Below are 567,086 nucleotides of genomic sequence, written 5' to 3' on the forward strand. Positions count from 1 at the left end.
GCATACAAGGAGGCAAAGGGGAAGAGGCTACTGTGCAAATCCTTTTCCTACAGACAGCAGTGCCTTGCCACAATTTGCCTAAGTGCAGGGAAACCCGGATTGTCTCCAGCTCTGGATTTAGCCACCTAGCCAGAAATTGCTGTCTCTTTGTACTTCCCATCAGCAATAATAAATATAATAGGAAGTGCTCCAGAGTTTCTAGGATCACGTCCTTTGTTTCTTTTATTTTTGAAGTGGGAAGCATAGGGCATCCTGTCCATATAGTGCTGAAGGAGTCTGGAGAACACCCCCCTGAATGTTCAGAGGGACAGTTTGTGGCTCTGGGTTTGCCCCATGAATGTCACCTCACAGGAGCTTTTCCAGGGTTTCTTCTGCTCCTCCAGTAACACAGGCTTCTGGCAGAGACCATCGCTGTGGGAACCGGCTCCAGTGCTGGGAGCAAGCGAGTCACGGAGCCCTGTGGTGGTGTTGCTTCATCCCTTCGACGCACTGCTCTGCTCCAGCTCGGTGCCACGTACGTGCAGCGAACAAGCTGGCCTTACATGGCGCTGTAATAATTCCCCGGCTGCCACGGTCAAAATTACAGCGTCTGAAGTATTCCTTCCAGATACTCATCAAAACGCGAGCGTGTTCTTGCCACCAGCAGCGAGTCTGAGTCACGGCCTCTGTGCGGCCGAGGAAGAGTCCGTCGGCACTGTGACCAGGGAGAGCTGGGTGCAGGCCGCGCGGCACCAGGCCTGTGGGGTCATGGCTTGTGGGGCAGGGGACAGGCAGCCCCCGGTGCTGCTGCTGGCCGGCCTGAGCCTGGCCTTGCTGCCTCGTGGCCATGCACAAGCCCAGCACCATGCCAGTGGGGAGGGAGAAGGAGGGGAACACCGGGTGAACCAAGGCAGCGCCTGCCTCACGAGGGAGCATGTGGATGGGGGGAGTAAAAAGGAGAGAAAACGAGCTGCAGAGTGTGGAAACCCTGCAGGTTTAATGTGCCCTTGCACTGGAAGCAGCGCAGGGCAGGAGCTTGTTTACCCATAAATCCACTGAGACCAATCTGCATTTAAGTGCCTCGGCCCCCTGGGATGCTTTGGTAGAAGCAGCAGCAGTCCTTCCGGGGCTTCTTTCTGCTCTCCAGACAAAGCATGCTGCTCGTCGTCCCTCAGTCCCTCCACTATGCTGCCATCCTTAATGTCACCTTCCCCACTTCTCCCTGACCTATTTTTGCTGTTACGAGAGTTCAGTTGATTAATAATGGCACATTTGGGGACAAAATGGGAGTAATGTCTCAGTCTTGGACTCTTGCTCATATATTACTGTATGTCATGGATGTTGAATACTCGAATTAGGTGTTCTTCCCTTTTCCACCACCTTCTCTTTCTCTTCAGGTTTTAAGCTTTGTGGATTAGAAAATGCCATCAGACTATGGGGATTGCCAGAAACTAATAATAATTAAAATTCTTTGCTATAAAAAGCGGTGCACGCAGTTTGAGCTGAAAGCATTAGAACACTTTCCAAGAATTCCAGCATATTAAATTCTGCTGTGACATTTGACTTACAGCATGTTAATTTTTTTTTTCTGCTTCAGTGCAGTGTAATGACAGCCAGTTCCAGTTTTGTAAATAAGTTCCCACACAAATTCTTCATGACAGCATGTGTGGGAGTTTGCATAATCAAGAAGGAATGTTTCCTTCTTCTCCGTGCTTCTGTACGAACCTGTCTCCATCATGACGAAGACGTAAGCCAGTGTCTCTGTAAAGCCAAGTGCCTGCCTCCCCGAGCTGCTGCTTCGGCATTCAATTACCTGTGCGAGCGTTCAGAAGTGCTGTATTCCTCGCTGGCCTCACTGACAGGCAGATTGAAAACATGAAAAGGAAACCCTTTTGTAACATTGAACAGCATAACCCGGTTGCAGCAGTTAGGGCGGGCTGGCTCTGGGTGCTTTGGTGGCAACGCAGCCTCGGGACCGGCGGAGCTGCTTCCCCAGGGGTGCCCCCGCGGGCACGCTGACGTGAGCACGGCGCGGCCGCCTGCATCGCAGGCTCCTCAGCACCAAACCTGCACGCCAGCTCCACACGCCTTGTGTGCCCGGTGCTCTGCAGGCAACATGCACATCGCTGGGCTGGACTTCTCAGCTTATCCCTCATGTGCAGGACCAGAAGTCTTTCCCTCGTGTAACGGGAAAGAGAGTGGAAAACGAAGACAGAAGGGTCATTCTCAGCAATTAGACACCGCCTTGCTCTAGTAACAAAGTAATTGCCTATTATACAAGTGAATTCAGATCAATGCTAGCAGTATTTTCAGTGCCTTGACCACACCACAGAAAGACACACGTTGTTTTCTGTGGGCATGGTCTCCATAATTCTGCCACATTTTAGATGATCATATCTAATGGCAGTTGTGCCAGTCTCATGTGCTAACTAACACATCAGCATTTGTTCTGCATTCCTACTTTTGGGGGATGCATACAGGCTCTGTGTATAAAATTAACAGGGAGATATGCTAATGTTTCTTTTGTATTGTCTGTTCAGCTTTGAATACTGTGTAGCACACTGTAAGGTGCCGTGGCATATCACTTACTTATAAATGACTTATGTGCTTCTGATATTACAGTAGGACTCATGTGGAAAGTGCCATGGCCATCTGCAGAGTGGCAATCTGGAAACAGTGTAATACCGTATGCAGCATCCACTCATTCCACATGGCAGTGAAATCAGTCTGAAGAACGGCACTGTTTGGCTCAAGCTGAGCACTCTCCAAAGATGAGGGCTATAAAATGATTCAGGCTGACGATACAAATAGATCGTAATAGTGCCTCCTGTGTAAGTCTGAAAGTGGCTGTGCAGTACCAGGAAAGTGTTTTATACCAGCTCTTCAAGATGCAGAAACATTAGAAGTACCAGTGTTATTCTGAGGGAAATGACAGGGTAGCGATGAGCAGAGCAGGGCTTACAATGGCCTGGGCAGCAGCTGGATTTCTCCTAAGTTGTAGCACCCTCATCTTCGCACACTGGATGTGCAAAAGGCAGTGGGAGCCTGGCCCTCACCGTGCAGCCCCGTCCTGCTCCGCCACGCCAGCCGGTCCCTCCCGCGTGCTTCCAGTGGCTTGAGCCCTGTGCAGCTTCAGCTGAGAGCTGTATTTTTCCCTGCAAGAGGCCAGGAGGGAATTCCCGTTGATGCTTGATGCTCAGAGGCGCGTGGTTTGCAGCTTCCCTTGTGGAAGTCCACTGAGGAGCTGCCCAAGCACGGCTGTAGCATTCTGCTGATGTACACGAGGAGCTGCGTGACCCTGGGCACAGGCAGAGGTCAGGCAATACAAACAGGACTCAGAGCCATTTTCACCATTCCCTGGGCTGCACCTTCCATCAGAAATGAAGTGCAGTGTCTGCCCAAGGAAATACAGGTAGAAAAAAGTATAATTTTAGTTATTCAGGGTCACCTGGGGAGTTAGGAACTGAGATAGAAGGACAGCTTTGAAATTCTTTGATGCTACTCCTGTGCTCAGTGAACAAATCTCACTGATCCTTCCACAGAGCTGGTGTTAGACTCTCATTATTACTGCAGTGCACGACTGACCAGCTGCTGCCTCCTACCTTTATTTCCAGCTGATAACTCCTTTAAAAGACAAAGAAAAATGAGTTAAATAGCATCCTGCCAGTTCTGCAGTTTCAGATAATGGCCACGGTTACCATACCACTGCAGACTGGGGAGAGAGATGTTGCCAGCAGAAGGAGGCTTGGCTCAGGAGGGTGTGAGGGAAGCCGTGCAGGTGTGGGACAGTCTTGTAAGTCCGAGACTCGTAACTCGTTTTGGTGAGGACCTCACTGTGGGTGAGGTACTAGCAGCTATGGAAAAAGTGATAGAATCCATTCCTCTGAACAAGCATGGGGACTCCTGGTCTAGAATAGGATTTATTTTTGTATTGAGGACTTCCCAAAATATCTTTGTTTTGCTCTGGGATTGTTGCCAATAATATGTTTTTCTGACATTTTGTAAGTATACCTGCATCCTTAGATAACATTATTTTTATTGCTGCTTAAAGCTATTTACAAAAAGAAGCAGAAAGAACGAGGTATAACTCTAACAATGTAAGTGCAGAAGTTTCCTAGCAAGACAAAAGGAAAATGACAGAGATGGTGAAAGAAGAACTGGATTTGAAATGCAGCACAAATTACTGCCTTGCAACATTCGTTCCAGCATGTGAGTTTGCTACAGTGGAGAAGAGAAATATGACTGAAATGCTAATCTTCAGATCAGGTGAAGAGGAGTTTACAGGCATCGTGTCAAGGTAGGAAGTGATTCAGTAGGTTAAAGGCAGCCACAGAGTTAGATATTGCCAAAGCAGCACAAATGAGATCCTATCTGGGGATCAGGAGAAACATCAGAGAGAACAGGAATGAAAAAGTAGATCGAGCACATGAGGAGAGATGTCTAAAACTGAAGTTGCAAAATAAAGGCTGTCAATGAAACATTATCAAGACATGTTTACAATTCTATTTGGAGATATATAAGAAAATTGTGAATGTAGCAAAGAAATGTTTACTGTAAAAAACAAACAAACAAACAACAAACACAAACAAACAGCATTTATATAACATATCCATCACAAGACCTTGAAGTGGTTTACAAAGGTTCTCTTATATCTTATTTTCACTTTTTAGGTGATGAAACTGAGTAAATTAAGGGACTTCAGCAGTTACACAGAAAGCCAGTAGCACAGCCACACTGCAGATTGAGAGCCACTAGACGCAGCAGTCTACATGTGGAGATGCCAGGGTATACTCTTTGCCACAAGGTAGCTGGTTGTCTCACAGCGGGCATTTCTGTGTGACTAAACCACAACTACGTTGAGCTGCTGTATTATTGTCCCTGCGTTACCTGAGTTCAAAGCACGACAAAACTGTTTCCAAGCACTGGAAACCAATGTCAAATTTTTTATCAAGACAGCTTGCTGTTCCTCTTTGTATTTTGTCTGCATTTCACAGCATATTATAAGTGGCATGTCAGTAAAAAATAGATTCAGTCTTGCCAGTAACAGAAAGCAAAGAAGGAAGCAGCAGCAGTTGGCTCCCAGCAATTTTCTCTTGGGAACAAGTCTGAACTGAGGCAGCTTTAGGGCTCTTCAGTTAAATTAGAGTTTTCCTTCAGTTCTCTGCATGATGGGGTTGTTCTTTTAAGGACACCACCATCTTACAGACATTAAACAGTTCGGAGTAGATACCAGTCCACATGCCACAAAGAGAAAATACCTCTCGGTACCCTATGAAAGAAAGCAGAAGCACTCCATGAAACACTTGAGAAAACTGTCTCTGGCTGATAAGTTTTTATCGTTAAGGCACAGAAATCTTGGGGGATGTGGCCAAGGGCCATGGGTATCGTACAAGGAACAAAAGCTGCTTGTTGTGGCCGTCCTCGTTCCCGGGATCATAAGGCAGAGCTGGAATGTTGCTTTGCTTGTCAATCTGAACTGCCCACTCCCTCACAGCTCTGTACGGGCTGAGTCTTAGACATTGCTTACATTTTGGTTTCAGTCGGTGGAGGCTTTTTCCATGAAGCTCGTCTGTGTCACTGGGTTGTTGTAAATTCTCTGCCACTTTACTACTGTAGTGGATTCAGTTTGGTCTGTGAATTCAGTTTGTGTAGACAAAAGTAGACCTGGATTCCAGTCCCCAAAACAACTGTTTCCCCTCACTTTAGCACCAGCTTTTTGTTGATTCTCCTGTATCTCACAGTCATTATCTCTCTGATAGGTGCAGTGGCTTCTTTGCATGGTTTAGCAGTGCTTCCTGCGGGTGGCTTGCCAGAACTGGGGAGTGGTGCTGGCTCTCCTGGCTGAACTGGGTGAGAGGATGAACAGACACTCAAGGAAATTATTCTTTAGCATCAGGATTTATTGCCTTCCAGTAGTTCTCAATCCTACAATCCTTGTGCTAAAATCTCAAACGTATATTCAGAGGAGACCAACAGCAGGATGTTGTGGACTTATTTTGCAAGGCTCCATTGCGGAGTGGCCACAGCAAAAGGAAGCAAAAGTGGTTGAATCACAGCATAACCATGCAGTGTGGACTCAGCGATCATGTGTGGGTTGCTTCGCTCACCCACCAAGAGCTCGAAGTGTGGACAGGCTTCAGGAAGAAACCAAAAAGTGCACAAGCGTTTGTGCAAACAGAGAGTCCTTTTTTCTATAACTATCAAAGCAGTTGTCTCCTTGTCTGCCTGGTCATGAGGACGGCAGTACTTTCACTGTTTTGCTCAAAGCTGTAAGCAACCTTCAGTGATGTGGATAGTCTGAAAATATGCCAGACTTATGTAGTGGCCCTTAAGGAAAATTACTCACTGGAGCCATTTATATGAGCTTATATATGCAAGGAAAAAGGAAAAAAGAAAAAAAAAAAAAAAAAAGATGCTTATCTCTAGCAGTATAGATCTTAACTCCATAAAACCAAAAATAGTTGAAGTGTCTATGCTTGGGTATTGCGTGATGCTTTGAGGAAACGAGGTATTGATCATAGTTTGCTGCAAAATGTAGAGAATTTGGGAGTAAAGAAGGTGTGTCTTAGTTGTTCAGTTGCTAGCTTCTCCCTTTTGGTTCCTGTCTCCAGCAGTTTTTTTACTCAGTTTTGCATGCAAATTCTTTTGTTTTCACGTTAATTAGCTTTTAAAGACAGGAGAAATGCTCAGATAGGTGTGTGCAAGGCTGACCTGTTTTTAGAACTTGTACAGTAGCTCGTGGAGAAGGGAATCAGGAAAAAACCTCTAAAAGCACACTGTTTGCCAAATGGCAGTAATGCCTCCTGTCAGACAGGGGAAGGGGGAAAAAAGGCAGAACAAAGCTCGCTGTGGTTATATAAGAAGCTGGAAAAAGTGACCTCCACCAGAGGTGGAAAGTACTTCAGAAAGCTAGCTGGGGAGTTTGGAAATGTGCAGAACCTGAAATTATATTGGGTTGCAAAAAACAAGCTGATACAGAGGTGAAAAGCCTAGGAAATCCTAATTTTTACCGGGAAGAAGCAGCAGTGTTCGGATCGGGGCATAATTCAGGTCAGAAGGGACAGGAGAGCTCCAGCCTCCTGCCCAGGGCTGGCTCGCCGATGAGGCCAGACCAGGTTGTTCAGCCAGTCTCATCTTCAGAACCTCCCAGGACAGGGATTACACGGCTGTAACGCTGAAGGAGAATCGGAGGTGATAATACGAAGAAATGAAACATCAGTCGGGGCTTTGCAGACAGGCCCAGGCTGTACCGAGCACGCACACAGCGGGTGCCGGGGAGCAGCGGGGGTAAGGAGCACACCCTCTGCACTCCCGTGGAGGGGATCCGCGGTGACAAGGCTTACAGACACTCTGCCAGGAGAGAAAAAACAAAGGGAAAATGGTGGCACCTGGCCGTACAGCTTGCCGGAGCTTTTAAGAATGAGCCCCAGTATTGAGGTTAATTTTGTCTTTTTCAACTGCAGCTCTACAGCAGTGGTGTGTGTTTGTGTAGCACCAGTTAATTTCTAAAGCACTTTAAAAGCTTCTTAAAGGTATTAATTAGGCCATGTAGCCTCCTTTTGATGTTTTACTGATGTTCACAGAAGTGAAGCGATTAACCCCGGGTCGGAGAGCGTGCCTGTGGCAGCCGGCTGGTAATAGCCGGGCATTGGGGCTGCTTGGGTCTCGGCAGCCCCCCGAGGAACAGGCCACAATGCTAAAGTCATGCACGAGAATTCTCTGTGCAAAACCTGTATTTCCTTCTAAAAAGGCCCCAGAAAATGCTTGGAAAATGAATTTTGAGAAGCAGTATGCCTCATGCAGTGCATTTGAGGCTTTTTTTTTTCCCATCAGATATATAACACAATAAAGAAGAAGAGCCGAGTAAATGTTCTCCATATTCAGAAACCCACAAACTAGGAAAGAGAAGAGAAAAACGAGAAGTTGCAGAGCTGAAGGGATGTGAGGCTGGCTAGTGCAGTCCAGAATTTAACATCTGTATCCTGCCACTGCTAAACATGGGTGTAGTCAGTTGTTTGCTCTCTCATTGCAAAGTGGAGCTTAATAAACATCCCTGACAATAGAAGCAGGTATGATTTAATCACAGCTGTTACCACAGACAGGACTGTGCCAGTTATGTTTGCATTGCATTTATATTTACAGAAACAAGTTTGTTCAGAAGAAAATTATCTGTCTGCGAATCTACGCTTACATCAAAGTGTGTCTATTAAATACTTCTTCCATATAGCAGGGAATGGAAATGGAAAGATTTTATCACGAACTACATCCAATACTTGTTTAAAATATTGAAATGAATGTTAAAAATAGAAAAATCTGTCAATTATTGGAGCATCTTATGATTAAATGTTTCCACAATCAGTACTGACTTCCCTAGGGAGGAGGGGGCAGAGGACACCTCGCACACCAGCTATCACATTGCTTTTGAAGGTTACTACAATATTTGCCTGGCCCATTCCGTGCTCTGCTATGCAGTCAGAAACAGATTTCTGTGTTTTCAAGAGCTGTTCAAGCATAATTAGAGGCTCAAGATGAGTTGAAATCTCAGCTGGTGACCCAGCAATTTGTTTTTGTGCTGCAAGTCATTCAAGATTTATATGTGCATAACTTTGTGCCGGGGTAAGGGGATATCCTCAGTTCAAGTACTCTGTTATCCCCCTATTTTTAATCAAGATATAATGCAGTCACTGGCCAGCTGTGTGTCGTCTTCTGCCCCTTAACATGTCCGAATTTTTGTGGCTGCTGTATGTACTTTGTCCCTCTGAGGCAAAGACTGCCGTATAGCCCTAATAACGTTATATAATGGCGTGTTTATTTCATTCGCAATACATCCCAGCAACAGGGCTGTTGCTAAAAATATGAGAAATACAGAGTGTCGGGCTCTCCTGGAGCCCAGTGAATGTTTCTGGGGTAGGAGCAGCGCCCAGGGCCGAGGGCTGTGTGGGTGCAGATGGAGCGCAGCAGGTCCGAGCGGGTGCCTGGGGAAGGTGCCTCCAGAGGCAGCGCGCTGATTCACTGCGTCCTTTACCCGGCTCTTACGGGAGGGTTTTGACAGAGTCCTCTGGCAGAGGTGGAGGCTTCCTTCCTCCCCAGCCAGCTTCGGGATGTGGCTGAGCAGCAGCAGCATCCCCTCTGCCCCGCAGCCGCCCCCTCTGCTGCTCAGCAGGCATGCGGTGAGGGGGCACCGCCTGCGGCTGGCTGCACCCACTGAATCCACACTGAAATTGCTCCCAAACAGCCTCACATGCATGACTTTTAAAGGCATCTCTGTTTCCATATATTCAAAGAGCCTTTTAAAGGTGGAGTGCCTATGTTGGCTGAATTAATTTCAGTCTCAAATACAAGAATCATCTCTCTAAAAACGGGGAAGAGGCTGATGCCGTGGAATACTGCTTTTCATTCTGTCTAAATGATAATGTGAATTGTGATAAAGCAGGCAGTTCCCAGGTGCTCCTTACTTTGAGACAGCTCCTTCCCACCACACCAGCCCGTACTGGTAGACCACTGACCTTCTTTGCTGTTGACATGACCGGTTTGGGATGGAGAGCTGGAGGGGGGTGATGCAAACTCCTCAGCCAACTTAGCTTGAGAGGTCACCGCAATTAGGTTTGCAGTGACGTGGGGGCAGGATTTAAGTATCTTTAAGTTACACAATTCAATCCATGCTGATCACTTAGAAACAAAACACTCATTTTTAAATGAATTATGATACATAATGAAATTTTTGTTTGGAAGTTTAATTCAAATAACAACATTCACGTGCTCAGCACCCAACCTGAGTCACAATATTAAATCACGCTCTGATAAGATCTCAGTACCTGTGTAGTAGCCTTGTCGAGTGCTAACACAGTGACATGCTCTGAAGCTGCATTCATCTTATTGCTCTTCTGCCTCCCTAGCAGGTTATGCAAGATGGGGCTTGTGCTGCTGGAGGGAGGCAACACTGGTCACACCCTTGTCTCTGGGCCTTTCGTGACCATGCATGGGTAAAGCTGACCCTGCATATATATGAACAAAGATTTTGCACAGCTCAGAATTTTCTGTTGTTTTTAATATACTGAGGGCAAGAACTGCTGCATTATCCCATGCCTTTGCAAATATAATGAGCATCATATGTGATTAGTAATCCTCGCTGAACATGTTTACGTAGGTAGAGATCATTTCACTGATTTTCCCAAATGATGTAAACATTCAGTGATTACCCCTCCAGATAATTTCTGTGCCAAGACCAAGGAGTGGGTGAACAGCAGATGATGCAGATGCAGCGCAGGCCAGGGCACAGGGAGGGGAGGCTTCACGTGAGCTGCGGCAACTTCTCTGCTCCCTGGCCTTCACAGGGAACACGGCTGCCTCCTCCGCTCTGCCGTGAAGATCACTGCCAACCTCAGCTGCTGCCTCCAGACTACAGAGCTTTTAAAGAGAAATGACTAATTATCTTCATAATCAATTTGTCAGCACCATTAAGGCCTGTGAGAGTGCTGGCACAGTTACAGAATTGGAAAGAGAAATATGAATACTGGAAGACAAGTGTCCAGTGTTAAATAAAGGTGCTTTCTTCTAGTAAAATGTTTTGAGATGTTTTCTCTGGTTACGTAGGGGCTAGGTTTGCTCTGGTTTTGCATGCTCTTGGCATATATTGTTAAGAAAACAAAGAGATGCCCAGCTGTCCAAATAGAGTACAGCTATCCTGATATGAAACCTTAGAAGTATTTGTCCAGTAGTCCATGTCTGAATGGCCCTAGCACAAGAATCCGATGTTCTGAGCATTGCCAGCATGGCACATCGTTGGGAAATAGTCGTAGGGCTTGCTCCAGCCTCCAGGTGTGTAACTGGGCCTTCAGGAGGAAAAAGAGAAGTGTTTGAAGGGCTGCCCCTTCTACTGAGAAGCTTTTGAAAAGCTTGGGAAAAAAGTCCAAATGAAGTATCTGTGTAAGACCTTTGTCAAAACACGTGTTACGTTTCTCATAAGAAGCCATATAAATCACATCTGTGTGAGCACCTTGCTGCCAGTTACACATTTAGTCATCTTAAAGCAAAGAAGTACCAGAGTTACGTGACTCACAAAGACTCTGACACTGAGCAAAACTGTCTTCTCTGCAATTTGAGAAGCCTTTCAGAAGGACTTGCTAGCTAAGGAGTGAGATTTATAGGCAGAAGCTGTATCTTTATAACACCAAACAGGCGAGCTTTCAGGCACTCGTGAAAGGCAAAGGCATCGAGGGACCAAAACCAGCCACGGACTGGACTTCACAGGGAAGCTTTCTTTATTGCTTGTCCTTGCTTTACCTGCTCTGAGAACAAGAAGCATTTTGTTCCCATGGCTCTTGCTTTAGCACCTTTCACAAGGATTAAAATCTCACACGTTTAAAAAAAGATATGGCAGTCACAGGTTTTCAGCTCGCGCACTGGATGGAGCTGACAGATGTGTAAAGAAAAGGTTTAGCTAATGAAATGGATATAATGGGCCCTTGTCGGGGAAGGCGGTGCTACCTAATAACCTCAAAATGTTAGACATGAGAAATGCTCACCCAGATGTGGTAAATAGTGTCTGCCCTTGCCCAGCGCAAGCACAGGGAGCTTGAACAGTTAGCTGTGCAGTGTAAATAGTTTTGCTTTGAATCTTTCTGGGCTCTCTGTATACATTTAGCTAGATTAAAGCGTTGCTCTGATTAGAGCCTCTTGGCATCCCCGTGATGGAGGTTGTGGCATCTGGTCTTACACAACAAAGAAGGTTTCTCTGGTAATGCAACGGAACCAGGAAAAATTCTGGCTGCTGATTTCTTAGATTTAAAGTTGGAGGTATAGATACACCCTTAGCTACATACATTTGTCTACTGAAATGCGAATATTTTCTGAGTGAGCGAGCACACGGCCAGCTCTAGCCAGCTGAGATCAGAGCTGAGCCCCTACCTGGAGACAGGTGCCACCTCGGAGATTCTCTGAAGAGCTCCTGGCCTGGCAAACGTAAATCAATTTACAAATCTGTGTGCAGCGTGAATGCCTGGAGAGCTGGAAAAGCCAGCCAAAAAATGTCCCCATTCCCGCCTCTGGGCTACAAGAATAATTTTTAGCCAGTACCATTTTTGTTACTCCCCTCCACAGTTAGCTTGATGCAGCTATCAAGGAGGTGAACATAGGTGCAAGAGCAGAAAGGGGTGGTCAAGTAACATCAGAAAAATGTGCGGCCTCTGTCACAGCAGTGTGTGTTGCCTGAGGATCTCACGTGCTGTGACATACCAAAGCCCAAAAGTCAACCTGTGACGTTTTTCTTTCCTGACAACAGCAGGTCAGGAAATAATGCAATATCCTCCCATACTAAGCACTTTCTACTCTATTATTCTCTCTTGTATATTGCCACCTTGAAACAATTATATAAAATGAAAACATTTTAACTTCTTTTAAAAACTCGTTGTGAGTTTTATTTGTATAATTTAAAAGATTAATATTAACCACAGTCTAACAGTTACAGATGAACCGTTCCACCAGGGCGTACTGCAAAACCACATGTCCCTGTGAGCTGGGTCTTGCTATCGATTACAGGCACAGCTAAAAGCAGAGTGTGCAATATCACAGATAAGCAGATTTCTCCCTAGTTGCTGCATGCTGGAAGTGACTGAAGAGGACTTGTAACTCGTAAGATGAGAAGTGTGTGATGCTCAACAAATTTGTCTTAAATAAGACTGTTTCTGGTGGAGGGTGAGTTATTGAAACACGGAGTTAAAATTCGTAAAACTGTGTTCTGCCATAGTCTAATATTTGACGAGTTAATTTATCGGGTTTAATATATTTTTGAATGATAATGGCTTTGAGTGGGAGCCCCGGCAAAACCATCGCAGACACTTGTGACAGCACTGTGCAATGCAGTCATCCAGAAATACACTGTTAGGAGAGCTGCCCAGGGTACGAGTAGGATTACCTGAGTTTCTTTCACTAACACAAACAGCAGTCTTTTTAAAGTGTTCTTTTAACTGGTTTTACCATCGGGAAGTAGAAACAAAAACAAATAGCAAGGTGGAACGGGTACATAGCTCTGTGGGCGTGACCATCTGAAGCTTAATCACCTTACTTACCTCCTCTAAACCTTACCAAAGTCACTCCTGTAAAGCAGGTGCTACTAGGACAGAGCTACCAACTGAGGTAAAGATTACGCTGGAATTACTGGTGTAATCTGGTGTTCCTGCTTTTAAGAACACCGTTAGTGCCTGGACTCGATGGAGTTGTGCATGTGACTTTTAGAATAGATGGAGCCTTGTGCCAGCTGTAACGAGAAAAGTTAGAGGACAGCAAGAGAGAAGGGAGTTGAAAGCCGAGTGGCAATAACAGGTGATTATAGCTTCTAAAGTTCCACAATTTAAGTTTCTACATTTCTGCAGGTACACAGTAAAGTATTTACACGAAGACCTAAGAAGCAAACGAGATCAAGTTTTTGTGGTATTTGTAAAATTAGCTGGCAGTATAAAAAATTTCAGTGCTAGGTTTTCATGTTGAATGTAGCAGTTTTCAGCCCATGGTTTCCTGTTCTGCATGCATGCCCTCTCATTAACCAAAATGAGTCACGATGCTTTCCTGCGGTACTCACTGCAACCAAGATATTTGCGTTCAAGAAACTGGAGAAGTGAAGTGAACTCAGCTTTCAAAGCTCTCTGGGTTGGAAAGCCACACCTTGCCAAAACCCACATAGTCAGCTTCATCAGTCCCGATAGGTGGGGATTTCTTGCTGGGTTTCCAAGATCAGCCTTATCACCTCGTGTTGTGTGCAAGGGTTCCTGGAAAATTCTGGGACAGAGAGGAGCTTGCCAGCAAGTTCATTAAATCAATCACATTTATTAAGCTATCCCTGGCCTGCCTTTCCAAAATGCTTACAGTTTGTAAGTGACAAAGGTCTGTGTTTTGGTGTGTGTTACTTCTTTGCTTTTACTCATCAAAGACACCTGTGCAGTTAATCTTTGGTACATGTTGCTCTCTGTCTGAGTCACGTTATCATGCTCTCTGAAAGCAAAGTATGAAAAATAAAAATTCTGAATCAATGGAGCATGGATGGCATTGTCCCTGGTGTGTTTATCTGAAGGAAACCACATCAGTAGCAAATTTATGACTGCTTAAGTTTTGCAGCTGTCTTCGATTATTTTTACTGTCCCCTCTCAACCAAATAAAGCTGGAGAAAGCAGAGCAGTACAGATTAAGTATATCTGACATTTTGACATCCAGTGGCTACTTATAGTGAGGCATTTCATAAAATCGGCCTCGATCAGCTGCCGTGCATTTAAAATACACAGTCCCATTCACAAAGTGTCTGTCAGAGATGGGACGTAGAATAGTTTTACATAACATTTCTATAATAAATTAGCTCTGCTGTCATGAACCGAGATTAAAACTTACTGATAGCACTTTTTTATGTTCCCAGATTTTGTCACTACACATAATAATATGGATGACAGAGATTCTCGAAGACCTGGCCAAAACCAAGGAGACAGAAAATCTTTTTATAAGGATATCCTAAAATAACAACCAAAGAGTGTTGCCTAAGTTCTCTTCAGCTCTACAGTAATAAATTCTTTTAATATTTTAACGCTGAAAATAATCTTGCTTAGCCCCTGCAACCTACTTTTAATTCCATTTGTACACTTGCCATTTGCATAAAAACTTAAATGATGGTCTCACTGATCAGAAAAACCTTGCAATGTGTTAAACCTCATAGACTTTTAAGGTGATAAATAGGAAATGGCAATGAGTTTAGAACATCAGGAGTTTAAGACTGGCTGACTGGCAAGACAGGTTGGGTTTATTCCCGTTCAGGGCTTATTCAGCCTTTGGTGTGTACTTGAGGTGAATACTTTCATCCATTAATGAGAGAGCAATTAAAGATGGTTGGGATTTTGTCCTTGTCTAACAGTTCTACTATGTGAGAGGCAATGAGGTGTTGGAAGACTCTGCTCACTGTAATACTGGGCAGTTATCTGCAGTGTTTTTAGAAGAGGGATATGCAGCGGTACGCAGCCTTTTAATGAGGAAGAAGATGTAGGAAGCAAGCTTTAACTGCATGGAAGTGGGAGGAAGATCAGAGTCGTTACTAGGCATCATGACTGCATTATTTTTCCCTAGGTACTTGATTTGGCAAGACACTAAAAAACTGTAATTTTAAGCACATGAATTTCCCGGTGGTTTCTTGAAACCACTTTCTTATTTCTTGAGTTGGAAAAAAGGTACTTTCTTCTTTTGTAGTTTTTACCGTGAATTCTGATTTTCTCTGCCCCTTTTATCTTCATTCCTGAAATGCTGAAACCAAGTGGCAATTACAGAGAACATCCAGTGTCAACTGCTTGGCATCACTGATATCACATAGGCATATATATAGCTAATTTTCCCAAGACTACCTCAGATGGCAGCAAAAATATCTGAAAGCTTTGAAAGATCTCTGAATTGTTCTCTTTCTGAGCCACACGCACCACAAAAACCACAGGAAGTTGTCTCGGTGGTGGCTGTGGTTCTGCAGTTTCCTTCTTCCCCATCTTCAAGTGATCAAAACATTTCTTAAAAAGTTAAATCAACATAAAGTAGAGAATAGACTTCCTGTTCTTGCAGTGTGACAGACACACATGCCATAAAACAGAAATAAGGATTCACACATCTGATTGTCCTTCTGTGGCCTTTGAACCAATTTGGGGCTTGAAGAACACCGATCACATAGTGATTTTATTTTGAGGTTTCCTGCCAGGAAAATATTATCGTACTTCTTTTAGATATCTCTCAGTGGCAGTTATTTGAAAGATATGTAAAGTACTGCTCTTCTGCTGTTGAGTTTTCAGACAGTTTTCTCTCTGAGGACACGGATGTCTGTTTAGGTCCTGTTTTCAGGACCTAAAAGGGCAGTCACAGGAATATGATTTACAGTTCTGATCCTCCGTCTGTCTTCTCTAACAGATGGGACTCGGTATATATCTGTATCTGACAGAATGTACTCTCTCTATATTGGGCATGTATATTCATAAACACTGATATGTGTGTGTATATATATGTATCCCTATGTATTGACACAAATGTATATATGGATAGGTATTTGCTGTTCTTAGTTTTTTTCAGGGGATTCATGAATGTATTAGAACCCCAACATTCTTCAAAATACTTAAATTTCTCATTTCAGAGGTGAATTTTGTAATACTTTATTAAGAACTTTTAAAGGAAGGTAAATAGGAGAATCATTCGAGGCTTATTTTATTTCATATATTCAGGCTATTTGACTGACATTTGTCCAACGTGTGATTTGGCATTTTCAGTACTGTGATGGTAGCTTTGCCTGTGAGTAATCGGTTAATGAAGAGATGAAAAAGTTCTCCAGAAGAAGAATTTGAAATGGCAGCAGTGTGTTCCTGAACAAGAAAACACTTTGAAGTAGTTTGTATCTCTTTGGCCAGCACCAAGGGTGTACATTTTACTAAAGCTAAGAGAGAAAGACGGTGCTTCTAGCTCCTGGGGCTGATACCAGCAGTGGAGGCAGAATCTCACACATCTATTCAAAGGAAGGAGGAGGCAGGAGGGGAGAGAGGGAGGGTAGGAAATGAAAGAAGAAAGAAAAGGAAAACAGAGACTGAGAGAAAGGAAGGAAGGAAGGAAGAAAAGAAATTCCATGAGTCTCTGTGGGCCAGAGGAGTTGTGTCCTCTCCCAGGCTGGCAAGAGGTCATCTGTGATCATCTTGAATCTGCTGCAAGGTGTTTTGAGCCCCTAGCTAGCAGCCCTTCCTTGTCTAACAGTCTGCGTCCTTGTCAAATCCAGTGTGTGGATCTGTGGCCTTTCGTCAACCAGTGTTCCGTAAGATGATACAAAAACTGCACCTCCCTTTTTGGTGGAGCCTTCATTGCTTTGTATTTTTTCCTTCATCTTTTTCTGTCTCCCCAGTCTTTCTCCCAGAACTCGCAGAAGTATTTTCTTTCCTGTGGCCCCTCTCATTTCAGCATCCACCTCCACCTCCCTGTGTTTGCACTCCCTGTGGTCCTCTTTCATTCCCTGGCCTCACACCTCCTCGGTTTCAGGTCTTTGATCTGTGCTTTCCTCTTGCCCAGACGGCAGCGTTGCCCCCGTCCATGCTCAAGATGGAAGGGAGGGATTAGGAGCCTGCTCGTTCTCAGGTCACTCTCCCCTCATGTCCTCGATGAGTTTCTTTTCGTGTCTCGACACCTTGAAATCTTCCCCCTCCTTCCTGTTGTGATCTCAGCCTTTTCCTTCCTGCCTCCTCTGACAATTACGCATGTGATGTGGTAATAAAAAATGTCACATTCCTCCTTCAGTGTGTGTAGATAGATTTAAGAAAAATCCGAGGCTTAGTTACTTCTTGCAATGACCAAATAATAATAATAATAATAATAAAAAAAGAGCAATGGAGTTTTTGTGTCAGGGTCAGCTGAGGAGCTTTGGCAGAAGGCAGTGCTACAGCAGAGGAGAATTCCCCTGGGGACCGGTGTGTCCGGAGCAATGTGTGGCCGCTGGGCTCTGGGGACAAGGCAGGGTGCTGGGGCACTGCAGGAGCATTCGGGTGCCACAGGGCCGGGATGGTGCTGCCCAAACTGGTGTGCACTGGGGCGCTGAGGCCATGCTGGCGTGTGCCTGGGAGAGGGCTGGCACGGCCCTGGCTCCCAGGGAGAGGGAAGGCCACAGTGGCCTTTGCTGCTCGGTGCCGCGTCCTCCTTGCTGCAGCTGAGGAGGTGGCCTTCCTTCCCCCTCGGTTTCGGGCTGCTGCCTTGGGAATAAGCTTCAGCTATTTCCTGGAATAGGAATTTGTTTATTTTCAAAGGAGAACAAACATAAAACTCATACAGAAGCCTCGGGTAGGGCGTTCCTTTGCGAAGCAGTGATTGGGATCACCACATTGTTGCCTCCTTAGGAACTCGGCTGCGCGCGAAGGCAGCGTGGAGGGAGCCCTGCAGCAGCTGGGGGCACCTACAGAGTAAAGCTGCAGATCCGAGGCCCTGACACCGGGCTCCACAGCCACCAGTGTCCCGCAGCGGCCGGGCAGCGTGCGGTGCTGCAGCTCGGGGGGGTTTCTCCTCACGCCCTGCCCGGCACCGCGCCTGCTGCTGCTCCTGCTCCTGCTGCCGGGCCGGGCTGAGGGGCCGGGGCCGCGGGGACACCCCGGGCACCCTCAGCCGAGCCCCAGCAGCCGGGCGCTTTGCTCAAACTTGAGGCTCCTTCCTCCTCCTCCTCCTCCTCCTCCTGCTGCTCCTCCTGCTGCTCCTCCTGCTGCTGCCCCTTTCCCCGCCCCTTCCCTCGCCGCCCGCCTCTCCCCTCCTCTTCCTCCTCCTCCTCCTCCCTGTTCCCGGCCGTGGGATGTTTATCCGGGCAGCCGTGTGAGGCGGCGGCGAGTTTCTCTCCCCCGCTCTGGGCACTGGCGGGCGCAGCACTCGGCTCCGGGGGGGGAGAGAGAAGGACACAAAATGTCCGCCAGGGCCGCGGCCGCTTCCACCAAGGTGAGGGGCTGCGCCGGGGGGCTCCAGCCCGAGAGGGGCCCGGGCCGGGCCGGGGGCGGCGGGGAGCGGCGGCGGAGCGCTCGGGGCCGTGCGGGCGAGGCCGTGCCCCTGCCCTTTTGTCTGGGGCCGCCACGAGGGGGGGAGCGGGGAGGACCGGGCCGGGCTCTGCCGGTGAGGGGAGGCGAAGGGCGGCTCTCCGCGGCCAGCCGAAGGCGCAGGTGCAGGCTGCGGGTGTGCGCCCTGCCTGCCCTGCCCTGCCCTGCCCTGCCCTGCCTGCACCGCCCCCGGGACGCCCAACAGGTCCTGGCCGTGGGACGGGAGGGCTGCTCGGGGCCCGGCTGGGGTTGATCGTGGAGCTGGTTCCCGGCGAGCACACCGGCTGCAGAGCGCTGCCTGGGCTGTCCCTGCGTGCTGGCGGGCAGGTATCGGCGCTTAGAGAAGCGATTCGCTTCATATAGTGCTTCAAACTGGTGATATCGCGTAGCTACGGAGAAAACATACTACTTCTTACCCCGTTTAAATGCGTTTTTATTAATAACGAACACAAAAATGAAGATGTGCCGCTCCCTGCTAGAATGATCCTTTAGCGTTGGAATCCTACCGCGCGAGGCATTGTGAGGAGTCGCGGCGGCCTGAAGCTTGCAGGTGGTTGTCCTGTGTGCGATGGGGGAGCGGGGGTCCCACCTGTGGGACAAAACATCCTCCGGAAACCTAGCTGCCTGCTGAGCTCCTGGAGAAAGGCACGCGTGCCTGCGCTGCCTTACAAAAGAAAAAAACTAAAGACCAAAGTATTATCTATTTTCATTTTAATCTTATACTGGTGTAAAATTGGAAGTTGCGTCTTCCCAGAGCAGCTGCCCGAAACTTCTTCCAGGTCTTCGTCATGTTAAATTGGCCCTGTGAGCATGTGTGCATGTATACAATAACAGCCCAAGTAATTATGCTGAAAGATATGTTAATTTAAGAATGCTGCAAAACACAGCCTCCCTCTGGTTTAACTCTACACTGGTGTATTTTCAGACTCGATAAAAATCATGTCTTTGAAGTAGCATTTCTTTCAGAAAAACATCAGGTTTATAAGTTCTCTGTTTTTGACTTAAGCTCATACAATCGGTAATAACTTTCTGTTGAAATTATTTCCCTTCTTTTTCATCTTAATTTGTCAAACAACACTTTCCAAGACTCTCATACATACAGTTCACATTAATTTCCTTGCCATAATGCCAGTGGATGGGCAGTGTACTTTCTTCTTCAGCTATTAATTCCTGGCTGCTCTTTGTATGGTTTTAATAAGGGCAGATAAGGGGGCAGGGGTGGATTATAAATATTTCAGAAATACTAGAATATTGCAGGACTTCGGTGTTCAAGTTTCAGGTCTTGTTTCCTTCACACACCTCTTCAGACGTGGTGTCCAGTTTCTCATTTTGGTGGGTGTAGCGCATTAAAACCAAGCGTGTGGGTGTTTATCTCATAATAGGAGTTTTACTTAACATACTTGTTAGCTTCTGAGGCGTTGTGTCTGTGTCTGTCTTGGCACACTTGACCAGAAGAGAACTCAATTTTTTTCTTAGCTTAGTAATTCCTCATTTGTACATGCGGGTATCTTGGCTGGTATTACTGTGTTATGCCCTATTATTAACAGTGTTTCTGCTGCCTTCTGCTCCCTCTGTTTTGGTTACTTGACTTTTTCCCAGCTATGCCCTAAAAGAATGTGTTTTTATTAAGGTTTTAAATATTTGCTGGAGCTGTTGGTAGTATACAATAGAAAATGGTGAGCAAAAGGAAATCGTGCTCGCAGTCTAATCTAGCGGTGGCTGTGACTGCAAAATGTAGGGGGCCTAATCTGCTCTGATGCCTTTTTGAACAATACTAATGGATGCCGTGGGGACGGCTGTGTCAGGGCATTAGTAACGAGATAGAAAGCTTTCCACCTTTAAGCTGAGGGCTCGAACGCTGTCTGTGCTGTTGTTTAAAAAGGAGGAAAAATGTTTCTTAGTAGTAAATATGGGGAAAGGGCTTCTTGAGTCGTTGACTTCTTTTAATGCTGAACCTCGGTTTGACTTCCTTTTAGTTTTTAAATATTCTTTCACAGAGAATGTTTCCAATTCTTTCACTTCACTCTGTTAATTCTTGGATTTTGTTTGCCCTAGATGTATCTCCAGCTAGCTATTACCTGCTGCTTTGGTGAGAAGTTGGTCGCATTAACAGCCCAAGGCTCGCAGACTGCGAGGACTCTGGTTCCTCTGCTGTAGGGAATTGCCTGTGGTTCCTGGAAATGCTGCTCAGTGGTCTACCCCAAATCCTGACTGGAGATTGCAGTGATTCTTTCCTTTGTGGAGAATATATGGGCGGGCTTGTAAAGTGTGACTTAATGAAGTGCTGCTACCTGTGAAGTAGCTAGGTTTTGGAACAGTATTTTGTTTTTACCCATTTGAGTTTGTATGAACACTTGAATGTTAGATCAGTACTCGGGAGTTGAGTGAGATTCAGTGTAACAATAAAGAAAGAAATTTAGAAAATCCAAACCCATGTGGAGAACTAACACCAAGTAGTAGAAATAAGCTGAGTTGTTTAATCACGGGGACTTATCTTCTACTTTAAGAAAACTCCTGCAAATTAACTGCATTTAGTTGTGATGCTGTTTCTTTAAGTTGTATTTGGACCTGAGAAAATATTTCCTGAAAATAGTATGTTAAAAAAAAAAAAAAAGATTATTCAGGTAATGCATTACATTAACTGATGCAGTATATAAAGACTATAGGCAACTTCAGTTATCAGGTGGAGCTGAGGTGCTTTTTTCAGTGTGATGTTTGTCCTGATGAGAGAAGAGCTGCAAGCTCCATGCTCTGTACGTCGTTATGAAGTATGTTTTGGAGCTGGCTTCTAGTCTAACATGCAGGACGCTGATTAATGTAAACAGATTGAAATCTGACTGTGCCTGGGAGCTGGTTTTACTTTTTATAGGGTGGAAAATCAGTAAACCCTTATCAGCGACCAGCTAACTAATCTTTGTTTCAAGGAAAACATCTGGCCAGTGGGTTGTACTTCATAGGTACTTGAGGGCACACACTGTACTGCTACTCGCATACTATGGGAATGGGTTTGGGGCCTACGTCTGGAAAAAAAAAAAAAAAGGCTCAAAACAAGGCACTTTGCTTTGAATTGGTGCTAGGAGTTGTGAGTGGCCTTTAAGGCTGAGTATGTCCACGTGGATACTAAAACATAACCATCATGATTGAAACTTTTTGATATGAGGACTCGTTGAAATGCGTGATAAGAAGTCCTTAGCTCAGGTATTCAACTGAAAACAGAATTATAATTAATGGTGAGCTATTCTAGCTTTGATCGGTGCTAAATACTTTGTTCTTATTACTTGAAAGATAATATGTAAGTAGCAACTATTTCAGTTAAAAGCACTCATCCAGAAGAGTTTCTTCCAAAGTGGGTGATGTTGAGACCAAGGGCCCAAATGTTTTGTGCATTTTGCTACAGGCCGTGCCAACAAGCTTGCTGGATGGAATAGGATCCTCTCTTTGGTTTTGTTCCCCCATCCCGTAGATCTAAGAGGCAAAGTGATGCCTGGCAGAGGGAGGAAAGCTGGTTACGTGAGGGCTGCAAAGCCATACGTGTCTCCATGTGAAATTAGTCTCAGCTTTTGGTTTGTTAACAATTTCTAAATGTTTGAGTTAATGGGTAGGATTTGAATTCATAGCTTGTTTATAAGTTTATAGGATGCTTGAAGTTATGTAATCTGTACAGCAAACTACCCTCTGGTTAAGAAAGACATCAGTCATTTATATCCCTTGAATTTTTCCTGGTCGTAGTATAAATGCAGCAGAAATTCATATAGAACTGTGTTCAATGTTTTCTCAGGCAAATAATGTTACTAATGACTTCTTCAGTGAATGTACCAATTAACAAACAGCCACAGGGAAGCCTCAAAATGAATCCCATGCTTCTGTGCTGTGTATGTATGATGAGTCCAAAAAGTCTTGAAATGAAAACATTATCTTCTTCTGTTTTAGGGGCAGATTTTTCAGATACGCGCTTCACATTCAAAACTAGGAGGGGTGTTTTTGTTACGAGGAGCTGTGTTGTACTCAAGGAAGGGCCTGAGCAAGCAGAGGAGAACATTCATTTGAATGCTGGAAGGTCTGGTGTGGGTCCTGCAGATCCTGCAGAGCAGCAAGCACTGCCAGGGTCACAAGGGTGCTGACTTGTCCTGGGACACTGAAGTCTGCCTCTCTTGTCCATGGATTTTCCTGCTGTGGTGGATCTAGGTAAATCCGAAGCCACAGGCCCTGTGGTCTGGTGGAGCTCTGTAGCTGGATGGGCTGATGCAGGGGTGGGAACTGCCCCCGTGTGCCCAGGACTGGGTGCTTTCCTCACGTCTGCTCTCCCTGGTTCAGCAGCATCCTCCGTAAGTCTTCAGAGCTGTTTCTAGCCCTTGCACGTGGAGACTTATTTAGGTTATGTGTATTTAGGAATATTAAACACTTTGTGGGTGCTAAAAATTTAAATCTTGCCTTTGCATTAAAAAAAAAAAAAAAGTATTGATATTCTCAAGGGTATTTAGTAATCTCTAACAGGATTCTTGTTTCCTAATCCGTTGTAAACAGATGTTCTAGCCTTTTGTGGTGGAGGAGGATAGCCTAAATTCAATAACGTGATAGCAGTAGGGAGCACTGATAGATGGAGAAGTTCCTGTAATTGAGCAAACTGTTGAGTTACCATTCTGGCCTGGATAACTCGCTGTGGGGTGTTGTTATGGCTAGTTTCACGCAGCCGAGGAAGCAATACCAGAACTGGGTGCTGTCCCTCCCACCCGCACATACACCAAGCACCGACCTGCTAAAAATAGCCAGCAGGCAGAAGTAGGCAGCTTCTTTGATTTGCAGTCCCGAGCCTTTTTCCAGTAAGCACTGCAGGGAAGAACAATCTCCTGTCTTCCTCCCCTCCGCCTTTTACATTAAGGGTTTCCTTAGAAAATATTTTCTTCCACCCCTCCTAAACCAGTCAGTAATTAGTTCTCAGCGCACGATCCCGTGGGATTGCACAGCCTGTTTCTTGCCGGGTTTGAATGGGGTCCAGTAACCGTGCCTTCCCCTCTGCCCCACTGGGTCAGCAGTCGCTTAACAAATAGCTCTATTTCTTTACTCGCACTGAGTAGAAATTGTTCTGTGCCGCTGCGGAGAGGATATGATTGTCCAAATTGCATTTAAAAACACGTCAGGCTTTAGATTAATTTTCCATGTGAATATTTCATAATGGGATCATCATACGTGCACTGGGAGATAGTGGCGCACAGTGGGAACTAGTATGAAATTACTCTATTTTAAATTAATATTTGATTTGTTCTTTCAGCAGGCTTTTTTTTTATGGACTATCTATAGAACAGGACATGCAGTAGATGAGCTCCCTGTGGCAAAATTCAAGTAAATTGCTAGTGTTTATCGGATACGTATTTGTGCAGAAACTGAAGTTAACTGCAAGTAGCAACCTTAAGAAACTATTAGTACGACAGCATCAATGCAGATGAGATTGCATACACTCTTCAGGTGTAAAGAAGAGTCTTCAGTTTAATGTATGAGTTGGTTATGCACCGGTATGATAGTTGGTGTACAAGCTCACATATGTCATATTAAGCAGTGTTTCTTTTTGTACTTCAGTGTTGTAAGCTTTCCCCGTCACACATGTGAATCTGATGTGTTTTCTTCTGAATGGCTGCGCAGTCTGAGAGAATGTATTGTCTTCAGAACACGTGGGCTGGGCTTTAGCTTGGATTTGCCCTCACCATCATGTGCGTCCAGCTTTCTTTTGAGTAGTCTTCAAGCTGGGGCATTGCTAGCACTTCCTTGCTCCCTTTGTAGGTGATGGTTTTGGTTGGTCAGTTGGAATGGCTACAGAAGCTCTTCTCTAACTCTCCTGTTTGTTAATAGCAGAAAAAAAGGGGTCAGGGAAGCACTGCAGCGCTTTGGAGGGTATGGTTGAGCTTTTGGACGTAACTCTTTAGGGATAGCTTGTCTGGCTGAAGGACCATGCTGTGCCAGTTCCTGCCAGCCCTGTTCCTTACCCTCCTGTGCAGTGGAACACTGTTGCTGCAGCATTCATGACTTGGGTGTACTTGTTATGGAGCTGGATACAATGAAAATTGTGAAGAAGAATTGACTTGTAGGTGAAGAAACAATGTTGAATTTCACGTATAGTTATTAAAGGGAAGTAATAACATTAAATTATAACTAGAGGCAGTAACATAATGAAACAGATTGTGAAATCTGAACAGTGATGTCAGGTTTTCATTACATACGCTATGAACAGTGGCAACACAACTATGCAACAGGGTTGACCTGCCATTCATACGGTACAGTAAAATGATTTAAAAGACGATTTTAGGTCTTAAAGGATGGAAGACTTAGATGGGTTTTTATTCTTATTGAAAACATAATTATTGGCTTCAATCACACGAAGCTGTCTCCAACAGAATGCAGCAACTTAAATTACTGTGACTGCAGAACTCCAGGGGAACTCCGGGCCTCTAGAAGTAACTTTAAAGGTGTTACTTGGCCACCTGTGATCAAACAATTGTCCAGTTGTAGCTAATATGGGATCAGAATAGTACCTGGAGCTAAGTATGCCAGGTATTGTTCATCCCAACAAATTCCAACGCTTGTTATAAATCTGTAATTCCTGTTCATTTTAGATGGCTGGCTTACCCGAAATTAAGTCTGGGAGAAGGCTAGAGCACGTTAACCCTGTCAGTGTAGGGTGTTTGCTTAAAAACTGGACCTTGCTTGATCCTGCCTTGTTCCTATATGTTATTTGGAACAACTTTCTTTTGCATATGAATATCCCTGCATAAAGTGGTTTTCCAGAATAGCGTTAGGTGGAAAAGCCTGTAAATCTGGACTCCTTGAAATAGTATTTCTAGTGGATATTAAGGCCTTAAAGCGAAGCTTGAAGGCATGGCTTTTGGACAAAAGAACTTTGTTTCCTTCAAAATTGAAATTAAGTTGTGGAAAGTGATTGGCCATCACGCACAGGATAAACCCCTCTGTTAATAACACAGCTATGCGGGAATAGAAATTCCTGGACGGTAATCTCATATGAGAGAACTAAATTGACTTCTTTTTTTTATGTATGCCCCCTATGGATAATGTGGACTGCATTAATGCTCCCAAAATGGAGAGTATTTAGCTAAAGAAAATGAGAGAGGTCTGCAGTTTATAAACAGCCCCGTAATGGCTTGAACCAAGAGTTTGTTTCATCTGAGGTGGGCACCGTGCTGTAGATGCACTCTGTAGAGCATCGGCGTATTTTTCCCGTGGTCGTGCATGGAGTTGATTGTAATCACATTGTTGGTAGTTAGAGGGTGAATGTCCCCCGCAGCTGCCAAGGAAACAGCTGAGTTTTAAATCAGTAAACATTGTTTGAATACCCCGTCAGTATGCAACTCTGAAAGATTTAGTCTGTCATACTCATATTACAGCTATCGGCCCTCAAATTTTACATTTCTCACATGCAGTGTTACTGGTGAGACTGGAAAAATAAGGATCATTTATCTGGAAGGTTGTAAGTAGTCTACAAAATGTCACGTTGGGGGCAGTTCGGAGGCTTTCTGACCATACGCCATGAGCTTTATCGGAGTTTTTTGTTTACACTGTAGTCAGCAGCAGGTCTGCAAATCTTCTCTAAAGACAGCGTCAGCCAGCACGGTGTTACCTTCTGAGCTCCTTGGCAAGGGAGCCGTACGTATCATTTCAGAGCCCCTCTCCTCAGGTCCATCCGATAAAATCTCCTGGCAGAATATTGCCTTTGCCACTTGTTCTTTCTTAGACATCTGAAACAGAAAGTGCTTGCAGCAGCGTGTGCTGCTTCGTGGCAGAGCCAAGAACGGCTGTGGCAGGTGAAGTTGGTCTTCACAAGCGAGGAGGATTCAGAAAGCAGTAGCCAGCACGTCCCTAGCTGCTGTAGTACTGTCGTGTCCTCTAAGAATTAGGAGGGGGAAGGTGGAAAAGGCAGGTCTCTGCAGTGCCTCATGTTGCTAGAATTCCAGTATCTTCCAAATGAGAAGTTGGCATCTCGTTTCTCAAGTGAACTTTAACCAGAGAGAAGTGAGTAATGTGCCAGAGATGTCTGGTTATATCTTAATTGCACTTGCTTACTTTTTTTTTTTTTTTGGGGGGGGGGTGGGGTGGGTTGTGCAAGTTTCTATTGGTAAGCCAAGTGAAAGAACTATGATAAGAGCGGAAGGAACTGTAGGAAGACTACAGTCAGGGAGAGACGTAAGTTAGGGAAGAAAGAGTCAAAGGCACGCAGACAGGAAGCTTTTCATCCTTAGTCACTCCTCTTTCTTGCCTCTACCCTCCCCAGCAAAGAAATGAAAACCTTAGCACAAATGCTAAGGTGTCTGGACATCCCAAGTAATTACAGTGAAACCTTATGTTGGATGACTAAGCCTTACTCACAGAATTGTCTCATCAAGACTGACTGAATAGCTGCATTTAAAGCTTGCTATTAAAAAAAAAAAAAAAAAGATGATAGTATCACACACAGGCTCTGAAAGAACCATAGTAAGAACTTCAATGTGTTGCTGAAATCGCGGCAGTATTATATCACGGATCTGTCATGCTAGCTCATATGCTTATTACTGCTTTCTGTAAGAGAGCTGAAGGCAACTGATGAGGAGAAAAAAATAAAATACTACAGACTCCTTTAAATGTTAAAAGCAAACAAAGGACGGTTTGAAGGACACTGGGATTCTACACAGAATTCTAGGTAAGGCTTTCCAGAGCAAGTAGGAAGTATTTCAGAGCCTCCTCTAGACACTTTTAAGTATGTGAAGTTTGGATGAGAAATAATCCCTGCCTGTAGTGCTTTGTGTGAACTTGACTGTAGCACACGACAGTAAATAAAATACTCCTGAAATGCGTCTAGCACTCATCCTGTCCTGAACTGCATTTGCAATTAGCAGAAGTCATCAGGCACTGATAGGGATGTTCCTCTTCAGTCAGAATATTCACCTGAATGTATTCCCGAGTACCTGGGAAAGGGCAGCACCGTGAGTGTAGTGATAATTTGGTAAACTACTTGCTCGTAAATGTGTATCTATTTTTCTGTAAGCTTTGTGTAGGTAGCCAACAAAGCAAGCATAACCTCCAAGTCCTTCATCGTGGTGGTTTAACTGTTAGTTTAGATAGGACCTGAATTGCACACGAGGCAAACCAAAGAGCTCACTTCTGTGAGAACACCGCTGTTTGCAGGGGCAGGAGGCGCTATCCTAATGCCCACAGCTGTGCCAAGTCTGACAGTGTGAGTGACTTCAAAAGTTAGTCACAGTTTCTGTGGAACAGAAACCTCTTCTGGTCAGAGGCATGCTCTGGCTTAAGGGAAGTCCTGCTGTGTTTTTCTGCCCCCTGGCTGGAAGAGGCAGGAAGGGGGTGGTGGTTCAGAAGCACTTGCTTTCTCAGGGTGCCTTGCTCCTCCAGAGGAGATGGGATGCCACCCCTGCAGGTTGGAGGTGCAACCAGACCCTCTGTGAACAACGGCAGTATTTGTAATGAAATGTTGCAAATAGGAGTTTTCTTTGCCTGTGTTTGTCAGCTTCATCAAATATCTTTTTCCTGCTCTCCTTTTACTAGGGAGGAACAGAGGGGGGACATTGTATGCTGAGAAGAGCTGCAAATAGGATTGAAAATTAATGTAAGGCCTGATAATTCCCTTTTCCTTCTCTTCTTGCCAGGTTAATTCCTCACACACATGTGCACGCGTGTCCCAGTTTCTCTCCTGGTATGCTGTTCCCAGGACCCTGTTCCATTCTGCGTCCTGGGTGTTTTTTATTTAAATTCACCATCTGAAATACAAGGTGATGTAATACGTGCCTTGTTCCAAACGAAGCCTTGTAATTCTCGTCTGATGGCTGGCTGTCAGAAGGGATTGCGAGGTGAAAATTGACATAGACGCAAGCGTGCGCTTGGATCTTTAAAGAAATCTCTTTGCCTTTGAGGGTATGTAAGTCTGAATGATTCATCTGAAATACGCCAATGCTAACTTGAAGGTTTTCTTAGTCGCTGCATTGTCTGCAGTGTGTAAATGCCTCTTTATCTCGGGAAGATGTGTAAACAATAGTAAGAAGGCAGGCGCTGGCAGCTGCTGAGGTCATTGTCCCCCGCAATGACCACTGGCCTGCCTCTTCTGCTTATTTTCCCCCACTGCTACGGGGACACCAAAATAGTTGGATCGTAGCTCATGTTAGGGCTATCTTTGTGACTGTATGCTTCGTGCTGTTGCCAGCACCGTGGGGTTGCTTTAAATGCAGGCAGAAAGGAGATGGCTCATAAACGTGAATGGCTTCTGCAGCGTGCGTTTTGTTAGGCTGAACGAAGTGCTTCAACCAGCTCCTCTGCAGATCAAACATACCTCAAATAGCTGGTAACAATAAAAATACTTGAAATGAGAGGAAGCAGTCAGAAATGCTGTGTTGTTGTATTTTTTTCCCCCCTTTTTTACGACTGAATTAACTAGGAACTTTTACGGCAGTCTTTACATCTGTCACTGTTATTCCCTCCCTAACTCACTGTGCATGAAGAGCACGGGGTCTCGTAGTGCAGAGTAGCAGAAATAGATGTGCAGGGGTGAAGTAAGCAGGCATGGGACGGGAGAACTAAACCAGGTGGCGAGCTGCGCTGGCAGATAGCTGCTGTGTGAGCCGGGGGTCGGGTGGGTGTGCTTCGTGCCGCGCTGCATGGCGTGGCAGGAGAGAGATGCCTGGAGCAAACGTTGCACTGAAATAGTTCCAGTCTTACTGAGCCCTGATTAGGCTGTCATCTAATTTAGTTTTGATCTTGTGAGGTAGATAGGCTGAGGGAGTCTTCTTTTTTTTTTTTTTTTTTGGTTCTGTCCCGGGAAGATCTGTGAGTAAAGCTGGTGACCGGCTTGCTTTACCGCAAGTCAATTGTTCAGGGTCTTCATAGCTGGCTGTAAGCATTTATCTTCTTTCTTACAGAAAAATACTGCTTTTCAAATGGAAGTAGGAATTCAGAATGAAATTGGGTTTTGCTTTTAATTTCTGGGACAGGACTTTTTAATTTATTCATGAAATTTTCAATACAGAAACAAGCTAAATCTAATTTTCTGTTTAAAAAAAAAAGTTTGCAACACTTGTGTAAAAATAAATAAGTAAATAAATCTCAGACAACATAGCTGTACTTGAAAATAGTGTGGGCTGTTAGAAAGTTTGTGAGTAGCTTCAGTTTCTTTGTGGTGGAAGAGGAGATGTGTCCATGTGTTCAAGTTCCATTATTTCTGACTTGTGCGTTACTCCGTGTTTCCTGGCTATCCTGAAAATCCAAGCATTAGTGTGCAGCTGACCAAAACATAATACCGAAAATCTGTCTTTGCTGTCCTAGCCCTTGAAGCAATGTAATTATGTTGCTTCCAAGCGATAAGCCAAGGCAATTTAGAGAGGGCTGGAATGCCTGCACACCCTGACCTTTCAGGGCACTCGCAGCGCTCCTATTATGCAGAGGCTGCCGTGGCGCTGCTCTGATGTGCTGGCCTGTCACATGCTGACTAACTTGCAGAAAGCTTTGATGCAGCTGTTTTAAAAATGCTTTTGCTGACTGATAGGCACTTAGGCTGCTGCCTGTGAACAAAGCTGGCTCTCATTCCATGCTTTTAGCCCCCCTTCCCTATAACAACACTTCTCTCCCGCTGACTCCACACACCGTTCTTATCTCGGCCAATTGTTGACTTGTCTCCGTTTAAATTGTTTTCTTGTTAATTTTCACTTCAAAAAACTTCAAAAACAGTCGTGTGAGAGGCAGGGTTGGTGTGTATGGTTTATTTAGTGCTGCTGCAAACAAGCAGCCTTAGAGGTGATGTGGTGGCTTGAAAGTACGCGTGGATTAGGGGAGGGGGGAGAGTGTGTGTGTGACTGGGCAAAAGGGGGAGGGAAAGGCGTAAAAAAACAATGGTCCTTTATTTGTGATAGCCAATGCAGAAGAAAATAGTTCTCAGAAATGTAGCATGTGTCATGTTGAGGCCTGAGATCTGGTGTCTTGTTTGGAAGGGCACAAGGAAGGGAAGAAGCTGAGAAGCGGAGGCTGTCTGCTGTGCACGATGCTTAAGGACCATCATACGTGGTAACTGTAATGCCAGCAGCTTCTGCAGCGTTAGAAGCAGGACTTGAACAGGAATAGGAAATTTTTCAGTTTAATCTCTTTGTTTAGTTATATTAATAATTGCTATATGGGATAGTGCCTGAGTTGCACTTCCAGGAAGCGGAAAAATGATGGCAGCATGCTGAACTGCTCAGTTCCAGCAGCCTGGCTAGAACGTGACACGGACAGACTGCGTTCTGAGGACACTGTGATCGAACTGAAAGTGAGGGTGCCGGATGTTTGCATGAGTTGCAAGTCTCATCCAAGCCAGCCTGTACAGTCAGAAGCATCATAGCTCGTTACCAGCGACAGCCCAAGGTGACCAATGCACAGTTTAACCTTTGACTCCACAGAAAGTATTGATACTGAGCCTTTTCTGCTGAGAAATGGCAAGCCTAGTCAGACCTCACTGATTCTGTAGATATGTATAGTGTGAAGTTTCAAGTCATTTTAAGGCTTGAACTTCTGTGCAGCATGGCATCGTTCTCCGCCTGGAGAGGTGGTGGTGGCTGCAGGCGTTCCCCTGTGTATTCCCTCATGTTCACTGCCCTCCCAGTAACTTGGAGGTATGGACAAACAGTGCTTAGCAGCCCTTGAAGCAGTAGTGTAGGTCCAGGAATAAGCAGCTGGTGTGTTTAAATCTGCTTTTGCTATTTAGCTCAGTAGCATACGGTGACAGCACACTTACCTTCGGTGCTGTAATGCATTGTACCTGCTACAGCACATCTCCAGAGGACAGAGCAGGGAATGGACTTAGAGCAGGAAATGAACACTGTAATTCTGTAGTATTTTCTAGTTTTCTGGGGAAAAGACTGTTTGTAATCGTTAGTAGAACAAGAAAGCTTGTTCCTTGTGTGTACTCAAATGGCTTCGTTGTTACTCTCATCTCCTATAAAGGAAATACGGGAAACACTGACTTTGTTCAATGTTTGTTAACATGGTTCATCTTAAATGGCATAGTGAGGCAAAAAAAGACGCATTAGTACATCTGTTGATAACGTTACCATATCTTTAGAGGATTAAATTTCTAAAGGAATGACTCTGAAGGTAAAGTGATAAAAATTTAGGGAAAAGATGCAGCTAAATCAATGGACTAGTAGAAGCAGTACAGTTGAAAGTGTTGTCACTGCATGTAATTTTTTTCTGGAAATTAACACAACTTCCATGACTATGCAGGTACGAATATTGAATCAGTTGTGCTTTGAAAATGCTTTTTCTGTTCAATTCTGATTTTATTCTAATGGAGGAAAGACTGCACTACAACTATTTTTTTGGAAGTATTGCTGCCTTTCTCATGCCTTCATTCTGAATAATCCTGTCACTGCTCTTTATCCTTACCTCTTCAGACTTCAGGATTTATTTTTTTTATTTATTTATTTATTTTTTTTTTTTAAGATTTTTTCTAGTTTAAATAGCTTCTCTGGAGTTGAGTGTTTAGAAATAGTTTGGAGTAAGCATGTGTCTATATTGTCTCAAACTGAATATGCAGGAAGGGTTTTGGTTATATCAGCTGTCAGCAGCACCAGAGATTCCTGCAGCAGGGTCAGGTCTCTCCCGATGGTGGTTCTTGCTGTATGCAAGGGCTCTCCATAGGAATACCCGTGCTGTCTGTCTGAAGGCATGAAACGTTTCTACACTGAAATGAAATACACATTCATTTGGGAGAGGAGTCTTAGGGAAATCTGCGTTTCTGCTTCTGTTGCAGTCAGGTTGGCAGCGTGTAATTTTGTAGTTCTTAGGACAAATGGAAAGAGATTGTATTACTGCTGAGCTGCAGCCTGGGAAGGGAGGGGAGATTCGATTACAGATGGGCTTAGGAAGATCCTAAGTAGCCTTTGTGGTGTTGTTAAATTTGTTAATAGTTAGATAACTGCTGGCCAAAGCATTTAAAATGCAGGCTGTCTTTACTCACTCTGTTTAATTACAAAAGGATACTAGAAGAGAGAAGCAGCTGCTGGACTGGAAGAATAAGGAACAGCAATATTTATTGCTTTGGACAGATCCCCATTTGCTCTGGACTGCTTTTCTTGTGTTTTTCTTTCCTTTTCACAAAGCAATCCAGTGTGTTGTGGGCAGGATGTGATTCTGGGAATTCACTTTTGTTTGTTTTGCTTATTTAATTTTTGGATGCTTCGATGCATAGTGGTACCTATTTCCATCAGTGGCAGTGAGGTCTTGTAAATGATTGTCTATCCTGGTAGCTCTAATTGGTGGGCCTCTGCCCTGAACAGTTCACATGCTAAATGTCTGCAAAATAGTGTAATTAGATTAAATGTAATTGTTTTCTTAGCTTGCATTTTAACCTAGGTGTTTATCTTATTTCAATATCACATCAGAGCATGCTTTCACCTTTTTTGCACTGTAAATACTTCATCTTAAAATACTTCGAATAACTTGGTGGTTTTTATCTTGAAGAGTGTCTTTTTTTTTTTTTTTTTTTTAATGGGAGAGATTTTTGCTTCCTGCTGAAACAAGCGGTTGGCAGAGATGATGGAGTAGCTTGCTGCAGCTAAAAGGGAGATGTGACAAGTTGGTCTTCCTCACCCCCATCCTTGGCTGACCTCTAAAAACTCTACTTCATGTCACTGCTTTGAGTTTAAAAAGGTTTTCTATGCTCTTCATTGCTGTTTATTTCCCTTGTCAGTTTACTAAGATGAACCAGCTGACTGAGGGGTCAGGCAGCAGAATGAGTGCTAAAAAGGGTATGAAATAGCATATGTACAAGTGTTGCCTCTTCCAGAGTGCTGACTGCTGAGACAATAGAGCTGTTATGCCAAATCATATCTGAGTGAAAGCCTTACTGAGGCTTCAGCCTACACGCCACAGCTTTTTGACTCCTAATTTCCCTTCCCAGTTGAGGCTCTTGGCCAGCCTTGCTGATGAAAGGAGCGGGCTCACCCTGGCCTCGCACACCAGTGATGTAGTTTGAGACCATCCACTTCTCTGGGGATTGTTTTGTAGGAAATTTTCATCAGCTGAAGGATATGTGGCATCAGCTCTGAAATGGAAACTTAAAGTCTTTCCGTGTATCTGAATTTTAACCTCATCTATTTCAGAATGACAGCATGTTACCTGTGTTGGTGTAGGTGCATTACCCAGTGGCAGGAGGCGACAGGCATTTTGCCTTGGCTTCAACACCAAGAATCTCTTCACAAGAGGGAGACAGTTGCTCACAGCTTGTTTGTGGACTATTCTCAGTAGTAAGGTTTGTTCAGAAGGCAGGTAATAAATAATATTTACCTTGTGTTGTGTTGTCCCACTTGGTTTTTACCACCTGCAGTCCTGCCTGATGCAATGTGTTGGCTGGAGGGCTGGCACTCCATCGGTGGTGTTCTTCGGTAATATTGTTCTGGGTCGTGATTGCGCCAAGGAATGCAGGGTGGGGCCTCAGTTCAACTTCTGTTTTCTAAATGGCTTAACTAGATAAGGAATGTGGGGTAATGGGTATTTTTTAAGGTCACTTCTGTTTGAGTACTTTAAGAAAAAAGTTTTTATAGTAGTATCTGTGGGGTGGTTCTACAGTGGTTGATATGTTTCCAGTACCTAGTAGGTACAAACATTTTTTTCTTCCCCATGTTGCAGTTGGCCTTGTGCGCTGAACCTGATGCTTGTCTGGTGATGTGGTGATCCCGTTCATCTCAGTAACTCATCAGAAGGCCATTCACTCATTTTTGGGGTTTTGGGGAGCTGAATTGTTTCCTGGAAAGTTCTGAGAAACACAGGACATCTTGTGATGCTGCTGAACTGTTAGGGCAGCTAACTCCCATTCTGTACAATCCCCAGAGTGGTTACTCATGTCTGAAGACCAATTTTGTCAGTCAATTCCTCTTCTTAGTGGTTTGGTTTTGTTTTTCTAACCTGAGTGCAGTTCTGAAGCCTTGAGTAAGGACTATAGAGGTGTTGATCTGCTGACTAATAAGGAGTTGCTAGACTGAAACGGGTATTTCTCAAAGCAGCTGTTTCTTTCCTGAGCTGTTTCTTTACTGATTTCCAGTCCCATCTTCAGATTTCTGTGAGGACTCCCATCACAGTTTGCAGAGGACAAAGAAGTTACAGAGTAGAACTTCATAAAATTTCCCTTCCGGTTTCTGTGTTCTGATTTACCTTGTGTTATGGGAGACACACAAACAGGGCGTTTACCTTGTTTAACAAAGTTATTGCAAACTCCTACTGAAATCTGTCTTCAAGTGTGCAGCTGATTTTGTACGGCAAGGATAGCTTTATCAGTGTTTAAAAACTCTGGAATAAAAGCCTCAGTGTTATAAATAGGATGTGCATTTTCCCTGGCCAATTGTGTAAAAACCAAATAATAAATCAAGCTTGGATATGGGACAGAAAAGAACTACTCCAGTGAAAAGGAACTAGACAACTATATAATTACTCAAACGTTTGGATTTTCAGGTTTTCTTTAGGTTGTCTTTGGAAGTTGAAGGTAACAGCTTCTCCTGTACCCAAATTGGACTATGGTTCGCTTTCCAAATTAGGAAATCACCAAGATAGAGCAGTTCCCCCCCCCCCCCCCCCCCCCCCCCCCCAAGTTTAACCTTTCTTAAGTTCCTTTATCTTAGTAAAAGCCAGCTGTAATAGTGCTGCCTGGGCACATGAGCAGTCTCTGCTGTAGAAATGCTCTTCATGGATAAGAAGCCTTGGGACTTTCTGCAAAGTCATCAACTCCTCAAATTGTTTCAAAAGCCCTTAGCATTTCTTCTGCAAACCATGGCCCTCTGATAGCGTTTTCCATTGGACTGACTCATCAGACAGACTTGTCTGCTGCACTGAAGCTGAACTTCTGAGGTTTCGTACTCATTTAGTAAAGATGTTCCTTTATTTTTTAAATATAGCTGATTGTGCAGGTTTGTAGGTGAATCAGTTGTTTCCTTCTGAGTCTGTTTCTTGTGGTCATGTAACTTGATAGCTTTTGGGGCAACAGTTGAGTGAACAGTGGCTATAGCCTAGGATAAACAGGTAATTGGCCAAAATTACGCAGACATCTCAGTTGTTAAGCGAGAGCTTATCCAGTTTCTTCTCCAGCTGGTTGGATAAATAGCTAGAATGTCACTCGTGCTTTTTCACTTCAAAAAATGTGCTGAGTAAACTAAATGGACATCTGCCCATTAAGCACAGATGGGAAATGCTTGCCAAGAGGTGGGTTTGATGGGTAGCATGTCTGAGTAGTTCTGTGTAGGCGTCTGTTTTCAAAGAATTGAGATGTATTGTATTACTGAGTTGTATTTGGGTTGAGAGCTTCACAGGGTGAGAATGAAACGATCTCTTCAAACCTGTACGGATAAAGCTTCTGTGAACTGTACCAGCAGGTGTCATAGATAGTCTCTCAGTACCATTTTAAGACAATAATAGTGTAAGTACTATCAGTAGTTTAGAAGTAATGACAAGTCTCCAAAAATGTGTTCATGTGCTATATGACCTGCCAACAGAAAGCTCTCAGTGTTACGTACAGTGCCGATAGGTCTATTTTCCTTGTCAAAAATTCTTGGTGGGTGTCAGACTGCTGCCAATATATTTGCTGGGATTTATTTGCATTTCTTTAATCTTCAGTAATTTTGGTGGCTTTCTGGGTGTTTGTAGGGCGTGCAAACTCTTCTTCCACTTCTCACTTTGAAAATGTGTCTACAAAGGCAACCAAAGCTTATTTAATTATGAGCAGTACTTTCGGTTATGTTGAATGTTTTTTTTTTTTTTTTTTTTGTTTTGTTTTTTTTTTTTTTTTTGGACCGGTAGTGACTTATGCTAAATAGTTTATTTCAGCACAGGTTAAAAGAACATGTTACCATAAACCTATTTTGGAGAGGGGAACAAACCCACGACCCCCCTAAATGTGTTATGAAACACATGCAAAGCGAGGCTGCTGAAAAGCAAAAATGCCCTGTGAGCCAGCCAGCTGTACTGCTCCACCAGCCTCAGCTTGGTTGGTTCGGGCTGACATCCGAGTGCAAACTGTAGGTACTACAGGTGTGTGTGTGTGTGTGTGTTCTGGTGGTCGTGGCTTTCTTACATGAAAAACTACAATTCTGTCTTGGAGAAGGTAGGTACCTGGTTCTGGTAGTAGAAGGAAAAAGCAAGTCTTGGCCATGTGGTTGTATTATATCCTAAAAGTAAAGGATGTGTAAATAAATCTCAAGTCCTGTTTCTGAAAATGGCTTTGAAGGCATCACAACGATCGCATTTAATGATACTGCTGCAATGATGTGTGCTATGTAGGCATGTGGAATTACCTGTTGCTTGAGATAATGACACTGAGCTGCTCTGTGCCTGATGCTCTGCCACAGCCTTCCCTCCGCTTTGCAGGAAGAAGTTAAACCCTGCAGGAACTTGCCACTCGCAAGAAGCGCTGCGGTCCCATTGGTCTCGGTGTTTAAGCACGTTAAGTGTATGTGTCAACCTGCAGTGTTGATATGATACTGCTTTTGTTGGCTTTGGCCTTCTGAGAGTAAATATTGCTCAGGAACACTGACAGCTGAGCTGACGGGGCACTCAGGCTGGAGGCTGGAGAAGGAAGTGGTTCCAGAGCTCTCGGGAAGTGAAGGATGAAATAGGTGGTGATCAACATAATGTGCTGGTTAAGGGCTGACATACACAGAGCAAGGAAAACTAAACAACTTGCTGTGCTGTCGTACACAGTTTCCTAAAATATTTCAAGTAGTTTACATGTGAAGAAAAATGGAAACAGTGTGGTCTGTATTTGCTCCTGGAAACTCAATGTTTGCTTACTTTCTGACATCTGTTTCTTCCAAAATCATCTCTATGTAGCTAAATGATGACCCTGATTTACTTGCGGTGTAGTTGCAGTATGTAAAGCAGAGGTGGAATGGAAACAGAGCTGCAAAGCGTACTTCTTCTGTCTCATCTCTTAACAACTTACAGTTCTTCTAATAAAGAAGTCACATAGCAATCCTAAAATTATACTGCTGGTTTATTGAGACTCAGAAAAGACCACATGTCACAAAAATGACCTTCTGGATCCTTGACTTGTAGATACCAAAAGCCACGTGTGATTACTTTACTGTGAACCGATTGGAGTTAACGTGCAATGACGTGTGAACAAATGTATTCAGAGGAGAAAAATGCAGCGATGTGGGATTGCTGTTTTCTGTCTTCTGTGCTTGATTGCAAACTTTGTCACTCTTCAGTGACTTTGTACTTTTTTGACAATTAAAGCCCTAACTTACTTGAAAACATGAGGTTTAATAAGGTAGAAGATGAGGGTAACTTCAACTTCAAGCTAAACTTCAATTAAACTTGCACTACTTATTTCCCCTGGTCTATAACCTTTGTCACTTGCTTAGAACTGCATTCAGAATGTACCAGTTGAGCAGAGCTGCTTTCTGTGCCACGAAGAGGAAGGGGTGCTGGCACACCAAGGGGTGAGCTGAAGGCTGTGTCAACTCCCTTCTGCTCTGGTTTGCAAACCCCCATGTCATGCTGTTACAGTTTTGACCCTTGTAGTTTTGAAGTATAGTCACAGCTCAAAAAGGGAGAGTTCTGTCCCATGTGATACTTACCAAGTCCGAAGCCCATAATTTTTAAATTTGGTTCCTGGTAGTTAAAGAGGCAATTCTGGTAGAAGCGGAATGAATGTTTTAAAACAGCCCCCGTCATTTCCGCCTGCAGAGTTCGCTCGCCTGTTTGGGAATGTGCATTCCAGGCTGCTGATGGATGGGCACCATGCTGCTTGGAGCAGGAACGTCATCCTGCACCCTCGATATGCTCTTGGTCTTAATGTGCAGTGTGGAAGTTGCGGAAAAAGCAGCTACACTGCTGCGTGTTCAGAGCTGCTGGGGAGGAGGGGGCAGCTTGTTCCACCTTGGGATTTAGATCCGCACTGACAGGGGCTTTGTGACCGCTTCGAAGGTTACCTTTTGGTTTCTGGGGCTTTTAAGCATCTGAGGCTTAAAGCAAGTGAGACTTTTTTTTTTTTTTTAAGGTAGTTAAGTGATGGATTGTGATCTTTAGTTACTTCTGCTTTTTGTTGTTACTTTAAGTGCTAAATTTTGGAAACAGAAGACCACAGAGAAAAGGCCTTGGAGTCATCTGAAAAACAGTCATTTTTAGTAGTTGCTTACTCTGCAAGTTTAGAAAGTTTTGTGAGTTTGACAGAAAATGCTGTCTGGCAAATGAGCTACAGTGGTCAGAAGGCCTGAAAGGCCACCAAATGGCACTGGAGGAGATGTTTCTGAAGCAAGCCCTTCTGCTGTCTGGGCGGGCAGTCAGCGTGCTGCAAGGCTTCTCCCTTCCCCTGCTTTGATGTGCAAATAAGAAGGAAAAGGTCCTGGCTGTAAGTCCGTGGGGTGGGATTGGAAAAAGCATGGTGGTTATGTACATCCAAATATTTTCAGAGTTTAATTGGAAGCCTGTGTAAAGCCTCTGGCCCACAAATTACTCTGTCATTTTGTTCTAGAAGCTGTAGCCAATGTCTCTTCTACCCTGGCTTCGGGAAGGGAAGAGAAGGGGATGGGTTGGTGTCTTCTGAGGCAGCGAGTGCAGAACAGCTGTAGTGGTTCTTCAGCCTGGCATTCGTGGCACTTCGCAGGGATCTGGAGTGGGAGTAGGGCTGCAGTCCCCAACAAGGAGAAAATCCAAACCTCCCAAACCCAGGAAGCTGCTGCTGACAAAGGGTTTGCTTTTTTTTAGCTGAAGTTTAATATATGGCAATTCGCATCCAACTTGTTTTTTTTTGGTGAGATCTGCAAATTGGAAAAGGTTGTGAACCAGTGGTGTAGAGAAAGGCAAGGCTGGGACGGCTGCCAGTAGAAAATCAAAGAGGAGGATTATAATCAGGGCAGCTGTTTGCACTGGGCGGTATCTCAGGCCTGCTTTTATTGCCTCTTGTCCCCTCCTCGCTCCTCAGAGGAATGGGATTCATTGCTGCTGTTTGTTGCCACCACAACTTATCTCCTCAGTAAGGTGTTCCTGGCTCGGTTTGGGTGACAGGGTGACACTGCTGCCTCTGCACGTCAGCACGAGGGAGGGGAGAGGAAACTGCAAATGTCTTCCTGATTCTTCCTTTCTTGCTGATTTTTGTAGAGCTGGTGGTATTTATCTTCAGCTTGTTGGTAGCACTGGGTCCTGAAGAGAAGGAAGCAGATCATTTAAAAAAAAAAAAAAAAAAAAAACAACGAAAGAAGAAGGTGGAAAATTTGTATTTTTTCCATAAAAACATGCTCGTAAAATTCTCATTTCAGAAACCAAACCAAGGTTGTTACCAAAGAAACGCTTGTATTTTTCAAACCTGAAGATAGTCAGGGTGAAGTTGAAAAACAAACAAAAAATAAACACCCCAAATAAACACACTATAACTGGTTGTAAAGAAATGGTGTGTTTTCTGCTACCTTCAGAGTGAGTTTCATGCTCCCCGTGAAGCAGGCAGTGTTACGATGCTGCCTGTGGGTGTGTGTCCGGCTGTGCTCACAGCCAGTGAAGAGCCCACCCGTTAGGACTTCATCTTGCTTGTCTTAGCTCCTCTGCCTGCCTGCTCCTGCTGCTTCTCAGGAAAGCCACCGCCAGCCCCTGATCCATCCCTGGTGCAGTTCAGAGCCCACCCTGAGGATGCCATAAACTGAGGTGGTGCTGCTCCTGATCCCTCTGTTGGCAGGCAGCAGCCTGCAGGTGCTGGTTTTGCAATTATGTGGGTTTGGAAAAGAAAGTTTTCTTTAAGTACTCTGCTTGCTGTGCCTTGTGTCTGCAAAAGTGTTGGGCACCAGCTCGGTTGTTTCACAGTTAGTGGGATAATAACCTGTCCTTGCCCTTCCCAGACCCCATTCACCCCTTTCCCGGAGTCATTTGAAACTGAACTTTGACAATTACTTCTGTTTTTCTCTCTCAGGAGCAGCTAACTTGAATCAATTTGATATGCGTGCGCTGAACAAAAGGGTGCGAGGACTGGGGACAGATAAGCACTTAAGCTGTAGCCGTAAGCTGCTTGGGAGGCTGGAGCTCAGCTGTTGGGCCGCAGGCTACCCGAGGCGATGCAATGGCTCGCTGCTGACCGGAGAAGGACTCGCTTCTCCAGTGCTGTATTGTTCAGTTCCAGTACTGGTACCATTGACTAAGGTTGCCTTGTTTTTGTTGGTTTTTTTTTTTGGCTTTATACATCTATAACTTAAAACCCTAGGTGGCTTTGAGTTTAGATCACTGCTATATTGTTTGGTTTGTAATCAGATGGAAGGACAATTGTGGCATGTTATTTTTTCAATTATTTAGTTAATAGTTAACGTGTTTCCTGAAAAACCACCTTTGCAAAGCTAGCAGGTTGGTGATGTCTGTGGGGAGCGAGACGGAGTGACAGGTGCTGTGACTAGGTTGTCAAACACTACCTCGTGTCTGCTTAAGCAAGATATCTCTTATTCTTTTTCAAGTAACTTATTTTGGAAAGCCAGGTAAATGGGTACTCATTTCGTAATGAAGCAATGCAAAACCGTGCATTTTAGTAGGATGGGAATAGTTTTCTTTCATGAAGAAAAATATGTTCTGCACTTGGCGTGCTTGCCTGCTCAGCAAGTTGAGGGATGTTTGGCTTGCCCGTAGCCAGGTCAGCCTTCCAGGCCTGTTACCACCACTGGTGACCAACGCTGGTGACCTGTTGGGTACCTCATCCACCCGTCCCAGTCCCGTGCCTCCCTCTGGCAAATGGGGCATTGAAATGCTGCTCCAATTCTCATTCCTCTTCTCTCGCTGACTTGTCATGTATTGAGTTTTTCTTCCTCTCAGATCACAAGCACCTGACTTTAGGGGAGGGAAATATGGCTGTTGTGCTCCCTGTTTTGCATTTTTAAACCAAACTGTTTCATGCTATTGTCTCCTACTCCAAACAATTCATATTTTCTAACCAAATTAGGGTTGTGATATTGAATGGTATTCACCTTCTTCTCTATTCTTGACTCCTGTATTTCTGTATCCTTGGCTCTTAACTTAATCTCCTTTGAACGAGTAAAGTTAATGTAAGCTTAGAGTTGTAATGTGTGCTGCAGATGCCTTAGCAGCCCTGTGACTGCTAAAATTGTCTCTTCTGAACTGACTGTTACCCAAACTTGGGGGGTGGAGGGGGTGGTGACAAAGCCATCTGTGTGCTCTTGGTCGTCGAGAGAAGGGAAGGATGCTTGGTGCAAAACTTCTTGGTGATAGTGGTAGGTGAGAATCAGAGGAAGAAATTTTGAACCTATTTAAAAACAAATCCTGAGTGACACATTTCTTCATAATGAGAATGAGGGGAAAAAAGCTAGAACATGCTGGAGTTCTGCAGCTCCTGAAGTACTTGTCAGCTGCTTCTACCATGCAAAAGGCAGCGTGTGTTTGTTGGATCCTTGCATTTCAAATCCCAGCTTCAGAGGAATTGGGCAAGTGAACCATAGCTTTTCTTGCTCGTAGTAGTTTCGGCCTTTAAAAAAAAAAAAAAAAAAAAAATCTACATGTAAGTTAATGTGTTTTGTTGTCAAATTGGAACATGGTAGGGCATCTGTAACTTGAACCATCATGCACATCTCTGAGATGTGCATTTGGTTTGAGTGATGCAGTGAGAGCAGCCCCCCTGTGCCTCAGTGCATCCCACTGCTTCTCCAGAGGCTGTCATTCGGCAGACCTGCTGAGCCTACCACCTCGAGCTGATGTTTGCCAGGTGCTTGGTAACCACATGCAGCTTTTCTGGATTAAAAGCAAGGTAAGGGATGTTCTTGCTTCAAGCGAGGTGCTCGAACACTTCGTCTGCTGCTCTGATCTCTAACTACATGATGGTAATTTTCAGTGTCCGTATCTTATATTTGTGAGTGCTTGGGCTTTTAATTTTTAATTAAAAAGTAATGTTGAGTTACATAAATCTGACTTAGGTTTCTTATATAAAACTAACGCAGTATGATTGAGTTTTCTGTGATAATGATACTGTGTTCTCCTCCTCCCCCATCAGAGAAAACAACCTGGAAGAAGTCCAGCTAATGTTCTTAACTGAGTGAGAAAACAGTAACATCGAGCTCAGTGTGAGATCAGGGACGGAGGCTGTGTCTGCAGTTGGGTGGTGGGATTTGGTTTCAGGAATGCAGTAGAAACATGAGGTTGGAAGGGACTCGAGAGGTCAGCTAGCACCACCATCCGCTCAAAGCAGTTCTCCTTAGGTGTGCCTGGGAGAAGGATCACAGAGCAGTGAGGTAGGAAGGGACCTCTGGAGATGATCCAGTCCAACGCCCGGTTCAAGGCACTGCCATCTACAGCAGGCCGCCCAGGGCCTTGTCCAGAAGTCTTGAACCTCCTAGGACAGAGACGCCACAACTTCTCTGGGCATGCTGTTCCAGCATTTGATCACCCATGTACACACATACAGAAACATCACAGGGGGAGTGGAGGGGAGGAATGTTTTTGAGAATGGAAACTAGTAATAGTATGTGCTGCTTTTAAGCACTGGTGCTGAAAAGTCCTTTTCAAGCTGCAACATGAGATTTAAAGAATTAAAACATCAGATGGAGTTTCTCAAGGATCTTGTTTTTGAAGTGATTTGAAAAAAGTCATGTCGGAGCTGAGGTTTATCTTTAAAGAGAAGATAAATGCTTTCAATGGTATATTAAAACTATACCCTCTTTTTTGAGTCTTTGTGTCCTAATAATAGTGTTCTAGATCAGCATAATGGAGAAATTATTTTGAGAAGGAAAAAAAGGTAAGCTGTGTAGGAGTTGTTTGTGCTTACCTGTGGTATCATTAATTTTTCTGGAAAAGAAAGCCAAGTGGTAAGCTGTATTTCTTCATAACTTTTCTGTTCTGTTGTGATTTTGGTTCCATTTTGCTAGTGTACTGGCCTGGAATCATGATCCATGAAATGCTGCTTGCCAGCACTTTGGAGTTCGTGATCCTACACGATTTCATTGCCAGCTGGAAAGCAAAATGGAAAGAAGCAAAACAGACGAGGGTTCCAAACTCTAAAGTAATTTTCCCACGCTTTAGAGATGGTGAAACTAGTAAGCTTTGCTTAGTTGCTGGCTGATACCCTTACCAGGTTGTTGGCGTGGTGTTCTGGTATTCTTCAGCATCTGAAGTAACTTGACCTAAGATCGCTGAGATGCATCTTCACCTGGGTCTTTGTGTTCTGGTTTGTTTTGCCTCATTACAGAATTCCTGAATGTCAGCCTTCTTGCTCTACAGGAATAACAGCATTCAGCAGGCCTGTATCAGAAGCACTTCTACAAATACCGAGACAGAACTGGATCTCTAATCTAGTCTTGATTTATTTTTTTTAATTTTTTTTTTCAACGACATATTTCCCTCTAGTTTCTGTGTATTTTACTTGCTTAGGGATTTCTTAGAAGTGTGAAGAGTTTTGGAAGGAGGGTCTGCTGATTTATGTGTTGCACCCATGAGCAGTAACAACAAGAACTGAGCAGAGAGCTGTATTTGGGTGAGGTTTGGGCCTGAGCACCCATTATGAAAAATGAAGTCATGCTAAAAAAAGAACTTGAATGTTGCATAGGATGAGTTAAATATTGAGCTGTGGTTTTGGTTCAGAGAGGAATTTGCTTATAGCCAGAGCAAGAATTACTTAGAAAAAAATGATCAGGAAAACTAGCAGAAGTGATGGGTTATAGAAAATGAAATACCTACACATTTATTTAAAAAAAAAAAAAAAAAAAAAAAAAAAACAAAAAAAAAACAAAAAAAAAACACTTATTAAGAAATACTAGAGCAGGAAGCCATGGAAATTGTATTTATTAAGGTAATATTCTGTGGGGTGGGAAGTTGTTGTGGAAGTACAGGATGAATTGAGCAGAATGGTGAAACAGCCTAGCTATTACTTAAAAAACAAAAAATGCATCCTAGTTTTTCCTTGTCAAGGTTGTTCTTCGTTACATAAAAGATGCGTTTTTCCTGTTGTCTAGATAGTAGGCAGATGCTGTTGTAGTAAAGACATTATTAACAGGAGCTTTTTCCAATATCACTATCAACAATCCTTAAGTTCAGTTGAAGTGGATATTCTGAATTCTGGAAATACCAACGTGAAGATCAATTTTTAGGCTGGTAGGTTGTGCTGTATAGACTGCACCTTTTCACGAGGTATCCCGCTGAGTAAATATAGCAGTGCTTGGGAGGAGCAACTCTTGCTTACAGCTTGGGATCCATACAAGATAAGAAAAATGCTATTAAAATAAAGGATATCCATGCTATGAAATGCTTTACCTTTTGGGTGTAGTATTTGTTTGAGAGAATAAGGCTGGTATTTCTGTTCCCAAAATAAATGATCAATTGTCACTTCTGTGCATGTATGCTCAAGCAGAAAGTGAGAGTGAGGACTGGGTTCTCAGCCTCAGCAATCAGTGAGAATTTTTTGCTCATGCACATCGTGCAAGGAAATGCCCTAGTGGGTGATTTTTCTTCCACTGAACATTGTCGTGTAGAAGATAATCCAGTAGCAACAAGGGTGGTGTTTGGCCCTGAGCTGCGCTGTCTGATCTCCCTCGTAAACTAGTCTGTCTCAAAAATACATTTGGGGAAAGAGTTTTTGCTCCCTCCAAAGAGTGCTTGAGTGAAGAAGCAGGAGTAGAGCCAGCTTGCCAAGTGTGGTGCGGAGATAGCAAACAGCAAGTGTCAGCAGTGTGGGGCTCGCTGTGCTTACCCTGCCTCTGAGTCCCCACCTCTGCCTCTACCTGCTCCAGTTGCTGGCTTCCAGGATCTGAAATAGCTCGGGTATCTCGAAAGTAGTCTGTGGGTATCTTGAAGGTAGTCTGTGGAGTAGCTGTGGTGAGCTGTGAATCGTCTGTACAAAGACTCTACGAGAAAGCTTGGACTGCCACTATTGAAATCAGATGCTAGGATTCTATTTTATTTGCAATAACAGCAGGGAAAGAGTGGTGGTGGCAGGGGGAAACAAGTATTTTTAATCAGCAAAAGCCTTTATGGTGTCTGTGTATGACAATTGGAGAGAATCTGTTGAAATTTGAGGTGGTTGCAGTTTAACTGGGAGAGGACAAAGGTGAGTGTTTGTGGAAGCCCTGCTGGTTGGCGCTGCAGGCAGTGCGCTGCTCCAAGCTGGTGCTCAGCTGCTGTGCTGGGGGGAAATGACCTCTCCATTCCCTGCATAACACTGGCTGAGGAAGATTCAGTGTTTTTTTCCTATGAACTTCCTCAGGAAGCTGTTTGTTTTGTTTTGGATATTGACTTTGGGCATAGATAGTTTTATTTTTTTAAGCAGAAGATGAATACAGTCCGTGGGACACCCAAACAAACCTGCAGAAGTTGTTAAAACAGATCCCAGTGCTGGTTGTGAAACCAGAATTAAAAGGACTGTAAGAAGTGTGATCAAGATGCAGTGATTCTGCTTCTAACCTGTACAATTCTGAAGTTCAGCAGCGTCCTATTGCAGAAGTAGACTTCCCTAAGAATAACTCGGAGAACTAATTTTAGAAGCCAATGGAAATACAATGAGGTAGATAAGATGGAAGAATTTCTTCTGTTTTGACTGCATTTATATCAAAACATATGAACTGTGCAGCTACAGCTAAGAGGAAACTTTTTCTTTTCGAAACAGGCATCAGAATTTTTAATGAAATCTTAACTTCTTTGACACAACTCGAGCTCTTTTGTAGAGCTCGACTGACTAAATGATCTTTTTTTCCTATTGTCTGATACAGCCCTTCACCAGTTTGTTCGTTCTTTCTTTGTCAAGCATCTCAAATAATAACAGGCTTAAACATTTTTCTTGTGACTTTATTTTTGTCTGGGACAATGAGGAATGCTTTTAGAAGTCATCATTTTATTGGAAGTAAGGGATATCCAAAAAGTACATGATGCCGCGAGCTTGGAGTGACAATAGTCCTCGTGTCAAAAGTTGATTGGAAGTGAGGAAGTAATTGCTTAAAAATTAGCTGTGTAAAGAATAACAAATGAAGGTTTGCAAAAGCAGTTCAGTTAAAACAGGAGGTATTTCTCCAGTAAGCTCCCTTCAGCTTGCAAAGCAACGCTCAGAAACGATTCCGGCTTGGATTGCAGGAATACCTAGGAGTTGGGTTTCAGCCTAGCAGTCCTCTAGGTGCCGAAGGCTGGAGAAGGAAGTGTGAGACTGGAAGGAACTTCATTTCGGGCACCTCGCACTATTTTAGGCATGAGATACTAGGTTCTGTAGCTGTGATTTGGATCTTTCCAAACAGAAACTTGAACTGTCTTCTCAAGCCTGCGGGCAGCCCGAGTGCTGCCGCTGATCGCAGCCTTCCCAACTGCAGGAGATGTGAAGCGAGCCCTGCTGGTGGGAAACACGGGAGTGCTGCACACACTGCCACTCAGCAGGGCTCTCCGGTGAGGCTGGGAAGAATATCTTGATGCATAAGAACAGAATTAATCCTTTGGGGGAACTCAGTCCTCAGTGTGTGTTCGTGTACCCAGAAATACGCATGAAAAAAGAAGTTGTGGGAGATGAGGCATATTAAAAAAAAAAAAAGGCAAATAAAAACACCAGCATTTGAGAAGCAGCAAGGAAATGTGAGTGGGGGAATACTTTAAGTGCCTTCTGAAGCAGATCGTAAAGGGAGCTTTCTGAAAAGATATTTACGTTGATATACTCGTACCTCAGGGAAATATCAGAAACTTGAACAAGATTTTGTACTTACAGGATTCTGAGGAAATTGTAATCGTAATTGCAAATGTTTTATTTGCATATTGATGAGCCACAAGTTCATGTATAATTTTATTTCTTAAAAACAATCAAAACCAGATCCAGTTGCCATCTACAGAACTGGGAATGCTACTAATTGGCTGTATAAAGGTGCTCAAAATGAGCTTAAGGAAACATTTTAATAAAGCGTGAGTATAACCCAGTGTTACCACAAGTCGTAATACCATCCTTCTTTGTATTACTCATATTCTTAATACATGTAGAGAACCATAGGCAATGTATAATATCAGGAGTGCTCGAATTTAGCATGCTGCCAGTTGTCCTCTTGCATTTCAGAGATACTTCATGATTTCTGTTAGGTTGCCCAGCCCTATACTGTAGCATCTTATTCTCATGTCCTTAGTTTCTGGGGTGTTAGGCAGTAAGTAGGCTGTTTCCAGCCGAGTCTCCTCAGTTACCCCAAATCAGTGGTGGTAACACTGTCATGGGTACCAGGTTTGGCACCAGCAGGCAGCAGGGCTGGCAACACCCCTTAATTACAAGCTGTGTTTGCTATTTCTACAGATTTGGGAATGACTTAAGTCCTTGCAAGATTCCTGAAATTCCTCTGCTCCTTGAAGAGCAGAGCGCTACGTGGCTCTTGTTTAAGAGCAGCTTTACAACAGGGAGCTGGGCTGATGGGGAGCAGCGAGAGCCAGTCCTTCTGCCTCGCTTGGTAGGGCACGTACCTTGCTGGGGCTTCGTCACGCGCCTCCGTCCTCTGCGAGCAGAGGCAATTCCTTACAGATGGGAAACGGACTCACAGAAGCAGTTTGTGTTAAAGCCAACATCTCACCTCGGGCTGCCTTTGAACTGCTTTAACTGTTCTTGATTGGACTGTTTGGGCATGCAGAAAGAATGAGAATAAGACACCACTTGGTTTGCTATCTGACTAATGCATATTTGATGTTTCTGAGCCGTGTGAATTTGAAATGAATGTAACTGCAAAATCTGGGGGAGGCAGTAGCAGGAGATGAGAAGAGGTCGTGTGAGTGAGAAAATGGAGAACAAAGAAGGGAAGTGGAAAGACTGAACTTAGAGAAGAGAACAGCCTGCTGACTGCACTGCCGCTTCTCCTATTTGGCGAGCGACCGCTTGTAGGAAGGCTGCTGGGCTCGGGTGTGTGGTAGGCAGTGGGCTTGGGGGCTGCGTCGTCTTGCTGTGAGGTACGAAGTCTCTCTGTTCTCAGAAGCACGTTGTGTACGCCACTTCCCTTTTTTCTTACTCGTCGTTTTGCAGTTTCTCATCGCGTACCCTTTGATGCTGGGATCCCAGCTCTCCCCCCCCGCCCCAGCAGCGCTCAGCGGGTTCAGCTGGGGCTTGCCAGGCTGGGCTGTGCCCAGAGCCAGCTGTGGGTGCCGCTGGGACGCCCGTGCCAGGTAGCTGAAGCTGAGGAAGTGCCTGCCAGGGCTGGGACAGATGGGAGAGATGGACTTGCCTGGTTAATTCCTCTAAGCATTGGAACAACCTGGTGCAGGTAGAGCTGAGGCTGCCTATTTCCATTAAATTTCATATTGCAACTTTTGCAGTCCTTTACTGGACTCCTTTTTCACCTCCTTCTGAATAGGAGTTACTTAGCTTGCAGAGGTAATTCTTCATTTGTTGAGGAGATGTTCAGCCTCAGAAACTCTTGCCAAAGCTAAGACAGAATGAGAGCATCAGAAATGGGGGAAGAAAAGCGGTATTCATTAACAGTTTAGCAAGCAGAACATTCTGTTTTGTTTCAAGGATAGCACCGCGTGTGTAAATTGTTACTGTTTTAAAATCGATCAGATCTGTTTTTAAAATGCTTAGCTGGAAAGTAAGAGTCTGCTTTGGGGCTAGAGCTGAGGGAATTTCTAATGCAAAGGGGCAATGCAATACTGGATGGGGGGAGCGAGGGCAACTGGTGGAATGAAGTGTCTGCCAGTTCAGTTGCGCCAACGCTTACAGGACAAGCAAACCCTGAAAGAGAAATTAGCTGTCAGGTAACACATCCTAACCTGAGAAATCAGAGCACAACATGTGGAGAGAGAAACTGCAGCTTTTTGGGGTCATGAGAATAATGCTGTTCGTAAACCTAGCTGCAAGTTCAGATGTTACAAAATTGGACCAAGTTTGAAAACAGGCTTGTTTCTAACTCTTTTCAGAGATGCTTTTCTTTAGTGGACTGCTTGCTTGCAAGAGGGAGGTAAAACACTGCACTCCTCCTGGCAAGGCAGAAAATGTAGCAACAGGCTAGCAGGAGGCTTCATACTGTTTGCTGTGTGCTTCCTGCTGCCTTTTTACCTGTTTTTAAGCCTTTGGCTCTTCCTTTTTTTTTTTTTTTTTTTTTTCTCTCTCCCGATCTCCCCCTTTCGAAATGTCCGTTTCTTGTGCTGTGTTAAATTGTGCCAGTGTCTGTTCTTTTAAGCAGACATGTAGGCATGTAAATATTGTCATACTGTTACTGTTTAACCTTGTTCCCTTTCTGGGACCCTTTTTATTTCTGCAATTCCACCGTGTTCACCAAAGGAACTAGCGTACGCTGAACTGCAGTCTGTTAAGTGACCTGTATGCATAATACAGTAGCACAGGTACTCTGTCTAGGCACTCATGAGTTGGTGGCAACCTGCATGTAATTAGGATGAGCAAAAGGCAGAATGCTCAGAAAATGAAAACATCAACACGTTGGATCGTAGTTGGAAAACCGAAAGTGGGTGTTGGAGCAGCTTAATTTACTGTGCCCTTAATGTACAACCTAGAGCGCCAACATCATGAGCTTGTCCTTCCCTTTAAACTTCTGAAATGTTGAAGTTAAGAAATATGTACTTATTAGAAATCTATTACCTATTTTAAATCCTCGTTCCCCAGTCCCCTGGAACAAGCACCACAAGTTCAGCTGTGATGTCTAAAGGCAGGAAATACCTAGTGAATGAGCCAGCCAGCCCTACTTTTCTGTTACTATGCAGTATGAATATTAATGTTAATTTTGAGTGTAAGTTTTTATTTGTGGTACTATACAGTTATTACAGCTATTGACAGTGAAATCTGATCTGTGGTTGTTCTTTTTCTCTCCTTAGAGCACAACAATGGAAGAAACAGCTATATGGGAACAACACACAGTGACTCTTCACAGGGTAAGCTAATACAATTAGTCGTGTGTGCCTAACTCAGGATGCTGGTAAGCTTTGAAAACAATAAGAAAAAGCCAGATGTCAGGAAGTAAAAGAAAAGGAAACCGTCGTATTCCTCTGTTTAAATTTAGAAGTGTTGTAAAAGCTCTATTTGATAGTAGCTCTCTTCATCTGTTTGTTGGGCTTCTAAGACAAGCCTGCCTACAAATAACTAAACAAGAAACCAAGCTTGAGATTACTTCTGTGCGTAACTGAAAGTGGTTAGAAACCAAGTGTCCATGCATTAGAAGGTGTACTGTAACTGTAGTTAAGTTTTTAAAACTAATTGCGAAGGCTTAAAATAGTGCAGTTGAATATAACTAAATGTCTTCAAAAGTGCCTAAATTGCTTGTAACTTCATAAAATCAGTGGCTGAAAATAGTGTCTGGGTGCACTTTGGCACCTTACACAAGATAACGTGTACTGGGAATCAGTGAATACAGGCAACTTTTACATTCAGACTAACTCTTCTTATCTGAGTTGCTCTTAGGTACATCAGGAAGTGGTTTAATTTATCATGAAGCTGTACAAGAGAAGAGATAAATATGTAAAAATGAAAATACGTAGTAATACTTTTCTAGGCTACTCTTCAAGTTTACAGTAATTAGTAGGCCAACAAGTTCTTGAACAATAGGTATTCTTTTTATAAGTAATTGCCCTTTTTTATTTTTTTTTGGAAACTGTGCAGTCATCCCTGGAAACTTTTTATATATATTTTTTTAAACTTACAGATTTAATTGTTACTGTTTTTATTTAAAAGGAGAAAAAAAATGGTAGCAATACAAGGCTTGATGGTAGTCTTAATGATAGCTCAGTTTCTCCAGAAAGGGTTATTATTCTGGTTAAACTAAGCATTAATTGAAGTGAAACCTGAAATTGAGTTCAGTCAGCATGCAAAAGAAAAATAAAACACTGCGATAACTTAACTTGAATGAATTTTGAAACAATAGGTTGGACGTAGAAATCACATCCTTGGTTTCACTTACAGTAAACAAAGTCAGAAAGTCAGAAGTTCTGGTACAGAAATTAAAGCGTGGTTTGATTATAATTCTCATTGATATATTATGTGGCAGTCTCTTGCCAACTGTGCTTAACTGTTTTGTTAACTGAGTACTTCTCATGTAGATGTTGAAGGCTGGTGGCAGCTATTGTTAATAACTTTGGTAGCAGGAATGTAACCAATTAAACAAACAAAAAACAAACAACAACAAAAAAAAACAACACATTTTCTACTTGCCAAATACCAAAACTTTTGTGCTACTGTTAAACAAATAGCAGTTTAATTTCTTTTCAACACTGTGAAGAAGCTTTTCAGGAGAGTGCACATTTGTTTGTGAGGTTTTAGATTTTGCTTTTTATTTGTCATTCTTGTAGTGTTGGGTTATTAAGTAACCTAATTAAGTAATTAAGGCAGGTTGTTAAGTAACCTGATTAAGTAAATCAGGTTACTTCTGTGTACCTGTATGGAGAGAAATACATCCAGATTTTAGTTATCCTCAAAGATAGCTGGAAGTTAAAAAGTTGGAACGGACTCAAAGCACCACTGCCGGGCTGGGGGGTATTTCTCAGTGTGAGTTCATCTCTTCCCATGTGAGCTACAGACCTGCTAGAGACCACCCGTTGTCTGCTATGTAAAACAATTTGAAGAGCTGAACCCGCTTTAGTGCGGGATACTGACAAGTCTTTTTTGGCTTAGCTGAGGGCAGTGAGCTGGCTGTGACTAATGGAAGGACTGACACTTAACCTGTACCGAACGTGTACAGGGTGGGTGCAAGTTGGGCTTCACAGCATTAATTAGCTTCCAGTGGTTTGGGGCTTTTTTTTTTTTGTATGCCCACAGAGCTCCTTACTTTTTTGTACGTTTGGTCAGTATTTACCTTAGAACTGAAGGTAGACAAGTTGTTTGAAAAATCTGGTTGAGAATAAAGTCTTGGGAAGCTCCCTTAGAAGAGCCAGCACCACCTAGTTGGTACCAGTGTAATGGCAAGCACATCTTGGGGGTCCTTTATCTGTGCCACAAGGAAGCTACTGCACTACGATGCGCTGTGCCATTTCGGTTTGCTTTTTTTAGTGGTATCTGGTCAGAATTAGTTAACAAACATCAGTGGTCCTTACTCATTGTAGTTACCAGCTTTAAAAATAGAAGGCAAGTACAAGTATTTTAAGTAATACATGTGTGAGTCCAAGATGCATAAAACATTCTTGACTTCCTTTGTTCTTGTTTTCTGAGAGCAGTTTCTGTGCTGTTGGTAATTCCAGCACTGACAGTTTTATTTTGCTGAAAGCCTGTGGTGTTTTCCAAGATAACTCCATTGCTCCTGTGCATGGTGCAATTGGATTCCTTCAGTTCTTTGTTCTCTGCAAGGCTAGACAAAACTGTAAAAGCAAAAAGAGGTTTTGATAGTAATCATCACATTTTAGGAAAATAGTTACCATTTTGTGTATACCTTTTTAAATACATCTAAAGAAAATAAAAAGTGTATTAGCAAGTACTGTGTGAGGTGTTCCTACCATGTGTCCTCCATTGATTAGCTGTTCTGATACCTCAGACACTGATATATTACCTTCTAAAAATGCTTCTGCTTTTTTTCTTTCACAGGGCGCAGTTGCTGTATGTAATGTCTCCTTATAAAGCAATTAATAGCAGTTAGGAAGCCTCATGCACCTTGAAAGGATGCATGTTTTGGTTTTTGATGGTGCTTTTTTTTGATCCGGTAGTGGTCCTTTAAAAAGATGATATAACGCTGTGGAGTGTTTGGAGGATAAAGAGAAGGATTGTTTTATGTAGGGAGTTCCTCTTGAAGAATGCAGCTTCACTCACTTCTTCCTGTAGGGTTTCTTTCTTTGACCTTTACGTTCCAGAGATGATATTGCAAATTAGGGACAGAGTATACTGAGTCCCAGTAGTTGCAGTATGTATGTGTCAGTTCAGGCACTTTGTGTTTCTTCTTTTTTTTTTTTTTTTTTTTTTTTTTTTTTTCAGATGTGAGACTTTTTTTTTTTTTTTTTGGATCCAAGTGCTTCAGGTATCTTACAGAACCCGTAACGGAGCATATACGGGATCTTACTGCTGTGATTTAACATACTGCTGCAATTCACCAACTACTGTTGATAAAAGTTGTTATATCCAATTCTGGGGGGATGGGGAAGAGGCTTGAACTTCTAGCCACCTTTTTTTGTTCCCTTTCTCTACTATACTTCTAACTTCTGGGCCTTTTACGTAGCTCTTAAAATACTGAGCCAGCCTCAAATCCAGTTAAAGCTTACCAGATAGCTCCAGTTTATCTTTTACCGAGAGTTTTTCTATTTTTATAAGGTGAACTGTAAGTGATTTGAAGGAGGAACCATGCACTTTGTGTTGTAAGTGGGATTTTTTTCATCCTTGGAACTTATGTTCTCAGTGTTTAAATACTAGATGTGTTTTTTAAACCTTGTAAAATAGGAATCATGTGTACATTGCTTCCTGCTGTTCCCATGCTGTTAAACTGATCAGGAGTAAAACTAAGATACCTGTCTGTATCTTAGATACTGTGGTGATCATCTTATTATTTCCATCTACTAAATCAAGAGATTTCTAAGAGCTAGGCTGTCTTACAGCTCTGAGGGCAGGTAAGTTTGTCGTGTACCTCTGGGTTGATGGTAGGCAGCAGGATACTACGAGAAGTAGTAGGCAGAAGTTCACTGTAAGCTTCCTTATTTGAGCTTATAGATTTTCAAAAAGATTCAGGGTTTGATTTGAACTTTCAAACTTGGGTTATTTCTTAAGACTTAAATTTCAGTTGTTCAAAAGTCTTTTACAGAGTGGTCTTCCTGAGTACTGCCTGCATATGAGACTGCATCCTTTCAGGGCTTCTTGAAGAGAAGAACTTGATGTTATTTAAATAGGAAACCAGTTGTCTTGTGTGTTTATGATTTAGGAAAAGAGGACATTTAAATGAAGTTGGACCTAAATGTCATCTTTATCTCTCTTTTTCTTGCCCCTTCCCACCCAAGTATAGTGCTAATTGAATTTTCTACAGTAACAGGAGGGTGAAAGATTAAATGGTGGTGTGAGAAAGGGGAGAAGTTTTTTTTTTTTGCATGTTTTCGTAGGCTGTTCTATATGTTGTTCTCTTGGGATGATTTGAAAACAAAAACCCTTCAGTCTGGTCATAAGGGGTCATTCTAATCCTTTAGACTGTCCTCCTGCATGGCACAGGTTTGCACTTCGTAATTCTTGAATCTCAGCCATGATTTCTGGTTGATCTGGCTGGAATGTATTTGAAAAGATGTTCAGTCTTCCTTGAAAGAATTAAAATGAATGTGGAAGAAAGCTGTAAAGTATGTGCCCCCCCCCCGCACACTTTTGAGACCAACCTTATTTTATTCGTACCTGGCCACAGTGTTTGCTAACTGTTGAATTCCCTTTCTAAACAGTGCATCTCCAAATCCTTGTTTTTATATTGTATGGTTCTATTCACTGCTTGTAGGCTCAATCTGGACCATGTTTTTCTGACCTCTCTTCTGGGGGGAAATGGGGAACCTTTTTTTTCTTTTTGAGCAGAAATTATTGCATGTAAATCTGGACATTATACATAGATGGGTTACAGCCAGATGCAGACTGCTGTATTGCTTCCACTGTCATGGTAGGGTTATAAAACTCACTGTCAAAACTGGGTCATGTTTGTTGAAAATTCTGGAGAAGTCAAAAGGGATAAGTTTTCCATTATGGGGTGCATGCTGGTGTGGAATGGACAGGAGAAATTGGCTGAAACCCATTCAGTGACTTGATACTCTGCACAGCACGGAATTTCAAAATAAATTCTTGAGCAGGTTATGGCATTTAAATGGAAATACCATTCTGATAATGTTTGTTTCCTGGGCAATGATGGGAGAGCGAGACAGTTTGCAGATCAATTACATTGAGAGAGTTTTTCTTACTCTCGCTGCTTTCAGGCAGCAATGCAAGCATCACTGTTATATCTTGAAATGCTTAACAGGAATATGATTTCATAGGCACTGACCTTACTGTAGTGGCAGATCACCTTAGAGGGAAAATACTGAAGCAAATTACTTAATGTGCTGAAAAGATTCTGATATATTTAGTGGTACAAGTGATGTTGGTATTTTTCTTAATACAACCGCAGGTACAGTTCCTATTGTGTGCTGTGATCCTGTCAGTTTGAGCTGAGTGAGGTCAAACTGAGGAAGTGCCATAATGTGAAACCTCAAAGAAAGTGTTGCAGGAAGTGGCAAAGCAGCTTTGAATCTGTCTCAACACAGTGGTATGGTGTGTTGGGCTTGCTGAAGATTAAGGTGTTAGTGATGACCACCTGGGGCCCAAGCCATAAAAATGTGGTTGGGATCAATTAATATTCGGTAGTCCAAAACTTTTCTCTGCCTTCTAGAAGTGAATTTTTACTTCAAAAACAAACAAAAAAACCCAACAACAACAACAAAAATCTAACAAAAAAAACTTGTTTCTTTATGGATTGAATGGCATTGCATGGTTTGTTATTCCTTCCTTCTTCCAAAAAGTCCTATTCATTCCATAGGAGATCTGTGTGTTTGACACAGTAACATGAATTGTAACTGTATAAATAACAGAAAACACATTTATTTCTCTTGTTAAATTATAGGCCCCTGGATTTGGGTTTGGTATTGCAATATCTGGAGGAAGAGATAATCCTCATTTTCAGAGTGGTGAGACATCGATAGTTATTTCTGATGTGCTGAAAGGAGGCCCAGCAGAAGGACTGCTACAGTAAGTGCCAAACTACACCCGCATTCTAACTTGGGGCACGCATCTTTGTCAGAGGTAGCTTAACCTCTCAATTGTTTTGCTCTTAAGATATCTATAAGTGTTTGTATAGTAGGTTTATAATGTATGTAATTTTTTTCAGGTATGCTCTGTCCCCAGTATTTTTCACTGCATGTTGTAATTTTTTTTCTTTTCAGAGAAAATGACCGTGTTGCAATGGTTAATGGCGTTTCAATGGATAATGTTGAGCATGCATTTGCTGTTCAGCAACTGAGGAAAAGTGGGAAGAATGCCAAAATTGTAAGTGAATGTTTTGACCTAAGTGTCCTTAAGTTCAGAAGCTATAGACCAAGAGTGAAATAGTACACAGTCTGCTATGAAATACATGCATGATGCAAGGTACTTAAGTAATACCTACCAAAATAGCTGAGTGGAGTGGTGTTTCAGGTTTAAGTGGTGATTTGGCCCGTGGGTGACCCAAAATAATATTATAATATAAATGATCATATTTGGGTAGCATGGCAATAGACTTCTTTTCTTTACGGTAAAGTTATTCTCAGGCTGCCAAATATTCAATTTTCAGCTTTGCTTAATCTTTCTCTGCTTTCTTGAGTGCCCTTTTATCAGGTTTTTCCCTGGCTACTGTATGCTGAAGGTCTTTACCTCCTATTCAGACAAACATAGTTCTTATACTAAGCAAACAGTGTGCCAAAGTAAAGTATAATTACCTTAATTCCTGTAATTTTGTAGGCTTATTCAAAGTGCCAGGCTGGCTTTTGAACTTTGCTAAACAGAACAGATCATCACTAGATGGTAGCAATCTGTCTTTCCATAGAAGTTTTGAGAGTAGTTTTTATGTTACAGAAATAGTAGAATACAAAAATCACAATGCTTAACTTCTGAATTTAGCAAAACAGGGTTTTAGGGCTTGTAGAAAAGCTTTTGTGATGATGGATTTCAAGTGCTCTTGTATGCTTCAATAGTGTTGCAAAAATTGTGCCGTGTTTTGCATTTGTAGGTTTAGCAATTATTTAAACCTTAGACAAAAGACTGTGTGGTGAGCTGTGCAGGGCTTCTGGTACCTAAATGTTTTCTGTGATGTTCAGCTGGTGTCTACTTTGGTGGTAGAAATAGTTTTTCTTTTTTTTTTTTTCATTTATGCAATTTATAATAGAACTTCTTGTATATTTGCTAGGTGTTACAGAATTAAACTTTCTAGACAGAGTCAGGTTTTATTTTGGAAATGGCCATCTACATTAGTGCAAACTGACTTGGAACTTTCATCAGGAATGTTTTCCTCTCCCTGTGGCTTATGTAAACATGGCTTTGGAAGGTTGGCAGGCTTCAAAGTTACGGAGAGTTGCTGTCAATAGCACACTGAGAATACAATAGTTATTTAAAAAACAAGTTTTTAGCAGTACCAGTGACTGGTTTGTGGGTTTTAGCAAAGAGAGAGGGGATTCAAATACGCAACTCCGTGAAAACAGAATATTGTGCTGTGCTGCAAAGGCTGTAGTTCTTACAGTTTTGTCCTCTTTGTGCAGAAGGAAAACGACTAATATGCTTCAGCAGAAGGCTAAAACTACCCTGTTTTAAAAAAGTGCGATGGGTTCTGGTAATCTGTATTGATGAGGTTCCTCTATTTTTTGTATAGAAGTTCATAACAAGAAGGCAGGAGTTCAGATCCTTCACAAGTACATCTATTTTCTTTTGAGCCTTTGAATTAGTTTGGCCTCTGACATTTGGTAACAACATTAGAATTACACAACATGGAATCTGTTACATGTGAACAAGGCAAATTCTGTAAATCAGTCTTGAGATTTTATTCTGGACTTGTTATGCAGTTCCAAAATTACTCTCCAAGAAAAGAAATCTGGTGCTACGATTTTTTTTTCCATTTTTTGTCTCCTAAAAGACAGTATATGGGCTGGGGATTCTATTGTTTATTTAGACCAGAATATGTCTGCATAATCCTGGATACAGAACAATGAAATATCTTACTTGGAACTCATTGGTAATCATCTTCCATTGTGGGATTCTGTTACTTTTTTGTTAGGCAGCAACAGGTTCTCAAGAGATCTTGTTAGAGAGAGTGTACCTAGGCTTATCCCTTTGTAGTGATAATCTCGCCTGACGTGTTTGTTTTTCCCCTTCGATGATAATTAAGTAGACTTAATTAGTAATCACGGAATGGTCTAGGTTGGAAGAGACCTCAAGATCATCGAGTCCAATGTATGTCTGTAGATTTCATCTGTATATGTAGAATCATAAAATATTCCAAGTTGCAAGGAACCCACAAGGATCATCGAGTTGAATGCTGGACTCCACACAGGACCACCAAAAAATCCCAGCATGTGTATGAGAGTGCTGTCCAAATGCTTCTTGAACTCCAGCAGGCTCAGTGCTGTGACCACGGCCTTGGGGAGCCTGTTCAGTGCCTGAACGTCCCCACAGTGAAGAACCTTTTCCTGACTCCCAACCTGAAACTCCCTTTACCCAACTCTGTTCTGTTGATTGATTCTCTACACATCAACTGTCTTGTGGCTATAACTAGGCATTTTGTAACCAGCAGACCTCACATTCACAGGATAGTTGAAATCTATACTTTATAGATGCAGAAGGAGAAGTCTGGAAAATGTCTTTTTTTTTTTTTTTTAACTGTTACATGTATTTGTTAAAGGCTAGCTACACATCCCACGCTTTGTGGGATGTCATGACTATCACTTTGAATCTTTTAGTCTTGTATAACTTTCCCCTTGTGTAAAGGATTCCCGTTGTCATGAGCTTACAGTGATCAGACTTGGGATGAGTGAGAATTTAGGTTTTCCACCAGTCCCAAGGGGTTGGCAGTCCAGGAACTGAATATTTCTTCCCAGATGTATCCTAATATAGCTTGCAAGAGTAAGTTTATTTTAATAAACAAGAATGCGTTTACAAAGTTCCTGATGACATACTAGGAGTGTTTTTTCTACCTCATATTAGTTTAAACACAGCTAGCTACTTTAGGATAAATGGATACCTGTGTGTCTAAGTGGAGGGTTTATGTGGAGATGGGTGGAAGCTAGAAGCGATAAAGGCTTTCAGGCTCCTGAGGAACAAACTTGCATCATGTATTTAATTGCTGTTGTGAAAGAGAAACTAACTTAGTTTTGGCATTAATTTTCATGTTGGCTTATGAATTTGTTCCACAGCTACTGATTATCACTTGAGGAAAGTCATGGCCCATCTTTATTGCTGAAAGGTTTTCTCTTTTTAAAACAAAAGATCAACAATAAAACCCATTAAAAAAAAAAAAAAACCACAAAAACACATTAAAAACAAAAGAAACAAAATGACAACAGCAACAAAAAAGCACACCTTGATGTTAAGACTCAATTTATACACAGTCAATATTAAAATTACTTCATTGTTTCTGAATTACACAGTTGATCGTGGCTAGCTTGCATTTTGTAAGCAACTTGCATTCTACAGTTGCAGAATAAAGAAGAATGATTCTTTTATGTTTTGATCCTGGAGAAATTACTGCACTACTTTAGGAAAAAAGCTGCAAAGTACAAAATTCATCTGAATTTCTCTTATCTTATAAAACTGTATTTTGATGTGGAGTGCAGTGTGGTGATTTTGCAATGTAAGGGTAGGATTATAAAGTTTATATTTAGTCACTTCCGTTTGAATGAATGCATCAAGTCAAACACCATTGGGTTTAATGTTTGTATAATATAACAAATGGAAAAATAGGATTTTCCTGAAATGTATTTCTCTCCCCCCACCCTCATTTTTTTCCTTTTTTTGGGGGGGTGTGTGTGTAAAAATAAAAAGTTTGAGTTGGCATTTTTATTGTACTGATTAAAAGACTGAACAGAGGAGTGTCTTTGGGTTAAGGACAAAGCTGATGGGGGGGAAAAAAGGGCATGAGTACAAAAACTTTAAACCCAAGGTTTTAGGGTTTAAAAAGTCATTTAGGAAAATGACTTAATGCAGAGCTGCATGCTTCTGCTTACTCACTGTACTACTGATACCCACACCTGCAGTTGCCTGAGGTACAGGACACAGGGAGCTCGGAGTGCAGGCTGTAGCCTAACCACAGCTGCGAGTCCCTTAGTCTTGTGTCCTGTCCTGTCCCATGCCGCCCACGCCCCAACTTCTGTAATGAGCTCTGCAGGTAGTTTATTGTTCTCTGTAGGACTTGATTCCTTTAAGTACCTTGCACCATTCACGGAGCGTTTTTGCGCTTGCAGAATTTTGGCTTGTATGTGTACATGTATATGGCTACATATATACAGGTACATATGTGTATGTACATGTGACTTGTGTATGTACTTGTGACATACATATGATATACGATGTGATATAAAACCCATTAGTATGCACTTAAATGTGGTAATGTAGAATTAGGAGGCGCAAGAGACATGCTTCAATGCAGCCAGGGGCTGATACCGATGTTTGGTTGTAGACTATCCGAAGGATGAAGAAAATTCAGATTCCAGTAGCTCGACAGGAACCTGAACCAGTGTCTGAAAATGATGACGATAGCTATGATGAAGAGATACGTGATCCAAGAAGCAGCCGTGGTGGTCCCAGTTCCAACAGAAGGCACGAGAAGAGCTGGGTAAGAGACCGAAGCGCAAGCAGAGAGAGAAGCTTATCACCGAGATCTGACAGAAGATCAGTTACTTCCAGTCAGCCTGCAAAACCTACCAAAGTAACACTGGTGAAATCAAGGAAGAATGAAGGTAACTTCTCCAGAATTCTCTTGTTAAGACCTTTGCTGTTTTTTTTTTTTTTTTTAAAGGCCAAATGCATCAGTCAGTGCGGTGGTAAGGGCTTCATGGACTTGATGAACAGTGCTGTTACAGTTTGCTTGCCAGTTTTACAAGTAGCTAGCTGAAAACTTGAAAACAGCTGTTGTGTTTCTAGTGATATTTTTCATATTCCAAAATATGTGCTTAGTAAAGGGTAAAGTATTACATAGTATAAACAAATCGTAATTGTGCATCTGACTTCTGTTAGTGACTTTGTACATTCTATGTATTTTAGCTGAGTCTTCCGTGTCCTCCTAGTTTGAAAGAGGAAAAACTGTATGTAGCATATAAATTGAACTATTAAGCAACATCTATTATTATAGGCAGAGTCAAAAGAAGAATTGATATAATGGTAAATATATAGAGAAATTCTACATAGTCCTTCATGTGCCAGGTTCACTCTTCTGTTGCTGTTCATAGTTCAAATCTTCTGTAAAGCAGTATTGCAAATCTTCAGATACATCTTCCTTTTCTTTACTGTAACTTAATCAGTATTCTTTTCTTTTTTCTTTAATTATATGAAGAGTATGGTCTACGGTTGGCAAGCCACATATTTGTGAAAGAAATATCACAGGATAGCCTTGCAGCAAGAGATGGCAATATTCAAGAAGGAGATGTTGTACTGAAGGTATGGTAAATTGAACACACCACCACAAAGAGATATTTAATTAATGTAATTGTTCATAGAATCAACCGTCACTTCATAGCATAATTATTGTTAGTAGATGATGTGTAACGATGAAGTTACTTTGAGGATCAATAAATCTAAGTATAAATCCTCTTGTATAAGAGAAATTATAAAGCGATTTTTTGTCTTAAGTATTTTTCCACAAGTCTTACTTGAACAATTAGTGCTTATGTAACCAAAGAAACCTTTTGTAAATGTATAATTAAAAATAAATAATTGTTTGGGATGGTTCAAGGCTTTGTACCTAGGTGCTTGGTTATACAGTATAATGTTGTGGACTGATGCTGTTGAGCAATGCTAAAACTTGCTTTCAGATGAATGTGATTTTTGTAATAATACATACAGCCAGTGTTTTGTATCTCAAAATTTGTTAATAAGGTTTTGCCACAAATGCTGGTACAGAAAAATGTGCCATTCTTACTCTACTGTGATGCTAGTTGTAAAAAGCATAACTTTTTTTTTTTTTAAAAAAAGAGCTTCATATTAGTGGTAGATGTTTTATCTTTGAAATTTGAAAATAATTTTCTGTGTTATGTTCTTACAGTTTGGATGAGATGTAGTTTTCCATTGTATAGCATTCAATGTAAACTATGGCATTTTGGAGAAATCTCTAAGTATTTCTAAATATCATCACACAGAAAAACACCATCCTTACTGGAGACTCAGTGTTTTTCAGTAAGTTTCTGTGCTTTTCTTACTGTTCCAGATAAATGGCACAGTGACAGAAAATATGTCCTTAGCAGATGCAAAAACACTAATAGAAAGGTCCAAAGGCAAGTTGAAGATGGTTGTTCAGCGAGATGAACGAGCCACGCTGTTGAACGTCCCTGATCTTTCTGACAGTATTCATTCTGCTAATGCTTCAGAAAGAGACGGTGAGTATAAACATTATTTCCAAAGGCAGAGAATCCCTTGTGTTTTGACAATGTGAAATACTTAAGTGGGATGAGAGGAGGGTGGGGAGGATGACAGAGTAGGATTGTCATGTGAGTAAATTCTTTTGAATGTGTTTGAAATCTGTACCTTAAATGTGGAGAAAAAGATAGAGTTCCTTTTCTTGCAGTTGTTTTTGCAGGAGTATTATTTAGTTGTTTTTGAAATAATAAACATAGATTTTAGCATCTTCATAAAAATCTTTGCAAAAGCTTATTTCCATTTAAGCAGGTCATGCCACCATTTTAATTACAATCATTTCATGAAAAAACAACTTTTATTTAACAGACATTTCAGAAATTCAGTCGCTGGCATCAGATCATTCCAACCGATCACATGACAGGCCCCGCCGCAGTCGTTCACGATCTCCTGACCAGAGGTCAGAGCCTTCAGACCATTCCAGACATTCTCCACAGCAGCCCAGCAACGGCAGGTGATGGCAGCATTGTATTATTTTTAAATCAACTATTTAAAGTGAGATTTAAGTTTGTAGGAGTGCTTGGATTTATACAGTGACAAATGTGATGCAGAATTATGGTAGTAGTGACATGGATTTCTTTTTCTCAAGAGATGCAGCTGATCATGATCCAAATGCCCTGAGAATTCAGGGGAAATAGATCCTTGTGTTTACCTTCTTTTTAAAAAAAAAAAAAAAAAAGTGATTTTGTTCTTACAACATGGTTATATGTGTGGCCATGCAAGTCTAATATTAATAGATGTTACTGAGGCATATGCAGTTAGATCTTGATTCATGTAGAAATTAACTATAACAATCTTACTTGAGTTAACTAGTAGCACAGTCCTATTGATTGTCCAACCTGGGTAAAATTGGAAATCTGAGTTGTTTAGGTATAAGCTTTTTATTTTACTTACTACATTTATTTAAAAATTACTTTCTTTCAAAATGCATTTAACTCCTGCAAAATAAGGTGTGTTGCTCAGCAGATGTAGTTTTAGTAATGTACTTCTTAAAATTTGAGTTGATACTGAGACATTGATGTGATAACTAGGAAGTAGGTAAGTCTAATTTTAAATGACTCATTTCTGAATTCATGTTTTGTATGGTTTAGAATATTCTGCCATGTGGAAACGTAGTCTTTGAAAAACAAATATGTCCTTTTTTGCATTTGGGCAATTTGATTTTGGAAGTGGACACTAGATAGCAACAGAATTCAAAAAGTGTCTTGATTTTAAATCGAACAAATCTTTCAATAGTAAGAGAACTTCATCTTGAGCACATATAGATGACGGAGCAAAAACCACTAGAACTGATCTGTTGCAAATCTCAAATTCACAGCCTGTATTTGAAGACTTGAAAATGCTACCAAAAATTCTGAAAACCAAATTGCAGCCAGCTGTTCCATAAAACAACGACACCTAATTACTGTTTATTTGTAATCTTTTGTGTGCCCAAGGGGGAAAACAGCACATATACCTTGCCTTCTGCATGGATATAACCTTAAAGTAGGAGACACCTTGAAAAGCTTGATAGTGAAGGTGATGACGCCCTGTCAGATGTGAAGCCTGTGTTCCTTAACATGCGTTTAAAATGCAGTGCGAAAATGGATGCAGAAAAATCCATCAAAACTGAAACTGACTTATCCTGCTCTTAGTGCTTTCCTGTCCTATTACAGTGGCTTAGGTAGATGGTCACTTCCTCCCTACAGACTGTGCTGTCAGAAGAATTAAATCCTTCCTGAAAAGGAACTTTGAAGTTATCTGAACTCGGAATGCATCTGTTATCTGCTTTATGAACAGGAGCTACCCTGGCATGGACTGCCTTCCTGTCGGACATGGCCCTTTCGAGATCAGAAAATCTGTTGGGCCATGAGCCACGTAAAGAACCCGTGAAATGCAGCTTCTTTTTGTAGGAATTTGTGCAAGTTCAGATTTGCTGCAAAAGTAGATTGTTTGCAACATTGCTTCATTGCTTAAAATATAATGGAAAACTTTGGGGAAGAGAGCTTGAGAATAAGCTGAGGAAGAAAAGTTATCAAACCTAACTTAAGGAGGACATGAAAAATTATTGAAGATAGTAACTTATTTAGATATCTATGCTCTGTTACACTTAAGTGTATGTTGATGAGGATAAATTCATAGGAATCTTCTCAGTCTTCTCATACAAGCTGAACTGCAGACTGACATTTTCAGTGACCAGTAGAGTACACATCTAAACAGTACATTTGCCAATATATTTGTTTCAGGTTTTGTGTTTCGGTGTCTGGTAGGGTCTTGAATGTTGTCAGTTTTTCAGTATTTCATACTGGTAGGTACACTGGTGTGCCTGCAGTTTTCCTGTGTATAGAAGTTCCGTAACAATGGCTACTTGAACATCCTGTCCAAGCATTAGGCAGCATTTGTAGTTTCCTTTAGTCTAGGGGAAGCTCAGTGATGTCTCTTTTGAACAGTCTTTCTAAAACTCAGATTCTAGGACATGTTCCAATTGTACTTTTGTAATCTTCCGTAAGCAGAAAACATAAATTACCCATTGTCAAGTCCTAAAAAGAAACCAGAGATCCATAAGGACCCAGTAGATTCTTATGTAAAGGAAATGGATAGCATGTGAACTCATTCAAAACTCAGCTCTTTACTGATGTTCTTTTAGTCAGTCTGTATGCAGACTTACATTAAATCATCCGTCAAAATCAGGATGGACTCTTAATGGGTATAATAACTTTTTCTAGTCTCAACAGGGATGTGAAGATTTCTCTGCCCATGGATGAGAAGCTAGCTTTAGATTTGTATCTGAGGTAGCTTTGGATTGAGGTAGCTCACTTGTTAGTTGTTCCTCTATGTTGAAGGGACTTAATCTGCAAATGTTTGTAGCTATAGAGACTTAGAGAATTTTAGCCACCTGATACCAAGTTGGGTACTACATAAAATCTATAGTATAAATATCTCCTGGCTTTCAAAAGGAAGTCTGAGCTTATGTCTTAACAGTGAACTACAGTTTTGGAAGATAAGTGCAACTTGAAAGATATTATTAAGAAAACTGTTTAGTTAGAGGAAAATGTATCTTAAGGATAGAATTTCACAGAACTCAAGGTAACTTTTAACAGTACAGTGTATTAAGAACTGTACTTAAAAAGCCGGAGTCGGGGGTGTCTGTGCATACTAAGCTGGAGGATGTACCTTAAGGCAAGTATCATACATATTCTGTCTTACCTAAGTGGTCTTACTGTTGGAAGTAAGATGGTTGAACTTTTGGTGTGACGTCCTGAAAAGTGGTATTTACAGCCAGGTGCTGCCAAGCCTGCCGAATAGCATCTCCCTGCTGCCCTCCACCAGCTGAAAGAAGTCCCGCTAAGGGACCTGTCATTGCTGTGCTGCCTTCCTCACCTGGGTACTAGAATAGCAAAAATGCTTCCTGATCTGATTGATGCTTCAGCCTCAGCAAGAAAGACGTGGCAGCTTAAAGAAATACCTGTAGATATTGTCATTATTGCGAGAAGGATGAGGCTGACTTCCATAATACAGCTGTCAACTTTTATGTTGTGCAAGAAGTTTGTTACATTTTTGTTTAAAAAAAAAAAGTGGAAAAACTGGACTTTAGGACAAAAATCAACCCTATTTTAAATATACTTAGCAATGTGCCTCTCCTGTTTCTTACTGTCTTCTCATGAATACACTGTTTGAGACATGCTAAAACCAGACACTTGGACAAAACCTGCAGTCATTTTTCCAAGATTTTTCTGTGCAAGCAAACATTCTTACTGTGTGTTGCAAACAGTCTTCTTTTGTTTTGAAGCAGTAACCAAAATTGATTACACTAATTTGTAGCTGTGACTGCATTTTGTGACTGAAGGTTATTTAAAAATATTGCTGTTAGACATGCTTTTAAAAAAAAAAAAAATAATTAAAAGGGGATGGGGGTGTAGCGTAGAGGGGGCCATGGCACAGCACAGATGTTCAGCAGTACTGTTAGAACACATAAACATTTAACAACACCTTACACTCATGGGAAGCACAGCTGTTGGTTTTGGACAAGTTTCCATCACGTAGAAACAGTGACAGCATCCCCCGTATCATTCCCCTGTATCATCTTGCAAACCGATGCAGTACTTACTGGACAACTTAAGGAAAGCAAAGAGAAATTCAACTCCTGTGCTGTTCGGACTTTTCCATTTTGATTTATCACAGCTGTCTTTCTACCACCTTTTTCCCACTTAAACTTTGATCTTACACTGAGCAGAGCTGACCTTTTGCAAGCACTTGAATTGGTAGACTGTATTTGCCAGTAGCAGATGAGATGTAACACAGTCTGAGAGCATCGTGCTTCTAGTACGTGAATGAGCTCAGGTATTGACCTGACTATCTGGTGCTGTACTCTGTCTGTATTGGAGTTACTGTTCTTGAGAGCTTTTCTTCCATATTTATGGTATTTTATATGCAATTACAAAAGCTGAATAAAATTAAAGTGTTATTGGACTATGTGGACATGAAATATAAAATGAACTATGCCTTCCTATAGTAACTCCAGTATTTTTTTTGTCTTATTTTTATATTACTGTTTTGGAATCCTTCTATTAAATGTTAGGAGATGCTGAAAAACAGTTAAAGAGCGCCCATAGGGAAACTTAACTGTAATATCTCATTCACAAACATTGATTACTCAGAAATCTTTGGGAGAGATGAGGGGAATTAGTTGTAGCTTATTACTATTGGACTTCTTGTTTATACATGTAAGACACTTAGGCATTTAAACAAATAAATGTTAGTGTCTGTTTTCAATAAGCCAGGAACTCTTCTCAGAGGCATGAGGAATTCAGTCTTACCTTAATCTCACACTGAAAATAAAACACTGCTTTTAGCTTACACATTTAATTTTATGTGCAAATGAATGCATGCTGGAAATCTGAAAAAGAGTACCAAAATCTTTTACAGGTGAAGTTAGGGAACAGAAAATAAAAAACAAACAAACAACAACTTATTTTTGTTTCGTTTTGCCTAGGTCTAATATTCTAACCAAAAGGGGTTACCATCAGTTTTCTTTATTGTAGAAGTGCCAAAAGGGTTTATCTGAAAAATAATAATAAAAACAATAATGAAGAGGTTATTGAATATTAGGCCACTCTCCTTGTGTTTACAAACTCTTTATAAGGAGCTGGTTCTTTACAGTGTAAAGATGTCTTTTGTCTTCCCAGATTAATGTGGGATTGCAGGTTTTTTTTTTTTCTTTTTAGCTGCCTTTTAAAACAAAAGGGAAGAAGTAGTGGAAGGTCTTAATATATCTTAATATATCTTAATATATCTATCTTCTTGGTGAATAGCCAAGATTGGTTTCTGTGATGTTTCAGACTCCATGTTTGTACATGAAAGCACATTGTGCTTGTATTTAGATCTTTACTTCTGCTCTTTTCTTTCAAGCAAGGTTTCGATGGCTAGGTTTGCTTTTTTTCCTCAAGTCATATTTAACTGTTAAAGTACTGGTTCTGCTTAAATAGTCCGGAGTCCTTGTAATGGACTTTTTTGGATACATTTGTACTTCGTGGAGGCTGATACTCATCACTGCCCAGTAGCACCATCTAGCTGTTAGTATTGATAGACTTTACTCTCCAACACCTTCCCCATCTCTCCTTGATGAGAGAGAAATTTGTATCTACTGCCCTGAGGTATCGGTGTCTTCATAAAATATACCTCTTCTTTCCACTTCCTGACAATCAAGTATAATATTAGCTAACCAGTTGTGGTTTGCTTGTCTTATTCCTCTCAGATGTTTCTTATAGCCTTGCTTATTAGTGAACTTTCACAAACTTGATAGATATTTTGAGAGTCTCATGACTTCATGTGTGTGTAGAGAATACATGTTTGGGCTGTTCCCTTTGGCTTGCTGATTTAACTTTTGTTTTTCCAGCTGCTTTTTGATGTTCTGTTCTAACCGAATCAAATTATTTCTCTTTCAACAGGTAGTGTAACTGCTAACATTTCAACATACAGCATATATTCTGTTCAGTTCTCTTATGGTACAGCTGGTAGCAAAGTAACCTCTATATAATAAAAATACTTGATCTGATGAGTTAAATGAATAAGAAATGAGTTCTTAGAGCTTTAGACATTCCCTTCGTGTAAAGAATAAGAGACTTTTCTCATTTGTCAAATATTCCTTCTGGTTATGTGTTATGCTTTAAGCATATGTGGAAATGCGTAAGAGACCAGTTGTCTTCTTTCTAAAACAAGGATGGCTGAGAAGCATTTCTCTTCGGCTTTCAGGTGCAATAGATATGTAGTAGCTGTGGGTTGAGGGCCTCATCTTCTCTGAAGGATGAGAAGTCAGAGGTGTGTTTGTGTTCTACCTTTCATCTGTGCAAAGCTGTACCAAGAGCCTCACAGGCAGGCACTTGTGTTCTAGGACAGCTGCCACACAAAGGACCAGAGAGTAGTGTGATCATAGCAAAGCCTCAAGTCTGAAAATCTGTGACCTCTACAGGGAGGGGTGAAGGATCATAACTGCTCTTCTCTCCTTCTTTCTTTTGTTTCTCGTTTTATTGTGGGATTTACAGGCCACATGTACGACATACTTGCTTGAAGCAGGGTGCAGTGAAGACAGCACTCCATTTTACGATGTCCTTCCTCTTTTGAAATAGCTCTATCTAGAGAGCAATTGTCGTAAAGTTAGGGACAAAATGCTTAAGTTTTCGACTGGTAAAAATATCAACACTGTAATAACCTAGGAGAGCGATATGTAATCAATTATTCCTTATCTGCCAAATACGAACTTCTGAGTGAGAAAGATTTGTTCTTTAGTCTTAGAAGCTTTAGGTTGTAGAAATAATTCTACATGCAGAGTGTAATCTTTTTTTTCTAATATAGTCTTCGAAGCCGAGAAGATGAAAGAACAACTAAACCAGGAGCCATCTCTACGCCTGTGAAGAATGCAGATGATATTTCTAAAACTATGGAAGAGGTGGCAGGCGAAAGAACTGAAAAGCAAACACCACCACTTCCAGGTAAAAATGTGAAACATAATTATGCATATTGCTGAGAATAAATGATCAGTGGAGACTGCATCCCACTGCATAGTTGTGGAATGATTTCTGAAATCTTAGAAGTTCTATCTATCTTTATTGCTGAATACGGATGGTCTTCGTAATCATAAGCCTATTTATATTTCAGGGTTTCTGTCCTGAAAATCTAAGCCGATGCATCTGCCCATTATACAGTGGTCAAACTTCACTGGTTAGAGCTTTGACTGTGTGTGTTAGGTATAAAGAGTTTTTTGTCCTCTTCTTTAGAGCAAGGCTATAATAGATCTCTTCTGAGAGTCAAGCTGTAGGCTGGATCTTACAAGTTACTGGTAGCAGAGTAAATTTAAATGAAGATTTAGTTAAGCCATTTTAGAATGACCATTCTCAAATGAAACTTGCACTCTGAAATATGTTTTCACTGTGGCACTTAATAACGACAGTCATGGGCCAAGAGTTATTTTTAAAAGTGCAGTACAACTAACAGAAACAACAAAATCCCATTCCTTTTTTGACAGTGGAGGAGTAAACTCAATGACAGTGGGTAAAAGCCAGTTAGTGTTAAAAAGAAAAACCATACCATGATATGGTGATTGGACATTGTTCTGAGCACAAAGACTTGGAAGGTTGTTTTTTTGTTTTGTTTTTTTTTTTCCTATGGTTTACAGAATGGGGCCATTCATTGAAACTGTAAGTGGAGAAAGATGAGCTGTGTAGACAGTTTAGAAGGAGCTGCTCTGGAAAGGCTGTATAGAATGAGAAAAAGCACATTCAAGCTTGAAAGCATTTGAAGACTTAAGGGATGAGCAATGAGACTGCTGCATGTAGTATTCGGAATTGAAGTAGTTATGATGTTGATAGGCTCTGAAAGGCCTTGAAAATGAGAACAGTAGGTTTCCTAATGCAGCAGCCATTATGAAAAAAATTGCCATAGGAAGTTAACCTCCTGTAAGAATGTTATGCAAAGATGCAAGTGAAGTAAGTCTTAATTTGCCAAGGTAGGAAAAGGTTATGATTGGATTCAAAAGATAAATTCTGTATTTCGATAATGTATTGAAAATTAATAATTGGCATGATACAAAACCAGACAGGATAGGAGCCTCTGAAGATGTTTTTCAATCCAATGTAATATACAAATAATTGGTTGGAGGCACTGGCACACAATTAGTAAGTACTCTGGTGGTTTGTTGTTGTGTAGTAGGCATAAAGAAGTGCTCTGTTCCTGAGTGAGTGGGAATAAGCACGTGGAGAAAAATCATGTATGAGAGGAGATGTCTTTAAAAAAAAAAAAAAAAAAGTCATAGGCCAGTACATCAAGATAATATTTAAATTTGCAGATGAAATTAACTTGTTATAATACATGGTGTGAAATAAAATGGTGTAATAAAGCACATAATCCTTTAATAGTCTCCAAGAAAGCTCTAGGGAAATTAGGAGGCTCTTTCAAAGACTGTAATGAAAATGTTAGAAAAGTAGTTGGCAGATTCTGTGACTGTTTTTTGGACTAAAGGCAAGAAGTCTGTCATGGTTGGTTGAGTCAAGAAGGGTAGAAGGAGAACATTTTTTTTTAGAGGCATCATCAAAGTCTTGGGTTAGGAACAGGTAATTAAAAACTTAAAGGTAAAGTGCTATGCTATGGTATGCTATATGGTAAAGGCCAAAATCACATTAGAAAGAGCATATTACCAAATTGTCTGAAGTTTCCTATTTCAAACTGGTCTATTGGTAGTTAGAGTAAGCAGAAAGGAACATTGACTTAGTCTGAAGCCAGTGTAAATTGAAATGAGCTTCTTTAAAGTGTGTTGAGATAATGCTTTAAATGTAAATTCTTGTAACAAGAGCAACCGTATACCCATAATAGACACTAAGGGTGTTCACCACTGGGGGAAAGACTGCAGTGGCAGTTTGCTCCCAGTGACTGGAGCAGAGTCATAGTAAGTACTTACCTTTAAGGAGAGCCAATAAAAAGTGCAGTCTGCCAGCCTGAAGGTGTGGAGCAGTAGTCCTAGTGTTTATGGTGTTTTGGCTTAAAAAATCCAAGTAACTTTATAAGGGAGGAAAGTTTTATGTTAGGCATATGCAGGTAGGAAAGAGCAGGGTTGAAAGTGGTCTTGAGAGCGCATAAATTCTCTTAGTTCTTGCAGTTTTATGATACTTCAAATATTCCAAGTGTAAAGAAAATTTGTGGATTTTTACTGAAGCAGTAATTAGGCCAGTAATTGCCCCATTTTGCATGGCAGGGAAAGAGTGTCCTTGTTGTTTTAAGTTTCCAATATTTAATTTTTTATTATGAAGTGGATTGGTGGTTAGACTTAAAACTACTGAAGATGTGATCAAGCTCTTAATTAAGTTAGGCTTTATTTTCTCATCTTTAAATGACTAAATGGATGTTTGTCTTCTATATTTTAATAGAACCAAAGCCAGTGTATGCACAAGGAGGTCAGCCAGATGTGGATTTACCAGTCAGTCCGTCTGATGGTCCTTTACCTAATTCAACCCATGAAGATGGAATGCTCCGGTAATGTAACTATAAATTCTTTTTGAATCTGATTACCTGGTCTTGTGCAAATCAAGCTTTCTCCCAAGGTAACGAGTAACATAAGTTAGGAATAATTCATAACATAAATGGTCTAATGGGAAGTCATCACATTGTCCTGAAGCTTTTGTTCAAAAAGGAGTAGGATGAAAAATTTAGGTTTATTCCTGAGCCTTGTTAGCACTCACATTGTGTAATAAAACAATTTTAAGTTTGTTAATTTCGTGCAGGAATGAGCAGTTAGAGTTGTCAACTGTGCAAAGTGTTTGCATCGTTTCTCCCTGGGCCCATCCCTCCCGCCTTATCCCCATGTCTGGAGAGAGGAGAGATACTCTAGTAGATACTCTAGTAAATTCTTTTCTTTTTAAATAACTGGAGAGCAATTAATAAAGAATACTACAGAAATGTGCTAAGTCTTGATGTGCCAGTGACTCTACTCCAGCTGGATCTACTTTATGATCATTTGTGTACATGAGAGTAGATTCTAGTTTAGGTAGTCTCAAACGTTCGTCTTGCTCTCTAAAGAGCAAAAACAGATCTTTGTGCCAGTATGCTTCTTTCAAAGGAGGAACGTTTTGGGAAAAGTGTCGAAATACCTCACCTGAAGCACTATCAGCATAAGACCAAACCTCACTAAACAATTAAATACTGTGAGTTTTGTTACTTTCAAGTGCTGCTAGTGAGTCTGTTGTATAATGCTGCAATTGATAACCAGTTAACGGTATGCATAGCTTAATATCCTCTAATTGAAGTAACAGGCAAACTATTTGCATGTCTTCATTCTCAGTTTACCAGAATATCTTATAGTATACCTCTAACTGGAATGTATTCTAAATCTCTAGGCCAAGCATGAAACTGGTAAAATTCAGAAAAGGAGATAGTGTGGGCTTGCGACTAGCTGGTGGCAATGATGTTGGCATATTTGTAGCTGGTGTTCTGGAAGACAGCCCTGCAGCGAAAGAAGGACTAGAGGAAGGAGACCAGATTCTCAGGGTATGTCAAAAATAATAACATTTATAAATAAATATTCTGTTAACACTGAAGTAGGTTTTTGTTCTGTAACGTCAAATAGATTGCCTCTGCAGTTCATACAGTATTTTTGTTCATACTTATTAGATGAGCTAGCAATAAAATCTACTGTTATTGTACTGTTGCTAGGAAGGTTTATGTTTTATATCTAGTTTCTTAGACTAAATTCAGTTCAAAGAAAATTCGTTTAACTACTCTTTCACTAGATTCTCACACAGGGTTCTGTATATTATAGTTGATGTTACTGATGTTTCCAGATGCTCCATAACATTGATCTAAAGTAGTCAAAATGAGTAGCTACCTATATTCCAGTTATACATTTTCCAATAAGCAAGGAGTATTATTTAGAGGTACAAGAGGCTTCTTGAGATGCATGCACTTGTTGTGTGTACATTAAACTGAATAAACAACCATTGCAATACATTTATGCAAATTTCTAGTTCTATATTTACATGCCTACTATAACGTTTGTGAAATCAAACTGATTACTTCATTGATGCTAGGTAAACAACGTAGACTTCACAAATATCATCAGAGAGGAAGCTGTCCTTTTTTTGCTTGATCTCCCTAAAGGCGAAGAAGTAACCATTTTGGCACAGAAGAAAAAAGATGGTAAGTACTTGTATATCAGAAAAATGTAGTAGGCTGCTTGGAACTAGATGAAAAATGCAGCTAACATTGAGTAGTTAGAGGCTAGGGAGAGACAAAAAAATTATTTCACAAAAGCATTGGTGTTAAATGTTTGGAGGAACTGGATAGTCTGTTATAGTTATACTGTTAAAAATGAGTACTTAAAAACTTCTTCCATAGTAAGATTCCTTCCTTCCAAGGAACTGAATTATGCTTATACTAGCAAATTTCTGACAGCAAAAGCTGACTTGAAACCATTAGTTTGCTATTAATAGTTATGCTGTAGGAAACCACTGGAATTTGTTTAACACTATTTTTGTTTTTATTTTCTAAGTTTATCGTCGCATTGTGGAATCTGATGTAGGGGATTCTTTCTATATCAGAACTCATTTTGAATATGAAAAAGAATCTCCTTATGGACTAAGTTTCAACAAAGGTGAAGTGTTCCGGGTGGTGGACACTCTGTACAATGGCAAACTGGGTTCATGGCTGGCAATTCGAATTGGAAAGAATCATAAGGAAGTTGAAAGAGGTATCATACCTAATAAAAACAGGTACGATCTTAATGTATTGGTGTTGCTGTTTGAAAACTAAAATTTTAAATTTTGCATCTGTGTAACTTGCATTGCCTGCAGGACACTAGTCTATACAACTTGTTCAGTTTTAGGAGAAAGTCACTGTTAAAACAATTAGAAGTTAACTATCTGTTCTGTGTGCTTGATTTTCACTTTGGCATGCCCCCCCAAAAACAAACAAACAAACAAAAAACTCCTAGCTTGAAACTTCCTTTTCAATACTGGAGACAAAGGTTGATAAAGCTTTTAAAAATGTGACATCAGCCTGAGTAATTCTAGCTTATACTTTCTAATACCAGAAATGAAGAAAACTTCATTTAGCAGGTGGTAGTGTTTTTGTAAGCATAAGCTTGCTAGATAAGTGTTATTTCAGAAGCTCTCTTTTTTGGTAACTCATTGGGATTTGTTGTCATCTTAGAGCTGAGCAGCTAGCTAGTGTACAGTACACGCTTCCAAAGACAGCAGGAGGAGATCGAGCGGATTTCTGGAGGTTCCGAGGTTTGCGTAGCTCAAAAAGAAATCTCCGAAAAAGCAGAGAAGATCTTTCTGCTCAACCTGTTCAGACAAAGTTTCCTGCCTATGAGAGAGTTGTTCTTCGGGAAGGTATGGCTTTAGTCTTAGATACTTCTGTTGCAGGCTAACAGGATTGTGGAGTTTGCTTTGTATTAATCCATGTAATTCAGAGTATCTTGCATTTGTTGTAAGCAATCAACTTAACTTGTTTTCTCCTTTACCTTGTATTCTAGCTGGGTTTCTCAGACCAGTGACCATTTTTGGTCCAATAGCTGATGTTGCACGGGAGAAACTAGCTAGAGAAGAACCAGATATTTTTCAAATTGCAAGTAAGTGTGAGATCGAGTTTTTATGCAGCTATGAAATTGCCAATGTTCTTTTGCTACTTTGTTCCTACACTATTACTTCAGTTACTACTGTGTTTAATGAAATGTTAACAATATTAAGTAACAGATAAAATGTAAGCTTTTTCACTGGTTAATTGATGATAATTCTCTGTAGGCAGAAGTAACATTAGTTCCATTCATAGCCTTCCAAAATTTAAATTGAATTCAGTATTTTATATCTAAGTACTTTTGCAAAGGTATAGTGATTTTTGTGGCCAAATTAGTGGATAGCTTTCTCCTATGTTTTGAAGAGGAGCATCTTCAGCCTGAATTGATAATGAGTGATGAAATAGTTTGCTTTATCTTGTGTGTGAATGTAGAGTGTGCTGTAAACTTACAACCCATTTTTAATGTGTCCTCTCTACCAGAAAGTGAACCAAGAGACGCTGGTACAGACCAACGTAGTTCTGGCATTATTCGTCTTCACACTATAAAACAGATAATTGATAGAGTAAGTCATCTATTGTCACTGTACTTCTAACACAGGAGGAAAAAACGGTATCAATAAGTAAGCTGATGCTTAAAATGTTTAGGTATAACTAGTAAGTGTTTTTTCCTTAAAAATAACTCTCATCTTTCTATTGGTTACTTTAAAAAAAAAAAAAAAAAAAAAAAAAACCTTCCCCATAATAACTGCAGTCTGGAAGTACTTTCAGGCTTTATTCTAGGGATTGTTGTTCCCTCTTTACTATGTCTGTTTTAAGATCTGTTTGTGCTTGCGGCCACAGTGTGACATTGCATCTAGAAACTGGTACTTTATTTATGGAGCAGTTTGTTGCTGTTGTCCCCCTATCTCCAGTTTACAAACTAATAATTTTGACTTCTGTGCAAGAACTATGGAAAAGGATCTTTCAATCCTTTTATCCTCCTTAATTATTCTTCTTAAAATCCTGAGAACTTCTGATATGAGTTTATAATATGAGGCTGTGCTCCTCACCTATTCATTTCTGACTTAAAAACAAACTGCAAACTGTTCTGATGCCCAAGTAGAAAAAGCTAAAAGGTGTTTTAGCAGCAAACTGGGGGGTACTATGTGCTGTGTATCTGAGATGATTCTTGCAGTGGATGAAAACTGTCCTCATTCTTGCATTCAGAGAGGATTTTTTTGGAAGGAAAAGTGGAGCTGTGTAATGAGTCCAAAACATGTTTGACTATTCCCTTTTATCCTGTTACTAGAAGATTAACTGTTTTTTAGTTTAGTGCCTTTTTGTAGTATCAGAGGGCCGTTTTTTTTTTTTATATAATTTTTAATAGAGAGGTAAATATTGAAAAGCTTATTGTTATGCAGTTAGTTCTACATTTAAAACATGTATGCCCTTGTAGCATAGTGTTTGAGTTGAACTGGTGTCTGTTACTCAAACAGAAAAGGACTTAAATCGATACTTTGAAATGATGAATTCTGCAAAGCTAATGAAAAGCAAGTTGTTAGAATACGTTTAAAATAAAAAATGAGTTTTCTTAGTATATAAGTGCTTCACTTTGTCTCTGCCTTGTTTATCATAACAGGACAAACATGCTTTATTAGATGTCACTCCTAATGCAGTGGACCGTCTGAATTACGCGCAGTGGTATCCTATTGTAGTGTTCCTGAACCCTGATTCTAAGCAGGGTGTGAAGACCATGAGAATGAGGCTGTGCCCAGAATCACGAAAAAGTGCCAGAAAGCTTTATGAAAGAGCTCACAAACTACGCAAAAATAACCACCACCTCTTTACAAGTAAGTAATTCAAGAAAAATACTGATTAATGCATCATAACTGAGGAAGGGAGAGGATAAGAGTCATTTTTTTCCAGACTTGAATAGTACTTTTCCTGTTTGAGAAGCTGCTATAACTTAATTGCTACCTACTCTTGTTGGTTCTGAATATTTCTTCTTGTAGTTAAGCCACTCCACCTTTGAAAATTACAATAGAAAATGATCGATCAACTTACCAAAGCACTGCCACCACAATTACTAGTGGGCACTAGTTGTGCTAGATGCATTTCATTTCTGGTATTTCTTTGTTTTCCCTCTGTGCTTCCTTCTTTTTCCTCCATGTGCTTTTCCTCTTGTTCCTTTTCTTTTAGAGGAGGACACAGAAGCATATCTTAGCCTGTTTTACATTGGTGCATTCCGGGCTTTCTTTTCCTTCCTTGGCAATCTCTCTTGCTCTTAGTGTGACCAAATACCTACTGGTTGCTTGCCTTATTTTTTGACCCCAGTTCATGCAGACTTGCTTATGGCCCCGAGGTTGGAAGGGGTGATGCTGACAGAATAAATGCCCTCCTGCAAATATAGTCCAGCATTTGTTGAATTGTTCAGGTTCCCCTCATTCAATTTCTGGTAGTTCATTAGTGTGTGAATTGTTAGTGCACCCGATTGCACAAATGAAAAGAGATCTGAAACATCAAAATCATGTTTCAAAAATATTTGGTTGCTTTGCAAGGTCAGTTATAAACAAAGATCTTAATAAATAGGAGAATAATGTAATTTTCTTCTCCGACTAAACTGAAGCCTCACTTTATTCTAAATTACTGTTAACTCAGTCTTTGAGTCTTTGCAGTGTGAAAAAATGTCCCAAGCTACTTTAGCCCTTAGGATTGCTTTGAATACCAACATTTACATTGCTACTTAAATCTCACAGTTGATAGTGATTTTTAATACTGGTAGTACAGTTTCTTTTCAAAACTCTACAAAAATCAAATGTCAAACTAACTTGCTCTACTTCTAGCTACTATTAACTTGAATTCAATGAATGAAGGATGGTATGGAGCTCTGAAGGAAGCAATTCAGCAACAACAGAACCAACTGGTATGGGTTTCAGAAGGCAAGGTAAGAAATAATAGTACTGTCATTTTGGGGGAGGAATGACAAAGCTATCAGTTTCGTAGTCTTTTTGTTCTGTTGCTGGTATTGGAGATATGGGCATCTATCTGTGGAATTAAATTTTTCCTTTTTTCCTCATGATTTTAATAATTATTTGAAGATCTAAAATAGTTCCATGGCTGTGTAATCAGTTAAAAACTGGTTTGTCGTCTTATTAGTGAAGTTTTGTTAATGAGGGCTATAATCCTTGTGCATGTAGTGGAGTAGTAAAACATTTGGCTGTTGATGCTTTACTGAAGGATATATTATTGCTTTGAAACTTTTGTGGGGATAGGATGTTTTTTCATGTAAATTTCAGGGTATTCTGCTACATCAGTACTACGTGCTGGGATTGTCCATTGATGAATTGGTGGTTTTTAATATAAAGCAAGCACCATCTTTGTGTTCTTTCTCTTAATCTTGAGAACACACATATAAAATCAGAAAGTTAGAATTCTGTTTCCCATTCAAAGTCCAGTTGCCTTTTCAAGCTATTATGCATGTTAGATCCATTCTCTTGAGGAACTAATATCAAAAGGAATGCCAGTTTCAAGTAAGAAAATAATGAGTCTGTTACTGTTACAATGTTCTTAATATTTGAACTATTTTTCTGCAAACAGAACTAGTTCTGCCTTCTTGTATCTACCTCCAAGTTAGTGATTCCAGCACGACAACTCTTCATAGTTTTTTTTGTCTTTGTCAAACACTGATTTCCATGGATACTAGGTGCTATCCCCTCCCTTGAATTGATAGGCTTCTGACCCTTTAGTAAACTGATTTGAAGAACTAGACTGCAGAAAAGGCTTTTACATGTAAGGTTAACATTTCCAGTGATTGAACCCTGTTTTTTTCCTCCCCTGTGATATTCAGAATTGTTGAAATCTAACCTGCTGCTGGATTTTGAGTATTACTAACATTTTATAATACCTGACTTTATGTTGTGGATCAGAACAAGATAGGTGTATTCCATTTGTTTATTTCTTAATTTTTCACCAAAAAAATCTCTTAGCCTTTTATCTTGCAATTTAAAGCTTAATGTGAAACGCATTTCAATAAACATGTGCTCTGTAATTTTGTTGTGATGCAGGCAGATGGTGCTACAAGTGATGACCTTGATTTACACGATGACCGCCTTTCTTACCTCTCAGCTCCTGGTAGTGAATATTCCATGTACAGTACAGACAGTAGACATACATCTGACTATGAAGACACAGATACAGAAGGTGGTGCTTATACAGACCAAGAACTGGATGAAACTCTGAATGATGAGGTCGGGACTCCTCCTGAATCTGCTATTACGCGTTCTTCTGAACCTGTTAGAGAGGATTCTTCTGGAATGCATCATGAAAGTCAAAATTACCCTAGTTATGCATCTCAAGCTCAGCCTCAGCCAAATCTCAGAATAGATTCTTCAGGATTTAAAACAACTGCTTCTCAACCGGTAAGAAAGTGATTTTATATGCTGACCACTGTACATTTACTTCAAGTAGTTTTCTTGTTCAAGCAAACTTGCTATCTTTATAGTCTCCTTACCAGTGTTAACTGCATACAAGAATCTGTCAACAACAGTGTGTTGCAATGAATTGGACAATCATCTTGCACTACGTGTGTTAGTGATTCCCTTTGACAGGAAGGGGAATCAAGTACCATTCTACTTTGTTTTAATGTTTTGCTTTTTTAATGTTCAGCATAATGAATGCCTGGAAGTGGTAGTGCATGATACTTTCAGTACACTTCATTCTACATGTAGCTGAGTTGATCAAAGCATCAAGTTAAATTACTTTCATATAAATCAAAAAAGTCATACAGTGATTCGATAGCAGTATATTTAAAATATTTTAAACACTTCACAGAAAGCAGAAGCCTCACCTGCAGTCCCTTACCTTTCCCCGTCGCCTGAATCAAACCCTGCAACCTCATCAACTTCTGCAGTAAATGCTAATGTAAACCTAACTAATGTCAGACTGGAGGAGCCTACTGCTGCTCCTTACAACTCTTACCAACCACAAGCGGGCCCCTTAAGAACATCAAGTACTGAGGGAGCTCATGTAGTGCTAAGCGATCAAGAACCATCATCCTTATCGCCGCATATAGATCCAGCAAAGGTACCTGTGCCACATTGTTGCGCTGATTTCCTGCTATACATCAAGCTAGCACATGATTTTTTTTCTGTTTTGCCATTATTTAGAGAGTTCCTTCTTTTTTTTTTTTTTTAACTCTAGGAGATTATGCAGGTTACAAAACAGTGCATCTAAATTTCTAAGCATCATCTAATGTTTTGTGTGCATGGCTTCAAACTATACACTTTCCACTTCTCAAAAGATGACCTTTTAAATTAGGGATGCATTCTGTATTTTGATTTTATTTCACATGCAACTGTTTCAGCTTGTCAATGCTCTGCTTTTTGTTAATGAGGACTTGATGAAAAATTTCCCTAAAATAATAGTACTTTTTGAAATACTCGATCATGAGACAAACCTGTTATATTAGGTGACTTTAAATACCTCTACAGCAATGCTTGAATTAACTTTAACACATAAATCAGTTTACTTCTTGAATATCCCTGTCCTGACCTCCCCTATGCAAAAAAGAGGGGGGGAATGACAAAAGAGCAAAATGCAACAACAAAACACAGATATGTGAGAGATTATTCTCTTTTGGCTTCCCATTTTAGTCTACACATATGCTTTTCCTCAAGGATAGGGCTGGAAAGGATCTCTTGAATCAAAGCTTCCTGTGATTGCTGACAACTGCATCAAATTGTTCAACTTCTAAGCAAAATTAAAGCCAATATTTAAAATGAGTTTTAAAATAATCGGTTTAAAATTTCACGCTTTCAATAAAGTTTGGCTCCGTTTACTCTTATTTTTAAATGAAAAATTTGTTTCTCTACTTAACAGGTATACCGAAAGGATCCATATATTAACGAAGAAGCATCCAGACAAAGCTATGTCTTAAAACAGCCAGCAATTAGTCACCCAGTACAGAGACAGGAAAGAGACCCAAATCTGATGTATGAATCCCAGACTCAGTATGCAGAAAAACAGCCAAGTAGGGAGTACGAACAGTCATATAGGTATGATTCTACAAACTATGTAGATCAGTTTTCTCGTGGTTATGACCCTCGACTACATTATGATGATCGCGTGCCTCCCTATGAGGAGCACTGGGCATATTATGATGAAAAACAGCCCTACAATCAACCAAGAACAGCTTACGATAACCAGCCTCCTAGGGATCTTGATTCTAGACAAAACACAGAAGAGAGCACAGAACGCGGTTATTACCCAGCACAACCCCGTTTTGAGGAACCCCCTCAGATGACGTATGATGGCAGACCTCGCTACGAGCATGCACCCAAAAACTTCAGCTTACCGCAGGTGCGATACGAAGATCAACATACTGTTGGATATGACACGCATGGTAGATATAAACAAGAAGCCCAGCCATACCAGTCAGCCATATCTCGATCTCCTGAACCGAAGCAGTACTTTGATCCACATGTGAGGGGCTATGAACAAGGTCCTCCTCAAGCTTATAATGCCAAGGCAGGACAATTTGAGCCTTCTCATAGCACTTCAGGTGTTCCTCTTCCTCCTCCCCCTTCATCGCAAACCAAACCAGAAGTTTTGCCTTCTAACAGTAAACCACTGCCTACACCGCCATCTCTAGCGGAGGAGGAGGAAGATCCAGCCATGAAACCACAGTCTGTGCGAAGTAGGGTTAAGATATTTGAAAGAAGAAGATCACCATCTCTAGAAAAAATGAAGGACCCCAGTGATACATCAGCTGTCAAGGTAAGTTATATATGTTTTGGCATGTGTTTATTTTCTAATTCCTGCTTTTTACTAATGAGACTGTATTGCAAGTAATAAAATACTGTCTTGGAAAGAAAACTTCATTGCTTGTGGAACAGCAACGTAACTGAAGTTTGTTTTAAAAGCAGAAGCTGAAAATTAAAGAGGATCTTGCCATGCTGAAGATTTCCCCATTAGTTTTTGTTAGTCTTTGATTCTGATTTAACGTGTGGAAAATTTTAAGAGCATTGTTAGTTTTCTTACTCAGAGGTTCTTCATCTTTCAGATCATAGAATCTAAGAAAATATGCTGTGCTTCTCTTTACAGCCTCCAGAACTAGCACCGAAGCCTACACTCACAACCATGAGTGGTCCAAAACCAACTTCTCAAAGCCATTATGAACATGACAAAACAACTTACAGGTAGATGCACAACTGATAATTAAAGAGTTTTCAATACAAGTTTGGAGTCTTCAGACAACACAACTTAATGGTTCAAACTGTAAACTGCAGAGTGGAGAGCTGGACTGTGTCAGTCTAGTTTCTGTGTCAATAGTAACTCAGGGCATAAAGTCAGTTGACATGGACATGATTCCTGAGAAGAGGGAGAAGTAAAGCGTAAGGGAAAAGGTAGGATAAAAGATAAGGACTTTCTTTATGCTACATCACAGCTATCATATTTCAAGACAGTACAGGTAAAATTGCATGCAATACCTTTTTAAAGATTTATGTCCTGATTTATTTCTGGTTGGGTTACAAAACAGAATTTTGATTCACATACTTGTGCTTGTTCAGCTGTGTGAGGCAAACTGTGTATTCTTCCTCATTAGGGCCCCAGAACCACAGAGACCTCAAGTGAAGCCACCTGAAGATATTGTGCGTTCAAATCATTATGATCCTGAAGAAGATGAAGAGTATTACCGAAAGCAGCTCTCGTACTTCGATCGGAGGAGTTTTGAAAATAAGCCATCTGCACAGGTTCCTGCCAGCCATCATTCTGAGACCACCAAACCAATACATTCACAAAATCAGCTGAATTTCTCCAATTATTCTAAGTAAGTTTGGGGGGTTTATTTCCTTTTTAATTTGAAAGGGGAAAAGGGAGGCATATAGGACTAAAACTGAAATTCTGCTGCTAATAGAATTCCAGGGGTTTGTGGTACCTAATAGAAACTTTGTATTTGCAAAGTCAGTTTCTCTCTTTAGATGTAGCTTTAGTATGAAAACATAACTTTTCTTGGTAAATGAAGTGAATCATTTAGTTTTTGAGATCTTCAAAGAGTTACTTCTCTTTTAACAGCCTGCAAAGTATTTCTTTAGTGTAACTAATAGTGAGTGCTCAAATGTCTTTCAAAGCAGAGGTTAGTTTGTTCCAGTTTTGCATGCATTTTTTTCTGCAGACAGGCTTCTACACACGAGCAGTGTTTGACATTAGGAAACTGAGCCTTTTGGGAACATTGTTGGAGCCAGAATTTAATCTGTTGATGGAAACATCTGCTTCCTGTATTGTTCTGTTTCCTTGACTTGGAACATTTTGATACAAAAATTGTGTGAAAGCTCATAGTTCAGATTTAGCTCAGGTAGAGGACTGGTTGCCTTGCATAAGCTGAATACTTTGTACAGTTTCTCAAACTTTCATAATTGAGTTCAGTTCAAACCATAATACTATGTTTGTAGCTGTTCATGTGGAAAGCTATCATGGCTTGCTGCATGAAGGCTGGAAGTCAGTTGTGTTTTTTTTTTTTTTTTTAAGGCTTTGGTTGCACTTCTACTTGAAATTTTATACTATTCAGATCAAGCAGAAAGTCTGGCAAGCTAAATGTAGATGAGATCTTTGGAGTAAAATAATAAGCTAGCTTGCTCAACTTTTATACTGTGACTGTATGTTCAAGCTGTCTTGTGTGTATTCAATACACTGTGTTTCAATGCTTGTCTTAAAGGATTTGAGCTAGGAATCCTATTCCTGTTTCTGTAAGATGGTCTGTTATCTACAGTATCTTTCATATTCTCAGTTCACAGAGAAAAATCTTTCAAAGAGCTTGATAGGTTTTAAAGGAGTTCGCAGTTCTTTCTAATCAGGAAGTCTCCACATGGAAACTTTCTTATTTAACCTTTTTTTATGCTCAGTAATGAATGTATGTAGTAATCTGTAACCAGTTTTGATTCTTAGTTGAGGATGTTATTTATTCTTTTTCATTTGTCCTGAGTCTCCTGACAGGAAGATTAGAGCCTATTTGACTCGCTATTTAGACATCATAGGAAGGGGCCTGAAAAAAAGAATCTTGGCTGGCCTCAGTGTATTGCTGTAGTGTTCAAACTTGTTCCCACTTACCAAATGTTACCCCATAGAAGGTCCATTTGGATCGGTAAGCACCAGAGTGTGTTAGCTTATAGCAAGTAATTGTGAAGATGGTAGAATTCCTCAATCTGAATCTGCAAGTTGTCCTTACTCTCTGCATTGTTGTCAAACGCAATGGAGAATGTGAGCAATAAATGCAGCGACGGAGTTGTTTGCTGCAGAACAGCTAAGAGCTGGGAGGGATTGTTCCATACTTCTGCCTACCACTTCTGACTATCGTGACATCTTTATTCTTTGCTCACTTCTGGGGTTGTTGTGAGTTATACTTGAACTTTAGGACTTGTACTTACAGAAAGGTGACATCTAAATGGCACAGAGAAATAAAATAGTACTGTTTTTAAGTTTGATACAGTTGCGTATGTTGGTACAAAAATATGTAAATTTCTTCCTTAATGGAAGAATGTAATCCTTAATGGAAATGGACAGGCACGGGAAAGAAAATTTATCAAGGGTAGTCTACTGCAAACAGACAAAAGATGAAAATATTAATGGAAGTAAGTGGAAATAAACTTAAAAGACCACAGCTTGACAGAACTGTTTCCAGAAGCATGCTGTAGTGTGCGTGTTGAGAAACAAAATAACTGACTTGAGAAAGAGTTCATATTTAGGACTATCCTCTTTACCCAACTTCCATTTTATACCCTGTTACTTCCTTGTTCTTTTTTTTCTTTCCTCCTAGTGAATTTCTATAGTGATTGCTATTCTGTGAGTGAACTTGATTAAAAATAAACTTGGGACTAAATTCAAATGGTTCAGCAGAAACTGCTGATTACGCCATTGCTTATTCCTATATAGGCCATATAACATATAATCTATATGATGCATTGTGGGTACTGAGGACAGATACTATATTTTTTCAGTTAAAAATATTGTTAAACATTAAGTTATGAAAATTGGTTACTGTTCAGTAAAGAAGTAATGATTCTAATTAAAAGTGATAATTTTGTTGATAAATAAATAGAGTAGGAAATGGCTTCAGAAATAGCACAACTTCAATTACAAGAACTTCATTTATACACTCAAAAGCTACAAGAGTTTTATTGTAGATGTGTTTTGTTACATACAGATTCTTAACAATGCTGTTGAAGTTGTGGCTAGCCCCTAGTCAAGGAGCGTGCAACAGAAGAACATGCTTTGTGTTGTATCAAGCTCTTGTGGTTGAGTTTGTGTTATCACTGTCTCTTATGCTCTCGCCATCAAAATGTACAGCCATATGCTGCCTGCTGCCTTCTTTTTTTTTTTTCATTTCCTTGGGAAGCTGGCAAGCAGCTCCAAAAGGTGTGGAGAGTGACTTCTGGCTTTTGCGGGTTTTATTCATGTCTTTCTGCAGGTTAATATTCCTCTCTGAGAAGCAGTCATTGCAGGTGGGCAGTTTTCAGGGAAGGCAGCTACTACCCACCTGGAATGAAGACAGCAGTGAACAGCTATAACTTCTGTTACTGGATAAATTGCTTTATATAAAAATCTATGTGAAAAGGAGTTTCTAAAGCAGATTTAAATTGTGCTGTTACTTTTCCAACATTGATTTTTAAAGACTTGCTCATACCAATGCTGTTCAGTTTACTGAGCATCACATTCACGTGGTCTTGAAGCAGACTTTGAAAAGTTGCTCAGCCCTCTTCTTAGTTTCATAACATTCTCCTCTGAAGTATTAAGACTGTGACTATTGAGAATTGTTGCCTGTTAAGTTTTTATGGGTGTACAGAAAGTGAAGGGATGATGGAAAGCTGTCCTAATGTAAAATGGATTTTACATAAAAGCAAGTTAAATGCTAAAAATGGAGCAAAGGACAGCTTATCGTTCTCTTCTCTGTCTCTCCAAGTGTGCTTAAACACTGTTACGATGTTTCTTCAGGAATTGTTAAACATGATCAGAAGCACTTTAGGGTGTGGTCTTTGCTATTTGAGCCAATAGAGCTATTTAAATACTTGCTATGAGTGTACCCTCAGAACATAATCTGTAATATACAGAAAGTGGCTAGTTTGGTATGTTGAGACACAAGAGGTGGCCCATAAACAAAGTGGCCCATAAACAAGAGATTGTTAGCATTTTAGATTTGTTTTGCTCACTTCTTCAATACATCAAATAACAGTTTGTTTGTATGGATCTGAACAAATAGCTTAGTGTGATCTCATTCTTATTTTCAGCATCTGTCATTGTGAGGCACTCAGTGCCTAATGCACTGACAATCTCACATTAAATATAGTAGGCGATGATTGTACGTATGCATATGGTAAAAGTATTATCAGAAACATCACTGTTAAAAATATTTTCATTGTTGAAAGAACCTTGTCGTATGAGAACTGCTAGGACTTAACATTAAAAAGTGTGAAGAAATAATGTGCTTAAGATAGAATGACCGTTTTTCTTTCATTCTTCTATTGCTGTTTGCTTTGCCATCACCTAGATTTCTTGGCTCTTACACTAGCTATGACTACTTGAAAAGGAACATCAAGTGGTAAGACTGTTGTTGATGTGAGGATGTTTTCAGGTGTCCTCTCACTGTTACATTTCATCACAGGCATTATGTGCACTTAAAATTTCAACACATGATTTCTGAAAGTTAGTGCAATGTACTGAAGTCCAAAATTAAAAGTCTTTGTGAAATCTTTCATTTCATGAAAGAAACTCTTTTGGAACCATACTTCTAGTATGAGCAAGAAATATTTTGAAAATAAGATTTTTAAAGTTATCTACATTATGCACATAAAGCTAGTGAAGCTTAAGCTGACTGCATTTCTAATTAAGATGGCATTGTTCAAATACTAGGTGTATTTAGAAAAGTTATACTAGAACCCATCCTTTTTCTGGCTAATTATGCTTTTCAAAAACAATTCACCAACCCCCCCAAAAAAGTTGATTTATATTGTTTTGAAAATAGAAAACACTTTTAAAAATTGAAAATAACCCTAAACAAATCTGAAAAGTGAAGATCTGTAGGTAATCATGCAAATACACCTGAAATGTCATCTGCCTTTCGTTTGCCATGGTTTGTGTTACTAATCTTAAAATTCAATGTTGTCTTGAAATCTCTTGTGCTTATCAATGGATGTTTCTATACTTGAGACAAGATAAGAAGTGTTTTAATGTTTATAGGAAGAGATGGAAATGAGGTGATCATAGAAGAAAACTGTAGCAGAAGCTCAGAGCCCTGAGGAAACTGAACCATCAAATGTTTCTTTCCTTTATTTCATCAGGGGGAAGACAACTGATGCAGAATCAATGGATAGATCTGTTGGTGAAAAGCGCTATGAGCCAGTCCCTCAAGTCACAACTCCTCCTCCTGCTCCTTCAGTACAGTACACACAACCTCAGTCAATTAACAGTCCTGTCCTGTCTCTCCCAGCCCATCACAAGCCTGCCCTTTCTGAAGGTGAGCAATTAGAAGGCTAACTTGCCTAACGTATAAGTATCATTTCTCAGGTGCTTGTGTGGATGCTTCAGTATGTCCACACTGGTAGCTATGTTTCCATTTAACTTATATTTGGAATAATTATTTCTGGAAATAACTTACTACTATATTGAAGTTGAATTTTATTGAATGATTTGAGGATCTTGTCTGAAACACTAACTTCTAGGTGTCATTAGTAACTATAACTCTCTCTTCCATACTAAGTGGTCTCAGCAAAAATGAAATAAAGTTTTCAGTACTTAAAGATGTCTTTCTCAGTGCTTTTGGATGAGAATTCTTTAGTCATGAATGTTCCCTTTTTGCATCCTTAAGAGGAATGCCCAGTCCAGTTGAATTTTGCAGTTCCGTGTGAGTGCACAATAGTTTTTTAATAATGGTTTTCTCTTTTTTCATAGTATAAATCAGTCTAACTGTTTTATTAAATACTATCCCATTTTATCTACCATGTATCTCTTTAGTGCCATGTAAGATGATTTGCTGGAATGTATGAAATGGGATAGAAGATCTAAGAACTGAACCTACACATACGTATTTTAGATAATAAATCAGGAATAGAATAAATGGTCTCCCTAGGTCTAGTGTATGTGACAAGAAATTCTTGATCATTTTTGACAAGTTCTGGTGTTTTTATTTTTATTGCAGTTAACTCTGTCTCTGACCCTCCTCCACCTCAGAATAAGCCAGCCATTTTCAGATCCTCTAGAGAGGACACTGTGCAGTCCACTTTCTATCCTCAGAAAAGCTTCCCTGATAAAGGCCCTGTTAATGGAACTGAACAGATTCAGAAAACAGTCACTCCTTCTTACAACCGCTTCACAACAAAACCTTACACTAGTGCTGCAAGGCCCTTTGAGCGTAAGTTTGAAAGTCCTAAGTTCAACCATAATCTCTTGCCAAATGAAGCTCAACATAAACCAGAGTTGCCATCCAAGTCTCCAAATTCTCCTCAACCAGTTTTGAAAGCACACAGCTCATCGCAGCCTCCTGAATTTGACAGTGGAATGGATACCTTCACTGTACAGGTCGACAAGCCTAAATATCAACCAAATAATGTTAATGCTGTGCCTAAAGCCATTCCTGTAAGGTAAGCTTCTTGGTTTTTGTTTCCACTAGTATGTCTATACAACTTAATATGTGAAACCATACAGCTTATTTTTTCTTGTGCTTTCCAATGCTTTCAACTTCTGTTGATGTGAGTCCATAAACCAAGATAGGTGGAAGATTGAAACTATGATTCTAAAATCATGTAATCGAAGAACATTTGCAAAGATATTTAACGTATGTCCAATGTTTGTGTCATTTTGCATCCTATCACTAAAAAATATGATTTCTTTCCCAATTCCCATAATATAATTATAAATCCTCTGGTAGATAATAATGACTTGTCTTTCTAATTTGTTTCTAGAAGACAGTTAATTCCTAAGGGTAGCTGTTGCACCAACTTGTATTTTCTCAGTGTGCTTAGAGAAAAAGTTCTTGGTACACTTGTATACAAGATATTTCAAAAGTAATTATAAAAAGAAACCATCAGTTCAGCAGTTTCATCATGGTTCTCTATACGTTAAGACCAAATATTAACTGCTTTAAAAGCACCTAGCATTTTCCTAACACATTTGTGCTTTAAGAATTATGTCAACAGTAAATTATAGTACTCTAACTGCAAACTCTTGCTGAGTTCTTAGATGAATAATCTTTTCCAAAGTTTTATTATCCTGATTTCTAAATAATAATGAATAAATCACACTTCATCTTATTTGCTGTTTAAGTAACTCAGAAATGTAGTAGAAGAACAAATCATATTTGCTCATAAACACTTGAGGAATGTTTTTAATGCTGTGCAGTTGCAGACTGCAGAAATACTGGCTTCCTTGATTAGAATACTTTTGCAGGCTGAAATCTGTTCAGACTAGCTATTGGATAAGATAATATTCTGTATCTCTAGTTATATCCTGACAACCTGGAAAAATCTGTGTACTTTTAAGGGCTTTGTTTTCCAAGTATGTCTTGCAGCTGTTAAGTTTCTACTTCCTTAAAGCTGAAAGAAGGCTCAATGGGGCTTGAATAAGCGTTATTACTTGTTATGTTAGTAAAGTCATAATAGAATTTGGGGAGGAAAAAGATCTTTGGATGTATAATACCTTTGTTTTTACTAAGCTGAACTCTGTAGCAGGGGACAAGCTGTTTCAGTGTAATCCCAGAGGTGAGCGTTTGCAAACATAAGATTCAAGTGATCCAAACTTTTGCTCTAACTACTTTCTGGACACTTCCAGTGTTCTATACTTCATTTTTTGTTTTATTTTTGTGAAAATGTCCTCTTCTCTTGGCAGAAGTTGAACTACTTGGATCTTAGGCATTGTACACAATTGAGTATGGGACACAGTTACTCTTCTGAAATCAATACTAGCATACTACTACTAGGATATGCACTAATAAAATTAGTCGGAGGGAAGTGTGCCACTGACTTGCAGGAAGAAATACTGATAAAACTGCTAGGCTTCATCTCTGTTTTATAATTCAGCCCTTCAGCACTAGACGATGAGGAGGAAGAAGATGGACACACTGTTGTAGCCACAGCAAGAGGTGTATTTAACAGCAATGGTGGTGTATTGAGCTCCATAGAGACTGGAGTTAGTATTATTATACCACAAGGAGCCATTCCAGAGGGAATAGAGCAAGAAATATATTTCAAAGTCTGCAGAGACAACAGTATACTTCCACCTTTGGACAAAGAGAAAGGTAAGAACAGTCACTGCAAGTTGTTCTGTTACTTAATATTAATTATTTTGTGACAACAGCAAAATAGAATATGAAAATATGTTCATATACTCGAAGGCATTTAATGTATTTCTACATGTAGGTACAGAATATACACCTCAGAAACGGGAATTAGAAGGAAAAAAAATATTCTGCTTGATATTGGAAGTTGGAAGCAAGATAGAGGCCCTAAATTGTAACTGGAGAATATTTAATTTATTTCAACACCCGAAAATATTCAGCAGTTCAAAATATTTTTTAAAATTTGTATAAAGAAAAAACAGCTTCATGTTTTAAAAAAAAAATAATCTTGATTTTTCATATAAATCACAGTATATTCCTGACTGCCTTAATAATGGAAGTTGAGTAGTATGTCGTATTTGAGTGATTAATTTTCCTGTAGTCTTTTGTTCACGCCAATACTTAAATATGTATGAAATTCTGCCCTGCCAGATTAATTTATTAATTTGAGTAAAGTAGTAAAGGGTTTAACTTCATAAATGTACAAATGAAGTATTATTTGCAATAAATATGCAGTTACTTCATAATTCAAACATAAGATTATTTGGCTGAGGAATATGTTATGTTTTGTTTGGAATTTTAAACTAAAAATAGGCCTACATGTTTTGATGTTCTGCCTTTTGACTCTTAGGATAAGGGGTCATAAGCTTTTCAGCTGCAGGAGGCTTCTTCCAGCTCAGTGTGCCATAAATCCATACGAGTAGGAAGAACATCATGAGCCATTACAGAACAAGCAGCTAGAACAAGGTTGCTTACGGATTTGAGGATTTGTTTCTTCTGATGTAGATCTTGAGGTTGTCATATGTATCATGGAAAAGTCACTTCAGTGCCCTGAAAGGGACAACAAGGAACAACTTCGGGAAGTGTTGTTCTTTACTAACAGGTCAAAATGATGGTATTTCTCTGTAAAATTGAGTAGCTCTACAATGTAATTACGTAGTAGTCTGAACTTATTTTGAGAAGAATGGTAAGCAGTTTTTTTTCTCTTAACTGTAGGTGAAACACTTCTTAGCCCCTTGGTAATGTGTGGGCCTCATGGACTAAAATTCCTGAAGCCAGTGGAGCTGCGCCTGCCACATTGTGCGTCTATGACCCCTGATGGTTGGTCTTTTGCTCTAAAATCCTCCGACTCCTCGTCGGGTATGCTGTCCTCCCTCTGTCCTTTTGGGGCTTTTGGGTGCTATCGTATAATTTAAGTTAATTTGGCTAAAGGTGATGCTGTATAATATAAAGGACTTGATCATTGTATTTGTGTCAAACTCTCCCATTTCACTTTCATTACAGATGTCTTTCTTACATTTACTCATGGTGCAAATTCATTGCTAAAACCATGTTTGACAGCAGAAAAACAGAGTAATATCTTTAGTCTCCTAAATATAATCGTATTTTTCTATTCTGTCTTCTTTCTTGAGGACTGCTACAGCTGAATACACTTGAAATGATATCGCACTAAAATTGAGAGGAAATGATTATGTACCTCTGATTGGCCTTTGTAACATAACTGGTGTTTGTCTGTTGCTTAATTAACCATATAGGTCTCTGGCAAATCTTAATCTGCATGCTCATAAATCATGACTTAATGCTTGTTAACTGTTTCCATGTGTGCAAGTTGATGCTAACAATTGGGTCATTTAAGAAAACTGTAGTGTTTCAGTAAAAGCATTTACAATTCATTCTAACGTAGCTGGATTTTACACAAGACTTTTCTTGCTTGCTTCTGCCTATTTTTCCTCTACCGCCTTTTATCCAGAAGTTTCTGGTGGATAGTAAAAGTTGCAACTAGGTTGCAATTTTATTTACCTGTTCATTTTACCTCACTGTGGCTTTCTGGGAACAGAGAGAAAATGCATTGGCTGAAATTGTCATTTAGAAGCCTGTGCTCGAATTCCGGGCAAATTTCAAGCAATTTCATGAAATGGCTATGAGGTTACAAAGACTTAAAAACAAAACTGAACCAAAAAAGTTTGCACATTTGCGTGGGGGAAAAAAGTCTTAAGGTTTTATTCAGCTACCTTCAAAACTTATGGTGGAGGACATGAACCATTACTATGTACATATGATCTAAGTAACGACTGAACAATGTACTTCTGTATACAGCATTTAAGCCACCATGTATGCATATCTTCTGTCACTAATGTATCTATCACTGTCAACACCAAAGCACTGATGCTTTGAAAGATTAAAGCATCAATCTCCTTGACGGGGATTCAGTAACCTAGAGGTATTAATGGCAATAATTTTTAGTTTTTATAAGATAATATATGCATGTGTTGCATGCATCTATTTAACAATGTGTACACGGCTGCGTTAATACACGGATGCATAAATGTTAGGGTCCCTAAAGATATGACACTGATGTACAAAACTGACAAGATTTTTTGTAACTAATAGCACCTGTTCATGAACTTACTTGAAGTGAAGGGAGAGGACTCAAATGATCTAAACAATAACTGAAGTTACTGAGACATTTTTCTCCCTTTCTAAAGTGGGGTGGGGTGTGTGAGTGTGTGCACATCTGAGTGTGAGAGCAAGAGCGTGTATATTTAAATGTGAACACTTTCTGTATTGTAAATATAACACCACATTCTGTTAATCGGAAATGGGATGTATATCATAACATTGCTCTTTTGAGACAAACTTTAAAATTAGGCAATTCTGTCTTATGATATGTAAGTAGACCATACTGTGTCTTAAATAAATAATTGTTTTCTCTCTTTTTAAGTAGTTGCTTATGGGACTCTGATTTTTCAGGTGGCTTTATAGTAACAGTTTATAGAACTCTGGGGGTTTTTCCTCTCTTCAGTCGTCTGTTCTGCCTCATCTTTTCTGAATGTATCCATGTTCTGTCCTAAAAATGACATTCATTTGCACTTACTAACATCCTTTCTGCTACACTGAAGCCTCATATACTGATGTTTTACAGTTAAACCCCTTCAAATGCTTGAATGATTCTGGAATTAAAATAGAAAGCCTTTATGGTCACACCGACTATAACGTATTAGAACAAAATACTGAAGGGTAACTTTTTCAAAGCAGTTCTATGTAATTATGGGAAAAACATTGTCAGCAGCTAGAGGTTGCAGTGACTACAGTCTCATCCTCACTATATATTTCAGAGGAAAGGCTGGAAAAGAGGACTCCTACAGTCCTGTTCTACCTTTCTACTAATGCAATGCATCTTGTGAGTTTTGAGACTGAGTGGAACTTCCTGCATCTATAAAATGAAAAATCCTCCAGCATTAATAAGCTTCTTAACTGAAATAAGCAGTTTTGGCTGGCTGCAGTAAACCTGTTTGTATTCTGACTACACAGGCCGCTTGTACTTCTTGTCTGTACATCAGATGTTGCCATCACTCAGTGCATTGTGTACTTCATGTTGTTTTCATGAGTTCAAGAAAGTTATGTGGTATTTACATCAGTCTCATTTAATGCAGAGGTCTGTGGTGTATACAGTCTATGTGGCTGGGTTCTCCAACTTGTTGCACGTTTTTCTAGAGAGGTCTTTGAATGCCATTTATCTAGAAGGCTTAACAGAGAACTTGAGTGCATTTTTCTTTATTCTACCATAGTGGCACGATGATACTTTTTCTGTAGGAGTTGCATTTAGTAGTAGCTTTAGGTGGTTAAAGGGAAAAAAAAAATCTCCAGTTGAAGGAGACAGTTGAGTATGCAGTTAGGAATGTAACCTTTGTCTGGTGAGGTTGCAGCTGATGACTCGCACTTGCAAAAGAATATTACACAGCACCTTTGACCATGAGTGGAGAAGTTCTGTTGTAAAAGTATATATCAGCAATTTAGAATGCTTTTTAGAACGTCAGTATTTCAGGCTTTTAAACTGCTATACTGGCTGTAGCTGCAAAATAATTTCTATTCTGTCTTCAATAATTTTCCTACTAGAAAATAAAACTACCAGTGTGTCAGTGCTTAGTTACAACCTAACTTCTACTTCAACTCATTTGTAATCAAAATTATTCCAAGGAACTTCAAATGCATCCTGATCATGGTAGCTTTTAAAATTGTCCAATTTTTCTTGGCCATTCAGGAGAGAATCAGTGCGTGTTTGGTTAACTGTTAATGCTTCTGAAAGGGAGAGCTCTATGGTGGTGCTGCAGAGTAAAATGTCTTGTTCTAAGCAGATGCTGTGACTGACACTCAGGAAATGTTAAATACATCTGATCTATCCTGTATTGTATGCAAATGAGTTTAAAATAAAATAGTCATGTACCAGCTGTAAGTTGAAGGGGAAAAAAAGACATGTTGATTCAGAACTCCTATCCAAAAGCTTGGTTGTTTCAAGATGTGCACTGTTTGACAGCAGATACTAAACACCAGCATTGTGTTTTCCTCCCACAGGTGACCCCAAAACCTGGCAGAACAAGTCTCTTCCTGGGGATCCAAACTATCTTGTTGGAGCAAACTGTGTCTCAGTCCTAATTGACCACTTCTAAATATTAAGTTAGCTGACTGAGTAAATAATGTGAAACTGAGATGGACCTTACATATAAACTGAACCACTCTATCAAGTATTAACTGTTCTATAAGTGATAATGGATCTTAGTATTTAAGCATCTTGCTTTAACTAACAATGGTTTAGCAAGTACACTCTTTGAACCATGGTCACAATACATGCCACAAGCAGGGAGTGTACAGTGGGAACAAGGTAGGGTTCTTGCAGGTTCTGTATGCTTTGGTTTGTTGGTTGTTATTTTGTTTATTCTTTTTGCTTTTGTTCTAAAGGACACTACTAGTATTTCATAGTTTAAAAACTTAAAGTACCAATGGGACTATATGCAGAGGAACTGAATTTGGTTTGTTCTCCACTTGCAAAACCACAGAATTTGGCCTGCAGTTTTAGTACTGTGTGTTTTGTAATCCACAAGACTACATTTTGGTCTCTAGTTTTTAAATGACTTTCCATGTACGTGTCCAGCGAAATGGCAGTCAACTTTGGTAGCACAGTTTAAATGTTTCTCTCTGAGAGGCCAATACAAACACATCTATCTACCTATTGTATGCGAAAACATTGTCATAAGAATGGGGGAGGGGGAAAAGCATGTGGGTGACTATGGTTCAGTTGCCTCTGTGGATCTGTAAATTAACCACATTATTACAAACCTATTAACCAGCAGGGATGCCTTACCCTCATGTTTTTAATAGTCTTAGCTCTCATAGTTCTCTGTATTTAGTTTGTATGGCTTTTGTGCTTACCTAGATAATATATCATGAGAGACTGGGGAAAGAGAGGAACAAAAAAAAATTGTGAATTTGGTTTAGAGAATGAGTACTGTTTGTTCATCAGTCAGAAGAGAGCCAGAAGAAAATGATGGTATGTTTTCTGCTATGCATTTGAAAAATTTATAGATGTTATAGACGGCTTGTATATAATGCGTGCATACCACTTTTGTTCTTGGTTTGTAAATTAACTTTTATAAGCTTTACCTTTTTATATATATAAATATATATAAAAACAAACAAAGTTTCTTAAGGATATCTTTGTATTCTCATACCTTTTGAGCCTTGAACTTTGACATCTGCAGCAATAAAGCAGCATTTCTACAATATACAAACAAGGACATTTTTTAAAAATGCACAAAGTTGTTACCTTTTTAAGTGCTGCATTTAAAGAATATAAGTCGGAATTCTCTACTTTGATTAAATTCTTGAAAAGTATCCCTACTGTAATTTGTCGTAAGGATGCTGTACTATGTGCCCTGAAATGTATTTTTTTACTAATAGACAATTTATTACGGCACATTGGCACTACTACTGTTTAGATAATATACCACTGCATTCTGTTAATGAGTTATTAGCTATTCAGGTGTGGCTGATTTTTTTCTCTGCAGTTATTAAAATTACACATTTCTAAATATACAGAATAAAACTGTTTTTAAAATAATAAAGGAGATTCTAGTACCTTATTGTTTCTGAAATGCATTTATGTGAACACAACAAAATGAGTTTTCATTTCCAGCATAAGTGGCTAGCTGGATTCTGCCATATGTTCATATGTGAAGTTGTTGTACTCTACAGAAGGGCTCCTGAAATGATGAACTCCAGAGCGGATCTGGATTGTGTTTGCCAGTGTGGATCCATTGGAAATACTCGACATGAGGAGGAGTGGTGGATTGGTCCCTGGAGTCACTGTGTTGGTGCTCGTTTAGTTACTACACCCGTTCTTCCAAATGGTTTGGTAGTGTTCTAGTATGTCCATTTACACGGTCTAGCTGTAAAATATTAGAGATACTCCTACAGAATCCCATGATGAGTCCTATTTGAAGCACTCAGTGACAATGTAGTAAGCTAATCCTGTTCTATAAGACAAAGTAAATTCTCAATGTGATTTCAAATAATGCTGAGAAACAGTGCATAACTGTTTGTTCTCTACTTCTACTGACGAGGTAGTGAGTTTTGTGTCTCAGGCATGACTTATCCAAGAAGAGGCATTCACTGCTGCTACTACTACTGATAGCTTCTATCTCAACTTTTCAGAACAGAGAAAAAACTTGAATTGCACAGAACCTATCCATGTTAGGATAGCATATTTCATTTGTCTTAATATGTAGTGGTATCATTTATTGAAACCACAGAAAGAAAGTTTCCAAAATGGCATGCAAAGGATCTTGGAGGAAATTCTGATGCTAAACTTTCAGTGTTCTTTTCCAGTTCAGAGCTTAATAAAAAAAGTATGTGAAACACTACAAAAGGAGTCAGCCAGAGGATGTTAGGAACACTGAAGTTATGCTGTATGGACTGTTAACAATGGTGAAACTTGGTTCTTCAACATCATGAGTCTAGCATGCTCTGAGGTATAACCATCCTGAGTAGCTTTTACTGTAATTATTGAGATAATCTTTCTGTTCTCTTGAAAGTGTAGGTCCATGTCTGTCTACTGAAATGAAGGAAAAAAATGGTGACAGGCTTTGCTCTGCTGTCCTTTTGTAAATAGAGTAAGTTTGCTGTTCTAAAACATGGCAATTCTCTACTGCTAAGCATCTTCTCAATTGAATTGTTATTGTCTTTCCTACTTAGTGATAGATGAGTAGGAACATTTATGTAAGTGGCTAATGTAAACCACATACACGTTTTCCTTGACTTTAAAAGCTAATACTTTGAGGTTAAAGCATGGCCATTATAAATCCATTTCCTAAAGCACTTGGTTTTAATATACTGATTTTTTTTTTTTGAAATCTTGCAAGAGAGATGACATTCTTTACCTGTTTTACATAGGCTAGGCTGTGCAGGAGTAAGTTCATGTGGGACATTTACAATTTATTGTTCTTTATATACTATTTAACATGAACTTAACTGTCTCCTGACTCTTCCTACATGTCTCAGCTATGTACCAAGAAGCTTCAGCCCTGAGGATTGTATAGAAGCTTTAAATACTGTCAATCTGAAATCGTGTCATCAGTGAAGAAGTGAGCACAACACAGGTGCTCTATGGATACGGTGCCACTGTTTTTATCTCTGGCTTAGGTTCTTGATTTAAAAAATAAAAAGTGTGTGTGTATATATGGGAAAGTAATAATGAGAATTTGTCTATACATAAACAGTTGTAATTGTCCTTTTTCTTTTCCTGCCACCATGGATTAGATGAAGCATATCAGCAAGGGCTAGGGTCTGGCTGGAGATTCTCTGCTGTAATGTAACCTGGACCAGATGAGAGAACGCAAAGCCGTGCAGGTTTGGAGAATAAAAGATGCTAAGCACATCCAAAAGAAATGCTTTCTTAGTATCTAAGTCATTAGATACTTCTGTGACTATTTTAGAAGTCCCAGGGAGAGCTGGTGTTATGGTAAGTACAAGGTTCTCTGGTAACTAGCTCAATCCTTTGGCAAGGTCAGGTGAATGTGTAAAAATGATTTTTTCATCATATTCAAATGAATGGTTCATTATGACCCCGTGAGCAGCAAGTATTGGAGAACAAATACATGTAGTATTACTGAAAGCACATGAAGCTGAGCGCACACATGCAAATATTTTTCCCAAACTTTTCTATTAGTTTGAATGCTGCAGACTACTTAACTCTATGGCAAACGGTTCGTGTTCCAGTGACACTGAAGAATCCTATCACAGAATCTGTCCTGAAACTCAGCTTTGACGAAGATTAAAATGTTTGGTTTGGTGGAAAGCAATGGTGCTGTTCTATTTTAAGCTTGGAACACTTGCAGATCATTTCAAATCCCTGTGAAACGGAGTTTTAGCACATACAGCTGTTCATCAGTGACTAAGTAACTGTTCTTCCTGTGTAAAATGCAGAGAAGAGGTCCAAAACAGAATCTGAGTATCTACAAGCACAATTGTCATATTTTGTTACTGAAGAAGTGATAAAGGAAACTAAAAGTGAGGAAAAAAACTTTTCGCCCTAGAGCAGCATGTTTGCATGCTGCATGTTTGCATGTTTGCATGCTGCATGCTGCATGTTTGCATGCTGCTCTAGGGCGAGAATGGGGCTGCGTTAACTTGGGGAAGAAGGCAGGAAGTACAGCTTATGCTTAGAGTGACCAATGAATAAAAAAATGTAAAGGTAAGTTGGTTAAAAACAAACGTAAAGGTAACTTTGTCAGTTAGTTTTGAAATTGCTGTAATTAACCCTGTGGCCATGTTTTTAAAGTTTCCTTCTGAAGCTTACTGTGCAGCAGGAACTGCCTGTTGGTCCTCATCTCTGGCAGTGGCAAGATGAGAGTAGCAGAGTGAACACCAGGGCAAAACCTCACACTGTTCCCTCAGCCCTGAGGGGCATGGCAGGTAGCTGGCCCTGTTGCTGATGGCTGACAAGAGTCTATCAAAATTTAGGGTTTGTGTACTATAATCGGACTTCACCAGGTGATCCATGCTGTGCACCTTCTGGAAGTGGTAAAAGGTGTGAGGAAATAGGTGCTTTGCTTGTGGTTTGTGTATGTGTGTATGACCTGTTGTGTTTTTTTTTTCTTTTTGCTTTGTGGCTTACTGTCTGCAAAGGACTTGGAAGGCAGTAATACTTTAAAGCCTCCAGTAGTTTAACTGATTTCTTGGTTATAAATGCCGATGTTTGATACCACTCTAACTGGGAGTGTCATATGCTGTGCTGTTTGCAGCAGCTTGTGCTGCTTCCTGTGCTTCCCCCACACTTCTGACCTGAAGTCCTGAATGTCTGTTCCAAGCACATCTCTGGGTGGGAAGGGGAAGTGCCAGTTCCTGTAGCTGACATCCCTCCAACTTCGTCTCTCTTGGAAGGGAGCAAATGTGAAATGGACAAGTGAAATAAAAGAAATTCATAGTGGGGAGAGCCTCAGGTTTCACAGTTCCTGCAAACCATGAATGCTACAGCAGTTCTCTGTGTTCAGGAGTCTGTTGCTTTTTTCAGTGTCAAAAATTTGTTAAGCATTGTTGCTACTTGGAAGCTAATATAAGGATGTGATAGCGGGCTTAAGGTCCAATGGTAAGGAAAGGTCGGGGAGGGGGATGTTGGGCAGATACGCAAACCAGGAGCATTGCTCTAGCTTTACTCAACTTACTTGGATAGACTTGCATAAATCCTGAAAATAACTTCTCTCCGATATGGTTAAACACCATATAACTCTGTTGTATATAATGTATGTGCTACAGCAAATACTTCTAACTAAAAACGTGCAAGGCTGTAATTGTTATCCTAATGCCAGTAAGTGCCATGTTTTAAGGGACTTTTCTACTGACAATAATAGAAATTACAGAACTACTAGACAACTGACCAAGTGGATTCCTAAGGAAATAAACTGTAATCTGTTAGTCGTTACAGGCGCTATCTCTTTTAGGGACTGGGTGCATGTTAAATGTTTGTTTTTTAAAAAATATTTGAAGGGAAAACCTGTTTAAATATTCAGCTGCTGTAGTTCTGCAGCATGCTGTGACACATGGCCATTTCTGAACAAAAGTTGCTGAGCACAGTCGGTATGGTAAGTGAAAATGTTACATACAGATAAAAATCTGTGAAGATGTGACTGCAGGTTTAAACTGCATTGGTTTTCTTACATCTTTCTAAATTTTATTTAAAAGTAAGCTGTTCCTTCCCAGAGAAATTGTCTTTCTTCTACCCTTTCCTTTTTTTTTTTTTTTTTTTTTTTTTTTTTAAACTTAGGGGCTTAGGGTTTTAGGGGGAAAGATCTCAGAGAGAAGCAGGTTCTGGAATTTAACAAAAATGAGATCTGGCATTCAGCTTACTGGGTGGTGTTATATCTTGGCTTTGGATTACCAATGGTGTTAATTAATCAAACCTCTAGCACGCACTTAAAAACTAAGTCTACGTGCATTTAGAAGGCTTACCAAACTTGAATCATTTTGATGAGGTAGTCTTGCCAGAGTGGAAACCTGGCATTGGAAATTGTTCTTTGCAGAAAGAAGAGATCAAGGAACTTTTCTGCTAGAAGGAGCATTTATAGTACAGAGCTTGATAGAGGACTGATACGGACCATGTAACAGTGAATCTGGATGCAGTGATTTCCCTCCTAATTACATTTACTTCTGCCCTTACTGACAAATATTCCAAGTTCTTCACATGAGAGAATAAAAAGGTAAGGTAGATTTAACCCAATTAGCAATAAAGTAATTTACCTATTTGAATACTGAAGTAGCATGTTGGATAAGAAGTACATCAGGGAAGTCAGGTTACTCATCAGGAGATTAAAATTTAGGTTTGCACTGTGTCTAACTTGTCTTGTCTAACAGCTGTGGAAGGGCAAGATGTCTGTAGATGCAAACCTTACTATGTGGTATTTCTTACTAGATGGTATTTAAGCCCATGGAATTAGCTACCTACTTGATAACCTGCTGCCCCTGACTGGAGAACAGTCACAGCCTGTGCCAGAAGAAAGAGATGGAGCCCTTTCCATGAACAGAGCTGGCAGTCCCACTGATGCTGCCAGTGTTAGCACTACTTGTTTTAAATTTCCCCGAGCAACACATTGAAGTTTAAATTATAGTGCTTCAGATGGTTGATGAGAACATGGGAGTGCTGAGTGGGTTTATGTGTCTTTTTAGAATTTTTATACACAGCTTTCAGTTTCAAAAAATACTTTAATTTTCTTGGTTATGGGTGTCTTGGAAAGGTAATTCGGAGACACATTGTTGTAGTAATATCTACCCAGCTACATGTATGTCAGTCTCCTCAAAATAAGGAAGCTTAGTTGCTCTCTAGTCTGGTCTCCTCAGTCCTACATCCGTAAGTGGTACTCTGCAAGTAAATAAGCCTATGTTTATTATTTCTTCTAGACTGCTGAAAGCAACAGATTTCTGTCTTTACAGCTTCTAAATTTAACTCCCATTGCTTAATGAGTGAGGATAGCATGGAGCTCTGACCCATGACAGTCACAGCTGCCTGGATTTAAACCATGCCAGTAAGTGGGGAGAATTTTTTTTCTCACAGTGTAAGCTGAAATACATCATATAACAGAAACCGAGGGTTTTCCAAGAGGCTAAAAATATAGCAACTTCTGCTGCAGTGTTCTATTTAAAAACAAACAACAACCCCAATACAACTCTGATTCTGTGTTTTTTGACCGATTTCTGTACAAGATGTAAAATCTTCTAGTCCCCAGAGAATCTAGGGGAGAGTAGCATCAATCTTTGAACAAGGAATTCAGACTTTGCCTCTGAAACATGAGAATAGGTGACAAGCAAGCACCAAGGTATGACTTCACACTTGATTACATTTAAAAAAAAAAAAAAAAAAAAAAAAAAAAAAGAATAATGAGCACTTAACTGTAACTTCAGACATGTTTTCTGTTCCTCCTTTGTTTTGACTGGATACTTACTGGACGCTTACCAGTTCTGAAGGAATTAATTGGTACTCACTTTCCAGGCATAATCCTCAGATTTTGTAAGATGTAAAATGCTAAGCAACTAGCTCTAACTTCTTTCACATAAAAATAACGTACCATGTATATGATGCAAAAATACCTGCATAGTATTGTGTTTATCAAAATGGGACAGAAATGGGAAAAGCAGAGCAATTCTTCTCATGAAACTTTCCACTTCTAGTGGATTTTTGTAAAAATAAATAAATAAATTAGGAATAGCTTTACCACAGGGTTTTGACACTTGTTTATCAAATCATAGAAATCTGTGTGTAATTGGACTACTACTGGTAAAATAGAAAAATGAAGATAATCACCTCCTTCAGAACTAAAACAAGCAAACCTCTGCAACAGATGTTCTTACTATGAAAGAAAGACCATGTAATTAATCTTTTGATTAAAATGAGTAATTCAGATAGCCAAGTTCTGCTTTAGATTCCCTTTATGTTGTCAGGCAAAGAAAAGACTTCCCCTGCACTGCAATGGGAGCTCTCCGGCAGAAACCCTCTGCAGTGTGTACGTAACGCAGTCAGTTGACTTCTGCCAGCCTCTTGGGAATCCTTTTGATTGATGAGGCTTGCTACTGGTGGTAGGGATTTTGTTCCTGCAGCGGTCTGTGAGCTTGTGCATATGAAATTCCGTGTGGCCGCTAGAGGGTGAGTCTCCCCTTGCAAACAGCAGGCTGCTCCAGGGCGGGGAAGCTGCCAGGAAAGGCAGTGTTCGTACTGAGTTCCCAAGGACGCTCTTTAAGCGTTGTGTTCCTTCCTTTTCCATTCGTTCTCCAGGATTTTTCACATCAGACTGGAACAGCGTTGAATCAATATTCTAACTTAGCAACAGCCAGTGCGTTGTGTAGATAGTTTCTTCAAACGTGCCTGGCTGTCACAAGGTGAGTGGTCCCAAATGTTTGTGCTCTGAACCTCAGGAGCCTGGTGTAGGGCTGGGTCTCAGGCCTGCTGTCAAGCCCTGACCAAGGGAGCCTGGAACTTGGCTGCACAGCCCGCGGCCTGGTGCTGCTCTGGGTGTGCTGGTGCCGTACGCACACTGTACATGTGCACGTCCACCTGCGTGTGCACCACACCGCAAGTCCCTGGAGAGCCCTGTTCCTAAAGCGAGTGTCTGCAGGGAAGTAGTGCTTTGCACAGACCTACACATCAATTCATCCTTCAGGGCGCTGAGCTCTAAATCGCTGCTTTTGTGTTTGCATAATGAGGTAAATACAGAACTTGAAATGTCTTCACGGTGAGTTAAAGCTCATGTCACAGTGCCTAAGCAAGAAACACAATTTTATAAAAGATAGCTAGAAGGAAGATCTTGATAGTATCTACTTCCATGTCAAAAAGCTTAACTTGGTCTTTGTGCACTAACAGAGAGCCCGGAGCAGCTTGGAAAACTGGAGCCTAGGTTGTCCCTGTTCACCCTAGTGGCAAAGAAGAATTGCACAGGTAGCTGTGGGCCTTTATCGTGTTTCTTCCATAAAGGGAGTTGCTCTGATTTTCTGAGACTTGCCTCCTCTTTCAGAATGCAGCAGTTGCTTAGAGTCAATTTGCTTGAAGACTGCTTCTGTGGTTACCAACCAGATGTTCCTAGCTAGTCAGCTATGAAAGCAAAGGAAAACACGGTCAAATAGGATTGTCAAGTTCACTGTGGTGGAATTGGCCTTCTGCCATCTCACTCAGCTTTTGCACAGTGTTTTCTTCCTTTGTCATTTATCCAGGACTGTGCATTTTCCTTGTGGATGGATAAACTGAATAGGGAAATGCCTGAAGCATGCTTAAATATAATTTGCCCAAAAAGAGATTATGAACTTGCATAGACTTCTGTAGTCTGCAGCTAACTCAGTTTTCGTGCTCTCTTTCCATGAGCTGTTATCTCTTCATTAGAAAATGGGAAATGAGCCTTAGGAAAAAATTCAGTCTATTAGAGTAACTTTCTAAAGATCAGGCAATACCTAACTGTACTGTTAGGTTTTGACCATATCACAGATGATGTATTTTCAGAACAATTTGACAGAACAATATTGCAGAACAATATGACAATAGAACTCTGTAATCCAAAAGGGGTAATGTGGAACAACTTCTAAAACAGAAGTGTTTGTTCTGCAAAACTTCCCCTTTGGTTAGGCTGGGGGGAAGACCTTGAGCTTTGTGCATCAGAATTTGTTCACGAATTCATTTTGCTTTGCAGAAATAATGTGCTTTATAAAGAAGTGCTGTAGAAGGTCCTCGCTGTAGCACTATGATCAGGTAGCATTTTCAGAGGAATAGTTGGAATGTGCTGGAGCATCACTTATAAATACCCTTTTTCAGAGTGTATTGGGTAATTGCTTATGAATAGAAAGTTAAGAAAAAAAAATATTTTTAAAGGGCTTCAGCATTTGGACTCTAACATTTTAATTGATCATTGTTAAGCTCTTTTTAACTATTTTTTTAAATTGCCTTTAATGTGTTGGTGTATAAGTAAAACACATCTACTAAAAACAGAAATTAGATCTTGAATGTTTCACAAATACCTTCATGTAGCCACATAAGTGCTGAAAAAATCTATACCTAATTTTATAAAACTTGATAATGACCTTTTTTTTGAAGATTTAAAGTTCTAATTCCTGTCTTAATCCAGGAAGATCAGATTTAAATTACATTATCTTTAGTAACAAATGTTCTGCCCAAATGTACTAACCTTGAGTGACAGGATCAAGTAATATTTCTTGCAGCAATCACAGCTTGCATGAGAATCATCTCTCCTCCTGTTAAGTGAAAAATTAGCATCCCCCAAAATGTTTCTTCTCTTGACTAGAACAAACTGATGCTTTTTGAAGCATGTAGTTAGGCAGTGAAATTCAGGAGATTAAGGGATCCATCTGTGCATCATTATATTCTTAGCTCCAGTTTTCTTAGCTATCTTTGTGAATGCTAAGTTCTAAAAATAATTTGAGAAGGATTATAAGGTTCTGGTGCAATGTTATGTAAGGATACATATAACTATGGAAAATATTTTCTTACAGTTTGTGCAGAACTCTAGAATTGTATTCCCCTATTTGTATATGGGTGTATATGGGTGTTGTGTTAGCTAAGTAGTTTTGTCCATATGTTAACTTCACACTAAGAACAGTCATCTTGTGGCCAATGAGCAAGTAGAAAAAAGAGATCCAAAAGAAAGCATCTTAATTCTCTTTTTCATTCTGAAGGCCCCAATAAATATATGCAAGGTCTGTTTTCCCATAGATCGCTTTAAATGTAAGTAGGATCATGTACCATAAGTAGAAGAAAACAGTTCGGCAGTGAAGTGATTTGTTTTTGAGAACTTCTAAGTATTATTAAAAAAAAAAAAAAAAAAAAGCATTTGTACTTTGTTATATAATTACTATTAAAAAAAAAAAAAGTGAGGAATTTAAATACTGATCCAGTACCTGTGGATGCTCACCTTGTAGATAATGACAACTAGTTTGGGGGTAACTGAGTAATGTCGTGACTGAGCATCTTTATGAATCAAAACCAGAGCATTTTTTCTCAAAATTGGTTTGTCTTGGTTAGTGTGGGCTGTACGTATGTAACATTTTAGGGAGAATTCAACAGAAACAAGATTGAAGAAGAATTGAGACTTAATTAAGGGTTTTTCACTGTAGTACTTTTTAAGGTTCAGCACGTGAACAAAAAAAAAAAGTGTTTTTAGCTTTCAGGATATTGCAATCTGTACTTTTTTTTTTTTTTTAAAAAGAAAAAAGAGAAACTTAGGATGTCCCTAGCAGGGATGTTATTCCCACTCTCACAAAAGCAAAAACGAACAGACTAAATGATGCTAATGCAGCCTCTTTGTACATTGGTCTCTAGAGGAGAAACTTTTGTCACTTGTAGAGTTAAGATTCACCTCACCTTTTCAGTTTCTTTGTGTGGGATCATAATTGTGGACTGTTTGGCTTCAAGTGATGACTGAAGCTGGATTTTATTGGCAGCTCTTCAAGAAAGTTTTTGTTCTGATTTGGTAAATGAATTGCATTTTCATGTTAATTGTTGCTGCAGCACTTAGGAGAGAAGCTGTTTACCACATTAGAGCTAATACATGTCAGCGACATTTGTATCTAGCTATCATAGACTCATTAGGCCATTTAACTTGCAACTCCTTTCTAATACATAACAGGCTGCCTACTGTTTGACTTGAGTAATTGCGAAGGTGTTCCTCTGCTGAAGCAGGAAGGGCTGCAGCGAGCAATCTGAAAGGTGTATGTACATGTGCAGATTCTTACTCCAATCATTGTGCATTTATGTGGAATTTACACCACTCTTTAACATGATGTGCTAGGAGTCATAAACTTCAGTAAAGGAAGGCAGAATCGGGCTTTGGATTTTTTTTTCTGAGGACGAGAGTGATCATAGGAGGGCCTTGTTATGAACATAATCCAGAAACTAGGATGCAATAAAGAGCAAATACAGTACTGAGCAGAAGTAAATAGTGAAGTCAACATAATAGTTAACTCAAAATAGTGCCCTACCAGCTGGACAAAGAAAAAAAAAAAAAAAAAATCATTTGTGGTTTCTGTATCTGTCTCAGGTTTCTAATAGGAGCCCAAAGCCTACAGCTGACACCAAAGACCACATTAAGAGAACACAACCTACTGTGGACTTGGAGTATATACATTAGGAACAGGTGAAGCAGGAGCCATGTCACCTGCAGTTAAGAACTTTTCATTTGTTAAATCTACCTTTAATTTGCCATTGTGGTCATTGAAATTTGGAGTGCTTTAAATACAGACTGCTTGGAAATATCTAGAATGAGCTGCACTAACTTCCTACAGTATCAGGCAGACTGCATTATTTTGTATCATTTTAAAATGACCTCTGATCTCAGCTCAGAGCCCCCTTAGTCTTTTCAAGCAGTCGTGTGAAATAGCTGTGTAGTTCAGACAGCATGGCAACATCTGTGCTTTTGTTGGCCTCCACTGACTTTGGGATCACTTGCTTCGTCTTGCTAGCCTTGTTAGAAAGAGATTTTCTGACCTTGTTGCACATGGGGAAGCAGAATCTACTGCTGCCCCTGTCACCAGAGGAGCTAAAAACAATGACAGTGAAGACATCAGACCTTAAAATGCCAGACTTCGCTGAAAAGATATATTGATTAATAGCTAGTTCTGGGTAAATGGGAGACCCTGCCAGCCTTTTTTCCTTTTTTTTTTTTTTTTTTTTATTGTAGTTTCTGTATAAACTAAGCAATTCTAAAATCCCTTGTTAGAGCTGTGTATGTCAAGAGCTATGTAATCAGTAGTTATGCCTGGGTAGAGGTTGTATATGAGAGCAGTGACAGATGATTAGAAATAAATCATTGTCTGTGGATCCATGCAACTGGTGAAGCATTCACGTGGAGCTGTGGGCAGTGTCAGGCTGAGAACTGCACCCAGCAGTGGCTGTGCATGGCCTCACCTCACAGCAGTTCTCCAGTGCTCTGCCACCCTGGTCTGCCAGGTCCTGCACTCGGCATTGTCTGCTGCTGGCTGCCCAGTTCTGTGGGAATGAGAAAGTTAGGTTTAAAACTGAAGCAGTTTTCTGAATAGGCACTTCTAGTGGTTTCTAGACCATCAAATCAAGAGGGGTTTGTGTTGTTTGAGTCTTACCCACCTTGCACATCCGTCCTTCCGTTGGCAATGATAAAGATAGCAATTCAGCAACTTGCACGATATGGACTTCTGTTTTCTGAAGTGCCTCTTCATAGGAATGTCAGCAATTCATTCTCAAAAAGATCGTATACTTCATTAGCAAATGTTAAAACTGAAAAATGGATTAAACCATCAAGGGAGTCTAATATCCGGTAGTCTGCATAGAATCCATTAGCACTGCAGACCTGTCACCTCCATGCACTCTGTCTCCAAAGGGTAGATAGAGAAACCAACCTCAATCAAAACAGAAAATCTGCTGTGGTATGTTTACAATAATGACTAATTTAGTTTTATGTCCCTTGTTAGAAAGATTATCTCTTCCCTTTCCTCTGGAGAAGGAGATCAAAAGCCTGCTTTCCTTCTTGGAAGTCTTCCCATCTGTGAAGAAGAGTTCAGGAGAGGTCCTGAACTTGGGTTGAAAAGAACTGGAATGGCTGTGCTGTACTGCAATAAGATTACTCTCTCTCATGCTGTCCAAGAGGATTTGTTAAAACAGCTTATGTGTTTTGGTGAACTCTAGCTTCTGTATACCACAGCGGGGCCCAGTAGTGCGTAATACTGCTTACCAGTCATAAAAGTTTGTTGTGAAACAGAGGATCAAGTCCTATTTTTTTCAGATTAAGAGCTTATTTTTATTTAGATTGGATAGAAAGAACAATAAAAAAACATCATGTAGTATGTGAAATCTTTTCATACTACTGACACTTAGATTCATATCTTTAATCTCCCTATTAAAAGGGACTTAATTAAATAAAATGCTATGTGATTTATTGAAATAGCCCATAATAGCTCAATGTAGCTTCCTCTTGAAATTCCAAAACCTCATTGTGCTAATGCAAAGTCCATCATTATGCCACCTGTTTGTGATCTTCAAGGACTATTAAGCCTATTTATCATTCAGCTGGTAAGGAACAGAGAAGAAAGAATGACATTAGAATAATTTTCACAGAGGAAAATGGTACTGAATTGCCTAAATCAGGGTTAGTAATCCTTTTCAATTAAAGAGGCAGCAATTGACCTTAGATCTTCAAAAAACGTTTGTAGGTGAGACAACTGTATTGGCTAAATTTTTCTTTTTTTCTAATTCAGCAGTAAGTGTTCTGTTCCTTTCTTTCTAATATGTAGCAGAAAAAGATAGGCTTCTCCTTCTACAGAAGAGGTTGTACAAAACCAGCTGCTGCTCAGAATGAAGATAACTAATGTCCTAAAATTCTCTTGTCCCGGGCTGGTTGCCTTGCTTATCTGGAAAAATGTTGGCATTCAGAGGAAGATTTTTTTAAAATAGTACTAAATTCAGAGATTGTCTCTTCAGGACAATTTGGACTTGAACACTTTTTAGTCTGAATTTCTATTTAAAAATTACTTCAGATGAAGTTCATTTTGCCTTGCTGAGAACTTGTGGCTGAGTGTTCGTTAGCTTTCCATGTATATAACGAAGCCTGCACCAAAAGAGTGGGCTGCTACCTCGGGAACTGTCAGCAGAGTTAGAAAGGAATTGAGATGTTTGGGTATGCTGTAAAAGTTTTTGGTCCTTGTATGCAAATCACCAGTTTCTGCAGAGGTTTAAGGGTAGTGGCTGCTGCTCAGCTCTTGATGCAGATGACAGTGTGGCTGGCTTACTGTGATACAGAGTTCCTATGGCTCTGCAGGCAGTCATCTGTTGGGGACCTGGTGTGAAGTCATAGAGTCATAGCAGCTCGAACGTGCTAACCATGCACCTTAACTCAGTGCTGGTAGTCAAAGGCACTGGGGCTCCTTTAGGCCAACTGATGAAAATTATAGTTTCTTGGCCCAAATGTTTGAGCTGTTGGATTGGGATGAGAAACTTGAGCCCTACTGACATAACCAGAAACCTGTTGGATTTGAGTTGTCTGTTGGGAGAAGTTCCTCGAGCTAAATGGTGTGCTTACAGAAGGGGGAGGAAGACAGTTACCCATCTCAGGAAGATGAAGCCAGAACCAAGCTTTTGAAACACAATTTGCTTCAACTATCCCACTGAGGAAAATGATCTTCCGTAATGTTCTTCTGTAGTTTCAGAAAGGAAATGGTTTTGCAACAGGGATATGAAATGAGGGAAAATAAGAACTAAAATACCTTGTCAAATAGATTCAACTTTTTTTGGGGAAAAAAAAAAAAAAAAAAACACCAACAACTTGCATAATATTAAAAGAAATACGTGGTTAGAAAAACAAAAACTAAAAATATGCTTGAAAACTGAATAAAATATTTAAATCAAGGAAGGGGTAGTAGAAAAATACTTGCATGAGACAATTTTTTTTATCTGACATAATTGTACATCAGTGTGCATGTAGTAGGGGTAGTGTTTTCTGTTGCTTTTAAAAGTGACGTGCTTTTGAATGCTTTTCTTTTGTCTTTTTTATCTTGTTTGTTCTTCCTTGTTAAGGACAGTTCCTTATGCTACTGACCTTATCAGATTTTTATTATGGAAGGAAGAAGGCCAAGTAATTTTGCCTCTTTTGCTACACCTTCCAAAATTATCACATGTGGGAGTACGGAAAGGAATGGGAGTGAAAATATTAGAGAGAGGAGGAAGAATAGGACTGTTGAAGCATTGGGTTTTCCTGTCATAACTAAATACATCCAAAATTAGAATTTCTCAGAGCCCTGACTGTTACATTTGTGTGTCTTGAAATAGATCAGAAGTAAGGCTCAGATGAGAGGTAAGTCTCCTGTGAAGGTATATGGAAACATGTCTATGAACTGTCTAAAATAAAAATCCTTGGAATGGAGTTTTATCGTTTGCACTGGTGGAACAACCATGGCACTGCTGTTAGCTGTGCTGTAGCCTGAATATCTGCTGTATCAAAAAGCACACTGCCTGCTGCTTTTCTCCTTGTGCATTCCTGTTGTAATTCTGTGCTTTGCTTAGCTATCTCAGCTTGAATGGCAGTTGAAAGAACGGAGTTGCTTGAACTTCATTTAGGCATTTCAGGAAGAAAAGTGGTTAACAAGCATTTCTAGCAGTACTACTTTCACTTGGATTCTTTTTGTCATATTTGCAGTGTACCTTCTGCTCTTGTTTGCCAGGCAAAGCTTGCCATGCACAGTTGATGGCGTGATGGCAAGGTGAAGTGCTTTTTAAACTGAAATGGTAGAAAACTTGTTCAGTCACAATTCGCCAATTCGTAAGCTCTAGCATTTTTAAGAACAAATTGGAAACGTTCCTATATTTTGCTCAAAACCATGATCTCTAATGGGTTTCTATCAAAAAAATATTTTTTGTGCTGGGTTCTTTGAGAGCTGCCCTCACAGATATCCTTCCCTCTGCAGTCTGATAATCATAGGGAATAGACTATGAGGGTTACCCATGTCCTGAATTACATACATACCTATTTTGGATAAATTTTGCAACTCCAGTGTAGATTTGAATTTAATTTAGATATTTCTCCTCCAGGATAGCATCTGTGCTTTGTAAGCCATTTCACCAAAGTCCATGCTACATGCTAATTTTATACTTATTTATTGAAAATTGACTGATAATATAAATATAAAAAATAATTATCTCTATATATTCACACATACAGTTATAACAGAAAACAAAACAGCTGGTAATACAATGAAGATAAACTGAATAACAGAATGATATAAAATCTCATTAAAAAATGATGTATTGCTCCAATAGCTTTATTTGGGAGAAGAAATGGAAGACTAATGCTCCTGTAGTTTCACAGATAATGTTGGAAAGAATTATTTAATAATCTCGGTGGGTTTATTTCTGTTGTCTTATGTGAACAATATAATATGCTGTTTTATCAGCTTCTATCTCTACATCCGAAGCAAAAAGTTCCTTATTCTTAATTGCAGCAGAATGCTTACAGTAAACACTGCTTTAAAAATTAAAGGCAGGACCCATGTTGATGTTTCCATGTGTATTGTCTAGTATTTATAGCAGAGAATGGTTACATCTGAATGCTGTCTACCCCACATCGCTGGACATCAAAACAAACCCACTTCATTTAGTGCTGGCATACCCACCCTTCCCCAATATTCTCTAAAGGCTCAAGGAAGTACGTTGTTATTACATGGGATTTAATTTTCATAAATTACCCAAATATTCATTTCTTTTGCTTGAAATTGTTAATTAACCCCAGTACTGCCTATGTTGTTTGAGTAGATTGCTGTTGTCAGGACAGATAACATAACCCTTTCTTGTGAAGAGTGCCTAACACATGCTTGTCGAAGGCAGTAATTAGGTAGACCCGAATAGTCAGAAGGCTGATGTGCTAAGGCTAATGAACTAGTCGCTAACGATGCATGATTGTGCCCAAATGGATTAGAAAAAGCTCACCTGTGTGAGCAATTTGTGTTGTCTCATAGTAACAATTATTACTTAAGCAGTGACTTTTCTAGAACATTAGTGACTTCACAATATCTTCATCTCATATCCAGTCATTTTTATTTTTTTTTTTAGGTTTCTTTATATTAAAAGCTATTCATATAAGGGTAGACTGAATTTTTGCTGAATTTTTAAAATGGTCTCCAAAAAGCCACAAAAATGCAGTCCTGACAGGATAAGCTGTACAACGATGTATACAAGGACCACCTTTCTCACCTAGAAAATGATGGTCATAATTTATTTTCTGAGAATGCATAACTGGATTCACAACGAAATGACATTGCACTGCAGAAGAAAAATTTTTCTGACCTTTTTCATCATGCTCTAAAATCTACCTTGCACAAATAAAAGATTGCTGAGGTTCCAGGAGTATTGTTACACTGCTGCTGATGTTCCACACTTATCGCAGGTGTGTTCTTATCTGTGAAAACAGAACAGAATTTGGTCTTTGATCATAGGTAAGTTGTCTTGAATAACTCTGCCACTGGCAAGTATGCCTCACCTTCATTGCTGTCATTCCATTCCATGTCCTGGAATAAAAGTTCTGTCCATCTCATTTAAACTAATGCAACACCTTATGGAGCTCCTTATTTTATAGTAGCTATAACTTATTTGAGATTATGTTCTGACTTTGAGTAAGCCTGTAGCATTACTTAGAGAATCTATTTAAAAGGCACCTTACCCACAAATAGCAAATGCACTATTTTTGAATAGTTCACTATTTTATTACTGTTATCTGCATGGCCAACAGACATCTACGTGCTGCCTTCTTTCTGACTTTGGTTACCTTTGTTCCTTCACTGTAAGAGATTTTTTGTCCCTGCAAGACATAGATCTATATAAAAGAACAAACATATGAACAAAAAGCCCACATGCAGAAGCCAGAGAAAAATGCTAACAAGTCTGCACCGATGTGTGCAGCCTTCAGCCCCCAGGACAGCTCAAAGAGCTACTGCACCACAAGCTGCTCAGGCAGTAGTCTGAGGGGTAGCAGGGAGTATTAGTGGTCCTTAACTGTAAATGAAATCTTCCAAAATGAGGGAAAAATAGGCTTTTAGTGAACAAAAACGCCTCTACTAAACTTGTGTGTTTTTTTTTTTTTCTCCCCTCAAGAGTTTGTCCCAACAGCTGTTTGCTTAAGGGACTCCCCACAGAATTCTGCATTTCCCCGATGCAGCATGCCTTCCTACCCAGGGAGTCAGAGCACTCAAAGCTGAAACAGGAATCAACCCCAGCCTCCTATTTTCTGTAATGGAACATCCTGAAATTGCTCTTGGTATCTCAGTTTCCTTTCAGTTAAATCAGTATAATGCTAACGATGTATAGAGAGCCTTACCAGCTTTAGGCAGGGGAAAACTTGGCCCTCTCTGATGGTGCCAGCAGGAGGAATGCTGATTGCTGCAGGGTGAAACAGAGGGCACTGAGCAATCTGACAAACCGTAAAAAGGCCCTTTGGGAAGAAATGCTGGAAAAGGCAGATTATTTAAAAAAAAAAAAAAAAAAAGAAAAAAAAAGAATTGCACTAAAACACAGGGTGAGGGGCAATCCTAGCTGTACTCAAGTTGACCTTGTTAATTTTGCTAGTTCTTAGAGGGGGAAAAAAAAGCACAAAGCCCTAATGAAATTTCTCACAGATATCTTGGTATGATGGGCAGCAAGACAATCTGCTCAATTATTTTCAGCAGTTAAGATAACTCTGCTTTTTAAAAGCTCGTCATAGCAACTAATACTCTGTTAGGGTAACTGCTTTTTCCACACACCTCTCTGTTTAATGTTTTCATATTATTGTTTTTATTATAAACCCTCCAGGGAATTTCTCTCTGCCAAACCACTTTATAGCCTTGGCTTACAGTCTGTCTATACAGTTCTTGCCAGATTTCTGTGTGCTATTCTCTGACAACCATCACAACTCAGGAAAGATATGTAAGTTGCTATTTTGTATTTATAACAAATTCTTCCATTTTGATTCTTGAGATAAAGAAATAAATGGAAAGCAGAGGCTGATGATCAGATTAGAGTTCTCTGGCATATTAGGTAAGTCTTAGCACTGCCAAAACTTGAGAGAGACTTCAACTCCACCTGCTGTCCCTGCACACCCCAGGCCACTGTGGGTAGGGATGTTGCCAGCGGTGTTCGCAAGGCAGCGATGGCCAAGCACGCTGCTTGTCATGCTACAATGCTTCTTGTGCCAATTTTCCCCCTTGCAGCCACACAGCAGTGAGCTGATTTTGGAAAGATAACACTTTTTAGAGTACTACATTAAAATCACTTTTTTTAATGACCCTTATGCTATCGTGTGTAAGCAGAGAACTATTGAGAATTATTTAAGTCTTTCAGAAGAAACTCTGGATTGAAAGTGCCATGGTTTGGCTGGGATAGTTCATTTAGTTAATTTTCTTCCTAGTATCTGGTATGGTGCTGTGTTTTGGATTCAGGATGAGAATAGTGCTGATAACACAGCGTTTCGGTCACTGAGCAGCGCTTGCACAGAGCCAAGGCCTGTCCTGCTCCTGGTGCTGCCTGGCCAGCGAGGGGCCTGGGGCGCCCAGTGGCCAGGAGGGGACAGCCCCAGGACAGCCTGCCAATGTGAAGTAGCGAAGGAATTCTGTGTTTTGCTTTGCACTTGCACGTTTTTGCTTGACTGAATAAGCTGTCTTTATCTCAATCCACAAGTTGTTGCAGTTTCACCTTCCCAGTTCTCTCCCCCACCTCACCTGGGGAGAGTGAGGGAGCAGCTGCATGGTGCTGAGCTGCCTGCCAGGGTGAAACACAGCAGAAAGTTGGCTTAAAGGATTAGTTTTCTTCTGAGGAAACAGCATTCTAGAAACTTTACTAAGTGCAGTCACCACGCAGTCCCGTGATCTTGTTTGCACCTTCCAATATAAAAACATGAATTCTGATGAGTCATAAAAAGGTCTGTACTGGGTATAGTTGGAAGAGAATGATATAATTGTGCTAAAGCAGTTGGTACCTTTCCTGATGTCAGAACAATACAATATTCTGAACAGAGAAAGAAGAGATTTCCTTGACTGTATCTCAAATGTGACAGGTAATTTTTTAATCCTTGTCGAAGTGCAGACTGTGTAACCCTGGAGTTCTGGAAAGAATGGCTGAAGTACTGTCTTTGCCTCTTTATCCAGCTGTTAAATTTAACTAATCGATTACTGAAGCACTTCTCTTGCAACCACTTTTCTTCTAACCTGGCATAGAAATTGTTTGACTGAAAGTGGGAGAAGTATTGCTTCAGGCTCTCATCCAGCAGGGAGGTGCTTATAAAATATCACCCTTAGATGAGGAGTAGATAGAACTACAAAGAAAGCTAAAGAAATGTGTTTTCTTACTTCCAACGTAGGAAACCTAATTCTCTAGGGCACTCTAAAAATAGCTTTCAGTAATGTTATTTTGCTCTAATTCCTCCTAAAGCTATAGACATTAATCATAAATTTATGCCATCTAAAATGAGAAGGGCTTTTATTTCAGTCTCATCAATGAGACCCTATATTGAATATTAGTGGTGTGAGACATCTTGTCCATTGTTTGATCTTATATGGGTGCTTTCACACAGCATGTATTTTGATCTCTAATTCTGCATTATATGTTTGTTGTGTAGGTAGTATTAGGTTGCAAGTCAGTATTTCTTGAAGTTCTTATAAATGTGCTATGAATGTGTGAAAGATTATTCTTCCAGAGTATAAGGTATTACAGGGGGGGAAAAAAAAAATGCTGCTGCATCAACTACTTAGTTTCTTGGGTCAAGTGAAAGCTTATTAAATGTACTTAAATGAGCCTGGGCTAATAAGCACTTAGAACTAGATATTTCAGCCTCTGCCTCAGATTTTTTTTTTTTTTTTTATCAGCCTTTGAACTTCTTGTCAGCCACCTCTCTGTTCCCTGAGAAGGTCACCAGACAAAAAATAAGCTGTAGCTACCTTTCAACTGTTTTCATTTTATTAAAATAACCTTAATACTGGCACAGAATACATGCAACAAGCTCAGATGCATCTAAATGGAGAAAACTGTGTAGTGTCTATGACAGATAAGATGTCTGTATAAAACATCACTTGCCGTGCAATTTAATTCCTCTGTGCATATTAATGCCCAAAGAATTCAGAAATGTCCTGGATAGCTATAGTCTTCCATGCTGTGATGGTAGCTAGGGTTTATGCTAACTGTTGCTTCCCCTGCCTTTTGTCCTAAACTCTGACATGCATAAAACCCAAAGCCAGAGTACACGAGAAGATGATGCTTTTCTTCAAGTTTTCTTATTTGTAGGTTCAGATAGAAAAATTCATCCAATTATAGACTGTGAGACCACCTAATAGTTGTATGGGTTAGATTAAATTGGTGTAAAATGGTTGTTTTATGCCAGTGCAGCCTCCAATGCTGAATATGTTCGATTAAAAAATGTAGGCTGATTACCAATTTATGTAATTGTTCTTCAATTTAATCAAGACTTAAGGGTGCTGACTGTAATGAATATGAAAATGGTGTGTTTATTGCCACAGCAGAGCTGTTCATCTGTTAGATCAGAAGCAAAACTATCAAATAAGACAAGTAAATATTGAAGACATGATCAAATGTGAGTTTATTTAAAAAAAAAAAAAAAAAAAAGTAAATGGAAGCCAAGTACTACTTATCTGGGTTTCTGGACAACTAGTTTTATTACGTAACTCCCTGGAGCAAGAATGTTCTTCACAACATTTGTATGACCTGTAAAGATCCTGTAGTTTAAAAGAGCAAAGATGTATTTGGGGGGGAAGCTTTTTCACGTGTTTGGCCCGAAATACATCCTGTATTTCAGCAGTGGTTGCAACAAATTTGTGCTATAATATTGCACGATGCTCAAATGGGTGTTGGGCCCTGTTAGGTCTGCTACCACATAAACAAATGGCAGCAAGAGAGTCTTTCTTTCTCAAATCCTCTGCTTAGAAATGGGCATGACAAAGAAAGTTATGTTAGCCTAATTAAACTCTGAGTGCTATGCAGGTAGAGATTTGCAGACATCAATGTCATTTTCCTCACTTTTATTCTGAAAAGCCTAATATAGGGCATTTTTTTTTATTCTGAAAACCTAATATAGAACATTTATTTAGAGTTATTTAGAGAAGGACAGAGGTATTTAACATTACAGAAATGAGGAGGATTGTGGGAGCTATGAAAGAGGAAAGGCATGAAAGACAAGTATGCAAGGCTGGATAGAAGTACATCGCTGCTGGTGGAAAATAGTAGACTGGGCAGGAGTGTACAAAGTAAAATAGTATGATTTCAGTATGCACAGGATCCTGGTTGCAGTCTAGAACTGGGTTCTTTATCTGGGCCAAGGGGGAGAAGTGGTAGGGTCTTGAGTATCAGCATAAGGTTACTTTTCCTCTGGGCAGTTCAGTGCCCAAAGGAGAGGGGGACAAGTTCGAAAAACCCATTTAACAACTGCAGCTATGGTGTGGCCCTGTTAGATAGGGATGGGTGGGTAATGCTGTCAAGCAAGTTTCCCTGCTTTAGAAATGAAATCTGAAGCCCTGTTTTATGAAGGAAGACTTCTTGTGGCAAATAGATTTGAGATAGCATTAAAGAAAATGCGTACGCTGTAGTCTAACCTGTAGAGCATTGCCAAGGTCAGTGAGTGACTTGCTGTGTAATTGCCAGCTGCAGAAGTTTAAAGTTGCCTGAGGGCTGATCTGACTTACACATGCAAGTTTTCTACAAATGGGGCAAAACTATGTGACTTTTCTGAGTTTTTTTCTTTTTACACTTAATTTTTATAAATAAGTATTCAGCTTAAGCCTTCCACATATGGCAAAAACTGCTATCATGCATGTGTATGATCATATACTGTCAGTCACTGCTTAAAGCATTAAACTATGGCTTCCAATTAATTTGTTTCATATACATACAGAAAGCCAATTGTGCCTTCTGTTTTTCAGCTAAATTTCAAAAAGAGGAATCTTAAATGATCCAACATCTTCAAAGTTTAAATTACATGATCTAGCTTCATGCTTGTAGTGGAAAGAACAAAATTATGTTTCAAATAACTTCGGATAAATTAAGTGGCCTGAGAGCTTCTAAATTTTACAGTAGAGAAGAAGATAGAGCAACATATAGAGAAGGAGGGAGCAAAATTTAACCTTGTAGATGTCTAAATATACATATGTATATGTACGTATTAGTTTTTTTAAACAAGCAATGCTGTCAATGCTTTCAATGCTGTAAATTGAAGCTCTTTATACCTAGGAAGCTTGCATTTTTTCTGAGTAAGACCTGTTACTGTTCATGATTTTAGATGCGTTAAAACAAAATAGCTGCAATATTGAACCTTTCTTTGCATTGGAAGTTTAAAAACTAAATTGTAAATCAAGTAGATGTATTTTTACAGGTCTTCAGAAACACGTCAGGTAGTTTATGTATGGAAGAATACTTTTAGCTGCGAGCATGCTGAAGCAGACAATATATCCTAAGGTATGATCAGAAATACTTATGTGAGTTCTTTTGGTTTTGCTTTTCATTATTTTTTTTCCCCATTTCAAGTGTCTCCAGTTACATATGATGCTCTACGTGAAATCCTCACCTGATTTTAAAGGGTTAACAAAACGAGGTGAGGCTCTTGACCTCAAAGCACAGCATGTTTAACTACAGGGAAAGCTGTGAGTAACTTCATGGGGCAAGGTGTACCTAAAGCAAAACTGGATTCAGTACTACAGTGAACTGGACAAGCGTTTTGGAATTTTATGTGTACATGTGCAAACAAAGACTTCCTCTTTGGAGAAAGATCGTATTTTCACCACAAAAATATAAGGGTAGAAAGTACATATTTGTACATGTGTATATATTCTTGGTGTTGTTGAGTACTTCTGGCATATCCCACACATCTGTAAACATTGTTTCAATGAGTTGAAGTCAATTTTACTTGAAAGTTGATGGACGGTGTTGAGTGGATTTAAAGAAATTAGCTCTGGCTCTCATTTTACCCATTGACTCAGTTTTATTTGTTGCTTTGGAGTAGACAGGAGTTTTTGTTTTATTGAAAGGAGTGAGAATACTTTGGATAACATATAAAGAATGCCTGGTAAATGGATTTAAATTTACTTAGGTACAATTTTTTTTTTTGATTTTTGAAACATTGCTGTAATTTACTTGCAGGATACATATGGCACAATTTCTGTCTGTTTCTTTGCAAGTCAACTGGAGTTGACTGAAACTGTACAACGGAAATCACAAATCCAATAAAGGGAAAAGAGGAAGAAATTTGACAGTTTATAGGAAAAGAGTAAAAAAAAGTAATATCCTGTTAGAGACTGTTTTAATAAATCTCAATACCAACTTCATATGAAATGATGTCCCATATGAATTATCATTTCATGTAAGAAAAAATATTTTAGTAATGCTTAACTTCAGCTCACGTGGGTTTCTAGGCTGGAAAGAACATTTTATGCTGAACAGCCTTTTTAATTAATTCAAGTGTCTATACTTGAAAAAGCTGTGTTTATCTAGTATGTATTTTAACTAATTGGTATGAGCAGCTCTCCTGTCTTTAATGTATTTAGATCACATACCCCATCCCTCTGAATAACTGGCATGTCTCAGCCATCTAACGCTAATTTCCAGTTCTCCAAGAAAGAACCTTTTGCCCTGTGTTTAAAACTTTACTCACCTACAGATGACAAGTAGAATGACTGCTTTTAAAAAGTTACTTCACTGAAAATGAATCTATGAAACTACGTAAGCATTTAAATTGGTATTTAACTTTTTGTACCATACTTAGAGGTTGATTGGTAAACTGCATGTCAGAATTACTGCTTTGTTTTTTGCTAGATCCCATTAAAAAATAATTGCAGTGGAACCAATAAATCTACTGTTCTATCAGCAGAAAACCCTGTGTAAGAGAAAAAATCAATACAGACAAGACTTGGATTTTTTCTTATATTTTGATAACTTTTACTTGATAGCAGGTGGAAATGTTGTATTTTTCCCTTTATCTTTTTAGTAATGTGTACACATCAAAGAAGAATAGGTGGATGTCCCAGATTGGTTTCTGATTCCATGTCCTTTACCATAAAATCTAGAATCTCATTAAGAGACTCAAGGGAGGGATTGATTTTTTTTTTTTTTCTTTCTAACAACTCCAGATCTCTTACCTGTAAATCCTTTAAATGACTTTCTTAGTAGCTTCATTTCTTCAACCAAAATGAGAATTCCTCCAAGGTTTGAGTTATGTTTATCACAGAAAACCAAGAGATCTTGATTTCCGTTAAATCACAAGTCTAGCTTTCAGTTTTTGTTCAGTTAAGGAAATAAAATCCTAATTGCAAATGCTTAAAATTATTCTTCAGTTAAGCCACTAAAACCCGATTGTATTTTAATGAAATTTTGTTTAAAATGATCATGTTACATTTTGTTTTGGACTTTTACCTACTTAAGTTGTACAGAAGAATATAATTTCTTAGATTCTGGACTTGCCTAATAATTTTAAAATACAGTATGAAGTAGCTAATTCTACATTAATGCTTTTCTCTTTTTCTCTGGGCAACTTGGGATCAGTGAGAAATCTGGACACTATTGCCCACTATATACATGCAGAAGTGTTGCACATCTTAAAGTTTAACAAACGAAAAGTGTTATGGTTTAAGTACCAAACAAATTAATGTCCAAAGCCTTTCATGTAATGTTGCAAATATATTTTTCCGTTTTCATTCTTTTAGACCAAACTCTTGATTAGGAGATACTCTGCTAACTTTTGCTGATGTTTGAACAGCAAATAGCAGATATTTCTTTCTATGTAATGTCCTTTTTTTGGCAAAGAAATTACATTTTGTGCCATGCCTGGGAAAGAAACGTCTCATTTAAAATTGAGTTCTGGTTCATGTCCTGGAGGGGAAAAAAAAAAGCTATTTCAGACCCACGACACATACCCAATTTCAACTTTCAAGCAGTCATAAAGTGCAAGGCAATTATCTTGATTTCAGTGGTGTCTTTAGCACTCCAGGACATTCATCAGGGCAGCCAATCACATGGAGGAAGTGATTCCAAAGTAGGTATTTCTGAAAAAGCGACAGATTATTTTCAGATTAAAGCATGGAAATTGGCTTTTCTTTTCATCTATAAAGCTTTACTGATCAAAAACCCTTTGGCTTACATATGGAAGTAAATCCTATGGTTTGATATACACGTATATTATGTTGTTAAAGGTTAGTATTTTTGTAAAACCAACTAACCTGTGTTTATCCTTTGTAAAAACACAAGAAAACGGAACACTAAGAAGTAAAGTAACGGCAGTTACTTAGCTTTGTCTCCTTCACATCTGCTGTCTGGGTAGGGTAACAAGCCAATACGTGGGTATTGGATGGTATAAAAAATAGCTGAAAAGTTCAGGGATCCCTAAGTAACTCCAAGTCCTTAGACAAGTGAGAGCGTATTTCCTGTGTGCTGTGTACAATCACTTCACCACCAAAAGTTCTGCATCTGTTCTGAGTGGAGATGTGATGGTCATCTTTGTGTGACCTCTTAGAAACAGACATTGGGTATAGGTTTGTTACAGGGCTCTTGATGAGTGCTAGGTAGATGCTGTTAATACATACTTTAAAATATATATATATATGCACCTAAATAGTGTTTCAAGTGGAAAATGGGGATTCAATGAAAATCTACTGATCTCTGCAGTATTCTCTGCATGCTTTTATTCATAACACTTCTACCCACTGAAAGTGTACTTGGTGAACTCATCATTTCATTCACTTCCACAGAAAAATGATGTAAAAGATGGGACTGGTAATGACATTGTACATATGACTTGCAAAGTGAAAACTTGTCTATGAAAACACAATGGACACTTTTATTAGAATGAAGGGGGAGGAGTGAGAATGATTTGTTTTTAATAGAGGTTCATTGCTTAGCTACTAGTCTGTCAGAGAGAGATTTGAAGAAAAATGTTTCTGATTCATCAGGAAGGAAAATAACAGCAGAGACAACAGTGCCACTGCAAGGATTAAAGAGTCTACAGTCCCAAGCCTATTATCCTTTCCAATACTGGTGGGTGCTTTCATGTACTGTCTCATTGTCTTCAACACACTTCAGTATCTGCTAATGTTTTGTTTTGTTTTGTTTTGTTTTTAATTTAATTTTCAAATAAGATGGTAAGAAAGCAGGTTATTTTCTGCAAGATCCTGATTACCACAGAATGTTGTATATAGATAAGGCAGTCTTTATCACTGGCTTTCTTGCCCTTCTTTCTCCCTGCCCAGTACAACTTTTTGGAGGATAAACATAAAGTTGTATTGCTATGTACGAGGAAATGCAATTTTTTTTTTAAAATACTGGAATACCAGGTTCCGTTACATTTAAAATTGAATGCTGTTATATGCTTACAAATTCGCTTGCGAGAATATGCTGCTTTTCAGTCCTGCAGATGATGAAGACTTCTTACATAGGTTCTTCTATCCATAAATCTAATTCCAGTACTTGTGTAAAACCTGAACATTTTCTTCTACAAATGGCTCCTTGTAATCTGAGATAAAGTATGTTGGAATGTCTTACAAGTGATTTTCAAAACAAGTCCATGTGTAGACATGGAAAAGGATAATTCATTTTAAGATGCTCGCCAAGAAATTATGGTGTACTTTGTTCACCATAATCTAGGACTTCATCCTAGATGTTGTAGTCTTTATTTGATTGAACAAGTGTAGACCAAGGAGGAAGAATTATTACTGATGGCGTTGTTAGGACCCAACTTCTGAATGGCCCTGAAATTATTTGCTAGATGCTAGAATAACAAAAACACTCTTCTTTAAACTCAAAAATCTCAAGACTCCTTACAAAGCTTGTCTGTAGAAGGAGGAATCTTTTTTTTTTTTTTTTTTTTCTTATTGTGTGTGTCTATATAAAGTATATGTTGTATTTTTCAGCAATGGTACCACCTCATGTGACCAATTTCTGCTGCATCTTTAGGATATGCGCTGTGTGGGACAACTTGGGTCCTTAGTGCTTATTAAGTCCTTAAAGCTATATATACAGAGCGAGAGGAGCTGTTTAACATATCATGTGAATATGCAAATATCTGAGAACAGCTATGTGTAAGTGATAGTAGCGGGGCCCCCTTGACAGACTTCCATCATCTACGCCCTGTATGACACCATGTTAAGGTCCCTTATTATGTACGTTAATTGGTAAGCAAAGCTTATTAGAACTATGAATTTATTCTTTTTACTGGTTTCCATTTCTGTCATACTTGAAAATACCATATACTTAAAGGACTTCAAATAACAATCGCAGAGACAAAGATGCATGAAATTCACTAGCATTCAAAGTGAAACAGAATAAATACAAACTTAAATCCATGAACCTAGTCATAGTACAAGGCTTGAACCTGGCTGGGACAAGCGAAGACTGACAGTAATGAGACAAATCATAGAAATAGGATAATTATCATGCTGGCCCCTGAGTTTTGATGTTTTTTATTCAACTAATAATATTTGTTAGGTAGTGCCCTTGTGCGTGCCTTCAGAAAATGATCTTTTTAATTAAAAAAAAAAAAAAAGTATAGTGTTTAAATGTAAACATTGCTACCGCAAATCTTTTATTATTTATCTATAGTTCTGAAAGGAAGTTTAGTACTGAATCCCACTTTAAGTTATAATTGATGATTCTATAATCAAGGATGCAGAAATGAAAACTTCTACGAAAGTATCAAAAAAAAAAATCTTCGGCAAAATAATACCACTGAAATGTGGGGACAATAACGAACACTTTCCACTCTACTCTTAAATCATTTGGAAACAAATCCAGTAACTGAGAGCCTGCAGAGAAACCAAATATGTGTATCCAGAGCTAACTCACACCTTCGACAATATCAGTTTACACCTGAATGTTCAGAAAACCTCAGGTGAACAAGATGTGAAGCTAGCATAAAGAACTTCGATATTTTAAGCTCCTGTGGACTTCCTCCTGGAAACCAAAATAGCTGTAGTTGTCTGATAGCTTTAGTTTGCCATATTGGAAGCAATATACAGTGATTACCTATGTTTACCCACAGGTGTAGTTCACAGACACTAGATGAGCAGTAGACTTGCAATAGCAGATCCTCCTCTGGTGCCATCACAAATGTGGAGTCTTGTGAATGCCAGTTCAAGTCCTTGGAGGTTGAAGTAAATTGCTTTATACTTAATGCATACAACATCATCAGCACAGGGAGTTAGTGAGATGTAAATTCACACCCCAGTGTAATGTGTCCTAATTTCCCCAAACCCTGGAGCCATTTTACTCCTGAATGAGAGCACCCACATAGAGGTTTAAATGCATTTATTCGTTATAAGCTTCTAATTGTCCTTCTGTTGAAATAGCCTTAAGCATTTTTTGGCTGGTTGGGGGAATGATGACTGTACAGGTTCAGTTTAGTTCTGGGGTTTGGTTTGGTTTTGCTAGCCCCTTTCACTTTGGCAGCATATTACAACACAGTCTTCTTCTACTTTGAAATGTGTATTTTGAAATAGCGTTTCCAACGTTGGACAGAAAACAGGTCTAATTGCGTACTGTTTTTTTAATTAGTGTGAGTTGGTACACACCAAAATGCAGGGTGATCTATCAATGTTCATCTTTTTGTCTATTTTATCTGTTCCACCTGAGCATTCAGGTGTGATGTAGTACTCCCACCTGAGAGTCTGCAGCCCAGTCAGGCATACTGATGGGCAGAAATGTTTGTATGTTTGATTGTTTGCTTCCAACCAGCTCCCATTCTGCTCGTGCCCTGACTGAGAAACTAAGACTTTCTATGCTAACTCTTCTTTTGATTGCATAAGTAGTATTAATTCAGTACTATTCTGTGGTAGAATAAGAAGTTGTAACAAAACACCTGTCTTCCATGTGGAGTTTCGTCAGGTGCTTTTAGGATGTGATTAAAATGATTCTTACACACGTGCTGGAGCAGTGTTCTACCCCCATTGGGGATGTTAGCAGTATCATCTGCTCTACCTGCTGGTTTTGTGGCACAGGGAGTGATTTAACTTGAAAGCAGCAAGCTTTGTTTTTCTCATAGAGTAAAATACAGGAATGTTATGATAAAACAGGGGACATAACCTTTGGAGCTGTTGTCAAAGTGTGCTTCCCCGCTGCCTCTTCAAGAAACAAGGTACTTCACGCAATGAACATTTATTGAAAGACAAGAGCAAGGACATCATGAACAGACATGCAAGTCTTATTTAGATGTGGTGTTTGCAGTTTTTTTTGTCTGAGTACCCCAGTATTACAGGTGTGCAGGGTGGGGATCCTCATTGCTGAACAGAACAATGCTGCTCCTGTCCGCATTTTACTACCTGGGGTAGTACAATTAGCCCCCTGTGTAGGGGTATGGGGGTGGCGGTCTTTTTTTTTGTTTATTTTCAGGGCCAGGCCTCGCTCTGCGCTGCCCCCCGACCCGCTGCCCGCCTGTGCCGCTGCTGAGGCGCGGGGAGTGGCCGGGGGGGCCCGGGCAGGGCCGGGCCGTTCCCCGTGCCCGCTGCCCGCCCCGCTGCGGGCTGAGGCTCCGGTGCCCGCTGCCGCCTCGGAGCAGCGGCCGCGCCGCTTCGCCCCCCGCCCGGCTCTGCCTCTCGCCGCCGAGTACCGGGGGCCCGGGCCTCGCCCGCCGCCTGCCGCCGCCATTGGCCGCCGGCAGCCCTCCCCCCGCTGCCCGGCCTCGCCTCCCTTCCCCTCCCTCCCCGGGCGGAGCGGGACGGAGCGCGGGGCTCGGGCTCCCCCTCCCCGGCGGCTGCGGGCGGCGGCGGCGGAGGAGGAGGAGGAGAGGAGGAGGAGGAGACGGCGGCGGCCGCCCCTCTCCGGCCGGGCCGGGCAGGGCAGGGCAGGGCCGTGCCCGCGGGGGTCTCCCCGCTGCCCGGGGCAGCTCCTCCTCCATGAGCCGCGGCTGCCGGGCGGGGGGCGGCGGGAGGCGGCGCCGGGCGGCCTCGCCGTGAGGGGCCCCCCGGAGGATGCCGGTGCCGGTGCCGGTGCCGGCGGGGCCCCCCGGCGGGGCGCGCTCGCTGAGCCCCGCGGCGCTGTCCCGGAGCCTGTCCCGCCTGCGGCAGCACCGCGCCCGCTCGCGGGCCATGCTGGCCCTGGGGGTCACGCAGATGGCGCTCGGCTGCCTCATCGTGGCCGTCAGCTTCGCCGCCCTGGCGCTCACCACCTCGGCCCGCGTCCGCCACTCCTGCCCCTTCTGGGCCGGCTTCTCGGTGAGTCGCGGGTCCCCGCATCGCCCCGGGGGGCGCGGGGAAGTTGCTGCCGCAAAGGGGTGGCGAGGACAGGGGGCGGCTGGCGAGGGGCAGGTGAGCGGCCCCGGGAGCTGCCGGGGAAGGGTCACCTCACGGGACGCAACCAAAGCGCTTAATTGGCCTCGAGGATCTCTCCGCAGTTCTTCCAACAGGCTGGAGTGCTTTCGGCTTCTCGAGCGCTCGTTAGAAACCCCAAGTGTCAGATAAGTGATTTGGGTTATGCGCTTCGGAGTGTGTGGCAGAAATGGTGCGACTTCAGAAATACCTGCCTAGTACCTTCACACGCAGCGCGTTACTTGTTTTTTTTTCCAGGTGTTTCAAAACAGAAGAGTAGTTCTGGATTAATTGTGTAGATATTTTTCTCGGTTTTTCTATGATCTTCGGTAATTTTGAGAAGAAACCCCAGTTCTTACTAGTAGCCTTGATATCATAGTAACCACATTCTTCTGAGTGGGGATTTCTGCGAGCAGCTGTTTGTCACGGTGAGGTGTGAATTAAGGATCCGATTCCTACATATTAATGTGCTAATAAAACAGCAGAGCCGGGGTAGATCTGGTTTCTTATCTCGACAGACCCAGCCGGAGTGTACACAACTGATGGTGTGCTCCCGCAAGCACAGCTTGTTCGAGAGTAGTTTATTTTCCCTTGATTGTGTAATGTTTGTGAGAAGAGACTTTTGGGGGCTATCAGTATGCTGTGAGGTACGCCGTCCTCATCTTGCAATTTTGGATACCTTCTGCTTTTCTCTTTGCTATATAAACCATGGAGAAGTACGTTTCCCAATTTGATGTTATGATTGTTATTTGCTCAGCAAAAATAATAGAGAAGAAAGCCATGATTCATGGATGCGTGTGGTGGGGATTGGTGGAAGGCACAAAAAGTAAGGGGACATAGTGGAAGACTGCTGGAAAGCCATATTTCCTTAATTGGAAACTTACCATTTTTATGTACAATTCTGCCTTAGAGATCAAATTATCAGATAAGAGAGAAGAGCAATACTTTTCTTCTAACCGCTTTTTTTCTCTGAGTCCCAAGAGATAAGGTAATAACACAGTTGTTTTAAAATATGGTGTGCCCCAAAGAACTTTTGGAGGCTTATTCCTTTACACAGCATTTTCTAAAATCCTTCCGAGGTATTTAGTGAGTTCAACAAAAAATTAACTATGGTAATGCTTACAAATGAAGAATATCACTGGGGAAGAGTGAAGGCATTAAGGTACCCTCTGGAAAATATAGCCAAAGAAATAACTAAGGATGAGGTAGGTAACTTGAGAGAGCAGTAAATACTAATGTAAGAGTCCTTTTCCTGTCTGCCTGTTGTCAGGCATAAATGTTCACTCCTTTCAAACTGCTTCCATTTTTCCCATTAGAAACAAATAATTGAGTTGTTTGATGGTCAAGTAGCAATCTTAAACTCTTTCTGGAGGTGTGTGTGACACGCTGTTGGTTTTACTCATTAGAAATGTACGTCCTGCTGTTGGGTAGGCAACATGGGCTAGATAAATGCCTGTGTTGGGCTCTCATGGACGTGCCTTCATAATAGTCTGAAAAACTGCAAGGTGTTCTCTGTAGGTTATTAATCATTATTAATTTGTCTGGGTGTTCTTGATTTGTATATCACAACGATAAGATATGATGGGGAAAAAAAAGATTTAATGACACTGTTAAAACCTGTTGCTAGGTGCCTGTTAAACCTGTGGTGTTGGCATATGAGAGGAGATGATGAGCACTGTTAATCACAAGGAATACGAAACTTGGGGTACGTTCGGTGTACGTTCTCTGGAGTTCATGGAGGCAGGGCTTTGAAAAAGTATGTTTCTGGATGAAAATGTTGTTCCATATCCAAATGGAAACGGTAGCACATTGGACAGCTGAAAAGAGAAACAATTAACAAGAAGGCAAGGGTTTCCTTCACTGTTCTTTGAACTATTCACAGTGAAATGGCTACTGGGAACCTCCCGGGGACTCTTGGGCCAGGACAAACCTTGAGATTTCTCATATTCAGTGCACTGGAAAACAGCAGATCCACAGAAGCCAGCAATATTTGTTTCAGGAGGCAAATCAGCTTTTGTTGCTTCTGAGTATGTTGTGTAGCCACTTGGAACACTTAGAGTTTACTGTGAAAGTTTGGAAGAGATAAGTAGCTTAGCTGAAGTGGGAATTTTCAAGGTCAATTATCCAGTCATTTGTACCTGCTGAACTTAGTGCACCTCTATTTTAGTTGTATGTTGCAAGTTATTGAAGTTGTGAATTATCATGCTTAATTGGCTGTTCTTTCTCAATTCATTTTTCTGCTTGCTCCTGTGCCTTTTGGAATCAAAGGACAAAAGAGATAATAGGGCTCCGTAAAGGATGAGCTGTCTGAAAATAGGGATAATGATTTCAGTAGTGTATTTATATAAAAATAAAGTGGAGAATTCTATTTGCAACTCCCTCTCTTTCCCTCTCCCAAAACTTCATTTTTTCTAACTTAACTCTGTGTAAATATGGTGTACTTCTTAAACAAAAAGCCCTAAAGTTGTTGGAGTTGCTATACAGTGCATCAAAGGGTTAAACTAGTTGCTGTGTGTGAGTGGCGTTTGCGTATAGAAATAAAGTTAATCATGTTTCTTTAGATCGTGTGATGATTTTGAGTTTAAAAAAAATGTGATATATTGCAGAATAAATTGTGGTAAATTATAAACACTGCTCTGAATTACTGGAACATCACTTTTGACGAGATGTTCTTAGATGGACTTATTTAAAAAAATAGAATATTTTAACAAATTCAGGGTTGATTTTTATTGTATCTAGAGAAAAATTAGAAACTTTTTTATTTTAAGTGCTTCCAGGCACGTGTATTTTTTTTTTTTATTTTTTTTGCTTGGAGGAGGTAAACAGAACGGTAACTTTTGGAGTTCTGATTTTTGACAACACTTTGATTTAAGCACATAGTTGAAGCTATAGCTACAAGCCTGAACTTAATGTCTAATTTATAAAATAAAAATATACAAGTTTGCTTTCGGTTTTAAGTATGAACTTCCATCCTTTCTAATGCCATCACCATGTGTAACACAGTAAGCAAGCAGTATCCTCATTGTACCATTCTGTTAATCCTGCCACCTATCAAGAGTCTGTCTCAACAAAACGATATTAACGTGAGGATATAATTTGTTTACAAGATTGGTTTTGCTACTGTTTACAGCAGAAAGGAGTGTTGCTTAGTCTGAGGATTTCAGGATTTGTTGTTGGGTGAGGTAAAAAACAGGTACTTTTACATTGAATGTGTTTTATCCAGAGATGCTGAGGGATGATGAACATGTAGCTTCAACGTCACATTCACTCTTCACAAAAGAAACTTGTTTTTATTTATCTGTATTCATTATTTTCACATTTTTAAAAAAAGATTATTGTACTTGGCCTCCAATAAAAAGACTACCTTTTAGTTAAAAGAAAAATCAAAATTAAACATATTATTTTAGCATTGATGGTATACAGCCAATGGTCAGAGTAACTTTATCAGTGATAAACACAAATACTTATGTCCACATTATGCATTGCACTGATTGTTGTTCTAGCATAAAAGTTAAATTGAATGTTACAGCAGTGAAAGCATTTGTTGGTCAACTACTAAAGTAGGAGGTTTTCAGATTCTGACTCTGTAAACAACCATCCAGAACATTCTAGGACACACTCTAAACTAGCGCTTTGAACATCTGGGCAGCATGCTGGCTGCTTTGTTATTCTGAAAATAACGCTGGAAGAAAGTGGTTTTATTGTATACCAAAAGTAGTGGCGGTTCAAACTAACTTAATCTCCTCATCTTTCTAGGGGCTGATTCCAATACCTTCTGGAAATTTGTGAAAAATGAGATTGTAAAATGAAATGCAGCTATATAGCTAGGTGAGGAGCATTTATGGGATGTGAGGGGTGAAGGAAGCAAAGACACTTCTCAGGTGATCCTGACTGCCAAGCTACTGCCTTAACTCTGCATTTTTCCCCATGGTGAAAGGCCACTTAAATATTCTGTGGGAAGCTTCAATTTTGGTGTTTGTTATCGAAAACCCAAAATATATTTAGTGAACTCCTAATGAAAATATGGGATCCCCACATGAAAAGTAGCTGTTTCCACTTGTTTGCTTTTACAGAAGCACTGGCAGCTGAGAACGTATTTAGTTTCTGAAAGGTTGTATCTTGTAAATCATAAGAATCAGGAATACGCATTGGTCAGCTTCTCTCTTAACCCAAATGGATGCCTCTGTACTCCTTTCTGCCTTCACAATTACTTTCTGAAAGAGCAATATTAACTCAAAGTGTGTTAGATTCGATTTTTTTTTTTTGTTGTTTTTACAATCATTTTTAATAGATACTCTTTCATGTGAAATATATTTTAATTACAAGTCAAGAACAAAAGGGGGCGTCAAAGAAGAGTATTTCTCAGAGTTGTAGCCACAAATATTTGGTTGTAAAGGATGCTTGAAAAAAGTTGTTTTGGGGATTGCATGGTTATTTAAAAGCGTCTGAATGGCATACATTATTTTCGTGCTTTAAATAACATTTTAAAAGTAGAACAAGCTAGAAAGCACAATAAAAACAAAGAAATGCCTATAAAAAAAACAAGCTCATGCCCATGAGTCCACATTATCACTGTGTGCATGTAGGAGTTCTCTTAGATCTGTATCACGTGGTGTCTCTGACACGTCAATGACACTGCTACCACAGAGCCTGCTGCATGGTACCTGGAGAGAGGAGTGGGGACTGGGGGAGAGGCCAGATGGGATGGCTGGTGCGCTTCCTTTCCCAGATAACATTGTGCAGGTTGGTTCAAGTGTTGACATCTTTTCCATGTTGCTTCTTAAGCAGGAAGGTTGCAAGTGTACCAGGAATGGCTGTCCTTTCAGAAGGACGTTAGTAATGTTGCTGTGGGAGGTAGGATTAAGATTAATGTACAGGCTGAAGTCCTTCATATGCCCAGTCCTTCATGTTTGTTTTGGCAGAAGAGAATTTAGCCTTTTAGAAGAGTAGCTGAAAGCCATACCTCTTGCCTTATTTCAATTTCTATAACGGGGATTAATCTGGGCCTATAGGAAGTTGTTTAAAAATTAATTTGTTTTTTTACATTTTTTCCACCTTCCTCATGAAATCAGGTAAGTCATGGATTTGAAATGAAGCTTCACCATCAGACAGTATTTTGGGTTCCCGTGAAATATTATTACAGTATGCAGTAACTAGCAATGATATTAAAATTATTAGCGTCTATTTCTGAAGTTCATGCTAATTCAGTAAATATGTTCTTGGCTACCTAAGTAGTATAGATAGTCAGTGCAGCTTTTCCTTTGAGCTCTTAAAGAGCTCACTGTGATCTGACAGACTAACTTCTGTTAGTATGTAATAATTGTCCTTTGAATGGAGAGGAACCTTTACTGTAAAGGCAGTAGTGACAGTACAAATGATAAAAGTTTATACAGATGATAAGTAAAATCAACATCAAAATGCCATTTCGATGTCTGACTGTGTTCTCATGTTCCCTAACCTACATTGTGTGCTTATTTTCCTTCACCTAACTTACTGTGAAGAAAATGTCTGAAAGCCTAAATATCGATCCAGCTATTAGGAAAAGAAATCCCCAGTGACGATGCCTGTCAGCTCTAGATGAGGACTGTCTACAGTGTTCCAGCATATCCTTCATTTGTTTGTGAATGTAAGGTAATTGGAACAAGAGAGCAAAGCCGTTCTCTACCATTGAACCATAGAAGCAGTACATCTTTGCTTATGGAACTAGTATTCAGCACTCGATGCACTGTACGTGTCCTTCCACTTGACAGTTCCCTCTCATGTCCTGACAATTTAAAAGCTTCCCTTACAGAATGAATTGTTTGAGGTTAACTTGACATTTTCTCTGGATCAGCTGTTTTGGTTCCAAAAGTACACAAGTAATTATCTTGAATTGTCTGGTTAATTAACCAATTTTGAAAATCAAAGATAAGTAGTAATGGGCAAAAGAGGAGTCAGACTGAGAAAGACGGTTACTTTTTAATCTCTAATGTTCCTGTAAGAAATGATATTCTTATTTTGGGGGTGGTGGGGGTGGTTATTTTTTTGGTGTTCTGGCAATTTCTTCCCTTCATCCACAACTGTTATGATTTACATAACACCCATGAAAATAGACAGGTCTGTGAAGAATGGAGTTTTCCCATCTAAAAATGTCTACATCTGGTTGAATCTAGAGGCCCTGGAAAATAGGAATTACTTGGATTTTTTTGTTCATAGTTACGAAATGTATGAGAGACCCTAAACAATGTATTTCTTTGTACCCACTATACTGTAATCAGAAAAAAGAATCTGATGCCAAATTGAATACTGTACTAAAATGCAGTAATTGGTTATAGTCTGAATTCTAAAAAAAATTAGCCCATTTAGGCCACTTTTTTGAGAACTTGGGCTCTAGCCCATTACTGCATTTCAGTAAAAATTTGAGATTTTTTTTTTTTTTTTTTTAAATTTGAGACAAATTTTTAAGTTACATTTCCATAATTTAGGGACGTCTGGGAATACTTCTGGTATCTTGCTTCAACATGTTAACGGTACAACATTAAAGAATTTAAACCAAAGAATGCCTCCTTTGCCTGTACTGTCAGTGCTTCAGAATTAAGTCTTTCAGACAAAAGTATTTTGGGCTGTTGTTGATGTAATCCTTCTCCAGAGTTTTAAGAAGGTAGATTGGACCAATAGTAAAGAGCATGTTTTTTTGCAGAAGGATTCTGGGTGGAATGGTGTAGAAACACTGAAACTTTTTAAATCATTTGGCCAGTAAGTTAACTCTTAAGCAAGCAGTCAGCTGACGAAAGCAGTCAGAAATACCAGCAGCATCTAACAAAGTCACCAGGTGCAGTAAGCGTGAGTTCTTACCTGTTAGAAAGCAGATGTTCAACCACGCATCTTGTTTCCCTTGTGTGATTTAAGAGCAACAAGACACCGGTTCTGTGTTTTAAGAGTTATATCGGCTCCTACTTTATAGGCAATCCTACAAAAAATGGAAGCAGATGGATGTGAAGTTCTGACTGCCATCACGCATGCCAAAGAAAGTGCTAAAGGTGAATAAGATGTGAAAGTCTAATAGTGAAAAAATATGATGCTCTGTGAAGTGTTCTGCTTCCAGGAAGCAGAGAATTCAACAGTCACTGTAATTATATTTGTTAAATGCCCACGAGGAGCCTGCAGCTTAACAATAATGCACAATGATTAATATAATCAGTAGGCTCATGTGGAAATAAGAGGTTTGGTGGTATAAATACATAAAATGATGCTTTGTATGAAGTTTTTTTTTTTTTTTTTTTTTTTTTCCTGGAGATCAGCCTGAAGAAGACGGATAGTGAATTTCTAATTTCACCAATGTAGCTTTGAAAAAAGAATGCCAAGATTTTCTAATTAAACTACCAAGAAATAGGCTGAAACAGAAAAGGTAGGCTTGCACACTAGAAAAGAGGGAGGGTCTCCATCAGAAAAAGATACCTGATGCAGCTGTTTTAGAAAGTGGATCTCTCAGAAGCAGTCATCAACTTCTTGTTAATTTCAGTGCCAAACCATCCAATGTATTTTTAGTATTAAAATGAGCATATTTGGTGTCTGTTAAAGGATGCTTCTATCAGTTATCTGGAAGAAATATTTGTTTCCCCCAGCTGCTATTTGAAATGCCTCAGGAATGGGAAGATGAGAATCCGTACCTTCTCAGACAGGATCACACCTCCTTAGTCCCAAAAGTACTTGCTGAAGAAATGTGCTCCTTCTGTAACCTGTTCCTTCTGCATTTCAACATCTGAGAAGTGGTGATCTGTTGTTTTACAAAGCCATAAATAGGCTGTACCGTTGGATAACAAGGTTGTACAGATGTGCTGAGGGAGCTGTAATAATCATCATAGTCATGAGTTCTTCACTTTCTTTGTCTGATACAGAAAAACTTTTTCTAGTCTAACCTCTCAGTATATTTTAAGAATAACTAAGATGTTACAGAGACAGTGAATTTATTTATTTCAGTTATAAAGTAAAGCTTAGGGAAAGTATTAACAGATAATGCAAGGAATATTCTCATTCAAACCTAGGATTATAATCATAGCATTAGTAGATGTATAGTTTTGCTGTTTATAATCCTGTGGGGAATTGTAAGTTATATAGAAGTAACCTTCTGAAATTTAAAAATCATTTCTGCACAGTCATTTATTTATTGGAGGTTACTAATACTACGTAAGCTGATCTTTTAAGAGTGGACTACTCATTCTATTTTTCTCTACAAATTGGAGGTTTAATTTTCAGGGAAAAGGGTTAGAGGGAATTCTTTTTCTTCATTATGGAAGAATATCCCATTTTTTGGCTTTCTCGTCGATGATTGTAGCAGTCCCCAGTGCCTGTGTTGAGAAGCCAGGAGCAGTTCATTGCTGCTTCTCTCAAGTTGCCTGAGCTTCTAGCTCTTGTCCTGTGCATATGCCTTTTGAAGTCATCCTTGGTATCTTTGCCTGTGGTTGTTGACTTCTTGATCTGTTATGTTACTCTTCCTCAGATTAGCATCACATCTGTTCTGACCAGTTTGGGCAGGTACTTTTTTTTTTTTTATTATTATTTGTTGTTGTTGATAGTCTGTTCCAGTTGTTAACTATCCCTGTTTTGAAAACCATTTACTTATTTCCTGAAGCATTCCTTTGTACCATTAAACCCCATTATTTCTTCTTCTGTTCTCAGTGGACATTGGAATATGCTTTATTATTTCACAACAACTGCCTGTATACTTGAAGGCAGCTACTGAGTGTCCCTTCTGTCGGTAAATTAAACACCTGCAGTCTTTTTATCATTATATGTGGATCTCTGATCCTTTCCATTGCTCTTCTTTTCATCATTTAGCTCCTTCATTGAAAATGTTGATCAAAGAAAAATCTCTGTAGAATTTAACATGATAATTCTTAACCATTGCTTGCTATCAAATAGTCAAATATGTTTCATGCATAGTTTTCTACCAGTTGTATTCTGAACACAAAGAAAAACAACCCCCCAAAGCATTAACCTTGTGATTGATCTTAACAAGGATTCTAGCTTAGTTATATGAGAACGGCAAGAAACGTTAGTCATGAAGTTCATTCTGCCAATGAGTGTTGACAAGAGGAATGGGATTCTTTAGATATCAGAATTGGCTTTTACCAGTAGCTTTGTCTCCTTATGCATCAGCAGAGATAAAAGGCTGATGTGCAAGTGGCACACTTTTCTGAGGGCATAGAGGTGATGTCCTAAATAAAAATGAAATTAAGCCAGTGAAAAAGCAGCATAGAGAAGACGCTTGCAATAACCAAATTTTTTTGGCTCTCTTTTCTCCAAGTTTTAACCAACTTGTTTGTTCAAGAGTATACTGGTGCTATGTGGGCTAGCGAGGTTACTTTTTAAAGTGTAAGTGCAGGCTCACATTTGGAAGCTACAAATCACAAGTGTTGTCAGTGATGAAAGGACTGCTAATATAATATCATACAAACTGCCAGAAGCACGTAAGAGAATTTTTAAACAGCGATTGCATACTAAATAACATTATTCGCATGGGCTGTGGCTTTAACTGTCCAAAAAATAGACAAACAAATTTGCTGATAGATTTTTTCCAGTTGCTAGCCTCAACTAGCCCACAGAAGCAGAATCTCGTTGTTTTTATCAAAGTTTTCGTTTGATAAAAATCTAAATTAATGCATCAAGGATGGGGAAAAAGTACATGTAGATAGCATTAAACATCTTATTGACATTATAATTACGTTACACCAAACCCAAACAAATGTAAATTAACAGCATAAATGGAAGTAATATGGACTCTAAAAGAACAGGAAAAGCTAGTTTCTTCATGATGTGTATGTTGTTTGGTCATGGACACAAGCTGTATTACCCTTCATAGCTGCAGATGGTGAAATCTGAGATTTACTGGTATAAAAGGCATGTTGAGTGTGTTTTTCTTCCTTTTTATTTTTTTTTTTTTCCTCCTGTCTTCAGACCACTGGCCTGTGCGAATTAACCTGATGGTGTATAACTGTCTGGGCAGCAGCAGTAGCTTAGCAACACCAGCTAGTGCTGATGCCAAAGAACAGGCTTGGCTTTCATCGTTTTTAAATGCCAGCTGGTCCTTCAATAGTCTTTCTATATTTAGAGATTCATTGATAGGCACATTTTGACTTCTAGGCCTACGTTGGGTTTTACCTGCAAATTAGCTGGTAAAGAAACTGGAGAGACCAGAACCCTTTAACAGTAGGCATCGATGTAAGACAGGATTTAGGGAAGGGGTGTTATAAGCATAAATCCCTAAGTGAATCCTTGTGGTACTTGGAGATAGGGAGTACAGAGAAACCTTCCTTGTGACGTATTCACTGTAATGCGCAAGCAGAACTGCTTACAGGTACTAAAGGAGCAGTAAATTGCATTCTGAAAATGGCAAGGTTTTCTAAGCAAAATTTCTTAGTAATAGTGTCTGAAAAATCTGTGTATGTGTTCTTGAAATAAACAATTTTGAAAGGAAATTTAATATTACAAATACAGATACACATTCTGTACATGTAAGTAAAACATCAAGAATTGAATACATTTTTATGACAGAAAGCATAAAGTTGTAGAAATGTAGACCTGGAATGCATTTTAACAGCTCATGTGTTCTGTCTTTACTGTGAGATCCATCTATAACTCCGGCATCCCTCACGAGTGCAGTTGAGGTATTCCTAAATTTTTGGAATAAAGCAAACTTTGTATACTGTTAATGAAGTGCTGAAAGAGCTTACCTATATCTGTGCTAATAGCAATCTCATATGCTCCCTCTATATATCCTAGTTTAGATCTTTGCTGCAAGTTAAGCCTGATTTTTTGACTCAACCTTGGTGGACACAAAGCAAGCAATTTTTTTTTTTTTTTTATAACCTACAAGAAAACTTCCAGTAGCCTTTAACCTGATGTAAACAAAACTATGTCTGTCTAATGTTACTTGTAAATCATACTTTCTAGGTGTTATGCCACCTTTGGACTGGAACCTGGATTTCCTCTATAGTAGCTGGGCATATTTAATACAATCTGATGCCCAAGCTTGGGAGAGTTTTTCTGCTGAGGCTTCAGAATGATCAAGGGGCTGGAGCCCCTCCGCTCTGCAGACAGGCTGAGGGAGCTGGGGTCATTCAGCCCGGAGAAGAGAAGGCTCCAGCTAGACCTTATAGTGGCCTTCAGTGCCTAAAGGGGGCTGCGGGAAAGCTGGGGAGGGGCCCTGTGTCGGGGGGTGTAGTGGTAGGACAAAGAGTAGCAGCTTTAAACTAAAAGAGGGGAGATTTAGATTACGTATTAGGAAGAAATTCTTTACTCTGAGGTGCTTCTCAGCAGCACCTGGTTGCTCTGGTCCTGTTGGCCCACACTAGTTGTCAGTGTAAACACTGTTCTTACGAGTGTTGTGTTTTATCAAGCTGTACTATACTGATCTCACATAGGTTTGCTTTTTTTTTTTTTTTTTTTTTTTTTTTTTTTTTTTTTTTTTAAACCCTTAGCTGGTAGGTAGTCATTTGGATGTTGTTTGTGCCACTTCTTTGTGTTCTGTGAATTCCCGTGGGCCCTGCTTCGAATGACTCACCTCCGTATTCTTGCTGTTTTCTGATTCACATTCCTACCCTGGGTCTGTTAATTGTATTAAATATCTGGTCAAACCTGTCATATATGGAAAAAGCCAAGATGTTTTTAATATTAAAAAAAAAAAAAAAGGCTAGTGAGCTTTCATGGAAGGAACTTCCCTGTTACCTAATGGACTAGTATTTTCTCTTTGTGATGCTGGAACAAACCTTTCATGTCCCTTTTTAGTTTTAGCCAGCTTTGTATTTCTGGCTCAGTCTGTACGTGAGCCTCTTGCAGCCCTCTAGGAGTTGTGCTGTCTGCAGCTCATTAGAGCTGCCCTCAGCAAAATGTGGAACAGCTGTCATTGGAAGGGCTTCTGGTAACAGGTAGGTGGGACGCTTCGTGGCTGCAGACTTGCTAGTTGTGAACACTTGTATGTGTCTTCTGGTTCTGTTTTTTTGTTGCTGTTCCTGTGAGTAATTACTATACCTGTGCCTGGAGAAAAGGACTCTCTCTCTCTCTCCTGTTTGTATAATACTTCTAAACAACTTCATGAATTTGAAGCTGGAACTGTGCAACTCAACTTGTATGTGACTTAACCTGTAGCAGAAAATGACTTTATTTAATATTTTTCTAGTCAAAAGCCCTTTGTTTTGATGTTAAAGGTATTTGGTGTGCAGTAGAGAATAAACTACAGGCTTTTGCTAAAGGATAAGCAGTATTACAAATGTGTGTATACATACATGTATATATTTGCATACACACGTATAGTTTGTGATTTTCGGGATACAGAAAAACGCAGGTTGAAATTTCAGAATAGGAGAATTAATTGTGATCTCCTTTCACTGTTCAATCTTATTTTCTTCATCTGCTTGAAAAAGTACTAGACTTAGGAGGAAATTGCAACTAAAGTCAAAATTTGAAAAGTTGGTGGTTTGTCCTTTTGGAAGGTGGAGGTGGGCTTGGTTGCTTAAAAACTGGCAAACCATAACAGTGTACAACAAGACAGTTCACTTGCCTCTCTGAAGGATGACTCAATGCATGGGAGAAAAAAAAAATGCACGTTTTTAGTTTTCAAATATTGACACTGAATTCTAATAAAGCACTAGATGTGATGTCCTGTACAGACTGACTCATTAAAATGCTTGGTATGAAGGCTTAGCTATAGCTCAGGCTGTAACAGCTCTTTACTGTTAAAAGTATAAGAGTACTTCCTACACACCACAAAGTAAGGATTGGTGATCAGTTAGAAAAAAAATGGGTATTGAGAGGCTGCAAATTTGGGGAACATTAAATCATGAAAGTGACTTTCTTCTGTGTAGGGAGAGCTGAAAGTATTAAAGAGTGACAGTGACATTGAAAGAGCAAATCCTAGAGGTTTTTCACAATTATTTGTACTTGAAATGCATGCGGCTTAGGTCTCAAGGATGTCTATATGGAGGCTGCTGTTGCCAGTGAAATGACAGAACAGTGCAATAATGTTGGTAGGGAACCTATCTATCTATAAGAGAACATCTTTGTTAAAAGGAAGAGTTGTAGCAGGGCGTTGGTAGCTTTTTAGATGGATGCTTTTTAACTATTTGATTTGAGGAATAAAGCTTCCCTCGCTGACGGACTCTTGGAGATCATGAGGTAGAAAAAGACTGGGTTTATTTGGCTTACCCAAGGTGTAAATCAAGTAACTGAGCTTTTCAGTCCCGGCTCAAGTCATTCTGTTACTGCCTACAGAGCTGGTGGATAGATGAAAAAAATATTTAAGAATATTGCAAGCTGCTTTTCCTTTGAGTATCTGCCAGCCTGGATTGGTACATTTTGTCCTCCTGGTTGAAAACTGCTAGGTAGGAAGTTAACTACCAAGTTCAAAATCTTGTGCATGTCAAAATAGCAGTGCGGCAGGTTGTAGGGTGTAGAAGCTGTACAATGCATGTGGTAGCTGCGGTGTCACAGTTCTTTATCACAAAGATTGATTTTCTGAGTATTTATAATCTTTCGGGAAGCAAGACTAACTTAAGCAGAGAGGAAAGCAACTCTGATATGGGAACACAAAATTAAGTGAGGATGGATTTCTTGTGCACAGGCAGTACCAGATACTGGCTTTTAACTGTCTCTGTCATTTTTCAGCAAGACATTTTAAAGCAATTAACTTTTTATATGAGTTTACGATCAGTGGGATAACAAGAAATCATGGATCCTGGAGCACAGTGCATCGCATACTGAAACATGTGGGCCTGATTTGGCACCATGTGCCACCAGAGTAATTTTTTTTTGTTGGAAGGTGTTGCTTTTTAAAACATATCTCTGGTGCCTGTGCCCTGCTGAAACTGGTGTGGCACCTTGTGAGTGGGCTCAGTGTTTTTTTTTTGACAGATGGAGTTGAATATTGTCATGCCAAAAAAAAAAAAAAAAAAAAAGAAAGAAAAGAATAGTTTGTAAATCCAGCCTAGGGGTAGCAAATCACAGAAACGAAGGCTTCTGTTCCTTTCATTAAGTTAATATTTTGCTACTGTCACTCAGGGATTGTTTTAATATGCCATCAGTAATGTTATGTTTTGAGCTTTTTGAAATGCTTTACAAACACCATGTTATTCATCTGGTGCTGGACTGTAAAGACTTTACAATGGAATTTAGCAGCAATTTGTCAGGTCCTTGGAATACCACATGAAGCAATTGAGATCAGGAGTAAAATACCAAGTCTGTTTAAAACAGTCAAGTGACACCAAAGTCCTTTACAGGAGCTTGGTTAGTGGCCTATCAACTAGACTTAGTCTGTGACACCTAAGTTTTACAGCTGTTTGCTGTTTTACTTTTGATTTAGATGTAAACTGACAGCAGTGTTCTGAAGACATAATCCCGTTTCTGTGGAGTTCTGCCAGTGATTCCGTGGGAAACACCATGCAGTAAGAACACAGCTTGCTCCATAGAATGTTCTGAGCAGCATTTCCCAATGCAATCTCTTCGGTCTGCAAAGACTGGGAAGGTCTCAGATCACGAAGCTCAAAAGCAGAGGCTGACTGTAGAAGTAACGTGTTTGCTGTAAGGCAGTTAATTGGTCTTTACGAGGTAACTTGTGGAGAGGAAATAAAACTCGTTCTAATTTTCAGTCTTTTATCTGCTCAATAATTGGTTTCTGAAAACAAAGCTTTCATCTTGTGAGTTATCTGAAAAGCAAAAAGAACTTCGGAGTGTTTGTTAATCTGCGTGCATTGATAGGAGTGATGTTGCCTCAGCGCATCTTGTAGGAAATACTTCTGAGTCAATCAGCGCAACCTCATTTTTTATGTAATGAGACATGATTTTCATTTCCTGAGGAAGCAAGGATGTAAGAATGTCTTTCTGAGTTGATTTCAGCATAAATACTATTGTGTATCAGCTCCTCTGCTGGGTGGCTCAGCTAAATACAGGAACAGAAACATTTCCTTTATAAGGCAGCAGCCTGCGTTGTGCTTCCCAAGTCGGACTGAGAGGCCTGCTGTTGCTGTGTGTCCACGTCACTTCTTCACATCTTTGTTCACTGTTCTTGTTAGCTTGGTGAACTTATTTAGAAAAAGAAAAAAAAAATCTTCTCCTGCACTTAAAATTTCTTTAGATTCTGTCCCAAGATGATCAAATTCTTTGTAGTGCAATGTGTAATCTGCATCCTAACAGAAAACATAACAGGATTCTGACATTACAGGAGAGACCACCCCTGAAAGATTTGTTTTAAATCAGTAACTGTACTACTCACTGTTCTCTTTGTGTGTGTATCCTTTCAGAAGGAAAAAAAAATAATAGTAACTTTTAAAAATATTATGGGTAAGTTAAAAACTGCAGCTACCTTAGTCTGTTGGTTACACAGCGGATTCCTGCAAGCAGTCTCTGGCTTTGCACGGTCACCCTGAGTTCTCCCAGGTGGAAGCAGGGAGGACGCGAGTGCCTGCAAATAATGGGAGTATTGCTGATTATCTTAGCTGAAATTTAAATATCCTGTGATTGTAATTATAATTCATTGTTTGATTGAGGATTGAGCTACTCCTTCGTTTTTATATTTTGGTACTTCTACAATATCTAATTTTCTATGTTGAAAGTAAGATTTTCAAAACAGAAGTCACCATATTAAAAATTGAAATGAAAAATATAGCAAAAGGTCAGAATTGAGTGTTTTCATATGGTGTTCTGGAGAATTGTGACACAAAAATATATATTGTCGTATAGTTAGATCAATATGTTAAAAAAAGTATGTTATTTTTGCCTGTATTTTTCAGCTAAGTTTGTAAGGTAGACAGAAAATATTTGAGGCATAGCCAAGCAGGCATAGCCTCTTTTTGACAGAGAAAATAGTAGCTGTAGTTTGTGCACTGTCCTGCTTCTGAACCTTACATGCATTTATTTTGCTTTATGAACTGATTTGTTGATAGTATCTGAGGAGGAAATTGATTATTTTTACGGTCAGTGTTTGGGTGTTGCAAGAAGAGGGTGAGAGGCTGTTGGGCATGGAGGAAAACAACTGCAGACGTTTCTGCATAGCACGCCAGTGCTGCCTATGTTTGTACACACATAGGTGTGTAGCTGGTATTACAAGTCAATGTTAATGATAGCAATTTTTACCTTAAAATGTGGAGTAGGCTTTAGTGTTTTAACAGTTGAAAAAGAACACTGAATGCAATGAAAGTAGTAGTTACGGCTTGGACGTGGTGTGTACCGTGTAAACAGCAAAACTCATGTTGTGAGAATTAAAAGCTCGAGGGATCTGAGTACTAAGCTGCAGTAAGGGACACATTTATAAGTAAAAGGGAAGGTTGCTGCAGGGGTAGAGGTATTTTAGGAGTTGTGCTGGGCTCTCAAGGCACTTGAAGCCTGAAGGTGATTATTCTGGGGTCAGAGGGATCTCTTGAGTATGGTGTGGTTCAGGCAGCAAGTATGGAAAGGTTAATGTTTGCTTTTTGACTTAACATTTGAGATGTTCTCTTTCATTTCTTGTCAGTGTCCTTTTCAGCACAAAACACGTTAAAAACCATACCTTGAAGAAGTAGTTATAAGAATTTGTATGGTTGCTGATTAATAATGCTATTTTTAATAGTAATATAAGATATTTTTGGAGAATGAATGGGGTACTTGAGCCTGTGGCATGTTTGAAGGATTCTTATTTTATTTATTTTTTTTTAACAAACTGTCCTAAGAAACTTGGAAGACAAAGCTATTTAACAGTTCCTTCCCTCAGCCAAATGAGAATAAAACATTTTATGTATGAAGCGAGATCGTACAACATCAAGCTTTCCATCTAAATAAATTTTGAAATTGTTCTAGTTGTTGGGTACTTGCAGAATGTCTTGCAGATGCTGAAGTATCAGTACGAGACCCACCAGCTCCCGATGTAGTACTCTGAGCCTACCATGCCCCTGACAGCGGGGGCAAGGACATTGTGGAGTGGCCCAAGAGATATCTTTGAAGCTGTTGTAGGTAGGAGGGGGAGGAAGAGGCAAGGTAGTCAGTCCCCTGGGATCTTTCTTAGGGTGGGGGACAAACAGCGATGATCTCCATCTCCTGACCTCACTGTCCCTGATACCCGGAGCCTGCAGGTATCCAAAGCATCAGGATTTTCTGTCCCTCAGTCAGCCTCTTCTGATGTTCTAGCTCTCAGAGAACTCCTTTTCCAGTAGCGTCTTCTAACTCCAGTTACCTACAGCCCTACTTATTCAACTTCTGCCCCTCCTCTCAGTTTGACTTAAATCTCTTGCACCTCCTTCCTCTTTGCCCAAACCAAGAGGATCGTACTTCTAAACTCTCTTCTGCCTCAGACCACTAAACTGCTCTGCTGCTCTTCTCCCCAGTTTTTCCTGTTGCTTTCTCTGACTGTTGACAGCCTGCTGGGGTGAAGCCTTCTCATTGGGAATGGCAGCTGGCTACCTCTGCCCTCCCACCTGGCTTCTTGTTGTTGTTGTTTTTTTCTTTTTTTTTTTTTTCTTTTTTAATATATATATTGATTTTTCTTCTGGTAGAAGTAAACCAAAGGGACTCAAGAGACACACTCCATTTAGCAAAAAGCCTGCTTATTGGAACTTTGCCAGAAAGCGCCACGTAGCTGGGGAAAGCAAGAGGATTAGTAATTCGAGAAAAGTCATAACTGCTGTGGCTGATGATTATTTTTTGACATTTGCTTTTTATGTTTGAAATAAAATCAAGTTAGCAAATTAAACTGCAGCCTATGAAGCTATATGTTAATTGTTCTGGCTGCCTGAAAGTTACATGCTGGTACCTGTGGTGAGAAGAGTGATTTGGCATATGACTGAGCAGAAGGAGCTGTTCTGCTGCATTACTAATGTATTAGCAATGAATGAATCAGAAAATTGTGAAGTTCTATTTCTGAGCTGAAATTTTGTCCCCAGTGACAGCGCTCTAAAATTTAAGTTTAAGATGAGGAAGCTATGTTAACGTTCTTCAGGTGACTGTAGATAAAGTTTGTAGGATTTCTTGAAAAACAGAAAACCTTGGACTGGATCAAGATGATGTTCCACAGCCTGCTGATGCCATCTGCATTCCTGAAATCCAGGACTTTAAAAGCCAGCTTGTAATGGGCATCCAGGACTGAGGGGGGCAGAACACAAACTGTTGTCAGTGGTTTCAGAACTATTTGCACAGTTTGAGGGGAATGTTGGAAATGAGTAGTTTTGGATTTTACTCTGTGAGGGACAGTATTCTCTAGGTCTTACAAACACGACATCACACGTTCCAATTAAAAGACACTATGCTGTAAGTCAAGCTTGGATTTATTTTATTGGTGTCTCGGTGTTGTTCACAAATTGTGTTGAATTTTACTTATCCTTATAACAAATTACTCTGCCTTCTTTTAAACTTTAGGAATGAAAGGCTCCGCTTAATAATTACAGCTTTGATTTGTACAGAATTACTGTTCAGGGAAAGATTCCTGTGGTTCTGAGCAACACCTCCTCATGTGAACAGACTCTCCATGTCTGTTAAAATAATATGTGCTCATGAAAATATAAATTTCCATAGAGATGTGAGCTCTAATATGCAACTAAATAATATAGTTGCAAGTTAATGGTTTGGTTTCCTGAGCATTAAATAAATGACAGGGAAGCAAACGTAAAGACCAGGTATGAGAAGAGGTATGAGTTTACGTGAAACATGAACAACATATTTAGTTTAACTTCTGTGAAAGATTAAGAATAAGAGTAGGATATGCTTTAGAACTTCTCTGACTTTGTCATTATGTATTTGTTTTGGATTATTTAGTGAAAATAGTGAACACGATAGTATTTTGAAAATACCTGGCATTTATATTTTTTCCATATTAGCAGTTGATTAACAGTTGATCCCTGTCCCCCTGTCCCCCCCCCCTTGCCACTCCGATGTTTTTCCTGCTTTCCTGCTCTTTCCATAGCTGTGTAGCTCATGAAATAAGTGTTTTTCTTGTTTTCCTCCTTACTATTTGAACTGGCTTCAAAGCTAAATCTTTCCTCAGAGTTTTGCCTGATTAGGGAATAGACATTCTGGTTTAGAAGAACTCTGCATATAGTTTAGTGTCTTCTGCAGTAAGAAATGGATTTTGCCCGTTTCAAACTATTTCACTTCAGAAATTAACAGTGTTAAGGATGTGGTGGTATTGATGGTTTTTCTGTTTTACAGTGGGCCATTCAGAAAACTTGAGATATGGAAAATATAGTCTCATAGTGTACTTCTGATTTCTGGTATGTGTTGTTATGAACCTTTCAAAGGGGAGGTTAGCTCCTAGTGTCTCATGAGTTTCTGTGTTGCTAATATAATTGGTGAACCAATGACCCTTAGAATATGCAGTAGACACCCTAGCTTGCAGCTTACAGCATTTCATTATAATTAAGGAAATGCTTAAGTAGCTTTAGGAAACTGCCCTTCTTCTTATCTGGCTATATTAACAATACTTGAAGTATTATTACTAGCAATAACATTGAAACAAAGTTCAAATACAGTATGTGCTTCCAGTTATTGTGTACTGAGTATTGACTACTGGTAGTTTACATTGGTTTTCCCAAGATGTATATCTGAACTGTTCAGATTCGCCCTTAAAATTAAAACTATAGTCATCCAGAATGAAAAATTAGGGGACTCACTAAAATTGAGGTAACACATATGTTAGTATTCCTTCTACAGTCTAGCTGAATTTTGACATTTCCAGTATTTATTTTAAATAAATTTTATTTCCAGAATATGCTTTTTTATAATCTAGCAAGTAAAGCAAAACAAATGAATTTGTTAGAACTCAGCTAATCTGATATTGAGATGCGTGCAACCTTGAAAGTTTACTGCCAAATTAAGTTGTGTTTTTCAACAGGCTCTTTTGAATTATTTGGCTCAGACTTAAGGTGTACTGTAAAACAGAAATGATTCATATACGTCAGCTTGCAGCTTTGATGTACCATGGTTTAAGAGAGAACCACAATTTGAACATTATTTGCTTTAGTAAATATGTGTTGGGTAGGAAAATAGTGCTTTGTGCATTTAATGTGTATGATTCAGAATGATTAAGCTTGTCTGTTGCTTTCCAAACTCTTAAGCCTAGGCGGCAGATTCTGAACCAGGTTGCATGTCACCAAGGTCTTCAGTCAATCACACAATCTTTGACAATTTGAATAGGATTTGATACCAAAATGACTAGTAAAGTTTTCGTGATTTGCTGCAAACAAGAAATACAGCTTTTCTGGAAGGTGGAGTAGGCACATTTTGAAGTTGCTTAATGTTGAAGACAGTGAAGTAAGTCAGCTTTGCAGTATTTGCACCAAAAGAAAACCAACACACCTGGATGGGACAGTTTCTGATTTTTTTTTCCTTTTCTATTTTTAATAGTTAAGATGTTGCTTTTACTTTTAATGATCTTTTAAAAATTGGGTCACAATGTTTAATGACATTTCTTTTAAAGTCTGTGCAATTCTGCAAGTCGAGATTAATGAGCCATTCTTAACTCAACTGCAGAACTGGATACTTAGGACAACTGTATGTGCCAGGCTCATAGGTTTTCTACCTTTACCACTGTTGCCCCAATGATTTTCATGCCCCATTTCCGAGTCACTGTCTACTGCAGAGCTCCTTGTTTAAGCAGTTAGGTACTTTTACTCGTGTATTTGGGGATAACAAACAAACAAAAACACACCACTGCTGATTGATGATGCTGTATGCTTCCTGTCCTGATACCTGCTTTGTTTTGCTACTGTTACTGATTTCCGTGTCCCTTAAGATAGGAAATATGATTAGAAGTCTGGTGGATCAGAGGGAGGAGACAGGAGAGTGCTGCCTCTCTCTTCTTGCATTGAACACAAGGAACAATCTTGCTTCTTCTCCAGCAGTCTTACCGTGTTCCAGGTGTAAGGAACCTATAAAATGATCAATAATATTATAATATTCAGCAGTACTATTTTTAATAAAGCTGTCTTGGAATTTGTAGAATAAGTTGTTTTTGAGGTGTTGCAGTAAAACAGAGTGAAAAGATAAAATATGTTTCTCTTTTTCTCACGTGTTGTTCGGTTCACCTCAGATTTGACTGAAAACAAAAAGGGGAGGCGGAAGAAAATCGCTTCTAGAATAGACATGTAAATAAATAATAATAATAAAAAAAGCAACCTAGAGTAAAAATGGTTTCATAATGGAAAAAGACAGAACTATTTCTGGTCTCAGTGGCCCTGTTCTGTATATTATATGCCACTGTGTGACGTATAATTAATAATTTGCATGAAAAGAGAGCAACTGGAACAAATTGTGAAGTGTCGGTAGTCCTTTCAGCTCCAGATTTGTGAGGAGTGTTTGTCCCCATACCGTTGGGTTTTACGTAATTGATGTTAATGCTCTTGAACTTGTTATGCCACGCTGTGATGCACAGCTCTGACAGGCTGGGCTGGGGAGAGCTCCTGCAGATGGGTTGCTGCCTCCAGGGCCTTCCCAGCCCTTGCTGGGGGCATTCGTGCCAGGGGCTGGCAGGCAGGCCCTCACTGACGGAGAGTGGCTGGTGGTTCTTGGCCAGGATGGGGGACAGGAGTTGTGACCCTGCCTGCAGAGCTGGCCGTCAGTAAGATTTGCTTAATCTGTGTCAAAAAAGTTGTTCCTGTCCCACCGAGCTGTACACGGTAAAGCAAAGAGGAGTCCTGAAATATGAACTCATTTGATTTTGTAAGAGAGGAGTGTGTCAAAGCTCAATGAATACATTTCATGCCCAACAAAGTTATTTCTTGCACTGCATTGCTGACATCCGTGGTTGAATTACAAGTGTTTCTGGGGTGTACAATGATGCAACTACTCTTGAGACATTAACAGCCATGCAGGGCTCAAGTAACTTGTATAAAGTATTACTAGTCAATGTAACAGTTTGATTGCGTCTACAGATGAGGTGAAAAGAAGCATTACACAGTAGGATGTGAATATAATTTTACACTGCAGGTCATTAGAAAAAAAAATGTTGAGAAAAGTGTCACTGCAATAACTCTCTTGTTTTTCACAAGAAAGTGAAGTGTGTTAAGCCCTTAAGCCGCAAGGTGCACCTTTCAAAGAGAGAATACCAGTTTGATAGAGTATGGGAGCTCTTATGCTTTTAAGGTAAATTCTTAGGTGACTGGTCTTTTTTTCTGGTGGGTGCTTCTTAGGGACTGTCTTTTCCTCCCATTTTACTTCAATAACCGGGATCTGTGTCTGATCATGTAGGTTTGAATTAGACTAGGGCAGCCACAGAGCTGCCAGGTTCCTGAGTCCAAAATAGTGCAACGCTTCTATGTGTGTGCCTAGAACCACTGAAGTTTATCCTGCAGTTTTCAGTACTCTGGAAAACAACGAGTGGCTCAGTTTAGTAGAGCTAAATAAGGTTTCTGTCATTCTTAGCAATTATTTGCATTGTGGAAAGGTACTGAAAACCCATTTGAACATGAGTGAGGGTTCTTCTGATATCAGCTTTTTTTTTTTTCCAGTCTTTATGGAGGGATATTGGGATACAGATTAAGAACAGTTCTAGATAACTATTGTTGGGATCACGAATTAATCTATAAAGGTATCCTTTTTTTTTTTTTTTTTTTTTTTTTTGAAGCTGTTTCAGAAATACAGCAGAGCTTGTTTATTATTACATAGTAAAAGCAGATTGACATTTGGTGTTAGGTACTCAAAGCACTTTAAAAGTTATTACAAGTTCATTAAATTTTGCAGCATTACAGTGCCTTAGCAGAGAACCATCTTAATTTGCAGAGAGCCTGAAGCATGGGAAGGTGAGGTGACCTAGTTCAGTGACAAAGGTTTTTGCTTTTCAGAAAGGGAAAGCCTACTAATTGGGGAAAAAATAAGTCCTTTACATCTTTTCTTTTGTATTTTCTCCCTTTGATACTGTCTTGTCTTTTCTTCATGTCGTTAGACCATCCAGTAGTTTAAGTGATGCCTTTAGTTATTAATTGTCTCACTGCTTTAACCCTATGTAGAAGGGTATATAGCATTATAGTATGTGATACTGGTTTTGCCAGTGCAAAGTCACAACAAAGTTTCATGCTGTGTGTTGTTGCAGAGAATCTCTGCTGTCTGAGAACACTTTCACAGAGAGCAGAAAGAAAATTGTGAAGAAAGTGGGATGAGAAGATACAGGCAAAAGTTCCTGTGAATGCTGAAATTCAAAAATGGCTGAGAATACATTTTTTCTACCTTGGGAAACAAAAATAGTGTCATTCTAGAAGATTTTTTGTTTGTTTGTTTTGTTTTGTTTTTGTTTTTTTTTTTTTTTAACTAGAATTTATTGAGAGTTGCTAAAACTAAAAAGGTTCTTCCCATTCTCCCCTCCCCCTGACCGACATTAGTAGTGACTGAATACTGGGTATCATTGTCTTCTGTTCCCAACAGCCCTGTGATATTTTTAATTTTCAGTTTCTGCTGCTTCTTTAAGGAGTAATTCATGAAACAGAAGCTGTGATTAATTGAAGGTATCTATACCATCTTCGAGGTCAAATTGAATTTCAATTACAATTCCCTGTTTCTGTGTATCCCAGCTCTCCTTAAAAAAATCTCTCTCCAAAATCTTTTTGGCAAAAATGTATTTTGTGTGGTCATTGACACACTGTTCTTGTTACCTGGGGTTATCTTGCAGCAATGACTGACAAATACAGCGTTTGCTCAGCTGGCTCAGGGTAGCAGGGCTCTCAGCCCCAACAGGTGCTGTCCATCCTCAGCAGCAGCTCAACCACCTGCAAGTGGTGCTAGTGGCCGGGCAATGGAAGGAGCTTTGAGAGTAGCTGTGCACTGTTGAGGTGTGTTATATTTCTTAATGGTCTACCAGCACTCAGTCAGGTGCTTCATCAATCCTGACCTCTCCCAGGTCTAGTGTGTTGACACAATCTTACTTGTGTTGTGGTTATTTGTTCAGCACAGCTGTCTTACATTCAGACCAATTTAACACTTGCCAGCTCTGCAAAATGTGTTTACCTAAGACTTCCCACAGATGCCCAAGTATGCACACGCACCAGCGTGCTGTGTTGAGGCTCATTTGTTGGAGTTGCCAGTAGCCTCGTTTTTGTACTCTTTTAAAGATAAGAGCTGGAGGAGTTATTTTTTCTAAACTTGATTTACAGATTGTTCAACAGTTGTTACATTTCATTATGTCTGCACTGAGATAATTTCCCTGTGACCTAGTCATTATGCTGCCTAAATAAAGATGAGGTTTACAGGAAAAATCTCTCTCAATCTCAAGTACATTGCACAAGCTACTAGTTTTGTCTCACAGGTGTTAGCAAGTTCCTGTTTCAGCTGGGATCTCTGCTCTCCTTTCTACAGTTTTCTTTTTACTCAGAACTATAAAAGTAGTTATATATAACTTGGCATAAATTAAGTGACAACTTTTTGATGAGATGATGAAATTCATTTTAGTCAAGTGTACCTAAATGTACAGTGTCCTCAATCTGCAGTGGTCTTGTGTGCTTCTCCTCTGTATTGACACTTATGTTAACGCATGCACTGGATTTTACTCTAAAATTAAACTCCAAACAGAAAGCTACGTAGCCAGAGAAACATCTAGGTGATGTATTTTATATGTTTGACATTCTTCTTAATCTATTTCCGTGTTCAGAATTTGCTCCCACTTCTGAATTCTTCTATTTGTAGATTTGATTCTGGTTTATTTATTTATTCATTTATTTGGTGCAGTCGTATTTTCCTTAGAGGTATTAGTCAGGTTCTTTGTTTTGGTGTTTGTCTTCATTATGAAAAGAATATTGTTGTTGTGGATGAGTTCTCATTCAACCTTGCTGCTGTTATTTGTGTTCCCTAGAGAAAAAGACTTGTGAAAGATTCATTCTGTTGAGAATACCAAGTAACCCTAATAACAGTCTAACAAAAGATTGCTTTTTCCATTCTTAGAGGTTGCATAAAATACATAAAAGCCTTATTTTTCTTAATGTGATAGCTGGGATATGTTTTTTTTTTTGTTTGTTTGTTTTTTTTTTTTTTTTTTTTCGCAAATGTTTTTAAGACAATTTCCAGCAGGTGTGATTTACAAGTGATAATGTTTCTTGAATATATTGATGACTTGCAAGTTGACCTAATTTTCTTGTAATGTTACATTGAAATCTCAGATGTCTTAGGGACTTTTTGTAGTTGGATATTATGATTAAGAAATTTCTGATTCAAATGTAATGATATTGCTAGTTCTTACTGAAAATGAGAATGAAATACTGAGATTCTTGGGACGAGCTGGGGAATTAGGACTCCAGCTGATGTGGATTTGAGGGATACTAGAGATCAATATTTCTAAATTGTTGGATTCTCTTAAAGGATTCCCTTTGCTTTTTTAAGGAAGTCTTCTCAAAATTATTGAACAAATACTAATCAATATCCATTATGGAATATCAAATTAATATACAAAAGGGAATTGTAATAAAATGTTCTATGGCGTAATGGTTTTGGCATCTTTTCCTTTAGATAGAATGGTACAGTTATAACTACATCTGTTACTCGTTGATACTTGTGTAATCTGAACTTCTATACATTAAAGCTTATTCATCTTTGACTTATTATTTTTCTTTTGATGTGTGAATAAATTGAAGGAAATTATCTAAAGTAGAGGAAACTATCCTTTTGTTTAATGAATTGTTATCCCTTATCCCTTTGTGAGATAACATTTTTAAAGTTTTATTCACACTGAAGACATCACTGAAGTTTTCCTTCTATATTCTTGAAGCGATAAAGGCACTGACATAAAACAGAAACCTCATTTGTTTGTGTATTTGTGTAGAGTTATTTGCAACTTCAAATCAATTCATGCTTCACTTAGTTCAAGAGGGAAATGTTTATGGTTTTATTTCATAGCAGCATAAGAGAGAAGGCAGTTAAGGAATGATTGCAAGGAAAATGGAAAGACGAACATTGTTCTGTACATCCTGGGCACGCTCGTTTTATTCCATCCTTGGTGGCAGTGCAGCAAGGTCTTTTCAAATTGAAAGCTAGACTGAAAGCACGGAACATTTATTCATACTAGTAGTTCTCACAGAAGTCTGTCAGATAAAACACTCTTGAATTTGGTCTTGGGAAAAGTTAAGATGAGCTTTCCCTAAAGAAAAACTCAGTTCTTACCTTTGGCTAGATTTTAATTGAATTATGAAGTTAAACAAACTGATATCCGAAGTGAGTTGTTGCGGTTATCCATTACCCAAGTAAATAATCTTGTTTTTTTATTTACAGATTTAGAAAGACTTTCTAAAAGTAGTATTATACTGTCGCCATTAGTGGCAAAATATCATTAGTGAGCATTCAAACTTACTTTGTCATCAAGAAATGATGTTCTTTAAATTTAGCAAAACACTAATGTAGCATAATTACCAGTGTTAAAGAAGCTATGTCAACTGGCAGAATGTATTGGAACATTTGAAAGTAATATTGGCAGTGATAATGTCTTCTGATGGTCTTTATAAGCACAGTGACATGAAAAAGGTCAATATTCAACTGTTTTCCTGACTGTGAATCTGTCAATTTGTATTTTGTAATAGCGTGTACAACTTTGAAGTAAAAAATACATAAAAATAAGTATTAGTAGCTATTTTTCTGCTGTTCTACTATGTTGTTTCACAACAGATTTCTTAAGAGTATGTGAGTTTTATAGATACTGAATTCTGTAGTCTTTTTGTAGACTTTAAAAAAAATCTTTTTGGATACTAAATTGTTTCATTGTTTGTCCTCTTAAAAATTGGGAAGATCAGTGAAATCCATTCAGCGCCTACCTGAATTAGATTTAAAAATGAAGTGTGTAGGTATAGACTCCATCACAGCTGGTATAGAAGTATGCCCACACGAATACAGCATAGCCTTTGTTGTCAGTTGGACTTCCAAATTTCATGTATGTCTTCACTTCTAGGTTTTGCCGGTAGCCATAATGCCCAGCTCACTGTAACCTTCCCTTCAAGTAACAAAAGCCCGTGTAGGTTTTTCATTTCTGTGTGGAATGCTGTTAAATGTACCTTGCAGTCAAGTATTTGAGCAGCACCGCGACTGCTTCTCTGCCATCCAGTTCCTGTGGGTTCTTTCATCTGATGTCCGGTATGTTTTCATGTCTACTTCCCAGAGCCACTGTTGTGTCCCAGCAGGTGAAAACACCTGGGGCTGCAGGGAACCTGACACGTGGACGTGCATGTCCCTGCAGATGGGTTGTAGGCATGGACCGGTGTTAGATTTTGCTAGAGCACGTGAGAGAGAGGGAAAGTATTAACTCTAGATTTCAAATCTAATTTGTGTGTGTGTTATCTTAGGTGTATAAAGCCTGTTTTGAGCTGGAATCTGTTGGCCACCTATGTATGAAAACGCTTACTGCAATGTAAGCTGGGAAAGTGATTGGAAATCTGCATTCTGCCTAGTAAGCTTGGACTGTTTGCTTTGTCTTTTTGTCTATGAGAATTAGTAGTGGTTTAGATGCTTTTTCGCCATGTCTTATTTTCCAAAATCTAGGAGTGGAAGAGAAATAGAATAGACTCGAAAACACTGTAGTCTCTGTTCGTGTGGCTTTTATGTTTTTCAATACCATTTTGATTTTCTGACTACCGTGTTTATCACTGTAGTATTTTCTCTCTCTAGTCTTGTCCTTCCTACCAGCTTGCTTGATACTTGCATTGATTTTCTCTTTATTTTATTTTTTGAACTAACAGATAAAACCCCCAATCTTTCTGCTAATTTTGTGTTTAGATGATTGCCACAGTTCTACTTTTGCCCTGTTGTATTTTCTGAAATACAATATAGGGTGTAATGTGTGTTACAAATTATCTTGCAGAGAATCTTTTCCTAGTTAAGATATCATTATCTGATATACCCCCTATCTGAGTTCTCCTTGAAACGCTACACACAGGTCATGTTCCTAAAAATCAATAGCAATAACTTGGGAGCCTTAGTACCCCAGTGCTTCATTAACAGCACCTGGGGTACTAAGGCTGACACTCTTCACATTAGCTATCAGCAAGGAGATTGAGATTAGCCCAGCACCTAAATTTCATTTACTGGTTCAACAGCAAGTTTCAGTGTGGTCCTCAGTCTGTTTGATACTGCTGCAAAATGCGGTTTTATCTGTTCTGTGCTATTGATACTTCCTGACTTTGTCAGGCCGTTGTTGTCAGTGCTTTCCTGTCACCTTTATCACCGCGTACAACGAAAAGCTGCTGCCCAGAGCAGCATGTGAAGAGGTCTGTCTCTGGTGACATTCTGCAGCTTAGAAGTAGAATGATCACTTCTCAGGTGGTAACATAGCTAATCCACGTAGTTAGTGTGGATAGTTCATGTTTCCTCTGTGGTGTTGGAAGATGCTTTTATAGACAGATGTTACATGCCAAGTCACCACCCTGTCTCCTGGAATGCCATCCCGTTACATTTCAGTTTTGGAGAGCTGATTTTTCAAAAGCACCTGCTTTAGGAGGAGTATAAATGCCCAAGTTACTCTGAAGTGTACGTTAAGGTTCTCTGAGTCTTGTTGAAAATCCAGGGATTTTATGTTCATGCCTTGGCTGATTCTTTTTGGATGCTGTGTGTGTACAATCTGATAGTGCTAAAATGTTTGCACAGAGGTGGTAGTCAGCCTGTATTGTTTTCATTGTAGCCTGTCTTAATGAATAAAAATATTTCAAGACAACTGAAGTAGGGACATATTTCTTTTTTGAAAGTTGGTGCATGACTCTTCTGTTGAGTCTGTGGTCAGCCAGGCTGCAGTAACACAAGCGTCGTGAGTGTGGGAATCATACTGGAATGGTAATTTCAAAGCTGCTTTGTAATTTATTTTTGCAGGGAATCAGAGGCAGATAGAACAAACTGAACAGGCTCTGCCAGTCCTTGTAATATCATTGAGTTCAGTGTACTGCATACTCATTCTTTTGTTTACTACTTGTCCTGTGAAATTTGTTAGAATGAAGGCATTGGGTAGTGTGCGATGAAGTTGGAAGATGGTCACATTTTACCTTAATCCATTTAATGTTCTATGAAGTTACTGTAATTTCTCAGGAGATAATAAGAAGGTGGTTTAAAATATGTCACTGAGTGCTCAAGAGAGTAAAACAAGTTGCGTTGCTAGAACAGGGAACTGAAAAAAAATTGTAATGGAGGCATCTTAATCTAGGCCTGACTTAAATCAGTTCTCTGAATCACTAGCATGGTGGTACAGGTGCTGCTTCACCAAGATATGTGAGGGTCGGGGAGGGGACAGCATTGTAGGAGCTCTTGATTTCATTGTGATTATGGTGCATACACAGTAAGAATTTTCTTTCCTCAGAACTGATTGCCCTTCTGAGTAAGATGCACAAGAATTCATTTGCATTGCTTAAATAATCTGAATTCAAGTGGGTTTTATGTTTTATTTTTATTTCGGCGAGAATGTAATGCTAATCAGCCTAATGTCCATGCTACGTGACTGGCTGTACTGTGTGAAATTCATTTAAACTGCAGTTTTTGGTCACAGTGGTAGATCCACCACTAAAGGCCATGCAAAATGCTAGTTTATCTGTAATCCTTATTAAGAAAGCATGCTTACTGTTGTAATATGACTCGCTTTTTCTGGGTTTTTGCTTCCTCCATCAGTGGCAATACAGATGTAACTTGTATAGCATAGCTTTTATTTGCACATTAATAATGCAGTAAGGAACTGCAGTTTCTGCGGGTCTGAGTTTTCTTCCAGTGTAGAATGATTCCCGAACTCCTGGGAACAAACACTCAGAAGGAAATGTTTGAGTCTAGAGGTAATGTAAAAATGCATGATTACTTGTTTAAGACTACAGGATGTTTTCCCTCTTAATCTTAGCATTATATTTAATAGAAGTCCTGCCCCTAGAGTCAGGTTCGAATAAACATTTGGACTCCCAGGACTTAATTTTTCAGTGGAGAAAGAGCTTCATAAAGTAAGCAAGAGGGAGTTGTGGCTGAACGGACGCTTGCAGCATAAATCTCAATAGTCAGTTTGCCAGGGTGTCAAAACCAACGTACTTTGAGGAGAGTGGTGCCATGCAGGTGGCTGTGCAAAGCTGTGAAAAGTTGAGCAGGCTTAGCATTTGCATCTAGTTTTGAGTTATTTTAGACTAATTTTTTTTCTAAACCAGGGATGCGCTTGAGAACCTTCTCATTGAGTTGTCTTTTGGAAGGCTGTGAAGCATAAAATAGCATAAGCTTCTGGGTGATTAAATAATGCTAGAGGGCAGACCACGATCTGGTGAATGGGACTGCATGAGGTGAGGTCTCTTCTGAAGCTTGGTGTTTAATCCCTGCTTTATTTCCAAAATCAAGGTAGAAAAGGAGTTTGAACTTGATCTGGCTTGGCTTCATTGCCACTGCTGTGCGAGAAGAATTTCAGTCCCTAATGATGCAGAGCCCAAGTCTTTTGACATTCTTTATGATTAATCACAAATTGCTGCTCAATTGAGTGTGGTGCTAGGCATCAGTAATCCATCTGAATCTGTTACAGAATTAAAGTATCTGTTATTTTAGTATCTCTGTTGTATTTTTGGGATTCTCCCTTGCTCCACTCTCTTCCCCCCCCCCCACACACACACACATGTAAAATGGCTCTGGGTTTTGATTTTAGAAGTAGGGGTGTGCTTTGTTCAGTGCTTCGACTAGTATTGCCCAAGTAATCCATTTAATGATAATCACTGGAAGAGTGTATTGCATGCTGCCGAAACGTAGGCTTCTTAGATGTCAGCCAGCAACACATATCAGAGCTGGACCTTGATTAGAGGGTTTATAGCTTGTTGCCAGTGGTTTTCTAACTCTTGCTTAACGTTTGGGTTGAGTTTGGGGGCCACGTCGTGTCAGATTTCACCAGTAACCAACAAAACTTCTGCCAAGTAGTTCTGGAGTTTTGAGCTCCAAGTCGCTGTCAGCACGCCACCAAACAGCACAGTGCAGAAACAGCTCCTCTCTGTCAGCGAGATCTCTCCAGTGATGTCTCCTCTGTGGCCTGGGTGGCTTTCATTACAAAATGGAGTGTCACCAAAAGCTCGCTTTTCTTGCGGTTGCCCTGTAGCTCTTCACTGGTGCTTTGTGTGCGCTGTTGGAGCGTTAGACTGTTTGCTGCTTCCAAGTCCATTGTTGCTTCTTTCTGAGAAAATTTGAAATAGCTTTTCAAAAAAAAAACAACACAGTCACAAGGATTGTCACACAGTACACATCCTGTGCTTTGTATCCAGCATGTCAGAATCATGGATTTTACATCTTAAACAGTTACTTTAAATTATAATTAAGAATAGAGTAGTATAGAGCATTAGTTCTAAATGCATTACATTCTTCCCCAGTCTGCCTGCCTGTCAGCATGTTTTTGTGCACCATTTGCCACTGACGGGCTGTGTCTGTGTGTCCGGAGGAGCTGCGGTATGTCCTGCTGCCTGGCCTAGGCCTAGGGGGTGACTACACTGTAAGTTTCTGCTGGCAGGTGCACCTGAAGTCCTGTTCTGTGGCATCCGGGATGGGGAGAACTAGGTGCTGAAGTGTGTCCTGACCCTGTCTGAGGAGAAAGCTGGTTGAAATAGGGTCTGGTTTGGGAGCAGGTTCAATGTAATTTCAATAGAAACTTTGTTTGCAGTGCCTTCAGAAAAAAATAAAAGGAGAGGTTCTGTGGGTAGATGTTTGAGCTAAAGCACTGAGTCTAGTGTTTATTTTGCTGTACTGCTTCATAAGAGATGAGGGCTTCAAATGACACAAAACCTTTAGCTGATTTTTTCTGATAATTTCTAGAATGAGTTATGCTGTCACCGGTGCAGGTCTCTGAATTAAACTGTCACCAGTGCAGTCTCTGTTCAATCTGGCAGAAGCTTTTTGTGGTCTTTACCTCAGCATTGCTGTGCCAAGTCTGCAGCGTGAATTCACCCCACACCTTGGCGCATTACAGTAACAGGGTGGGAGGTGTACAGAAAAAAAGGGGAAGCCTGAACTACTGACCAGTTGCACTCAACCAGTTTAAATGTGAATGTCTCATTTCAAGAACAGCTAAGTTTGCCCCTTCTTCTTCAGTAGATTTGGAAGAAACAATCGAGTTATCTGTGCAATTGTGCCTGAGAATGTATGTATCACTCCCTTAGAGATAAGGCTTTTATTAATAAATCTCTTAGTTAAAGGTTATCAATAAAGATTGTGGTTTGCATGTATATGCGTGTAGATTATAAACGTGTCAATGGGTTTGCATATCAGAAATACAGAGGTCGTTACAATGCTGCAAAGGAGGGCATCTCGATGGAATATGCTGAGTACGTTGTGTTTCTGGTTCCTGCCCACATATTTGTATATGTGCATATACAGAGGAGGGAGGAATAAAAAGTAGAAGAGGAAAATGAGGAACTGTTTTCAGTGAGGCCTCTTTGAAGAGGACAATGAAATAAACCTTCAGGTTGGGGTCGGTGTGTTTCAGGAGACACTTGTGTGGAGTGCCAGACAGAGGAGGGGCTCGGCAGCTGCCGAGTGGTTTGAGGTGGGACCAGATGGCAAGAAGAGTTAGGGTTTGAGCTTGAGATGAGGGCAGGGTTACTCCATTTCCAAAAACTACTCTAGAAAGCAAGAGGTAAATAAATAACACACTTTCTCACAAATATTTTCCTGCTATGGGAGTGTGTGTTTGTAGCAGGAATATGCAACACTGGTGTTGGTTGAGATCTGCAGTTAGTTGATTTCCTGCCCCTGTGAAATTTGCTGTAGCTTTTGTAAAATGCATGAAGTTCAGTTTGGAGCAGAGAGGCGACCTTACTGCACTTAGATCCAGAGAAAAAAATAATTAAAAAAACCACAAAAATAATATATATAGTAGCACTTTGTTTTTTTTAATGGAACAGAGATCTTCTCAAGGTGAGAGATGAGTTGACTGGTGGTTCTTGCTAGCTGTTCAGTTTGTGTAATTAGCCTGTAGTAGCTTGGTAATATTGGAAAAAAAAAAAAAAAAAAAAAAAAAGAAAAAGATTTTTAGCTGGCTTCAGGGAAAGTATGCACATTTGTATCTTTAAATCCTCCCATGTTGCAATTGATTCTCTGTTACTTTGCCAGGGAAGAAGACGTAAATGTGTCGTTGCTGGCTGCCATATAAAGCATTTATTTGCCTTTCTGTATTTTGTTTAACAGCTTAACCTTGAAGCGCATGTTATGAGTTTTTGATACTCAAAAAGACTTCCTATTGTTAATATATAATATCATTAAGTAGCAATTAAAATTCTTCCTTTTAAAACAGAAACTTTAAATCCAAATGAGAGGAAACGTTAGACTTCAGATATTACTGTTAATTTGCAAGGTGAGTATAAATTAACTTGATTATATTTTCTAGAATTGCAATATCCTTTGAGACAAATAACTGGAAAATTTACCAGGTAGTCATATAATGTCAGAGACATGGAATCTGTCTTTACAACCCTTGGGATGTCAAGGTGTTTGGAAGGCATCTATCCATCATGATAATAAACGTGTGCTTGTACTAATGCATCCATTCATTCTCTCTTGTTGTTTTGTTTGTTTCTGGTTGGTTGTTTTAGTTGATGTGGTACCTTTTTGTGGTAATGTGGTCATTAGCAGTGTCATGGGTATGGATGCCTTGGAAAGGTGATAGCTGCTGTAGTGTATACAGTTTTCATTGAGAATGTGACACGTGTGTAGGCTTGGGATGGAGATGGTGTGTATCCATTATGACCATTTAATATTTGCTCTGTCCTTTTCTATCTCTAATTTGAGTCTATGCATCCTTAACTTGTTGTTGTTATCCCTGGAAGCTTGGACCTGTGGCTAATCACGCTTATTAGAGCGCAAGGCTTATTCCTTTTTGATTAACCTTTCTCTGTGCACCCTTGTGGCAATGTAGTTAGGAATATAGGTCCACATGATGTACAGAACCAGAGCGCTGGAGATTGCTGTGTACTAGAGATATGCAGAAGCACTTTTGTCTGTGTTTGGCAGCTTTTCGGGGTTTGAGGCGAAGAAAATACTGTTATTCTTGATGTTTAGATTGCTTTACAATGCACCGCAGGTTTCATCCCTTGAGGAATTGTGTCAGTAATTGAAAGAGCCATCGTCTCATTTCACTTATCTAAAGCAATCTCAGTCTTCATTTTTATAATTATTGGAAGAGCCCAGCAGCAAAAATGTGATTAGTGATTTCCTAATGCTACGAGAAAACAACGTTTCTAGAATAATATTCTGTATTGAGTCAATGATACAAGTCAAGATTGGTGTGAAAACAGATTAGGAAAATGTCTAAAGAAATTTATCACAATATTTTTCTTCGACACAACAACATAGTGGATGTCATAGCTGTGTTTGGTAACTGAGACCTAAAATGAAAAATCAGGAAGTGAAGCCCTCATAGCTGGGTAATACTGTTGCCCGTATAATGGAAAAAAACACAGAATCTTTTGTTACTGGAGTGGAGTTCACATTCTCAGATCCTGAAGAAATTTAACTACAATGCAATTACAAGGAATTTAAAACCTACCAGTATATTTAGAAAGTATATTCAATAAGTTTTTTTTGAGGGTTTTATTTTCATAGAAATCATTGTAATTTATTGTATGGACTGCACAAAAAGGTCAAGAAAATATTGTACAATACATATATACAGTTACTGGACAAACTGTTTTTAATTTCACTGGTTTCTTTGGTTCACTGCGTTTTAATTAAACTTTGGCTTGCTACCTCAGTAAAAACCCCCCTTCTTCAAAGGATCGATAAGCCATACAAAGTTAATTTGAGCTATGGTAGGGAGTGTATAGACATGTTTCTTCATTTTTGTTGTTCCTAACTAGATTATTTATAAAACAATTAGTTGTTTTCTCTTTCATTTTGAACATCACGATGTGTACAGTGACTGGGTATGCAGTAGTGTTGGTGGTGCTGTTACTCAAAGGTAGCAGTGCTCTTTGATTCCTTCACGGTCTGTTCTAGAGGAAAGAGATCGTTCAAGGTCTGTGGGGATCCTCATTTTAATTTTAATGAAGTGTCCAGAACTGATATCGTCTCAAAAGCTTGTAATGCACTCGTTTGCAGTATCTCAATGGATCTTATCCTGAGTTCAAGCTTTTCAGCTGTGAAATGGCGTTTATTGAAATAAGACTTCAGTCCTCTGTTTATTTCAACTTTGTCCATAAAAGACATAATTAACTTGAAAACATAAAAGGTTGATTGCAAACTGCTTAGTTTCCTTTCTTTTAAATATTCTTATGCCAGTTGTTGTCTGTCATACTCATTGTTTACTTTATAGGACATAAAATAATGTCACAGTGTGTTCAGCGGATGTTTAATAAAAATCAGATTAGAATTAAGACTGTATTGTGAGTCATTGAGATATCAGCTCTGTACTTAATATCTTATCTAAATCCTTGTCCATAGCTTTGTAATACAGCTTGCATCTTGTAGTGAAGTTGAGCATAACAGATCTGAACCACTTAGAAGAGTAATAAATATGGAACACATCATTTTGTTCATAAATGGAAAAAAAAAATACTGCAGAATGTATCTGCGTGCTGCCAGACCTTGTTTTTCTCTGTACGCAGAAGGAAAAAATATCTTTCTGGATAAATCCTTATGCTACAGAAACATTCAGAGTGCATACTGCAGTTTTATGATCATTGTTTGTCAGTCCCATAAATAAACTACAGATGTGAAGCATGCAGATTTAATGTGGGTATAGAATATATTTCCCGGGAAAACAAAAATGAAAGGTTAAAGCCCACCCTGTAACTTAAAGTGAGAACAAAATTGCATGCTCTTAATGCATTCAGGTAGCTGAGTAAACATATAGGTAATCTTACTGTCCTGTTCATGTGGGCTACCAAGGAATTGTGTTTCTCACTCCCGTTTCCACAGTAATTAGAATTAGATTGGTTTTAGGCTTGGAGTGGGGAAATGGGACTAAGCTAGGAAGCAGTGTTTGTTAGTCTGGAACATATTGAGTCTTTTTAGAAATTAGCTCAAATCTGCGCTCAAGTTGTTGCTTTTTTGGTTGTTCTTGTTTTACTTCTAGTTATCTTGCAGTGCACGGATCTTTTGCTTGTGGGTAGGCTGTCTGGTGGTACTTGTGCTCTTTGTGTTCATTGTACTGTAGTCCTTAAACCAGAGCCATGCCTGGATTTTGGTGAATAACTGCATGTGGAAGAGTGAGTTCACATAACTGCACATGAATAGCTACACTGGCTGTTAAAAAAAAAAAAAAATCTTTAGCCTATGACTGATATTTTTTCCCATGTTTTTCATATGTGGTAGCGTGGTGTGATTTTTATCAGCACCTACCATTTAGGATGATTTTTTTTGAAAGTCCTTTCCAAAATCACACTGCTCTTCTTTCATGTGTTCTGCAGTTTTGCATGTGTGTGTGTGCGTATAGAAACATGTAGAATTGTTTTCTTCTGATACTTGTTAATACATTTCCGCTGCCCTCATCCCAAGAATCTCTTTCACCCTCTTTGTTTTTTCCAGGAATTGAAGTTGAAAGTAATGTTTTTGGTAGATTATTTTAGTACGAAAATCCCCTTTTAGCTAATTCCCATGCTGTCACTTTTTTCCCCCTTGTAGCTTGTATTTCACTAACCATAATTTTCCAGTAATAGATTGCAGGAGCTGCAATGAATATTATTATTATAAGATTTTGTACTCTTGACAGTAATGTGTCACACTTCCGAAGGCTCTGGGTATGCGATATTTGTGACATTACTCACACAACATTTAATACTTGCAACTTGTTAAGCAGTTGTCTACCAATTACCAGGGTTATTGTGGTTTTATAGAAATGTCATCCTTGAAGATATTTCAGTTGTTGATTCTCTCTCTCTGAGGTGCACTTAGACCAATATATATTTGGGGATATCAAGACTTTTTAATTATTCAAGTACAATTGAACTTCACTCTTCTAGGAACGTTTGAGATAGCAAAATTAAACCTCACAGTAATCTGTGCCTGTGGAGGAGAGCTCTGGGAGGTGTGTCAGGGGCTGCAAACACTTCTGAAGAGAACCAGTTGCTGTAGTGCTTTGCAGGCAGAAAGCACTGAATGATACTAATATTGGAAGAGCTCGTATTTGCCTCCTTAGGGACAGGCAGTGAATTAGGCAGGCTTACTGCAATGCCCCCTCCGCTTGGCAGCCTTGTACACCTGGCTGCTTGTGCTATGCCTGGTTCTGCCTGGCCCACCTTGATGGGTGTTTGTGTAATGTCTTGTTAACAAATTCTAGTGATGGGATTTCTGTAATTATCCCTTCTGCCAAGGTTGAAATGTCTTGAGAATTAGAAAATTCTTGGTGTCCGGCCTAAATCTTCATTAGCACAAATGTAAATCAGTTGAATTTCTTGTTCAGCATTTAATGAACTTGAAGAATAGTTGGCCATCATCCTCTTTTTAACCATCTTGTACATTTTTTTAAAACTGCCATTTTGTTCCATCTCAGTCTTCCCTCTCATGAAACCAACTTGCTTCAACCTCTTCTCATAGGCATATTTTAAAAAAGATATCTACAGAATTGAGGGTGTTTGTAAAACGATAAAAAAATGACAGTTTAAAGTATAGGTATTTATTTTGCATAAAACATCCCTGTCAAAACTATATTTTATCCTTAATACCTCCTAAGCAAGGCTTCTCATTTTCCAGAGAAAATACATAGAAAATAGAAAAATTTGAGCATGTATTAGAAAAATGTTAGAAGATGATACAGAGGCCTACACCAACATATAATGTTTGTTCTTTGCCCCACTTACAATACAGCACATTAAATACAATAACAAAATGTAAACATACCCTTGGATTTGCTGAAGAATTTTTGTACTGGCATTTGATGTCCTGAGTGTCTTAGGAGAAAAAGAGAAGATGAAATCTGAACTTCAGAAAGCATTAAGTCCTGAAATTGTGAAGAGAGGTGACTTAGGGTTTCTGCACTGCACCTGAAATCCTCTTATTACGATCAGGTAAAGATGACTGACAGCTGTATACATTTGTCCTCATTTGTAGAAGTATTCCCTTCTTTGGCACCCAATTTGTTACCTTTTCTGTTACTGTTCTGCATACCAGCTTGACAAATCTGTTTCTATGAAATGTGTGTGGGGGGAAAAAATCCTTTCTTAAGAAAGCATGACAAGTACTATTTTTGCAGCCCAGTATTTTAATCTAGATTGAGATGAAAATTGAAGACTCTTTTAGTAAGAGCATACATTAAAACATGAGAGTTTCAAACTGGGTATACAGGGAAAGAAATCCCCATGTGGACAGTGATGGTGTATCAGTAGGTCCTGGAGTAGATGTGCAGACAGCGTTGGGCCTGTAGGCTATCTACGTGCATTCACATGTAGGTTCACAAAACATACATTTCTTTTTAAAGGATGTGCATATACATCTATAAACATATCACCTATAAGAACTAAATTTATCTAAATTTTGCTGGTACTTCTATGATCATAAGTCTTACATTTACTGGGAATCATATTCGTACATATTCTCATCATATTCTCTTCTGTTCTCTGTTCAGTGTAACCAAAGCTGTTAGAATCCTATCATCATTTAGATTGGAAAAGACCCTTAAGATCATCAAGTTGGACCATCAGCCTAATGCTACCAAGTCACCGAACTGTGTCCCTAAGCACCACATCCGCACATCTCTTAATTTACCTTGATGGTAGTTACCATCAAGGATGGTAACTACCACTTCCCAGCCTGTTCCATGCCTAACCACCACCCTTCCCATGAAGAAATTCTTCCTGATAGCCAACCTAAACCTCCCCTGGTGCATCTTAAGGCCACGTCTTCACATTTTAACACTTGTCACATGAGAAAAGAGACGGGCACCCTCTTTGCTGTAGCCTCCTTTCAAGTAGTTGTAGCGTGATGATGCCTCCTCTCAGCCTCCTGTTCTCCAGACCAAGCAGCCCCAGTTGCCTTGCCTGCTCCACAGAAGCCGTGCTTTTCAGTCCCTCACATTCAGAGGTGAGCAACAATGCTGTGTTCCAGCAACTCAGTATCTTTCATGTAGTGAGGGGCTAAAACTGAATGTAGTACTCGAGGTGCATTATGCAGTATAAAATCATGTTAATTTTCCATATTGCATTCCTCAAAATAGTTGTCTGGCCTTTTATTTTAAAAGATTTATTAAATCTGTTCACAAATTTATGTGTGGATATTTATATCGTTATAATTGGATTGCCCCCAATTTTTCCTTTATGCCCAATGTAATGCCACATGCAATTTTGGCCTAATGTTTTGAGAATACCACTCTGTTTGAGTAAAGCTTTTTATCAGCACTTTGAACTGAGAAAAATCACACCAAAAAGTCTGGTGTTTCAGTATGCTCTTCATCTGTTGCATTTTCTCTGTCCCTTAACTGGGACCCTAGTCCCTTTGAAACTCAGTTAAGCCCTGCTTATTTAGTTATGCCCTAATTTACTTTGGTTTATTGCTCCATTGTCTGTTCTAAGTCACTTGGAAGCACTTATATTTGCTCATGGTATGAGGTCATCTATTATTCTGCAAAATTAAGTTATTGATATTGCTTTATCAATAATACCTAGCTTGTTAGACAAGAGTTTCCATTTTATTTTTGATTGCAGGTATTAGTAGAGCTCATTACACAGTTGGGATTGGCTTTTCCTCCCCTCCTTGCAGGAATAATCAATATTTTCACTAGCACAGTTAACCCCTCTAAATAACATGTTATATTATTTCACCTTTTTCTTTTCTTAAAAATAGTTTATTTCAGTATGCTTGAATTGACATGTTATATGTTGACATGTTATATGCTTTAACTGGGAGGAAATACACTGCTATGCTGTTGATTCTGTTCATTCAGGTAACGTAGGAGCTAAGGATAACCACAATTTGCATTATTTGCTGTGTTTAGTATCTTAGAAGAAGGAGTTTGGTGCAATTAATGGGAACAGTATGTATGCTTATTTTATTGGTAACTGAATCCATTGACTGGAGAATTTGTTCACTGTTTACAAACTTGAACAAGTGAGGAACTCTTAAATTTGCAGAACAGGAGCAGATGACTCGACATATGGTGTATAATCCTCAACAAGAAACTAGAAATAAGAATAGGCAATAGAACTTTGAGTTTTCTGTAGCTAATGTGCTCTGTATTTGAAAAGCATTGCAAGATCTCAAGTTGTGCTGAGAAAAAAGAATTTGTTTTACTAAACAAATTAATACTGAAACATTAGGAATTTTACAGTTCCAGGAATTTATTTTACCTAGATAGTCTTTCATTGTATTCAGTGTGGTTTTAATTTAATTCATGTTCGTATAAATATACACTTTTTGTAGTTTGGAAAAGTTGCTTAAAGGGAGGACACTGGAAAATACAAAACCATTTTGGAGATGAAGCCTTGGAAAGCTGATGGTGTAAGCGATATCAAGAGACTGCATCATCTGATCTGCACCATACTCAAAATCAGCACTCTGAATTTCTAGAGGCTTGAGTTCAGACAATTGAAAATGCTGGAAAAGACATTATCGGGGGCTTTTTTGTTTGTTTGTATTAAATCCTTTGTTTGCAATCCCTGTACCAGAAAGTAATTTCACCTTCTGTTTTTGTCCTGCCTCAGTGTGTGCATATTAAAATAAATGCATCTTCTCCATGCATGAGCACAGCTTGCATTAATGATAATGGAGTTTTTATATGCGTGTTGAAAGGCATTCATACCTAATGTAATATTGTATTCCTAATGCTGCAGAAGTCAGCACTGATGTATTCTGTTTATTTTTGCTCTCTGAATCAACACCACTGTTATAGTTGAACAGAATTCCTGCAGCTGTACATACCTGCTCAGGAAGCTGACAAATCTGGTTTTGAAAACGTTTTTAGTAGCTTTGTTTTATTTGATTAATAAATCATTGGGCATTTTCATTATAGTTAAGCAGATAGAAGTTAGGCCCGAGATTATATGCAGGCTATCAAATCAAGTCACATTGCATAGGTTTAATAGGCAAGTTGTTAAAAAATCATCATAACTCCAATTCAGTTTTTGTTTAAGAAAGAAAAAAAAACCTCTTCAGAATATACATGTGATGTAGTGATTTTTAGAAAACATTAGAAGAGATATATACAGCTCAGCCTTTCAATCTATGTTTAGGAAATGCCATTGTTTTAGATACTTGCATAAAAACAGCTTACCTTGTGCTGTGCTTCATGGCCCTTAATCTGGTGAAATGAAGAACTTGTTACACAAGCTGTTTTCGCTGATGGAAGCACCGGATACTGTGAGTGACTACTGTAAGTTTCTTGGGTCTGCGAATTACACACAACTTAAAATAACTCAAATAACTTTTGTAGATAAAGTAAATAAAGCCAGACTAGTTTTATCCAATACTGACATTTGTATTTATAAAAAGTGAAAAATGAAGAGAAAACAATGTTGTGTGTTTTTTTTTTTTTTTTAAATTCTTGGTCCTCTGCGCACCGTGAGAAATCATCTTTAGACTTCTGTTTTAAGAGTCACTTGGTATATTCTAACAGAAGTGGATGTATAATGTTCTCAGTTTGCTTTTTGTTAATTATACAGTTGTGTAGACAGTGGCTTAAAGTGTTAAAGGTGCTTGCTGCTGTGGATAACTACATGTCAAGGCAAAACAAGCTTTTGGGTAACCACAGTGATACTGGGGACTAATAGGATTTAGAAAATTACCATGTGGTTTATGTGAACTCTTGTAATGACAATATTCGTGACACAGACGAAGGATAGTGTTTTAGTGTCTACCATCAGTGAATATTAAGAATTTACCAACGTACTACTGCACTTGACCTTTTTCGTGGTTACCAGTAGGGTGAGTGCCAAGGAGGTTTTTTCTAACAGAAACATATGTAACTCTCATTTTGCAAGGCACCCATAAAGGTCAAAAACAGCTGTAGTTCAGCTGAACAAAAAGGATCAGCTCCCTTGCTTCTTCATTGATGCACAATGCCACAGGTATGTTGGGCAGGAGAGAGAGAGAGTTGTACCTCGCAGAAGGGAGGCTGCACAGCAAACGAAAGAAAGGATTTGCTGGTCATAAGTAGTACACTAAAGCACTTCGACTCTCAGCACGACTTGATGACTGAGAAGTACTGGCTTATACATGAGTATTTTATTTATCAATACATACACTGTTCTGGAAGGCAATTTTTTTGTTTTTCTTAAGGGATTTTCTTTAATAACCTCACAATTTCAGCCATCCCTTTTTATTTAATTGAGAGCGTGTTGCTGTCTAGCCTCAAGTAAAGCTAGCTAACCCTGTCATTTTACCTTCTTGAGTGCAGTTTCACGTTACATGATTATCAGCCCAGAGACAGTTATCATACAACAATAATAAGCTAACACAGCTGTGTGAGCAAATTTAATTAACTGAAAAAAAAAAAAGGAACTCTGCTTTTTCCTGCCTTGGCCAACATCTGAAGCATGTAGCTGGTATGGAAGTTACATGCTCTAGGAAATACTGTAGAATAAATACAAGCTGCCTCAATTTCTCTCTAGGGATTATCTGCAGTCGTTAGGATTCGATATCCTGATTTTGGAACCACTGTTATTGTGGTTTTGTGACTTCTCACGTGTTGCATTTGTACTTAGTTTTTAGTCCAACACTGTAGTTTTACTATGAAACCTTATCTGAGGTTTTTATATGGCATAGGTGCTAAAGAAAATAACAAAGGTTGCATCTCCCAACATGTCTTCCCGAATATTTTCAGCTGCAGCAGCTGTGGATTTTATCAGGTAGCATGAAATAAGTTGCAGTATGAATGTCTACAGCCCAGGCAGGTAGTGTGAAATATGTTGCAGTATGAACATCTACAGACCGTGCAGAGTGAGCGCTTCACCCGGGTGCTGTACCACCTGGCTCTCCATGCTCCACCAGCTCTTGCTTCCGCACTCGCTCCAAGCACCAGTAGGCAGCCTGTTTCCAGCCTGGTCACCAGCACCACGTGCATTGCTTCTCTAGACGCTAGATACAGATGCAGTTTTGAATCATTAAATGAATACATAATGTATTGTTTTCTCTGCATGTTATTTACATTCTGGCTTATTATTTTTTTTGATTAAATGTGCTAATGAAGAGACTCCCTCTGCTACCTATTTTCTCCTCCGGAGTCAGTATTCCTCACCCCATCGCTCCAGTTTCTGTGTTTTATGCTCTTGACATTTAACAGTCTTTGAAGTTTATGGTGTCCGAGCTGTAACTTAGGTATTATTTTTGAGTACCTGAGATAAGCTTGGGTTACTCATGGTATGAATTTTAGCTTGCTTTTGACTTGTAGTGGAGGGATATATTTTTACTTAGAAACTAAGGAAAGCTCATGTGGAATAAGTAGGTCTTGAAAAAAAAAAATCAAAAAACTGGGGGTGGTATATCTGTATGTTAAATATATGTTTTAAATGAATGTTTGTGGGTGGGTTTTGTTTGTCATTTTTGTTTGTTTTCTGCAAAAATAAGGTGAAGTACTGTTGTTGTGTAGGAAAAAAACCAACAATCTTTTGATTTAGCAGGGTACCCTGGCTGATTTTACCAAAAGGTTTGGAATTATTTACATCAAAAAGGCATTTAAAGTGATTTTTAAATTATACCTTCCTGAAGGTGCCTGTGTGTGATACAGAGAGGGACGGGGTTTTCACTAGTAATACTAGAAATAATTTTAAGGCATTTCTTAAGCTTTGTTAGGGCTCTGCTTAGGAACTGTCAATCACTTGAATGATTCTGATAGCATTTTGGGGGGCATACTTCTGTCAGAACAGGAGGCTTTGTGAAAAATTGCACAAAATATTTTAAATCAGTGTCAAGTAAACAATGTCAATCGATCTGCCACTTGTAAGTAAACTGCTGCACTATTCCTAAGGAATGATCAAATACTAATGAAATTAGCAGTTGCCCCATCTTGACTCCCCTTCTTGTGTGCTTCTCTGACCTAATTTTCAATGATGCTAAGACACCACAAGAAAGTTTACCCTAAACATTTTTTCTCTGTTAGTACTGATGACATTTGGGACTTGGGAGAACATGTCTGAAGACCTATTGCAATCTGAACAGAACTAATTGGATCTGTTGGATGGATTAAAATTTGTTTTAAAAACAGATTAACGGTACTTCTGTTTAATTAATCTTCAGAATAAAATGAAAACAGTATCTGTTTTAGCGGTGTATTACCAGAGTGACAGAAACAAACATTATAACTGAACTTAATACTCATTATTGCTATTAGAATTGTCTACTATTTTTTAAATATGCTGGTATAAAACCAAGGCTGGGGTGACTCTGCTTTCTTTGTTTCAGGTGCTGTTGTCAGGACTGATTGGTGTTGTTTCATGGAAGAGGCCCCTTTCTCTTGTGGTGAGTGCCTGTGTGGCTTTAATCAGTCCTGTTGTACAGACTGTATATAAGTGACTAAAGGGTTCTGTAGAAGTAACTCCTAGTGGTTTTGTCTATAGGTAGACCTCTGCTTATTGACTTTGTAGTTTTAAATGCTGATATTGTCTCCCATTGGAAATGTTACATATTGACTTGAGTAAGTTTTTAAAGCTTTTAAAGTTTTTAAAGGTACTATGGACCTTGTGGCTTTCCATTATATTACTGGTTAATGATCAATTCCAACCTGGTAAACTAGATTGAATTCCTATATGCTACCGCAGTTTGTGTATGTGCTAGTGTAAAGTAACATTACATATGCTTACAAAACATTATAACTGAAGAAAAGAAGGTTTCAAAATATTATTGGTTTTGAAATGTTTCCACTTAGTTGGTAGATCATATTTGTTAATGACAACCTTTATTTCATCTTGTAAAGATAACACATGGAGTCAGCTGTTCTCATGTGCAGCATTGAGTTTGAATAGGGATGTATCTAAACTGTACAGAATGGTACTAATTTTGCATGTGTGATTTAGGAAATAATTGAACAAAGCCTCAGTGTTGTTGCATTTGAGAAATATTTAGTGGTCTTTCCTTGATCTGAAGCAGACAACAGTCTGAGCGGAGTAATTAATTATGTTTCAATTTGTCCAGTAGACTTCTCAAGTATAGATGCTTTCTTAGAGAAAGCAAAATGATATATGTGTAGCCTGCCCCTTAAGGGGATGTAGAGATTAATTTGGGAAAATAATTTTATTTGCTAAGAGTGAGTAAAACAAGATCTTGGGTGTACTTGATTCTAGAAGAAAAAACAGTGCTAAAAATCCAAAATACATCTGTGATAATTAGATACACATTGCATACTTGATGACTTTTTATGTATTTCTAATACACGTTACAGAAACTGGAACACTTGGAGCAAATAAAAGGTGGTACTGTTTTGGTTAATTTTCAGCAGGAATAGTATATGTTCTGTTTATAATTAATACTGCTATTAATAGACCTGTAATTGATTGCCACTTAGACTGTTTCACATGCTTATAAGGTCTTATAATCAAACATTGATTAAAATGCACCAAATGATTTGATATAGTTGAGTACTAACTCATAAGTTAACGAATTTAATTTAAAGGTCTCATTAAGAGACCTTCCCTGTTATTAAATAAATAAATAAAATTTGGTGCTTCCTCATTATATGTTTAGGCATTTAAAATACTAAAGTTGAAATACATGAAAACTTTCTTTTTTCACTGTATGTGTATCATTTGAGTGCCATGAGCAGCATGATATGTGAATGTGATTGTACTGAGGTAACTGGGTGTGCATTTATGATGTAGAGATTATGCATGTGCTGTGCTGAATCTGTGGACTTGTGTGATATAATCAGACTTCATGAGGGTTTCTCTGTAGAAGACTTTCTATCCCAAAACTAAGGGTTAGCACTTCTTTTCGTGTACTCTTATGTCTGTTACTGCATGAATTTTCCTGTGTGTCAATGCATGAATTCACTTTGTAGCTGTCACTCTCACAAGCACTTCTCTATATAAGCCTTATTTCAGGGGTAATATTATTGCATTACTGTAATGTCTAGTTTAATGTCTAAGTAATGGCTAGTTTGGCTGATAAGCTACATGGATGTAGAACATGATTGAAAACTACTTTTAACATGTAATGTGCTTAATTCATGCAGAAATAAACTTTTAAAAACTTGCAGTATACATTTATAAATGGAAAAACGTTCAGTGTGATTTGGGTGCAATTTAGGTTTATAAAACAGATTTTCATTCAACACACAGAAAAGTAGTACTTCGTATTTAGAGCACGGATTCCATTTTCCCTTACTACAGTCTAAGACTGCAATTGAAAGAGAAGAAGGAACTTGTAATATTTTAGCAAGTTTTTTTTTTTTTTTTTAGTTCCCCGCTGTCAGTTCCTACTCATTCAAGTATGCAGAATTCTTTTTGAGTTAATTCTCAAGTCATGTTATCTATATGTTGTTTTTCATCTGAGGTGTTGAGAGGAATACTTCTTGAAATGGTTTGTAGCTGAACATAAACTTTGTTCTTTTCCATTTTATTCTTCTTATTCAAACATGTATGCTATAGTGGCATGATTTGTGTTCCTATCAATAAATCTTTATTGTTATTGTTCCTCTGAAAAAGTGTTTTATTTTGGCGATGCTTCTGAATATTTTGTTATTTTGTAATGCCAGAGTATATAATGAGAAAAACCTGCGAAAGGTTGATGTAATAGACATTCAAGCATTTGAATCCATAATTTATTAAGAAGTTCATTATAAATCTACTTTAGGGACTCAATAAATTCAGGGTGATGACTTACCCATGTAAATGCCTATTAGATATAAGGGTCGTGCCTTTCTTTTTATTAATTGCTCGAAGAGAGGCACTTCATAACCCCTCTCTTATGGTTGCCCACATGAAGATCATACTTAAAGTGTAAATAGTGAAATATGTAAAATATTGAAGACAGAGAAGTTTAGAACAGTTCTATTTTAATTGTGAAATAGTTTGAAAAACACATTATTTATATTTATTTTATTTGAAGTCACAAAGGTGATGATTTGACAATAATAAAAATGGTCTAATATATTTTACCAACAAAAACCTTTTTAAAGTTTTATTTTTCTGACAAAAACTTTTTAAACAGCAGAGATGTTAGAGCACTGCCCAAAGCAGGAGGAAGTAAAAGAACATGAATGTAAACACAGTTCCATGTTTGTGTTTAACAAAAGGCAGACATAGCCCTTCAAAGTTGTACCGTTTTCATGTTGGAGTATATCCTTAGAGCACCGCCAAATTATGGGCAACAGCAGAAGCAGATTAATATTTGAGTATAGCACTTCTGGTAATGGCATTCTGTTAGTAATGTAAATAGTAATGTGCTTGCACCAACTTCAGGGATGATTTACCAGTGCCGTTATGTATCCTAATATTTATGAACAGTAGAAAAATGTTGTGCCTTTGAGGTTGTGTTACATAAACTATCTAGATGATATTTTTCTTCTACCTGCACTTAGTCTTGGAGAACTGCAGTATTCATTATGTGTAGAATACAGATATGTACTGTGCCTTCTTAGCCATTTTTACAATTCTCTATCTTTTAGAAAGTGATAGCATATGGTTTAGCGATTTAAATAGAAGAACTAATGAATCATAAATGTTGATGAATGTGTGTATTTGAATAAAGATAACGATCATACTGCAGATGATGATGTGAAATCTTAAATTTCTGAAAAAAAGTATTGTTGCTTAGTAGATATGCTGAAAACTTCAGTATGATTTGAATTAATAGATACTCGTGAAATATGCTATATTTTTCAGTAATTTATTGATGTATTTTTTAAAAAATGAAAATAATAGTGAATGTAGAAGTGCTTAGTCTTTCCCAATTTTTCTAGACAGAGTATTGGTCTGTGTTTCTCCTTGTACTTAACTGACATGCCGAAAATTACACTGCAGAGAATTCTTTTTAACCAATTATGTGCATGGAGGGGGAAAAAAAAAAAGCGTATTACAAATTACTAGCTGCTGTTCTTTGTCTGCAAAACAATTTTCAGCTGCATTATGTATTCTGCTGTGAGATTCGTGTAGTCACTTAATAATGAAAAGTAATTTGTGCTTCGTATATGCATGCTAATGGAGCTTCAATTAATCTATTAGCACAAAGTAATATTAGATTCAAATCAATGTTATTAAAGTGGTGAGATGACTGTGTTAATAAGGATGTATTAGCATTGGCAGGTAAATATTGCCTTTGAAAAAATGTGCATAAGCAATATAGCAACATGTTTCAAAAAGGAAAAGAATACATGCATTTTTCCTTAAAAATCTGGACAGTGTGTCCAGATCAATGAGTTAACCCCTTTGAACATGACAAGCAACGTGCATTAAAAATGGTTTAAAATTTACCGCAATCTGTGAATATTTTTCTTTCTTTTTGGTACACTAGTAGAATTTTGTCTGAGCATACCATTACTCTTTAATAGTTACTATTATGCTGTTTCCAAATACGAGAAACTTATGAGTGTCAATTACAGTTAGCAAGAGGAAGAAACAGTGACTACAAGGCAATATACCGTTTCATTTAGTGGTGTTGATCTCATGAGTCTGGTTACTTAGTTATTTCAGTTGCTACAGTATTATTGGAGGAGTACATGACATACAGATTCAGATTTTTAAATTTCTTGATAGATTGTTTACTGTTGGAGTGTAATGAGTGCAAATTGATTACATGATGACATTGGAACCACATCTTGCTTATAATTTTTTTCATCAAATTTTGGAGTATTCAAATCTCTTAAAGGATTTCACTGAGTAAAAATTCTTCAAACATCTACTGATGTTTGATGTTTACTGCATCTTCTTCCGTTTCTTATTTGAGAAGCACAGGTTTTGTGTGTTGGCTCTGATAAGTGGTGGTAGTGATTTGACTTTTGCCCTCTGGCACAACAGACTTGTGAGAGACTCGTGAGAAGGGTATGGCCTCTGCTGTCCTTGAAAATAATTTTTTATAGATATGTACATTTCAATTCCCATATTGGATTTCATTTAAGGTTTTCCATGAACCAAAGTTCTGGACCTGGAGATCTATTGAAGAAATGGTGATTAACTTAGTATCTCATACTACAACTAAGAAAAGTGAATAGTGAATATAAATGTTTTCTTGGGCATCTTTTTATTTTTTTAATCCACTGTCAACATCTGCTTAGACAGATATCAGGGAGATGTTTAGGATGAAGTTTGGTGCGAAGTATAAATAATGCATGGAAGACAGTTGCAGAAGAAAGGGCTATTTAAAAATGAAGGAATATAAAGCTAGACTGTGGAGAATTCCTATTTATAAATTATAGCCAAACAAAAAAGTCTGTCATCTAGTAAAATTATCGCTTGTTAAATTCATTTGGCATGCCAATCTAAACTGCACTGCAGTGCTGTGTAGACACTGAACTATATTTATGTATCAGATCTCCAAGAGAAGCCATTCATTTTTCAGCGGTTATCGATTCTTCTTTAATCATTTAATTACTGATCTTTTCCTTTAGTGTCAATAAAAATGTTTTTAGGAATTCTATAGAGCTCTGATAAGACAGGTTTTCACCACTGTTGTCTTCTGCTTCTCTTTCCATAGCAATGGATTTAGCTTTATTTTTGATTAATATTTGAAAATGTAGATAAGACTGCTTCTGTGATTCGCTTGTGCAAAGTCATATGCTTTTGCTGTTTATTTAGTTTTTGACATTTTAATGCGCGATTTCACAGTTACTTGTGGAATTATCTTACAAGGCTTGCTTTAGGCCAGCTGAACATACACATGGATGGCGGGAATCATTTCTCATTCTGTAACTTGATCAGCTTTTCTATTTCACTGAATTGTCTATAAAAATACAAAAATGGATACGTCAGTTTTCAAAGTGATATAAAGTAGTAAAGACTCTTTGTTTTTTACTGGTCTTCTATATAGATTGGAAGTAAATACCAATTCACATAGGTTTCCTATTTATTTTCAGATATTTCTTTGGAGAAAAAAAGAGGACCAAATACTGAAAAGATGTTTCATTTGCTCTATATTTAGGATAAAAAAAAAAAATACTGCTTTTTAGGATAAAAAAAATAATCTTGCTTTGTCTGACTAATAAAAACAAAGAAAAATAAATTATTTGTTCCTACTAGGCAGTAGATGAAATAATTGTTGCAAATCTTGTTATCACTAATTCCCATGTAATAAATGTCAAAGCAGTTGCTGAGAATGTCTGTCATACAGTAATAAGCAGTTATATATCCTTTGTATTTTAGAAGCAGGCAGGTCTATGTCTAATCTTCTCTTGTGTTGCTATTTTCTAGTGTATTTTCAGCACTGAATTGAGTGTTCAAACTGAAAACCTAAATTTATATTTCATGTTCTATATCAATTTAATTGAAAATTCTATTTACATATCCTTGTGTTCATCCAAAAATATTTCCATTATCAAAGTTGAATGAATCCATGTTTTTGTCATCATATCTCCCTTTTTTTGCCATAAGAGATTTTGTCCATTTGCCTGATTTTATTTCTTCAGTATATTTAAATCAAATTTGCATACAGAATTATACATACATACTTCTGACAGTAGAAATGCATATTGAGGTTGAAACGTAAAAACAGGAAAAATAAAGGTTGAAATGTAGAAGTGTAAAAGCAGGTTATTTAAAAAACGAGGTTGGCTAAGACATATGTCAGTGCTTTGTGGATTCTTTAGTTACCTAAATCATTGCTGTTTTGTTAGTTTTTTAGTGCTTGATCTTCCTCTGGTGAAACAACCTGTTCCCTGGCAGTGAAGTTCCATCCATATATTCCTTGCAATTGATCTGTCTTTATTATCCAGAAGGAATCTCTCTCATAGGGCGTTCTGTCAGTCCTTCTCCGGACTGTAGTTTGAGAAACTTGTGCCTTAGCCAGCCAAATACTTGGATTCTTATTCAGATATCTTCTCAACAACCATTTCATTTCAAACCTTATTTCTGCCTTTTGAACTTTTAAATTAGGTAAATAAGGGAAAAACTACCTGCTAATTTGCAAGCATAGTGCTTAAAGGTGTCAGGATTATTTTTTTTTAAACTACTTTTGCATTGCTTATATGTGTTCAAAATTAATTTTGGTACCAGGTACCTACTTTCATATATAGTTGACATTTGAAACATGACTTACTGACTTAGGACTGTTTGATTCCTGTTGGACTGTGGAAAGTTGTTTTCATGTATCTGTGATTTTTCTACTTGACTTCAGAAACCTGAAATAGAGCACTGTCAATTCTGATGCTTGAGGAAGGAAAATGTGATCCCAGACTCTGTGCTGGAGAGGAAAAAGGGGTCCGTTATCTGAAGGAAGGAAGGGACCTCCTGATATGCTGAGGCAGAATAAAAAATATAAAAATAAAAATGGTTATTTAAAAAGGCAAAACAAAACTCCTGAACTAGGAATCATGATCAGATCTGACTGGATTTTTTTGATTTATTTATTTTTTTTTCTCAAGAAGAGACTTGGTTTTGGCAGCTGGAATAATAATAAATAGATGATCTCTGTAGTGAAGAGACTATTTTTAGCATAAATGGATCAGGACTGTGGGAGAAAAAACAAGTAAACATAAATGCGCACACGTGGGAGAGTTGCAGAGCCTAAAGGCATCTATCACCTTGTATGCCATTGTTGCCATTGACAGCTTGTGTAATGTTGAAATGGAGAATATCACCCTGCTTATCCCTTGATCACTCTCTGCAATATAATTTTGGCATGTATATTCTTCAGGTTTGTTAGGATGTTTATTAGGAGCCATGCTATTAGACAAATGCTCGTCTTTGAGACTGAGGTATTAGTTTAAAGGTTAACAAGACTTTGTGTAAAAACATTACGCCTTAAGTTACAGAGTTTTGAGAAGTTCCGATACACTGGGATAGGGTTGAATACTGACTATTGCTTGCTTATAAGTATCAGTTTCTTATGTCTGTTTCTTTATTCCTGTGGGTTTAGACAAGAGGAGATGTAGTCTTTGTATATTCACTCACTATAAATCCCTTTTATTTTAAGTTTTCTTTGGCAGTCTTGAGAACTGCTAACAAGATTCTGCAAGAACAACATAGAAAGTGGATCAGCATCTTCAGACACGTTTTCCTGCGGAGGTCATGTACCTTTTATCCTAGATGTCTAAACTCATACAAATGTTAAGTGAAGTATTGTAATTAGTGCTTAGAGGGGATTATCTGACAGTGTTGTAACCTTCACCTAGTGAAAACTAAAAATTGTGCTCTGAAAGCAACTTTTTCATGTTTGACTCCCTCCCTCCACCTGTCACTGGAAAACCATTATAACTTTTAGAGCCATAAAGTGAACCTTATGAAGGCATTGTAATGATTGATGACTATTGAAGTTAAATACTATGAAATCTCTAAGAAAAACCTGTTCTCCAGTTCATGTGTGCAACAATTGTATGCTTTCCTAGAAGTACTAGTTTTTTCAAGTTAAAATTTGTGCAGCTCTTGCAACTTCTAATAGCTCTTCAACCTCATGTCTTTGAATTAGTGGCACACTGTTTTTGTCTCTCTATTAGTAAGTTTTTTTTTTGTTGTTTCCTCTTGGAAGGTTCAAGGCATCAGATTTTAATAGGCACTTCTCAGCAAGTAGATTTCAAAGGTATTTGTAAAAGATGCTAGATGTGTGTAATTTTAGATATGCGCATGCCCCTCCATGTGCCACAGTAACACTCATCAACCTCATCAACACTCATCAACTTCATCAACCACACTTGCAAGATCCAACTTTAACATTGCTATTGGCAATCAGTCTGTGGAAATTGCTAACATAGCGTTTTATTTCCTGTGCATTAACACAATACATAAATGGTGTTTTCCCTAAAACTTTAAGAATATTAATAGTACTGTTGGGCTTAATTTTATTCTTAAGTTAAAGTGCTAAATCTTCTGTATGCAATTTTGGGCTGTACCATGGCCTTGCTGTTTCCATGCAGGGATCAAAAATTGGGAGATTCTTCCTGGGAGATGTGTTCTTTGTGTGTCCCTAGTTCATGAACAGCTTTGCTAGGCTGCAAATCAGTGCTTCTTGGAGAACGGAGGAAGGGAGGAACACAGTCATCAAAGTTTGCAATTGGTGTGTGTATAAAGTGGCTACATTAATGTCCCAAATTGCTTTTTGCACGTAGATTAGCATGAATATTTAGATCTTTAACAGTGTTGTCTTACCCCTTGCTGGTTTTTTGTTTGTGTTGTCCCTCCCTCCACCCCAAGCCTGGAAATTTCTCCTTCTCTACTAGATGGAGATAACTGAGAGGATAATTGTGGCCTGGGAGAGAAAGAAACAAAAATTTAGATGAAAACAGAGGAAGTGAATCAAAGATGCCTTTATAAAGGGGAGGAGAAAAGGTGTCACAGTGAAGCATCTATTTAGACTGCTCATTCTGTGTCCCCTTTCACTGCTTCCCACTTCATACAGCTCCTCCTTGCGTGTGTCTGTCTGTCTGGGTCTGTGTCACACCTGTTCGATGGGGGCTGTTGGTGGGCCCAGCTGCCACCAGCTGTCACCCCTGTCAGAATCTGGGCTCTGTTGAGCATCCATCTGCTAATTAGCTACCCCCGGTGGTAAAACTTTGAAAGACCCCTAACAGCTTTGCCTGGAGAGCAGACAAAGCCTGCTGGGGCATAACACTTGACTGTTCTAAACAAGCACATCTTAATTACCCTTAAGCAGGCCCTTCTGCTCCCATTGCGTCATGCTGCCATGGCAGCAGTTAATGCTAGCACAGCGCCATGCGAGCGGGGACTGTCACAGCTCCAGAATCATTGCTGCTGCTTAAACGAAGGGTACGGTATGGGTGTTACATTTGCCTCTCTTCAGTCCATCAGTAATTCCCCTGTTCTCACAAGCTTTCTAAATATATCTGCTAATGATTCTTCCATCTCATTTGCTCCTTCTTTTAGAAATACAGGCTGCATCCCATCTGGTCCTGGAGCTTTGGCAGCCTCTGCACATTTTAATTCCTTCAACTCTTTCTTGGCATGAATCTTATTTCCTTCAGTATTTCTTCTTCCTCCTTGGGAAATTAATCTCTGCTTCTGACATCTGCCTCACTTCCTTTGTAAGCACGGAAGGAACTATATTATTATTATTACTACTATTATTATTATTAGGATGTCTCTTATCTGTCTTTCAGTAAAGTTCTCAGTTCAGTCACTATAAGTTTGCAGCCTCCTTTAATGTTTGCTTTTTGTTTATAAATTAGAAATGTCACAATATTTACCTTTGCTTCTTAAGTAAGTTTCCTTCCAGTAATTTTTCCACATTTTAGATATATTACTTCCTTTCCTGTTCTTAATTTTACTGCACGTAGCTTCTCACCGTGCAGTCATAAGGAAAGAATTAACTACTCTGAAACCCTAAAAGTCCATTATAACTGAGTCTTTTAGGCACGACTATGATTAAATGCATTTCAGAAGATGAATAAGAAGTGCTTGTTTTAGCCATATCAACACAAGAAAATGTGGGTTATTTCATAGACTAGATACAGGTGTGGAAATGTTAACAGGCTAAAAAATGAGTACTGGAAAGCTGGTTAAGGGAAAAAGCAGTAGTCTTTATTTTGATCCCTTTTCAGGTGATGTGTTCGGCCATCAGCCCAGCATGTTCATTAATAGTGTTGTCATATTTGTTCTTACAGAGCAGTGGAATTGAAAAAATCTGTCTGTTGACATATTTATGTTTCCATTTCAGTTGAAGATGAATTGGGAGAATGCATTAGCTGGCATTTTTAATGAAAATTCAGCCCATTGGAGTAGTTCAGTGGCTTTATTCTGTTTGCGGAGACCCGTAGTTTAGAGCACTGCAGCACAGTGACCACAGCATATACATGGTTTTGAGTATACTTCTACATGCAGAGGTAAATGTATCAGGTTACTGCTTGCCCCCATCTCCCTCTCTCCTCCCCCCCAACTTGTTTTGCCATATGATTTCCAAAATAAAAAGCTCTAATATCTACTACTACAATTAAATAGATGTATATAAAGGTAAGCTGTATACTCATTTTGCATTTTTTCTGTAATCTGTATAGTTTTATCAGCGTTTTTATATATCTAGGGTTTTGCTTTTTAATAAATGAGTGACAGCTATCAGGAGTCAGTAGGAAAATGTTCTTGTAGTACTGGAAATGTTCATGTAGTACTGGAAAAGCTGGATATACAGGAAAGGTGTAATAGCCTCTCCTCCTCCTTCTGTTGTTCTCCCTACCCTGATCAATTTCTACGTAGATGTGGACAGAATGGAGGAGCAGAAACTTTCTCATGTAGAGAGGTGGAGAAATAAATATCTGTAAATATGTGTATTTCTATGTACACATACACAGACGCTCCCATAGAGATACACAAGCATGTCTGGAGCACGTGATACTGTCGGGACGGTGAGGGAGGGGAGAGGAAGACTGAATTGTTGTTAATAGGGCCCAGTGAGCAACTGCGGAGCACCGCTGCCGGTACAAACAGTTGTCCTGTAATCACTGCTGGAGCTGCTTCTCTCCATTAGGGCCTGGAGAGCTGAGGATGTTGCTTAGAGCTTACTTTGGCAAGGTGAGAAAAACCCCTGTGTTGAGCAGGGCCTGCCTTGGGTCTGGAGAACAGAAGCAGTCTTTGCCAGAGAGAAGTGAGAAATGATCCTGTACCCACTGCAAGCCAGGTGGGAAAGGGAGCCAGGGAGGGAGAGCCAGCAATGCGGTGCTGCTCCGCAGTTCTTCTGTGTGCAAATTGTCTGGCTGAACAGCCCTTCTGTCCTGGGCAGCAGCGATGAATTGGACTGTTCTCCACAACTGGTGAATGGAAATAGGTTGGCCGTGTCGTGCTCCACAGGCATTCGCCAAGGCTGTTCACAATAACGCTTCAGGCTTGTTCCTGCTCTGGCCAGGGAGAGGGTGGGCAATGGTTTGAATGAAATTTTTGGGCCAGTTTGAATGGACTGCTTGAGTAAGAATCACAGCAGCATTTTCTTCCATCAGTTTATGCAACAGTAATGTAAAAAATTCAATTTGTGATACTAACCTAGGAACAGAAAACTAATTTGATGTTTGTTTCATCCATGCATATAAAGGCAAAACTAGTGTTGCTCATCCTCTAATTTGGATAAATGGAATAAAGAAATGTTTCTATGGTATCACTGGAGCTGTTTAGCTGGGCAGCATGGAAGGTATTTGTGAAACTGTAGAGTTACAACAAGGTTTCTTGTTTTCCATTTGAAGCACAGCAGTTAGAATTAATTACTTGTGGAGATTGGTAATCAAAACCATTTTACACTTATTCTTTCATTCTTGGGGCATTTAAATAAAGACTGATTTTTAAGGACTGTTTATCAGGATAGTTTTAGTGCTGGAAAGCAGTAAGAGAACAAAATAGGAAGCAGGAAGTGGAAAAAAAAACAACACACAACAAAACACATGAAAATATTCATGTGTTGAAATATATACATGAAAAAGTACCTGTTTATTTTTTTTCAGAATCATGCAGTATTTTAATACTAAAGTAGTGTTGGAAGCAAATACCTATTTGCGTTTTAATTCAGAAGTTTTTATCTGGTGTACTAGTGTATGTTCTTTTTGGCATATGCTTAAACTAATAGTCAGATCTTGTAATGTTGAATAGTCACATGTACACGACAGATGACCAATATACTTCTGCAGATTTTGATTAAATATTTTATTAATTAATGAGACATTTTCAGACATAAATAGTCATTTCTCAGGGAAATACTTGGCATAATTTTGAACACGTACTCCTTTCTTCCTTTCCTCCTTCCCTAGTCCCTCTTTTATTCTAACTCCCATATTCTTTCCCTGAAATTTTCATTTATTCCTTCTTTGGAAGTCGTCTTATTGGGAAGAGAATGAAGTCATGCATTTAAAATATGAAGTAGCTGAGCAACATCTATAGATAAAATCTCAGACAAATACAGAATTCTTACTGAAGGCACTATGTGCATTTTCCAATTAGAATCGGTTTGGATTGCTACTTGACAGGTTTTAGGGTGTGTTTAGTTTGTGGGTTGGAATTAGATGCCTAGATCCTGGAGGCGTTATGCTCCTGTGCTAAGTCAGAAGTTGGTGGGTTGTCCCAAATGCCGCCTTTTTGATTACAGGTTCTTCCTTGGGTACGCTAGTTGACTTCTGAGTCTCCTTAAAACACAGATGGCAGTAAAAAAAAAAAAAAAAAAAAAGATTCTGGGATTTGGGACAGATTTTGCCCCCTTCCTTGTGTGCTGTAAAAAATTTTGGGGCTTTTGGGGCAGAGCTACAACCAAAACTGATAACACGGCCTCAGTGCAGCATTAGCAAGTGTGGCCTTACTGCACCAAAGTTAGTATAAAGCTGACAAACCCCGTGAGCGTATCAGTGGGCAGTGGTTCCTGTGGTGTTCAGTGCAGTGCCTTTGGGTTCTTGATCTAAATTTGGGTGGAAAATGGTAGTGTTGTGCCACAGAACACCCCCCCACCTCATCCCACGCCCCACCCCCAAATAAATAAATAAATAAATAAAAACACCACAAAGGACTCAGAAAAATAGTTGGAAGAGAATAAGGCAATATGAATATTAAATCTATTTTGATATCCTCACTTTTTCAAAGACATTAGTTTGCAAGACTCTCGAGTTGGTTGAACCTTGGTCCACGTCACTGAGCAGTAGGTTCCTTCCAGAATAAACCACAGGTTTTGCCTCCAAGGTTGCATCTTTTATAAACGCAGAGAATTGCTGCACTGATGTAGTGGGGTCATCTACTGAATCCTTCATACTATATAGACAAATACATGGGAAAACATCTGCACTTAGAGAGGGCACCAAGACTGTGAGGCTTGTTTTGTGCCTGAATAATGGTAGAGTGAACTTTGCAGTCTAGCTTCTTGTCTTGAAAATAGGCTTCTCAGCCAGAAACTAGTGTCTGTGGTTATTTGTCTGTATGAGTTCTTATGGCAGTTCATTACATTGTAATAGTAAAGCTGCTTAAGAGATACTTATTATCATTAAAAGCCTTTAAAGCTGAAAGTTTAGTTTAAGATTAAAATGTTGCTTTGTACATTAGAAAAAAACTCAAGTGCATATCTACCAAGTTTTGGAGTGAGTCTTTTATAATAATGAAGAAAGGACAAGAGCATGTCCTTGAAATTCTATTTAACGTTGTTTTCTGTATATGTACTTCAGGTTTTTTCTTGCTCGGGTGTCTTAGCCTCTTAAAATGAAAGAAATACAATTCAGAAGAAAAGTGAATATGTAAAATGCTTTGACAGTACTCAACGCCCCCAGTCCTGATACAAATTTAATCACATTTATTGCTGTGGAAACATTGTTTCTTTATACATTTGTTTTATTATATATGTATTTAATATATACTTGGCAATTTTAACAAATTAGATTTTTTTTTTTGATCATTTGAGATTTGTTTCAAATAGATCCCTGTGAAAACTTTGTAATCTGCATGGAGAGTTTACACCACAAAGGACTGGGATTTAAGAATTTAAGTCATGAGATGTTCCTGAAGGTTTTGCCACTGAATAGCACAATTCCCTGGAAGGAACAGATACGAGGTATAAATGCAAACTGCTAAATTGTCTCAATTTCTTTTCTCTGATGCCTCAGAAAACATTCATTCTTTTTATCGCCCGTGTGTGGATATGAGGTGCTCCGAGGTGCTCCTATGCATATCAAGCTTTTTAATTTACTGCAAATCTGGAATACCTATCTGTAGAGCTCAGATTGGTGCTGTGATTTTATTTGTTGATTATGAGGGGGAGAGAGCCAAGCTATTTAAGGTTACTCTGATAAATAACGTGCTGATTGTTATCTGGCATCCAGAGTCTTCCCTTCAAATACTCTAAGGCTTTTAAGATGCATGTTTGTTTGTTTGTTTACGAAATCTGAAGTCCTTCTATAAATGCCTGTTCTTTTAGCCCTTGAACTGAATTTTCAGCTTATGTAACTTTGTTTGTTTGATGAAATCCTGTGAGGCTTCTTTGAAAAATTACATGGCAGTACCAAACTGCTATCCATAAATACTACACAGCTAGTATTTGCTCATGAATGAGGTGTCTGATAAAAAACAAGAGTTGGCTTTTTGTCTTAAGCTGTCATCCCAAGCCAAAATAAAAAGGCCAGCAGTGGAAAAACAGTAAGTAAAGTAGAAAGTTGGACTATATGTGTTAGGGAATGAAAGACTAAAATTTTCTTTATGTGCATTATATAATTTCCATTTATATTACTTTACTGGATTAGGAATATTCTTGCTGGCAAATCTTAACAGGTAAGAAAAAGACGAAGATGAATCTTGAGTGATTACACCTAATTGAATTGAGTTATCTGTGGAAGTTTGAGGGGTACCTTGAACTATTATGCTCTGGTCCTGGGAAGTACCTAGCATATCGGTGAGCATTTGTTCATGTCTTGTTGTCCTGAAAGATTCCTAAATCCTTCAGTTGACCAAAGGAGGAGTCAGGTGTTTGAAGAAAATATGTAATAGTCAAGTTTTACTACCATGTAATAGAACATAGACTGATACTAGAACAGAAGGATTTTAAGTACTGTGTTCTTGATAAAAAAAAAACAGAGAAAATATGCTCTGAAGTACCCGAAGTACTTGTTCAGGCATTTCACAATTTAAGCCTCACTGAAGTTAATAGGGAAACTCATATCTGCAGCTGGCTTTAACCAGTGGCTGTGGCAGAAGGATGTTAGCCCTCATTACTGGAAAATCCTGATCACAGATCACCTATTTCAGGGCACAAGAACTTTGATCAAACAAACGTTTCATTGTTGGGGCTTATGGTCTACTAAAAGGCTCTGTGTACCAGTGCATGCACGAAGTGTGGCAGTGAGGACTTGGAGACATAAGGAACATTTCCTTTTTGTCTCCCGCATGTTAGGCTGATACAAAAATACCTAAGAAGAAAGTTGAAAGAAGTCTCTGCTCCTCAGTTGGCTCACTCAACAAAATGTCTTGGAGTCTGGTACTTACCCAGAGGTTTGTATGAAGAAAAGGGAACCTTTAGTATGCAGCCTCACCTTTATTTCCTTACCTCCACCTTTCTGTTCATCTTTAAAATTATCCTCCATCCTTCCCAATAATCCCCAGTTCTATTTTCTCATGCCACCCAGTCTTGTTTACTACCTTCACTTGCTGCTGTCTTAAAACATGGGTCCACCTCTCATTCATCCCTTAATCTCCTCTTGCCTTATGGCAGGAGCTTATATTTAACTTTTTTTTTTTTTTTTTTTTAAATGATTTGGTAACTTTCTGAAATCTCTCTTCTTCTCAGCCTTACTTCTTTCCCCATGCTGGAATGCATCTTTGTCAAAGGCACTTTGTGGCAACATTCCCCTTTTTCTCTGTACACTCCTAGCATACATCGCACTGTTACCCTTGTGTCTTCATCTCTTCTTTTTCAAGCACTGTGTTTCTTGTTTTAGGAGACGTCTTTGGGGCAGTAGTGCCCACTGGTCCCCATACTTCTTTTGAGCTCTGCTTGGTAAATTCCTCTGCCAGGAAGCTAAGAAAAAAGAATGTGCTTATTATACTAGCGTTTTCATGTAATGTGCTTTGTCAGGCAATTTGATCAATTCTGGAAGATCATAATGTTTAGGGATTTGAATGGATATAATTTAAGTACTTTGAATGGAAATAGCTTTATCTTCACAAAAATTTGTACCAAAGGAAGTGACTGAATTAAAAAAGCAAATTTAGACAATTATCATTTTCTTAGTTTTGGAAGCTGTTGTTGTAGGAAGTTCTTGAAGGTTTGCGTTGTAAGTGCTGATTAAAATTTTAACCTGTTGCCTATCATAGTGAACTCAAGCAATAACTACTGAGAAGGCTTACTTATGATGAGGCTTAAAATTTCCCAGGTAAAACAATTTTCCTTGACCTCTTCATTTTTTGTAGATTGGCCTGTAATTCTGAAGCCTATAGAGAGATCTGAGGTTTTTGTGAATTATGTTCTATATGTTTTGCTTTTTGATGTATAGTGATATTGGGGATATTCTTATTGCAAAGTAATACGTATTTTACTATTTCATCCCAGATCTGTCTAGTCTTTCCCTTACAGAAATTTATCTAAGTGGTAGGCAGTTAAGGAATAGCATCTCTAGCTAGCTGTTAGCTTCTGAGCTTAACAGGAGTAGGTTTTTGTCACTCCCCTGAAATACCACGTGGCACAGGTAGTGTTCTGGAAATGAAAATGTTCTTGTATAGATTGCCTCAAAATTGTGAAGGATACTTCAAAGAAAGCGGGTTTAAAAATAAAACAATTGTAACTCAAAACACACACCAATGGTATAGAAAGACGATCAGAAATGAAAACATTACTAAGTAATAGCTATTAATATTTTGGGGTAGACATGCAAAATATCTGTGTGTCTGACCTTTCCAACCTGCCTCTTTCTAATTATGCTGCTGTCAGGAGGGGCTGCTTGCATAGCCTTCTGATGCCCGTCCTTGTCAGCAAGACAGCGTGAGCTTTTATTTCTTCAGGGTATTCTGCTACAGATGTTATGGAAGGTTAATTTACACGGTGCAGCATTTCTCTGGGACTTACATTTGTTCTGGAGGTGAATTGCTGCAGCAATGTGACACTTGCAAAAGTAATGTACTGTATATGTGGAGGAACCCATTAATGCAGTTGCTATGGAAGCAGAAATTCACTCATGTAGATTTTCTGTAAAATTACTAGAGTACTAACACATTCTTTTTAATCTATTAATTTCAGATTACAGATCTAGCTGGCTCTTTCATTTAAATACATATTGTTTTCTTATATACAAAACTAATTTAGAAAAAAATCTTTTACTAACCTAACCATGTTCTGACATTGTCATGGAAATTTTTTGAGAAAATAGTATCCTATTAGGTAATTTTAATGCATGATATTTTTTCTTCCTCAGTGAATATGTTGAAAGGAGAATTAAACTTAGATATCTCTGAAATAGTTTTTAAGTTTTAATTCTGGCTGATATGGTCAAAATTCTATTCAAGAAGCAGTTCTGTTTGAAGTGGTTTTGATCACAGTGGAATAAACACTGCTTTTTCTGGCTGACTGTAGAGCTGCAGGAGTCAGTTTTGAAGAATTTCAAATTTACAGCTATTTTGAGTGGCATTAAAATAGGTTAGTGCTGTTCACTTTCTTCTGCTTTCAAAATATTATTTTAAGTTAGATTTCGTGTGTACAGATATTTTTATTTAGAGAGGCACTGGTGTATAGATGTAATTACATAATGTATATGTTATAGTTTGTTATTTTATATTTACATGATCTTAGGTATTTGTATCTTCACTGGAAGCCCCTAAATTTAGGAGAATTTGTAGCAAGATAGAAATCTTAAAGAGAATTTGAAGAAACCAGTTTTATCACGTACGTGTCAGTGGGGAGGGCAAAGGGACGTGTTTGTCACTTGTTGAACAGACAGGCACAATCAAGCACCTTATAGGCTCCAGGTTTTTAGCAAACACAAAATCTGTCCATTTCAGGAATCTTTGGTGCATAGGTCTTGAAAGCAAAAAGTAACGCTTTTAGTATGAATTCGCATAAAGCAGCATTACTGACGTTGCCTGATGCGTGTTCATCCACCCCCATGGCCAGTGGGATGTCCAAGCAGTGTGGATAAGGCTTCTGCTTGCAAAGTATCCTGTCACAGTGCTGCTGTAAAATGCTGTTACTTTTTGATTTGTTAGAAGTTTCTCAGCAGTTGCTGCAGTCAGCACCTTGGCAAGGAATGGACACGTGGAAGAAAATCCCCCAAATCCACACGTTAACTCCTATTGCTGCTCACTGAGGTGGGGAAGGTGCGAGAACAAGAGAGGAGTAGACTGTTGTGGGGCTATGAAAAGGTTGTGACAGAGGCCAAAAAGTGTTTTAGATAGCGGCTGAGGGCACTGGGCCTGCTCAGCCTGGAGAAGAGGAGGCTGAGAGGGGACCTCATCACAGTCTACAGCTTCCTCGTGAGGGGGAGTGGAGAGGCAGGTGACCTGTTCTCTGTTATCACCAGTGACAGGACCCACGGAAATGGTGTTAAGCTGAGGCAGGGGAGGTTTAGGCTGGCCATCAGGAAGAGGTTCTTCACCGAGAGGGTGGTCGCACACTGGAACAGGCACCCAGGGACGTAGTCACTGCACCAAACCTGTCTGAATTTAAGAAGTGATTGGACTTTGCACTTAGGCACATGGACTAAACTTTCGGACAGACCTGTGCGGTGCCTGGAGTTGGACTTGATGATCCTCATGGGTCCCTTCCAACTCGGAAGATTCTCTGATTCTATAACAAAAATGAATTACTAAAGATATACACGCAAGTGTTTGTTGCAGTCCTGGAAATGATAGGGAGGCGAAATAACCAGCAGAGCAACAGTTAGAATTATTCATTTGAACTAAGTTTTCATTTTCAAATACAGCTGGAGGTTATCCAGTGCTTCATTCTCCATACACAGCTCAAGTACGTGAGCTGGAAGATTCTGGGTAGTAGCGTTGGTTTTATGCAGTAGAGGAAAAATGTCTTGGTTCCCAAGCTTCCTAGAATTATACTCCATTCCTGCTAGCACACTTCAGAAAGGTGTGGATGTTAAAAATGTTATTTAGAATCAGAACAGCAAATAATAACTTTGACCAATTTCCATTTAATTAATATTTGTGAGCTGATAGTACTAGAGCTTTATTACTAATTCAGGAACAAGTGTTGAACTTGTCAAAAAATATGTATTTATATATATATATATATATATATATATATAAAAATAAACTGAAAGTTGTAAGTTGGTACTGCTGTAATTACAGCATCACAGAAGTAACAAACACATAGTGTTATATGTAGAATATTAGCACATTTTTGGATCCCAGGGTTCTTGAAGAGTTTGGGAAGCAAATACCAAATCCCTATGTTTGTTATTGTCATTTACTACACTGCGACACAAGAGGAAACTAAGCTACATGTTCTGGTGTGTAAGCAGCTTCTGTTCCTCATGGTGCAAATACTGCTGGAAACGCACAGTGCCCCTTTCTGCCACGGACTGTGCTCTTGTCAACAGCTTTCAGGTGATTATTTTGAAGATGAATGCACTGGCTCTTGGTTGAACCTGAATGCCACTCTAGCAATAAGTAAAACTGAGTAGAAGAGAGGCAGACTTTTTTTTTTTTTTTTTTTTTTTTTTTGGAAAGACGGTAGCAGTTGTTATAACCTCAAATAGCATAGTTTTTTGATCTAATCATATACGTTATTTTCTTTCCACAAAAAATAAAACTGTAGAAAAATATAGAAATGATACTGGCAGGCAACTAGTAATAAATTAATTAAACTAAAAGTCTACATGGATGAAAAGAAGTCAACAGAACCTTAACATGGTCGATTCAAATAGTGTATTCTGAATTTAATTTTCAAGTCTTCATCTGAAGTATTTAGCTTTGAAATTACAAACAGTTGCATATCGTTTAATGTTTATAACATGGTTTCAGCTTTCTCTTAAAAAGTCAAATGGCCTCATTAGACCCAGTCAAATGAGTTTTATCTGGAGGAAAGTAATTTGATTTAGTAATGACTGGAATTGAATGGTTATATATGTTTCAGGATAAAGCAATATAATTTATGGTTCTTAACATAAAAGCATTAAATCTTTACCATGATGCTGTGCTGCAGAGCAGGGCATATTTCTGCCTGTTATATGGACTGTTGCTTTAGAGCTATAGAGAATGTTTTTGTTCAAACCTTTATTTTAATTTGGGCAAAGGACATGGAATGCTCAATTAAACAGATCTGAAATGCCAACACTTTTTCATTATCAGTCTCTTCTTGGCAAGTGTTGAGAAATAATTTTGAAAATGATATAATTGAATCATGAAACAAAAGAATCTATTATGAAGGAAATAATGGAAAGCTCAATTTTGCTTCTCCCTGTGCACTTGCAAACCATTAGACAACAGCATCAGTGTGATTGCCATTTCTGTGCAGTAAGTTTTCAACATGGTTTCATTTTAGAATGATGTCGCTTATGTATTTAATTACTTAAATTGTAATTAAATCAAGCTTGAGTTTTATCTTCTGACATTCTTGTGCTGTATACCTCACAGCTGAATAAATTGTAAGGCCAGAAGGGATCAGTAAAATTGTATGATATGACCTTTTAAAATAGCAGCCCAAAGAACCTCGATCATGAACAGCAAGACTACTTTCAAAGTCATGGCAGGTAGTTGAAAATATTTCCAGAAATGCCATCTGGTGTTGCCTTTGCGATGGACATTCCACCACGCTGATATAGCACATAATATTCTGATAGTTAAGGAGTCTTATTAAAAATCAAGACTTCAATCTGAATTTGCCTAATTCTGGCTTCCCGCCATCATTAACTGACTGCCCTTTCTACTTAATTTGAGATGCACTCTGATTTTGCTCATGGCAGGACCAATAAGCCTTTACAGACAGGTTTTCTTGGAAAATAAACTCTAGTTCCATTATAGAAGGTAACTATTAGAGAAGGAAGGATTAAAGGTTTTTTATATGCTTCTCAGAATCTGAAGGTATCTTTATGGGGAGTCCCTGCTAGTTTGCTTGCCTCAGTGATTTTCCAAGGGGCAGCGTGCCGCTCCCTTCCTCTGCCACATCCCCAGTATGGGTCCTTCCATGCTCCGCGCCCTGGCTTCTGCTGCTTGCTCCACACCAAGACTCTCCTGCCCATGTCTTGCAGCCTCAGGAATCCTCCCTGCCGTGAGTAAGCCCAGTTGCTTCTTTGGAGGAAGCTCATCTGTCCCTCCTTCCAGGCTCCATGTAGGTGCAGTTTCTTAATGCACATAGGCGCTTCTTTGTGTCCATTGCACCGTGGAGAACGGAAGAGACACTGCCCATCACAGTCTTTTTCAGTCTTTGGATTCTGTGAACCAAGAGATGGTTTTAAATACAATTTTTATCTTAAAGATCTAATTATAATAATATAATAACAAAATTCAACTACTAGTACTTGATTTAATGTGAAGTAATCCCCTACTGAAACTCCATGTTGGTAGGTTTTTGAGATTTTGCTAAGCCTTCAGAGGGACCATTCGCAGACAGTACATAGACCATTATCTGTTACTCAGTGTAACATACCTTAAAAATACATGATACTTATTGTTAGGGGAATGATTATTTAGGTAAATAGGCAAGAACGAATGTTAGTCTGAAATAAGGTAAGGTATGAACTTGCAGTGCTTCAGCTACTTAAAGATTTCCCATGGGCATACTATATAAGACATAAGTTATTTATCCCTCAGTGAAATGTGATGAGCTGCTTGTCTGCATTGCAAAGAGAAAGGATGCATGGCTATTGTGGGAAGTCAGAAATCTTCCTACTAAGTTCAGCTGATCTGACTGATCCAACGGGTAACTTGTATCTACATGTATACCCCCCTCAGATAATTTTGCATTAACTCAGTAATGGCAGTTAGTGATATCGTGGCTTTGTAATGCTTGGTGCTCATCAGTTTTCATTTTAACTTCTGGTTGTGTCTCATGTCTCTATCAGGATGGAAGCTATAAATTCTGTAGAATAAACAAAATTTAATGTTGCTTCATGTAGCCCACATATGTCAAAGCTTTGTGAGCAAAGTACCCTGCTGCAAGTTGTTAATCTCCATACACAATATCTTACAGAGACAAGCACTTTTGCCTCCGGCTGTTGTAGCTGCTTCACAAATCATATATGTGTGTATTAAATATATATATATATATATTTAAACCACATTATTTGTAAATATATTTACTGGGGTTGAAAAAGTCTATTTTATCTAATGTAAAAATACAGTGTTCCAAAAAATTCTTGCTTTCTGCAGAATATTTCAAAATATGTACAAAAATGTTCACTCAAGAAAGACTTTATTAATTTTCAGAAAAATCAGGACAGGAATTAACAGGACAAAGTTTATAGGCACAGTATTCCAGGTATGGAGGATATGCAGGTTTGCAAAAGCAAGCCTCATATGCCAATTCATTTTTTTTTTTTTTTCCCTTGAGTTAGACTACACAGCAGTGTCGAGTAATGTTTCATCATCAAATTCACATTCTCTAAGCATATCTTGACTATCAAGCCACTGAAAACCATGATTGGAAGAAGTGGTTGAAATGCCAGCAATTAAAACAAAATCCTGTTCTACTTCTCCAAAATGGAAGTGAGAATGATATAAAAGCTCATTTTGCAAATAAGGTTTTATCTGATACAACATTTATGTTTGGAGGACTTCAATTACATTGCAGAGAAAGGTTTCTTCTCTGTATTATTAAGTCATTCTTCAAACCACATGTAATGTAAGCTGTTCCTTTTTCCTGTGCTCCTGTGATTAACAAAAATATTTATCCATATAGAGTAGTTCTTTTGCTTTACATGTTTACATATTTTTTTTTTTGCATATAGTCGCCATAAAGGTATGTGTAGCCCCAAAAAAGAAGTGAAGGTGGAATTATCAGGTTCTGAAATTGGAGGAATATTACCTATCTGGTATATTTGCTTTTGGCTAAAGTTCTCAGTGAGTCAACTTTCACAGAGTTACAACTGATGTGAGGCTGTGTCATATTTTGACAGTTGAAAGTGAAAGTGCAAACTACTTCTGCAAAAATGGCTCATTCTGGAATGGCTTATTCACCCCCAAATTTTTTCTTCATCCGCTCTAAGGAAAATGTTGCATACATGCTTCAGTCTACAAAAGAAAAGGATATTTGCCCATAAAAAAGCAGTGCAGTAAGATTCAACAGATGGTTAAAAGAAACTTGAAGCTCACCAAGGTCAAGTTCACCAGGATGGACCCAGAGAAAACTGAAGGAGTTCTTGACGCATGTATTCGGGTACATAAGTTCTTGCTTCACACATTTTGTAAACAGTTAATATGATGAGCTTCATGACAGTATTATGAAGTTACACAGTCTGAAAGTTCTCACTTCACATCTGTGGAAAAGGCATTCAGTTGAAGTATCTTGCCTGAGGCCAAACAGCTCAGTGGCAGAGGCGGAGTTAAGAGAGATGATTACTACCCTGTGAAATCTGGTGTCACTTCCTTCCAATGTTATTTTGTACAGGACTGCTGCTTTATCAAAAATATATGTAGCAGATATCCTGTGCATGACTTATTGCTATTGGGGGAAATGTGCTGACGAGTATGACTTAAACAGTGAATTGTGATAAATGTTGGATGATGGCGAGAAGTTTTCAAGTCCTCTGCTCATAATCACCTTTGCCTGTGTTTATTGATCAATTAGTTCATTATTGTTGTACTTTGATTAAGGGATGTAAAATAATGTAGCATGAAACTAAATATCACTTAAACATCTTGCATATGATACAGTGAGGCAGTCAGAATGTGGACTTTGTGATAGATGAGAAACCTTCTGTTGGACTGCAGGTGCCCTGAGCTCACAGGGATACATGAGGAAATGGCTCAAAGCAGGCAGGCATGTAAAAACATCCTATGCTGACTCTTACCAGTCAGGAAGAGGGTGTGAATAGTTTTCTCCAACTACCAAGTTTGGTACTTGCCTTTCAGTAATACACACAAAATGCTAGGTGTTATTAGGAAAGAAATTCAGAACAAGCCATAATATCTTGTTATATATGTCACAGCTTAAATCCATATATTGAGTGCCAAGTGCAGTTCCAATTACCTCATTGAAAAAGCATAAGAGAAAGCTGACAGGAATAGTGATAGGTATGATGACTCTTTGTCTTGAATAAGACAGATCCAATTTTACAGACGACATTACTGGCCTTGAAAAGGTCAACAGGGAATAATTGTTCATAACTTTTCTTGGCACAAAGTGGCACCAAATGAAATGGCACATTTAGAACAAAGAAAGTGTATTTTGGGGCAGCACATAATTAAGTTGTGGAACCTATTGTAAGGAAGCTTTTTTAACCATTTTCGTATCTAAATGTCATGCCTACAGTTTTAAAGCATCACTTTGTGCATTGGTTATCAGGAAAACATTACTCTTTACCTTCATGGGAATTAGCCCATATCTCAGAAGAACGCAGACACCAGTGTATATGGAGGTTACATACAACTCCAGGCTGTCAGGCAATGTATTGTTTTTAAAATGTTCTTTCTGTCATATTCATACATGCGTTTCACAGAGTAAGTAAAGAGAAGTATGCCCATCTTATGCATCCATGGAGGTTTTTGGTATTACATTATGAAGTTCACTTCCATTGTTGAAATGCATGAGTCATTTCTGAAAAAGTCAAGACACCAGGAATATAATTGTTTGCATTTTTATCTATAAAATGTTAATGCAGTGCAAATTCCTAAGTTGCACTTTATATCTTTCTGTGAGGCATTTGTCCATTTTACCAAATTGTGTAACTTTTTCAGTATTGGTGCTGGAAATTTTTCTGTATATTATTACTTGGATAACAGAATCAGCACCTCGTATTTCAAGACAGCGGCTGATTTTTCATTATTCACATTTTTTCATTCAACTTTTGGAATGCTTCAGTAGTTAATAAAGCCTCTGGAGATCTGTTCTGAATCAGAGTTGTATCATCTTTTATAAAGTTGTATCATGATTAAATAAACTTGCAGCGTGTAAGACATTTCTTCAAATGTCATATATAAGCTTTTCCATCTCATCGGCTGACATACATTCTCGCTAATTATGCAAAGAATAAGAATTTAAAGCAACATCCTACTTGTAACATGTTTAGAATATTGTTGACAGAGAATGCCCTGAGTATTCAATACCGTTGTAAAGCATAATATAATCTTAAGCGCTTGGTTTTTGCATTATGATTGACAACCATTTTGAAGCCAATTTAAGCTATGCGTTAGTGTCACAGTTGTGTTAGTTTGGGGGAAATACAACTGTCTTTCAGATTAATTTATCATGTTTTGTTGTTCAAACTAACAAATGTAAATAGTTGTCACAAACTCTGGCACTCCTGTTCCCAGTGAGGCGGTCTGGGAGGAAGTTGAACCTACTGATCCTAGTCAGTAATGTAAAATAGAAGGCAGAATGCAGACAGTGAGAGGAGAAATGTTCTAATGGCACATGCAGTTTGTAAAATAATTGTGTAAATAAAGACATTTCCATTGTTAAATTAACATGCATTCTTAAACTTGTGTTCTATTCAGAACGTTGAGAGCATTACAGAAAATTCTGCTGCAATGTGACTGGAAAGGGATGTTGGCAAAAGTTGTTTCCTAATTTTTAGTATAATCCAGTGAATAAATTTTCAGAATTGCACTTTATATAATTTTTAATCAGTTATCAAAAATAGTGTTTAGAAACATGAAAAAAGAATGAGTGATCAGAATAGGAAAAAGAAGTGATAACCATGCTGTTTTTTGAACTTTTTCAGTGTACTTGGGCTCTCTTAGTCTTAATGATTTCCATGTTATTTATTTGTAGTTGGTGATGCCTGTACAGATTTTACTAACAATAGGACTTAAAATAACTTCCGTTATAGTGGAAAGATAATATGACCTGTTAATGTTAGGGGTTAAATATGTTTTATTCTTTCAGTATGGAAGTTATTGTGGTCTTAACACATTGTAGGTTATCCCTTGAAAAGGCACAGTAGGAACTGAATTTTCGTTCTGTGCAGACATGTACAGTGGAGTATTTAATTAAATGTGCACATTAGAACTGCAGTGCTTAAAAGCTCATTCTTGATACACTGGGTATATTTGTATTTTAAGCAGTTTTCAGAAACATATGATACAATTAAAGCCAATAAAGCCAATTTCTGGAATAATTAAGTGGGATAATTCCATGCCAAATTTTAAATTGTTTTCTTTAGCTAATGCCTATCTTAGAGTATCCCTTACAGTGTTTAGTGAAATACTTTTCATCAGGTTGGTAATGCAGAAACAATTAAGGCTTATCAGAGTACCTGTGGTAATTAAACCTTTTCTTCTTCTGATTGGGCTCATCCTATCTAGTAATCCTAGTTGTTTACTGAGAAGGGAGTGTTAAAAGTGAATTTACAGAGAAATGCATATATTTATTATAGTTTAATTGATACGTTTTCCAAGTTCATACATAAGTTTGCCAAGTTTAAAGAAAAAAAGTGGGTGGAGAGGAGGGGAAGAAGAAGGCAGACTGACATGGTCTGTCATACCCAGGCTGCTGAAGAAAGGTGGAAGGGACAGTGCTGTCTGTATTCAGTGTTCAAGGTGACATTTTTATAGGCTTTAATTTGTGAAGACAGATTTGTATTTTCAGGATTTGAAAAAGTACTAAAATGCATTTTCTCTTCTTCCCAATCATGAGGTGTACTCTATGTTATTAGTTTATTTATGTGGTGTTAATAGAGGCAACTTGTTAAAGGAGTTTTGGTTTGATTTAATATTGGTTTTGTTGCAGGTGCATTAGAACTCCCTATGTCTTGTGTGGTTTTTTTCTTTTTGATTTATTGAAACATTATAAAGATCAATCAAATGAATTTTGTGTAATTTTGTTATGTAATTTTTTTAGATAAGAAGGAAGGTTTAATGAATCTGGAAAGAATTCTGTTACAAAATTCTCTCTTTTTTGTTTATTCACCAAGTTGCTACATGGGTAATACTGAAGCTCATGTGAATATTGTCATAGCAATTCCCTTATCAGTGAAGTCCCAAATTAAATAGTAGCCTGTTAGGATAGCATGATTAGGTCTATTCTGTAGTATTTCAGTCACTTCTCCCACAGTTCTTCTGAGTAACATTTGATAAGGTATTTAATCCAATTATTTTTCCTTAAACATTGAGCTGTATTTTTTTCATTTTTACAGCAGTGGAGGATAATAGCTACAATATATCTATATATGTCAGCAGAAACTGAATAAATTTAGTCTAATAAAGTTCAAATCAATCCCAGTTATTTCACGTTTTTGTTTAACTTCAGAAAATTTAAGTGTGGAAATTAGACGCGTGAATTTTAATTTAATGAAAAATGCATATCTGACTTCATCTCAAGCGTTGCGTAACATAGTGTTGACTTTCCATCATAATTCATGACAACTGTTCCTTCAAGGGGTTGCAGGTATTTTTGTCTTTACTGCTGTACTTGTGCTAATATCAGAAAAGAATGATTCATGATAAAAACATCGAGCACACTGTACTTCTTGATGTCTGTTAAGGTTGTAATTGATATTTTTATGCCTCCTTTTCTCTCTCGTTGCTCCCAGTGTGGCTGTGAACTTCACCTTAAAAGCTGTGATAATAGCATGTCAGGTCAGGAGTGTCCTCTTCTGTCAGTCCAAAGCTTTGCTGCTGTTTGAGAACCTTTGAGAAAGAGTATCAGAAATACTTAAATAGCTTTCAATAGGCTCTTTGTCCTCTAGAGCAGGCAAGATAGTTGCAAAAGCCTTGCACAGGATGTCAAAATTTTCTAACTGTATGGCCAGCCCAGCTTTTGTAATGCCTAGTCCGGGATATTGAGAAGCGAGGCATGAAACTGCAAACCAGCGAAGACTGGTGCGAGAGAGAGCTCCGGGGTTTGGTATGTGACCATTTCATCAATGGCTCTAATCTGGTCATGGTCTAATGCGACTTCTGTACATAATGGGAGACTTGCAGTGAAGAGCAGAAAGGAGAAGAGCTTGTTGCGTGGTTTTGGCTCAGTTCTGGATCCTCCTCTCATCTTTGCATGCGACAAGAGGACGAGGTCACGTCGGAAATGCCAGTAGGGTTTTCATTGTTAATGAATGCTGATATGGAGAAAATACTCTAGGAAAACCTGATGCAGGTTATAAACCTTATTATATCAGCTGTGATGCTTGGAAGAATACACAGCTGGCAACAAAAACTGGTAACATGACTTCTGTCCTTCAAACAGTAATGTAGAGATTAAAGTCTTTTGGGGGGGAATTATACACAGTCCTGATGACTTTATCTGGAATTTATATGTGTAGTAAAAGGACTGGATTTCATCAGTCTTAGTCTCACACCATGTATTTTTCATTTTCCTATGATCCTACCCAAGTCAATCAATATAAAGTTAGAGGATGTTCACCTTTTGTTACTTTGCTGGTTGATAAAATGCAAAAGCTTTATCTGAACTGCACGTCTCAGAGCAAAGGTATCTGAAGTTTTCTTTTCTTACTTTCTCTCTCTCTTTTTCTTTTTTTTTTTTCTTTCTTTTTTTTTTTTTTTTAATTACAGAAGTGTCCATTTTCACACCTGGCCACTGTTCCCTGAAAGGCAGTCAGGACTTATTCAAAGATGTCAATTTTCAGGAACTTGTGTATAGTTTATAAGAGGAATATGATGTAATCAATAATGTGTTTTTGTTTGTTTGTTTGTTTGTTTTCCAGGAGAACTTGTAGTATGAGGCTAGCATCTGAAATACTGGCAACATAAAAAATAATATTAAAAAAAATATATATATATATCCTGCTTTTATTAAAAGTTCCATGAACTGTTCAAAGCAATTTATAGTTGGCCTAGACCAAGTACCCTGTGTATATAAATAAATAAGCTGAATAGTCAGAAAACAGATTTTAGGGGAATACTTCTGGGAGACACAAGTATGTATTTATTTCAAAAGCACATTAATTGCAGTTAAAAGCTTATCACAAGGATCTAGAAGTTTGCCATTAATAGTTTGCTGTTATTACCTCTTTTCTTCTATTTTACTACCAAATAGCAGAGAAGATTAGTAGCATAGGTGAAACAAAGCCTATATATTTTTATTTTGCCAAAATGTTCTTGGTGCCTAATAGCCTTGCAGTACCAGTTGATCAGTATTATCAGAAACTAAAGCCTTTGAGTTAAGTCCAGATTTACGGTACTCTAAATGATAGCTGTTTGCTTTCAATCTAAAAGATGATTAAATATTAGGAATACTTATATTAAGGGAACTTACTAAGTTATTTTGCTATTCATGTATGTGTCATAGCAGGGCACATAGTAATAACAAGTACTTATTCATTATTAAGAGCTATTTTCTGTGACCTAGATTAGCTTTACCTGTTGCTCAGATATAAATGATCAAGTATCTAATTGAAGGTTCTAGCCTACTTTCATATTTACTTCCTGTGGTTACCATTGTGTGACCAAGCATAAGAAGAAAAAAATCAGAATGGAAATCAAAAATCAAGATACTTTTTAAGGAAAGTCTAGATAAAATGGTACTTTATCCTTGAGATATGCTGTAAAACTGTAAAAATCAACCTGAACAGAAAAATCAATATGAATGCATATAGTACAGAAAACAGAGAATCCACAGAATTGTACATCAGCAGACAAAGGAGAGAAGTCAGTTTTAAACTAGTTTTTTAATTACTATGTTGAGAATACCGCCTTTTACTAAACTTGAGATGTACAAAGCTCTGTATTAATGATGCATTCTTTTTGTTTAATTTTGAAAAATGAGCACTGGTAGTACTTTCGTATTTGGGTTAAAGAGAAAGAACATAGTTCTTGCAGTGAAAATCATTTAGAAAGCTGAATTTCTGTTAGGGTAACAGCCTCTAAAACAGGAGAACTGAGATGAGTAAAGAATTGTTCTTGGTGTGTTTGTAAGCTAAATGTTTTTACAACTGTCGCTCTATCATGGATATTATTTTCTTGCCTGTAGTAGCAAAAGTGAATAAAACTAATGGGTTACAATGATTAAAAGTACAAAAAATATAAAATAAGATGATATTTAAATTTTGAGTCTTCAAGGTATTCACTACTGCAAATTTTATGTTACTAATGCGGGATGAATGTTTCTCTGTGTATGTCACAGTGTATATGCAGAGACGGATGTTATCTAGTTGCCCATTATTATATGGTGGCAATATGTATTGTATTCTAAAAGCTTTGTCTTTGACACTGATTTGCCACAGATTCTTTTTCATGCACATAGTATAAGAGTACTCGATTGTAAAAATAAGATGAAGTGCTTGAAGTAAATCTTGTTTTCATTCAAAATATGCAGTGAAGATATAACTTCATCAACCCTTAAGAGCATTAATTGTGAATTATCCTGTTAAGTAGGACTTAAGTTGCTGAAGAGGGAAATGATTTGAGTTTTGTGTTCTTCACTTGAAAAACACTGAAAAAAATCCAACCGTTTTGGGTCAAAGACTGCCAAAGGTAGCACATGCATTTGTTGGATACTAACATCTTGTGAGAACAGATCAGAACGCTTGTAAAACTATGGATATGTGCACAGAGAAAAACAAAATCAAACCACAAAACTCCTAACAGATTTATTTTTGCTAATTTCAGATAACTCAATAGGAGTCTAAGTGTTATATGGCAATGTGAGCACTGAATATTTAAGAAGGCCCCGTACTGAGTACATTTGTTCTTGTCCTCTTCCTGTTTATGCCTTTCAATTTCCCTACATATTGAGTTCCCCACATACTGAGGTTTATGTCTGCTCATACTGGGCTAGCATTTTTTATGTTTAAAGCAATAAAATGATAGTTAAGCTCGTGCAATCAAGTTAATGATTGTTTTCACATATCTTGAAAAGAGGGGGAAGGAGTCATTAACGCAATGGGTAGTTGATATGGTAGATGTTGTTTAAATTGTAGTTGTTTAAAAAACAAGTACTTACATATTGAGAATCTTACTTTTTTTTCCAGTTTGCACAAACTCATGATTTATGATATTCACGGATCCTTTTCCCCTTTAAGATATTCATTTTCTCATCAAAAAGGAATTAAATTGGTTTAAGACTACTTTTGATTATAACAATATTTTTTGCAAACCATGTTAATTAATAAAAATAAATCTTCATGATATGTGACAAATGTGGGAGATAAATGGATTATTTTGAAGTGGCTGAAGGAAAATAAGTGATAGTCAAATCTACTTTTGCTATTGGTGTTTCTTTTTGTATGAGAATCAGGATGTTTTAAGATTAAGTAATATTCTACTTTCTTCTTCAGATTATATAAAATCCATGTAATCATCCATGTAATTGTATGCCAGGATGGAAGTTCTTGAACGTATAAATAATTATTTTTTTTTCTGCTTCCCTCCTGCAGTTGAATAATCAATAGGCTTTTTTGTTTGTTTGTTTTCGTTTCGTTTTATTTTTTCCAGATAACCTTTTTCATGCTGCTGTCTGCAGTGTGCGTAATGCTGAACTTGGCTGGTTCCATTCTCTCGTGTCAGAACGCTCAGCTGGTAAAGTCCCTGGAAGGATGTCAGTTGGTGAGTAATAAACAAAAAAAATAATAATAAAAAAAATAATAATAAAAAAACTGCTAAAAAAGGGCAATAGATTTTTTCATTTGTTTGCATTTTATACATATATTGCTTCAATTTCCAAACAGTATGTGTTTCACAGAGCCATGTATAGCCCTTGATAAATCGTGTTGGGAAAAGTTTGAGAATTAAAGTGCTGGCATATTTACAATATCGTGTCACCTCAAAGACTTGCTTCTTAGTATTATGTTGGAAACAGACTAGGTGAAACACAGACCACATCAAAGCAGCAAAGTGCAGTGATTACCATTTGATGTTAGCAGTGTCAGGATTTCATCCAGTGTCTACTTCGACAGCCAATGTATTTCATAGAAGTGCTGATAGTAATTTTTTAGTATGCATACATTTTTTTAGGCCAACCTAAAGCAATTCTTTTATAATTTCTAAAGCAAATGTATGTTAAATAAAATACAGAATAAAAACAAAAATTTACAATGATACGGCATGCTCTGAATTGTTAAAAAGGTATAGTATACCTAAGTTCTTTATGTTTGTCTTTTAGGAGGAGCATGCATATATGTTGAACTCTAAAATAGTTTCAGATTTCAACTCACAAACAAATCTATAGAACTAAACTCCTGCTGGAAATCTCTAATTTAAAGTAAATAGTAAAACAATGATTACTTTCTTTGTCATAAATTGGGAAACAAATGGTATTAAGTTGTAAGAATGACAAATGAGCTCAAGAATGTTTATGGACATGCATCAGTGCTCTTTTTAGTGTAATCTAGCTGACAGTAGACCAATCGCATTATCTAAACTGCATGAGTCCGCATTCACAGAATTCATTAAGTATTAGTGATATGTGAGCATTTGCCTGTATTGGCCGTGTCCTTTGGGCACGCCCCAAAAAGTTGATTTGAATGATAAAGAGAAAAGTAATTTTCACCTCTAATATCTCCACAAAATGCTTTTGTACCTCTTTTTTTTTTTTCTTCAGCCATTGTTTTCCCCTTTCTTTCTGTCTAACACAATCCTTCAGGCATCCATTTGAACACAATGTATTTAATAAAAGTAAGTAAAAAAAAAAATATATATATATATATATATACACAATTTCAGCAAATACTTAGAAAGGCATGTGAAAAAGGCAGAACAGGAAGTCATTTGGGTGTAACCTGTCACACGCTTACATCTTGTTTAGTCAGTGTTTAAGCCTGTGTTTCGTGTTCCTGTCACCCATCCTTTTTTCAAAATGTCTGCAACTCCATAAAGGAGTGAAGCTTTCTATGGTGTTTGTGATTTCCAGCTGTGCTTAGGGTAAAGGCATTGCAGAACCAGATGGGTGCAGCCATATATATATGTGTGTGTGTGTGTGTGTGTGTGTATTTATATAAAAGTAACCTTTTTTTTTTGGCTGAAGGGGTCCATCTGAACTTGTGTAGAATCTTTCAACTCCAAGCCGACATGGGTTTGACAGATGTCCAGTAAGTTGTGTGAATAGACTTCAAAGAGCAAATCCCATACTAGATGGAGAGGAATGCACATATCAAGGAGAGTGCTGTTTGTGCTGTTGTGGCTTAGTGCATGCAGGCAAGGGTCCTGCTCCTTCTATACATGTATGTGTACTTTTCTAGTTCTTTTAGGCAGCTGTCTACAAGCAGGGCTAGGTATGACTCTGACTCTCTCGGACTGCTGGTTGGTCCAGCTGTGGCAGCACACTGACCATGCACACCAGCTAACAAGTTAAATGCACAAGTCTTCAAAACAAAGCAGGTTGGAATGTATTCAATGGCGTTCAGTGATAAGGTGCTGTTTGGTGATGATTCCAAGCCTATCACCATTTAATTTCTAAATTATATTTTAATTATAGCACTTCAGAAGTATTCAAGTACAGGTGAGTGTTTGGGGAAAAGGAGCAAAATGCTGTGATAATTACTTCCTTTATTATGAAAAATTGATTAGTCCTCTGTGTTGAATTTGGATGTTGTTACTTTTATTGCTAATTCCTGAAGAACAGGATTCTTCTGCTCATTGCAGTTTGTTTCTTGAAGAGGCTTCCAGTGACAGAGTCGTTTTCCATCCAAGCATTTAAGGGGCATACACTTAACCATAGGACAGCTACCATTCAGATCAATGTGAGAGTTCATTGTACATAAAGAGAATGCATGAAGTATTTGTTTATTATCAGCTTGAAGGAGATGCTGTTGCACTATTTCATTTCTTTAGTGCAAGATTTTTTTCTAGGGCATACATATCAAAACTTTACCCTCTTGCCTGACGTGTTTTAATTCAAGATACAGCACAGGAGATCTGAGATGATGGAGAGAGAGAGAATTACATGCTATTTTTTGAGATGAATAGGCATTTGCAACGTGTAGTATGTGTCAACATCCTTTATGGAATAAAATTGGGTTAATGAGAATCAACAAAGCGGCATTGCAAGGACAGAAAATTGAAATAAGTTCTGCTTAATTAGCACATTTGTAAACAAAAGAAGGCAGTAGCTCCAGCCAGTGGGTAAATGCTCACAACTGAGGGGGAAAAAAAAAAAAAAAAAAAAGAGTAAATAGCAAGTCTTTAGTCTTTTAAATGTTCTCTTTAGTACTCTCTGTTCTGCTTGTGAACCCTGTGTCTCTGACTGAAATCTGGTCAGGATCATAGCCTCTATATGAAACTTGCTGCTGTAGAAGTAAGCAGTGACTGAGCTGTGCAAACAGCTGAATTCTCGGATCATTGATAGAAACAAAAATGACTAAATTTATTTCAGATACAGTTGTTTTTCTTTTTTTTCAGCCTTTTTGAAAGAATTGTGTTCTAGTTATATGCGATGATTTCCACTTTGAAATTTAATACTATTTCAAAACATTCTAGATTCAGTGGTTTTCATTATTTGATCTGAATTTTCAAGTAGCCTTGGGATTTTCTACTGTGTGTTTTCCTGTCTCTTCCCTCATTTATTTTGCCTTCCCTTGTCCTGTGCTAATAGGCAGTCAGGGAAAGGAGTGGTATCAAACAAGTGCTTTCAGTGGGCAAGCAGAGAGACAGTTCGAAAGTGGAAGCAGGCTTTGCCTTTGGGTAGGGATTCTGGGATTAAGAGGTGTAGTGGGTGGGCACATAAGGACTTCATCAGAAGGCCCCACATGTACCCTTGTGGCAGAATTCAAGGGAAACCTTTGTTTCTTTCTCCAGGCTAATGGAATATTATCACTCAAGCAAGCATTTTGCAAATAGTCCTTTGCATTTTTTCCAAAGCTGGTGCACTCAGCTACTAAATTAAAAATGGAATGGTTACTTTTTGTTTGTACTTCCGTCAGCTTTTCATTCCTGCTATAGATTTTCCTCTGGACTGGTGGAATGCTGAGCTAGCAAAATAAGATAAAACAAATGTTCAAACTGCACATTTCAAAGTTGAGAACATGATGAAATGCTAACTAGCTTTGCACTGTATGGTCTAGTTGCTGATGAGGGCAGCTAATTTCACTGTGACTGTTCATCATATCTCAGTTGTTTCAATATAGAGAGTTTCTTCTGCCCATGCCTTACTTAGATTTTCCTTAGCAAAAGTCGTATTTCAGTCAGTTTGTGGACTTGCACGTGAATTGTATCACAGTGTTGAAATGTTCATATGTAAGAAATTCTGGTGTTCTCTTCTTAAAGACCACCCACAGGGAGAGAGACGCTAATGAACACCACTGCTTTATGATTAAAGGCAGAATTTGACTTAGAATTTGGTAATATTTTGTGTTGAGCATGTGTAGTTATTAACGTTTGTCACTCAAAAAGGAAAAATACCATTTTTAGCAGCTTGTCCTAAGCTTGTATTTCATGTTAATTCCTGCACTGTGTGACTGAGTGTACATTACCATAACTCTGAATCCTGTGGCTGCCTTCTAGGATACAAATCTAGAGTGACGCAGCTCTTTGAGAGAAAATTCAACTTTTGTAGACATGTTTTTCTGAGGTGAAGTTAATGTCCTTTGTAAAATGTACCAGACAGAAATCTGTGAATGGATTTCCAAGCACAGTACGCTACAAAAGTCAAATTCAGAATCATTACCCTAAAAGAGAACCAACGAGGAAGTAACAAAACAATAAAATAAATTTCGTCCTTGTCCGGAAAATGTACTGGGAAGTACTGCAGTTTCAGTGCATGAGACAAATAGTTGCTCTTCTTTCTGTGTGAACTTTAATGTTTCTGTCAAACCCATTGATGCTGATTTTTTTCAAAAGGAATTTTTGTCACATTTTGGGGAATGTGTGGATAGCTTTAAAAATGTGATAATACAATCTCCTGTATCAAGGTGTTTAAATTCAGAAGCATTTCACATGTGGAGTAGTTGTATGAAGGAAAAGGAATGAGAGAAGTGTCTTGTTTTGCTGTAAACATTGGGGATTTGTTGTAGGTTCCATAATGCATAGTTTTGTGTGAAGATGAAAAATGTGCTCACAGTATGTTAGCATTTTGAACATAAAATCTGTGAATTTAGTATTTGTGATCTTTATCCCGCAGCTCAGCAACATTCAACACTGCAGGACAAAAAAATACATGTAGCTTCGATGTCTTGTTACAAAAACCTAACGACTTTTTGACCCATGATTAGCTGTAAAAACTACAGTGAAAACCTCAAGCTGCTGCTGTAAGTCAGTGGAAGCAGGATGTGTACAGAGCAGTTACACACTCAAGCTGTTCATTAAAGTGTGTATGAGAAACAACATTTCTGTCCTACAAAATTCTCTTTCAAATATTTATCTCTAAAAATTATGTTCAGTGTGATAGGGTATAGCAGTTTGTATATTTTAATTTATGATCTACAGTGGCACAAGAGAATTTTGCTGGTTTTATTTCTTAGTCTTTATTTGTCTTTATTTGGTGCACCTGCCATATTGTAAGTCACTTAGTCATTTAAAAAAATAAATGTTCTAGTTTGAATCAAACTTAGTTTTGCTTATGATTCAGAAAAGTAGTAATAGTGCCTATCTTTTTATGGAGATGTTGCTTATAATGTATTTTTCAGTTATACATGCTGAAATTGGCTTGTGGTTCTAGAAACATAGACAGGAAGGCTCCTTTTCCCCTGAATTATGTTTAATTGGAATAAATGGAGAACGGAAAAACAAAGGAAGCACAACTCGATACAAGATGAATGGCATAGGCCAGTTCCAGAACTGACGTTTCTTTGTATTTCATTTTGTGCTGTAGCTATGTTCAAATCTGTGCATATTTAAAAATAGTTCTTAAAAACCCATCAAAATATATACTCGTGGTTGTGGGTTTTTCATTCTTAGGCACCTATCAGATTTTTCTCCTGATATTTCCCTAACTCTCGCTTTTCTCCCTTAATGGATCCTTCTTCTCTTTGCATAAGCTGCTACAAAGATCAAAAGTTTGTTATAAATGGCTAAGTCCCAAATAGGGTTACAATCAAAGTTTACAATTTATTAAGCGAATAGAGGTAAGCAAACAGCGCTGGGTGTGCCAGGAGTCTCTGCTCCACCAAGACGCACACCAGTTACATCAAGCAGCTGATTTTTATGCTCCTAGGCTAATATATATATTCATTACTACTTCTAAAAAAAACCACAGGGTTATTATAATTAGTTTTCGGAATCCAAACCCTCCTACTGGAGCATGCGTATCAGTCTCCAGTGGTCCCTCTGGGGGTGTCTGGGGGTCTCTCGTGCTGAAGGCTCATAGTCTTCCTCTCTGTTGTCCTTCTCCTTTGTCCAACTTGGCTGTATGTTGGAGACTTGTGCAGCATCCCCTGCAAGCTTTGTCTTTTAGTCATTCTTCAGCTTTCCCCTTCTCCTTAATCTCCTGGCCAGATGTCAGAGACTTGCATAGTGTCCCATGCAACAGTCATAATAGTTAGCAGTTATTCTGAAACCCCCCCCCCAGATATCAGAGACTTCAAGGAAAAGCCTACAAATACATTTCCCTTCAAGCTCTCTATTGACACGAATTGCAAAAACATTCCTTTGCAAGATACAAGAACTATATACATTAACCACTCTGGTTTTCTTAGACTTGTGGTTATACAAGGGTATGTAAGACAGAAGGTCACATTCATCATACCCTGTGGCCCTAGCATTGTTCCATACTGACACGAATCAGATGAACACATTTCACAAGTTTCTTCCCATAATCATACCAGCATGGCTTTCTTGCAGTTAACTGTAGTGTTTTCAACTTTGAACTCTTATATTGTGTTTTGAATTTTTGTCATGCTGTTCTTATGACACCATCCTGAGTGTCATGAGTGCATGTGCACTCAGAATTTCTTTGTTAAAACACCTTTAATACGTAGACAGAATTTGATGAATTGATACATGAAAAAGGTCTTGTCTATGCACATTTTTTTTACGATATTGTGGTATAGGGGATTTTCTGTCCACACGCTCACCAGTATGTTACCTTAATACGTCTGAAGTTCTCTACGTTGCTGGAGGATCCTTTATTTTTTCTGATCCTCTTCAATGTAAAAATCAGATTTTAATGTTTTTGGTCACTTTTGAAGTAGCTGTACTGATTTTTGGCAAGATTAAATAAACTTAAAAGACAATTCCTGTACGTTGGCAGCTCAGGCTGATGTTTGAAATTTTGCATATGGTTTGGATGAGGGTGTACTGTGCAACTGTCCCAGGCATGAAAGTACACAAAATACACAGATTACTGACGTTATGCTTGCTAACACAGGTAAGTATTGGGAAGTGGAACACAAGCATATGTAGGATAACTGGTGGGGGCTGTGTACATGGGGTGGAGTGAATGGTGCTTTATTCTTGATTTCTGCCAGCTCAAAAAAAAAAAACAAAAGAAAAAAAAAAAGATTTAAACACAGCAAAGAGAGGGGCAAGAACACAGGTTTGGAGGCACTGCCGGTAGTTGCTAATGTAATTGTGTCTGAGGCTAGCAAACAGCAGCCCTGCAGCTGGAAGAGGGAATCCCAACTCTCCTCACTGTATTGATGTAGTGCTATTGTTTGTGCCTCTATGGGTTTCTGAACCCACACACTGGATGGGATTGGAGGACTAGCTTGGACTAAGAATAAGCCACTCCCTCACAAAAAAGAAAAGTTCTGACAATGTTTAGATCACAGGGTAGCTGTATGAATTCCTGGTCCTGCCTACACAAGTGTGAACGCAGGAGTAGGGCAGGGATGAGCAGTCTGGAGCAAGAGGGCTCAAGACTGCTTTCAGCTGCTGCAGTGCTTTAAGCACAAATGTGATGGCATCCTGAGCCTTCAGTACTGCTCCCCATTACAGGACGAAAGTTAGCAAAGATGTCGCATCAAACATACTTGAAGGAAAAGGTGTGCAGTAGGACAAATTGTTAAAAGCTCTCCAAAATGTATGTGTATTGAAAGAGGATTTTGTTTTGCAGTCTGGTTGAAATCAAAGTATTTTGACTAAGCTATATTTTTCAAGAAGACTTCCTGATGTTTTGCAAGAGCTTTCATGTAAACAATAACCTTAACTCTGTTTAAGAATTGAATTAAAGGGAGAGTTACCAGGCAGCATAAAGTTACAGAATCTTTCAGAGTCAATTGAGAATTTCTCAGAGATAAGGGATTTTAACCAAGCAGCTATTTCTGGTTTTAGCCTTTTTTTTAAAGTGATGCCAGTTCATTACATGAATTAAAAGTAGACCTGGGATCTGAATTTCACATCAGAAATATCAAATAGATTTCATCTTAAGCCAGTGACTATCTTTCCTTGAACAGAGACAGTGTGGATCAGAGCAATAAATGTTGTAGCAGTAGGTGGCTTTGTCTGAAGTTCCTTTTCCTTGTTATAAAAACTTTTTTAGTAGCTGAAGACCATATTGATTTGCTGTGTATCTGGTGCTGATGGAGCAGGTATGCTGCAGCATTCTGACTGCTCACTTTGATGCAGCTCTAAATTAAAGGTGCAAGTTTCAAACTTCCGTTGTAGCAATTATCTAACAGTTGGCACCATTTCTAACAGTCCCCAAGGGGTTCAAGAGCAAGACCTCCCCAGTGGCATTTCACATTTTGTATTTTCCATTGATTTGAGGAGCTGAGGTTGTCTGATTATAAACCGTAGTTGGGTTTTACTCTTGTCTTTTGATTTTTAAAAAGAGAGTATTAAGAACTGTCAGGAATTGAAGAGGAAAAAAAAAAAAAGCTGCCTGAAATTTTTAAAGCCGATTTCTGAATTAAATTATATGCTGATTGGAAATGAACAGCACAACTTTTATGAAAGTACTCAAACTATATTTTCTTCTGCATTTGTTTTACAAAGTGTGTGTTTCAGGGTGTGACCAGTCAGTGTGAGTTGCCATAGAGAAATATTTCTAGTGCTGTTTTCCAATATGTGGGGAATGGTCTAATTTATATACTCAGATTTTTTAAAATCCTTTTTAACAATTATACTGGCTGGAAGGCAGTCAGGACTCTCAGGACTTGAAGCCAACTTTCTGCTCTGAATGTGGCTTCATTACTGTATGTGGCAAGCATTAAGTCACCTGCATCTCATCTGGTAAAGCTTGCTCATTTGTAATGGACTCTGTTCTTCCAGCTGCTGTGCTGGTTATCAAAACAGAGAGTACTAAATAAGTCTGATAGGGATGGCAATAAAAAATAAATGTTTAAGTAGGTAGCTATTAAGAGTACCCGAACAATTTTAATATTCTTCAAGTTCTTGAGCAGCAAGAAAAACTTGTGTAGAGATGATTCTATGTACAAGTCTATATGAGGTACAGGGAAAGCTTATATTTGATTTTCTTTGTTCAGAAAATTGACAACACCATAAAAAATGACCTGAATTAAGAACAATAAATATATATTTTCATTAGGATTTTTTTGCAGTATTTGTGTCTGGAAATTTTAAAATGCGTTTGCCTTGCAAGAGAGTAAGTAGTACGGTGGTTCAGATCTCTTAGTACCCAGCTATTGTGCTTCCATCTTTATTTGGAGGAATACAGGAGTGATTCAAATGACTGAATGCTACTTTGAATCTATTCTTTACATGGAGAGCCATGGAAATTTCTCATGGGTGTCATTCTTACTACTGATTATTGGATTATGGAAACCTGGGATCTGCCAAACTCATAGGTCAAGGGACTCCCGTGTGATATGAATTCCTTTTCTTGGTACTAACCTAGACTGAATTGCGACTAATGACCTGGAGAAGTAAGGTATGTCCCACTATCAGTCCTTCAAATAAGCTGCAAAAATGGGAATGGAGAAAGCATAGAAATGCTGAATTGAGAAAATTAAGGTGATGGCAGTTCATGATAGCAGGCTAGGTGAAAACATTTATGAAGTTAAATTTTGGCTTAAAACTCTTTGTTGGAAGGAAGCAGAAAAGTAGATGCTGTTCTTTCTTTGTCTTTTATTTTTTTTTTTAGTGTAGAAATCAGAATCAGTTTAAAAGTTCATATTTAGCAGAATGGAATTTCTTTAAAATCATAGAATTTTAAAGTTTATATATATTCTTTAAGAATGATCGGGTTCTGTATTCTTAAAAAGGTCTGCTCTAATGAAAGTCTATAAAGAGCAAAATGTCTAGTGCTTTTTAAAATGTAAAGTCTTTGAAAGCTTATTGCATTCAAAACAAAAATTAGGAAAATAGACAGCAAACCTTTACCAAAGTTAAAGTACATGAGCTTAGATATTACTGCTTATTTTCTCCACTATTTCTTAATGCTGTTTTCTCACTTCTCAAGTGTATGTCATGTTTCCTAGGGTAATTATTTCTGTATGTATGTGTAAGTATGTGTTATGTGTGTGACTGTGATCATGTCATGTGCTTTTCTGACTTTGTTTTTGCTTGTTTTTGTCTTTCCCCATCGGGTATGATTTTATGTTTATTCAGTTGAGTTACTCTGCTTTCAACTGCCTCTTTAAAGCAATGCCTCATTTTGACTCTTGAAAAAGATAACACTCACTCTTGCTCAGTATACTCTTTGTATTTTACCTGTTCTTATAGCTTCTATTAGCCAAGGGAAGACATTCTCTTTCAGAGACTATCATAAACTCATAAGCTAAGGAATAGCAATTGGTATTTACCAGTTATTATTGTCACAAAAAGTGTAAATGTAATTGTTTTTTGTTTACTTATGCTTGCTATATTTTTTTTTCCTCCCCAGATTAAATTTGACAGTGATGGCGTCTGTGTTTGCTGTGAAATGCAGCATCAAACATCAGGTTGTAGCAACCTTGGAGAAACACTGAAACTGAACCCTCTACAGGAATGTAATGTTGTGAGGTTGACCCTAAAGGTGCGTTGTGAGAAGAATTAACCGTATATTTTAATTTTAAATAATAAGTATATAGGAAGACAAAAATGGGTGGTAAAAGGGGTAGCGGGTGGTGTTCTTGGTGTTTGCTCTTAGGTGAAAAAAAATATCGAACTTCACCCAACAGAATGTAGTACTTCTGTGTTTTGTGGTTTACATTGTATGTTACACTGTCAGTATCTGTATTTGTATACATGATGATTTTGTTAGAGCTTACTTAAGAAACAGAGGCTATGATTGGTTATGATTGATATTAGGAGGTACAGGGACAGTTATCTTTTTTGTTACTGTTCAAGAAAGCTAAAATCTTCTAGCTGGAAGAGAATGGTAAGTGTTCATTTGAGATGATGCTGGAAACATGCTTATATACTGCTGTGTAATGTTGTTAGTAATTTAAATCTGATAATGTTTTGTGTTAAAACTATCCAGTTTAAGAATGGACTGGAAATAATAGTAATATTTTGTGATTCAATTATATCACAATGTAATTGCATACATATTTCTTCATGCATTGTCACCAAACAAGCAAGACATGGTGTTACATTGGTTTGGAAAACAGTAAGTAATCTATGAAAGAAGTGGTCAGAGAAAAGAACCCTAAACCAAGGTACAGATGTTGATTCATTTTAGGTGTATTTTTAATGATCAACAGATCTAAGTCAGCATATATGGCTCTCAATTTCAGATGATAAATTTTAATGAAGTTAGTAGAATACAATGGAAAAAAGTGGTGAAACTCAGCATAATAAGGAGCTTAGGGGTTTAGACTATAGAATGAGGCCTGAAAATTCAAAGTTATATTGATATTAGAAGATATATTTTAGTTCAGGACAGGTATAAGTCCTGCAAAAGATGTTATAATAAGCAGCTAAATATTCTTCAGCTATATTAAGAAAAAGAGACAAGAAAAAGATCTAGCAAGTAGTAAGGATCAGGTAGGAGTTAAAAATAAATTGGTATGGCACCAAAAGTCAGTAAGAACTCTGCCTCAGGTTTTAATGAGGATGACAGGAGGGCAAAAGCCATTTGGGTAGCAGGATCTAGTAATTGACAAAGAAGCAAAAACTTAGTGTTGCTGGTCAAAGAATAATAATAATTTACTACCATTTGGAATGCTAAATGCGGGACTATATTCAGTGATGCAGTTATAAAGAAAAGTGAAAGGTAGTACCTTCACTTTTACAAGAAAGATGATCAGTCTTCACATTTTTGCAACCGTTAAACATTAAACTTATCTTACAGAAAAAGCTCACTTGTTGATCCTATAAAAACAAAAATTGATAGAGCATATGTTTACTAGCTGTAAATATATCTGCAGAGGCAACTTTAACAATAGAGAAAACAACTGTTTATCTTAGAGGACGTTGTCAGTATATGAAGTGGGTAGAAATTACATATACTGGAAATCAGGGTGAAGTTTCTAAAAGGAATGAATTTATAAAAAGGAACTGGTGACATCTGCTTGCACTAGCAGAAGGACTGAATTAAAACCAGGAGTTCCTATGAGTATAATCTTAGTGCAGCATTAATTATGTTCAGAATTTTTCAGTTAAGAGGATAATTATGACAATAACTTCTCTCATAATGTTTCGTAAATATTTTTCAGTTTTAATTCTACATTTGTTTTCTCTTTGGATTTGAGAGCTCTGTATTCCTGGCGAATCTAAGAACAACATCCTACTATGCACACAAGGAGGAAAAAAAAAAAGAAAAGAAAAACCAACAGCAAATTCAATAGAAAACTGACAATGATAATGCTTGCTTAATTTAATTGCTATTAATGACTACTGTGTGATTTTGAGAGAATGCATTTTTGAACAAACAGGTCAATTGTGGTTGTTATTTGGGGTGCTGGGGAAGAGAAAGGGTAGAATACCAGAATTAAGAGTATACACCTCTATGTATAATGCTATGTAAGTTTTATTCTCTTTCTCTATATTAAATCTGGGGGATACCTCATTTCCACAAAGTAATCTCTGCCTTTTTTTTTTTTTTTTTTTTGGTGCTAGCAATTATAGGAGCTCCATTGTGAACAGAACAGTTGCACACATACTGGCTGTCTGATCTTGTTCTCTGTTAGTCTCTCTAGACTTTTTTGAATGTTTCTCTATCATCCTATATATCTGTTATCTGTGCAAACTGGCTTTTATTCAAGTAAAACCAGAAAAAATGCAGGAGAGTAAATCTGTAGATAGACACATGTGCATGCCTGCATGTGAGCAAGTGCATGCTGACCTAGTTATAAAACTGGTAGCATCTCTGGATTACATTGCTGATGGTACCTCAGGCAAAGTCCTAAATCTGTTTCAAGATTAAACAGGTACGAATGAGATCTTTTTTATTATTATTATTAACAGTGTTACCACTGAATAGGATAAAATGCTGGCATGTTAGTCTATATTGACCATCTGTTGGTTTGTAAGCAGAATTTTGGGGAATTGAGTTTTTCTTATAACAATAATTACATGGTATTATCCTATTGAATATTATTTTACCAAAGAACAATCACATAATTCTGAATTTTAGATAAGAATGAGCTATAACTAGGTGCAAGCTTTCAGTATGAGACTGAATTTTCCTGCAAGCCTTCGTCTGTGGAAATGATTCCTTCCTTTTAAACTGAAAATATCTTGGATTTACTAAAAGCATGCAAGCAACAAAGCTGATCTTCTTAAGCTTTTGCTTTGAGAGGATGAAGGTAGACATAGAAGATGGAATCATTGTAATGTATTATTACTGCGTGATATTTGCACGTAAGAGCAGAATGTTATGCTGCTTTGGTGTTGTAATTATTTAGTAGGGTATTTTTAATTATTTTTAACAGCTTACACAACCCAGAATACATGTAGTCGTATATGCTAAATTATGATTCGATATAAATATTTACTTCCTATTTTACTTAAGTACATCTGTAGCATGGGGTTTTGACTATGCAGGCTAGGGAAAAGCTGTTTCCACCTCTATTTTCAGCACAAATATCTCTTTCAGAACTGCTGAAATTCAAGTACAGTATAAATACTAAAAGTCTTTTTAAGGGTACTGATTGCATTCATTAGCATCGTTATTAGGGATTTATCTAACTTAGGGTTCTTGCAGTTTTCCATGTGAATGTTTCATCGTCTTTGAATCCAAATTTATTTTTACTGCGTTTTCTGCTGACCAAGCCTAACCATATGTTTAATTTTTGCCATTCAGAAAAGCATGCTTTCACTTTCATGACAGAGGAGAATGGCTCCTAAAATATTCTTTCAAGTTAGGAGAACAGGCTTATCCTCTTTGATGCTCCTCTGATTCCCGTTGTGACAAAATGCAAGCTATTTAATTTTGCTGAACCGAACCAAAATGACTTCGCTAAAAGACTTTCTAATCTATTTGAAATTGGGTAAAGCTCAGTGGAGAATAAATAATTTCCTCTAAGATAAGATTTTTTTAAATGCTGGAGTTGTTTCAAGTTATTTAACAGGTAAATGAAAATACTCAGTATGCTCAGGGTGTGGTAATAATAATAGTAGGTATAAAAATCTATTAAAAATATAGCAATTCAGTGTTCACTTCGTATGTTGAATAGTGGAGCAACAAGTATTCACTAGTCATATATAACAATTGTGTAACAGTCTACTCCTATTTTTCCATCTTCATGCATATTTCTGTTCCTAGCTTAGAAAATGAGTGAATATGTTGTGAACTTCCCTCCCAGCTGAAAAGCTGCCTTTTTTGAATGGCTGAAATCTGTTTATTGTTTACTTGTTTGATTAATTTATGGAACCTTAGCTTTTCAGTAGTATCTCCCTAATAAACCACCAGTACTGCCTTTAACGTAGATACCTGCGTTGATGAAGGTTATACAAACTCCTTGCCAAGCAGCACAGACATTTTTGAGTTTATTTTTAAGCAGCTGTGCACTGTTTTCTAAAAATATAGTAAATACTTTAGACTCAAGTAGTAACAATTGGTAACAATATGGTACTTTAATACCATAAATTGATTTTGTGAAGCATTGGCCATTTCTTCATTTATAGTTTAACGTGCACGTGAATGATTTTCATTCATGGTTCTGAACTCATTCTTTGTAAATGAAGACTGTCTTCCTAGTCTTAGAGCAGCTATTTTTCCTAGTGTTTTTCAAACATATCCAGCTAGAACAACTGAAGTTATGATTTCAGTTAGAAGAATTGTTGTCCTCGAATTTACAAATAAGAGAGGTACATACAGACTAATTTCATGGGTGAAGAAGCTTTCCTGCTCATTATCTCTTTCCAGGTTATAGTGGTAGAAGAAATGAAGCACCATAATTGAAGTCAATGAAGGAGAAAAGAAATCATCTTCAAAGAATTATAGAAGTAAAGCTGGTTTTAGCCTTTGATCAGTGTAGGTGTTAAGATCCATGTGTTCAGGACTACTGATTACAAAGGGTACTTCTTACACATTGGCAAGCTGTTTTTACTCCTTGTATCGTTTATTGACAAAACTCTCAAAAATTCATGGGACTGAAGAGCCTCCAAAACTATGAACCTTTTCTTTTCACAGGAAAATGATCTTTTGGGCCAGCAAAATGGGAGTGTTTTGTAAAGTTCAATAGAAAGTTGCCAGTTCAATACTGCTGTACAGGTCAGAACACTTAACCAGTACTGGCCTTGTACTATACAACTTATTTTTTGTAATGTGGGCATGATTAACTCAGTTCACAAAGAATAATACTATTTTCAATGTTGTAAATAAGCATGGAGAAAAAGAAGTAAGTGGGTACAAAAAGCTGTTCTTTGTTTCCTTCTACAGCTAGATAGATTTAAATACAGGTTCTTAATTATCTATAAGCAGCACAGCTGGATAACTTCCCATATAATATTTGACAGAAAGAACAAGTACTTCGTGGTAATAGTGCTTCGTCCGTGTGATACATTTGCATTTTGAATGTTAAATTCCCTGGCTTGGTATTCATGCACATAATTGAAAGTACTGTTCATTGCTCTGATATGATGAAGAGGCAAGGGATTGATAAAATATTTACCCAAGTCTGCAGTCGAGTCAAGGTGTGAAGACATCCAGAGGTTCTTGTTTGAGTTTACTTGATATTTATTCTGTATTTAATGGGTAGATAAGGGGAATTATGGAGGTTCTGCAATAGTTTGTTAAAAGGAGATGGATTAAGCAAGGCAGTTGGTTATTTTCCCAAATAACAATTAAATTATGCTTAAGTATGTAACTATATTGGGTTTATGCTATAGTCCTTTGGTGTGATCAGCATCGCTTGGCTTCATGACAGGCCCCTAAAAACAGTGATTTGTCCTAGGTAGTTGCATATAAAAAGGAAGTTTCAATGAAACTTTGTCTCTTATGACTTGCTGTATTATGCATTTGATGAATAAAGTGTACACAGCCAAGGTGCAATGCTTCATTCAAAAGGTTAGTGTATCTTACTGCTTTTTTATTGCTATGAGTTTGGAGATATTGTATGTATGGAAGCAAAGTTATTTGAAATCTAACTTACTGACCAGAATTGTATGCAGATTGCTGTCAGTAAAGTGGTATTTCCCTTCCAAGCCTAAAAAATTGCATTGATGTTTTGTTCTTAATATTGAAGACATGTATTATTAAACGTATTACAGCCTGATTGCAGCTGTGATTGATTAAAATGATTTCTCTACATCTGGTTCTGGAAGGCAACCAGTAGTTAGTAGAGAGAAATTCAGTTATAACTTTATTTTCTAAGATATTCACCCTTCACAGTTGGAGCAAAATTGGTTGCATTTCAGTTTTACTTTGTATTTGTTGTGGTAGAAGGTACAAATTACATTTTAAAGGGAAACATTTCAGCTGTTTCAACAATATACTTGCTGTGAGTGTTCTTTGATTATCAATGACTCAGTTCCCCCACCTCTCCCATCAGTAATATGGGGCTCATGTCATTGCTATTTTTTTTCCTTTTGGATGCTATCTCAAGCAAGAGATTTTCTTTGCTTCTGTTGGGTAATTGTGTGTGTTAACAGCTGTTCTAAATTGCTTTGTTAAATGATTGTTTCTACAGTTGAGTTATCAAAATGATAAATCAATCACTATTTTTTCCCTGTTCCAGTTTAATATTATCTGACTGACTTATCATCCAGCAGTTAAATAGAAAACAAAGAAAATGAGTTCTTAGGGCAAACTGCTTTTTCAGTGTGTTACTGAATATTCTTTTTTGTATGATATTCTCACTGAATTATGTCCTGAAATTATATTTTTGGACTAGAACATATTAAAAAATGTTTAAAATCAAAGTTCAGATCTAAAAATATACTCAGGTAGTGGAATATAACTCCTAGTCTGATGTATTCCATAGGCTTTATGCAAAGTCTAAGATTTAGAGAACTTGCATTTTTATGTAGCAATTTCTCTGAAAAATAGTAGACTTGAAAATGTAGGTTTTCTTCCTACAGTAAAAAAAAGGCAATAGATACATGTATCTTCTGGCACTGCTGCATGTAGTTTGCTTTTTTTTATTTATTTTTTGTGTTTTTTTTTTTTCTTTTTTTTAGTTTATCTGAATCATTAGCTACTGTTGCATCTTCATTTTGGTAAAATTTGAGAGACAATCACTTTTGCCAGTGTCTCTTCCTTTGCCTTTGGTCACTCACAAATCACAAAAAATCCCTGCCATTTTCTTATCTTAGCAGTCACTTGCAAACTGGTGATGGAAAGAGAAAAAGGTAAAGATGTGGCAGTAAAGACTGAAGATTTTGTGTGCCTAGAGGTGGTTAAAGGGAAGAGGAAGAGGTTTAACAGTGTAAGGCACTGAAGTTTCATAGCTGTTTTTTGTGTGGTCTGATCTCACTGATTCTCTCTTATGGAGACCACTTAGGAATCCTTAGTGCACAGATATAACTGAAAGGATTTCAGTAAACTTCTCTGAGTCTGCCTTGGTTCAGAATGCTTTTTGTATTTGGTCATTCAATCTGTAGAATATAAAGCCTTCTCCCATGTTGATCACAGTAGGAGATTACTAACTCTAAAAGGACTCGTACTTTAAAAATTACAGAACTTTTTCTGTGTTTGCTTCTTATTGTAGTCTGGTTTTTGCCCTGTCATATTACTAGCAAAGCTGTGATATTGGATTCTTTTCTGTTGTATCAACTGAAGTATGTATGACCCTGTGGATATCAACTACACCAAAATGCTATGCATCAACATTCAAATCAGTTCCCTCCTTATTTCATTTTTTGATAGAGATGTTTTTAAGAGGAATCATCTGCTTCCTAGGCATTCAGTAATGAGAAATGTGTGTAAATTTTTTACAATAAATGACAGTAAGGTATTGCTTTATTGTATTTGTTGCTGTTGTTCTGTTTGGGTGTTTTGTTTCCTCTTGAACTGCCTTTGGGATACTAGAATATTGTGTCAGAACAATCAGCAATTGCTTTCTGAGATTACGTTCATAAACGTTGCTGCTTGCTGTTGTTGCAAAGCAGTCTGTGACTAATCAAAGTGTCAGAACTTTAACACTTTTTCTAGTTTGTTTTGGTTTTTTGGATAGTATAATTTCTGTGAACAAGAGTACTTGTACTTGTCTCCCACTGAAGGGAAGTAGCTTTCTCTACTTTGTAATCCACAGTGGGAGAAAATTTAGGTGTACTCTGTATGATTAAGGAGAGAAAACATACTCGGTGAAATGTAGCTACCAATGCGAGTTCTTTTCTTAAATGCCTAAAGATACCTGTAAGTAGGCATATAATGTCTAACAAATCATGTATGTGAGTGACTGCTGATGCCATTTTTAGCTCAGACCTTGGCAGCATCAGTGTGAAAATAGGTTGTTCCTTTCCCTTCCAGCAGTGAACGTGAGATAACGTGACCCATATGTTGGACTGAGATAACAGAAAACTCACCTGCTTTTTTAGATGCCAAATGAAGCCTAGTAGGCCTTGACACAAGATTGCAATATATTGTATTTATTTTCAGTGTTAATGCCTATAAAAATTTGTCCTAATGGCTAAATTCCATGTTGGGCCTGGACAAAAGGAGTTGTGTGCAACCTTTTGGGGTGAATATGGTGGGTATCTGTTTTGGATGCCTGACAGTTCATTAGCTCTCTTTTCAAAAGATAAAAGCAAATTTACTAGAGATGATTATATAGACTGCAAAAGAAAAAGCATTTTTTAAAGTTGACTTTGAGTGTATTTTCTCCAAACTTAAGAGTTTTTGAAGGTTTATGAGATAGCAACGTTGTTATTTTCTGCATTTCTTGGTGGGGCAATGTAGTCACTAACGTAGTCTGTAAATTACACTTAATTGCAAAGATTATAGCTTAGGCAGCTTACATTCATCAGCTAACATCTAAAAGCAATTGCATTGAAGAAAACTAAACATGTTTTGAATGCTCAAATAGCATGTAAAATGTCCAAAAAAAAGGCATCAAGGATCCCTTTCCAGGGCCATGATTAAGGATTTTAAAAGAATGACACTGCAAAATATTAAGCTGTCATTTTGTTTGTTATGGTGTGATTGGATTTTGCATAACTGTTGGCAGCGCTCGAGGGGACGCAGCAGTACAAACTGTGGCTTCTTCTGCCTGCTCAGATACTCAGGGCTTCCAGCTAGAAAGAACCTTAGGATCTTTCATTTGCCACTCACAGAGCCTGTCACCTGAGTCATTGTACCTATCCATAATTCTGGAAACGTGCAAAGAATGAAAGACACATATTGTAGAGAGACGTATTCTATTTGTATAGCCAGCAATGCCTGCTTGTGTACCTGGAAGCACTAGAAGACCTAACTTCTCACTGCTTTTGATGCACGTAGGCTTTTCTTGTAGCTAAACTGCTTGGTGGGTGTAAATATTCATTGGTGGCAGGGGGAAAACAATGCTGATGTTATTAAAAGTTTGGAACAGAATAACTTTCTTACAGCCAGTTTAGAAAATTCAGCTTTTCTGCAAACTACTAGCAATATATTCCACAAGCTCGTCCAATTTAACATGTGCACATAACCCCAAAGGGGAGGTATTTCAGCTTAATTAGAATTAATGCGTGCATACAAGAGGGAGGACGGGAGGAATCTCTCTTCCGTTTCTGTTCAGCCTTCCCAAACGTAAATACTTCTATGATACATAGCTACATATTAGACCTGGTGGAGAGCTCCAGTTTTGGTTTCTTGCCAAAACGAAATGAAATATATGTGCAATGACAAAATGGCATTTTTGGCTGAAATACTTCTGCTAGCTCTATAAATAGACCTAACTATTTTCACATTGGAGGAATGTTCAAGTTCATCTCAAGCAAAGGTTTGAAAGATTTGCTTCTTTTTGGCATGTAAGATAGAACCAAAACAGGCTATTCTATACTCATATTATGGTATTAGCGTTAATTAGCATTTGGTTTTAACTAGATAGTTTTTAGCTATTGTGCTGAAGAAAACGCAGCAGAAGAAAAGAGCATGCACACAGAATTAGCTTTTCAAAGCCAGTTGATTATATATATAAAAGAATCTGCCAGATCAGTTTGTAGCACCTTAGTTGGTGATAAATAGGTTTGTTTAACTCACTTTTTAGGCCTATAGTGCTCTTACAGTGATTTTTTTGTCCTCTATTGATGTCCTTGAGCTTTTCTCTAACATTTTGTGGAATTCTGTAGTTAAACCATGTTTATTCCGAGAAGTGCTTCAAACAAAATTTCTGCCTTTTGTTTGAGGTAGCACTTAGAGTCACAGAAGGGTTTGGGTTGGAAGTGGCCTTAAAGACCACCCAGATCCAATCCCCTGCTATGGGCAGGGACACCTCCCACCAGCCCAGGCTGCCCAAAGCCTCATCCAGCCTGGCCTTGGGCACTGCCAGGGATGAGACAACTTCCCTGGACAGCCTGTGCCAGGGCCTCACCACCCTCTGAGCGAAGAATTTCTTCACTTCATGATAATTTGTCCAAATTATTTGTTAATTATGGTCTTTTTTCTTTCGTTTATATCCTTTATTTCTCCAAATATCTCAATGATTCCTCCACATTTTAAAGGTTCAGCCTGTTCTCTTCAGTAACAGCGTATTTCATAAGAATCCTACTAATGGAAGACAAGAAGCCAGTCAGCACATAACACCATTTAACCTAAACAACACACCTCCTTTTCTTGGGCAGACACTGCTTCTCAGTTCACTTAGGTGAGAAAGCTATACCCAATACTCCTTACAATTTTGGCTTGTCAGAATCTGTTTAATAAAAGATGCTTCAGTGAATTTAACAGCTACTCAAGTTTGCTGCCATTGTGCATATCTGAAAACGATGTTGTGTTATGTTTCCCATCTGAGAAACATTGACAGTGAGACAACGTTGTGTTCTCTGATCAGTGTAGGTATTGCAGAAATCAACCAAAGATCTGTCACTAAATCTCCTGGTTCTTGTACTGGACGTAGATTTCCTCCTCGAGACAGCTATAAAGGTAGCCGTCTGTGGCAAGTGCTGTGGAGAACGAGGTTAGTCCCTGTTGTGGTTACTGCCTTTTCAGAGACGTTTCCTAAAGGACATCTTAATTGTCATCGTGTTCCAGCTGGAATCTGCATAAGCACCAACACTGTCTTTCTGGGTAGCATGTTTGGCCATAGGGGGTTTTAGATTTTGAAAGGCTATCACTTGCCCACTCGCTATTACAGGGCACTAAATGAGTGTGCTATGGGTTACCTAATTACCTGTTCAGCAGGACACAGTGAAGAAATTTCCTGAAGATGGTAAATAGCCTGATGCTGAATAATGTCTGTTTGGGGGTTGGATTGGGTTTGAGGGTGCAGTGAAAGTGTTACTTGTTGGGGTTGGGGTTGAATCCTTTCTGAATTAAAACATAAAAAAAAATTTTGAAAAAAAAAATCAAATGAAGTAGTAGTCTTGATTTAAGAAATGCCTAGTGATAGTGAGGATACCACAGGCATTGCTGTGTTACTGCTTTCACTGTTAAAAATTTGAATCTTTTCTGAATTTGTTTAGCTTTGCTGTCTTGATACATTTTTGGCTGATGTCTTCTCTTTTTAGAACTTCATGAAATACATAAAAGTTTCGCATTGCTACATTTGAAACATTCTTGTTGCATCTTTACTGACCAGAAAGATTGCAGTGGGAACAGTGCTCTAGCTGTTGTCTACTTGACCTGGAAAAGGAGTTCGTGGGAAGAGGGCCGTTGTTTCAGTGGGCAGTAACCCCTGCCCTACATTACAAATACAATGCTGAAAGGCAGGCTGAATTCAGCTACCCATGGCAAGGGACAAATCTCAAACCACAGCAGAGTTGTGATCAATGGGAGTGTTCAGTCTGGGACAGTACTGCAGCCCAGGGTACTTGCAGACTCAACTTACTTTGTCTGTTGTTTCACAGTAGTTAGCAATGCATAAAAATTAAAACAGTTAGTCTGATGCTGTCTGGAAAGATTTTTCCAGAAGAACTGGCAGAGAAGGATAAAATAAGTAAACAGAAAATGAAAAGCATCATTTGGCTTTGCTCTTCGAGTTAGAGTGAGGGAGGAAGGAATTTTTGGGGAAAAAAAAAAATAAAACTCTCCCTGTATTCATGTAGTGTTAAATGGGTTTGATGTATTCCCTGTTTTTATAAATGACTATAAATGCAGTGTTACTGATTCCTACTATTATAGTTGCTGTTTGATATTTCAGTTGAACTTTCACTAACCACCAATACACAACTGTTTTGTGGTTTAAAGAGCTTAACATTCTTTAAAAAGTAACTGCCTCTCTTTAGATGGGAAATAGTCCAGTGTTTGTCTTCTGTTACAGGAGTGGAGGAGTACTAGTAGGTGACCTCACACCGTTTTGGTGCTAGCCACTTGATAATTTTCCACAGAAACAGTTTTCAGATTAGCTAGACTAATATCTAATATTAATGCTTTGTGTATATTGCTTGACGCAGCAGGTATGTTAGGTGGTAAGTTAGATTTAATAACAGTAATAACAAAATAGAAGTGAAGTAAAATACCAAAATATTCACCTTAAAAGCCCCACTCCTGTGTGTTTTTGAAGTTTCAGGCTTTTATAGTTTCTCTCATCTGGTGCTTTTCAGTTTATCTTGCAGTCTGTGCTCTTCTGTAATTATGAAGTAATTGTACGGGTTCTTTTTTTTTTGTTTGCTGTTTTATTCCTTTCCATGTCTATAATGAGCTTAACTTAGCATGGATTTAGCATGGAGCTAGCATAGCGTCTTTCAAAAATCTTAAACTCGGATAAGTATAAGTAAGAATGAGGTTTGCTCTGTAGCATTTCTCCAATAAAAATAGTTTTGTCTTTGTGGTTTTGCTTCTGTCCTTACGCAGGAGCAGGACAAAGAGGATAGTAGTTTTACAGGGAAGGATCTGGAGCTCTGTGGACAGAAGATAAGTCAGTAATTTACCGTTGCAAAACCCGTCAGTTATCACCACAGAATGCGTAAGGACAAGTATAGTTTATAAAGCACAGGAGATAATCCTGATGCTTGGAGTCAACATCTGCAAGGCCTCAGTAGTGCCCCAATTTAGGATTCTGAATTTGAGGAAAAATGTGGAGGAGCTTCAAGGTGAACCAGAGGAAATTAAAGAAAATAATCAGAGGCCTAGAAAATTGGTCTTGGTCAAGGATTTCAAAAAGTTGGGTTAATGTTCTGCAATAAAGGAGGAAAGACTTCAAGGGTGATGACTGAGTCTAAAAATGTAAAACACTGCGGTAACGGACTCTTCTCAAAAGCTGTGGAAGAAGAAGAGCAGTGGTTGTTTGCTGTGGGCTGGACATAAGGAAAACATTTTGATGGTAATTGCAGATGGTTAAACATTGGAATCGCGGATGGAGCTGTGGGATCTTTAGGAACAGATGAAAGAAATGTCTGTCCTGAGTGACAGAGGCTTAGTTGAGTCTGTCCTGAGGTACAGGAGTAGTATGATGGCCTTAGGGACACTTTATATCAAAGTTGTAAATTAGGATCCAGACTGTATTATTGAGCGTAGATGGTATCAAGTTATACCTCTGGATTAGCTAAAACCTTTGGTTCTAAAGGCCTGTAATTTGCTACTTAGATCCTTTAGAAGGCCTTTTATGCAGACAGCATTTTTACTCATGGTATATTAACAATTTGGGGGTTGTTTCTCATCTGTTCTCAGTGAAATACTTTTAATGGCTATTCTGAATACTTACATTGTTGTCATGCGTACTGCAGGTAGGCAGTTGCTGTAGGAAGACTGTAGTGATTTTGAAACATTACCAGCCTGATGGATTAATTGCTGTTCCTTCTCTTTACTTGTAAAGAAAATAAAAATCCAGTCAAGAAATGGATGCGCTTTTTTTATTATAACTTTTTTGTTTTTAATTATACCTATAATTAAAATGTTTCTCTCATTCTACTTAGTAAATAGAAATATTTGTTCTGTTTGAAAATGTATTAAAAACAAAGCCAATGTGGCAGTGCGCACTTCCTTCATCAGCACAAGGTGAAACACACAGATGCAGTCAGTGCTTTTCTCTCATACCTAAAAATGTGTATGTTTCTTTCTAATGTTTCAGATGCACAGAATATCTGATATAGGATAAATTTCTAGATTTTGTGCTACATTTTCCACTGATTTTTTTTTTAAACACATAACACTAATTGGTAGATTTCAAATATTGAAAGCAATGAAATTTCTTTGTGTGTTTTTGTTTTGTTTTGCTTTGCTTTTAACCAGAAGTGTGTTGCTTAGTATTTTGCTAGTGAGAGCTGTAGCTTGGGGTCTACTATGGAAGCAGCAATTAGTCTTTTCACAAAGTAGCTGGAAAACTTGAAGTATTAATATTTATGACAAAATTCCTAATACCATATGTAGTTTGATAGATGGGGAAGGGAAGATCGCAGAGTCATTTGTGTTGGAAAAGACCCGTGGGGTCAAGTACACAGCCATAATACCACTACCAAGTCCACCACTAAACCATGTCCCTAAAGATGTTTGTCTTGGATTTAAGATGTTTGTCTCTGGGTTGTTTGCTGCTGGTTTAAAAGACAGTATTACATGCTGAATGAGTTCTACACAGTTAATTGAGACCATATGAAATTGATAGCAAGTGACAGTGTTTATTATCAAATTGCTAAAAATATTTCCTGTCCTTTGTGTCCCTGAGATAAGAGATGATATTCTGATGCATGTCTTTTCACAGGATCTGTTGTTCAGTGTATGCGCTCTCAATATCATCTCCACCATTGTCTGTGCTTTGGCAACAGCGATGTGTTGCATGCAGATGGTTTCTTCTGATCTTCTGCAAATGGTGAGTATGTTTCAGTGACAACACAGGATGTTGTCCAACATAACATATTTTCCTAATTTATGTATGCTCATTTGTACCTACTCCTTGCTTGTAAACTTAGGCCTATTCGTGTGTCTTTGTGTAGTGTTAGAACGTGTGTACATGGGTGTGTGTTTTATCTGTCTACATCTGTATAAATACAGCATACAGATGTATGCAACATGAATAGCTGCTGCATTAGAGGTGTTTACATATTATTTTAGAGAGTTATATTCAGGATTTTGCAATTGGGAGTAAATTAACTTTGTTACCAGGGTTATAAACAAGGTTCAGTTTATATGTGCACAGTCCATTTTCTGTCATTGCGTGTATATTATCTTCAGTTTGCACACTATCCAGAGCAGTTACTTAGCTTTGAGATACTACTTTTCTAGTATGAGAACTATGTAGTGTGAGAACTACAAGTTCAAAAGTGGAGCTTTTCACAGCACTGTGCCAATGATAATATTTTCCATAAGGAAAACATGTTTGGCTCCAGAGCAGCACTTGTGTTTAACTTAGTTAAAATATATCCTCAGTCTGTGACATGAAGGAATTACTTCATGTGTTGTAATACAAGTCAGGCAAAATAAAATAATGTTACATAAATGCATCTTTTCTTGTAGCACTCTGCGTTCATATTGTGCACACTTGTAGCCACTTACAGATGTAGTGGATGTCAAACAGCATTGACAAAATTAATCATTTCAGCTCAGGACACATTGCACTTCAAATCTTAAGGGATTTTTATCCATTGTAGTTATTCTTTCTTTTCATGCACTCCCCAACCCCCATGATATTTGCTGCAGGACTTCCCTGAATAAAGATCTTGCTCACAAAATAACTTTGCAGTGATGACAGGGAGACAGACTGATCACCACACCTGCAAAGTTCTGTCTGTCTAATGTAACAAGGGTTGCAGTGATCCGGGAGTGTAATCGCGTGTTCAGAGAACCTTAACCTAGACTTTATTTTGTGTTAAGAAGAAGAAGGATGTACAGATGACAATGAACAAAGAATGATACTAAAGTACATCAGACAGGCATGCACAAGATGTAGTAACCTCAACAGGAATACATTAAAACCACACATTTTTTCTCTGCACCACTTCTTTCTTCACTTCTTCCATAGAAGTGTTTCTTTACGATGTGCCCATGCTACCAGTAAATCAATTTCTTTTTACTTCCCATGCTTTGTGCTTCTGGCTTTCTGTCCTCTTGCTTCTTTCTGTTCCCCCAGCCTTTCAGCTCTCTTGATAAAATTTTTCTTTCCTCTCCATAGAAGAAGGGAAATACATATTTCTTTATGCTCAGCCCCAGCCTCTTGTTTATCTTTAAGTTTTTCCCTTTCTTTTTTTCAAGTTGTTGAGTCGGATTCCAACCAGGCCTAAATGAGCGTAACTTCCCTGGGGCTACACTGACTTAGACCAACTGATCTTTGACCTGAAGATTTCTTTTTTCTACCGTTATTTTCAGTCTGTTGTCCCATAATGTTTAGTTCCCTTTTGCTACACCCAGAAATCTGATTTTCTTCCTTTTTTCTTGCTTGTGAATCCTCGATGCATATTTTTTCTTTTACTTTCCACCAGGGTATCCATCTTCTCTTAGCTGGGTTCTGTCCCGCTGGAAGTTTAAGACTGCAGCACTGAGATACCATCCCTTTCAGAAGACATGGTTTTGTTTCTTATATTCTTTCTTTTACTCTATTCTTACTGTATTCAAGAGCTTCATTAGCTCTCTTTTAGGAAGAGGAGCTATAAAAATACAATTTCTACCCAACAACAGCATTATTAAGTATGGAAAATCCTTCTCAGACATCATTAGGTTACACAGCCTTTAAACTTTCTGTCATTAGGTTGTCACTCTCTGTGGCTCATGTGCTGTGTTAGTGTTCATCTCAGAAATTAACCAGTTAGAATGGTGAATTTCTGCAAGTTACTCAATCCTGAAATAATGTCTAGTTTTTCTCTGGTACAAGGCTATTCTGTGTGCTTCAGGTATTTTATTTCCTAGCAACATTCAGCTGGTATGTAATACAGTTTCACAAAAATCTGCAGCAGTGTTTCATGAGTATCTGCCTTCTTGTATAACTTTTGCGTGCAATGAGTATCTGATTCACACACACACAAAAAAAAAAAACAACTGGCAGTATTTTATTGGAAAATGCTACCTTTTGACGTGCTGATCAATTAGTAAAAATGTCCTGAAAGCTATAAACAAAAGCTATCCAATAGTACACACAGGTTAAATTTTCCAGTGAAGGGTTTTGTTTGAAATAATTCCGTGGAACAAATACTTGCTTTGAAGTGTCAAGGGAAAAAATACTAGTTCTTGTGTGAACCAAGCATTTGCTTCCTTGGGCCCAGGTTTGAAATATACCAGGTTTTGAATGATCAGCCCTAGAGGCTGTACCTAGAGGTGTTAGACTCACAGGAATTAAGCAGCATGAGCAGAAAATAATCGTTAACAATCCTTAAAAGGACTGCTTCATTTCAGTCTTTTTTTTTCCCCTGAACTTTCTCAACCACGTGAACTACCACATATATCCTAACCTGCTTTAATTACTTTGAAGATAAAGTTTAAGCCTCAAGTGAGGGATCAAAGAAATAGAGAGAATGAATATAGAAAGTCAAATGCCTTGGCAAAAATAATTATACCCTATGATACATTATAACCTTTAATAACTGTACTTGATTCGTTTTCTATAAGCTGTCAGTATTGCCCATCTTTTTCTTTGTATTTGTTCTAATACAAAGATATCTGCCATTTTTGGTCGATGTTCTTTTAAATGTTATTAAACTCATGCTTACATTGACCTAATATATGCAATAATTCATAGATTTATGCCAATCCTACTCTTCTTCTACCCAGAAACTATCACTAACAGAAAAAAGCGCTTCAGTACATGTTTTATAATGGCACCAATAATATTTAAGCTTTATAGGTCCTTAATTTAACAAGTAAGAACACTTCCTTTCTAAACTCCATTTTCTTAACGCACAGTTTTTGTTACCTGTTCTCATTTTGAGCAGCATTCAAGAAGTTTAGGGTGTAAATTATCCTTTTGTTAAAATAGATATGCAGGCATTGACTGAAGTAAGATTCAGTGGGACCTGGATTATTTGCTGCTGGTACTGTATTGATGATTATTTAGTGCTTTGTTGACTCAGTTTTCAAAGTTGTCTGTCTTCCGGAGTAGAAAAAGGGAACTGACCTCTGCCAAATTATCATAAAATTTAAGAGATACTTCTGTTTTTTGAATATAATTTGTTTCTGTGCCTGATGACTTTTTTTTTAAGACACATTTTGTAAGAAATCTATTATTACGTTTTTTTTTGTTTCAGTGGAGAAAAGCTATATAGTATTTCAATTAAGTGATAGTTTTGCTTAATATCATAATAACCATGCAAGGCACTGGATATATAGCCTGCTACAACTCAGCTATTTCTTTTATATGACTTTATTTTCTTTAATGTAACAAAATCTAAAATCTAACCATAGCATATTTTATTGGTTATTTGCCAATTTTAACACTAGATTTACTACTTTACATATGAAGTAGAAGGAACACATTAGAAAAATGTAACTGCTCCCATTTTCAAGAGATGTGAAGAACCGTGCAAATTCACGTGGTACGACTCTTGCTTACCTAAATCAATATGTTTTATCTGAAACCTAACCTGAGGACCTAGTCTAAGAATCAGATAAGAACAGGATTTGCAGTCATGTATATGAGTAGGTGTCCTAAACAGAAGTTGAATCTCTGATCCAGTTGATCCAAGGACAGATGGATATAAGTGTGCTTTTCTGTTTTTATCCTCTGTTCACTGTGGTGTGTAACTTCTGTTGCTGTGTCTGAATTTCATAAAAGTTCTCTTTCATCTGATTTGCTCATGATCCGCATGTATTACTAATTGTCACCACAGTAAATGAGAAAGCATTCTACTTGGCCATCCTGAAAAGTGAGCACTGGGGCTCAAGCAGCCAGCATCCATTTCGGTTCTTGTAGGACATGTCCGAGAAGCGTACTGCCATTAAAATGTGTGAGCCAGTTTGGGAGGTGGCAAACAGAATGCCAGCAGAAATGTATCTAAATGCTGGCAGTGTTTAACAGGCAGAGGTACGTGTATTCACCTCTTACATGGGAGACCTCAAGTATATCTCTGAAATTTGATGTGTTGCCACTTGGAAATTATTCATGGACACGTGAATAAAGACTCACTAAAAAGTCCATCTGCTGAGTGAATACTAAATACCAAAATGCCTGTGAATGACACTGAGCAGACTGTGGAACTTTTAGTTTAATTACAAGACTGAAGATGACAGCACTTTTGGATATCAGCAGTGTGATTCCAGATTCTTTGGATACTGGTATAAATGAGACTGTTGTTTAGGGCTTGAATCTCTTCATTATCTTCTGATTCTGTTATTGTCACACTCCATACTAATACATCGGTGGTGTTTGAAGTTTCGGAACCCCCACAGCTCCCCCTCAGGCTCTTCATGTCAATATAACTTGGCAGGTGTTCTTTGTTCAGAACACTCAACTGCTGGTCTCTTATCGCTTCATAATATATCAGTTATGATTTCTTAAAAATAAGTGACATTGTATAACTAATAAGGGAATGATAATGCCAGGAAGAGGAATTATAGAGCAGGCAGCTTTAGTGAAAGTCTCTTTTTGCAGGTCTGGTAATAGTATGTTTTCTCAATCATGTGTCTCCTGGAAGTATTGCAAACTACTTTTACTGCTTTACATTTTAGTTTCCTTTAGTTTTTACTTATGAATTCAAAAAAGTAGAAATGTTGAAAGTGTTGTCAGAAACCAAGCTGAAATTTGCTGTGCATCAGAAACCAAAATAAATCTCTAAGTACTTACTAGTCACCAGTAATAAAAAGAAATATAACAACTTCTTTCAGCAACTGCTTCTCTTTGTTAGTGAGTTCTATAGAATTTGTTTTCATGAATAAAATTTTGCTGAATTTTTCACAAGTAGCATTTCATGTGAGTTTGAGAAAGGGAACGATGTCTTTCATTTGAAGTGTTGAAATCTAAATTCTGGTGGTAAGATCTTATCCTGTAAGCAGCAAGATCTTACCCTGGAAGAAAAAAAAAAAGATGAAAAGAGAAAAGGATAAGAAAATAAGTTTACTTGGTCTTGTTTGTTTGGCTTTTGTTTGTTCTTATTTTAATACATGCAATTCAGTTTCTGGAATATTTCAGGTGTAGCATACATGTATAGCACAGGACTAGGTGAACCATTGTGGGTTTGAGCTTTTATTACAGGACACAAAATCTTAATTTCCTAGGTTGTTCCTTCTTTGAGTTAACTAATTCAAGAAGTACTAATTCAAAATTTTCACCCCACTTTACCCTTTCTCACAGGTGCAAATTTCATTTGTTATGTGTTTTGCTACTTGGGACAGTTTAAGACTGCACTCTATTTCAGGGCTTCCCAGAGCTGTTCTTTCTGCATACACACTCCTCCAGCAGATAATGTGAATCACATCAAATTATGTCAGTGTTCTGAAATGTGAAAAAACATTCCTTAATAACCAAGCTGTCACTTCCAGGATATTTCATTTGTTGCTTTAAGGCAGTTTCAGTTTGTGTCTTGTCAGATGAATGGCAACTGCAAAAATTCACAGTACTCTCTCCAGAAGGAGAAATTGCTTCAGCTAGGTAAAGAAATACAAAAAATTGTGCCCAGTGTGACCAAGTTAAAGCCCGAGGTACACCTACTCCATTCTTTCTTCCACTCCAAAAATGTTTATTCATTACTTATCCTATAAGTACAGGTAGTGATAGCATTCAGTGTGTTCTGATGTTGTCACCACCACCACTAACTGTTCATCATGCTATATGATATCTAAAACAATCTGTTATTTTTTAAAGGAAACAAGGTAATGACAGCTCATGCTGTGCTACAGCACATGCAAGCTCAAGCTGTAACTTACTGTTTCCATCAGTCATAATGATAATTCAGTGTGTCATTAATAACTTAAGCTGTATGCAATACTGAAATGAATACAGAAGAATAATTTATAAATCATTTGCATTCTGTTCAATGTAATTTCTGCAGTGCAGTCACACTACATGGGCAGTCAACCTGTACTTAGTGATCAGAGAAAAAGCTCCCACCAATTTGGATGTAAGACACTGCTTTGCTTTTCTTAGAGAGGTCTGTACCTCTCTACATATCTATATTGCTATATATCACTATATGGAAAGAGAATAAGGTTAGATAGTAACTCAGGATGTTGAAAAACTTCTAAAAGAAGGACTTATAAACAAAACTTTCATGTAATTTCAGGATATTAAGAGTAAAATATAAGTAATTAGACAAGTCAAGCGATAAATGTTCTGAGGGGAGATGAAACAGCAGTAAAGCTAATGTCAAACAGCTCTTTTTCATTTCTTAGATTTTTTATTTTATTCTGATTCTGTACATCCTCTCACACTTGTTTATTTTTTCTATTTTTCTTTGGTGTTGATCAATATGTATATACTTGTAGCATGGTATACATCTAGCAAGTATATTCAATATGTATGGTGTATATCAATATGTACTAGCATTGCTAACATTACACCGAGCTCTCAAGTTGCTGCCCTTTCTTTTTCTTTTCAAGGATGTTTAAAGCTTTTTCTCTTCTAAGCATTAGCTCTTTAATTCATTGGATTTGTTGCAATTTATACTCTATTATAATGCTTTGCTACTTAAAACCTTCTTGTGCAACAGAAGGTAGTTCCATTCATACTGGTTAGATTGTAAATCTATCATGAGTATCAATTGAATTTATTTCTGAAATAAAACAATGAATTTTCTTGGCTGGGTTTTGAATGTGTGACAACTGAAAGAACAATAGGATAGATAAATTATCTCAACTCTAAATATTCTTTTTCTGTACTTGTTTGTAATTGAAATAATCTTTTCCAGTTTAATGTGAGGGTTGTAGCAATGTGTCAGCTTTAAATTTACATTACTCTTTTTAGGGGTTTTGGTTTTTAGAAAAATACATTACTAGCTTCTGGTGTGAGTTACTATTTCTTAAATAAAATTTCATTCGGTCATTAGTTTTTCCGGTAGTTATACCTATGTTAGTGATAGCAGAAGTTTTTCATCTAAGAAACTGGAATTTAATAAGGAATGGGGATACAAAGTGGTCTACTGAGATTCTTCGTATTTAAGCAGGATAGATCATCTCTATTGCTGTATTCTATTCATTGAAAAAGTAAAATTTTTGTTGGCTCAAATTTCTATTATAGCATAAGAAAATCAGTGTAGCAAGTATATTCAAACTATATAGATTTCAGAATATGTGCAGACAACTTGTGTGTGTTAGCACTGTGGAGTAGCATTGGCCTTTATGTGAAGCTCAAAGCTTTCTGACATCTGTCTTCTGAAGGAAACTAATCAGTTGGAATTCTTCAATTGTGTTTGCTCTCTATGGTGAATCTTTTTGCATTGATAGCTAAAAATGAGACAATCTCTGTCTATTTTGAAATACTTTTGTTCCAAGACAGGAGAGAGACCACCTAGAATCCAGATTCAGTGGTAGCTATGGTGATATCAAAGCCAGAATTCTGCTGTTTATGCTGCACTTGTCCTGCTGATTATTTGAAACTGCACAATGCTGTTGGCAAAGCTAGCACAGTATCTGACATGTTGAACTAACACATGTATTGTTTTGTAAATGAGAGGTTTTTTTAATAAGCCTATCTTTAGTTCCATCACACAGGACATTTGGACACTTAACTGTTTCTTCTGGTCCCCTATTCATAGCTGGTAGGCAGAGCAATTACTAAAAACCATGTGTAGTTTGCGCTGTAGTTTAGGAACATTTATTAAGTATGGTGGCAGATATTCACTGTAAATCACTACCATTTCCTTTCACATAAATTTCACATAAATTTCCTTTTTAAAATAAAATCTCTTATAAATGAGGAAGAAAACAATGTGCAAGAAAAAAAATAGAAGTCCAAACATTTTTCCTGGTTTATATCTCAAATAAATTAATCTCAGAACAATTCAGAACATTTTAAATATATATGTTGCTATATGTATACATATATATAAAAGTTACTCTAAATAATAATTCTATTGTATTGTTGTGGGTTTTTTTAGTTAATATTTCTATTATATCACTCAATACCTCAAGTAAAGCAGCTCAGTATGAGAACAAGATCTTGCTAGCATTGTCTAACCTTTTATCTTGGTGTATCATGCTGAAAAAGTAATATTAATTTTAAAAAAACTTCTAGCAGAAACTTCAATTTAATTGAGAGTTGATCTTAAATTACTAAATACTTATTACTTTAATTATATCAAAACCTAAAGTTCTTTTTTTGTTTTGTTTTCCCCACAAACCTCACTTAGCAGTGTTGTGAAGCCCATTGGATGGTGCTTTTAGAAATATCATGCACTGCAGATAACATATGTTCATGGAAACATCCTGAGTGTAAATACAGTGAGATAACTATTCCCCTTGCTCCCACCAAAAATAAAGAAAAAACACACTGGGAACCTTAGGAAAACTTACAACAGTCTTAGAAAATGTACCGTTCCCTATTCCAGATTCTATGGGTAGAATAAGAATATGCAATATTTAAGAATATTTAAAATAGAGAGTCAGTACTTCAGGAAAGCTGTATTGCCACAGACCAGGCTCTGTGGGGCTCCAGAGCTAATGGCTTGTGGTGGTTATAGAAACAGCAACTGGAAACAATGGAGTAGAACATTTTGAATGTGTTTTCCTTTTCCTTACCTTCTATTGCAATTTCCCTTTGAGCTCAGGGACAGACTGTAAGTCTGTCTTGATCCTTCTGTTCTTGCAGATGTCTACCTTTCTCTCCAGGAAACACTGACTCCACAGTTTTAAAAAAGGAGAAAAGCAACCTATCCAGGAGGAGGACAACAGTTAATTGAAGACAAGTATTCTTACAAAGAGCTTTTGTTATAGATAACATGCCAATATTTAATTATATGCTTTTTTTTTTTTTTATCCTATCCCCAGGAATTGGCAAGTTTTTAGAAATGTCAGAGAGAGACTGAAATGAGGATAATGAGTACTGGAGTCTCCAAAGGAATATTTCCAAGTTACACTGTAAATGTATTAAATGTGATATGGAAGGCAGAGTTAATTACATGCAGGTATGGGAAGTAGTCTCGATAAGAAGGATGCCCTACAGCCCTAGTGGCATGCTCATGTGTGGCAGTTACTGTTTTAGAGATGTCATGGTTGCTGAGCAGTAAATTGCTGTTGTTAGCATGGAGTCAGCAGTGCTGATCAGCTGCAGAGGACACAGAATAGAGGATGTCTTTGTTTTGGTTTGGTGGGGATGAACCATACCTGAAATACAGATGAGGAGTTGTTAGTGTTACAGGTCTGGGGTAGAAGGACTTACCACGTTGTATTACATCAGGTAACTCCTTCTTTAGAGAATTAAATTTACAGTTCTGTCTGCTGCTTTGTCAGTTCAGTAATGATAGTTCTGTTGGCTTTTACCTGAATATACTCAAAATATTCTAAATGTAGATAGTAAATGACAACCATTCTGGTCACTTCAGTGGCCATCTTATAGAACTATGAGTGGAGAGATGGAAATTTGGTCTGATGATGAAAAAAGAGAGTGCATTTAATAGACTTATTTCTTACCTAGCTAGTGGTGTTTGTTTCACCTCAAAGAACTAAAAACTGTGAAGAATAATCTTTCCATGAAGCACTGCCTTCTTCACTTGGAAATGACAGCATATGTCTTGCTGCAGGCTATCAGCTTGCTGGAAGGTGACTGACATTCAGTCCCATGTCACTGGCTGTGGGGAGTTCTCCTTACCATGGCATATGTACCCCTGAACATAAATGAATTTTCAAAAAACTTTTACTTCTGGTCTGCTGGAAGTGATGAGTTCCTAACGTTTGTGTTTCTGATTATTTTCTTGATAACAACTTGCTACTAGTGCCAGAGCTAACTTCTGTGTTGCATTCAGGTTCTGAAATGGGTACAAAAATGCAGCATTGTACAATTTCTGGGTTTACGCTGCCACAGCAGGATAGCATGTTTTTGTCTTCCCTCATAACTGCAAACCAAGTAACAAATGAAGTTGTCCTCAGTATGAAATGAGGGCTGTTGGAATGAGAGAGCCTTCTCTATCAAAGTTAGGCATGTCCAATTCAACATACACGTTTCTACATGCAGTGTGTGGACTGTGCTGCTTTCTATGTCTAATACGTATCAGACGTATTGCATACACAAAAGCAAGGCCATCTTTAGTCCAAGGATGGGAAAAAACCTGCATGTATGTAATATTTTGACTGCCAAACTTCAAACATAACATGAACTATTTCCTAAAAGAACAGCATGAATTCTAGATCTGTGTTTCACTGTCTGTTGGATTTCTGAAAGTTCCCAGCAGCTGCAGGTGGTCAAGAGAAATGGCCGAGCATTTGGGATTTCCAGAGACAGGGTTACCAAGTTATGCCTAGTAAATGTATTCACAGTAGCTATTGATAACCGTAAAGTGATGCACAGTTTTTAACAGTGTTGACTATTTCCTGTATTTAACAGTGGTGCTGTTTGCCGTTTGTCCTTGTCTGTGACAATTTTCTATTCATTGCTTCTGCAGTCATCACTGGTTTAACCCCAAAAACCTGTCTAGGAGACACGCTGAGTTGTTTCTTAGTGTGAGCTATAGTTTTTTGAAATGACACTTGAATGTAGCTTGACCTTGTCTGTACTTGTGACCAAGCAGGTCATACCAATTTTTGGTTTCACAGTTCTTATTGCTATTCAATTGCCATCAACTATTTTGAGACTGCTTACTCACTAACAACTGCTTTGTAATACAAAGGAAAGTGTGTTTCCTTGCAAGTGTTTGTCAGTGTCCCTCCACCTAGTCCAGCTCTGTCTGCTGCTTGCGTTTTCTTGCTGTTCCTTTTTCTAGTTGTCTCCCTTGGAAACTTCGCTTTGCATCTTTGCTGGGTTCCTGCCAGCCTTCAACATTTGAGACTGTCTCTTCAAGATTTTTAAAATACATTTTATTGTGGGAAGAATAAACTTTTGCAGGCTGGTAGAAAAGAGGAGATAGGGAAGTATGGAGTAACGTATCATTTAATTCCTGCTTAATAGCTTTCCCGCTGTTTTCTCAAGGATGTCTGTTCTTTCTGATAATCCCTTATATTTGCAGTTGTTCTATTTTCTGCTAGTCTCCCTCTTACAGCCTCTTTCAATTTAATTTCTGTGCCTTCCATCAGGATGATATCACGCAGGTAAACTGTCATTTATAAACACCCCTTTAAATATGTGTTTCTTTCATGTCCATTTTGCTACTCATTTTCAGCATCGGTCACACAGTTCATTGCCATGACTTGTATTCACAGTGAAGCTTCTTGAAAGGGATGCAAATGATTCTGCTGTTAAGCTGAGCTGCATCTATACATTAGGTCTGTTCCTTCTTGAATCACAGCCTACTCTCTCCTGTGCAAAACCTTTCCCTTCTGTTGCTTACATCCCACAAAATATATGCTGATGCTTCATTCACTGTAGATTTGCTCTGTTAATTGCCTTGTTCTGAAAAGCGTTAAGACTGTTGCCCATTATATATGTCCGAATGAAACAAGCTCTGGGAAACCTGAGAACTGGAGAGGGCGAGCTACCTCTTCTCTGGTGGAGGAAACCAACTGCTGGGTTCTCTGGCAGTGTGTCTAAATAGCCTGGAGGAACGTAAAGTTGTAAAAGAGAAGTGCTCAGTGTCAAGGGCATAAAGATGACCCAAATCATCACCTCTTCTAGGGAAAAGAGAATTGTCCAGAGTCTGTTGGAATCAACTAGGGTACAAAATGTGAGCTGAGTGCACAGATATGCTTCCATTATGATATTTTTTTTCTACAGATTAAGTCTGGTTTAATTTCTGGAAGAGACTTTTTTTTTTTTTTTTTTTTTTACCACTGGCACTAGATTGATATTTCATCTTTACCTTTAGTTGCTTTCTGTTTTTCTAAAAGATTCTGCAATGTGTTTGGGAAGATAATGGACTGATGATCGTATGTATCTCTTCAGGCAAAGGCTTGCTGTTTAGCAGTTAACAGTAGTTAATGCAATGCAATCACAGAATCATCTAGGTTGGAAGAGACCTCCAAGATCACCTAGTCCAACCTCTGACCTAACACTAACAAGTCCTCCGCTAAACCATATCAATAAACTCTAAATCTCAATGTCTATAGGTGTTGTATTCTCTAAGAGAAACCTGTAGAAATGCCTCATTGTACTCAGGGTAACAGCATCAGACATTGTATGTAATGAGGATTAAACCTCTTATTCCTGTACCATTAGTAGACGTGAAAAAACGTCTGAAAGTCATTGGTTATAGGACATAAAATAAAGTACTCTGAAGTGAAGGTTCTTTATTTAATAATTGTGAAAATATCTCTAGAGATACAGCTAGTAAGCAACTACTGGTTCATTTCCCAAACAGCTGAAATCAGTCCTCCCTGGCCCTACATTGTGTTGCTTCAAAAGTGAAAGTTTAATACAACATATGTAGCGTATTGGGTAGAATTAAGATGTAACTCAACCTTCTAAATACCAAAGACCAACAACACTTGCTCAGTGATCTGAAGTCAGAATAACTGTGCCAAGGCACATTTTTCTGCAACAGTGAAAAATATAAAACTGACAAGGAAAATGAAAGCCAGTTACTTTCTATTTACTGGACCTCCCAAGTATAAATGTTTTCATGTTTTTAATTGCTTTTTCAGTCTTTATCATGTTTTTTAAAAATAGTAATGATATAACAAGACAATAGCACACACATCTCCCCTTATTCCAGTGTAAAAGAGAAACATACCTTCAGTAAATTTTCTTAGCTCACTTGTTTTAAATGGCAAGAGCTAAAGAGCAGCTTACCTAAATCCAAAAAAGTGGTGTGCCAGCAGAAGCTTGCTGAAGAAGGAAGAAATCAGTCCTTTTGGATTGTCTGTTGATTCCCTTTCTTTTGTGGGATCTATATAAAGCGAGGCCGAGGCATCTGGATTCCCTGTGAGCTGCAGAATGTCCGTATTTAACCCTGAAGCAGTTTAAGCCCTTGTTTAGAAGGCTTTTTACCTGACACCAAAAGTATCAGAATGGCTTCTTGATATCACTGCTGTGCTAGAAGTTGAATAGGTTCTTGACACAAATATTGGCAGTGCTTTGCAGAATTATTATTTTTTATTATTTATTGTGGTTATTTTCTTTTTGGTTGTGAGATGTTATGGAATAAATATCTATCTTACATTCATACCAGTATTTAAAACCTTTATACAATGTATACATGTGTTCTATCTGTATCACCAAATGATAAATGTTTATTAAGAATAATTTTAAATGGTGCTTTTTTTGTTGTTGCTTAAGTGAAAAATACAGTATCCTTAGTCAAAATGTAATAACTATATGGCAACTGATTTCTAGTTTGTTTTATTTGGGGGTTGTTTAGTTTTGTTTTAAGCACAAGACATTTCAAATTGGAATCAAAAACATGCAAGTATTTTGTTATTTTAGTTATCGTATCTATTGTTACTCAATTATTAAAGTGCGGGTGATTATGTAGTGCTGTAATAAAATTGTATTGTGAGATAGAATTATTTCTTGAAATGCTGTTTATTTTGAAATGCCTGTTCTCCGCCCTAAGGGTAAGTGCTTTGAGGCACAGATCCCTCTGCCTTCAGTAAAACATTGTTTTATATTTTAGCAATTTAATTCTCACTCCTTGCTGATCTCACGTATTCTTATGCTTCCAGAAGTTTCTCTTCCGTTTCCGTATGGGTATTCATAAAATCATGTATTGATCAGAGTTGCTAAAACTGACCTTTGTTACCATTCATGTTATCGGTGATAGTTTTGTTTCTACCATCTGAAAGAATTTGACCTATTCATTTTCAGTTTCTGCCACAGCGGCCACATTCTGCCAATCCGGACTGCATGACTCCGCACGGGACTATCCTGCATCAAACCTTGGATTTCGATGAGTTCATACCACCAATACCACCTCCACCCTACTACCCCCCAGAGTACACCTGCACACCTGTGGTAGAGGCACAGAGGTGATTCTTCTTCCCTGTTGTTAGTTACTGCATTGCTCTGAGCTACAGACCGTGAAACTCAAAGAATACGAAGCGAAGTAATGTCTTCTGCTTACGTTAGGTGCTTCTTTTCCAGGGAGATTACATATCTATTCTGCACACTTGTTAGGACTCATGCAGAAATATTTATGTTAAAGCACTGTTGTGATAGAGAAGTGATTGAACTTAACTAAAGGCAAGGATAACAGTACCTGAACTTAAAGCAGAACTGAGCGTATAGATAATCCTTTTATGGTTAACATTGTGCACTTGAAGTTGAATGTGAGATTTAATTTTCTAAGGGAATGATTGGTGTGTATGTGCATTGTTGTGGAGTAGTGAAGGACATGAGTGATTGAAATGGGCTAGTACAGATGGCTGGTATCCAAAATGAAATGCATTTTTTTAAAGCTGTACTATGAATGAGGGATTCATTTTGGCGCTCTGCATTTCCTGAATGAATTTCTTTGTAGTGTATTTGCTTTTGATGCAAAGCAAGCTCTACATCACTGTGGCATAGATAATAGTCTGCCAAATAAATCTAATTTGATTTCCTAAGAGTTAATTTGCCTTGTTTGTGTTTTTAAGTAGAGGACTCCATTTGGACTTTCCTCATTCCCCGTTCAGTGCTTTATATGAAGTCACCATTAACAGCCCAGGAATATTGTATCCAACTGAGCTGCCCCCTCCTTATGAGGCAGTGATTGGAGAGACACCTGCTAGTCAGGTAAGGAAAGCCAAAGGAAATTCTTTACATAGTCTCCAAATGTTCATTATATGAAACACTTTCAGATTATTTTAATGATCTAAAATAATTTGGGAGTTAATTGTACTTTGAGTCAGAGGAACCTTCAAGCCCTGAAGGAGTTGTTTTTTTTCAGTAATTAATATATATATATATATTTTTTTTTTAAGACAAAAGTAATATAAATTATACATTGTTGGGGGGGGGGAGGAGGGGTAGATTGATCATATCTGTGATAAGATATTTTTATGTAGTACTAAATAAGGTTTAGAAGGTCTGTTTATTGTTAAGCATAAAATCAATTTGAGTGCTTTTGTAATTGGGATTATGCTTTGCGTGTACATCAGTATCCAACAGCATAACAGCACCTAGAATATCACAAAAATATAATTTAACAAGACATAATTTAAAGTAGCAAAGTCATGCTCTTTCAAGGAGACCATGAGCTTTAATTTATAGATGTATTAATTAACTGCTAAACTTTGGTATCTGGGGTCAGTGTCAGTACCTTGCATGTCCATCTCAGACAGGTGGGTTCCAGAAGCATTTCTCAGATAGCAAAAAGGAGTGGTGATTTTAAATTACTAAGTGGTGATAATTGCATAGCAAGTTTCCATCTGCCTGATAGCTGCTGATTAGGAGAAGTTACAGGAGCAAAATAAGAACAGGTGCTCCATATCAGAAGTGAAGTATATAGGCAGTGCTAACTAAAGCCTACACAGCAACTTTGTATGTTGCTTTTCATGGCAAAAGCCCTAGCCTATTTTTTGCAGTCAGTGTCACAATCAGTCTGTAAATGGAGGAATCGAGACAAAGTCCAAGACAGTTTTAGGTCTTTAATAGGGAACAAATGGAATCCTAAATTCTTATGTGGTGCAGACGTTCCCATTTAATAAACATCAAGCCACAGGACAGTGTGAACTGAAGCCCTCACTTTGCAATGGAAATCACGGCAGAGCTTTAGCTACAGAAGTGCTTTTGGGAACCATTATGTGACAGTAATTATTAATCTCTTACTGAGCATCAAGCAATAGATTGTGTTTGGTTTTAGATGGATTGAGCTCCTTAGAGTTTTATTAAATTGTATCAAATTAGACTCGGTATTCATGCATTTCATACACAACAAATGTCAGTGCTAATTTAACTGGTTGCATCTAAACAAAAATTGCTGTTGTCATCTGTACTGATTAGGAATTCTGGTTTTATGACCATGGAAAAAAAAGTTTTCCACACTATTTTCCATGGGAGTTATTGACTAGGGTGTAGAAAAGAACAGGCATATCTGGGTGAATTATACCAGTGACTACTTTGTTTTACTGACTTGTAGTCTGTTCAGACTTGTTAAAGCATGTTTTTTCTTACCTTTTTCTATTGATAACTTGGTGACTGTTTGCCAGCCTTTATGTTGAAGAATGTACAAGTCAGTAAGGTTTGTTACACGAGGCAGTGCAGAAAGCTGTGTAAACCCGCATGCCAACTGTTACACGACTGATCTAACTAAATCTTGTCACTGTTATCTCCTACAATTAAAACCATAATTCTCCTTCCTTTCCCCCCACCCCAGGCAAGAAGATTAATCAATTACAAATGCATATAAAGTATATTCAGAAATTATTTTAGATTTACTAGATTGAAGCTCAGATGGCTCTTCTTCAGTAGTGGAGACTTGCCAAAACCTCAACCTTGCACGTAACTGGTTTTATAGGCACTAGACCATTTTATAGGTACTAGACGATGCTACTACATCTGCCAGGTGACTGGGAGAACGTACAAGGCCAATAAACACTTCAGCACAAGTATTCAGCAGATGTTCTTTTGTCATGGTTAAGAATTTGTGAAACGACATAGATTTTAGTAGAACCCTTAGTGTTTAGTGCACAAATAGCAAACACCTTTTAAAACATTATTTCTTCAGAAGTCTAGTTAGAGAAAATAATTATTTTCTGATCCAACTTTCTCCAGCAACAAAAAGCACTCAAGGACACTTCCTGCTTTGGACAAAACTTTACATCCTTTTTACATGCTTATATTTGCTTCCATAAAGTTGTTCTTGCATTACCTATTTGAAAATAAAACTACAATTTCCATTTGCAAAAGTAAACTTTTTGCAGTTTGGTAGTAGGTGTTCAGGTTAGAAAATATGTATCTCCTAGCTGATGAAGGCTATTATTTCAGCATAAGCAGTAGAATACTTCTAAAATGCTGATGTAGTGAATAAAACGTACTAAAGACATGAATGTGTTGTGCTAGATTGAAGCAGAAGAGTAAGCACTTCCACAGTGAGTTCCCAAGAGTCATCTGCAACTTACAGTGACATCACTGATCTTTTTCTTACCACAGATATGACAGTTTTCTTCAAAGAAAAAAAAATCTCTTTTTCAAGCATATTTCTAAAATTATGACTGCTTTTGCCTTTTGTTTGGTTTCCAATCCCCTTTTAATGTATTGCTGAGTTAAAATGTTTCTGGTTCTTTTTTATTTTGGGGGTTATATTCCCAAACCCTTAGGCTTAGAATCACTTCTTAAAATTGTGTCTGAAAAATATTTTTTGATCACTTGGTTAGAGTAAGCTACGGATAGATATGTTTTAGAAATGAGTAGGTGCAGTAAGCTATATGTATATATGCATGCATTAATCTACACTGGCATATGCATTGAAAGCTCTTTTCTTAATAAGTTCAGAGTAATAGTGTTACATTCAATTTTTTAGAAGGCCAGATATAAATTAATCTCTTGACAAAAAGGTTTTCAAAGAGGTGAATGATGGTTATTTCTAAAGTCTGTCACCAACTGTAATGAGCTTTTACTAGTTAATTGTGGCCCTACAGGAGCATATTTGATTCTTTCTACTAAGGATAGTATCCATCTTATTCCCTTTGACCTGTCTTTCTATATTTTTCACATGTATTCTTATGAGCTGTTTATTGGAGCCTTTTTATTAAATATACATACAGTAATCATAATCCCAAAGAACTGCTGAAAATTTAATGAGACTGGCAAAAAGGTTCGACACAAAGTCTATTAAAATCAGTAGAAAGAAAAATTTCCAAATTTCAGCTGTTTATGTATGAAGTCTTTCCAGTGGGACTGATTTTGTATTTTGTTGTTACGATTTTCAAAAGTGGAGGGAAGTTACCCACTTTGATCTACTCTTTCAGAAAAAAGTCACTAGTGTTATCTCCCTTCAGCAATCTCTGACAGGGTGAAGAACACCCTGCCCCTCAGTCGGGCAGTGCTCTTATAGGGCTTAGAAATACAGCAGGTATTAACATCTAGGCAAATACACAGAGGAAAATACGGTTCTTATGATTGTTTTTGTGGTTATTTTTTGTTCTCCATCCTTTTTAGGATGATATAATGTGAAACATAATACGAAAAATATAGAGTATTGGAAGAGACTGTTTTTAATAAGTTTGAAGCACTGCAGACATGCAGGTTTTGTAATGTGGCCATGCAGCCCCAGCTGCTATGTATTCAAGATGAATTTAGCTTGTAGATTCTAGAAAAACAAACTAAGAAATGCTTTAAGCACGTTGCTTTGCACTGCATTTTTCCCAACCCAAAAACATTGTAAAATATTACAATTAGGTTTCAGACTGAATAGCAGCAGATAGTTATTTCATGTTGCCAGCTCTGTATTGTTCAGATCATCAGTGCTATGCTTTGTTTTGGTAAACTGCTGACTAATGTACTGTTTCATTAAACAATTTTCATTTAGGTCACTGGTACTGATCAGCAAGTATCTGAATCAAGCTTGGGTGAGAGGAACATGACCCCGGGCTTCAGCACACAAGGTGATTGATCATAGTGTTATTGCCATCTACTTGGCTGAGATATTTTTGTGTAGGATTTTTGAGCGGGCTTTTACTTCTTTTTTTTGCCTTTGCTAATGTAGAAAGAAGGATTTGCTTCCAAATTGTTCATGGCAAGAACCTTTTTGCAGCCATAAAAGATGTGGCTGGAAGCACAGAGGAATTGAGAAGGGAGTTCTGTTTAACAAAGCATGCTCTGTAGCTCCCCTGGAAGCGTACTCATTGTGATTAAAGCCCTTTGAGGCAGCTACGACAACTGTCATTTCTCTTTGAAGAGTTCTGCGTATAGCAGGCAGTTTGTTTCTCATTGTCAGCAAACATGAGCGCCTGTATGATAGTGCACGTGTCCCCTCTGCATGTTGTAGTTACCCTGCATGGCTTCCAGCAGCCCAGACAAGAAATGTGCTTCCTGAAGCACAGATGTGAATGAGAGTAGCATACGAGTAAAAGCTCAGAGCATGTTATTTTAAGTTAAAAAGTTACTAACAGAGGCCTCCTTAACGTGTCTGTTGCTGTGGAGGGCCCTTTTAAACTCAGTGGCTTCAGCTATGTGGATTGAGTGATGCTGGGTAGTTTGCATTAAATAATTACTGTAGTAAAGCTTCCAATAAATACTTTTCATATAATTTCATATAATGAACAGACTGGTAGGTGTTCTCAGTTAGTACACTTATAGGCAGAGAGGAGCAGCCTAGCAAGGAGAATCTGATCTTAAACACAGTGTCTGTTCTGCATGTAATTGAAGGACTTTAGTTTTCAGAGCCATCAGCTGTCACCTTTAACTACTGCTAAATATTCAAACAAGCAAGCTGATGTTTGACTACTGCAGTGGAGTATGATAACTGAAGGTGACTGGCCTTTAATTTCTGCTATTAACAAGGACTAATGCACAGCTAGGTACTAAAATTCAAAAGTACGTTTGGACTTCACATCTGTCAAACCCCTTCTCCTGCTTTGTATAGTACTCGGGGGGAAAAAAAGTGCCCATGGAAGAATAGCACAGTATGAAGCTGTAAGTACTGTGTAAGGCCCTTGAGTGGTGGAAATACAGTGTAAGGCCCTTGAGGTTGAAAATGGTACAAACAGCCCCAGTCTAGCTATCAGTTAAATCCAACCAAACCAGAGTTAAGACAGTGAAGATCTCTGCTCTGAAGACAGGCATAAACTTGATACTTTAATTTATCCAGTTATCCAGATAACTTCATAGGTGTTTCGAAGCCTCAGTTAAAAGAGTATGTTGAAAAGAATCGTCTCATTAGGTAAAAAACGTTTGGGGACCCATCACATATATAAATGGTCCAGTAAACTACTGCAGTTTGAGCAGTGCATGTTAAGCATTTTTAACATAGTGTAGCTGCACAGATGTATTTCCAGAAGTGATTATAATGACCTTTTTGGCAATCTTGTAATTGTGTTGTAAGTATTACAAATCTATTGCCTAGGAACCCCAAAAGAAAATAGTTGGCTTGATCTATTTTATGTAAGGAAAAAATGTCTTTCATAAAATCTAATTTCATGAATACTTGTTTTTCATGTTGATAGTTAATTTCTGCCTATTGTGAAAAGCTTTCTGCTTCCTAGACACCAAAATTTGGGGGTGCTTATGAGCATTCCCTTATTCACTGCAAGATCCTATTTTTCTGTTTCTGTGAACACAAAAGTTAAAATAAATTTGTCTCATCAGTATGGTTAGTGACAGCTGTTATGCAGAAGAGGGTATCAGAGGATGCTGAGCTGAATAGAATAATGTGATTTATATTTGTAAGTATTTTGATTTCGGATGTAGGGCCTTCTCAGGAATTTCAGTCAGATCTGGGAAAAATGTTGCTTATATTACTGGAGACTGGGAGGTGATGTGATCTAGTTCAATTTCCTTAATTTCTGTCACAAATTTGGGAATAATGCAGAGCCAAATACTTATTTTCATACACAGAGTCACTTCCATCCATAACGTCTGTATGAACACGTGGCAGAGGAGGTGTTAACGATGTCAGTTTGTAGTACAGAGGGCTTCCAAGATGATGTGGCCCTGCACAGAATGTTTAGCTTGTATCTGAAACGTGAGTGTCTGATTTCTTAGGTTGTGTGCCAGAGATGTGATGTGAAGAGTTCTCATTTGTATAGATCTTAAATATATGTTTGAAGGAAGTTATGCCTGGCTAGAAAGCTCATACTTACAGTAGTGATAGGTTTGGAAGCAATCAGAGCCTTGTTTTTCCAGCATTTCTGTAAAGCATTACTTTGCCTACCACCACATGCAATCTCTCACTGTTAACCAGAGAAACCAGCAGTGGCAGATCTGCTGCTAGCCAAATGTAGTTTCAGATGGGACTTTGGCTTCAGTGCTCAAAAATGTTTATTAGCTGATGGAAGTGGTTGACAACACAAATTACCTTTGCTGAAAGACACTAAAAACAAGTAAATTATGTTACTGCTTTGGCATTCTGTCACCTGAAAGGTTTGGAATAATTATTGATCTACGTGACAATTCCCAAATGTAAATTAGGATATTGAAGTTGGTGGTGCAAGAAGTCTTCCTTTTTCTCTGGGTCTCTTGTTTTGCAGTTTCTGGTGAGAGTACCTCGCTGATGGTCTCTGAGGCTGCCGATGTCCCAGACCACAGCTGCTCCTCCGAAGATCTTTGTTCGCTGGAAGTTCAGGGGTCTCTCCGTTCGGCAGATTTTTCTCCCTGCTGTACGAGCCGCAAAGGGGCTACAGGCCAGAGCTGCAGCAGTCTGGATTACAGCATCCGCTGCAGGTCCCACAGAACTTGCTCAGAGGGTTTTCCTGATGAGGATGACAGTTTGCACAGCAGAGCATCTACAGACAAGTCACAAGGACAGGAAAATGAGAACTGTGCTCACGGCAGATCCTCAGACTGTTCCTCAGTGAATTTCAGCCCCTCAGAAAGAGAATTGCAGAGTTCTGCTCAAGAAAGCAATGTCACAGCACATTTGAAAGAAAAGAAGATCTGCTGTATGGTCTCTAGCCAGCCCGCTGTCCCTTCCCAGACTGCTCCCTGTTTTGGACCTCCAAATACTGCATCATATGTGAGCAGCCCCGAGAGTACTGTCCAGCAGCACCATGGGACAAAATGCCGAAATTCAAATATAGTCCGATCATTGAGCGATCCTGTGTCGTGTTCGTCTTATGCAGAAGGTAGGTGTAGTGTAACGAGGATGACGGAGCTTGGACCTAATGAGTGATGTTGGTTTAATGCATTTGGTGCTGCTGTACATCGTGAAACTTTTCAGTGAGGGTTGACTGACATGTGAAGACTTAATTCCGTGCACATCTTCTAGATCTATTTTTTTTTTAAGTGAAAGTGGTAAAAATGACAGTGAAATTAATTTTGGATTTTCTGAATTGTACCAGCCTTTCTGCGCTGATCAAAAAACCATCCCCTGAGTAGATGCTTCCACTCCTCTTTTACTGTTATATTGAGAAACTGAACTACAAGGTTGAACAATAGCTGGGTTCTATGTGGGAAATGATTAATTGAGCTGTCATGCTTATAATACAGCAGGTTGTGTTTCCTGAAGGTGACACTGACATTGACAGGACTGGTTCATTTCAGAGGCAGTCACAATGTAACTGTATTGGACTGTACCGTGACAAGTTTTAAAGAAAAAATAAATGAAAGATGAGGCACATGACAAGTTGATGAATGAAAAGGAAAGCTTTTGACTGCTGAGGATTAAGCATCTTCTGCTATGGATCTCCTTTTAGACAAGTTGGGAAGAAGAGAGGAGTTGTTAGCTGAACCCTGTATCTTCATAAAAATCAGCTTATTGGTGGAAAATAAATGTTTGCTTTAGAAGGGAGTGGCTTGGTCAAATAACAGCAGGAATGTAGATCTGTCTGAAGCATTTGAAAAGTACAGGTTTTACAAAAGGATGTAAACTGGAGAGATTCAAAGGGGTGACTGGGAGTAGTGGTTTGAAAATAAAGATGAAAGCTTTGGGAGTTGTCAGATGATGCTGATACATATGCATTCACTGGGCTTTCTAAGGCTTCTAGAGAAAAAATCCTGACTACATCAGAACAAAAGTAGACGAAATGCTGAAATGACTGGTTTCATTTAGGAAGATGAAGTGTTGGTTCTATTATATTTTTGGCATCATTATTCTGTTCCTATGAATTTCAGAGACCTCATACCTAGTTCAGTAATTGAATGTCTTGTACCTTTAGAAATCTGGCTTCAGCATGCTGTCGAGGAAATGTGAATCTTTAATCTAGAAGTCTGCACTTTTTTAATGAAATTTCCTCGGCTAGGATATGTAGGTGCTATGAAGCTGCTGTGCAGACAGTAAGTAGGAATTTCTGAATCCTTTACACTGTGCCAAACATGAGAAGAACAGCCCTTTCTCTTCTGGATTGCATTGTGTGAGTTTTCCATATTGAGCTCCATATGCTCTCTGAGTAGTGTTTGACAGAGATATTAATGTAGGCAGCCGTATCTATGTGCTCTAGCTGACTGCTGGGACATCTGCCCTAACAGATGCTCTGCCATCATTCTTAACATGTCCTAAATACATCCATCATCTTTTCTGGAGGAGTGGCATATTTAATTTATTATCGCTATAGGAATTATTCTAATTTCCAAGTTCCCTAGTTGAGAACAGGGGTTAAACATGACTGAGATTTAACTGGTCTTAGCAAAGATTGTAATAATGAATAATGAAGCAGAGATAGTTCTAGAGATACTGGTCACACATGGCAGAGCGGGAGCATGAGATGGGGTAACTCCGAGGGAATGTCTTGGTGCTGGCCTAGTTCTCTGGTATGCTGTGTACAGAAGACTCTTTAAAACCGAATGTTCAAGAGAAGCACTTGAGTTTAGATCTGCACATTTCTTTCATTTATATTTTTGGCAAACTAGAATTTGCAAAATTTTACTCTGTGAAGGTTTTCACTACTTCATTTCACGCACCTTCCTCGCTCTACTTGTTGATGACCTTTATTTGGAAATCAGAAGTGGCACAATTCTGCTAACGTGTACAGGCTGCTTGTAGCAGCCCTTAAGCACACTTGTCCTAAGCTGTGACACACAGCTGAAGTTCTTTATACTCAGCTCACTTAAAGAAGCATTTGATCTAGGTTTGTCATAACTGACTGCTGGTCTAACTGCATCTCATTGAGACTAATAAGTCATGTAAGAGACACGCTATAGATTTGGGGGATTTGAGGATTGGGGGAGCTTCAGGCATTTTCACGAATGGGAAAATGTAATGGTCAGGTCAGTAAGTGGGGTTTAGCTTTGCCCTAGGATCCCGTCTTTTTGCTTTAAAAAAAATAACTCACGGGCTGATTAACCTGCCCACAGAAGTCAATGGTAACAGATTTAGAAGTGCAACCTTAAAGTTAACTGTGTAGGGCTTTTTTTATTTTTCAAATTGGCCTTGAATGTTACTGTGATTGCACTGCACCTAGTTTGGAGCATAAATTATTTGGCACAGGGTTGTTGCATGAGTGCAATAGGGTTGTAACAACTGGGTAGGCTTTTAGACTGATAACACGAGTCACGTGCTTCAAGCACGTCTTGTCAAGATGGACTCAGTAATTCCCCCATTTATCATTTAATGCTGAAAGTGAGTTTATTTGTTTTAAAGTATCTGTCATTTCTAGTATAGAAACTAGATAAAAGTTTGGTGTAATAGCTGTCTTTATAATCACTGTGTAGTCCCTGATTTTAAGTCTCCAATTCCCTGATTTAAGTCTCATGCATTCACATAAAATCTCTATAAAAAAATTTTACCACTTTAAAAAAAAAGGGAGGATTGGGGGGGTGAACCTTACAAATGAGAGGTTTGCACGTTTTCCTGTCTTTTCTCCATAAAGTTTATCATAGCAAAGGAGGACAGAATCAACTTTGAGCACTGATCTTTGTTTCAGTAAACTTGATCTATACCAAAATGCAGAGATTATGACCACGTGGCTCTGTCAGCTGCGTGTCCTGGGATACTCCAGGGTGATTATGGTAGTGTCTGTGCTCCATGTAATTCAGAGTAGTGTCCAGTATTGTAGTTTTGTCTCTGGCACAGGTTTGTTAAGCAGGGTAATAAAGGATGGGAAGATGGAACTTCTCGAGTGTCTCCTCTCATTAAGCATGCTGTGATTCATGTGTTGCAGTGTGTCAGCTCCATGAGGAAAATTCAAGACAGGACAGTGGCTGTCTCTTTGCTTACTTTTCTGTGCAGCATCTTATGTTTGTTTGACTTCATTTCATTATTTTCATTACAAACTTTCCCTAAAGATATGAAAGAAAACCTCTACTAATCTACCAAGAAGTTTAAAATAGTTTTCAGTTCTGAAAACAGGCACAAACACACCCAGCAGAATGGAAGGGCTTATTCCATCTTGCCTGTCAGAAGCTTGAGATCAAAAACAGTGCAGTGTTAATTACAGCACAGTGTGATCTTGTGATCATGAATGCTTGTGCTGGCATCCCAGAAACACTGTCATTAGAAGACAGCTACATCCAGAGCTGTTTGCTGAAGCTCTGGAAACATTTGTTATTAATTGTATCACCAGTAACCTTAATGGTCACCTACCCAGGATGTTTCTGAATATAGTAGTTTCTCTTTGTGAATGGACATCTTGCAAGTAGTATTGCAGCTGAGTAGATTCGTTCTGTAAAGGAGATGATAAAAGATCCAAACGATCCAAATGTATTTTTCCTTGCTCTCAGCACAGGATAACAGGGCTTGATTGTGCTGTTTCTGTCTGTCTGTCTTTGGTTCAAGGTGATCATTGTTCCTGGACTCCTCCTGCATATAGACGGCATCAAGATGCAGGATTATCTCCAGCAACATTAGAAACAGGTGAGGATCTGTTTTCTAAAGCAGGATTGTGTAGATTTCATTATTTTGGTTTAAAAATTAAAATAAGCTCCTGATAGAGAAATATGAGTAAGAAAGTTTGGAGTAAAAATTGCTCAGTAACAGCACAAATGCATGATGTACAATTCCAACAGAACCGTACTTACATGTGTTCACCGAGCACACCTCTTGCCAGACTCCTGGTTCTTGTACTAAATATAGTGGATTGGGTTTCTTTGTCTCACAGCATACTGTGAAGAGCAAAAACGGATTCTCTACACATGCAAGCATGAGGCGTGGAGGCAGAACTTTCTCATTCTGTTATGTTGCTTTATTTATTTATTTATTTTGGACACCGCCTTTGATCACAAATCACAAATGCTGCTATTGAAGACTCTTAGTTTAGCATTTTTGCTTTCTCTGTATTTCTCACCAATCTCTCATATGTGATTCCCCACTTATCATTTTTGGGGCCTACCTAGAAGCAAGGGGAACTTTATCCTTAAAGCCAAACGAGCTAAAACATTCCAAGTTACATATGTAACAACGAGTAGCTGGCATTTCCCCTTACCAGTAACGTTCACTGAAATCGCTGAAAGTAAAGGTAACAAAAACGCCTGATTTATGAAGCACTTTAATTATTCCCACACTCTCCCTAAATACAGCCCTTCTTGGTCATGAGAATGAATTGTACCTTGACCTTTGGTTAAAAGGTTTCCTCGATGACATGTTTTTGTTATCTCTGGAGAAAACAGACAATTTATGACAAAATCTTTTGTGAAGATACTTGACTTGCCTTGTTGTGTGTGTTTTGTTTTGTTTTGTGGTTTTTATTTGTTGTTCTGGTTTGTGTAAAACATTTACTTTAAAGATATTCTTCCCCCCCCCTTCTTTTAGTTCCTGTTTCTGATTCTCATATGGCTGCCTCTGCTTGTCAGCATTCTTTGAGCAGTTTCCTACCAACTGGAAAACAGAGGGATACAAGGAAAATTGATTTCCACTTAAAGCCAAAGGCTTTGCGAACAGCCTCAAAAGAGCGACCACGCTCTTTAGTGGACCTTAAGGCATATAAAGACACCAAAATTTTAGTTGCCAAATTTTTGGAACATTCAAACTGTAATCTCCCTCCAGAAGTACGTCATGTAGTGAACAGTATACGATCAGTAATAAAATCTGATGAAAGACACATGGAAGAAGCCATCTTCAGTGCCAATATTATAGACCAGGTATGTCACTCATGTTCTAAAGATTTGCTCAACTTTGATGAGACATGTGCCTTATGAAAATGTTTTTATAGTTTTGAATAGTTCAGAGAATTATTACAAATGATATCTTGTGGTAACATGGCTTTAGTAGGAAATAATTTGTATTTATCAAGCAGTAATGCATTTTACACTGAGGCAATTATACATGCATTTTAAATTCTTCAGCTGAAGCCAGTACTGGTAAAATCCTAAAAGAGATCTGTAGGGAACTGAGTTTACACATTGGTAGTCAGCGATATCTCTTATTTCCAAAGGCTTTTTAAACCTGAGGTGTAGTATTCCCTACATAAATTTGTGGTGATACATGGAGATAGCATGGATTCAAGAACTGACTTGGATCTGTTGATCTGTTGTGTCCTTTTTTATTATTTTTTTTTAAGGCAGATGTATTTGTACAGCATTAGCTGCTAGCTGAAAAGAAAGAGGAGATAAACAAGCAGGGCCACAATCTATCAAAATAGAACACCGCAGTTACCCTTACTTCTCCTGACAAGAAGAATGACAGTGACCCTTGCTATTTTTAAGAAAAATAATTGACACTTCATGGTTTTGAGAGAGAATAAAACAAATGCAAGGCTTGGTAGGAATCATATAAATATTAAAACAAACAAACAAAAAACTAGTAGTGGTAGCAACACTTATAATCTAATGCATGTTTAATAATATGTCTATTGATTTCATTAATTTTTTTTCCAGGAAGGAAGGTGATGAATCACCTCTTGCTAGTATTGTTGCCAGAATGAAAGCTATAAAAGTGAAGTTCCTTTTACACTGTCAGATGCAAAAAGCAGAATGGTCTTAGCACTGACTAACCATGTTCAGGTTGATGGTAGACCTTCCAGAGCTGGACAGATGATCAAGGATGCATGTTTGGGGCTGTTTCTCCATTATGAGTTAGTATTTGTGGCATTAGTCTGATGATCCCTAAGTGACGGAAATTTGCTAAGTATTAAAACAAGATACAGTAATGCTTAAATTGCAGGGTGTTTATTTTTATTGTGAGATAGTTTGATGTAGCAGGAAATGTACAGCATTTAAAAAAGCTTGTTGCAAGATTGTTTTTTGCTAACTATGAAGTAGAACAAAGCAGCATCGCTGTATCAGTTAACCTTACAGTCAGGTCATTATGCAAGCAGTACTACTATAACATACTTAATAGAGAGTCAGTGTGGAATTAACTTTTAACATTTTTATTGCTTTACCGGATTTGCAGGTCATTAAATCTGCAAGGTTAGAAAGCTGAAAACAATTTATTTAAACTAAAAAAACAGTTTATCCCAAAACAAAGCAGTATGAAAGAATTTGAGTGTTTATGTAACTCATTAAACTAGAAACCAGTGGCTGAATATTTACCCTGTTCAGGTTTCTTTGATCCAAGGGGACATAGATTTTTCACAATAAAGCAAAAATTCTAGTAAAGATATATTTTCAGCCAGAAAACGTTATTTATCAGTACAAGTCCAGGCTATCCCAGCAATCTACTCAGGAAGTTACAGCATTTTGGTGAAATGGTTGTGCAATTCAGATCTGTGAAGCAGTTGGATACTTCTGTTAACAACAACATGCTTGTTTATCAGGCTTGCAAGGTTCTTTTTTCTTCTTACACGGATCTTTTATAAGGCAGAACTGCCACCTTTTCCACTGGTCCTTTTCATTCATATATAAACAAATACCTGCTCGCCCCTTTGCTGATATGATACTACAGTAGTGGTGCGAGGCCTGACGCCTTTCAAGCCTGCCTTTGCTTGCCAGTAGGCCGTACTCAGCTGTGAGCAGCTGTAAAAACGCAAGTGGGCTAGGCTCTGGGTGGCTGCATGAAGGCACAGCTCCTTTGTGGGAGTTCCATCACTAGGTAGCTTGAAGGATGTAATATTCAGAAGCTGAACCTTTTAAATGAAATAAATTTTCACTGTTTTCCCCCATTTTTTCCCTTCTCCATTTCTGCCCTTTTGATGAACAGGTTATTACAAGTTCCCAGCAGAGTGCGAATACCTCCAGAAAGCGGCTCCAAGATCTTCATCTTCAGAGTTGTGGTGCTCTGAGCTCTCCAGTTGCCTTCTTACACAGGTCCCATATCACTCGCAGGTTAGAGCGGGACAGGCCTCACAGTTTAATTGGAGTTTCCCGGGAAACCATCCTTTGATAATATTCACAGGTATGTGATTCCAGCAGAGAGAATTAAGGAAGAAACCAGGACTGGGAGAAATACAAGTAGTGGATGGCTTAAAATGGAAAAAGTATCTTCCTTTGGAATTCTACTTTTTTCCAACAGCAGGAAGAGAACACCTGATTTTCTGAATGTAAATTTCAGCCCTGCATTTTGAAAAATTTTAACTGATTTATTAGTAAACTCGTAACAAATGTTTTCTCAACCAGAAATGCATATATTCCACTGTACTTAGAGAAATGCTGTTGATGATGTCTAGCATTTCTTGAAAACCATTTCAAAACCACCATAGACTGGCTGTACAACTTAAAAGTTGTATTTATTTAATGTACCTCAAAGTGTTTTAACTATGATCAGTGTTTTAATAAAAAGTATTTCTGGACTTTGGTTTTTCAACAACTGATTTGGATAGAAATGTAAAGGTGATTCATATGCACATACAGTGCTGCTTCTAATTCATTTTTCCAGCGTCTTTCATGCCAGGCTAACTGATCTGCTGTATTTAAATTCTTATTATTCTGCCCTCTCCCTGCCCATCCCGCCCCACCCTCAAGATGTTGCCTTTTTATATTATACTAAAGGTTGCAGTGTGAATTGTTTTTACTTTGTTCTGAATGCTCCAGAGTTTTAGTTGGAGCAGTATGTGCTATTGAAAACTGATGTTTTAAGTACTCTGTGAATTGTGTCCAGAAGGTGCATTAGGGAAGAAGTCTCTGAAATTCTGCATTTCCAAAAAGAGTTTATAAACTTACAAATGCCAAGTGATAGGAAACTAGGTGAATTTTTATCTAGCAGAGCCATAAACTTTTTTTTTTAAAAAAAGGAATTGTTATTCCAATTAGTAGTCTGGATAATTGTATTACTAAAACATTTCTTAGTGGCTCTGCTGCATTTTTGAATAATTTAAAATTATCTTTTTTTTTTAAAAAAAAGTATCCTTGATGCTAATTTGATTAGCAGCATAAACACAGGTCTACCAGCAATGTCTTCCAGTGCAAGCTTCATCTTGGCTCTCTCAGAGGAAATTGGAAAAGGCCTTAAAGAAAAGGTTCTCATAAAGAACCTACCACATGCTGACGTTTCAGGGTTTAATTTTTTTTGCAGCAGTGCTTGTCAGTAGTGTTACAGTTTCCATTTGAGGTTTAATCATATACTGGGTTCATTTGTGTCATTCTGAGCTGGGCAGACATCCTGTGAAAAGGTCACAAATGAATGTAGCTGAAGATGGGTAGTTTAAGTTTTACAGAATAATCCATTTTAATGTATTTTAAGTATAGCATGATTCTCTACTGATGTGAAGTTACAGTGACATCCAGTGGCAACCAGGTATGCTATCTGAAAACATCTACTCTAAAGATGATAATACTGATACATGAACTTTTAATTCAAGAGATGAATTCCCTTAAAAAAAAAAAAAAAAAATCTGTGACCTTTGCAACTGCACTTAGTTGAAGAATTAAATGATATTCTAGTTGTTTTTTTTTGTTTTGTTTTGTTTTTTTTACTATGTAAACTTACACAACAAAGAAAATAAGCAAGCTTTATTTATTATTTCAGATTTATTAGTGATATTAGGTTAATTCTTTCCTAAGGTCAGTTGCATGCAACACACTACTCCTTGAAGTACAGTCATCTAAAGCTCTTTAGTTACTGCATGGTAAGGCTTCTTAAGTCACAGTGTATTTTCTTCAAGGCTTTGCCCCTCCCCCCCCCCAAAAAAAAACCTAGACAAAAAGTTACACCAATTAACATTTATGTCATAAGGAATACAACTTTACTACTTTTTTTTTTAATCTACACACAATCTAATACTGCTGATGGTGCTAGGTTATTTGTCAAAACAATTCACATTCAAAACACATTGCCTCAGGAATAAGAATGCTTTATAAAAAACAGAAAACAGGTAAGCATGGCTTTCCCGTTTAGAGCTAATATAAACAAAAAAGTAATATGCAAAAGTTAAAAAAAACAAAACAGCCCAACACATACATTACACAAAACTGTGCAATAAGTTATCCATGAAATCACTCTGTTAAATCATAAAAATCACAAGCATTAAAAATAAATATGTATCTAAATAAATATTTTGATTTTTATCTTGTGGCAATTATTCTTTATTTAGCATATGAAACACTTGTTACATATTTATGTTCACACCTTGCCAAACAGGTTACACTTGTCATAACAATACCAAGTACTACAGTGGTTTTCTTTACATTAGAATCTAAAAGTTTTAACTGCACACGTTCCTTTCCACTGAAATACCATCTATTCGGCACCAGTTTTAAAATCACACCATGCCATCCAGAGTGGACCGCTTTATGGGACTGGGATTTTTTTTAGCTCAAGGCAGCCGCAGCTTTGTCTAATTGCTTGTCTTTGCCATTTTCTGCAGTCTCATTCGTCAAGTTTTCACATTCACCATGTTATCAAACAGGACAGACATACATACATCACTCCACATAAAGGTTACAAATAAATATGTTTTAAGTTTTATGAGAAAAGAGTTTAGAAGATGTTGCAAAATACTTAAATGTTTTACAAAGATTTTGTGTCGGTGATTATTGTCTTTGACCATCCTTCTCATTACTTTTTGCCAAAGAAATCAAAAGGAAGGAGAAAAGGCAGACACCTGTCTGTTCCTTGTGTCAGAGTCCTCAGGTCAGCTTCAAAGCCTTTCATTCATACAAAATACAAAGTTCTCTTCAGCTATGAGGGCTTCAGCTCTGATGGAATCATTTATTTATGTTGCTGCGAGAGAGTCACAAGCTAGATGTATAGGGGTGTCTCTTGCCCAGTTAGAAGCCTGAACATGGCAGCTGGCATAGTCTTCATATGAATCTGTTGATTGATTGACACAGAAATTAACAGAACTGCTAACTTATTAAAGTAATTCGTAAGTCCCAACCTGTCTCTCCCACTGGTTCCTAGAGATGTGAATGCTACCAATGTTTCTAGTTAAAAGTTCTCTGGTTCCGCTGAGCTGTTCTGTTGAATTTTTTTTTCCAATGACAATTGCCAGGAAGTAACATTACACAGCTGAAAAGATAATTAAACTGTCCACTGTTATACTCTACTCTGATTACTGCCATTTCTAATGAAGTAGCACAAACCTTGTTGAAAACTGGTTCTGCTGTTCTGATATTAACTGAACCTGGATTTTCTTCTACTTTCCTCCCCTGTGGGAGGGTAATGTTTTCTCCTTGTTGATGAACATTTGAACACACAACTTGATCTTTATCACCCAACACTTAAACGTCAGCTAAGGGTTTGGTGACACAGGTTCTCTCATGGCTAGCATATTTAAGTTCTTTTTGCAGAGAGTATTGTGATGAGCATCAGAGGGATCTTACAGACTAATGGGATTAATAGGACATCAGGTACTGGGAGTTGTGTCAGAAACTTAGTAACAGCTGTAAGTACCTATAGACCCTCACCAGACACATGCTGCCTTGATACCTTGGTTTCTTCATGCTGCAAAAAACAAGTTGCATGATGTCCTCATGTGTTTAGTGAAACGTGCAACAAACAGGTATCACAAAGGCATGTAGGTTCTGTTGAAACCTATACAGCTTTGTTCCTGCCAACATGCATGTATTCTGTATTCTTTTTCAAGTATCATTTTCCACAGGAAAACAAGTTACCTCTGATTTATGGCAAAGGAGCCTAGTGGAAGATCTGGCCAGGGTTGTGTATGATCCTACCACTAAAGTCAGTAGGGATTTTGATAAACTAGAGGATCTTGTTCATCCATCGCTGATTTCTCCAAAAGTGCTGGAGAGAGATGTCTTAAATTATTTCCAAGGTAAGTTGGAAATGCTCCATAGAAGTGAAAGAATTAAAATACATATAAATTTTAATCTCAGGTCTTTGAATATTAATTTATTTTTATGGCAGTTGCTGTAGTTGTTAGCTAAGAGACATTTTCATAGCTAATGTGCTTAAGTGATTTCTTCCCTTAACTGACTCGTTTAATTCAAACAGTAGGCTGAGGTTCAGAATCATGCCATGAACTTTTGAGAACAGGTGTAAAAACATACTAAATGTATATATAATTGTTCAAAAATGTTTTGTTAATTGTTATTAGTGCTCAACTCCATTTTACTGAGGTGTTGGTATTCATAGTATGTTGTCTTTTTCTTCCCAACTGAAATATTCAACAGTTTTAAATCTTTGATAAGTATTTAATAGTTTCCTTACCTCTCCCACTGAATTAGACAGTGCTTGTACTATCTTCTCATGAGCAGTTGCAACAACACTTTGTCCATTGATCTCAATAATACGATGACCTACCCTTACCCCTCCCCTCTCAGCTATTCCACCTCGCATCAAGCTGCAAATCTGCCAAGAGAAAGTCAAGGTTATTAAAGTTTAGAAATGTCAGAATGTAGCAGCTACTAGGATTTAATGCATAGTACTGAGAGGTGATACCATGGTGGCTCTGGAAGATAGTACTGGAAGGTAGTAAGCAGAACTGTGAGGTTTTAATGGTTTGTTGTTTTTCAACATTTCTGGAAATTACAATTTTTAATTTCTTTCTTATGACTTGGTAACATGCGATTACCTAGTACAGTGATGCAGCCATGCACAAATGGAGTTGTGGGAAGAGTTAAGTTTTTACATAGTGTTGGGATACGAGAAGAAAGTGATTTAAGTATTTCTGGCTGTTCCATCTGAACTCTTTCTGCAAACTAACACATTGTTCTTTCTGAATAATGGCAAGTAAAGAAATTACTTACTAGAGGAAAAATTCATCTATAACAGCAAATTTTTCATGTATGTGGAAAAAAATGACATAAAGCTTAATCCATAATCCTTAATTCTGCAGAAACACTAGTTTGCTCTGATGGAAAGGATGATGCCATACAGACATGCTGCACTGAACGGCAGTGAGCTGACAGCAGGGTCTCAAGTGTTAACATTCTAATTCTTTTTCAGGCTGTCCTCAGCAAGCTAATTGAATAGTGTAGTGTGGCAGCTTGTTTGCTGTACCTCTGCAGGTTGGAAGAGGGAACTCTGCTCTCCAGAACCACTGCCTTTCTCCACATTATATAGTGCTGCTGACTAGAGAGAGCTTAGGACGAATAAGTCAGATCAGGCTGCTTTTTCAACTGGCAGCCACAGGTAGCAGTAGCGAAATAACAACAGGTTTTGACTTTTATGTTCCGCTACAATAGAGGAATAATTCTACAAAAATTGCATTTATCAGGCATAGTCCTAGCAGACACTGGTATTTAAAATTTTCGAGGTTAAAACATGCATGGTGTATAGAAGGAAGAAAGCTCAATGCAGCACGGAGACCTTCATTAAAAAATTGTCTTCTCAGCAACCTCTGTCCTACAACAGGACCTCCGACAGACAAGACAGATGTGTATCGGATAGAAATTATTGCTGAATTGTGCTGCATGAGCTTAAGTCTTTCAAAATACAGCAGATAATGTATAGTCTGAACCTCTGAGCAGAGCTTAGCACTGCTGAGATTTATGTTTTGTTTACTGAGGAAAACCTGTTCTTGGAGGAAAAAAATGACTGCTAGAGGAATATCACGCGATGATGGCTGCTTCTGCAGTAACTGCCATTGGTTATAATCATATGCCAAGAATTGCTGAGATCTGATAGTTTGCTCAAAGCTAAATATAAGTATGATAAGATGTGGCTCATGTCCCAGTGAGTTTATAATCTAATTCTGTAACTAACATAGTATGTGGGGAGATGGCCAAGCTAGAATACAATGAAGGTGAAAACAATGTGGATAAGCACGTTATGTCTGCGGCTGAGCAATATCTTCCTGTATTACACCAGCAGTTTCCTTGAAGGTCCTCTTCACAATTAACAGTGCTAGGAAAAATGAAATTCTTTCTTAGTCAAAGGTCATGCTGTCTGATACAGGGAGGGAATAAATAAATAAATAAATAAATATATTTGAATTAAAAGTAAACAAGACCACACAATCTTCTTTAGCCTTCAGAAAACAAAGTTTATCCTGCAGTAAGACTTCTCTTCCAGCACCTACTCTAAAATACGTGATTGAGTTCTACCTACTGTGGTTCATAAACCATTCTTCGGATGGAATGTAAGGGTTAGAGGAACCGACAGGAGTCTTCACAGAACTACAGCTTGATTTTCAGTTTATTGCTTTGCCGGCAGTTTACCTTTTAATCGTACAGGTAACAAGACAAGCTGTGTTATGTAGATCTTCACCGGACTCCTTACACGAAATTTCTACTGTAACTATTTAACTCACTGTGAAAGTTTGCTCCTTGATGTTGGGGATTGTCATACAATACAGTCAGTCATCTGACAGGACGAAAGCGGACTGTGCCAAAAGAAATGCTATAAATACACTTTTCACAGTATAAAATAAAATACGGAGACCATACAACCAGATGAAATAAAAGCTTTCAGAGCAAATGGAAATGTTACCTTTAACCCCACTGGCATAAAGGAAAAGATAATGGCTTGTGAATTCACCCAGAGTACTTTTTGTTCAGCTGCACTCAAAGCACTTTTAATACTATCAGTAAATTTAGTCTTTTTAACAGCCTCAGATATAGGAAGCGGTCTCTTATCCTCATTCAAGAATGTGATCCCTCTGCAGGGAAGGGATTCAGCTTCCTTTTTGTAAGTGCTAACTATTTTAATGAGGTAAAAAGAGAAACAGATGTAGATCACAAGTGGCTCTGCTTAGCTTCACAGATCATGTTAAGCTAGATACAGTGCAGATGTAAAGAAATATACTGTACTTACAGCACAGACTCATGTGACTCCTGTATTTGCAAGTGACTGACTGAAAGCAGCCTTATGACTTCTGTCTCCAGCTCCTGGAGATGAGACAGACTAGGCTGGCAAGTTTAAGATGAGCATTACCACGAAGTATGAGTGGTAGATGAGATTCTTCTTAGCCAGGATTGTTTAGCTTGCTATTACACTTGTTGAATTCTGGCATCAGCTAGGTGATTATTAAATAAAGCATGACTGATCTGGATCTTGTGTAAGCAAGAGCCTGTGCTCTATTTACTGTGTAAACAGAAAGCAAAAAAAAAAAAAAAAAAAAAAGTAAACCACACTAGGTGAATCCATTCAGCTGTTAGATATTCTGCAGTGTTGTATACAAGCTGCAGTGAATCACCTGTGAAACTTCAGTAGCTTCAATCAGTTTTAATGCAGCTGCCCACTTTATATCGGAACCTTAAGTATAGATCAGTACAAGGCAAATTAACTGTTTATTCTGAGTCAATACCTAAATACAACCTATTTAACCAGGTTTATCCTCGTCTCACTCCTATGCTACTCTATTTAAGCCTTTTTTTTTTTCCCCAGACAGTTTAAACAAATGTAAACAAAGGCAAGGAAGACAGAATAAGCTAACTATCTGTTCTGTTAAATTCTACCTAGTTTTACTGTATTTTTAGATAGAATTTTGTTGGGTTAGGGATGGAAGGAAGTGTTTTGAGCAGTCAGATCTTGACTGAGACGTGGTAGATTACCGGCAGTAAAAACACAACTGACGGTACACGTCTTTCATAATCCAGAAAACAAGAAAATGATGTGATATGAAAGGATAATTTGCATTTAAGTAACCAATTTTAAAGGAAATTTGGTTTAATAATTCTCATAAGATGACTGATAGGTTGCCTTGCATTCACCTCCCCATCATACAACACTTCTACTGCTTGTTTCATATACATACACAATACTTTACTTTTTTGTTAATGCTTTAGACTTGAAATTTCAATTCCCTTTTATGAATGTGCAATGAAGCTAAGAAGCAACTTTCAAGAGCCACATAGAAAACCCGTGTTATTACTGCAAGAGAAATTTTGCAAACGTAACAGTGGTTTATGCAGTTGTGTTGTCCCCTAACTAAAACTTCCCAAAGTTGGCTCCGCGAGCGCTCCCCGAAACACAACTTCAGGCTTTGCATTAATTAGACTATACAGAACACACAAACCAAAGCAGTCATCTGCTCTGCTGTCTCTGCATCTTCCTGATAACCTATGAAGACAAAACCCAGCTCAAATGGGCTATTCACAAATACAATAGCCGTACACCCTGCACAGATGAGATAGGCAGGGTGAAAAGGAACCACCACAGAACTGTTATCAGAAGAGGAACAGAAATAAGTACCAGATGCATGCATAATGAGGTAATACCATAACAAAAGGAGGCATTTAATTATACCCTATCTGGCAAGCTATTTATTTCTTCACTGTGCTAATGCTGAGCCAAAAAAGAATAAGGATATTATTTCCCATCAACATTTATAACAATTGCCAGCAGTTAGAAAACTGCTTTTTAAAAGTTTGGTGTCAAACTACTGAAGAGATATACTTTGCAGTCGTATTTTAAAATGTTAAGTGAAGTACAGGAAATTGTATCTGAGGAAGGAATTAAAGGACCAAAAACTTGTCTACATAGTAGCCTAACACAAGGTGTTTAATCTCTCCTTCTTGTTCATTGGCTTTTATATTCAAACAGACTCTTCATAAATGGAATGTATTACAAGGCTTTCTTTGTTTTCTGTGAAGGATTTTTATGCTGAATTTGGTAGAACTTTACATTGGATGTCACCTAAATGTTGCTAATGTAACCACGATGAACTGTGACCATCTGCAGTGGTGAATGTGACAAATGCCCTGTACTTGGAGAGAACACACCAGGAAAGGAAACGGCCACGGGCAGCAGAAATAACTAAACAGAGGCTCCAGGTACATGGCAGATGATTAGCTGGGGCAAGATGACTTGATTGTCTCGCAGACTGGTACTATTACCTCTGCCCACCTGAGGATGTGCAATACGCTTCTTTCAATCCACTTTGGCCTGATTGTTTCTCGCAGCCCTGATCCCAACCCCTGGTAATGCTGTGCTCCCAAAATAGCAGATAAACTGACCATAATATTATTGCTCGTTGTTCCTTAAATATGTTTTCTCTTTGCATCATAGCACCAGCTGTATATACTAGGTTCCTAAAGGGTAGCAATTAGGAAATAAATCTGCCTCTCACACTGTTATATGTGGTTCTCAGCATTGTTTGTGATGTCCTGTAAAGCCAGATCCCATCCTAATCATCCTTTTTATCCCAACACTTGGGATTTGCTAACACTGAGTGCGCTACCAGCAATAACCCACTAAACATACACATAGGTGAAAATGGAATTAAGGAAAGGCAAAGGACAGAAGTACCACACACTTTTGATTTTAGTTTTTTTGTTTGTTTGTTTTGTTTTGTTTTGTTTTTACAGACCTCTGTCTACTCAAGTGTCAAAGCATTAATCCCAAACATGACAAATGCTTTAAGCCTGTGCTTCTGAAGGATATCAGCCTGGGGGAGGTATCACTTCAGAGTGCTTCCAGCTGGACAAAGGCATGTAGCAGTGTTCTTCATACCAATCCCTGCTGTGGCCACACCATGATATATGATCTTAGGTAGGAACAATTAAAACAGGTACAATAATTACTTAGAGATAGCTACCATAGCTATCTAGTAAGATAGAATCAAGATAGAATTCAAGAGAATCCAGGAAGGAGCCACTTGTTTCCCAAAGTGCAGCAAGACATAAAAGATAGCCTTTAGAGATCCATGCTGCTCCTACATGGGTGGCAAACAGAAAGCTGGCAAATTCAATGGATGGGTTTGCCAGAACAGGGGACTAGAGTCCACAGTCCTTTGTACTGTGGTTTTCTGTGCAGGTAGCCTGATTATTTTCTTTTGTAGACTGGAGGAAGAGGAGATGATGATGGTCCTGCACTACAGGCAGTCCTTAATGCTAATATCGGCTCTCAGTAAGGCCAGGTGGCTACTGAGCTAGTGGTGTCCTGGAAGTCTGATTTGGAAAGGTACCAGAGAATGGCTTGTGAAGGAAGAACTACGAGAGAAGGCTTCTGAGCCGCACTAGGTGAGTGTTACCTGTCACATTCATCCTGTTATTTGCTGCTGTTACAGGGAAACAGCCACATGCAGAGAAGAGATACCTAGGCCACAATCCTCTTTTTTAGCTTGTCACAATTTCATTTCCTTGCTTGCTTTTTAGGATGCTTCCTACCATCATGTGATCCAAATAAATTCTGCGTACCAGAAGAACAATTAAAGTCTTAGCAAGGGAGAAAAAAAGTAATAGGATCAGAGCTAAGTTATAATTGCAAAACTCTATTTCTGCATGACTGCTTTCCTTGCAAATCTGGCATGCTAATGAGAGAGTTACACATGTACAAACTGATCCAGGTATTGCACCAAGCTATCTGGACTACAAATTTTGTAACTGTTATGTAGGAGAATTCCTCAAGAACAGCAGCACTTGTTTTTCTGACGTTATCCATTTCCAATACATTACTCAAACACTTGATTCTAAGGTTTTGATTAATTAAAGGATCAGAGTACAAACACTAAGGTCTTAGAATGTGGATGTATATCAATGTGAGCTGAACTCCCAGATAATTAAATGAAAGCACAGAATAAAATAACAATATTAAGGGTCTGTATAGAAGCTCCAGGTAGAGATGAATGGCTGTAAAGGCAGTAGCTGCTAGAGACAGTTGGCAGACACTGACATATCCAACCTCCAGAAGCTAACAAATGAAGAATTTGTCAGCAAACAGGTTTATGCCTGTATATTTATGCTGTATACATCTTCTTGATGTATGGATGTAACATAAAGGTCTACTACAGCAGGCCCAGCAAGTGTTTGCAAGCTTATACTTTAACCAGGAAGAATAAGTTCTCAAAATGCACAGACAAATACATGCAACGATTTTTTTTTTTTTTTAGTATTTCAGTGTTTCTTACTCAGAAAAATAAAATCAGTGAACACAGAAACTTACAATTCCATTCTGTACGCTGAAGCCCAGCTGGTATTTTAAGTCTGGCCGTTTTATGAGGACAGTAGTGACAGGAGGACAACTGACAATGTTCAGTTTGACTTGCGTCTGATTCTTGAGACCCTGTAAAATATCCCAAAAGTTAGTATTTCTGGAAAAGATCATAATTTTTTCTTTTATTAGTGTTTTCCTAATTATAAGAGTGTAACGAGAGTGTTCCCAGAATGTATCTGGGAAACAAGAGCTAGAATTAATAGAAATCTGTTGTTAACTTTGAGATACATGTCTCTATTTCATTAACCGTACTGTATTTACTAAGCTATTTGGCCCAACAAAACATATCAAAACCTTAGCTTTAATTACTATAAAATCTTTCAATTAAAGAATGACTAAAATTGACTAATGCCTGCCCTTTACCAGCCTCTGGCTAATTAATGTCCTGCTGCTGATCTTGACGCGTCTGAATAGATACTTGATTTAGCCTCAGCAATTAAAGATAATGCATTCTGAGATTCAGTCGGGTCTGGGAAATCTTCACACACTCACTTGAACTGTCCTGCAGTCTACCAGCTCCCCATTCAGCCTCCCATCAATTCATCTCCATGGAGCCCAAGAGAAGCATAGTAAACATTTTTTTCAAGACCAAGTTGGATGAGGCCTTGGGCAACCTGATCTAGTGGGTGACATCCCTGCCCATGGCAGGGTGGATGGAACTAGATGATTGTGAAGGTTCCTGCCAACCCAAGCCATTCTATGATTGATTTTAATCCTCAGATTTTAATTTGGAGTCTTTGGGGAAGCCTGAAACTTTGAAGATAGTTAAGTAACTTATGCTGGGAAGGTATTTCAGACCTGGCCTTGTTTGCTGGTCCAGTAACAGGGCTGTAGCCAAGTTTTCCAGTCTTAATTTTCTGTACATTAGTACCCCCAAATCTCTCTTTCTAAGTCTACTTCTTATTAGTCACGGTTTACTTATTTTTCATAGCAATATGAAAAATCATATCTGCTGGACATCTACAGGGTTGCTTGCTAGAATATCACATCTCTAATGGCTTACAGTCCACAACATATAGTTGTAAGTTTGGGGTACCTTTATAATCCCTTGGCATGTTGCTAGAGGTAGACCAACTAAACTGGTCCCATTAATAGACATAATTTGGTCTCCAATGCTTAGTTTTCCTGAACGGGCAGCAGGGCCTCCATTCATCATGTTAGCCAGGATAACAGTGGGTAGAATGGATCCCCATCCAGATTCCACAATCACTACTCCAAGAATTTCTCCCTTGTGTTTTTCTAGCTGGAGCTGCAATTAAAAGAGAAGGGGAAAAAAAAAAACTTTTTGCTTTGATTCATCTAAATTTGAGCATCAGCATCTCATTTGTTCCTGACTAACACTTAAAATTAAAAAACAAAAACAACAACAACAATAACATAATTGAATCACTTTGAAATGTTAAATATTTTTTGTCCTGATTTTTAGTTAAACCAATATTTGTCCAATTGAATTTTACTTTGTTTGCTACAAGAGGAATATTTTGTCATGTTTATATGTTTACGTGAATGCACTTTACTGATAGCTAGTGATTGCAGTCATATTAAAGTACACATCAAATCCTAACTTTTCTATCTGCAAGTATGGATTAAAAATGCTCTCTTCCCAAGAAACATATTCTGTATGAGAATCTGTAATGTTAGAAAAAATGAGTATAATTAGAAAAGTTTTGACTGAAGGAGTAAGCAAAATGCAATTCATCTTAAAGTAAAATTGCTTTAGGACCCAGCATGGAAACACTCTGACTTTGGAACACGGGCCAAATCCCCGTAGCAGTGTAAGACAACAGCAGAATCTGGGCACAGCTGCAGCTACCATGTTCTGGTTTAGAATGCTCAGTATTACAGTGCCTTATGTATGAAATGTGAAATATATGGCTATTTCATACGTGTTAAGACTTACACTTAGGTAATTTAGGGGTACTTAAAATAAATTCTTGCCTTTTCACACATTGTAAGTGTGAAACTCCATTTCAAAGGGCATTTTTGCTGGTGTTCTACTAGGGGAAGAGAAATTAGCCTGCTCAGTGCCTCAGCATCCTGGACACATGGTTCTTGTATCTTTTAAGCAAGAAATCACTTACAGAGGGCATGAAAATGGATTGCCATCTCTCTTTCTGTATCAACACATTTTTTAAAAAATAAAAATGCCTTACACTGTGTACTGCAACTAGCGTAAGCAGAGCATATTTATCTCAGATGTAAATGAACTTTATTACTGGTTGGATGAAAGGAAGCAGAAGGAACCTGGGAAAAAAAATCTAAAAGCTCACAAAGCTGATTTTAGTAGCAGAGTACTGATGAAACAATGCATCTTGAGATGTCAAACCATCCTTAAAATTTCAAAAGATATTTCTATGAGAACTACTTTCCTCTGAAAGAGATGGATCAATTTGAAAATGAAAATTTCCAAACTAGTTTACCTCTTTGCAGTTTTCTGAATTGGAGAAGTGTATGAGGTCATCATTGTACATCTCTTGGGTATTGATGATGTCACTGTATTCTTTTTGACTGAGATCCTCTGGGTTAATTCCATTTGCTCTTAAAAATTCTTGGTAAGCCACGCTGAAAGCCTGACCTATTGACTGAGCTATCAGCTGTGCCTATAATGTAGAACAAAACACACCTGAGAGAAAGGTCTGATACAGTTTACACCTGAAACCATAAGAAACAGAGAGACTGGATTTGAAGACAAAGTCAAAATAAAATACTCTCTATATTTGCTATGTTAGTATGTACATAAAGTCACTTTATGGTCAGTTGTACAGAAAATATCCCTTTTATCCAAAATCAAATGCGAACTCCATTTAAAAAAAAGTGCTGATTTCCTTTCATCAGTACATTGCAGTAGCAAGCAGCCATATGTTATTTATGTACTTGTTCCAACGAACACTGGAGAGTACTGGCTTTGTACCAACACGGAAGAGCCTACAGAAGAGACTGTCACAGGCTGTGCTTCTGACCACCGTGTATTTGCAAGTGATAAGAGCTGCTGCTAAGTGTGCACATGCTTTCACAGACATGTACGCGTGAATGATTTTGGTTGCAGTGTCCCCTGATGCTTCTCCACCTTGGTTTTATATGACTGCAAACGATGTTTTAATAAAAGCATCTCCTCTCCCGTTACTGCCATGATACCTGTCTCACGTTGCCAGCAAACCAGTAATAGCCCTTCTTTAGAGACTGGACATCTACAATAGCTACTCCCATTACCGCCTTTTGATGGGCAATGTTAGGGGTGATTTCAAGACCACAGCCAGAGACGTAACTATATCTTTCTCACATTGAGTACAACTCTTCAAATCCCCTGTGTCTTTATTGATTTTTGGAGTGTTTATCTGGGCATGCACTTCACGACAGTATGTAATGTGAGATGACTTAACGTTACAGTGGGCTATACGGTATGTATAATCAATCTAACATTGTAGTTACCAGTAATTAGATGTGTCAGAAATACATATGCATTAGAAAGAAATCGACAGAAATTGATGGCAACTAATTACTTTGCACATTCACCATGCTGCAGTAGTCAACTAAAATAAGAAACTATTGAACTGTCATAAAATTTACTTTCTTGTTCCACTAGATGGCACTGGAACACAGAAAAACAGAGAAAGGTAAGTAAAGAATTTATAGATACCTATTTTTTCACCTGATTTATTTTTTTTTTCCTACTCTGAGCCTACTGTAGCTCACAGGAGAATGCCAAGCTGGGTTTTGTGTATATCTGATTTTCAGGAACTGTGTTTTGTCATCAGGGAATACGAGTAACTCATAAAGACCTGAAAAGGAGTTAATTGCATCTTACAACATAACTCCCTAAAAATACTAGTAATCAAAACTATAAAACTATTCTGGGAATGCAACACAATTTCTTAGACAGTAGGTCCATCCTAAGCACATTATGAATGCACAGTTTTTTTTCTGGACAGCATTGTAAATGCATTGTAAAAAGTCTTTTCACAATCTATTGATCAGATACAGTGTTTTCTGTGATACTGAAAGGTGGCTTTCTTACTTTGGTTGTGCTTAAATACGTAAAAGCACCAATTCGCATGACTGGAAAAATATTTAGAAAATCAGGGATATAAGTAGCCTAGCCAATCACATACCATTTCTTCATATTTTAAAACAACATCTCAACTCTTGTCAAACTAGAATAATTAATCAATACCAAGCTGTTTGTAGTAGTACCAAAGCCATCAAGAACACTTGTCTCATTGCATTTTTAGTTTATCACCAGTACTTACTGATTTCTGTTTCCTAACTCCAATGCTACTGTAGTGCTTTCTCTGTAGTTTGTCCTGTCCTTTGCTTTTCTCTCCATTTTACATTCTCAAAACCAACTTGCCTAGATGTCCTATTCTGTTACTGCTTGTAATAGCCAGTTCTCAGATCTTAATTTCATCTGTATCTCCAAGTTCTTATATATGGTTTTTTAAAACCTTCAGCATTATGTACAGTTTAGAGATAATATAATTAAGTTGCTTGAAAAAGTCACCCTAGCAAATCAGTGGCAGAGCTGAGAAATAGGGCTGAAAACAATCTCAATTTAGTGCTCTAACCTTCAGACAACGCCTTTTCTCCTTCATAGGCTTAAATGCTTTAAAATAAAGGTTGCTTTCACTCACAAACTATGCAACCTGGGAGTTACACTTGAACTAAAGAACCGGATCCTTTTTTTTTTTTTTTTTTTTTTTTTTTTACTGGTATGACAGAAATTGTATTTAAACCTGTTCCTATACAACAGTGGTCAGAAACAGTTCTGCCTATTACTCATACCTGTATTTCAACTGTCAAGTTAGAAACACAACAAACTTTCTCTCTTCTGTTTTACTAGCTGGGTATTATTTTCCATAGATGTTGAAGTCCTCAGGTCTGCTGCTTTAGACACAAATATCTTCTATTTAGCTACAAAACCAAACCTGAACAGACAATAGCAGCAAAGCAAGGTTATCTTCCTCTGCCACAAGAGATAAGAATATAGCATGACAGCAATTTTCACAAGGCTGAAACAGGCATGTACAGAATTCTTCTGTAACCACTACTTCTGCAGTCATATTTTAAGATTGGTTGTACGTACATTCATCTAATTTTCACTTGCATCAGAAATGTGGTCACTCACTTTTTTTTTTTTTAATGGAATTTTACCAAAAAGTATTTTATGGCTACTATACAACTGAATCTCAGAGTATGTTATGGCACAAAATGGCTTAAATTGTGCTTTCTGTTGTACAGGTGTTCTGAAAGAATAGTGAGAGGAGTTCCTGCATATTCTACCCTTTTACTGAAGAATTGCTAAACCCTTCTGGTCATGAACTTTTTTTTTTTTTAATAAATACAGAGAACTAAGCTCTCTTAGCTTTATTGCATTTATGCAAAACATTCTAATTCATAATTTTGTTTGGGATGAAAAAATAAAGAGAACAGATAAAATAAACAGCTGATGTGTTCTTAAACTTTAAGGGATCCAATTGCATCTTTGAGAAGGAGTACATCAACTGACCACAGGTAAGTACGCCGTAAGGGAGTTATGACTGGGTAGAGGGCGACCTTGTACCATGACTGTTCGTAGATGTTCTCATCAATTTGGCTTCAGTTTGAAAGAGGACCAGAATGGTTCTACTCCCTTGCCACCCATCTTGGAGTCTTACATGTATCATTATGTGCCAATCTGCTGGACTAGGGGAATCCAGTCCAGGATGATCAAATTCATAAATTGATTTCAGCAATGGATGGCCGTGGAACTTCAGACAACTCCATATAACTAAGTACTAAGGCATTTGGAACAGTATTGCTGAAAGAAAAGACATGATTCAAAGATCGTTTGTTAAGACAAAGTACGTGTTTTTGGACTGAAGAGATGTGACTTTACAGAGTCAGAAAACACATGAATATGGACAGTGTTTCCACAGATTATCTGCAGCTTTAGTCAGAAAAATAAAAAAAGACAAAAATTCATTCAAGAAATTAGATGTAACTTCAGCGATTCTATTCTCTAAGTGACATATGTTGTTTAAAAAACAATTAACTCCATTTACTTACATCCTCTGATTCAAAGACATGGCATATCATTTTGTACTGCTTCTTTCCTTCCTGGGCACCAGGTGTTGTTTCAATACAGTCTTGAGAAGCTGATCTCGGCATGCGGCGCCGTGCCATTAAAACCACGATGTTACCAATATCAGCAATATATGAGATTGTGCGCAGCGCGTGATCCATCATGGTCTCCTACACAAAGCAAAGAGAAATAAGGACGTTCTTCATGTCTGCTATTACTCTACAAATGATGCGTCTTCTCTCTCTTTGATGAGCTATTGCTGGTGAATGACAAAAACAACACATTTTCTATGGGCCAATATCTGACATTCCCTACACAGTCCACGGGCATGAACTGTGATTGAAGTCACGGTTCATGAAATTGACTTCGGTGGAAGTGTTACCTGCGCAGGTACGACATGGTTGTAAGATCTTAAGCAGTAAGATTTATACTAACAATTTCACGCTGCTGGAAAATTACATTTCACTTGTGTTGGTTCTGCTACATGAAGCAGATGCATTTCACAATGACAGACCTAGGTTCAGCAGTCAGCAGTATAAGAGATAATGTAATTTCCTGATTCTCTTTTTGTGATGTCCTACAATAGCAATAACATATAAGATAACGTTTTCTCATATACAGGAAAAGTACACTTTCTTTGTGAATCCTTACAAACTCAGTATTTTACCTTCTCTTTAAGTAGAATTTTAAAGTCTATCTACATATCTCAGATCAGTTCGGATGGATTTGGTCTACTATCTGGGCTCATAGTCAAAATTTTCCTCCAGCCAATGTGCCTAGGTTGCCAATTCAATTATGCTGGGAGAACTCATCTCAGAAGAACCTTTGCTTGAGATTGGTTACAAGTGGAAACCTGTCCAAGCTTCACCCGGTACATTTCTTATGTGAATACCTCAACACTACTAGATATGAAATATCTTGAAATTTCCTACCTCCGCCTCATATCCCTGAATCCTGCATCCCTTTAATTACTTTAGCTTTTTTAACTCTTAGTTTACCTTCTGCTATTAGCAGAAAAATCCTAGCCTACTATTTTCTATGCACCACGGTTTCTATGTACCATTAAGTATGAACTTGTAGTAAGTTTGATTTATTCATACACAATGCTGAGTTCAGAAATAATAAAAGTGGCTTAACAGCTAGTGGTCTCATTTTAATTAAAAGGCTTCTAGATGTGAGATAATATTAATGAAACAATGTATGTGACTGCTACAGGATAATTTGAAAGGATTTTAATATATTTAATACTGCAAAGATTAAAAAAAAAAGGATACACTTATTTGCACTAATGTTTAGCTAATTATTTATACCTTTATACAAGTCTTATTCAGGATAATGTATAAGCAACCTGATTTCCCTCTTTTTTTTTTTCTTTTTTGGATTGTTTGTTTTATATAAAAAGCCACAAATTCTTAAATTCTTGGAAGGTTGTGTTGCTACGCACAGAATACATTCCATAATGTGAAGGACCTTTTATGTTTAAAATGAGAGCTTTAGGAAAGCTCATGCAACCAAGTAATCTGATTGACTGTACTTCTTTAAGTCCCTTGAAAATGTAGCTATTACTACATACAAGTCTCTGTGAAATTAAGGTGGAAGAGAAATTCTTAAGGTAATTTAACTTATGTTAGTGCTGCTTCTTTGGCAGATATTTAGACAAATTAGACAAAGTATTAGGAAAAGCCTCACAGCTATAAAGTTGCATAGAAACCATAAAATGGTATTTTAAGTCAGTGATGACGTACGTTTTTTTCCTTGAGGTGAAATTCGAGGACTTAGGTTGTCCTGCACTGTGTGACCATGCTGTTCCTCCTCACTGCCTGCTGCCCACATACCACCATCTCGCTTGAGGTGCCTGTTCTCTGTACTTACAGAGGTAGCTTTTGCTCCTCCTCCATTTCAAACAAAGCCAGACTCTCCGCCATCAAGTCAGCAGAATGCCTGTGTCCTTTGCAGTGATGAGTGATGTTCACATTCCTATTCGTGTGACGAAGAGGAGGCTACAGCAGGCTCACAAGATATAATTTCAATAGTAGGCCACTAGGCTAATTAATTACACTTTCAGATGTGGTTGGTGTGCTGTACTGGGCCCAGTTTGTTGCTGTTGGTTGCATATCCTTGTTTCAAAGCAAAAATGATCCAAATCCTATTCTTACGGAGCATTTCAAACCTAAGCTTTATGTATTTCTTAAACTGAATGCTGTCTACTTTAAAACCTTACACTAAGTATGTATTTTAAGGTCATGTTTTTTATTGAAATAAATATCAAGAATCTGATTTCTATGTTACCGTTTGAGTTTGGTGCCTCCACACCATTCTTTGTTAGGTTAGTTTTCTATAATTTCTTTACATATTTTGTTACTGTACTGATGAACTGTTTTCTTTAAGAAACAAAGTGCACTATTCGAAAATTCCTTCTTGCTGGGGTCATTGGTCAGTTTGGAGTCTTTTCCAGCCTTTTATTTATTGTTCAAACTGGAAACAACCAAAGCCATAATAGTTTTATTGGTCACACCCACTGAGGAAGTTTGTCCTCCAATGAACAGCTAAAACATGCACCAAATTTTACATGAATTGGATTTTAAAAGTACTTATTGAATCAATTTGTTTTGCTTTACTTTGCGATCTTTGCTACTTTTATGTCAGTGTATTGTTTTCCAAGTATTTTGTTGTCCAAAATATCTTTGGTTCTTGGCTAAGACTGACGTTGTCTCTTCTGCTTTTGGCAGCTGCTTGGATATATGTGCAGATATTTCTAATATGAAGAAACAGAAAAAATCACTACAGGCTCATTATTTTTTTGTGGGTTTTTGCATGTTTTTTTTTGTTCCTTTAGTGTGCAGACCAATTGCCTGCAGGCTTCTACTTTCCTTTTTTCAAGAAGGCTTTTTTTTTCTTTTCCTTTTTTATTTGCTATTGACTCACAATGTGTTTCTGAATATCCCACTGAGCTGCATGAGGTCAGTTTTTACTTAGCTCAATCACATTAGATGGCTTAGGTACCCTCTTTGCTTTGTCAGTAGTGGCAGGGTTTCTCTTGATATCTGATCTTCCATTAAAAACCTTAATGGGAAATGAGATAATGCACTATTTTCATCATTTATGTAAACATCATCATCATTTATATAAACAGCTAGGTTTTAGTTTGCCATTAGTTGAACAAATCCCTCAGGTCTAACTGAAGAAGTGTCAAGCTGATGAGTAATTAACAATTTCAGTACAATTTAACTTGACAGAGGAAAATACCAATAGTTTCTTAGAACCACCTGTCTCACTGAAGAGAATCTCTACCCATAAAATGATTTCTTCTCAGTCTTGAAACAAAATGTTCTGTACTTATACCGACAACGTGGGAAGAGATGATTGGGGGGGTCTCTAAGGTTTGCAGGGGCTCATTAGGATTTATAGCACTTCTCTCAGTATGGAAAAATGCTTGATAATGGACATCGCTCAGCAGGATCTTGGGAGCTCTGCAGAGATAATTGCTTTTCAGCAGTCTGCACTAGTCTGCACTAGTCTGCAGTGTTCCGGAAGGCTGTAATCATACATGCAGTGTTCACAAGAGTGCATGAGCCTGGGAAAATGAATGCATTTCATCTCACCTACCAAGAAAGTCTTTCTGTCTTTATCATACAGAAGTTACTCAAAGGTTTTCTTTTAGTTTTCCCCTTGTACAGGTGAAAGCAGTAATTCCCCCATTCCCTCATGTATTTTTGTTGTCTAATGCAATCACACTTAGGAATAAGACAAATAATATATTGTGACTGTAAATGCGTATTGGTCTTAACTTCTTCCTTTCGATCCACATTCCATTCCAATCTATTTTCAATTGCCTTTATCTCATTTTCACTTTTTTTTTTTTTAACTTTCCCATGAATACTATCTTTGCCCACCTGCTTCTCTATTCTTTCCCTCATCCCTAGTCTAGTTCCAGTTGTTCCATCCTTGCCATATTTATATTTGTCCTTAGAAATTTGTCCTCTCTGTGTCTTTCTCAAAGCCTCCGTTCTGTTTTCTCCTGCCCCCTCTTCCCTTCCTCAGAATCTCCCTTCCTTTCCATGGAACTCTCCTAGAATCCCTTCTTGTTGTCCTTCTTGAAGATCAAAAGACACTTGAGGAAGGAAAGCCGAAGCGTTCTTAGCTTTCAAAGTTAAACCAGCTTGTGCTAGTGTGAGTCAATTTATGAAGTCAGAAAATTTTATGGAACTAATAATCTAGCTGGGACTCAGTGCATACACAGTGGTCACCTCCATGGCTTTTTCTCTGCTAGCTTTCCCAGTTGCTTTTGTGCATGTAAAGCCATGGCAGTCAGGGAAGAAATGTTCTTGTACAAATGCAGGATTGCTTCTACCATGTATACTAAGTAAGTGGTGGTCACCTTGGGCTGAATATATTCAGTAACTAAATGCACAAGCAACTAGAACGTGGCAGGAGTGCCATTTTCAAGTGTTGCTGATGGCAACAAGCACCAGAGATGACTTTGTTTTGACGTGGCAATACGCCTTACTGGTGCTACTCATCATTCTCAACCCTGCTGCATGTCATGTCTTAACTGGGAATTTTACATTTTAAATCAGCTGCTACCTCATGTGAGCTATGCAGTACTACAGATGGATCAAAACATAGATGGCACACTGCAGATACGGGTTTTATATAATTGATAAAGCCATGAAATAACAGATTGCCTCTGCCAGCTGCCACACCAGCTGAAATAGACCTATGGTAATTACACCAGTCAAGAAACTTCTCTAGCTCTGAAAAATATTACCAAGCCAAAAAAGCAAAGCATGCCAACAGCAGCGCTAAAAAGTCAGGGGAATAAGTTTCTTAGAGCCCTCTGAAAGACATGCTGTATAAAAAAAATAAGGAAAAAAAAAAAACCAACAAACTCTAGACAGCTTGTAATTATAGTAATCAGTATTGTTTTTATCTCGTTGAACAGATCGTACTGCGCCTCATGATGTATAGCATCTTATAGCACTAGAAATCTCAGGGTAATCAGGAGAATAAGATAATAGTTACTTTGAAAAGTGTTTATGGACTGCCTCAAAGGACTTTCTTTTTTAATTTTTAAAAGGATCAGCATTCAGTTGAAATGCTGAAGTATTTAAAGAAGGGAAAATATGAATTGCAGTAAGAATAACCCTTACTTAACATAGAGAATTTATTTCCTGCCGTACCTTCCAACTATCAACTGTAGCCATTAATTTAGCAATAATTGTCTTTAATCATCTTTACACTGATAATTATTAGAATACTATTTTACACAAATGCATAAAGTATTCATAAGCTTTGATAATATCCTCTAGGATGATGCATGTTTACCCTGAGGTCAAAAGAATGGCTGGCGCCAAACAAGTAGTGGTATTGGTCATTACAGATGAAATGCAGTGCTCGGACTGATTACAGGTGGCAGATTGTAAATGCTGCTGCCCATGTTAGATGGGTTATTCTACTCTGCATCTGGCACCATCCCTTGGGAATTCTAATAGCACGTTGAAGACATCTGCTTACGATGAAAGAATAATAAATCTACTGAAGAAATTATCATCTACCCGCTACCCACACAATAACAGATGATAGCTCTATCTTATATTTCATGAAGAATTTGTTGCCTCATAGTTTACCGTGCAGGAAAAACAAATAATACAGTAATCGAAAACAACTCAAAATCCTAAATGCAGAATACTACTTTTGCCTTTACTGATGTATTTCGTATTGTTTTAGATCTCTTCTTCAGTTAGCCACAGTATTTCTGACCTCTGATCTTATATATCAAGCTACAAGTTCAATAACCATTTTCTATTTCCATCTTCTAAGTTGTTCATTGAAATATTGAAAACTACTGCATTAAAGAAAGATGCTTATGAGTCTCCCTCTGCTCTTTATATTGTCAACTGTATGGCAACACATCAGAACTAAGTACGCACAAAAAATTTTGGCCACCTTTTATCTAAATCATATAATCTACAAAATGTTATATGAGACTACTTAAAAGCCTTACTTAAAAGTCAGTAGGTGATGTCTTCTGTTTCTCTACCATGGACAAATCTATTCACTTGTCACAAAAGAAAATTACTGATTTGACACAATTTACTTCTGACAAATCTGCACTGACTCTTGCTTGTCTCCACTCACAAACTGCTTACAAATGGTTTGTTTTGATATATTTCTAACAGCTAAAACTCCATAATCCTTGGTGTGTTCTGCTACTATTAAAATAAATAAATATTACCTCCGTAAGTTTGGGAAAAATATCACTGAAAGGATGTCATAGAAGTGCTCCAACTGTTTTCCCAAATAGTACAAGATGGAATTTCTTGTACTATTGGCTTATGAGAGATGGGTCCCTTTAATAAGGATATATCTAATTAACTTTCTAACCACTGTCTAAATGGGTCTTTCTGTATTGTAACTGGAAGACTTGCTATTGCCAGCTGTTGTTAGCTATGTACAGTGGAGACTTTTAGTGAAAACTGAAGAAAAAATGTTAGTAAACATTTCCTTTTATAAGAAGGAAATCTCATACAAGAATGAAAATTAACATGTATTTAAGCATGACTGTAGTATAAGAGATCATTTGAGTTAATTATACTTAATATTGGAATATATGTATAAAGTGTATGTTAATAATTTAAAATTCCATGAGAAAAAAAAAACTATCCTTCTTATGAAGATCACCTATTATTAAATATGTATGTAATTCCTAAAAGATGAAGCTGATTACTGCTGCAGTCTTCAGATGCTGTGTTAATATGAATAATTAATAATTTAGCTTAGGCAAAGAAGATAGTAGTTCAGGTGTAATTTATGAAAAAGTTGTAGGTTATATCTTAAAAATGACAAGATATGAATGTCTTAATCAAAGCAGCAAATGACTTCTCAAATTTGGGTGCTGGAACTTACAGAGAGAAAGGGTACTTGCATTCAGAATGAACCTCAAATCTTTTCCTCAATTGAATTATAGATATAAATAATCAAATCAATAATTATATGAATTATCAAGACATTTTCTAACACATCAGACAAGCAAAATCGGTGTCATTATCACTACACTGGCAAATGGCAAGTGTTACAACATTTTGAAGATTCAAGAGTGCTCTTTCTGAATATTCTCACCTTGGCGAATTTATCCAAATGTAATGGTTTCCCATGGGAGTTTGTATAGGAGCACAGTCTAACAGAAGAGAACTCCGAAACAATCAACATTGTTTTTGAAGAGTTTTAATCATAACTTACCTGTGTGTCTGCATTTAAAACTTTGATTCTCTGTGTGGAGATGAACAGGTCCACTTCGGTCAAGGCCTGGGAGTCTCCCTCCGAAGTCTAGAAGATACATGCTTTGTTACAAGGGCAATTTTAATTCTCTCTTTTAGGATGATAAATTCTCTGATTCAAGCATAATGTGATGTGAGGCAATTGCGTTGTTAAACCATTACAAAGACAACTATTGAAAGGTGTTTCCAAATACATGCAAAAAAACGCATTTATTGCATAGAAAGAGTGAAGCACGCTCCTGTTTTGTGGGTGAGAGTGAGTTTTCAGAGCCCGTGGGAGTGACTGCCCAGGTACTAAAATTCTCTTTTTATAGCTTGAACAGGAAAAAGAGTATGGCTGCTTCTTCCCCACTGTTGCTGATGCATATTAGCTCTTGAGGCACTGGAGCTGAGAAAGCAGGGAAACTAAGAAAGTGACTTATATCAGCTGCCTAGCCCTTGCTGTCTTCAGTTAGCTCACCAGCAAAAGTTTGTGTTGGCACTCAATACTGTGGTGGGTTTATTTCCTGGTTTTTGTTTGTTTGATTGTTTGTTGTTTTTAGTTTTGTTTGTTTGTTTTACAGAAAATAGAAGTATTGAGAGCTGAACTAATATGTCTTATTGTGCAGAAAGACATTGGGTGGATGGCCAGAGACCTCAACTTCTGAGCACTGCTTACTAGGTTCCATGTGTCCTCAGAAATTAACGTCACAGCAAGAGGGGCTGCAATATAATGCTGCGTGTTTTCTAAGTGCGAGGCCTGGTTTTGCCCAGGTGAGAAAACAGGAGAGAGAGTGGCAAAGCAGCTTCTGCCTCTCACTAGAGCATCATCCAAGAACTCATCTAATACTTGGAGTCCCAGCAGGAACCTGTTTATTCCTCCAGGCCACTTGTCCACAGTGCACCGTTTTAACTGGTATTAGCAGCACCCATGTTAGCAGCCTCAGGATAAAAAGGCTACAGACGCTGTTACCTTATGCTAAAGGCAGGCACTAGTCTCTAAGTTACACCTGTGGTTCTTTGATGTGACAGCAAGGAAGAATGATGTATTTGCTGCTATTTTCTGTAGCTCAAATGTCTTATTTAATCCATATTACTTTTATTTTAATTAACGCTAGTTCAGCAGAATACAAAGCAGCACATACTTTGGCAGAGATTACTTGTGGTGTTTTTTATCCACAGCCATCATAAAGAACAAGATCAATTTAAGTGACATTTTTGTTAAATGTAGTTAGTGAACTAATGTATATTTTTAATTGGGTGAAATGTCTCCTCAATTGTTCCAGCTACTACTTGGTAAATGTATATTATTTGGTTTTAGATATCTAAAATAATTTAATAACTATACGTAAGTTCCAGGCATAGGAATGAATCTAACTGCTTTGCTTAATAAGCATTACAATTTTAAAAATCTCCTGGAAAACACTGACTTCATTATCTCTACTAAACAAGTCAGAGATATTACAGAAGAAGAGCAGCAGCAGACAGGCACTCTAGCAAGTGAACAATGAAGAAAATGAGTTAATTTTATTCCATCCAGTGTTCTACTACTAAACAAAGAAGAAACCAAAATGACAACTTGATGAGGACCCATAATGAAAGACACAATGCTCCGTGGGGAACAAGTACAACAAAAATGTAAGTAAACATTAGCATTCAAGAAAAACAGTCTACACACCGCTTTTTTCTTGATTTTAGCCGCCTTTTGCATCCTCTGAAGAGTAGCATAAAAAAAGAATGCAGACAGATGTACACACAAAGAAAGAGAAAAGACAGTGTGTGAAGTCAGGGAAACCTTTTGACTATGAATCCAGATTAAAAATTAAAAATCTGGGGGCAGTGGGAGAAGGATGTGTGAGAGAGAGTTCTTATTGGAGCATAATTGGATTTAATGGCATTATGCATGTTGTTGATTGATTACAAAAAAATACCAAAGAGTGTTGTCTGTTATCAGCTGCTCATAACATTTATCCTGCTAAAAATACAACAGTCTAAAATGACAGTACATGCACTATTTTAAACTCAAGTTTTTCTATTAATGTTCTGGCCATATTAGTCATATGTCTATATGTAATTGTTGAAGAAAACATAATTCAAACTCCCTTCAATGGCTATCTAAAGTAATCAAGTATCCCTGACAGATTAGGATTGTTATTAATAAAAAAACCCTGTTTTTAGAAGGTTGATTGCAATCAGAAATAGCTTATTGCTTGAGGCATCACAAAAGACTAAACAGAAATTTAAATGTTTGGAAATTTAAAATAATTCAATACATGGAGAGTAATTTTCACATTTTGTAATAAAAGGATTAATGACACAAAAGGAAAAACAGTCAAATACCTCGTGCTTTGTTATTGGAATATTTCTTAATTATGATCTGCAATTTGTCTTTAATTCTTCATACAGCTTTCAAACAACTTTGAATAGACTTTGGAATAATTTATATTTTGCTCCTTGGAGATGCTGTAACCGGAAACTAATGGTATTTATAGTACTAGATCTATACTCACATAAGGGCACTTCAGAATAGGTTTGAAGCCACAGATCCTGTACTGTTCAGAGACCAGCTGTCAAAGGACCAGAGTATTCTATAAAGCACAAAAATCCCCTACCTTAACACGGCTCACCGCCTCTTGGGCCTGCATCATCCTTATGTTTTTGGAAGGGTTGCGCTCAGACAGCAGCTGTGTAGAGCCCAGGTAATTGGCCGCAAAGATGATTCCATCAATGAGGTCTTCAGGTTCACAAGGTCCTGGAACTGACATGACATGTTTGCAGTTATTGCCTCTCAGAAGAGGGTAGAGAGAAGATAAATTGAACAAAGAACATTAAGGCTTGAGCAACCATTGTAACACCTTTTCTAACAGGAAACAAGAAATCCAGGAAAGTAAACATTGTATTCCCTATAATTATCTCCCTCATCCCCCCAGTATGAACTGAATATAAAGTACTGCATGGTGTTTTGATTGTGAAGTTCTAGAAGAAAAATCATGGGAAGACTTGCTGTGCTGCATGGATAAACACATTGAAATTATTTATGAGTTTCCTGAATGCTCATGGTTTCTTTGTCATAACTGTCTTAATATTTACAATTGTTACAGTGCATAAGCTAAACATGCTCAAATAGATGCATGTTTTCCACATTTTTCGAGACGTCTGAAGAAATACACAGTAGCCAGACAGTGCCTCTGGCAAAAGGACTGATGTGCAGTGGGCACAAAGGTATACTTTGCTTCAGCAAAGATCCAGCAAGAATTCTAGTAATGGGCTGAGTCTTCATTAGAATCAGAACAGAATTCTGTGGAATTTAAAATTCCCAACATATTGGGAAGGAATTAAAAAAATATGACAATCTCCACTGAAAGTGTGAAAAACCTTAACAGAGTCCTTGAGAATCTACTAATTAAATAAGTCACTGGAACTCTTCATGAAGGCCAGTCTTTAAATACCTCAATAAATAAATAGATGAATATTTTTTTAAAACAATCCTTGTTCCTGTATTGCTAATTCATTGAATGAAATAATAAAATAAAATTCCACAAGAACTCCATTTACTACATATCTGGTCCTATTTATTTGTGTCTTTGCACCATTTCGCTTTTCAGTAGATGGATGATATATTTTATATAGTATTGCTTTTCAAAACATCATTCACTTTTTTTTTTCAGGCCTAAAACATAGTTTCATAAATCTGTACCACTTTCAGCATGCAACAAAACACTGATATTGCATCACATTGATACCTTGTTTCAAGGATAGAAAAGATGGAAATTAATTAAGGTGTGAATTTGATGTCGGTTAACAAAACTTCATTAGATACCTGCATAAACACTCTTATTCAAAGGTGAAGTGGCCTTAATTTGGTTTACCTTCATTCACTTCAGGCTAAGTAAATCAGGCTATATTGAATCAAGATTGCTTTAACTCTGAAATACGCTTAGCACGTAATGTTTAAATCAGTTTAACTAACTTCCTTTCCTAGAAGTTAGTTTTGATTAGTTTTCTTGAAATATTTTGTGTGTGAAGACAAAACTGGAATGCTTCCAACAAATTCCAATACAGGCATTACTGTAACAAGCAAAGGCCCAAATTCTATCAGGTTGCAGAACTTGTCGACAAAAAATGTAAAAATTATGCTGGTTATTTAAAATCTATCAGTCCCTTAATCTACTTCTTTACCATCCCAGAAGCTCTGGGTGAATTTGGGAAAGCTTGTGTTCTCTCCAATTGTTTTCAAGATTGTAGAATTTGCCCATTTCTGGTTACATCTGTTCTTTGTCCATCTGTGAGCAACACATTTTTGTCTTGATTACCAGGTAATTGGTAGACTATGTCAGAGGCCTGTCAAAGCTGAGTTTAGAGGTCTGTGTGTATGTATGTATGTTCAGAGCATGAAACAACAGTGCTCACGGTTCCTTGCGGGACTGTGAAATTAATGTGCGTTAATTTCCCAAAAGAAACAACAACTCATGTCTCGGCAGTTCAGTGACAGTAATAGTGTTTCTTACTGATTTGAAAAGTCTTGAAAATGTAAAAATCCTAGGGTTTTAACCAGTTTTATTATCCAAGTTTTATTTATTTTGATTCTTTAAGGATTTCTCTCTTTTTGTTGGATATGGTCTCCTCATCTCTTCAGAGCCTTAGATTGTGCTTTTTGCAGAATTAATATGCTAGCAACAAATTCTGCAACATCACGTATATGATAACAGCATGTATAAAATGCTTATAGCAATAGCTAGTATAAAAAAAAAAAAAGAAGAAAAAAAAGAATCATGCTGGGCAGAAAACATTTCCAACATACATTTCCCATCATGAGGGCAATGGAAGCGACTGTCAGATAGGATAAGACATCTGCTAGGAGGATGTAAGGAATGGTATTGAAAATTGCCAAGGTCAACCTGGGTTACCTGCGTGTTTTCTTTCCTTGTCTGTGACTGGTTTAAAGATTATAAAAATGGAGCTTTGGCAGAGGTCCCAACTCATCAAACCACTTAAGCATGCCCTTGACTGTAAGTGTGTGTAAGGTGTACTGATGAGCAAGGGAAGAAGAAAGAAATATATCTGAAAGTTGAAGATCAGTTTGGCATGAACAAGCTGGAACTTCATGTTGGGTATTGATACTTAAAAATTGGATAACTTTTTTTTTTTTTCCTGAAAAAAAAATAACCGTAAGTTTCTGCATCTTATCAGTGTACTAAAAACTACTCCATTTTCTGCTGAGTTATTAATGCAATGAGTATATTAAACTTTTCATTAAACCAAAACAGACTCTAAAGATTTTTAAATGAACACCTTTTGTATTCATAAAATAATAAGAGGAACACTCATTCAATAATGCAGCATAACTGAGTTTAATAACCTCTTAGGAACACTCTTTTTTTTACTAGTACCACATGGAAACCAATTCATGATTCAGAGAGTATTTAGGGATTGTGCTTAGAGCACTGAAGCCACTCCAACTGCCTGCTGAGAAGCGTTGTACTCCCTGAAGTCACTCTGACCTTAGGGTGCATGGCAGTGCAGCAGAATGACTTTCCCTAAGGAATAAGTGGCCATAGGGCATATATCACCTTGCAGAATGCCTCCCTGTAAATTCCATATTTTGGCTGATTCCTCAATTTCATCATGGTTGTGACTGAGCAAGACAAATGATAGTTATGGTGACAGGACAAATACACAGCAGAAAAAAAGAACCACTGGATTACCACTAAAAGCATACAGTGGCACAACTACAATAGCAAAGAGACACTTCTGTTATTTTTTTTGGTGACAGCTAGTTTGTTTTTATGCCCATACTTCATATGGAAAAACATGATATATGCATAGGGATATAGACATAGCTACTGCAGGTAAGGAGTCATGCTGAAAGTTAAGTGTCTGAACGGCTGAATGGTGGCCAGAATGTGGTTGTGGCATCCTCACCAAAGTTCAGGAAAGGGCAGGGAGCATTAGCTGGCAGAATCTTTTCTTGTGTGCAGTGGGGTCCTATTCTTTAGGGGACTCTACATACAAATTAATAAAAAAAAAAAAGTGTGTTGTTGTTTGGTTGGTTGGTTTTGATTCAGAAAGCATACATTGACCTATCAAAAGCTCCTAGTGAGCTACATCTTTATTCTTGTTAGACAATGCCATATAATACCTTCAATAGAAAAAGGCCTAATAGATAGCGTATCCTCTCATACTGTGCTACTTAAGAAAAAAACAAACAAACAAACAAACACAGAGAAAGCAGAATGACTGAACAACTAAAAAAAAAAAAAAATCCTGTTATCTAAAGGTATACTGACCCCTTTCCAACAGAGTAGTAGTGAGCTGATCGGTTAAAAAATAAAAAGGCATAACCTTTTTATCCCAATCAAATATAAACTGTGCCGTTGTAGCTGCAAGCACTGTGACGGATAAATTTTCTATTTTTTCCTTTCTTTAAAAGCTCCGCTCATGCTGCCCTCTTGTTATAGGTGTCCACCACACAATCAGTAGATGCTTATAACAGAGGATCAGCTTCCTTTCTTGTCTCCTCTGCCTTTAGGGAATGCATTTAATTTACCTTTACTTAGGGCCTGTTAGCCAGTGCATGCCAAGGACAGTGCTACCTGTAGTTTCTGTCAGATGCGAATTGTGTAAAAGGGGCAATCTCTGAACTTCCCATTTGCTTTAGCTCATCAAGGAAACGACTAAAACCAGAAGGTGCTCATCAAGGTGATGAGATCAGGGAATAGGGGAAAAATGTGTTGAATGTTCTAATATTAGTCTAAATCACAGTAAGTTTTCCTTGAGTTTGGAATGGCATAAGAAGTCAAGTTTTTAACCTTCATTTATTATGATTCACATTGCAGGGAAATGTGTGTGTCTAAGATCTAAGAAGTCAGAACCTTAGAAGCTTCCTGTTGCCTTTGCTTACATTCTGGTATACACACTTTCTCTGTAGAAAGAGCTGTGTGTATTTTTCCTGTACAAAAACTCTTCAATCTCCCCTGCACTACTATTATTTATTTTCTGTTTGGAGAAAAATGTCAGTTTATTAAAGCAAGAAGGTGGACAGATAAAATGGGATTGTGCTGAACATTATCATTCCTTGACTGACAGACAATTGAAGAAAGGCATGAAATTGTTGTTCTGCTAAGCAGAAGAAAGTATGTGCCTTGTTTTCTTCATCTGGGATTACCATTTTTTTCTCAGCTCAGGAGATCCCCTCTGTTTGTTCCCTACAGCTGAGATTTCCAGAGTGCAATACAGGCATCAGTGCACAGTGATACAGGAGCAGCTCTGAACACTTGCATGTCTCCTTGCTCTGTACAAGGCAATGAAGAACAGGGTCCTCTACCTCCATAAATCTCTACCCTGCTGAGGCCTACTGTTTCCACCTTTTTACCTCCTTCCAGGTTTGTAGCTATCTCCATCCTCACCTCCTTTTTATCATCATAAATCCAGGCTCCCACTCCCACAGTTAGGGATAACAATGTTAAATACTTCCACATATAGTGTACTCTGAACAGAAATAGGCTTTAGTTGCTTATTTATTAAACTTGGAGTTGCTTTCTCTTTTGGTTTGACTTTTTTTAGAATTTTCATCTTTAAAATAAATTAAAGCATTTGCTTCCTTTTCATATTACCTTAATTCTGGATGATATAAAACTTACCATCAACAAAACTTGGAAATGAAGACACTTTCTTTGTCTGTTGAGAAATGAAAGCAATATGTGGTATAAATGTGACTAAGTCATTTTCACAAACTGAAGTCAATTCACATCATAAATAGTTAAAATAAATAAATTGTTAAAATGAATAAATTGTTAAAATAAATAAATAAATTTTCTGTGCATAACTTCTGCATAGCCATTATTTATCACAGTGAAACACATTACATCACAGTAAGTTACCCAACCTAACAGTTACATAGTGCTGGTTACCTGGAATCTCCTTCACAACACACAAAACAAATAAGGGATGTGTGTGAAGAAAATGAAAATGAGCCAGCAAATCAGTTGCCAAATGAGCAATAGAAACGACACAGATTACCACCAGATCACATTGCCTATTAATGATATCCCAAATTTACAACTGGAATATCTAACAGCATTTAGAAAGCAAGATTCTTGGTCTGTGAATAGAAAGAACTGTCCCTGATTGCGCTGCACCTCATCTCATGCTGCTGTCTGTACTCTCAATACACAGATCGAGTCCTTCCATTTGCTTGCCTTATGCCAGCCTCCTCAGGCATTGCTGTTCCCTGGAAAGGGGCTGATTTCTCCATTATAGCAAAAGGCTTCAGAAATGTGCCTCCTCATTAACGGAACAGGCTACAGGCTAAATTTGTTGTATGTTTGTGAGATAACAGACTTCTGCTTTTAAGTCTGAATTCCATTTCATTGTGTCTAGCCTCGAGCATAACCTCCTTCTGCATTCTTAGATGTCGTCTGTGCTCCAGTCTCCAGTGACAAGAGCAGGTCTGCCTATCACTGCGTCTTTTTCACAGCTGACTGAGCAGGGACACATCTTACCACAGAGGGCATTCAAAAAGCTGTGAATCATTTGAGCTCTCGGCACTGAATGAGGTGCTTGATATTAGGGATTATTTAAAGAGAACTGTGAAAATTAAGCAGTCCTTTGGTTTCAAAGACTGACGTTTTGGAGAGAAAGAAAACAAGTAGAAGCCAATTTCTTTTTCATGCTGCTTTTGCTCTCCAATAATCCAAAAATAGAATTTCTGAAATGTTCTCCATCTTCTTTATGTCATCAGAAAATTTTAGGCTTGAGTACACGCTGTGGACAGTTACACAGAATGAATATGGCAGCGACTGATTCATGGCTATGGTTCACAGACTATTCAGAATACACAGTCAAGGAATTTATCATCAGTTCAGGAAAAGGACCAGGCTCTAGAAACAGACTCTAGATACGTGTGCATGAGAGGGAGAAAGCTGACAATTCAATCCCTGCTGTTCCTCATGGTAGCCTGAGGACAGGAAGATAGGTGGCAGAATGGCCTAAGGCACCTACCTCGGGCGTATTATTATTATCAGCTGGGCCGTTGAGGTCAGAACGCTGTTGTTTCCTTGGCTGCTCTAAACCATTGCACATCTGTGAGAGAAGAGAGAAAGGGTTTCAAAGCCTTTTGCCTTCTGAAAAGCTTGAAAATGAAGAGATTTCAGTGGAAGTGAATGATGCAAGGATAGTCAGAAAAATTTTCACCAGAAATGCTATTACAACTGAATAAATTCAAAAAAATGTATATTCAGATTTCAACCAAAAGTTTTGTTGGGGAAAGATTACATTCAGAAAAAAAATAATAAAATCCATAAAGCTTTAACATATGAAACTGTATTTAGCATTTTCTCTATTATTTTATGAAAAGCAGTCATTTGTCATGAAGCTGTTCTGTGTAGTTATTTATATGCAATCCATTTTCATTATTGATACTGAGGTACCATAACATGATACAGTAGTTGAAATTTCCTATTTAAATGTAACAAATATGAGATTCCCATTAAAATGTTAGGCTCTTTAATTATAATAAAAGATCTAGTTGGATGTAAATAATGCATTTCAATTATCATTAAGCAGCAGTGACACTACTGATTTAAATTAAGTCAATGATTTTATTTCAATGTAAATATTTCATGCAAAATTAAACTAAATACTGAAGTGTTCAAGTTGTTTACAAAGCAAAGTCAGAATTTTAAAACGTGTTTATGCGCAGTACTGGACAAAATTTCACCTTTAGAAATCTTGAAAGCCAAGCAGATTTGTGCACACGTTCTTTTATGGTTTAGGACGTCATTTTCCTTTTTTCTCAGTTTCCCCATTATGTATTAGAGTGCCTGAATACCACTGTCGCTGTAAAGCTCCACATATAAAAATCTGTATCAACAATTATGTAAATGGAAAACACTGAGCCAGAATTATTTCAAAGGATCAGCATGAAAGTTACCCATGAACATAATTCCTTGTCTTCTGACTTTCAAATGTAATATGTAGCTGTAGATCAAAGAAAGTCTGCGTGTTCATCTCTAGGCAAATTATTCCCTATGAGCTATGTTTAGTCAGCTGAAAAAATGGTGCTACTGAAGCTGGCATATTAGAGCTCTTAGTTCAGTAATGCTAGTGCTCAGGTAAGACAATATACACGAGGCAAAAATCCACCCAAACAGTAAGCACAATTTTAGGAAAAAGAATAATACCTGAGACAGACTGAGAATACCTGAGCACCAAGATGTGGGGAACAGGGCTACTGCCCTGTCTAGAGACCTGTAGTAGCTAGGAAACTCATTGTATCCCTGCGTGTGTGTAAATGCTGTTATGTTTGAGACAAGACAAATCTAATTATATTTCATGGCTAAAATAATATGAAGCAATATGTGTTGCTGCGCAGTGGAATGCATTAATGAATACAGGTAAACAAATACCCAAAGGGCTTTCATAATGAAAAGTGTAATAATCACACATTATTCCCTAAAATACTAGGATTAGATCAAGTATGCTTTAAGCAGGGAACATGACATGGCCATAATGAAGATACATTAAACTGCAAAGAGAGTGACAGCAAATAAATTAGCTCCAGTATGTACAACAGAATTTTAATACTTTTAAAGCTCTGTCAGTTCTGATTACCACACACTTGACTGAACTGACAGTGCACCTGCAGATCAAGAAAGAATTGGTTGGCTGGTTTAGCAACATACCATGGAGGCTGTAAAACAACATTATTGAAACATGTCTGTCACAAATCTTAAATGGAGAAGGACTTATTCAGCTCTGGGAAACATAATAACAATTACGCTCTTTGATGATAGTTGCAAACATAGTTCCATATAATCTTAATGTGAAATAGCAAGAAATACAAGGATGACATTTCATTTTTGAATTCCAATTTTAAAGCTTTTAGGAATATAAATAAGCCCTTCTTGTTGACTGTTTCCCAGCCACATACGCAGCGTACATGCTGTCACTGTATGTTAGCCGGGTTCCAAAGAAAAGGCTGTGCAGAATCCACGATGATTCGGGATCCATCACATCACCTCTACACAAAACATAATCAATGTTTCTTACTATTTGGTGTTTGTATATGAAGGCCATCTATTTTTCTCACTGTTTCTTCTATGTGCTTAGGAACCCCAGACTAATTAGGCAGAATCTCAGGTACGAACAATTTGTCTGTTCCTTTTATGCACATCTGTGCACCCAGCACATTCTGTCTGCAGCTCATCTATGAGTACTTTGTTCTCTAAAAGTGTTCTGGTGGGGGGGGTGTCACTGCGAGCATTTCCTCAAAACAAAGCTGAGTGTCCTACCACAGCCTTGAGACCCTCTCAGCGTTGGATTGTTGGGCTCTCTGTGTCCCTGCATCAGTGGCATGAAACACCGCGCAATCAGTACTGGGAGCCTGTCTGAGACTTTCTGTGCTCAACATATTCCTTCAAATATGTGAGCTGTTATGATGAGCCTTTACAAACCGAGGGCTAAGATTTTCATTCTAAGGAAATGTTTGCTTACATGGTATTCCAAAAGGAAAAAAAATGACAGGGAGCAGGGCTTCCCTTTCTCTCCGTAAGAGGCACAGTGTTTGATGACTTGTATGTCAAAGGAGAGAGCAACGCAGGGTAGGCATGTTTGTATCTCCCATACGCAGGTACAAAGCATGCAGTCTTTGTACAGAAGGAGCTGCTTCTAGGCCAAGGATGAAGGAATCTTGGAGCTTCTTTAAGGAATCCTTTTTAGAAAGCATCAGTTCTGGTATTTACTGTGGGCTGGAAGCTGTTTCATGCTCCCAGGAGATCTGACCACTGTCAGATAAATTACCATAATCGATACTTGCTTTGTTTAGGTTTCTTACAGAATTGCCAGTTAATGTTACAATAGCTTGAAAAGCACATTTGAGGGAAATAGTTGTAAGGTTTTATAAAGACTTATCCCCTGATTTACAGCTTAGAATAGGACCTAAAGCTAAACTAGAAATCCAGGATCTACTGCCCCCTAACACATAGGTAACGTCATGTTAAGAGTCTTATCCTACAAGTGGACAGATTCTGCAAAGCAAAGATTTGGGATTCTTTTATGTAGGCAGGTGCTTTAAATAAACATCCCAGTTTGTCTTCAACACAGTTTGAGATTCTGAGTGTGAAGATGATTATTTTCGGTACCAGAACGTCGGCATATGCAGACATCGTGTTGAGAGAGCTATAGCAGAGAATTCTTCGGGAATTCAGCCTATGTTTTAAACATTTCTGCACACAAAACAATCTAAAAATGAAAGCATGTTGTACTGGATGTCCATGGCCAGGTTTTGGTAGTGGGGCTGCAGGCGTGGCCTCTGTGGCATGAGGTCTGGGCTGCCCCATGGTAGCTTCCCAGTGACCCACGGCAGGACACAGCTGAGCCGCGCAGCCAAGACAGGGGCACCTCTGTGAAAAGGTGTTTAAGAAAGCAGCTGGGTGGGCACTATGCAGGTGGCCAAGGTCAATCCATCACAGGACACTCCAGGAGTCTGTCCCAGGAACCACCCTTCACCTCCTGCTGTTCAATGACAAAATCCCTCAAATGTGAGCCCGTGCATTTTGCAGACAGATGACCAGTCTCCTGGTCATGGCAGTCTGTTTTAGTCTAGAAAGTCATGCATTTTTAGCTGGATGTAATGGTTTACTTCAGAGCTAATAAATATCCCACCTCCACTGTACAACTTGTTTAGCACCACGTGCAGCTTTAGACTTATCTCACCTAACTTTTCTGCTGGTAGTGTTCAAATCATTTGAGTACTGGATGATTTTACACCATGCAACATCCTGTGTTTTCATACACATATACACAGTGATACTGTACTGTAAACATGAAAGCATACTCTTCGATGGGAGGACACTCACTACCAATATAAGTAAGGTGCTTCTTTCTATTTGGCATTTGTAGAAAAGGACCTCTATGAATTTGCCCTATACAGAGTTGCTTTGCTTGTGGAAATAAATATACATGGTATCTTCACTCTCAAACCCTCAAAATGTAACACTACATGCTATCCTTGAACAAGATCTGTTCCAAAAAAATGGTGAGATACTGTTTTTCCCCTTTCATTGTCAGTAACCACCACACAGAGCCTGAACAGGAGATGCCCAAGCCCTACCAAGACATTAATGGTGTAGTGTTCTTAACAGCGATGCCTGGGGGGCAAGTACCAAACCAGTGTCCAGCATTATGTGACAGAACACGAGGCAGCCAAAAATGCCATCTTTAGGCTAAGAGGAAAACCAGACTCCACTTATTGGAGGTCACAAAAGCACACGGTGCAGAAACCAGCCTGCAGTTGGCTCCTGGCTGATGGCTGGGCTGGGCCTGGGCCTCCCTCGTCAGCCACCTGCAGGGCCCCTCCTGCCGGCTGGGCCCTTTAGGGGTGGCTCTCCCACAGGGCAGCCTCCCTTGGCTCTGGGGATGGTGGAGGGGTTGTGGGGCTGGCTCTGAGCACCCCAGCTGCTTACTGCACCACACGCTGTTTGGGTGTTCAGTGAGAAGCTCACCTCAGCGACATGGCCTGCCTCGGAGCTGCAACCTGGGACCCCGAAGGCTGTGGTGGTGCTCAGTGCTGATGAAGCACCTGCCTGCTGGAGGACTTGCTCTGCTGGAAACCACCAGGTTTGTCTCTCTTTGCTAACTTATTTAGAGGAATAAGTTGTCTGAGAGAGGAGCAAAAGATAACTTTTTAAAAAACTGATCAAACTTTTGGTAAAGAGCTGATAAGCAAGCACACAGTGTGGCACAGAGGTAAAGCTTTATTACTGTGTTGTAACCCTCTGAGTAATTAGGCTTGGGAGATGTCAGCCAATCTCTTCCCTAGCAATGCTGGTTAAACACTGCATCAAGTGATGTGTGCAGAAACTGATCTACCTGCTTATGGGTGTTGAAACTCATCCTGGAGACTTATTTGCTTCTCAGAAAATAAATGTGTTGTGGTAGGTTCCAGTGGGTGCCTTGTTTGTTATGGTGTCTATTGCATGAGCAAACCAACAGATCTAACGAAGGTTTTCATCTGATTTGTTGTCTCTCTGGAACAAAGGTGAAGCAGATGGATATTATTATGTATGTCACTTAAAGACAAGATTTCAGCTTCTAACTTCAACTTCATGACTCCTGGCGTTGGTTCCTGAAGACAATTTATCATTGGGTTGTGTTTTCTCCTGAAGCTTAAATGCTACTGTGTCTATAGAAACTCACCAGCATGCAACTAAAATCTCCTTTTGAATTAGGGAGGGCTAACCTAGTCATAAGTCTATCATGGTGCTACTATTCCTATGAAACTACCTGACTGAAGTGAATTCACTTAGTAGATGCTGCTGTTTAGTGGGAATGGCTTACTACACCTTTACTGAGCTGCTATTTTAGTTAACACAGCATCAGAAATGCATAGTTACTGGTAGGTGCAATTTGACCCAGTGTGATACTGCCACAAAGATTGAATCTGAATGAGACTGTTCTTGGCTATCTGAAGGATTTCTGGTTTGGATCACAGGGGGAAAAAGGTTATGAGCATTTGTTAGGTTCTCAAATGTTTGCTTGTTAACTGAAAGTAAAGAATGAGAAATCAAAAGCAATAGAATTCACATGTCACAGGCTGCTTAGCTAAAAAGTGGACTTCCCTTTAGGGCACTCATTAAAGGTGATAATAGCGAATTCCTGTTTCTGCAAAAGGGTGTAAGTGAAAGTATGGTGTTGGTGCTGTTGGTTTATTGTCTTTTACGTTGAGGGAATTAGATGTGTTTGATTATTGTAGGAGAGAGTAAGCCTACTTAGGAGTCTGCAGTTTGGAAATGAAGAATGAAAGGCTCCAACATGTTCAAGTGTTGGAGTCCCACAGTCACCTTCAGTTCCTACTCATCAGAAGTAGCTGTCAGGCCATGCTAATGGCAGTATTTATAAGTGTGACTGTAGCTGGCATGAACAGAGTAAAATCTGCCACATATGAGGCTCTAATAAGGTTAATTATTTGAGTTCCATTAGTGCAAGAGACATCTTCCATCAGGATTATCTGCTGCTGCCTAGTGTTTTGCTAACCTCCGTCTTGACTACTTCTACCATTCTTTAAGAATGCTGAGTGTATGGAGGCAGTATTAAAGGGAAGCTGAAGTGCATTTAGTGTTAGTAAAATAGCAGGCAATGCCATTGTTCTGTACAGACGTCTTACAGCTGCAGTAGATCCAACTACTGTCTGGGAGCAGAGGATGGGCCTGGGTGACTGCCCCATGCCACAGTATGTTCTGGGAAGGAAGATGGCCAGGACAACTTACAGTGAAATGATCTGGCGATGAGCTTCTCATGGTTCAAGCTTTGGTTTAGGCCAGGTTCTTGTATTTTGCATTTCACAAGCACTCATCTGTTATCAGAGACTACCCATGTTCCCCCAAGTAAACCTGTTCCTGTTGATTATTGGTGTGCCAAAACAACAATATTCTACTTAAATTTGAAGCTCCGCAAATAAAATAGTATTCAAAACAGGTGGGGGAAAAAAACCTTCCAAGTTCACAGCAACTAAACTACTTTTGCCCAGAAACAGTGCATCAGTTTAAGGCTTCAGGTCATGCTGCATACTGTGAAAACTTCAGGTCATGCTGCATCCTAGGATCGGTTGAATGAGCCACTTATTTCCTTTCCCTTCTTCCCCCACCAAAGATGTACCTAAGTCAATTAAGTAATGTTTTTTCTCGTAAAGACTCACTTCAGGAGAAATCTGTGTCAGTAGGATGCCTGACTATACTTCCTGTGTTAGAAATAAAGCACAAAATGAAATTATAATCAAAAAGAACCTTTGAGTGTCAGGTACATTAACAATTGGGTCAGTCTGAGGTGACTAAGATGTCAAATGTTGAGGGGAAGGGGGAACTTCCTGGCTTGAGCAAGTAAAGTTTGTGGTTAGTCAGACAAATGCTTAAAATACTTAGTTTCAAGGTCATAACTGTGAACATTGAAAACCTGCAAGAAACAGAAGTTGTACTAAGCAGTAAGAGCAAAAATACACTTAATGTATCCTGGGTTTCCCCTCTGGATTCTCTAGTGCAGATCCTCTTCTGCACTTTCTTGGAAGTATTTACAAACAAAGGCTTATACTTACAAGCTCATATATCCCCAAAGTTTTCATATAGTAAATAGGACGCATACAGTAAATAAAATGCTTAGAAACTTTGTTTTTCAAGTCTCTAGATTGGTGGCTCTTCTTTGGAATTCCCCTGGTGATTAGCTGCTGAAAAAAGCAAGCTTACCTACTAGAACCTTTAAAATAGCATTTTTCAACTGGTTATTGAGCATTTGATATGCAAGACTATTAGCACTTATCCTGGACTATGAATTAATAACTATATATTCCTTGAAGGTATGCTGTAAAAACAAAACAAACAAACAAAAAAATCCTTTTCCAGTAACATTAACTGATACAGAACTGAACCTAACCTAAAATTGTATACACCAGTATTACCTGCTGAGAGAATATACCAGGAAAGCAAAAGACAGGAGCAGAAACTTTAAAGCTAAGGGCACTGCAATATGTGCATAAAAGCACAAAATGCATATTTCTTTTTGCTTATTGATTATATATGCTCTAACATTCATGTAGCATTTTGGTTTAAATCAATAGCATCCAAATCTACACTTGGAGGGTTGGGGCACTAGTGTTCCAAGAACAGTACATAGGCTTCTGTGTCATCCCCCTTGCTATTATATTTTGTGATACACGCTTATAAGAACGTATGCATTTGAATAAGGCAAGGAAACCAAGGTCTTCTAGGCAGGCAAATTCTCTGCTAACAAGATCGGCATGCAAATCTACTGACAATGGCTTTGAGGCTTTCTCCTTTTACTCTGTATGAACTTTAATGATTGTAATTAAGATCATTACTATATTGCTTTCACAAATGAGACCTTCATCTAAAAAGTACACTAAATACATCCATCCCTTACACGTTTTATAGTAAATATTAAAAGAATTGAATTCCCCAGAAGAAAAACAGAAAAGCCACTGTACTTAAAATTCTGTGAGGTCTGGTACCTGTGCTAAAGGTCCAGCAAATCCTCGTGGTAAGGACATCTAATGAACTATTAAGTACAAAATTCATATTGGAAGAAAAGGGTTCTGTACTTTAATGGCCTCACAACTACCCAGACTTTTAGTTAAAGCTGAGGATGAGCAACCTGCAGCAGTTGAACAGAACACAGTAAAGTAGAACAAGGCCAGTCTTATGACAAACAAATTCAAGTAATACTTGCTAAGGATTACCTTACTTTTAAATCTTTGCTTTATAGTCCTGAGGACATGGGAAGTCCCCTTGCTTTTTCCATTCACGAGTCTCTGTATGTCCTTAAGAAATGCTGCTTCCTGCCTTCATGACTTGCAGGCCTACATGTCCCTGTCACCAGTGAGGACAGCAGCTGTGAGCTGTCTCCTTTAGTGCAAATTAAAAGGAGGTGTGGTCACTCAGTTTGCCTATCCCTTCATGCTGAGCTAAATGGATACCCGTACTGCCATCTCTCTGCATGAGAAACTTTCCTCTTTCTTGTATCTGAAGAAAAGTGAAATATTGTGTATTGCTTAATGCCCTATCCATTAGACAATAGTTTTGTGGTTTCTACGAAGACTGATTGTGGAAATCCAATGGCTACGTGCCAGTGTCTACCAATTGCAACAGCACTTTCTCCTTTATTAAAAAGGATTAAGGCATTGGCCCACGACTGACTGGAAATAACACTTAGACCTCAGACAGGCAGCTCAGTAATACTTGGGTCGCTTTGTTTATTTTCACAGCCGTGGCAGTTGTATCAATATGCTGCTGCTGTAAAACCACCAGTTGTTGAAGACTGACGAGAATAATAAAAGTACAATGCAATTCAGCTCAACCTCTGCAAAGTAATCTCTGAAAGCATGCAAAAAGATGTTGAAATGAAAGCCTGTTTTGAATTCTGTTTTGAACTGGCAATTATTGCAGATGAAAAAAAAAAAAAAGTATTCCTATGCAACCACATAGAAGAATTCACTACCTAAGTCCCTTACTCAGGAATAGCTCTTCTTACAAACCGGCAGCTTACAAGCAGCAATGGTCCCTGTGGCAGCTACTGGTGTGCTGTGTCAGAAAGCTGCTTCACTAATCCCAAAAAGGCTAACTGGACTTCTCTGTTCATAGTCAATGAATAGGAACAACTCAAGCAAATCAAGATCATCAACCCTTAATCAAGCAAGCTAGCACTTTAATGATGGCAGTAAGCCACTGAGTATATTAAGTTAGGCAGTTTGGTTCTAATTATACTTTGAAAATAGAACACAGAAGGGAATACTTAAAACTTGCTGTAGATATGGGAAATCTGTGAAAATACCCCCCCTTAAGGTTTTTTGTTCATTATAATAAAGGCTGACCTGTTTCATCAGCAGATATTTAGACATTTGATTTCCTTTTTCTGTTTGTCAGATGAACTGACATATTTTAATGTCTGTTTTTATGGAATATTCTAAGATAAACTGTTTCATTAACCATGAGGCACTGACAATACTATGATTTTTCTATAGTGATAACTTCATTGAAGCAGAAGCATTAAATTTATACCTCTGAAGCTTAATGAAGTCTTTTAATTAAAGATAAGGCAAAATAACCCACTTATCTTAATACATATTTAGATGACAGACTTGTAATGTTTTACCTCTCTTAGGCAGATTTCTGTTCAGTATAGAAAATAGTATTCATCTGCATTTAGCTTCAGAATAAGTGGACTTTGCTTACGTGTAGTCAGAGAGGTGAAAAGTCAAAGCTTCAAGCTTTTTCAAGCAGAATTTTGTCTTTCTATAAAGAAGTATCTTCTATTTTTGTTTTTTAAAAGAAAGAAAACCTCACACCTCTGCTCTATAAAAGCTTGAGCTCCATTCCCAAATTTGTTTTCTGAGACTCAACAGTAGAACAAGAAAAGAGCATGCATGGTTTAATCAACATCTCTACACCATTGTGTTAAAACTGCTTAACAGCATTTTCAGTACAAGAAAAGTTTCTTGTCAAGGTATTGCCAAAAACACAGCAACGTGTAAGCATTTCTTGCAGTTGGTTTTAATATATGCAGCACCTACTGTTGGTTTGTTCTATTGAAAACAAAAGAAATTAAGGCCAATTGGTCACTAAGGTAGTGGAAGAGGAGCCCTTAACGGGGGGTGGAATCTCAACTATTTCAGTGCTGACCCTCAGTTTTAAGGGCACATCCAGTATGTCACTACAGAATTACAAAACAGCATCAATAAAGAATTTTGTCCTGTGGATCTAGAATACCTTGTTTTACGTAGTTCTCTATTTCTGTGTAAAACCTCTTTTCCAGTTCTTTGCCTCAATTGACTACACTAAGCAAATGTTTCTAAGCATGCAAAGTAGTTACGTAGTTTGAATGCAATGCAGAGTAAGAAGTAAAGCATACTGTTCTCTAGTTCTGTTTGGAATAGATAACTGACAGAACAGGTGCATAACGCCTCTGCCAATCTGGATGAAAAGAGAACCTCATACCTGCTCTTGTGGCCACTTCGGTCTGTCCTCTGGGGTTCTTGACTTGGCTTTAAAACCTCTAGGCACATCTCCACTGTGCTTAGAGGCAGATGGGATATTCAGTGATTTTGGCCTCCCCTCATGCCTGTTAGCACTGTGAACAGCTTCTCCCTTTGAACAAGTCTCTTTATAGTCATGTGCCATGTTTTCAGTCCCAGTGTGCTCTGGACTCATTTCTGTTGTACTGTTAATGCTGCTCATGCTCATACTCATTTTGATTTCTGCTACAATCTGGTCAATGTCCTCTTCCTGCTCTTCTAGCTCTGCATCCTCTTTCCTAGAATGGTATGGTGATATACCCTGTGAGTTTCCATTAGCCTCTGCTGGGTAATAGTCCGGATAGCCACCTTCACTTTGACAGTACTGTATGTTCTCTTCTTGGTCTTGTATCTCCAAAGATGATGCTTCATCCTCCAAAACCTGGATGCCATTGTCTTGACCTTCCTGCCACTCTTGCCTGTCTGTCACCTCAGTTTCATCTTGGTGCTGAATTTTACCTTCAGACCACTCTTCTACAGCTTCCTGACATTCATCTGTTTCAACAGTGTGTTCCTCATGTGGAACATATTCTTCTCCATTGCAGTCCATTCCTTCCAGGTAACTGTCATCCTCCGGACAGTATCTAATGTAGTATGTAATCCCCTCTTCTTCCTCTGGCAAGCCTTCATCATAGTCCTCCTCCTCAGAGGTGTTATTCACATAGTCAGAGCTGGAGTCACCATCTCCGCTATGATCATTGCACTCATGTTCCACAGGTGTAGGACTACCTTGTCGGACAGTTGCTAGTTCTGCCTCCTTTGCTGCATAATCTTCAATAGGAAGATCACTTTCCTCGCTTTCAGGCTCCCTGTTGTGAGATGAAGTAGGGCAAGCTCTCACTCTGTGATCCAGCATGCTGGCTGCAGTGCTTTGACGCTTCCTGTTTGCCATAGCCAACTCCTTATATGACAATCATTTCTATGCGATTACTGTAGGGAAGATGGAAAAACATGTTCAGGAAAAGGTCACCAGCAGAGATCAGTGATAATGGGAAACAGCAAGTCATGGATTAAAATGGTAAGAAGGATGTATTTGTAGATACTTATACCAGATTCACATACACCTAACTACTAAAATGCTCATGTTATAGAACTGTGAAATCCAAGTAATAACTTGCACACTGACAGAAACAGATAATGAGAAGGTTCTGCACTTATTCTAAACATATTCTAGTGTACGGTCTCTTTTGTCCATTTGACAGAAAATTAATCTTAAACCTTGAAATTAGTTTTCCATATTTATTTTTTTTGCCAGTAAGGGGTCACACTTTGATCACTATACAGTAAACAGTAGCCACTTTCAATTTTCAGCTCAGGCATGTCTTTAACATGTACTGACAAAATACACTTAGCATCTGACCCTCTCTTACCAAAACTACAGGAAGACAATGCCATAAGCGACAGCCCAATTAATAGACATTCAAGTATAATATGCTCCTATTATATTATTAAAAATGAATCATTCACTGGTTTATCAGCTCTAATTAGCTGGATGTCATTAAGTATCTCCCATTGTTAAACCAAATATAGGTTTTCAAACAATTTAACTTGTACTCTGGAAAAAAAGACATTTACAATAAAAGCTCAATTGTTGACACTAAACACTTGTTGCATTAAATTACACATTTTTTGTCTAAATAGTGGTTTCCAAATAGTTCAGTCTTTTCTGATACAGTTCACATAATCTAAAGAGAATAGTCAATTCTATGCAAGCTTGACAACTGTAATCTGCTGTGTTTGACTTGGATGTGGGAAACATTTTCAGTATGTTTTTTCTATGTTTTATTGCTGTGTACTTACCAGTGTGACCTATAGACACTTAACCAGGATTATCTGAACTCACAAACATGCTTGACATATACCACACAACAACAGCAGTTTTTCGATATGCATACAACAAATGCATGTCAGCCAACCACATGATAACTTTAATCATAGGCCTTAGGTGCACAGCAATAAAAATGGCAAAGAAAGATGGGCTGTGTAGAGATGAATTTCCTAGGCATTACAAAGTTGTCAAAAACAGTTTGTCACCATGACCTCAAACCTCATAGATACCCCTGCAGAATTTCAGATACCACAAGGAACACCCCAAACCTTGGTTTCCGACAAGTCTAGGAAGCTGATGCATCTGTGGCTGAGTGGCATGTGGCAAATCTGAGATGTCCCTAAAAGAGGGAATCTGGATGAGAGGCATCCAGGTCCCAGGAGAAGATGGGGTGTGTGTATAGCAGAAGGGAAGCTGGTAGAGTACATGGTATATCAGAAGGGAAGCTTTAAATGAAAAACAAATCAGAAAAGGGGAGGTAGAACTTGATTACTTGAGCCTTTTCACTATTAAAAGAGCTAGTGGACTTCTAAGGCTTTCTCAGTATGATCTGTATACCCACAATTACCCCTCTAAACTCACTATCAGTTCTTTCTTAGGAGTCAATAATAAACAACTCAGAAGTAGAACACCAGGTCATCTGTCCACTAGTGTTGCTTCTGATTTAGTAATTCTAACTACTGCAAACTAAGGAAGCTTCTATACTGTGACTGCAGGATAAAGAAAACTCCCCTTACTTTGGATTGAAGCAGCAATCGACCCACAACACTGCAGAGCTCTCTACAGGCTGCGAAAAAGCAGCCCACAGGCAAGAAAATCTCCCTGGGCATTGCTCGAGCAGTTTCAGGACTTGATACTTAAGTGGTATCACTGCAGTGATATCATCTTACAAATTCTAGGAACTAAATGTTCACAAGTGTTACTTACCTGCAAGGAAAGCTGCATGCTATCAGTTGTACACCAGTACACATCACAGGAAGCCGTTTGTGCTCAGAGCCAAAAGCCAGCTGTTAGACAGGGCATGAGGCTGGAAAGGGAGCGATGGATGAGTGGCAGCTACAGCGGCTGTGGGAAATGACCAGGTTAGGGGCTCAGAGGGCTGGAAGAAAATGTTTTTCTGGACAGAGCTAATGACTGCAGCTGCAGCTCTCCCCCAGCAGCAGCATGCGGAAGTGCAACATAGGTGCTAGGGGAGGGAGTATGGAAACTTCAAATAATGGCATGCTGGATATATTTTAGGGCACAGATGGTAACAAGAAATAGAGAAAGGAATTCCCCTCAAGTGTCTTCAGCACTGTCCGATCAGCCACAGGAATCTGGCTGTGCAGTTAATTCAGTCTGTCTAAGGCCATGGCTGAAAGCAGTGCTCTACCCCAGTATGCTGAAATTGAGGCACCTGTTCCCAATTAAGGTAAAGTGAAGTCTGATCTCCCTCAGTAAGAGGCAAGGTTGACCTTAGTGGCATAGAAACTGAACTTACAAGGCTATCTGTGTGCAACAATTACAGTCCTAGTTGGCCTCTTTACCTTTGCCACCTTCCAAGCCAGGCACGCTACATTTAAGAAACTGAGTACTGACCACATTTAAAAATAAAAACAATCTATTTTTCTGTGCTTCTGACTTGCTGACAATGTGCACTGATCATAGCATCCTAACCTACAAGAAATGTAGCTTCCACAGCTGTACTGATGCATCTGAGCTAGTAAACAGTTCTCATACCCAAAACTGTGTGAGGATTGCTCTTGGAGAGATCTGCTCTCTGGGCAAGGTGCTCCATGTGTATTTTGTCAAGGGGACAGCTGTACTTTAACTCAAATATTAGAACAGCCAAAGTAGTCTACTTTTCTACCACTGTTTCAAAATACCTCTCAGACCTCTCAGGCTTCCTAGAAAAATACTTCAATATTACATTAGGTTTAGCATAACCTGAATCCTTTAACATCTAACACTGCCCTAGGCTTTCTCTATGTTGCCTCATGTCACACACTCCTAGGTCCTGAGGGCCCCAGGTCGGAACAATATTCTCCCCTACAGGCTGAGCTGTTAGTCTATCTGCGGATGACAGCTAACTGAACTCAGTGCAAATAAAGGAATATGGATTTCTTGTGAAAAAATACTAGGTACCAAACTTTTACCAAGCATTCTGCTCTTCAGTCTGGAGTGCAGAAGCCTTTTGAATCCCCCTACTGCAGACGTTCATACTTCTAATTTTCTACAGAAGCCTATGGTGTGAGAAGGTTATGTAGTATTATGTAATATTCACTTATCAGATACCAAGATTGTTCTTCTCACAGGAGAAAATACTGGATTTCTATCTATTTCAATGCCTTCTGAAGTTGAAAAGATAGGAGTCATGGTAGTTTGCTGGACCCAGAGGAACTTCAGGATTAGAGGCTTCAGCTGAGTCAGCGGGTCACTTGCTCTGCGTGGTGTAGGATTCCCTCCTTGATAGTGGAGTTAGGTCAAATCTCTGTACCATTCAAAGTACAGTTTTCAACTTTTGATAAACAGTGTCACTAAGTACAAGGAGGACAGTTCTATATCCTTTACTCCCCTCATAATTCAGCCTTTTTTTTATCTTGAAGGTAGAATCAAATGCTTTCTGTTGCATAGTACAACACTATATGCTTCATCAGTGTTAAGTCTATTAAATGGCTAAGTTACATAGGGATCTCAAATGTTTTGCTCTTGATATTTTTTTCCTCTTAGTTTCATCCTCTCAGCTCCAAATGTTGAGAGGAAAAAGGAAACCAACCTCCAGAAAACACATGCTGTATTTTTACATGAGTATGCATAGGGGAACCACTCTCCTGCTCCTAGAAGCAGGGCTGCTGCTTTACAGCTGGAATTGATTCTAATCAGTGCCCAGTGCAGTCATTAGCTTTCTCATGGATTTCTTGCACCTAATCCCTGACAGCTGCAGAGGGGGGTTATGGAACTGTTAGCACTTCTACATCTCTTCACCTGTGTAGAAAGATACCTTCACTACTCCTCCTATGGAGAGAGACCAATTAAATGAGCATTAAAAATGGGAAATGGTACACAACTGTAAACACAGCGATAAGCAAAATACCCAGTACAACAGTCCTGGCTGTGTTTAAAGAGCTGCTTTACATATGTACTTGATTCACAAGAAGAACGGTGTTCTCAGAAGTAAAACAAGCTCTCTGACAGTTCTGCCTTTAACATACGTAGGGATCTGCGGGGGTTGTGTGGTTTGGCAGGGTTTGGTAGCTGCTTGTATCAACAAATATTGTACTAATGCAGGCTTCTCTACAGCTAAATTTCTTCAGCTCTGCTTCGGCAACCTAGAAGTGAATGGAGGAGTTTTACTGGCCTTACTCTGATAACCTTGCTTCATTTCGCAAGGCCTCCTTCCTGAGCTTCCTTCTTCTTGGGTTCCTTTCTTTACCTACTCCTCAGTGTTTCTCCCATGCTTCTTCAAATACCTGTATCCTTCCTCAGTCATCTTTGACAAAATTCTCATTCAAGTTTTGGTTCCTTGGAACTGTTCAATACCTCTTTTCCCTACCCATCCAGTACAATTGAGTTGCTATTAATTTCAGCTGCAAGTAGACCATAAGCATTGCAACACGCTTTACCATCAGACTGAATTGCAGCACCTGGTCTAGCAGCTTGCTTCTCTACAGCTGAGCAGTGTTTTCAAACTGTGGACTGAAGCTATTCCATATATGTTCTGTATGCCCATAATTAAAAAAATGCTGCTGGGAAACTGATCCTTTTACATATACAAATATGACTTCACATGCTTACAGTTGCTATACTTAGGAAATTATTCAGTTCAATTTTAACTTGGACAATGGTATTGTTCAATAGAACTATATTAGAAAAAAAAAACAACAGTATTTTTCAATAGAACTATATTAGAAAATTCCTTATTCCAGGGCTTTATCCTAATTATACAATTCTATTTTCAAAAAGCGGATAAGTTTAAGCAGGAAAAAAGTCTAAGTTCAACTTCTTCAAAACAATTTTAGTATCATGCTAATAGTGTTTCTCAGTAGACTTTCATTATGGAATACTTAATAGACTCCCATCAGCTAAGTAAGCCGAGATGAATTGTGACTGATCCTAGACTGGGAACCAGAATTTTTAATGAGCGGAACAGAACATGAGCCTGCCATGATTTTGTCAGATTCTGCAGTCATTTGATTTCCCCAAGGCCAAATGACATTAACTTCATGCTCACTTTTTAGTCAACCTGACTATAGACCATGAGAAGTCATGCAGAGCTACAGAACCCAAGTGCAGGATAACCTGCCAACTGTTCTAAGAGCAGGTATAAATAGGATTCTTATTTCCATGGGAACCATGGTCCTCCTGTGCAACTCTGAGGAGACTGAGCATGTAGATAGACACTCATCTCCGAAGGGGCACTATGCCTCCAATGAAAGAAATGTACAGGGGCATATAGTGAGCCTGTGTGCAAGGCTGGTCTTATAGCAGTGTATATGGAAGCAGTTAGAACATGTCCTACAATCAGAACTACCAAGTTGTAACTGAATTAGGGCTCTCTTGTGCCATTCTTCATCCTGAGTGGCATCTCAATTTTAAGAAAATTGCAATGTCTTTCTCTGAGCAAAGCTGGCATAGCCTGATACTAATTATTTTCTTGCGTCCTGTGAAATTCCACTCAAAATTCTCCTGTTTTAATTTGACTGTTTCTTTTCCAGGAATGCCTTTTAAAAAATATTGTCAGTGTAAAAATATATATATCTTACAAAATCAACACTAGCTTTTAGTTTCATAGTTTTCCATTGTTTTTTTTTTCTTAGCCTCTTCTGTCAAGACTGTTTCCCATTCCCCTGCTAGGCAGGTGCTGGGGCTCACTCAAGTCTGAAGCGAAGTACCCTACACCTTCCACATACACTAGCCAGAAACTCACCAAGCACATCCCTTCCTGAAGAGAAGAGCTGACCTCTGCTCCCGAGTGCCTTATCTCACACAATATCCACCCCTCTTTCTGGCACTGACAGCCTCTTCTAGCTGTCAGCCAATGCAGTTTGGGAACTTGACTGCAGAGGCTGGGTGCCAGCGTGGAGAGCGCTTGGGATTCAGGCAGCAAAGGCCAGGTGTTCAGTTGTACACCTTCCCTGGCCTTCTGCAAGGACCAAAAAAAAAGGCAAGTCACAAATTAAAAAAAAAAAAAAAAAAAAAAAATCATAAAAAATCAGCAATAGGTTAAGATCCAAATTCCCAATTTTCATTTTAGCCTTAACTTGTCACCCACACAGTGTGCATACACTCAAAGTCTTTAATTTTGTGATGACGCTAACTTCAACCACCTGCCTTCTGCTTTGTGCGAAACACAGCTGGGATAGGCCAGGAGGAAAAACAGCTAGAGGCAACTAAAAATTTGGTGCTACTGGTGTTTCAGAGCTTCAATTTATCATCTATATATTATTTTGACATGCTTACCCTAGTAGAAACAGAAACCAGCGAGAAACATTTGCAGAGGAAGCACAGACAAAATGATTTTTTAAGAAAAAGTGTGGAGGGGGATGAGCAGCATCTGAAAGTAGATGACATTAAAATAGGAAATATGACTGGCCAGTTATTCTCAAGAGCAGTTGCTAGGGTCTTTGTGTGGAGCTAATGCAAAAAATAAATAACACACAGCCCATTTCTTATAATTCACTGGCTAGGCTCAACTATGGTGGAGGTGAACCTCAGATAGTCACAAAAGGTGTAATTTGGGGGGGGGAGGAACACCGAACAGGAAAACAAGGAAGAAAATTATATACCCATTATTTCTTGTCATTGTGCTCATCTTATTCATGTCTCTCTACCATCAGCTGTTAAATTAATGTTCAGAGATAACAAATGAATATTTATATATATTGTTTCAGCTGCAAACTGAGAGATTCTGGCTGAAGCTGCAGCAGCTGCAGTTTATTAGGTATCTCAGCAGTCTGAGACTTACAAAGTGCACATCCTTCTGCCCACAGGCAGCAATGATAAAAAGGAGGAAGCAGTCCTGAGTTACTATCTTGCTAATAACAAAAATAAGTTCATCTGCCAGTAAATTGCATTTTGAGTAGAATATGAAATGAGCATGCATATCCTGGAGAAATAAGTAGCAGATATTGACCAGTCATCTAAAGCATGCCGCCTCCTCACCCCAAAACCCAGGAGAAAGAGTAGGCAATTTGCAACAGAATGTCTTTTTGCTCCTATTAAAATAAAACTGATCCTCCAGTACAATTGAAGTGTTTCGTAGCCTCACATGAAAGTGAAATCTTTACAATTAGTTTTCTATAGGTCAGAAAGCCCTGCAAAACACTGACCCTTTCATGCTATTCACCAGATGCTATAAGTAGTTTCAGACATGAATTTATAATTCCTATTTTTAAGTATTGTGCATTCTGAACTGTGTTCTTGCTTTCCTCTTCATGTTATATATATATATATATATATATATTATTTGCTCTCTTCGGTTTAATCTAATAAGCATTTAAAATGAGTTAATTACCTTGTAAATTGCATTCTAGAAGTTCTCTATAATTAGAACCTACCAACAGAAATTAAAAGAATAGAGACAAAGCTATGCTAAAGTCAGTGCAAAATCCTATGGCATTGCAAAAATGTGATATAGACTTATATGCTGGAATGTATATTCCAATGAAATGTAGTTTTCATAATTAAGATTAGCTATTTTTTGCTGAGGCAATAAAAATATGCTTTAACAAATTTATCATTTATTGTTGATGTTGCTTAATCGTTCTTCAGGGTTTGAGTCCACAGCTTAACAAAGATGAATACTGAGCCTATAGTGTCAAATCAGTGTAGCTGCTTGAGTAAAGACTCTTTAAGATCAGAATCAGTTTTGTAGTGTTATGACTGCTATACAAAACCAAACAAAAAATAAAACATCATTGTCAGATCTTAAAAGCTGGTACAAGAACAGAAGCGAAGAGTTCTTAATCAAAAGAAAGGTGATAAGCTTCCAAAACTACAGCTAGGAGATTGTACACACTCTTTGCCCTGCTCCAAGAACCCCACTTTTACAAAATGATAAAGTATTCCTTGTTTTAGCTGTACAGAAAGGCTCCAGTGAGGCTTCAACTTAAATTGATTTCAAAGTAGATATACATTTTAGTATCTTCCTGTGATTATCATAAGGCACAAACAGGTAGCTTTAGTCATTCAAAAATGTATTGCAAAGTGTAGTCTGTGAGAGCACATAAGAGTATAATCATACTCCAAAGAGTATAAAAGGATTTATTATATGGCCATTTATTCAGCACACTTCGGTGCTTAAGTCTATTTTGAAAATAAAATGCAGGAAATCCTTTAAGGAGTTTACTGGATTCATACTAGTTTCCAGGTGGAAATACAGTCAAGAACAGATCCCGCTGAGTACTATTTGCAGTATAAATACAGAACAGATTTTACAGATTTTGAAATCGCACAGAGTTCTTCCTACTGATGAAACCTCTAAAAATCTTGCTGAAAGCCATTAGCACCCTCGCCATCCAATTAGCGTAAGAGGATTAGGTTCCATTTTTCTCCTGTTAGCACAATATTGTCTCTTTCAAACGCAAATACTTGAGCTGCTGGCAGATTTAGTAAATAAAAAAAATCCACTGAAATAATACAGAAGTAGACTATTGTGTTAATCCTTTTCAAGATAAAATATTCTGCCTTTGTTAAGCAGAATCAGCAAGGTTAAATTGTAAGACATTCTACAAATTTTAGATTTAATGAGAATAGTAAATAATGGAGATAATCAGATTTTGTTAGCAGTGACTTATGTCATGAGATTTTACATTTGCAAGCTTTGAAAAAATATCTGTAGCCTGCAGCTGGTTATGTTCCAGGCACACTGCTCCATAGCAGATGATCACTTCATTTGAAAAGCAAGATTAGATTTTTTTTTCCTCTGTCCAAGGCATATATTGCACATCAGTAAAATTCTCTTCAATTTGTAAAACTGGTTAGAAGATAAATACTCTGTCAATCACTTTAGTAGATACTTGAGATAGCTTGAAACCTTTATACCACCAGCTTTCCCATCAAATGCCAGCAGAAAAATTGTCTATGAAGGTTTCATGAAAATAAGAGCTTTCCTCTTAAATAAGGATTTTGAATCTAAAATTATTTAGAGGCTCTGAGTAATACTGCCATATAGCTCAGTAGGTTCTCACAGTCACTGAAAACAGAGCACCAACCATAATGATGTATCTCTAGAATTAGAGATAAGCAGTGGCCTGACACACACAATCCTGTGCTAGATGTTATACGAGCACATGAATGAGGTGTGTTTTAACCTAAGACCATAGCTTAAATGGATAGAGACAAACGAATTATTCTTGCCTTCTGTCGTCAGCTCCCCATTCCCTATAGCTACAGGGACTAGGAATGTGCTGTATAAAGGGAAAACAAATAAGACGTCAATATCTGTACTTGAATTTATTTCCACTAAGGCACAGCAGGTCCAGCAGCCCCCTTTAAGGCTGGGATATTAAATACCACACTCATACTTGCAAGCAGGCCCAAGAAGCAGCATGTGCGCTGGGCCTCAGTGTGTCTGGCAGAAGCAAGTCTTGTATCTGTGTGAACTGCACAGTTTATGCAGATGCCTATTTTGTCTTTTGCAGAGCAATGTACTTAGTCATTTCACTTTGAGAATGGGAGTTCACCAACTAAGACCCACAACCTTAGAGCATGGAGCTGCCTGTCCAATTTCACGAACGCACACCTACTGCTCTCTCAAGATCCAAGCTGAAGCACACGAGGTGGTCCTTTTGTAGCTTGATTCCCAAATAAGCATCATAGCCACAACACATCATTCTATTAGATTACAAGCAATTAACAGGGAAATGCATAATTAAATATAAGTTCTGAATGTGAAGACCTGATCTAACCTTGTTGGAGCCTGACACTCAGTGACAAGACCTACCTTGAAAAGTCTGTTAGGCAAAGCAGAATAAACTTCTTTTACCGTGGAAGTCTGACTTCTTTGTAAGACTAATTTAAAATTTCTTTAAAAATGAAGAATTAGATGGCAATCCTGTCTGTCCCCCTGGAAAATGACATACTAAGAAAAAAGTACTTTTAAAATGATAACAAAAAATTGAGTTCCAAATTCCTGTCAACAGGGAGACTGTTCTGAGGAACAGTCATTAGATATAACGCTGCCTTAGATATTATGTCCTTATCTCCTGTAAGTATCTGCTGTTGGCTGCTGGGGAGACAGAATGCTGGGCCTGGCACAGCTGCTCTTGCATTACCAAAGTCAAACTCTGCCTTCGACTGGTTGTAACAAATTCACAAATTATTGCTAGGACTATTAAAAAAGAAATATTGATCAAAACAAATGTATATAAATAATTGATAGATTATTGAATTCAAGTTAGCATGCATCAGTTTTCCAAACTTTTAGGTCAAGATTGGTTCTTTTCATCGACGCTACAGAGAATCTGATCTCTAATCTGCAGAGAGCCACAATTTAAATGAAATGACTTTGTCCAGAGAAGACAGGTAATTATCACTTGAAACATTAATTAAAATTCAGAAATGTTGAATACAAAAACCATCAATCCTATTATTAGGACACACCAGACAAAGTCACTGTACAAAATCGCTTCATGTATCAGCAGGTCAAATTAGTTTTGGGGGGGAAACTATTAATTGGAGACAAAATGATTAACCTGCGGCACTTCTGAGCAAGAAAAGTGCTCCACAAAATTCTTGCATCTCTGAAGAGATGTAATACTGTTTACAGCCAAGCTGCTGAAAGCAATCTTTCTGAAATGCAAGTGTTTTACTTTTCAAAGCAGATAAGAAGTGTTTTCTACAACATCATAATACCTTATGAGGACCAGATTGAATGTGGTGTAACACCTCAATTGCAGAGTACTGGGAAATTTGGTTATCAAGCATTAAGGCACTACAAAAGTTAACATCAGCTCTAGCAATTCTTTGCTATTGCTCAGAAAAGCACTAGACAGATGAGATACTGATTCAGGATTTCATGTTGTCTTTCATAAAGAGTGTTTCCTTAGCATGCCTTCTCTCCAATGAACATTCTACCAAGGAAAAATAAATAAAACTAAAATGCTTCTCAGAGAGAAGTCCTGCATCTACTGCCACAGTTACAGGCAAACCATCTTTTTCTTATAAACCGTAACTAAATAACTTTAAAACAATCAGGCTGAATTCTTTATTAAAAACAAACCTTTCAACAATTTCATGGCTGTGCCCTTTGCTAGCTTTCAGGAACCCAACTTCATGTCTGCATTAATCTCACCAGGGTGTAAGAGTACTTAGAAACCTTTGAAGACATTTTTTGAGAAAAGCCAAAGACTACATAGCTGCTAATGGCAAGCTAATAGGAATCTTACATCTTAAAACACTCAACTGCATGCATGAAGACTGCAGTCTTAAAAAGAAAATAAAAAATAAAATAAAATTAGGTGCTTGCATTAAATCTGTTCTAGATGTTCAGATGATTTCAGTCTCCAGTCTCCTTCACCAAGAGCCTTTCAAAAGCACTGCGCTTCCTTCCTAGCAATAGATGACACATGAATCTAAACAACCTCAGTGCAATTTTCTCCCTGTTCATTTTCTGAATTTGACTTTGAAAAGGGAAGCACATGTTTGTTCCACACTGTAATGATACAGTACAAATTGCAGTGTCTAAAATTTATTTTTACTACCATACTTTTAAACTTCTCCCTCCTTTCCTTCATTCCATTCCTGTCATTAGCAAATTCACTACTGAGCCATACAAGTGGTTCTATGTAAAAAGTAACAGAACTCCAAGTGTTTGATACACCATACTGGGCTGGTAATCTGTGCCATGGACTTGATGGTTTCACATTTCACAGATTTTCATTTCCACACCTTGTTCTATCACATCTTCTTTTGTGCTTCTGCTTCTTATTCCTTTAACAGTTGCCTGAAATGCTAGTTATGGTGGTGTTTCAAAATAAAATTCTCCAAAATAAAAACCATCTTTTTTCACATGATTAAGCTGAGCATGCTGTTCAAACAGGCCTCAAGCCAATCATTTAACATTTGGAAACACAGGGATAATGAAATTTGTTAGCTCAAAGTAAATCAGAGCTGTTGCACATCTTGAGTATCTTGTGCCTGGTGCTTAGTGTAGAGATCAAAGCCAATCATCTATAATGCGTCTATACATTCAGGGGATGTTTTCCTATGGATAAAATTTTCTCCTGACTCACTTGGAAAATGTGTTTGCCACCGAAGATAAATGGAGTAAAGTACAAAATGTGTTTGGGGTAGGCTGACTGATGAAAAGAGATGGGAATTACTGAAAAGAATGTTACAACTCAGTTTCCATAAGCGCTGTGTTTATTTTTTATCATGTTACTTAGATGGATTTCCATTTAAAATATTAAATTTATCTACAGTCACTATAACTGCTACCCTTTAAGAATATTGTAACCAGAAGATTAGCAAAAATTGTTTCTCCAGTGTGTATAGCTTCTTTACAGCTTTGGGTCTGTTCAATTTAATTATTTCCAAAGAATATCCAATTTCTGCTTGGCTTTTCATACAGTTAAGAGATTATCACTGGAAAAGATCTGTATGTTCAAAACACAAAGTTGGCAGAGAGAAATAAGAATCACCTCAATTACTTTAAGCTGCCTTTAATGCCTTTAATTAACTATCAAGCTTCTTTCCTTTTAATGTTCCCAAGTATCTTCCAAACGTACCCTATTTTTTTTCTGCCTGCTGTCTCTGGTGATCTCGCTCAGAATGGCGGTGCTGCTTAGCCACAAAGACTTGCCTTAGATGCTGCTGAAGATCAGAATTTCACTACCTAAATGAGACACATGGAAATGCTCAGAGCATGTACACCTGAATGAATTCACACATCCATCTAAAGAAGCCATAACCAAAAATAAATAAAAATGCAATCTGAAATGTGTTCAGGATATTCAGTTGAAATTCCAGTTTAATATCTTAGCCACAGAAGCAGATTTCTATGTACACAGACCTTGATGAGGATTGATAGCATATCCATAAGCACGTACTACTACTGTGACCTTCCTCACCAGCACTGAAAGGACTGGTGAGAAAACTAACTGCCCATTTGTTTCCCAATCTATATTTATCCAAATCCTATTTTAATAGTCATGGTGCCTGTGCGTGTATGTGTGTGATGCAATAAGCTGGAGACACCCAGGGTAGTTTAAGCGTAGCTCAAGCATAAGCTTTCTGCTGTGGCAGTTCACGCCCACGGCACAAGGAGTGCAAGCTCTGCTAAGCCACTTCTGCACCTCCTGGCTTTGGTTATCTGTAAGGCAGAGTTAGAAAATTGTCAGGAATTAATGTGCATGAATAGTGAATTGATTAGTTGTCCGTATATGACATTTTAATCTGTTTGTAGCCTAATTGAAAGAACAGCCCAGAATACTTTTAAGAATCAGCTGTCCTAAACAATTCATCTAAGAAGCTCATCATAAATGGTCAATACTCAAAACCAAAACAATAACAACAAAAATACACACAGAAAACCTTGTTATTTCATTTAATTAAATTTTAGAGGGCAAGTGCACATTGGCCAGGGGGAGTAAATTAAACTTCATAAATAGACAGTAGCACCTAGCTATCAGGTCACTTAACCCAGCTTGTGTAACCATTCCAGTAACAAGGAAGTTCTTATGGAGTCTTTTTCCCCCATCTGTCAAGCAATGTGGAACCTGTAGGGGTTGGGGCTTTTGCTTCTGGTAAGGGCCATGAGGATGGGACAGCACACTGCCACATCAACTATTCCGACCCTAACTGATGCACCTGTTGGTCTCCAACTAACAGCTAATACTGTTATTAAGTTATTGTTAAAATAATATAAAACTACCTGTATAATGAAGTAGCCAGTACTTTGAGACAGTATCTAAAATATAGTATCACCTAACAAAGAGGACCTATGCTTTGCCTGCGAGCTATACATTTCAAACGAGTCCTGATTATTTTGCTTCCAAACCCTCCCTGGATATTGACGTGCATTTTTAAAAGCATTTCCAGCATCTTAAATGGGGAGGATAATGTACTGTGCCTCTGCATTAACTCAGCTTTAATATTTAGTTAGGTTGTCATTAATAATTTATTTTACTGATGCAAACATGCAAATAAAAATGCTTTTAATTTGAATGCCATCTACAAATCAACTGAAATAGAACTTTCCTTCAGTGTTAAGAGATAAAAGCATTCTTAATATCCTGTAATTATTTCATACATTTCCATAGCAAAGACATTTCATTAGCCTCTTTTTTTAAGTTCATGCAGAATATATGTATAACAATCCTTAAAAGCTTTGTTATTGCTTACAGCTAGTGAGGGTTTTAATTGAGTCTTACTGCTGTAATACGAACCAGGAGGCAACAGGGACAATCAGGACAAGAGGCACTTTACCAATCAATGTTTGGTTCTGACATTCTTCCTGGCCAATTTTAATTAGCTTTAGTCATGGTCCTTGGTGTTGCACAGGTCAAAGGGAGACAGAGGTACTTCTGAGAGTAGCCCCTTATTTTCTATTATTTATAATTCTTGTTATTTTCAAGGGCTACTTGAAAACACGTGCAAGAAGAAAAGAATTGGAAGTCTCTTCCAATTGCAGGAGGCAGGAGAGAGGGCTTGCTTTCCTTCAGCTCGTGAACTTGCAGCTGTAAGGCTAGTTAGTACCACCTACAGAAAAATGCATGCTGATAATCAGGAACTTGTTAAATGAGAATCTTTTTATAAAAACTGTAAAGCTATTCTTTTTTTCAATTTTTTGCAGTCATCTGTAAATTTCATGTAGTTCTGAGGAAATCCTCTTTTGAGGAGAGAACATTTACTGCACTTACAGGCTGCCATGGTATCACTTTAAAAGTTTATAGTCACAAATGGTGCTAAGTGTACACTGAATGCCTTCTATTTTTTTCCACATCAAAAGAATTTTTTCATGCTGACACAGCAAAGCTGAACATGCTACAGTAATCAATGCTGAACATAAGCAAGGCAGGCTTAAAATGACTGCAGATATGCTGTTAGTAACAGCATGTCTTTTTAGGTGGTATTTGAGAACATATCATTGACTCCAGAGAATCCATATAAAAATACACCAAGGAAAAAATCTGCCACTGCTAGTTATTTCTTTGCTAATATTTTGCATCAGACACCTACAATATTATGAGCTGAGGCTGGGAACAAAAGCACGCAAGGTAAATTAGGTTATCTTTGAACAAGTCAGTTTAATACTATCAGGCTAGCAAATTGACCTGGTAATACAGCACACTGAAAGCTTGCTTGAATTAAAATGGCCACTAGAAAAAAAGGAGAGTCTGTAACAAAAAAAAAAAAAAAAAAAAAAAAAAAAAAGACTATTACCTAGTGTCTGCAAGAGACTTACGGAAATCTGGATCACTGAGAATGAAAAGTTGAAAATTAAAGCTAGTCCAAGAATTGTCCCATTGTAGTGGAGACTTTATTCATACTTAATTAAAACTGGATTTGACTGGGGACAGTGCATGTTTAAATACAGAAATAAAGCTTCTACACTGCAGGTCTCATTTCTACAGTTTTGTACTTGGCAGTATAAATGCACGAGATTACTTTAGAAAAGTGCTTTACTTAGAGAATACAAGACTTTCCACCCCTTGTTTCTCAAAGTTTATATGTATTTTATTGCAGCAATACTGGAACACTTTTGCACATGAACGCATAGTTTCTATACCAAAACCAAGCCTGTGCACTTGCATTTAATCTTTAAATTTCCCATTCTACATCTGTCTACTAAACTCCTTTTTTCTGTTTAACATGGCTGTATAGATTTTAATGCACTTATTACCTTGTGACTCAAGGAAAAAATACAGTAATCATTCTTCCTGTGAAACAAGGAGATTCAAAATTACGATGTAAAAAGAAATTGAATATTACATAGGAACAGTTAGGAAAGAAAAGTAATTTCTACTGCTTAATTTTTAATTTTCATTTAAATCCTCTGTCCTTGGTTAAAATGAAAAAATCTAATAGCATAGAAAAAGGAAAACTGATGGTAATCGATAGTCTTGGTCTCTGTGGCCAGGTGGTTCTGCCTGCATCCATACGAAAAAATACGTAATGTTTTCTAATTACATGCATTAGCTAGCCTTTTAAATTTTGGATGACAGAAGCAAAAAATATTTCATAGAATGTCTGAAGAGCACACTGAACATTTTTTTCCTAAGGTATAGTTTCATATAAACCTGAAAATTACCCCAAAATTATATACCAAAACATGGGAGTGGTTGCTTTCTACAGATTTAAGAGTAACATACACTTCCACCTCCAAAGTACTGGCTGTCAGTGGTCCTCCCCAAAAAAGTTTGTGTGTAAAATTCTGGGGAGAGAAAGAAAGAGCTGTGTGTGTTGGTTCAGCTAAGCATTTACTGCAGTCTTACTTCAACCTCTGTTGATACTAGGGAATGTTATTCCATCGCCTTCGACTGCCACTGGATTCCTCCTAAGTCATACCTCTTTCTGTCCAATGTACTCAGATGCATAGGAGTCGTTTTGGATAGTTTGTTGAATGCTTGTAGTAAAATAGACATAGCCTATACATGTGTCCATGAAATTGAAAGACTATCCTTTTCTCACTTTTTAGATAGTGGGCAACTATTCATTGTCAACAGCTACGTAATATAAAGCTTCACCTTCAGGACAGTTCAGGATTCAGCTGAAAGAAAAAACACGTTCAATGAGCTGAAAGACTATTTTTCTGCAATATAAAAAGCCTTTAAGGGTGGAAAGTAGAATTCAAGAATGAAAATCCTTCTGGATTTAACTAGGTTAGGATGTCATGTCAGACTATGTAGGACCAAATTCTAGCCATTTCAGAAATGCAAGCATATTAAGTTTATTTCAGATCAAAATTATTCTTAAGGAAATCTCCTGACGTTTTCTGTCAAGCTGATGTTTTCACAGGCTTTTTGTGCATTTTATTTGTGCCTTTGTGTGTAAAGAACTATTTTTCCTCGGGTTAGAATGACAATTCATTTTTGTTCCCTTTCTGTTCTCATAGGACTGAGTCCTTTATCCTGGCATCATCTTGCTCCTTTCATTTAAAGAATTCCCTAGGATGCTGGCAATGCCTTTCATTACTCCTGATCTCTTCTCGGCGCTTCATAATCTATATCTTTTGATTATTTTGTTGTACAGACTTCATGTGGTTACAGAAAATTATTCTGTGGCTGCTAATATGGGGTCTAGATGCTAGAGTATAAAAAAAAATGCCTGTATCTGATTTGTTGCAAAGGAATCGAGTTACTGAGAAGGGGTGGTCTTCCCCCCTCCATTCAGGAACATAAACAGTATTCCAGCAGAAAAATTCAGATCCTTCTTCCTTAGATTTCATAGCTCTGATAAGCTTCTTTCTATTCTTACTCTTCAGCATCAGTAAGTCATGTAATTATTATTTTCTCTAATTTTTCCATTTTCCATATGCTGTTACTATAGATTTTTTTTATGATAGCTGCACTCCTTTACCACAAATCTTAACACTGAGCAGTCCTCTTTTTTCTGATGGACTCTTTATCATACAACTGCCACACATACCGCTTTCAAGGTCAAGCAAGCATTGGGGCTAAATTGCTAAAGCAAAACCAATCATGCTCTATCAAGACTAAAAGGGAAGATTTATTTTTCTATTCTATTTTCCTTAAGTGCAGAACTGGCACAATCTGCAACACCGAATGTCAGATGGTGTGTAATCCCATACCAGTTAGCATAGTGCTAACACTTCATCTCGTGTCAAACAGTTCCAGTAAGCAGAGCCCAGCAGCAGAGATCTCTGGTTCAGGGAGAACCTGCTCCCGTATCATGCACTCAGTGCATCTACGAGATGAAATTCTAAGCTAGGATCAATCGTTTTCAAAATCATTTGCTTCTCTCGCAATCACTAATAAACTTTACTTGCAGGGATTTTGTTGCTGGTGTTTTAGATGGTCTTTGACATGATCATGTGAGCATTACAAATTGCTCTATTTTCTCTGCTAAATAGATGCTCTCCTTCCCCTTCCCCAGCGGGGATCATCTGTGTGCTTTGGAGTGGGGTGGGAGTGGCTGCATCACAGCACCACTGAAAGCAGCTGCTGCAACAGGCACTGCACACACACACAGCATCTGCACAGACACAGGGAACAAAAGGCAAGAAGAGGAAAGGTCTTTTCCAAAATTTTCTCAATCTTCAGCAAGTCGTTACATCACTTGGTGTCTCTTCTCTGTTCTTCTCTAAAGTCGTGTATAAAATAAGAAACAAATCAGGGTCTAGATCTTAAGCCATCACCACCTTTATTCCTCCACTGCAAGGCTTGTATGCGGTCACTTTCTATTTACTGAAGTATTTGAGAGTACTTCACACAAATTTTTAAGTAACTTTTAATTTGTTCTTGTATTTAATTTTATACTTTCCCTGAAGTGATGAAGCTCTATGTAAATAGAGCACACGTTCACTACAAGATTAGAAGCAAAATATCTAGTAGATACTTCTGTGCATTAAGAGAAAATATATTTTAAGAAGCTATGAAATTATTCAAACATTTTCTTTACCCTGTGACCAAAATGAGTAATCAATTCTTAAATGATTTTTTTAAAACATTGAGCACTTCAGTAATTGTGCTTAATTTTAACTTTGACAACCATGTGAAAAATGAGACAAATGTACATAAAATATACATTTGTTTGGGATTTATAGGGAATAAAAATATATGCCTCCAAGAGGCTAGACAAAAGGTTTTCATTCTCCCACTTTTTTCTTTAAAAATCCATTTTACATTAAAGCCTCTCCCACTGAAACATTGTTACTGAAAAATGCTTTATACCAAGAAGCTTGATTTCAGATGTGAGCAGCTTGCTCTGAATTGCGTAGGCAGTCTGAGAACACTGCAGAAGCGTTAGTGTAGAAGTAACATATAAGTGCATGAATAATATCTTACTGATGTAACTGTGAAATATGTTCTTTTGGCATTTATAATTAGGGGCAGAACAGATGGTGAAAGCTTAATATGTCCATTAAAATAAATTATGCTGCCAGTGTTTTTTAGTCTATAAAAACTTTGATTGGGTTGGCTATTTCAGGTTGATTTTTTGGTTCTCCTTGAAGTAGCTCCTGTGCATATGCTGGAGGTATCTTGTAGTGCAACTGCAGTAGGAAAAAAAGGAGCGTGAAGGTTAGCAATGGGGAATTCTGTCCAAGGCTGACAGCACTTTCAAAAGGGAGAAGTCCAATTTGTCTCCTCCCTCCCCAGCGATCTTTTTCTTCACCAAAGGAAAGCCTAGTTGTATTCCCCTTACTCTTACACTTTCAGTGTGTCAAAGCCTCAGTACCAACGTGTGTTTCTTTGTTTCCTTCTTAAATGATCAGCAAAACCAAATGTCTGTTACATGTACTGCTGAATTGCATCTCCGAAGTACAGCGTGTAGATGTTATGATTCATGCAGGCATTAACTGTTTGTAGGAAGAACTATTGTTACTGTTGTTTGTAGCTTTTTGTCACAGACCAAAAGACAAGACAGGCATTTTATTTTTACTGCACTCACACAAGCAGTTAATCAGCTGGCTCAATAGCTAGGAGTGCCCCATTGCTTCCCGTCGAGCTTCTCCTCAGGACACACTCATAGGAGTCCTGCTCTTTTGAAGAGAGGCATGGCATTCCCTGCGTCTCTCCGCAGGATAACAACTGCCAGCAGAGTACGTAGCGCTGATGGTTGCCTGCGAGGAAGCTTCGTGGCTTGGTTTATGCAGACATGCAATTGCTGAGATTTGCAATTGACAGGCAAACATGGTGATAGAGCCTGAGCAGAGAAAGGGAAATAGCACAACTATTTGGGTGGTGTGCATCAATTGGATTATAATTCAAACTCTGGTTATGGGAACTGATGGCAGAAGTGTTCCACCTCCATCAATGAAGTTCCAGTGGAAAAATACTGACAGTGTGGGAAGGTGTGATGTGATGCTCAGGTGTCTGCGACAGGCTATTTACCGAGACAGGGAGTTGGGGCTGCATTCAAAGCTTCCCAGAGCCTATGGACTTCTATCAGATGTACTCCCTAGACTGAGCTAATAGCTGTAACTGCGTCCTATTGCTGATAAATTGATAAATTTAATTCATGCTGCCCAGGAACATCAGAGACTTCAGATGTCCTCAGCTACCCATACAAACTGTATTAAAACTCTTAGTTCCAGAGCATTAAAGAAAAGCATCTGAAATCTAAAAACTAAAAGAGAATCTCCTGTTCGTTATGTACTTTTCTTTAAACATGCTGTATTGGAGAAAAATTTAGTCTGACTTCAATCAAATGTCTTGGCAAGTACTTGTAAGACATGAAATACACATTTATTGGTTAAAAACATTAAAATAAATACAGTATTTTCTGTATTGTTTAGAGTATTGTAGTATTTTACATTCTGACATAAATAATCAAAATAATTTTAGATTATGCAGTGGCAAGTGGCTTAGTCTACATCCAGAGACAACATACTCAGAGGATTTTTAGGATATGAGAGAAATTATTCTGCAAAGAAATCAGAAGGGACTGAAAATGACTTTGAAACATGAGCCAGTCTGTAGCCTGGTTCAAGGCAACTGGGAAGGCAGCTTAATCGCCGAGCTCAGCGCTCCCCTGAGCAGTGGGATCCGCAGATGGTGAAGCTGCAGCGCATCCCCTTCTATTGCACCTGTACTGAACGGGGGAGGAAGAGCTAGTGAGAGGAAAGAGATGTTGCCTCTATGTTTGACCTGTTCTTCATCTCCGGAAGAACATTTTAGAGAAGAAATGATAGTCCCAGAATAGGATGCACTTCTTAAAATAGAGCAAGAATGTGAAAGTCACAAATGTGCATAGCTTCACTGGAGGACATTTCACTGTTTCTTGGCCTGGCCCCAACCCTGTCACATTACTGAAAAATATCTAAATATCTGCAGTTCTCCTTTAAATGTGTAATATAAACAGGAATCATTTTGGGGATTTAGAGGAGATTTGGTACACTTCAAATTCATGAATGAAGTCAGGTGTCAACTGGCATTTGTGTCTCCTGAAAATCTTCCTTCAGTCTTTGCCATCCGTACCCTTTTTCCACTGCCTGGAGACCTGCTGCTGCTCTTATCTCTTTGCATGCCTGTGCTGTGTCTGATAAAGTGTTCTGCTGTGTGAAATGCAGATTAGCTCACTGCCTGTATTAATAGCCATCAGTGGCAACTACAGCCTAAAATAATCTTTCCCAGGAGAATCAACTAGGGAAAATAATTCTATACACGTCACATTAGCATCCTCCATTAAATAGAAGATATACTGAAATATAGACTATTGCTTCCTACATTAAATTATTACAAATTCAAAAATGACATAGGATAGCCAGATATACGTTCAAAAGGAACAAAATAAACACTCCTGAATAAAAGGAACAGAAAAAAAAATCTAGTGTTACATTTCCACAGCCACTGTGCCAACAGAAGTGTAGGAATTAATAACTGAAGTTGGAATAAAGTCCTCCAAAGCAGCTGTTTGGTTGCTATGAGCTACAACGCTTTTCTGCATCATACAGTTTGTGCCATACAAGAAGTAGTGCCATCACAGAAGAACGCACTCTTCAGAGGTTTCTCTATCTGGAAAAAAAATAACTAAGAAAAACTAAAATCTTTCAATTTTTATTTATTTTTTTTTTTACATCTCTTAGTTAAGGCTAATTACAATTTCCATATAAAGTCACTTCTTCAGTAGGGGGACAATGGGTAAATAGGCATAACTTTTGCTAGCAGGTGGCAAACTTAAATTTAACCTACTGCCAATTCTGGGAGACCCAGATAGGAAAACGAGGGCACAGAATCTGTAAGAGGTCAAGAAGAGGGGATGTAGGTAGTCCATTTGCTCTGCACAGCCACAGACTAAGAGTCTGTACGTCTTCTAGAGTTATTTCAGAGTTAAAATAGTTTAGCAATTAAGAGTTCTGTCTTAGATGCCAAAGAGAAAGAGGCTCATTTTGTCTCTATCCCCGACTTCCTTAACACTCTTGAGCAAGTCTTGGTTTGTAGCCATTAACATCCTTTTTATATATATATACAGAGGTAGAGCTTCACTTTTCACAAAAAGGGCAAGCAACTTTACACAAATCACATCAAGTTGTGCAGGAAGCTGGATCTTGATAAAATTTACTATCTCTTTGATAGGCCCATTATTTTTTATATGACTTGCTGGAAAACTGTAGCAGAGAAGTCAAGGCAGAAGAACCACACATTTAACACCCTTTAAAGACGAAGTTGATCTGTGGGAAGCCAGAATTGTGTCTCTGCTGTATCTTACCCTAGAGTTAAAAATGCCTTCGGGTCCTGAGTACCCATCTAGGATCATGCACAGATGAAGATACTTCTCCAAATTGCTCCTTCTGTGGAAGGTTCTGCACAAATAAATCTGAATTGTAATCCTAAACTGAACACAGGAAGAACTTAATAGCTAGAGACCACAGCGCTCCTGTTGCTTTTGCTTTGGTTTTAGGCTGCATCATTACACTATGCAAACATTTCTGGTCACTATCAAAACACTTCACTGCAAAGATGGTATAATTCACAGCAGTTTGGTATCCCCAGGAAGCCATAGCAGCTGGGAAACCATTACTTCCCTTAACTAGGGAAAAACATGACCTCGCAAAGCAAGCCAATTAGTACACGTATATTTTCATCTCAGCATGTTTAATAAAGCAGCATCTATTAAACCAAATATACCTCCTCTTCCCCATCAATCTATTAACAAAAGACTGTCCCTAACTACTTCTGTTATAGTAATTATGCTTTAGATGAAAGCAACAAGAGATACTTTAGGAGAGGCACAAGTGAATGAACTTATAACTATCCAAACAGGATTTGAATCCTTCAGAATAGCTATAGTGATGTTCAATATGGTTTTCCACATCTGGTAATTTCAATAAAAGTATGTGTATTTTAATAAATACATGAAGGTGAAACATTATCTTCATTAAAAAGCTGAAATTTTGAAGTAGGTAAAAATGATAAATGAAAAATAAACAGGTATTTTGAAGCAAGTAATTTTTTTTTCTTCTATGTCTCAAGAAATGATGAAGTACACTACACCTTAATCTACTATTGATTTGCTAGGTGAAGCAAAACCTGGTTCAGGAAATCTGATGCTTTCTGAACTGCATGCTTCTAGGAATGCACGAACTGCAGGACTCTTAGAATCCTACAGTATCTGAGAAGTGGAATATTAGCGTATTTATGTCATCATCCTTATTTTCTATTGCGTTAACTTGTCTATTTCAAAGACATCAGTGAAGAATGAATGGCAACGTTTGAAGGCTTATAAAACAGCTTCTAAACTTAAAAGACTTCTTTAAGAGGACTTGCAGTTATGTGCAGATAGGTGGCAGGGGATGTCCTCAGAATGTGGCACTTGACAAATGAGAATAAAAGGAAGATAGGAAAGGGAGCAGAGACTGGCAAAGCAAAAGGAAAATGCTGTGAAAGGATCAGCAGCCAGACAAAGGATAGTGACAGATACTGATGAGAAAACCCACCCATGCAGCATAGACAAGAATGTCACCGTTAAGGAACACGCTGTTGAAACTAATGACAGGAGGCCTAGGAGATGAATTTTACAGTGTGTCAGGTGATCTAAGACTATGCCAAAGTATTCTTCTGTTCTCATCCTGAGGCTTACACTTGCAAAGCCCAGAGGTAAGATCACTCTAAGTTGTCCTAAATTATCATTTATACGCTGCAGTATCTTTAGAACACCTGCCCACTAGCTGTTCAGTGGAGTAAAGCCATGACACACTGCGCATTTCCAAGACTAAAAATTAACATCTATGCCAGATTTTTGACTAATCTCCCTCTGGGATGTCAGCGCTGTATTTGGGGCTGGCAGGCGCAAGCTGTTGAAGTGGTAACTCCAAACACACAGAGGCAGTGGTGGTTCTGGTGTGCAGCACTGCTGCACAAGTCCTGCAGGCATAGTTAAAGTGATAGAAAACTATAAAAATGCCACAGTACAGAAATTATACTGGATCTTGGAGACCAGCTATAATGCTCTGTGCTCTTATCTCGTAATCAGACATTAGGGGTCCGACAGTAGCATCAGGCTCATGCTTTGCCATTAGACCACAGCCCTGTTCACATGGGGCATGCTGCACAGAGCTGTAGTGTCTGTCCAACGTGTGTAGCCCATGTGTCAATTCACTTATGGGCCAGAGTTTCTTAGACCTTATGATGGGAGATTAATAGGCAGGAAGATACAGGCTATATAAGCAGAAATGTAACAAAAGCACAGTAAACACAACTTGGATTGACCTAGAACAAACTAGGAATCTGGTAAAGCATTTTTATCCTAGACAGTTCAAGGACAGCAATATTACTATTTTGTATTGTTAGCTTTTCCAGCATCTATTACTTACATTATTGTTACAACTACTCAGCACAGTTATATAGGATTTCCTGTCTACTGCTTACTGTTGCCCGTTTTCATTCCCAGCAGGTTACCATCTGATCTTCCCTACTCTAAGAAATTGATTTCTTTCCACAAAACAAAACGTGAAGGTCTCCTTTGACTCAGAGCATTTGGATCACAAGAGTGGCCATTGCTCTGGCTGTGTAAAGCAACCTTGAGACTGCTGCTTCATGTCTGCATAGAGAGGAAACGTTATTTAAAGTTTTCTACAGGAGAAAACTTAATTAGGCAGATGGAGTTGGGAACAAATCAGTCATCTTTCAGGCTCATAGACCTGGAATGATCAATTGCTACAGAAATTCCTATTTCTAGATATAATAAGGGAAACTTGGTTTCTTTGTTTTTGAAGTGCCAAATTCTGCAATACATACTCGTAAAGAGCTTCTACTTGATGGGATGCTTTAGAAAGCTTCAGGCCAATCTGCAGGAGCGGAAACTAAAGGCATCCCAGTGGCTGCTTCCTCCATTCTTAGCCAGTTCTGATCATACCACTTATTCTGGATTCTCTCTGAGAAGTGTCTCCTCTGTGAGAAAAACAACTCGTATTGATCATCATGTTGAGTGACATTAGTTGGTTAATCATCGGAATATGTTAAGGAGGAAAATGTTCACAATTTGCATGTGGAAAAATTGAGTCATAGAGGATCTCCTTTCAGAAGCTGTTGGAAATCTTGGTCTGTAGCTCCCTGTCTGACCCTGCTTTATTGTATTTTCTTAAACAGATTTTTTTATACCCATATTATATACCCAATATATATTCCTAATTTATTTCAATGGAACATATTGAGCCGAAACATAAGACCAAAACACCTCAAAATATACTGACAGCCACCTATTATCCAGGGAAAATAGCCACAAAAACATCTTAATACACCGTTGTTAGCAATTAACAGTCTGATATGATCTTTCTTGCGTCTGAAAGAACGTAAATAAAGTTTGACATGAACAGATAAAATGCTTGATGGTCAAAAAGGAATGTCAGAATCTTTCTCCTGAATTGAAAGAATTCCACTGAATTAAGTGTTTCTTAGTTTGTAAAAATTTTAGATTACATGCTATCTGCTTAGTACCTCTTGCCTACTGCAAGGTGAGAAAACCACCCAAAATCGGAAGCATCCATGAGTTAAAATAAAGAAAACATCTTTCTGTATTAACAGCTATACCAGTTATGGTTTTACAATTCCTAGTATAATGTGACTCAATCTGCTTTTGGCCCTCATGTGATAAACATGTATCCAAAAATCTGGCATCTGTCCATTTTAATGAAAGTAAGGTTTCATAGATGGTCATTTAAAAACAAAAAACTTGTTATCTCCTTTAAACCACAATGGTAAAAAGAACATGAGCCCATTTCATAGCAGTTGACAGAGAATTCAGACCACATCTGCTGCAGGGGTTTCCTACTAGTAAGACACAACCAGTCCAGACTTACCAGCAGCCTACACGCTACGAGTGAGAACCCCACATACAGTGCAGGGAGTGACCTGGCTGGACGCAATTCTCCTCTACTTGACAAGCATGCTTTAACAAACAGACCTAAGGAATCAAAGCAATGACAGCAAAATCATAGTAGGGAAGAAAATGTGCACATTAGGATGAGCCAGTGTTGTACACAAGGGAGAGAGGGTGCATGAGGAAATCAAGATGTAGTTTGTTGGTTTTTTTGTTTGTTTTGTTTTTAAAACAGGGTTTGTAGAATTAGCCTTTGATTCTCAGGGGTCTGTTGTCTATGCATTTGCCTTAGGGCACCACTATTTCTATATGCTTATCAAATCCTGTACCTGCAAGATTTTAAAAGTTTTAGTATTATATTATGGTCATTCTTAAACAGTGTTTTCTCATTCTTCAGCTGTGTTTTCAGACCTTGACTGAAACTCATCCAAACAGCTGAGCCCAAAATCTACTCAGGAACAGGAGAAATCAAAGCACACAGTAATTTCCTTCAAATGTCTCCTCGGCTTCACAGGAACTCTAACATTCCAAAAAACTACAACCAGCAGCACGTTCTTTACAATACGTATAGGAAGTGTCCTTAAAATATTTCTATTGCATTGCTTTTTTCCACATGCATAACTTTGTTTTAAGCTATGTTGGTAATGTGCATTGAACCATGCCTGGAGGCTTTCTAGTAAGATGATCCTCCATAGCATTATTGCAGAGGTGAAAGAAATCCTGATTCATCTATTGGTTCAGGGGCCTAAAGTCCTCCCTGGAGTGTCACAAAAGGAACGTGATGTGCCAAGAGCAGGGTTTTGCTTTTGGATCACTGATTGAGCTGATGGATGTGAAAACTCATGCAGCTAGCTAGTAAGCTACTGGCTACACTTCTAAGGAGTGAATAAATTATTCTAAGCTTAGTAGTAATTTATGCTTACAAAATGAGTAAGGGTACCATCTGTTCAAGAACAGCAGTATAAAGTTCTCTGATGCTAAATTGCTCACTTCTGACATAGCCGTATCACTGGTGAATGCTCCACAGACCGAAATGACGTGGAAGCAGAAATGCACCTTTCAGAACAAGGGCAGGAAATCACCTAGGCCTATAGGCAAGGTAACGTCATGAATACTTTTGGAGTAATATGTGGGGGGAAATTTGAACTCTTAATGGGGAAAGAAACGAGAAGGAAAAATTTTACCGGCATCATTTGGGAGTTTTAAATTTCAAATCACCTCACCTCTTCTCCAGAACAAACTTAAACCTAGAAAAAGTAAGGTGTCTCACACCAGGAAACACAGGCACTCTCTGTTCTCAACTTCTTTCTTTTCCATGTTTCTAATAAAAGACACGACTAACTTCTGAGGACTGAAGTTCTCCTTCATCTCTCCAGAGACCATATAGTCAGACCTTCAAAGTCATTTTAAATAGGGTACAGAAATGGACATAACATGTATACTGATGCTCAAAATTCACAACAGAATCCAACTTTACACATTATATATATATTTTATATCTTATCCATTGTATTATCTAAAAAGAATTCATTTGTGCCTCCTTCTAGAGAAACTGTGATCATGCCCTATACTCCATAAACATTTTAAACTAATTCTTATTGGAGAAGATAAAACTTAAGTTTAAACTACGTTTTATCCTACTGGACAAAGGAAATTATTAGTATAATACTTGAGAAGAATGAGCTGAAGTAGATTTGGTAAAGAGCTATCTCATATTTATTTCTCTCCTTCCTCCTGTGAAGGGTAGGAGAACTACATCTTCTTCTTCCTTGTGCTGGCAGTTCACTGAGTCAGAGGAAATTAATTGAGTCTATTATGTTTTACTATTCATACTACAAAGTACTTAGACATAATATTTGCAGTGGTTGGTCAAACACAGAACAGTAAGATTTTCCATATTCTAAGAAATGCATGATTCAGCTACAAAGGAAATCCCATAAAACAGAATACAAAGACAGCGATACCGGGTCAATGGCAGTAAGCACTAGCACTTCAGTTGCTTGCTTTTTGGGTTTTTTTTGGTGGTGTTTTTTTGTTGTTTGTTTGTTTTTTTTTTTTTTGGTAGGTGGATAGTACAGCAAAATAAAGTTTCAATAATTAACTTGCAGGATATAAATAAGTCTTTCCAAGTGTTCCATAGCACCATCTCCTAGATGCAAAAGCCAGCATTGGAACAGGCACAAAATGTTTATTAAAAAGTAAATGTGTTAATGAAGTCCCATCTCTTCAGTTGGCTGATGAACCGAAAATAAGGACTTTAAAAGTTTTCACTTGAACAGCCAGATATTTTTAATCATTAGTAGTAGTAGCATTATAATGGAAAAGGAAGCAGTGCTGACAAGAGAGAAGGCAATGTAGTCACATCAGGAAGTGTAAGGAAATGATCTTTGTAGTGGTGGTACTGATTATACACAAGAAAAAAAATTGCATTCACCAAGGTCAGAGGAAATGTTATGGAAATCAGACATGACTTAATTAGAATTTGTAAAAGAAGTTTATGTACATGGATGTGATACTGAAAGAATATGCTACATTTAAGAAGGCACATAAAAAGAGAGATGTTATCTGCAGGCTGGAATAATAAGTGAAAAAGCATTGTCTACAGTGATTAAGGAAGGAAGCAACAGGAGTATGAGGAAAAATACAAAGACTGTTTTATAGATGTGTAAAAAGGATATTTGTGTTTTAGGAATATTAAGAGAACAACTAACAATTAGAGCAGAAGACAGTAAGCCTGGAATAGAAGTATTAATTCTCTGTCTAGAGCATGTAACTGAACTTGTGTTTGAGATTTACTGATGCTAAAGGCGTGGAGAAAAATAATAAAGAACATTGGACAGAGTTGTACAGAGTTCTACAGGAAAAGAAAGATTCCTTAGGACAACATCTTGAAGAAAAAAAAAAAACAAACACATTTAGGGAACAGAAATGGACAGAGCCATTAAAGAGTGACAGGAGAAGGAAAAATTTCAAGAAGAAAAACATGCTGGAAATGTCAAAGGTAGTCGAGAACAGAGCAATGGTTTTGATCTTTGACTACCAGAATGAGAAGTCTTAAAACAGAAAGCAGCTCTGCAGCAGTGCCACATGGGGAGTGCGGCTTGGTCTCAGAGATGAGAGGAACAGTGGGCTGGGGGGGATATTTCTACCTCCTTAAGTTTTTATATACATCTTCAACGTGTACAATGTGATGCTGTGCTATCATCTAATTTCTTCCACAAAGTATGTATTAGCATTTTCCTATCCACACAAGTATTAAAAGAAATTTTTTAAAAAATCACTTTGTTAAATGAACAGGCACGCAGTCATTTTAAGTTACTGTGATCTCTGCTTAATACATTGCATTTCTCAGTAGAGCATCCGTTCTCAGATAAGAGAAGAGGTCACCTTGATGTGTGTGTTAGAGTTTGAATAAGGATCAAAATGACCTATAAAAAGTTTTTTTACCCACTAGGGTAATGACAGCTGAACTTCCATCTTACCAATTCATTCAGATCAAAACCTTAATGGTAACGCTATGCATGATCTCATATCTTTCTCAGTTAAATCCATGTGCTCATTCCAGTATATACATAATTAAATGCATTAAGATTATGTAAAATAATATATATATGTATGAGGCATAGAAAGTATATATTATATACTGCTAAATATCCTCATCACTCTAACAAAAATATAACTGTGAAACAAAATATAAACTGATGTTAAGTGGTTTGGCAGATTAAATTAGGTATATTTATCTGAAATGCTACTTTTAACCTGAATTTTCCATGCATACTTCCCTTTTTTAGATAGCAGATGAGTATTCTGTATTAAGAATTATGTTTTATGTTTTTTTTTTCCTTTTTTTTTTTTCCTACAGGATGTAGACCAGACTCTTGAAGATTATCTCTGTAAAAGAATAGTTGAAGCAGTGCAGTTCAGAACACAGATGATGTCTCTGCAGAAGCTGGATAAGATTATGAAGAAACTTCACCTACAGTAAGTGATATATTTAATATTCCACATGCTTTTTGAATATTCAACTACATAATACCAGATCAATTGTTTAATAGCATCATTGCATAGGGTTCTCAGAAACTCAGTTTGCCAAGCTACTTTTGCGCCTCCTGTGCTGCAGAGGTACTGGTGGGATAGAGGTGCAGGAACACTTTGGCACTTTTAGATGAAGATGAGATGGAAATTCTTATCAGGGATAAGAAAACCTCTCCTGCAGTTTTGCAGCTCTTGAACTGTTCATCTCTGTAGGGTTTTATCCTCACTAGTCTTGCAAATAGATAGCTCTCAAAAAACTAGTGAAGCTAGACTATAGAGATGTTAAAAGGACATCTACGTGTATGTAAAAAGAATTGCTACTTCTGTCTTTTATCACACATTACGGTTAAAGATAACTTGAGAAATTAATTCTTAACTTTCTATAATGAAGCTACCTAAAATTATTGCAACAGGAAGTAGTCATTAAAAGTAAAGTTCTCTTCTGTATTTCAGTATGCCTGGCTTTTCCATCCGCAACTTTTGCACCATTGCTCTTCTTAAACAGTTGCTGCAGTCATGCAAGTATGAGATTTTAAGCAGAAACAGTAAGTCTCGTGAAATTTTAGAGGAAGGGGTTTGTTTTTAGACTCAGTTTCTGGTGGTTTTCAAAACTAAAATGCCTTTGAAGTTAATACTCTAATTGAAAGCTATGCAATCTTACATAACTAAGTCACTAAATTTCTATTCACATATTAAAAGTCTGGGAAACAAAGTTACAGCTCAGATGGTACATTTCCTAGAAACTGTACCCAAGATATTAATGCTTCCTACCAAAGCCATTTAAATAGGCCTCTGAGGTCAATCCCATTTAATTGATCTTGCTGTAATAACTTGGTTCTGTAGCATTCTAAACACATTCTCTCTACTTACTGGGATGCGTTTCTTGTGAAATACAATTATACAATCTGCCATTTATACTGCATTGTGCGTTGTTATATTACTGCGTTGTCTTATTATACTGTCCTTGAGATCTCCAATTAGAGATCAGTTAATTTTCTCCAGTCCTTTACACAGTAGGGCTTACAAGTACTGTAAAACTTGGCTGCGATAAGTAAGATTCAACCTTTGGGATCAGTGCCAAAAGGTGGCAGCGAGCTGATGTACCACTGCACCATACTGCAGCAATTTTCTACGTCTAACCCACAGAACCATGTATGCACTCTGAATGAATAAATAGCATCCCAACTTAGCATTTACAGAAATGCTGCTAGGTTTCCTAGCAAAGCTGACCTGATGGACCCCATGGATTTCAGTTAAACAAAGCTCTAGCAATTATGTTTTGTTAAAAGGTCAAGGAGGGAATAACTTTAACTTTCCAGAATGGGAAAGATCGGTGCTGTACCCTACTGCCATGGCAGAGCAGATCTGTTCATCATCATGTTGAGGCACAAAGTTAGAAAGGAATCACCAAAACAGAGGATTAATGCTTCTGCTTGAGAGGGCAAACAGAGGCTACTATGCCAAGATATTGCACAAAGGACATAATTCTCCAAAAGGCTCAGAACAACTATGCCTAGTGAATAAACAGTAAGATTGAGTTTGTAAGATTTTTTTTTCAAAAAATAATCTTTCTTCAGAGCTTTCTACAGCTGTTCTGAATAACCTAGAACTCGTACAACAAATAAATAACTCAAGTTGAGCTTGAGTAATAAATGGAGTCTGTTATTACAAGTAATGTGGGGAGCAGAAGGGTACAGGGAGCCAAATCGTCTCTGGGTTATGCAATAGAAAGAAGAGACAGACATTTTACCTCTGATCAGCTCCTCCATCTGAGTGAAACATAGATCAGGACAAAAACGTATACTTTTAACATCGTCTGAATTACACAAGTCCTGAAGCAATTCCAGGCCCTTCCCAAATAAATAAACATCTGTTTTTCTATTTTAATTCATTGTAAAATATTTAAATGTTTGCATGAGGATCTTGCCTGTTTTGGGGCAGTATGCAGACTTTACTCCCAAGAATTGCCAAGAGAACTAACTAAAATTTCTCCTGAAGGTATTATTCCTGGTGCTACAGAAATTACATTGATCATGTAAGGTGCTAAGTACCTTAAGTAAGCATCAAGTATTTAATAATGTCCATGATAAACGCAAACTTGTACTCTTTTTAACATAATATACTAACACATTCTACTCATATTTTGGGGTGAAAAAATGCACAAAATGTAATGTGAAGACAGCCTTTATTTCTCTGTCCATTTACAGAATTTTAAATGTTTCCATCAAATTCCCAAACAGATTATATATTGCAGATAAATTACTCTCCCTTAAAATGTTCTGTATCTTTGGCACCGGCTAAGGCTTCCCTTAGCAATTCTTTATGAACCACTACACCTACATGTTAGTATATTACCTGTCTGTGTACATATAAACTAAAATCCAAATTATTTTTTCGTTCAGTTTATGTAAAAAGAGAAGTGAAACAGTAACAGTTTATTAACTTTTTCTTGACGTACAAGGTACATTTTATACCACCTTAAATTCTAAATCCTATTAAATTCTTAAATTCTAAAGTTTTTTTCTTAAAGAAAAAGATCACGACCTCTAATTATCACCTTAGAAGTGTGTTCAGTTCCTGTATGTAAAACCAGACAGACTTTGTTCTGTTACTTATACTTGGGACACGAACAGACTTCTTCATGCTTGTGCCAGCAGGAAGAACTTTTTTTAATTTCTGAAAAAAGTGTCTGCAGAAATTCAGAGTGCCAGGCTGGCTTAATTTATATGTTAATATATGATGATTTCATTTAAGTACTGCACTCTGAGGTCCCAGGTGTTAAATAAAACAGAACATCAAAATTTTGGTTCTGCAAAATTACTTTTCCTTTTTTTAAAAAATAAAAATAAAATAAAATAAAAAAAAAACACAGAAAAAGTAACAAAACATTTCAGATAATAGGTGAAAATGAGGATGATAGTTACCCACTCCAGTATCTGTACAGTGTCGTGAAGATGAAGAACCCCTAGTATTTTCATCACCATATGCTTTCATCCATTTCATTAGCTGCAGCATGGAGAACAAAATCAATAGACTCTACAGTATCTAAGGGTTTAGGACTTCAGCAAAGAAAACATTAAATTCGGAAAAGTCAAGTAAGACCCCCTACAAAAAAAAAATTAAAAAAACTGCAGATACGTGACAATTCCTAAGAACAGTTTATCCTTATTCCACCGCTGGCCCTGGGTGATTAGACCTAACTTTCTCCAAGTTATTAGTGAAATTACTAGACTTCATTTGAATTTATACTAAGTATATGGCTCATTCGTGAAGTTCCCAATTGCAGGTTTTTCTTAATTTCACTGATTTTTTTTAAGATACGTTCCAGCAGGGACTCTGTCATAAAACATGTATCGCCAAGCAAGGGGCACGTAGGAACAAAGGAAACAAAAGTTAACTCAGAATACTGACACTGACTGCATCTACCAGCATACACGCTGGTGACGATAACCTACATTCTTCTTGTTAGGAAAAGCACTGTACAATTTGGCTTACATCCACTCTGAATACTAAAGTAACGCACATTTTAACTGTAAACAAATCCTGATCGATCTATTAAGCTCTCTGATTTCTACACTTGGATATTTAAGTTACACTACAGGAAAACACATCTAGGAGAAAAGTGCACTTCCTCATTAAACTGCTATTTCCCAATACACTCGTCATTTAGAAAGCGCCTGGAAACTGTCAAGAATGTCCTGCTTTTATAGTGACAGCTATATTCTCTTGAAGAAGATCCATAAAAATATCACCAGCATAAAAACACTTAAGAGTACATACTTTGCAGTAATCTAGTCTCACTTGAACATGTCTAATCTTATAATGACAAAACTTTAATTTCAGACCAACATAATTGAAACTTTAAGTATATTTCAAATTCTTTAGGAATCCCATTTAGCTAGCTAGTAACACTTACTACAGTTTACAGCCTGCTTCATTGCCACTTTTCAAGATGCCACAGTATCTTTCTTATGCTATCATGGACTCCACTTCCCTGTAGTCTAGTATACAGTTTGGTCTGCACCAGAGACCACCAGTTCTATTTTTCCTAGGGCAATTTGTACAATCTACCCATTACCATTGGTTTTATAACAACTAGGTTTCCTGAAAAACATACACAGACACAATTATATATAAAAGGATACTTAAAGCCAATACATAATTGAACTTAAATGAAATTTTAAAATAATTAGCCTGTTTATTACTTTCCAGAAATCAATTATTTCATAAATAGTGCTAGAGGCATGGATTTGAATTTTAGTTGAAAAGGACAGATGTGAAATAACACAGAAGGACCTTAGAAATGAACTGAATTAAGAAAAAAAACTCCTCTATGTCATGTGAGAGTCAGTAAGTAAATACGTGCCTATATACCTTATGTGAAGGAAAATATATTAAACTATAAGAAATCAAATACATGTAATTCTCTTCTATCAGTTCTAAGTAGCATATCATCAGTTGCTTTGTAGCCTATTACAATTATTATGAAATGTCTCAAAATCCACTTAAAAATGTTCCTATTTGCCTCTACTCCAAATTACTGTAGTCATTGCAGATTTTATGCAGCTAGGCAAAGATAATTCAGTTTTGATCAGTTTGACGCCAAACCATAATGACACAAGCTATCTATTCTTACTTATTTTTATTTCCCTTTTCTGCTCTAACTGCAGCCCCAAAACATCACCGTAATCTATGAAGCAGCAACCATTTCACAGGTCTGCACGGAAGGACTAGAGCATCTTATTAAAAATAAATGTTAGTGCTTCAGCAATGAAAAAGCCCAATCCTGCAAATCCCTAACTGTATGAATAGTGTCACCTTTACAATACAACCAGTAAAACTGAAGGCTCTAAAATTGCTCAAGGGGTTGAGGATTAGCTACCTATCTACGGCCTAAAGTTTTAAACCCAGTGTTTTCTAATCTAGAAAGATTATCTTTGCATTCCAAACCACAATTATGGCAACTATTTAAAAAAATAAATAAATAAACCAGCCGCTGCTCTGCATAAATAATGCCTACATGTCACTGGCTACAGACAATAAATGAAACACTGGCAAAAATCCACTACATTATACCCCAAACTGCTCCTGTTTACACTTGATGCAGCATAAAAATAAGTGTTGATGTCTTATCACTGTTGTGCAGGTCTGCAAATCTGCATCGCACTTGATTATACTGCACAACAAATGGGAATGCTCTTTCCAGTTCTTGGCCAGCGTGATTTAGTACAACTGTACTATTGCAAAACTGCAGCATATCTTGTTTGCTCAGGACGAGACAGATCTAACAGATTTTTTCCTGTACTTTTTCACCTTTAAGCTCAAGTGAATTTAAGCCCTTTCCTGAAATTTGTTTATCACTGATGTGATGCAGAGGAATTAGCTGATTATCTCAGTAAAGGCACTTTTTAGCATGACTGCTATTTTTTGCAACTGTGAGGAGTGCTGAGGTTTGGGTAGTTAGGAAACAGGCTTACAGCAACTGACTAGAGAGTCAAAAAGGGAGCATATGGGTAAGAAATGAAGCATATCAGGAATGAGCAAAACAGATAGCTATATATCTCTAAAACATACTTCAAACAGATCAACTAAGAAATGAACACTTTGGAATTAGGAAACAAGGGTGACTAATGAGAAAATTATAGGACACACTACATGATAAATACAAGGCAATAAGCAGCAGTACAGAGCATCGATGTGCAAACCACATGAAAAGGATATATTCCAGCAGGCACAGCAGTACACGTTGCAGGCACCTAACACCTCTCTTACTGTGAAATCAAAGTGTGCACTGAGGCAATTCATAATTAGCAGTGTCTTCTAAATGAAAATGCAGTAAATGAATGAGTCACAGGAGTGGGAAGAGAACTATGGTCACTCGTGTCCACTTTCAAAGGCTAAGGACAACCAAATGTTCCCATTCAAAGCAGTAGGAGCCGTTTCTTTAGGGTAAAGGGAGAGGCAAAACCACATTGGAGATTTCACAACCCTCTTCTGGCTTCTCTGAAATAATGAGAGGGCTCCTTGCACTTGGAGCCAGCACCCACAGTAGCATTTTAGCCCTTCCTACAAGGAGCAGGCCCAGGGCCTCTCCCTTTTCCAAGTACCGCTCACCCAGACAGGGTTTCATGTCAGTGTTCCTAAACCACCTGTGCTGTACCGTTTATTGTCACCGTCCTTGACAGCACTTCTCCCACAGCTGGCAGACTACAAGAAGAGTCTTGCCTAAAGATGGTGGCAGTGAAATTGGATTACAGGACTGGGTGAAAAGCTGTCAGATTTTTCTGCTGTTTTCTAGCCACAGCGTCTGACAGACAGAGGTTTTTAGAAATCATTACTGGCCCTGCCCCTGCCTCCTCCTGAAGCTAGCAGCCAGCCCCAGCCAGCTCTGTCCTTAACACAACTGCATGTCTTTGCTGCAGAGATAAATGAAGGATGACACGTTTCACGTCAGGCTATATCTGGTCCTGTGACACTGCACAAGAATTCATTAGGAAGACTGAACATGAGAATTCATTAGAAAGCCTGAAAAGTAAACACTTTTCTTCTTAAATAATTATTGTTTTAATATAAAATCCGAAGCCCCCACGCTCATAACCCAGAGCAGGCATGATTTCCCCAACTCAAATAACTGGAGCTATACCTGGAGTGCAGCTGGTTTGAGCCCAGATGAAGAGCATCCCTCTTCCATGCATCCACATAAGCAGAAGGTATCTGCTTGTTCACTTTAGCCATGTATCCTTCAGAGGACATATTGTTGTGTTTGTCTGGATATCATTTGATAAATATCTATCAGATGATTATCAAAATTCATGTATATCTCCTTACGGTATTTGATTGAAGTTTCTTCCCAGGTAGCAAGTCCTAATTATTCTTCGGATGATCATGGGATGCGGTTTCTTAGAACAGTCACTGATAGAAATCATGGTAGTATTCCAGACGTACTTGTTGGTTGCAGTTACTGGGCTGTGCTTCCTCTCCTTTTTTATGAAGAACAAATAGAAGTTTGTTCTGTTTTAAATCAGAGAGAGTTGGAAGCAGCATAATAAGATATGACAGGTTACAGCATAAGTCAACTCTTGAGAATTCCTTTATTTCCCAAGCCAAACTTGAAGATACCACAAATTTAAATCCTCTGTGCCAGTCATAAAATTTTAATTAGCTAAACTAAAATTACTGGCACTGTTTACCACTTCTTATGTATTTCTTAAACTGCTAGATTTGCCATCACTAAAATAGCTTGCAGATTGCAAAAGGCTGTCACCAGTACATTAATACCGCCACTTCAGCATACACGTGAGCATTCTATAAAGCCTGATTATAATTAATCAGTAATCTAGTCTCTTGTTTCTGGCTGCCAAATGATAAATTAACAACTAGCTACAATCATGGATGGAATATTAATTTATACAATGCCCTGGGGTACTTCTGTATGTCGTACAAGATGCCTCACGAACGGATCTGATTCAAAGCTTTAGTAGAACTACGAAACAAAACAAGCCAGATCTAGTCGGGATCAGCTGCAGCTATATTAAAACCAGATACCCACATCAGCAATTTTAGGAAGCAGCACTGAGATACATAAGAACTTAAATTTAGACATCTTGTGGAAGAATGAATTCCTCTTTTAAATGCACAAAAATAAGCTTGTATGTGTGTGTGTAGAGGTGGTATGATCTGGAGGCTTGTGAAAACCATTTTGACTTTGAAGGTTGAATTATGCTCTCTGAGCATGCCACTGTATGTGTGTTGTGTAATAGGGATATTTGCCAGTTCTGGAAGGGAAGTTACTTTTTTCTAGTTGCTCTGCAGTACCTACTGAAGCATCTCACTACTCAAGTGAGGACAGCAGATGGATACAGAGGTTCTGCCTCCAGCCTTGCCTGTTTCTCTATTCCATATATGCTGCAGGCTTCATCTTGCAGCATCTCTCAGCTTTCTAGTGCGTGAAAACAACCTTTGCACAGGTGCAGAAATGATATTCAACTGTCCTCCTCTTCCACAGTTTTCTTTCTCATTTCTCTGCATTTTTCTGGCTTTTGAATGTCAGACAAGACAGAGAAAGTATTATTTTTTAATATAGGAGGAAGCTTCATAAAATATTAATAACCTCGTGGCACTTGGCAGTAGCAAAATATGCTTAAGATGCATTATATTGCAAAATTACAGTATAACAGAATACATATTTCTGATTCAGTAGCACTGAAAGCATAATAAAGCTTGGAAGGGGAAATTCTGTCCTTTATCAGTTTTTCATAGTACAAAGAAAGCTGGATACAACATGAGCTCTTGGTTAGACCATAGGGAACTGCAGCCTCTTTACAAAATGCTAGTCTGTATTTTGGTAGCTCACAGCATCCCAGCACAGAATGATCGAGGCATCTGGCCATTTGACTACAAGCTGATAGAGTTTTGAGCCTATCAACAGTCCAGAATGGCTTTCACAGCACTAGAAATACAGCATAGGAGAATGTTTGCCAAGAATAATAGGATGAAAACCACTGAGAAAGAAATGGGGTTATTTTCAAATTTCTAAAAGGGTATTACTAATTATTGTAAAGCTTTCTCTCACAGGAATTCTTAGAACGCTTTCTTATTCTGAAATCAATCACTGCAGCATACATAAAATAATTTCAAGCTTTAATTATAAAAGAATAGGCAATCTACTTTGAAAACAGCATAAAGATGCAGCTAACTCAGACATTTCAAGCAAGACTCACATTTTAATTTCACCTTCTGTTCTTGCACTTTAATGTTTTAAGCATCCTGCTTTACGAGAAGGGTATCGCCTATTGCATGCCAAGTCTGAGAGCTCCTGTTCTCCTCGGACCTGCCGCTTCTGTCTGTGGCACACTCGGGTACGGCAGAGCTGAGCAGATGAGAAGCCAGCGATGACTGGGGACAGGGGCCAGCAGCTACCAGCACTGCCTGCTGGACCTAGACAACTGAGCAATCTTGCCCAGAAGGGAAGGGGCAGAATCATCTGACAGCTTACACCTCGACTACTATGCAGAATAAAGTACTTGCATATTGCAATGTACTGTACAGAGCTGCTTCAGAAATACAAATAGCTTCTTTGTACAGGGTGTGTGACCTCATAAGCTACTGCAAACCATTGACAGTCACTTAGGTATCATGAGGCGTTGACGAAAAACCCAGTCACACCTGTATTGACAATGCCTGCCAAGGCCTGGGGTCTCATCAGGCACACAGTGCGCAAGTCTGGCTTCTTCATTACAAGTGGCAAGGTTTTTGGAAGGAAGCATTGGATATCTGCTTCAGAGCTCCAGCTGATGTCCCTCAGGAAGGCTGATCCCCGAATTTATCAGCAGAGGGCACAAAAAAGCAGCACTCTTCTTCAAATGTGCATAAAGGGAAGGGGCAGCTCCCCACCTCGCTCCTCAACAGCCACTGGGTTAGCATAATCTGTTCTATTTGAATAGAAACAAACAAGAAAACTGGGCAAATCATATATAAAGCATGTATCATTTTGGCTGAATAAACCCTAATAGTTCATTTGAGATAGAATTCATGATACTAATAACTGCGGGATGCTTCAAGCATTCAGATATTTGAAAACTTGAATGTCTGAAGATGAGGATTTATAAATTGCAAATGAAAGAACTAGTCCCTGGTGGTATCAAGCAAATGAACAGCGTGTTGGCAGATATTAAATCCTACTGCATAAATAATCTCCTTAAAGCTGCATCTGTGAAACCTAACTGCATTTACTTTGAATTTGCAAAAATATCTGTCCCTTATGCTCAATACAAAACAATTTAACTAAGCAAACAAAGGATGAGAAACAGGGTAAGCAAAATGCTGTTCGCTATTGGGTTGCTGGACACAGAGGACCTTCGTTAGAATTCACTTGATTAAGCGGTAAAGGAAAACAGCCCACCACCCTACCGCTTACAATGCAAATCTCAGCGTAACATTTTATGCAGATCATCCCCACCAACCACAGTGCTGAGTGATACCATCTTTTATCCCAAATTATGGTAGGTGGAGTTTTCGTTTAGGATGTTAGTTTCTTTGAACGCTGGTTCTCTGTGGCTTAGTTTTTATGTCCTGCAGACAGATCCTCCAGCTTCCAGAAAAATACTAGCCACTTACACAAATGTTTAAATCTTCCATGTGAGTGGTAGACTCTGTACATTCAAGAGTCAGGATCTTTTATCTCTACCAGGAGTAGGTAATTAGTAAGGTGAAGAGTTAGAGAAAGCTTATTTTCAATTCTACTGAAGCACCTGGTTTGCAATGTTATTGTTAGCAAATGAGAGAAATTGTGTCAATCCAGACTGAGTTTGCTAAGACGTAAACTGGTTTTGCTATTGTATAACCAATGCAAAGAATGTCTTCTCACCAAGTGATGAGTACTCTATCCAAATTTCTACCCATGAAATTGCAATACTAAAGACAGGGATTCTTTTTAAGTTTTATTTTGGAGGATGGAGCTATGTTATACTGTAGTTTTTCTCATTTGATATCTTTACTGAACTTAAGATTTTCACTTTTTTTTTTTTTTTCTTTTCTGATGCTACATAGGGAACAAGCAACATTCATCTTTCAGTGATTAAGCCTAACTTCCAAAACATGCCACTGTTTCTCTTTGGGAAGCAGTGGAACCAAGTGGAAGGACAGAGGAACAACAGTTGGAACTCTCTAGATGCTGACATTTGTCTTTAGCTAGAAGGCGGGGTCAGATCCAAGAACCAGTTTTAAGAAAATCTTGAGGTTAGAGAGAGACAATTCATCGCTCAAGTGCTCTGCAAATTGTAGTGATTGCTACAGAAGACCACTCTGCTGCTTGGAAAATAATGAAATACCTTCATGAGTGGTTCAAAATGGAGAGTATGAAATAACATCAAGGGGTGAAGCACAATCTTGTGAAAGGATTGTTCATCCTTTGGGATATAAGAGAATGGTACCTTCAAACTTGATGCACATGAGGTATCTGGATAAAACAAAATATGCAATTAGCCGGCCATTAAATGATTCTTTAAAAATTGTGACTACCTAGACTGCCCACTATAGCTTGAAAAAGGTTTTCAGTAAAGGTGGCGAGATCCCTTTCTAGAAATCCACAGGCAAAGTTCAAATTAAATCCTTGACTGAACAGACTTTCTGAGCTTCACGTGTAAGTATTAACTCTGTTGTTTAAAAAGGCTCTACTTAAAGCCAGCAAGTCAGATGCCATTAGCTGCCTGGGCTCTGATGCACAAGTCATCTTATCCCATCAGATCCTGATGGCTTGTAAAGCAGAAGAGAGCCATGTGGATCTTGTCTACCTGGAGTTGTTGTTGAACATTTGAAAAAACTAAGGTTCCTCAGAAAAAGTAGGGCAAAAAAGTGCTGTTTTCTCCTGATCTTGGATGGTTCTGGGAAGGAGAGGAAGGGAATGAATATTTATTAAAACGTCTGTCTTTGCAAAAAGGCATCTTGATCTTGTGTGCTTTCTGTAGCAACACAATGGAATCCTGATGACTCGAGGGAAAATAAAACAAGTCAACTGCTGAGAGATGAAACCCCAGTAGATGAAGCACTTCTGAGCATCGTTCCCCTTCTAACATCAGTCTGTTCAAAGTCCAAGGAAACATTCATTTCCCTTTAGACCTTCATAAGGGTGGTGAATGTTTATCTCACTTTTGCCAAGTCATTATAGGGAGAAAAAACATTTCAAACACTGGAGACTGTAGACCCTGCCCTCTACCATGTGATAAAGCTGTCATTGTGAAAATAAACATAAATACAAATATTAGAGCAGAAATTCTCGATCAGATCAACATAAGCCTTTGGCGGTTCATACTGTACGCCTTAACTCTTCTTAGGCTACACCTCTTAAGTAGTCTGTGAACGTATGTATGTATGTCCTAACTGCTTCAGCAAAGTCCAGGAGACACCAGCGGGTTCTCCCTACTTTGTATTCGCTGCCATCCTGTGCTCTGCTGTAGGAACACTGAGAATTCTAGTGATTGAGCAAAATCCTAACTATTCAGAAATGTTCAGCCTGTTTTCAGTCATTACTGGTTTTGTTGTTCTTTTGTGAGTTTTTATTATTTATTTGGTCTTCTGTATCTGAAGCTGGAATGAGTCTGTCTGTACCTGAAGATATAGAAGTTCACACATGTAGACAGACCTTCCCTATCAGTAATCGACTGGCTAATTAGGTACCAGTGCAGCACTGAACAAGAAGAAAGCTGAAAATTCACTGTTATGCAGTATTCCAATGAGTATCAGTGCAGCTTCAGCCGATCCCCTCATTAAAGATACACTGTGGTTGAAGATGCAGTGTCAGGGTTAATTGGATCAACAATTGGCCTAAACACACGATTTGTTGAGGAATGCAGCTTGCCTGACTGCAGCATGTAAAATAATGGTATCAGATGGAAAAAAGCCATACGTAACAGACCTGTCAGATAAAGGGCATTAATCCTGCAGCGTAAGGCTCCTGTACCTCTGCACAGGGTTATTAAAGTTGGGCCCAAGTATGGAAGAGCTCCATGAAGGAAGCCTCATGCTCTGTATCTGTTTATTACCCTATTTGTGTCACACTGGCTTATCAAAGGATTAGAATGTATTTTGAGGAATATTAATGAAGCTTTAGAGATATAGGTATAAGCTTACGTGAAAACAAGATTTTCCCATACAATTTATTTCATTTCTGGTAGGACAATACCCTTCTGTTTAACTTGCTTGAATGATCAGTACATTTCCTAGGCTCTCAGTAAATGTAGCTATGTATTTTGATAACACCTTCAGGAATTAATGCTTTTCCTCTCAAAATGAATTAACAAATCACTGGAACATCTTACCTGAGACAGCACATTGGTACGCTGTGGATCACAGCCTATTTTCTATTTATCTGTGCATTTTCCAATTCAGTATTCCGCATCTCTCATCACTAAGTACACAGTAAGCAGCTACTAAGCAGGAATGTAAATGGCAATATGAGTCTTGCTAATATTTATTCTTCAGTGTTTTGATTATGTGGTCATAAATAGAAAGGCTTTTCTTCAATTGATGCTCTGGACAGTAAGTGTATAAATTCTGGTATCAGGTTTAGAAAAAATAATGTCTTGCCTCCAGTTACATTTATATATAGCACGAAGCACAACAGCTGGCAGAATATGATCTTTAAGGGATACATATATAATTGTGCTCCTTGGGAAAGTCAAACGTAAACTAATTCCTCTAACAATAGGACAAATTCCTATTTTTCTATCATTAAGTCAACTAGGCTTCATTTTTGTAAGTTTAATTATTATGGTTTGAACAACTACCCCATGGCAGCCTGATCCTCCCAGTAAGAAGTCCCCTCTCCTAAGAGGTCGCACCGTTCCAGCCCTGCTGGGGCAGGTGGGACACGCCGGGGGCAGAGGGCTTCAGGGAGGTTTGTAGAAATAGCAAAGATTTTGTCATGAAAAGCTGTTGAGCTGCATCCAGCTCAAAGCAAAGGCTACCCTGCAGCCACTTGAATTGCAAAGACATGTCACTGTCCCTTAGTACCAAAAATTGCCTCCAATTGTAGAACAAGAACCTAGCACAGTGCAGACCTTCTCTGGGCTTTCTCTGTGGATTTTGGCAGGCACTTGGAAGGTTTCCCCATAGGATACAATTTTGTACCATCATTTGTAGCGTACATTGAAGGGCTGTAATCAACTTCTGTGCCATTTGACACCTCTTTATCAGATTTAAGCCCTGCACAGTCACATAGTATTTTCCTTTCCATTTAATTCTGCATCTTTTATTTGCTACAGTAACAACAGTCAGCTGGGGGCAAATAAACCCTAAATTAAGTCTGTTGCGGAAAAGCCTATTAACCAGGATTTCATCGTGTTGAATATTCTACAGACTTTCTTACCACAAAAAAAAAAAAAAAAAAAAAAAAAAAAAAGCTTAAAAATCTGTAAGTCTGTCTACAGGTGACAGATAAATGAAGCAGGCTTAGAGGAGCTCGTTCAAAACCAAACCAACACACCCCACGCATTGACGCAGCAGTGGTCAAGGACAAATAATGCTGGAATCACTGTAATAACTGCAAAGCCACCCCTTTATCATCTCCACAGCAGAGAACCTTTTTCCAACTTGTGTGGGTTCCCATGTTCTTCATACTTACATAGGCAAATCTTTTAATGCATTCATTTATGAAGGTAGCTATTTTCATCTTCATAGCTTAAGCCAGCAAGAAGGTTAAGAGCAAAATTCAAGGAAGCAGTAAAATGAAATGGAGATTTTCCAGTTAAGTACATTTAGGCTCTTCTACCTGATAATTATGGACATACCTATTATTCCAAGTTTTCAGTAAATGTTTTGTCTGTTATTGATTAAATCCAGTGCTTCACACCCTATCTCTACCCCAATATGAGGTCATATTGGCTGCACCACATCTTTACACTCTTGCAATAGTCTCTTCCTCTGTCAGACAAATGTAAACAGAAGATACCAAACCGTCAGGTCTGTTTAGTTAGGTCAGTCTTATGAGCAAGGACAGTCTACAGCTGTCTTTGGAAATGCCTACCACAAGGGATGCTGTGCTCCTGGTTGGCTCGTAGGCTCTGCCACAATAAAGACTTTATTTTTTTTGAGCAGCTCCATTTTATTCAGGATGCCACTGTGTTGGTTAGTCTAGTTCCTTTTGTATGGTAAACTTACAACTAGAGAAAAACACTTCAGACCTTACTGTCTGAGGACTCCTGTTTGAATTTCCCCCATCAGTTGCCTTTATGATACGTGAGGACCCCTGTGGACTTGAGCAGGCTTTCTGTGGGTGGCCTGAGGAGGCGAGCAGGAGGAAGGAGGAGCAGTGCCTGAGGAGGTGGCAGTCGGTGTGCCAACAGGACACAACATCAGCCCCAGTTGGGGTCACAGGCTCCGCCGGTGTTGAGAGGGAGCCAACCTTAAAGGCAACACGGACTTCATCCTGTCAAAAGGCACGATCCATTGTGCCAGAACACGGGAAGGCTGGGAAAGTCAGGACTACCAGTCCAGGCAAATGTGTCCCAGCCTTGTGATGTTATTTATTTACCAGTACAGTATTAGCTTGCTACATTACCTTAATTACTAGAATAATTTAATTAGGATTATCATTACATAGATGGAACTATGTAACACCATGAAGTACTTAGTGATAAAACAGCTAGTTCAGAAACTTCAGGTGGCATTTGATTGGCTTATTTCTTATTGAGTGCTGTTATAAAAATGTTAACTACCATCAGAAAGACAAACAGGAACTCGAGTTTATATCATTCAGATATAAACAGACTCCTGTTAATATTAAGCAACTTATTTCCAACCGCAGCTGCTATAGCATTGCCAATCACAAGTATTACAAAATTATTTAAAGATGTCATACTGTCCTTAGACATTTAAAGTACATATTCACAGTTTCTCCATTCTTGGAGCCAGTGTGAGTAGACACTTGAAGCTGAGATTCTCACACACCAGCAGCTGGAGCAGTAGCTAAAGCATGAAATATCACAAGAATCTCAATATTAAGAAGTGTTAACAAATCCCAATTAACTCAATGCTGTCTCAAGAATAAGCCTAAGACTTTACTAAACTGTGATTTAAAAAAAAAATGAATCCAAAATAAAAATATACATGCACAGAAAAGAAAAATTTTGCCACAGAGGGCTGGTAGTTTTGCAAATATCAAGGGGAAATATAAATATACACACTCAGTTTTCCCCTCATTCCAATCTTTAGGAAGCAAACCGTAGATGATTATGGGTCTTTATCATGTTTTGTACAAAATACCTTCTCACGAAGCAAAGCATTCATACGTGAAAATGTGAGCAGGATGTTTGGACGATAGAAAACTCATCAGCTGACAGTTTGTTCTTCATGTTATTGCTATTGTACAGAGCAGGAACAAGAGCAGGATGGTAACACGGGTAAACCACTAGGAGACTATTGCATATACCTCAGTGCTACTCCTGGTTCAGTCACCCAGCAGGGAGAATGATTATAGCCAAGTCATTTTCGTGTCTCCCTATCTGTAAAACAGGGCTATCAAATTTACTTCCTTTGCTTTGATACTTCCTGATAAGACATTCAAAAGCTAAATCTCACCTAGTATAATACTACAAAAGACTCCCAGTACCAACGTACACATCCTCTGCTGCAATAAAACTGATGTGAGTTTATTTTTCCCTCGTGTAATATAATCTTAACAGCACTTCTTTGTTTAAATCATTATTCCTAATTAGATCAGCAGCTAGTTGAGGAGTCCAGTTATGATGTGTATGTGTTGAATAATCAACACAGGCAAATATCAGTGGAAACACATGCTGTAATGATAATTTATTATTATTGCATAAGTGTGGAATAGAGCTGCTAAAAACCCTTACGTGATCTCTTTCCACGTACTGAAAACAGCAAGTGTTATATATATAATATATAAAAATGTATATATGTAATAATGTATATACAACACCTTCTGTGTCTTTCACTTTTGGAAGAATAGAGGGAGATTTCCACTCATTATTGAGAACACAAAGAAAAACACTTTATTACATTTAAAAAACAACAACAATTGACTTAACGGCATACTACTGCTACTACACAGGTATTTCCAGGGCAAGCTTTTGATCAAGAAAGCAGGCAGGTATTTACCAGGAATGCAGAATTATGCCACCAAAAACCTTCATATTATTAACATCAGAAATGCAATGCCACTCAGCATTAACCAGGAGCGTTCCTCTCCACTGCTCATTTCATACCACTGATGCGGTACTAAGCATGAAATTTCTAATCACCAACAGGACTCCTCCTCTTTCTGCCTATCATCCAGTATGCCACAGCTCTTATCTCCTGGGCCATAATATGTCAAATACTTCAACATAATTAAAGCCACACTGATTGACTGGCTAAGAATATCACAGGGATAAGTTTCTTTTTAAAGCTGCCATATCTCTAATCAAGAGTTATGTTCCGGTAACAAAAGCTTTTGCATCTAAAGAATTGTGTGTGTGTGTGTGTACATATATAACATTCTTTTTCCTCCACAGCTCAGCAATAACAAAAATATCATTACACTCTGATTTTCCTTTGTAATGCTAAATCAGAGACTACGAAGGATGGCAAGAGGCACTTACTGAGGTAGGCAAAATGCACATTTTCGTTAAGTATGGAAACTATCATTTATATTCCTCTCTTGACATAAACCTTTATTGCACTACCAACAGTGCCTTTCCAGATTTTGTCGGTTCATTCGTCTCTGGGATTTCTGTTGTTGTGGCAGTGTTAATTTTGGGAATAAAAAAAAAGATCTGTAGAAGTCAGAAATATATGAACAAATTGGTGGCAAGGTTTATGGCTTGTCAGGTTATTTTATATTTTAATGCACTGTTAACAGTTCATTCTTTTTAAATGCAAATTTGTTAAGGGTAAATTTAAATATCAAGGCAAGCAATTCTGGTAGCATGGCAACAACATGCTATGCTGCATAGTAAGAGTTTGGAGCCAAGGCAAGCCTTTGCTTCGCTCCCATCCTGGATCAGTTTATAAGAGTAGAAATATTTTTTTTCTTTGTGTGCCTGCCTTTATGACTATTCCTACATTGGTAGTTGTAATGGGCTTTGAAACAATACGAGCATTAAAGACTGGGGAGAGAACTTGCACCCTCACTCAAGACAGCACAGCAATCATGCAACCTGGTAGCAGGTAGTAACAAACCTCCAACAACCCCTCTTGCCCAGGAAATTGCAGTCAGGGTGGCCATCCTTAACAGAAAGCCTACAGCTCAGGGGAAAAAAAAGATCCTCACTCCCAGGAGAGAGAGATTTGGTGTGGATTTGAAGAGTGTGGTGGCTCTAAAGAAATGTTGCTTGCGAACAAGAAGCAAGCAATCTCGTTTCCATGCACTCGCTCAGATGTGTTGTTGAAAATGCCTCCCTCTTGGCATTTGGAGTATGAGTTTTGAGGCCTAGTTTAAGATTTGACTAAACCAAATGGGTGCATTTTCCCTTGCACTGAAATGCAATTTTTGTGGTGGCTGGTATCAGTGACTCGAGACAGTAATGGCAATTGCTTGATAGCATTTCACGCTTGTTGAAAGCAAGCAACCAACCAAAAAAGACTCCTAAGTCATTCTAGAACAGAATCTGATCTGTGCAGCAGTCATTCTTTTTCATTGCTCCAGTCGCTTCAGTAACCAGGCGCTCAGTTAGGAATCTGTGACCGTTTTGCTGGGGCAGGGAAAGGCAAAGTTAACGAGCACTTCTGAAACCCCCAAGAAAGGCGGGTGAACCAGGGAAGTACAGTGGAGGATCTTGGTTTTGAAGGGCACAGTGGGAGACAAAGTCTGCCCAAATATCCCTTGTTTGTCTTGTGCATGAAGGTAGCAAATACATGGCAGGCTGTGGGGGAATTTTATTCTCTTTATTATTCATTCTCTTGCATAAAGATCAGCTATTTCACTGAATGCCAAACAGAGCTGCTCCTTCCGGGAGGTTATTACAATATTGCTTAGATAGGCGCTGTCCCTGTGCAACTTGGGCTTCTCACCCTGTATTACAGCTTGTACAGTGGTAGGGGGAAAAAAGCTGCTTAGAAATACTTAACTAAGTAGTTTGGGAATACTTGAGTACAAAAAAAAAAAAAAAAAAAAAAAAAGACGCACAGAGCCCAATTTTATTGCTCCTTGGTAGCTGATCATCCTGGTTTGACACATGCAACACACCAATGACTTCGTATTTTGTGTTTCATCTGATTTGAGGCAGATATCACCTTGATTTTGGAACTGCAGCTAATGTCTCAGCCCAACTCCCTACTTCTGCCTAAATATTCACTCTTTTGGAGCCTACACTTCAAAAATTCATCACTTCCTCCTCCTCCTCAGGGAATTTTCACATGCAGATTATCACCACCATCACCACCAACAGATGTTATCTTGCCCCCCCCTCTTTTCCTCCCGTGTTCTCTTCCTTTGTGATATGCTAATAATATTTCTCTAATCAGTTTAGAGTTCCTGAAGTAAGGGACAGAACTATAGACCTTTCAGTGCTTACTTATGTAGGTGAGCTTTCTCCAACTTTTATTACCAAAAATCACTTCAAAAGTTCCTGCCCTGTTGCAAATGCTTTGTGACAGAGTTGGTTCCCCCTGACTTTTGATGTGCTTGTTTCTTCCTTGGCATGAAATGCTGTAATGCGTTGATATTCCCCATGACTGAGGACTTCCTGGTGCTTCAGGGTCACTTTGTACGAGACCAGTGATCTTCTGCATGGCAGGAAACCTACAGAGTTCATTCCAGAGGTCCTCAAGGGATCTGCTCATGTGATTCTCCAAATGATGGGCACAGTAATGTTTGTGGAAAATTGAGGTCACCTTGTCATTACTGTCTGTGGCTAGTTTGTTAGTGCAATTAAGGTTTACATCAACTGTTACAAACCTCAGATATGAAAGGTCTTCTCCATTTATTCCTATGCTTCTTTCTTCATCAGCTTACCCAGAGAAGCAGACCACATAGTGATCTCAGGGGCTTATTCCAGTGTCGTTCCTAAAACCCTGACTGCCTGAAGTTCCTCCTGTGGACTTAGGCCCTTAACACAGTGAGATGTAAAGATGAAAGTCTATACGTGAGAACATACATTCTCCATCTCTGTTTATCTGCTAAAAATATGAATTTTCTGTTCAATTTTTACTGGAATTACTATCTCACTAAATCCTCAGAGAACCCTGTAGTGTCATGCTAAGATAAGCACTTGGCTGTCATTCACAACAAATCCAAATTAGAGCAACTGGAAAGCAGAGATGACTCTCGATAGTCACCACAGCAAGGATACCTTACCAGGGAAAAAGGAAATGAGCCCCAAAAGTTACTCGGCATTCTTAACTACGGTGCTCAAGCAGCTGGATGTGCATACCTACCAGAACTCCCACGGGTAGTGTTACAAAACCATTACGTTGAGTTGTGAGCCCTGTTATTTTTTTTTTTTTTAGTTTTAAGATGTTGCTATACTCATTGAGAGCAAGAAGAAACTTACCTGCTATGACCACTTTATTAAGTCTTAGCTAAATCTAACTACTGTACTCAGATGAAGGAATTTCACTAATTTTTCAGTCAGATCTTGTGAGCCCTTAATGCACAAAGGCAGAGTATGTATAGAAAGAAAAACTTACAAGGTCAGGCCTCTCTCTTGTAGAAATGCTTAGGAAAGAAAAACCAGCAGATTTCACTCTTTGAAAATCAACAGGGTTATGGTACAATTGATGATGGGAGAGGAACTTTCACAAAGGTTGCAGATGATAAGGGTCTGTGAGGGGGATATTTCCAGAAGTAAAAGACAGAAATCTGGAAATAATGCTAGCTAGTGACACGTTCACAAATATTCCTTACATCAATTTACAAAATGAAGTTCAAAAACTACTTAATTAACAAAATGGAAATAATCAAGCTGTCTTCTAAGAAATAAAGTGAGTTATTACTAATCAAGATTCATCCACATAGGAAAGTCTGTAACTAGAAGGGCTATTCTCGGAGGGAAGCTTCACCTTTAATAGTTCAAAACAGACAACTATCCCAAGATACTCCTTCCTGCAGCTCCCAGGGGGAGTCCAGGTAGATATCAGCACTGCAGAATTGCTGCTATTTGAAAAATTCTTATCTAGACTCCAAACCTCACATTGCTTATAACTGTCATACTCCTACTATCCAAGCATTTTTTATTTTTAATATACCTTTTGCCAACTTTCCTTTCCTCTTTATCTACCTCTATTTCAAAAGCAAATGATCCCTTCATGCATGATTATACTTTAGAGTATGCATCTCCAGCAATGCATCACACAACCTTATCATCTGGGAATGATGACGCTTCCTCCTCATCCCCACCTACAAGGCTTCCAGTTCTCCCCCCTTTGCCTAGATGGAAGTACCTATTAATCCTAGTTTTTCAAAGCAGCTCTGCTCTACTCTAACTTACTCCTCTTGAAGTGCAAGTCATCCATCTCTGCTGCAGTAGGTGAAGGCAGTAAGTACTGCAACAAAAAAAAAAAAGGAACGTCATGTACTCAAGTGACAGTGCGTTTACCTATGAGCATCAGAAATAAACACTTAGTTCTGTATCTGTTTCTATCACTTATAGAAGATCTTTCTCCTGCAAAATAGTACCATTAACTGAGATGAGACTGAAGCTTAAACAAAATACAAAGTTTGAAGGAAAGCCCTCCCCTCACATATGCCATGATAAAGTATAAGTGCTGCATGTTTATCTTCTGTGGGCAGGACAAGCCTAAAGAATTCAACGCTCCAAGCATGATGCTTCTTTGAGCTGCTTTTCACACAGCCCTCGAGAGTAAATGGGTCCTCAGGAAAATAAATAAATAATCCTCACATATTAATGCTCTCTCTGGTAGACTAAAAGCATTTGCAAGTATCCAAAGTACTTATAATGAACATTTTGCTCAACAATTGCTTGTTTTGTGGAGTGTCTAAAAACTAGTGAATTCTGACTCTGCTTTCAGCTCTTCCTCTTAACCTGTGAAATCCACATGACTGCATCAATGCATTATTTTCTCCAACTATAAGAACCATCATTATGTCTCTTGCAATGTTTCAAGACTTTAACTGCCTCACAGGAGTACCAGAAAAGACACTGCTTAAAAAAGCACATTCTTCCTCTTGTTTATACTTATATTAAAATATATCAAGCAAATATCTTTCTCAGGAGGCTTATAGTAAAGCATAACTTTATCAACACAGGTAGTAGTAGTGGGCCAGTGTATCATACCAATATTACATTGCCTTTGCTGATATCACAGAATCATTCAGGTTGGAAAAGACCTCTAAGATCATCTAGTCCAGCCTTTAACTGCATTATAGATGCAGTCTAATGAGTGCTGAGTAGAGGGGGATAATTACTTCCCTTGATCTAGTGGCTGAATTCCATGCAGACCAGGATGCTGCTGGCCAGCTCTGCTGCCAAGGCACACGCCTGGTTCACGTGCAGCTTGATTCCCCCCAGGACCCCAGGGCCTTCTCAGCAGCCTCTGTTGTTGCAATGGCTTTAAGCGTGGCCTTGTTTATTGAAGCATGGATGAAATGGGAAATGGATATAACAAGTCTGGGGCCATGAAAAAGCACCCAAAGCCTGCCTATCAGAACATTAACTCTAAGCTTCTCAAACTCCATTGGGTTATAAGGCTATAACCAGCATTTCTTTCTGTACAAGATGAGTTTCTTTTTATTTTTCTCTGTGAGTTGGTAGCCAGTAACAGATCACTTCTTGCTAGATTTCCCCACCTTCAGCATAGGAATATAACCTGGAAGAGGTCTAAATGACGGTATTTTCAGAAATTATTTCTCAGCAAATGTTCTTACCAGAACAGCTGGAGAGATGGTACAATTATGTTTCTTGAAGTGGCTCCTCATGTTTACGGCCTTAAGCAAAGGTCACTTCTTAAGGACCTAGCTCTTGTTTAAATTCACCTCCAGACTCCAACCTGAATTAGCATTAACCAAGTAACTGCACAGAAGATGCTTTTCGAGATGTTTCCTTAGAATATAAGACTGGCCGAAGAGATGAACAGCCATGGCCTTTTCACGAACACTTTTTCTTTATGATCCGAGGATCAAGGCAAAGTAATAATGCAGTTGCTGATTAGAGGCAACACTGCATTTGTAAAAATACCTTGAGATATTTCCATGTGCAGTTAAGGGCTGAACTACCAGAGAATTTAGGCTTAGGAAGACAGACAATCAAGGTTTCACAAGGACAAGTGTGCAGCCCAAAACCCTGTGAGCCCATAGAGGAGCAAGCACAGCAGCTTCCCTTCCCCTCCAGCAGGTCAGTGCCCGTAGCACAACAGTCCGGAAAGGCAAGCTCTGTCCTGCTCGTCTGTCCCACAGAGAGGAGAATCTGGACAATACAGTGATAAACGTACATCTTATGCTTTAAGATAAGCTTAAATCTTACGCTTTTCGACACACAGATAACCAGCAAGTGCTGTATTTTTACTTTCAAGTATCAATGAGCAGTTACATAAGCATCCTTTTAGGATCACCTTATGCAGAAATACTATTGCTTATGCATAACCACAGACAACTATGATAGCAGTCGCTTCGGTTTTTCACATCTACTGGTAAAATAACGAGGAATTCTTGGGTAAGAGGCAAAATACACGGAATACCTTTTCTGCAGGCACCCAACCCCCTCCAGGAAGATTATAGGGTGGCCTTGACAAGGTAAGGTAGCCGAAACATCTGCATTTCTCACCCAACAGGCCGTGGCAATTCGACACTTTCCTTACAGCTCGGTGAAGGCACGTTAGCTCCGGGCTGCAGGCGGTGCAGGAGCCTCTCGTGGTGCTGTTTAATTAATGCTCCTTGCCGCCAGCCGCGGGGACAGCCCGGGCCGGCCTCGCCTCATGCCGAGATGCGGCTGAAGCGCAGCGCTCCCCGCCTCCCCCAGCCCTTTTGTTACGGCAACACCACAGGAGAAAAAAAAATAATAATAATAAAATAAAATAAAAAAAAATAAAAAAGGGGGGGGGGAGAACGGAGCGTGCTATCATGCCTCACGCTGTTCATCCCGAGAAAGATCAACATCTCCCCATTGAGCCGCCTTCTCCCTTCAGACAGATGAAAGGAAGAGGGGGTGGGGGGGGTAGAAGAAAAATAAATAAATAAATAAATAAATGAAAACGCGTGATCCCTTTGCCACACCGGGGGCACGAAAGCAGCCGCAAACTCTCGGCGATGCTGCATGGCACGGGGACTCCCCTCGCCTCTCGCCCAGCCCGCTCCCCGGGCGGCCCGTCGTGCTCCCGAGGGGGTGCCGAGCCGTGTGGTGCCGCCCCGCCATGGCCCCGCTCCGCCGAGGCTGGGGGCTGCGGGGCCCCGCAGCGGGCAGGAGGCGGCGGCGCGGCTTCCCCCCCGGTTCCGCCGAGCATCCCCGCTCCCCTCAGGGCAGCAGCCGCCGCCGCCGCCACACCCCGCTCCGTGCCCCTGCCCCGCTCCTTACCGTGCTGCCAGCGGCGGGGCCGCTCCCCTCCCGCACCCGCAGCCGGGGGGCAGCCGCAGCCGCTCTTTTGTGTGCCTGCCTCGGCGCCACACACCGAGGCGGCTGCTGCTGCGCCCGGGAAGCTGCGTGCGAGAATACCAGCGGCCGCCCGGGAACCTGCATGGCGCATAGCGCGGCTGCCGCGGCGCCTCAGGGGGGCCGGGGGGGCTCCCGCCTCGCCTCGGCCCCCCTCAGCCCGCCCCGGCCCCCGCCGCGCGCTCCCCGCCCCGGGCGCTGAGGTAGCGGCGGCCCCGGCGCCGTCCCGCCGGCGGCCGCCTCAGGTTCCCCTGCGCCGTGAGGGGCTCGACATCGAATTAAAAAAAAGCGAAGTTTGAACTTTGCAGCAGGGGACTCCCAACAGCCACATTCCACCGTAAGGAGAGATTCATGAGGTAAAATAATAATGTTTATGGCCTTGTGCTGATGATACGTGAATCCTCCATGTAAGAATAAAAAATTGAGAAATTTATAATACTTAAAAGCTCGCTGAAGTGGGTTTCTCCATGAACAACACTTCCTACAGTGAATGACAGCATAGTTGGTTTCTCAGGCATTTTATCAGAAACTACTAGATCTTTCTATGGCAGTTTGGTGATAGTGATTATGTATAAAGAATATGTGAAATATGTGTATAAAGAATATGTGAAATCAAGTGTATATGTGTATAAAGAATATGTAAAATCAAGTGCCATTAGGCCAATTATGACAAGACTTCCTTGTAAGTATGAATACAGACTTGTAGCTATTATAAATGAATGTACAAATTAGTGTTTCTCATGACAGTAAAGGTGACAAGTCCAGCCTGGTGTGCTTGTGCTTGTCCCGGGGTAGCTGCACCAGTTGCTAAGCACCAAGTCAAAATCCATGTACATGTGAAGACCTTTCATGGAAACAATAGTTTGTGTTTGTTTATTCTTGCCCCTTTTTTGTGTAGTTGATAGGATTTCTGTGCATGGTCACATATGCCTTCAGAGCACTCACAGGTACTAGTTAATTCCGAACTTTTTCTTTCTTTTAAGTCATGGCTTAAACCTGTCTTTATTACTGGAAAAAAAATGCAGTGTTCAAAATGAGTAAAAACATTCATTAAAAGTCTATTTTGTAGAAGATCTTAGTATCTACATACTATTTGTATATTAACAAAGCAAAACAGTTAAAAGATCACTTTATATTACATCTAGAAATGTCATGAAGTTCTTTGAAATATATCTACTTCAAGTGTTTGGGAAAACTTCCCCACTTACGAATCTATACTGTGTACTTTGCAGTTAACAATGCTGTTAAGACAGTGCAAATGAACATGAAGCTATACATGACATAATTTTATAGATATTTAAGAATGATGCCATCCAAAGGGGCAGACCTTCCCCTTCACAATAAGATAAACAGCTTACATTTCATAAAATATTCAAACTGCTCTGAACTTGTTTATTGAAGGTGATAAAATTTGTGTTCCTAAGATGAAGTCTTCCATTTTAAAATGTCAGCATTGGGCCAATTCCTTTATACATTGTTGTCAGTTACCATTTCCATATTAATCTTAAATGATTAAATATTCCATGTTTAAACTACCAGTTACATTACTGTTTATAGTACCACCTAACGATAAGTAATAGGGCTACTGTTTTAGGAATTGTTTTTATTTCACAGTCTGATAATGTGGCCAAGACAACTACATTGTAAAGAACTGAGTGTTTACTGAAACAATTAACTCTTACAATTTTCTTTTAATATAGGGTTCTTGAGTCTAGCAAACCCAAGTCAGATCACTACAGGAAGATATAAGGAGAGAATCAACTGAACTCTAATGAAATGATTCAGAGCACTTACTGTAAGTACCTCAATTTGATATTGTAAACATGCAGGGTGGTCTCTCTTTAAGACCTCCATGGTCACACCAATTTCCATTCTTAGCAATAAAGTCCAAAGCCAAGGACTGTCCTCGATGCTTCTTCAGACGCATAAATAAAGTAAACTCTATTCTCAGTACTAAACATAGAAGTATTATGCATCTAGGAAGTGGTCTGCAGAAGCAGCAGTCATCTTCCATTCCTCTTTTAATTCATTCAGAGCTTTCCAAATTGTCAGGCTCACGACTGTGTTAAACACTGCAGCTGTGGTATTATGATAGAGTAAGTTCTTCCAAAACTTACCATAAATTGGGTAAATATGGTAATATTGAGCATGAATCCAGAATGAAATACTAAGAATTCTTAAATTCAGTTGGATTAATTGCAGTAAAAGTATGACAGGAACAGAGTTTTCGTGGACTTGCAAAACTGTAAGCTTTTAAAAGGCATGTAGTTAGTTCTTTTTTCCGGTTTTTGAGTTTGCTTCTAGGTTTGTCTCATATAGAACGGGCTTCATTCTGCAGACTGTTATTTTCCTCCCAGCTAGCAGAGACTTGAGGGTTGCATAAGGGAAGTCAAAAAAGATATTTTGCATTATTTAATTATGAGCCCTTTAGCTGCCTGAGTAATGTTGATGGAGTCTAGAAGAATGTGTCTTGTCTGCCTTAGGCAGCATAAAATAAGAACATGCTTGAGTTCAGAGGGGAAAAAAGACACATGGAGAAACTGGAATAGAGAACTTGCACTTGACAAATGACACAAGCCTACAAAATTTACTGACAAAATATTAACACTTCATCTTCTGAAAAGCTTGACATTATCAGATTTTGCTTTTCCTTTTGGAAAATAAAACAAAACATTGTCAAAACCTTACAAGGTAATCAACCTCCTGTTATCCCAGTCACTGTTGTTCATTCCAGAACTTGTGCAACAGAGGTATATTATTAAGTGCTCCTCTACTGAAGGGAAAAAAAAAAAAAATCACAGTTCTCCATCGCTCCAGTTTGTATCCCTTAATTTTCCCCTTTTTTTGTGACATCAATCTCCTTTTATAATCATGGCAGTAACAAAGAAGGCCTGTAGGCCCATGTATCTAATCATTCCCCTGCCCACACCAACCCTTAGGAAGTCAGCACAGAGATACATTTCACAGAATGACTTGGGAAGGCTCTCTTGTTTAAAGCAAAGGACTAGTTGTTTGATACAAGTATAGGCACTGATCCTGTTCCTACTGAAGTTTACTGGAGCTAGGCCTATGAAGAGGAGACTTCTCTCAGCGTGTCTGAACTGTCTTCAGCTTCTTCATCTGTCCAGTTCTCTTGGCTATTCCTTACAAATCTACAGCTCCACAGATGGAAATCCTGGTACCCTATAGCCCATTCCCAGACAAGTAGGGATTCTGATCCTAACAAAGAGCTTGTAACAAATACGCCCCAATTAGGGGCATGATTAATTTTACAGACCTAAACTCTTTTTTAAAGTATTTTTATTATTTCTTTGTTAATATCTTGAGTTCCACCTTAGGAAGAGTAAGATGAAATATATAAACTATGAGTGAGATAGGAACATGACTTAGTTATGATGAACAAAATGCATCAGCTGACTTAGTGCTAGGCAACGCCAATGCAGTCAGTCAGGAAATTGCTGGTAACTAGCTAAAAGCATTACAAGTCTCTGTCTGCTAATGAGATGGGGAGCAAAATGAGACAAGTAGACTTAAGTATTGTTCACTAGAATCTCCATTCTCTAGTACTGCATCAAGCTACTACTCTTAAGTGGTACTTTTAATATATCATACACAAAATTCCATCTCCTTCAGTTGGACAAAGAAATGAAACATTAACCTAGGGACCACCCTGTTTTCTGTGTCACCAAACAGCGTTAGGCTTACAGACTTCTGTTCAATTATCTTGACATGTAACCAGTGATGCTTCCTAACATCCTCTGCTAGTATTGCAGTGGTTTTGGTAGCAGAATGTCTCCTAGAATGGTAGAATCGTATTTCAGGAATATCAAATCATCCTTATTTTCCATCATGAGCCTTAGGATTTCTAAATTCTAACAATTTACAATTAATATCATAAACTATCCTTTAAATAGTGATTTGTTCAAATACAAGAACCATGCAGAAGACTATTTTCCCTACAACATGGCAGAGGAAGTATTTGTTTTGAGTACAAAAAAATATATATATATATCCCTAACTTTGCAGGGTTTGTTTCAGAAGAAAATTTCATAAGGAAGCATCAATGTCTTGAAAGCCCTTTAAAATCTCATATCAACCTTACACTTGTGGTTTGTTGCAGCAAACAGGGCACAACACAAATAATCCCATTTCCATTAAGTAAAAAATCTCTTAGACTAAAATAAGCTTGTTTCAGATCAAACCAAAACTATTCACAGTACGTGCAAGGATGCAAGAAAGTATAAAATATGGATTGTGGTTTAGCCAGTAAAAATAATGATTTTAAGGATTATGAAAAATTATGAGAGAAACAGCAAATCTTCAATTTCTACGTCTGACATTATCAAAGCAAGCTTATAAAAGAAAACACCAGGACAAACGCTGCTTGTTTAACATATACAAATAAAGTGAAGTTTGTCCAAATCAACAAACTGTGACTACAGTCTATCAGAAACATAATTATGTTGGCATGCTGTTCTCTGATGTGAGGACAGTGTACATAAGCAAGACTTCCATGTCTTGTGCTTTCCAATGATTTTGTAAGAAAATTGGAAAACAGTATTTATAAATATTGTTGCACAGAAAAGCAATATTTATAAAGCAAGTGAAAAGATTCTCACTATTTGTTCAGGTCTCTCCCAAATATCTTCTAATGAATAAAGCTTGAAAAAAAAGTATTCAATAACTGACCACAAAAAAAATAAATAAATAAAATAAAAATGCAAGAAGCATCTTATAGTCTGAAAACTATTTCAGTCAAATAATTTATCAGACACTTTTCTTCCCATCACCTGCATATGCACAGAGTTCGTTAAACAACTAACTGATGATTTATGCAGTGTAACTTCCTCAGCAGTGTTTGTTATGCCAAGGCAAAAGTTATTTAATGATTGCAGATGCCCATACAATAAGATACAAATTTGTTTATTGCATGAACCAGTCAATCAATGTGAAGCACGGGCAGTGAATGGTGAAAACAGAAAGTGCAATGTTCCTTTTCCTTTCAATTCTAAAGGGAATATCTAAGCTATATTGTTGTCACTGAGAAGTGGGTCTCTGCTCTGAAATGTAGAACAAAATAATGTGGCATGACCTAGAAACTGTACAGTTTCTGTGGTTACAGAGGTAAAACCATGCTGCAAGCATGAGGCAATGGAACAAAATAACTGTTACATATGCAACTTAGCTCATGCATTCATCTTTAGAATCAAAGAGAATTCAAGAAATGTCAACACATTAATTCTGAAAATCAGACCAACAACAACAAAAAAATCTTCAGAGTATTTTAGTGCTCAAAAGCTGTACTTAATCCACAGGAACTGCAGTGAATCTGTAAAGATTGAATAGTACATCAATATTCCCAGCACCAGATCAGTAACTTCACAACTCATTTATTGTCTTATATATGAATATTACAGCTCAGGCTTGTTCAAGTTCCACAAGGACTCCATGGCAATCTTTAGGGTGAAGAAAAATCACGGGTTTGCCATGTGCACCTATTTTTGGCTCTTCACTCAGTATTCGAATCTTTTTTTTCTTCAGTTCTGCCATAGCTGCGTTTATGTCATCAACCTTATGAAAGAAAAATATAGTTTACACAAACTGACACATTAAATTGTATTATGCACATTCTACATTTAGGAGCAATAATACAAATCCTTACTAAATTGTTATTTCTAAGTCCTAATATAATTGTGAAAATCAATTAAATTCTGAAATCGTTTTTAAAATCTAGTCTTAACAATAAAAATCCTACAGAAGTTTGCGTTGGTTACTTGAAGATTTTATAAAGTACCATTTCAGTAAATTCTAGTATATATTTAAGAATTTATTAGATTAAATTTCATCATGCACTAAGTCCATTGATTTATGTTGTTACTTTATAAGGACTCTATAGATAATCTAAACTCTGTATTGCTATTAATAAGATCGTATTACTTTCAAAATATCATTAACTAAAGAAGAATGCCTCCCTGTCTAATTGATGACAGAACACTGACTCATTAGATGCTGCTGAAGAGGGAGGGCAATGGGCAGAAGGTAAAAAGAAAAAGCCTACCAGATTTATATATACTACTTCTGAGTAAGTTAAACTTTATGATGTTTTCTGACAAAAACCTTGGAATTACCAGAAACGTCCCCAGACTATGACCTAGTTTTCTTATTGAACTTAATTATAATAATAGCATTTAACATTAAATTTCAGTAGAGTTTCCTGCAGTAAAACATAATTAACAAAAAAACGTCTTTGCTGTATTGTGTGATCTTAAGTCTCATGTCATGTCATCAGATGGTTTGGATACAAACCTTAAATGCATCCATCCTTTGAAATAATGAAATTAGCCCTCAGTCTAGCAAAGCCAATAGTCATTAACCTAAAAAGATGTAGAATTAAAATAATAGCATTGCTGTTTTTCCAGACTGAGGTGTCTGGACGTAACTCAGTGAATAAACACACATAATGAATTTTACGGAAGATATCTAGCCTTAACTTGGAGGAACAGACTTCGGTTAATTCGTACTCATTTGCTGCAGTTTTGTTCACGATAATTCAGAAGTCACTACAGTTCTTCCTGCACGTGACTACCAGCCAGCAAAAAAAGTAAAACCAAATGACTGTCAAGCATTATCTAAAAGAAGACAGCAAAGTGTCAGAAGTGTGCCATGCCTCCCTCCAGGTTGCTTCCCCAAGCAGAAAAGCTACCACAGCTGCTGCTCCTGTCCTGCAGAGATGGCCGGAAGAGGAACTGTGTCTGGGCTCAGATGGAATGAACTGTATCCCCAGGGAAGAAGTGAGAGCAAACTGTGGAAAGTCTGTGGTTGTATCTACATGTATATTAAGAGACTATCAGGCCTGGATTTCTCTCTTACCCTATCAGTTCTCCACCATGCTTTTTGTCACAGATACTGACTGATATGGCTTGATATGGCACAGATATGGCTTGTCTGGCATTATTTAATTTCTTCTAAAAATGCTTATTTTGTCCAAAGCAAATTCCCTATCAACACACCTTTCTAAATTTTTTCTTTGAATAATAAGACAGAAGGAAGAACAGAAAGGTATTTTAATAAACTCATCAGACTTCTTCTACAGTATGGAAAAATATTTTTAAAATTAATCTTTTTGCAATACAATTGTTCAAGGAAAGGTATTTCTACAAAATATTTTAAAATTTCAAACGAACAATCATTTGAGACTGATTTATTTTTTTTTTTTTAGTTTTTCTGAAAGGTATTTTTGCTCAACTTCAGAGGAGGACATACCTAGAAATGGTAGGATTTTCCATTCTGAGGGGAATGGGAAACTGAGGGAGGAGGCATTAACTTCTTTTTGATTGACTATGGTAGCAACCAAATCCATTTTCAGTACCGCATAAACAGCAGCTCAACAACAGAAGGTTTTCTTTCCATGTGAATTGTTTGGTAACTTTCCATTTGAATTTACACGGAGACCACTAACATAGTTGACTTAGGACAATCTTTTTCTGAACTTACATTTATTTTGCTTAGAGAATCTAATAGTCTCAGGACTTCACTTAGGAAAATCTGGCTGCAGGTAGCACTAGCTCATGCGTTTAATCAAAATTATCTGCTAGATTATGACTCCTGGCTTACTTGGCCTTACTGTATACTTGACTTATTGTATACAGTTGTCCAACATGGGATCATTAGCATGTCCCATTCTTCTGTTTTCATAATTAACAGTATGGCTTCACTTGACAGTCATCTGCGGTTTGTCTGCAACAAGAAAGATTGTATTTCATACAAAACAGATCTACATAGAACAGCTTCAGCTGGTAACAGATATTTCTTGAAAATTCTTTGAAGGGTTTACATATTCTTGAAACTCTTGAGAGCTCTGAACTCTTTTTGCTTAGAAGTACCTACATCTTCCTGATCTCGTCTGTCTAAGTGCCACTGGTCTCACAGAAGGTTTGAGGACTTTTTTTGGTTTTCCTGTAAATCACTTCTTTATTCTACACTCCCCATTTCCAACGTTCAGTTTCACATTTCTGTAACAGCAGCCTAGCAATTCTATTTGGGGTCAATTTAAACAGAATTAATTTTCTATTCTTGAACACCTGCACATACTCAAACTTAATGTAGGAAAAATTGCAATGCCTGTGCCTATGCAAAATTTCTCAATTTTCAATGAAAGTACGCAAATGCAAACACTGGTCTTGATAGATGAAATCTGAAAACAATTTCACTCACATCAGTAATCCCATTACTTTTTATTTATAACTCTTTGTATGAAATAATAAAGTTTGCAAGACTCAAATATGGAAAACATTGAAAACATTTATTATAGGCAGCAATGCGGAATTTTGCATCTAACATCTACACTAAAACATGGGTATAATCCTCTTATACAAGTGAAACTTTCACAGATATGACAGCCTTATAAATATGTTTTTTACACAGGTCAATCCTATGAAAAAAATATTAATTTACTATCCATTGTCTTGCTATATGATACGTTATGTTAAAATACCTCAATGCAGATATGATGCATTCCTCCAGTCTTGTTCTTTTGCAGAAAACTTGTAATGGGACTTTTCTCTCCTAAAGGGTGTAGAAGTTCCAGCTTTGTATTTCCCAGCTCCACAAAAACAGTGTAGACACCATGTTCAGGCAGAGCAACCGTCTCGCTCACCTGTGCTCCTAACACATCTTTATACAAGGACTGAGCTTTCTCCAAATCAGGCACTGCAATTGCTACATGATTAAGTCGGCCCAGTTTCCACAAAGAGCTTGGAATGTTTTGAGAAACTGAATGCGATGATGCTAAAGTTCGTATCATAAGAGCTGAAGTCTGCAATCTGGTAAGAAGCCCTGAAAAAAAAAAAAAAAAAAGAATAGCACCAATGTAATGCTTCTGAGAAATTAACAGTATCTGCTCTTTCCCCTTTTAATGAGGCCTATGTAAGTCCTGTGTCATAAGCACACTAGTGTGGAAAGCTAAAGGTAAAAAAAAAAGTGTTGTAAATGCTTATATCTGTCTGTTAAAAATTGGAATACATGGCCAAACATAACAGTCAACTGCATAATGTACTTAAATGTTGTTTCTGAATTTTTCAAAGCTTCTTATAAAATAGAGAAAGAAACAAGGACATGTCCATACATATGGAAATTATAACAAACAACAAACAAACAAAACCAATGACAGAAGTAACTGATATTGCACGATCCAAGAGAAAGATAAAAGACTTGAGCTCTTAGCTGTCAGAACTATAGCAAGAAAAGAAATGTCATCTTGTGTTTGAGGCTTAAGGGATGCTAACTCTACTGATTTCTGATTTTTTCTCTGAAGAATTAAGTCTTCAGCCACTCTTATTTTTCTTGTGCTGTACAGGTCTTATACTTAGTTTCAAGATGCTTAGAAATATTTCAGTTCTAAGTACTGTGAATAATACCACATTCTACTGACCAATAACAATTTAGCTTATCCTTAAAAGGTCAAAATCGTATTTCCTTTTTTAATGCAACTAGTGCCACTGACTTCAGCATGACTTACAAAAGAGAAAGATTATGATTTGTCTCATCATAAAATAAACGATAATGAAAAAAAAAATACTGGATGACAATATGGCACAAAGGCAAGGGCTAACATCTAGATGTTGACAAAAGATGGAACAGTCTTGGAGAAACTTGGGGCCATAAAAAACTTAGATGTCTATTGAACTCTTCACAGACTGTTCTGACAAGACGGTTCTGACCTTTGCATCTGTCATATTTCTGTGCTGCCCACAGTTAGTTCTAAAGTTGCTTGATTTTTAAAAAGTCAGGAAAAAAAAAAAAAAAAGAGTAAAATTAGGATAATTACAAATAAAAATGAATCTATCCAGGTAGTACACTTTGGAAAGATGGGGGGGGGGGACTGCGGTCTTATCAATTGTGTCTCACACCACAATTAGAATTAAATGAAAGGGTATATTGATAAAGGCAGCATTTGAATTTCATGCTAATTTGCTTTAGGCCATGTCGGAGTTCCCAATGCCTCAAGGCCAAGCTGGAGGCATCTCAGCATTCTGGAAGTCTTTGATGCATTCTTAGCTTTAAATTCACAAATGTGCCATTTTGCTAAGCGATTGTGCCAGGGAGGCACTGAAATTTTGGATGCTTTCCAAGACACTTAGGATAACTTGGCTTACATTTTTCAGGCTCTCTGTACTCTGGAAAGTTAGTAATACCTGTAAGGTTAGCAGTAGCTGTAATTAATCATCTGGTTTGACTGTGGGAAACACAACTACCATTTAACTGGAAGGCTACAGCTGTCAGTTTATTTTTCTTCACAAAGAATGATACAGCACTGATAGATATACGTGCATGTGTTTATGTGTAAGCTTTAAAATTACAACATGAAATTCACATAATTTCGAATACTACCATGAGAGTAAGTGTACTCAACATCTTTTGAAAATATTAAATCAACAGCCTACATTAAGAGCTTTCATAAACCTGCTCACTTCTCCAAGGAACTGCTCTGGTGTATTTCTTGCCAGCCTTTCACACAGTACATCCTGTCATCACTTTCATCGCAGCCAGAAGTTCTGGAAAATTCTTTTTTACTTTTGTTACCTTTAGGCTATAATAGTGACAGTATTGCAACTGAATATTTCAAAGCTTTTTACATATTAAAAAAAAATTCACTAGCAACTTCACAGCAGAAAAATTCTTGTTTTTCCAATGTCTCCGCTGAATCTATTCAGTAGATACAGTTGCTGTCTAAATGGAACTGTGTCAGGGGTGAACAAAGCAGTTGCCTGAGGAAGCAATACTTTGCAGTGCTCTGTAATATACAAAACAAGAAACATGCAGTATCTAGTTGGCATAATTAGCAGCACGGATAAATAACTAGACTAGAGTTTGACCAGATCACCGAAGTAAATAATGCATTAAAAAAAAAAAAAAAGTCAAATGTTTTTTCCATCTACCCAGGATCAGTAGCTGTTTGCTGGCATTAATACTTAAGGCCTGATCCAATTATTGGTGAAGCAAGAGAAACTCTTTCACTTAGAGAAAGTCAGTATTTACCAAAAGAGAAAAACACTGTGAAAGGACTGCTTAATACACTTACATTTTTGACGTTTTCTATAGCACTTTTGTTCTTTCGTCCCTGCTTCCAAATATTAACATCCCGTGACTGAGTGGAAATGCTAGTAATGTAGATTTTCAAGTAATCTTTACAGATGGGAATGGGCAAAATTTTTCTCAATCATCTTTATATCTCCTGTAATCATCTGTAATTCTTGTTGTACCTCACAGCGGGCAAAAGATTACATGGCTATTATAATTTATTCTGTATTACGTCTATTTTCAAGTAAATTGACATTTGACACAAATAAGATAGACTGCCACTCGGCTATTACTGAAGCAATGGCAAAAGAAATAGAAAAAAATAATTTTGTTGGGTTCAGCTCAAGAAACATTTGATTTTTTGCAGTGTTTCCAGGAAAGGTAAGAGTGACGAAGTAAAGAATAATCCTAAAATTATTGTAAAGTCAAAGATACTCATATGGCAGTATTTTTTATGTGTCTCTCCATATCTTCCCCCTAAGGTGGTAGGACTGTATTTTTCTGGTGATGATGTAGGGACAGAGAACTCTAGAGTTTGTTGGGTTTTTTTATAAACTTTTTATCTAAGAAGACTTGTGAATTTATTCTAGCTGTAGTCATATGTATGTAGAGCTTTAATTTTAAACACATAAATATCAGTATGAATTGGCTGAGACTAAACAAAAGACACTTGTGTGTGTGTTTTGTTTTTTTTTTTCTGGCATTATACAGATTAGTAACAATATAGTTACTGTAATTCTACTTCTATTAATATAATTCTAATCTTTACTCATCTTCATGTTTCTGGTCTCATTTTTGTGCTACGAAGTAGCACACTCAATGATCAAAAGCTGACCCTGAAATGAAAAAGAAAGCTTTTTAGCAGCTTCAGATTGGAATTCATGTTTCAGGAAAGAAACAGTGCAAGTTATGCATATATCACAAAACCAGTCCATTGTTCAGGTAAATGTTGTGGCTAAACTCTTTAATCACAAAACATTCATCCAGTAACTTACAGAATTACGCAATTAATTCTGAACTTTCTCTAATGCTAAAAAATAGACGTTCTCTGAAGTCTATTTTATTATATGTCTTCTGAAGTCAATGGACACTGTGACTGAAGTTATCTGTCCAAGTATCTGTCCTGTTTGAAAAACTTTTGCATGCTGCCCAAAGGCACCCATGCAGTTTTTCTACACCTAGTATACACTCATCATTTGCCCCTACTGTTTTTGTTGTTGTTTCGCCTTGTTTTTGCAAAGAGATAATTTTTCACACGCTGACAACCAAGTCAGAATGCTTCTAGGTATTTTGTCCTTCAGAGAAGATTCATCGGACCTTGTACTCACAAATTATCGCTGTCTTGTCTTCACCCCGTCCCCCCCGAGCGCCTCACAGCCCCGCACCCCCCCGCCCCGCCGCGCGTTACCGGCCACCGCCCGCCGCCAGCCGGCCGCCATTTTGCCGCTCGCCGCCTCCCGGCCGCAGGGGGCGCCCTGACGGCGCGGGGCGGGGCAAGATGGCGGCGCGCAGCGGGCTGGAGGCCGCGCTCAGGGTGGCGGGCGCCGCCGCCGCGCGGCCCGAGCAGTTCCTGAGGTACCGCCGGCGGCCGCGGCGCTGCGGGAGAGGGCGAGGGCGCGGGGGGCTCCTGGCGGCGCACGGAGCCCACCTGAAGCGCCGTGTGGGCGGCGGGGCTGCCGGCAGCCGGGAGCGAGGGGTCTGCGTGTGCGCCGGCTGCGCTGCGGGGCCGGGACCGGCCGGGAGGGAGGGAGGGAACGCCCGAGCGAAGGCTTGCGATAGTCGTGATAATCGCGTGGGTGTCCCGGGGGTGCGGGCGGGGGGGAGCTGAAAGGCTTAAAAATGGTGAGGCGTCTGCTGCTGGGAGCGCTCGGTAGCGGCGCTCAGCCACGTGGGGAGTTGCGCAAAAGCTGTGAGTGTTGGAAGGGGCCGGCAGGGAGCTGCAGGGGGACCATGCGGGTACCTTACTGGAGCTGGGAATGAAGGGAAGCTAGCTAACTCCGGGAAAAAAAAAAAAAAAAAAAAGTAGTTGTTGTGCTTTTTAAAACTTTAACTTTTTTCTCCTCCTCTTCTAGTGTACAAGATGGGCTGGCTGCTGAGTTCAGAGCGTTAACAAAGACTCTATACGACTTAAATAAAGCTCTGGGAAGCAGTGTAGTTCGTGGGAGTCCTCTAAAAGAGCTGGTGATAGAAAACTTTGATGAAGAACAGATTTGGCAACAACTAGAGCTCCAGAATAATGCAATTCTTGACTTTTTCAAGAAATCCGTTGCAAGGGATGCCAACGATAAAGATCTTTGCCTTGTCTCAGACCAGGAAGATGATGGCTCTGATGCAGAGGCTAGCAGTGATAATGAACTGGAAGACGTAATGGAAGCAGAAACTGAACAGGAGAGTGTGTCTACAAAACAAGAAACTAAAGCTAAAGAAAAGCAAAGTAAACCCAAAGAAGCCATAACGCAGAAATACAGTGATGAGGATTCTGACGTTGACTTTGATATTGATGCACTAGAAGAACAAACTAAAATAGCAAAGGAAACAACATTGAAAAAAAAAGGAAGAAAATCTGTAGTGGATGACAAGTTCTTCAAGCTGGCTGAGATGGAAGCTTTTTTAGAGCACGCAGAGAAGGAAAATAGGGAGAGGGAGGAGGAGGAAGACGATATCAACTACTTTGAGGAAATCATCTCGGATGATGAGGAGGAGGAGTCTGAAGAAACTAAAGTCAAAGTAAGAAGATAGTAAACTATCTGAACTCTTTTATTTAAATCAAGATCTGATATCTGTTAGGTTTACTCTAAATTGTTGAGCTCACAGGAGAAACTGCCAAGTTAAAATGATTGGAAAACTAACAATTGCTGTTAATATTTGATGTTAAGTATCTGGTAGCAAAATGCACCAATGCAAAAGTACATACTGTCTTCCCATTCCAGTCTCTGTTTAGATGGATTTTAGGTTTTTGCATGGATTAAGGACTTGGTGGTCATGTCGTAAGAAATACGAGACCTTGCAGAATATGTGATCCAGCTTAGCAAGAAAGCTGCGTTGCTCAACATTGATGTCTCATGATTGGGGATTCCTAAGGTGACTGATGCAGAGCAAAGGTGGTTTGGCTACTTCTTTTTACAGGGACAGGGCTTTGTAACTCAAATTTTGCAAGTTGCCGAGTACTTGTTTCAAAAACTAATCTTTTCTTACTTAAAGTTGCCAGAGATTCTTGCTTGCAAGAACTCTGCCCAGGGCGTAAGGAAGGACGTACGCATACCAGTGAATAATCAGAAAAAATCATTGCTCTCTGACTTCAGCACGTGTTGAAGTTAGAAATGAATTTAAGTGGCAGAATGCCCTGAGTACTTGTAAAAGAGGCTAATTTTACAGAGATGCTCTGCCCCAGGTTAATGCTTCAGTAAACTGAACTGCTATTACACAAGTCGTGCTATTCCCCAGATGTTAGCCTTTCAGAGGCAGGCTGCTCTTAGACTTCTGTCATCCTAACTGCTTTTTCGTTTTTTTGTTTTCCCTGTCACCTTCTTAGTCAGTTAAAAGTTCTAGAGACCTGACATACAAAGACTTCTTTGATCCTGTTGATGACAATGATGACTTAGTAGCTAATGGTGTTGAAGATGATCAGGAAGAGGAAGCAGACAGTGCTATTGAAAAGGAGAATGAAGAAAGCATGTCTGAGTAAGTATTAGCATTATTTGCAGTTAAATGTCTTTATAATTTTACACTGAAGAGTGGCAGTGTTCAAGTAGAAAATAAATTGTGAATTCCAGGTTCACTTTAGTCATGGTTTGTCATTTTCTGTTATCTGTTGTATGTTCATGGATTGCATTGTTATCTTAGTCAAAAAGTAGTTTATTTACTTGCTTTCGTACTGTTGTTTCTTGGGATTTATTTCAGTAAAAGATTTAATAGCTATAACTTCAGCTTTTAAAGGTTATTTTTTGATGTATAGAAGTTTCCACAGTGTCTTTGTCTTTAGACTTCAATGAAAGTCTATTGCAGTTCTTAACTATCAGTTAGTTGTAACAGGTAAAGTTGTAATGGCTGAAATATCTTCAAGCACAAATGTTAGTGGCTTTTTAACCTTTACTTCATTTTAAATTGTATTTTAATTTTACAGGGTGGAGGATATTAATGAGATGATTGAGAATGTGAGAGGTAAAAAGGCCTCTTCAAAAGTTACTTTTAGATTGCCAGATGACAGTGAAACTGAAGACGGTACTGACATGCAATTGGAGAAGGGCATCGATCCCGGTGAAATAAAGTCATCTTTTGAAAAGAGACAGGAAAAGGTAATTGTTTTATCATTTTGCTAATACTTTTAAACAGTGACCAATGTTTTATAATAATTGTGTACATGGCATACATGAAGGGACTTCTTAAACTTAATAAAAATAAAGTAGTTTATCAGATATGCGTATGCAATTACGTATCCTTACATTACATGAGGAGGATTTGGAAGCACCTGAAATGGCTATGGATTTCTTGCCTTGAGTTTACTTGTGAACTGTTTTAAACTTCTTAGGAAATTGTTTTTGTTTTTTTCAGTTGAGTGAAAAAATAAAAAGTTTAGAAGAAGAGTTGTTAGAAGAGAAACCTTGGCAGCTTAAAGGAGAAGTGACTGGACAAAAGCGACCGGAAAATAGCCTTTTGGAGGAAACAATACTCTTTGATCATGCAGTCCGAATGGGTAAGTATTGAGGGAGGGCTTTCTTGAGAGTATATTGCCGTACCAAGTTGGATTGCCTTGCCTGTGAGCATGATGACAACACCCATGACTTGAGAGCAGGGTAACAAAAATACTAGTTAAACTTCTCAGCACATCTTTGAGGCAGTGCATTTTCGTTGTGGAAATTACAGGAAGCTATAGTCTTCTTGGTTCACTTGGTTGAATTTACCTGAAAGTTCATTAATTCAGTGGCAGTTTTAGTCACTTACAAGGCATACATAACATCATTCTCTTTCCCATTTTCATTTCTCTCCAAGGTAGTGGAAGAAAACGTTATTTGCTTGACTTCATCAATCTCTAGGTCAAAAAATTTCAACTACTACATATTTGTTGAGGCTTTACTTTGTTTTTCTTTTTTTTTTTTTTAATTTCTTTTTGATTCCTCGGAGCAAAAAGTGTTTCTTGCTGGAGAAACATTAATCTTTTCTTCTTCTTTTCAGCTCCTGTGATCACAGAGGAAACTACTTTTCAGCTTGAAGATATCATTAAACAGAGAATATTGGATGAGGTTAATATCTTGCTTGCTCTTCTCCATTTTTCCATTTTGTTCCTTGACTTTATTCACAGGGCACATTCTAAGAAAGTTTAAACTCTTAACATGTTAGGTATAGAGTTTTCTTGATTAATTTCTGCAACTGGATGTTTCATTTTGCCTTAATGAATGGGGCTTCAGAGTCATAATCTTTTTTTTTTTTTTTTTTTTTTAAGTATGTGTTATAAGCTAGGTTTTGATTTTCTTCAAACTAAAGATTATTTACAGATAAAGAGGAGTAACTATAAGGAGTTCCTCTGGAATATAATGCCAGTCTCACTTTTTTTCTGTGATCCTAGTTGTGTAGTTCTTTATGCATCCTAAATGCTAATCAAAGCTTAAATGTGTAAAATTTTTCTTCAAAGTCACTGATAAAAGACTTGTATCTCACAATTTGTTGAGGCTTACTGTTTGCTAAATAAATAAGTAAAATTACATAATGGAAGAGTATCTAAGGAAATTACACATTTGCAATTAATTATACTATTTTTGCCCTGATTCACTGAAAATATGTACACAAGCTTGAGTATGTGTCTTCTATTCTTCAAATTAAAGTGTGAACTTTCTGAGTTCCTGGGGAAGCCACACACATGAGTTAGTTAAAATGTCAGATAAGTAATGTTCTAAATAAGCTGTAGCAACTAACACATTTAGTCTGTAGTTGTATTTGGTTGTTAATTTATGACTTTCTCAGGCATGGGACGATGTAGAACCGAAAGAAAAACCAAAAGAGGATGCCTTTGAATACAAGAAGCGCATCACTTTGGACCATGAAAAAAGTAAACTGAGTCTTGCTGAGATCTATGAGCAAGAATACTTGAAACTTCACCAGGTAACACAAACAATGCCTTTCCTATTGCTTTGAAGTTTGCATCACATAAGCATATATATTCACTTGTATGCTACTAGGTGTTTTCAGCTTTATGGAATTACTTCAGACTTCCTCTGAGTGTTCATGTGGCATGTGGAATGGCTCTGAATTGCATACTGTGTTAGCAGTCTTGCTAAAGTGAAATTGCTTTATGAGTGGTATTGCATTAACATTACATTATTAATCTAGCAAAAAACTGAAGAGGAAGAAAATCCTGAACACAAAGAAATTCAGGAAATGATGGATTCTCTCTTCCTGCAACTGGATGCACTTTGTAATTTCCACTTCACACCCAAACCAGTAAGTAGTTCAGTTTCAAAGTTACTCTTTTCCTTTATTTTCTTTGAAACTGGAGAATTTTCATTTCCCAAGTATATTTTGAGTAAACATTGAACTTGTACTTCTTTTGTATTAAATGCACTATAACTGTCTCTAAATATAACCAAATATTTAGCGTGTTCAGTTACACGTAAACTCCATTCCTTTGAGATGGTGTACTTAGTGCTGAATATTTTTTTTTATTTCTAGCCTGTGCCAGAAGTGAAAATAGTCTCAAACCTGCCAGCTATCACTATGGAAGAAGTAGCACCTGTTGCTGTTAGTGACGCTGCTCTCTTAGCACCAGAGGAGATCAAGGTAAAACCAAACAAAAACCAAAACCCAACCAAATAACACACAAACAAACAGAAAAATCAAGGATCTGTATTCACAACAGAAGGGTGTAGTGGATGCCAGATCAGTGGGAGGATTTTGCTACCCCATCCACTCAAGGTTACTTACCTCATGAACCTCCATGCCTAGCATTTTAAAAACTCTTAAACTCTTCCCACGCCTTCCAGTTATTTATCAGACCATGCTAGGTCATGATACTAACTTACAGATGGTTTTTATTCTTGACTTGTGATGGTAATTGTTTTTACCATTATATAGCTGGGTAGAAGGGGAAGTTAAACAGCAATAGACTGTCAATTGTACAGACACTACTACCAGCTTCTGGCTGTTTTCAGTCTATGCCTTAATGTGTCAGACACCTGAAATAATGGAAACACTAAGACAGGCTTAAATACTCACTAAAACTCACTAAAGTGAGTTTTCTTTTGCATGCTTATATATTTTTTTTCTCTTTAGGAAAAGAACAAAGCTGGTGATGTAAAAACAGACGCAGAAAAGACTTCCACAGACAAAAAACGAGAGCGAAGAAAGAAAAAGCTTCGTAAACGTATAAAGCTAAGGGAAAAGGAGAAACGTCAAAAGCTTCTTGAAAAGAAGAAATCGGAGCAAGGCATAAAACTCAGCAAAAAAGCTGCTGCAGCAAAATTGAAAAAGCTTACAAAAGAAGGCAAAGCAACGCTGCTCAAGGTAATGCTGTCTCGAGTAGTCCTGTTTAACTTAATTTTCTTTAGCTGATGAGCTCTAAAATCCCAGGGGTAGATAACGTTTAACACAGTTAGAAGAAAGGATTTGCTTCTCTCCTATCCCTCTAGGCATAACTACACCTCCTACCACCCCCTCAGAAATTCTTGTACTAAGTAGTGTATCTGCTTGCCTACACAAACCTTGATACCTTATTTATGTTTGAGTAAATATAAAAAATAAAACTGCTGGAAAGGAAGAGGTAGGAAGTAGACATGGAAAGGATGTATTTTTTTTTCCTCCCCCTTTTTTTTCCTTGTATTCTTTTGAGCTGCAATTTTGGAAGTACCAGTCTAATATGTGCATGGAACTAAATGCAAAGTAGTGTTGAATGTCTTTTTTTACTCCTGATTTTGCTGATTACCCTATGAATGTGATGTCAGGAGAGCAGCCTGAAAAAACACAGCTCTGAGTTGTGCTCTGTATTGACCTCCTTTATATAATGCATATTCATGTAGATGTTATTACTTGAATTATGAATAAATCATGCTTAATTGGTTGTTGGAACCTGCAGAAGCTTATTCAGGGTGAGATATACTGAATGAGAAGATTGATCTTGGATGTGTAGATAATCTTTAGATAAGGAAAAACATGAACTGTATGATACAATTACTTTATATCATAGTATTCTCACAGAACAAATGATTGTTTGTGTTAGGTACTACTTTTTATTTCAAAGTTCAGAAGGTGGTGTTCCTGCAAATACTAGAACTCAGTCTCTTATTTCCTGTGTTTGAACTGTCCCACTTGACTAAATGGGACTGACTACTTGCATGTATAACTGAAAATGAGGTTTCTACTTAGGTCTCTGTAAGCTTTGAGTAACTGAACTTCAAACTATAATGTTCCTGTTGGCTTTTTTACGTTTTGTGGAGCTTTCTTTATAATCCTATCAGATTGATCTTGTGCTTTGCATGCTATAAAAAAGTAAATTTATATTCCACCTGCGATGCCTTATAAATTATTTTTTTTAAATGTCTGAAATTCTGGTGTATTGGAAAATAACTTCATTACTTTTAAACCACTTCTGTTTACCTTTTCAAAAGACCAACAAAATACAAAATGTAAGTTCAGTAATTGTAGTTTATTATGCAGTTGTAGCTCACATGCCTTAGTTCCCTACTATGCCAAATCAGGACTAGAAAGGAAGCTTAATCTTTAGCCGGAATGGCATAAGAATCTGCTGAAAAGAGATGACTCTCTGAAAATTAATTAGTACTTACATATGATATTTGACTTTTAAAAGAAATGATAAATAATATAGTGGTACTGTCTGTATGTTTCTTGGTGTTATAACAAATATTGTTTCCATTGACAGGATGAAGGAAAAGACAAGGCCTTGAAATCATCCCAAGCCTTCTTTTCTCAGTTACAAGACCAAGTGAAAATGCAAGTCAAAGATGCAAACAAATTAAAGAAGAAACAAAAGAAGCAGAAAGAAGTCTCTGTCCATAAACTTAAATTGTAATTTAAGTTTAATACATGCTCTGTCTTGTATTTATTAAAATGTTTCTACTTTAATGCTGCATTGGAATAAATGCTGGGTTTTATACAAAATTAAAATGTTCTGTGAACCTCTATGGTGTTATTCCCTATTTTTTTTTTCTTCCTACTGTTGAACTCCTTGATCGTCTTATTCTAAAAAGATATATATATATATATATATATACATATATATATATATATATTTTTTTTTACATAGGGCATGTAGATAAAGCAATGTGTGATGTGGCTGTATGTTCTTCAAACTATAGCCATACTGTGTTTATGTAGTTGTTTATATAGCACAGGAGTATGCATTTATTAAAACTTAAATTTGCAAACTGTAGTGTAAGGATACAGTTTATCTTCTAAAGTTAATGATTAAAAATGTAACCCTCTTATTTTGGGGTGTAAGAGATTTCATAAACAGCTTGACTATAACTTTTCTTGTCAGCCTTGATGACATCCACTTAAAAACAGAGCAAAGAAGTGATTAATATTTCCTCAATTGGCATTGGCATACATCTTTGATAGACATCTTTCTTTAACATTTTTATTGCCTTTTTAACATTGCCCTGCTCCTCTAGGAGCAGGTTCCTCAGCGCAGGGAGCAGCTGAGTGCCGTGAGGCAGAGCAGCCAGCAGTAACTCAGTAAGCAGGCGCTGTTTAACTTGGAGCGTTATTCCCAGAGTAGCAGTATTTCAGGATTTCTTTCCCTTCGGTGACTGAACAGGGCTGTGGAAGGCCCAAATTTCCAGCGGGAGGTGTGACTTTAACGCCTGTGGCCCTGAGGGGGCCGCTGTGCGCTCCGCGCTCGGCTCCCCAGGCCTGCCGCCGCCATCGGCGCTGCGCTGCGCGGCCTGCACGGGGCGGCCCGGGCCCCGGCGCCCGCCTCCTTCGGCTCCCCTCAGCGCTCCCGGCCCGGGGGACGCTCGGCGGCGGCGCCGGTACGTGAGGGGACCGGGGGGACCGGGGCTGGGGGCGGCGGGGCCGTGAGGAGAAGGGCCCGGGCGGGCGGGCGGCGGGTGACGCGCGGGCACCGCGTGGCGCCTGTGAGGGGAGCTGAGGGGGCGGGCGGCAGGAGCTGGCGGGGCTGCCTTCGGGTCTGGCCCTTCACCTTTCGTCTTCGTTGTGTTTGGTGTCTTAGCCTTGCGTTCAGCTGCGTGTTTATTTTCTTAAAGGCATGTCCGAGGGTTGCGGATGGGTGATGCAAAGCCGAGGGAAGTCTCTTTTTCCTTTCAAGCACTGCAGGGTAAAGGAGCATGAGCTGACTGAAGCTGCCGGTGCCGTGTCGGCGCTCTGAAGTTGCACCATGTCAAAAGCTGGGTCCTCAGAAAGTAAGAGAGCCCGAGTAAGCTTGTCACTGAGCAAAAAGAAGACAAAAAAAGAAACAGCAAAGAAAGTGGATATTAAAGGCACGCCACCTCTACGTTCAGAATCCTCCTCTATTATTTCATTTTTTAACAATGTGCCCCCTGCAAAAATTACCTGTCCCATGTGTGGGCAAATGGTACCAAGATACGGAATAAATGAGCACATAGATGCCATGTGTCCAGGCAGCCACGGCGAGCTGGGTGGTGTCGATTCAACACTGAGCTCTGCTAAGAGCGAGGGTCCTCCCGGTGCAAATGTGGACAATAATTCCAGCCCATACTTCTCAAAAAACCTCTCAAATCTAAGCCCGAGTCCTTCCAAAAGCAGTGCATTGAAAACAGAAGGGAGTGCGGCACAACAGATTAGCCCTTATTTTAGCAACAGTAGTTCAGACTGTAGCGTTCACAGTGAACCAAGAGATCACCCAGTTAAAATCGTCTCTTTGGGAAGCTTGTCATCTAAACTGTCCAGAAGACGTTGCATCCAGGGAGGAAAACAGGTAGTATATAAAGAGATCGACTCTTCACCTCCAGCTGTTCACAGTATGTGCAAAAGTGCTGTAACACTGGATGATGATGCTGAGATTTTTTCTGGGCATAGTTCTCAGAAAGAAAATGAGCTTGCTCAGGGAGATCATGAGGAACAAAATCCTTCAAAAAAGGAATCTGAATTTCAAGAAGAAATAAACAAATGTGGTAGGGAAGACCTCGTGGATGTTGTTCAGGTATCGCTACCAGCTGTTAACAGCAAGAGATTACCATTTGGTACAAGGAACACCAAAACAGAAAGTAGATCTGAAGGCATGATGCTTAATCCTGATAACTGTGAAACACATTTAGCCATTTATACTTCAGCAGAGCCGATCAGTAGTTTGAAGGTAAAGACTCAACTTCATGCTCAACTTACTCCGTCTTCCAAAATGGAAGTGAACTGCAGTACACAAAATTGCTTTGGAAAGGGTGATGTACAGGTACTTCCTGTGGAAGTTCATGAACACTTTAAGGATGACGTTAATCGTAATTTTTCAGAAACTGTGCAAAAGGTGGAGTTTCAAATTTCCACTGGTGACATTGTAGACAAAATAAATGAGGTTATCTCTGTTCCGAACGCTCCTGGTCAACCATATTACCTCCAGAATTTTTTAGTGGTGTTGCGAGCAGTCTTGGAGAATGAAGATGATGTGAGACTATTTGATGATCAAGATATGAACGTTATTACTAAGTTCTGCCAATTATCAGGTATCCTTCTATTTTTACATTCCTATGCTGTTTCTTGTAGAGAGAACTTGCATAGTTTTTGTAAGTGAAGAGTACTATACCCATGGGCTGGTCAGCTTGTTAAACTGCTTCATGGAAGAAACTCCTTTTTCTCAGGAGGTGTATCCCTTCAGTAGCTTCCTGTAGGTAAATTTTCCTAATGCTGCTCTAAGGGAAGGTAGCAATAAATAATAGAGATTGCATGAAATAAGGAGAGAATTAAAAATATACGATTGTGGTTATTTCTGTAGCTTAACTAGAAAAATGCATGTTTTTTAGAATCTCAAGTCAGCTTGCTTCTGTGTTTAAACATCAATCCACAAAAAAAGACCATCAGTTAATACCAAGCTTTTTATGGTTAATACATATGAAGATTCTGCAGAATGGGGTTACGAAGAGGCGTGTGCTATACACATAGATCTCAAAATAATAGGTCTGAAACTATTTGGAAACCTAAGTTCTAAACGTCGGCATTTTCTGCAGTGATCACAATTAAATTCTTACAGATTATATTGTATTGATTACACGCACTAACACTAAACACAAAAACTAATGCTAATATGTTGCTTATGTTAGGGTAGTTAAAATAGGAGTATGTAAAGAATGGAATAAAAGCAACAAAACTTCTTATTGGCTCCTTTACATTCAAAGGAGATCTGGGGATAAGCTTACAGTTAGGTAGCTAGTGGATGTGGGCTTCAGCTACTTCAACCAATACTAAAAGAAAAATTTAGGATACAGCTTTCTTTATTTCTACACCCTCTTCTCTTGATCAGTAATTGTATACTTGTTTCTCTTTCAGTGAGTTCAGGGTTCCTCTCTCACAGGAGTTCAGAAGACAGAAAAAAAAGTTATTGCAGAATAGAGCTGACAAATCCATGTCTGCACTGACTGCTACAGTCACAAATAAAACAATCTCTCTTTGCAGGGTAGGAAAAACAATGATTCAGCCACGAGACATGGTCGGATACTATTAAGTCAATAGATAATGAGTTCTGGACAAGTGATGGATGTCTTTACCTTCAAGAAATCTTGGACAGAATACTTTAAAAGTTCAGGTAGATGAGATATCTGTTCCACATTAGTAGTTTCTACTGAAGCAAGTATTGCTTCTCAGTTACAACAAGAAAAAGTACACATACGTGCTTAATGCTATAAATTAAATAGCTTGAGCATAGGTATTCTCCAGTATTTTGTTATTTTCTGATAAAAGTATGCGGTTCTTCCGTGAGTTGCATATTATAAAAGGAATGATATTTTTTAAATAATTAAATTTGAAGTAGTCCTTCCTTCCTGCCTAGTTTTCTCAAAAGTGGGTGAGCAGCAAAAAGTGGATGGAGAGCATTGCCAATCATCAAATGGATAAATAAATTAGAAGTTAATGAGGGGCGAGATAGTTGTTCAGAAGGGTGCTGAATGTAGCAAGAATAGCTTGGCAAATTTCAGCTAAGATTTAATAAGTTATTATTTGGTCAAATTGCAGCATTGTTAGTATTTTTAAAGTGTTTTTTAAAGTTACTTTAAGTGATGTGCTGCATCCTGCACCTGGGACGGGGCAACCCTGGCTATATGTACAGACTGGGCGATGAGACGCTGGAGGGCAGCCCCGCAGAGAGGGATCTGGGGGTTGTGGTTGACTATGTGGTTGAATATGAGCCAGCAGTGTGCCCTGGCAGCCAGGAGGGCCAACCGTGTCCTGGGGTGCATCAAGCACGGCATCGCTAGTAGGTCAAGGGAGGTGATTGTCCCGCTCTGCTCTGCGCTGGTGCGGCCTCACCTCGAGCACTGTGTGCAGTTCTGGGCACCACAGTACAAGAAGGACATTAAACTGTTGCAGAGCCTCCAGAGGAGGGTGATGAAGATGGTGAAGGGCCTAGAGGGGAAGACGTATGAGGAGCGGCTGAGGGCACTGGGCCTGTTCAGCCTGGAGAAGAGGAGGCTGAGGGGGGACCTCATCACGGTCTGTAACTTCCTCGTGAGGGGGAGTGGAGAGGCAGGTGACCTGTTCTCTGTTATCACCAGTGACAGGACCCATGGGAACAGTGTCAAGCTGAGGCAGGGGAGGTTTAGGCTGGCCATCAGGAAGAGGTTCTTCACCTAGAGGGTGGTCGCACACTGGAACAGGCTCCCCAGGGACGTAGTCACTGCACCAAACCTGTCTGAATTTAAGAAGCAATTGGACTGTACACTTAGACACACAGTCTAAACTTTTGGGCAGACCTGTGCGGTGCCAGGAGTTGGACTCGATGATCCTTATGGGTCCTTTCTAACTCGGGATATTCTATGATTCTACGATGTCTTCCCTGACAAAAATCAAATCAACAGGAGTTTTATTCTTGTCTTCAATAAGTATATTATTAAAATTAGGTTTGCATATCATTGGTAAAAAAAGAATCCAAAGACTACTACACTGAGAAGTGTTCTGTGATTCTGAAATCACTCCATCAAACTACAGCTTCTTTTGTTTCCTAAGCATCAAATGGTTGCTTATTGCTTGAGTATTAAAGAGAGCAAAAAGACCTATTTAAAGTCACACTATGCAGGTTATAAATAAAATAAAGTTGTCATTTCCTAAAAAGTATTTCTTAAAGGGTAAGTGTGTCCAAAGTAAATTTTAGCGATGTTTGCTACCTGAAAACAAAACTTAAGGATTCTAATGAGCAATGATTACTTTGAAAGGTGGGTTCTGTTGTTTTTTTTTTTTACCAAGTCTGTCTATAAAGCACAGGCAGATTTAAAAAGTGTTTTACAGGATATCTGCATCACAGTAATTTTTGTATGTAAGCTAGTGAGTATGCATAGCACCGTGTTTTAGAATTTAATGTTTTTGCTTTCTTTCATTGTTCTAAATAAAATTTGCAGTTGGTGGGCAGAAGTTATATGTGAGACTTTTTCAACGCAAGCTGAACTGGTTAAAAGTGAACAAAATAGAGTATGGAGAGATAAGTCTGGATTTGTCACCAATAATTGAAGAACTGGTTGAAGCCAGATTTCTGCAGACAGGTATGGCCTGCATTAATGCGTATTAAAAGTATTATAAATAAAATGTACTGGGGCCTGTTAGCATTTAATGTACTGCATGCTTGGCTGTTCATTGAGAAGAGAATTAGAGGAGCAGAATAACTCCAGGCTTCAGGTCGATGAGTCCCGTGTTATGTTACTTTAATAGTAGAAGCTGTTGGAGCAAAGTGTGTAACAGGGAGAACAGAACAAATGTCAGTGCCACTGATGCAGCAGTCAGCCGTACTTGCCCTCATCAGCCCCATCTCAGACCGTGACCTGTGAACTGTCTTGCCAGGTGATCCTGCCTTCAGCTCTGTCCCTGGCATGCTTTGGGAGATGGCCCTCCAACCAATGCTGCCAGTTGTTTCCAGTCTTGCCTCTGGCCATGTGCTGTGGATGGGTCTCAGACCTAAGCTGTAGGCTTGTCTCTAAGTCTGGCTCATCTCTTAAATGGACCCAGGACCTGATTCATCACCTTGCCTTTTCTAGGGCTGCCTGTAGGCTCCGCTATCAGGACTTTCGGTCCGCCTGTTCTCTTTGCTTACAGTGGGACTGCACCAGGGGTAGTGAAGACACTGCCTGTGCTGTGCTCACCTCTGACTCCTGGCTCATTCCCCCCTGTGGAGCAGCTGCTCTCTGGCAGTACATTTTTTTTTTGGCTTGGGAAGTTTCAGTCATCAAGAAGAGAGAAGTTTTTCTTGAGCAGCTGTTCTTGTAACTCAGCAAAATTTCTTTGTATTTGCTTTTTCTTTGAAGCTACAAAGGGATTACTTCTGATTATTCCATTCCTTCAGACTGGACCTTTGAAGATAATGAATTTCAAGCTGGACCAGCTAGCATCAATAATATACTTGGAAGAATCTGAATCATTAGATTAGTACTAGGTTATATGAATGTATTAATCTTTGAACTGTTGATTGAATGTGTACATATAGCACATAATGAATGTACGTGGATTATTTTACTTTTAGAATCTGAACTGGAAGACCTGGGTGAAGGGCTGGATTTGCTTTCAGCTCCTGAGCTAAAAACATTAGCAAAGATCTTTCACTTGCCAAACCCAAACGGTCAGAAACAGCAACTTGTGGATGATTTTCAGAGATTGGCAAAACAACGTTCAGTCTTCAGCAGGAGTCAGGCTGGTATTGGGACAGTGATTTTAAAAAGGTACCTCTTAAGCTGTTTAACTCTACAGTTAAGTTTTCCAGGTGAATGTAAGTTATGCTTTGAAAGACTCAACATGTCGTTTGAAGAGAGGAATGCATTTAGTAAATAAAAATATAAAGAGTTGTTTAGCCATATAAACTTTGGGAACGTACTGCTCCTTTCTGTAGTTGACAGCTGAAATACTAGTTGCCCCCTAAGATCAGAGAATTTCTTGTTTAAATCTTTGCTGCTCTGTGGAGAAGCACCAAAAATCTTGTCTTGTATGAAAGAGCTTGATGAAGTCCCAAAACCTAGGATTTCAAACTGTGATCTGTAAACATTGCCCTACCAGCTAACTACATCTTGTTTCATGTTGGTACAGCCTGGCATAGCAGCAGGAGTGGTTGCACCCAGAGGGCAGTCAGTTCCAATTCTATTCTGCTTGTGGATGGTCTTTACACTTTTTGTTAATTAATGCGATTCCTTGGCTTTTCACGATAGATTATGTACATTATATGGTTTCTCAAGCTGCTTCTTTCAGGGAAAATCTGAGAGAGTGGCTGGGCACTGGAATAGGCTTCCCAGGGAAGTGATCTTAGCAGCAAGCCTGACGAAATTCAAGAAGTGTTTGGACACAGCTGTCAGACCTATCGTGTGATATTTGGGTGGTCCTGTGTGGAGCCAGGAGTTGGACTTGATGATCCATGTGGGTCCCTTCCAACTTGGGATGTTCTATGACTCTATGAAAATTAAGTTTATGCAGTAAATGGTGTGAACATGAAAAAAATCTCATACTTCATTCATGATATTTGAATTTTATAACTGATGGGAAAAACTAATTGTATAATCATTTTATTTGTCCTTACAGGGCGAAGGATCTAGCTGGAAGATCTGTCAGGGTCTGTAAAGGCCCTCGGGCTGTCTTTTCTCGAATCCTGCTGCTATTTTCACTTTCTGAGTCAATAGAGGATGAAGAAGCTGGTAGTGCTGGTCAAAGTCAGCTCTCCACAGTCCTTATGGTAAACATGGGGCGTATGGTATTCCCCAGTTACACTGTAAATAGGAAAACACAAATCTTCCAGGACAGAGAAGATCTTATCAGGTACAGGAAGCTTTGGCAGTTTGGAAATCTGTTTTCTTCTAGAAAAGCTTTACTGCAGTACTTGTATAGGCAAATAAGATATTCATCATGTAGAACTACAGATGTGAATAGGTAGAAGTTCACTTTTGCAGTGATTTAAGATGCAGTTTTGTGTCCAAGTAAGATTTGTTGCTCACAATGGCTTCTATTTTGAACTAAAATAGCATATTCATTTGCTTGATGGTCATCTGCTGGTGCAAGTTGCTTCTTACATTGCTGTGATTATTAGAATGGAACCTAACAGAACCAAAAATATGTTCTCCAGTTTATAAATACTTTTAAATGTAGTATATCCTGCTAGTATAAACTTCGCTGATCCTACAAGATTAAGAATAAAGTTGGTGGCATAGTTCTATGTCTTTTGGAGACTGGAAGGGAGTTTTTAGAAAGTACTGTATGGAGGAATTGATTTATTTTAACTATAAATGCTTCTTGATCCTAAAGCAGTGATTACATGTTTTTCCCGTAGGTATGCAACTGCTGCTCATCTGTCAAATGATATAGCCACTGCAGTGGTAAATGGGAACTTGGAAGAAGCTAATCATCTCTATACGTGTGCGAAAGAAACGTGGAATAAACTGAAAAAGCACCCCTCTTTGAGGTAGTAAACTGGAAACAAGCACAATGTTCATAAGTGACTACTAAGTGCATCGTCTTACTTTTGGTGCTGTTCCTTTTGAGAGAGGCTTATAGACTTGTGATATTATTCAAGCCTGATAAATTTAGAAACTTTCATGTTCTTGAAAGCTTTGAACTTCCTGGTTGTTTGTTTAGCTTTTAAGTGGTATCTGTGAAAAAGCCTTTTTTCTAAAGCCTTGGGAATGAATTGGTAGGCATGGATAAAGCACTAAGACACTTCTGTTCTACATGCCAATGCAGGAGAACAAGAGCCTTATTTTTCCCTCATCATAGTTTGTTTTTATGGCTTTTAGACAAATAGCAATCAGCAGAATTTAAAATTCACTGTGAACAAAAGAATGTTGCAAAGGTTATGGGAAAACAGAGTGGGTTATTCATCTGTTGAAAATTCCAATTGTGTGTCATTCAGGAAACACCACTGAAGATCTGAGAACTGAAGTAATGTGTACAGTTTTTGAAGCGTCCTTCACTGTTTTTTGTGTTAATTATTTTGTTCTCTGGTTTAATGATGCACTGAAAGTTAAAGTGTTAAGTTTGACATTATATTCATTGTCATGGCAACTGATTTAAAATAATACATGTATTAATGGAGGGTTGCGTGGTGTTCTAGTCCATTTCACACTGAAAGCAGTGGAAAAACCTATTTAAATTTCAGTAATTTTTCAAAACATAGAGGTGCCTACCCCAAAGGCATTAATCTTCTTTTAGGGCGGGAAATGCTTGTTCCAGTCTTTTCCTTTTGTTCAGCTGAGTTTCTGAAGTTTGACTTATGAGAACAAGTTAGCAGTTAGGAAACACAACGTAGTAATTTACTGCTTTGCATCTGATGCAGAACCTAATTCTTTTCTTGAAAACCAACATCTTGAATATCTTCTTTCAACCAATTTCTTGAAACCAAATAATGTTGCACAAATGCAGCTTACAACTGCTGCTTCAGCTATATGGTTATCTTTGGGTTTTTGACTTGCAGAACCCAATTCATATATAAGGCATTGCATGTTTTAAATGCTTTGATTCTAAGCATTCTTAGTAAGATAATTTTAAAGAATTTAAATTGCCATCATTAAATGAATCTCCTGAGCTGTTCTTACCTTTCAGCTATCACAGAGTTCTACCTGAGTACCTGCGGCGTTTCACAGTTGGCTGGGTATATACAAGAATACTTTCTCAAGGTGTTGAAATTTTGCAGAGACTTCACATGTACAAGGTAAGGTGAGGTGGTAAGGTGAACAGGAAAACGTTTTTAATGTAGCTTTATGTATCATTTGTATTTCTGATGTGGCTGGAAAATGGTGATGTTTGCCATGACTTGCTACAGTTCTCTTAACAGATAACTTTTAAGTATAAAGTGTCTTTTTTTTTTCTTTCTGTATGTTTTAGAAGATTTTAAAGGAAACCCAATGTTTTTAGATTGTGTTGATTTATGCTTATGCTTTGCCATGTGTAATATGCCTTTAAAAGTGAAAATCTTGGAATAAAAGTCTTTTGTGTAATCTCATGCCTCTTCACCTGAGGACCTAACATCTCCAAAGTCCTCTGACTTTTATGTTAAAGAAAGACATATTATTCTGAGAAAGACTGCCTCTGGAGAAAAGGAACAAGTAAAATTCAGGCCTTTTTCGTATACAACAAGGAAGACAAAAAGGACAAAAATATTTTATTTTTACAGCTAAGCTTTAAGCTTACATAAAAGTATCTCTTTTTATCGTAGAGTTCCTAAGATATACACAGACAACTGAATACTTATGGTGCTGGAGTAAAAATAGGGTTTGAATTGTGCAAAGTTTTTACAGTACCAGAAATTAGAAGGGAAAATTATAAGCAATTTATATAATGGAACTTAAACTTTGTTTTCTAACTCAGTTAATAAAAATACATCCCTGTCGCTACAGGAAGCGGTGAAGGAGCTGCAGACTCTTTTGTCTCAGGATGTGTATTGTACTGACAGCAGAGGGCGGTGGTGGGACCGTCTGGCTCTGAATTTACATCAGCACTTGAAAAACACTAAGAAGGTATCTATCGTCACAATTGCATGCTGTGTGGCTGGAAACACTACAGGCATTGTCTGAAAACATTTTTTAAAATACATATTACTTCATGAAAAGAACATCTAGGTAGGCTCTTCTAAAAATGCGTATGTTGGTAGGAATCCCAAGGTTGGGGAACCACTTTCTCCTAAGAAATACAATGAATTCTGCATATTGAGTGTCATATTGAGTGTAATAAGGTCAACCATCCTTGGTTGACCTGCTTTTTTGTGTTGTGTAGAAGAACACAACACAAGGCTTGAGGGATTGTATAGAGTTACCGATCAGCAGCATCCTCTTCTATTCTTCCGTATAAATATGCCTGATATCTGAGAAGCAGAGAAATTATGTGCAGTAAATGCTTTTGCTTCTGAACCCAAGTCATGAAGAGGCCATATCTGGAATAAAGAAATAAAACAGCAGGTGGTAGTTGTATCAGCTGTTTGTCTGAAGAATTGTAAACACAGGAAGATGATGTCCATTTTTCTTGTCTGTTACATACAAAGCAGAAAAAATGTTAGTGACTGAAACTGTAGGACAATTTATGTCACAGCAAAGTGGGACAGGGACACTGAAAATCAACTTTTATCTCATAATTAAGAAAGCCAATGTAATTAAACACACCTAAGATATATGACTAATTTGGCAGTGAAAAATTGTGAAGAAAAAAAAAAAAAAGATTTAAGTCCAGGAACAGTACCAGTTGTAGAGTTACTTAAAATAAGCTGAGAATAACTTTTTTTTTCTTGCTGTTGCTTACTTGCCTGAGCAAGGCTATTGAGAATTGGCATTAAATGCTTGTACTTTCTGTTGTATTTAATTCTGTAACTCTGTTAATAGGAAATAATACCATAGGCTGTCTAGTGCCCGCAGCATCTCTTCTGCATCTTGTAGCTTAACATCAGGCTATTTCTAGATTTTGAATTGGAAGTTGTACAAAGGAAGAGTCTCAGTCATTTATAAATTAGGACAAAATGCCTTTCCAAGTCACAGAAAGACAGTACGTCACAACTGTAATTTGAATAATTATTTTTTTAATTCTAGAATTAGCCTTGGATCTTCATCAGTGCATGTCGTGCATCGGTCTAAAAGTTGCTCTGCGTGTTCATTCTTGTACAAATGATCTAGTCCTTCTGTTTTCATTTTAAGTATAAAGAAACAGGCTTAAAAGTATTAAGCTTATTTGCCTTAGAGCTAACTTTTTTCTAGTTGCTTACGTAGATTTTACACTCAGTCTTATATTGATCAGTACAAATGGATAGTAATTCCTTTTTTACATACCAGTGCAATCAAAATTTTAATCCAGAAGAATTCCAATGCAAAGTAATAGCCAGAACTTCATTACACATATAAGAAAGGCAGCCCTGTTTATGTGCGAGCTTTTTGCATTCACATTTTTGCGCTCCTTAAATCAATTAGTTCTGGTAAGAATAGAAGGATTTGCATAGGTCTTCCTAAATTACTGCTAAATTATCTTGCTAAATTACTCCTGCTAAATTACTCCTAAATTATCTTGTTCTTTGCTAGGCCATTGACTGTATTCGAAATGGACTGGCAGACCCATTTGTACGTACTGGGCATCGTCTCTCTCTCTACCAGCGGGCCCTTCGCATCAGAGACTCGCCAAGCTGCAGGCAGTTCAGATGCCTGTTGCATGATCTGCCAGTCATAACTGTGGAGGACGTGACTCATGTAAGTAAAGATGCCGGGAGCTTCTGAGATACACGATCTCATGAAGCCTTTATCATTTTGACAAGAAGTAATCTGGGAAACTGTCAGTATGTGCTATTCACCAAACTCTGGCTTCTGCTCTAGGAAAGTGAAGGCAAATGTGTTTCTAAAACAAAAACCTCATGTACAAACTCATTTGTGCAAATCTGTTTATATCTAAACCCCATTAATTAATACCAGTAACACCCTCAGAACTTTTCTGTCAGAAGAGCCTGAGCAAGTCTGTGCATTGCCTCTAATGTCTTCAGGCATTCTGTGTGTAAGAAAAAGTAGTAGGATGATATGAGCATTAGACTAATGGCACAAGAAAAAGCAAGGGTTTCTTTTACAGTCTTTTGGAGTTATGCACTCTAAATATACCCTATGAAACTGTGAAATATAGTGCACTTGCATCATATTGGAATGCCTTTTTTTCTTTTTTCTTTTTTTTTTTTTAAAACCCATTCTTTTCCCTACTTTTGCAGAGAGATTTGTATGTGGGCAAAGTCAGAGCAGAGCCTTGTTCTCCCTCAGCCCTGTCACTGCATACCTCACTACAGCCCTTCTTTTTTCAGGCCAGAATCTGTCTCTTTAGTTGTCCATACTCTTTCGTCTTGGTCTTACATATGGAAATACTAACATTCCATTCTGCTCAGCATTTTTATGATTTTTTTTTTCTGAATAATTTGCCAGTTTAGAAAAGCTGATCTGCCATTGAGAAAATCTTTTAACAGGATGGTTTCAAGGGAATGGCCAGCTAAATTTTAGTCACTTGATTTTTGGAAGCAGTCAGGTTTTGGTTTAAAAAAACTGAGAAGAAGATCTGTATTTTTAGGAGGGCTTTGGATATTTAGGCTAAAGTTTTTTTAAATGAGATACTAGGAAGTAACTAGTTGTTTTAATATGTTCAGGTTACAATCAAAGGAAAGATGTGTCCTCAAATGGGACTGGGAAAATCTGTGTTTCTAATGGAGGATGTCGGTGATGAAGAAGGAGGCGAAGACTTCAGTGTATCCACAGTCATGTGCTCAGTTGAGGAGCTTGCATTAACTCATTACAGGCAGAATGGATATGATCAGGGTAATGTTAACTTTTTTTTTTAAATATAAAGTAAGATAACTATTGGAGTGAAGAGTTACTAAGCAGTATCTCTAATTTACTAAGTAACTAGAGTTACTAAATACTTAGTAACTCTAATTTATTAAGCAGTTTAGTTAATTAAATAGACCAGTTTTCAGTCTGATTCTATTTTGCAGAATGCTCTAATAAGTATTTTCCAGCTGACTTTCTTCCTGGCCTTTAATTATTTGCTGCCTTCAAGTACGAAAGGCAGTTTTGTAATGTATTAAGAAAAAAAAAAGTGTTTCTTCTTTCACTCCTTAGAAAAATGCTTATTTTGGTTTTCTTATCAGTGAGCAACTATACATTTGTTAGGGGCAAACTAGCACTGACCATCAAGAGAGTGTCATTAAGGAAGATACATACTTTACAGGAAAGGTAAATAGATGTCCAGTGATCTTTGGTACTAGATGAACATGAGAACAGTATGTACCATAGCAAGACACTCAGCAACTGCTTGTTCATATATATGAACATAATGAAACATTTTTTTACTCAGCATATATATATACATGTTCATGTAAATGACATCTAAAATTATCTATGTTGTATGTATATATATATGACAAGATATACATATGTAGGTATATTCACAGTATGCATTTAAATGATACATATATATATATTGTATATGTACAATATACATGTACAATATATATACACATATATTTACATATATGTATATATAATATACATATATAATAACAAATGTTGCACTATACAACATATAATCATATATATGTGATAGATATAATACATATCACATAATATATATTATATACTATAATACATTCTATTTCACTATACTGCAGTATCAATATTATATTTAAAAAGATATTACTTAACAACACATAATATATGTGATATATAATGTATGTCAACTAATTTATACAATGTATATGTAGTACACATATTTTATAGATATATAATAAATGGTATAATAGTATGGAGTTTACAAAATATTAATTCATACACACAGAAATTATAATAAATATGTAAAAATGTATCTATAAAAATATTTAATTAGTCTATTATTACATCATACTGTTCTCTATTACATATTATATACCTTATACTTATTAATTATTACTTATTAATAGATGTCATTATATAATATGTAATATAAAATAAATTTAAATTTATTTTATATATATATATTCAAACACACGTGTGTACACACACACACACACAGATGGCCTTTAGATGTACTTGGAGCTGACTGGAGTTCTTCATAGCTGCTCATATGGTGCTGTGCTTTAGATTGGTGACCAGAACAGTGTTGCTGATGATACACAAATGTTGTAGCTATTGCTGAATAGTGCTAACACGGCCTAAAGGTCGTTACTTGGAGACTGGCAGGGCACTAGTCTGCTGGTGGCACCTGATTGCTTTTGCATCATGTTTGTTTTTTGTTTTCCCTGTCGCACAAAGTTGTCTTTTTCTCTGACCATGAAGTTTTTGCTTGTTTGTTTGTTTTTTTCCCACTCACTTTTGCCCTTTGATTCTCTCCCCCCTCCTGATATCCTGTATCTATCTACAAGCCAGTGCCAACCCACAATACATTTTTATATATATGTAATCATAGACTCATCTAGGTTGGAGAAAAACACTTAAGATTGAGTCCAACCATGACATAACACTACCAAGCCCACCACTGAACCATGTCCCTAAGTGCCACACCCACACACCTCTTAAAGACCTCCAAGGATGGGGACTCCACCACTTCCCTGGGCAGCCTGTTCAGTGCCTAACCACCACCCTTTCCATGAAGAAATTCTTCCTGACAGCCAACCTAAACCTCCTCTGTTGCACCTTGTGGCCATTTCCTCGCGTCCTAACACTTGTTGCATGAGAAGGATGGGCTGCAGCCTCCTTCCAGGTAGTTGGAGAGTGATGAGGCCTCCCCTCAGCCTCCTGTTCTCCAGATCAAGCAGCCCCAGTTCCCTTGGCTGCTCCTCATAAATCCTGCCTTCTAGTCCCTCACCAGCTTCGTTGCTCTTCTCTGAATGCATTGCAGCAACTCAGTATCATCTTTTCACGTAGTGAGAGGCCCAAAACTGAATGCAGTACTTGAGGTGTGGTCTCACCAGTGCCACATACAAGGGGACAATCACTTCAATTCCCTAGTCCTCCTGGCCACACTATTTTCGATGCAAGCCAGGATGGCATTGTCCTTCCCTGCCACACCGCTGGCTCATGCTCACCTGGCTGTGGACCAGCACCCCCAGGTCCTTTTCTGCCAGACAGGTTCCAGCCACTCTTCCCTAGGCCTGTCCTGCTGCACGGGGTTCCTGTAAACAGTGTATTAAAAAATCGTTAACATTAGAAAAGTAAGCCTTATTGTAACAGGGCATGGTCATTTAATCTTATCCTGTAAATGAAGACCACTAGCCTGGAATGGAAGGCATTAGCAAGCTGTTTGAGTAATAAAACATATTTATAACTTTTTGCTGCAATGTTAATATATACTAGCTTCAGTTGCCTATAAACCAGAACATAGCCTGTTCCTGGTTTGGATCATGCTGATTTAGCAGCTATTCAGATGCGGTTGCTGTAGAAGTTTATGATGTTTCAATTCTTATGACTGAAATCTTTGTGTTTGCTCTTAAGGTATTCATGGCGAAGGGTCAACATTTATTACACTGTATGGTATTCTGATGTGGGATATCATTTACATGGATGACATACCTGATGTCTTCAGAAATTCCTATCAGGTACTTTTAAAAGTTGTTGGTTTTTTTTTACTTATTTCTTTACCCATATTGCTCTAGGATTTGTAGCTGTGTTAACAATCTTATTTGGATTCACATTTTATTCTGAGGGACTTTCAGAAAGATTTTGGCATTGCTTATTTTACACGGTTACATGGGGCTTGTTGCTAAAGGGCTCCTCAGTAACTAACAACCATGTAAGACTGGATCGGCTCACAGGTAGGGTAGGATACATCTGGTTAAATGCAGATGTCCGATATCTGAACTCACTGGCTGAAGGGTCCTTTAAGTGCAGGAACGCTGCTATTCCATAGGATATAGTTCACGTCATTTGAAGCTGACACACTCTGTTAAAAAGAGCCAATTTATTTTCAGTAACCTTTAAAGGGAAATCACATTGTAAAGCTCAAGTTTGTTTACCCCCCACCCCCATCCACTCAGCCCAAACATGTTCATGCTTTTGGGCTAACCCTTTTTTTTTTTTTTTTTTGGAACCCTATCCAAGAGGTAGAACAGCTGGTGTGGTCCTCCTCCCTAAGCAGATGTATTATTTGTACTGTATGATGTTACAGATTTATATCAGTATAACTTAGCTTAGGCAGAAATTTCCCTGTATTTTAAAGGTGTGGCATGCATGTTTTTTTTTATTATTATCGCTTTTTATTTTCTTTAGAAAAAAAACACCTTGCATGTGCTCTTGAGCTTGCTCGTTACGAGCACATTTGTAGCTCATTTGCTTATTAGTTGTTGTTGTTAGCTACATTTTACTTATTAACACAGCAAAGCTATCACAGGCCTTAGGCTTGAAAGCTGCAGGCTCACACAGACAGTCCTACTCTGCGTTTCCCAGGATTAGCTGTGGCAACAGTTTGTGTAAGGAGGTCTGAAATTCGATATTTTCTAACTGCTCTGCTTTTAAGCATGAAAAGCTAGAACGGCACTCATCTACTTGCCTGCCACTTTTGCCCATGTTCAAAATCAAATAATAGCTTTAAGGACTTTTTATACTGTAATGTGTTCAGAGATCTCTGCTTTTAGGAGGCTTGATTGATATTCCCCAGTTTTACCACTGCTTTGTTCCCCCTGCCCTATCCTGTTTCACTGTAGCTGAGCAATCTTGATCCTGATAACAAATTCTAACTCTAGTATTACTGTTCGGCGCCTTAGAGAGCACTATTTTGTTTTCTGCTAATTAAATGAACCTCTGACCAGAGTTCAAAAAAACCCAGCATGTGCTAAGATGTGGCCAGTGTTTGCTGCACTGACATCAATTGTTAAAATATATGCAGCTCTTCTCCTGCTTAATAGGGGCTTATGGAATGGGTATGGTTATGTTCAGTTGTCTCATTCTGAGTGACTTGGTAGCTCAGATGAAGAAAAGTACAAAGTAGGGCATTGTCATTCTTGGAATCGCTGCTTTGCCGGCAGCTCCTCAGAGCTGTGTTTACCTTGTCATACAGACAGTCCCTCTGGATTTATACACTGACAGCTTCTATGAGAACAGGAGGGATGTCATTGAGGCCAGACTCCAGCAGCTTCATGCATCTTCCTCAGAGACTCTGGCAAAGTTGATTGCTGACATCTGGACTACTCAGGAGGGAAAAGCAGCAGCACTGGTTAGCTGGGGACGTTTTGATTCCCTCCAACAAGTTCAGGTAAATAACTATTGTCGAGAGCAGGTGCTCTGCTTCATCAAGCTCACTGCTAACTCACACACAGAGTCATGGTGTGCTCACAGTTTGTGCTGAGGCACTGAGTCAAGACTGGCTGGGAGGGGGGAATTGCATGGGGACTTCAGCACACTTCTCGCTAATCCCAGGTGCTGTTACCCTTTTCTGATATGGCCACGTCTCCTGCAACAGTAGTTGGGAACACAGAGGGGAAATTGCTGCAGATAACATCTAAATTGCTCATTACTTGTGACTAAGTAAGACACTGAGACTGGCCATAGAATATTCTTATGAGGACTGAGAAATGGCTGTACAAGCAATTAAAAAGGTCAACTGCCTAAATTTCTCTTCCAGAGCCTTGTCTCTTGCCTTGGAGGAATGTTTCTGAGTGGTGTTTTAAGGCGACTTTCCAAAGATCTGCGCCATTGCAGAGGGGGACTGCCTGACCTGGTTGTGTGGAGTACTCACAGTAATCACTTTAAGGTATCGTGTGCAGCAAATAGTGGCTGATTGCTTTGCTGTTATCACTTATTTTGGTGTGGTCTTAATGGGTGTAAGAACCAGCAAGAGGTGGCTCGGTATTGTTATAGATCTTTTTGGTTAAATTTACTGTAAGGCAATTGTTTAGCAAGCGCTTAAGCAGTCATACAGATTCAGACTGTTGTTGGAAAGGAGTGCTCAAGTCACCACTTACTTACACAAAATTGAGTATGTGAGCTAACTACAGAATTCTCTCTACTGTCAAAATTGAGTAAACAGTCATGGTTTGTGTCTTACATCATATTGAAATAGTTGCTAGAAGACTACTGCACATCTCAGCTGTTGGAGCATCTTGTTATGCATTTATAAATCACAGCTGAACAGCAGAAATCAGTTCTCTAAAACAGCTGACGTAGTGTATTTTCAGTTGCTGTCAGTAGAAGCTGGCACTGTGGTACTGGAGGTGAATGACAGACAAGGTTGTAGATGATCAGGCTTTGAACATGTGGTCTCTTCCTTCACCAGTGCCTCTGGCTGTGTTTTGGTGGGTGATTGCTACATCAAATTTCATTCTTACACTTAGGGACCCGGGTTAATCACTTAGTGCCCACTGGTCAGATGTCGTGTAAATCTGTATTACTTGTGTTGCAAATAACAGCCATAAAATAATTCTTCCATTAGTCTGTTGGAATGAATGATTTTTCAGTTCCTCCACGTAAGGCACGCTGTTAATCAATCATTTCTTCATAGCTGGTGGAAGTGAAAGGTCCAAATGATCGCCTGTCCCCCAAGCAGATGATCTGGCTGAGTGAACTGAAGAAGCTGGGTGCTACAGTAGAAGTCTGCCACGTGCAAGCAGTTGGAGCTAAGAGTAAACGCCTCAGTTGACAAGAGATGTCTTGCTCACACGGATAACTTGCATGTTTTAAAGGAAATGGCACAACACACACTACTGGCTGCTGCTTGTTTAAAATATTGTCTTCTGAACTCTGGCTTCTTGGAGCACAAAACATTCTAAAGAATGGTTTGAAAAAACTTCATGATTTAATGTACGTCACTTGTGTTCAGAAGAACATAGCCTCTTTTATACACAATTCATTATTTAATCTGTGAAAAGTAATCTTTGCCCAGTGAAGACAAACAGCTGCAGTCACATTTGTACCCGTGAGAACACTCTCTACAATAAAAAATGTGGGGCATCAAGGTCTGATCGTTTCCATATTGTCTTGATAGCCTGAGTTCGTTCATTATGTTGTGCAGGTTTCATGCTCAACTCCTCTCCCAGGATGTCAGGACCAGCACGGGTCTTCAATTGTCCCTACTTCATATTCTGTATTTCAATTTCTCATTTTAATATAAAAAAGGTCAAAATGATAACATAGAGTAAGGTATGTGTGTGTATATATATATATATATATGCTATTTTAATTTGCTGCTATAACTGAAAGGCTTGCTTAATCGTTCCTTGTGTCTCACACGTGTTTCAGGGGAAGTGTTTCTGGTAGTAGATAGGAGTTATGTGCCAAGCTTGCAGCACTCATTTGCACATCATTCATCATAGTAAGTTTTGCCCTACATAAATGGACGTGTATTCTCCTTCACAGAGAAGCGAGTCAATTGAAATGGAACCAAAAGCCAAGTCCTTTTTTTTAAGACATGAAAAATGCAGTGGGTCTGTCTCAATTTTAACATGTAGCCAACAGCTTTTCCCTGGAGTCTTCATTCTCATACCAAGTTTGTCTGATAACAGATATTCTGTTTATCATACAAATAGCTGACACCTTTATAGAATGTAGTGAGAAATTAAGATCAGCTGCACATTTTTTTTCTTAATCATTTTTCTTACAGCACAGTGCTTGTGCTTTTCCTGGGGAAAAAAAAAACAAACACAAGTTTTTGTTTCATTAGAGGAAGTGAAAGAAAGCCACCTGAAGTTCACTGTGGAAAGGTATGAACTTTTATTTAGTCTAATTTACTTCACATTCACAATTCCGCATCAGGATTTTATAATCTTCCTGGCACTGCTACTTTACTCAATAAATCATTATCAGGCACAAAGGTTTTAGTTTCAGTTGAAATAGTGAACTCTAAGCCATCACAGCAACAGCATTAGAAACCTACTGCCTAGAGCAATTTGAGGTACAGATTTCTGTCTCTTATGGTGGAGGCAAATTTAAGATCTCGTCCTTTGCTTAACTGTTGGTTAGAAATTTTTTGGTTTTAATGTTTCTTTTTGTCTGAGCATAAGCCAAAACCTTTGCCCCACTTGCTACATCTTCATTAAAAATACAAGGCAGTTAATAGCAAAGTGGTATTGCAGGCAGGTGCACATTAAACACATGTGCAGGCCTGGTTATCTGTATACACACAAACACACACTTTTCAATGCATTTCAGGAATGAAAGGAATTTCTTTGATACATAGCAGTAAATGGGGAATAAAGTTGTACCACCATGATTACTAAGTCTACAGTAATCTCTACCTAGCAGTAATTAGTGATACTGGAGGTACACGTTAACCATATCAACCAGCATTTCATATTTCCCCCCGCATGGTTTACAGTGTAGTTACAAAAAAAAAATCATGATTATAACAGCCAGTAACAGCCAAAATAGTGCACATATTTTTTCTTTTTTTTTTTTTTTTTTTAGAAACAGACAAAAAAGATGAGCTTCTTGGTAGTTTTTCTATTCTGGTAGCATCAAAATGGCATTAACAGTTTAGTACGTTGAAACAGTGAACAGAATTATAATTTGAAAACGTGTACATATATACACACACACACATATATACACTTGTATGTCAGTACTTTGTACACAGAAGTTAAAGATAAGTACTCACACCCCAAAAATGCTTTTGAAAGCTATTAAAGACATTTATAGCAGTCCCTACTGACAATAAGGCAACTGTGTAGAGTGGGAAATATTTTAAAATTAACTTCTAGTACCTGTGTTTAAAAAGGAAAACAAAACAAAATCTGTTTAACTTAAGGGGAAGAAACAGCATTCACAGGCATGCATGCACGCACACACACACAGTAGTTTGTTCGTGGGCAAGACCCATGCAAACACAAGGAAGCAGAACCTTGTCTGTATTTTTCAGGACAATTCCTCCCTTCCTCCCTGCGCCCCCTCAGCCATGTATTAAGGGGGTCTCCACCGCTCCTTCCCCACGCTTACCACCATCCCAGCCTCGCCTGCCTAACTCCCCTTTTTGAACTTTGTGAAATTACTTTTCAAGTCTGTTTGGCAAATAGGCATTTCGAAAGGTTTTATTTTAAAGGCATATTATTTTTAAAGCCCCCCCCCCCAAATGCTATATATATATATATATATATAACAATATAAAGTACAAAGACCATCTGCAGCATCTGTACACATCTTAGAACTGAAATGTAAAAATTTCTGAAATCTCCTTACAAAGAAGTCAATCCTGTTTAAATATAGTACCCATTTTTCCCTAACGGGTACTAGCTTAACGTTATTATTATTTTTTTTATTCCACCAGCTGCCTGTGTGGAATAATTTATTTACACATTTTTGGTACCTTTAAACCAAACAAAGTTTTACCTTTAAGGAAAAAAAAAAAAAAAGAGCACATTTTTAACTGTAATTTATCAGAGAGGAAGAACTGGTACCAAAATACACTAAGCACACAGGTTGAGGTCTTTTATGTCAAGTATCAGGCCAGGGAAAGCAGTAAGCTAGTTTAAAAAAAAAATAAAAAATACAAAAGCAAACTAATACAACCATTTGAATAATGAATCGAACAGGTTAGTTGACTGCTTCAACAAGCTCGTAAATAAACAGAACTAGTCTGTGGACCATACAACATGCTCAAACCGTCTTGCAGCATAATTAGGCAATTGAGGTGAATACACGTTTTTTCCTCACAAACAGTTGACCAGAAACAATCTGGCGTTGTGTCATAATATGCATGTGTGCACACGTGTGCGCACACACTGCTTCTTTGCATAACAACAGGTTTTTGAGGGTTTGGTTAGTTAAAAAAAGGAAGTCTTTTCTTTCTCCTCTTTTATATCAGCTCACCTTTAAAATGAAACCGCCCCCTATCCCCACCAGACCAAACGCAGTGTGAGAGCGCAGCATACCCACTGTTCAACAGCTTTGCAGTTTGGATAATTTTCAGAAAATACAGTCCTGTATGCACCAGACTTTCTAGCACAAAGTTGGCACTTGTAATACATGAGCAATCTGAGACATCCAAAACCCTTATTATTGTGATACAGGCTATGCTGAAGACCAGTGCTTGGTTTCATAGACAAATGAACAGCTCCAAATCTTATTCCCCTGCCTTTTTTTTTTCCACCACAATATACTGGGTATGAACTTTTTTTTTTTTTTCCCATAACTGAGAATAGCTTCATACAAGGCCTTCAGAGCCTTAACTTGCAAGTTGGTGCCTGAAGAGAGGCACAGCATCAGTTTAAGAGTTTTTGCATTTTATGTAGAAGTCAGTTAATATAAAAGGAAGACTCACTATTAAAAGCAGGTACTCAACAGAAGCACTCTCTTGTTCTCCACCAATGCCTTAACCTGTGAGAATGACACACCACTATCCCCCTCCGCCCCAGTGCACTTCACTCTCATTTTTCTCCCTAAGAAAGTTGAGGGTTTTTCACTCAGCATCTGACAGTGAGTGGCATTTAAAAGATTTAAGAGCAGCAAGGAAGCTGCTGCATTAGGCAGAGGGAGGCTGTTGGATTTAATTCCCTCAAGCTGTGCTTGTCCGTTGTGCTGTCTGCGTGTGCTAGGAGTACGTAAAAAAAAGAAGGCACTGCTAACCACTCTTCTTCCAGCCCTGTTCGAAAGTGACAACAGCACCAGCACCCCTCGGTGATTTAGCCACTAAGAGCACAGGCTCATTTCTGGAACCCTGCAGGGCTTAAGTATGAATTCTGCTGAAAGCTACTTCATCCTGAAACAGAGCTATGAGAGGGGTTGGCAGGGATCCAGATCTGTGCAGGGATACAATGGTGAGTATTTCAGGTGCTTAAAGAAAAAAAACGAGGCTCTTATGAAACTTAAAAATGAGCTTAAACTTTGAGAGGAAAAATCCCTACTGTCTCCTAAGCCAGCCTTCTGTTATTCCAGAAATGGGGAGGGAAAGGCAGAGGGTGGAACCAGAACTTAGCGGAACAATTGACTGTAGAAAGGCCAGGGGTGGATGGGTGGGTAGCTGCATCAGAGTAAATCCTGCTACAGTTTCCTCCCGATTAAAGGCACTTCTAAAGCTACTATGATACCGTATGTACAGTAAATGTTTTAAGGTTAACAGTGCATTGTCCTGAAGTTGATTCCTATAGCCTAAAGTCAAGCTCCTGACAAAGAGCACAAATCTGACTGATTGTTAATGGATGTGTTTTGGGGAGAGAAAGAAAAGGGAACACTCTCCCCATGGATGCACGTATGTAGGGTGATCAAGTCACAGAACATTAGTCCATATGTTTGCACATATTCTTCCTGAAAAGGAGATGTGATGAAGGTAGTTTGTTCCCAGATTTCAGTTGTCAGTTTGTGTCTGCTGCATCTAACTACCTTGATTCGTCAGTCTGCTTGACACAAAGTCACTCCAGTCACTATCTGGGACAACAGGTATTTCAAACAACCCTCAGTAATGACTGCACCAAGCCTTTCAATTAGCATTACAAATGCTCGATCGTATATAATGAGCCAAACCCCAAGAACACAGAATGAATTAGGAACCAGAAACCAAACAAGACATGTAGATGAGAACTACTGAAGACAAAATTGTGCGATTTGAAGCACGACTCGCTTTGCTTTTAAATATTTGTGCAAAACTTACGAAATTCTTGTATATAAAATTATTACAGCTTTCAATGCCGCATTTAGCAGTGTTAAATTAGAAAAGACAAAATGATATGCTATGTTCTCCCCAAGCCTTTAAATCATCACATCATCTTAGTCTTCGTTTGCAAGCGTCTCAGTGGATAGCCAAATTTTGGCACCACTTAAAAATTTACTTAAAGGTGTTCCCAGAATGCTCCGTCTGCACAGGTTCCCTACAGGTGAAAACGGGAAAGAAGAGGAGAGAAAGTCTGGGGCCCCAGTGGTGTCGTTTAAACCATTTGCTCTGAAGTACATTCTGCTTTGATCCAGTTCTGAGCAGCTACCTTGCAAAGAAGAGTTGCTTTTGTACTGTCGGAGGTTCCGGTTTAACATGTCCACTTCATCTGCCAGCAAAGAAACTTTGTGAAAAGCAGTGATGAAGCCACCATGATTAATCTGGGCCTCAGGAACCCAGCGGAAGTAGCACAGTTTCCAGAGTTTTATTTGTGTTCCAGAGATATGGGGTAAAATCACACCGTGCAAATCAACAGGCTTCGTAAACCAGTCTCTGAAGTACTGTTCCATACTGTTACTCTGACTCTCTGTTTGCTGTAAAAAGTCTGGTTTCAGTTTTAGTATCAGAGAGTTTCTTCTTGGAAGGAACTCCTGGTCACTGATGATTCCATTTTTTAATGCAGGGGGGGCACCTCGCAAAGTTGAGCTGTAGTTTTTCTGCAGAAAATAAATACCAGCAATTTTATGCTCATTTCAACAGCAGATCTCCCTGAGCTTCTACGATGCCTCATCCAGATAATGATGTGACCTTTAAACAGTTGGACGCTCATGAGTCACCACTGCATGGCTCACAGACCAAACAATGTGGCTACTTAAGGCCTTGACAAGGAAATACTTGTTTCCTAGACTTTCTAGAGCAATGAATGATTGAATTAATCAGTATTCACTGACAAAGTTGACAGCTCCAAGGAAAAGAAAGGGGCGTGTCAGCACTTTTCCAAAGGTGAAATAACGGAGCTGTTGGCAGCCAGTTCAGGCATATCCAAAAATGCCCTGGAATGCGAGGTTCAACAATTGCAGTCTTTGCATCTATAGAAATCTGAGTAATTTTTCTTTAGGCTGTGAGGGTAAGAGAACACTCCTATTGCTAAAGAGAGGGTGTAAGACACCACATAACTCTACATTTTTAAGCATTAACATCTTATATTTAAGCAGAAACAGTCCACAGACAGATAATGCCATAGTTACCTTTGAGCGTTTAAAAGTTTTCACTGCTCCATTTTGTACACACGGTGCGCTCTTCCCAATATACAAGGGGTTGTGAAAGAGCAGGCGATCCCTGCTTGTAAACTGAAGAGACCAGTCCCAAACACAAGGAAATCTGAGGCCCTTCTCATCACCCAGCTGAATATTTTTGCTTATGGCAAATTCCTGCAAGAAGTAACACTCAAGTATAATACAAATCAAACAAAATAAGCTTATTCATAAAATTAAACTATAAAACAGTGAATAATTATCAGGTAAGGAAGAGCAGAGACATAATCTAAGGGGGTTACAGATGAAAGCAACAAAGCAGCAAGACAGTCTGCTGCTAGAGGAAACGGCTGTACCCTGCTTTTTATTAGTGCAATGGAGACACGGGACTAATGCTTACTTAGCAAAAATATGTTTTCATTATATTAAATTGTTGGTTTGTTTACTCTAAAACCCCTAAACTCTTTATTCTGAGAATACATTAATGGTCCTTGTGCTCTGCTTCTTCGTAAGGTTGCTACCTGCAACTTTAACAGGAAGCTGCTTAACAAAATTTGCTCATTTGTGCTTGTATCAGCCACTAAAAATTTTCTACACAGTTCTGATCAACTCTAGTTTTCAAAAATATATTCAGGTGTTAGTTTACCAAATATTTTGATATAAACTTTCATTGTGCTTTGGACTTTACACATTCTCTTTCAGCTTTTTCAACTATTTAAACAATTATATCAAGAGACTTCAAAGTTTGCCTGAAATGTGAAATTCTGTTTATTGTCTGTCATTCTGCTTTATCAATTCCAGACAAAGATCTGTTTCTTAGAGTACAAATAATAATGCACAATAACAAAAAGCTTTTTTGAAAAAAATAAAATAAAATAAAAATTCAATTGACTGCTTTCTTGAACATCCTGTTACTGTGCATGCAAAGCTCACCTGGAAGGACATTCTGATCATGTTAACCTAGGGAGCTGAGTATTTTGAAATACATTTTGAAAAACACAAAGGAATGCCATTTGGTTTAGATGATGGTGTTTCCGGAACAGCAAGCTGAAGTCTCTTAATTGAAAAGTAGATGTAACACTTGATACTCACAGTGCTTTCCTTTACTCGTTGGTGTGGACAATTGAAGAGGAAAGTGCCAAACAATGAGATACGTGCACTGTCGTACAATATGGTCAAGTACATTTCAGAAAACTCAAAGGCTGCTGGGTATTGTTCTAGCAGCTGCCAAACACAGTCAAGAAACATCAAGAACAAAGGGGACTGGAAAGAGAAACAGGGAATTAGATTTAGGAAAAGCCTTTCCCAAGTCATGCCATTTTCTTTGCAGTTAGTGCTCCCCTCAGGGTATTTAGCCATATCTCTGGTACATTCCTTAGCAGGGTGGACTGTTTGGAGGACTGCATTTTTTATGATTTTATGTAATTATAATCTCCTGTATTCCTACTCAGCCACTTCCACAAGCAACTATGCCAATTGACTTTCTCAGTGTTAATTTTCCACAGCTTCCTCTTCTCTTTAAGAAGTCAATCAATTCTTTCCTGGGCTCTCTTTCTTACTCACAAAGCTGCAAAAATGCTTTCTATTATCTTCTGTGTCCCTTGTAATTTCCAGATTAGTACTTGCATGACACTTCCTTACTATTCGGCCTTATTTTCACAAGGGCTATACTTCCTTCTTGTTAGAAATACTTGGAGCTTGTGATTCAGCCACATTAACTACTCAATACACTTTCTTGCTATGTCCATGATGGCCTACGAATGGCAAAAGTATCAACTATAATTTATACAAAATTTTAAAAATACTTCCTCTTGCCAGTTTCATTCTTTTGTATATCCTTTCCTAGAGTCAAGTCAATGCTTTCTCATTATTTATCCCTTGATACTTCAGTTTCTTTTGTTTATTTTTCCTGTTTACCACTCAGTGTTCTCAGTTCATCTGTTGGCTCCCCTCTCTGCAGATACAGTTTTTCTGTTACTCCTCGGCTTTGTCCCTGACGAAGACTGCTAACCTTGGTCCCTCTATTTTTTCAACTGCAATTAAAAGTCTCTCCTTTGTAACGAAGAGCCCAAATAACCATAAAATTACCTAGAAATACTGAAAATCAAGCACTGTGTTGCCCTCTATTAATCTGTTTGTCAGCCGTGCATCGTAATTCATAAAGCTCTAGCGTTTCTCTATCAGCTCAATACTTTGAAAAATACTGCATATTGCTATGACTTGGCATTCCAAAAAAAAAAAACAAAAAAAACACAGGGATGAAAACATACCCTTGGAAGAAACAACAAAAAATAGCCCCCTCCCAATACATGCCTAAACCCCTTTAATTTTAATTTAAACTGTGGGGTGTGTTTGTGCTAACACTTGCAACAGTTTGACCTTTTCATGTGTAACACTGCAGCAACAAAAAATCCCATCAACATCCAATTTCACCTGGTGTGTCATCGATTCTCACGTGGCTACAACAGATAAAGAATATTTATGTTTACCCTGGACAAAGACACATTTTCTCTAACATAAGCTTCCTGAGATTTGAAAGTATGAAAAATATTTGTAACTTAAGATTTCTGTGTGAACAAATGTTTAGGATGATATTGACCAGGTACTTTTGTCACATACAATTACCATTAACTTTACCTCTTTGTCAGATCTTTTTAAATGGTTACACCTATCCAAAAACTGGTATCCTGCCATGACCCATTCCTTCTGTATCAAGCTTTGAAATCCAACAATTGTTCGAAAATAGGGATCCAGCATGACTTGAATGAGAGAAGCAGCAAGACAGCTCAGGTCCCGTCCCTCTTCCTCTGTGAATAACATACAGAATGTATATACATACTTACAGTATATGTATATACACACACAAACAGAATCTCAACAAAAAGTGGCAACTGCATTTAGTTTTGAATTGCTTTTAAACAATTTAAAATTAAAAATATATATAATTGAATTTATTTTATAACGTGCTTTGCATTGCTGTAATTGTTCTCACAAAAAGGTAGATAAAAATCAAAAAAACACAACCAACCAAGACTCATTCCATAGTAAAGATTCCTGCTGCAGTATCAAGCACAGCAATGCATTGATAAAGACCTAAAATACTCACTGGAAAGCCTGGTATTTACAAGATATGCTAAGAAGGAGGGCGATCACGTTGCTGGAAAAGTTTTAACATGTTTTCTTCCCTGAATCAGTTTTTGGCAAGCTAGTGAGCCAATATGGGGAAAGTGTCATATATGAGTTGAAATTACAGAATTTCTGATCTAGGTATCAGCAAGTTTTTCAGTTTTTTTTTTTTGTTTGTTTGCTTGTTTTGTTTTTTATTTTTATTTTGTTTAACATGTAACAACAGCAAACAATGTTAGTGAAATGCTACCAGCTACTACATGGGATCTCTGAATAAAACTGATCTTGGTTATGCAAGGAATATTAGCCTAATTGTGACAGTACAAAAGTTCACCCTGAAGTTTGGACTCTATCATATCATTACCAGAGAAAGAAACAAAAAGACTCAAAGTGAAACAGTCCTTTGATGCTATGGTATGATACTACAGCCAAGACACATAATAAAATTATCTTTTTTTCAGTTGTTCAAATGCTTAAGATATTTAGAATAGATGGGTGTTATGTATAGAGATTACAGTTGATTTTATCTAAACTTACTCATCTACATTATATCATTAATGCAAAGAATTGTTGCGTGCTATATGGTTGTATTACCTTGTAGAACTACCGAAACATGCTTACACTCCATCATATATACAAGCTCAGCAGAATGCTTAAGAAATGATCTGGATGGGAACAGAAAGTGATGCAACAATTAATATTATAGGTTCATGCTATAGAAGAAAAAAATTAGTCATAGTTATATTTACCTAGTTCATTAATTAAAATAGCAAATCATTCAACTGATTCACTGCTTCCTTACGCCGGTGGAAGTTTTTCACACCTCATGAACCATCACTCTACCAATGGTACAAACCTGATATACTCTAACCAGTGAGTATTTTCCAGTGAGGATAGCCACTTCTCTTCTGTTTCTTCAAAGGGCTCTGCAACAAGGAAAGCAGTAACATTGCAAAATGACTTCAAGTAACTATGCCTGTTAGCCAGATCTATTAGAATTGTTGTATTTCGAGAAAATAACTGCCATGAAAGAAGGACAGTTCAGCATACCATTAACACACAGCTGTTTGAGTTTGATATGTGCCGCCTGGATTTCCTGGATGCTGGGGAGACACTTGTCCAGATCAGATTTGAAAACATCACTTCTCAGAGGATGGCTTCGAGTTATTGCATTACAAATCCTATGTTGTTAAAAAATAATTTTTAAAAAGTCACTTTATTATTGGAGAGGGGAAAGAGCCTTTCACAAATCATTGCAAAGTCTGTAACTGCAAAACACTAAAAACACATAGAACATGCACCTTCATTCAAAAAAAAAAAAAAAAAAGGCATTAAGAAGATAATATTCCTCCTGCTGTAATGCTAGTGGCTCAAACATTTTTGGTATCTGCGAGTTACAAAACAAAAAATGGAAAAGCTGGACCATCAGAACGCTTCTGGAAAATGAAAACCTCAGGCAGAGTTACAGGTTAAACAGCTCTATTCAATTTTTATTTTTTCCACAATTTTTATAAAGATTTGTCTGGGCTAAATAAACAAGAGCATATATGCAGTATATAAAGCCAGGAAATCTGACAGGGTTTCAAATAAAACTTGTAGCACCAGCCTAACACACACAATGCAACATCTACAAAAAGACTCTGTGTATTGTGGTACTAGATCTGTAGAACTGTAAATGCCATAAAGAAATAATTTTTCTGTGTTTCTCTGAAGCAGGTAAGGAATTCCCCACGAACATAAGTTTTAACACAGTATCATCAATACTCATCCAATCCTTCGATCAATAAATTCTGTCACCTGAAAGACTAGCTACCTAAATAATAAACATCACTTAAAACTTGCAAAATTATTCAGTATTCCAACTGAAGTGGACCTTGAACAGAAATTGTGCTACAACAGTACTCAGAGGACAGTTTCTCAAAAGGTACTGCACTGCAACATTAACTATCCTTTCAGTTACAAAATGCTGCTGCATATTGCACATAATCACCACTTACTCTATACCATGTCTGATAAAAGAATAGCTTCAACTGTTTACCTTTGATCAATTTTTCTTTGCTGCAATACATCTTTAATGTTGGCCATTCTTACAAGGGCACTCCCATTAGGATGATTCCAGGACCATACCTAATATGGGAAAAACATAAAACAACAAAAAAGCAGGTTTGTGTTAATTCCTTTATTTTTTCCTTAATGCTGCATATAAAGCTGTGTTAATTGGCATACATATCTTTAATATTAACATGGCATGATGATTAAGAACAGCAACAGAATAAAAAATATACTTACTGGCATTCGTCTCCCAATAAAAGAGTAGGAGTATAGCTTAAGGTCTTGATCTGCTAAGGAAGATGGGACCACAAAATATTCTGGGAGACTTGGGGAAAAAAATACAGTAGAAAAGGTTACTTTTACCTAAGTATTTTATCAGCTTTTCTCTTGTTGCAATCTTGTTGCAATGCTGTCTTACTATAATGCACCAAACCCTAATACCACAGTGCTAACTGGCTGTACTGTATATCTCTTACATGTCATCTGTACAGCTCAAATGTTTTTTTGTAAACAAAAAAAATTATTTACAAACGTGCATGTTTCAGAGGGAAGTACAAAAGCATGAAAGCAACAGATGCTGGAAAACAGGAAGCACTAGGGACCATATATTCACAAAACATGACATTTCCTCTAGAGACAACACTTGCAAGATCTTCCAACCAGGGGCCTCTCCAGAGAGTGGCACATTTAGGAGTTAAAGTGTACAGTCAGATAGTATGGAGACTTTGTTAGAAGAGACAGGAAAAGACAGTTAAATTGTCTTGTTTTCTTCTATGCTTACTTGCATTATAGCAGAAACTTACCAAGTAGATATCATATAACCTTCGTTGACTGAACAAACTCTCCACTCTGATGCACCTGTCCTTTTGATTTCTCTATCCCAATCAGAGTAAGTTTCAAACAAAGGTGTCTGCTGACCAGTGGCACTGCCGATGCTGCCACCACCACCACCTCCTGGGTCTATTCCGTTCACCTTCTTTGCTAGGAAAAGAAAATTCATCAATGCACATTAAAAAAAAAAAAAAAAAAAGAAAAATATTCCTAATTACAAGAGCGAGCCATTAGCATCAGGGCTGACACTGCCTATTTTTGTATTAAAACAGATCTGTGGTTTAATGACAGCTCAGCAATACACGAAGATGCAAATGTACTTTTCTTCTGCAATTTCAACAGAGAAGCAATGTAAAGCTGGTATGTTGTGCTGCTTTGTAGAAAGCAGGACATGCTAATGCTCAGGAACAAGTGTTATGTTCAGTCACAGGACATCTCTCTTCAACATGCCCCTTACCAGTGTTTTAAAAACATCTAGCCTTTATATGCTACCCTTTAATTAACTATTTTCTGAGTAAAGTAAAACAAATGGTACATAATTTCAACAGCTTTTCCTTATAAATTACTGCTCTATCAACAGAAAGGAAAATAACTTGATGACAAAGACTGTTTGATAAGGTATATTTCCTAATACATCTGCTATATATATGTGTGTGTGTGTGCATATACATGTATATTTATATCCAGGTAGTTAATATATTTATATATTAACTACCATTTTGTGGCTAGGGACCAAGGAAATCAATTACAAGCTCTCTTAGTAATACAGAAGATCCCCTTTGTTGATCATGCTTTAGGTGCCAAGGAGGCAGTCAGCTGTGTCAAAGGACATTGCATTTTGTTTCTTGATACTTGGAGTAAATGTTTAGATGAAGGTGAAATAAAGTGGGGCTCAACCCAGAAATCTCCGACAGGAAAGCTCCTATCTTTAGGAAGAGTTGTAAAGATGTAAGTATAGATGTAAATTCTGTCCAGACAGAGCAGAACAGAGGGTTAGGGCTCTGCTGTCATCTCAGTGACTGTGTATTTTTTACTTTCTAATATCTACCAATTCAGAACTCAGACTACTTTCGGTATCTTTCAGAAGAAAGCTATACTGAACTCAGACTGAAGTACCTAGTATCCAGAGAAATACCAGTGCTAGAAGATAATGTTAGAATTTTACTGTTTAATGGCAGGATATATAATTATCAAACATATCCTGGGAAAAAACAATGTCTATACACACCAGAGCAATGCAGGCTGATTACACTCCCCAAGAAGCACAATGACAGTATTTCAACTTCTACTTTATCAGGGCTATCAGGAATAGTGAGTTATAAAACACAGTGCTGGAATTGTAAGGGCAAAGCCAGAGATCCATGCAACAAACACCATGGTTCACTTTACTACGTGGAAACTTAAATTAAAAACAGTAACAACCACAAAAGTATTTCAAACTCTTTCCTCCAGCAACTACAGCATAGCAGAACAACCAGCTTTTGCCATTCTGACCAGCAGCTCCAGAGGAACAACATTTTTTACCCACCTTGTATAATTCGTCCCCTAGATTTTTTTCCATATATCAAATAGCATTTTAAGGTAACTTTGTGACAGACCAACATTTTGTTCACGTGCTACTTTACCACTTTATGGCCATTTTATCTGCAAATTGCCTTCCTCCTTAGTACTTTGTAACACTAACATACACGGACCTTAATTACCACCCAAGACTTAACAGGTAAGATATTACATGTATAATTCTGTATGCAACATAATCACATGCACCATTATTCTTGTGCATGCATAAGGCAGTCATGTAGGCATCTGCATGAGAAATGTGCGTTTTTGTACAAATTTGAATGTCTGAGCTCATAATTCCACAACATTCAAATTTGGTAACAATGATTTCTAATGCCAGCTCCTGAGTAAATATTTCTGTACCACAGATCTACATCAATGGTACTTCTGCTATTTGGAGGCTTGGAATGCTAAAACTGATGGTTTTCAGCTGTGTATTGGCTGGGGAACACTAAGCAGTGACCGCACAGCATTACACTAGAAATCAAGTTCCAAAGGCATCTTTTTCAGGCTTACCTAACTGACAGGGTTCAGTTGGAGATTGGCCTTGAGCAGAGAGGGTGTGCTCCAACTCAGCAGGGGTGGTGGAGGTTTTGAGTGGGAAGAACTGCCTAGTAAGCCTCTAGGAAAGGAGGTATGGAGTCCCAAGCTGCACAAATCCTCCTGCAATACCACCAGAAGAGAAACTTATTCCCAAAAGAAGGGCAGGTAAACAAGCCTGCCTGATGGGACATCAGCTATGTACCTGGAGTACCGCTACAGGCTAATACACCGATAGGAGGATCGAAGTGTGAATGGAGACATATGAGCACTCATGCTGACATTGGCAGTTTTGTTCCAGAGTACAGGTACTGCTTTTGATTTTGGTCTTTAAAGTGTATCACAACAACTCACTTCAGTCCAAAAGTAAGAGGTTGGCTGCCCGACAAGCCAATTTACTTGCCCCCAGAGAAAGCCTAAAAAGCTTTTTGCTATTGTTTCTGGATAGAAGACTTACTAAACTTACAGATTGTGAAACAGAAGAAAATAAGGTATTTTCATACTTACCTGGATTATGATATATTTCTCCAACATACTCAAATGCAAAGAGAAGCTGAAGATCTGTTGGCTGAGAATAATGAGCTATTGCGAGGCACACCTAGGAAATAAATGTTTATTAGTATTGTTTATATACATAACATTTATTGCTCATGATTATGGCAGTATTAACTTTGCAGAGCAAAAGCTAAAACCAGTTTCTAATGTTCAATTTCCATATTTGATTTGAAGGGAAAAACAGAGGTTGCATGTTGAAGACTTCCAGGACCTATGTCAGTTCTGCATCTCATTAAGTTGTGTTCCCAAATTATGAAAGGCATTGATGAATCCAAGTAAAAAGCAAATTGTCTGGAAATTAAGAGCTTCTTCCCTAAGCTACTTGAAAATAGTGGGAGATACTTTCTTGGTGTTAGTCGCTTGTAGTTTGTCAGCTGAGTGAGAGGCTGGAGATTCTCCATCAATCTCCATTTTCAATAGCACCTGATTTTTTATAGTAGGCCCACTTGTCAAGTGCGGGGGCTCTACCACTAACTAAACATGCCAGCAATCACTCCTTTCCCCCTCCCCAGCTGATCTTGAGAACTGAAATAGCCAACTGAAACATCAGCAAGATGTCAGTTTCAATGAATTTTGGCCTAGCCCATATAGGTTCAGTCTCAGATGAATCACTTTCATTCACAAAAGAAATCCACCCATCACTTCTAGACGCCTGTGGGTTTAGCAAGTTCCAGCACCATCTCTGGCAATCTGATGCAGTCATCAGGTTCGACTAGGCTGAGTCACAAGCCCTGCCCTGGGAAGAGAATTTTAGCAGAGATTTCAAATAAAAGATGCATCCTCAGAACAGCAGAGATTAACCTGGGGCACAAGGAAGAGTCTCGTCTAAACTTCACATTCTTTGCAATAGTCTTAGGAAACTCTTAGGCACAGGAAAAACTTAAAGAGTGCATTCATGCTAAGTCCTGCATGGAGAAAGCCACTGCATTTTTACTAGCTTGTATGTACCACGTATGTAGCATTATGGAACCTTCACTGAGTATTTATGTACTCTGACTTTTGAGGGGGACATTTCCTGCTATTTATAAAACCAGTGACTACACACTAACTCAAGCTTAAAACTTTTTTTCACAAAGTTCCCGACAACAAGTTCCCATCAACTCTTAGAAGAACAGTTGCTTTGATTTTTCTTTCAGTGGAACTACCATGGAACTGCAATACACTATAGAAGACAGGGTACTCCTGAGAAAGAAATAGTAAAAGTGTTACAGGGAAATGGATGAGCATGACTTTTCAAATGAACATTTATAAGCCGATTTCCACAATTTGGTAAAAACTGGTAGTAACTATCATGAAATAACCAAAAGCCACACAAATTTTAACACATCTTGAGGTTTGAAAAGCTCAAGAACCATAATAGGACAACAGCTATTCCATAATACTTGTCATTTTCTAACAGACTGCTTTTGTCTGTCAGTGGCAGTGAAGCAAAATGCAGATCTGCATACATATACATTTTGACTTCCATTTTTCTCATTAACTTTTCATTAGAGTAATTGATGTTAATAGAGCTACTCCCGATCTTCATTTATGGGCATGAAGGATGAAAGCTTTTTGCTATGCTAATCAAGTCTCAAGGCTTGAGGATGAGCTGCAAGACATTAAAGGATGCCATTGTGCTGCCAAACAGTACAATGCAAATACAGTAAAACTATTTTTTAAGGCAGCATCTAAAATAGCTTTCATTTATTTGAGAATGTGCATGTGTGGCATGTTAAGAGGGGTAAAATTGTTTGGGAAATGGTATGCGTTAGGATCTGGTTCCCAACATGAGACCATGGCAGTGCTCTTGAACCCAGATGCTGAGAAGTTTTCTGGGTGTTCCACAGAACGGATACAGCTCAAAGTACCAGTGCCACATGGGTGAAGCAGTCCACCTGAAGATTACAGTACAGGTTCAGGACCCCAATTTCTATTATTAAAAAAAGAAAATTACTACTTATACTGCTGTCTATATTTTACACTTTGGAAAAATTCTGGTAATATATACTAAAAAACATTAAAGACATACAGATTTTCCTTTTATTCCTCACTAAATTCATATAGTAGTTTTATTGTCAGCAAGTATCAAAAGACAAGCAAATTCCACAGATCTCAGCAGATTATCACCATAAGCAGAAGCTTTTAAATAGGAAAACAAACATGTTTTACAGGAAATGTTCTCATATCAAACTGAAAAATGTTTGGTATTTTTGCCAATTTACAATCGTGTAAAGCTGGAGATATTTAGGCTCAGGCAACAAGAGAATAGGCTGCTTGTTGGAAAGTTCATTTACAAAAAACAGTAAAGAAAACGGGTTTAACTATTTCATAGTACAAAGGCCATTTCCCTATGTCAAGTGTTCCCTGCACAATGCCTTTCTGCAAAACACAGATGATACTTGCAGGGCAAGCTCTTCTCTTTTTCAACAGGAATTTTACCAAGGGCAAGAACTTCAAAATATTGCTAGCGCTCTTTGGAAAAAATCATTGTGAGCACTCATATGTAAGATGTGCTACATTAGCTGAGCCCTGCATTTCATCTTCCCTGCAACAGACTGCCTTATGAACTTGCTGGAAGCACACTATTCTTCCCCACTACTGCAATTTCTGTTCTGAATTTATGCAACCAGGACTAGATCAAGTCCCGTGGACAGAGTTTTTAATCTTCCCAGGTAGCAGCAAGTCTTCTTGGAAGAATAAGCTTTCAGATAACAAGACTTTCAGCCCTAGCCATCATGAAGATTTTGCTAGCTACTAGCTAGGAGAATTATTATTAGAGGCTTTTTAAATACCATCAGATGAGCTTACTTGTGAAAAATAAAAAAGCTTTCTTTATCCCTCTCCAAAGGCCATAAAAATATAAGGCACTGGGAATGCATGAGAAAGTATTGAGATATTACATTCTGAGATCAATACAAACAACCAGAACAAGGTAATATAGAAGTTTTGTGGAATAATAAAGAAGACATTAGAAAGGGTCAGGATCATTTGTTCAAAACTCTCAGTTTTATCTTATTCCTTGTAACAATTAGGAAAAAAACGTTCCACTCCATCCCAAGTGTTATGACGTGTTAGAAGACTAGAATTGATTGCACGGGAAACAAGATTTGAGATAATTTTCCTTGTGTTTTGATTAAGCATGTGTTTCTGAAACAGATCTCATACTCATTTTAAAAAGTTCTCTGAAGGAAAAGAGTTGAGGGAGTTCTAGAAGAGAAAGGGACTGCAAAAATGGAGATATATTTAGGAAACAGGAGATTATAGGGTGTGTGCCATTCTGGTACACGGCCAAGACTCATTTGCCTAGTAAGGCAGCACACTTTCCATCACTTAACAGTCCTAAGATCTAAAGCTTCATCTATTCATACATTTTAATTTCTTAGTTTAACGTCAAGTATTACAGTGGCTAGAAGTCAGCAGGATATTTCAGTTTGACCTGTTTGTTGTGCTTTTTGGAACAAAAGTAATTCCTTTTCCTTTAAGGAAGGTGAAATGCTGCTTCTTTCATATTGTCTAACTTAAGACTTCCCCAACTTGCTTACCCGTGCTTCCCCATCCTCCACTTCCTCCCACACCCATCTGGCTTTCCTTCCTTTGGAGGCTCTACAGCTTTATTTTTGAGACAAAATGGAATCCAACTGCTAAATGATGAGGAATGTGAGTTTCCATCCCCATTATTATTCCTTAACTCCTGTTTCCCAAATATCCATTAAAAACAAGAGAGGAAATATTTACTTGACTGATTAATGTTGGGAGAGTGTTTTTTAGCATGTATAGTCTGCAGCTAATGTTGAAGGTATGTTTCTATAGAACTGATTTTTAAGCATCTTCATAGCTTACCCCCAAAAAAATTAATTCACCTCAAAATCTGATGTGTTTTTCCACTTCATTTCTGCTTTAACGTGGCAAAAAAAAAAAAAAAGTGAACATTCTACCGATATTACCCAGATATCATGTATATATTTATGTAACCAAATACAATAGAGAGTCCATGTCTGAAGTCTGACTGCTTTTAAACTTGGATTCATAGTTTCACTTACTACCAAAATGGGAATACTCTCTGTTCTAGTAAAGCAGCCTAATTAGCAGGGGTTATTCTCCCTTTTGCCCTGTTCTGCAAACCCAGTTACTTCCTTAGAAACCGATTATGTTCTCTTTGCCAACACCAACTTATGTAACTGAATACTGATGAGTATTTCCATTACATTCAAGCAACTGTGCTCGAAAGAAATTACTTAATCATGTGAAGTTAGTATCTTTGTTCTCCTTGTGATTCTTCCACATAGTTACAGCTCATTTTAAAAATAATAATGTTCTGGTTTTTTTTTTTTTCCTTTTTATTTTTTACCTATGGCTCTAAACAGAACACTTGCTAGCCTCTCATACTGATTACGTTAGATGCACAAATACTCCCATAGGTTGAAGTGTGTATTGTAGCAGGTAGATATTTCACTTTGACCCAAGTGTGTTTCATTTATAGAACGATACTCCCTTGTATTACCAGGATTACATCTAGGTAGAGAGAAATCTCCCTGTTCTGATTTGTACACCTGACAGTATTTATGCGAGGTTTGACTAAGGAAGCTATTTCTGATTCATAAAGGACTAACATGCAGGTCTCTTGCTTTACTGAACACAGATTGTAATATTAACTGTTAACTTCACTTTCCCTTAATTTTAAAGCTAATAAGTGAAGAAGACTCTTATTTGAAAACCTTGAGAGTCAGAACTACTTTGGACATTATTATAGTTAAATTACAACCTGCACAACTCTTTGATTACAACAGAAATGCTGAGCTCTGCAGTTTCTCAACAATGAACACCCTAGAAAAACCTTTATATAATGTTTAAGCATAATTCTATCCAGTTCCTTTTTCTTCCACTCAGGAGGTTTTCATACCGAGCTCCAAAATGAGCATAATCTTTTTATTTATTTTATTTAACCTTGCTAATATATACTACTTGAAGGTCAGGAACAGAATGAGATAATCTTTCAAGAGTGTGGTGCTAGAAATCCCTTTCTATGCCAGAAAGAACAAACCAATTCCAATAAATATGCTACATAAGACCATTCTACTTGTGTTCACCAAAATAATACAAGCAAAATCCTGACAGAGAAACCAATCCAAGGACCTCATGGCTTTAGGTAACTGTATTTTAATGTTAACAGAATAATGTTGTTACAGAAACACTAGTTTATGGTAACTATCTCCCCTCAGTAACAGCATGCTTCCCATACACCCAAACAAAGATGCAGTAACCTACTGGACACATCAAAACTGTGGCACTAGCCATACAACTGATAGTAAAAATTATACAAGTCGTCTTCTATTCCTTGTGACCACCTTCTGATATTCGTAAAGGGGAATTATGCTTTTGGTCACCACCATTGCCATCTTGTAACTATGCAGATTCAGAACCTTCTGGATCTCTGGAACTCTTCTTCCTATCAGTTATCACATTAGCCCATGTAATTACAAATGCATAAAGCAAGCATCTTTATAAAAAGGTTTCACTTTTTGCTCTTGCATGAGGAAGTACAGCACAAGAACTGTTAATGAGATGCTGAGTTTGCACTCTTCCTCCCTCCTACAGGCTAATCACTCTTCTTAGCTCTGACAACCAATTAGAAACAGTTGCTATAAAGATATTGCAGATAGACTGCTCCAGGGTGACTTCAGAGAAGCTGTAAAAGGGGAATTGACAGCTGAAAGATTGCCAAACTTGAAAGGTTACAAACAAAGCCAGCAGGCAGGAAAGAAGGAATGCAGAAAATAACAAGGAAAGAACAGTGGGCTTCATAACTGGGTTTCTGCTTCTGGATCTCTGTAAGAGAGCAGAAGGTGAAGAAGTGATAAATTGGGCATCATGCAGTTGATAACTGCAAACAGACTTATGTCTGGGCAGATGGTGCTTAGGATTTACACGGTTAAGCTCAAATTTGATCCTACTGAGAGGGGAACTCAACCTCTGTAAGCAAATTGGGTCACTCCTTACAAAAAGACTGCTGTGTCGTGCTTGGCCACAGTGTGGTGCCATGGAGGTCAGAGGACATGTAACTCAAACAACATTCCAGAGCCAGGAGGCTGGCCAGCTAGTTTTATGTAGCCTAACCACCTCTGATCAGCAGAAACTTACCGGAATTTTACCAGGTTAAACAACATTGTAAGACTTTGTTGGAACTTATGGCAACTAGTGTTAAAATTGGGGAAGGAATGAAATTTCTAGTAGTGTACAGAAAGAGGTAACTCCTCAAAAGGCATGCAACGCTAAGACAACATGGAGAAAGCACATTTTTTATGTAATTAGACAAATCGGTTGTTTCAAAAGATTATCAAAGAACTTGCTGTGCAATGTCTATCAGAAGTATATATAAGATAGTACACTTTACCTATGGCTAAACTAAGGTTACTGCTTGCTGAAAACGTGTCAAACAATTTCCATATTGAAATATAAACGCTGTTATACAGCTGTTGCATAGTATTTTGATTCCAGTATTTAAAAAAAAAATCTTAAGTTAGTAATTTTAAAAAATATAACATATTACAAGAAATGTAGGTTTATCTAACATGAAAAGAGTTAACATGTCATCTTAGATTTTTTTAAAAATCTACTAATTTTCACTCTAAAATCTAGATGCTCTGCTGCAATATAATGCAATTAATTTTCAAATCCATCCCCTCCACCACTATTAAAACACAAAATATTATTAGCATACCTGTTGCTACATGTAACGACTACAAGGAAAGACTTCATGAAAAGATATAATACCTTTTTTGCACTTTCAGGACCTGCTTCATCGAAACGAAATCTGACAATACGGAAGTCTTTGCAATAAATGATTAATTCAGTTGGATTAAATTTAAGTTTTTGGTTGGGACCAAGAACCTTCTGTTTCCTCTTGGTGTCATTCACTGTAAAGAAAAGACAGTTATTGGACCGTGCTTTGTAAGTATACAACACAAGACTGGCTCAAACACAGATACGGTGGTGTTGCTATAAGCAGTTTCTCATTTAATCGTATGATTCAACTATTCAGTTTAAGTAAGAGCTCGTATAGGTCCTCCTGTTGATCAGTCTCCTTTCAAACAAGTGGCTGAATTACTGTTTCCCATACGTCTGGATTATTTATATGCATCAATGACAACTTCATAAACAAGTAATTAACATTCATTATTTCAAAGAGTAATTTGTGCTCCCAGACAGATCATCATATACGCTGCAATGCCCTTCTGATGTACAGTAACTGGCAGAAATGCTCAGTTTTTTGGTTTGTTTTGTCACTTGGATGTATAAATAAGCATTCAACTTAAGACTAACTGCATTTCTTACTTAAAACCCAAAAATGTAAGTATAGTAAATTGCCAGGTGGCCTAGGCCTGCATAGACAGGCTGTGTCTCTTGGCCTGCGCAACCCCTTTTCAAATGGAGAAAATTAAATTTTATAAAACTAAACACCAGAAAAGCCACAGAGATTTTGTGTGTGGTAAATGGGAAAATTGGGGCACATAGCTGCTGAATGATGAATTACCTGCAACCAGCCAGCTATGGCATCTTCTGGGTTAAGCTAAAGTACTTCCATGAAACAGAAGACAAACGTTTTAGGACAGGATGGAAATTAAACATTTATGCATTAAGCTCTTTCATCTCCTGGGAAAAGGGTGGAGAGTTTATGGCTAGACAAGGAGCCAACAACCACTATAAATACTAAACAGTGTTATCTATAGCTTACTTTTTCTATACTGCAGTTTCTTCAGGCATTTCAGATGGACTAACAGTTCTTTTCAGAAACACCTCTAGCACCTTTCATGCTCCTTATGCCTTCAGCTGGATCTTGCACTTTCTAAACTGCTGGGTTAAGATCTGGACCACAAACTCAAAGGGCAAGGAGCACAACTGAAAGAAACAGCTCCTACCTGGCCCGTGTGTATGTTTGTTTGTTTATATAAAATCAATACACCTTCAGCTATTCACCTTGAATGTGACAACCATCAAACAACCTCCTCTGCAGTTTTGGTGAAAACTCTCTCAGTTCTTGTCAGTAAAAGCTTATGCTTCACTAAAATTAGTGTAAGACTGCAGAAGAACAATAGAATAATAGAAGAACAAAGACTAATTTCCTCAGGTATGTGGCAGGAAACACTGCCATCTTGCTCTACAGAACTTCAAACTTTAACAGAAAAGCTAAACAGAAAGGGGTCCTAGATAACTTCTAACATTCTTCCCATGAAACTGCAAACATTCAGGCTATTTGAATGTTTAATCTAGGGAAACATGCAGTAAAGAATAACCTAGAATCCATTGGCTTTTATTCTGAAACGAGTGCAACCTCTGAAGCCCTCCCATTCAAGAACAACACATGGCACATGAGAGAAGACAGAATTAATAGAACAATCATTCAACGTTGATTAGCTTTTCCCCCTTACTTAGGGGAATTTATTATATGGGAGTTTGTAAGAGATGTTAAATGAGAAGACTGCAACACCATGGTTATAAATCTCTCTCCACACAAAACTGTCATCTACAGATTTGCACTGTTTTGTCACAGCTACCTGGTAATTTTGAAAAAGGGCAATAAATGTGGGCCAGGGCAAGACCATGTAACAGGTCAATAGAATCTCTTCTTAAAAAAAAAAAAAAAAAAAAAAAAAAAAAGAACAAACAGACCACATTTCTTCTTAGTGTTCTTCCTCAGACACATATTAATCTTTTCACTGCAATTAAAACCAACTTCCAGAGTGGAAACGGATTACTGGATGACTTTAGGTACTGAAAACTTATAGGTAAGTAATGATTTACATTAAGTGTAAATTAAGTGCAATTAGAAAGCCAAGTATTTAACAGCTCTTACTGTAATCAAGATTTGAAAACTTATTATCTAAATGAAATTCTTTAGCTAAAAGACAAAGAACATTATCTTTAGCAAACTAGTTAGCCTAGAGTATGCAACAAATCAAAAACAGGTTCTTCAAATTATGCTTAGTTACTTCTTCAGATTAATGGTGCATTACCATCTGTAGGTTTGGAGGACCATTGGCTACTAACCTGCCTAAGGGTTAGACAAAATCGAAAACCCAAGCATCTATCTGTGTTGTGGGATATCCCAGGTATGTGTAAATTGTGTAAGTGATGCATTTTTTGCAGTCCAGTGTATTTAAATGGAAGAGATTTAGATGTTTGGAAGACAGGTTGCTAACAAAACGTGTATTGCTCTAACAGGTGTCTATCCTGGAACCCCTGCTGATTCAGTACTGTGATTACATTTAAAACCAATACAAAGACCCAGCTAAAGACCCGCCTGAGTGTCAACAATTCTGCACAACCTAACAAGCAGTTAATAGCTTTAAATCAATAAGTTTAATGTCTGTCATCCTGATTAACGGTTTTTGACATACCTGTGACAATCTGCTCAATGCATGTTAGTGGGACATCATGTTCACCAAGAAGGAGGTTTTTATAATGGAATTTCTGAAACACATGAACTCATAGCTATTAATTGCAGTTCTCAACCAGATGATACACAGCACATCTTTGAAGAAACAATGATAAAAATCAGGCATGCCTAGACTTTTCTGACATGTACCACCCTTCCCTATTCACAGGCAATTAGAAGTACTGAAACCATGCTTTCTTGTGTTGGTGAAAGCACACCAGAAGTCTGCAAACCCCTGTGGAATATGCAAAAAAAAAGTTTCACTTTTGCATTGAATTTACTAGCCTAAAAAATTGCTGGTAGATATTCAACGAGCTGAAGCGTAAATTTATATATGTAAATATAAACTATTACTGTAGTCATCCGCTATTAACTCCGTTACTGTAATCATAAGAAAGAAAAAAATATGAACTTGACTTTCATGAGGACAAACCCAAAGCTTTCTTTTCATACTATCAAACAGAATTAAACAGATTAAATATGAAGAATTATTCCTCAATGCTAGTACAGACTTGTTGGATTCAGAGCACTCAGTTGTCCAGACAACTGAGTGCTCTGAATCCATCTTGATTATAGTATGCTGCATGTGGTCACTCACCACTTTCAGATAAAATAAAATCAGTAACTGATCAGTAACAAAATCAGTAATTATTCCTCAATGCTAGTACAGACTTGATGGATTCAGAGCACTCAGTTGTCCAGACAACTGAGTGCTCTGAATCCATCTTGATTATAGTATGCTGCATGTGGTCACTCACCACTTTCAGATAAAACAAAATCAGTAACAATCTCAATTTCAGTCAGTAAAGATTTGAGAAGGAAAATACAACTGAACAATAACAACCCTACATGTACTTAACATGCACTTAAATCAATAGCCATTGACACATTGCTTTCAGAGGAACAAGCTTTCAAGATCTTCTACTTTGGCTTATTAGAACAAAGGCAAAGATATTTAGCCAAATTTGATAAATAAGTTTTGACAACTCCTTCATGACAAAGAATAGTTCTTGTCATGAAGATTTCATTTTTTGAAGTAGCTTTTGTCAAGTATATTAACTGATATTGAAAAAGTATCTATCTACTTTCAGAGCTTGCCTACGTAAGAGTATTTCTTTGAAAAGCCCAAAATGAAGGCAGAAACAACTGTACTAGTGAAAATAACAAAGCTCACAATTCTGATTTCCAAACAGTACCATGGGCTGTGCTGTTCAAAGAAATCTGATTAAGGCTTTTAATTTCAGATGTTCTGCTTTGACAAAGGCTTGATTTCTTCCTTCCCTTTTGTTGTCACCTCATCTATGATGAAAGCTCATTTCACAGTTACTTTGTCCTCTCTCAGTTATGCCAGAGAAACTTGGACACATTAAAGGCTTTGCTGATTTGACACTTGTGTAAGAAAAGGAACACTTGCAATTCTCCTCCTTAAGGAGGAGCACGTTTTTATATAATTCCTGCTTCACCTTTTCCCATGAACTTCCCAATAAAGCCTGCATAATCAGAGGTAACGGGAACTGGCTGTACTTCCACCCCAAACTCACTCTATTCTCATATTCTCAGTGAAGGGATAGAATAACAACACATTGAGAATAAGACAGTTTAACCTCATCATTCAGCTTTCTTTGTTTTAGAAGGTGTCAGAGCTATATCAGTTTGAGATAAGAAGGATTTAATGAGAATACAAACATTCTATCATCTGTTGGCACAATGTAGTAATGTGAGCAGTAACAAACCTGTAGTGGCATTGGGTCATCTGTAATAAAGGAAATCTTGAAGTTAGTGCAAACCAATTTGCCCCACAGGTCATATTGACTCGTATCTGTTGCAATGCATTTTCTCACAAAATTGACTTCATTTACCACAATTTCACCTAAAACAGAAAAAGGGGAGGGGGAAAAGAATAGCCTATATAAATCTCAAAACTACACCAATTTTAAGTCTGTGGTACCAAGAACCCCCTCTTTATCCCATTTCAGTTTATATGCAGCTTCCGGGTAATCCCTGTGTTTAATTAACACCATTCCAGAGAGAGGAAGAAAACGATAAAAAAAAAAAAAAAAAAAAAACTACCTTTCCAAAATAGGCATTCTCAATAGAGAACAACTCCTTTTCTATACCCAGAGATTAAAATCTGCAGTTCACTATTAAAAATTCATTGTTTAAAGGACAGTGTAGTTCAAACCACAGGCATATGTTAATGTACTCCGGATAGCATTTAATTTAAAAACTGAAATTAGCTAGCTGTAGTTAAGTGCTTTTAGAGACCATTATGAACTTCGTGAATTCAGAAGATTAGCGTACAATTAGCTTTGCATTTCTAAACTGATGTTCAGGTGATTCCAGAAAAGCAAAACTGGAAGACAAACACGTTACACACTCCTTGCAGAATTTCACAAGTTCCTACACAGCTTCTACTGTGACCATCTGATGAAGGAGGCCAAGCCAACCACATCAGTTTGCAGAACAGAAGGGCCAGGTAATTAAAAAGCCATTAAGTTATCTGAGATAAACTTTGAAATAAAAAAGCATACAGGCAGATGTAAATAAGGACTATCTAAATAAAAAGCAAAGGAAATAAAAAGGTAAATCCCTGTATTTAGGGCTGCTTTTTAGTCTCACAACAGAGGTTTCTGGAAGCTAAATGGTAATTTCATTCTCCATGAAGAAAACAGTCGTTTAATTTACTCCTATATAGGGCTATCACTTCTGTCATCACATAACCACTTCCTTCTGCTGCTGTAAATAGTGTGGTAGTGGAAGCGTGTTCAAGAAAAGTGTAATTTTATTTTAGCTGTTGGCTTTTTTGTTTGTTTCTTAAACAAAGACTAAGGACTAAAGTTTGCTAAAGACTAATTTGCAGGCCATACCTAGTCTCCAAAATGTCATCTCTATGTCCTATACTTTGCAAGAAAACGGTCTGTTCTTTGAGCAACTATTACTAACGGCAGTACTCGGTTATCTGTACCCCCAACAAGTAAGTATATAGCTTTAAATTCATCTACCTTTGCTCTACTGATACAGAGGAGGTTATTGCCCCCAAGGAACCATATATTCAGAGACCTCTCCTTAGCATTCCAAACACTGGAGCACCTGACTCTGGAAATGCACATTTCGCTACTCTCGAGTTCTGGTCTCTGTGCATGCTCCTCACCCTAAGCTACTTAGCCAAGCTGCTGCGTTAGCTCGCTTGCCCCTAACATGATGGGGCATTATTAGCCTGCAAGTCACCAAAACCAGCAGCAGAGTTCCTCCTCTTAGTTCAGCTGTCATAAACAAACACAAAAATCGATTGGATTAACTGTGGCCTTGAGCTGGCAGAATTACGGTGAGTGTTCTGGAGGGTTGTGGGGTCCTTTCAGAGCTAGCAGGTGTAAGGGGATGACTTTCACTGACCGATAGTTATTAGGTACATATAACTATAACAGAAGTGGGAAGAGTTGGGAAGGTACTACAGGGATAAGCAGACATGCTGGAGCTTAAAACTGTTTTTCTCAAACATTACTAAACTATGATTAAATAAGCCTTTGAATTTTAGGAAAAAGAAAAAAAAAAAAAAAGATTCCAGCAGCTTCAGTACAAATAGTTAAAGTTCAGCCAAGTGCACAGCAATTGAAAACAATGTCTCATTAATAGGGTACATGAAAAGGACAGGGCCTACTCCTGTTAAACATTGAAATGAAAATATTTCAATACTTTTAGCATAGTCTGGCCTGAAGCCTCTTGATGTCCAGTGTTCTTCCTAATAAACTACTTGCCTCGATAACTGCAAAAGCACAAACTGTGTATTTAAGCAATTCCTTCTCACAGTCGGTGTTAATCTTCAACTATTCAATGCTGAGTTCTCAGTCACATTCTGCCTGCCAAACGTCCTCCCTCCACAAGTCAGTTCTTCCAAACCTAAGTAGTTTATAGTCTTGCCTCTCTCAAGTACACTGGTACATCACTGCATTTCTAATAAAAAGACACGGAGAGCCAAATATACCATAAAATGGAAGTGTCAGAGACAGGTGTTTTCCATATAACATCCCCTTATCTGTTAAGAAGTGGAATATTTTTTTACTACTGTGCACTCTTGCTAAAAGCAAATTACTATTACCAAACTATTTCTGTACTTTGCATCTCTGATGCTATAAAACAGTAGGGAAATAAGAGACCCGTTACTGTTCTCATGCAAAATCATTCCATTAGGATAAACTACAGTTTAAAATATGCCTGGCGCATTGTTCTCTTTCATAAAGCCAGTCCTTTTTATTTCTTTCCTCTGTTCCTCATAATTGTGTAGCTACACTACAACATGCTAATACGAATACTGTCTTAGTGCAACTTTATTTATTTGCATTTCTTCCAACACAAATACATTATAGATTTTTTGGCCTCACTTGGATCTTCTGCTTTGCAGAATTTTACATCCCTAACAGAGCTGTCAGTTTTGAAGGTGAGTATTATAACAGGGCAAGACAGAGAGTATGCACAGAGATTTCAGCTGAAGGGTTTAAACATATTTGCAATTGAAGCATGAGAAAGTTTGCCATGCAAATGCAAAGGAGATGCAGTTTTCAAAAGCCTCAGACTGAATTTGTAAACAGTAGGTGTGGAATTTTATATTGACCCGACCTTCATCCCTCATTTGGATGTCTACACAGAGAAATAGAAGAAGGTGTAAGCCTTCCAAACTTAACACAACTTCAGTAAAGTTGCTAAACAGAAGTAGTACCAAGCCGGTTTTATACAATGAAACCTTACTGCAGTTGTAGTTCAGTAGGTGATTTTTCTATACAAGTGTCAACAACAGAGCTATTCAGAGAGATTACACTGCACATTTTTACAATGTAGCTGCTGCTTTTTCCAGTAAACAGTCACAAGCTGTTCCAGACACGGAACAGCAGTCAACACTTCCATGTGACTTGAACAGTCAAAGAATGATCTCAGGAGACAAGAGCAGTTTGTTTAAACTCTGACAGGAAACCAGAAGAAAAATTACAGGTTGCCACCCTTAAATATAAAGCCTAGTCGTGATTATAAAAATATTGCTACACCGAACACATGAATCACAAAAATAACAGGGAAGACTAAAGGATTTACCCAACACACACCTTCCATGGAAAACACAGCTTCAGAAACTGCTACATTTCAGACAAATCCCGCTAAACATCCCAAAAGCACACATAATTTGACTTGCCCATATTTAGATGCTCAGAGAATCTGTGCCATGTTACGTACCTAATCCTCCACAATACACAACACGTGACAACCCACATGCAATTCAGAAAGTGCAGCAAGCATGCACAAGAACAGGAGGCAGAGAGGCAAAACTAAAAAAGCTGAATTAAGTGATCGGCAGCAGAATCACTCATCAATGTGCATGGCAGCTGTTGTGCATGTTCTGCACTTTTTTGTTCCTCCACATTGGAATCTGGCTAGAAGTGAGCCTGGTCTAGCATCCTCATCCACTAATGCTGCAAGTGATAGCACCCAATTAAGAAAACAGCAATACAGCTTGTTTGTGCAAGAGAGACACTATAATGTTCTCAATAAAAGAGTTATCTTAAGTCATCATTTAACAATTAAAAACATGCATTAATGAATTCACTTGTATTTAGAAAGATGCAAGTCTAAAACTGTTCCAAAATGGTTAATGAACAATTAGCTTTTATAAGTTGCTGCAGAGTGAGTTTTCAAAAACTGTTTAACAAGTAGCTGAAACCCACAGCATCTTCACTCATTTGGCCACAGTTTTTCTTGCGGTTAGGTTACAAAAATTGTACAGGTTTATTAGCATGCTCTAGGCGTTTAGATGTAAATGTCACTAATCCATTTGTACAAGGAATCTTCTGTTCAGTGTGCTCAAGAAAAAGTAGCTGTAAGCTCATGAAAAAAAAAAATTCTAATTTTCATGAGCTCTTACAACGTATTTAGGGATGCAGGTATTATAAAGGCCAAAGAGCTGCACAATACAATAGATATCACCCATCTTCCCCCCCACTTTTCCAGTATATTCACAATTATTTAGAAAATAATCTATGCTTAAGTTTCTGTACATCTGCAGAATGCAGAACAAAGTAACAAAAAAAGGACAGCTCAATACTGTGATTAATGGGGAATAAAACCCAGTTTGGACATATTCCATATGCATTACTTTTGAACAGGAGAACCTTGCATTTCTGTCCAAAATCTATGCTCACCACTGTTTGGTCTGTTTTAAATGCACAGCACCAAAAGAGCTTGCTTTGTCAATGTGATTAGAAAAAATGTTATTAAAATATCATGTAAGATTACACAGTTCTTCTAGCGTGCTAACAAAAAGTAACATCATAACTAGCTTAGTTAAATTTCAGAAATAGCAAGGAAAAACATAGCAAAACCAGACTTTTTGGTCGAAGTCTTCAAAGAAGAACTATTCATTTACTGTCTGTAATTACAAGATTTAAATGGGCATTTGTCCAATAATAGATAACAGCTGTTAATCTTGAAAAAAAGAAAAAAAAAGAAACTGAACATAGGAGGGCTCTGAAAACACACTGCTTTTCTGAACTCGCATGGGATGCTCCACAAAATCTTCCAATGGAAAGCAAAGGATGAAAGAACATAAAGCAGCCAACCAAAATTTCATGTGGTGAGAACGTCCATCCATTACAAGGCAGGCTCTCATCAGCAACCAGATCCAAAGCAAACTATTACAGCAGATTCCAATTCTTGATCACACTTTTTTGAATTGTTTCAATCCAGCATAAATCTGTAATACTACTAAAATGCAAACAGTTCATGTTCGTTCCCATCTCAGCCCTTGTGCAGCACTACCATTTGAGAAAGACTTTGTTATGCATGTAAGAGAAATGACTTGGTTGAAAAATTATTCTGACGTATTCCCCCCCCCTCTTTTTTTTCTTGTCAGTCCTGATATGAACTGAATTAGGTCTGATCTGGCTTGTGCTACAGTTACCTAAACACAAGTGTCAGCACAAAGTCGTTAATAGAAGAACACATCTGTAATGATGAAAATGAAAGAATGAACTGTTCTTCTTGGCATCCATATGGATTTTTAGGCTGAATTAAAACAATCACAAAAAAAAAAAAAAAAAAAAAGTTTAGCAATGATTTGGTCACAGTTCCATAACATGAGCAGGACAGAAGCCAGCGAGTAGAAAGTGTTTTGGTTCTTTTCAGTCTGGCTACATGAACAACAAATTCCCAACTCCTAACTTAGTTTAAACAGTATAATCAGGAACAATCTGAGATGACTGCTTCTCAGGCTTTTATAACTACGTCATCAACACAAGTTACAGATGCTGTTCTGAACTTGTAAAATACTTAATTTTAAGGCAACCCTGAGGAAGTCAATACAGAAATACACCTTCTTTAGAAATTAGTTTGCTGAAAATTATTTCACTGGAAGTGAATGCAATTGCCACGAGACCAAAAAAAATGAAGTTTGGTGAACTGTCAACTCAAAATCTTCACTAACATTTTATTCCCCTTCTGGTCTTTATGACATGTGGCATTAATGGAACTTATCTGCAAAATGTACATGGTGAAACATTAAAATATTTAATTGTAAAGTGCGTTTGGACTTCCACCTTTAAGGAATGTTTTTTGTATTGCACTACAGCTAAGCTGCTGCAAATGGGAAGTAACTTTTGCACAAATACTTAAAACATATTACTAATCAGAAACCATAACAAATACATGTTATGTATTCATAACAAAGAAAGCAGAACTGACTCCACCCAGTAAAATCCACTTGTAAGACAGTATCTGGAACTTAGATCTTGCATGCAGACTGCTTTGGTAGCTTTGGTAGTACTTGTATGATGCCATGCCTTAACAATAAATAAATAAATAAATAAAGGAAAAACAAAACAAGCAGTTAACTGAGCCCAAAGCATGCCTGAAGATTCAGAGTCAAACAAGCAAACAAAAGAGCTATAATAGTAAAGAGCACTTACTATATACTTACAGTAAGTGATGCCTCAATTATTCTAAATATAACTAAAATGCCTGGTTCTTTTCTAAACTTCTTACAGTATGAAAGATGAGTTTGCAGAAAGCTGCTGTTTCAGTTTTCAGATCTAGAATTTAATTAAATAAAACTTTTGGCAAACTGCTTAGTATGAACTAAAAAACCCTACATCAGAAAAGCGTTATGGGAATGTATTATTTTCCAACCAGTCATTCTCATTTCTCTAATTTAGCTGTTCTGAAATGTTGAAAATAATTTCACGCTCACATATTTCACTGACTCCTCAAACACAGTGAAATTACAAAGGTTTTCACTCAACTAATACCACACACCAACTTTAATAATAAAAAAATAGAAAACTTTTACATTAACATTTAAATTTCAAATAAAAAATCTGAAGCAGGAAAAAGCCTCTAGCCCTGCAATATGTCTTAATCAGCTGCACAATGAGTAAGAGAGCCTCAGTTAGCAAACCACTATGCTAGAAATGAGAATCAACAGTCAAGTATGCTTTGGAAATGAGCAGTACCTGACTTCACACAAGCTCAATGTAGTTACCAGCACTGATAGGCCCTCACTATTCACCACCAACAGATGAAGAACGCAATACCTGAATATCAACAACTCATTCCACAATTACACATGGAAAGGGCACTGACAGTAACAACATTATTACTTGTACCAAGCAATTAAAAAACCCCAGTTTCCAATTTGAGGTGCTAAACCAAAGAGGTTACACCTAGTATACAAGAAAAGCAGACCTGACAAGTCTCTAGGGTTACACATTCAGCTCACTAACTTAGTCTCTGCTTCTCACCCCGCTGTCACAGGGCTGGGGCTCACACTCCAACACCCTGACCTCTCTTCTTCAGAGCTCGGATATCAGAAACCAAATGAAAATGCCAAGAAAGAGGCACGGGGGTTCAAAGCAGACAGGACATATCTGGGGTACTACGTGCAATAGTGTCTCACCAAAGTGTACTTCAAAGTGTACTTTCCTCCTCCTATCACAAGATGTATTGCAGCTGCTGTGGAACACGAGTCAATGCTCTAAAGATTTGCAAAGCAAAAAAAAAAAAAAAAAAAAAAAAAGAGAAAGATCTGGAAGCTATCTCAAGAGAGAATCAGATACTTATTGATACTGTCTTAAAAGTTCCCACAGTTAAACTTCTACAGTTGCCTATCAAAGGGCACTTGTATAAAAAATAAAAAATAAATCCAAAACCAAAAAGCACGTGGTAGAGCCAATCCAATTGACATTATTAAACAAACAAAAAAATATATCCATTAGTGAAAATCTTGAACGCAACATGCAGTTACAACTCATCAAGAAGACAGCACCTCTGTTCAGAGGTGATCAGAAGGATGATGAGAGATAAGCAAAGCTTCCTTGTTAGTACCAACTAAGAAGGCTGTGCTACAGAAAGCGAAACACCAGATGTGTGCCATAAGTCTGAAAATCACGAGTCACATGGATTAGAAGAGTAGAGTTTGATGTTTGCTGTGTGAGGGAAGAACTAGGACGTATCCAAAGAAACCAGATGGTGGTAGGTTGAGAGCAAACCAACAAAGGTAGTTTGTAACAGCACATAATTAAATTGCCAAACTCCTAACCAGAGGAAGCTGTGGGTGGCAGAAGTTTACATGGCTGTAAGGAAGCAATTGGATCAATTCCTGCAAGAAACATCCAGCCAGAGGAATTAAATATGACAGCACCACCGCTATGATGCTCTGCGATGCCTCGCTTGGAGCTCCCCATTATGTTAGTCTGAAATAAAAGTCCCCGGGCCATGCACTGAGTGAAGCAGAGAGGACAGAACAGGCAGCTGGAAGCTCTGCTGGCCTTGCTCTCCCCTTCCCGGGCACCGTGCTGCATGCAGCATCCCACCCAGCCCGGCAGTACTGGGACCTGCTCACAAACAGCTCTGCAGTTGCCTTCTAGTATGCAGCCCCGAAACGTGGTGCAGATACAAGAAGATTACAAATAACTGTTGTGCAACAGCAGTTTGCCACCAACGTTCCCTTAATGTGAGCAGGTCTTAATGATAAAAATACCATTCCAACTCAGTTCACTGCTATGGTTTTACTGTATAAACTTTTAAAAATAAAAGCGGCTCAACTATTTCTAGCCAGTTTGTAATATTTGCTATCTGTAAAATTTTTAAGTTAAACAATTAACAGATTAGTACATAGAGCAACACTAAAATAATTAGTGCAAGCAAGTACTAAGATTCAGGCGGAACGATCCTTTCCTCACACTTCACCAGATGTCCCAGAAGTTACACGATCCCCTGCAGAAGAGCTGGTGTGAGCCAACTGGCAGGACCTTTCTGCCTGATCATGCCTACACTCCAGAAGAGCACTGCTCACAGTACAGACACTGGACTAGTTCTTCATCCATCCATCCATCCGTGTACAGCTCGCTCCTCTCTGTGCTTTGTTTTTCCAATAAGATCCTAGAAGCATACACATATTCCAGCTATGTTGTACAATTTTCTTTGAAAGCTTTGGTTGATGTCTCAAAAAATGCTAGACATTGATGTGGAAAATGTGCTACAGTTTATTACCAGAGCAATACACACCTTCACGATTTAGTTTAGTATCGGTAATGATAAACGAAGCACAACTTTAACTTCATTCTCACAATGCTAATTACTTACTAGCTAATTACTTATTACACAAGCTCATTACTTACTAGCCAGACAAGTTGCTTCAATAGACTGTCTAGCAGACTACTCGCCATTCCTCTGTTTTCCTTTTGGATATGCTTATAAACCAAGCTATACAAACAAACAAAAAAGTGAAACCATTGCACAGGCCAACTCTGCAACTAAATCAGCAAAAATACTTGATCAGGAGTATAGACTAAGAGAATGGAATTACAGAAAAAAGAAAACATTTCTCTAATTCCATCTTAAAACTTTACCACATTTTTTGAAGGAAATTATTTCAAATTCTATAAAAAGATATTTGCTTTTCACTATAGCAGTATCATTGTTGCCGCTAACAACCAATTTATTTATTTATTTTATTTTACTTGCTTTAAATGATGTCTGTTGCTCTTCTTAAAGCCACACCTTGGTCAAGGTACACAGTTCCATGAAAATTAGAGGCTTTTATTCCAAAAGCTGAAGAGAGGCATCTCTATTCGTCTGGACACCCAGGGGAAACTTTGAAAAGAATCTCTGTAAGATCAAAGTTTATGCCAATGTAGATTCCAAGGACTTTTATGTTGTTTTGTTTTTATGTTTTTTAATAAAAACCTTGTAATTTTATAACCTGACTCATATTTCCATGCCTGGAACTCCCTTTCCTAACCTCCACAGCATAAAAATACAAGCTAGGCAGCAAGGTATTTAACTGGTGTCCTACTTTAGAATTCAGTTTTTAGTAAACTACTCCCTCAATATGATTACATGTTAGGAATTTCATACTTAATGTAGCTATTTGCAGTTTTTGACGATTGCTGAAGTAATTAACTGTTTGTGCTAATGTATTTTAGTTCCAGAATAACTCCTTAAAAAATCCACCAATTAAAAGATAATAATCAACATTCAGCCGCTCAGGTTTGACTCGGTTTCCAAAAGCAAAAGCAACTCCACAATACTATTAAGGTCAGGATGTTAGAATACCATACTCAAATTGCATTTGCAGCGGAGTACAAGTCAGCTTTAATGTAATTAAATGAGTTGGAATTTGGCCAGAAACTTAGGTTATGACAAATCCAAAAGCCTGTCTACCCAACAGTACAATGTGTACTTGTTTATGCAGTTTTCTACTGCACTAGCTGATGACAAAAAAAAAAAAAAAGGCACTTAGGCTTAACCTTAAACAGGAAGAGTTTCATTTAAGTCATTTAAAATAAGTCACTTCTAAACTTCACCCCACCCTCATACACACTGATGCTCACAAAAAGATTTTGTCACAACTGTTCTGTAGCTGTACACTGCAGTGAATTTTATTACAGAATAATTTGGAGGCAGAAAGTTTAATAGCAGTTTTAATTCTGTGCTCTGAGTCCCATTCTTTCAATCACTTTCTATATTACCAAGAACAACTTACTACAAATGTCCCCAAAGCCATCACATATTGATTTCAGAAACAGCAGAAACAAGGGAAATGAGAAAAGATGCAAACCTGGGATAAATATAAGCCAGCTGAGGAAAAACAAAGCCAGTCAGCACCATTTCAAGTGCACTTCGGACTTTCACAAAGAATTAACCACGCAGCAAAACGTTGCTGCACGTGTGTTGTTTTCTGTAACTGCTCATGCACATGCCCCACAGTAAATGCAGGATGTGTCACAGTTTGAGAAGAGCAATCTTGTACTGCCTCGCGTTTACTGTGGAATGTCTCGGAGAAGAACATGCAGTCACTTCCTTGTAATTCATCCAAGGTCTTTGACTCACAACTGCAACATAACCAGTAAGATTCCAACTGTTAAGCAGAAGTTTAGCAAGCGTAAAAATATGTCAAATACTGAGTGCTCTTAGCAATGCATCTCGGAGTATTCACACCCCATGCAAAATCTGTACACTCTTCCTTCATGAAAGAGGTTCAGTCAGCTGGCATGTAATCTTTCAGTTGAATCTCTTCCACAGGATTCCAGCCTCTTCAGGTACCTCACTGCACCATACCATATATTAATTAGCATGGCTGAATTAACAACAGTTCCATGTGAAGAAGTGAGAGAAATAATTCTGAAGAGTAACTTTTTTATTATATTGATCACTTTGAAAGTTAGCAGGCTTTATCAACCTTGACAACATGATACCGAAAGCTTCCTATATTACTTTGTGTGTAAGTTTATACCCTCTAAATGCTAAGAAAAAAATACATTATAAAGTTCTGTTTCAAACTTAAAAATTACCTTAAAAACAGCAAGCTTTGGAGCTTGCCAAATTTATGGCTGTGATGTACAGTTTGTAATTAAAGTAATCTTGAAAACAGTAGACTGTTCCTTTAGTAGCTGAAAAAAGGCTTTTGGAAACGCTCACTGATCAAAACATCATTTACCAAAGATAATGCCTGATTTTAAATGTGAAAAGGAAGTCACCAACAGCTTGGAACTGTATACCTACGTAATTATGAACAGTAAGAAAAACGTTGCTTTTCTCATCCACACATTAAGAAGAATAGTCTGCACAGGTTTACAGACAGGTTCCAAAATAACCTCACAGCTACCTATTCAATAAGAGCACGTGAACACAGACAGCATTAGAAGTCTTCTAATACACGAGTCAATCATACCTGCTTGGTGGAAGTTCCACACACTTCCCTTTAAAATAAAGACCACAACACATGCTATGGTAGTGAGTTCAACACACTGTAAAGGTCTGGCTACCTGACAAAACTGTAATTACTAATGGGGTCTTCCTAGAAATACCACAGAAGCTGCAAAATTTGCCGTAGTTCCATTTCAAATACTCACAACAGAATAAAAACATTATTCTACACGTAGTAAACCATCACACAAGCAAAACCACGTATGTATTTATTTAGCTTTTCAGGTTTAGGTAAACAGGTCAGAACAGCTCTCTGCAGATTAGCATGTCACTAGATTTTCCTACTTGGTTAGAAGTTTCACTCTCTGGAGGAGCACGCTAAGATTAAAATATACTGAAATCAATAAACACAGGAAAAGAGGGAAAACAATTTACATGTTACCAATCCTACTAAAATAAACAGAAGTCTTAAATATGTATTTGTTGAGTTATCCGTCAAATTTCTGGTTTACGCCTACCTGGCAGAAGTATTGGTTCCAGTTTTTTAATCCTGGGTTCTGCAGTTAGATGGTCTTCAGACTGAGGGAAGGAGAGAAAAAAAGGAATTTGCTTAAAAAGACACAATCCTACAGTCAGACACAAGTCTGGTCTATTGGGGTACAGGAGAAAGTCGTTCTTTTAACAAGCTGATTATAACGAGGCAGGATCTAATCATGGCAACAGCCTGCTGTAAAGGTGGCTGGGGATGTTTAGTTTTCTACCAGAAGAGAGGTATAATATTTTAATTGCTAATATTTAACTGGTTGTGTAATCTAGGACATAACAAGCCGCTGGATGAATGAGAAACAATCGGGCTTGGCACTCGGTAACGGCGTGAGTTCTGCGAGCTGTCCGCGGGCACAGCAGCAGGCTGGCACAAAGCCCTGAGGCACTGAACGCCACCAACTTCCCAAGCACAGGGAAAGCTTCCTAAGACGAAAGGCGCAGAACACACACACCCACACCCACACCCACACCTGCTCGCTTTTCAATTCCAAACCCGACAAATAAAGACCCTGCCACACAACCACCGCCCCCCGCCGCCCTGCGCGACGAGCCCGGCTCCCTCCTGAGGCGAGGAGGGAGCCGCCGCCCCCCGCCGCCCCCCCACACCCCCGGCCGCAGGCCCCGCTGAGGCCGCCCGGTGCCGGCAGCCGAGGCGCAGGTGTCGGAGCCGCGGGGGAGCCGAGGGCCGGCGCCGTTACCTGCGGCAGCGGCAGGAGGTAGGACCTGAAGGTGGGCTTCGGCGGCCGCAGGGAGAACATGGCCGCTGCTGCCGCCGGGAGCGGGCGCCGGGGGCCGTCAGCTCAGGCCCGGCGCCCCGCAGCCGCCCGGCCCGGGCGCTCCCCGTCACTCACACGGCGTGGGCGGCCCCGCGCGCCCCCTGCCCCGAGGGAGGAGCCAGCGCCCGGCGGCTGCCCCGAGCCCTCATCGAGCCCTCACGGAGCCCTCCCGGAGCCCCGCGGCTCCCCCCGCCCCGCCCCGCCCCGCGGCGCCGCCTCCCGGCCCGGCGGCTCCCTGCGGCCCCGGCGGGCTGGGGCGGGCCGGGGCGGGCCGCGGCCCCGCCCGACATGGCCGCCGCGGCCCTCGTACGGCGGCGCGCAGGGGCCAAGCGGCCGCTGAGGGGAGGGGAAGGGAGAGGAGGGGAGGGGGCCACGGGCGGGGGGCGGCCCCCAGCTCTCCCCATCCATCGCCTCAGCAGCAGCCGCTGGAAGCAGCTTTCGGCTCACGGGTTGTTCAAGCACGGCGCTGCCGCTTGCTTTGTGCGACACAGATCACAAAGTGCAGCTTGTACGCGGCGTTCGTGACGCGTTTTCAAGGGCACGTCCAGCCCTTCGCTCATTAAACTGCTGGAATTCACCCGTTGTGTTTTGTCTGCCTACAAAGGGATGAAATTTCACCGCAGAGCGGGCCAAAAGGTGCGGGGGGCACACAGCACGCAGCCTGAGGTGCTGCTGAGGTGTCCCAAAAGCAGCACCTGGGGCTGAGCCACACCAAGGGGCAGCCAAACCCTTCCTGTTAGTAAATCACTAACCCTGGTAAAAAATAAAAGAGGCAGACAGGTGTGCTCACCTGCTGATCTGCCAGCTCTAACAACAGGTACAATAGTTGTAAGAATGGCTGAATCACTTTTCTGTACACCTCACTGAATAATCAGGAATTTGAGTGAGAACAAGCGTGACGCTCCCTCACAGCTCTCACAGCCTGTAACAGCAATGTGTGCAAAATTACAGATGGCAAGAATTGGCTGCCATGGGCTAGGAAAGGGTAAACATTTACATTTAGCCGTAAACAGCTCCAAACAGCGTAACACAACAGTGTAGGGCAGGCAGAAATAGCAAAGGTACTGTTACCCACTTCCTGCAATAGCACTTCCCATCAATGCTGTTATTTTTGACCAGAGGGAAAGTAGGTTTAGGTTACAACATCTTCCCCATTCCCTCAGAGACCTCCCTCACCCACCACTCCTTGTTTCCAGATGAGGGAAGGGGAATTTGCTCCCAGAGCCTCCCGAGGGCACAGGGGACCTCAGGGCTGGTGCTCCAGCGCAGCACTGCCTCTGGGCGAGGGCCAAGATGCTGCATCTGCTCCTGGCTTTCCCCAGAGAAAAGCAGTTGCAAAAGACAGGGTTTGGGGAGCACAACATTAAAATGTAGACTCAAGTGGAGGGTTTCCATGGTTCGGCCTCTGAGCCACTTGGAGACTGTGAAACCTCTGCCTGAGGCCCGCTAAGGGAGGTTTTATTGTAACCCGGGGTTGTCTCAGGTAATTGGTGTTAGAACCAAGCTCCAGCATGAATCAGCTACTGTTACCAAGTTCTTATTGTCACCTTTTACATGAGGTGTATCATCATGTTACGGCTATGGAATATTGTACGGACATACTGGTGAAGCTCCCAGGCTGCTGCCCCAGCCACCCTCTTGCTCACTGCTGTAGACGTGCAAACCACTGGAGAAAGCAGATGCTGGTCTACAGCCATGGAGTTCCCTTTACTTAGGTTTTCAAGGCATTCCCAGATTGCTCACTTTAACTTCTCCAAAATGTGAAAGCAATGCAGTTGCCCACCTAAACTCCAAAATGTTGCACTGCTATTTCTTTTGATAACCAGGAAACCAAGTTTCAAAATGACTTATGACGCAAAATGGCATGTACAGCACCTAGCACCAGCTGCTGGGAAACACACAGCACTGCAGACCCTGTGAACTTTCGGTGAGGTTAGGAGATGGGTATTCAATGAAAGGACAGACTTCAGGGCACCATCCAGATTCCCTGACATATGATGCCCCATTGATGCCAGGCACAGGGAGGTATGCTTGAACAGTGTAGAGGGAAATGATCCATTGGCACCTGCTGACGTCAAAGAAGAAGGCTGTGTGCACGTGTAAAGCTATTCAACAGCCCAGGGGAGAACACCTGCAAGGACCTCCATAACCATCCACTATGCTTGGACTTTCAGGCACAGAAGATTAAAACAATCCCATCTGGTATTTTTTAGAACAAGTGTACCTCTGTGCACAAGCGTCCCATCTATTCAGTGTCAGCAGGCAGTTCCCTTCACTTTATCCTGTACTTTTACATATTTTATGCTGGGGAAAAAACAACAACAACAAAAAAACAACAACAACAACAACAAAAAAAAAAAACGTTGTCTACCCGGCATTGTTCAGCTGCGTGGTTTTGGGCTCAGCTCCTTTCCATTTTACAGAACGTGCTGTGCTGCAGAAGCTGCTGGTGGTATAATGCTGAGTGCCTGACAGTGCTGTGAGTGCAAACCACAGCTCCCCTCCTGACGGTGACTCTTTCACGAGCCAAGTCCCTTGAGTGTTTGATAAGTGAGAAATACTGCGGCGACTTGCCCTCATCTTTATTCTTGAATGTTTTTTGTTCATATTCAGAACATTGTTCAAAGAAAACTAAAATCAGAAAAGGGGTAGGAGAAAGCAACGGTGGGGGTGGGGGGAGGCAGAATCAGTACAAATCAGCTAGGCTTGAAATTACATATACCAAATTTGCCTGTGTCATTAAAAATGACTATTTATGTCACATCAGAATTACAAGAGTGATTCTGCATCAGCACAGAGCCTTCTGAGAAGTCGCTGCAAATGCAATCTGAATCTTGAGGGAATGAGCAAGGGATAGCACGAATTTCCATTAGGACTGGACTGACATTCAAATTGCAATGCTGTTCTGAAAATGAACAAACAAAAACTCAGTGAACACAGGGTCACAAGATTTGTGAGGGTGTTTGTTGGAAACGGTCACAAGTTGCCAATGGAAGAGTTTTATGCCAGTGGGAGGAGAAAGTTGGTTTCACAAAAGTGAGCATTTCAGAGGAGCAACTTAATTCTGTCACAACTTGCAGCGCAATAGAAGCTGACAGGACAGGGCAAGGCAGGCAGAGCCAAGCAGGGCAGACAGGCAGAGCAGGTAGGGCAGGCTGGGCTGGCAGGGCAAAGCAGGCAGATGAAGTGGTCAGGGAGGGCAGGGCAAGCAGGACAGGAGGGAAGACCCCTGAATCCTGCTGTTTGGCAATGCATTAAAGTGCCTGCCCATCTCCAACCACCCCAGCTTGACTCACTTGCTTGCTATTTTCAAGCAGTTCTACTAAGCCAGTGGTTTCTGAAAACGCCTTTGTTTTATATAAACAACCCCGAAAGAAAAGTGGGAAGCCAGCATAACTAAAAGGAAACAACAGCCCTTCTTTATTCTCGTATCATTATTTTTTTTTAAAAGTTGTTTCTGACTCAGTGCAGATATTTTCACTGCTTAAACATTAAGATATCCACAGATCTCTCCTGTGGGCTAGACTGACTGTACCCTTGCACTCGTCCAGCATCCTGGCCCTACCAGACCTGCCTGGCCAGCTCTCCTGGTGGTATCGGACCCCACATGCTGAGTGGCAGTTTCCTGAGGCTTCTTATCTCATACAGTGTAAGTTGTTTGTAACAGTGAGATACTTATCTGCTTACCTCTGGCTATGGTGCATAACCTGCTGTATTACCAGCACGTCAGATTAGGTACCTTCCTTCAAATTCTGGTGGAGCCTCACAAGACAGCTCTGTGGTTGGGGAAGTACTCTGGCTTGTGCAGTGCTGGAGGTCTAGGGTTAAATCAGAACAGATTTTCATAATGATCCCTTTTGATCTCAGCAGATTAGAGAATGGCTTTCATTAGACACATTCAAGAACAGGTTAGACTACCAGCTGCCACTGATGCTATCGTCACTGCTGAACTCACTTCACTGTTAATGATCTCTCTCTTCCAGGCCTGTATTTCTATGGCAGCTTGTGTGTTTTCATAGCTTTATGAAGAATGCTTCAATTATGGGTTTGAACTCCAGGACACAAAGATGTGTGTTGTGTGATTTCACAGCTTAGCTACAGCAAGTATGTGGCAAGTCTGCTAAGTCAGGGATTCACTGATCAAAGTTTAGTCTATTTTTCATTGAACACATTATGGTTTGTTACTTCAACCTGGACCTGTGCACTCAACAGTTTGCATACCCGAGCTGCCATAGTTTGCATGTAGAAGTGTGGGACTTCTGCTGGGGGCTTGTGACAAAGCCAGCTCTACAGGGCTGTATTAACTCTTGTGGAAGATCACCATTACACCTTAATTTACTTTTTTTTAAGCAGCTGAAATAAAATCTCTTTCCTCAGTATCATTGACGAAGATCCAGCAGAATATAAATGTGATTATTTACACAAAACAGCCACGTTGATAGTCTTGGCTAAGATATGCAAAATACATAAAAACCATGAAGGTTTTAGATTCTTGAAGTACCCCAGGGGGAAGAAAAAATAAAAAAAGCATCTCCTTCTAAAGGCACATATGCAAATAGGGATAGTATTCTTAGTGTGGGAATTTAATGATGCTGAATTTTGCTCCATTACATAAACGTACTTTCCTTGTTAATCATTACATAGATATTACTTGCCTAGAGTTATTTGAAGCTATTCTTTGCTACAATGTTCCACCTCTGCTTGCACTATTTTACATAGGTAATGTGATCATGACTCTCAGATTACCAGTGCTTCCAAACTAGAAGCCAGCCTTTTCTCCATGGTCATTTTTGAAGTCTGCTGGTCTGATCAGATAATAGCATGTCCATCCAGTTAGTGCTAGAGAAGGGAGATGCTGGCATCTCGAATCATGCAGGATGATGCACTGCAGTTTCAGAGGGGTTTTAATGTTGTAGAGACAAATGAGGAGCGGAGCAGGCAGACGAAATTATGCATTTCCTTTTTCATTAAATTTCACACCAAGCAAATGGTGGATATGGACGATTAATTATTTTGGCTGAGGAACTGCAAATATGACTTTATTTAAAGCCTGTTTTGAAGACTTACCTTACATCCATTGTGAAGATACAGGGCATCAACCATAAAGTACCACTTCACCATATCAAATTTCTCCTCATTAGGCTCAAAGTTGAAAGAAGCCAAAGAAGACTGTAGTTTTAAGAGAATTTGTAGTTTGTGTCTCATTTCTCCTAAGGTCTGTGTTTTGTCAGCCTGCAATGCAAAGTACTGCTGCCTACTGGTTTTTGACTGCCCAACCGCTCTGTCCCTGGCACCAGATGAAACGGGCATTAAATAGCCCAGGCAGCCCACCTGCTCCTTATACCTGTTTTGCTTTTCTGTTTGATGCTGGATCCCATTGGTTTATCAAAATCCACAACAGGCTGAAATAACCAGCTGAGGTGACCACTTTATTCAGTGAAATGTTTATCTGCAATGCCTGTAGGGAGAGGAAAGCACCTCCTGGACTAGAGTTGTCTGGCAGCCCAGTTTCTAGAAAGTATTGTCACTGCTAGTAACAGGCCACAGGCTTTATGCTGACTTTGCAAGGCCTCAGGACTGAGGCTTGTCAGGACTGCTTTGTCTGAACTTGTCTCAACCTGCCCGGAGCTGTGCCTTGGCTTGTTTGTTTATCTGAGAAAGCAATTCTTACAGTGACTAGAAAACTCGGGTGTAATACAGAGTAGTAAGCCAGCGAAGAAAAATGGAGATGTTAAGTTTTTTTAGCAAACATAAAAATGTCTCCAAGAAAGCAAACAGTAAAGAAGAAGACACCATCAACATAATGCTCATCCTAGCAAAGGACCTGGGATCCTGACACCTGGCAATGTTTCCTCCCTGCCCTCACTGCAGCCTGAAGCCACTGACCCAGAGGATCAGTGCAATTGTGAGCATAACACCCGAGAAAAAGGGGTGGATACTGGGAAGTGCATATATATCAATTTTACCTTATTTTTTCCCTGTACTAGGGTAGTAGTATTCTTTTCTCTCCTCTCATCTCTCCTCTTTTTTTCTTTCCTCCTCAGTAATAATTACATCTAGACTAATAATAATTCATATATTAGACTGCTATTACTTCTGTTATGCTAACGATAAATTCATGACTTTTTATATAAGGTAAATCTCCTTTTTGCTTGTAACAACTTTTTGAGTGTAACATGAGTACAACCAGAGTGACCAGTGGTACAGAAGTAATAAGCTGACAACGATGTTAGCAGGTGAGACCCCTGCAATGTGTCCAAGTGCTGCTGTTCCCTCTGAAAACTCACCTCTCCCATGACAAGTGCTCAGCAGCAAACTGGCTTTGTGTCAGTGTATTAACTGTCCAGAGCACCCAGTGCAGCGCAGTCCCGGGGATCATGCGGATCTAGTCCTGTTGACATCCTTGGTCATGTGCCCTCCTTGCTTTCCTTGTTTTCTGACAAGGCTTTGCAGATTCTTGTAATTCTTTTAATTTTTATTTAGAAAGACAGATAGATATACATCTTGCCAAATATGACAGTCAAGCCCAGAACCTAGAAAAGGGTCCAAAGAAGCAGTATGAAGAGACCATGCCTGGACGGATTCAGTGATTATTTGAATTCACTACTTAATATTATGGACTTTTGATTTTCTTGGTTCCCAGGTATCTAAATCCAACATTTCAAATGGAAATGGTGATGCGTTGGTGCAATAGAATAGGGCTTGCAAGAGCAAAGTCAGGCTAGTCCCAGAATGATGCAATGTAAAATGGAGGAATTGGACTCAGCCATTATAGTTAAGAACCTGCTTACATTAATGTAACAATTGGTCACCATGTTTGAAATACTTGCCTTGAGGGAAGAGGGAAATGTCTGTATTGCAAGATACTAGAAGGTGAATTCACCCCAATTACCTCAGTGTAATGCCTCTGCATACAACACAGCCTTAGACTGCACACTCTTTAGGACTTGACCTGGTTCAGTACAGGTCAAGTACAGAATAAAACAAACAGTAAGCAGAATTCACTATGACACTGCTGTGGAGTCGCCACATCCTTCGTAGCGGGAGGGATGCATCTTCTTAAAAGGCAACATTAAGCATGTATCTTCAGAAATACCAGTTCTGCACTTTTGTCCTTTCACCCAGTATTCAAGAAAGAAGGCAGGCAGGCATGCAGACATGTTGCTCATTATTCTATTTAGTATGTTCCGATTCTAGTATCAGTCTTTTATGTACATACAGAGCCATATTTAAATCTTACTAAAATGGCCATACGTCTAAACTAATTCTGCCGAAGGTCAGTGTAGTTAGATAATATTTAATGGCAGAGGAGTTATCATCACATATTTGTGCTATCCAAGAGCACAGAAAGCATCCAAGCCTTATGAAGTCATAAATGGATACAGAACTTTATGGAAAATTACTGACAAATGTTAAAAAAGAAACTTCACTTAGAAAATGTTCAGCCCACTCACTGCGTAAGAAGAAACAGGTAAATAAAGAATTGATATCCTTATCGTGGCCACTTTGGTATACTGAATTCATTTCACATCTTTTTCATAAGATTTCTTTATAAACGATTTACACAAAGTAAGAAAATAAATACAAAGGTAAAATGTTTTTGTTTGAAAACTACATGTCACCTAGTAACTTTGTAATGCAAATGCTAAAAAAAAGACTGGTTAAGCACAGCATGATTTAACTCAAATTTTATAAACACAATGTAACAAGAGACATGCAACACACTGTACTGTGTTCCACAATGCATACTGCTTGGTTAGCAAAGTGCTGAAAAGCTGCATCCCTTTGTTTGATGATGAATCAGTTCCCGGTGAGTGTGCAGGCAAACAATAAAAGGCATTGGCAAATTGCAGGATACTTGAACCATGCATACAAAATGGCTGTGTAGTTGCATAGAAAGGTAACACAGAAGTAAACAAGGAAGTGAAACGATTTCAAATGTCATTCTGTTTTTACAGAATGTCATGTTCCCTAAAGCTGGATAAAAAAGAAGCCCTCATGAAAAGCAAAATGTCAACACTGTTCTGCAACAGTGAAACCAGTAAACATGCTCATAAGACCAAGCTGGCAAAAAGCTATAGTAAATGATGACTGAACCTTCAGCAATATCTATGCAGTTACCATGATCGTGCAGTATGGTAACAATACTTCACAGTGTAATTGTGGAGTGTGAAAATATAATACAAATAGTAAAAAATGATGCCATCAATGCATTCTAAAGTCTTCCATCAATCTCTGTGTTTCAAAACAGAAAAGCATTACCAAAGAGCAGACAGAGACGTACACACCGAGGAGCTGATGGTGGGGGACAAAAAGAAATTCTGTTTTTTCAAAGTAGTGTATGAGTAAGTACTAACTGTTAATGAATTAAGCATAAACTTTGGACTAGTATTCTGTGAACAGGTAACATAGCCTTAACTCATTTTCTTTCCTGTCTGTTCAATGGCATGCCTCCCCTGAAGAAAGAGGTGCTGAGTATTTGGGAAAATGAAATTCCTAAAAGGTAACAGAGAAGAATGAGGCAAGTAAAAAATCATGCTATTATGAAGAAAACTATCAAAACCTAGTAAGTAGGTTTTTCAACCTACTGTTGAAACTGTAACTACAGATGTGGATTTCCACTCCTAGTTGTTGAGGGATAGAAAACGCTCTGCAGAGAGAGTTATTTCCTTTGAACTTTCTTTTTGAAATTGACTCAAGAAAATATATGGAATTTCTCTTCTCATCTGTAGAATTTATTTTTTGTTTAGACTGACCCCTAGGAACTCTTGTTCTTCGTGCACTTTCATATTGAATTTGCAAAATTAAATACTAATTTGTCACAGTAGATTTGCTTCCAACATAGATTGGCTACATTTTGATCTCACCTAATCAGACTACCTTTCCTGTTTTTTCTCCAGTGCAGGCATTTTAACAAAGTAACTTTTTTCTCTACATGGGATGCCATTGTAATCCCTGCTTATACAAAACACTAATGCAGATCTTGGATTCACATTAATAAAATCTCCCTACACTTTTTATACTTAAAATCTCCCCAAACATTTCGAAACAATAATCACTGTTTTTCAACAGTTTAAGGCTGCCAGCATGCTTTGGGGCAGGGACAGATATGATCCTGAAAGCAGACCATGGCAACTGAAGTTCAAAGATGGGTCAAGAATATGTTTACACATAGCTTTCCAGGTCAGGTTTTTCAAAACACAACTGTATTTTTCCATTCAGCTCTATTTTATCGGATAGAAACTGCTATGTTTTGCCTTTCTGAAAGAGTTGCTAAGAAGCATGCAAGAAATCAGAAGTGAAAGGGAACTGCATAATATTTCCATGCAGTCAACAATTTTGTTTTGATCTGGAAAACATAATGGCCAGAAAGAAACCAGCTGCATAAATCAGGATAAAAACTAAGGCTGGTTAAAAATTTGTGCAATTTAAGAAGTCTTCTGATAAAGAAGAAAAAATATTTTCTACATTATTTCATGATTGTATTGTCCTTTCAAGAGCTTTTATAAAAAGTCTATCAGCAAATAAGCTTATGAGGGAAGTAGAAATGGAAAAAAGGAAGATCTAAGCTGTCAGCATCTGTGGACTGTGCCTACTTTTACATCTGCCCCTGAGAGAGTACGTATCTCCCCTTCACCTGACCCAGTGCACTTACTTAAGAACAGAACATGTATCAAGCAAGTCTAAAATGAAAAGAAACAAACATATGCAAAATTCTTCTGTAAAAATTCATTAAAAAAATTCATAATTTGTTCAATTAGCCATACTCCTTTCTTGACTGTCAATAAAACAGGGGCCATAAACCATTTCAACACTCAGTTTCTGTGGATGCATTTTCTTGCCTAGCTTTCTGTTCTTCTGTTGCACTGCCAAATGCTACCACTAAGTTAGTTACGCTACTGGCATGTCCTGGTCTGTTTAATTTGTCCTTTACAGACTTGGCTTTCCGAGAATGGCTGTGCAAACTCTTGGACCGTACTGATGGGAACCCCAAAGTCCTGTCCAGCTTTACTGATAGTAAGTTCTCCTTCTGAGCCTTGACAGTGGCAGGTGCAGACGTGTAAGAGGCACTAATACCTGCTTCACCAACATCACTGTCATCATCCGTGTCCATCTGTAACTGTTTCTGCTCTGCGTGCCTTTCTGCTTCAGAGACAAAACCAGGGTACTCTGGAGGATGTTCTTGAGAAAGTTGCTGCTCAACTTCATATTTCCATTCTGTGGCCCACTGCTCAATTGTAGAAGGGCACACCTGATCCATGATGGTACTATACTCAGTGGTCCAGTTGTTAACTCCTCCAACCACCTTTCCGCCTTTTGCAAATATAAAGCTCCTCGACTTCATCATAGTGGTTTGACAAGCACTGAACGTTTCAGGAGGAAAATAGCGCATTGCTTTTGATTTGTCTAAGGGATAAGAGATTGTTGCTTCTAACTTAGTCCGTTCTACTTTTAACTGAGTGTTCTGAAAATCTGGTTTGGGTACCGACTGTCTGCTGATAACATCCATCTGGTTTATACTTCGAGGAACTGTTTCATCATTCTTGAAAATCCCTTGGTTTTCATCCTCCAAAATACCCGAACCAGAATGGGGTCTGGAAACATTTTGTTCAGTTTCTAATGTAGATCTACTGTAATCTGACGGGTTGACTGCATTAGGATTAGAGGTGTAATGGAGACTGGTCTGGTTCTCTGGAACCAGCATCCTTGGGTCTGCTCCATCTTCTTTTGTACCAATGGAATGGGCTTTTTTACGCAATCCTATGGCTGGTGACATCGGAGTGGTACTGTCATCGTAAGTTAACTCATCCCCACCAACGTGGTATCTATACATGCTGTAGCCATCAGAGCTGTTGACACTGCTTTGCCTCAGGAGATACGCAGCATCACACTCAGATGAAGCCCGTGAACGCGTATATGTCAGCTCAGACTTGTCAATACCTGCCAGCTTCTCCAGAGCATTCACCATCCGACCAGACAGTTCTTCCAGTTGAGAGAGTCGAAGGTCAACTGTTTGAAGAGAGGCTTTCATAAAATGTTCTCTTTCATTCACTTCTTCTAGCCTCATAGACATGTTTTCAACTCTGTTGGGTACAAAAGAGGAAGCATAAAATAGAAAGGGTGGGATAGTGCAGTAACCTGTTATAGGCCCCCAGATACTGATTTTTTCCTAAGACAGAATTTTGTGCTACATATCATTATACATCATTATTTTTTCCTGTGTGTAGCATAGTACTTGTTCATTTTCTTTTTATCCATGCTTTCCTTATACCGTATTAGAGGGCTACTTGAATTTTCCCTTATTTACATGCCAGGAGAGTACAAGAGTTGCAGCCCTTTTGGGAGAGACTACCATTATATTCCTCTTTGAGTGTGCCATCCTCTTCACATTCAGTTGTGAATGCATCAATTAATTATATGAAAAATACCTTCTAATAACATGTTCACAGAATGACTTAAAACAGCATCAAGGCATGTTGTAAAACTGGTTTTGTGGCTGTGGAAGAGGGAACATGCACTAGTGTTTATGGGCTTACTTTCTTTCTTGAAATACCTTTCACTTACGTATCAGTGCAGAAGGGAGTAGAATTACTGTCTAGCTCAATTTAAAAATTTCAATTAAAAAAACACATTTTTTTCCATTTTCTTTTATCATTTATATCGTAATGGAAATTACAGTTCCAGAAGAATTAATAAAAAAGCCAGGTGTTAGAATGTGACTTAGAGATCATATACTAGTAAATCAACTGTGGAAATGAAATTAACATTCTTTTGCTCTTACACACAAAAGATGATGAAGCATCTGGAGCAAGAAGCCATGAGAAATACACAAATCTGCTTTGTGACTATAGACCATAGTGAATCAGTGAGGCTTAGCAACCACGCTTTATTCTCTGGTACAATACCTAGGATTTTGACAAATTGCCATGGAGAAATAGTGCAACAGAAATGACTTGATAACACGTAGCAGATTTCATTTACTTCTCTATTCTCAAACTTCACAAATAATATTGCAAGATATAAATTGCCTCCCTTCAACAAAAAGATATTTAGCCGTTAGGGAATTAAACGTCTCAGAGATCACTTAGGAAGCATGGACAGCAGGTTGAGGGTGGTGATTCTGCCTCTCAATTCTGCTCTCATGAGACCCCATTCAGAGTACTGCATTCAGCTCTGGGGCCCCCAGCACAAGAAAGACATGAATGTATTAGATCAAGTCCAAAGGAACACCACAAAGATGATCAAAGGGCTGGAACTCCTCTACTATGAAGACAGGCTGAGAGAGCTGGGGATGTTCAGCCTGGAGAAGAGAAAGCTCCAGGGAAACCTCACTGCAGCCTTCCAGTACCTAAAGAGGGCCTACAGGAAAGCAGGAGAAGGTTCTCACCGTCAGGGAACGTAGCATAAAAAGTTTAACAAGTACTGATTTTCTCAAGTGGAATCTGAGGTGTAACTGTGATCTTCAGATGGGTAAGAGGGAAAAAAACACCTTGGACAGAAACGTTCTTACAACGAAGCTAACCAAACCAGCAGCCTTAGTGACACACCATCAGAACAACAAAAAACTTGCTCTTGTGAGAGATGCATCTGCATTGACATTTACCTAGGATTCAGATCAGCTTCTGAATGGCGGGGGTTTCTCCAAGATCGTAAATCTACTTTATCTAAACTTCAGTTATAATGAGGACACAAAAAGCAATACATTGTTCCAGGTAAGTGGTTTGGTTTCTTTTCTTAATAGGTACCTTTCAGAGGTAACTCTGATGCGTTCATCATTAGATGACTGCTGCTCATCCTCTTTTTCCTGGAAGTATTCTTCTACGCACTGCTCTTCAAACTCATACAGTTTTTTTAGCTCTTCATCATTCAGAAATAACTCTGCATAAAACAGAAGAAAGAAATGTGTTTTTAACACCTTTAACTTTTCCTCTACTAAAAGAGCAGATGACTTTGTCAACAGGGAATGAGCACTTCGCCAAGGATGGCTATAGCCCTGAAGGCAACGTAATGCATTGTGACTATTATCTGCTTCTACAACCATCCACTAAGGGCTGAATTTTCTTAGTGACCTTTACCCTTTCTAATAATAGTGCTACATGTTAAACAAAGTCAACAGATTTTACAGGCTGAGACTAGAGCAATCTCTGCCAGTTTGACTGTTCCTTAATTCAAGTATCATCCATAAAGAATGACAGTTAAAGGCAACAGGTAACGTGATATAACATTGTTTTCCAAACATTCTTTGGATAAGAGCTTCAAAAACTTAAAATCATGTAGGAAAATCCAATGGAAACATAAGTTCGTGGGAACATTTTATCCTTTATTCAGATTTGTTTCTTTTTATCTGTAGTGACTGTTACGTTTACTCTTTTTTCTGCCCTTATTTCCTTTCTTTTAAATCAAAAGCATACTGTGCAAAAGATAATTACTTAATAATTGCAGAGTGAGTTAGTAGAAGAATCCTCACTGTTCTCCTGTGAAATAGCAGGTATGTAACATGGAGAAAGTGGGTATGCTCTTGGACACAGATTGCTCACAGTCACGAAGTTGACACTACAGATGACATTTGAAACTGTAATCCCTTTCTCTCAGTTTCCTATTTCCCCTTTCCATTGTATGAACTTTACTAGAACTTGGTAAAACCAGATTAAGTGGATGCCAGGTATGCTGAAGTATGTTAAAGAAAGCATTCATTACCAGCATAGCATCTCATAATCTTAAAAGCCCAAGGAACTCAACGGCTGTTAACCTCATATCAATTTTGTCCCATGCTGTCCTCTGCAAATACACTGGACAGTCAATGTGAACAAAATTAATAGGTCAGCATTGGAAAAGCTACTGCTTTCTGTTAATATGGTGCTAAGAGCTAAATTTAGAGAAGATTCTTCGCATACTCAGTCCCCTGTCACGCTCATCTTGGTCTCCTTCACGCTTCTTGCAGCGACAGCAGACTCTCTTGATGATTATGTAGAGGTGGCTGAAGATGATCATCGGCGGTGGGAGGACAGGTCTGTCATGGAACGTCATAATCAGCTGGTACCGCTGGAACTTCCAGACTTGGTTGGATATTGATTTTACCTCAAAGAAGGTATTGCTGAAAGGGAACGTAGGTACATTTTCTATTAGGTCCCTAAGTTTACTTATCATTAAGCAAGAATAACAGTGAAAAATAAATAACAACATGAGACCACATGACTTGCTTGGTTCACTTCTTAGTTGATGCAACTGAACTTGCTGAACTAATGATGAACCTGAACTCATGATTTTATTACTCCTTTGATAGCAGAACAGAAGGTGCTCTGTAACTCTTATGCACCACCCAAAATAGTCATCATCTTAGACAGACTATTTGCTTCTACTGTAAAGTGCTTTATCTGTCAGTGAAAATAAACTTACACAATTTTATTAACAATTTTATTTATTAATGTGTTAATTCTATTAACACATTCCAGTATTTGATATTATACGAAGTATTAAAACCATGAAAGGTATTTTGTATGCTAAACCCAAAGAACCACAGTTTTCTTTTAACATGCTAATCAGCTTGACCTACATAGAACACTTCTCAAGTTTTCACAAAATGTTCTAAATTCAAACTTTGTTCATTCAGACTTCTGATTTGAAAACACTGTGCATATTCTTTTAAAGCATGTTGTTCTTGGAAGCTACAGCTTCATCATTTCTACACCAAAATGGGGTGCATTATAAAGACATTCTGTTTTGTAATTCAGGGGATATGAAGGAGTAGAAAGTGGACACTGTTCAATCCAGAGACAACAACATTAAAGGTTATAAAATGCCAACTACGAGAGAGAAGATTTGGATGTTCTGTGTCTTACACGAAGCTTTTCAAGCTATTTTAGAATATACTAGGACAGTTCACATCTATGAGGATGATATTGATGCTTCCTATTTTTATGTGTTCGTCCAATTCTTTTCTTTCTGTGCTTTAGAAAATTTACCTTCACAAAAACAGTTAAAAAATCTCTTCAAAAACAGAGAATTCTTGAGTACACGTAGCTCCTAGTTTCTTTTGGCTAAGAATACATGAGATTACTTACACTGGTAATTGACAACCTGACTTCATTCTGTCTCTCTAGCATAGCAGGAATTCCCCAGTTAGGTCTCACCCCCCTGTAACCATGCTAGGATGGCAGGAGTTAACAGCATGACCTACTTCCCAAACTGCTGATTCCTTGGTCTCTTCAGCCAATAATAGCTACCATTGTAAGATACTTCCCCTTCCCCCTAGCAATGTGACTGGCATTTCAGCACTTTAAAATTCATGACCTTTTAAGCTACATACATCAAATGAAAGACGGGCTTTGTGAGCTGTAGATTTCTGAGCACAAAATTAACTATTTTTGTGATTGTGACACCCATCACCTACGCCAGCAAGCCCTGCAACACTGCGTATTTATGGACATCCAAATGGAATCACCTGCTTTTCTCAGTTGGTGTTATGGGAAAACGTTAGTAGCAAGTACATGTTTCAATTGTTCCTATTTTTTTTAATCCCTAGATGATGATAGGAAAAGCATGCAACATAACTGCTGGCAGAAAGCACAGGCTGTAGAAATGCATTTAGTTTTACTCCTGCAAATTCTAAGTATGGATTTTATGGATTCATGGAATAATATTAAGAATTTGCACAGTTGCATGTTGCTTGTACTGGCCACACATGTAGCCACAGATCTTGGTAATGTGTAGCCATCTTTTCTCTTGGTTCAAGGCAATATACACTGCAGTCATGGGTGGTACAGGAACTCTGCAAAACCCTCTCTTCTTTTTGTTCCTAAGTTACAAGAAGCAAAGCAAGCAGAAAAAAGAAGGCAGATGATGCAGTGATAGTAGAAATGCCTTCTGCTTTTGATACTAGCATTTTCATTCTGCAGAATTATGGTAGAATCATGTTTGCTAATGGTTGTATGGGCTTCCATCACAGATGTAGCAGGTTTCATGGATTCAGTTTTCATCTTTACTAAGCAATCTTGAGGCCTGACATTATCCATTAGGCAGTGACTGATGATATCCAGACTCTTGCATATCGACTACTATAGTTGCTGGCAAATTTGCAGTAACCTGTCCTGTGCTCTTTCCTAGTGTATGAACCATTCCGAACATTTGCCAGTCATCTTCATAGATTCTGAGTGCAAATGCAAACCCTTGCAAAATCAGTTGATGGGACTCCCACTGAAATTTGATCTTGGCAATAAGAAAGTAAAGATAGTACATGATCATTTACATACTTGAAGACAGCAATCAGCAGGTTTACCAGGAGGATATTTGCCACCAAGAGGTAACAGGCCATAATAGCTGGAGTGAGCCAGGCCCCTGGTATGCATGGAGGGAGGCGTTTACCATCCTCATCGTAAAGATTGTCTCCACAAGGAGCTGAATTAAAAACAGGAAAGATATTTAAATTGCCTGACAGTTGAGAAAATAATTCACATTTATTTAATAATGACACACACATAAAATTTACCAAACTAAATAAATTTTGCCAATTTATTTCCAGTAGAAAGTATGTATAATTTCTATTCCAAAGTCTGCTTCTAACTACACCATGCAAAAAAAAAAGTCCTGTAATAGTGAACATGGGAGTGACCTCAAGTTTACTGTGTAGCGTAGCTTCCTTTCCAAATGGATATTTTTTCCTCACAAAATACATAGACTCTCTGGAGTAAGGGCTTTTTTTTTTTAGAGTTTGGGTAAATGCAGCAAGTTTGTTCTGTCTTTAAGTGCAGGGGCAGCCTATCTAATTTCAAATGCAAGGCTAAACTCTTTTTTGGAACCATTTTGTATTAGGTAGAGTGTTTATCAACCACAGGTTCCTTAGCTGAAATCCGTTAATGAATACTAAGTCTGACAGTAAGTTCATTACACTTTTTATTTATGTGACTAGGCAAAAACAGCTTTTTGAAGCTTTCTGAAAGTGGAAAAAAAAAATCCAACGTCGCCTGAAAAATACTTTCAAATATTTGACAACAGTTTATTCTTACTTACTGTGGAAGAAAATAGATATTTAGTCTATGATTAATCCCAACATATTTTACTTGCTTTTCAAAGATATGACCTACGTTTTTCCTGTTTATCACAAGGAAAGTATAAAAGGGAAGTCAAATGAACCATAGTATTATTTACGTGGATCAGTGAAAGAGCTGCTAAAGAAACACTAACATATAGGTAATCAAAAGTAATTATTTATAACATGATATTAATTACAAAAGCTTGGCCAAAACTTCTGATCTGCAACATATATTAAAATATTTTTCCTCCGCTTCTTTTCAGATGAAACTATTTCAGTAGAAAAACAATTGACATGTGAATATTGGGTAAGCCCTATAATTATGATATCTACTGAATACCTAGGATCTACTGAAGAAAAAGATTAATGAACGTGTTCTGCTAAATGAGATCATCAGCTCTCCACAGAGACTTACGATTGATTTCCATGGCATAGACTGAATGGCATTCCAAAGGAATGAAATAAGAAAGGAGGCAGGGAGAGAAGGAAAGAGAACAATAGAATAATATAAGGAAAACAGAAACCAAGAAAGATGATTGAAAATACAGTTTTGTCACCAAGAAAAGATAAACAACTTAAATGTTGTAACAGTGGAGACACATGGTTAGAAACAATGTCTTAGTTAAAACTGCACGGCATTCTGCCATTTCCTTTTCACTTTGTGTTCTCCAAATGTTACACAAGGCAGCAAATCCATGATATTAAAATAAATCACAAAATGCTGATGGCAGATGATCATGCAAACTTACAAGATATTTCAGGCAACTAACAAAACTGGCGGTCACCACAAACACAAAACAACTCTAAGTTACCACACAAGATCATTCTTTCAGCTATTATGGAACATTTCCTCCTGATTTTTTATTATTATTTTAAGAATCACCCTGGCTTTGAGTCTGCCAGCTGTTTCTGTTGAATAGCTCTCTTTCCATTAATAGCCACGATACTGCTGTTATTAAAGTACAGTATTACTAAAGCCCATTTTAATGGCTGTATAGATACCTGCTCGCCAACCCCTAAATGGTGAGCATAAGAAAAATCACACTTTTGAAAGAAACTCAGCCAGTCTTTCCTATTGCTAAAGAATATGTTGCTGTTGAATACCACTGATTTCTTGCCCATGGGCATCTTCTAAATGGAGCGAACCAGACTGAAAAGCTTCCTGGGCTGCATTAGGAAAAGAGTTACCAGAAAGTTGAGGAAGGTAGTTGTTCTCCTCTATTCAGCCCTGGTGGAAGCACATCTGGACTGGTGTGTCAAGTTCCAGGCTCCCCAGAACTGGAAAGTATCCAGCAAAGGGCCACAGAAATGTTTAAGGTGACTGGAGCACTTGACAAATGAAGCAAGGCTGGGAACTGGAACTATTCAGCCTGGAGAAGAGAAGGCTCAGGAGAGATCTTACGAAGGTGAGATTACACCCAGCAGTGGTGGGGAGTAAAGAAGACAGCCAAACTCTTCTAATATATACTAAAGGAAGCCAGCTCCATGTTTAACCATCTGTACAAATTTTGAATATTAACAAAAAACTATCAGTAACATGACAGTGTCCATCTCCTCTAAGACAGATTTTATTTTCATCTGTGCAGCTTTTGTGTAAGAAATGCTATTTCCACACCCAAAGCCAATCAAGCAGCTTTCCTTTATTGTTTCGTTTTTCCAAAGATGTAGAAAAGAACATGAGTGATTTATGAAAGTGAAAGATTTCTGGAAAGTAGATAGATGTATCAGTATTAGTAAAAATGTATTAGCTCATTGTGCTGTGAGCTGGAGATAAAAAGGCATGTATACTTTTGTCTCCTGTAAAAGGTATTTATTTTTTTTTCTTCTTCTGTTGGAATTGTCTATTAGTAAAACATTGGTTCAAAGAAAAGATTAAGAATGATCTCTGCTGATTCCTGAAAGTAAACAGAACATTTAATGCTGTTATACTCTCTGACAGGTGAGTATTCCAGACTATATCGCTCTCACTGTTAACTGAATTGGGTCATACAATGAGAGACAGGACATGCAGGCGGGGAACAGGAAGTTCCTAGTCTCCTGAGTTTGTCACAAGAAAACCCTCAAGACAAGAATAATTTATCATACAGACAGAACCACTCTAACTCCAAATTAAAAAAAATAAGAAACAACAACATTAATTTGGATCTGATCATCTGCCTCATAAACAGGAAACAGAATCTTACTATGAATTCTACTCTTACGGTCTATCTGGTCTGCGAACACCTCTCCATAGATCATCCAGTAGGGCATATAGAAGATGTTGCGAGCTAGTCTCCAAGAAGGCTCTTCATCTGGATGCAGGATAGCTTGGCGGGCTACTCCAAAACTCATTAGAACCACAAGCATGATCACCACAAAGTAGAGCATGTCAATCATCTGCAGAGAGACCACACAGAGGGGTTCTTATCATCACAAGCTAGGACAGGGCCATCGGCATGTCTGTTTGCCAACATGCAGTAAAATGATCAAGTCTCACACATTTTCCTAGATAATCTTCCTAATATTATTCTTTAACTACTCCTCACGAATGAACATACATAAAAATACAGGAAAAAGTCTGAATTTATATTTAAAAAAGACTTAAAACAGTAAAAGGTTTGTTATCCCTATTCTCTTTTGTATCATGTATCACGGCATTACTATGCTGTGCTTCCAACACAGAGTTTTTCTGTGGTCGCAAAGAGATGACAATCATTGTTGTATCATTTGTCCACAACTGATAGTTTTGTGGATGATTCCTATGTATCAGCAATCTGTTATTGCTATGCCTTTGGAAGGCAGAAGGCAGGCAAAGTGAACAAGCTTCTGAATTTTTTTGAACCAATTTCAAAAGTATCTCCCTCTTGAATCAAGCAATTATTAGCGAGAGTATTCAATCTCATGTATGTGCAAAATTTACAAGGCAATTTTCTTCACAGCCCTTACTCAGAGTCCTACACAGATAGAAAAACTTCTTCAGGGTTGTTATTTAAAATCAGAACTGAATTTTGTTCCCTACAAAGTTCTGAAATATGTAACTTACTAACCATCTTTCCAATCATCATGACGTAAGGTCCCAGATACTTGTTCACACCAAAGATATCTAGTACTCTAATGTACCAGAAAATTATATCTACACAGTAAATCACTCTTCCATAACCCATGTAAGGCTGGTTCTGTAGGCGAAGAATTGCTCCTATCATAAATACTGAAATGGCCACCAGGTCAGTAATATTCCAGTATTCCTGGAGCCAAACTTTCACTTTTTGGCTCAGCTTTCCTGGCTCTGACATCAGAATCTAAAATAAAAAATTAACAAAGACATAATTAGGAGAAATGCCAAACTACATTTCTGAAGTAACAGTCATGAAAAAAGAACAACCTTTTCACATTTAATATGTGGCTGGGACCCCCTCCCATTGGCAGCACAATTTCTCTTAGGCAGCAATATTTTAAGTGCCTAGCTGCAACATTTTCTTTTAATCTTTCTTTCTATTTTGGCTTAATTAAGCCTTTGTTGCTGTTGTTGAAATTTATCAATAACATTCAAACTAGAAGATTTACCCAGCAAGGGAAAGATTTAGGATATGGGTCATAAATGAAACTCTCTCCAATGATGGGCATTTTGGGACTCTGTGGATAAGACAATCTTCTCTCATGCACGGCTTCTCACATTCTGCATAAGTCAATGCCATTATTACCTCTACAAAAGAGCTTCGTTTTGAAGATTATGTGATGTTAGTATGATCAGACTTTACCTCTCTTACTTTCTCTAAAGCCAGTGTCACAATGTAGGAGATGACAATCCATTCCTGGACTGACGGCCACCGTTCCATCCGCACCAAGATGATATAATTAAATAGCATTAAGTAACCCAGGTATGATATCTACAAAAAGGAAATCCTTTATGGACTTTTGTGACATTCATATTAACACATATGAACACATATTTTGAGGCTGTGTGTGACAGATTCAGGTGCTGAAGACTTACTTGTGCAAGGAAAAAGCTTTTATTTTGTGAAGGAAGTGTGTTTGCTCTTGCTACTACAGCTGTTGCACACAGTGGCAGAGGCCATGGGCCTCCAGCAGATGGATATGATCCACACAGCTAAATTATCTCATTTGTTGAAATAAGCAGGACAATGCCAAAGCATTTTAAATCAGGTCCTTTGTGCCTGTGGCTTTTTTAATCTACAACAATGTAACTCCTTTACACTATGAAACCATGTTGAATACTTATATTTGAAATTAAATGGGAATTTTCCTTTTAAATTACTATTACAGGCAGCAGAAAGATCAGATCAGTATAGTGCTTTGTGATGATGTGCTGAAACTAAAAACCTACATAATATTATAGCATCCTAACTCAGAATAAAAAAGAAACCAGTATCCTTCATGCAGGGAACACATGAAATTCATGAGCAGCAGCATGAATATTTCTTTCCATTTTATTAAAGTAGAGTTTGGCACCAGATAATTCTTGATGCACTAAAGAGAAAATGAGATAGCTGTAGTTTAGATTGTTTTTAATTATTTAAAAAGTAAAAAAAAAGCATCCATTAAGTCTTAGGGATCTGTGCTTCTGTTGACGTTGCACTCACCTGAGCCTAACTTGACACAGTGAATGGCAAGCACTCATACTGCAGCATTTCTTGTTTGGTATTAAAGTGCATTTCAAAGCAGAACACGATCCAGATGGCTTTAAAAAGCAAGGGAATCCAGTCTAGCACAGACTGAGTGACTGGACTATGCAGCTCGCATGGTCTGGCATATGTTTAGCTAGCCAGAGCCTCCTTCAAAGTGTGTAGGAGCTTTAGAGGGTGACAGCATAAGCTACAGTTGCTTGTTCTGTTTCACTGTCTAAGCATTTTTCTCTGAATAAAAAGAGTGCTTTACTCATCAGATTCCATGAAAATCACTATTATGTATGTATTATGTAGTTATTATTTTTACATGACAATCCTTCAAGTTTCATAGGCGTGAGAAAAACAATCACTGTCAGCTTAATCACCATGACTTACTGTGTAGAACCAAAATTTGACAATAGGTGCATTATAGAACTCGTAGATCTTTGTTCCAATTGGAAGGCTGTTTTGTTTTTTATTTCCATTCTCTTCATCTCCTTTTCGGGAGCCTGTATCCGCATTTGCATCCTGAAAAAAATGAAGTTGTCAGTTTTCACTGATACACACATAAAAAATAGTAGCTTTTCTCATTTATAATCCCAGCCAACTGTTAGCTTCAAAACGTCTCCTCTGAGCAACAGAGGAGTCTTTTGCTCAGTTGTCTTTTCTTAAAACACAAAATCTCAGCTATAGTAAATCTATACATCTCTACAGACAATTTACATGCCCTGAGAATACAGCCTGTATACTTCCAAAACCCTTCACTGATTCTTCACAGAGGCAGTTGCGATTTTAACCTCAATGACCTACAGCACAGAGAACTTAGAATACTGAGCACTTTTGAAGTGTTAGAACTTCCTGATAAGCTCCAGTACTGACCACATTTTCATCCTCTTTTTCTTTGCCTTCTTCATTTTCTCTTGATGTCTGGTAAGAATAATCGTCGTAACTGCGAAACTCTAGGAAAAGGATGGTAGGAGGGAAGAGAATCCCCATTATAACCTGTACAACAAAAAAGAATTCAATTCAGACTGCAGTACTTGTTTAAACTAATAGTTTTCATAAAAAAGGCTAATCCCATAAAAAAGTCTTTTCTTTTGCATAATATTCAAGATACTCTGCTATCCTTAGGCCTAGTAATAAATGTATAGCACTTAAATATTTTCAATAAGCTATTTTATGAAAGGATGACACTGGAAGACTTTCCATCTCTATGAATATACAGCATTTAAAAAAAACACCTGTGCTCCAGAATTAGAGTGGAGCAGAGAAATTCCATGGAATGACATGGTGGCAGTGGGAGGAGGGCTTTAGATTTCTTATTGGACTTTATAGTTACTTTACTCAACCACTGTAATTAGTTTTTAATAGTTAAAAAAAATGTGAAAGATAAAGGAAATGTTTCAGACAGTACCTGGGGAATTCTTTTACTGTACGAGAATACAGAGATACAGCAACACAGTCATGAGTTGCCAAAGTACAGAAAAAGAGTAAAACAAGAGAGGAATGCAGGTAACAAAACTAGAACTTTAGCAGGTTGATTAATGCTTTGGAGAAAAGAAGGGAAATCAGTGAACAGATTTAGAAATCACCATGATGAAATCTGAAAGGCAGATGCAGGCCTGAAGATTTTAAATGGCTTTAAGTGGCAGATGGGGGAAAGCAGAAAGAAGTTGAAAATGACAGAGGGAGTGCAACATGTGTGTGAGTGACCTCAGGAGCATGACCTGGGAAGGGTGGCAAGGCACTTTGACATGGGGGGATTAAGAAAATAAGGAGGTAAGAATGAAGGCGACATCATCATGATGGGCCTTCACATGGAGGACAGCATCTGCATTATATAACGAAGAAAAGATTATATTCACCTAAAAACAGAAAAAAAAAAAAGCACAACACAAACACTGCTCTGTTTCCTTACGATTGGCTCACTCATGTTTCTCTTTGTGGCAGCTTCCTCACATTGCTTTTGTGGTTTTTTTTTTCAAACCCAATAATCAGGAAATATAAAAATCAGTACAAGGGATACAAGCATCAAATTGTAGAAGAAAGGAATAAAGATCACATTATTTTACACAATACAATTGCACAGATTTCAATCTTGACTCTGCGTCTTCTGGTGCAACACTAATAAGAATCTGTCCAAGATTCCTTTTCTATCTGTCTTCGTTGTGTGGACCCCTGGAGACCTTTTTGCTTTTATCCAATTGATTTTTAATCTCATGTTTTAAATGAACAGATCTCAATATGTATTGAAAGCCACAACTTTGCTCTCAGGTTCCAATCACATTAAGCCTTCTATAGGTCATTGTCATGTCATTTTCCTTTGTCACGGGATAATGTTCCTTAGACTTCCTGAGTTTAGAAACAAAAAATAGGATATTCCAAACAGGTATGTTCTGAAACCATCTTTAATTAGCATGCTAATTTGTTCTATGTATACACTATATGTAATGTAGTACTATTTGCAACCATATATTTGAAAGTAAATGCAGAACAGAAATACCTTAAGACCTGGGTTTTTCCGCATACGTAGTCGCCCCATCCACATATCTGTTAAGAGCATCTGACTGCATGTGTGAGCAATGAAGTCCCTGTGTTTAGCTGCCACAGCCAATTTCAAGCAGGTAGAATTACTCCAATTTTTCAGTTCATAGGTCAGCAGTTTCATGGCAATCTGCTCATCATGTTTGTAGGACTGATCCAAGAGCTCAACTGCCAGTTGGCCAAAATCTCTGGAAGATACAAGGTATGTCTAGTGAAGTTTGATTTAGTAATCAGTATTTGCTTGCATTTGGGATTTTCATTCTATTCATATGGGGTTATATCTTCCCATGCACAAAAATAAGAACAACCGAGTCTCGAACTTGAATTGGGACAGTCTACAAAAATTCCAATCAAATTTTTAGTGTCTGCAGACTATTGGTATAAGCTTATACCAATAACATCTTTAGACCAGTTTAACTGTATCAGATAGCCCTTAATTTATGCGATCATATCTTGAAAATAACATTGTGAAATACAACTAGCTGGTTTACAGAGAAAGAAGATGAAGAAAGAATGTGCGCCATCAGAAAAAATGCAAGTCTTCTCCTTGCTAGCACTGCCTTTGGACTCTGAGAACAAATTTTGGCTTGTTTACGGTTGATAACTAGGCTCCAAGTCATACTCAATGACCCTACAGTCTAGAAATGAATTGTACTCTACTAAAAATCTAGCTTTTCAGCAGGTCCAACAACCCTCTCTATCAGGTAGACACATACTTTGCACCAGGTCTACTAACTTTGAGTTGTTGTCCAGATCCTGAGAGATGTCATCCACTAGTTCACTCTCAGAAGACTCATGGGCCATAGATTTGTAGAGCTTACAGGCAACAAGTGCCTTGGCCATGGTTTCCTCTCCTCGTTGCCAAAGGAAGAGTGCCATCTTTTGCCGTTTCATCAGCACGGCCCATATCATAAGTTCATGAAATGGATACTGAAAGCGGCTGACTTCTGGGTCATCCACATCAATATCGATCTCTTCCTCCTTTTTCTTCTTCTTCTTCTTCCCTTTTGTGGGAGGCTCATCATCCTGGGAAGAAAAGAGAAATTCTTCCTATCAATCTTTAACAGCTAATCTGACAATGGCACCATGCACAGGACACATATTGAGAGGATATGATATTGTTACTTTTTTTTTTTTCTTTTTGCTAAAGCAAATGATAAAAAAAAAACCTACGGAGAACATGCAAAAGAGCATGCACTGGGCTAGCACACGTGTTAATGCTTTATTCAGAGAACCATTTCTTGCATGCTTAACTACAAGTCATGGTTAATGTTTTATTCAGAGAACCATTTCTTGCATGCTTAACTACAAGTCACCATTTTGGATAAGTACAGTAGAATCCTGTTGTTCTGAAGCCATCACTTTACACTGCATTGTAAGTGGATCTCTACCATATGTGTAATTGCACCAGTTGATTTGCAGTGAATTAATATTTAATACATTCTACTGCAGTGTAAATGGAGCTTTAGCAAACCTGACTTCGCTGTGAACGTTCCACTCTAAGTTTATTTGCTACGTCTGTATCTATTCCGGAAGAACAGTGCTGCATATTTACAGGTGTCAAAGCAGTCTGCAGGTTGACATACAGGTGGAGAGAGTGGTTAACATGCAAACAGAAAAGACAGGCAGATAGTGTCCTTAAGAACAGCAAGATACTAAAGGGAGTGTTCACCTTTGAATAAGCAATCTCCTCTTATGTATGCTGGGCAAACGGAAGGTTTAAGTATGCCGTTTCTTAAAGGGATAGAGAGGATAGGCCATTACTACAGGAACCAACATGGAAGTAACTGAAGGGAAGTACTGACAATGAAGCAGGATCCTGAAGGGAAAAAAGCCATGATTGGGTAAATTAAGGTTTAAATAATGGAGGAAGAACATTGCATATATAGGTGTAGACAGAGATTATCATCATTGTAGGCTTTGATTCCAATCTCAGAATAGGATTGCAAGTAAAAGCAGTTACCATCCTACAGAATCAACTTCTGTTCATACAAGCAGTCTCAGCCTAAAGCACCTCTTTATGACAATTACAAAATTAAACCCAAATTCAGGGTTCAGCCTTACACCCCAGGTTTCCAAAAAAACCTTCTTCAGTTCAACAATGAAGCATGCATTTCTCTTTCAGCGGTTCTAAGAACTGCAAGTGGTGACCTTGGTCTCCTACAGAAAATTTGGGGGTCCTTAACTGCGTGAATAAATTGCACGTGAATAAATTGTAGAGAATCTTTGAAGCACAAAGCATAAAATCTCAGATGGAGAAACAAAAATCAGGTACTCCTCACACTCTGAAAGGCAAATTAAAACAAAACCCTGGGTAGGAAAGAAAGTGCCAAGGAGCCTAAACTTCTTGTTTTAAAGCTGCTAACACTCGAAGTGAAAATAAAAATTGGAGATGCATCAAATTACTGACCACTTCAGTAAATGAAAAGATCATTTTTCATTTCAACATTTTCTTTTAGAAAGAAGTGAGCTACACCCACTATCAAGTGCAGAGAACGCTTCAGTTTGTGCCACATAAACCACTTCCCACTGGAAGAAAGAGGAAAAATCAAAATTTACATTTGGAGAAGCATTAAGTAACCTACATGTGATCAAAACTGATCAAACAAGGCTGCACCTCTGAGTGGCTGAGCTTTTGGCTTTGATCCATCAGAAAATATGAAGCTGAGCACAGAAATTAAATTCAACTTGAACTTTTCTTTGTGGAGAAGAAAGCTGCTTATCTGCTGGGGGAAACAGAAGCTTTCGTGTGTGGGTAGAGTTCACATCAAATTTAACACTAGCAAAAGGTACATATATAGTGTTCAAATACTATCACAGCACTAATAAAGGCACACTTCATAGAGAAATGTCCTTAACCTCTTTAGGTAAATGCTCTCCTGCTGTGTATAAATATATTTTTCAGAAACAAAAGCAACTGCCTCCAGAACAGAGTGAGCACTTAGGCACCATCCCAGACTTGATCCTGATCAACTCGAAATTTCTGCAGACTGACAGGTAATTGAGGCAGGTTTTGGACTGAAATTCTGGTTCAGTTCCATCTCATATTTACAAAGCATGGTGTCATCAATGGTAGCAAGCATCTTTTGTAGTGGAAGACAGCACTTAACATGCCATAAAACCTTGTTTTCTCACTCCACTTAAATGTTTTGTCTATGATAAAACCTCATTTTTGCATTAATTGTTACTTCATGGTTTAAAGAGATTTGACTATAAGTAGCACTGTTGGACTACACTTCCTCTTCAACATCATCGGTGTTCACATCTGAATGATTTAATCTACAGTACATTCCAGCATGAAATGTGTTATTACATAACAATGCTGAAAACTGCCCGTGGATTACCATGCAAAGCTTTAAGCAGCTCTCAAGACCCTACCCTTGAAAAAGTCAGAAGTATTTCATAGGCTGTTCGCAAAACACAAGATCCTCTCTAGTTACAATTTACTTTAAGCCACAATAATAGTGAAAAAGCTAAGAGCAAGAGCAGATTTGTACCAAGAAATGCACTGATAAAACCAGTATTTTACAATAAATCCAACTTACCTCCATCCCTAGTAGTTTAAGAGCTTTCGGCTGAATATTAAAATAGAAAAGAAAATTAGTTAGATAGGAGGCAAAATTCAAATACCAAAAAATACCAAGGAAAAACACATTTTTGTTAGAATTACTCTTCTAAATAATTGTATCAATAATGGCGCAATTAATTAATCTCCCACTTAATTGTATTTGCAGGAAGGCAATGGGTTAGAAAATGTTTTCCATCCTGCACCCAAGTGAAATCTTTTGATTCAGACAAAATAGTTAAATATAATTCAATAACTGACTACTTTGAGAATTAAAATCATAACACGTTCATGTTCACAAAAAAAAAAATGTCTAAGCAGACAAAGGGTAATGAACTGACAGCAAACAGTAAAAAGAAAAACAGGTCTTAATATAAAACAGGTCCCATAACAATATTCCCTCTATTGTATTATGAAATATCTCTGTTTTACATTTTCTGTAAAAGGCTTATTTGTAAGTTCAATCAGATAGTACTACACTATACATATGTACACACTATATCTTGGCTATGGTATAGTTTACTTGGGGTATGAGTGGCCTTCTGACCATCTGAAGCAATTGCTTTTTGTAATTACTTTAGGAAGCTTCACTTGATCTTCAAACCTGAACCAAACAAACAAATAAGTTAACAAAAAGAGTTATTCTACTTGCTCAGAACAGAATTTTAACAAAGCAAGGCCTGTGCTTGATATTCTCAAAATTGATCCGTAACTACAAAATGCTTTACAGAGACTATGTTGGTTTCTGCAGGGTAAGATTTATGCTCAGAGCAGTTCCTTAGAGGACTCATTTAATTACTTGGCAAACAGACCTGAAAGTTTATTTTATATAGTTTACAGTTCAAGCTAAAAGGTCAAGCTACATCTTAAAGTAAGAGTAAGTACATATGCAGACAGGACAGATAGAAATCCGTGGATTGTAAACTACTGAAATAGGAGGAAATTTACCTTCAGGTCAATTTATTTATCACCTTTTGGGCCTTCCTATCCTTTAACGTGGATGTGTTATAGGATCCTTACATAGCTTCACTATCAGAGTTTCAACATCACTCTTACAGCATTTTTTAGCATTGGACGTGCAATGTTTCACAATGATAAAGGAACAAAGTACTACCTATTTTTACCATCAGCACAACAGCCACATCCAGAATTAACTCATTCTTACCCTTTTTGGTCCAAATAAATTATTATAAAGAGTCCGAAAACTTTTTCGAGTATAGTTGCAGCGATAAGCTCCACCCATGAGATATTCAAGTACAAGACCAATATCTATTAGGCTGATATGATAATCTGGTGGAAGATTTCCCTACCAAAAACAAGCAAAATAAAATAAAAAAACAAAAACAAAAACAAAATAAGGACTTGGGATAAGAAAAGATAATGTACATTAAATTGCCTGACTAGACATATCATTTCATGTTTATACTGGTACAGTGGTAATATTTATAGCCACTGATCTCAATCTCTCAATATTTGTACAAAATTGATGATAACCAATTCACATCATGAAAATTTTGGGGGCCAGATTTTTTTTTTTTTCTGGCAGTATTTACAGTTGAGGACAAATTTTCATTTGTGATTTACTTGTACAACTTGTCAGTGTCCATATAAGCACAAGTGGTTTGCAAGAATTAAATTGGTGAATTTAAATAACTTTGTACTGAACATTATTAATCCAGTATAAAAGCATGACTCACTTATTTTCATAGTGAATATCAGGCACACACTATATTTTACAGAAACTTGTATTTTGAAGTAATATTATCTACAGAGTTGACTACAATGCAGAATGATTTAGATTAATATGTAGCCCAGAATCAAAGAAAAAGACTATAATTTCCACCATTGCACTTGAGAACTGTATAGTTGTATTAATTCTCCTAGAACCACAAGCTGAAAACTTTGTTGCTCAAGCTATATCCTACAACATTAAATGCTTCTACAACGCCACTGAGTAGCTGCTACAATGAAAGGACTATAACCTAAGCAAACACATCACCTCCATGTTAACCCAACTGAATCCCCGAGACTGTCGCTGAATGAGTGAGCCACGACAATGCAATGAGAAGGAGAGACAGACAGAAAGCAGAAGGCAGAAGAGCATTAGTGACACTCAAAAAGACAAACACTGAATGAGATAAAGTAAACTAGGAAGCAGATCACTACAAATTACACAGTAAGCCAGTACTGCGTAATTCCCACACTCAAGCCTCCCCAGAATAAATGGGAGTTTTCCTTCCAAAAAGGAAGACCATTCATTGTAGTTACATTTTACTGAATAAAAACTCCAGAATCTCAAAGAGAGTAAATAAGTAACAACAGATTTTATAATTACCCTGTTAATGAACTAATTCGTGTGTAATGGAAAAAAATAACATGTTTAGGACTTGTAGCACTTAGAAACAGAACAGATTTTCTCCCAAGGACTACTTGTGAGAAAAATAACTGTGTAACATACAGTGAAACAAACAAAAGGGAAGAAGTTATGTTCTGGGAAGTGGGGCTTTCAGTAAACTTCGCAAGCCTTTCCTTTCACTCCTCCTTTGTAACACCCTATTGGGAGCTTCTTGTGGAGAAGAAACAGTATCAAACCTCAAATGATACAATATTAGGAGCTTTACTTTTACTTTCCTCTCCATTGTTTTTAAGTTACTAGTAACGCAATACAGCCATATCCAAATTAGACTGACACCATTATTTGCCCCAAGAAATTATCTGACTTTCCTTAACAGCTACCATCTCAATTTTAAATGTCTGTTTTCCCCCATGCTGTGCTTGCTTTTACAGTTGACTCATATTGTTAATGTAATCATGCAAACGTAGTGCAGCTGTTAAGCTTACCTTTTTCACATCTCTAACTAGCAAATGCAGCGTATTTGGAGGCCCCAATCTCTGAAACAAAAATTATTCACTATCCATTAGAGCTTCAATAATTCATATTTTTCACAAACACAAATAGCCCTGTAAGAAGAGCTTTCAGCAATTATGTTCCATCACGTTTTACAGGGGTGAAAAGAAGGAACTGGGCTACGGTGACAAACACAGTATTAACTAAGAGTTGTATAGTCCCTTTCTCATAATACTTTATGTGGTAGTTCAATGATCTTGATTCAAGTCACAGCAGTTTTTGGTACTGTCTGAACTTATGCTTTCCAACAGGAGCCATAAGGGATTAGAGGACTAGACTTATGTTGTATGAGTACTGCCCTGGACTACCTGCCACTTAAACAACAGCGAGAAAAACGCTCTAGAAGTAGTCATGTTCTTGCAGAATTTGCTGTGTTTTGGGTACGGGAGAATTTAAATAAAGAAGCATGAAGTCCTACAGTTTAGGGAAAAGCATTCTGTTTTTCTGGGCCAAAAAGAAAAATGATGCTGACTTATTGTTTCTTTAAATGTTCTTAACACGCACTTTAAACACGTCATTACATAACAAAGTATAACAGCTTCTAAAAGCTGCTACAAGCTCAGGCATCAGGAATGCGTATATATAGGGAAACCTCAGGACACTATGTGTAAGAGCAATGGCTCCCTCTACTGCTATCCAACTTCTCTGTACTGTTACGGCTCAGCTTTTTAGAGACCAATTTTTGAAGCACATACCAGAAGGAGAAGAGGAAAAAGGACATCCCTATAGAGTAGCAAAGATACCACATGGCATTTTGTTACTCCTGCTCACTCACAGTATTATAAAGTTCTTCCAGTCGAGGAATAGTGAGGAAGTGTTGCATGTTTACTCCATTCTCAATCAGCAGTTTCACGAAGTCCACTCGATCCAGAACCAGTGCATCCAGCATAGCCTGCTCCAGAGAATTCACCTGAATTGCAGAATGGAAAACATGGGACTATACAGGCACAGATGATGTGGCTGGCCAACAACCACAAACATTTTCATTACTTAGGATATCCCCAAGTTCCCAAATACACTGATTAATCTCTAAGTGAGAAGGAATTTAGAAAGTGACATTTTACCCTTGCGCAAGTCAATACAGATGGTACAGCTTACAGGTGATTTTTTGAGAGACAAGACAGCAGTGAAACGAACCTCTGGCAAATAAGGCTATAGCTTTCCAGTCATCTATTTTAGTATTTTTATCTAAACCAGGCTTGCCATACTGGATATATTATGTGAAAGACAGATTTACTTGCTTAACATGGTAGGAAGAAGTTAAAAAAATAAAATAAAATGATACTACAGATATTTAATAAGAGGTTGACATAATTTACCTGGTAACTCACTTATGTATCATCCACTCACTGTCACTCACAGAAAAAAGGCAACATTTAATGCTTGAGAAGCTCAAATCGTTCAGGAAAAAGCACTTCCTTTTCCTTCAACAACTCAACTTTTGGCTTTGGAAAATGGTCAGAAAGTCTAAAGGATCTTCTCTTAGCATGGTCTAAAGGCTTAGAACCCACTGGGAGAGGGGAAAAGCCCTTGAGCAGCAATCCTTTAGACACATGAACTTGAATTTAGACAACAAAATGCTTTAACCTGCTGCAAATGGAAAATAAAGCACTTAGAAAAGGCAATGTTTAAGCTGCCTTCATTTGATAAATAATGTATACAGAGGAGGATGAAGTTGTTCACTGATGTCCTCATTTCCTTCTGACAAGTGCAGGGAAGAAGATTCAGTAGACAGGCACTGCCTTGTACTGTTGTGGTGTGGTTGTATGTAGTGCACACTGGATGAGAAATGTTCCTGTCTCCAAGACTGAACAGCACCCCTGCACAATTCTATTGCTGATCCTACAGAAATGTGCAAATGAGTGTTCTGTAGAATAAAAATGTTTATTTGCCCTCTCTCTTTGTTCCTGAGAATGGCTTAAGCACTTTAAAAACTAGTAGTCTGGATTATTCAGTCTCTCATACAGTTTTACAAACGGTTAAGTCCCACCTGCATAAACTAATAGAAAGGCATATAAAGAGGTTAAAAAAAAAAAATACTTTTGAACAGTTTTAATACAAGTACTTCCACCTCACCCAGTTCAGGAGTTCAAGCTTTCTTGGATCTGTTTCTTCTTCTGGCTCTTCTTTTGCTTTTCCTCCTTTTTTCTTCCCTTTTCCTTTCCCCCTGGCTGCTTTAGTCTGAGCTGCTGGAGATTTCTTTTCCTTCTCAGGGGCTGTACCCTCAGTAGCTGTAAGGCTTCCCAAAGGCTGGATTTAAAAATGCACAAGTATTAGAAATCTAATTGTTCATGCAGTGATTATGTCACTGAATATACTCCTATTGAACTTGCTTGCCAGTCACCTCTTTTCCTATGCAGTCAACTTAAAATTATCATTTCCTGAAGTACAAAGAACTTTTGCTTTACTTTTTTATTAAAACTATTATCTCTAATGCAGTCAGTAATACTGCAAGTCAAAGTAGTGAAGTAGATAGCCTGTGGTGGGATTTAACATAGATTTCTCTCTCAAAGCAAAATCAGTGTGAGGGGACTGGGAATAGACAGTACTCAATCAGGGGACCCTTCAGCTTCTCTGCTCTCATGTAAAGCATTGGTTTTTGAAATAAATAGCAGCAAGCAGGGCAGGAGCTGGATAGAAAGACAACGAAGATGTTGCATGATGCCATAAAGTATCCATACTGCAGAGGCTGAAAAGGGGATGAAATATAGTCCTAACTAGTTAACTTATGTTCTGCAAATAATATTTACGCTTATGCCTTTTCAGACACATCTACTCTTTGCTAATGGTTTCCTCTTTCTAACCTGCCTACCCAAGACAGTTAAGGACACATGCAAGTATTTTGACACTACTTGTCTGTGACTTGGAGGCTTAAATTGCTCCAGCTAATGCTTAGGTTACATAACCTCTATGTACATGAAAACCAGATTAAAACAATCCGTGCTGTGCAGAGAAAACTAGAAAACCAAGCCTATTTTTTTGTTGCTGTTGCTTTTTAACAAGGCTTGTTTTCTGTGTTTTTGTTCATCTTAAAAAATCTTCTCTGCTTGGCTACCGTGAAACCATTTGTGAGTCTGGATAAAATTGCATCTGTCACCTCACAGCATGCAAAAGCTGAATCTTCATGACTGAAAGCAATCTTCATGAATTAGAAATTACAATGCATCAAAATTGGCTAGCAGTTTCCACAAATTGTTGCACAGTATGATTATGAAATAGGACAAACAATAACTGGATTCAGTTCCTACATGGTAGTTCTGAATCTAAGTGCAATAACTGGGAGATTGGGGCATTCCCTCCAAAAAATGTTTTATAGTAATAACACTTCATAATATTTAGGATCATTAAATCTTCTCTGTATAAGCATTTTAATGAACCTTGAACACTAGAAACAATGCATTACTATAAGTAAAAGAATAAAACAGCATGTACAGTTAGAGCTTTAATGATACAGGCTTCTAAATTAAATAATTGTCAACATTATATATAGCATCTACATGAATAGTGTTCCTTTGAGAACCACGTTATTGTATAGTTTCTGGAAAGACATCTAATTAACAAACAAACCACCTTGTACTTCACTCCATCTCTTTCTTTCATGCTGTTTCCTCATGACACTTTATAGTAATTTGATAAAAGGTGGTTCAAGCAGTAGAGTAAAAAGCATCAATGCAGTGTAACATAAAAGTGACTTAAATAGAAAATTTTAGTAACACCAATAAACAAGGGCACCACAATGATTCACCATTAACTTCAACCAGTGCAACACCAGTTCTAATATTGTGAGAGAGACCTAAATTTCAGGACCTGAAGTTTTACTAAGGGTCTGCTTCTTAGTTCATTTGGCACAGCACTACCTACCAGAGGCCTGTTTTCAGCAATGATTTATTTTGGTCATCAGCATTAATCCAATTTGAGATTTTCACAGCTGTTAATGAACTGAGACACACAATTCCTTCTAAGCAGCTCCATGAATTTCAGCTTTGCTGCATATTCTAACAGTTAGCTGGGGACTCTGACAACTGCTAGCACATATCATCAAGACAGTCTGAAGTCCAAAAAATGCCTTTTTTTATTTTTTTCCCCTTTTCTTTCAAATCTCACATGGAATCTAACTTAAGGTTATTCTTCTCCTTGTTAGGAAACTGTTTTTCTTTTTTTTCACAGAGTTTAAATTATTACTATTTTATTCAAGTGGCAATGCAAAGAAGTTTCAAAACAAACAGATGATTCTTAACGAACGAGATGTCTTAAATCAGCATCAGCTTGTCATAAACCAGAATTCAATACTCTTCCTTCTGCCAATAAAATCCAGGGAGTGAATATGTGGCCACTTATCTTCAATTGTTAGCAAATAGGGTTAATGGTTGGACTTGATGATATTAGAGGTCTTTTCCAACCAAAACGATTCTTTGATTTTACGATAATATGGTGAGGAAAACTTTGTCTTACTGGCCAGTGGTGTCCGAAGACAAAGATTTGGCTGCGTGCAATGTCAACGCGATTCCAGGCCAAAGCCAAGCTGAGCTGGTCTGGAGCGGATGCATTGGTACCTAAAGAGAAACACACACCAATGTTTGGCATTTCATGCACAATGAAACAATGTTGGATAACATTCTGCAATTCACTTCCTCAAGAATTAGAAAACAACAGGCCTGACTCCATAGCCTATTACCATAAGAATGATTCTACTAGGAAGTAGTAAATGCATCAAACCAATTTACAACATTTGACCCCATAATCCTAATTTCAAAAGGATTAACCAGATCATCCCCCTGTTTCCATTACAGCTCCAATTTTGACTTTGTATTTTGTTGCTGAAGATAGACATTAAACTCTTCTAATAGACTCCTCCTCTCAGCTCCACTGGCTGATGCTGTATATATTAGTAAAATAATTCTTGTTTCATCTCTCACTTAGCATTAGTGTTCCCATAATGAGACTGTTATCAACTACTATAAATATGCAGACAGAAAACAGATGCTGTTTCTTCAGGCTCAAAAATAAACAGGCTCAAAATAAATTGGGAGCTAATCCTAAATTTGCCCTAAGGCTTAAAGAGCACAATCTGAGGTCTGAAAAAACCCACGCTGTCTTTTAATCTTCCCACCATTTCTTCTAGCCTTATTAATATATGCCAGAATTGCACTACGATGTGTTGAAATATCAATACAGCTGTTGCAGCATTCCCATTCCAGGCCTTCAAGTCAGGGAAGCCACACAAAAATTTCTATCTAGATTTTATACTTTGAGCTAATCTGAATTTTCAGTCAAGGATTTTCAAGTTAGTACTTTGAGCCCAAGCAAATAAATCAGTCTTCAATATTAAGAGTGAACCTCAGGCAGTGCATAGGAGTGTCTCTAGGGAATCAAATTGTGCATCCTTCCTTGCAAAACCCACCTTTGAGGAGAGCAGTTAAGATAGACATCTCAATGTCCTGTTGCCCTTCAGACCCCATACGGAACACAGTGATCTAAAGGACAGCATTAAACCAAACACACAGAATTACAACACATAGAAGAGAGACACTAAACATGTAAATACAAAAAAAAGAGCAGAATGCTGAAGCTTTATTTTCTAAGGCTTGAAAATTTTCAAAATATACAGTTCCACTCATTTTTTCTTTGAAATCGCAATTTTATAGAAACAGCGAATTAAACTTTTTCAATAAAGTTATTGTAAAAAATTCTTATATTGGTAAATGTGGCAAGCATGATGAAATTCTTCACCAAATCCCTGATTTTTCACAAGTGGAGACAAAACTGTCATACTCAACTGATCATTTTCTGAAAGTTCTACTACTTTTCAGTAGAACTGGAAATGCCAGCTTGGAAATGGAAACACTACTTATACGAGAAAACTATCATACCATTAATTTTATTGACTATAATACTCAAGTATTTCTGAGTTCTGTGATATGCTGCACATTGACAAACAAAAATCCAGAAACAATAAGAAAAAGCTCCTCTTGGGGGGCCTGGAGAACAAGTCCTACGAGGAGTGGCTGAAGGAGCTGGGCTTGTTCAGCCTGGAGAAGAGGAGGCTCAGGGGTGACCTTATCGCTCTCTACAGGTACCTTAAAGGAGGCTGTAGCAAGGTGGGGGTTGGTCTGTTCTCCCACGTGCCTGGTGACAGGACGAGGGGGAATGGGCTTAAGTTGTGTCAGGGGAGGTTTAGGTTGGATATTAGGAAGAACTTCTTTACCGAAAGGGCTGTTAGGCATTGGAACAGGCTGCCTATGGAAGTGGTGGAGTCACCATCCCTGGAAGTCTTTAAAAGACGTTTAGATGTAGAGCTTAGGGATATGGTTTAGTGGGGACTGTTAGCGTTAGGTCAGAGGTTGGACTCGATGATCTTGAGGTCTCTTCCAACCTAGAAATTCTGTGTGATTCTGTGTGATTCTATGTTTGCTTAGATGAGTGCATTACAGTTCACTGCCTTTAAAAACAGTAATTCATATAAAACTTAGCCATTGAAGGAACTAAATATTAAACAATCATAAATACCAAAGCAGAATAACCTAATATTCTATGTTAATTTAATTAATTCTAAATACAGGCAAAAAGTAAAAAAATATTCATTTTCAAAAAACATTGGTTCAGAGTAGATGCCAGTATTAAATAGTGGGACTGGCAATCTTCTTGAAACTTTGAATAGATTTGGCACACACATGAAGATAAACGTTTGCCACAGTGACATCAAGAGAGAAAAGAACTAAAGTAAAAGTTATATCAATGAGCAAAAAAAAAAATCAGACTATATTTTGAAAGGTAAATCATAAGCCTGCTTCAGTCGTTGTCTGAATTTTGCTGAGTAGACCAGGCCTGCTCTAAAGAACATTTTAAAATTTGAAGCAGTTTGGCTAAGGCAGCTATCGGCTCTCCTTCCTCAATCAATTCTTCTAAAAAGGCTGGCTCTTACAGTCAGCTTAGCATAATCATGCCTACTACCAACGTGACTTCTGATGAAGGCATAAGTAGGGAAGCAATCTTGGCACCATATAAATATAAATATATCAATAGTATATTTACATTACTCAGACAATCTAAAGACTTCATATTTGGAGCCCTTAAGAAAGGCTTCATGTAATAATCAGCTGAGCTAATCAATGCTAATCAAACTTCTGAATGCATAAGTAAAATATGAACAGATGGGCATCTATTTGATTGTAGCACAGAGTTACATTACTAGAAAAGATGGTATTTGTCATATTCTATTCCAAGTAGCATTTGCAGCTAGATTAATCCTTAGAGAATTTAGTTTTGACAAAGGTATTTAAATGTATCCTGCAAAATTGCATGATCTGGCTTTTACGAACCCAAGAATTAAGTAGTATCAAAGTATGACAAAATCAAGGAAAAGATATATAACTCAAATGGACCTTCTCTTCTTCCAAAAATTCCCCCCATGCTGAAGAGAATACAGCATCAGATGTAATGAACCTTGTCGAGAAAAGCATTGGGGAGAATGGGGGAAGAAGGGAAGCACAATTAGAACAGACTGCTATGACGCTGTACAGGATATGGGAAATCACTCGTTGGCATTTCAGAGTTTTGTTACCTTGAAATGTATAGATATCTAAGCAAGTATCCCTTGGCAGCTGAAATGAACATTACAAAGAAAAGCTGGAGAGCATGAGACAATACCAAGCATAATCTCAGGAGAAATGACAGCTTTATGAAGAGAGCGGAGAACATGAAACTGGTAGAAAGTCTGCAAAGCACCTGGTAATTGCTTGATAAAAATTCCCACCCCAATCCTACATCATTTCAGTTGTCATAGAACAGCTTCCTGAAAGGGGTCAAGAATGGCTTTGTAGATTAATCCTGAGAGAACCTGATCATGTTTTTTTCATGTGTTTCTTGACTCAGCTAACAGACACCCCACTGAAAAGATTATGAACTATAAGGAATGCTGCATTCAGTTTACTGGTTTATTGAAGATTGTAAAGAAAAAAATTCACATTATCTTTAGGGACAGTATTAAACTTGGAAAGACGTGAGGAGTTAATGGTTTGTCTGTGAGCTGACCAGAGATAAAAAGCATGGGCTCTGTGGAAGGAAAACATACTTAGATATAAGGGAGCATGAAATACCATTTCCCAGAGAAGTTAGAAAAATATTTTCTCAGCTTCATGAAAAAAGTTATATTACTTAATTCTAATATTTTTTTTTATAGTTGCTTGTGCTATAGGCATCACTCCTCAGTGACAGAATTAGGCATCTCAAAGAATAAAACTGCCCCACATTTCATGCTTAAATTCAATAGCAGGTTGTTTGATTCCTGAAACATCTGAGTCTGAGAAGGCTGTGGTAATTCTGTTGTATCTACAGAAATATGCAACTTTTTCTTTTTTTTTTTTTTTTTCAAAAGAAAAAAATACCAGCTATACCAGTTCTAATTGTAATAAAAAAAAATCCATTATACTATTCACGTGCTATTAAAGCACTTGCTTAAGGTTTGTATAAAGGCATGAAATGGAATTCTACCAGGACTCGAGGGAAAGGTCATATTGACATTTATTCACCAATTAGTCAAAGGAAAACACTCAAAGACCCACTTCGCCTGTAAAGGCACAGGCACAGTGAACACTATTTCAAGGCACTGTTCACAGATGACAGATGTGAATACTGAAGATTTTCTTTTCCTGAGCGCACTTTTTTTCTGCAGCTGGGTTACTGGCAGGAGTCTGAGTGGTACAGTACATAGAACAGGCCTTGTAGCAAACCAGGATCAAGCACAGCTGGGATCTTCAGGAACACTTCATGTTTCAGTTGTTTTTAAAGACTCGAATAGCCCATTTTATTGGCATGAAATGCTTTTAAAAAGTAACTACAGTTGAGGACCAAAGCTGTGCTGATGTACCCTGAATGCTTATTGCTCCTAGGAATCCTTTTTTCAATGATCTTTCCTCTACTTTCTGAAGTTGATGCTTTTTTAATGCATTTATCTAAGTGTTGTAGTCTGTCTTTTGGATGTCTATACTTGGTCTCATAGAAAAACTCCTATCACCTTACACAGGAGAAGAATCTGAAATTGGTTTCAGATTCTGGTTTCAGAGGCTTTCCAGAAGATAAAATCCCTTTCTAAGTCCAGGTGTCTAGATTTATGGATGAGTGATTGTGTATATTTATGAGCCTATATGAAGGAAAAAAAAAAACAAACTGTAGCCCTGTGAGAATGACACTTGAAAGTACTTTACAAAAATTGGTCAAGGAAATTATCTCTGTGAACTACTTTTGTAACACTTACAAGTTCCTTTTTTTTCATGCATTCCATAAGAATGACAAACAGCTGATGAGCTTGATTCCTGCTGTAGTTGAAGGTTTTCTGGATTGTAACTAGTAGCTGGTCCCTGAGGGATTCACTTATTACCCTAAATGAAAAAGGAGACATAAAACATTGACAGAATTAATATACATGTATGTTATGAAGGTCTATGCTTGAGAAATATTTTTTCATGCACCAGTGCAGTGACTTCATTTTGAAAATAAATGAAAATACACAGGATCTCTGCATTCAGTATGGGTAAGGCTGATGATTTCATGAAAAATTAACAGTAATCAGGAGATTTATACCCAGACTGGCACTTACGCATCCCAGCACCTTAATATTGATTGAAAAATCAGCAGGGAACTTGAACTATCATTTTGCCCTTGAATATTGTATCTGTATTATAAGGTAGCTATTATTCTTCCTGTTTATGTATATATACACTTTTGTTAAGAAGTTTGGCCTTCAGAATTTCAGCAGTACACTTAACTGGACCCCTACCTTTGTCTCTAAACACTTCAAGGCCCTTTGAGTATAGCCAGAAAACCCAAACTATTTCAACACTACTGGTATGTCACCTTGGTTATTCTTTACTTCTTAAACATAGAATTTATTTGCTAGAGTATGTGAAACCTTTTAATATCAATTGGGAAACATATAAACCAAAGGTGATTAAAAAAGATAGATTGAAAACATTCCAGAAAAGATCAGAAATGATTGATCTCATAAAACAGTCTGAAATAGAGCTCTTCAATTTCACTCATTTCCTAATAAAACACACATATTTTCAGATGATAGCAAACAAAACCAGAAGGCATTTAAAGCAATGACACAGCTGAGCCTGCCAAGTGCAGAAAAATTCAAAGTTTATTGTTAAAAATGATTTTTTGTAATTTGATAGAAGGGATGCCAGAAATTTCTCATTACAGACTTGCCTTACCAGGTGAACACATTTATCTCATCATCATTATTGGAAAGGAAAACTGGACACTGCATTATGTGTACTGGGAAATAAAGTCATGCAGTGAGCAGATCTTGTACAGATTGATCCTAATAATCTCTTTCAATTACCTGTGAGCTGATGGGAAAGATGGACGAGAAAGAAAAAAAAAAAAAAAAGGCAAATTTGATCTAAGCTAAGGAGGCTTGTTCAATAGAAAGAAAGGTGCTGAATCATAAATAGCTGGTAGGATTAAAGCTGTACTATATGCGTACATCCAGCAGAACTGTTTTTCCAATTCAGCACATGACATCTGCACTGCTCGACAGTAATAGTTGTCTGCTTAATATTTCATCCAATCTAAGTTTCAGTGAAAAAAATTGAAAGTATGTCTCTGTCAAAGAAACAGAGACTGTTTCTTCAGTGTAAGGAGGGTGTGCTGTACCCTAGGGAAGAAAATACATTATATTTTTCCCTGAATCTTAATATCAGGATTCTATCTTCAGTAGCAACAGTGGAAACGGGGAACATGTTCATTTGACTGGAAGAAGCAATACTGAAATAAGAAAATGCAATACTCTGCTTCTGCTTGGAGTATTTGTCAGGAGAGATCTTTTACTCTGCAATGCAATGAGCTTTCTGCTGCAAATACAGGTTTCAAATCTTCTTTAAACAAACTGTATTCTACCAACCAAAAGGACAAACAGCCCATCATAAAAATTACAGCTTCCAGAAAACACTGCATTAGAAGCAACTGTTACAGCAGACAGGAGGGCTGTGAAGCAGAATGTTCCAGACAGCACCCTCCACTCTGTGGCACCAAGCAGCACTAACTGCCATGAGCAGCTGTCAAAGAAGCAAGAAACAAAGGAAGAAAGCCCAACATCTGGTCAGTTGGTCTGGCAATCTTGGAGCATCAATGTCATTCATACAACATGCTAGGCGCCGGCAGTACACATTTTGAAAAGATGTGAACTAATTAATCACAGTCCCGGCCTGAGAAAAGGAATAATTCTTGGGAACCGCTTGTTTCTCACTTTTAAAGCACCCAACCCAGCAGCAAGGACAGCGCAGCAAACTTTGGTGGAGCTTGTATGACAGTGTACTGCACTGAGACCAAGCTTATTTTAATGGACCACCAAATACATTCCAAGTGCTAACAACTTCCACTCATTAACACCAGGACTAAGAGCAAACAGGCATCAAAAGCTGACTAACAGCAGAATACTTCTGTTAGAAGCATTTTGTCCCTGAGCTTTGTTTTTACGAAGCTTTTAGAAGAGCAAGGCATTGCGCCCCCTGAGCAAGATGTAGCTTTGGTGAAGATCTCACAATCTTACCCTCCTTCTTCTGAATATTTGTGTGCAAATGACAGAATATCAGATGCTCGTCCGCTACCATCACATATCACAACAGGAAGAGGAGGTTCTTCTCGTAGACACTCCAGGACAATGGAGATAACATTAGGACCACCTTCCACGATAAGTCCAACTACAGGAACACCTTGTCCCAGCCCTGAAAAAACAGAACAGAAACAAAAAAGAAGTGTCAATAAAACCAAGGTTAAGAGGTTGATATGTTATGAAGGGATGTGATTTGGAGATACCCTTACAGAAAGATGTCCATACACTGTTTCATAACCCCAAATAGAAAAGTCTAAGATATCTCTTTGCCCTTGTAGTTTAACCTGGCAGGCAGTTAAGTACCATGTAGCCATTTGCTCACTTCCTGCCAGTGGCATGGGGGAGAGAACTGGGGAAAAAAAAAAAAAAAAAAAAAAAAAAAAAAAAAAAAAAAAGTAGAACTCATGAGTTGAGATAAAGACAATTTAATAGGAATGAAAATGGAAAAAAAAAATACAAAAAACAAGTGATGGACAACGGTTGCTCACCACCAGCCAGTCCCCAAACAACAGCAGCTCCTCTGGCCAACTCCCCCAGTTTTATGGTCGAACAGAACATCATATGGTATGGAAAATCCCTTTGGACAACTTGGGTCAACTGTCCTGGCTCTGCCCCCTCCCACCTTCTTGTGAACCCCCAGCCTCCTTGCTGGCAGGGCAGTACGAGAAGCTGAAAAGTCCTTGACTTAGTGTCTGAAATGTCATTGTGTTATCAACATTATTTTCTTCCTAAATCCAAAACATGGAACCATACCAGCCACTATGAAGAAAATTCACTCTATCCCAGATGACACAGGACACCTTGCTTTTCCGTCAGGTTCATATTGTTCATTTGTTCACTCGGTGATGGTGAAATGTTTGTAATCTCTTTCAACAGACACCATGCAGAGATAAAACAGCTAAACATGATTCTGCTATTACTTCATTATCTTCACTATAACTTAGATGGCTCCTAAACCACTGTGCCTTTGATGCTTTAAGTCTTCATTGGTTACCTACAGGAAGTCTTCAGTAAGGTGACATACACCTATGCTTTCTCATAAGATAAAGAATAGGAATTTAGTCTCTTTATCATGAAGCTGAAATGGCTGGCCGATGGAAGAGACGACAGCTGAGCATCCCTTTGCTGTCCCTGCCTCACTGTGATCTCCAGGCATAGGATGACAAAGGGAAGCCCACAGGTCACAGGGTCTCAGTAGCCTCGGTCACAAGATCACTTGGGGAAATGAGGAACAAAACATTACCTGAAGGCTGACTAATCCCACTATTATAAGCATTTGAATTCAGTTCTTAATCTGTGAAATGACCAGTGTTTTGTAAAGATGTACTTTTTTGTACTGCTGAGTTTGCAGTTTTAGCCTTCATTCCTTTCCGAAGAACAGGAACATCATGGACAGTAACAGCAGAAGCTTCCTGACATCCTCCTGTCAATATACCCCAGCTCTGATAAGGAGTCACAGAGCCTGGGCCGGCCTCTGTGTCCATGAAATCCTTAGTGATTGCTGCTGAGATTTCCAGAAGAGGTGCCTGTGCTTGAAGCGACTAAAAAGAAACAAAACAACTCCCTGTATGTTGTTACTGGCAAGTGTACTGCAAAGCTTCACAGAACTCAAAATTTCTACACGTATTCCCAAGTAAGCCCCTTTTGTGACAAGAATCACCAAACAAACACTATTTAAATTAGAACCAATACTCCCAGCCCCAAGTGGTATTAGAAGAAATTATACAGAATATCTTGCCTCTGGGCCCTGACTTCCTTATCTTCCAAGCCAGTGCTCTCTTTTATAATGTTACAACTCTCCCAGCATTTCTGCAGATGACAAAGATGAAAAAAGCAAAGCCATGTTAGCCATTTCCAATGTCTGTCCATGGGCAACAGTGCGTGACGCTGTCTCCATGCTTGAAGGCAATAGGCATTATTTTAGTGAGTTTAGTTTCTTAAGCCAACTGTAAGCAAAAAGCAGTATTTGAAGACTTTCGAGAATGCTTTAGTATCTTTTGGCAGATCTTTTAATGCATCTTTAGTCTGTAAACCAGCTCTTTACTTCACTTTTCTGCTCTACTGTAAAGGGCACTTAAACCCTATTGAAGACTATTATACAGTCCAAATGCAATTGGCATTCTGAATGTTTTGTTTATCTTATTTTTATAGGCATGCACAGCTTCTAAGGACATCTCTCAGAAGTCGGAAGGCTAGCTGGCAGAACTGATGTCTATTTTCCTGCACTTTTTAATTGAAGTCGAGAATCCAAGACTAATATATTTTTTGACTGTTTCTAATTATTTGTTTAACTTGCTGGAAAGCCACAGCTATTAGCACTTCTTATTTATTTAACATTTTTTAAAAAGTATTTTTTCAACAGAAGTTTTAATGAAAAATGCATTTTAAAGTATCTATTTTTTTTTTCTAAATAGTGACAAAAACAAATCTAGAAAGTTGCTTTAGAGAGGATGTAACAACTAGCAAAAAATTTAAAACTGCGTGGAACTCTAAATATAGAGGCACTGATGAGAAATTATCTTAGTAACTGCTTCAATAAAAATCAAAATTCAAACTGAGTTTATCTGGAAGATCACAGACTTTTGAGTGTGGTGTTTTAAAAGAAAAATTCATATAAAAGAGAAAAAAAAGTTAGTATAAACATAAAGTTAGTATAACATCGCCCCATTCTGTGTATTTACAGATGCTTAAAAATTCTTGCTAGAACTGCAAAAATACTTTGCATTCTCTTTTCCTTAAATTCTTACAGCTTTGAACCTTCACCTCACTTATTTTTCAACTTTTCTTCTTTTTTTTTTTTTACGTGATCCTTACTTTTCTGGGTTTTCTATGATGTTAGATGTGGGCTCTTTCATCTAGTTTAGTCACATAGTCCTGATCAAATTCCTGCTAGGAAGAGTTAGAAGAAACATTTAATTCCAATACCCTGAAGTATTTCAAGTATTTCCCTCTACCCTCCCTTCTTTAACACATTATTTTTACAGTTTGCCCCACTGTACTTACGTGTATTAATTTTCTGGAGGGATATGTGTTTTTCCAACTGACGTCGTAGCTTTACTTCAGCTCCATATTTACCTAGTGTACCATTGTCTGCCAGAATGAAATGGGTATGGGAACTGTTGAGCACAGAGAGCTTACTTAGAGGGTTTGACATTGTTTGGTAAACACGTGTTACCTGTCAAAAGGAGAGGTGCACCTACATTAGAGCTACCAAATAAACACGAAAATCCTCCACAACATTCAACAGAAGCACACACTTTATGAGGAAAGAAATCAACCAGATGTTTGTAACTGAAAACAGAGGAGAATTAGAAAAGGAGCTAGCCTTTACACTCAAAACTTGAACTCTTCACAGCAGTGTTTTCACTGGAGAATCAGTCATATCTGTGCATTCTCCTGCATGTTCACCTACGCTCATTGATGTACTCTGCTTGATCACATACTGTCTTATGTATTCCTATCGCTGCATTAGAAAATACATTCTCACTTGGAGTCACTACTGGTTAATAAGCCACTCCTGAGTACCCACCTACGATGAAGTTCTAGAAGCAAAAAGGCACTTCCATGATTTATAAAACTCGGCACTTCCATGATTTATAAAACTCAGCATAACCGCGCTGAAGGTAGAACCTAAAACCAGCTCACACCAGAGAGGTCTCTACTAGTGAAAGTAATGGAAACCTAACTAGCTCCTTACGCACTCTGTGGTCATACATGACATCCTGTCGTATTTAAACAACAGCCTTTTTTCAATAAATTGTCCAATTTCAGCTCTTAAGCAATGCTTTAGAAACAGTGAAAATAGTGAAAATACTAATACTACAAATAGATGAACTGTGTATTTTGCTACAGAACGGACATTACTAATTAAAAAGGAATTTCCTTAAAACAATTACATCTTTTCCTATCAGATCTTCCTTGTTTTCTACAATGCCCCATGGTGCAATTCCTATGGCACAGATTCGTCCTCTGGATTTTGAAGAATGATCTTTCAAGGCATCTCCCACATGACGAATGACACCTATAGATACAAATCATTGAATTAATTCTTGGCACTTTTAAGAGATTACCAAATAACAGAATTTTCTTCTTGCTTCTCACTGAACTCCCTAATTTTCTGCATTACTTTCACTACCTAAACTGTTCTTTATGATAAAATATGCAATGCAAACAAACACATGCTTATATTTTGTTTAAATCTTATTTTTTTTCACATCCTTGTTCTGAATTCACTCAAGCATTTGGAAAACTTATCCAGTTACTTAACTTACCACAGTGTAATCTGTACCAGTAAATGGAATTACACCATTCATTGTACACAATGCTGAACACATATGGAATGCTATCAGTTTACAAACTTGGGGTCTAAGCAAGCAAAAAGCATGCGGGTTATCTAATAGATGTTTTTCCACTCCAAAATTACTCTGATCAACAGTCATCACCTTCCCTTAAAGATATATCTTTCTTGTAAAAGTAAAGTCAAAGGAGCTCACTTTTATCTTGCGTAGCTTTCTGAGAGGTAATACAAAGATTTATTTCATGAGGATAGTGGCCTAGAAATATTATAATGAAAATCTGCACCTGATTGTTCTTTGAAGGTCACTTTCAATCCATATTAAAGAGAAATGAATTAGAAACCAACTGGTCTCCAAACATAATAGTATATAACGAGTCAGCTATCTTTCAACACATCTTTCAAATTCTGGACATCAAATCAACGCCACATTTTTCAGAGACTCCATGAGAAATACTAAAAACCTCCAGTGGGGTTATCTGGAGTTATGCTACACATGATGTTTTAGATATGGTCAAAAAGGAAACAAAGACACAGAACTTTTTCAGGTGGCCTGAAGACTGGAAGAAAACACAAACAGGAGATCACAGTGTCTCCAACTACTGTGGCATCATTTACACCCAACTTACAGATTTGTGTTTCAAGATCATTAATTTACAGTAATTCCTTTAAGAATAAATACCTCATATAATTACAAGTCAGAGTGTAGGTATTCATAGCAATAGGTGATCCAGGGAGACAGTGACTCAGGGACAGGGCATTTAGGATGGATAATCAGCTGATCACTAACTCTCAGACAGATCACACAGCCTAACGGCTCAGTCCTTGGCTGCATGAACAAGGAAGTGTCAAATGGAAGATGACAGTGTGTTAAGCATGTTTCACTCCAGAGATTAAAAGCTTCATCAAGCACTGTACCAAAAACTGCAGCATTTAAAATTTAAGAAAACTGTTAAATAAATAAATAAAAGGAGAGTTCAAGGCAGAGGTGTGATAAAGACTGAAGGACTGGAAAAATGTGACAGTCTTAAGGAACTCAGCCTTTGTAGTTTGATAAAAACACTGTGTATAAAAACAGGCACAGGAAATAGACTTCTAGTAAGAGAAAAACCTATGCAAAAATAATAATAATAATAATTAAAAAAAAAAAAAACAGTGAAAGAAGTTAAAACTAGGCCAATTCAAAGTTGAAGATTTCTTAACTATGAGGAGAATTGACAAAATATCACATCTAGTCGTAGATTCCTTGCTACAGTGTTCCTTTTTTTGGTCTAGTGGCTAATAACTCATTCATGTAGACTTAAATCTTCTGCCTTTGGGAAAGAATAGTAGCTGAAAATGAATGAATGAATTCTTAAGTAAACTAAAAGTTCTGGGAATAGTTTACCTGTACTAACACCTCCAGTGAAAATCCAGGCTCCAGTGGTCATGGCAGCCTTTATCAGACCTTTTCCAAACACTTGCTTCAGTTTTGGTTGCATTTCAAAGTTCTGGAGCCCCCCATGGACAGAGATTAAGAGTTTGGGCAATTCTAGTTGCCAGTCTTTCACCATGAGATGCAGCAGAGAATCTGGTTTGGTGTCATATGACACACGGATATACTGCAAAGACCAACACATAATATTATCCCCCTGTCAGCCGCATAAACTGTCCATTGACTAAGCACAGAATGGTTACATTAAGCCACCCATCCTGACAAAGAGTTTTACAATTATTAAGCAGCACCTTAAACTTACCTACTGCTTATGATTAAAAGAAATAGGTTGAAAACTTTCATTTTGCTATTCAGAATTTACCATTCACTTCATGATTTAAAAGCACCACTTTCCTCTCCCTCCCTTCAAAACCGACTGCAAGTGAGTGATCCTAAGCTCTTACTACAAATCTGCCCTGTTGGAAGTTACCAATTTAAAATGTCTGGAAGGTGTCATTCCTAAAATCTTGGTTTGACTGCCAAAGAGAAGCAATGATCTTCATAAGAATAGGAAACCTATGCTACATTTATCCCATTCACTGCTGACATCCATTTCCATGTCTGCAGCAATGATTTTTAGTCTCAGTTTAGTTCCGCCTTTCTGATTTCCTTTCAAACTACTACTCTATGAAACAAAGCTATGAAACAGACTTGGGCTTATTTCTGTTTTAAAAATAACTACTACCAAAAATCATCAAGCTCTCCCATATATTTTAGATAAGCTCTTGCGGTATGACTGTTTCAACTGGCAGTCTCAGTAGAGATATAAGAAAGCAAATAGGCAAAGGAACAAATCCAGGTTTGGATCTGAGATGCAAAACAGGAAGATATTTTTTGTAAAAGCTTGAATTGCTGTTACCCATTGCTAAGGAAACTGAAAAGTTCATTTTCCAGCTCCATGAAGCCTCTTCTCTCAGGAAAGCTAAATTAACTTCTGATTTTATTAGACCTCAAACCTTAAAACAACTTCTATATCCATTCTGGGTTATTTGGCCCACAAGCTAACAAATCTAACACAAATAGATAGAACCTTGGGCACTAAGGTGCATCCCCAGCTGATATTTACTGACAATAACTTCAGTGACAGTGTTTCCCCAAGACACTATAAGGTGCTTTCTAGAACAGTATTATTTTTCTTCCCTCTTCTCTTTTTCTCTTTTTGAGCATCCTCTCCACACCTTTCTTGGGCAATAGAGACTCCCTCTGTTTTCAACGAATTATGTACTATGTGAGCTGAAATCTTATTAAGCTAGCATATGAAATGAGTATCTTAGAGTAGCCTGTGCTCCTTACCATGGCCTTATTTGAATGTCCTCCTCCCTGGAATTCAAGGTTTCCATAGGCATCAGTTGGGTATGTCTGGGTGTGTTTGCTGACAGACCATTTCTCTGGTTGAGCTTCCACTTGCTTTGTTTCTTCTCCATTTTTATTAGCTGTTATACTTGGAGGAGGTGGAATATGCTGGTTAATGAGTTGTCCACAGCAGCACCTGAAAGTTACAATTTGAAGCAAATTTGAACACAGTATCCACACTACAGGTTTGTGACTAAAAAGCAAATAAATCAGAAATGGCATTTTCAGTTTATCATGCCTCGCTCTACTTGACTCACAGAAACAGGTCTAGGTCATATCTTCAATGCTAGGAACTAACAACTCACTGCCTCTCCTTACTGCACAGCCTTATCGTGTCTGTACAGTACATCCCATAGCTCTGTGCCGACCGGAATGCAATCATGTCTTGCACTTCTGTTGCCCTTTAACATGTCCTTAAGAGCAATAAGTAAACTTGGTCTCACTTTCACCTGTATAAACCCAAATAGAGCCCAGTTTCCCTAGTATTAACTTCTCTGTTGGCTATTGCAAAAATTTCAAAGGTTACCTGCTAATGTCTTTGCTGTTGGCAATTACATAGATGCATTCTCTTTTTGAAAAGGTTTTCTCTATCCAAGCCTTTTGACCCTTAAAGGGAAAAAAATAAGAAACATAATGAAATGGTTCTGGGGCAAATATAGTAATATTTTCATCCTGTTCTGAAATACAAGCATTGAATTCAATAAATCACCTTAAAACACCATATATATCTACCCACAAAGCAATTAAGTGATGTGAATTTTCTATGATTTGGGTAAAAATCAAAGCTAGAATATATGTAAAAACCTTTATGTACAAACACGTTGGTCTTGCAAGTACAATGCTCATCTGAAGCTCTACCGAAAATACATTTGCTTCTTATTTTAGCAAATAGCAAGTGGACACCAAGTAGTACAGAAAAACAGCATAAGTTGTGACATAAACAGATCAACAGTATTTAATCCAAACAACGCTTTAATACTGTTCCTTGTATGAAGAAATTACTTCCTAAAAAACTTTCCCAGTTTGATGATTTATTTTCTCATTTTGTCCTGTTTTAAATCACGTTCCAATCATTCCAAAGGCATTTAACTCTGAAATGAGACATGTCTAGAGGAGAAAAGTGAAAGAACATTTAGCAGAAAAAGGACAAACTCTTCAGGCATGGTGTTACCTGTGAAATGGGAAAATGACCTTGAAGACAAAATAGGATCATGTTGGCTGGGTCTGCAAACCAGATTTAATTAGACCAAGCTCACAACCATTAAAAAAAAAAAAAAAGAAAGAAAGAAAACAAGCTGTAGGCAAGCTAGAACAGAACCACGGATCTGCAATGCTGTTAGAAAGCTTATTCTGAAAGCGCAGTCCACTTAGGCCTGGGAATGCTGAAGGGAGTGAGTTCAGAAACGGCTACAAGCCAATGTTTCCCATACTTTCTTACTTGCAAACTCTAGGGCTTGTCCTTGCAATCATCAACAAGGCAAAGTATCATCATGATGGCAATACTAAACAATATTTAGTAGTGAATTTGAAAAAAATAAACTCAAAAGCAGCTCCCCTTACATTTTAAAGGAATAAAAAATGTTAAAGTACACTCACAATTTGATGGCACGGATAACTTTGCCTTGATGATGAAAGATGCTTCTTCTAAGTTTGGATTAGGGAATTAGAGTCTGAATTCATTTTTCAAGGAGCAAGCAAATGCCAAGTGCATTGCTTTAGTTTCCTCTATGAAAGTGAAATGAAACTTTTGCAGAGGCAAAAGCTAAAAATGCCATGTAAACTTTAAAGTCATCTGCAGATTTCTGTCAGCAGAAAACTCCGTCAGGCTGTCTGGTAATAGAGGGCCACTCCATCCCTGGACTAACTGCTGCACAGACTACAGCGTGATGAATAGAGGGGTGTGGCAGTTTCTCATTTTTTCTTGTCTGAGGCTGTCTCTGAAGTTCCTTTGTTCGCTGACTTGTTGGGTCCTGTCCGGCTTCTTCATTTCCTCCATTATGTCTGAAATAATAGATTATTGAAGTTCCCTCACTGTAAATAAGTTGCAAACCCAATTCCATGATTGCTGATAAAAGCTTTTGCTCCACGAAAAAGCTGCCCATAATGTGTCCAGGTAAGCTAATATTTGCCTCTCTCAGGTGCCTCTCAGCCTGAATGCCTCGACAGCCAGTGGTCTAGGAGATCCTGCACTTCTGCTCTCCACTTGAAATAGTTACTGATTTACCAAGACAGAACTGCCTCGTTTCACGTGAAAAGGAACTGTTCACCCGAGAGGAAAGAGTTAAGAACTTATTAGAAAAAAAATAAAAATATGTAGCTTACAACGTTACTTGTTTCCTAAATGACGAGGCATATATTTCAGGCATTTAGCATAAAGATCTTGATCACAAGCAGATTTTGAAGCCAAGAGGATATTAGATTTAGTATCTAAAGGCAGCATGACATGGTCAGCTGTCTTGACTCAATCCAATCTCTCTTCAAATGAGCCTAAAAAGCCTTTGTTCCCAAAAATATTTCAAAGGTTCTTTTTACACACTTTCTGGACAGGTTCGTACAAGATGACAAATTTTAGTGATAACATTATTAGAAACAGCTGAGAAAACATTTTAATTTTATAGCATTAGAGTCAAGTTATCAAGGCGCAGTTCTAGCAAGGCAGAGAAGTAAGCACCCAAGAGAGGGAGATCCACGAGGCTCTGTGATAGCAGGAGGTGGATGGCTAGAGCAAACACTTGCAGTTTTCCTCTCTGGAACCAGACTTGGCTAATTCACAGGCATTCGGGCAATTCAAAATATTCAGATGGCCCAAACCACTTTGTATGACAGGAATTACATTAGTTTTTAAAAATGGATCCCAAACCACACAGTATCCAAATTCACTGCCCTTTTACAACTCTGCCCAAGGATGTCACATGTGCTTACGCCCACTGTACTAGCTTATGGTCTTTAACGTTATAAAATGAGCTTAGCAGGATCCTGTTACAGAGGTCGCATCATTTATCCCCCTTTTTTTTGCCTTGTTAAATATATTCATTTTTTGTCTGAATAAAATTTTAGGCTTCTGTGTGGTCTTTATTAACTCCTTGACTGAGGGACACAAATGCCCAAAGCAATCCCACCTTGGGAGAAGCACTCTTCAGTATACCACTAGTCACAGATTGATTTAACCAGTTTGTGCAGAATACTGGAAAATGTAAGCTAGAAATATCAAAACAACTTGGATTTTTACACCACGTCATTGATTATCGTTTTACCTCACAGCTTGTCAAAGAACAAACTTTCCTATTTCATGTGTTTCATGTAAAAACAATTCATTAGCCACTGGATTAAATCACAGACTTAATACGTGTTTGGAAAGGAGCTTTCGCATCTTGGTATCAAAAATGAGCTCTACAGTACAGCTGAGCATTCATTGTTAAAAACCCTGCCACAGGAAGTCTATTATCTATGGCTACACTGAAAAAAAAACAACACATTTTATTCTCACACCTAAAAACCCCGTTAAAGCTCAGTCACTATAGGCTCTCCAGTTGGACAATACACTATGCTCCACTGGCTTATTTTTTCAGTGCTAATGAGAAGTAGGCAAAAGCAGGCATTACAGATCAGGGGAAATAAAAACTCAGCACATTTGGTCAGCCTTTGAAGTTTCACTGCCTTTGTCTGTTTAATCTGCTTAACCAAAGCTTGATTATAATCCGATGCAAATACTTGAGCAGACATTCAGCGTCAGAAAATGGGCAATTTCCCCACTTGTTTGATACAGATTCTGTACTTTTTTTTTCTCTGGAATGAAATTTGTTTGTTTGCTTGAGGGAAAATGTAATTACACATACTGTCTCTTGTGAGCTTGAAAAAAATAGAGCATTTTTTTAACAGCCTTGGAATGGGTGAATTCTGAAGGGGCTACGGCAGATCAGCTACAGTTTTCAGGCCAGTGGGAGTATTAGGCTGGCAGACAAATGGGTGCTGCCAGCAAGATAATGGCACCAACAATACTGCGGGTTTTCCACTGACCTCTAAGAAACACAAAAAAAGCAAGATCCCAAGTTGCTGATAGTAGCGAAGTTCAAACCTGCTTATTACTGCAAATCCTGAATGTATTTATCAGGGTACCTGATCTTGAAAAAATGCGTACTTCAGATGTTCAGTGGCATGTTTGTTCTCCTTTATGAAAACTGACAACAGGTCTCCTAAAACAAAAAACAAACCACTGCTAATTCTTGGTCGTCAGCCTAGAAATCAATATATTGCCAGGAAACAGTATTAAATAATCCTATGTTTTATTACCCTCCTCATGGATTCTTTTGGTCCTCTTAGCGTTAAAAGAGGGCATTTGTCTCCTGTAGAAGAGACTGGAAATTATTGTTAGTTGGTAAATAAGTTAATAAATGAGTTAATAAAAATCAAGACCCTAAACAAACAATCTCCTTTCAAGCACTGCCATTAATAAACAAAATAATTAGTTCCACTACGACCAGCTGTCCTGGGAATACCACAAACTGTTTGGTGAGAAACATGCATACATCAGGTTGCAGACACACAGGAACTCAACTGAGGGAAATAATCTTTACCACCACATACAGACAACTCCAGTTTGCTGCTGAAGTAACACGGAATTGTGTGTATTTGGCTTCGTATATAAGCAGCCATTCAATGAACCAGCAGTGGGCCTGAATTTCAGGCTACACTGAGGCAGAGCTGCAGGCTCTGTTTCACTGTGGCTTCATGCAAGAGCACAGGGCGGGCTCTGGACCAATGCCCCTCTGGAAAAAATGCAGGGTGGGAATTAATACAGGCGAGCAAACTCACTGGAAATGGTGAGAGACAAATGTATGCTCCATTGGGACACCAGAACCTGTGAAGCTCATTTGCCACGTAAACCTGCAGGACAGCAGGAGTATTTAGGGTCTCTGCAAAATCAGAACGATAACATTATTACTGTAGGAAGTAGAAGAATTTGTGGACCTGAACGTGGTCAGGGATGAGAGCTGTAGTGTCGCTGGAGCACATCCAAAGCCTAAACCCAACCAGACCTGAAACCAAACAGGTCAGACCTCTCATCTGTCATGTTCCCCAAAAAGCAAAGCTCCTTGCAACAGGGACATGCCCTTGCTGGATAGGCTGACACGACTGAATTGCTTTTCACAGCACAGGGTGGGACTTTGGCCCTATCTGGCCGTTAGAGAGCACTTGTAGGAAAGCTCCTTGGCAGCTGGGGCCCTATTAAAGAGCACACGCTCCCCAGCTGCTGCACACCAGAGAGGCTTTGCCTGTACCAGGCACAGCTGGGCAGCAGACAAGGAGGCAGGCCGACAGCAGTGCGTGCTGCGCAGCGCCACGGGCACAGATGCAATGGGGGAGTAGGCAGGGGAACTAAATGTGTTCTGCATAATATGGGGCAGGCTAAATCAAGCACAGAATAATACAAAACTGGAGCTGGCTGGGCAGCAGCATTCACATCTGCTGCAGCAATACAAATTATTTTCACCAATGTTTCGTTATGATGTGGACTGATGACTGCCAGTTATAGGAACACACAGCTGTAACCCTTTTCACATCACCTTACCAACATTTTTTGGTAATCCAGCTTGCAGCATGCTGCAAAAGGTGGCACCACCAGGGAAGTCAAATCTCAACTCTGTTGCCCAATTATTTAATTAGAATGACCTACAGAATTAAACTGGAATATTCATGCTGCATTTCAGCAGAGATGTTTGCGTTGGTGAGACAGTGAGAAAGAAATACCTGGAGATGGAATGAAATTCATGCTGTGAGCACGTGTAAGCACAATTCCACTCGTGGTGGAAACAACTCCTTTTGTAAATGCCATTCAGGTAATCACAGTCAGTTGCCTTTACTTGAGAAAAAAAAAATAATAAAAAAAAAAACAAAAACCAGCATCAATAACAAATGAGAACTCCCCCAAATAAACAATTAGGAGAAAAAAGGAAAACAAACCACTGTATCAGCAGAGACTCTGTTACCTAGGCCTTAGAAATTGATCCTAGAGAGGTTTCTACTTTAAGCTTCTGTAAACTGCAACCTGTCAATTATGCTATCCATCATTTTTTTTCACCTTGAAGGGATACTTTTCCCAAGTACCCAACTAGTCACCCTTTAAGGTGATCGGGTTATCCTGTGATGGCAGCTCCACTCTTCTGGGGACACAGGTCCTTTTCAGGGGGTCATAAATGGGAATTCTGAAAGCACCAGCCCTTCACTAGCTTATATGCAGTGCCACGTACACACAGCTTCTCAGCTTCCAAGGCAGACTTGACTCATGTCTGGCCAGCAGTACTTGCATTTGTTCTCATTTACATATATTGATGCATCACCCCTAGATTGATTCTTCTCTAATTCTCCCTTTTTCCAGAAATAAACATCTTGATTTCTTTGTAGCTGAAGAAATCTTCAAGTTGGTGTATCTGTGGTGTATTTCCAAAGCCTACAAACCATCCTTCCATTTCAGATCCATCTCAGAAATCTGTGAGGGCTCTCCTATGCAGCCAGTCTGCACAGGATCCTGACAAATTTGCACCAGACTCTGCTCTCCAAGGCTGTTGGCATCAGTTTCTTTTCTTACCATATCTCTTCATTGCTCATTAGGATGTTACTGGTGGGCCAAAAACTGTTAAAAACGTGGGATGGTATCACATTCTGGAACTGGACTCCAATCACAAATGAGGGAAATAAAAATGTTATGGGAGATACCCTTTCTGTTCTAGGAAAAGTGTGAAATAAATGCAGCCCTACCCAGAAGAGCTGTCTTTCCAGTAACAATGCTCTTGCTTGGAGAAATATACTGCAAGTTATGTGATGAATGCCAATAGCCAATGTTGTAGATATACACAAACTGATAAACCTTCACTGAAAAGTTGATCATTGCTGAGAAAAGACAGGACATAAAACCACAATAATGTTCTTAATTTGTCGTATGTCACTAGGGAACCAGACATAAATAATGTGCCCAACTGTGAAACAGTTACGGCCTGAGAAACAAAGCTAAGTTTCCAAATCCCTGCTCTGCATGAATTCTATCAAAAGCGGTGATAAATACAACAAACCCGAGTTTTAGCAGTTACTGAGTAACTGCTGAATGTGAAGTAACAAACAATATTCTGCAACAAAGAGGATTCCCTATCTTGTTTGCTAATAAGCAAAGCATTAAAAAAGGAGTTATGACAGTTTTAAGATTCTTTCAAAGGAATGACTATTTCCTTTGTCAGGATTCTTATTCTCATCCCACTCACCCATGCTCTTCCAGCAGCCTTGTCAGGGAACCCACTGATTGCTCTGTGGATGAGACAAACACAGCACAGGCAGGACGGCAGAGCCACTGAGCCATATGGTATTTCAAACTCAGGCCAGAAAACACTCCTGCTGCTGATGTGGAAACCAGTAAACAGTGCTTCGTGTCTTCATTATGCTTTGTGGTCCTGACCTGCTGGTGAGGCAGGCAGCAAACGTTTGCTGGAACAAGAGCAATCATTTTCTCTCCCCTTGGATTAGCTTAGGGATACAGACTACAAAAGGAAGTAACAAGCTCTCTTTTCCCAAAGTTACACAATTCTGCCACGTCTCCTACAGATGCAGCTCTTTCCCAGAGGCTTGAAATGAGTAACGACTACAGCCTCACCATCACCGCAGACCTGGGTTGCTCTGACACGACTGGATACACCCAACTCTGGCACAACGTCCACAGAGGCACATTGGAGCAATGTGCTGGCTGAGCACCGGTGCCCTACTGCGAGACAGACGCAGCTGCTTGGGCACAAAACCATACAGCCAGCACAGCTAGCACCAAGCGACCAACCAACCATTTGGAGAACAAAGCTGGAAGGCTCAGCTCAGTGCTTGCCTGCAGAGAACATACCTCATATAGCTGTTTTTTTAAAATTTCCTTTGCAAAATGCAACAAAAGTCTCAGTGACCAGGTTACACACCATATCTACCACATTGGAAGACAGCAAAAGAATTCCTGCAACAGCTCTGTCCTACCCTGTACTGTGACACATCTCAAGGACGAGATTTTCTAGGAAATGGTAACTATAGTGGATAGACTCCATTTGTTACCTACTGCAGTTCCTTCACTAACTTGTGAAGTCCTCCTGTTCTAGATGCTGGGGAGATGAGGAACACTTGTACCTGTACTTAACTGCCTTTCTGAGATCTGGTTTGGATTTTTCTGTTCCCAAAAAACCTTCAGGCTGAGGCAGACACTGCAGTTTTACTCCAAGCACCTGAGTAGCAGAACTGTAAGGAACACAAAGCAAGATGCTAGTCTGTGGGAAGAGGAGTCAGCCCTGCCTACAAAAAAACATTCTGAAGAGGCCCCATATAGCTCAGTGGATGAGTAAGGAGAGAGGGCAAGCAGCCTCTGACATTACACAAGCCTAAGTAGCCTGGCAATTACTATTTTCCACTATAATTCTTCAGTAATCGTTGTTTGAAGATAAAAGACAACACTGGTATTTAGATTTGCAGAGGCTCAGGAATTGCTTCTGTACAGCAGTACTTACCTGCCCTAACATAAAGACTCTTTGCTAGGCATATTTTTAAAGAAAGTTAGGACACACAACGGATATGTATGTGGGACATGGTAAAGAGGTTAAAAATACAATTATTCCTTTGCTCTTTGTAAGAGTTTACAGGTTACTAATTCAAAGAGAACTTCTATAAAATTTCTGATAAACCAGTTAAGAGTGCTGATTTTTCACACGTGATGTAATGGTATGGTTTGAAATCCTTTTATTGTTCTCAGTTAAACACTGGAAACCATGAGAAGAAAAAATATTTTCAGGAGAACGACTTCCTGATGTGTGAGATCCTTCTGTATCTCACTGCGTGTCTCTGAAGAGCGTGTTCTAAGTGCCCCGTCCCAATCAGCGCTACTTCAAATGCACAGCGCACTAAGCATGTAGACTTGGAGACTTTATTATATTAACATTTTTCAGATGTGGTAAAATAAAGCCATTGTTTAAGGCATACTGCTAAGCATGTTAATAAAATACTTTAAAACCACTACTACGTAAAATTTCTATAATTGCAATATAACACAATATATGCATATCCCAGATGTCCCTAAAATCTGGACATGCTGGTAACAAATATTTACCTCCACCTTTTGCTTTCTGTGAATATGCACACTCTTATACATGTAATACAATTAAAAAAAAAAAAAATACAGTCCATCCATTAAGAAATGAATACCATTTTGCAGCACATAAGGCTTTCCTGAAAGCAAGATTCCACAGGTAGAAATTTGTTAAATAGTTTGAACTGTTGAAAATGTTCGACTTGCTGTGGGCGATTTTACACTCAGTGAAGCAATTACTTTCCAGGCACTGGCTAGCATGGAAGCTTTAACAGAATATGCCACAGCGCAATCAGCCACATTTTGCACCGTGTTGCTTTCTGTAATTTTCAAAAAGGAAGTATTTCCAACTACTGTAACTCTTGGGCTGCAGGATCTGTACAGAATTATTCTTTGTAATCTTTTAGAAATCATTATGGAAAAACTGGAACTCAAAGGTTAAATTCTTCCTAGAGAGGATAAATACGTATGTTTCAAACACTTGCTGTATTATATACACCCGAGAGTTGCCAAGATTCACCAGGAACTTTCTGAAAATTTGAATACTCTAGCACTGAAAAAAATCACAAAAGACAAGAGAGCAAAAGGAGATTTCAAATGAGTCTGTAGCTGTTTATAGATAAGAACAGTTTTCGGAAAATGGGGTCAACTTTCTGTCCAGTCCTTATACCATGTAAAACCACCAAACCTGGGAGTGAAAAGAATTCAGTGGTACAACAGAACCAGAGAGCAGTATCTCCAGTGATGTTCCTCGATGGTTTTGTACGGTATGTAACACAGAGTTTGTCTCTAAAGAGAGAGAAGATCACACTTCAACAGCTATGATCCAGGAAACGCAGGAGATACTCTGCCTTTACGGATACACAGTGTCATTTACGGATCTCAAATATTACGTGTAACTCAGCAATGGATTTGTCTTTAGAGCATTAACTGCAATGTACCATTTGAATTAATCTCAAACTATTACCATTAAATTTCAAACATGATAATAAATGGATTTATTTTCTTCCAGAAATACATCTTAAAATTTCGTAGTTCATGCCTAAAACTTCTAAAAGGACTCCTACATTTCAAATTTTCTCTGAGAGCAATTGATAAACATATGCACCTACATGTCCTTACACCACGCACAGATTTTGACTGGTGTCAAGAAATAAGCCAGACAACAGTTTCTTAGCTTGGGTGATACAAAATGCACGGGGTAAAGATTCCTCTATATGCACAGTTAAATTTGATTCTCTGATTCTGAGGTAAAGAGCCAAGCCAAGTCCACATCATGTGAATGTACCAGAATTGTAAAGCCTGAATTGGGTGCGTTAAAGGAGACTCAGACAGGCCAGGACCTCTGTTCACAGCTGCTTCTGGCTCCACAGGGGACTAGGAGGATACATCGTCTTGGAGCTCCTGCTACCCTGAGAGGTCCCTCCCCAAGCACCCCAGTGCCCTCCAGCAAAAGGGCTGGAATGCCAGAAGGGAGCAGCCTTCTTCGGGATTGGGATTTGAAGAGCTAGGCTTCCACGGGCCAGGACTTCTCAGGCTCCTCGGTCATTTGAACAATTGGGATGTGAAGAGCAAGGGAGAACGTGTAGGCTGGATCTTGGTGAGGAAGTTCGGAGACTTCTGCTTTCAGAGCCCAACATGCTTTACAGCCAAAAAGCCTGACTTCAAATGAAAGCAGCAGCATTGCTGATACAAACATGATGTTGCTGCTGATAAATGTATGGTAAATACTTTTCACTGGGTGCCCTTACTGGTGTAAGAAAAAACACCAAAACCCATTCCCTCTTCTGTTCTAAGACTTCCGTAATACCTGACCTAACATCAGCCCCTGAGAAATCAAATTAGAAACAAACACACACAGAAAGAAGCTTATCAGAAGGCTTGTTGCCAACTGGGAGCTCCCAAGAGCATTACTGGCAAATTTTGATATCTGAAGAACACCACAAAAACAAATCAAAGACTCAACCTACAAAACAAGTAAACCAGAACTCCATCCCATTTGCTGCAGAGTAGCTCTAAGGCACCAAAATATGTAAGATGTTTCCACCCAATCCCTCTTTTCCGGCATTTCTACTTCTTATTGCAGTCATTCCAAAGCAATTTCCTACTTTTAAAATGTTATGAAACACCTTTCTTTGAACCTGAAAACTTGTTTTGCCTTCTTGCCATTAGTAGTTCAGCTTCTATGTCTTTCAAAACAATGAGAAATCTACAAAGTATTCTAGTCAGAGTACTATTATTTCAACTGAGTTATCTTTCTCCAATCAATCACAGCTTGATACAGTTCTTCAGCGCAAAATTAAATTATGCACAACGATGCTAAAAAGGTAGCAAGGCAGAAAATGATCAGGAATGAAACAAAAAAAAACATTTTAAATTACGTCCTACCTGCTTGCCACTGGAAGTGCTTCAGAGTTTGGAAAGATGATTCACATCTAGAATAAATAAATTGCATTTAACTCTGAGCTTGTCCCATCTTTCTGTTTATTGTTCAGACTCCTCACTCATCTCACTGGTAGGACTTCCAGTCTCTCTGAAGTTCATGAGAATTCCCAAGGAGATGGGTTTCCACCACTTTAAGAAGAGAATCTCATATGATAAGCATGTGAGCAGCTTCTTTGTTCAAACCAATCTCATGACTCCCTTTGAAGGTAATCCTTTAGAAGTCTCATGACCCATCTCCCTGCCCAGAGGGTATTTTCATCTCATGGTGGAACAAGGCACAACAAATCTACTTTGATAGTGCCCAAATCTCCAATTTGTTAAACCTCCTTTCCTCTCTTCAAACATTGGATATACTCACTGTAAAAATGCCAGCACTGCAGAAAGGCTAAAGTGGGAGCTGAAACTTTTAATTTGAAGTATCCCCTCCCTTCTGCTAAAATATCAATGTTATTTGCATAATTGAGACAATTGGACATAATAGTCCTTTCAGGGGTCCTCATTAGACGTACAGCTCTACATTCTTTGAAAAAAAAAAAAAAGAAAAAAGGAGGTCATACAGCATTAATTATACCTAATCCTTTTTAGAACAATTTGAAGTTAGGAAAAATGTTGTACTAAACCAGCTGAAGTTGTAAATAACCCATTCATTTTGTAACTTTACATATCACATGCATTTTCATACTCTGTTGCTTTTGTCAATTTAATTAATTCCTTTGCTGCAAAGGACTTCTGCAACTTCTACTTTAAAACTATCAATGGCAAAGGACATAATGCATTGCAGGTAGTTATTTATTCTGCTCTAACTTTCCAATATCCACCTTGCTGTGCAGAGTGCCAACACTGCAAATAGATGAGCACTGCACCCAGGACCGCATGTAAGAATTACACTGTTTAGACCCAAATGCAGTTTCACTCCTTGTTCTGCTGCACTGCATTGTGCAGCCGGAAAGTCTGCTTGACTGATCTTACTTCACTGTTCCTACATCCAATCACCACACTAACCATAAATCCCGTTGTGACTGACAAATAAGTATTTTAGAGATACAACTTCAACTTCTGCCCTGCCCCAAGCACCAAAGCATGCAGCTGTAACAGCTTTATTTTAGGACCAGATCCTGCTCTTCCTAACGAGACAAAATTCCTTCTGACTTCATGAGGGACAACAATGTCAGTACAGAAGAGTTAGACAAACCTCTGGAAAACCACAATGCAAATCAATTTTGCATTCATTTCTGTTTAAGGAACTGATACATTTTGGAGAAGGCAACAGACATGATTAGCAGCATGAAGTCAAAAAAGGCAAGCATAAATCCGTGTGGGATACAGCACTCCACAAATAATGGAAGTACAGATTATTCCTTTAGTTAGGGAATTTCCTACTTAAAGCCTTCATCCAGAAGACTGGATCAGACTCTGTCACTGTTGTTCAACAGGCACCTAACCAGGGCATATCACAGCTATACTCCGCAGCTACTTAAGTTTCCTTTTCTACAGTTTCAAAATCAAGTTGAAATTGCTAGCTCTCATCTCTGAAATTGCATTGAGCTTAAATTCCTGTTGTACCAGCAGCTGTCTGGTATCCTGTTCAAGCAAAGGAGGGGGCTCAAAGCCATTGCCCACAATCCTTAAAAGCTGAGCACAGACATGGAGGATAAGTCAACAGATGTTCTTTCAGTGAAAACCACATTTCAGACATCCTGGCTTTATGGATGACCCTTCTGTCTGGAGCACATTGTCCTCTCTGTGAGAGGGAAAAAGTTGACCTACTGGACTAACAGCAAGAAATATTTATTATCAAAAATATCTAAGTCAGAAAACATAGTAAAAACAGTAACTGGGCACTTGAACTCCCTTCTAGAAGTGGAGTTCAGACACACAGCACAGTAAGTTTCTCTGCCTGAGTTCTCTATAGTGATGGAGGATAAAAAGGAACAAATTCCTTTTTGCTAATGAACGAGTTCTCCTTAGAGAACTGCAAAAATGTGAGTTATATCTATACAAATAAAATGCTTTGTCTTCAAAATGCGGTTAAGAATTAATATTCAAGACATCACACCTGTACCTTTTGTTCTTCCACATGTTAAGCTCAAGCAGAAGTGATAGAAATGTACACCTAAGAAAGTGCAGTATTTTTAAAAATCAAAATACAATGTTCACTGAATCTTCACATAACGCAAATTCAATAGTTTTACAGCACCGTAACTGCTCTGGCACTGCAGTTTAAGTAATGAGACTGATGAAAAAAAGTAAGCAAGCCATGTCCACTGAGACAAAAGAAAAAAACTGCAGCTGTTACCGTGTTCAGATTAAGGTGACTGACATCAAGGACACCTTCTAAGGGCAGTACGAATATTTTCCTCACTTGCTATTGCGAAGAGAAAACAATTCATGTAAATTTTGAAGCACAAATTTTAGATTGATTCTTTTAAGCAAAGCCAAAGCTTGACAGGATGCCTACCATCTAATGAGAATGTTCTGAACAGTATTTCAGGTAACACAAGATGTGAATATATATATATATATACATACATACAGCACAATAGTATTATAATAATTATATTAGTTAATTCCTCTTATGTGTTGCATGTGTGTATGCATGGAAAACTGCCACTTAAAGCAAAGGAACTTGTACACTGTAAAATAAAGCACCAAGTCTGCTAAAATCCAATAAAAGTGCACTTCCAGTGTGAAGAGCAAACAGCCTACCGTTTGCTGTGCTTCCTGTCTCAAAGGCCTACGAGCACATTCTGCATGGAAAGAGGAAGAACTCACGGGCATTTAATTTCTCATATATAATACTGTCAACTTCAGCCAAAGTGTTCATTCAGATTTCAAAGGAATAACACACATGAGTGAAAAAAATGACATTCTCAGAGAAAACGCCACTACACAAAAGATCATTTTCATGGATGCCTGCACTCATACTATGGGAAGGCTTACAGCCCTTGGAGTTTGTTTTGTGGCATGGCTTGATATAAATGCACTGTGAAGGAAAGGGATAAAGATATGCATCTCTCTGCTGTCCTCACTGTGACTGTCTCAGAAAAAAGTACCCTTGGTTTCCAGTGGTACTGGGTAACCACATGCTTGCAGAGAAGAAGTAGGAATGTCAAACAGATGAGTTTGTTTTTATCCTTTTAAACAGTATCTTCACATAAGCTATAGAGGCATTAGTCCATGCCAAAAAACCAGTTTGATTTACATCCTTCACTGTCAACATATGTTCTTATTACCACCCCCAAAATAAAATATATTTGCTCCACTGATAGCAAACAACTTATTTATCTTCAAAGAGCAATGAGTTCTTACGGTTTTATTTCAACTGATGTCAATCTAGATCTATCAGGGTAATCAATTACATTTATGCATGAATAATTGAGACCACAGTAAAAATAAACATTTTTCTCAGTTATAAACATAGGCTGGCATAATTAATTGCTCATTTAATGAATGTAGCTAATAGTATTTTCTTACAAAAAGGTAAAAAATAAAATACATTACCCTTTTCTCAGATCTGATGTGCCTGCTGGTAACTCCCAAAGGCGTCTGTATCAGTGGAATCAACAGGCAGATGGACAACATAACAAGTTTCACTGACTGCATTTCATATCGGATGCTTACTGGTCTTGAAATACTCCTCTAATAAAAGCAAATTAATACATCTAGTACAAGAGAAATATTTTTCCCCTTGTTTTCTTCTTCTGTATTTCTTGGAAGCATTCTGTAAGCTCTAACAGATTTTTAAAAAGTTTCAGGTAGTGACTAGCGCATTCATATATCAAAATGAAATTTACAGATAGGAAATGTGGGAACTGGACTTAGAAATGCCAAAATGCATTGTAAAATGATGTAACATTTCAGATTTTTTCCACAAAACATTAATATAAAGGGGTACATAGACAGGAACTGAGCAAAACTACAGGCAAAATGCCTGAAGATTATCATCTTCCTCACAGTCCGGCAGACCAAATACAACTCTGAAAAGTTCCAGTAAACTATAAACGTTAAAGTCATAAAGGAATGAACAATAATTACAATGCAACGTAACTAAGAAAACTTTGAAGGAATAAAGAAAAGAAAAGCAATATAAAAATCTCCTCAGGACCTGAATTTTGAGCTTTGAGAGGAACCAAATGCTATTTACCAGCCCAGCCTGTTATCATAACCTAGACAAACTGCAGCTCAGAGAAGCCTGTATTTTTTCACAGCTGAATTAAATCCTGAACCAATGACTAATATTTCACAGGATGTGACACCATTGAACCACTGAAACTTGGGATGAGCATTAATACAAATGTCACAGATACAGATGTCAGCACAGATGAGAAATGACACGATAGCAATCTGCCTGCGAGGAAACAGAAGCTCACTGAGACTCGGTCAGGAATGGACAAAGAAAAAAGGATGGATTACTCATGACAAGCTTGTTCACATGAAAACAGAATAGTGTTTTTTTTGTTTTTTTTAATAACCTGCCTAATAATTCTGTTCTGTAGCTACAAAATTCATGACCACTCACTGCAAGGCTTCGATTGACCACATAAAACTCATCCTGCGAAGCAGCAGCACTTACAAAAAGACAAAAATCAACCCTGGAAATGCAGGTCTCTTACTTATTCAAAAATGTAATCATTTTAAAAAGTGTATTTCCCCAGAGACTCTGATCCAACAGATACCACCTGATGCCACTATCACATCTGCAACTAAGTGGACTATTTGACTCCCTCCCCCCCAGGCAAAACAAACAGAAGAGCAGAGGATTTGAGTGTCTTGGCCTCAGAGCACCGTGCAGGACTGAAGGGGTGAACTAGATTCAAAGTAGCCTTGGGTCTATTTATTTTTTCTTGGAGGCAGGGGTAGCATTTGGTCCAGATATATGCTACCTGGCACAGCTGAAAGGCATAAATGACATGATCTGATAAGTTCAAATACACGGCTGCAGTCAGTGACTAAATCCCCAAGACAGAACACCATCCTCACCCAAAGCAACAAGGATTTTCATGTACTGAGGAGAAGAGCTCCAGAGGAACACTTGGCTTCTTTCCCCTTCCAAGCCCATGGCCTTGCTGCAATAGGGAACGTGCTGGTGCACGGAAGGCAGGGCAAAGCCCTGACCGTAGCCTCTAGAGCTCCAATAACACCTGAGTTCATATAAGCAAAAAACAACCACCCCTAAAAGGAAAGAAATGGCGTGACTACAAAGCGACCAGAAATCCTCTCGATACCAGGGAAGAATTACCCAGGTATTGCGGTGTCAAGCAGCGAATACAAACAACTCAAAAGGTAATTTACAATCAATTAGCCCAGGAACAGCAGTGATGGGGAACGGCTTAGTTCTCAGCCTAATTCCTATAAAGCAAGCTACAGGTTTGCAATGCAATAATCCCTGCACAAAACAGGTCTGGATGTGCAACGGAGTTACCTGCCTAGTCTGCAGTACAGCCTATTACCCCCAGTATTTATTTATTACAACCTTGAGTAGGATCTGATGAAATCATGCAGTACAGCAGTAAGAAGCATTCCCCTTAACTCCCTCCTGTGTAGAAATTCCCAATCTGCACTCCACTGAAAACGCAGAGCTCCTGTTAAAAGAATATACTGCCAGGGAATGAATGCTTTTATATGGGCAGGACTGTAAAATCTATTTGATAGCTTCTTTCAACTTTGGTGTATTACCACAGCACTTTCTCTTTGGATGACACGCATGTACAGCTCCGATAACAGCCTGCTTTACTTCATCTCTGAACTCATCTGTAGCATCCCTCTAGAGCTTGTCAAGTGGTTAGAATTTAAAAGAGTATTTTTAAAGTGGAACACAGGCAAACTGACACAGCTTCTTTTATCCGACGCTAATGCCACATCTGCTGCATCCTGTGAGAAGCGTGAGGGAAATGAGTTATTTTTGGCAAGATTTCACTGATAAGTGTTTTCGTAATTCAGTCAAGTGCCATAAGTACAACTCCTCCCTCATGGAAACTCTTTTAGACTTCGCATAGCAACAGTGGCAATGGTGTATGTTGCACAGTTCTCTCTCCCTCCTTTGTGTGTGTATGTTTGAAGGGGCTTTGCACAGCAAAACCAGCAATGAACCGTGTGTTCTACTGAAGCACAACTGACATCAAAGGCGAGTAGAACAATGAAGAAAAAAGTGCTGACCGCTGGAAGCAACAACGTACCAGCACCAGCTCCATGCCAGCCCTGCTGCAAGGTACCGAGCTGCTGAATTCCTCTCCTGCCTGGACTACTCACAGCCAGGTTTTACCATGAAGAAGTCTGCTTAACTCCTGATTCTGCAACCGCTTAGGTACACGCGTAAGTTTATAGCCATCAACAGCCCCACTGACTGCCATGAAACAGCAGCATCCACACAAAGCTGTTCAAATGAAGTCAACAGGACTGAAACTCGGTGTACACACTTAGCACACAACCGAGAGTTTTAAAATGGTGTAAAACAGTGTCTTCTGCAATAAACAGAGTGATCATTCTGTGTTTCTCTGGCAGTGTTTGTCTGAATAGTTTAATACATAGACACAGATTAGTCTTACGGTTAATAAGACTTACATTTCAGTCCTATTTAGTCTTACACAGCAAACAGCTATTTTACCTGCTCATAAAAAGTTTTGTGAAGTCTGTATTACTCCCAAGCCAAGAAGCTCGTACGCGTTCATTTGGATGGAGATCTACTGTCAGAAATGTGGGTCCTGCTGATCAGTCCAGGGGTTAAAAGAAATTAAAAGCACAGTAAGTTGCTGAAACAGTATGAGGCACTGCAGCTTTCAGCTTTGTCAAACTCATTATGTTCCTCCCACTAATTAAAACAGAAATGCAAGCAAGCAGTAAATACATGTTAGAGAGATTCTGAAGTTAATAATTCTAAGAACTACTGGGGAAAAAAACCAACTCCAAATCGTATTTACTTTCAGTAATCTTCAGCTGTACAACTGCTAAAACACAGTTTAGGAATTTTCTCCCCAGTATATTTAAAGTTTTATGCAAATATTTTCTACACTAACAACAGCATGGTAGTGACTGAAGGAACACAAGCATTTCTTAATAAACATTCTATTTTGTTATATTTCATGAGACATATGTGAATAATTCATCCTTTAAACTTGCACTTCTAACCACCTCCTAACACTTAGATAAAAGAAACACAGGCTATAACGTCATTATTTCACCTTGAAAAGTTGTAGAGTTTGAAAGTCATTATGAAAATGTATATAGGGGACCTTCTGTTTTTCTATTCAAGACGTTCTTATATAAAGTTCTCTATCACAGAGGGGAGTTCATGTTTTGAATATGGCAGTCCCAAGTTTTATTCATTTCTTCTTTTTGGAAAGACTGGGGAAACTTAATGTATTTGGTGATTCTGTACATCATCAGAAACACAGAGTAACAACCCAAGCCTAACTGTTACCAACAGTCTAAGCATGTAATAATACTCTAAGCTTAACCTTCACTACCAGTCTGTCACAGAAGTGTGCAGGAGAACCATACAGCCCCAGGCAACATCACAAAAGTAGCTGAAAATGAACTGTAGGTTGGTGGCAAACAGAGCAGCAGCACAAGCTCCAAGCTGCTTCAGGAGAAGGCACTGAGAATACGGTGTCCAACAGCCTCTGTAGCATGGAAACCTACACAGCCAGACTCCAGTTAGGAGCAGGACAAAGGAGAAAGAATGTGTCGATGTGTTTGTTTGTTATCACCTCCACCTCCAAATGAGAAAGCCAGGTCTCATTCCAGCAGTGACAGTGAAGTCTTTGTGTGACTGTGAGTGTGGAGAAAGCATGGAAAGGGTCGGGGCAGGAGGTCCTGCTGGAACAGAGCACAACGTGCAGTCATTACTGAGACCTTCAGGGTCAGGCACACAAACAGCACATTCCTTCAAACAGGTCTGGTACTGGTTTTGGCACAAAATGCAACCAAACTGTGCTCTACAAAGCACCTGTCAGAAGCAGCAACGTCAATAAACAGCGATCACCTCCATTTCCTTCATGTTTGTGATGGGACACTTGTACAGCCAACCACGTCAGCCTTTATCTGGATTCTTTAGAAGGGAAATTCAAAACCTAGTAATTAAGCAGCAGCAGCTGAGAATAATGGCAAAGTTTTCCAAGTAACCCTTTTGTGGTCTGCAGAAAATCAGCACGTGTTCAGCTGTCGTTTATTTACAAAGGATAGGGTCAAAGCACCTGAGGTTTGTTGGAAGATATCCCTCACCTCACCAACACTCTTAGGATACGAACTGAGGATTACATTTACATTTCTGCTTTGATAGTTGTGTGCCATTACAGCAGCTACTAAGAGATTTATCTACTATTCAGGCACAGTGCAATAGTTGTTTTCTTAACAGGTACAAATCAAAATTGGAACTGGATTTTTTTTTGTGTTTGTAAAGCACAAAGCATAAATATGGACCACATATATGTATGTACATGTACATATATATATATGAATTAAAGTGCATGTGCAATATATTATACAGACCTTTTAAAAACATTAAAAATCCTCTGCTAATCTAGCTGTAGCAATCACATCTATGCCGCTTTCATGTGGCAGACTGAAAGCTGGGGCATTACCTCCTTTCCAAGACCTGTTCTGTAATAATCCTGCTGGAATGTACAGCATGTATTGACCTTCTTAGTCCACCTTATGAGAGTGAGTGTTGCTCATATTTCACCAAAGTTACCTCACAACAAGTTACACTTACAGAATTGCAGTGCTCTGATTAATCTATTTATTTGGAGCACATTTCTCTCGTGTAACTGTATTCTTTTGCTAGAACTCACAGAAAAGTCTGCCAAATGTCTTTCCTGCTTATTTCACTTTCATTTGGGAGCTTGTAGGTGCGCTCCATTTGGACCAGTTCTTGTTAATGCAGTTATATTAACTGTTGTGCTACTTGTTCATACAATGAAGATTTGTAACATTCCTGCTAGTTGTTACTTTTTCCCTCCCTTTTCTTTAGAAGTAAAAAAGAAATTAGGAAAAGCCTAATACTGATCTAAACTTTCTGGTACCTGAGCCTGCTTAGAACTCATCTCTTCTTTGACAGAGCATGACATTGGTTGTCTTTTACTGAAAGTCATGCAGAAGTTCTGTACATCAGGTTCTTGTTAGACTCGATACATGCAGGTAGGCTTCAGCAAGAGCTTTCTTAGCTTGGAGCTATGAGAAACAAAAAGAATTTTAAGTGTACTTCTATACATCCTGCTGCATTTATCTCAGTGTCCTCTAAAGAGCCTGCCACTGTTTTCCTACCTTGTCTGGCATTAAGACAGTGGCTTGGGAGATACAGGCTCATGTCCTTTCTTGTCTTGAATCCTTCTTCTAGCCCCAAACTACCTATCATAGTTCTGAAAAATCATGAAATTGATACACTCTTTTACTTCTTGAATGGGTTGCTGAATAGGGCTGAGAGAATACTAAATCATGGAGGGACATGCAGTTTGTGCATCTCTCCACACACTGCAGAGTTTAACAAAAGTCAGTGTAAATGAAGGCACTGTGATATTGGCAAATCTTAGTGCATACAGCAGAGCCATCATCAGCCAATCCATGGCTAGATACAATACAGGCATTCCTTATCAGCTTTACTTGCAGTAACTTAAGTTTTTATTTATGTCAGTATTTTACTGTAAAGGAAAGACACTCATGGCTAAGTATTTAAAGACAGAGTTTTAAAAACAAAAATCAAACAAAAAAATTAAAAACAAAACCCCATTTATAGATGCATTCTGTTGCAATCAATCACCACATGTTCTTCCTTCATCATGTCTTATCATCTGCTCTGCACAGAGTGCCTTGCCTACTGTTTTAGTTCATAAAGGCATTATTTACCACACAGATTGATTCAGATTCTTCCTCATGTTGTGTACCTCTCTTTGCTATATGTATTATTTTGTTCACACTTATGAGAGACACATCAATATAAAATTATATAGTTATACACTTTAAACTATGCCAAAGGGAAAAAAAAAAAGAAAAGCCCTTCTCGTTAGTAAGCATCAGTATACGCATTTGATTGGCTTTGAATGCTGGACATTCCCATGAGCGATTAGGTAAAATGATTTGCCTTTTAGCTGAAAAGCTCAAGCTAAGCTGGATGCTCTCAAGATACATTCTCAGCACTGTTCAACTTTGCTGAATGTGCAGTTCCACGAAGCTCTGATTACTGCAGAATTACAGCTCACTGGCATAAAGCATTAGCATGAGATTTTACATTTCTACCCCCCAGCAGTCACTTGAGAAGCACAGAGGGGAAAGAAAACAGTATTCTGAAACAAATACAATATAGAAAATAGGCACATGTTATTTAAAACACTGCCAGTAATCTTCATTTTATTTTGTCATAATGCTATTTCAGGCCTATCAGTGAACAAACTTGTGCACAACAGTGTGGGTTTGTTTTGACAAGGAAAAGACCATGAAACATCCAGGACTTTTTTTTTTCTTTTTCCTTTTTTTCTCTCTCTTTTTTTTTTTAAACAGGAAAACAAGATATGCTTGATTTAGTTACCTGCTGCAGTTTACATGAGTTCTTCAAAAAGAAGTGGAGTATGAACAATGTTTCCAAGCACTGAAATGCAAGACCTTAAAAACCTTATAAAACAAAAGTAGATGCAAAGCTACAAGCAAGAGTTGATGAAAGTGCACTGTAACTCAACACACTCTGATAAACAGCTAAGTTATAGAGATCAGACACCTCCATTACTTTTCCAAGGCTAAAAGGTGGGACTTGTAATGCTTTTTTTCAGTTTTTGCCTTTGAATAGCTTTACTGTCTAAGCCATTATGTGCTTCTGTAGCATGTTGTTTGCCTTCAAGACTGCCAGTTACTGGTCTGTATTGCTGCAGATGTCAAGAGGAATAAAAGTTATCTATGGAATGAACAATCAGTTGAACGTGATACAAGATTCACTAGTGGAGGGTAGGCTTCCTACAGGGAAAATTGACAGATAAAATCAGAGTACCAAAATGAGCAATATACTGTAATAAATTATCTGCCTATCGGCTCAAATTATTGCATTTTTAAGCATTACCAAGCAAACCTTTCAAGGAACGTAAATGTTTGTGACAGAGCAAAAATACTCAAACCAGTATAAAGTAAATCATACAACTAAGTATTGTTGTTCTGAGTTTTCGCTTTGGAAACTGATGAAACACCACTTTTAAGTGATTTCTGATATGAGGATACATGAATTATGAACTATAGCTTACAATACAATATTTCCTTGTAGATTCAAAGACTGAAAAGGGGAATCACATGTTAACTGCAAGGAAAGCCATTTCATTGTGCATGCTGAGCTGCGATATGGGACACGAAAATGGAGTAACTAAGCAGGTGATAATCGTGCTGCCTTGACAGCTTTTCACCTACAGCGCCCAGGAGAGTTTACAAAGCTTTCCAGTCATTTGCCAGCCTCTCATATTTTGGTCTGATCAACACTGTAGGTCTCAGTAGCTCAAGGGTTCAACTCTTCCTCATGCAAGCCTCTTTATATCACTCCCCTTGTCCATTTTTAGCTGACTTATTTCCTGAAGAAATGAGTTTCTTCTGACAGGTTTTACATTCCTCTTCTTTAGGTACCAGGCCATTTAAGCTTCAAATCAAGAACTGAGACAGCAGGTGGTATCCTATAAGCCAAACATCAATGATCCTATCTCATATTAACAGCAAAAATATAAAAATAAAATAATATAGGGGTGTTTTTTGTTAAATGATCAATAAAATAGTTATCATGCTTCCTGAAAGAAGGTGGGATGTATGTGCTGAATGTTCTCCAAAATTCACAGTAGCTGCCAGTGCTTATCTAAATAAATATCAGATCAATTTGCATATAATCCCAAATAGCTCAAGACCTACTTATACAAGGGATCATCTAACCTTTGCTGAGCACTATCTCAAATGTCTTCAGACAGAAAGATTAGTTCGCTGCCCCAGAGACGAGTGCTGAGGCCACTAAGGAAGACCGATATAGTGGGATGCTCCCTAAGAGAATCTTTTCTCTCTCAGATGCCCTGCACAGTTAAGACGCAGCCCCAGACTGGTACCCAGCCTGACAATGAACTACCATGTCTCAGGAGATGTGCTTTTTAGAAGTTGTGTGCAAGTATCTGAATAAAAATGCCCCAGTTTCCAGACCTGCAGAGCCTTTTAAACTAACACTCCCCGCTCTGAGAGAAAGAAGGATTCACACCTTCTAAAAACAAGTTTTTTTTAATAGGGTCCTCCACAGGGATTTCAAAGTTTAGATGCAAGAACCTGTTTTGTAAATTGTAGGCGTTAAAATTTGAGTCATTAAAGGCACAATGTAGCCATGTAGTTATATGCTGTATACTGTAAACTTTATGGTTACCTGCATTTCAGCAACCTGCTAGTGCAAAGATCAGGAGCATTTCACTGACAGCTTAAAAACCACCTTCACTCTCTAGTGAGTTGGACTCCTTAAACATGAACAAGCTGTAATTTTGAAAACTAAGAACATTTCTTTAAATTTCCTTTTTTTTTTTTTTTTTTTTTTTTGTTAAAGAGCCATTTGAACTATGCTTGTTTGCTCAGACTCATTAACAAAACTTGGTGAAAGATGAAGTTCACTATTGAACAAGAACAAATTCCCAGAAAAAGGGGAGAAAAAGTAGGATTTATTTAGAGAAGGACATCAAAAATGGAAAAAAAATAAAAATTAAAAGTGCCAAAACCACTTGGCATGAAGAACATACCAGCTGTACCTCACTAATCCATGGCTGATCCTCGGAGAGAATCGCAAATCCACTCAACCGAGAAGCTGAGTGCCATTTTACTGGCAAGAAGCAAGAACAAAATGGAATCAAATACTCATAATACTGGCTATTTAAAAGTTTGCTTGGATCTGATAAAACAGAAGTCTTAATACATATTTCAACATTACAGAAAATGAAAAAGTGAAAACAGAAAAACTAAACGTAGGAATTTTCTAGAAAAATATTTCATTACTATGGCCTCATTTTTGTAAGACACACACCCGCTGTACTGGACTCGAGTACTGCACATTGGAACTGTTTCTATGAGAGCTAAGAACTGAACATGTCGCTAAGAAATCTGCAGAAGTACTTGTTTCTGTTCATTGCCAGAATGGAATAATCCATACTGTCACTGTCTGTGCCATGCCTGTACCTGCTGAAAGCCACACGATATCACCGATATCACTGATAGCCACTTGGGGGAATTTTCTGGGGGGTGAGGTGGGGTGGGATAGGGTAGGGTGGTGGTGTTTTTGTCCTTTTCCTGCAGCAGGATTTACTGCCAGATCCACACATTTTGCACCCCCCTGTAACTTCTGCACATCTCTGTCTGAATCACACTGTATTCTGCAGCATCATGGATTTAGTGTAGCTTTTGTACCAGCTCAGTACAACTCTTGCGAACAAAATCCTAGACAGTCAAAAGATCCCATCATTAGCTGTTTTACTAGCGAGATTTTATAATAAACCTCTCCAGCTCTAAGTCAAAAGTAAATTTACCGCTATAAATGAGATGAGCTGTAAAAAAAAAATAATCCAGAAATCATTAAATAGAACAATCTTGTGTTGGTACAGAGGTATGTTAGATACTAACATAGATACTACAGATACAATAAGTAATTCCTTTTTCTTATGGTTATGAACCTTTGATCAATATGTGAGCAATGTTCAGCACCAGAACGATGAAATAAAAGAGAACACAAGGTAATAAGACTTTTGCTTTCAAGGTTCCCATCTACAGTGATGATAAAGTAGCTCTATGATGACTGCTTGATTAAAAATTAATTGGTGTGGTAATTTAAAAAATACAGCTTATTTAATAATTAATGTATAGGAATTATATTGGACTATTCACTGAAGACTTTCTTTAAGGTATACTCAGAAAAAGATCCATGATTTTTGCTGTATTATTAAAAGGGGGTGAGATTTTATAATATCTTGAAGAAAACTCTTCTTCATCATACCTGTCCTGTGCAATAACTAGTCCTTACTTTGGTTTAGGACTAGGGAAAACATCATCTTCAGCATAAAACTATATAGCAAGGTCCTTTCTGTTTAGCATAGCTCTATCTAGTGGTTGATTAATCCAAGTGCATCTGACGGTTTAGAGAAAACTAAATCATGAGTTTGATGAAAACCAACAAAGCCTCAGGAAGGTGACGCATTTTCTGATGTACATACTGTCATTCACCTTGTGTAAGTCTGGAAATACACCAGGAAAGGTTGTGTTACCAATTAAATCCTACCTTTACACACATGGGTGAATGTGATTCCATAGACATGAGCACTTTTTTCCCCCAGTATAATTTGCAGGAACAAACCAGGGGTCCCAATCCTTACTCAAGGATACCTATGTATCAGTGTGATGGCTAATCCCATCAAAGTAAGCTGGGCAGCTCCCATGTTTAATACATACATGCTTTTCCCCACCAATGGGTATCTAAAGTTGTTTTGGGTGCATTTGAGCTATGTGGAGTATGTGGCTGGGAAGCTTCTCCCTGACACTTCAACCACAGCAGGAGACAGAAAGACAGAAAGGCTTACAGCTAACCACACAGTGCTGAGGCTGGGGAACAGAAACACTGCCCCGAATGCTAAGAGTGAAACTACTGCCTTGATTATTTTGGAAGCAGGATGATCTCCATGCATCCCATGGGGCTAATTCAGTGTTTTGTCGCAGTACTGAGCTGGGTACCGCTCCGTACACTCAGTGCTGTGCAGGAGATGTGCTATGGGAGAAATGCCTTGGTGCAGAAGACTTCACAGATCAAGCTGGCATGCTGAATCCCCAAACACCATTAACCTACGAAACCTGATTCAAAAAAATACAAACGGCTGCTCCATTTTTTCCTAATCCCATCCTCCATCCAGGGGATATAGGAGATTCCGATCTCTGTCAGCTTCTTATGGAACATAGCAGGGGAGAGCTGGTAAATTCTGGCCCACATAACTGAGCAATGGATTTCATCAGCGCAGGGAAAGGTCACTAGTTTTTGCTGGTAATCCCAAAAGCTCCACAGAAGTTTAGTTTTTGTGCTTGCATTTCTCCCAAGCTTATTGCAGCCCTTTATTCAAGAGAGGCTTAATGAAACAAAGGGCATTCAGATAGAAGTTACTTGATTAATGCTCTAATAAATGACAATTTTGGTAAATACTTGTATAAATAATACATTGTTAATTAAACTATAACAATCCTGCTACACATCTCAGGATAGTAAAATTAAAAGAATGATGTAGAAGCAACGCAACCGGTAAAAAAACCTGCCTGCTGCACATGGCCAACACCAAAACATAATGTATAATTTTAAAGACAGCTTAAGGTTATGCCAACAGAATGCTTCTAGGAAATTAGCTTTGAATGTTATATAACTTCTTTCTCGAAAGCCTGGAAACCACCTCTCCTTTAGCACAATTAGGGCTCATGAATAGGGGGCCTGTTAAGACTCCTGGCACTGACATCAGGTCACTGATCACTGAAAGCTTCCACCACAAACAGTCCCTCTCATTCAAGCTCCATCAGCACACATCGTTCCAGAACGCAACTTGAACTTCACTGTTTTGTGCAAAAGAACAAAACAGGTTCACAGCCCAATTTCCCCATCCTTTTCAACTCCTGTTTTCTCTTGCATTCCTGTAACAATTACACAGATGATACAGACAACTTTTACTACTTATGTTTTCATCATAAAATACTTAAAACTGCTCTAACGTATCTTGTATCCTAGCAAATCAGTAAAACACATTGATGTTTGTGTGTGCCTGCACATAGAAAACAAAAGCACCTCCCTTTTTAACACTTTGAAGAGCAGTAATGAGTAGTTTCATACTGACACATTAACTAACAAAATATGTTAGTAGAATACTTTACCTTAGCATGACAATTATTTGAAATCCAAAGCAAAATGATTTAACCATGCAAACCAGCTCTGCCTCCCAATTCTCAAGCCATGAAAATTTCACGGCTTCTGTTCTGCTTTCAGAGAAGAAATTCATGCTGACAGCTACCTCCACTGACTTGCCCTTGTTCTTGATGCAAGCACAGTTTGTTAATGAACTAGGCCCATATGACTACCAGAGGCTACTATGGATCATTTCACATTGGTTTCTACTGAATAAGGGATGAAACCATTCAGTTTTCTAAATGCCCAATGATATTGAAAATGAAGTCAGGTGCCTGAACACAAGACTCTGGCACCAATTCAAGTGCATGGTGCATCAAAGGCATCCTCCCAGGACAAGCAACCCTCAAGCCTAACATCCCCCAGGCTCTGCAGAAGACCTTCTCTGGAGCTAGAGACCAGATGGGCCTGGAAATGGTACCAACTGGTTAAGTTCAGGTACCTTATTTGTGTCCTTGTGTGTTCCCAATAATACTGCTTTTTTCTTAGAGGAAAAGACTCAGTTACAGAAAACAGAGACAACATAGCTCTTCCTCAGTGCTAGGGAAAAGAAAAGGAAAAAAAAAACCTTCAGAACATAATAACTGAAAATGTAAAATATTTTAAAATGCTACTAAGTGACACAGGTAGGCAAATGTCAGAAAGGTCAGGGACTGCATTAGGGCTTTTGCTTTTTCCATCTACTGAAGTCTTACCACCAGCAAAGTGTCAATACCGTAGGATTTATTTGGGGAAGGCAATTAATCATAATTAATCATAATTAATTAGGCCACAGACTGGAGTTGGGCACTAGTGACCACTGTAGTGAAGCAGCCACTTTTAACAGTCCTTTATTTCCCTGCACCAGAAGATGCTTTGCAAATGCAACACTGATGCAGCGCACCTAAAGACAGCCGCTCCCCTGCTCTACTCCCCGTGCTGCCTCTTGCCATGGGTTCGTGTTCCCAAATGCCCACGTGCACCAGGTCCCGTGTACACTTAAGGCTCAATCTCCATTCAGAAAGTCCCTCGGCAGCTCACAACCCGCAGTCATGCAGATAACAAGAGGAAAGACCAAGTGTCTGACCATACACAAGATAAGGCCTTCTGGGCCACCGGAACCATGGCTGCGTGCACGTGCAGGAAAAAAACAAGAAAACCACTTTCAGATAAGATTACAGAGCCTGGCCACCCCTGGGTCATGCTACAGGGCTTTCCTCCTCCCACTCTTCTGATTTACTAGAAGAAGATCTACAAGCAGAAACTAGTTAATTGCAACACCACATTTCAAACTGAATAAGAAGTACTGTTACTTGATGGCAAGATCCTGCTGAGATCGTGGAGGCACTTTTCAGGAAAATTACCTGTTTTGAAGACAGAAAGCTGATAAAAGAGTTTGGGATTCTCTGTGATGAGAAACTCTCCTGAAGACACAGACTTGTTATTGTTTGGTGAAGTCATGCCATAATGACAGTGTTTTGACACCAGTACCAGGAAAACAAACTGACCTTCCACCATTTCATCCCTCTGTTCAGACCTGGGCCTGACAAATACGCAAATATGTCTCATGCAGTTCTGGGAACCAGGGGAAAAAGGATTTTTTTTTAAAGAAGGCTCAAAAATGTTTAAGTGAAATGAGAACCAAATACCAAAATGAGGACAAAATTCAATGGTAAAATTAAAAGATTCTCAGCCTTGGATGCTAGTTATCAGGTTGAAGAACACTTCTCCAAACATCAAAGACTGTTTTCCAGAACAAATGAGCTCAAGCTGGCTGCCATACAACTTGCAGATAAGCTGCAGAACCGCTGGTGTAAGGTGCTGTGGATACTGAAAGGCAGCAGCAACATTTCACAGCATCACCTCTGGTCTAGGCAATCCCTACCTTTCAGATCACTGGCGCAAGGAACACGCTGTTGGACAGTAACTGCTGCATGTCCTCTGCTTACAGCACTCCCCAGACTGCGCTCCTCCTGCCGTGAGCAACCCAGCTTTCTGCTCTGACCCAGCTGGTGCAGCTGCTCTTACAGCTTGTACTTTACCTCTGGATTTAACAGGGCATTAAAGAGAAAAGGCTTACCAGCTTGCAAGCAGTATTCTTGATTCTCACCTGTATTGTTGATCAGTTTTAGGAGCAAGTTCATCTCCATAGTAGGAAAATATATGGGGGAAATTGAACTTTGATAGAACTGAAGTCAGATTTAAGTCAATGACTCAGATATAATTTCCAAACAGCACACGCTGCACCATGAGCACTGATCCAGCTAATCGCATGCTGAGCCAATCTTTTAAAAAGCTTTGGAATTTAACTTCTGCTCTTCAGTTTCAAACTGATGAAGTTTTTGCTTTTGTACAACATAATATAAAACAAATATAAAAATCACTACCAAAAATGCAGCACTGGAAGAAGATATTTACTATACTTAATGTGAACATCAAGACAGAAACCCAATGCATTCCTGTTCACCCATCAATCTCTGTATAAAGCCTCAATAAATGAACCAACATAGTTTTGGGTACTGTGAATCAGAAATGAGAGGACGAACCCTTGGACAAATAAACATTTGTAATACATGACTTGTGACAGAAAAATTGGGAAGGGGGAAATAAAAAGCACCTAGGAACTCTGGAAACAAAAAAGAGAACACTTAACTTTTAAAAGTCTGTTCTGTTAAAAAAAAATCGCAACCAGTACATTTAGGAGAGCTTAGTAACCACTGTTTGCTTTCCGCTGGTAGAGGCTTAAGCCATACAGCTATTAATCACATCAAAGCAGATATTAAGGAATATTAATCCATACCAGCTGTTACATCTTTTACTGTGCTATTATTAGAGATTAATCTTTATACCACAAGGCTGCCTTTTCATGTCATTTCCAAGAGGACATCATACAAGCTGATACTGTTTCACAACACATCTGCATAAAGAGGTAGAAAAAAGCTGGATATAATGGTGAAATTACATTCATCTTCATCCTTCAAATCTGAGGCACTTACATTAAGAAATGACACTGTCTATTAAGGTACTCAGTTGATTAGTTCATTTTTATTATGACTGTAATAATGCTTTTATAGCTTGCTATTTACTTCAAAAGAAAAAGGACATTCTCTTAGTGGTACTGGGTGTAGGCCATGTCATTTCTTTCCTCTTGCAGCAGAGATTGAACCCAGTTAAAAACAGTAAATATGATCTAATTAATGGAATGCAAGTGAGGAATTTTTAGGATTGTAACAGCATTTTAACAAACCAGAATCAACACGGAACATAACATTTGCCAGTGCAGTATAAAAACGCCGTTAAGTGAGCCAGGAATTTAGAGAACACTTGTTTTCGCTGTTGCATATACTTCATAGCCAACTACAACTGCAGGCTCTAGAAAGTCCTGCTGGATCACATGTCAGAGGAATGCTATTAAAATCACAGAAAGTATCACCCTGTTCAGAAATAGTAAGATTACTGAAAAAAAAGCCACTGTTACCCATTAAAGATTATGAAATTACCATTAAAAATAAGCTTCTAATCAGTTTCTTGAGTTTTGGATGAGACTCTGGATGCACTAGGGAAATCAGTTGTCATAGTTACAAAAAAAAAAATCTACATTCTCTATACCTGCAGTCTCCTCATTTTGCTAAATGTGACGTTACTTCAGCTTCGTCTCTAATCACGTTGCAACTGTTCATCAGGGTTCCTTTGTTTTTTACTCATTTGGACACCAGTTAAACTTTAGAGATTATATATGCACTAGTTTTACAGCCTAAATGGTGGGGAAGAAGCTTTTTAGTCCAGGGTTGCACGACTCACTGTCCTCCCACTCTTCCTTGCAATTCACATATCTTTTCAGCAGCCCCTGCCTTTTTACTTTCCCCAAATTTGCAAGTTTTTCAGTGGCTTCCTTCTCCACAGTCTGCCTGCACTCCATCTGGGCAACCTGACCTGTTTCAGCTGGAGATGCTGCTAAGCTAGGACTGTCAAGTGTAGTGTGAACCAAACATCCATGGCAGGATTATTATTTTAAAACAGAGTAGGAGTGATTGCTGCTGGGAAACTCTCAGTGAAGCACATTTACGAGAGACAGATGCATGTGAATCCTACAGTTGCCAGGACTGTATATAAACAGCTGGTCAGAAGAGCATCAAATTGCTAAAAAGCAAACAACGTTACTCTGTAAGTGACGAGGAGATTCTGACATTCAGTACACGACATGACTTCTGGGGAAGGATTTTGTTCTCTCCACTTCTGAAGTGCCACTCTTATTTTCATCATTGCCATAAGTTCAAGTCAAACATTAAGGAACATTTCAAACACGCCACCCCTTAAAACTGAAGACTTTGCTCATGTGCAATATGAAAAAGGGCAGTTCTCCCTCTGTTCCCTTGTCAGCTTCGTGGTTTTTTTTTTTTCTAACACTACCGAATCTTGGTACTAAATCCATGATTTCATTGACATGGCTAGCAAAAGTGAGTCCAGAAATGTTTCCTCTACTTCTGCAATTAAAATCTGCCAACCTACACTGGCTCAGCAATTTTAACTTACCCAAAAAAAAACCCTCTCTCTTTGGGCCCTAGCCTCCTGCAATAGGTTATTAAGATACTGTGTTTCAGAGTAGCTCCTCTGTACACATAATTTGTACACTGTTTCAATGTAAAAGAAGGGTGAAAGGTGTTAGGTATGAACACAATTCTTAGGTGCTAGACACCAGGCCAAGCCTACCATGACACCTGCGATTCACAAGACATGTACATGTTCTGCTGGACAGTCTGTATTTGCCATACATTGTGGGGTTCACACAGTATTTGGCCAGACATACCGGTGTTTTGACACAGGAACATTTCTTAAGTAACAGCTAGCATCAGTTTTTAAAATGTGCCAAAGCTTTAGGCTCAAACACACTGAACACTGCCAAAAACCTCCAGCAAAGCCCATGGCGTTTCCAGTGCTGGATGTCGTAATGGCACGATGGTTGTACATGGGCATGGTTGTGGGCAGAGGCACACAGAGCTTTACCAGCTAATGCAGGGCAAGAAGTGCTGTCTCTGACTCCATGCTGGCACCCTATCCTGAACAGCAGAACAAACAGTAAGCTGCCATGCCTTTGTGGTAACCTTTCCTTCATGCTACGGATCACACATTACTCACCGTATGCACACACCATCTGCTCCTGCTGGATGTCTGCAGGGTACTGACTTGTAGAGAAGGGGCTTACTGCAATGCTGCACGCCCAGCCATGCCGTGACTCAGGCCTGCAGAGCACAGCCACCTCCTTACCAACAGTTCCTGACAACAAATAAGAGAGACTCCTAAAAGCTGTACCTTACAGTACTGGTCTGGAGAAGAAATGTACAGGACATCAGGAAACACGCCTAGAGGAACCCTTTTGTCCTGTATTTCAAACTGCATAAATCCTCTACTCTAGTGATATTCTTCCATTGGACTGCGGGTCATAGCGAAACAAAAGCCTTATAATTCCCTTGGCCAACTGTGCATCCTGCTTAGAGGGTTAAAAGATTTATTTCCAACTCTTGTTGAGATGAGCTGGTACTGATCTCACATCTCTAACACATACTCTATTACAGACTATGTTTTACAATGCTCTCATCCAATTTGGAGAAGAACATTAAGACAACAAATCAACTCTAAATTGATTCAGTGCTGGTTCAGCAAGGCAGTTCAGTAAAAGAGCCAGCAGACTCCCCTCTGTAAAACAGCATAAGAATGAATCAAAAATTTCACAGAATCAGACTCAAACATTGCATTTTTTTAGTTTCTTCTAAGAACACAGATACAGTATTGATACTGTGATAGCTGTAGATTATTCTAATTTTACATTTCCTTCTTTCGTGGGACTGAAGAGTACAGGCCGTGCTGTTGCCTCTGAGTTCACGAGTCTGTCCCAGCGATCACGTACGGCTAAGTACACATTTGGATACTTTGAGAAGGAGCAACTGATGGCCTGTTCTCCATACACAAGCCTGCCTATATTTTTCTCTAGGGCCATAAAAGTCTACCCGAAATAAATTATTATACCTAAACATTTTCTTACTTCCCTCACTCATCTGACTCCCCAGACTGAAAAAAAAAAAAAACAAAAAACACAGCAGTTACTTCTTGAGTCATTGAGACATTGGCCAGAATGTTTGTGGAAAGAGCAGTTCTTATTCACAGCAGAATTTTTTGGGGGAAAAAAAAAAAAAAAAAAAAAAAAAGAAGAGGTTTGAAATACTCTAAAGGAGTGCAAATGAAACCAATTCCACTCTTACCAAGCGGTCTGTCTAATCAGAACTGTCAAGTTAAACAGTTGCACATCACTGTTCCAAATAAACCCATGATGCTTTATTTTTATTTTTAAAAAGAACTGTCAATAGGTATGGTAATTTGAAGGAAATAACAGTTTCTTGGTGAACAGTTTAGGAGCAGAAAATAAATTCATCCCACTAATCCTTTTTTTTTTTTCCTGTTGGAAGTTTACTATTACCGTAACAAGCACACAAAACATATACTTTAAGATTAACAAAGTACTACATTCCTGCAAAACACACACATTCAAGACTATTTTCAATTCCTCTTTTCAGCTGTACCATTAGCAAAAGTTTACATTCAATGCAAAACCTTCTCCCCAAAGCACAAAATCATTCAAATTTCCTTCAAGGTGTCAGCTCCTGAAGATGACGACTTTGACTTGCATTTATGCTGATATCATACCATTAATCTCAGAGACAACATCCATCATTTCTCAGAAGTACACTCCCAGCCTACTACATACACATAAAATATTCTTCTCACAAAAGTTATTTTTTTATTCCTAAAATGAGCTCTAAAGCAACAGGCACCAAAAGATTTAGGAAGACTACAGCAAGTAAGACATGAAGATTTTGCACCTTTTTAAACATTCCTTTTTAAAAAAATCACAAATCAAACCTCATTATGAAAATGAAAATCTGCATTGTGTTCTTCCACCTTCCTTTTCTTGCCTTTCCTATGTGAATGATGGGAAAAGATTAAACAAGTTTAATCACGTATTTCACTCTGACTTACTCCATTCAGGAGGTAGAATTCTATCTTCTTGCAGTATCAAGATAGGATTGTGGACAGAAAAAAAGCTGCCTGCACCTGGGGCACTACACATGTGTTACAGACTTCCTGTTCTGCCCTGTCATATTCAAGTGATGCTGCATATAGAAAACAACATTTTGAAGGAGAAACCCTGACATTCCTTATCACTATTTCTTTGTATTCCTCAATAAAGTTAACATTGCCAGTCTAAGAAACTACTGCTGACATCTGAAGTCTTCTGGTTGGCAAAGCAAGCGCTAAGCAGCTGTTTGTGAGAATGGGAGTGCCTTGGAGGACAGCCTGTTTGTCCACACTCTTTGCACACAGCCATGAGGTATTTTAAGAATTCACTGTGCAAGTAATGGGAAATGTAACACACAGTGACTCTGTTACTAGGTATTAGCTGACATTCTAATATGCCACTATGCTCTTACGCCTCTCAGCAGAGTAAAAAGCTGAGCCCATTAAAATGGTTAGAGCATTTTCTTGTTCTGATTGTTCCAGGGGCCTGGGAACATGGCCATTATAGCTGAAATACGCACATTTTTTTCTGCTAGCACTCAACTTTTGTAATATGGCTTATATTATGGCATCACATGCAACTTGATGTCAATCTCTTTAGCAGACAAAGGAGCCAGGTTCCCTAGTTACTTTATATAAGACACTGCTGTAAATGACTTTATCCCTACACAGTGCCTACTATTCATGTGGTGATGCCCATGACCATCAATCTCTGTTGAAGTCCCCCAAAACTAGACACAGTCATTCTTGCTTTCACAGATGACCATGGCTAATATTTCATATAGTATAGAACAGATTATTTTTTAAGGAAACATTTTAATAGATTCTACTTGCCTCTGTATCAATAAACAATTTCCTCCATGATACTGCCAGATGTTTTTTTCTCTCAATTTTGTTCTTTTAGACTCACTTTTATTATAATCTGACACTTGAACGTTATGAATACCAGCAGAAGTTAGAGGCAAGAGGGCTGGAGGGTAAGAAGAGAAGAGAAATCTATTTCGCATTATTTGAATGGAGTCAGTTTGAGAACGGTCAGTCGAGATAAAATTTACATAATCCTGAGTTGAAGTCTGTATATTGTTACAAATGGACAATCCATAAGATATATTCAAAATCATTTCACGTTTAAAATCTAATAGTTCATTGGTTACTAAAAAGCCTTAACTTGCATCTACAACTTGCGAGCTTGTGACAACCGCGTGAGTTTACACGTTAGAAAGCAATCTCCTGTCTTCTTTCTCCCTCACTTACTTTTTCATTCGTATATTGCACAGCACACGAACTAACCACAAAGTGTACTTCTCATAAAATGTGCCTGCTGCAGACGTTCAGTGAATCACGTCAGAACCTGTTACAGATCCTATCAGTCTTCTCATTGATTGCATCTGAATTTCGCATGAACACTAAGTATCAACAGTCATCAAAATACGATTTTAACTACGTACAGGATTACAGTCTAGCCCTGTTTGGTGATATTTATCCGAAGACAGCGTGCGTGTGAAAGAACTCCCCAAACAGGGCTAAGATTCATTGTCAGAACCAGTGCAATGAACACAGCCAATACCCTCGGGATTTAACAGAGCACAAAAGGAAATAGAATCACTCTCATTTAAATTAGTACCAGCTATTAAAAATACAAAGGGCAAACAGAGAGCCTCCATCTGCTTCCTTCACGTCGTGTTATTTGGGTAACTGCAGACTTACCTTTTGTGATCCAGATGCAGAGCCCTTAAATGAAGTGCGTTTGAAGGAGCCGCTCATCCTCCGTAAGGAACCTGTGAACTTTCCTCCTCTTCCTTTCATAGTTCCCTGGCCCTTACCCTCCATAAGGAACCTAGTACCCCACCACCAAAGAAAACTCTGATTTTAGTCATACAGTCTGAGCCTGAAACCAACAATCATTGAAGTACAGCTTAAATAAAGTCTCACAGAAGCATAAAACAAATTCAGAGCCAAGTAATGAGACCCCTGTTCTGATATGCACCCTGTCACAAGTGTTACCAGCCAGCGAGGCAAGTAGAAAAACAAGGCAATGCACTGATACAAACTGCTGTCCCCCTCCCTCTCCTCTCTACCGACTCTATAATCAGGCTTAATGCACACAGCTTCTGCAAGCTATGGTTTTTAATGGACAGAGATTTAATAAATGGTGATTGAAGGTAAATCTACTTTAGAAGCGGCAGCCCGAAAGGTTTTTATTCGTGCAAAGCACAGGGCAGTCAGATGGAAATTATTTTGGTATCAGTAGAAAGGCACATGAGAAGAGCAGATGGTCCTCAGCAGACTATGGGTTAGAGGCTTGGTGGGACACTAAAAGGTAACTGCTGATGGAGAACGTGATGACAGTAGACCTAAGGATGAACGAGGCGAGGTTTTAAAAGCAAGCCACCCATAAGAACACAAGTTAGATTCTAATTAATTAGGGCATATGGGTTGTAACAAACAAGGTGTGGCATGTATTATTTTCATAAATGCCTATGGATATCCCAATTCACCTATCTTGTACTATTCAGCCTAAATATGCAGAGTGAAAGCAAAAGGAGGTAATTAGGAAATATTAAAGAAGGAACAAGGATGGGACAAGGTACTTTAAAAGGCCAGTGAAATTCTTATTGACTAGGAAATCCCTAGCCAGCTCCAGAAAGACTTGCCTTCTCAGACATGAGCGAGGGATCGGTCACAGAGTATGGTTTGAGAAAGATGAGAGATGAGAGCACAGAGCAACAAGAGAGGCATTTCAGAAACACACAAGGACTGCTGATCTGGCGGTTGTGTCTGTGAACTAAGTAGGAAATATCCATAACCTACAGGAGTTAGTCACACAGTTACACTAGTGATTTATTCTGTTTTTCTAGGTTTAAGTCCTTTGTCTCTCTATAAAGATGAAATGGGTACCAGACAATGCCTCCAGCTGGTTAGAGGAGACAAAGAAAATTGTGTTGAAAACGTAAACCAAAACTAAGTAAAACTGGAAGAGGATGATGGACTGAGATGCATCAATTTTTCCTGTTCTTGTCAGTTCTGCCATAATCAGGAATCTGAAATGGGATGTCCCAGGCCAGGAAAAAAAAAGTAGCTGTGTTGGGAAATGGGAGAGTGCAAGTTCCATTCTTTGCACGTAGATTACATTAGTGCAAATAGTTTGGGGGATCTGATTGGTGGAATGTTGAGTTGAAGGCATGGATGCTAAAAAGGAAGACCTCTTTTGTTATCCTTTAACAATTCTTTAAACTATGCAAAAACAAGGAAGGTAAAATGAGCATTTTCAATAAGACTTTTGTCAGCAGCTTGTACATGTCATTGTTTTAAGACACAGCTTGGCTTAAGCAAACAAGACAGGCGTAGAAGCTGACACATGGAATATAAAAACCTGGTAAGGACAGTAAACTGACAGAGCATAGACCAAAGAACCTTACAGGAAGTAGTGATCAGAGAAGCTACTTTACAAAATAATGCCTTGTAAGTTCCATGTACACCTGCTCTCCAAAATGGCCTCTCCATTATATCTGGTCACTTAGCAGCAAAGCATTGAAATCACCTTAAGTTCTATCAAATCTGACAGGTTTCATGAGCTGACAATATGCCCCTCTTGGATCTAGCATCTTACTCGATAATTATAAACAAAACTGAAAGACATTCAGGTAATAGCTCATGCTTGAAGTCATGGTAGAGAGCACATTTTTATTTTGCATTGTAGTTTCAACAATTCCATCATGAATGGTGTCATGGAACACACACACAAAAAATAAAATAGTATTTCCTTACAAGTAGCAAAAAGATCTGTCCTGGGATAGGCAACATCTTGTCACACACAGGAACGTGACCCTACTGCTGTTTGGAGCACAAGGACAGTGCTCCGTTTTGTCTTCCTCACTTGGTAAAGCAGGATTTGAAGTTGTTGAAGCAATTCATTTCAGACTGAGTTCTACAAGTTCCTGGGTATACCAGCTTGATTGTGTACAAACATTACCTTCAAATCCTACTGAAAATGTATTTCAGGGAGCTACCAGTTCTCAAACAATCCTTTTATACTCAGAAATCTCAGAAGTGTAGATCTCTCAGCCTCTCCTCATTCTGTCTTATTTTCATGAGCTTAGCATAATTGCATTCCATTTTAAGAAGTCCCTAAGTGCTGGAAGTTAAAATTCACTGGACATTTTTTGCTATAAGTAGACATCATCAGTGTCAAAATAATTTGTAACCCTTCTACTTAGTTTCTTAATGTTCTTCCTTTTTCTCACACACTTTTCAGGAAGCAGAAAATCAGAATACGATCCTGTTCTCCCAGATACAATATAGAATGAAAATAGAGAATTCATTCATTCATTTGGCTGTATTGGATCTGTGATTCTAAGACTTATCTGAGCTCCCTGTATACTGTTTGTGGTTTATTTTAAGGATCACACTGGATTTTCACATTATCAGTACCCAGGAGACCTCCCAAGAGCCTGGTGAAAGCCTACCAACAATCAGTGCAATGCAAGCTGCTGAATACTAACCCCAGCAGAAAAATCAGGCAACTAAGTTCTGCTGATGTTCTTGTCCCTGCTGTGCTTATGTAACTCTTTGGGGGCTGATCCCACTATACTAAGGGAAGAGAAACACACACCATGCTGGCATTTTCATCAACTCCCGTATTTTAGAAGCACAAGTTTAATTGATTTTCCAAAACAGCTAAGGAAGGCAGTCACACATCAGGGATCCTGCTAAACACTGTTACCAAAGGTTCCCGTTTCTCCTTGGAGTTTTCCACTTCATCAGTTGAGCTGATTTAATGGTTTGCGTAGTCTAAATCAGATCTGTGTAATGATCTGGTTTAAATTAGCACTGAGGGAGGAAAGAGTGTTAATCTCTTGCAACAGGATGTGGCTGGCAACAAATGAGAATCTGGCACAGTGGGGAAGTGAAAGACCCTTAAACTGGCTCTGTATCTGAACAATCCATGACAGGAAAGCACGCATTTGTCTGTCACCATCAATCTGTCTTTTGAAAAAAAATGGCAAAAAGATTATGAAAAATCCTAAATCGTATGTTCTCACAAGAGAAAAAATTGAGTGCAGGCACTCACAATTTGCAAGACCCTTCACCTTCAAGGTCCTTGGCAGCCTGCTCCCTGGCAAGAGCAGTATGCATCCACTCTAAGTACACAAAAGTAACACTCTGTTAAGACATGTACCTACATATCCTACAGATACTGCACCATGGAAATTTAACCTGTGTACTCATGGATCAAGATCCATCCTTCAAATTCCCTATCACCATGTGTTTTTAAAAACGTGAATGGTTTGGTTAAAGAGACCTGCGATTGTCTCTGCCTACAGAAAATCTGTAAGGGACTAAAACGTTCCCAGTCAGAGTTCATCTATGACATCACATCTGAGAGACGGTTTAAAGAAATGTGATAGACGTAAGGCTTTGACCCACAGTCTACCATAGCAGCTGAAATGTTTCCACTGACTTTGGTAGTCCAACTCTTAATACGGAAAGCAGTAGTGCATAATCCGATGAATGTTATTTACATAAACAGACTGGGGTAAGATAGATTGATACAGATTATTTATATCTGTATCAAGACTTAAATGTAAAAGGACTAATAGAATTAGGCCTTGATTTTGTATTTAATACGAGTATTAAAGTAAACGTAAGCTTCTTCCACAGACAATGGGTTCTAAAACAAAACCTAAAAGGACGCCTACTTTTTTTTTTGGCATGTGAAATCTTAGGAGTATTCTCTGAAAATAAAAAAGAAAAGGTACTGGTATCCTTTGACATGACTGATACAATGAGAAAATTCAAACAGTCATCTTGAACTAAAAACCAAAACCAAAACCTACATTCCATTAAGGATGTTCAGTAATTAGGCTAAGAACAAGAGCTGCCGGTATTATGCTCATTGCTGCATAAATGCTGTTCCAAAAGTGTTTACTCCAGGATAGTCATAATTAGTTGCGTCTTTCTACCAAAACCTCCAGACATGGGTCCCTACAAGCAAATCCATTTTCTACTTCAACAGGAGTTTTCCTGCATAAGGACATGAGCACATGCCAGGATTGTCTGAAATCACACTGTGGTGCTGCAAGCTACCTATTATTATTTTGAAGCCTTTCAGGGTCTCAGAAGCCCACCTGTTATTCTGTTACAAGGAAGATAAACCTGCTACTCTCCCAATCTGAAAACAAATGGAAACATCAAAATTACTCTTCAAGATGATTTAATTCTGTTAATCCATTTATATATTCCCTGAAAGTTGTCTGGCTTCAGAGAGACAATTCAGTCATTTAAAGTATTTTTGACTTTAAAATTCAGCCTCTTCCAATCTGTTGTTGTTTGTGTGTTCCCCTCCATCACCTCCCTCATCGTAGTACATAAAAAAGCTGCCCAGAAATCAGACTAGCTTCTCAGAGTTTTGCACAATGAACTCCAAAGCAGATGATGGAGAGCCCATTTGGGAAGAGCTGAGCAGAATGAAAGTGGAAAATACTTTATAGCCAAGCTAAAGGAAAGAACCAAGAAGTTTCTTGGCTACTAATGAAGCGCTTTGCTTTCCAAATCAGACATCTTTGCCCCTGCAGATTCACTTTTGAAGGACAAACATGAAAACAAAACTGTAAGTAATAAACACACCTTGTTCTGGAGCCTTGCATACTTCAAACAGTAACAAAATGTTTAAAATTTGAAAAACCATTATTGCTTAGTTACTCAGGTTTCTCAGTGGACTACTACTGAGACCACATCGCACTACTTTCCCCCACCCCCCCTACACATTCAGATGCACTGGCTGGGTGGAAACCACACAGACCAAAGAAGTAGTACATTACTTTCATGTCATGAAGGGAAAGCTGTGGAACAACTTCTAGGTCTCATTATCAGCCAAAAGAAAAAACATATCCCACTACAACATCATGGTCCATTATAAAATCCACTGGTTTTAGAAAAAACACATTTTCTTCTCCTACGATTTTTTTTTACCTTTCCTCTCTCTCTTCATTAAAAACTAAAGAATTTGCTTAAAAATATTACTTCTTCTTTTGAGAAATGCAGAATCTAATGATCGTAAATGCAGCATTGTCCAACATAAATGCAGAACAGGCAGCAGTAACACTCCATAGTAGGGTACAACAAATTAATACCAAACTAAATAGAAATATTTTGAAGTCCAAATGTGAGAGAGATGCTAGGAGATCCAAAATAAATAAATAAATCTTGAACAACTGCTTTTATCATAGAGCAACTGGTGTCATTCAGTTTCAAAATCTTTTTCTTTTTTCTTTTTAAACAAAAATCGTCTTTGGACAGTCGATAACATCAGGTGCAGAATATAAAGGTGTTTTTCCCCACTATATTCAGGGATATAATCTCTTGTCTTACTATTAAACTGAGCAAGACCTAAATGAGGGGTGAGTTTGCAGAGTTCAGGGGCAGGTGGAAACTAAAAATCAAAGAAGCCAAACAAAAAGTTCCACAGATGTACATTTCTATAGATAAGGGACAAAATACAAAGGTTCTACATTTTCAAGTTCTGAAGAAATTTCAACAATTCATGAAATTATGATGTTTTTGCTTGGAAGTATGGTATTTTTTCTAGGCAAAGTGCATTTCTTATTTACAACAAAAACAATCATTATTTCGCAAAACAGAGCTTGACATCTTTCTTAGATCAGGGTAACTCCAGCTCAAATAATGAGGAGCATATAGAGAACTATACATGGTTTTTAATTTGTTTTTATAATTTTTTTTACAGAACTCTAAAACTTTCTGTGCACAACATAAGCCATAGTGGGAGCACATTGTCTTTGATTCCTTTTGACAGTTCCCACTCTAGTTATATACTGAGATACCTAATTATTTTATCTCATTTATAGTTCTTATCTGTTACGCACTTGATTACTACTCTTGATGCTTTTGTTTCTATCCCTGAAATGAAGCACAGACAGAGCATTACTGTTCAGTACTGGTTACCTACCATGAGAATGAGCACACTGTAGGTTCCTGGGGGCTGTTATCTGCTGGGTGAAGAAAATTCAACGTCTTTTTCTGTGAACTACATCTCCTCATAGCAATGCTGTAGTAACCTAGGCAAAAACATATTTGGTTTTAAAATGTCACAATTTACACAATAAAATTCAGACAGCATGTAACTGACACGTGACATACATAGCACAGAAGTTCCATTCAGTCATTTCCATACTTCAAAAGCTCAGAGGAAGACTGTGAGCTACTTTGTAGCATTCTTCCTTCAGCACTGTCTTATTACCCATTCCAAGAGTCCTTGTTATTTATCAACTCCATCCTCCTCCTCTTGCAAGAAGAAACCATGTTTAAGGTGAAATGAAGGAGATCATGGGACATGTGGAGGAAAGGTAAAGAGACAACCTCTTCCTGTGCCTGCAACATGGTACCTGCATTACCACCCTATTGCTCACAAATTAGAAATAGCCTAAGAACAGACCATCTAAACAACCAAATATATTTCAGTAACCTCACTTCCATAATCTGCCTAGGGAGTAAAACCCACAAAAACCTACCAGTTCTCTTTGTCATGTCGCCCTTGGGCACTGACTCATAGAATCACAGAATGGGTTGGGTTGGAAGGAACCTTAAAGAACATGAAGTTCCAACTTACCTACCCGCCAAAAAAAAAAGATTTATGACGCAACAGGTGAATATTCTGATAAGGAAAAAATATGAACACAAAATAAATTCCATAAAAGTTTCTGTAACAGCAACATTTCTGGTAAAACTACAGGGTTTAACTTTTGTGAGGAAAATAGGAATGTTTTCAAAAAGAGGTTTCAACAGATATGGAAGCTCTTTCTGTGGAAAAAAAATAAAAAGTGCACTTACATACAATACTTCTCTATCTAGTACACCACCTTCTTCAATGCTATACTGTGGTCTCAAAGAAAGCTAGCGATGTAAATCTGCAACGTTTCATTGCCCACCAGCACCTAAAGTAAAGGCTGAAAAAGAGATTTTTTCTCACCTAATAACGGAGCACTCAAAAAGATAGATGAAGAAAATAAACCATAAAACTAAGGAAATTAAATACAAGTAAGCTTTGAAGCCTTGAACCTGCATCACTAGGTAGTAGCCCACAAAACTCCACTGATCTGAGGACTGAACAAATAAGCCCGTAACCCAGGCAGGAAGAAGCGTGCTGCTTCCCACCTCAAGACGGTACCTATAGCTGGTGACAAAAGCCCACTCCTTGCCCAGGTAAGCAAGGAGGGTCTGCACAGCAGGCAAGCTGGAAATCTGCTCATCTGCAACATACTACCTGATGAAACAAGGCTTTCTAACGTGCTCCATCATTCCTGCGATGAAGGAAGCAATGCCATCAGTTCTACAAAGAGGAAAGGACAGACTGTCATTAGATGCTAATGTTCTCTCATTTGCACTTGGCATTCACTGTGGAATGCCAAAGAACTATTTAAAAGTGCCACATCCATTTGGTACCTTTAATGGTAAATATTTCTCAGAGCTCCATCACTGGCAAGCAACACTTTTTTTTTTTTTTTTTTTTTTAAAGTTACCATCAGCTCCATCTGGTGGGTATTCTGCAGAGTATGTTTTCCTGAACAGAAAGCATAGCATTTTCTGGTATTTTGTGTGTCCTCCCTTTGGAAAGCATTAAAATGTCTAATATTTAATGAATTATATGTTACATTAGCATGGGAAAAAAGTCACAGATCTTCTGAAACTTCCATCTTTATTTGATGTAACACCGTAAGAAAAGGAATTTAATTGGAAACCATAATACACTGGTATACATAATGAGGTTGGCTGTGATTGTGAAAATTGCTTTTCAAATGAGAAAAATAAACGGAATACATAAAATATATTTGGACTAAATACCAATGGAAACTAATCTAGAGAAGACCTGAAATCTGGATATGCAAAACAGTTTGATATAAAAATAATAAGAATATGAAATAGAGCTTAGCTGCGCAATAGAAGCAAATATAAAATACAGAATAGCTTTAGAAGTTATCTGATTCTCAGTTCCTCTCTTCCTGGCCCTGGCCCCAATCTTCTACGGGACTGACGCCCCAGTTTCTCCATCTGAATAAAAGAAGCAATCATATAAATCTATGCAAAACCTCTTAACTCTGTGATATCTGTAAAATTATTTGGAGTTCTTGGATAACGTATGATTCGTGTATGCAAAATGCTTGAGCAAACAGTCCCTACACTTTCACAAGAACATTCTCAACTATATCGACAAGTCCACAGTTCTTCACAGTAATGAGTTTTAAAATGGTGATAAATTTGATCAGAAGTACCTAGCCAACATTAATGAGACTTACTGAAGGGGAAAAAAAAGTGGTGGTGGGGAACCTCAGTTGAATTGTCAAGGGTGCTTACTTAAGAGAGTCAGCAGTAGTCTATACAAACCAAATGTTTCATTTCAGAATTCATCTAGCACCAGAGGTAAGAACAACAACAGAAGATGAATACAAATACAACAGAATCTATCCTACCTCTGCGTTCTAACTCTAGCACTTAAAGGTCTCTACTGCTGCTAAATTTACAGCTGATACAGTTAGGCAGCACAGCTCTGTAATCTCTCACACGTCAGTGAGCAGTGAATCAGCATCTCCTAGACAGTCTTGTCTGGCAGAGCTTAGCACCTCTCATTTATTGCTGATCCTCATTTATTCTCATTGCTTAACCCACTGAAGCCTGTGACATTGGCCTCAAAGCTCCCAAGTTGCAGCTTTACCCTGGGCATTTTCTGACTGTGGTGTTTTACCTTCTGCTGACAGAAATTTGTTAGGAAAAGAAACGTGCTTCAAAGTAGTGGAATCTAATAGAGATTGCACAAAGCTATGCAGGAAAAAATCCATTGCTCTTATCTGTCTGCCAAGTGCGAGATAATAAATGTGGCCATGCTCTTTGCTGCCAATCTGTGGAGAATAATGGGGCAAAATCCGTAAGGTTTTTCCCGATTTCCTGGGATAGACAACAGGAGTCAGTGTAATGCAAACGCTGGAGGAAGACAGGATCAGGCATTCTCACAGGCACCTCATCCCTTTTATCTGCTGCTTAGGACATTAGATCCCGTTCCTTCTCCACAGCGAGTGGTGCCAGGCTAATCACTGGAAACAAAAAACTTCTGGACAGCAACCAACCACTACCAGTAGCATCTGGACCTAACAGCCACCAGCCTGCTATGCCCTCTTACGGTGAGAGACAAATGCAAGTTAGGTGTGACAAATCCACGTCCTGTCTAGAGAGGCCAGCAGCAATTACAGAGTTCCCACCTTTACCAGCTCCTTCAGGTTCATGTTCTCTGTCTCTACTAGGAACACTTCTCACAGTCATATATTCCATCTGAACAACTCACGTCACAGGTATCTCCAGAAATCTGACAGAAGATGGTGGATTTTCATTGCTACTTCCTGAATTTCAATGTTACGTTTGTAAGGGGATACATAATGGAGAGGGAACTTCTCTTTTTTTATCTTCCCCTTTCATTGTCAATCTCCTAACATTTTTGTGGTTGGGATCACGAGTTAGTCATCTCTTTTTCTCCTGACTACAAAGCCTCAGAGACAGACAAAGACAAAAACTGCTCCAAAAGACATGTGCTAGAGTCAAATGAGCAAACCTAAAAAATCAAAAACTAACAAAATCCAACCTGACCTTGCAGTAATAGGATCACATCAGGATTAGTCTATGTCATAGATTAAGCCCACTGAAGTAAACTAATCTTTCTCCAGTCAGCTAAGACTGTATGTTTACTCGCTAAGCTGGGAAAAACTCATGAGTGCAAAAAGCATATCTGTTGGGATAGACCATCGAGACTGTGCCTATATCAACAATTAGTGCACTTACTGCTGCACCACTGAACTGACCTTAAAGTGGCTTCAGAGAGCAAGATCTCTTTACACAGTTGCTAAACTACATTGTGTGCATTCACCAAAAAAGCATATCCAAGTCAGCAGAGCACTGTTATATTGAAGGCTCTTACAGACTCTACGAATTCACATTTCAGCAGTCAAACTTTCTGAGCGAAGCAAGCGATTCTGTCCGTCAGCACAAAGCTGTCTTGCAGGCAGTGGAACATCTTCCCTTTGGCTGGCAGAGAAATATTCCATTCAGCCTGCAAGCAACAGGAAGCTCTGAACTGGGGCAGCTCTGAGAAGGAACAGTACACCCACTGTGCTTCTCTGCCCATGAATACAGCAGCTGGTGGCTCTGCTTACATGTAACTGCAGATGTACTAGCCCACTCCTCTCCTGCCATTAGTCCCTTCGCACTGAGATCCCCAGAGCACCACACCACAAAATGGGCATTTGTTCCCTGCTCGGTGTCATCAAACTACTTCGTTCCCAGTCAGTAATAGTAATGACTTTTGTGTGTCTGGGGAATCAGGTACCTCTTCCTCACAGGAATGCCTTTTTCAGTGCATGCACCACACCGCTTCTCCAGAAGTCTCTACATATCTTTGGGAGCTGTCCATTTATCATCTCAGTCCAGGTTGCTTACAATCCTTTTGAATACTTCCTTTTCTCCTTCACTTCTGTTAATTAAAATATTTTCCAGGATCTTTATTTTGAATTCTCATCAAAACATCAACATCCGACTGAAAGTGGGCACGGGGAATTAAGACAGAAAGTAAATCCTTTTTTTTTTTTTTTTTTTTTTTTGGGGGGGGGGGAGGCAGTATTTCCTCACATGCCTATGGTTTCCTTCTTGTAGGAATGATCACAGCCCGATGCCTCCACGTAATATGGCTAGCAGAGTTGTGCCTGTGAAAACACACTAACCAAGATGCTGATCTGACATCAGAGATACTGTTTCACTGAAGATAAACTCTAAGTGGGAGCAAAACAAGATTGTGCAAACCACTGGACAGTCACTACCACAGAAGCACCAGACCGGGTCCCTGCATGGGAGAGTAACCAACTGCCTTTGTGGCGGCACCACCCTACTGCTGCCTGCTTACCCTACACAGCTGGTCTACTTTAACAGCCAATTGTTAAAGAGCTCCTGACTCAGAGATAAAGTGAGAAAGCAAACACACCCAGTCAGTGTTTGTATACATACACATATCCCGCCAATAAATTCCTGCTTTCCAGTCTACTCAAAAAAAACTTTTCCCACCTCTCCTCAAGGAACTTCATCTTCACATGCTACAGGGCAACAGAAGCGCAACAAAAGAAAGTCTTCCATGCTCTATGACTAGAAGGTATCTTGAGAGAAAATTCATAAATAATGAAGTCCAAGATAAATTTGACAGAAGATGAAGAAAACATCTTGAATACCAGAGAGTCGTAGTTCACCAAGACGCAGTGTGTTTTGTGCTGTGCAACAGAACATGGTGCTTTTTTTCTTTTTTCCTTAGCAAGTATCAACAACCTTCTGGGCCCAATCCTACATACCTTACAAGGGTGGAATTTCCCAAGTAAAATTCACCATCGTTCAGAAACAAAAGCAGTGCATATTTTAGGACTTAGAGAAGAGTTAAGCATAGACTGGCGTTATGCCAGTCCTCAGCATTAGGCCAAATTCCACCTTTAATGAAGTTGGTCTGAACCAGGCTTTTCCAGGATTGGGAGGATTGGGCTCACTGTTAAATTAGAAACTGTTGTTATAGCGATTCATTACAGCTAAAGAATTCTCAGCACACAGACATTTTAAATGAGAACTAACATGGACAAAAGGACAAAATAATGCAAATATGACATGGTTGCATATCTGTGATGCAGATCCAGTCAAATGACTCCAGTTAGCACTTTGCATGCACTTACAGAGATCATCTTTGTACTGTGTATGTATAGTACCTAGCTCAACAGGGGCCATGCCTGAGCTTTCTCAGATGTCAAGAATTATTAAATCGGGAACACCACGTGTTGAATTTTTTTTTTAAAACTAAATCAATTTAGAAATTAAGTGTACATTGCCATCTGACTTCCTACAAGATTCTACTAAAAATACTCATAATAAAAGGAGAAAACATTTACAGCAGTAAATGTATTTTTGCATCCATGAACAAGAGTCAAGTTTCCCTAGTAAGATTCAGGAAACCAAACACCAAGACCTATCTACTTGTAACTGAAAAAAAAAAAAAAATCCCAAACGGAAACTCAGTGATACAGGAACCTTAGTCATCAGCATTTTTGCAATTAAAACGTGGTCTTAACTTGATGTAGAGGGTTTTAAACTAGCTGTGATGGAAGCCTGACTACCAGACTGAAATGGGAACAAGACTGAAAGCAGCCATTTGTAGCTTTGAACGTGTACATATGCAATTACTTCTAATGATTACATCCCTGACTGACCCCATTTTCAGATACTCATCCTGAAGATAGGTGACTCTTTCTTCCTTTGCTTAACCCTTGTTTTATCCCAAATATCCATGTTAAATGGATTCTCACAGGAACTATGTTTGCCCACAACTTACTTTTGAATTTTAATTTCCAAACTTGTGCTGAGGAAAGGATAACTGCACATCTTGATAACCTTCAAACTTGTGTTATGAGCAGAAAACTGTAAAACAAGCAACATTTCTGCCGCAAAATCAACATGAAGTTTCAAGTAGAAACACAATTTGAAGAATTTCCCTTAAACACCCCTGAAACGGGCAGCTAGGGCCACAGAGCGGATATCTGAGCTGTTAGTTATGACATACATGGCTGCATTAATACTCAGCAAGAGTCCTCACAACTGAAACAGATGTACCCATGGTAGACTAAGGTTTTATTACTGCCACTGAGGTGTTTGGTTTCTATGCATGCTGATAAGCAGGCAGCTGGTGGGGCCATATTCACTTCCTGACTGCTGTGTTTTGTGAGTTATCCAAAACTTTCAAGTTCTCACCTCTGCAGCAGAAACAGCAAGGTGTAGGCTGTTTCTTGTCTCAGAGCCACTCAAGGCCTGGCTGGTGATGGAGCCTGCTGCCAAGTTCCATTTCAGCAGTCACCTAATCAATAAGGAAAACTACTGCGTTGATGTACTTTGATTTTCTGTTATGTATTCATCTTAAAAACAGCGTGACAATCTGCTCCTCAGAACAGTACAGCTACCACACCATACCTTACAAAGGTATGGCTGACCTTTCTTGTTTATTTAGGGAGGGGTAATTCTCCTTAGAACTTCCAGGGATGAGTTAGTAGGATCATCGCTAGCATTCTTTGTTTCTGAATTGCCAGAATAGAGTAAGTTCGCATTTTTAATGAAAGCTATTTTGCAATACAACATTTTAAGCAGCTGAGTGGTGTTTAAATCCATACCTACTGCGAGGTACTAGAAAAGTAACAATTTTTAGATGAAACTTTTAAAACTTAATAGTTTAAGAGTTTTGGAGGTGGGCAGCAAGCTGGTGATGATGTTGCCTTCAGCAAATTTGTATGACCGCCCAAATCTGCTCTGCTGGGACACTTTCAAGCACAAACTGGCACAAGAGTGTCTCTTAATTCCCAGTTCCTAAAACAAACACACTAGAGAACTGCAGAGTTCTTCTCCTTTCCAAAATTATTTGACTATAGATTCCCAGTGTGGTTGGTAAAGTGAGATGAACTGCAAAACGTTCAGAAATCTATCCCTTTTGTTCAGGTCAAGGAAGACCGAAGATATCATCACGACAGTGCAACAAAAGGAACACCTGTTAGTTCGTTTCAAATCTTTGCCCTGCATTCCGCTTATAAAATGTCATTTTTTATTCATCATCTCTTTCTTTCACTGTCCTGCTTACAAACAACGTCTACTCTACAATACAGCTGGTACTAAAGAAACCTGAACTTTGTGCAGCATTTAGCAAGTACATATCAAAAGATACATATGTGCGTCTGTACTCTTTCCTCAAGCACATTTCAGATGGCTAAAAATTTACTTTCAATATTCATCTTGAAGCCATGAAAAATAATCCCTCTCTTCTGACAAAAAATTTAAGAAAGAAAGAGAATGTCTTTATTTAGTTAACAAATTCCAGGTAAGATGCTATTGCATTAAAAGCTCAGATTTAAACTACTTAAGATGAATTCAAGTTCAAGTTTCAGAAGACTGAAGAATTGCAGCTAGCACTATATCATTTGGGAAAAAAAAAAAAAAAAAAAGTAGTTTTCATCTCACTTAAACGCAGAGCCATAAAATGAGCCATTTTAGCATCCTGCTTTGCAGAAGACCTTTGACACAAGCAAATGGGCAGTGAAACAATGATAAAAAAAAGAATACCACAGTTCTTTTCTTAGTTGCATACAATCTGCTCATTTTATCTTACAGTTTTGTTTAAAATGAGAAGCACCTACCTTGTCAGATGTCGTGAAAGCACCATATCCTTGGGACATTAGTCAGACATAACAACATAACGTTTAGTTTAAAATCAAAGTGTTCTCCATAGCCCTTAGCATGCAGAGGTTCTTTTAGCTCTGCTGGAGGATGTGCAAACGTCTACTCAGGGTATTAGAAAAGGCTAATTCCTAATTCCCTCTACTAAGCCTGCTTGCTGCTATGGACTACTAGTGGCTTTATTCTTATTAGAGACTTACTGGTTGCCCAAGGTGACAGTGCTGTGTCACAGGTAATCATGAAAGTGATATGGCAAAGGGTTTCTGAAACTCTAGATTTGAGTAAAAAGATTAAATGATTATGCATGTATGTAGCTTTCTAAGACTAAATTAACAAACAGATAGTAGTGCTTTACTTTTTTAATACCAGCTACCATGCAATAACGTCATATTCCCTTCCCATTCATGTGTCACAACGTGTCATTTGAAGAATCAACAGCAGCAGATTGGAGCAGGCTGACACTATGCCCCATATGGTAGCAATTATAAAAAGAGAAGAAGGTCAAGCCGTGTCAGAAAAGGGAGAGTGCTTACGCTTGTTTTTAGATTTTGGGTGTAAGCCAATAAATCTTTTCTAACCATTTAACTTAGAACCAGGCTACTTACCAAACAATAGAACAAATCCTTAGAGGGGTTAACACCTGTGACTTCCATCTGCAGCAGGAACAAGAACAATGGTACTGGTTGGAGACATTTTGTTTGACATTCCTTGCTAGTTTAAAAAGAAACAAATAACTAGCAACATAGCTGTAATTGCAACAAATTCTGATGACACAGCTGCAAATGTCATTACTCAGTAACACATTTTCCAAGGCACAGGTGAACACAGACATTGAGTTTAATGGATTTCTCTGATTTCTCTGTCACAAGTTGTTTGTTTTTCTGCAAGTGTAATTAGGTATTTTACGCAAATTTTCACAAACATCTGAATGAGGCATTTTTTGTTTAGATGTACCTGTACCATACTGAAGCATGTTATTTAAACAAACTATATCGAGGCATTTGGCATCAGGTACGGTTGACTAATATGCACTCACTTGAACTGCCCCATTTCATTCCAGGAGTTGCAGTTGGCTGCCTATCTGCCTTTTCTCCTTGGTGGCCTGTGCTACGCATCTCACATAATATAGTTTCTCATCTGGCTGAATTCATAGGATGCCTTCTAGAAGTCACAAGATCACAGTGTGACTTGGGTTCTCCATGAAGCCAGTTCTGGAGAACAGGCACATATAAAGCTTTTCAGTCCATGACAGACTTCACTACTTCAACTTTGAGATCCTAAAAATGATTTCTTGAACTGCCTGTTTACAGGGCTTTACACTCCTGCTTAAGCTCAAATTCGAATAGCCTGTTAGGGTATTAAGCTAATAGGGGATGATAATGCTGCCAGGTAGAACAGGACTTAACAGTTCTCTGGTCTTTTGCCCTCATCCCGTCACACTAGACTGATCAGTTTCTAATTCCATTTTCTGGTATACAGTTCAGGTAGATTGTCTTTTGTATTTAATAAGACCTTGGTCCCTCTCTGGTACTTTTGGCTAATATCTGATTAGAAAATGAAATAATAATTAACATACTGCAAATGGACATAATTGCATCACAGACTGCAGACAAAGAATTCCATGTAGGAAACGCTTCTTAATTTCAGTACGTCTGGTGTTTCAACATCTTCCAGAAAATTAGATGATTATGCAAAACCTGTAACTCACAAACCCTACAGCAAAACCTATAACTCACAATTAACCACCTTCAGTTAGTCCACAGCATTCAACTATTTACTTTTGAAAGTCATAACTACTAGAGTGCGCAGCAATTCTGTGTACTGATGTTAACCTTGAGATATTCTCCAATACTTGAATTCCTCATGGTTCCATTAAAGAATACACTCATGTCGTAGAAAAACTTGGATGATGTTGATTAAAATGTCATGATGACATTTTAAAATAAGTTTTCTTCCAATTATTCCAAGCAAGAGTCTTGGCAAAAGATTCTAATTCTAAACCATGGCAAAAGAAATAAAGGAAAAAAAACAACTGTTCTCATCTTAGTCACTCTTCCCATGGCTTTTCAGTTCCTCCTTCTGGTGTTTTAGAATACTGAAGAGCTCTCAGATATGGAGACCTCTGTGTCATAACAGCAGTAAAGGCCCTTTTCTGTGGAAAGCACCACCATTACTATGAACTACAGTTCCCCTTTTTTGCTTCTTTTTTCCCTAACAATGTCTCTCAAGGATTTGGTTAAAAACAAGGACTTTATTACACATACTGAGCACCTGAGCCAAAAAAATCATGTTCCGAACTGTAGATATGTGATTACTTAAAGAAATCTGTGCAGGACAGAGTGCCAGATAAGAAGCGGCCTCATAAGTAAGCCTTTGCCTTACAAAAAGGCAAAAGAAAAGATCAAGTTAATGGACAGATGAATTTTCACAAAGGTGGCAACACAGTTGTAGGGAAAGTCCTTGAAGTCTATCAGGTGTGACACTGCCAGTAGCCACTGAGCTGTTGTCTGAAACGTACAGAAAACATACTTTAAGTCTGAAATTACTCTCTGGTCTGCTACTTATGAAGCAATCCTTTTGTTTCCATATCTGGGAAACCACTTACGAGTTTTATGTATAATTCATCAACTTTGTATTTATCAGACTCAGATAAACTATCTTCAGTCCCTTTTCTTGTGCAGTAGAATATGCCAAAGTAAAAGCCAATGTAATACAGATTTGTATACTGTTCTTCTAAATTTGTGGTTTTGGTTGTTCTCTCTGCCCTAAAGTAACTACAAAAGTAATAATGAATGCAACCAGAAACAAATTTTGAATTATTTTTTACATTTACACATTCTGGAGATGGCTGTCCCCATCTGGTTCCTCACCGTCTTCATAACATGCACGGAGTGCTTCAATTTTCAGCACATTTCTTCTCTGTGCATCCAGCCAAGCTTCACTGCACTGTTCACTTCATCAGGGTCCAGCAGATGGAGCTAGCAAGACACTTGTTTGGCATGGACATGGGGAAGAAACAGCATTTTAACGAGTCATTAGACTAGACCACACTATTTACTTAACCGTACTGAGAAACTAGCTGGTAATAGCTTATCTTGTGCAAATCCAATATCCCCCCACCATTTGTTCTTCCCAAAGCAAGATAAAAAGCAGTTTCTTCTCAACACTCCCACTTTAGATCACTGATTGCATCTCAGTATTTAGCCTATTCCTTTTTCACAGAAGCATGGAAGACAGTGGCAGACTAGAAAAATGCAAGGTGGCTCAGTACTTCAGGCATTTTTTGTTTTCCTGACTAAAGTCACAGTTTACCAGGGTCACAAATTCCCTGCTTAAGCAGTTACCGGTCGCAGATGTCAAACTGCAAAAACATGGATCTATCTTCAACTGAAAGGAAAAACAAATTAATGCATTTCATCTAGACCAATCTGACAGCAACTTAAAAAGTAACAGACCTTCAAAGTCAAAGCACATCTTGTTGGCACCCCAAAACAAGACTCAAAGACAACATTAAAATTGTAAGAGGAGAAGAAGATTATCAAACTGAACTTGCAAGGAATCCTGATCTGCCTACTGCGGAATGAGATAAAGCTTCTATCGCTGAAGAAGCAGCAGCATGTTTTCTGCAAGCTCTTGTTCCCTGGCTGTATCCACAGCTACATTAATCACTTTCTTAGAACGCTGGCTCCCAGCACACTATGTTCCAAAGCAACGGTAGTATCATCTACACTGGTCTTCCACAGAGCTGTTATTAAAGATCATACAGTTTAAAAAAAATATAAAATCCTGCTGGATCACTGATCTTTTGCAGTGAGTCTCTACAGATTGGAGATGCAAGCATTCAAAAATATTACTTCCCTCTACTTAACTCAAGTAGGGTTGAGAATGTGTAATAGGTTCATATAGATAATGCAATCCACACAGATGTATTTCCATCTCCCTATGCAGAGCTGACTATAGCCCTGCTCTTCACACTGTTGGATCTTACTGCCTTTTTGACCTATTCAGCCATACGCCTAGACAGCAGCTACCAAAGTGCAACTATACTAACAAAGGCTGGAAGACCCAGAGCAAGAATATGCACTGACTGCATGGTCAACTGACTATACATGACTTGCCTCCGGAATTCTTATGACTGCATACAGATAGTGACTGATCCTGACACAGAAGTTTATTTATCACTGAAGCAAAGAAGTGAAAGAATCTTATGGAGATTTTTTTAAGAATAATTTTCACATAAAATGTTTTAGAAATTGTGCTTTTAGTACAATCAAAATTTTATCAGTTAGTGCAGTGCTTCTTCCACCAAGTGAAACAAGAATAATGTAGTTCTGATCAGCTGAGACATAGCTTTTGGATACTCATCTGCTTGAGCTGTATGCTGTTAGGCTGTCAGTAATGTAAGAGGAATTGATGTAGCAAAATCTAGACTATAATAAATGAAGAAGGCATGCAAATGCTATGGAGAACAAGCTGCCGTTCCAACAAAACTTCATTTTACAGGACCAAAACAAAAATTCTGGCTAGGAACCCACTGTCCCCCTAAGGGGGGCCCTGAGACAAAGAGAACTGCTGAAGCCAGAAAAATACCATTAGCAGTATCTTGTTAGAAAATCAGACTTACAGCTAGTAGTAAGAAACTCTTAAAATTATTAATGTTATTACATTATATTCTGGAAAATACATAAGGATATTTATAGTTACTATAAGAGCTGATTGCTTCACTGCTAACATAAGAAGTATCCAAAATGGGAATTACATAATGTTGAAATAGAACTAAGTTAGGGATTTTAAGATTTTGACTGAGGCTCTGTTTTTAACTAGCTCAATTAAAAAATGAATAAATAAATAAATAAATAAATAAGCTCATTTTTTGGTTTCAGTTAGTGTTCAAAGATTCAGACAATGTCCAGGCACTGCTAGGGATGCTGAACAAAAATAATAATTCAATAGGTTAAAGATCCCTAGGTCCTCAGACTTCTCCCAGAGCATCTGTCAGTTCCCAGGAAGGCATTCAGAATGCTCCAGTCCCCAACCTACACCACCAACCCCCCCCCCCCAGCTGCTCCTCCTTACCAGAAGGGAAAGCAGGTACCTCATTTCATTTGGATGCAGACTGAGAAGGAAACAGGCGATTCCTAAGCCAAGTACATCTCTAGAGCAAACCTTAGTGGCATAACCACAAGACCTTCTGTCTGAAACCCAGGTCTACCTTTTACTCAGCTAGCCCACATACCAGCTGTGTTTCTCTGTGTTTTTGTTCTTAAGCTCGTACAGGGAAGACAAATTTTGAAGTCACCGCATTCCTCACATGCAGGAACAGTTTGGCTCCTATCTGCTGTAAATAGACCCTTCTGCCGTCTGCGCTGGTTCTCGGTGTTCCAAGCTGAAGGCAGTCAGAGCACGTAGTGCTCCTAACACCTCCACTGTGGCCCTGTTACAGCCCAGTCTGGCAGACACACTGGCACGCAGCCATCAGGTTTTCTACGAGGGTCTAAGGCACAATCGGACAAAGGAAAATACATGCAGTCCTTCTGGAAAGGGTCTTCCTAAGGGACAGATTCCACATGCCTATCCTCTTACGTTGTCAACATGGCACAGAGGGGCCATGGTTCAAAGGAAAGCTCATCTCAGGAACTCTCAACTATGTTGACAATTTTTTGCTGGAAGTGGGGTGAGGTGAGGGTTCTGATATGTCTTGAAGACTTTCAGGGGAGCTGGGCAACGAATGTGGCATTTTTCAAAAAGCTTTAAGAGTCAATTGACACTGGATTTGAATATTGACAGCGTGGCCCCTACTGCAGTGAGGCAGCCGTACCATCTCAAATGGGTGACTCAAGAACCAGGGAAACACAGCAAAGGCTTTGTTTGCTCTGTTTCCTCCTGGGAGGATCCTTCCCAACCACCCTGTATGGCACTGCTGCAGGGCAACTTTACCTTCCATCCTGAGCACAGTTCTGCAATGTAGGTAAGTCATACAGGATGTACGAGGCAGTGCTTATCCTCGTTCCCTCTAGTTGACAGTTCATGACTGAGCTCAACAGTAAGAGAATAAAGCAGAGAGGAAAAAATAGCTTTGACTCCCACACATTATTTAGCCTTCAGATCTCCACAGAGCATCTATTCTGATATTTTGGGATGGTTTAATCTATGCTAGGAACTAATTAAAGTTATGAGAAAAGATTCTCACCCATACCTTAGGCCATTTACCCAAGGTAGAGGGACCTGAGAAGCCTGAAGTCAGCATGGAAGCAATACGCTGGCGGTTTCCCAGGACCTTAGTGACAGTTCGTGTCTAAGAGGCGTGCCAGGAACAGGGCCACAGGGCACAACGCTGCTGACCTATGTCGGACGTGAGGTACCGTACACATACTGTACAACTTCCTAGATGCTGAAGCTGTTTAGGATCATTAAAATAGGAAAGTCAGCCAAGTCGTCCTCCCCCTTGCTAGGCTGTGAGTCTTGTGCTCTGCTTCTTACAGCTACATCACTGAGTGACCAAAACTGACATTCTAAAGAACATGACTATCAATTAAAAGGCAGGTTGATTCTTATAATAGAGAAAGAAAGAAAATAACTGGCAGCTGGATTCCCAAGCTGACACCTTTGTTCAACAGTGCCAAACTGTAGCTATTGTAATAAAAAGTTCTACCGTGACTGTTACTGGACTTACTAATATGAGAATGATAGAGATAAAAGCAGCCTCGTTTGAAGCAGCTAGTCTGTTTTATGATTTTAGCTACACAACCATAAGCTGTAGCTTAAATGGGACGTTACCAACGCTGGCAGGCCCACACAAAGGAAATAGACTTCTGCACCTCTTTGTATAGAGCTCGTAACCCAGAAATGAATGGATTACTGTGTGCCAAGTCTGGCTCTCCTGATCCCAGGTCCAGAAGCAACATTTTCTTCATTCAAATTCCTGTAACAGTGGCCTACTTTCCATATTTATATTAAGAACTAAAAATCTGAAAAGAACACTGAAATACTGTACGGCAGGTGTTGTGCAGATCAAGATTGGTGCTCCTACTGGAATAGGTGGGGTTTGTATTTTCACTGTGCTGTTCAGAAGTTAACGTGACTCACTGCCTCTCCTCTTTCCTGCCTTTCTAACGGCCTTGTACTGTACAAACAGGGGTGTGTTTGAAGGGACCGTGGGTGTAGTAGAGGGAAACTTAAAGTGTCCCTGCAGAGATATCAATGTACCTGGTGATGTTTCCAATCTTGATTTAGAATAACATGTAAGAAGTCACATCGGTAATAATGTCTGTAAGAGGGAAAAACAGATAATACCAATGAATCCCAAGGAATCCAAACTAGGAACTAAACAAAAAGCACCTACTCTCTTCTGACTGTTGGCACTCCAACAGTTATTTGATAGCCAAGGCAGAATAATAATAATAATAAGCCAAAATAATTTTTGAAAGGAATCTCTTGGGAGGGGGAGGCTGGAAGGGAATGCAAGTTGTCTTTGTGGAATGTTGTCAGATGAGAATTAAAATTCCAGTCTTTACTGAGGCCTCTCCTGGAATGCACGGAACACTGGGTACATTCCCCTCACGCACACACAAACTTTGTGTTTTATTTTCCCATGCCATGCTGCTTATAGGCTTATAGCTGCTTTCCTGCTTGGCTTCTCAGCAATCTTGGTACATAAACACAGTGACACCCAAATCTGCACTCTTCAGCCCTGGTGCCTCAGCTGAAACAGAAGCTATTTCACTCAGGAGCAAGAGACATCTGAAGGTCTATGCTGGGACTAGGAGGGAACTGCTGTAAGGGATCATCCTGAGGTTTAGTTCATACCCACGCTTCACCAAAAGCTTCTCAAAAATCATACCAAAGACACCTTAACAAATCATTAGCGGTCAGCAGTGGGACAGGCATGAGACCTGGCAAAGCTCTCATTTCCCTTTCAAATGCTTAGAATTTGGCATATGCTCTGAAACACAACTGTTAATATTCATCATCTATCATACTGTTGATTACAGTTGTTACCTAAAGCACTTCCCTTTCATAAGCAATGCAGTACCCTTTCAAAGGACTGAAGAGAAGGAGCAGAACGGAGAGGGGAGCTTTCTTCCATGGTAGTTTTGCAGAAAACGTACTCTGAATACCACTGATGAGGAAAGCCTGCAAAGGGGACCAACATCTCTTCACCAGAATGCCATGTGTATTTACTATTAACAAATAAACAAGTTATGCGGGTCACTTACTGAGGGCAACTATACAATAAAACACAAAATAACAGTCAATGTCAAACTTCCAAGACAAGTATAAATTGAGGCTTGGAGCTGGATTTATTAAACTATTTTTTCAACAGATGCCTTAAGATGCAAGCCAATACTTTAGAAAATGTCACTGTATACCTAATTCCCATTTGCTTCGCTGCAGGTGAGATTTGCAACTCTGAAAATCTCACTAAACATTATCTGAATTTCCAGGAGCTTAAACAGCATTGAAAATATCCACTCGTGTGACATTCGTCCTCTGCAGGGATAAGAAGAGGATTGCACCAACTCCACTGGGAGCCATGAGATACAGAGGCCTTTTGATGTGGTGAGTACAGAATCTCATCCTGATCACAGCCTTAAAGGCTGCACACGCCATTTTACAAATTACTGTTAAAGCTGGGAGGCTACAATGCAACTCCCACATGCCAGATGGATATAGCAGATTACAATATGGAGCCAAATTGTACATAACAAACAGCTACTTCTCGCAGGCTCTGTCAAAAATTACGTTACTGAATGCCCCACAATGCCACAGGACAACCCCCTACTACAGCAGCTTTCCAAAGACAAATAGCAGCCAGTTAACAAGGGCTGGCCACACAGAGTTCTGCCCATTTGCCTTGTCACTACCTGGAGCGAGTCATTAGTCACTAACTGAACTTTCTGTTGGACTCCCTGAGAGCAATTAGGCCAACAGTCAGGTTTAATTTTTAACTTATAAATGCAAAATGCTGCTTTTCTATGAGCAGTTCAAGGACTCTTCATGTTCTAGAAGAAAATCCCTGTTTTCCACATCAGAAGAGCTTCGTAGTTCTTGCAGCACTGAGCAAGTTTCAGAGCACTGGGCTCCATGTGACTGCCATCAAAAAACCAATCCATCAATCAATTCCTTGAGCACAGACACTAATGAAGGCTGTTTTCTGTGGATTTATATATCATGGCTTCACTGCTGCATAACACTATACAAACTCACGATACAGTCGCCCACTCAGGCAGCTACTGGGACTGTCCCATCCTCTTACCCTATGTAGCCTGTTTTCAGACCCTGCCTCACTGTTAAGGTTAGCCAAAATTAGTTAGGGGAATCTGCTGGAGACAGACAAACAGTAATGTTGCATTAAGTCTCACCGATTTAGTAATCTAGGTTAAAAATAATCTATCCTCTACGTAACTATTGTTAAATTACTATACTGTTGGGAAAGATGGGGAAGAAAAAACTCTTAAAATTTGGACCACTTCTGCTCTTCCTCCTGAATACAGAAATCAGTGTGAATTCTTTTCTGCAGGCTAAACTCCATTCAGCCTAGGAAAATACAGGAATCCCTGCACCTAAGGCTTCCTAGTGCCAACAGAACACTGCCTGAGTCACTTTCAAAGAACGGTTCCCCAGCCTACATTCCCAAGCGCAAACAAGCCTAGCCTATTACATGGAAAGTTAATATTTAATAGTTCTGACCTCAGCTGTTGTGGCAGCCTGCTAGTTTCCGCCACACAGCATGGAGAAAAGCAACTGGTTTCATTGAAAAAGAGAAAGTGGAGTGATGTGACCCTTGTGTCCATAAAATTCACCCAGGTTCTGTTTGACCACGTTTCCACTCAGACCTTTAAAAATAGTCAGCAATGGGGCAAGTATTAAAAATGGTCACGTGTCTAAAACATGCTCACTTTCAACCTCACTATTGAAGACTTTGGTAAAATCATTTTACTTCTCCATCATAATTTGCCTGTTAAATTAGTCAATAGCATATACCATAATTTCCTGTAAGGTATTTTTCAAAGATTATTTGTTTTCCACAGAGTTTTGAACATGCAAGTGGACAGAGTGAACTAAATTATCACATCTTCAAGAACTGAAAACTGAGCACATCTGCCAGGCAATCTGAAGCGTATGTGGGCAGATATTTTGCAGCGTCCATACTCGCTTTCATCATTTATTTTTCTTAATGGTCTAAACAAAACTTTTCTTAAATGTGACGTTCGGCAAGCTATCTATTAAGTTCACAGGAGCCTTAAACTATAAAACTCACACCTGGGAAATCCCTTCTGTTATAACTCGCAAGCCTGATTCTCTACTTTCTCATTACCTGATTAGCTGTTCATTACTTACTGAATACAGCAGTAGTTTTTTTCGTTGCTTTGGATCTGACCCCTGCAAGAATGTAAAGGCCTCAGTTTAAGAAAAAATAGTCCTGATTTACATTAACAAAAGTGAAAGAATACAGATTACAGTTTGACCTAAATTAAGAACAGAAATCTCACCAAGCTTTAACAACAGTCACATCTCTACCTATTACCAGCATGTCTTATAGCTGTGTTGTTCAATACGCTGATGAATGCCAGGCATGTCTATTATTTTCTTTATTTTTTTTTAAGCCAGTATAGTTGATAACATTCTATTACTCTGTTTTTCACCAATATTTAAAGCATGTAACATCCAGTTCATTTAATTACAGCAGCAAAGTGAAAATTAAACAGCCCACAAGATGACACAGCACACTTCTCCAGGTAAGATTATATGGTTGCAAACCACTTGTTCACAGGGTGTCCCAACCCAATTACCATCCCAGCTGTACTAAAAACAAAAACCACCCACAGTTTGAAGCCAGGCTTTCCAAACTTGTCTAATTAGTTCTATCAAAGAACAAGCGTATGACAAAATTTTACTATCTGCCATACTTGTTTTGCCCATGCAAAACGGGCTAAATGCTGCCATAGAGTGTTAAAACATATCCCCTTCTTCAGTGGTAATAAGCGTGTTTGAAAAAGCAGTCTAAGGCAGATCTTAAGTTATCCCCAGGCCGGGATTAAAAGCGAAAAGGACATGTAGCCCCTTTCACCCTCAGAAGTTATGTTTTCTCTCAACTATTATTTTCTCTTTGTGTTGATTTTTCCATTAGATATTTTTTGGCATGACTCTGAAGAAATTTTGCAGGACCTCAAATGCAACATAAAATGAAGAGTAAAGATTTGGAGTGAAAAAATGTATTTAACGTCTGATCAACACCAATGAATTTGTGTGAACTCCCATCAAATTCAGTGGGACCACGTGCTTAAGCAAGGACCAGGACAACACACAAAGCTTTGAGTGCTGATGTGTTTAGATTGTCTGCTATATGATGTGTGAAACTTGTCTAGGTGACATTTAAGTATTCTTCATAGTATGCAAAATAATAACTTAAATAGTCCAAAATCAAAGAATACAAAATGACCTCAAGAACAAAAAGCGAGAGCTTACATGTTTGAAAGCAGATTTTGAAAAAAAACAGATCTCCTCTGAGTAGTCACAACCTGTTTTACTGTTCGCACTGCTAGTTCACTGAGCACTTCTATCCAGCGTTTAGTTGTGATGGCAGGAGGCTTCCTTCCAATTCACATCACGTTGCAAAGCAAGTCTGTATCTGAGTGATGATCCACACAGTTGCCACCACTACCAGGTCAGTCTTCACAAGAGGCTTTGTCACCATCAAGCCAGCAGTCTAGCCCGAGAGGCCAAACTTCCTGCCTGGCAGCCAGAAGCAGAAGTACCCCAGATCTCTCTCTCAGTGTGACACCAACAGACAGCTGGGCTAAGCCCTAAAAAAGAATGTGCTGTAAATGCTTAGCAAAAGGCAAGGAAAAACTTGCCTTTTTTAGTAGCCTCCCACAGTACAATTTCCGGGGAGCCTAAGTAAAAGACACTGTCGTTCTGCTAAACCCAGAGGCAGAATGTGGGTATGCAAAGAGCTGGCAGAACTAACAGTCCTGCAGCAAAGCTGTTCTTATTGCCACCTAAGGCTGAACTAAGCAGCTAAGATCTTTCCACACTCAGAACTACAAGTTTGTATTTCAGTTTTCCAACAGACAGACCACAAACTCCGGACCCAAATTCTCCATGCCTCAGAACAAGCTTCATCAGGGAATTCCTCCTGAGATGACAGGTCTCAGTACAGTGACCGATACTGCCCAGCAAAATACAGGTCTGTGGATATGTAGCACTAGATTTTATTTGGTTCTGCTGTGTTCAATTTGTTAAAGACAAGAAAAGATGATGCTCCAGAACACGTATACACAAACAAGGCTGCCCTTTCATGACTTCCTCATGTTGTCTTTTTTTTTTTTTTTTTTTTTTTTTTAAGGACGTATTACGCACACAACTCTCTTACCATTTCCAAGCAACATTGATCTTTACGTCAAGTCTCAGGACCGTGCTTTTTTGTTGTTGTATTTGGTACGGCTCTAGAGACATTTGTTTATTGGAACAAATCCTGTCATGGGATACCATTTGTCTATGACTTTTTAACATGTTGTGACAGAAGTCCATGTTGTAATGCAGTGGGAATTTACTAGCAGGCACTTTTGAGGAATAACATGGTGCCACAGTCTCAGGAGGTTCATAACGTATTCGTAGAGCAATTCTCCCCTCCACAGAGCAAAGGGCAAAAGCATTACAAATGCACACTTGAGACTCCTGTTCTAACACTGTGGTTTAAAGTGCTGAGGGCGTTCCTGCACTTAAGAGATTACTTTTGCTCCCTTCACCTCAGACACCCCCAAGGTAAACTCTCTCTGCCACTGGCAGATTTGTTACATATTAAAGGAGCTGGAATATGGTGGCAAAGGGCATAGGGATGTACACAGCATTTGTTCTGAAAAGCAAGAAAATCCCCTAATACCCAGGAAAGCTCTAAAATGAATGTCTCAAAGACACTCCCAACTCACTCAAATTCAGTGATTCATGCTCACTTGGCTTTGCTGGCATAGGCAACAAACCAACTGGCCTTGTTTTCAATGCACGTCACTACTCGGGCAGTTGCTGATCAGAGAGATATCACTAGTGCCAAGAGCAGTTGGGTGGCAGAGTGCACGCAATCGTGCTCCAGGGTGCTGGAGTAGGGCAGCCATCCTATGCAGTGGAAACAACCTGCCGCTTTTCAGATAAAACTGTAGGAGAGAAAATTGAAAGCATCAAAAGTGGACACCCCTCTCTCCCCCAAACCCTTTATGAACGACAGATACAATGTGTAAATAACTTGGGGGAAGCAGGACTGTTGTCCCACTAACAGACTTGAATTAAAGAACGGCATTTTTTAATGACGTTTTTAATAAGAGGAGTACTACTCATTGTACACAAACAAAAATGATACAGACACTGAAGTTCCAGGGTACAAACTAACAACTGAAGCAGACACTGCAAGGCTTCTGATCTGCTGGAAGTAAAGGAAAAGGGGAGTTACACATTCCCTTCCTCTGTAATGTCTTCTTCTGGCTAGGTTCACACACGACACTCAAGCAGCTGGCTCTAATCCGGTATGGCAATCCCTATCGCTCGTGCAGCACAGCCTCTCTTTTCTCTGTGATTACAGGGACACACGAACACGTTACACTGTTATACAGCCTTTCCACCAAGACAAAGGCTTTTCACCGCTTTTACAAAGTACGGTCTGTGTGTAGCGAACGGTACCCCTCTGTGGCGGAAGGGAAGCGCTCCATTCCTTTCTCCTCACATCAGAGCGTGGGCGGAGCGCTGCGAGAACACACGTTGGCGTTCTCCTTGCGTGCCTCTCATTTAGCAGAAGGAAGGGAAAGCCTTGCCTTCGCAACTGGAGCAGGTGGCGGTTCAGCGCCTCTCCTCCAACCCGTGGGAGGAGAGCCGCGGGGGGAGGGAGCGCTCTCCCCGCAGGAGACGAGGGCCAGGGCCAGGAGCGAGCCCCGCAGCCCGGCTGGGTTAGGGCGCACCCCATGGGGGGGGTGGCGGTGTCAGGCCGTGCCCCGGCCCCCCCAGCAGAGGGAGCGGGGCAGGAGGCGGCGGCCCCGCCCCGTGCGCTATTAATAGCGCGCTGCCGCCGGCGGGCGAGGCGCGCGGGGCACGCGAGGACAGCGGCGGCGCCGCCTTGAAGGGGCAACGGCGCCGCCGCCCGCCCCTCACGGGCTCCCCACGGGGCAGAGCGGAGCCGAGCCCCTCCCGCCGCCCCCAGCCTCTGCCCGGGTCGCGTCCCGCGCGCCTGCCGCCGGCCCGGGGTGGGGCCCACCGGCGGCTGGGCCCCGGGCTGCCCGGCCGCGGAGGCGGGGAGAGCTCACCCTGAGCTGAGCACCGCAGGATGCACCACGCACATCCAGGCCTGCCAAGCCTTAAGCACGCGTTAAAGCCTCTCGGTTTCTGCTAACCCCAGCAAACCAGCGCTGCCTGTCTTCGGAGCAGAGCACAACACGTGCTTTCACCAAGCTGAAACTTTCCTAGACAGAAGGATCTCAGTGCCACTAGATCCTAGTTAACAGCTGAACGCCTCCTCCAGCTGCCACCGACCACAGCAAGGAAGCAGGACACCTCTGGTGTGCCTCTCCCTGTTCACAGCCCGGCATCAGTTTGAGCAGAGGGGCACTACGAACAAGAAATAGAGGAGATGGTGTGTGGGGATAGGCCCATACCAAGAAGCACGGTGAGGTGGTAGGGTTGGTTTGGAGCCATGCACATGTCACTTGAAAGTATCCCAAGCCACTGTTTCTCCTGTCATGGAGAAAATCCATTTCTTCTGGCCAAAAATCTTTTTAAGAGGTCTTTGCCAAGTTATGAACAATGCTTCATCAAAACACACTATTGTGCAAAGTGTGTAAACGTGCCATAAAGGTTAGGCTGTTATTCTTTCCAGGCACAGACCGCCCTTGTTTCCAGAGATGCTTCAAGAAGAACATCTAATTCAATTAATAGAATTCTTTCATTTTTAAAATCACTTGTGTACATGCTTTTCAGATGCATCACTGAAGTTTAATTTCCACCACGCATGCTGAAAATAATGCCCCAAAGTTCAGTGTGAGAAGTTAGATGCAGATGATTACTTATTGCTGGTGAAACACAGCAGTGAGCGGGCAGACTACCGGCACAGGAAGTCAGAAGCAAGAGAAAACGATATAAGCAACTTAGTACAAACAACCTGAGAGAGAAACAAACCTCCTGCCTAGGGGATAATGTGATACTTTTGCATACTAAACCTACAGGTATGAATGGGAAGGGCTAACAGCACAAAAGCAAGAGTCCTTAACCAGGAACAAAAAGGTAAAGGGCTAAATTCGAAGTTCTTTATTTAGTCTTATTTTCACTTAAATTCATGCTTTTGTGCATGGAGGATATTTACACACCACTCTTCTTTTGTCCAGAGTGGGTCACTTCTAAGACCAACACCATCAGTGGTAACAGTCCTCAATCTATTTAACTGTGTGACATTTTCCAAAACACATCAAAATCAAGTCTCACACATTGATGAGTTACAAAACCACAGCTTCAGTGCTACAGAAGGAATCTGAGCTCACAGTTGCACTTACTGAAAAGTAAACTTCGTCACTGTGTGGCTGTTCTGACAATTGCACTAAAACACAAAGTAACATACTCAGAGGTTAAACAGCAACAGTGAAAAAAGGCTCTTATCTAGCAAGATTTGTGTAAGGCGGGCCTTTGAGTCCTCCTCAATACATAACTTCCACTGATTTGAGTGAGAGTAAAAGAACAAGTTCTAGTTATGCTAAGAGAAAAACACCGAAGTATATTTTATCCTCAAAGATGAAGAAAAACGAACACAGCAAGTTCCATACTGTAAAAGGGAGTTATCGTGGGTAAACACGTAGCAAAGAGACTATTATTCAAGACGAACTCCACCAAACTACAGGCCAGGCCAGCGGGTGCCGTGATCAACAAGAAGCATTTAGCATTTCTACTGTAGTTGTTTTGAACAAAGTGGGACTTCTGGCATTCAGGAATGTGCACAGCAACCCTTGTTCTCCTGGTTACTGATCTGCATAAACCAGGCTGCCGGTACCGAACACTGATGGTGTTACAGGGCAGCGTGGTTCGAACTGCTGCTGCTACTGTCCCACTGGGGGTGAGGCCATGGAGGCAGGGAAAAAAAGTCTAATGCTCCACAGAGTGCTCCTCAGCTTTACATTGCACAATCTGGGGAACAGTAAACATTGGATGTACAGCCCTCCCCAGGTTCAGATGGAAGCCATACAAGTTTTGTTCTAGATTTGGCAGCCTCCCACTGGGCACCCAGAATAAAGTCCAAAATTAATGGAAATAATTTGAAAAACTGAGCTGAAGACTTGCCAAGGCCACGCAGGAGACTTGGGATCTCCTGGCTTTACTACCACCTTACTCAGAAAGTAAAGTATATGGCAGGTATACTCTGCAGCACAATCTGTTCCCATGGCATATTTCATAGATTCAAGTAACATCGCAAACAAGGTATGTCTGTGAGTAAAGAGATGAATGCAAATAAGTTAACTGATATGCTTTGAAAAATATTTTTTAAGATGGACAAATTATCTCCATTCTGAAAACATTCTACACGATGCACCATAAGTACATGCTGCTGGATGTAGGGTTCTCACCATCTCTAACATCTGCATGTTTGCACCAAAGCAGCCTGTTACTCTTCCTGCATAAAGGCCATTTAAAAGGGGAATTTGACATCCAAACCCAAAATAGCAATTCTATTACAATTCCCACAGCACTGTTGCAGCTTTCACACCTCGCAGAGGACTGGCCTTCTTCTTCTACACAAACCAAAACAGAAAGCAAACAATACTGCAGGCAGACTGCTGAGAGAGCCTGCAGTGAGGGTGTGCACCTCCAAACCTCCACCAACCACCAGCTGGAACCTGAACACATCCTCACAGAAGCACGTAGGCAGAAAAACTTAAAAACAAACCTGTCACTGTAGGGCTCTGCCTGGCTGCGTAGGAACAGGTTAAGAAGAAATCATGGTTTACGACACAGGAAATCCCACATCGTCAGCAGGATCCATACTTGTACCCCAAAACTTAATTCCAGAGAACAGTAAGATGTTACTTGGAGCTACTGAAAGTATTTGGAAGACATTTTTGCTCTGAAGGCTAATTCCCAGCTCCCCCAGAGGAGATACATCATTAGGATTCTGCACAGCAGAGGTTAGGGCACTGGAGAGCTATCTAGCTGCTAAATTTAAAATATAATTGGATTGCTTTGTTTTACTTCCAACTTTTTCGCTTCCAGTCTTGTACTTCAGAAGTCTCGCATGATTTAGTCAGTACTTCTCTTTGTTTCACTAACAACCCTTGTTTGGGATTTGGGACAAGGTGAATCAAGGTGAAACACAAGGAAACACACTTCAAGCAGCTTAATTCATCGGCATCCCTGGGGAATCAGTAGCAGAAGACATACCTGGGGGATTCAAGGCCTGAGCATTGTTTACTTTTGCACTGCACAGGGGCACTGCACACACTGATACTACTGAGGAAAAGCTGTCAAAGAGAACTCCCTTCAACAAGCCCAAACCAGTACCTGTACTGGGAGGAAAACACCTCCGAACTGCAGGCAAACCCTGACTCATGGGCACTGACTCAGGTTCCGTATTTTGCCCAGGCTTTATACCAGTAGAGGTTACACAGACACAAGAGGACACACTTACTCAATATTTCTCAATTTTCATAAAGCTCCATATTCCGTGATATTACAGCTGCATAAAACCTAGATGTGAACCTCATTAGGGTTTCTACGCGTCCTGTGCTATGAAACCCTTGGAAGAACATGTAGACTACCCAACTTCTTTTCTCTAATACACAGCTTCTTTCCCACAAACTCCATGTCCCACAGGGGTTAAACAGTACAGTAAGAGAGTTAAAATAGGTTCAGGAAAGAGCATGAGACTTAAAAATAGATGAGGAATCCAGGCAGCAAAGACACAGGAAGAGGTCTGAGACAAGCTGCAACAAGCCCGTGGAGAGCTTTTAAAAAAGCACATGAACTCCTCTGCCCCACTGAAGTCAACGTGGCTTTTACCAATGCCCTTTTACTGAGCCAGTACTTCATCCTGAAATCAGGCCTGGATTTCATTTCCACATGAATGAAAAGCCAGTGTGGTGGGAGGTAGTGACAGTCACACATATGCCATTGTTAATGTGGAGTGCAGAGCATGGTGGCCCTTGACAGACACAGACTGGCTTCATGTCTGCCTTTCCGCAGTGAAGTCTGGTAACTTCTAAATGAAGGATTCTGATACGCCCTTGTTCTGCAGGGATACAAACAAACACTCCCCGTAATTGTGTTTTTAAGGGAAGTCAAAACTGGATGAAGCTTTACTGGGCTTCAAACCATGGAAGTCATTCACTGACAAACCTTTAATCTTAATGCAACACTGCAGCAGACTTTCAAGGGCTAAGGCAGTACCAATGCATGCTCAGACACAAAGGGCAATGGCACGGCCGAGTTTTCATACATCTCACAGGGAAGTTTTGCATGCTCTTTAAGCTACAACACACAAGTGCCTGCGTTTAAAAAGAAAAAAGTGTAATCATTACATACAGTAGTAGCAATTCCTCAAACGCATATTTGCATGTGTTGACACTTCTGAAAGGAGGGCTGTTGAGCAGTTATGCTGGGAAATGAAACATTGCCTAACCCCGAGGAGTAACCACAAGAACAAAAAAACAAGTGTTTCTGCAGCTGGTTTCTTCCTCCCACAGCCCTACTCTCTGATTACAGAAATAAAAAGATTAAAAGTCACCTGAGGATCCAGCTGGTATTCAAGTAACTTTCTTCAAGCTATGTAAGGCTTGCAGCTCAAACATCTAGTAACAACTTCCACTCCACTACCCTCCACCCTTCCAAATTGTGTGGATAGTGGCAAAACAAAATACACTCTCTCTCAAAAGCTTTCTGCTAGATGCATTTACACGTTTGGCTCAACAAGTTTGGCCATGAGATGGCTGATGGGGACATTAGGCACAACATCAGAGTAACTTACTCTCCCCCAAAGGAACAATATTTTGGGCAAGTGAGAAGAGGAGGAAACCTACTGAAAGAGAGCTTTCCTCCTTGTGCACATGTTCTCATCAAGTAGTAGGACATACACATGGGAAAGGTTGAATTACTGTGCTGCTGCCGCCTAGCCCCCTTCACCAACGAAGCTGCATCCAATCTTGTGGGTTAATTAACTCTTCAAAGAAGCAGGTTAGTTTAACTCACTCTCCGTTACAGTTTGCTACCTCCATGCTGATCGCAGAGCTCCTTCTGCAGACTATATTTACAGTCACAAATTGACCACTGACCAAACCACTCTTATATTTATTCAGTTGGGTCAGAAAGTTAGTCTAACCCAAGTCTAACTTAAGATGTGGGTACGATCTCACCAGAGCCAAGCAGATATGACTGCCCATTCTAGTATTTGGGTTCAGGAGCCTGGCAGACACAAAGGCATGGCTGGAAATGGATGGCATCTGGAATCAATTCGGAAAACTCAGATGAAGGTCACGGCATTTTGAAATGGTTTTTCAGAGAAAACCACCATGTCTTCTGCTAGTTAACACGTGTTGGCTTGCAGGGATGGGGGTGCAGAAATCAACACCACTTTTCTCGTTGCTCTGATTTAAGCATTGGGCTCAGTTTGACTTTTCAACTTGATGAATCATCTCTTAAGAATCACCTTCCTTAGGAAGACCACAGGTCAGCATGAGGCATCCTGCAAGGATCAAATCTGCCATATGTAGATGGATGATCCACGTACCACATATGAGGATTTACAGAATACACTGGACTCATGGCAAATGTGTGACACTGCTTGAGAACAAAATCTGTTTGAAATTCTTGACTGAGAATAAATAGTAAATATAACAAATGAGTCTCCCAGGAACTCGCTTCCACCTGAATATTATACAAGCTTTTCAGAGAAGAGATTTTCTTTCCCTCAAGCCATACAACAAAATGGTACAAACAAGATTCACCACCAGATCTAGCTTTTAACAATAAAAAAAAGGAAGTGAAAACATGTCATGGGCTGAGAAGCTCTTTCATTTATAGCTCTATATTGCTGTCTGGGTAAAAGAACCACCTCCCAAATACTGCCCACAATTTAAATCCCAGCCACCTTCTGGCCAAGAAAAAAAAATAAACATCTATGAACATGTCCCCCTCAAAAATCTTTTACAGTGGTTGGATTCATTAAAACCACCACATAATGGTGGCTAGAACAGAAGAACAAAGCTTCTAGAGTCTGAAACAAAGTTTGTGAATGTTTCCTATGCCCCTCTACTCTTAAAATGCCCCATACAACAGCAGCAGCCCCAAGCTGGCGAGTTACCCTTTATTAATAGTTAATGAATTTCCATTGCGTAGCTCATACATACACAAGATGTAAGCATCCTGAGTGCCACTGACCAGCATGCTTCCAGAATTCAGCACACCAAAAAATTACATGATGTCAATCCAAGGGGGAGTACAATCCTACCTAAGGAGACTGGCCCATGGGAGAAAAAGAAATGAAAAAGAGAAACCATGCCATATGTTCAAATTTCAACCAAGAATAAAATTGAAGCAAATGGCAGGAATTATATGCTTGCCATGAGGCATGAAGCCAGAGCTAAAAGAATTGCCTCTATTCACTATCTCAGCTTCAGAAAGGAGGAGTGGATAAACAATTAGACAATGTGCTCGGTGTACAATTTCATTGCCCTGAGTCAGAAGCGGTAGGGATGTGTAGACCCGTACTCTTAAACCGATGCTTGCCTTGCATGGGGATGAGATTCAATACTGCTGCTTCTGACCCATGAGAAACAAAAAAACCTGGCGGAGACTGAAGAGCACCCCCTCCCTGTGCCGTGGATGCCACTTACTTCCAAAGCATTCAAACAGCCCAGAATGCCTGCCACGGCTCTCCCAGGCCAGTATCAGCCTAAAGGCACAGTGTAGTAAACAGAGGGAAAACACATTACGAAACCCTTTGATGTGTGCTGGGGTATTTCCACACTTAAGGCCTTCACAAGTACAGTCCTCAGCCAGGACTGAATGTCAGCTGGGCTTGCTACTTTATTCACCTATTTCTGTAGACACTGGCCCTCCTCCAGATACTGCTGGTGCTTTTCAAGCAGACTGTGCTTCCCAGCAATACCCCTTGTGTGCCCCCAGCAGCTGTCCTGGGCCTCCGCAACAGCGTGCTGCCTTGGCTGTGAATAGGCTGGCTGCCCTGCCTGGCACAGCGAGGCCAGCTCAGCACCATTGTAGCAAAATGCCAGGATTTTGGCCTAAGTCTTTAGCTGCTCCTTAAAGAAGCCTCAGCTCCAGGTCTCACCCCCCAGTAACACATGCTATAGAAGACAGCACTCCTTTACGCTGGGCTTTGCAGCATCCATGGGTTGTTTTCATTCTCCAGGCCCTGGCCGAGCCATAATGCATGTAGTGGGAAAAGGCCCGTCCAGGTACCACCCACCATCTGCTGTCAGCACCCTTTGGAAGAAGTAGTTCTGGTTCCAAGCTACTTTTTATTAACAGACAACTGGCAATAGTGGATATCCACTGCACGATCTAATCCACCTTCCAGTAACCAGGTCAGCCTACATACTTCTTTACACTGGCCTTCAAAACCAACGTAAACATTAGTGTACAGTCTTACTTATTTACCTGAGATCCTGAATCTTACTTGATACGCTGTTGCTATAGTCTTTCTGGGCAGTGTTACACAAGAGGATTTCACATAGGGTTTCACCATTTCCTAAATTAGATTGTGCTGGGAGTGGAAGTAGGAGACGGGAGGGAAGAATGCAAATGCTTGACAGAATGAATTCAGGGTGGCAGTCAGGGTGATGCATCAGAACATCTGATTCATTTACAAACTCAAAACCAAGGACTGAATACTTGTTTTCCTTGTTTTACACCCCCTATTAGATATTTGCTACTTTAGATGTTTGTCACCTAGTGCTATCGTCTTGGAGGACAGAATGATAAAGAAAGGACAATATATCCTGTTAATATGGCAAAACTCAACCAGTGATCTCCAGACTCCCTTACTTTGCTCATAAAGACATGCCCGACGTTTTCTGCTCCTTCTCTCTTGCCTTTGCTGTTACATGTACTCTCAGTTCTTCATTTACCTTTTATTTTATTCAGTTAGCTTCCTCTCCCAAAAAAACCTTCACCAAACAGCAACCTGGCAAATCCATCGTTGCCACAGTGAGTTCAAGAGCCAAACCTACTGCAAGTGAAGCATGCCGCAGGTGATGAAAGCACAGCTCTTTGTGACTGGGTGGCACGAAATGCTTTGCACAAAGGCACTGTACTGGCCTGACTGACACACCCCTCCCAACATCTCTTCCTCCTTCCTCTTCCTGCTGCACACACCGCTTGCCGTGTACTGATAAGGATTACTTATTTTCATTCACTTGTAACAATGGAAACAAAATGCATCACCTGTGGGAAAGAAAATACACAGAGATAATTGTTCTTGGTTTTACTGTTTCTGTGAAGTTTCTGAACCCTAGAAAGGACAGTTTTCCTTCTTTAGACAAATGGCTAACTGCAACTATTCTCTGCCTAAGGACTGCCTAGGCACTCCACACAAACCTGGGTGAAAATGCAATTAGCAGATTGCAAATGAGAGAAGACAAGAGGAAAGTTAAAGCACAAATCCTATCCTAAGGTGACGGACTCAATTTTTTGCTCCCCATCTCCACTCCACTCTCCTTCCCCTCTTCAAATAAAGAGATTCATCTGAAATGAAATTAGAGACCCACATGTCCAGCTGCCAGGTACAGTCAAGCATAATAGCTCCTCAGCTTCCTCCAGGGTCCTAAAATCAGAGAATAACCACATTTTGTAAGACTGTAGCCCTTCCATAAAATACAGACCTGCCCTTTCTATCATCCACGGTTGAGATCTGGTGTGGGTAGAAGAGAAAAAAAAAAAAAAGTGAGAAAATCTTCCACCTCACGTTACTGGCTCATGGAGATTTTCTAGTTGTTTTTTTTTTTTTCCCTACGTTATAGACATATGAATATGTAGAGTATTTGGGCAGAACAGTGCCTTAAGAAGAAGAGCAAAGGTATTACGCTACACAGCACCACTGCTCTGATATTACCAGAAATGCTGTACATAAGTTCAGTTACCAGAAATTTTTCCTTTACATTTGGTACCAACTGTGGCCAAGTCATTTTTGCTCAAACAAAGAAAGTAACATGCAACAAAAATATAATTCCTTATTAGCCCTGATGTAAATTAGCCTAGAATAGAAACTATTTCTGAAAATAACTAGCAACTTGAGTGTTCAAGTTTGCGAGAAGTGCTAAAACAACTATATAACCGTGGAAGTCCCAGGCACTGGTCACTTTTGAAAAGGGAAAGTAAATACCAAGTTACTTTGGTATTTTTGAAACCCTCACCCTCTATGTAAGTAGGCCCAATTACATAGGCCTCATGCTCCCAGGCTTCCTAAAGGACAAGGAATGCAGGCCCTGTACAGACATCCACAAAATACCGAGTAAGATTATGCTTTATAGTGAAGTGCATCAATTACAGCAGTATGATGTGAAGTAAAGATGCTGGTCAGCCTTCCAGCTAAACTGGTTCATTTCAGCCTCTCATCCCACGGCTAGCTCTACAAATATTTACCACTTACCATCCTGACAGTGATCACTTGAAGGGGCATTTCCTTGCCCTGGGAAAAATATTCAGAACTACATGAATCATAGTGGTCTTACCTCTACCTGCTTGCCTCAGTAACAGCTGTTGCTTTAATCTATCGTTACTATCCCAGGGACTGTTACACATTTGACTGAGGGCTAAGGAACACCCATAGGACCTCACACCCTAAGGCTCTTCATTAACGCTCATCTGTTGCAAGAGCCGAACGGGCTGGGCTGTCTTTACTGAAGAGTAATTTCTAGAAAATATATTTAAAACCAACTCAAAACTACACAGTGATCCAGATGACTTTGTAGAGAAACAGCAAGCATGTACACAAAGATGGTTAAGTTTTGCCCTTTACCACTCAGTTCTTTCTTCTTTTCAGCATTTGAATTGGTTGTTTCCTAAAATGCTTAGGGGGAGGCAAACAACTCACAACGAAGTGACTTCCCCTTCCGTTGCCCTCAGAAATGACCATTTTCCTCTCACTGAGACAGCTTACCAGCTAAATTAGGTGAAGTGCAACTCCCAGAAAGTTAATGAAATCAAAGACATTTGTTCAGCTTTTCTGAGCCCTTGACAATTCTCCCCCCCATACACACTGTAGACAAGCAAAGCGCCAGATGCTCTCCTTCCTCTCTTCACCAAAAGCCCAGCCCTAAAGGCAGCAGGACTCCTAGCCCTTCCTCCTCCTCCCCAGCCATCACGACCACACCGGCTGCTCACAAGACAAGTGTTTTCCACTGCCTTCTCTCCCGTCTCTCAGCCTGTGCCTTAGCACCTGCTGAACTGGGAAAACCCTGTGTCTCCTGCTCATTTTAATAGTGAGATCTGTAGCAAGAGGGATTTTCCCGCAGTCCCCAGAGACTGTCAGCACTGCACTGCTTTCAGCCCCAGAAGTGCCATGCTTCCTGGTGGAAGCAGCCCTTGCAGAACCTCAGTTCCCTGGGAAGAGTCTGAAGCCTGCCCAGAAAAGCCCAGCAACGCATCATGAAGAACAATAATGTAAAAAGATAGTAATAAATTGGTTACTTCTACTAGGCAGAAATATATTAATTAAATGCAGCTAAAAAAAAAAAAAAAGTAAATTTCTTGAAATATACTATACTACTGTATAGCAGTGTAACTTGAATAAGCTGATGAAGACCTAAACACAGGGCAAATGTTAACTCATCACGGTTATGAAGACCTAGGAACACCGAACTATGGATGCTGTAGTGGAGAAAGTGTAGTGTTAAATGGGTCTTCGACAAATGTTATTAAAAAGGTTTCCCATCATCGTAATCAGAAAATTAAACAGGCAGTCTTATCCTGTTACTGGGTTATTTATGGAGATCCTATATACCACCAGACACAACAGAATGATAAACTCCGTTGTACTAAGAGCTCGTCTTCTGTCTCTGACCTAGAGCCTTGGCTTTTGCAGTAGCTTGCTGGCAAGATGCACCTCTGCAAATATTTATCAGGCCTTAATTAAACAGATTTAAGGCAGAAATGGCAGGGGCATGCAGCTCAAAATGAATAGTAGAGTTAAGGAAAAGTGACGTGGTGATCCTACTCCAGGATGGCAGGAAGTAATAAAGATTCTTGTAAGTTTTCCCACTGAATACAGAACTTCCCTATTCCCCACCCTGCATAAACTATGAACAGGAAATATTCCCATGAGGTAAACTGCAATATTTGCTTACGCAAAATTTACAGTCAAGTTTTCAAGCCCTTCCATTTCCTGAGCGTAAAGCTTTTTTGTTCACATGGAACATGCCAGTTAACAGTGTAACGTTTTATTGCTCAAATCCTCTCCGAGACATATTCCATAGGCTTTGTCTGTAATTGTGCCATTGACTTCCTACAGTACATTACATCTCTTGAAATATACATGAACAGTATGTGTGCAGAACACAATGGGGACTTTGTACACTGGAAGTATTCTTTGGGTTACGAGCAGTGAGTTCGAGGGTTGGAGGAGAGGGCCCCATTACAATCCTGCATCCTCACCCCATGCTTCACACCAGCCTCTGAGATGCATTAAAAATGCTCATTGTTTGTGTGCCATTCACTGCTTGCAGAAAGTCTTTCCAGTCTCCTCCATAAAAGATGGAGTAGAGCCTGTAACATGTGTGATGTATCCCCTAAAGCCAGCTTTGGGAAACTCAGAGATATGGAATAGAAGAGGGTTCTCCAGACTCAAGATGGTGATTAACTGAGCAAGTATTTACTCTCACTATTATTTTTGATGCATTTAGCCTCTCCCTACCCCCATTGTTTCCTTTTATTTCCTTCAGTTTTTCTTCTTAAACATTTTTATTCTCTGGATGCTCACTAACAGCTGTCTGCGTGTACACAGCACTTGCTATCTGAGCTGTAACTGGGCAATGCAGACTCATGCCGCTGGTTCATTTAGGACAAGCACCAAGTGGAAAAAGGATAAACAGGAAGGAAGAAAGGAGAGAAACTCTGATCTTCTTTTTGCTTCCCTGTTAAGAACCCCTGTTCCTAACAGATTTTTTCTGCCAGCTGGCACAATTCCCATTGAAAGAGAAATCAGGGGTGCAGTTTGGCTCTTTTCCTACTCCGAAGGCATCTGCATCCTGTTGTTTGATGAGAAGCTGTTAGACACCGATCCCGGGCTCCCTCCTGCATGGAGAAAACCGCAGCTCACCTGCTCTTTCACTGAGGGTATGCTGCTGTTAACTGCCTCCGCATCAAGATGCTTGCTGTTCCCTGATCTGATGGATTTCTCACCTGGGAAATCCCCTAGCCCAAAGAAAATCTGTTGTTCAAAGATGAGCTAGGGTGTCAACCCCCTCCTTATGCAGTTGCTTTGAAATACAAAGGCACCATCTCCACTTCTGGGGGTGCTGTGAGTTCTAGACAGAGCGTGCATGCTCTGAGTCATAATACATGTATTCAAATCTTTCACCCAAACAATTGCATTGTCATATTTAATATTTTCACTAAAGCATTTCCATGTGTTAAGTATCACCACACTCTAAGCTGAGCTGCCTGTACAGTGTTATTTCTGAAAGGTACTGCAGGTTGCAACATTCAAAACACACGCTATGAAAATAAAATCCAACTTAGTTATTAAATGTGGGCTTCTAATTTACAAACAAGTGCCGTCATGACAGTGTACTAATTAGCACAAGTAACTAAACTTGCATCCTCACTTTGCCTGCACAAGACTTCTGTTGCAAGCGTCAGGCTTTATAAAGTAACTGAAAAACTACATGTAGACTGTTAGGGGACTTGGGTGACTGAACACGCCTCATTAGTGATGTTGTTTCCCTATTCTGAGGTGCAATGTAGCAGTTCAGCACTAGGGAATAACTATGTTGTGATCAGAAAGGTGGCACCCTTGCTGTTGGAGGCTGCAGAGTATAGCCCACTTAGTTCCCCAAAGAACGTCCCACTCACTGCTGAGATTTATTAGGATTTTCTTTTCCATCCAATTCTTGGAAAACGCATTACATCACATCATCCCCTCACTGTGCTTTGTTCAACATTGGCGTTACACAGAACGATGGAGAACTGTTAACCAGCCAGAAGTGCCCCGTGGCGCTTTGCTGTCACCAGTGGGACAAGCGCGCCCTTGTTCTGTGCCGTTGATGACCAGAGTCATGGTTTGAATGAACCCTGATGTGCTCAGCTGGGCAGAAGAACACTGGCAGCTGTGAGGCCAATGAATGCAACTAACCAGCACCTGCCATGCAGCCCTCCCTCATGACATAAAACTATCCTCTGGAAAGTGAGAAGGCTAAAAACAGAAGAACCACGTTGGAGAGAATTAGACAAGCAACTGTTGCAATGTCTAGGTATTATTTAGTAAAGCATACTAAAAAGCAGAAAATTACTGTAAGTTCTATGAAGGCAAAAAATCTATCCTTTCTAGCAGGTACAGACAGAACTAGCTGTGGAGACACTGCAGGTGGGGTTCCACTGCAGACATTTGGCAGGAGCTGCTAAGATAGAGTTTGAAGAAGAGCTACTCACAGAACGCACCCAAAAGTTAAGGTGGTTGCTATTACATAGCCCATTAAACCTTTCACCCCTTCTGGTTCCAGCAGGGATCCCAAATTAATTGTCCACTGGGAACCTGCAGGTAAGTCCTCATCCTAAATGCAGATGGCTATCAGCATGTTATATGCTGATTGTCACTGCATCATCTTCTTACTGACTAAGGTCTTCCATTTTTCAATACACAAACCACCACAGCAAATCAAGCTTCTCAGACAGGCAACGAATGTCGCCAACACTGAATGTATTCAACCACCTACCTGCAGAGAACACAAGCCAACCGCCTAGTTACCGCTACATTTTTATTCCTGAAAGAAGATAAATGCAAAATAAAGCCAGGTTAAGAGTCAATCGACTAATTCACTTAGGAAACTACCTGTAGTTATATTCTACATACATTCTTCAGTCAGTTCTGTTTAAGCCCTCTTATGTTTGGTTTCCTCGAACACGTGAGTGAACATATTTGATTCAGATGAATGGTAACGCTCTGAAGAGCTAACTTATACAAACCAACAGATGTGAACTTCAATATATACTCTAAGTAAATTCCAGATTACACAACTAACCTGCAACAATGCAAATTGGGCACTGGAACTCCATGTTGCTGGTGCTTTCCGATGGCAGTTAGAGTCAGGAAATAGAAACTATTGCATGAATTAAGAAACTAACCAATAAAACAAATTGCAAATTTTCACAATTACCTGTCTATAAGCAATTTGCACACCAAGAATAATTCCCTAGTTCAGTGTGCGAATAGTGTTAAACAGCAAACCATATCTTGTAATATATCCACTGGCAGCTCAAAAATAAGTAGACAGCTCAGTGAGCACCTGAATTACAAAAAAAAGCATTTCCTAGGGACTTCAGTGTGTAGTCACTGATATCCAAATTGGGAAAAACTGTTGCAGCTTCCCATCAGCCCAGAGAAGGACCTGTCCTCCAGATATACACCTGTTTCCAAGGGACATCTTTGCAGCTAGTTGTTTTTAAATTGCATTGTTGAATTTGGTTGAACTCACAGAAAAAGCTCAAGACCTATTAAGTAGGAAACAGCCACGAAACAACTGAGTAAGTCTGGGTTCTATAGAAAAAAAAATAATAAAAAAATCCAGAGCCATGGTCTTTTTTTTTTCTCTTTTTTTTTTTTTTTTTTAAACTCTTTTTCCTTGAGCAAAACTTGTATGGTGACTTCAATTTTTCCTCTGTCTTCTAATGAGGTCTAGATCTTCCTTCTTTCTGCTCAAAGACATGTCCTCATATATTTGATGAAATCTCTTAAGTCTTATGGGCCAGGTGCCTTTGATTTCAGCTGAACTAGAAACAGGATGGTATACAGAAAAGCACTGAAGGGTTACAAGAACTACAGCAACAATCACACTAATCATTTAAGGACAGAGGAAGAGGTTTAATGATTCACCCCTAATGTACAGTTCTATTTGCACCATGAAGCTATTTGTTAGCTCTGCTTTACAGACGGCACGTGCTGTTCCTTAAGGGTGGGACGATCAGCTTGAATGACAAATGGGAAAAAATGCTGTGTAACTCCTAGGGCAAACCATTACTGTGAGAAGTCATTCACTGATCCTGGCAAAGCCTATTTAAGCCCGAGCCACTGAGATAATCACTGGAAGTAGTGAGCCTTTCCTTAAGGATATTACGTGATTTCAGATGTTTACAGCATGCAGACCAGTAGGTGTGCAAGGAAATCTTCTCTCAGTACATTCATTCCAGGGAGATAAACATTTCTAGTACTCCCAAAAGAAATTTCTGTCTTACAGCTCGTAGCATGTGTCCCTGCTTTAGAACAAGTTAAACAACTGGTAGTTTAAAAGGAAGAAATCACAGCCAAGAATTTACAAAAGGAGTGGTTTAGGTGTCCAAAGCTACATAAAAAGTACCTAAATAAGCAACCCGGTTATCAAAATGTCTGTGTGCCCAAGGGCTCTAAGAAATGGATGGCACTGAAATGACTATGCAGGGATGTACTGGGAGATTCGGAAACTTGTGGTCCAGCTCCATTAGGGCCAACTGGTATAGCTCAGGCTCCTGTGTCGTATGAAACGTACAACTATCCCCCACTGCTTGGGCTTCTTGGAAGTATCTCTAAGTTTCTGCAGAATGCTTAGTGTGATTGATCATATCTGTACTTCGCACTACAAACTGAGCCTTCTGGTAGTTTGATTACACATTTCTGCAGTTGCCCTTCTCTGCTTTAGAGCTACAGTACATATTCTGTATCAGGAACTGACTCAGACAGGAGAGGAAAGAATTTTGTCATTTGAAGTAATGTTGTTTTCATCCAGTGTCACTGAAAAAGAACTCCTTTGAAACCTGTCTACATATCACATTTAATGCGATAATTTACTGTGTTTAGATTGCTCCATTTAATGGCATAAAGTTGGCTTTTCAGGTGCCAGCAAAACCTGTACCCTGTGCCTGGGCATTTCTGCAAATGTACAGATCAGACTTCCCAGTAATACAGAAGGGCATCACAGTTCTCATCCTAGAACAATAACTTTGCTTGGCTGGGCTTCTAGTTAATGTTAGCTTGCCACATGGATTAAGTACAGGCATTTGTGAATTGCTGTGGGTAAACACCCCACCTCAGTCAAAATAATCCATGGTTTAGGAAGCTCCAGGGCTGATATTCAGGCTTCAGGATGTAGATATCGAGGCTATTCTGAAGATGAGGAGGAATTCTAACACTGTCATGCAATTGAGAGATGTCAGCATAGCAGCTGAGGAGCAGGACAGGGACCAGATGCAGGTCTTGTACTGATAGTCTGGATTCAGAGCAACATGGGCAACAAATAATCAGAAAGGGAAAGAAAAGCAGAACACAGATTCATAAATGGCTTCTGTTTATATGAAATCATACAAAAGCTGCATTTAAGCCAGTACATGTGCTACATACATAGGAGACGCAATGAATCGCAGAATTTACAGTAACACAAGGCAGTGAAGCAATGCACATTCACAGATGGGAAAGAAAGGTTGGCTCAGCTTCTCAGGCCCACTTTCAGGGAGCGGGGTTATCTGCTGGATAAATCTCCTTTGCAGAACTGGCAAAAAAAGTTCGTGGCTGCAAAAGAGCTGATAATGGTGCCAAAGGGGAAAAAAAAAATCTGAATTCAAGCAAATCTCCCACCACCAGCAAGAAATCCATATCGAAGCAGAAGTCAATCGGGTAAGACAGTTAATAAGAAAAGGGAAAACCAAATACAAAACAAACAAAAAAAAAAAAAAAAAAAGGAAAAAAAATGAAAGAAAAGGGGGTGAAAGAGCAATTGCTCACCACCAGCTGACCAACAGCAACCTCCGGAAAATTCCCCCCCAGTTTTATTGCAGAGCATGATGTTAGTGTTATGGAACACCCCTTTGGTCAGCCAGGGTCAGCTGTCCCGGCTGTGTCCCCTCCCAGCCTTTTGCCCATCACCGGGAAGGAGCAGAGTGAGAAACTGAGGAAGTCTTGACACCATGCAAGCACTGTTCAGCAATAGCTAAAGCAGCAGTGTATTGTCAACACCATTTTGGGCACAAATCCAAATTGCAGCACCATAGAGGCTGCTATGAAGAAAATGAACCCCACGGCAGGCGGACCCAGCTCAGGGACCCACCTGCAGACCATCCGAACAGAGCAAACCTGCCAACAGCTGCTACCCACAGGACGCTCAGCCCTCAGCTGCACTGAGTCACTGCATCAAGAAGAGGGGAACCCATGGCTAGGGGGCTTCCTTCTGCTTCAGTGAATCAGTAAGGCATACATTTACTTCTTTTATTTTTTACACAAGAATGAGGGAGCTGATTTAGGCTGACTTACACAGAAAGGTGTGTAAACAAACAATTCCCTACTCAGCTTCCTCAAGTGATCACTCCTCTTAAATCTCCATTACACCCTCACCTTCATGTCCAGGTTCAGACTACAAGTAATGGTTTGTCATGGAAAACAACCATTTTCTCACCTATGCATACTCCACTGGGATGCACAGCTAGCAGCATTTTACCATCTTACGCAATGTAAAAGATTTTTCTTCATTGCAGGGGCCCAACTTGGAGACATCAGAAAACACACAAGAGAAACCCCCCCAGTCCAGATTCAGTTTTCATTTTAACATAACCATCCATACCAAATTGCAACTAGCAAGCATTACGTCCATTGTACAAAAAATTACATCTCTTCATAATGCTTTCATAAGTACAAAACGCCAATTTTTTGACCATTGATAATTTGACCATTTCAATCGGCCCAACATATTAGCGGTCAGCCTCAAACAGCATATTGTAAAAACATTCAGCTGAATATTTTGCAATGGTATGTGCACCTGCAATTCGTGGCTGGCTTGCAAGCGTAAACATGAATAAAAGTTACACAACATTTGTTGAATAAACTACTAGGTCAATTCACTCATTTGAGAGCTTCCTGGTGACATTTGTCAGTATTTTCTGTGGTTTTGAATGAAAAAATGCTTACTGAAGTGGGAACGTGCAATATTCAACCCACGTAAAAAGCACACATAAGCGAAGTATTAGAAATAATAAATGGGTAAATCATAAGAGACCAAATCAGTATCAAAATCAGTTAAACACAGCTGAAAAGAATGACTCTGTGGACCAAATCCAGTGGAAGTGATTATTTTCAAGGCATGACTACTACTTCATCACTTTGTGTTTTATTGATGGCAAAATCTTACCAAGTCTCAGACTCCTGTTACAAAGACTGAAAATTCAGAATTTTACGTTTCACCTTCCCATGTTTTCTTTACCTGAACAGCCTCTTTTCCTCATGTGAGTGTTACTTTACTTTTTGTTTTCATTTAAGTTACTGGGAAAAAAAAAAACAAAAAAAAAACAAAAAACAACAACAACAACAAAAAAACACAACAGGTTCCTCAAATATAGGCACTAGATTTCAACATTTTAAGTTCTATTAAATATTTATGGCACAGAAGTTACATTTCCCAATATTCTTAAGTTTTGACAGCCCCTACGTGCAGAGGAGTAGAGAAGTGTGCTATGAGGAGAGAAGCCAGAGGTGTCCACATGCACCACTTTTTAGATTTGTCCAGAAAAGTCAAAGGCAAGTCCTGCTTTGTTCTACAGGCATAATTTGTGCACACAGTGGCTGTGATGATAATGTGGACAGACTCACTAAGACTTGCACTAAGGTGTTTTCATCCTACAGCTACTGTGTAGGAATGGGACGGGGAGAGGGCCCACACGGCCTTTCACTTCTTCCATTCTCCTGAACAGCTTCTTGAGACAATGTACAGTAACATAAACTCACTTAAGTCCATACGACTTGAACACTTCACATGTTTTCCAAGTGACTCACAGCATCCAAAGCAGAAGTATAGGAAAACAGAAGAAAGTTTTGAGCAAACTCATGCAGCAAGAGTATTGATGAAATGCCTGTAATATAAAACTGAATGTTTAGAACTTATGTTCTCAGGAATGGGAAATTTTTCCTTGCTGAAAAATTATCATATTTCCCATTCACAAAATTCCTGCTTCAGACTGTCTATATATTAACTTTGCATGTTGCAGACTTACACTATCGTTTACTTTATAAGGTGTGATACTCCAGCATCCTTGTAACGGGTTTTATACCATTATAATAAATAAATAAAATAAACCTTGCTATTGCTCAATTCCTTTTTCCCTTTTTTGGCCATGCAAAACTAGATATGAGCTGATTTGAAGCATCTGTATCAAGACTTTGTTATATTCTGTTTAAAGTTCTGGTTAACAGAGTTCATAAAACTAGTTTAACTTCACAAAGTATTTCAGAGCTTCTCATTCCCATAATTTAAAACAATGAGCTATTTTGGGAGGTGCAGAACAGGGTGGATTTGATTTAAAATCATTCTGTTGCTATGCATTTGTAGCTAAACAAGACTCTAAACTATTTATTTAGAAAACACTAAAACAAAACAAGCAAAAGACTGACAGGGCCCAGGCTGAATTATCTGAGTAGATGGAAAAATAGTGCCCTAACAGACAGAAAAATTCCCACCTGTCTATGGGACAACTGCCTGCAGCTGAGAACATGTCAACAACAATCCAATAAAGAAAACCGAAGAGGGATTAGAGTATATTTTTATTGATTTTTCAATGATCTAAAATTCAGCTCATTTGGTTGACAAGTCAACAGCTTCAGGATATTCAGCAGAGGTGTATTTAGCATTTATCGTATACTTGGAGAAATTCACTTTTCCACTTGTTCTGAGAAGTTAAATGCACAACAAATAATAATAACAGACTTATAGTCAAGTAAATACAGAAATTTACCTAGTTGTAAACTTTTTCTTGTAATGATAACGTAAGATCTTTTCGCGCCACTGACCTCACGACTGATACGTGTTACAAAGGAGCGTCACCACTGCCGTTTGCAGGGAGGCTATCATTTCACACAGAAGCATTTCAGATTTGCAACCCTGCACTAAAACCCATCGACAAGTCCATTGGGCAGCTGGCATTTTCACATCCAGATGACAAACACACCACACCCTGCTACTGTATGTGTAATGAGATAGCAACTTCTCCAGGTTAAGTGCTCCAGGAGGGACCGTTTTTGTCCTCTGGTCAGCTATTACCAAGGCAGAGACACATTTTTATTCTTAGTCCTGCTTTTTAACAAGGCAGTAACAACACCCCCTAACCTGGCTACACACATCTTCTCAATATGACTAACTTCTCTTTCACATTAAAAAGCTGTTTTGGTATGAGCAACCACCACCACACCGCTCCTTCCCAAAGGAGGAAGGCACGCCCCGCGGGCTCACCCAACCAAGAACAGCAGCAGCTTCTCACGAACACGGCCCCCGTCCCAGCCACAGAGCTGCAGAAACACTGGAGAGTTCACGCAGCTCGCTGGGGA

General features: G+C 38.8%; 9 protein-coding genes and 1 long non-coding RNA gene across 23 annotated transcripts; 5 read left to right on the forward strand and 5 right to left on the reverse strand.

The window, feature by feature from the left end:
• Nucleotides 1-18,237: 18,237 nt before the first annotated feature.
• TJP1 (tight junction protein 1) lies at nucleotides 18,238-96,368 on the forward strand. 6 transcript variants are annotated; one of them, XM_082769273.1, is made up of 28 exons: nucleotides 18,238-18,435; nucleotides 50,268-50,324; nucleotides 55,979-56,103; nucleotides 56,298-56,400; nucleotides 60,554-60,833; nucleotides 61,427-61,530; nucleotides 62,297-62,465; nucleotides 62,812-62,956; nucleotides 69,334-69,470; nucleotides 71,898-72,003; nucleotides 72,864-73,014; nucleotides 73,554-73,662; nucleotides 74,015-74,234; nucleotides 74,674-74,858; nucleotides 75,002-75,097; nucleotides 75,523-75,605; nucleotides 76,661-76,871; nucleotides 77,865-77,965; nucleotides 79,086-79,439; nucleotides 79,852-80,103; nucleotides 80,899-81,795; nucleotides 82,123-82,217; nucleotides 82,625-82,849; nucleotides 87,351-87,526; nucleotides 88,208-88,649; nucleotides 90,084-90,301; nucleotides 91,337-91,441; nucleotides 94,694-96,368. In XM_082769273.1, the coding sequence occupies exons 1-28, from the start codon at nucleotides 18,403-18,405 to the stop codon at nucleotides 94,786-94,788; spliced, it is 5,274 nt and encodes a 1,757-aa protein (XP_082625399.1). In that variant the 5' UTR covers nucleotides 18,238-18,402; the 3' UTR covers nucleotides 94,789-96,368. The 6 variants fall into 6 exon arrangements, with proteins under 6 accessions (XP_082625399.1, XP_082625401.1, XP_082625398.1 ...); XM_082769275.1 differs by having other exon boundaries at nucleotides 91,337-91,420; XM_082769272.1 differs by having other exon boundaries at nucleotides 18,240-18,435; nucleotides 91,337-91,480; nucleotides 94,694-96,365.
• Nucleotides 96,369-126,133: 29,765 nt separating this feature from the next.
• ENTREP2 (endosomal transmembrane epsin interactor 2) lies at nucleotides 126,134-256,088 on the forward strand. Its single transcript, XM_082769542.1, has 12 exons — nucleotides 126,134-126,340; nucleotides 170,627-170,683; nucleotides 202,246-202,356; nucleotides 212,465-212,596; nucleotides 226,725-226,832; nucleotides 240,768-240,928; nucleotides 241,535-241,673; nucleotides 245,410-245,485; nucleotides 248,069-248,662; nucleotides 252,250-252,327; nucleotides 253,222-253,550; nucleotides 255,550-256,088. The coding sequence occupies exons 1-12, from the start codon at nucleotides 126,215-126,217 to the stop codon at nucleotides 255,730-255,732; spliced, it is 2,094 nt and encodes a 697-aa protein (XP_082625668.1). The 5' UTR covers nucleotides 126,134-126,214; the 3' UTR covers nucleotides 255,733-256,088.
• A 570-nt stretch (nucleotides 256,089-256,658) lies between these two features.
• On the reverse strand, nucleotides 256,659-354,491 carry APBA2 (amyloid beta precursor protein binding family A member 2). Of its 4 annotated transcripts, none has more exons than XM_082768764.1 (13): nucleotides 354,266-354,491; nucleotides 299,439-300,445; nucleotides 288,940-289,020; nucleotides 287,580-287,616; nucleotides 282,552-282,697; nucleotides 281,618-281,653; nucleotides 279,923-280,009; nucleotides 272,668-272,853; nucleotides 269,046-269,225; nucleotides 267,662-267,874; nucleotides 266,575-266,694; nucleotides 259,957-260,097; nucleotides 256,659-258,597 (listed from the first exon to the last, which is right to left on the reverse strand). In XM_082768764.1, the coding sequence occupies exons 2-13, from the start codon at nucleotides 300,405-300,407 to the stop codon at nucleotides 258,526-258,528; spliced, it is 2,268 nt and encodes a 755-aa protein (XP_082624890.1). In that variant the 5' UTR covers nucleotides 300,408-300,445; nucleotides 354,266-354,491; the 3' UTR covers nucleotides 256,659-258,525. The 4 variants fall into 4 exon arrangements, with proteins under 4 accessions (XP_082624890.1, XP_082624891.1, XP_082624892.1 ...); XM_082768765.1 differs by lacking the exon at nucleotides 354,266-354,491 and adding an exon at nucleotides 336,943-337,055; XM_082768766.1 differs by lacking the exon at nucleotides 281,618-281,653.
• An 83-nt stretch (nucleotides 354,492-354,574) lies between these two features.
• On the forward strand, nucleotides 354,575-362,075 carry LOC309882088. The gene is made up of 3 exons (XR_014318235.1): nucleotides 354,575-354,696; nucleotides 356,041-356,135; nucleotides 360,875-362,075. It is a non-coding gene; the product is annotated as an uncharacterized lncRNA (long non-coding RNA).
• Nucleotides 359,248-367,085, reverse strand: MCEE (methylmalonyl-CoA epimerase). Of its 2 annotated transcripts, XM_082768770.1 has the most exons (4): nucleotides 367,068-367,085; nucleotides 365,421-366,255; nucleotides 362,835-363,175; nucleotides 359,248-359,911 (listed from the first exon to the last, which is right to left on the reverse strand). In XM_082768770.1, the coding sequence occupies exons 3-4, from the start codon at nucleotides 363,141-363,143 to the stop codon at nucleotides 359,759-359,761; spliced, it is 462 nt and encodes a 153-aa protein (XP_082624896.1). In that variant the 5' UTR covers nucleotides 363,144-363,175; nucleotides 365,421-366,255; nucleotides 367,068-367,085; the 3' UTR covers nucleotides 359,248-359,758. The 2 variants fall into 2 exon arrangements, with proteins under 2 accessions (XP_082624896.1, XP_082624895.1); XM_082768769.1 differs by lacking the exons at nucleotides 365,421-366,255; nucleotides 367,068-367,085 and adding an exon at nucleotides 366,828-366,969.
• Nucleotides 366,873-374,545, forward strand: MPHOSPH10 (M-phase phosphoprotein 10). The gene is made up of 11 exons (XM_082768768.1): nucleotides 366,873-366,994; nucleotides 367,492-368,146; nucleotides 368,952-369,100; nucleotides 369,543-369,714; nucleotides 369,971-370,112; nucleotides 370,592-370,659; nucleotides 371,378-371,515; nucleotides 371,744-371,854; nucleotides 372,083-372,190; nucleotides 372,683-372,913; nucleotides 374,286-374,545. Exons 1-11 carry the CDS (start codon nucleotides 366,918-366,920, stop codon nucleotides 374,433-374,435), a joined length of 2,001 nt encoding a protein of 666 aa, XP_082624894.1. The 5' UTR covers nucleotides 366,873-366,917; the 3' UTR covers nucleotides 374,436-374,545.
• A 736-nt stretch (nucleotides 374,546-375,281) lies between these two features.
• Nucleotides 375,282-395,373, forward strand: FAN1 (FANCD2 and FANCI associated nuclease 1). Its single transcript, XM_082768911.1, has 14 exons — nucleotides 375,282-375,396; nucleotides 375,631-377,061; nucleotides 379,942-380,082; nucleotides 381,054-381,249; nucleotides 382,097-382,330; nucleotides 382,839-382,970; nucleotides 384,107-384,215; nucleotides 384,901-385,020; nucleotides 386,563-386,727; nucleotides 387,657-387,825; nucleotides 390,475-390,578; nucleotides 392,036-392,230; nucleotides 392,600-392,728; nucleotides 393,476-395,373. The coding sequence occupies exons 2-14, from the start codon at nucleotides 375,762-375,764 to the stop codon at nucleotides 393,611-393,613; spliced, it is 3,132 nt and encodes a 1,043-aa protein (XP_082625037.1). The 5' UTR covers nucleotides 375,282-375,396; nucleotides 375,631-375,761; the 3' UTR covers nucleotides 393,614-395,373.
• A 1,007-nt stretch (nucleotides 395,374-396,380) lies between these two features.
• MTMR10 (myotubularin related protein 10) lies at nucleotides 396,381-432,615 on the reverse strand. 4 transcript variants are annotated; one of them, XM_082768912.1, is made up of 16 exons: nucleotides 432,310-432,615; nucleotides 431,584-431,644; nucleotides 419,617-419,753; nucleotides 417,846-417,918; nucleotides 415,222-415,364; nucleotides 408,421-408,511; nucleotides 405,786-405,963; nucleotides 405,220-405,307; nucleotides 404,969-405,057; nucleotides 403,981-404,111; nucleotides 403,787-403,856; nucleotides 403,525-403,595; nucleotides 402,442-402,611; nucleotides 400,897-401,067; nucleotides 399,799-399,981; nucleotides 396,381-399,267 (listed from the first exon to the last, which is right to left on the reverse strand). In XM_082768912.1, exons 1-16 carry the CDS (start codon nucleotides 432,367-432,369, stop codon nucleotides 398,668-398,670), a joined length of 2,316 nt encoding a protein of 771 aa, XP_082625038.1. In that variant the 5' UTR covers nucleotides 432,370-432,615; the 3' UTR covers nucleotides 396,381-398,667. The 4 variants fall into 4 exon arrangements, with proteins under 4 accessions (XP_082625038.1, XP_082625039.1, XP_082625041.1 ...); XM_082768913.1 differs by lacking the exons at nucleotides 431,584-431,644; nucleotides 432,310-432,615 and adding exons at nucleotides 428,882-429,025; nucleotides 429,978-430,130; XM_082768915.1 differs by lacking the exons at nucleotides 431,584-431,644; nucleotides 432,310-432,615 and adding an exon at nucleotides 429,978-430,130.
• Nucleotides 432,616-441,847: 9,232 nt separating this feature from the next.
• Nucleotides 441,848-443,639, reverse strand: TRPM1 (transient receptor potential cation channel subfamily M member 1). Its single transcript, XM_082769570.1, has one exon. It carries the CDS (start codon nucleotides 443,459-443,461, stop codon nucleotides 442,196-442,198), a length of 1,266 nt encoding a protein of 421 aa, XP_082625696.1. The 5' UTR covers nucleotides 443,462-443,639; the 3' UTR covers nucleotides 441,848-442,195.
• A 30,948-nt stretch (nucleotides 443,640-474,587) lies between these two features.
• On the reverse strand, nucleotides 474,588-480,574 carry LOC309882452 (transient receptor potential cation channel subfamily M member 1-like; the record flags this gene model as incomplete). 2 transcript variants are annotated; one of them, XM_082769572.1, is made up of 4 exons in its annotated part: nucleotides 480,336-480,574; nucleotides 478,551-478,675; nucleotides 477,658-477,829; nucleotides 474,588-474,766 (listed from the first exon to the last, which is right to left on the reverse strand). In XM_082769572.1, exons 1-4 carry the CDS (start codon nucleotides 480,565-480,567, stop codon nucleotides 474,588-474,590), a joined length of 708 nt encoding a protein of 235 aa, XP_082625698.1. In that variant the 5' UTR covers nucleotides 480,568-480,574. The 2 variants fall into 2 exon arrangements, with proteins under 2 accessions (XP_082625698.1, XP_082625697.1); XM_082769571.1 differs by having other exon boundaries at nucleotides 474,588-474,822; nucleotides 477,654-477,829.
• Nucleotides 480,575-567,086: the final 86,512 nt, after the last annotated feature.

Source organism: Aythya marila (assembly GCF_965140915.1).
Source record: "Aythya marila genome assembly, chromosome: 11".
Taxonomy (NCBI): domain Eukaryota; kingdom Metazoa; phylum Chordata; class Aves; order Anseriformes; family Anatidae; genus Aythya; species Aythya marila.

Coding starts and splice junctions, on each gene's coding strand:
- TJP1 (XM_082769272.1), top strand. CDS start 18,403: ATGTCCGCCAGGGCCGCGGCCGCTTCCACCAAG. Junction 74,859..75,001: donor GAGAGTTGTTCTTCGGGAAG/GTATGGCTTTAG, acceptor CTTGTATTCTAG/CTGGGTTTCTCAGACCAGTG. Junction 75,606..76,660: donor TAAAACAGATAATTGATAGA/GTAAGTCATCTA, acceptor TTATCATAACAG/GACAAACATGCTTTATTAGA.
- ENTREP2 (XM_082769542.1), top strand. CDS start 126,215: ATGCTGGCCCTGGGGGTCACGCAGATGGCGCTCGGCTGCCTCATCGTG. Junction 126,341..170,626: donor CCTTCTGGGCCGGCTTCTCG/GTGAGTCGCGGG, acceptor TCTTTGTTTCAG/GTGCTGTTGTCAGGACTGAT. Junction 212,597..226,724: donor TTGTGAGGTTGACCCTAAAG/GTGCGTTGTGAG, acceptor GTCTTTTCACAG/GATCTGTTGTTCAGTGTATG.
- APBA2 (XM_082768764.1), bottom strand. CDS start 300,407: ATGGCAAACAGGAAGCGTCAAAGCACTGCAGCCAGCATGCTGGATCAC. Junction 272,854..279,922: donor TTTTAAATGCAGACACACAG/GTAAGTTATGAT, acceptor TGCTTTGTGTAG/GAGACCATGATGGATCACGC. Junction 260,098..266,574: donor TCAGCGTACAGAATGGAATT/GTAAGTTTCTGT, acceptor TTCTCTTGGCAG/ATTTGCAGCTTGATGCGAGG.
- MCEE (XM_082768769.1), bottom strand. CDS start 366,858: ATGGCGGCCGGCTGGCGGCGGGCGGTGGCCG. Junction 363,176..366,827: donor CTGGCGGCGGGCGGTGGCCG/GTAACGCGCGGC, acceptor TTTTTTTTTCAG/GGCTTCTTACCAGATTGCAG. Junction 359,912..362,834: donor TGCATCATATCTGCATTGAG/GTATTTTAACAT, acceptor TTCTTTCATAAG/GTTGATGACATAAACGCAGC.
- MPHOSPH10 (XM_082768768.1), top strand. CDS start 366,918: ATGGCGGCGCGCAGCGGGCTGGAGGCCGCGCTCAGGGTGGCGGGCGCC. Junction 366,995..367,491: donor CGGCCCGAGCAGTTCCTGAG/GTACCGCCGGCG, acceptor CTCCTCTTCTAG/TGTACAAGATGGGCTGGCTG. Junction 371,516..371,743: donor AATACTTGAAACTTCACCAG/GTAACACAAACA, acceptor TTATTAATCTAG/CAAAAAACTGAAGAGGAAGA.
- FAN1 (XM_082768911.1), top strand. CDS start 375,762: ATGTCAAAAGCTGGGTCCTCAGAAAGTAAGAGAGCCCGAGTAAGCTTG. Junction 380,083..381,053: donor AGCCAGATTTCTGCAGACAG/GTATGGCCTGCA, acceptor TTTTACTTTTAG/AATCTGAACTGGAAGACCTG. Junction 382,331..382,838: donor GACAGAGAAGATCTTATCAG/GTACAGGAAGCT, acceptor TTTTTCCCGTAG/GTATGCAACTGCTGCTCATC.
- MTMR10 (XM_082768912.1), bottom strand. CDS start 432,369: ATGTTCTCCCTGCGGCCGCCGAAGCCCACCTTCAGGTCCTACCTCCTG. Junction 417,919..419,616: donor ATGACCCAATGCCACTACAG/GTTTGTTACTGC, acceptor CATGTGTTTCAG/AAATTCCATTATAAAAACCT. Junction 415,365..417,845: donor CATTGAGCAGATTGTCACAG/GTATGTCAAAAA, acceptor TTTTCTTTACAG/TGAATGACACCAAGAGGAAA.
- TRPM1 (XM_082769570.1), bottom strand. CDS start 443,461: ATGTCTATGAGGCTAGAAGAAGTGAATGAAAGAGAACATTTTATGAAA.